Genomic DNA, 576,716 nt, shown 5'->3' on the forward strand with positions numbered 1-576,716 from the left:
TGGGGATTTAGAAGTTAAAAGTAGTAAACAAGACAAAATGAAGAAATAGCCTGAAAAATGCTGAAAGTTAAATGGAATCTAGGAGGCCTAACAGAAGAAAATGTCAGAAAAAGTCTGTACTGCTTTCAACTCCTAATCTAAGACTCACCTCCATCCAGCCTTACCCATGTGGAGAACAAGAACCTTAGGCCATTATTATGGATTCATTATTTTTCAGCATTTGGAACCTATCTATACATAATAGATTAAAAAAATAATACCAAACTTAACATGATAATAGAAACCTTATTGGAGGAAAATGCAGAATTCTGCCCCTTCGTATTCACTAGCATCCTGGTAAATTACAAACTTTCAGATTACTATTCCTTCAGATTATTGACTTTTGCATTAGTGTCCTTCATAGTTAGTAAATAAACAAATGTGTTATCCTTGAAATCCACTGGAGGAAACTCAAAATTATTCTTCAGAACACCACCAATGCTCCTAACAAAAAAAAAAAAAAAAAAATCAATCATCATAACTATCTTCAAGAACCCATAACTTCAGGATGCACATTCAATTTTTTTTCTGCACTGCATGACTGCATGGTCCTTTAAAGGAGAAAATGCCAAAGTGTTTATAGGGAAACAATTATGGTAAAATTTGAAGTGCATTTGAAAACCAGGAATCCTTTGCAGCTTTCACCTAAGGTAAAACAAAAGGCACAATACTCTCAACTTTAACATACCCTGCATTTTAAACAAAAAGCACAACGCTCTCAACTTTAATATACCCTAAATAGCATTTTTTAAATCATTTCATATATATCAGACTAAGCTTAACTTCCAGTAGACTAAAACCAAGTCCTGCACTTTTGTATAAATAGTAAAATTAAAATTAACTGTAACAATTTAGAAATTGCTTACGAAGCACCTTTAAGAAGGAAGGTTGTTCTTATAAGCTGCAATCACCTTTTGCACAAGAATTCAGTTGTGGCTGGAGTCAGCCTACAAGCTTCAGCCTACTTCCTATTTCAGAGAAGGAAACACAAGCATGCACACTGGAGGCCTGAAACTTTTTGATACAGTGAGGGCACTTCCTTTGGAATGAGCGTTTAGTTCACAGGCCAAAGGAATTGAGAACTCAAAGGACAGGAAATTTAAGAATTAAATTAGGTATGAATCCTCATATTAATTTGGGAAAAAAGAAGATTTCTTTCTGTTCACATATAGTAAGCGCTGAAGAAAAAACAGTGGGATTTGGGGATTTTATTAATGACACCAATCACAAATTGGAGAAAGACGACAATTTTAATATTGGCCAAATAATTTTTAATTCACTGTTTTTAAAGGATGATTATCTTGGGAAGACAACAGAGAAAGTTAGATTCCAATTTTGGTGTATTATCCATCCACACCCACTCTAATTATAAAATGAAGCAAAATCTAAACTTAGATATATCTCACTTTTGACAGCTCTAATGGATTTGTTAAGTGCTTTAGGAATTCTGAAAACCTGGGCATCAAATGGCAAAAATTCTGAAATGTGCTCGGCCATCATTTGTCTGTTTGCTCAGGAAAACAAAAGGACTGTTGTAAAGTGGCCATTTCAGGCACATGTTGTTTTATCAAAACCAGGGCCACACCTCTAACTTGTGTTCTCAGACTGAGCTTGTCAGTTGCCTTTTACTCAGATGTGGCTTTAATCTTACCTTCATCTGCCACAGGTTTTATGTTACAAAATGATCTACTAGTGAGAAAGGTGCACCACACACCAAAATGTATCAGTTCTGCTCCTCTCACCTAGCAAAATGGAAGGCAAGGGCAAAAAGCCTAACAATTGGGGCCCTTATAAAAGCCAGCGTTATCAGAACAGCAAACCCAAGGGGCAAAGTCAGACCTTTCTTTTGCATTTTTTCCTTCCTGTGTGTCAAATCTTGCTCTGGCAAGCAGTTTCACATCCTTCCCCAAGAAGTCATTCTGCTCTGTGAATGTGAATACTGTGAGTGCTGAAGAGGTAAATTCAACTGTGTATTAGCTGACCAGAAGCAGCATTCTTGGCTAAGGAAAGTCGGCTGTTAAATAACTTTCCTGAAAGGACCAGGCAAATCCAGAACCCTGCTGTTGCTAGGAAAGAAACCGAAAAACTTTAATTTTCAGATGAGCCTTTCCACTATATGGCAGCATCACTAACTACAACAATTAGTGCTTGCTCCCTTTAAGACACAAAAACATTAAAACCAGCAGTGTCCCTCCTCCAGAGACAAATCTGGGAACAGCTGTGTTAAGCAAAGTGGTCCAACTGGCACTTCACAGGCCGGATCCAGCTGACCCACTGCCTTTGTTTGGAAAGCAGGTGCATCCACATGGAGGAGGAGGAAGAGTTGACATCCAAGTCTGTTTCTAACTACAGCATTTGGGTGCATGCTAGAGTCTTTTTCATGTGGCCCAGCAAAGTATCTCCTCCTTCCTATGCACCTAAAAAGTTTGGAGCACTCAAACTCAAGCCTCTCGGCTCCCAAGGCAAAAAGCTGAAAGACAGCAGTTTTTAAACTACCAGAATGGTTAGAACTTATCAAGCAAAGCTGTAGCGTGGATTACGCTCTGAAAGTGGAGATAAGGAAGGTGGTACACTAATTTTTCCATGTATAGATCACAAAAGTGCCTCATACAGCTTCCATTGAAACCACTGGGAGAACCCTCAGCAGCCTGAAATGGCACAGAATGAGCACTTTTTGGATAGCCAGCCTGCACGTGGTGAAACGTGAAGTCCAAAGAAGCAGCCAGAAAAATAATCCAGTGTGGAAGAAACAGAGGCACACGTAGCTGGAGTGAAACCAGTAATGAATGCAACCAGCACAGCAACGTGTACACAGAGCCTGAAAGCATTTTAATGTAGGTAAGGCATACAAAACCCATATTAATTTCAAACATTTACCAGAAAGAAACTTCTTGTTCATGAGGTAGTTCTCGCCTGTAACCTTTTGTCTTTTCGATTTCAAATACAGCCTTCGGCAACAACATTTGAAAATTTTAGTGTTAGGCTATCTCAGTAACATACGACATTATAACATTCACTGGCAATTCTCGTCCAGCAAAATCGACCCTCAGGGTACACCGAAAATCAGACAACCATCCAAAACAACAGCATGGACAAGACTGAGGGGCCAGTGCTCATCTCTGACTTTCATAATTCTGTATAAGTACCCATTTCATGCAATGAACTCCACAACAGGGTTACATTCAGACCCAAACATTACAGCCACTCATCACGTTAGCACTGTGGTGTTACTTTACAGTTGTACTCAGATACTGCATCTTTCATCTGTCCTCTGGTACACAAACACACATTAAAAATAGCACTAGAACATATTTTTCATGCTCCAGTGGCATTTATTGCAACTCAGGAGAAACTAGTATCTAAAACTATTAATTTTTCTAAACTATAACAAAGTATTTGTGCCATATTTATAATGATACATATTCCTTAATATCAAAATAACCACCTGTTCCAAAAATTAAATCACCCAAGAAATTGCACTTTAGTTAAAAGGAACAGAACAAATTACAGCAGGTGAGCAACACTGCCAGTTCTAGGGGTTGATCTATAACCTGAGTTCTCATTTATTTTTATGTTTTGGGGTTTCCTTATTCATTAGATACATCAAATGAAGCCTTCAATTCTTTCCCCTAAAATTGCATATTAGGAACTTTTTTGTTAAATGGAAGCAAGGAACCTTCCAAAAATGTTGGACACCAAAAGCAAAAGCTTTATTAAATTCATAGTAAGTTTCAAACAAGGCAAGGCACTACATTAAGAAAGCATTTCTACCGATCCAGAAAAGCAAAAATTGTGTCAAGGGCATGCCTGTGCTTATTACTTCTTTAACTGATCTTTAAAGATAGTCTCTCAGACTCTGCCAAAACAGAATACAACTAGCACCCACAAGAACTGGTGTGGGAAGAAAAGTAGTGCAGTTAATGTAATACATAGGGCATCCAAACTTAGAATGCTTTTTTAATCCTTTTGCACAAGTATGAAGGAGAAAAATACAGTATGAGTGGAATACTGAAACACCTGAAAATAACCTGCCATTCAGCAGAGCAGAAAACATTTTTTGTATAGTTGGCAGTTTAGGGAAAGAAGGAAACAAAGAACTAATCCTCAAAGAACTTTTCTTACAATATGAATTGCAGAAGTTAGGAAATATATAATTCACTGTAAACTGTGTATGCCTAAGCTTAGAAGTTGCTTAATGTTTTCCATGACAAAACTTTGCTTTCAGTCCTTTTTAACTTTGCCAGTCTTTGCTTCAGGTTGGTTTTTTTCTTTATAAAAGACTTAATTAAAAACAACCCAGTCATTTGTGTTGGAGAACTTATTTTTCTGGCCAATGTTAAACATCCTCTCATGCCAAATTAAGAAGGCTTAGTGCTTCCAAGCACCAAAACAGAAATCTGTCAGACAAGTCAGGCTGTCTGGAAGTACTCTTGTTAGCCTCATGAAACGCTGCTCGTTCCAAAGCTAAGATTTCAGCAGTCAGTTGGTCAGAGTCACAAGGGAGATGTTTGGTCTCAGATGAGCCAGTCCTCACTCCCTCCATTGTCAGCACAGAGAGAGGAAAAGCACTTTAGAGCACCATTCATCTGATCTGTCAGAAGTCTACTTTAGGATGAGATGAACTGCAGCCCAGAAGTGCCCGTTTCTCTCCACTATATAGTGAGTCAAAGCCAACTGCAGACACCCACACTGAAGCGTGCTATGAACTCCCTCCACAGAGCCTCGCAGCTCTGCTTTGAAGAATTTCATTAACCATCAAGGGATTTCAGTCAAGAACGGTACTACCTCAGCAGATATTTCCCTGCAGATGTTCCCACCAGCTGACCAATGAACTGGTGGCCAACAGAGAAGGACTACAGCTCTTTCTCATCAGTACTATAACTGCAGTCTCTCTGTCTGTGAGAAAGAAAAGGAAGGATTGTCACAATTCAAACCCTCAGCTAAGATTTCCAAAGGAGTCTCTGAAACACCTAACTCTTGCTTGATTTTTCCATAAATTGGGAGCTCATTTGTGAATCCCAGCTTATGACACTCTTTGCTTTGGCACTTAAATATGATTATACAACTGTGTGGATGACTGTTTTTAGAAGTGTGTTTGCATGTACTATCTCAGCCCAGAGTCTTTTCTGCCACCCATATAATCTGATTGTTGAGTTACATTGAAGCATTGACTATAACCTCCCGGCCTATGGATGAAGTTTATACGCAAGTTAAATTCTCAGTAAAATTACCTTCAAGCCAAATACAAGCATTACATTTCCCTGTAAGGCAATGACATTCGTACTAAAGCTAGTAACAGACTTATCTTTTTTTTTTTTTTCCTCCCTTTCATACCATAGCTTGTGAGGTCCTGGGAACAACACAGCCTTAAGTCCAAGGGCACTAACTCACAGTGGTGTGAGAGATCACAGTCAAAAAAAGAATGTCCACACACACCGTCACTGAAAACTCACCCAGTACACACCCCTTTGCACAGCCACTCTTCCTTGAGGAAGGATTGTAAAAATTTACCCACTCTGGGACCACAATCAAAGTCACAGATCTTTAGTTACCAACCACAACTGTATCAGATGGGTCCTGCCAAGGTCTGCACACTGCTAATAAATGAATTCTGAAAGTTGTGAGATGCACAAGAGATCAATATTTATAGCATTTCTTGGTAAAATTACAGCCTTCAAGCTCTCGGCTTAGAAATTGAGAGAGATCTCATCACTTGGATCTTAGCCATTTAAGCAGTTTCATGGCTCAGGTAGATGGATACTCACGCCTGCCTGCAACTCCTACCTCCTTCCCGTAACCCACAGTCTCCGATTCTCTCTCTTCCCATTCTATTCTCCCCTTATCCCTCAACCCATATTTAACTTGATAATTTTTGCCTAGCTTAGTGCTAGCACAGTAGCAGATAGAAGATCTGTCACTGCAGCTAATCAGTCCTGTGAGTGGTATCAGCTACCAGCTTCCCACTAGCCACCTGGAAAAGTACTTTAAGAAACTGTTATATTTTACAACAATTGAAAGAAATAAAGGTTGAAAACTTAATTTCATGAACATGCATTTTTTACATATCATATAATACACCACACTTGCATCTGTAAGTAAAAAAATCCAATTCTGTAAGTAGTAGAAAAGACTCTGGCCTCATATAGTACACACACAAACACCTCTTAGATATGGTCATCCACACTGTTTTATAATCATATTTCTTGAGTGCCAAAATAAAGTACTTAAATTTACGGTGGCTGTTGTTTAAACCTTGTAAGCATGCACTCAACAAAAGTAAAAAAAAAAACCAACAAAAAACCCCCCAAACCACCCCCAAATTAAAGCAATTTGCTATCACAGGTTGATATCCATCATTTGACCATGTATAATGTAAAAAGCAACTATTAATCACTGTAAGTTTCAGGAAAAACAATCCTTCCTTTAAAAAGACAATATATAGTGTGAAATACTCTATACTCACTACCTAATTATTGTTAAAATATGCTGAAGAATCTTAACATTCTAAGAAACTTTTTTTAAAAAGCATAGCTCATAGCAGACAAGTGACTGTGGGCTATGTGGTGAACAAAGCAGTGCCCACCCGCCTCAGTGGCTGCATAAGATGAGCAGTCACACCACGACAGGGACTGACAAGATTGCAGGAAGGGAAAGGGTTGTATCATGGCTTAAGCAGCTGAATGCTTGCCTGCAAAACTGAATTCCATCCCTGCTTCTTTCTACTCCACAGCTGCTGCATGATGTTAGCCTGGTCACATAAACTGAGATTTCAGAGATGGACTTGGTGACCATACAGTTAAGATTCTGATTTTCAGAGGGGAAAAAAAAAAAAAAAAAAAAATCGAAATATCCCACTGGAACACGAAAAGTGGCTTTGAAAAACAGAGCCCTCATTTTAAAGGTAGTTTGTAACAAACCTCTCTTTAGAGAGAAGAAAATTCCTAATATTTTCCCTCAGCTATTCCCTTCTATCATCCACTTGTACCTCGGCATAAGTTACAACTCAAATAGCCTCTGATTTAGCATCTGCAGTCTTCTATCTGCAAAATAGCTAAGCATCTACAGAGCAATCAATATGCCTGAATACTACCTCAGAAAAGACAGATATTTGCACTTCCCATGTGCTCATTCAGTCTTTATACCCAAATGAATACTAATGAAGCAGCATTCAAAACTTCTCAAAGAGTATTTAAATAATCAACATTTGTTTCCCTTTTTGTTATTCACAGACATTAGGCAAATGGAGATTCCAGAAGTCACCCACTTCTCACTTTTTCCCAAATTCATTACCACTGATTGAAAAAGGCTTCCTAATCTACATATCCAGTACACTAGAAAAATACCCACCCATCACAGATGATCTGAGAAAGATACCTGTTCAATAATTTTCTCTGTTTATATTCTCTTAGTAAACAGCCATAATGAGTAGATGTCTCACATCATACATACTTTTCACTATGCCAGGTCATTAAGGATAAGATTATTTCCTAAAATCTCTCTGCAAGCCAAAAAGCCTACTAATTCTACAGAATCTGTCATTTCTCCGCCCTACTTAACAGCAGAGAGGAGAAGAAACAGCAGAGTAAATTAAAAACAGGCGCTTCACACTTGCCTGCCACACTAGCAGTGTGCCAAGCGTCACATGAGGCTATTTCCACTGCAACGTTTACAAGGGCTGAGGCAGCCAGTTGAGAGAGCATGCAGAAAAAACACCCCAACCCTGAACCTAATTTGAACCTTGCCTGTAGGTTGGGGGGAAAATGAGAAAGGTGAACTTTATTTAACTTTTGCTACACCTCTGCACTTCCTACACTGGGTCATAAAAGGGAATGAAGTATCAAAAAAAAAGATTACTTATGGGAAAATCTGGCCTAAGTGAAATTAAGAAAAGTACAGAATTCAACAAGAAAGGCTGTCCCTTCCTCCCCGACCACAGGCAAATCAATTTCTAGGCCAAGGAGGTTTAGATAAGCTCCAAACTTTCAGACATTTATCCAAACTAAACCACTTGAGAGTCACCCATCATTTAATGTTGAATACCTTGGCTGGGAAGCAGAAAGAAACTGCCAAATCTGCACATCTCCAACAGGTCACACATTGGCCAACAACATATATCAAAAACATTTGAAAAAATAAAATCATGATGAGCTTTATCTTCTGATCAAAGAAACATAAAAGATAAGAAAAGTAATAAAATAAAAGGCAGTACAATGGAAAGAAAGAAAGAAAGAAGATTTCAGTACACTAAAGTTTGTAAGTCTGGGTTAAGCCAAGACCTTTATTCTTCTCTTTAAGAATTAAGAATATAGCATACAAAAATAAGGGACGCTTCCCTACTCTAAATCTCTTCTTTTTCCCAAATACTTTTTTAAAAACAAACATCAAGAGACACCTCTATCATTAGCACTGGGAACTTGTGCATACCAAACTGAGGTATCCCACCTCATAACTAGATTACAGATTTCCTCTTTATGTTGACAGACTCCCAGACTGTCATTTAGGACCCATGTAAAAACACAGTAAATTATGCAGAGAAAATGTTAATTGAGGAAAGGCAGTATTATTAAAGTGCAAATTTGTCTATTTTATGAGGATGGAAATGAAAACAATGTAATTAAACCACATAAGCAAATATTTCCTTTTTTTTAAAAACTTAATTTTGTGACCTCAGGTCTTACAGAAACAATTCTTAAACCTACGAAAAATATGCTACACAGAGCATAACAAGACTGAACAAGCATGCAATCACTACAAAGGAGATGAGTGGCCAGGAACCAGGCTCCCACCTAAGCAGCCTCACGTGCCCACCCCGGTCAACTCAAGCCTGTCAGCCTCACATACAGCTTCTTTTCAGGAGCTCCCTGATATCACTAAGAGTCAACTTGAAATGCAACAAGGCAGAACCAGAATCTACTTGTGAACATCTCATGGTCAAATGGCACAGCAGATTCCTTCACAGTAACTTAGGAACTATATTGAAAAATATGTTTGTACAGGTGTATCATTCTTAAACAAAACAAACAACAACAAAAAAGGCAACCTTTAGAATTCACTGACTGGTATGCACAGTCACCGCTTTGTTCTTCTCCTATCAATAATCAGAACAACAATTACTTATATGAAGAATTCCAGAAATGTTTTGTTTCCCAAAAAACATTTAAGCAATATTTAAAAAACAAAATAAAACATTAAAACACCCTAACTGCAGTGTTTTCAAGGGCTGCAAGCATGACAATTGGTCTTCAGATGAAAGGTAGCTCAAGATAGATGCAGTCATTCATCTCTCCAGAATAACCCTAAATGTTCAGATTTCTACATCATTTGTAAGGGCTGTAATGGGCATAAAAGCTTCTAAGTCTATTTAGTGAGAATCAATAAAACTTTTAATCATACAGTGAAAAATATAACTTGCAGAGTAAATTAAAACAAAACAGAAATGCACACAATTTGTATTATGCTTAGGGAAAAGATTCCTTCTCAGCTGATTCAATGCCTAGAAACACCTGTAGTGTTCCAGCTATAAAATCCAGTGACAGAGGGTTCACAGTCAGATCTTGGGAAACTGACTCAGATTTAATGTTTAAGCTCAGGAGGAGTAAAAGGCAACCAGAGAAAATGGAAAGTTGTAAGTTGGGTTGTTTTTTGGTTTCATTATTGTTTTTCATGCAAGTAAGTTTCATGCAGAGGAAAGAAGGGGGGGGGGGCGGCAAGGGAAGAAGTGTATTCCTAATTTTTTTTTTTGTTTATCCAAAAGTCATGGCACAGAAATGAGTCACATCAGACAGACTGTTCATGCACATGTATATATTCTCACCTTGGAACAATGAAAGAAGTCCAAATTTGCATGGTTAGTACCAGATTTTTAGAGATGCAAATGACTTCATTCAAAGCTTCATTAAAAGGTAGAACTCGTACTGGTTTTGAACTGTCAGTATTTCTTTCCATATGACCCATTACAACTAAGAAGAGATTTTAGTTCCAAAAGGGGAAGTAATAAAAGAGAATCTCTCTTCATTAAAGAACCAAGGTGTATTTCTTCTTTTCAACATCTTCATCATTCTCTGAATACAGCTCTGACCTTGCATTTGGCCCATGGAAATATGCCAAAGGAAAGTTAATGAATTCCAGATAACCTATTTAGGGTTATTTATTTGCATGTTTCTAAGCTTGTTCAACTGATATTAAACAAGCTATTTCGTAGAATACATGCAAGTTGAACCGAAGTGAAGCCTTTCAGGTTACACACAGAAAAAGCAACAGAGTTGATATAGATTTTTCACAGGTCACAGACAGAAAATAATGTTCTTCACTGTTGAGCAAAAGCATGCAAATCTCTGAATACAAATAAGCATTTCTGCAAGAGGAATTCATGTTGGAAATTCACCCCAACTAGTATCATTAAAGCAAAATACACCTCTTCAATGTAACACATGTGTCACAGCACCTGAGATGTATCATAACATAGTGACATATAGACTTGATGGATTGTATCAGGCTTGTTACTGTCATTTAAAACTCATCTCACACACTTGAATATAAAAGGATTACAATACTGGTATATTACAGGGTTTTCTTACCAGAATATTTAGTTGGATGGCACAACGCAGAACTTTGCTGGAGATACCTTGTCCTGGTTTCAGCTGGGATAGCATTAATTTTCTTTCTAGTAGCTGGTCTAGTGTTGTGGTTTGGGTTCAGTATGAGAAGACTGTTGATAACACACTGGTGTTTTCAGTTGTTGCTAAGGTGTGTTTAGACTTAGGTCAAGGATTTTTCAGCTTCTCCTGCCCAGCCAGCAAGAAGACTGGAGGGGCACAAGAAGTTGGGAGGGGACACAGCCAGGACAGCTGACCCAAACTGGCCAAAGGGGTATTCCATACCATGTGATGTCATGCCCAGTATATAAACTGGGGGGAGTGGGGCTGGGAGGGATAATCGCTGCTTGGGAACTGGCTGGGCATTGGTCAGCAAGCGGTGAGCAATTCCATTGTGGATCACTTGTTTTGTATATTCCAATTCTTCTTATTATTGTCATTATCATTACTAGTTTCTTCCTTTCTGTCCTATTAAGCTGTTATCTCAACCCACGAGTTTTACTTCCCCCCACCCCCCAATTCTCTCCCCCATCCCACTGGGTGGGCGGGAAGTGAGCAAGCAGCTGTGTGGTGCTTAGTTGCTGGCTGGGGTTAAACCAGGAGACACCTGTAGTCACTCTAGATGCCCAGCACCATGCAGAGATAAAAGATCAGGTCCCAACAGCTCTGCTGTTGTATTAAAGCAGCACAATATCCAATCCAGTCAGACCAAGCCTCTCAGCCACCACCTCCCCATTCTGAAAATGGTTGGTTTGCTTCTCTTCACATTTCTGTATTCTGTGGTATATACCATCTTCTGAGATTTAAAGCAAACACAGCCCTAGCCATTGAGCTAGTTGCAGGGGAAAAGAAAGAAAAAAATATTAAGTATTTCTCAAAAAAACAGCAAACCCTGCCTGCTGAGGTAAGCATCAGAGCACTAACCCCTTCCCCATTGTTCACCGTCACACCCAGGGGCAAAGATAAATTGCAGCAGGAAGGTTTGTCGAAGTTGATTTAAGAAGTTATTGCCCTCAGCTGTCGTTCTCACCCTCCTGTCAGAGATTACAATCCCCACGGCAGAGTCAGCAAGACAACCATATGCCTCCAGCTCAGCTACACTAGTTACCATGCTGTACATTAGCTTAATTCACTTAGATTCAGCATTTTTGGATAATAGCTTGATATGTATTCAAAAACATGAGACAGGGAGAAGCCACCAATAAACAACACAGAGCAAGAAAACAAGAAGGGTGTAACTAAAGTTCTCAGGAAACAATGACAATCATTGTATATAAAACGAGAACTGAAAAAAAAGAGGCAGCACTTTAAAAATCCATGGTAGTGAAAATCCACTATGAAATTTAGGTCCACTGCTAGCCAATACCAGAAAGATAAAAGAAAAAAAAAAATACTACCTCCCCAGCCCCCAAAAAAGAGAAACAATAAAGTGAAAAGTGTAATGGATACTTTCTGTTCCTTTGCAGAATGAAGCAAGATGCAATTATTCCCTAAGACACTGTTAAAGGAACCAAAAATTTCCCCATCTCTAGCATGTAGTAGGAGGAAATGAAGCAGCAAGTACTAAGTTAAAGACACTTCATCTCAATGTGTCAGCACAACTTTGTAAGTTTAAATTTTAGATGTACCATAGGAAATGGGAAAACTCCAAAGGAGGGGGCAAATGTCAGTACAACCTATTTTAAAAAAAGATAAAAAGGGAACTACAGAGATGTTCAGTTAAAAAAAAAAAAGAGACAGTAACTGCAGTAATGCAAGAACAAAAAAACTCATAAAAATGTTGATGCTAGAAGAGCTACTTATTAAAATATTAAAACAACAAAGAGCAAAATAAATACCCTGTTAAAATGATTGTTTATACTTAACATTTTTTTTAATTAAGGATGCTTGCATTTTCAGAGTAACATTGCCATTAATGGCAGTTAATTTGGGATGCCATGACAATGAATTATTGTTAAAACACTACTAACACATTCAGCATCGTTTTCAAAAAAATATATACAGACAAATAAATCTCTCTGCTTTTTGACAGCTTGCAGGTCTGGTTGATAAAGGTGAGTCATGCTAACACTTGAGTTTCTCTTAATACAGGTAACTTATCATTAAAGGATGCTTTGACCAAGAAGTTTGCCAAATAAAGGCATACATTACACAGATTAAAAAGTTGTCCCCCTGCCTGATCTCAAAATGTTGCTACTGGAAAGAAATCCACACAAAGACTATTTTGAACAGTCTCCTTTGGAACAATTCCTGGTTCAGGACTATTCAATTAGTTTTTAATGGACACTAAAAATGATAGAAAGTATTTGCTGACTAAACCTGGATGGAAGTGTGTTGCAGGAGTATCCAGTAACAAGGCACTTTACTATCACAACGTGGTATTAATCACTGAGAAAATGATCTTGGTCCTACAAGATGACTTGAATGCAGAAGTCTGCGAAGGTAGGCCATGTTCCCAGAGAAGAGGCACACATGTCAGAATGCAGCAACTTAAGAAAACATTTTAAATGACTGTCTCAAGCTCTCAGTACAATGCAGAGCAGGTGTGTGCATAATACATTAATAGGACTATTAGTAGAAACAGAGAAAAAATTTTGCATTGATGAGTACACTTTTATGCTTACCTTCAGAACGGCTACAAAAATACTGGAGATACACAAAGAAATTGCTACTTCATGGTTGTGTGTCTTCTACTTCATGGTTGTGTACTAAGACACACAAAGAATTATTTATTACACACTTGTTAACTTTGCTAGCACAGATACACCAAAACCCCCGGACTAGGAAGTTAAACAACAACAACGTATGTGAGGTTCCTCAGTATTTGGGTGACTTATCAGGGGATGAAGTGGACTCATCGTCATACGAGAACTTAAAATAAGACTGAAGTTTAAAGAAGTATTCTTTAACACATCTCATGAGCAAAATAAAGTTGTTCTTGTGAAAAGACAGACATCAACACGGACTTACCAGTACTTTCCCTCTTTGGAGGCTGTGAATCCCCCAGCTTCCTAACGCCTGCTCATACAGGTATGAGAAAAAGTATGTCTGCGTGTCTACAGCGTGTCCGCATACTCACCTTGATTAGTTTTAATAATACCTATTGACCCAGGGGCTTCCTCTGCTCACTCAAAAAGCTCACAATTCTCTGCCACAGGGCCCAACCAGTCAGGTGTTTTTTGAGTGGAGAAGGGACAGCAGCTTGCTTTTGAAGCATCAGACACCAGTTGCCAGCTGGAGCCTGGACAGGGTGGGCAATACTGACAAGTCTTCTTCCTCAGGACGAGCTTCTACGCACCCTTGTTCAGAGCAATGCTGGATCGCTCTGCTCCTGGCTGCACGCAAGCCGATTTGCACCATCCAGGTCTGGAGTTAGAGCTGTGGACGTGAAGCCCCTGGCCAAGCCAGGCTTCTGGCTGCTCTGTCTTCATGCTATGTCTTGCCCCAAGCTCCTAGCCCGGCCGGGAGCTGGAAGGGGCTTCTCACCAAAACACCCCGGCAGGAGTTTTGCTACTCCTTAGGGCTCAGTTGCTACCGCAGGATCCACAGTCCTGCTGGGGCAGCACGCCACGGTGACTGAAAGAGCCGGGGCAAGGGCCTGAATCTTTCTCCCTCCTCCTCCGCGGGCAGGACGCTCCTGAAGACCGGGCTCTCGCTCCCATTACGCGAGGGTCCCCTGGCAGCCATCTCCTTCTCTCGCACCCCCCCGGCATCCATCTCCCTCTCACCTCTGCCCCGTTCCCCCTCTCCTCCGGCCTCTGGCAACACCTTCACGGGGCCTTCCCCTCCCCACCCGCGAAGGCGGCCGGCACCGGGCAGGGACGAGCCCCAGCCCCCCGCCCCGGCCCGCCCCGCTCACCCGCGTCGTAGAAGGCGTCCAGCACCGCCGTCTCGCCGAAGTCCAGCTCCCCGAAGTTGACCGTGCCGAGCTGGGCCCCCTCGGCCTCGCAAGCCCGCAGCAGGCACTGCCGCGCCCCGGCCTCGGGGCTCCGCGCCCCGGCCCCCGCCTTGGGCGGGTCGTTCAGCACGTACACGGCCCGCAGGCACCGCGGCCGCGGGGCCGCCGCCTCCCCGCCGCCCGCCTCCGCCGGCGGCTCCGGCTCCGCGCAGGGGTACGCCGGCTCCGCCGCCGCCGCGCTGCCGCCCGCGGGGCTCTCCATAGCGGCGTCGGGGGCTGAGGGGAGGCGGGGGCTGCCGGCAGGTGCTCAGGCGGGGCCGCGCCCCATGGCGAACCCTCGGGCGACCTGAGGTGAGGAGAGGCGAGGCGAGGCGACCTGAGGAGAGGCGAGGCGAGGCGACCTGAGGCGAGGCGCGTCCCTCCGCGCAGCCCTTCCGCTCGCCTCCGCGGGCGAGCACGGCGACGAGGTGAGGCGAGGTGAGGTGAGGCGAAGTGAAGTGAAGTGAAGGCGGCCGGAGCGGAGCTCGGCACCGCCCCCCCGGACGGGACGGGGCGGGGCGGGGCGGGGCGGGGCGGGGCTCCCCTCAGCGGCCCAGCTGTGCCCGCCCGGGCCGAGCGGCCGTTTCCCTCCGCGGTGCCGCCGGGGCGATGGCGCCTCGGGGATCGCGTCACCCCGCCCGCCGCTCCCGCGGGGGGATCGCTGCCCTCACGGCTTTCCCGCGCGGGGCCCGCCGGGCTTGCACGCCGTTGGCGTGAGGCGAGCGGGCTGCCCTCGCCCACCACGGGGCTGCCGGGGGGGTCCTGCCCCTGCCCCTGCCCCGCCGCCGTTCGTTCAGCCGAGGGGGGCCGGCTCGGCCGCGGCTCCCTTCCTTCTCCTTCTCCTTCCCCTCCCCGGGGGAGCCGGCGGGGACCTGGGGCCGCTCTGTTTCTGGCGGTGCCTGCCGCTTTTTCTTCCCTCAGCTTGCTCTATCATAGCTGTTCCCCCCCCCCCCCCCCGATTCTTCTTTCCCTTATCGTTCAGACGACTTTGACCCCAGACAAGCCCTGTCAGAAGTTCGGACAACAGTTCATCCTCAAGCCCCTTCTCTCGTCTTTAAAATCTCCCGCAGTCGTGGCAAAATCAGCTCCTAGAAACTCGGTGGCAGCTCCTGGCTTCTTTGTAAGAACGGAACTAATCCTGAGCATCCCGTTCCCCAGCGCCTTTTTCCAATCAGCTGAACCGACGGCGGCAGCCCCGGCGTTGGCACCGCTCTTGGGCGAGCTGCTGCTGATTTACGCAGCCAGAGAAGGCGAAAGGCAGGCTGCATCCGGATAACGCTCTGCCTCGGCCTCGCACCCCGGCCGTCAAAAGGACCCCCATGCACCCCAGGGAAGTCGCGGCCTACGGGCCAGCGAAGGAACGGTGGAAAACTGCCGTCCTCAAGCAAATTTGTGTTTGAAGCAGTAAACCTGTCTGCAAAGGTTTTCCATCTCATTTTTCACTCACTGTGATGGAAGAGGTTTTAAACGAACAGCGTCCTCACCTGCTGCTGCAGCAGGGCGGCTCCTTGGGACTATCACAGGTTAATGTTTTTACCATGTGCTGTAATGCAACAGAAGCAACAACCAAAGGCTTACAGCTCAGTTTTTCCCTCTTTAGGTGTCTGGCACCACGGTTTGGTGGCCACAATAAGAACTGCAGCAGGCAGCCTTTCCAAGAAGCAGTCCGACGCGAGGGTGGCGTAGCACTGCGCAGCGTTCGTGTTTGCTTAGTGGCTCCTAAGGATTTTAGAGGGAATGCAGATAAATGATTTAAGAGGCAAACCTGTTTCTCACTGTGGAGAGTTTGGGGCAAATAAACTGTTGGGTTTGGTCCACAAGTTGGTTGTGTGTGTGTGCTTTTTTGACAAAAGCACTAGTCCGTGAGACTTTGGAGGAGTGATATACAATAGCCACCAGCGATACAACCCATTCCTGGCAGCTTTCCTCTTTAGGCAAGGGTCAGCCTTTTTAGACGACAGCTCTAACTCTATTAGCCTTGATCCAGTAATGCACCAATTAGCTGATGTCACAGGAGAAAAATCTAAATCTGCATTTAGAAGATACTCAGCGTGCACATTGAAGCCTCTGACCAACAAAAAGCACTAGCACAGACGTTTATGATCCTTCCCAACACAAATCCTACTTTGTATTTTTTGCATTATAAGAAAGTTTGGTTGAACAGCTGGTATTAAAACTTGAAATGAAAAATACAGTACTGGCAAAGTTAAGGGATTATTTGCACAGGAACACATTCATCTTACTCAAGAACGTTCTTGGGCTTTCAGCAACTAACATGCAAAAAACAAATTGCAGTTTAATGGGTTCAGAAGAGCAGATGCACGGTGTGGTGCTTTCTGTAATAGTGAAAATTGTCGAAGTGTCGATTTAGAGCAAATATGTAGGCTGGAATTGCTTAGCGGGATGTCTCTGAGACATAGTAAATAAGCCTTTTCTGCCTTCAAGAGGTTATCAAAATCTAGTTTGTTGTAGACCTAAGACGTGTCTTCTGGTTTAATTTTGCAGTTTTAAACATTTGGTACCATTTAAAATTGCTTGCGGAGAGCTCTGGCTCTTGGTCTTGAAACAAAGTGATAGCCTCTCAATAGATACTTTATGTGAGTATAATTAAGAAAAAGATATTTTCCCCTTTTCTTAATTATATTCACTTGTCCTCCAAACAGTATCCTCACTATTCCTTAGGCATTTTTCCTCACAAGCTGTCATGGTCTAAATACCCATTTTCAGTAGTTTAACCTGGTGCAATTTGTTCAGAGTTTGCACGCTTTTTTTGAAGCTCGAAAAAAGAAGTATTTTTAAAGAAAGAAGCTTCATTTTACATACTGCAACTGAATCTTCAGAAACTGTGGTTCAGTGCTGGTATGCCTGACATTTCCACTGAGCAACAGTATCTTCGGATCTTGCAAGTCACCTGAGTGCGAATAAATGGTAGATTCAGGTTTTGGGATTTTCAAACTGTTTCTGTGCAAACCAAAAAATGTTGAATCTGAAAGAAAAAAGTTAAGTCAAGTCATGAAATGCTCTTTCCTCTTTTGGAAATGTGGTCCAGTAATGAAGTTATAAAAAGAGCCACCCTGCCCCTAGAGCTGCTTATTCAAAGGTCCAGGCCAGAAGCGAACACTCCGCTTTCAAACACCTTTCCAAGACCTTTTGCCTTTGCACAGACCCAGCCTGACAAAACCAAACACAAACCCAAAAGGCCAGCATTTGCTCTTATACAGTAACATAAAGATGATGCCACAATTTTCTCAGGCAGCTCTTTGCACCTGTCAAATCCACTTAGTGCAGAATATTAATTACCACTTAGACCCCAGGAGCAACATAGCAATATGTTCACTGCAATTCACAAAGACAACAAGTGCTCCAAAGAAAATAGATGTCCTTGAAACCACCTTCCCCCCCCCCCCCCGCCTCCATTTTGCAAATCCCCAAGCAGCAGTTATTTCTCTAGACATAACTGGGCTAATGGGGAGTGAGTCCTTCCTTTTTTTCCCAGGGCTACAAGCTACAGTTCAAACTGTAAAGCTGAGCTCTAAACTTATAAAAGTTTGACTCCACAGGCAGATGTGCCACCTTTTCCCCTGATGCATATATAGCTACAGCATACCTTAGCTTCCCCTTTTTTAAAGAAAACACATGCAAGAACTAGTGGCATAAATGCCAGGCTGCAATTTTATGGCACTCTAACATTTTCAGCTAATAACGAGGGCTCGTCCTGTTTTACCCAGGTTCAGGGAAAGCCAAGATCTCTTGGTTCAGGTAAGCACCAAGTAAACCAGAAGACACCTAGGTCCATGGGGAACCTGTGGATCTGAGCTCTTCCAAAGTGCAAATCCACCCACCTGTGCCCCGGCAGTATTTCCCAAAAACTGCCGGCCAGCGCAGCATCCCGGGCATCCATCACACCCGGTGCGGAGATGCCCAGGAGCCCGTCCACAGGCACTTGGCACCGACCAGCCTCGCGCACGGGCGCATCCTTGGCCATGACCACCATAGCAAAGAGAAGGACTAAAAATCCCTCAACCTTTCCTGAATCTCTATCGATGCAGAGAGCTCACACTTTCTATATGGCTGATAGTTGGCATTATTTACATTGTTTCTCTCTATCAGGCAGCTAGATCAGACCAATTACGCAAGACTCGGGCATGTGCATTTATAAAGTCTGGTTAAAAACTTTGTTCTGATTTAAGTACCTGTGGCTCTCTGGCCTTCCTCACTCAGGTCAGGAATTGAGGAGCCAACAGCCAGCTTAGAGACAGAAGTTAACTCAAGTTCTCCAAAATGTAATCTTTAATCAATTAGTCAAACAGAAAATCACTTATCTCCAGCTTTCAACACATTTCAAATAACTTCTAGTTTATCCTTCAGATGGGAAAAAATCAAACCAGGCCCCCATCCAGAAAGACCTCCCTCAGACCCTGAAATTCCTGAACGCCCACTAAGATGACTAATGCTGGAGAAAACCTCAAGAAAACCTGGGGAAAGAGAAAACTTCCAACTTAGGAGGATGGAGTCCTCAACTAACTGTCTATATCATGTTGATTTTTAGTATTCAAGTACTAGATATGAATACTTTAATAATATCAGCCCTAGATTTCTTCACTTGTACAGCATCTTGACGTGATGAGTATTTTCTCTTTCGCAGTCCTAAACCTAACAGATTGCTCCTTGTGTTAGGTCTCTCTCCAGTTCAGCAGGTCCTAGGGGTGAGAAATACACATTTCCTTGAGGAATAAGAAGCAACTTCAAGAGGTCTGGTTTAAAATGTTTGCACGGGCAGAAGATTAAATACGCTTACTGGGCCCGATTAATTTTCCTGTTTTCAGCTTGATCAAAGTATCTTCGACTTCTGTATGTGTCATGGCTTGGTGCTTTCATTGCAGTAGTTCTTACATACTGTTTTAAGACAAGACTAGGTTCTCACTTTTAGCCTTTCTCAAGTTATTTCTCGCTGAAGGAATATTCATGATAAAGGCCACCTGAGTATTCACTTTGATTCCAGTTAAACAGGCTTGTTCTGTCTACTGATTAACAAAAGCCCAGCAAAATTGTGACTATGGCAGGGAAGACAACATGGTTATGCACACGTGTTGTACAAACAATGGAGAGGACTAGAATACGTGGTTCATTTTTATTCACATTTAGGCAATTTTTATATTGCTGTAGATGCCAGATACATGAGGATACATGGGGCTTAGAAGCTTAGCAAAAGCAAAGCCATCAATGCTGCTTAAAAGAATTTTAAATATCTGTGATCACAACGGTTTGGTATTACCAGTCGGGACTGTGAAAAGTAAAGGAATCCTGAAGAGGCAATAATTGCTTTGAAGTGACAAATAAAAAACTATAATCTGTTATGGCGATACTTGCTTTTATGATAGGTACTAGTGAGAACTCCATATATTTAAGCAAATACTGAGATTTAGTACAGCTTCAGTAAGAATCCTTAAATTGCACCCACATTTTCTTCTTGTTAAGGCAGTCAAGAAATTGCAACATATATTAAATACAAGCTTGATACATGAGGAAAGAAATCTACCAATGTCCAAAATAGGGGCCTTTTTTTTTTTTTTTTTAAATCAATAAGTAATTCACATTCATGAACTAGCAGTGTGAAAAGTCATGGGAGAAGCAGGAAATAATTGGTAGGAGCACAGCTAAGGCACCTAGTGAGACAGAGAGCCACCTTAGCCGTTCTGAAAAGTTCTGGCAACTATTTTCTCTGCTTGCATGATGCCCTTTCTTTGTAAGTATGAGCTTATTAGCATTGGGTCTGATTTTAATATCTGGGTTTGGCTAGGTGCAGTTCTCAGTACTTTTAATGATGGGACCTGAATGCACATAATACTTACTGCACACCAGTCTACAACTGGTCCTGGTTACACAGTGAGACAAGGTGCGATGCCAGCCGCTTCGTCTTCCTCCTTTGTCAGCTTGTATTACATTTATTCTTTGCTAGAGCAGTGCCACATGCTCGAGGCTATTAAACCCACTGCCAGATAACACGTCAGTCTTGTACAGTGAGAAAATTTTATGTCCAGGTACATTGTCACTCAAATGCAGCCCATTTTCAGACATCTACCTGCCAGTATGATAGGAATCATGCCTGAAAAGTTTTATAATGCTGTGAGACCTTCAGCCCATCATTGTGTCAAATCACATCTCTGTCAAAGCACCAAAGAGTTTCTTCCTGCACTTTGCAGTGAAAAACAAGTTAAATAATAACTCAGTTCCTGTTCGAATCCCAGACACCCGGAAAGCACAGAGCATTCCTGACCTTTTCATAGGAACCCCACATATGCTTTGCTAATAGCCTTGTAATAGAAACATCCACCTCTTCTTTGACTTGGGAAATTCCAAATAACAGCTGTTTGAAGAAAAGCGTTGAGCTGATGATAGCAGTAAGATTTCCAGAAGCAGTAGTAAAAGGTAATCCTTTTTGTTACCTGACAGCCTTCTTTTCTCTAGAAATTTAAATCCAGTTGGATAACTGTGAATGAATTCAGCATTGTTTTGGAGTGTTCTTAGCTGTTCACACAGCAACAGAGAAGTAAAACATAAGGTTATTACTCTGGCACACACACGCATGCAGGACAAACACCAGGTACTCTTTCTTACATCCCCAAATGAGAAGATCAGCGAGCTGCAGATTTCCACGTGGCGCGCACACACCACTGCAGCACGAAACCAGCTTGTGGAGCATCCCATTTGCTTTCTGTTTAACGGAGGCACAGCAACATCTCAGTCCAGCCTGCAAAAAGACCCCAGCCAGAGCCTGCAGAAGGCAACTACCTTACCCGAGCTGCAGCATCGGCACCTTCACGTGGGCAGAGGAGGTGGGCAGCCCCCCTCCTGCGTGTCACAGGTGCGCTAGGACATACGTTTCCAGAGCAGGAAGGTGTCCGATTCAAGACAAGAGGAGGTTTAGAGTCTGCGTTTGCTGCCATTTATAATGATGCAGGAGAAGGCTGAGGAAGCGTGAGGCCCGAGTCAGGGGATTTGGAAGGTGAGTGAAAATGCAGGTGGGAGAACTTGGGCTCACCCCAGACTTGCACCCAGCTGGACAGAGCGGTGCTGCTCCAGCTAGTGCATTGGTGACAGGTACCTGCTGCGCTGGTGACATTTGGGAGCTCTGAATCAGCACTTTGACTGAATCAGCCTCATTGACTTTAACATACCTCAGGTAGTCCAAGTCCAATATTGAAGCTCGTAGCCATTGCAGTAATGTGGCATCCTTCTTGCATTAAGAGCTCCCCGAGCACAGGTTACTGAAATGCATTTCTGAGGTGAACAGGTGCTTCAGGTCAGAGCATCAGAAATTTTCCGTTCCTCTGAGATCAGTGCCAGGCACGACTGCGTAAATACAGCACAAACATCCTGAACCTCCGGTGAGAGACTTGCCATCCATTAGCAAACTAGCTTTCTCCAGCCAACACGGCTTTTGCTGGGGTCTCAAAACCTATGTCATGTTTCCCCCTGCCTTGTGCTTTTATTTGCTAAATGGCTGCACCTGTGCTTCCAGCAGGGCTCAGTAAATTTGGCTCTTTGAATCCAGAGAAGCCAAATTATCTAGCAGCAGCAATTTCCATGCAGGTGCACCTACTTTTCTACTTATCCTTCCTTAGCTGCTGTTCTGTTTTTTGGTGGCTTTGTGCTAGGAGAAAGAACATGGTGCACGGATTGTGTGAACTGTGCTATCACCAGCACTTGTTGTGCCCTTCGCAATGAAAACCATCCCCAGAAGGGGGTAAGCCCAGGTGATGGGTCATCCTGTAGCAGGACAGATGCCCAGCTTAATTTTCACTACCTCTGAGAAGAACCCCAAAAGTGCTCTCACAAAATGCCAAACTCTCCATTGCTGTTATCCAAGGAGGTGAAGGGCAGCCTAATGGGTCCCTTTGCAGAAGGATGTTTGCCATTCACTAGCTGGGACGAAGCACGCAGGGAAGAGCTTGTCGTCCTGAGGAAAATGATCTTCCACAGCAAAGTGAAATGCCAGGTCTGGGAGCAGTGAAGTGAAGGGGTTTTACCAGGGAAAGTTTTGAAAACAGATACTTCTTTAATGTTCCGATATTCAAAATTGCTTGTGAAGCCTGGTCATTCTTACCTTATTTGCTTTGCCATTGTAATTTTCAAGTTTTCTCCTCCAAGAGAAACAGCCTGGCTGTCACGGAGTCAGGTGCTCCTGCGGACGCTTCGTACGCTAAGTAGCTCACAAAGTTCACGGGGCAGCTGGCTACCGTACACCTGGACACAAAAATTTACTGCATATACTTGTGTTCAGCCCTTTAGCATAAGACCCCTGTTAACATAACCCCTGTTAGCATAAGAACGGATTCATCTAACCCTCTTGCTCATTTACAAAGGGATTGTTAATTAAGTAACAGAACTTAATAAACACTTTGAATATTTACCATCTTATTTCCAAGTGTCAAGTGCTACGATCTCACATTAAGAAATACTTGCTCCTTTTAGACTGTTTTCTTAATAACCTAAACATTTTCCAAATCAAGAATTTGAATATTAGCATCCAAAGGCATGAGCTTGGTGTTTCACACCTGGCTTCTACACGTAAACAGAAGTCTGCCACAAGACTGGTGTGTGCATATTAATGAAAAGTCATTTTACACAACTCTTCAAACAACAATATTTAATCATTTCACATCAAAATAACTTCATAGCTCACCAGCGTTTCCTGTTTTTCTTTAAATACAAGCCCAAACATTTTTAAAAACAGCCATTTATATCCACAGGTTTAATGCATAATCAATCCTCTTTGAAAGGGGAAAATCCATGTGTTATGTGAAATACTTTCTATTACTACAGTGAAATGCAGCAAGAAGAGCTTATACTTCTACAAAATCTCTTCTCTCAGAATAATCAACATTCAAAACAAAGCATTTTCACAAAATCTTATTTAACTTCCTTTTACAAAGCATGATATGCTGGACTTCTAACTTCGATTTATAAAAGGACAAGTTAACATCTCAAAAGGATTAAAAAAAAAAAAAGTAATCTGATATAAGGAAACTCCGTGCCAAATTCAGACTTTTATTTGCAAAAAATGGAACATTTCTGAGATGTCTCTTATATTTCTGAGGTACAACTCAGGAATCTATACTTTATTTACCACAGATACAATAGTTTATCTCTTTCTGGGGATGCAATTAGGAAGCCAGAGCTGTTCATTTCTGGATATGTGTTCCAAATGTATGACTACAAACAGAATTCTTACTCCTTATCCCCCATTTCCTCCTGTTCTCCTAACTTTGCTGCTAACTTCACAAAAACCATGGAAGTACTCTAGAAATCTTTATTGCTGGAAAGCTATGTTGGGACTATCATTCTTTGTACAAAAATATTTTAATGCGGTTATTTAGAAATGTTAAATAAGGGCATTTCAGTGATAAAATATTTTATTAGTGCTTCTGTTTGAGTACACTGAGCAATGTATTGGGACTTTAACAAAAATTCTCAAGTTTCACTATCCGATCTGTCAGTCTCAGACACCACTGTTACAACAGAAGCAGATGCTATGGCAGAGGAAATCATCCCCCCGGTCAGGTTCTGTATTGCCAGTTGAGACCCATAAAGCAAGATTCGGGTACGGTGGAGCGTGTATTTTATGTATCTATGCATATCAAAAAGATTATGCGAACTCTGCCAACCACGTGTGAAGGTGACCAGCCAGCTGAACACTACGTCTCATCCAGCTCCTGGCAGGCAGGGGGGTTAGCCGTGATAACACGATATGCTGGCTGGAGGCAGCTCTAGCATTTGATGAGATGACAAATAGATCCTTTGTGTGTTTTGGTTTTTTTTTTTTTGTCACTCTGAAGCATCACCAACATCACTCACTCACTCACTCCACGCTATGCAAAAATATCCATTATTTAAATGCTTTGTATAAGCTCAACAGAGATTGCTGACAAGGTATGAGATACTCCGTGGCTAGTAAAGAACACACGAAACCTCAAACAAAAAAACGGGAGATCTTATTTTGAAAGGACAAAAGCAAACATAGAAACTGGAGGAAATGAAAAGAGCCTCAGGTTCACTAAAATGATGAAAAGAAAGTCCTGCTGCAAAACCAGACTGTAAAATGTATCAGTCTGTAAGTGTACAACATGACGTAGCAAACAATACCACGTAAACAACAAATGAAACAATATCACACGATAGAGAACTTTGTGCATGAAATAATACAACTTTTTATTCACGTTTTATAGATTACTTTTATTTATTTTTGCTTTAATAATGCATATTCTGTTCACTCTGTGCAAAATTGGGGACAGAGGCGGGCGTTTAAATCATCTAACGAAAATCAAGCGGACATGAACATTCAAGTTGAGGGAGAGGCCTATCAAAACCAGGAAAGCTAAAAAGCCACAGCTGCTCAAGACAAAGCTGCTCTCAGCTGCGCCCTTTTGTCCTGCCACCTCGCACAAACCTGGCTCTACCGACTGAGCAGCTGTACGCTGAGAAGGTGACCTCCGCCGGGCACGGGGACACGAGTCGTCGTGGTAGCTACATCGGGGAGACCTGGCTCGCAACCGGCTCCAGTCAGTGTGTGGCAAAGAAAGGCACAAATCATTGCAAAGACCGTATTTCTGTTGGTTTGTTTCCTTCTTGTAAATACATTTCTGTACACAACGTAAGTTTAAACTGTAGGGGATCTGGGGACATGAAATTGCATATTTAACAGAACTTAAAACCAGAACAAAAAGTAGGCTGTTCTACCTCGAAGCAAAAATAATCCCTCCAGCCCCAACATTAACATTCATTCCTGGCTATATGCAGTACAAACATTTTAAAATCTGTGACAAAAGACAATTAAAAACCAAAAGTCAAAATCATAAAGCTTGTAAACAGATAATCTGAAATACACTTTATTTATGGAAAAATATCATCAAAATAGTACCACTATGGACTAAACTGCCTGAGTTTTCATTTCACCTAGATCTTGAAGTAGAGAGCCTTTAGCACAAGAAGATCAATTTCAGTCACAACTAGTGCCGCACAGCACTGCTTCGGGTGGGAATTTTGTCCTCGTTGTTGGTATTTTTGTTGTGCTATCAAAAACTGTTGTGCTAATCCTTCAAATAAAGGGATGTTGAGGCAATTCTTAAATCATTTGGCACAAAGTTATTTTGGCTGGGGCATAAATTTGAGTCTCAGTCATGAAGAATAATGCAATATTCCACCTATCAAGTATTCACTTTGATTGAAGAGCTTTCTTTATGTCATTAACTTCCATCTGAAAAAAAACCAAACAACAAAACTGTGATGAAATCAGATGCTTTAACAAACTGAGGCACAGTTGGTGCTGCTTGAAAAGCACGTGTTCCATCTTGTCCACATGTGTCGAGTACGGGTTTTATACTACTCTTATTTCCACAGATTTCACAAATTGAGGTCACCTTCTCAGCTGCAGAAGGTGACGACTCACGGCTTCCTCCCCTCCGAGCCTGACAAGTGCAGCCATCGAATGTACCACGAGACCTTTCAAACTCTTTAAATTACAACTTTGACAAGCCACGCAGCTCGCTGCCAGGAATTACTTGCAGAATGAGCGCTGTGTTCGTGCACCAGCTGCTGCACTTACACCTGGCACAAGTAAACTGAACTGCTGACAGTGAGCACTGGTAGCTGAGGCGCAAAACCTGTCGTCTCTCTCCTATAGGGATGGTTCTTGCTGTAGGGACGGCGGTTGCCTTCTACACCCATCAAGCCTGGTCCAGGCACCTTAAGGGCTCTGATGGATGTACAGCCACGTGGTAAAGGATGTGGCTGAAACCGTCACCGGCCCTAGTTGTACACTTGGCCCCTCTGACAGAGACTGGAAACCCCGAGGTATAGGTATTGGATTTATTCAAACACACCCACAGTGCTCAGCTGCACCGTGGCGTCAAGGCAGTCTTCTTTAATGCATGGACTGAGAGCTGTGCTACCTTAGGACTATCGGAGCACTCTTAAACTAATGCAACTTTTCTTTGCTGAACTCTCATCTTCATGTAAAGCTAGTAATGCCACCTCGGCTAGCATCTGAACATTTACCAGCATAAGCAACATTTGAACTGGAGTAAAAGCATTCAGCTATGAGATCATCATTTTAAAACCATCAATACATGTTTCTGTATAAAGATGTAAAGCCATCCTTGGAGGTAGAATCCAGACCTCTGAACAGTCTGGTCTGTTAGACTAAATCAATAACTGCTGTCAAAAATGTTCATTGATTTTATCTGAATAAATTTCAATTTTAGCTGAACATGAACTGTGTGTTACTAGAAGCTGTACTCCTATGTGGTTGCACACATAAAGTCCTTTAGGCAGCCCTGGAGCACAGACATTGATGGTCCCCAGTTCTGCCACCCTTTTCCATGTTCCCAAGCACTTCACTGAGCAGGAACAGTCCAGGGAAATCACAATTCGATTTTCTATCCCTAGTACAAAGAAAAAGTAGTTGACCTATACCATAAAAATATAAAATATAATGAATACTAAACCACTTATCCAGTACATCAGAATAGAATAGAATGGAATGGAATAGGGGAAAGGACCCACAACAGTCATGTAGTCCAACTGCCTGACTAATTCAGGGCTGACCAAGTTAAAGCGTGTTGTTAAGGGAGTTGTCCAAATCACTTTCCCAAACCCAGAAAAGCAGTTGCAGCATCATTCCGTATCGAAGCAGCACAGTCAATGATGCTAGCAAAGGCCCAGCTCCATGATTCTCGCACAAGTAGGGCAGCGTGCTACCTGGCAAATGACTAAGCCAGCATGACAACATCTAGAGCTCAGGTACTATAGGAATTACGGCAGCAGTAACTGGGCGCTTCATCAGAGCACCTTCTTTCATATTGTTTAGGATGCTTTAGTAAAGACAACCTGCGTACAGTCTGTAAAGCAGACATAAAAATCTTGCTATATGAAATAATATTCCAAGCACATCAACGCTAAAAGACAAGCCTACTACAAAATATAAAGCCTTGAGAAAGAGCAAATAATTTAAGAAGACATGATTTCATTTGTGACAAAATCAAACCATTAGAACTGAGACTAGAAAATATCATAGTTCGAATCCTATATTGTGTTTCTTTTTTTTTGTGTGTACTTGTGCCAATAGATTTTTAGATAATTATCAGGCTTTTCAGTAAGAACCGAGTATTGCAATATATATGACACAGACTGGCAACACTATGAAGGGAACAGGTATATCCCTTTCAGAGATGTTAGTAGTTTTCGATTCACTCGAATCTAAGTACCTTAGCAGAGTTTTATGTCCCATACCCTGAGGCTAAATCAAACCTGGCAATACTTCCATAACATTATAAATAATTTAAGTACCTGCAATCGTAGACGGATCTTCTTTTCTTCATCCAACTCAGACAGCAACTGTTTAATCTCTTTTCTGTTAAAAGAATGCAAAAAAAGCTTGGAATGGAAACGATTAAACTAGTAAAATACAGAAGATCGCCTCTTGGAGACATATTTTCCCTGTTTCACCAGTTACCTTTTTTCCTCTGAACAACTAATTAAAGTCAGCCTACTCTTGTATACTGTATGCTATACTACAGACAAGTAAGACTCTCTATAGTAAGGACAGTACCCTCCACACCCCATGTGGCTCATGCATAATATATTTCCTCCCAACAGCCCTGCATCCACAGGCTTTGCTCTGGACTAGCAGTATCAACACGGCATCGGCACCCGGTTGCCTTTTTTTCCATACAAAATGGAGATGGATTGGCTGTTGGTGGGCTGTAGGAACGGGTAACACAAATCCTGCCCCATACTTAACCCCCTGAAAAGCTGTTTACGCCAGCAATGCAATGTAACCTTCAACTTCATTTAAAGACTTAACGATCCCCAATAGGGATTTGCTGTCATCCTTCTTTGTCGGGAAGAGGAACGTAGCTGTAAGGAGCAGACACTTTCTCATGTCCCCACTGAGTGATCTCACCGTAAGACAGAAACCAGTAGGTGGAAGCAGCCCTTGCGAGAAGGGCCGGGGAGACCGGAGGAGCAGGGGTCGGCCTCAGAGGCGAAGCCGTGGGGCTCGCTGGCTAGATCCAGCTTCAGCCATGCCCTCCCGCATCTTCTCCCAAACTCCCGGCACACCTCTGTTCCGCCACAGTCTCTGCACGCTGCTTTCCCTTTTCTTTTTCCTGCCCGGGCTACACACAACTGACGATGTAAGTGAAGGTTTAGCTTCCAAAACATTAAATATTCTCAGGAATAGCAAAAGCTACATGCCAGCCCCAGTTTCTTCTAAGAAATGAGCAGCTTAAAGAAAATAAAGATGCCCAACACTAAAATATTAAGATTCAGGGTCATAAACACAAAGGTCTTCAAATGTCCTAATGACAATTCAGTTACTTCTTTAGTAATATGAGCTTCATGGGAAAATGTGCTAACAGTCAAACAACAAATCGATTTAATAATTTCAGGAACTTGTAGTAATTCGTAGTACAGCTAGAACAAATGCACCCCTTATTACGATCAATGCACATGAGTTCCCAAATAGTTATTGGCAAATAAAACCACATTAGAACCTTATTCACCACTTATAGCTTGTAACTTACATTTTTCAACACCCCACAAACATCTGCTTATGTCATAACACAGGAAAAAAAAGCAGTTACAGATGGATAGTGCCAGTCTTTTTGCCTGACCTTCTCACCCCGAACATGTTCTGTCAGACAAAAATCACTCACAAACACAAAGGCACACTGTGCAGAGTAACAGACATGAAGGCAAGCTCAGGAAGGAACTGCCACCACCATGCATGGACGGATGCACCCCACCTGCAGTTTGATTTGCAGTACTTACTTCTGCTGGTCTTTCATGGTTTCAATGATGGTTCTTAGCTCCTTAATTTGTGTTCTCAGCTCCTCCAGGGCAGTCTGACCTTGGCTCAAGTGCTCAGTCTTTGGCTTTCCTTCAGTACCAAACAGGGATGGGGAATTTGACCTGTGGCCTGTTGTTCCCATAGCAATGGAGTGAAATCCAGGTGACGGTGAAGGGGATAGTGATGGCTGCACATTACTGCCACTAGCCAAACCTCCTGGTTTTGGAGGCAAGGAAGTTTTATTATCAGACACCTGCAACGAAAAGAGTAACATTTAATGTCTGGAGAAAGCTTTATGAAAATCAGACCTCTAACAAATATTAAGTGTTTTGCTGCTCTCTCATAATGTTGAAAGTCCATGTCAAACATGGACAGTTTTGGTCAAAGCTTAATAAATATAACAATTAGTCATTCTCTTTGTACATGTACATCAGAAGGGCTCTAGCTGGGATGCAGAAGTTCAGACAGCTTCGGTCAGGCTTTCCACAGTTGCTACAACCAGTCAGCAATAAGTGTTTCCAAGATCTCAGACCTAGCAGTGAAATGAACCAGGGAGAGACGCTCAGTGTTTCTGTCAGAAGTTTGTGAGAACATACCTACACCCATGGACGTCTCCTGCAGAGCACAAAACTGCATGACCAAGAATCCGAGTTGTATTTTTTTGCACATTAAATTTATGATTGTCAACTAACCACTGAAGGAATCTTCAACATCCAATGTTTTTTTAAAAATTAAAAAAATATGTTACACGTTGCCCTTAGCATTACAAAAATAGCAAAATATTCCTTCAGTTTGCTTGTTGGTATGATATAAAAAGAAAAACAAAATCCCATGGCTTCAAAATGATAATGTAAGAAATACATGTACTGTACTGTCCTTTGTTAACCGAAGCTTCTGTGAATCCCCATTAACTACCAATGGCTCTTTATTCCTCCATAAACTTAACAGAAAAACGCAGCATTAACCGAGTTACCCTGGAAGCATGTGGCTGTAGCTCAGAAGGATCCCATGCTTCTTGAATTGCAATCCAGTGCTCTACTTATTAGATAAGGCACAGAAAATCTGAAGTCCATCTACCATACACCACCACCTACTTCACTGCATACACCAAAGTGTACAAGTGCAGTTAGCACAAAGGCAAGTAAGGTGAGTCTTAATTATTTATCATATTGGTTTTTGGCAATGTTAATGTGTGCATTATACGACAGCTACCAGGAGTATCTGAAAATCTGATTTGGCTGAGAGTAAGAAAAAGCACTAGGCAGCCCTCCAAGTCTATCTCGGGAAAAGAGATACTGAAGTTGAATAGCAAATAGGGTAAGATATTGAGAAAAAATGGTATGGGAACGCAAAGAGACATTGTAAGTGAGGACCTGGGGACTGAGGTAGTGGCATTAGCTGGACAAGGTAACTGAGAGAAAAGTTAGTGGTCAGATGAAAATTAGGAGAAAGTGTGATGGGGAGGGCAGAGCAAGATCCACTGAGTTCTGCAAAAAACAGTCTTCCCTACTACAGGAGCGTGATTGAGTACAGAACCTGTCCTGGGCAAGCACTGCATAAAAAAAGTATTCTGCAGAAAAAACGGCACGACCACAGAAATAAAAATGGCATTATAATCACAAGAAAGCTGAATCACGCCAGTGGCTTGAGTGGTTGACTTCATCACCTTAATAACGTTCTTTTCACATTTTTTATGTATGTGTGTGCATGTGTGAGTAATGTGTACCTATAAATGGATCTTTCATACATAATAATCCTTATATCAGTAGATGCAAATTTCCTTTGGATTGAAAAGAGACGTCCGGCTGAGTTCAAACCTGGAGCAAGCGAGCAAGGCACAACGGGAGTCATCCACTCTGAGCCCCTTATTCCAGCGCTTAACTGGCTATCAACGTTAAAGCCTCTAGCAGCTACTTTCTGGCAGCAGTCATCTTGTTTTACAGGAACATCTACACCCTTGGCATACCAGCATCTAATTGACAAATGTTGGCCCAAGAGTATTCCTTAACGCAAGGGCTCCCAGAAGAGGGAGCTATGTAACAAAACATTATCCTCACAACTTGATCACAGAAGTGCGTGACTTCATCTTTCAAATACGTTTGTTACACTATTAGAATGTAATAGTTGTAACATTAAAGGTATCCTTATGTACTAAAAACTAGCTCCAACCTCTGAAGCCTGATCTACACACTCCTTCTGTAATATTTGATCATCCTGTGGTTTTCTACCAATACACAGTAAAAATGGCAAAAGCTTATAAAATGAACACAATTATACCAGCATAAAAAGCAATTATACTTGCAAATTTAAATCCACATACTATTAGAGTGGGTCAAAGAGTTGTATTTTCTCTGCTTACAGACTCTTCTAATGTAAACTCAATTTACAGCTGCAAAAAAAGAGCCTTTGTTTCTAAAATTTAGTTCCCTAGCTTCTCTGATTCTGTGAAATGTATTTATACTAGAAAGATTTTTTTCACAGTATGGTTATGGAGACACTTTAACTGTGCAATTCACTTTAGATTTGCATTTCAAACACAGAACAATCTTTAGTAACCCTGACTGTTGAATTAAATTAAAAAAAAAATAAAATACTGTTTTAAAAAAAGAAGATGCACGTGATAAGGTTAAGCAGAGGCATTCCAATTAACTTACTTGTGATATTGTAACTGTTCTTGATTTCCTTGACGCTTCAATAGCTTTGTGAGTAATGGAAACATGTTCCTCCTTCTCGTCTTCAGGACTTGGTGAGTCAAAGAAATCAGGGCTTGAAAGGGATGACTATGTAGACAAACACGCACACCACAAGAGAGGGGGAAAAAAAAGCAGGTATTTTCATTGTACAAGAACTTAATGAAGGAAGAAGAAAAGCATTTATGCGGTGAATTTTTTTATTTTTTTTTTTATTTATCATTTTCAAAGTAACAATACGTAAAATCAGGACTCTCCCTCCCCCTCACCCCCCTTTTTGACATCTTATTTTCAAGGCTAGAATGCTTTCAAAGCATTCACGAAATAAGCTACACTCGAGAGTTGGATTCAACATTAATTTCCACCCTTGCACCGCGTTACAAGATGAAAGCAGCCTCCTGTCCACAAGAAGAGCTGCACCTCCCCTGGCGAGGACGCCGAGCCGGGTGCTGCGGGCCGCCAGCTCTGTCCCCGGGCAGCTCTGCCGTGGCCGTGCCCAGGGCAGGGCTCACGTGGCTGCTCCCCTCGCACGCTGGTGGCACGGCAGGGCTGCCTTGTGCACAGCTTCTTGGTAAAAGAGCAAACGGGGAAGGTTCTTTCCGCCCCTGGTTCCTTCCCCCATAGGTTTGACAGGGGAAGAAAAACCTTTTTACTTGTCTTTTATGGGTCTGTATTTATGTACGTGGTCAATTTTGAAAGCTTTCTGTTTTGTGTTCTATTAGTTTCACCACAATCCTTTTTGTTTCCCTCCACTCTGTTTTTCTTCAGCAACATAAACAGAGGTAACCGTCAGTAGTTGTTCTCATTCTGATATTCCAGAATGTAAAAAAGCACGGAAATGAACAAACCCCAAATCCCAAAGAAAAAGACACTGAAAAACTAAGCAGTGGCTTCCAAAGTATGGTTTATGAGACCAACTGGTCTAAAGATACATATTAGAGAGTGAAATTTGAATCACCCTTATATTTACAATTGTGAGTGTAACAAGAAGAAACACATGATGGCTCAAGGAGAGCCGTTGTAGGCTGAAACGGTCTGTTTGTCCTCAAAATCTGGTGAGTATTCTAGAGAAACCAAGGGAAACACCTTCAAAATCCTTAATACTTAGCACAGCCTAGTTTATTCCAAAGATTTTTACAAAGGCTTTTTCTGGCCTCAGTCATGGCTGGCAAGGAATACTTGGCAGCACCCAAATAAGGGGGTACAAATCTTATGAGGGAGGGAACGTTTTAAACATCAGTATTCAAAACACTGGCAGCCTTTTGACACTAGTTTTCCTGAGCTGCATCTCTCTGCCTCACTGTACATGTGAAGGAATGGCTGTGCAAATGTAGTAAAACCACCAGGGAACACAAATAGGAAGGGGGGGAAAGATCAGAAAAAAATATTTTTAAAAGAAAAGGAAAGTTAACTTACAGACGTGAGAGACTGGGAGGGTGGTCGCCTGCCAGTAGCTTTTGGTCTGGTTGTGGTTGGATGATTAAGCTTCTCAGCAATTGGTATTACAGAGTCAAAACCTTCCAAGTCTTAAAAATAAAACAGAATTGATTTGGTTTGCTGGCAATTGTCCTCAAAGGGAAAGAATCACAATTTTTTTCTAATTTCAAAGAAATCAAATCCCATTTTCCCCATTGTGTCACAGTGTTCTGCACACACTAAGCCACCACGATGGCACTAAAAAAACCTGGAAGTCAAAGGCAGCTGTTATCCAGTCACCCTTGCCAAGCACAATTACCCTTCCACCTCAAACACAATAAAGCGGAGGGGGAACGTATAGGGGAGCCTTTGGCTTTGTTTTCGGCATAGTGAAAGCTAAATGACAACACGGGTCCTGTGGCATGGAATAAACAGTTTCAAAATTTCCATCCTGCTATTAAAGGGGTTAGCATTTTTTTTTTTTCCTGAATAACGGGAGACATAAGACAGCGCACGCGCTGCCTCAAGACCTGTACTGTCAGCGCTGCACCTGCAGCCATTGCCTAGGGGAGCAGGGAATGCGGATGGTGGAGCTGGACGTGATCCGCAGGATCCCGGACACCCGCAGCTGGAGGCAGCACCGTTTCCAGTAGCTGTGGGTGAGAGGAGTATCTCCCTCCAGTAGTCCGGAGGCTATGGTAAGTAAAAACTCTGACAGGCTCCTGAAGCTGTACAGGGCCCAGGAAAAACAGGTCTGCTCCAATGTGGTACTGACCATCTTCACGGCTAGCGAAATGCACTGGGGAAGTGTTTACTGAATACAGCCACGTGCTAGCATGTTTACATGAAAGAACGATGCGGAGGCTGAAGGAATACTCCAGCTCGTGATTACGTGCCTGAATCAAATGGCTTAACACCATTCATCTATTTTTATGGGTTATATCAGTTTCACTCACTGCCATTTCAAAATGCCCTACTGCATATGTTAAGCAGAAATGAGTCAGAAAACATACAAGAGGTATTTTTGACAAGATAAATCAAAATTCTGTAAAATTACTTTCAGACGTGAATCAAATACTGGAATGGTATTCATTATTCAGAGACTATTTTTCATTGCACACATGCAGGAAGAAATAGCTTTTAAGTTAATAGTTATAGATATTGGGCACTTAATTTTCAGAACTGTTACAGAACAATGAATCTCTGGAGACTGAGCTTTGTTGCTGTATTACGACCATCATACAAAATTGCACAATGGAAAAACAAATGAATTAATGGGCCTATGCAATAAACTATATGTACTGAAGGACACTTAAACTGATTCCAAGTATTCATGATTTGGCAGCTGGGAAGTAAATGGGATCAGACATTCCTTATTCAGCAATATTCTTCTATCTCTGGGAGATAAAAAAACAGAAGAAGGAAAAAAGAGACCTCTTTCAATAGCCCTGAAATAGTCTAAGGTTATTCACCTCCACATACTACTCTATTTTTGGAGCAACTCTTCCTATTTATAACCAGTGACCCCACTGTCCTCTACCAGGTATTTTTCTCATTGCTTTTTTCCTTGACTGTTGCAACCTATGTCCAAAGGTAGGTCACAAAGTCTGTCAATGGGAATTTGGCAATCCAAAGCCTCAACTGTACCTGACATGTCAGGTGGGGCTGCAGTGCTTTTCAAGTAGAAATGAGCTAGCATTATTAGCAGACTGCACAAAACCTATCCGGAGTCCTAAAGAACTTCAGAGTTTCAGGAGAGGAGAAACGGAAGTAAAAATTTATTTTCTGGGGAAAAAAAATGCAAATATAAGAGCTGGTTTCCAGTAATATCCAGTTTGAAGCTGACACATGAGGTGATAGCTAAATGACTTGCTTAAGATCACACAGCAAATCAGTGATGTATTTTCATACACTGTCTTAATTTTCAGCACTGTGTTACTTTAAGTTGCACAGCAAGAATATATTGCCATCAAAAATATACACTCATCTATAAACATGTGAAGCTCATACACATGAGTACAAATGGAGGTGGAAGCAATCCTTCCATTTGTCCCAGCCACTCCTTCCCACCTAACTGGTTTTACTATTTTTGTTCCTGGGCTAGTTTTAATGCGGCTCATTTTCCAAGAGCATGTGCCCAGCCACACAACTACCGATGGTGAAGGGAGGATCGGGATCAGTACCAGAGGACTGATACAAGCTGCTAAAACTGAGAGGAAGGGCAGGCTCCAGCTTTGCGGGGCAGCAAACTGGCTGGAGTCCGGCTGCAGCCTGGGAAGGCTCCAGTGCGTGACTTCCCTCTCTCTGTCTTGCTGCTCCCATGGTACGCACCACTGTCCCTTCTTCTGTTCTTACAAAAGGTAAGTATCTACACTAATATGGAAAACAAGCAAGGAAAAAAATAGTGAAGGCATTAATTCAGTGTGGGGGTTTGGGCTTAAATAAACTAATAATTACCTAGAGTTCTATGTTTGATCAGAATAGTCAAATATTCACGTTTAAATTGTAACATGTATCAATACACAGACAGTGTAGGAATTTGTGTCCTTGAGACCCATGAGTGCTTGCAGATAAAATCTGCTCCACACATTTTAAGAATACCATGAAAGATGAACAGTTCTGTGCAAAGCTTCTATTATCAAGAAATATTGGGAATGCTCCATTTTTTTCCACTTCTGAATGCATTTCTGATAGCTAGAAAAACAAACTAAAGCAGCCTATACCTGCACTGAGTTTTAAAAAAAAGAACAGAGCAGAGGTTGGAAAGGCTCCACAGGTAGAATCTGCTGCCAAACTAGTGAAATCACAGCCATTCAGCTGATACTATAAATGAAATTCTATTTAAGTGTAAGGGACAAGGTACAATGCTAAAATAGTAAATCCATTTCCAGTACTTCCATATGCCCTTTATCCGCCCCCCCCCCCCCCGCCCCATTTGTTCTCCTTATTTAGATGTGGTTCTTGCTCCCAAATCCGCTCTGCATCTAAGGTTATCACCACCTTCCACAGTCATTACCTATGAGGTATTCATTCAGGAAAAGTCCCATCTAGTAAACTGGTAACTAGTCAAATGAGGCACAGAACCACTCAAGAGACCTCTGCCTTACTGTCATCTATACTGTAGGTTCAGTAATGAATTCACTCATACTGTTATTTGATTAATTTTTGCTGATGGAAAGCAAGGTTATATGGGTGTGACTATATTACTCACTAAGGTCATTAAATGCAGAGATTTGATTTTAGTTTGTATTTCTGTAGCTATCAGAAGTTGGGAGCTTAAACTTACATACTAAACAAAATGTAAAACCTTCCTGAGCCGGACCAAATGGATCGTCGTTAAAAACAAAGTCCCATCTACTGTATTCACAGCCATGTTAACTGCCAGGAGGGCAGACCTGAACTCTGCACTGCTCCAGCTTTCTCTATGTCTAGTAATAATAAACAGTAAGGAAGGTTCCCTTGAACACATAGAGGGCACCCATCAATTAACAGTGCCACTCCCTAATTAAAAAATAGTTGATACCTATTCTGCAAATAAACAGATGCATTCATCATTATTACTGTCTCACTGATCAAGCTGGTAATTCATGAAGTAATTCATAAGATGGGAAGAAAGACATCAGAGTAATTCTAATATACTAGTGTAGTACACATAATACAATGTCTGGCTTACTGAGCAAACACATTTAATGAATATGAAAAACATTAGCTGTGCAAGAATTATTCCCTGGTATCCTTCCAAGCCAGTTAAGAATAGGATATTTTTCCCCATTGGTAAGTTCATTTGGAGACATGGTTATTTAAAGGATGGTGATGGTGTTTTTTAAAAAAATGCCCAGATCCAGGAAAACAGTTATGCAAGGAAAACATTCTCAGCTCATTAGACTTGCACCTTCTTGGAAAATAACCTTCAATTGACCCCCCACCCTCCCCCAAAAAACCCCAGAAGGAAAAAGTTAAATGTTTATGCTTCCTTCCTTACCCCTTTTACCCTCTGCATTTACTGTTCTGGCAAAAAATGTGGCTAGGCCTTACCTTTATCTTACGTTCAGGTTTTTTAGTCTTTGGGCAAAGTAATTTATACATAATGAAGACAGAAAGCTTTCTGAATTAGCAGAGAGATTTCACCTTGAGAAAACTGAAATGGAAAGTGATGGATAATAGCAGAATCAAGACATTCAGAATGCTAATGACGAGGCGTCATAGACCAGAAATACAGCAGGGCTGGAAGAAATGAGGCAAAGGTGGTGTTCAATTCATTTGAAGAAGATAATGTCACAAAAGCCACAGAGACAGATTTCATTTCATAATCATTTTCAATACATTTAAAAGATTGACAATAGGCTTGTGAAGTGGTATGTATACTGTCTTTAAATGCAATACTCCTGAAAGCTATCAAATGAGACAGAGATACTGCAGACAGAATCTTCTGCACTAATGTCCATTCAATACATAGCCCTAATTAAAAAGCAGCTCAAACAATAATCTGAATATTACTGGGAATTTTCAGAAGGCCACAATTATTTTAGCTACTTCAAGTGCTCAGATTCTGCTACCCTCCCCATGCTGAACAGCATCGTACCCTTCAAGGAATACAGCCATGCTCCTGGCCAGGGTCAGGGCAGCAGAATCTCGCCCGTAATGAATTGCAGACTCTTCTCTGAGATTTGGGTAATGCACTTTTAGCAGGAGGGCTCCCTGGCTGCAGGGTTACTGTGTTCAGGAGCGTAACAGTGACGTGCCGGGGAGAGCTGCCCGCATGGTTCTTTGCTCTGGAGGGAAACAGCTTGGCTCACCTGGCTTCCCTGGACAGCAACTGGACAGCCACCTTTCCCGAAGTGTACGGTTATCCTTTCCCATTTCGACCCTGACTTTTATCGCTTTACTAGCTGAATGTAGAAGGCTGCCATAATGAGCTTTCCTAAGCAGTTGCCAGTGCCCTCATAAGGATTTTATTTTTAACGATTCAGAAGATGCCAAGAAAGAACTGAAAGGTCAAGAAAACTGAGCTAGAAGAAATGGATATGCTGTTTTCAAGCACCTCAACTTGACACACTTGGAGAACGATTTAAATTTCTGGTTTACTGCCTTTTTCTGGACCCTCCAGGGCAAGAGATCTAATTAATTTACGTAATGGACCATTAATGTATCCCTGATTACAATATTTACAATTCCCAACTATGTTTATGGGTGATTTTGATTCACTGACATAAATATTACAACTTAACCCAGTTGGGTAATTCTGCTCCTTTGCTTCGCTCTACTAAAATGAACATGAACAGCAGCATAGAAAGAAATAACTGCTTTAGGCAGATTTCGGTCTTCATTATACGAGTCACATTTTGTCCTCCAACCCTTATATTTACCAGTATTTTCTTTCTTCCAACTTTTACTCTGTGTCTTCAGGCAAAATAATTATGTCTCTCAGTATAACAGCCTGTGATTTAAGGACAAACCTGCTCCATTCTATAACTTTTTACTGGAAATATTCTCCATCTTTTTCCCTCATGTGGGCCAAATCTTATTAGATCACTTGTTCTTCCAGTCAGAGGCACAAGAGCAATCACCTCCTCTAACAAATATGAGCACGTTACAGCTCTAGAACAACTGCAAATACAGATCAAGGAAACATGATATACTGAAGATTTTTTTAATCTGTTTGTTTATTAGATATTTTCAAGTCAGGGTTTTTTAACAACTCTTCCAGGCAAGTTAGCTCTAGCCTTGGAGGGAGGGACAGAAAAAGATTATGGCTAATAACATGGGTTTGGCCAGTTCTCCATGATCCACCAGCAAATGCGCTGAAGATTAAAGCCCAAAGAAATGCTGAAAAATGGACTCATGTTAACCAGCTTTCAGGGAATCTCTTAAGAAAATTCATACCAACACTATATGTTTCAGCAGGAATTGATGAAGGCATATGTGCCTTACGTTAGCACTGATAAAGATTATTAACTGCTTTCATAAATACTATGCAAAATGTGTGAAGAGCCAGGAAAAATATTGGAAAGATGTTTCTGCTTGGCTCTGTGTGGGAAGCGCCTGTGCAGCTCAGTCTTTTTGCAAAGCACAGAAACTGCTTCTTGTGTGGATTAACTGAGGATTTCCACAGTAGACGTATCATTTTTATTTCTATGTGGCTTATTTTTTAAATCACTTAGCTTAAATCCATATGATTTTAAGTGTTAGATGATTTCAAAGCAAACCTATTTTGGATAGACAAGACTTGTTTCAGGATTGCAGGATTCCAAAGTGTGTGTGTATATATAGTTAAAAGACTTAGGATTAAGTTACTTTCAGTGTAGCCTATGTTGCTTTAGAAGCATTTTAAACCAAGCTCAAAAAGCCACTGTCAATCTAGAACAGTTGTTGGTACATAAGACTTTACAACAGATGTAACTACCATGATTTAACAACAGCAATACTGGAGACAAAGTCTGGGGTGACATGACCGTGCGCTTTCCACTTAGAGCCAGTGAGTGCTCTTCAAATTTCTATGTTTTGTGGACTTTTTTTTCCTCTTTCAGACTAGAGAACCATCCTAGCATGTTGCTAAATATTTTTGTAAGGACATCACGACGAAATATATCCATTAAACTTTGCGATGACACCATCTGTCTGAAAGAACAGGTTAATGAAACCACAGCATTGACAAACAGCGCCTGCAAACTGTACATGTCACTTAACATCACTAAAATTTCCTATGGTACAATAAAATAAACTACAATGATTTCTTGTTTCAATGCTATGGTGCAAGATCTTCTGTCACAATAAACTCAATTTCAAGTTTTAGCTAAAAATAACCCCTGTAATAGCCATGTACACATTAGGTGTTCTACAAAATATTTCTATTTGTACTTGTTTGTTATGCATTGTCAACTAAAGCAAAGACAGGACAGACAAGAAATGGAAAAAAAAAAAGCCTTACCCTCATGAAATGAAGAAAAGTTACCCATGGCAAAAAGATGTATAGAGGAAAAGCTGGATGAAAGATGTGTGGAAAAGAAAGTAAAGGCATCACTGAAAACAGGGAAAAAGAAAACAAAAGAAGTGAGGAGGAATGGGGAATGGTTCCTCTTAAATAATATATTCTGAAGGCTAGTTTTCCAATGTTTTTTTGTAAGGATTGTGGAAAGAAGCAAAGGCATGAACAACAGTGGCAATAGCTGCCATTGTATCTACAATCAGCAGTGATGTTGCTGAACAGGACTTGCTCTTGTCAGTACAGATTGCAAAACTGTAATCAGTGCTGTATTATCATCAAGAAATTTAAATGTCAAGTCACAACTCTGCAGAACATGCTAGTGAAATCAGGCCATGCGCTAACATCTACATAAAAATCGCTTTTTATATATGCAGCTGACAGGATGTTATGCACAGTATTACACATCACCTCAGCCTTGCTCAAGCATTTGTGACTCTCCTGATCGGTGAAGTTGGGTGAGAATGTTTTCAAAGGTATTTTTAAAAGGGTGGGGTTTTCTGGTTAGACAAGACTGATCCACTGGTGGAATGTTACTGAGAAAATAAATAGAAAAATGCCATTTCTGAAACAAGCAATGTTTAACACACTGATCTAGAATAAGGGGCCTAGACAGCATACAAGTTTTGACCCTGGATTCCCCAATTCCCCTCTGCGTACTGCTTCTCAGTTGTTGATGGAATTACTGGTTTTGTTGTTGCTGATCACTTGTTTGGTTTCTGGGAGATGGCACAGGGATGTACAGATGGCACCTGTACCATCTCCTCCCTCATCGTAAAGGTTTTGGCCTCATCATGATGAGGGAAAGGAACCAACTTAGAAATCCTTTAAACGCTTTCACAGAATGGAAAACTGCTCTCCATCCAGCTTTAGTATGGTTTGCTTTTATAATCAAAACTGTCTCTCCAGTGCTTTTGTACATCTCCCTGCTTTGAATGAAAAGCAAGAGCTTTAGGCTGGCTATAGGACGGAGAAAGGGACAGCCGTTAGATAGCCAGCTTAACATTGCTAGTGTAGAAAAGCCAGGAGAGTGCTGTAGAGTTCGTTTTCCGTTCATGGTTCACCATCAGGACTTAGCCTAAGTGTGAAAGAGGGTGAGGCAACTCGTGACTGACTGCTGCTTTTTTCCTCTGGCCCCCCCGAGAGCTCTGAGTGCCCAGGAATGGCGTTGGGGCTAATTGCGGAATGAAGAGGAGCCCGGTACCCAGAATGGTCGTACACCCGAGCTGTTGCAAAGGCCATCTACCTTCCATTTTCTTCAAAGGCTACTGCTAAGCCCCACCTCGTCTGTCACATAGGTCCACTCTAATTCGTGGTGTCAATTTGGATTACTGAGAAGACATCAAACCACTAGACTTAATCAGATCCATTTTGTCTGGAAGGATGAACCTCAGAGAAGCTGAGGCTGTCCTCCCCGCAGCGTATATCAGACTGGGGCAACACCAGTAACATGTGCCACAGTTAAATATTACTATTACCTGGACTCACGCTGCCTGATCCATCGAGTGTTTTGAAATACACTGGGACAACTCCACTCGCTCATCCATCATTTTTACTAATAGCTCAGTTAGCCACAAGATTTCTCCAACCCATTGTTCTCTTTGTAAAAAAATAAAAAATCTAACACATTTATCATAAATCTTTCCCATTACACTGCCCCATAAACTGTCCTAAACTCCAAATCTCTCCTCATAGTAAAAGACATTAATCCATTGGGAATTGTTTTGGCTTATTAAGTTTTAATTTATTGCTCTACCCCCTCTTAAAAGGCTGTTTATTGCTTTAACAATATTTTACATGAGCCATCAAAAGCCTCCTGAAAATTCGTATCAGTTACGATCTTTGGGTCCACTTTCATTCCAAAATCATCACTTATTTCTTTTTTTCTTCTAACGAGTTGTCTAAGAGGCCAGAATGACATGATTTGCCCTTGGAAATGCCATTCTGGTTTGACCCTATCAAGTTATACTTATCTAAGTATTCACACTATTTTATCCTTGGGCTCAATAGGTTCCCCTTGTTAGTGGTAACAGGAGGTCAACAGCTAACCCCTTTGCAACATGTTGTGTACGTGGCTTGGTTTATGGACTCTTGTTGGCTCCTATTCTCCATTAAAAAAAAAAAAAAAACAACAGACACCCCCCTCCGCCCAAGTTCTGGAAATGAACAAAAATTATTATAAATTAAATTTCCTACCTCGCCTTTTATAGCATGTTAAAAAACCCCAGAAAAATACAAACCACTGTAAGCTTTTGTCCTGATAGTGATTCCAAGGCAACTAGCACAAGGATTAAAAAGGTTTAATTCCATCGGACCACCACATGCTGTCTGCAGTCATAGCTTTCTCTTTCCAGCAAGCAGAAGCTTATATGCTTTGAAGCAAATTTGTAAACATGAGTAACAAACACTAAATGGTAGAATTTGACTGCATTTCCATACCATTCCTTTATATTAATCTTTACAATACAAACGTTCATGCAATTTATCACAAGCTTCCCGCTCTCCATGTTTATCCCAAATGAAAATCTGGAAAAGAACATACTACTTGCTTCTCCAGAAGAACTTTACTATCATAAACCATAGCAACAGCAGAAGGTTAAACAAAAGCAGACATATGGATGCTGAAAAGCTCATAAACCCCTGTGAAATCATTTATATGATTTCACACCATATTTTATTGATACTTTGCAATTAAAATCCATCTATAACTTAAAGCTCTGCTTTCAGGTCCGAAGAAAAGGCAGGTTTGGCTGTTGAAGGTAGACTATTTTTCCGAGACGTTTTACTAATAAAGCAGTCCGGGTGGAAACCACCACACCGACAGAGCGTTTCACGCCGCCAGCCAAAGGCGGCGAGGCAGCGGGACGCGGGGTACCCGGGTCTGCCTTTTGCAGAGACAGGGCTCTCGCGGCGCAGCTGCGGCTGCGGAGGAGAGCGACGGCGGCAGCTGGCACCGGCCTGCTCCGACGCCGAGGTGGAAGATGGCTGTCTGTCGCGGATTTTCCTTACAGCCCCGGGGCCGGAGCACCTTGCTTTCCGAGTGCCACGCACTGCAGCACCGGCCCCGCAAACACCTCTCCTGCACTGCCAGCTTGGGGAGGAGGGAGGGTGAGAGAAGGAAGAAAAACAACCTATCGGTGCTCCTTTCCAGGTGATTTCCCGATTAAACCGCTCGTGTTGCAGGAAGCCAAATTATTATTTTTCAAGAGAAATTTAGACTGCTTTTAATTGGTGTTTGCAGCAAAATTTATTCAAATTGGCCTGAATTGGGTCTCTATTCCTTTGTATTGCAACGTGTAAAGCTTACTAACTGCACCAAACCCACAATCTTTTGCAGCATTAAAATACAGCAGCACTAATACTACATCTGTTAAACAAGCATGACTTACTATCGTTGGCCTTCTCACTTGTTTCAGAATTTTAAACAGAAATTACAAAAGCCCTCCTATTCAAAATAGCTCACCATTCCATATTTCCTTTTAGAATTTTTTTTTAAACAGAAAACCCCAACAAAACTTTTTTAAGTAAAGCAGAAATGATCCTTTAATCCTGTGGTTAAAATTTGACATGAATGCACTCACATTCATTGCCAAATCCTCAATCTGCCTTTTGGATCGTAACAAAGTCACTAAAAAGCAGGAATTTACACCACAAATTTCTTAGGCAAACTACAAAAAGCACTATAACTTACCGATGTCATTGCTTCTTTCAGAGGAGTCTTTCTCTAGAGTGCCGGATACTGTATTGCCCACTAATTCCACTTTTGGACTATCACTCCTGCATTTGGAGCAAGAAGAGGAGATATTTTATTGGAGTTTTTGTGGGGGTTACAGTAAATTGATAGCTAACTTGCAATTAATAATGAGAGAGCAAAATATTCTTCCTTTGCAGCACCAGAGTAATAGCAATGTGTCAGAGAAAGCAATCTCCAGTAAGTAGACATGCTGTATGGATTAACCTTATCTCATTTCTCCTTAACACCTGTCAAAAAAGCCTATTTTAGACACCGTAGTGTCCTGAATACTTCTTCAGATGTTCACAGCATCTCAACATGAAGGAAACTTAAGGGCAAAGGGACATTCTTCAACATCTTATTTGTAATTTTTTCTAATTAACTGGCTTGAATAAACTGTAGTGATGGACTATCTGGAATACGACAGAAAGGGAGAGACCCTCAAGCTAGCATCGTGCATTTCAGTGGTTCCTAGTATTTACTCATAAATGCAGCTCGTCCACCACGTTTCTGCACATTGCTTATGACATTAGAGTTACGAATATTGTTTCTGTAGGTCCAAAGAACCAAGATCACCTACTCTGTCTGAAATGTCTTTGGAATAGGCAAGTGTCAAGAGTTGTGACACTTTATACAGAGGAACTATTTTTCAACCAAACAGGAAATCAAACATAAGCAACATGATTATTCTTTCTTCATAAAACTTTCTATCCCACAACTACTTAAATTTACCAAAATAATCTGACTACTGAAACAATTAATTAAAAAAGACCCAGGGGTAAGTGAGTAGCTCGGCATTGCACAGGTCACACAGACAAATCTCTGTGACATTTACTGTGATAACAACTGTTCAATTAATGCAATAAATTGTACTTACCATCATTATCAGGTCACCTGACAAGTATCATAGTTTTTCCACAACGACTATTCCCAGCGTAGGGCTGTAGCAATTATGATGTACATAAGGTACCCAAATTATGGGTAAAAATACAGACCTGCCCCTGAAACAACCCAGGCAGATGTGCATTTCTATGAACACTAATAATTAGCCATTGACAGTAAAATACATAGCGAGCTCCTGAATCTCATTGATTTTTTCATTTGACTCTGCTTTTGATGCCATAACCTGATGACAGATGGCCTGAACCTCAACTCATGGTGGCAGTTTATGACCAAAACACAAAGGGGCTGGAAACCCTACTTCAGACTTCAGGAAGGCTGTGATAAAGAGCCTGAAAACTTGTGTTAAAAAAATGGAGGAAGCCATAGATTAAGTGAACATACATCCAGTTAAACACTGCAGTAGGGTGACAAGTATTCTATGAACTAAAAAAGATAGACAAACAGTTTATGACCTGAAAAACAAACTAGTCCTACACAGCTATCAATATGGCAGGCAGTCTGCACCAGGAAGGAGACAGAAGAAATTTAACATGTTCCTAGAAAAATTTATTAATTGGTGAGATGATAAATAAGGGTATTTTCCAAGTGATCTATCTGATCAATTAGTTTTCTTATCATTTGGTCTTTAACTTTTAAAAAAAATTGCTTATATATTTGTAAATCTATAAGAAGCAACATAGTTTCTTGGCTGACAGGGCAATGAGCATCTGAGCGAGTACTCTGTTTTGCACACATGTATTTCCCAGCAAACTGAGAGCAACATGTGAGTTGGAAGTACTCTAGGAAATGTGTGAGTACAGTTTTGGAGGAGATTCTTAGGATGGCGTGATTCAGGGCTGAAAGTCATAACATTTATCATTTGACTACAAAAGATACCATGATACATGACAACAATCCCACAAAAAAACCCAACTCTGCTGTCAAAAGAATCAACAGGCTTATTATGCCAATAATCTATATCCACGCTGTGAAAGGAGCAGAGCCATCCCCTCCCGGTCTCAGTGTCTCCCTCCCTCTGCACGTGCCCATGCAGATAGGCTGTCAGCTTGATCAGACAGATGATCAGCCTGAAAGAAACCCCACACTAATAGAAATCCCACTGCAAACTGATTATTTGCCATCTGGAGCAACTCCCTGACCCATATGGCTGAATGGCTGCACAAATGCTGGTGCTAACATAAGGGAGGCTGCGGGAATGGGCTGCCAGGAGAGGGAAACTGCCCCTGTTAGCAGCAGCACGGACGCAGGTTGGTTTAGACTGACTGCAAAAATGCACTTTCTGTAGGTCTTTATGGCTTGTCTGCTCCAGAGAATTGACTCATCTGTAAATCGTATAATCACAGGTACGTCTAAATAAGCTGTGAAGCCTTTGGAGCAAACTGACAGCTAGTCTCTGTCCCACATGGTTTTTGCCTCTCCTATTGCCCTTGAAGCCCTAGCCTGCCTCCAAGGAAGGAGGATTATATTTAAATGGAAAATCAACCATCACCACAAAAAGTCAGTGAGATGCATAAGATGCAAGCCACTTAGAACAGAAAAAAACCCTCTTCTGCTCAGCAGCTGCCACGGAAATCTCACAGGACTCACTTTATAACTACAGCAATTTTTCCCCTAGGATCATGGACTGGTTTTGGCTGGGGTATGATTAATTTTCTTTATAGCAGCCCGTATAGTGCTATGGTTTGGATTTGTGCTGGAAACAGTGTTGAGAACACAGGGGTGTTTTCGTTATTGCTGAGCAGCGCCTGCACAGTGTCAGGGCATTCTCCGTTTCTCACGCTGCCCCACCAGCGAGGAGGCTGGGGCTGCACAAGAATGACCCAAGGGACATCCCGACCATCTGACAGCGTGCTCGGCAATACGAGCTGGGGGAAGAAGGAGGAAGGGGGCACGTTCAGCATTATGGCATTTGTCTTCACAAGTCACCGTTACACGTGACGGAGCCCTGCTTTCCTGGAGATGGCTGAACTCCTGCCTGCCGATGGGAAGTGGTGAATGAATTCCTTGTTTTGCTTTGCTTGCATGCACAGCTTTTGCTTTATCTGTTTAACTGTCTTTATCTCAGCCCACGAGTTTTGCCACTTTTGCCCTTCCAATCCTCACCCCCATCCCACTGTGGGGGAGTGAGCGAGCAGCTGGGGGGCTGAGCGGCCCACTGGGGTTAAACCATGACAGGTCAGCAAAAATTCTGCTGGTTCAATTTTTGTTCTAATTGCCTTAGGTATTCCAGATTCTGGAAATGGATACCAGCAGGTCTTAAAAATATTTACTATCTTATTAAACTGAACTGATTTAAAAACAAAACACCTTTACTGAAGTGACTGCTTCCATTTGAAGTTTCACATTGCTCAATTATTCAAGTAATTCAAAGTCTATTCCATGGATTATTTCATTATGTGCACTTTCTGCCCTCTTCCTGTAAGGCACCATTACAAGTTCAAGCTTACCAGGCAGAATACCTATAGGAGATAAATCCATCAATTTGAATTAGCTGATAAAGAAATTCATAGGGAAACTGCTAGCACTGTGATCATCAACATGCATCATCATCACCTTAAAAATCACCTTTCCTTCTAAGTTTTAATCTAACTACTGTTACAAGTAAAATACTTTCAAATATAATGGTATTAGATGAAAAGAACAAAGCATTTTTTTCTGTGCTAGACATAGCAGAGTTTGGACAATTAAGAATGTAACAGGGTTACTGTTTAGAGCTGCTTTTTCACTTTGTTAACGTGAAAACTGAAATATCTTTAAAAATCCATGGTTTCTTTATACAATTTTGTACTTAGAAAAAAGGAAAACAGAAGAGCAATAAAACACCCCTCCACAACTCTGAATGTTTAAAATATTTATCATATGTTTAAAATATTCCAGGCAAAGGATAGAACAAAAGAATAGCTACCCCATTGCATGCCTAGCCAGGGGACTGAACACTAGGGTATGTATTGGGCTTGCCAAGAAGACATCACTTAGCTAAAGGTCGTAGCAAATACTTGCTTTTCCAAGCACGCCCAAGTGACCAGCAGGTGTGGACTACATGTTGGAACCACTGGGCAAGCCTGTTCAAAGCCAAGAAGTCCAAAAGAATCTGTGGCAGTAGCACCTGGATAGAAGGGTGAGTTCTCAGAGATGCACAGCCAAAGCACTTCAGTAAGATGAAACTGGTAGCACAAGGCAGGCACCGTTTTTCTTACTTTATGTGTCTCAGATTTCACACTGGGAGCATTTGTTTAAGGAACCATATGTGGAGGAATGAGGGGAATCAATGTCTAGGATTTTTATTTTATTCCACTATACCCTACACTCCATTCTGGTATTTAATTCACCATTAGTATACTAGAACTCCAGTAGTTCAATGGCAGCTAATTTTTCCAACAGTAGAACAGTACAATTATTTCTATGTCTATATTCTAGTATTTCTGCAAGATGTGCAGCTTGCCCATTTTAGGCAACTGTTTTTTTCTGGTTTTCACCTATTTCTATCCACTATGCATACAGGAAGTCTGCAGTGCACAACCCAGACGCTGATGACATATGTAGCCATCTCGACTTGATTAGGACTACAGGCGAGGCCTTTTAATGTCTGCAACCTCTGCTTTTCCCAGCTCTAGCAGAGATTAAATGGAGTTGTGTTGGCAAGTCCAATTTCTCAGTGCTCCTCAAAGGCTGTAACCACTTCTGATAAAGAGCATCATGTAATTATAGAGTAACAACCAACATTAGAGCATAAATACTTGACAGCAGTATTCTGTGGTGGCAGCAGCTTGAAGAACATTCTATGAAGACACATGTATTTTGCTAAAAATTGATCTAAAATGATCAAAGAAAACAGACTGAAACCAAGCTGACAGTATTTGAAATAGTCTAACGCTGCTCCTCAGTACAATCCAAGCTTTTACACTGACTTAGTGCCCTGGCTAAGCTGGAATAATTTGAGGTAAGCTAAGAAAATCAACATCAGCACAACATACTGATGCGGATATTTCTCACATATTCTGCAGTGGAAACTATGATGTTGCAGTAACAGTGTGTTAATCAGTAGAAATGAACTAGTAATGAGCAGCCTAAGACACTTATTCTTGAGAAGATAGTTATGATCCAGCCAGATGACTAGAAGGTTTTTCTTTTTTCTTTTTTTTTTTTTGTTCTTTAAATATAGTTTACCATGAAATAAATTGTGACATTAACTGTAAAATCTAAATTCTTTAAATGTGTGTTTTTTCCACTAATCCCAAAAGCACTGGACTGAGGAAAACCAATACCTTGTATGAGTCACAGGCACAACTGGTCTTTCTGGTCGTCTCGGGGGCAAGGTACCAGGTCTATTCACAGAGTTTGCTTTGGGTGGCCGAGGTTTCTTCGGAGGTATAGCAGGAACTGAAGGCTTCTGCAAGTCTAACTGTTTTTGCTCTCTCTCTGATCTTTCTTTAAATCAATTATTTCCAGAAAAAAAGAACATGGATATTATTAAGTGGAATTCATTTGCACTCACAATTCTACAATTAAACAAGAAATCTTCAACTGTAGATACTCTGTATACAAAGAAAAAGCTTATCCCCTTTCCACTTCTGTCCTAAATCATTCTTTATTTGAAATAACATGTTTACCACAAATCAGTTGCTTGCCCTGCCTGAATGTTCTGCCTGTAATTTCTCATGGCTGAAATGTGTGTGCAGTGTCTGAATGGGAATGCTATTTTTTTTATTTTAGTAACTTCCCGATTTCTGTGTGTAAAAAATAAGACTGGCAAAAAAATACATACCATATGGAACAATTTCCCATGAGCACAACTTATATCAAATTCTAATATGAAACAATATTAAGTTAGAAGGTCACAAAAATAATTATGCTGGATATTCTTAACACCTCTCGAACAAACAGAGAAATACCATTTCTGGGGGAAAAAAAGCGTGTTTCAAGTGAACTACAGTTAAACGAAAATACAAGCATTAAAATTTAGCTATGTTTGGCAGGATGTAAACCACTCAGAAAAATCAGACCTTTTATTTAGGTTTTTAAGCACACACTTATATGCTGAATTTTTCAGCTTCGCCAATGAAAAACTGGATCATTTGCAGAACTGATTATGCTTGGTTAGGAAGTGCCACAATACTAATATCCAATCCCAAACATGCAATGCCTCTGAGTATGTAAAGTACAATACACATGAACAACTCTTGTAAATAATGTGCTCTAAATTCATAATACAAAACAAACATGTAAACGTGTTTCCCACACCACAGGAAACCCAACTGTTCTTAAAGAAAGGACAAAACTCTGAAAGGGACCAAAGTTTCGCTCTCTGTACCCTGCTATGTCAGCACCCCACTTCCCTCGACAACACGGTCTGTGATGGGTCACGAATATTACACCTCTGTACACAACTAAGAGGTACTGCGAATGTTACAGGGTATTGTTTAATGGCTTCTAGGTTTCAGCTGAAGAGGGTCATGGAATAAATCAGCAGAACCACAACCCACATTAGGTCTGGAATAGTCCAGTAAGTGACTGTTGTTCACAGGTGTACACCCTTTTTCAGCACACTTTCAGGTGGTGCAATCATTGCATCCTCTGTAACATGGCAGCTTTTCCAGCATGTTGTGTAATTTTCACACACTTACTCCCGTGACTATACTGCGTCAGTGTCCAAGAATCTAAACTATGTGTGAGGGACGGGCTAGGCATCGTACCAACACGCAGCCTGAAGAACGCTCCTGTGCCGCCCCTGCTGCCGCACCACAGCGAACAATTCCTGCCACCCCCCGGCACTCTGAAACGTAGGCATGACTCCTACAGCGTCTCTTCACCATTTAGAAAAGTTCCAGATATTTATACCCTGGGACAGTAAACTTCCTCCTCCGGTTTGACAATTGGCTTTGTAAATCCAAAAATGGAAAGCAAAGGTATTTTGTGGTTACCTTTATTGCTAAGGTAACCACAAGACGTAGCACACATAACCAAAAGTAAACATATGTAGACAAAAGTGCTAAAACACTTGTCAGATTGCCAAGACGTATATCCAGAAGCAGATCTTGGTGCACAGTCTGAACGTTCTGGCACTAAATTATAACTGCGTATTACACACATCGTCATATGCGCTCAAGTTCGAATACTTAGAAGTTAAGAAAACCCATAAACAAACTTGTCTGTACAATCTAATAGTCCACTTAAATGTATGAGACCTGACCCCATCTTAGCTAGAGAATCAATGCAACCATTTTCGCCAAGCTATTCAGAATGCACAATGAACACAATGAAACCATTAAAGGTTTAATTCGCTTGTCACTGCTCTGCGTGGTACTGTGTCCCATTTCTTGCAGTGTTCAAACCTGGTGCTGAAGACAGAATTTTTTCATTTCTCCACAGGCTTGCCTGTGACTTTTGTGACTATGATAATGGGGTGATTCAGAAGCGTTAATGACTGTATCTTCACAAAACCCCTCTGTGATACAGGAAAACCACCAACCTTGCTTTTAACTAGAGAACCAAGGCATATAGATGTTAGGAAAAAGGAACACACTAATCTGGGGTATCTTACTTGATCAAGGACCTGGGTTTTACTGAGCACAGAGCTTTAGACAGCATTTTATGTATTGAGAGCATATCTCCCCTTGACATCAGCTGAGGCTGCTGTGAGTACTTAACAGCTCTGGTACAATTGAATACCCTGAATTTAGTCCAAAAGCAACAATGAGATCCTTTCCAAAATGCATATCATCACAGATCTATCAGAGTGGGAAATAAATATCCAAACAATACACTTAATGAAAACAGAGATTAGGAAATGGGGATGGTGCATCGATTCCATTTCCCCTGTCTCTCTGCAGAGAGGAGGCAGGAAAGCACATTTCATACCTTTTTCTTCTGTTCGATTAGGAAGACATTCTGGCCTTTCAGGAGGTACCTTTTTGATTTCATGCTTTCGATCTGTGGTACCTGTCAAAGAAAGGAAAATTTGGAATTCTGAACAAGCAAACAAACCAGCATATACGGGCACATAAGATTTAATTCTGCAATTTCTTAGGCTTTTTATGTTCTCCAATTTGAAAATGTCTTGCTAAAATTGAACATAAATCTAGTTTCAAGTATTTGCTTCCACCATAATGACAAAAAAAGCAATTGGATGTTTATGTTTCCACAGTCAAGTTCACAGTTTCCAAAATGTGCACCTCAAAAGCATAGGCACCTTCAGACCATTCTGTGAAAAAAAATAATATTCAGAAACTACAGATTTTTAAACATGGACAGATCCTTTACCACTGTAGACATACTTAACTGAAGAGCAATTCAACAGTGCGGAGAATCATTAGGAATAAATCAATTAATTGGGCATTTCTGCCAAGATAATATTTAATATAGACGAATATACAGGGCTTATTTTACATAGTTCCCCCGCCTTTTTTCACCTCTGGTACTAGCTGTTCACTACCACATATTAGAAGGACGAGAATAGTAGTATTGACAGTGTTCTGCACGACTATTTTAACTGACAGCCTTTGGCCTGGAGCTGTAAGTCTCTGCCGCCTTCTGCCTCCAGAGTGGAGACCCTGACATACTGACTTCTGTTGCTACAAGGAATATGGGAACTTGTGGCACCAGTAACGGGAAGATTTTGCAAAAATTTCCTGGCAGATGCAACATGCAGTCTTCTAGTCCCGGTATTATAAGAAATGCTTTACTGGATATTGGCTTCGCTGCATTGGCTAACTACGAGGTGCTAATGCCATTTCAACTTAGCAGTGTTGAAAACCGCTTTAGGTAACACTGTTAGTATTTCAATAAAAATTACAGTAGATGACATCCAAGAAAAGCAGAGGAGGCAGGGCAGGGAACACAAGGCAATTTTTTTGCTTCAATCTCTTCTATTATATGCAGTTCTCAAGTACATTTACATTTTCTGAATGTGCTGTCACAACTCTCTTCTGCAGCTGGTTCCTAGAAATCAGTACTCATCAGGGCAAATTGCTCATCGGTGGTGATCACTGGCCATTGTTTCTTTATGTAACTGTGCTGTTGGACAGGCAACACTTGTATCACTTCTCATGTCAATAAATAATACTGAATTGCCATTTTATAGTTGGATTCGATGATCTTAAGGGTCTTTTCCAACCTAAATGATCCTACGATTCTGTGAAAAATACTTCATTCCTGAGAGGAGAAACTGTCGCTAGAAACCAATTAAAGCCATTCTAAACACAAGTTATGCAAAGCACAAGTCAACATATTGATTATCTTGCACATACTAGTGTGTTCAAGAAAAAAAGAGACACAGGTCTATCTATACACCTAGTTACAGTAAGATTCTAACAGTCATCATTAACACACAAAGGGACGTTCTCAGGTCACGTCTAAAACAACGAGCCTGCAAACACGGAGGAGCGCCCCGGCTCAGGTGTACTCCCTGCTTGGGTTGTGACCCCCAGATTAATCATTCCCCAGGCACGCACCACGATCCTGCCCCAGCTGCCAGGAGAAGGTCCCCTGCGAGGAAGCTCTGTGAACTCCGTACCAGCTCCCAGAGGGACTCAGAAGAGTATTCCCACCCTCCAGTCTAGACGCAGGTCTACTGCTCATTCCAGCTACCCAGCGAAATGCCTTCTGCTTTGGAATGACTGCGTAGGGGACTCATGCTCCTAACTTTAGTTCTCCACTTTTCACCTTACTTTGTAAAGTAGCCCAGCACAGACGGCCCTTTCAGTCTACTGCCGTGCAGAATTTGGAAATACAGCCAGACTTCCAGCTATAGTATAATACAAACTAGACACCTCCTTTTCATATGCGCTGCTTGTACTACAAAGACCAATTCCAATTCTCTGCTATGATTTTATGCTCTGCATGGGAAGACACTGATATTTAATTATTTAGCCTGCAACTGACAGTTCTCAATTTATTCATCACACTATGACTGTTTAAATATGCAGAAACATTACTGGAAATTGTTGCCTACTATCAACAGTAAGGCCTGACATGGGGATGCGGTAAAATACAGTGTTATCTCAGTAAGTGATAATTTGACAAAGTAGAGGATGTCAGGATGGTAATAAACATAGGATGATTTTCACCTCTTATTATCTATGAGAAGAAATTCTTGTGCATCATCAGCCAGCACTTGTCAGGGACTGAGTATGAAAACAAAGAACAGCAATAGCCTTGGCTTTGCCATAGACTTACGTGGCCTTAATCAAATTGTCTGCATCTCTTACGCATCCGTTTTGCCTTCTGAAAATGGGCACATTATCCTGCTGTGGTGACACAGCTAACGCGTTCGATGCAAACAGGTACAAACATATTAAAAGTATTATTCTCTAATTACAGGAGTATAAATGGAAAGAAACATAACGTTCTATAGAGCTTTTCCAAAACGTGTCAGGCTGTAAGGTCGGCTGTCACTATGCCATATTTAGTATGCAAGCACCACTAGATGGCAAAGTTACACTGTTCGCTCTGGACACTGTTACTCACTGATCTTAAAAACAATCTATGTTTTTAGGAGTCACAAGACAGAGTGAAGAATAAACCATGGCTGTCAATAAGCAACCCAAATATTTATAGTCATGATTCTGTAGTCAAAAACTGCTTGACAAATTCAAACTAGTTAAATTATAGCCTATTGATTCACAGTAAATTGTACACTGGTGTAACTTGTTCTTCTATTAACACATCAAGACTGCAGGAGAGAGAAATTTTACTTTTTAAAGCACTGAAAGCTGGAACAGACCACAGTGACAAGAAAATTAATCTGGCTAGATTGGACGTGTTCGTTTTGTTTTCTTAACGTGTGCCAGCAGCGGGGGAAGTGGTAGTGCTGCTGCGGAATTTTAACAAACTAACTGGAGTTAAGGGATTAAAGAATTCCAGCCATAGTTTTGTTTCCACCACAACTGCAATACAAATGAAAACTCTGAGAGCATCCCATGCCTTGTGATTTGTGATTTTACATGAATGGAACAGGAATCTGGTTTCTGAGGTCAGAACTGTCAGGTGCGTAGATACTTTAACTGTTTCTAAGTTTCACGGAAAAAATAAACCATGCAGGCACTTTTGAAACTCTGTATTGAGAGGTCGTTTCGAAACTACAAATAAAAGTGGTTTCAGCTCTCAGTATTTAGATGCAACTCAGTCTAACATATTCCAAATCCAACTTTACAAGCACTTATCTGTTTGGAAAACATAATAGCCCCTTCATACATTGCAACACCATTATCTACATAACCAGATTCAGGATAACTCCTGCAAGTTTTATGCTTATGGCTATGAAGTATTGAAAACCAAGAATCTCACTATGGCATAGAACCTAGAGACAGACAGACAGCTCCAGCATTCATGCAGATCTGTAAGATTTAGATTGCAACTCAGATAGGGCCACTGTATTACAGCCAAATTCTCTGACACTATTTTATGGCTATGCAAAAAAGCTCTTTATCTCTAGAATAAATCAGATCTGGAGCTGTAAAGTGAATGCAGTTTCCTCCTGCAGGTATTATTAGACTCCAACATATTGGGTCTATACTGGAAAGACATGCACACAATCAACTTCAGTCAAGGAATGGAACTGGAGAACTTTTAAAAACTGAAGTATGATGCTCACTCCAAATGAACATGTTCAAGGGGCAAAATACATTATTTTAAAATGGTGCGGATGGTTGCCTGCAATACATTTAAAAAGCACAACACAGTCTTTCAGGGTTATCATCTTCTTGCAATTTGATTCTGATTTATTAGTTGTTGTCTAGATGCCTCCTGCTTATCAATTTTGATACAGATTTATTCTATATAAATTTGAATACACTTAATTTAGACTGAGATGTGCTCACTGACGTGCTGTACGAAATCAGCTGCACCTCACCTGATCCTTGTTTGATGACAGGAGCTGATGGAGGTGGTGGTTTCTTCGGTCTCTAAAATTTAATAACAGAAGAAAACAGTTTGCTTCAAAATGCCTGTAAATCTCATTCATACAGAGGTCAGAGTTAATCATACATTGCTTAACATTAATAATTATGAAACTTGAGACTACAGATCTGTCACATATTTACCCTGAACTAACTTCATTAAAATGAATTTGAAGAGACAAAATAGCACTGACCAAATATAATTACATTTTTCTACTTTTGCAATTGAAATGTCCTCCTGAGGGGAAAAGTCCAGTTTATGTGGCTTAAGATTAGAGAAATACATGACCTTTAGTTTACTGAAGAAACTGATTTATTTAGAGTTTAATCTTGTAAATATTCCAACTCATTTTGGAAAAAAACAAAGACAAAAAACCAGCTCAATGCAGCAAAACCTGGGGTGTGTTTTTTCAGACTCATGAATGGGGCAAAAATGCAGAACACAGGAAATGCTGCAAAAGTTATATTTTATTCGCTCACTGTGACACATTTACAGCTGCAATTGTGAAAGACAGTTATCAGAGTTTTAGATGTTTGGTGAAATGAAATAAATTATTCCAATCAATCTGTGCTTTTTACTTTTACCACCTCTGTTATGACCATTTTCCTAATAGAACTGTAATAGCTGAGAAACATGACCACCAAATCAGTGCCGGAACCATTTCTCTTCACCTGCAGGCTAGGGCAGGAGTGCCTTTTCCTCTGTGTTGATGTGTGTCCCACACACACACCATACTGGCATTGACCATACCTATCTTGGAATGAATACAAAAACAAATAGAGCACCATGCCGGATCAAATGACACACCTTAACTTTCACTCTTAAAAAAAAAAATAAATAAAAAATATTGAGAATAAAGCCTAAGTAAAAATTAATAATTGTTTTCTTCATATGTCCATCCTTTGTACTGAGCCTTATTTTCTTTGCTACAGATTGATCACAATCCCTGTCACTACATTGCTGGCTATGCAACACTCTGTATTGCTTTGTGGAACTGCCTATGAGATGATGTTTCCAGATATGCATAGCTTTGTCAAACTTCAACCAAACATTTAAGTTGATATTTTCTATCAAACTCATGTTTAATTTTTTTCCCTATTATTTTCTACATATCTGCCAAATGGCTTACCTCCTTTCAAGAAAGATCAATTGTTTTGCTCACTTGCAGTAATTAGTTCAGCCTCTGCCCTAGAGCTCACAAGTCTTGGTCTGAATGTTGACAGGGAGCAGGTTTGCCGTGAAGGCTGAACCCTTGCCACTCACCCTTCCCAGGGATCTCCCTCAAATCTAGCAAATGTATTCATCTCTGCAGAAAAAAATACCAGTTTTGCCCAGACTGAGTAAGCCTAACAGCCTAAATCTCTGAAGTCGCCATCCTGCAAGCCTCGGGTTTCTCCTACCACCTGACCCTAACCAGATCACCTCCTGTCACCAACCCGAGAAAGCTGTGGCCAAGAACTCAGAGTGATCTTCTCTAGCCTGACTGCCGTGGGCCATCGTCCATGAACGGCGAGTCCCTTAAACTCTCGGAGACGCTTCTGAGTTTAGGCAACATGGTTCAAGGTCTAAATGCAGAAAAGTGCAGAAAAATGTGAAAAGGGAAGAAGACAGGGACAATAAATTTCTTGTGACAGCAATTGAGGGTTTAGTTGATAATAGCTGCAGAGTGAAACAGTTGGTGCTGAGGTTCCAACAGCATAATACACACATTTGGGGCTTTATTCTGGAGTGGTGTGAGCCTGATCCCATTGACTGTCCATAGGTCAGCAGCTGGAATATATGAAGTGCACTCCTTCAGCACATCTTTTGGCTTAGTTCTCATCTGAAAGGAGTCTAGTTCGTGTCCCCCGAGACCCGTCTTCGAGGCAAACCAAAGCACGGTACGTGCAGATGGACAAACGAGAGATTCACTACAAATCCCACCCCTGATTAAAACTAACACACTAATGTAGATGAACACAAAGGAGAAAGGATCCTACGGTTCGTTAGACAGAGTGGCTTTAATTGGAAGCTGATAAGGGAAATACTTTGTTCCAGAAAGGCAGACAAAGATCAGAAAGGAGGTAGCGTGCAGGTGCCTTACGACTGCTGAAGGAAACATGGGGAAGGAAGGAGGAATTACAAGGGTCTGTGGCTGGATGAGGTAACTGAGAAGGTGATGGAGACAGACTAGAAGTGAAGCCAATGGAAAGGAAACCAGGATTGGTTGGACAAGAAGAGAACAAAACTACAGAGCAGGGACAAAGAGCGAGGAGGGAGAGGAAAACAAGCTGGATAAAAAAATAGGGTGTAGGGATAGAAAGTAAATCCAGATGGTGATTTAGACTCAGGTAGTGAGCTCACGGGAAAATCCTGTAATTGAGACCACCTGAGAGGTGGAGACTGGGACTAGGCAATGAATAGAAAAGGCCTGGGACAAATAGCCATGTGTGGAAAAGAATCAGGACTGGAAAATTGGGGACTGAACAAGGAGATGGGAAAAGATCCCAAGTTTTTGTTCAACAAGCAGAAGAACTACTGCCACAAATACTTTCAGGCCATGGGATGGAATCCAAGGTTTCTGGATCACATCAGAAAATACCTGAAAAAGGCACTGGAAAAGTATCAATTTCCTTCCCTTTTAGCACTGATTCAAGCAAAGACAGACAGTCTGTAGTCCCACCAGTTACTTACTCATGTGGCCATATCTGTGCCATTTTAAAAATTAATAAAATTTTATCCTCCACATTTACAGCAAACCTAGCTGCAATTTGTATGTGTCTGAATATTTAATTTATTCTGCAAGTTATATTCATTGTACTCTAAAGAAAAAAACACACTTAAAGATATACAAGTTCAAAGAGACTGAATAAATTTCACCACAAAAAAAATGGATAAGAGTAAAGGTGTTTTTCTTCTATAATAGGCTCACTATGTCCTACGGTTTATGATTTCTGCCTCTTCTGGAAATCACCATTTATTACTAGGCCTAAAGCTAGGATGTCCACTCTGCTATGGAATTGCATTTTCATCTCTCACAGTTTTTGCTGCTCTTCTACCTTCATTTTCAATAATTATCATGTTAGCTTCTGTGAGTTGTTTAATAGTTGCTTTATTAAGCTTTCCAAGTTATTTAATTTTTGCCTCCGGCATCCATTTTTATTGCCAAAGATTGAAGCTGAGTGTCAGTAAGTCTCGGTTTTATCACAGAAGGCTTACACTGTCACTGTGAAATACTCATCAAAAGCCTGATTGCAAGCTCATAATACCCCACTGATGACTGAAAAGGTTCCTAAAAATGGAATGTACTTTTGGGGGAAATATTCCATCACTTTATTCCAGGAAGCTGCAGGATTTCCAAACATTGTTTGGCAAATAACAATGCCATCTCTTTCAAATAAATAGAAGCTGAAAAAGCTTTTGCATAGATATTATACCTTCTTTTTTAATAATTCTGACAGAGGTAAAGAAACGTGCCTCTGAGATACCAAAAGCTCACTGTTGCCTTTCAAATCTCACAGTTAAAATTTCACCCTTTTCATTCTGGAACACTGCTTGACTGCTGTCAATCAGCATGCAGGCGGTACACTAGCTTTCCATATTTCACCATAAAAAACAATGGAGAAGAGGAGTTAACAATTCTGGTCATCATTGCATCACCCGACTCGGCAAACTTCCCTGGGACCTCCCGTTCCCCTCTCTCTCAAACTTAGGATGCAGGACGGTGGGCTTTCAGAGCAGCACAGTGGAGGCAGACTGACTAGATGGGCCAATCAAACCCATCAAAGAAACTCCATAATATGACTTTGAGTGCCACACGTTCTCTTTGTGGATGCTCGTTACCCAGAAATTTGTTTCCTTTAACTTTTTTTGTTATTAAGTTAGAAGTAAAACTTTGCCCAAATCACATATCCAAAAGAGAATTTCTTTCAACTCCACTTTCATTCTGTATTCTAAAGCAAAAATGAAAAAATACATTGCTTACCTCTTTTTCAAAATCAGAAGGAAGAAGCTTGACAAAGTTATCTGGAAACACACCTCGTCTGCCATTGAGTTCTCCTTCCCACCAACCCACATCAATGCAATCCTACAAAATAGTAAAATAAAATGAAAACCACAATGTGCTTGTGTGCTGAGAAGATTCGTGTGCTCAAGTGCTCTTTTGCATAATGTCCTGCCTTTTTACTAGACCATGACAATTTACTGGAGTGCCAGGTTAACAGGGTAATGTACCAGATGAAAACTTCAGTAATCACCCCGCATTACATTATCACATGGAACAGCTAGGAAAGAACAATAAACATACTGTAAGAGCTCAAGAGCTTGTCTGTGTCTAAAGCAAAACACGCCTTCACCATTTGATCTATTAAACCAGTAAGCATTTTGAGCACGTATGATACTGCTTCTCTCTGACCTCATTTGATAGAAAGACAATAACTTAATTAAACATCACACATCCCAGGAGGTAAAAAAGCTCCTTTATTTCCCATACTTTCAAGAAAAGCTTGACACATTAGAATTATTAAATTTCATCACAGTCCAATTAAGAAGGCATTATACACCTGATCAATATCAAGCATCACCTTTTTCTGCAGCATTTTTGAGCAGCACAATGCAGAGTGCGTAGCAAAACAATGCACAGCTAAATGCTCACAACAAGTGAACTACTATATCAGTGAGTCTAAATGATGAAAAAATAGCACAGCTATTTTGGTAATGAATAATAATACTAACAGAAGCCACAAGCAGTTTAGAGAAGGTTAAAATTGTTCCTTAAGTCCTGGATGGTAAGCTCCACATTCACTTATGAATGTGTTTGCTGAAGAGAACAATTCCAGTTGAGATTTTCCACGTTCTTCCCTGAAAGCTGTAGCTGAACCAATTCAGCTGTTTTCCAAAACACAATTATGGGAAAGTCACCCATTGTCCGTTCAGTCTTAAAGCCCATTTTAGCAGTTGGCTCAGCACCAGGCTGGCCAACCTTTCTATCCTCTTGAGCAGTAGCCCTAAATCTTCATGTGGCTCAGAGCCATGCAATAAATATTATACACTTGAGACATGAGGGAAAGGGGAAATCCCACAAACAGCGCATGGGTTGGACATGACGAAAACTCCCGAGGGATCCCCCCATCCTACGAGAGCCAGGGCTAAACAGGGTTGGGTCCGCAGCTCGGATCCCACGTCATCTGGCAGCATCAGCCTCAAGCAATCACCACGGCATCACTGCTCCCACAGCTGCAGGTCTGGACGGAGCAAACCGTCTGCTCCTGCCAGGTATACCCAGCTGTCCTGGCAGCACAGCCAACCTGGAACTGCTCAAGAGCTCCACGTGTTGGGTGTTCCTATTCCAATACTTCTAGTCTAACCCTGTGGAAAATCTCCCAGATTTAATGAAGTACTTTTGCTTTTCAAAAAATCACATTTCACCACTGTTCAGAAGAGATAGGTTGAAATTTAGCAGCTGTGTTCTCTGAATGCTCGGTGGTACGATGTAGGTCTAACAGTTCTAACGTGGGGTACGGTCACTGGTCCAGGTCACCCTGCGGTGAGGATTCTCCATCACTCCCTGCTGCAGAAACGGAGTGGTTCCTTCCCTGCAAAGACTTTATCTGGGCTGTGGAAAAAAGCATGATTGTGTACAAAGCTGGCTCATTACAATCACCTGTCTCTTCCTGCTTTTCAGTAAAGTGAGAGCGAGCAAAAAAGCTGTGCATTGGAACACCAGAATACAGGGACAAGAGGGAACGAAGGGGTATGGATATAATAAAAGCAGGCAAGAGCGGGCAGGTAGTTTAGGAAAAAGGGGGAGGCCACAACATGCCCTAACAGATTTTCATGGAGAACAAAGCTAGAAAAATGGGACAGAAACAAATGAAATAGGCCAAATACTACGAGCCTCATGTATGTTATGAGGCAGCATCTCTCCAGAAACAGCACTAGATCAAGGGGTCCAGAATCTTAACATTCTTGTGGTGTGAGAAAATAGCTTTAAAAACACCAAGTGGAACTGCATGTCTTAACACTGTTTATCTACACAATTTGGTTGTGAAGGCGTACCTGTTGTGCAACACATGTAAAAGCTCTGGGGTTAAAAATGTCACACGCTCAAATCAGTCACTGCTGTTAGCCATGCATATTAGGGGAACAGAATGTTAAATATTCATTAAAAGACAGATCTGGGTGGGTTTTTTTTCCAAGATGAGTATCCAAAATGAGCAAAGACTTTAAAATATAGCCACTCTGATCTTATTTTTATCATCTGACTAGGAACAATCATAGCATGCCCTCACAATTTAGAAAAGTTTTGAAGATAAATACTTACAAAGCATCTGCGCACTACAAAAGTACAGAGGGGAAGAAGTAAGAGGAAATGAGTATTTCTTTGTCTAGAAGACATAAACAGTAGTTTGAATAGGGGAGAGGATCCACTGAAAAAAATCTGAATGTGAATGGGCAATAAAAGATTGCATGAGAATACATGCATGCAAAATAGCCTTATTGTTACATTTCCATGAAATAATTTGTTTCAGCTGCTACAGGGATGACAGAATAATGCAAGTTAACTTAATGAGGTATATTTAATACCAAGAGAAGTCTTAAAAATATTGTTCACAATGACTGTGCTTGCTAGTACTTTTCTGTAACTTATAATGCATGAACACTGGATGATATTTGAGAGAAAACAGACTAGCGTTAAAGAAGATAATTGCTTTTATGTTTTGGGGCTTTTTTTTAGTTATTTTTCTGTTCTGGGCTTTTTATTTAGCTTATTTAGTCCACCTAATCTCCTGAAAGAGTATACGCTAACTAAATATGCAAGCTAAATAGCCTGGTTTCTTGCATCATGTCTGTTTTGGGTGTTTATTTTTTTTCCCCTCATATGTCAATATTTTACTCTGATGTAGTCTGCTCCTGATCTACAGATGCAGGTACTGAACAATCCTTTCATTCTTTTTCTGGTTGCCTTCCCTCATACTCAATCTGTGCTTTTCTCCCACATTCTCCCTTCTCTTCAGCAGGGTGGCCTTCACCAAGGACACTTACCTTTTCTAGACCTTCCCAGGAGTCATTTAGGAGGTATTTACCAGTTCTGTTAGGCTGTCAGGCCTTTGCTAGTGAACAGGGCTGATTCTTGACTAGCTGATGTTTTCAAAATATCTGCTGAGTGAATACAGGGCTCCACGGAGGACCGAGATAATCAGCTAGTCATGCATAGCACAGGCAGGCAGTGTGCAGGACATTACTCTTAGCGCAGAGCCAGCGCCCCTCGTTCCCGATGTGAAGGCGCTCTCCCGCTTGGCTCTATCAACTCACGCAGCCTAGTCATCGGTGCACTCAACTGTTCTATCACGTGGTGGGTTTTATAATGCCCTCCACCCCCCAGGCCACTAATCTGAAATTGCCAAAACATTTATGACCCAATTTAGATTTCCAGAAATATTAAGAATAATTCAAGCGTCCAGAGATGAAAAGCTTGTGCTTCAACTGATAGCACAGCTTAGTGCTAGCTAATAATCCTGACTAAACAACACACAACGTCACATATATCCTTTTTAGGTTGGATTTTTTAATGCTCTTAAGAAACACAAATCTTACTCCTACTTCCTCATTTTATTAACACCCATGAATTTTGTATTCGATGCTTTTTTTAAAGCTCCTTTGTTTTCACAAACATGCTGTTGTGTTAACACGTTCATTAATCCCAAACAGCTGCAGGTTTGCTTTTTTCTCCTCTCCAGCCTGTCACTCAGGCTCACGCAGCCAATCACCACGGCGCATTTTCATACAGTAAGTAAATCTTTAGGCAGTTTCTCTTTAATTTTCTCATTTACTTTATTTGCCAGAGGAGGCTTCTGTGTCACTGACCAAAAGGACAGAAAGAGATCTCAGGCATTAAAAGCTACAGATGAGATCTGGTGAAGAATCTCCGTGGTGGTGCCCTCCCGCTACCTGCGAGGTCGCAGGCTCGCTACGTCTCTGCAACCTCTGGAAGGCCACGTACGACGCTGGCAGCGGGTACGTCATCACGAGACAGACCACCACCCAAGGATACCCCAGTTACAGCTGCACAAGCTGCCTCAAGTACTAACAAATGCCAGAGCGGTGAAGCACAAACAAGACGACATGATTAAAACAATGTGGCTGCCTGTGAACATTGAGCAAAAGCTACTCCAATACTTCTAGATGCCCATCAACCACGCAATCCTAATCATATTGCCTTTTTTAATATATCTTCAGGTGTTCAAGGTCAGCAAAATGGCTGTCATTTCAAAATGCAGATATTCTACAAAAGCTGTCAATCTATTACAATCCATATTCCAAAATTTATTAACAAACCAAGTGGATCTCTGCTTTATCTCCGTGTTATCCTGCCAGACTCATAACAATGTAAACAGACAAAAATCAGACGCTGAAATATCCCAAAAGTCCTACGAAAAATACGTATTCCAATTACTAAAAATCTTAGTTTAATTTAAGAAAAAAAAGGAAAACAAAAGATTTACAAAACTGAAAAGTAAGTCACGGCAAAAAAAGTAGAAATTGTGTTTGACAGATACTAGAGTTCATGCAAGTTAGGTGGTAGCTGGGCCAACATTTCGCTACAGTAAAAATCAGCTCCTACCAAAGCTTGACTCAGAGACTATACTTCTGTACTCATTGCAGTGACAGTGCAATCAAATGCCTTAGAGAAATCCACTGCCAGTTCACATTGCCATGCCTCTTTTCATTGTTCAGGCAGAGAGAAAACAAAAATCTAGAGGGGAATTCTAGCATTTTCTTATTGAAACACAAATCTTGTTTTTTTATCCTCATTTCCAGTGAAGTAGTTTTGCTCCAAAATCTTGTCTCTGATGAATTTAGTTCAAATGACTTTTTAGACAACAAAGTAAAGGGAAGGAGGAGAGACAAAATGAAAGAAGGGTTGAAAGGCTCTTCTATGGCAGAATCAACATTCATTCTAATTCCAAGCTCAGCAGATCCCAAATAAGTGATAATAAACTCGATACATTGGATTTATTAGCAACATGCATTTTGTGATACGTATCAGTGTAAAGAATTGGACAAAACATAGTGATGAGAAAGACACAGGTGTTGAGGAATTTTTGAGGAGGAATTTTTAAACTTTATAAGAAATAATATTACACAAAATATAAGGTACTAAAATGTCAACCTGAGCTGGAATTCTTACGTAAGTCAGAAAAATATTGTAAGAGGAAAGAGTAAATGTGGGAGAAATGGCAACTACCAGAAAACTAGAATAAAACTAGCTTTTGTCAACATGTTGCCAAGAAGTTTAAGGGTGTACACAGGTGAACTAAAAAACACCAGTCCTCTTCTTGACATGAAGAATAAGAGGGAGAGAACTATCCTTCATGTAATTAGACGTGAGACACGCAAGCTGTGAAGAAAATTGTAAGAGGGAATCATCTGGAGAAAACTTTTTTTTTTCTGAAGGGAATATTAAAACAACAGAAAAGAAGAAAACAAAATACAACCCCCAAACCAACGATAAGACAAGAAAGATAAGAACACAGTTCCACTCTGAAACTTCTGTCTGTGGTGACTAAAGGGAGATGGGGGCAAGAGAGAGACATGGGTGGCTAGAGAGACCAGACAAAAGCCGTGCAAAGTTTCCATTTGGAGCACCAGATTTTTCATACTGTTACTGAATGTAAGTGAAATATAGTGAAATACTTAAATAGGGTTGACAGGATAAGGTCGTGGTTTACAAACCTCCTTCAGTCAAGCACCATTGCTGGTTTTCTTTGGCGGTAAAAGAGGTGACAGCCGAGGTTGATAAGGAAGAGCTGTCAGTCCCCTGCTAACTTGATCTCTGCTTTACTAGCTGATACCACATTCAAGACCACGAAATTAAAAGCCACGAGTTGATACCCGGCAGGTGACACATCTCTCTCGCGGTGAGCCCTGCCCCAGCTACGAGCCCGATGGTGACGGATTGCCCCATCACACAAACACAACTGAACCCTCCCTCCAGGAAACGCTGGATTTTCATATACCCCAAAGACAGAGGGGTTTTTTTGTCATATAAAGCTCTCTCTTAAACACCAGGCTTGGTTATTACAGGCGGGTTTATTTCTAGGCCACGCTGCCACTTGCACTCTAGGCCCGAGCTGGATGAAAGGATCACGAAGGCGACCAACGCTTTCTGTGAAACTGGAAAGCAGCGCTTCTGGTTGTGAACATATTTATAATAAAAGTTCATGACCTGGATTTTTTTTTCATTATTTTGCTAAGAGTCAATAAAACATACAAGATTGCTATAATTTAAATGTCAGACATGGGCCAATCTATGTTTTCTTCCAAGTGCTATGCGTTATTTTACTTTTTTTTTTCTTCAAGCCACTTAGAGGGGAGTTACTATGTGCTATGAGGCTGGACTTAGCCACTGAAAATAAAAACCAGTAGCTACTCAGCTCTCTGTTCAGTTATCATTATGATTTTTCTCTTGCCTGTGTTCAGAAGCCCACTGGACTTGTACCTAGATCATCGCTGAGGCCGGCTGCAAGCGCAGGCGAGATTTCTCTCTCCAGCAGCAGCCGCCATCCGATGACATTCGCTGGGAACCAGCAGCAGAGCAACTTCTGCAGCTTTACCGAAAGAGATAGGAACCTGAGAGCATCTCCGCAAGAACCTGAAGAACAGCACCGTCGCAGCTGGCAGCGCACGCCGGGCACAATAACGGGTCCAAGAGATGCGGAAAGTTTTACGGCCAGGCAGGTATCCGCTGCTTCAGCCGCGTTTTCCATTTATTTTAGGGGCAAAGATGTTTTCTGCCTTTTCCCCCAAAGCAACCAGGCCCTCCAGGCAGCGCCAGCTCCCTCGTCTCCTGCTGCCTTGGGAAGGACTGACCATTCCAGGGAGTGCCACGGCCCAGGTTTGTCTCTCCCCTCCCTTCCGAGCTGCCCCTAGCGAAGGGGAAGGCTTTTGTTGGTAAATGAGAAGTTTTTCCTATTCCCCAAGGTCCCAAAACAAGTAACAAGCTATATATTTATTTTCTCTCCTATTCATGACTGACTGTACTGCAGCTGTGTCAACTCTCGAAGAAACACATCTGAAAAAGGCTGATCTTCTCATCTGTGAAAAGGACTTCTGTTTTTCTGAAGGAGCTGATCCCTGCGTGGGCTGGTCCTCTGAACTTGCTGCTACTTTGTAATACTGCTAAAACATGAAGCCATGGTTTAGACATCAACCTGTAACTGCTCAATTTTCAGCTTTTCTGATTAGAAGTTTTTGATACAGAAATATTTCATCCTACAGATGTCATCATTATAGCTAGGATAGAAACAATGCCAAGCCCAAGAACAAGCAGGTCCTCAGAAAAGGCAGCTGCAAAGCAAGTACTGTGGCATGCGTACTCTTGGAGTGCTCACATGAGAAGTTTTCTGCTCATGTCAGTAGAAGCATGCATGCACAGTCATCATTTCCAGAGATCTTCTAAATAACTGGCCTATAAGAATTATCTTTTTAATTTAAGATTTATAGATTACTAAGCTTCAAATATACCATTGGCAAGCTAAATTTACAAAGGAAAAATTCAGACTATTCAGAGTACTGAGATACACCATAACGGTGCAGGGTTTGAAAAAGTGAAATTTTCATGGTAGGATACTACATTTTCACCGAAATCTCCACTAGAATACATAGTTCCTTGCACAATTTAAAAAAAAAAAAAAAAAAAAATCCCAGAAGTTGTATTCATCAAATATCTGCTTTCCTTCTGCCCTTGCAAAGTGGGTTCTCACCAAGAAGAATGTTGAGCTGGTAAAATCGCATTCAGAAAGCCATGAATACTTCTTACGCTTGCACTGGGAGCTTTCACGTGGCAGCTCTGCTATGCAGGCAGCAGCACATTAAATGACTACCACCCTCTCTGTAAGCATCCCTCTAGCAGTCTTTCCACAACTGAGAGCCAACCTCGTAACTTGAAGAAAAACAAACCACCTTTAATGGGAACACACGTGTCTGTACCACTTTTCAAGACACTATCCATACACACAGAGATACACGTAACACACAAAGGCTTCTGAACTTGAGCGGGGATTAAAGGTCTCACAGAAAGACAAATCTGAAGGACAAGCACGGCGCCGTCCAGCCCCCCCACGCAGAGCACCCGTGGGGCAGCGCCGGGGCCACAAGCTCCCAGCTCTCGCTCAGAAGGCCACGGGACAGGCTCTGTGATTTTAAAAGTTGGTGTATGACATCACTGGGCAAAACCAATAATGTGCGGAGAAATTTCTATTTTTTTTTTTACCCTGTTATTGAATGAACTGCCTTGATTTAAACATACGGTCAGGTGTCAAAGATCAGCATTATTTTAGTAACTTTGAAATGAACTAAACAAAACCTGACCTCACACCACATCAGATCTTCATTAATACAACCTTGTCATTGGGGGGAAACAACAAAATCATGTTAAAGCTGGGTGAAAAAAGCAGTTTAATAATATTCAAGTATGTTTCTTTAACATTTCTTACTACATTCAGTTATCATGATGCTGAAACTAAGCCATATTATTCTCAAAATCCAATTTTATTTTACAAGTCAGAAAACAATTGATTTTAGAGTCTTCATAAATTCTTGTAAAAATTGGTAAAATATCTATGAATGAAGGAAAGCATCTCTCCAGAGGCTTACGTTACACCCACCTTGTGCTACCTAAGACTGTATTGAAAATGATCAAGCTTTGTAACTTATTAAGCTCAGACACAGAGATTGAGACCTTAAAGAACAGTGAAAAATTGTTGAATACTTTTGAAGAAAATGGCTATGATTTAAAGTACCTGGTTAGTAATCAAGTACTCCTCAGCAGAGACATAATTTTAAAATCTGGCAATAAGGCAGAATGAATCTCTCAACAACTACCTGATCCAAGATAATTTAGATAAAAGAGACAGTGCAACAGACAATAAATTAGTCTTCTGAGGCAGTCCTGGAGAGCACCCGTTTTCCCTTCACATACGCTTTCTGGGAAATATTCATAGATTATGAAATACTGAAAGAAAAGTATGAGAGGAAACCTCCCAGTCTTGCTCTGTTTGGCCCTTAACCCAGGGATTTATCCTGCTCAGGTCCTCAGCCTATGTCCCAAAAGACCCAAATCCTGCATGGATCCTTCCCAGCTCCTGTCAGCTCTCATGTACAAGCCATAAGGAACCTTACATCTGAGGATGCCAGTTGCATCTTTTAAAGCTTAAGAAGTCAAACAGGTACACTTTTCTTTATCCATAAGCTCCAAGGCTCCACAAAGAATTTACCATGTCAACACTGCACAGAAGGAAATGGGAGAGACTGTCAGAAATTAGACATTATTTCAGCTGTGGTTACACTACGCTTTCCAGATGGTGTTTTTTACTGGAAGGCACAACAAGAAGATACCTCTCCAGAAGACAGTCAGTTCAAGAATTGGCCCAGGTTATTGGGCCCTGCAAAAAAGAAATTGGCTGTGAACAATGAAGGACCTGCAATACCCAGGACATTAGGGTAGAGGATCTAGCAGACCAGATAAATTTTGTCTGTTAAATCTGTTGCAGGCAAGGTCTAACCTTTTAACTTTATACTCAGTGACTAAATAGTTTAATCAGTAATGGAGCTGAAATGCTTTGATGAAATATTTGTAGAAACAGGAAAAATTACGTCGCTCATTGAACAAAACAATCTCTTCTGGGGATTCACTTCACTTGCAATGTTCAGTCAGCAGAATATCATGGAGAAATAAGTATGTTCCACATCATAAAACTCTAGCACTCCAATACTCAAATTAAAACTAAATTAGCCAACACAAACACAAAAGGTGGTGCTAGTAAAAGACATAATTTATGCCTCTGATGAGCCAAGATATAGTATTTATGTAATTACTTTTTTTTTATTTAGAAAGATTATAAAAACATAGAACAAAACATTTGAAGGATTATTTAATGCTATTACTACTTAGATTGCAGACATGTTAGGACCAAGGTCCTAATTACTAATTACTTGGCACTATATGTGCATTTTTACTTTCCCTTTAAATAGCTCTCCCTAGCCTGAAAAGGTTGGACTTCAGATAATACCATCAAACCAGCAGGTGAAACCAACATTCTGGATAAAAGAAAGGATGAAGCTAAGCAGTGAGTCTAAAGCCCACATCGTGAGCAATAATCACAGTCTTCCAGATGCCTCAGCATTTCAATATCTTTTGTAAGCACAGGGTAGAAAAAAAAATTCTTTCCTTTTTTATCTTAAAATATGTCATCTTTTTAGATTAGCTTGGCTGTATTAAACATACTTACAAATAAACCTAACTCTTTGCAAATAATGCAAATCTTAAAGCATTGCACACATGAGGGATCCTGCCACTTCACCTACATAGCTTGGCGTGAACTTCCATTTGTCAAAATTCAAATTTAGGATTTCCCAGGAACAACAGAATCCCTTCCTCTGAAGGCACTGCTGTAGTGCTGCAATCAGTGATAACAAGAACAGTAAAAGAGAACTTCAGTGTGTACTTAAAAAAAATAATATTATAAATATACTAACAAGAAGAACATTCAAGTGCTGGCTGTTCCCTTCTTCCCTGCACTAATCTCAGGCTTCACAGTTAGCGCTCAGCTCAAACATTCGTGTTTCAGTGATGTTTCTAAAGATACCAGTGAAATGTAAGCTCCACCTGGTACCTTCTTAAACATATTGTCAGGCTGTGTCTCTACACAGACCTTACTTAATGCCCCATTGCTAATCACAGCAGCCAAGATATGCTGCGAGATATGAATAAATGTTAAAAATTTATTTATAAACATCTGAAAGTCTTGGCCAAGGACAAGGTTCAGTCAAGAAGCAAATTGAGAGGACAATTACTTACAGTCTGTTTTCCCTGTAACTTACTGAGTATATCAAACCATTTTAGAAAGTGAATATATTTATTTATTTGATCACCAGTGTCCCCACAAGTTTCAGATGACTGCTTTATATCACTCGTATGAGGAAACACTCACTCTTCTATCCAACAACACAAGTTTTACCCCATGCACTTGCCACGCACATTAGCAGCATGTCAAAAGGGTCTCCTTCTGCAGGACCTACTCCAGCTACCACGCCACACGGCACCGTGACCTGAATCCCAGCAAAAATCCAAACCTTCTCATTCCCATTGGGTCAAAACCTTCAGAGGAAAGTTTCGGGTCAGGGAACAGTGACCCTACCGCCAAGCCCGTGTCTCGGCAGGCTGCTGACCACCGGCGCAATCCCGCTCCTCGTATCGCCCTCTCCCACCCACGCGCCCCTGCGTGTCCTCTGGCCAAGGTTGCCAGATGCAGCACAGAAGGGTGGGAGCAGAACCATCCCTTTCAGCAGCCACGCTTTGCAAAACAATTTCTTGTATTGAATCAGCAACATCGGTATGAGCAGGTTTCTCCATCAGCTTAGGAGGCGGGATGGCTTGGGGGAAAAACTGGTCCTAGGCACAGCGCAGGGGGCAAGGAACACAGAAAGCAGATTAGGTACGGCTATTAGGTCCGGCCAAAGATGTGTTGAATAATTCATGGATATCTCAGGAGAGAAAAGGGCAGGCGCTGAGACCCTTTATGGTATTGTTCTCTCTGAGGGAAATACCTATTTATTTCTAAAGGCAAGCAGTAAGTGCCTTTATTGCTTACATGGTATTCTTTAAACACAAAACATCATAAAAGGTTTCTTAAAGCGGGACACTATTTGAGGTTTACTTACTCTGTTCCCTTCAGTTTCTATGTGCAAGATTGTTGCAGAAGTTACAAATGCACAAAGTATCTTGTATTAAACCCCCAAGTAGGCGTATGTGCGTGACCAAATATTTAGTGTCAAAAATCCACTGTGTTGCTCTGACAGAAAGCCATTTTTATGTTTTATTAAACCAGATCATATTTTCCCCTGCATAACCTAAATTTTTTGTATTGTTGTATTAGTAAACTCATTTCTAAAAATGAGATAAAAGCTTTTAGCTGTCAATCAAGGAAAAACAACATTACCTGAATGGCTATCATGAAATATGACTAACTTCTTCCCTTCTTTTGAAAGAGACAACCTTAAGCTACCATACTTCTGCTTTAAAAATTTCTGTTTCTTGGCCAATGAGCTTTATTTTTAATTACTTCGTATATTACCACTCTTTTTTTTTTACCCATAGAGTGGAAAATACCGAATTTTTCACCTTAATAGGGAAAAATGAACGATACTATCTACCTGTTTGCTCATACTGAAAGAAAAACTGGAAGTCTTCTAATTCCTCCACATATTTCTATAACCAAGGGTTGTAAAGTATGTATGTGCTGTTTGCAATTAAACACTTACAGAAAAATTCAGCAACAAAGAAAACCCCATAGAAACAAATGGAAGCAAGAGAGAGGCTTCTACCGTAGTGACACCACGACCTAGCGAAATGTTCAATTAAGTATCAGTTAGTGCGTCCTCCTCTACCGCACCGCCCGGCTCCTGCTCCTTCCCCTGCTCACGGCCTCAGCTCACTGGCACGACTCTTGCACATAGCACTTACTAATTTCATCCCTTCGGGAGCCTCCCGCATCCGTCGGAGCAGCTGTTTTCCTTCGCAGCCCTACCCAGCCGAGTTCGCCTTGGCAATCGCTCAGCTAACGAAAGTGCTCAGGACAATTACCTCCCGCACCAGGATGAGCACTCAAAGATGTTGTAAGAGGGAACACCGGGAGAATTGTTTTGGCAAAAGGGCTGTACTTGGGTGACTGTCTATAAATTCGGTGAGGGTGAAATTAAGTGCCTAACGACTACCCTAATTGGAAAATATTAAACGCTTTGCATAAGGACAGATTCCATTCTCTAACACGGACAAATGCACAGAGCAGTCACTGCAACAGTGAAAAGGTGACGTTATGAAAGAGACTATCAAGAGTGAATCTCATTTCATTGTTTCCTTATACCCTTCTATTTGCCTGAACTTACTTGTCTGTCCTACGGCTTGACTGCATGTGCTTCGGGGCAGGGACTCACTACACGTACAGAAAACTTGCAAATCTCCCACTAAATTATTAACAGTAACACTGAAAGCAAACGCTATCTTTGCAAAACCTGACTGCCATTATGCTTATTTTTAGATACTAGGTTTATGGCTCTTTCTTCCCCAGCACAGAATTAAGCACTACAAAATGGATTGCCATTAAATATCTGGATTGTCATTAAATATCTAGACCAGATAATTTGTCATGTGAGTCTTTCACTAGTGACAGGCATTACCCTGTTCTGTCTTTCATGATACCAATGCACCAACTTTCCCAGTACTATTTGAAAAGCATCAGCAAGATTTCGGGAGGCTGTAGGTCACTGTTGCTTTTTTTTTTTCCGCTGTTGCTTGCTGGATGCCCTCTGTGAAACTCACCTCCTCATGAAAGCTCTTTTGCAAAATCAGAAAGGACCCCCTGTTACATTCATCCATCACTTCAGTGCAACACATTCCTACCACTAATGCCATGTATTCAGGCATTAGCCTGCAGCAGGAATTGGCTTTGCAATCCAGGTTGGTGGAGCCTGAGGGAAAGCCAGGTGGGATATGCAGAGCACGGCACAAGATTATTATTCCAACCGATATATTAACATCTATTCATTTCAACATCTTGTACATTCAGAAGTGGCAGAATTGCCACTGATATTGCCCTCCACTACTCCTACTCTGATAATAAGGGTTCAGGTGAGGATACCCTTCTATTACTGTCAGCTTTTCAAATTTGCAATGATTTTTGAAGTAGTTAATTTTATTTATCCAGACCATTTTCATTCCTGGGAACAAAGTGGTCTTGACTGCCTAGAGCTGAGGTAGATTGATGCAGTGCAATGAAATCTTTCACACGCAAGTAAAACTGCTTTCAAATGAGTGCGCAGCTGCCAGTGTGTGCTTGATGTATTTGCTTTGAAATTATTTAGCTATTACTATTGATTCCTCACACAGGTCATTTTCTGTATGCCAGTGACCTCTCCAGAATCCTATGCATTTTGTCAGAATTTATAAGAGCTACTAAAAAACTTGTAGTGTTTGCATAAACAGTCTTTATTAACACTGGTAAGTAGCCTACAGTAGCTATGTCTAAAAGTGCTGGAATGAAAAATCCTAAAAGATTTTCAAGACGACAGTTGAAAATGTCACATGAATCTTCTGTTGCTTAAAAGCAACTCCATTGCAAATAGAGTCTCCAAAATCAATATTTGAGCATGATAAAACATCTGTTTGCCACTCTCCTTCAGCCGCACAGTGCAGGCACTACCAGTGTTCTTGTCCTTATCCAAATGCTGTCAGGAACATTTTGAAGACACTAAAAAATTACCTAAGGAGCACAAATGTTTGACATTACAGAGAATAACCTACAGGGTAAATCTCACGGCCTCTTGCCACTCATATCTTTTCAGCTTATGAATGTATCTTATCATCAAATTGCACAACTATCACCTTAACTGTACAAGTAAAATTACTGTATTTTGCTTTTGTTTTCTTTCTTCCAAAGGTGTATTTTTCTTAGTCTCCTTTTTGCAAAGCAAAGGTACCAGGTCTACTGTTTTATTGCCTTAAAGATGAAGTTTTTACCTGCCTTTACAATTCTGACCAATATTTTCTGGTCTTCTATCTTCAAATATTTTGCATGAAGGGATTAAAGGACTACCATTTGTCTACTTTAATTTCCTGTAATTAATAAATAAGACCTTTTCTATGTATCTACAAGGGTATTTGCTTCACTGGGGAAACGGAGGAGAGAAAAGCCTTTTCCAGAAATGTTTGGAATTCATTTATGTGAAGTTAGTTTCTGCTTTACTTCTAGCTTTTAAGGTAAATTTTAACCTATGAGAAAACAACTGTTATTACCATATGTTTGGACTCTGTCTCATCGTGTATCTTTTCCATGATTTAGGCCTAAGCAGTTCATCAAAAAATGACTCAATATGCTGTTTAATCAGCAATTATTTTTGGCTATCATTCTTGCATAATGCCATCCTTCCCTTATATCTCCCAAATTACATACCGTTCTGACCGATAAACGATCAGCCTCTACTGACTCACTTCAGTGTTTAAATAAAACTTATCAGCACATTCTCCAAGTGATTAGGGAAGTCACTTGTGATTGAGCAAATCCGTTCAAAGTATTCTTGGCTATTTCATAAAAAAATTCAGATATTCCAATTCCCTTATCATAGAGGCCTATAGAAAAGGTCTGACCAGCTTTTGATTCAATATCTCAACATCCATCAAAACAGAAAGAACTTGAAACAGATTCTGCAAAGGCCATGATAAAAAAAAAAAATTGGTTTGTTCTTTGTATGAGGTAGATATATGATGACCTTGACAAAGGGATTTTTATAATTAATTTAGCTGAAAAAAAGAGAGAAATCTCATATAATCTTATCCCTTTTACCTGCAGAGGCATTGTCAAAATGGTGATTTTGAATTCTGCCTTTACTGATACTACTTCTTTGTAATTCTTTCCACAAAATAAAGTTTTAGCGTTTTAAGGTGAATACCAGACTAACAGCATCCTCACACATGTACTCTCACATGTGCATGCACAAATAAACAGGCTCTCCTAGTAACTTACCATTTAGCTCATTTAAGTCATTCCCCTTCCTCTTAGCACCTATCAAGTGCTATCTCATTTTCATGCTTTTTAAGATTCTTTTAATGCATTTTACATTATTTTCATGAGATTTCTCTCCCATTCCTCTGTCACTCACTCATTACTTCAGCCACTTCCAAACATTCTCCCAAATGCTTTTGTTTTCAATTAAATGCAAATGCAGTATGAGTTAAAATTGTGGGTCTTCAACATTCCCATAGATCTGACTGTGTGAAAATAGATTAGCCTAGTGAGGGGCTTTTCATATGGAGAATTCATATCACTTCTGGTTTTAGTGATTTCAGCAAAACACATTATTTTATGATAATGCATCTGTGGTTGTAGGAAGTAGTACGACACCCATCTCTTTCTTTAGAAGTAACAATCTTCTTTCCTTCTGCCTAGATAATTGGCAAGAATAAATTTTGTCTAATGCTCCAGCATAGAAAGCAAACCTTGCAAAACAATTTCTTGCAAATAGATTAAAAGCAGCTCTGTAATCTGATAGCAAAGCAAAACCATGGTAATCGTTTCTGAAGTACTCTGTATATTTCTATTTAATTCCTCTTAGTCAGTATGGATCACTAACTGGTTATGGAAAGGACTCTCTAAGCCCAGTGATTTGAATTCCAGGTAAAAGACAACTCTCTAGCAGAAGCCGTTAGTGGGCAGAAAGGTGAGTCTGACTTTGTTATTGCTGACAAAAATAAAATCACAACAGACACCTGCTTCAGAAGTTTTGGACTAAAATAAAGTTACTACATCCCATGGTAGAGCATGGAGGAGGCCCCACTGTTTTCAGAACTCTACAGCAGGGACCCTGACTCCACATCACTTGAATTTTATTTTTTAAACTATATGTGTTAAAAACAGACAAAAAAAACCCGCAAGTCAGACTGCAATGATGTCTGCAAACCACAAAAGGATCTGCAAAGTGACCGCTTGTTAAGCACTGTGTCTTCAGTATCTCAGATTAGTTCAGGCACAGCATAAAAAAGCATCCACAGAGACATGCCAAGCCTTTTTGCATTGAGATCCCCCACTCTCTGGAGGCATGGTTTTATGTAACTGTTCATAGACATGTCACATACCACAGAAAAAAGAAGAAAATTGAATAAAATGTCTGCAGTGGCTCAATACCATCAGGCTGGAGAGTAGATGGACAGGGGACATACTAGCAAACAGACTGACAAACTTCTCATTGCATGGTTGGGAAAACTGATCAATTCAGTCAGATCATCAGTTATTATAAAAGACAAATATCCTTCCATTGTGGAGGAAGAGGCAGCAGGAAGAAGAAAATGGGAAAAAGCAAGTAAAAGAAGTCTCGTACTGAAACCTCTGTAAAGTAATTTTCTCTTTATCTGTGTATACTGAAGAACACAGGTCCACCTGGAGACCAGCCATCTCAGAGAGTTAAATCAACCTGCTCAATAAAGCGTAAAGTGGACAGGAACAACGTCTTAAAAGCCATTTCCATGATTAGAGGCACTGTAAAATACCCACACAAGAACATTCTAAATCAGGCAAAGCCAAGCAGTTTTCAGGACAAGCTACACAAAAAAGTCATTGAGGGCAAGTCATTAAAGAATATTTAATATAGATAAATTAGTTTTTTAAATTTGCAGTTTCTCTTCCTACCAAATGTCTGATTATTTTGCCTCAGTTACATGTATATACTTCAGGACAAAGATGATGTCCTCTAGGACTGCAGATGGCTTTGTATATAGCAAACACTGCCCCAGATGTCCTTTGGGGTTTGGGTTTTTTTCTGCCCAGGTGCCAAATTGCTCAGTCAAGTAACAATTTCTTACAAAACTTATCAATTACAGAATTCATTCCTTTACTTTCACATAAGCACAAACAACAACAGCACTATTGTGCACATCATCACAATTAATCTTCATCATGCAAAATCCACAGCCTTTTCTAGTTCGCAGCTTTTTTTCCCCACATACTTACGTCCAGCAGTCAAAAACATTTAAACAAACTGTCAACTCTTTAACCAAGAGCAGGAAATCAAGTGCACCTAAACTATAATCTGTCCTCTGTAACATGGCACGCAGCTCTTCTATAAGAAAACCAACTGTTTACTCCCCATCTTACTGTATAGCTTTTGGAGATTTAGTATAAATCCTGGCACTCTTTTTTCATTGCTAATCTTGAATCATTTCAAGTAATTTTAAAGAAAAGAATACAGATCTAAAATGATTTAATTTCTTCTTTATCATCTTTTTCTGCTTTACCATAGTGTTAAAGGTGGCTACATTTAAATAAGTGTTTAGTTCATTAAGCTAATTTAGGCACATTATCTCCATCTAACCCCCAAAAATCTAATTCACAATTCCTGCAAGAAAGATAACTCACACACCTAACAGAGATGTTCAAAGCTGCCGCTTTCTTGAGTCTTCCAGTTTATTCTCTAGGCTTTTATGTTTGTTACAGGGATCAATTTACAATTTCTGTAGATCTGCCAGCAGATTCAAATTAAGATTAATTGAATAAACTTGTAAACTCAGGAGTACATGTCTGCTGTTCTTCACTTAACATTATCAACGTAAGGCTCTAAATCACAAAAGGAAGGGAGATGTAGGGCTCTGAAGTCTATGTAACATTTCATTGTCAGACCAGCACTGTCTTAGGAAGGACACTGTCAAAGGCACAAATAGGGATTTTTACATCAATTGAATGATGCCAATTTAAAAATCTGGATCCCTGCTTATAGGAGAAAAACATTGCTTTTACCTTACTGATAAGTGTGACGACATCACCTTCTCGGATTGTGAGTTCGTCATCATTCTGTGCTTCATACGGAAATATCACTTTGCAATACTCCTTGGCTGAAAGGAAGAACATTCAATGTGATAAATTGTCACTTTATAACAACTGCTTATCCAAGGATGCAAATCTTCATAAAATGTTCCACAAGTGTCTCTCTGTGCTGCTTTATTTTCTTGCCACCTTTCTTTTTGTATTTTAGACCTTCATAAACAGTATGAAATATTTAAAAAACTGCACACTGATGAGCATTCCCACACGCGTCATCCAGGGAGTCAGCTCTGTAGCCCCTAGAACCATTATCTCAAATGAAATTGCTCCAGACAGCAACCTGCCACAAACCATTTCCCTTAGAGTAAGCCTGTATCTGACACTTGCTTCAACAGTGCCACTGGTACGGCCTTCCACCAGATCACATAAATTGGAAGCATAAAGGACCCAGTAGGTGACACAGTTTATCTATCCCTTGGTGTGCAAGAAAGCAGGCATTTTATAAAGATGATAAAATAATAAATAATACATAATACATTAGTAAATGTAAAGGCATTCATAACTAAGCCTTCTGTACACTCGGCATAAAAGAGTTTTGAATATTAGTCTACAGTTTCCTCTTCCCTTTTTCCTTTGCTGTCTGTAAATAAGGGCCTCAACTCAACCTTAATCTGGAAAATACAGGAGCCAGCACTCCTACTCAGAAATCATAAAAAGCAGTTGTCATGAAAAGCAGTTACGTACAACATGTTGCTGCGCAACAGACAAGTATGTCAACGTGCCTTACAAATAAAAAGGGAATATGTATTCCAGCTGTTAAATAATGTATAAATATATGTGATACTCTAAGACAGCAGGTTTAAAAAGACCAAAGAAACACACAGAGGAATTACTGGACCCTTGTAGAGGGGCATGTGACTTTGAAGAAGTGTTCACCTCACTTCAGCTGTCTCAGTTTTGATGACCTCTACCTCTAGTCAACTGTCATGTTTGATGCAGAGAAACGGGTACTTGCAGGCCACAGAAATCTAAATTAATTTGAAAGAAAAGGACTTATTTCTTTATACTTACTACAGAGAGAACCTGTGCTATCACACTTGTGGGTATTTGCGGCTCCACGGGGGGGGCGAGTTCAGCTGCCCAGACACTAAGTGCCACTTCGGACACTCGCGGGGATGTGAGACACCCGCGCAGTTGGCAGATGCGATGCACAACCTATGGAACAGCCAGGTCCCTCTGGCCTGGCCGCCGGAGGCAAGCCAAAATACCTTGGGGTATCATCTCAAACAGCTCCAGATGCAGGCTACTGACTTCAGCCCCTAGGGCTGGCCCTGGTGTCTGGGCTCAGATTCGGGCACCTGATGTTAGAAACCAACGATGCCAGCGCCTACGCTCGCACCGCAGTCAGTGGAGATGAAGTCGCTAAAGTGAGCGAAGCCTTGAGAGCGGCTCTCACCCTGTGAGAGCGAGCTCTTCACCCTAAGAGCAGGCACCTACATTTGGTTAGCCGAATCGCACCCCGAACTCCCCGGACAGACCTCCGCTGGGACCCGTGGGAGCCCAGACACCGAGCTTACACGCGTACACCGAAACTTAGGGCTCCGACTCAGGGGCTGCATCCCAGCTGCTGAAGTTTAGTGACAGGAACATCGACCTTAAACAAGCAGCCAACACACGTGCGTGTGAAGGGTTGCTGCCTGTAAGCACAATCAGCCTGAGAAATGAATCAGTACTGATGGGGAAGGGGAAAGCTCTTCTCCAGTTCACACACTGCTGCTCAGAAACAGCATGAATTTTGTGTGGCGCCGGTTCAAGTAAACAAGAATTTCTCAGGCTTCACAGATTTATTTTCCTGAACACAAAAATTTAAATTTATCCAAGAGCATTAGCAGTTGGCTTTCCAATCCCGCTCGGTACTTGGTCTGGCTGGGATGGAGTTCGTTTTCTTCCCAGCAGCCCGCAGGGTGCTGTGTTTTGGATTTGTGACTAAAACAGCAGCGGTAACCCCCCCACCCCAGTGCTGTGGCTATTGCTGAGCAGTACCTGCACAGCGCCAAGGCTTTCTCTTTTCTCTTTTCTTCCCCATTCCGTCCCCAGCACGTAGCCAGGGGTGGGCAAGAAGCCGGGAGGGGACACAGCCGGGACGGCTGACCCCAGCTGAGCAAAGGGATGTTGCGTGCCACATCCCCTCCCGCTCAGCGATGAAGAAGGCTGGCCGGGGGGGGTTGGTCTGGGAGGCAGACGTTGCTTGGAGACTGGCTGGGCATTGGTCTACTTGTGGTAGGTGGTGGATGATTGCCTTTGTGTTGCTGCTTTTTTTTTTTTTTTTTTCCTTTCATTCAGTCATTAAACTGTCTTCACTCATGAGTTTTCTTGCTTTTACTCCCCATGTTCCCTCCCCTGGGGGGGGAGCAAGTGGCTGAGTGGAGCTTAGCTGCTGGCTGGGGTCGACCCACCATACCCCTTCTGATGTCTCTGAAGAAACAAGAGTCTGATAAAGACAATGACCGTTATCTTTGAAAAAAACATCAACAAGGGAAAAATAAGCCTCTTTCGCTGTTTCTGAGAGCAGGGAACACTGTCAAATAAACATTTGGTAACATTGCCAAACAACTGGGCATGTGAGAACCACCACGTCACAACTCAGATTTCAGGCGATGAAAGCGATGTCTAACTGCTAGTTTACTGCCTTCTGGAGGAAGGGTTTGGATCTCTCTTTATGGACCCAGCTAGAATGTTTCACCTGCTCGCTTGTCCTGAACACAGTATAATAACATTTTATGTAAAAGCTGGTTAAAAGTTGGCTTAGGTCAGGTAGATGCAGAGCAGCACGTAAGAGAAACATGAGATTCAGCACATTTTTACGCTTCAGTGTGTACGCTCTCTTAAATAATTATGGTTCTTTTTTTTCTCCTATTCTGAGAGTATTTGCATCCTGAAAAACAGCTTTGCTAAATAATATATTCAGTGAATTAGTACAGAGGCGATGTAGATATAATACTGTACTAAAGAAGCCGAGTGCTGCATATCAGGGAAGTCTCTGGTTACTGTAAACAGGCTTAGCACCTCTTTTTTGGGATACAGAACAGAAGTCAGGCTGGGCTCTAGGAGGCTAACACCACCTGGGCCCAAGGAGGATCATTCTTGAGTATCCATTCCCAAGTACATAAGTTGTTCCTCCGTTTGGTAGATAATCTATACACTGTATAATCTCATGATTAGACAGGAAGCCAAGCACAATGCACAGCTAATCAACAGTGAAGAACAGCCACTATACCACAGTAACGGAACTATTCTGAAAGGATGCCAGCAGCGCAGCCCTCGCCCAAGGCATGGATGAATCCCATGCATTTCAGATTAAAGAATGCTTTGAACAGCAAGTGTCTCCAGGGGGCTCGTGTCTCCTGAATCCTGTTACAGGCAATCGTCCCTCAGCTCCCCCTTGCTATTTGAAAACTGTAAATTTGAATCAACCTTCAAGATGAAGACCCCGACAGACAAGAGTGGGGAGAAGGTTGTGGTTTCAGCATCTGAAAAAGCCAGTTGATAATCAGGAAAGTAAGTGCTCTCTTTCCTCTTTTTTTTAAGCTTTGCCGCTAAAAGTATGTGTCAGTGTGGATCTCACAGTAAGTGGCTGCCAAAAGCAGCAAGACTTTAACCAAAGAACTCAGTCTTTCACATATAGCAAATGGCTACACATCTTCATCTTCCAGTTCTGATGTCAAGAACTCTGTTCTCCCATGACCTGTTCGCCCTCCCCACCAAGCTCTTACCTTTATTCTTGCCTTTTTTTTTTTACAATATCCAGATATCAGAGAAACAAGGAATTAAACTAGAGAAAAACATCAAACCCCAGATCTTAAACTCAGCCAAATACTGATGAAGTTCATAAAGAGCCAGGAGACAATCTTGTGAGAGGCACAAGAGGGAGCTGGGGTAGGCTTACGGCTGCCCTGTGCTCTGAAGGCTGGCACAAGAACAGAGGGCGAAGGCACAGCCATGGAAAAAATTCATGGTTCATGTACAGTAGAAGTCTGGACTCCTCGAGTGCAATTTGCACTGACGTACACTAAATCAACACATTCCTCTGCCTAACAAGGACCCTGTGGACCACACTGCAACAGAGCTAGGTCTCAACAACACGGATGGGTTTGGAACAATGTAAGTGACTGGACAAAGGCAGCTTTCTAACTTCTTCTAAGGGAATGGTAGACCAACGTGATTTAAGTAAGTAAAAGCAAAGCCAACAGCACTCAAAATAATATGAACCTTTACAAACAGATTAATAAAAGCAGAGAAGAATCTAATGGGTCCCGTCACTCTGCTGCTAAAATTGTCCTTACTCAGCGGAGAACAATACCGCAAGAGGATGTAGAAGCACTTAATATCAACAGTTATGTTTAGATAGGAAGGAAGAAAAGATAAAAGAAAATTCTAATTTCAGACACATCACTGTAGACACCACACTGGAACTTGCTGGATTCAGTGGTTTTCAAAGTGAAAAAAAAAACCCCACCAAAAAACTAAACTTCAAAATAATATATCCTATTACAAACCTGGTAAACAGACTTAAACCAAATTAAAGCTTCAAACTGAGATACCAATATTAAGCATCCCTCAACTGTAGATGATAAATCTCATTTTTACATTTGACATAGAAAGCTGGATTTATACATCACAGATGGTTCTTCCAGAAGCCCCTCTTTTTTCGTCTGACCTGAAGACATTTTAAAAATATACCTGCTAATAAATCCCTGACAGTAGACAACTTGGAAACAGTAAGGGAGGAGAAAACATTATATTCACGAGCTTTTCAGCCCTCATTTATTAATTCAACAATAATTCACTCTGTCAGACCACAGAGCCTCTCTCTGCAAACTCACAGCTCCTCCCCAAGCAAACGAGAACAACCCGCCATAGGCAATGGGCATTGCTCAAGGAACTGAGTGAGCAGATAAACCTTACAGCATATCTTACAACTCAGATGGGCTGGATCTAATGCAGGATGTTCAACTTCTGGCCCGACATATTCTGAACTGAGAGGGTTTGGGCTAGGTATAATCCCACTTGAAAGTATGTGCCCTTGGCTACACCCTGTGATTTTTGAACTGTATTCTTCCAACAAGACTAGGTACAATGAGGACACAACAATAAGCATCTTCTCTGCCCACATCCCCCCTAGTCCTGCCGTTTGGAAGGAAGAACAAAGCCATTGCTAGCTTCCCTGACAGACCCCAAGGGCCTAGGGTGACAGGCAATTCACCTTCCCAGCATCATCCTTGTAGCTCAGAAGTTGTGTATTGGGTTTGTGTGGCAAGGTTTTGGTAGTGAGGAGGCTACAAGAGTGGCTTCTGCAAGCAGCTGCTAGAGACTTCCCCCATGTCCGACAGAGCCAATGCCAGCCGGCTCCAAGATGGACCCGCCGCTGGCCAAGACCGAGCCCATCAGCGACGGTGGTAGTGCCTCTGGGAGAACAGATTTAAGAAGGGAAAAAGTTGCTGCACAACAGCAACTGCAGCCAGAGTAAGGAGTGAGAACATGTGAGAGAAACAACCCTGCAGACCCCAAGGTGAGTGAAGAAGGAGGGGGAGGAGGTGCTCCAGGTTCCGGAGCAGAGATTCTCCTGCAGACCGTGGGGAAGACCACGGTGGAGCAGATCCATCTGCAGCCTGGGGAGGACCCCACGCCGGAGCAGGTGGGTGCCTGAAGGAGACTGTGACCCCGTGGGAAGCCCGCGCTGGAGCAGGCTCCTGGCAGGACCTGCGGCCCCATGGAGAAAGGAGTCCACACTGGAGCAGGTTTGCTGGCAGGACTTGTGACCCCATGGGGGATCCACACTGGAGCAGTCTGTGCCTGAAGGACTGCAGCCCATGGAAGGGACCCACGCTGGAACAGTTCATGAAGAACTGCAGCCTGTGAGAAGGACCCACATTGGAGAAGTTTGTGAAGGACTGTCTCCCGTGGGAGGGACTCCACACTGGAGCAGGGGAAGAGTGTGAGGAGTCCTGCCCCTGAGGAGGAAGGAGCGGCAGAGACAACGTGTGATGAACTGACTGTAACCCCCATTCCCCATCCCCCTGCGTCGCTGTGGGGGAGGAGGTAGAGAAAATCAGGAGTGGAGTTGAGCCTGGGAAGAAGAGAGAGGTGGGGGAAAGGTGTTTTAAGATTTGGTTTTATTTCTCATTATCCTACTCTGATTTGATTGGTAATAAATGAAACTAATTTCCCCAAGTCAAGTCTCTTTTGCCTGTGATGGTAATTGGTGAGTGATCTATCCCTCATCTCGACCCACGAGCCTTTCGTTATATTGTCTCTCCCTGTCCAGCTGAGGGGCGCAGTGATAGAGCAGCTTTGGTGGGCACCTGGTGTCCAGCCAGGGTCAACCCACCACAAGTTGGAAGGAAAAGCAGCTGCAAAGAACTAGATATTTATCATGTGGTCTGTCACTGCCCATACTTCATTGAGGAAAAAGTCTCATCCTAAACACTATAAAGGGGCTATCCTCTAAAAAGAACTGGATGTTTTATGGGGGTAGTTAACATGCATCTCTGTTCAGCACCTTATGCCCCACAGTCTGTCCTGAGTTCAAAATGCGGCTTATTTGATACAGTCTCAAGCCCCCCAGAAAATCATTGCCTCAAAGAGGGAGAACAATAGCAAGGGAGAGCCTTCCTACAGAATACATTATCTGCTTCATTATCTAGGCTGCTACAAGCACTGTATTTCACCCACAGAATTCAGCGGCTCAATACGTATTTACGATGACAGGGTAAAGCACTGGTTTCAATGTATAGACCTTCTATATGACTTGGGATTCTGCAGTACTGTAGTAGGTAAATTCATTTGTTTGCATTTTGAGAAACTGGTTAAATATTATTCTGTTCAAACCAGAACTGAGCAAATTCCATTTACTGTACCAGTGGACCCTGTTCACTTTAAAAGCATGCCTCTTCTATTTGTTCTCCTGCCAGACTCTAAGGATGAGCTGTGACATTCGAGACAGCAGTCCACAAACATATGTTCAAGCTTAAATTTCACAGGGGACAGTGACTCTGGAATTTGCTTTTCCTCTTAGGCCAGGATGACACAATTTCCTCCTCTCACATCTGATGCTGCTTCTTTTTTGTTAGGTAAGAACTGTTCAACCCCACGGCAAGATTTCCTCCATCTCAGGGAATGTAACCACTGGGCTGGAGTCACCCTTCTAACTTTTCAGAAATTGGTTATTTATTTATTTTTTAGTAAAACAAACAACAAACCTGTCTAGTTGATTTTTGAGGCTTAAATATTTCCCCCTTGATGAAGTCTAAATCGTACACCAATCAATATGAACACCAACAGTAATACTAAGTAAGAAAAGAAGCAGCATTAAAGTAGTATTCCTTGAGCTTAAGCTTCCTCTCTTTAACTATCACTCATAAAATGTTCCTGAAATGGAATAAAATGTACAAAATCTAGTGAAAAATTACATCATTGTTACCAAAACCACAAACCAGATGAAAAACCCAAACACTACATTCAGCAAAACTATTAACTGCCATACTCAAGACTCATAAATGGATTGTACTAATAAATATTTTCACAGAACTTCACAAGATTCAAACTGTCAAACCACCACCTCATAAAAAAAAAATAGAAACAGAACTAATTAGGGCCCCATTAATCTAGATTCAGCTACTCCTTACACCTTCTACCATCACGCAAAAACATTAGTTGCTTGCTAGGATTTTGGTATTCCTATTATGCAATAGGTTAACACAAATTGTAAATAGTGAGTGGAGTAATCAAGTGCTGTGGTCAGTGCATTCTGTGACTTATTGCCTTTGCTGTTTTGTTGTCTGCTTATTTATACTCCATTTTTGCAATCTCAGTAATCTGCAATAGCTGTCTCAGTCACTGTAGATGTTTTTGCTTTGCTGAATTTTAGAATCCAACAGAGCTACTTAAAAATTTATATATATTTTCTACAATATAGCCTTCCCACTGCAAGCCACTTAAACTAAAAGCAAGGTACTTCATAGAAAAACCAATATATCTCACCCCCAAGATAGAATTATAAACACACACGCGTGCATATGCCATCCCAGCTACATGAGAGAGATGGAAATTCTACAGCAGAATAATTCCCCTGTAAGCCTAGCCACCCACAAACCTAAACCAAACAGCTCTCCCCTCTTCTCTTCAAAGATGCATTCCTTCATTCCTGAAAGGTTAGTGATGTTTTCCAAGGGTCCACTCAAGCTCTGTAAGGATCTGTGCTTTCAGTGTGCTCTCCCTTTGAGCAAAAAGTCCTCTTTTGCCTTGAAGAATCATCCATTTATCCCCCAAAATCTTAAGACCACTTCTGAGGGAGATTTACATAGCATATTATTGGGAGATGCATCTATAGAACATACTGCTCTGTCTTTTGCTCCGACCAACACACCCCATTGCAGAACTTAGGTCACCTTGCGTGTCCTAAGAGCAAATGGTAAGTGCATCAAGTGCCTTGCTGCAAATCACTGCCCTACCACACCAGGAAAGCTATAGGAAAAAAGCAGACTCAAATCAAGATGTGGGAAGAGTCAGCAACCATCACTCCATGCTGAAGCCCCTGCGGGCAGAGAGGGAAGATGCTACCGCTCTCTGTTTCCTCTCTCAGCAGGCTCTTTCACAGTACAACTGCATTTTTTGTCCAGTTGAGACTAAGGAATAACAGCATCAGTCACGGAAAAAAGTAGGTGGAAGATGAAAAACTGCATTATTCCTCTAGCAACCTAACCTCTCTCTTGCTTGCAGCATATGTCTCCAGCAGTAGTCCCAAGGGAATCTAAATCACATAGCCAAAAGTCACCTCTCCATACTGAGCTGAATCTATGGATCTTCTGTTTCTTGCTGCTTCTTTGGAGAATGGCACAGTATCTATTCTGTTCAGCAATTAAAGACTCCAAGGAAGACTGGGACCCTACCATCCCAGACAAAAGTGAAAGTACCTGAGGTCCAAGGTGGAATGATACTTTTATGCTGAACTCTGTCATTAGGACATTCATCAGTTTTCTGAGACTGCCAACTTCCCTGGATTCAATGCTTTTTCAAGCTTGTTTGTGGTAGGTTTTTAGGAGAATGCAAAAATTAGATTTTGGAGAAATGACAAATACTAGATAAATCATAGTCATATGCCAGACTCTGATTGTACTCCTCAGGTCTCACTATCAGACATTTAACTGTATTATGAAAAAAATATTCCTCCGCCTATATCAAAACCCAAACCAGACTGAAGTATGTTTCATGTTCACTGGAAGGTTTTTCAATTTAAATGAAGACAGCTTCAACTGATTGGAAAGTATCTCCTGTGACACCATTTGACGCTAAGACAATTATATATAATTACATTATATCAGACCTTCCTATACATGTGCTTATCTTTCCCAAGCAAGAACAGAGATGCCAAAAATTCTACTGAGGCCCCAGAGATTCCAGGAAAGAGAAAATGTCCTAAATAATAAAGTTTAGGTAAAATTCATAGAACATGGCAAAAGGGTTGTTGAATGACGTTTGCACACAACCGTGGTGAAAATAGATGGCAACAGAAGAGGGATTTTCTGACCAAAAAGGTGTATCCGAGGGAAATAACAAAAAGGTGAAAGGACCAACTAGAGCCCAGAAGCGTTGACTGGAGAAGTGTCTCTGTGTCAACCAGAGCTCAGTGTGTCACCGTAGAAGGTACAGTTCTCCAACCACTGTTCATAAGGTTTCCACATTTGTTTGTAAGTGGTAAAAGTATGAGACCCCAGTACCCTGGGATGCAGCTTCGGCTGTCAGAAGTACGAGCTGATGTGGAACGAGGCAGCTGTCTCCCAGCCTGGCTTACCACACATGGGTCAGTGCTGCGGGGGGAAAGCCCGTGGGACCACCCCTTCTGATGGCACCTCCACTCCGGTCAGCTTAACCCGCTCAAGCTGCAGGTTGGGAAAGGTAATTCCAAACATTCATTCAGGAGCCCTGCTCTGCATTACCAGTTTGCTCATTTTTCAGTATTTTGAGTTCTCATTTCCTCAGGGCAATTGAGTTCTTGCAGTACTTCCCATTAACAGCCTTGTGTCACAAGGGGAACAAGAGAAGAGGATGCCGCGAGTCAGTTAGCGTGGTGCAGCTAATGGACAATAACTCACTAAAAGTTGTTCTAAGCTGCTTTTGCAGCTCTGAGCTGAAAACATGTGGTAAAACAGGTCGTAAGCAAACGCCGTTCTCAGGCAGCCCCTGTTCTGCTGCTCCAGATGCTTGCCTTCCTATGTCTGTATGTGTTTCAGTTCTGAGACAAAACGTTATCTGCTAACTATCTAAAAGGAAGGAGAAGGACTGTGCAGGACTTAAAAACTCAACAGTTTATATTATACTCAATTTCTTTACTAAGGCATGGCTATGTTCTTTTCCTTGTATTCTTTTCTACCGGAATCCATAAAGTTTAGTTGTAACTTTATATAAATAAAATCAAAAGATTGGGAATATATACCTAAATTATTTGGTAAGCTAGTTGCATATGCCTCCCTAGAACAGCACTCAGACCTGCCTAGAAGATACAATTATTGCTTTTTGTTTACTAAGCATTGAAATGATGCAAACAAAGCTGAAGTTGGACACTGTTCATTTTCCATACAAACTATACCACTCACACCAATTATTTCTGCTACACAAAAAAAAGAAAAAAGAGGAAAAAAGCAAGGTCACTCACAACCAGAGATATTTTTCTATGACCTACCTACAAGTTACAGCCTGAAGTTGGATCTTATTCAACTCTGACTAATTCCGAAGTACCCTCAAGGCTGAAAGCTGATCACGTAATTTAATTTGATTTTTGGTGGCAGAAAACTCAAGGTAGGATTATCAGAGCAAAAAGAATTCAGAGGATTCTGTGAAACAAAGCATTCTATGTACCACCTACTCAAAGTTTATCCTAAATATAACTATCTGCATCCTCTCCTTTCATATATACAGGACACTCTTTTAGCCAAAACCAGGGAAAAGTGTTCAGCTTGCTTTTAAGAGGCTTAATAGCATGAAGTGCAAAGATGAAAAAACTATGAAACCTACTTTTTGTTCTGCTGTCCACTTCTATTTTTGTTGGCTCCTGAGTTGCTGTGGCTGGAGGTAATTTCTTCCCAACACTCTGAAAAAAAATAATTATTCTCCTTTAAAATTTGCAGGTTCAGTTAAAAGTTGGACAACATAAAAAATTGTAACAGAAATAGAAAATATAGGAGTAGAAAAAGGACAGTAAAGAAACAGAGGCAAAGACTTAGGTTTGTCTGTGGGGTTTTTTGTTAGGTTTGGGGTTTTTTTTAATGATATAGAATTCATAAAAATGTGATTCTCAAATTTTCCCATTAAAAAATGTTTACTAACATTTTTAAACAATAACCTCTTAACACAGTTTCAGGGAAGACTCACAGAAATTTCACTGGTGGACTGCATATGTGATGAAATTACTTAAGGAAAGGTGCTATTCGGTACCAAAAGTAAAACCGAAAGGGGGGGGGGGGGGGGGAATCCCCCTTCTGTCCATACAAGGAGTATTCATTTCAGTCATTCTACACTAAGTGTGATTTTTAAGTTGACAACAACTCTTTAAATGGTTCTCATTTTTATTTCTTTTGAGCAAAAATAACTACTTTACAGAGGAGTACTACAATAAGCAATAATCAGCCTCAGAAAGGTACGGTAAAGATCTAGCTGGAAAGCAGTGAAAATTGTACTGCAAGAGATGTAATGAAGAATTTGAAGCTACCGGGCATTCACAGAGATAAAAGCACAGAATACCTTCAAGATGAAAGTGAGACTGGGAAGACAGCTTTTGGTTCAGAGGCAAACAAAGCAGTTCAAGATAGCTGCACATCTCAGTACATGCTCATTCATGATCAAACCTTTATTCACACAGTTCTGCTTCATAAAATGGTTCGGAAAATGATGAGAGCACGCACTCTAAACTGCACGTACTCTAAACTGCACTGCTATTTACCTTAGAAAGAAATGCATACTAGAAGAATATCCCAAAACTTTAATTTAGGGGAGTTGTTTTTTTTTTTTAAAGATGAAATTGTTATTCAAGAACAATTAATTAAAGGAAAGCATTTGGTAATTGCTTTATCATACATGAATCATTGATCTTATGACATGAAACCAAAACCCAGATAAGCCCACAGCAAGCTAAAATTTAACACGATAAAAATCACAGCAAAAGAATCATGGGCAAAGAGGAAGGAACTAGTGTATCCCAGTGGGAATTTCTTAATTTATAGCAGATGCAAGTGGAATGCTTGAAAACTTTCATTCATCTGCTTGTTCAGAATGAACACCTGTGCAGGTGAATAAATCAGCATGGGGAACCAACTGACTCCTTGGGAACAGAAAAGCGAATACCACCCAAACACGGCTGTTCTTCTGCTGGCAGCTAGGAGACAGGTCAGAAAGCAGTCTTTGCATGAATTGCAATTTGTTCAGGAGAGACGGTAAAAAGCCCAGGGAGCAAAGTGGCTGAAGACATGACTCTTTTTGCACATAGAGAAATAGCCTGAGCACAGAAACAAGAAACTGGACTCCTGACAGGTCTACCGATAGATGAAGAGCAGTGCACAACTGGGTGCAGCACACGGAAGGCACTGAAAGATCAGTGACCTACAACATCCAAAGATCATTTACTGCGGTGAAGCTGTCCCAAAATCCTGCCGTGAGGAGAGGAAGGAATGTTTATTCTACGAGGCGGACACAGAAAGTTGTAACTCAACTAATTTAAATGAGGGTTGCACAGAACCCACTCCAGTGAGGAGGGACACTGGAATTTGTTATGGGACAGGGAGAGGAGAAGACAAGTGGAACTGGTATTCTTTAATTGTAAGGGGACTGCACTCAAGGACTTACAGGGGTGACACAAGCACCACTGACAGGAAAAAAGAAAGAAAATGGATAAGCCATGCGAATCTGGTTTCAGGTAGACCTGTGCTGCCAAAAAGTTTTATTCTTCCTGTAAAAACGTACTAAAGGAGATTCTTTTAAAATTCCGATTTATTTATGTTTACAATTAGTCTATACTGATCCACACATTTGCATGGAAAACATTGCTAAAACACCTCCATGAAACTTAATATAGTACTCATTTGTTCATTAGGAAACATGCAAGATAAACTTTCCTCACTCTAAGAGACGCTGAATCCTCTGTGATCTCTTAGGTCTGATGGTTCTGCTCTAACAGGATAAAACCTCAAGTATAGCTGAGATCTGCATGCTGGGAGTCCCAGACCGAGTAGTATTATCACAGTTACCAATTTTTCTGACAAGAGAAATGGGAGACAGACAGATCTCCTCCCATATGAGCCAGAAACTGCCCTTCTGACTCTCCAACTGTTCTACATCACTCGTACTCCCATACACGTCAAATATCTACCAAATTTACTAGTGGCTAGGAGACCCAAGCAAGCCCAACTTAAATTCTTGCTGATCCAACACACATCTCCATGACATAGACTCTTCTTCTCAGGGACTAGTTACTGTAGGGTATTTTGGTCTCTTCTGCAGTTGAAGGCCCAGCATAATTTACCAAAACCTTCCTCACTTCTAAAAAATGAAACATGGGAGCAAAGAACACTCTTAATTGTGTTGAACTGAAGATTTCAATACAATTCTTTCTCCTCCTCTGTTCTTCCTTTACATAAGAAGGTCAATTCAGAAAAAAAATGTCCTCCAAGCCCTTCTAGACACATTGATCTATGCTGCAAAATACCAATATACAACTCCAGCTTTCACACTACTTAGTCTTACCTGATTCATTCCTACCTATCAGGCTCAATATTCCCAAGAAGCAAGCAGATCTTACCCCTTTGGGACAGAGGCACAAAAAATGACTTAGAACTTGAAGGACTTTTGGGGAATTTAGACACTCCAAATGCAAGAGCAGGATCCTCAACCCTGCCAGCATCAACTGACATCTCCCAGCATGAACTCTCTCTCTCTGTTTACCTAACTCTACAATTTTGTCAATAATGTTTACAATAAAATGTCACATGCAGCATGAACCAGAATGCCCATGATGACGCCCTCCCAGCATTGTCCTAATTGCCAGGCTGCAAAGATAAGTGAAGTTCTGCATTTTCTCTCTGGCCCTTTATGTCTTGAATTCTTGGCTGCAGAATGGTTTCAGCACCAGCAAAAAGGGTAGCTAACATATTTCCCTCTGCCTTTGTATCTCTAGCCTGGTGGTTCAGAGACACTTCTGAAGAGTACCATTTCAGTTTCCCTCTACCCTCCTCCAGTATGCTGATTACCATAAATCTCATTTCTAGATGATGGCAGTCAGCCTTGTTCCACTCACATTACTCTGCAGACACTACTCTGGCTTGCTTAGTCCCATCACACAAGAAACATGTGGTGGAAGTAGAGTTCATGCTTCCTGACTCCAAGCCTCGGTTGACTCCCAACACACAACAGAACATATCAACAAAACAGGCAGAATCTTGATCCCACTATTTCTGCAAGGCGAGTATAATTAGATTATTTAGCTGTCAGACACAAATCCCCCTAATCGCCTGACAAGTGAATCCTAAAGATGAAAGGGGATGAAGTGCCCTCTTGCTGCAGAAACAGCTGATAAAAGCATGAATAATGACCATGATTTGGTGTACAGATATTCAGAGGCATGAGACAGATTTAGCAGCAACCTGCCAGTATTAATGCTTGGTTTTATGAAGCCAACGGAAGGATAGTCTAGCATTAACTAATAGGTTCTGTTAGCAGAGGAGCCCTCGATGACAGTTTGGTACGCTGCAAGTCCCTATCACTGCAGACCAGTTTCCTCTGATACTGAGTTAACAGTGATTACAAAAGTGTTTGAGGTGGCACACAAAGTTGTGTGAATGAGGTCACGGTACAATCTCAACAGTCTCATTTCCTTTCATTTATGTGCTTTGGTTCAACTGCAATCCCTGTAACAGCAGAGAACAACACAAGAGAAGCGGAGCACGTACTGGGCAGTATACATTTTCTCACTTGAGGGCACTACGGCCCTTCCCTACAACTATTCAACCCTGACCAGAGGAAGAAAAGCAGACTGGTGACCAAGTTTCCTCCTTCAGGATGTTTTAAAGTTGTATTTCAGGGTTTTCTGTTGTTGCTGAAAACCGAGTTGTCTATTTACTTTTGTTATTCAGGTCTTGTGTCTCTAGAACATTTCATCTGAAAATTCACATTGAATTGTCACTTGTGCACCAGCTAGGTCCATACAGAAGATTTTGTTATACTTCTTTACACTGAAGGAACATACTTATCCTTTTACTCTCCTTTAACAAATACAGGCTTCTCGAAGCAACAGCTTATTTACTCACAAATCAGGAAAAAAAGATTTACTCAGCATCAGTATTTATTCTGGAAAGTGAATTGAGGTCTTTACGCTAGATAAAATATTTTGGAACTGCTGCTTGAAATGTAACTCCATGAAGATATCCCTAGAGAATACATCAGACATTAAAGAATTCACAAAAATGAGCTGTATGAGCTGGAAACACTAACTATTTTAAGCTTAACATCATTTGTCAGTTTGAACAGTGAAAATAGAACAATATGCACTGATGTCTTATACAGGGGAGGAAAAGACAGTTACTTATCCTGAGAACTTTTAGAATTTCAGAAAACCTCAATGATTAGGTCAGGGGAAAAAACGTGCTGTATTTCTTTGACCACAATGCTTCCTTTTAACGTTCAACTAGTAATTTTGAATGTTGTTTATATGCATGAGACTTTTTTCATCTACAGGTTTACATGCAAATCCAAGGCTACTATTAGTGACAATATAAAAGCTCTGTTCTTTACTGTATTTTTTGACAGTCCATTTTGTAACCGAGAACATTTTTTCACAAAGAAGCAGAAATGGTTACTAGATTCTTCCAGCTCTGGATGAACAGAAATATAAACAAGCTTCTCATTGACCATGTATAATGCTGGTGTTGTGAAGGGGGAGCCAAATTAATTTCTTTGTTCTAATATGCTTCAAGTGCTTAAGAAACATCATCAAGTCCTTTATCCATCCTACCTGGTCTACCTTAAACTAAAAAAAAATAATAAAAAATTGAAAGAACCCAAGTATAAAAACCCCAAAGGCTTTCAGATGTCAAAATGCCCTTACTCTGTCAGAGACAAAATAAGAGAAATGTCCAGGATTTCAGTTTTTCCCGTGATACCAACATTCAACTCCACATAAAGTACTTTCTGTGACAGCATGATCAAGTATTGTTATCCTGGGGTTTCCCAAAAGGACAGAGTTAACACTTTTCCTAAAGGGTCGCCACATGGCACTTCAAAGAGGCTGATGGGAATTTTAAGGAACCTTTACAGAAAAAACAAAAATTCTTTAGGGAAAGTGTGATTAAGCACCTGCCTGCACATTTGATTGCCTCAGTCATCTAAAATAGCTTCTTTCTCTGTAGCTACTTTCTACCCAGCTGTGCTTTGGTAGAAATACCATCCATATGCTCCTGAACTACTATTATTAATGTTTTTTAATACCAACTAGATAGGTACATCTGCCCAATGCACGCCCAGCTAATATAGAGAGCCCCAGTTGCCCAAGCTGCACGCATTTCTACTGACATCATCTGCGAAGAGATTCCCACCACAATGCAGGTAGTTTCCTTAAAACTAGGTTAGGTGAACGAATGGGACAGGAAACCAGTGTTCATCAAGTCCTCAATTACAACCAGACTGTCGCAAGCACAGGCAAGCAAAATCCTTTTTATTCTCCTGCTCCTAGTTTACTCTATGAGCAGAGAGACAGGACGTCTCGCAACAGGGCTTTGAGCAGCCTGGGCTAGCGGAAGGTGTCCCTGCCCATGGCAGGGGCTGGAACTAGACGATCTTTCAGGTCCCTTCCAACCCAAACCGTTCTATGATTCTATGATTCTAGAATTGGTGTCTCACAGGTGTCTCATAATTCACTTGCTGTGAGCAAGAGAGAGGGAAGGGCGCGGAGGCTGCCCGAGCCCACCCACCAGCGGTGGCCGTGTCCCCGGGGAGCCAGCCTTGGGCGCCGATTCCTGCCACCACTCCTCCCCTCTGCCATGACGTTAGCCTATCTGCAAGGGGAAAAGGAGGGAATTGATCCGTGTTAAAAAGCACTGGAGAAGGGAAGGAAGAACAAAAGAGAGTTATCTGCTTCGCTAAACGGCTGCACAAACATTTGGGTAGAACTGAGGCAGGAAAATTTATGGTCATAGGGGTAAGGCGCAACTCCCAGCTGCAGCGCTCATTTATATCAGCTTAAGCTCACTGGGAAAGCATGGTGAGCACCTCTACAGTGTGGTTTAATGATTCCTGGGGCCAGCATACTGCATTTTGACCATGCTCAGGGCAACCAAAGGAAAGGTTGCAGTAGTGCTGGTCTTTACATCGTTCAAAAGATGAAATACAAACCACACCGCAGTACTCAGCTCTACATACCAGATGATACTTCCATAAAGAATGGGCACCCTGACCACAGGATCAGATGTGGCACACATCCACATGGGATGTTTTAATGGGACGTTTGGCAAATATTTCACAGAATGCAGACAACAAAGCAATTAAAGTATTTATAAATTTCAAATTACAGTTTCTTTGCACATAGTCAAGCTATAGAACCTTCTACTGGACAATCTGAAAATAACACACTTTCATACTTAGTCCATATTCCAGCAGACTTAAGTGCAGTTTTTCCAACTGATGTCTACACTACATGACTTTTAGACTTGGATGAACATAGGCCTTCTGAATTATAGCGTATCTTCATAAAGAAATAAATGCTTTTTTTCTTTGAAAAAGACTTTACCTGTGAAAGGTTTTACCCTTCTACAGCAAGGTTATGAAACCCTGTATTTAGGTGCTGCGAAAGGCATATGAACCATTGGCACCTGAATTCTCTCTGTCTCGACAAAATCAACAAATCTCTAAATAAAAGATGTCCCTCCAGATAAAATCCTGGTCTTACAAAGCAACAGAGCAAAGCCTTCATCCCACAGAACTCCTTGAAAATTGACATAATTTCAGCCATCGGCATGACTCTTGCCACAATTAACAAGTTTGGACAAAGCAGACAAGTTGTCTGAAGTCAACAGTGAAGAGGTGGAGGCCTCGCAACTCTTCGTGAATATCAGTCCTCCGGGAACTGGCTACTACCCCAGAACTGCTTTAGAGGAAAGCAACGTTCAAGTAGTCAAGAGTATATCCTGCTTGAATTTTAAAGGCTTTTGGAATCAGGATGCATATGCAGAAAAATTAAAGGTATCTGGGAGAAAAATGTTTTCTCGTATTCACAGAGAAACTGATATGTTTTTACCAAATACAAAAGTTACTTCTTGAATGCAAAAAAAAAAAAAAAAAAAAGGGGGGGGGGGGAACAACAACAAAAATAGCATGTCAGTCTAAATCCTACTACAATACTCTAATTCTCATTCCAGAGAATAGTAAACAGGTTGTGATTACATTACACCACACTCAGTTCACTTGGTGCCCTAGAAATAGAGTACTGAATGTCAGAGCATCTTACAATTGCTGTATCTGTCATCCATTGTCATGGTACTGGAATCCTAGCAGACAAGCAAGAAAGTAAACAAAGCAAAGGAAACAGCACAGAGGTCCCAAACAAGGGAAATTTTAGAACAAAACATGATTTTGCTGGGGCTTTGTTTTCTGATTCATCACTGATGATTATTCTTCCGATGCACTTCTTTCTTACAATTGAAAAAAAGAAGCAGAACTACCTCTTGTCATCAGTTAAACTGCTTAAGCTACATCAAGTCTAAGAAAAAATGCTTTGAATACTTAAGGAATAGTCACATTTGTTTTAATTAAAAACAATTTTATTTTTTCAAAATAACTGTTATTTCTGAAATATTTAATAAAAGAAGTTACTGGTGCTTTACTTAATTACATCAAAAAGTATTTGGAAATCACGTTCAGAGAAGACCTAGAAAATCACTTACAGGGATAGACAAGGAATGATTTATGTGGTTCTGAAACTTCATGGCAAAATAAAGACAAAATGGCAAGCCTGTACTACCTTTGGCATACCACTGTGAAGGATTACATACAGCAGAAAAGGGAGGGAGAAAGCAAGGCCAGGATGATTTAATCAATGTGTGTTGACATTCCTTGGTGGCTCAGAGTTTGTTACTCCTTCACATTTTATTTAATAACAACAACTGAATGTCTAATTTGTTTTCAAGAAAAAGTTCTTTAAAAGAAAAAGGGAGAATGAATAAGAAGCAAAGGTCAGAGTAGTAAGTTCTTTGGTATGTTTTCCAGGTGTGGATTTTTTTTAGGACAAAGCACTAGGTGCTGCAATTAAACTTATATTATTGTTTTTATCTTGTATTAATCAAATTTTATCTATTTAATATGTTATTCACAATTACTTATTATTTTAATGATCATTTAGCATGATTTCTTACTTAGCCATTCAAAAGCTAGGAAATCTTAAAATTTAGGGTTTCATACAGACCCTCACTTCTGCTGTGTTATAACTACATGTGAGTCTATCACGTTTTACATGTAAGCTGGTTATACTTCTCAGTACAATGGCATTCAGCTGGTTCTGTCACTGAGATGTAAAACGACAATATGTTGTCATTCTGAAGTAGTTATTCAAGATGGAGTTCATTTCACTTAAACATCAGCTATGAGCCAGATGTGCACATATGGGCCAGTGGCTGCAGGCTTCCCTTCTGTTACTGGAGGTAAACAGCCCTTTTAGCATGTAATTCATATGGACTTCTCCTTTGGAATAAGAAAGGTCACGTCCTAATAATGACTTCTAGTCTACACACTGTGAAGAAACCTTGAGTACTAGCAACATCATAGACATCTAAATTCAGTCAATGGGATCCCATGATACTTGCTATTTTTAAATATTTTAGTTGTGTAGTCCATGCGTATTATCTGCCTGGACAGCAGCCAGCTAATCTACCTATAGATCTGTCTTTATCTATCTATCTATCTCTCTATCTCCATATGTATCTATCTATCTCTGGGTCTGCCAATAAATCTATAAACCCAGCTATCTAATCAATAAATACTGGTGTTACAGCAGTACAATGCTGTCTTTATGCAAGTCCAGTATGACCTTTTCTACTTTGCATGGCCAATTCACAGCAATTTTCATTAAAAGACACAAATAAAAAAGTTGCTGGTCCTGGCTCCTGAAGATTGAAACTGTGACATAAGTGCACACTAAAAACTGAGATTAAAAAGAATTTACTGTTCATCCTTTTTAAAAAAGATTAACTTGTATAAGTAACTGATTAAAAGACAGGAAACAAAAGGCAGGATTTCGTCATGATGACCAGTGGAGTCCCTCAGGGATCTAGATCAAGGCTCTTGTTTTCCACATGTTCACAGATGATCCAGAAGAGGGGAAAGACAGAAACTCAGTTCAGATAGAAGTAAAATGACACATTTGAAGGAAAACTGCTATCTTGAGACAGAAATGATGGGCTTTGAAACACACAGCTGTTAATACTTTGGAAAGCAATAAAGAGCAATGGAAAGCACTATCGAAACGCTGTATAAATCCATCCAACACCTAGATCATTGTGTGCGGCTCTCACCTCCTTTCCCTCTCACACGTAACCCACCTCAGTCCCTAAAGGAACTGGAAAAGACAGAAAGCCACCAAGAATGATCAAACCTATGGAACAGATTCCTCCTTCTGGAAAAAAAGATTCACAGGGGTGATTTAACACAAGTCTATAAAAATCAGGTGGGGCACTGAGAAGGTAGCTAGGGAGGACTCACTCATTATCTCTACCAGTACTAAAAATTAAGGGCTATCAGATGAAATTAGCAGGTACCACATTCAAAACAAAGGGAGGTAACTCCTTCCCACAGTGTGTGACCCAGCTGAGTGGAACTCTTTCACAGGAGTTACAGACGTAACATGTTACGTGCAATGAAAATGTGACCACTCGAGTTGATGAGGAGAAAAAAATCCATTAGGGTTATTAAACACAAAGTTCAAAATGACTAGAGGCCATGAAGACTCACTGCAAGAGTTTCTCTGTATGCTTACTCTGTTCTCCCACTCTTCCCCAGGCTTCCAGTATTGACCTCTATTTGGAGGCATGATACCAGGCCAGGCACCGTTCTGATCTGAACTACAGATGTCCCAGGATCTTCCAATTTCCTGAAAATATCATTCCTTAACGTATGGAAGTGAAATATTGAATACAATACATTTCGGAAAGTAAATCTAAATAAAGCAAGGTGACAAAACCCCAAAGTGATAACACAAGGGAAACTTCAAAGGATTACTCCAAATCCTCTCTCCCCCCAAACATTATCAAAGAAACTAAGTTTTTCAGTTAAAAGGAAAGCGAAACCATAGGGAGAACAAAGATATAAGAGAAAATAATTAGAAAAGTTTTCAAAATTATAAAGCAGTAACTCTTACAGGCTCATTTAAATCCTCTGATTTGTAGGCCACTACAGAAATTTTCAATGGAGAAATTTCTGAGCCAAAAAATGCTTTATGGCATATGCAAGTCTGCTTTCCTGGGCCATCTTTTGTAGTTATCACAGAAGCAGAGAAACCCACTATGAGTCTAAAAGATTATAAAAAGCAAACACTGTATTGACAATCAGCTGTTGTATGAAAAAGACAAACCCACAGTACAGAAATACATATTTGCATTTCCTCTTTAGCCATCTCAGACTTTCTCTGAGCTGTAAGGTGCACTACGTCTACCACATCTACTGCAACACTATCGGTGAAGTGCTCACAACAACTTACCAACCCCCTGAATAAATTCGATTCTGTCAAGCAGTCTGAAAAGGCTTTAACTATCTCCGACTTTCCCTGAGAAAGTGCTATAGATTTAAGATGTCTTCAGACACACAATATTTCAATATTTCAGTGTATGAATACATACTGCTTCCTCAGTAATGATATTGATGTTTATGCTGAGCTGTAACTGTTTATATCCTCCACATTCATGTAATTTATATTTTTGCATTAAAAGTAGAGTCTCAAACCTTCACAGTGGGGAAGACATCTAATTAGAGAGACTGTTGCACAGATTCCTAACTTCCCATTTACAACTACAAAACATGTCCTCAGCGATTTCAGAACTGCTTAAATGGAAAATTACTTTAGTTCTTGCTTCCAGCTGTTGAGCTCCATTATGAAACGACCCGAGCCAGCACCAAATGTCCCATCCAGCTATCCATGCACTAAAACTACCAGGTGTTTAGCAGACCACCAGCAGTCTACAAACCACAGATGAAGAATATCTTCATTAGCATTATGCAAGTCACCAGAGAAATATGTGCTATCTCAAATAACATTCAAAGAAATAAGTAGGCAAAATATGCAATGCAAATTTTTTTTTTAACTTCTTGAATGGAAAAGGGAGTAGAAACAAAAACATGAGTATGAACAGTAAAACATCATTTCCATTAAAACTTTGGGTAGCTTGGAGAGAAGGAGAGTGCACACTTTGCTTTTACATCACTCTTCTCCACTGTTAAACCTGTTCTACTGGCAGGCGAGTTCAGACTCTAAAGCTGTTGTAACTTCATATTTTGACAAGTTCTTAAAATTTCAAATTATGGGCAGGGAGGACAGTAGAGAGGCTTCTTTCTACCAGTATGCTTGATGTGCTGGACAGGAGAGAAACCCATGTGTCTTAACTCACACACCTTATAACACTCATATTTCTGTAAAATTTGGAATCCTGACATTTGATGCTGTCAGGCTGTCTATTTCAAACCATTAATGAACTAAAAATCTGCCTTCCTAAAAGGTTAATGGTGAGAAAGTCAATGTAAGAGTTTAGATTAGGCAGATGCTGCTGAAACAAATGGAGCAAGACATATTACAATCACTGATGAGTAAAAATGCTTTAGCAAATTAAATAAAAAAAGCAGATACAGAATGGGTCCCACACAGCACGCTCCCAACTGCCTCCTCTCAAAGCACTGAAAGCATGTGCATCAAAATGAGCTGTATGAACAAGCTCATTTTCTTTCTTCCTCAAGCTGCGGATTTGCAGTGCCAGAATATGCTTTTGTAGTGAAAGTTAAGTATTTTGGGGAGCAGATAAGTCTTCTTTTTTCACTGCTTTATTTAGTCTTCATTTTTGCCTTTTACTGACTGTGGCTTACACAAATGTAAAGGATCATGTCCCCTTGCAATCCTCACCAGGAATTTTACCGTTTGCAGATTGCAATTCACAGTTAATTTCTATCTCCTCTAGGAAGAATCCTTTAGGCAGACTGCACTGAGTGAATGAAATTCCTTCCTACTCTCCCAGGAGAACTGTGCCTGTCTAGATTGCAGCTGGTAACTAGCATGATCCAGATTGTACCATCCAGCTTAGACACTGCTGTTATGAAACCTCCCTCTTTTACAAAAATTAATGAACCTTACAACTGCTACATGGATCTCCACTTCCTTGTGCAGCAGTAAGGAAAGCCTAGTAGCAACTTTCACCTCTCTCTCTCTCAAAAAAAAAAAAAAAAAAAAAAGAAAAACAAATTCTAGGAAAACATTAAGCAGGGAATGGCTCTTCCTTAATACCTTCCTTTTTTAAAGTGGCAACAATACTTCCTTGGTCTTTTGTGAAAGTTACGATGTTGACAAGTAGCTGTTTAATTATATTTTTCAAATTCAATAATTAAAAAAAAAAGACCAAACCCCTACTGTCATGCAGGTAGTCCCAGACTTAGTGCTGACAGCAAATATTTCTTCCATTTTGGCATTTTATTTCTTCTCTTCTCCTCAGATTATCTTTAATTTTAATTTTTTAGTGTTATTTTTGTCCCACTTTGCATCACTGAAATCAGGACAGAATTTACTGAGGCAAAACAGGGAGATATTTTAAACTCTTACAGAGAAAACCGCAGAGCAACAAGTGACAGCACAAAATGCATTAGCATCTCCATCCGGTTCTCTTTCGACTGACTGGAATGTCATCTCTTCTCCTTTGAATGAAGCTCCCAAACTGGAAACACAAACGGAGAGTGACTAACGTCAAGTGTTTCAGCTGTTCTTTTCAGCAAGTGCTTTAGGCACAGAGACTGCTGCAGAAGCCGCTGCCGGCCGGCCGGCGGGCGGGAGGGCTGCCGCTCGTTGGGTGGCCAGCGCGTGGCGAGTGGCCCAGCGCCCAGCAGAGAGCAGGCACCAGCGGCCCCCGCTTGGCGGCCAGTCGCTGCAGCATCAGGACTTCTTCCCCAGGAGCCGAGTCCTCTCTCCCCCTCCTTGGTTTTTATCGGGAAGTTTTTAGGAAGCACTTGGTCAACTAACTGTAGTAATATAAGCTCATGCCCGTAGTATCTAAGAACTACCTTAGAACAGAAAATGCCACTGACCTCCTATAGAAACACATGCAACAAGGAGCTAAAAAGGCATTTTAGAAATCGGCCTACAGACTTTTTAGCCCGCCGAGTGCCTGGCTGGTCTATGATCCTTTTGCACTACTCCACTCCTCCTTCCTCTTTTCTTTTTTTAAGGCAGGAAAAAACAGAAAGACGCATGGCACATCCTAAGAGAAGCAGCAACTCGGAAAACTTGTAGCTTCATTTCTGCACCCAGCTTACTGACTTTAGCTGTGAAAAGCCAAAGTTGAGAGAAATTTACATTTTTTGTACTGAAAGTCCCCAAAGTATCTGCAAATCATTACACAGTTTACTTGGTGTCTCTCCATTCAGCTTTCTATAAAATTTTACAAGCACCAGTTGATTCCAGTTTTCCTTGCTGTTTCTTGAAGGAAAGGATAATTTCCATCTAGATTTTATTATCCCAATATAATTTTCTCCAAAAATTATTCGTATCAGTTTTCCTCATTTGTACAAAAGACTCCAAATGTCACCTCTCTCAGAAGAGGAATTAGTAAAGCTCCTCCTCTTTTCTCTGCCAAAAAGAAGTGCAGTTTTATTAGTGCATTTGGGAAGGAAAAGAAGGGGGATGAATTTTTGTTTACTAAGCAAACATTTGAAAGAGCAACACATCCTAAAGACTGTGCAGCTAGTCTTGTCTAACTGTAAAGTTATATTATCCTTTAGAATAAGAAAATTGAAACCAAATCATATAGAAATAAAAAACATCTGTGCAAGTTTAATGGCCAAACACTGTGAAAGGAAAAAAACTTAAGCTAAACAGAGCCAGGACAGAATATGCTTTCACACAAAAGTAACCCCCTGTTCTAATACGGTCCTCTATAGCAGAAACGGACTTCGGGATCCCAGCACCCTTTTTCTTTCTTTTCTTTTTCCCCACCCGGCATCTACAAAGTGTGCAGAAGAACCAAAGAACCCTGCAGTCGAATCCTGTGCTCTGCAGAATACACATTACGATACAGTTTTGAACAGCCACAGAAAAGAACCCCAACTAATCGTAAAAGAAATACCTCCTCTCCCATTGTGAAGCCAAGCTGCCTTTCAGCAGCTCCAAGTGTCCAAGAAGAGCCCTGGAGTCCTGCCCCTTCCTTGCATGAGCTCAGCTCGGCAAGAGCGGGAGCCCAGCCCTGACACTGACTCACGCTCCGGGCCATCCCGGGGAAACAAAGGTTCCACTTGTTTGTTTCACAGGAAATCTGGAGCTTTTCCTACCTCTGCTCACTCGCAGCGAGAAGTTTCCTCTCCTTTCCCAAGCCAGCCTAGTCTCTCCTGGCTTCTTGAGACCGACAGCTAGGAAAGGCAGTGTGAGCGAGGATGTACAGACTCTTTGCGAACAGCCCAGACAGAAAGTCTTGCAAAGAACCCTACAGGAAAATGAGCTTATGACAAATTCTGAGTGTACTGGTCTCTCTGTTAATAAAAAAAAAAAAAAAAAAAAAAAAGGCTGAAATTTCACGTCACCTATGCCTTTGTTTCAGCTTTTGTTTTTTTAAAGAAAGATTATCAAGAAACTTCAGATGATGCACTCTTCCATGAAAATCTTATAAATTCTTAATACTGCCTCCTCACAAACATTCAACTTTAAAGCAACTGAAAAAAGGGCAGGGGAGGGAAACACACCAAGGGCTTCTCAGATAATTTGGAAGAAATTAAAGATTTATATTTAAGCAAGCCACAAGACACTATACACTCTCACTCCCATTTGACCGTATATACTGTTCAGTAAGCATTCACACGCGAACACATCTACTACGGACATACTCAGGCACACTCAACACATTCCCTATACGCACACAGCCCATTCTCTACAGAGGCACTCTCATGGGAGTGCCAACACAATTATGGGACAAGAAAAAAGTCTCTGAACTCATACATTAAAAAGATAAAAGCAAAAAAATCGGTTCTCTCTGTTTTAAGAACCCCTGTAAGGAAGGACATGACAAACTTTGTAGATTTTAAAGGGGAGAACAATAAACTGTTCAACATGGTTCCTACAAAAAAGAACAAGAAAAAGGTTATTTTGCAGAGCCAGGATATTACAATATATTTTCTGCTACAACAGTGGAATATGAAAGGATACACAATTTTCTTTATTGGATGCTTTTCTAAAAATCAGCCATCCCCCGGGGACTGTTCACAAGTATTTGGTCCTAATCCAGTTGAGAGGCTTGGATTAGATGGTCTCCGAGATGCCCTTTGGCCTTATACTGAAGGCAAATCACAACTGATCCGAGTAGGACTATCACTGCAAGTATAGATCTCCAGAAAAAGTATCAGGATATTTTAAAGAAAGGAAAAGAGCACGAGATGATGGCTCCCAGAAAAGGCAACATCTCTTGCAGAAACACTCCCCGCGCCTGCACCATGCTGCAGAACAGGTTCAGGAGTGACTCAGAGCAAAGTCTGAAGGCATACTGAGCCTGCAATCTCCTTCCTCAAGATTTCTGTTTTCCAATCACAAATTATTTTAAAGTTATACTAAAATACATCATTAATTTCCATTCCAGAAAAGACTCAATTACTGGTATTTGTTTTAAGAGAGAAGAATGATCTGTAACACATTTATAATTCATACAATTTATAAGTATATAAAAGTATAAGTACTACAATCAGGCATGACTTTTAAAAATAATCCTCAACTAGGAAAAATTTAAAAAACGAAACAATTTCGGAAAAAATTCCACAGACTAATGAAGCTAAATTGACAGCAAAAGATGACTGTATAAATTTTACTTCACAGGTTATATTCAGTTTGGTTTACATTCATCAGTCTTTTTGAAGTTATTTGTGTAATTTCCAAAGTCAGGCAGGGTATTTTATTTTTTTGCATAACTGTATTTGTTCTTTTAATTTTCAAAGTTTGCGTGTGCTAAGAATATCAAATGTCATTCCATTAGAATTTTTATAATCTTTTCAAAGTTTAAGAAACTTAACCATTCAGATGTAGCAGTTAAAAATCAGTTATATTATAAAAAAAAAAAAAAAAAAATCCAAGTGGGGCAAGAAAAAAAATCATTTTACTTAGAAACACTAAGACACAGTTTATAAAACTGTTTATCCCTAAATCCTTGATTACACTCATTTACATCTTTTTATATCAATTAGATTTTACTTAGGTAGATTTTACTGCTATTATTAGACATACTATATCATATTAATTTATGATCCAGTTCTCTTGAAGTTCATCAGACAGCAAAAAAAGCTAGCTTGCATGTCAGTACTGTGAGCCTTCTGAAGCATTTTCTCTGTACTGATGTTGAAACATGAGACAAATCTTTCCTAGAAATTCAGTTTATGTCTCCATCAAGTATTTCTGGAACTCAGGAAATCAGCTTTATTTTAAACTATTAAAGCACAGCATTTTGGGGTTTTTAATGATTCTTCTTTTAAAATGCTTGTCAGGGTATAAGCTCGGTAATGGTAGAGACTCAACTGAAATTCAGAGATTTACTGTGATTAGCAAGCTACCGATCATCAGCTGATCCAGAGCAACTTGCAACATTTGTTGTCTCCCTATTATGAAATAAAATTGCATTAGCTTAAACCTACACATCCTGTTTTTCAGACTGAAGCATCCTAAGATTTCCTAATCTAAACCAGGAGTATTCCCTCCCAGCGAGCACTCCTCCAGGAGAACCCGTGCTGGCAGAAGCCCAGTGCTGTGGCCCAGGAGAACAGAGCAGATTTTCCACGTTGCTTTTAAGAGTAACTTGTGGTACTATCAATACTTCTTACACTACTCTGCTTAGTAGTTCTTCAAGATGATTTTCTTGATGTTCTTTTTATTTTTAGATGTTCTTCAAGTAGCTTAAGTCAGGAACAGAAATTGAAAATGTTTTCATGCATATGCTTGATGTGTTTCTTTCATACGGACAAATCTTTTCTGAATAAAGACCAACAACATACATGTAAAGTCTTGCGGCATGGACAACAGCTAGCTTGCACTTAGAGTCCGATAGCTGCTTTAATAAAAACAAACACCTAAAAACATCACAAGCAGCACAAACCACCGTGTGCGTAACCTCCTCCACCAAAAACTGCTGGTGCAGACTGATGTGAAAGCTGACCCCCATCACCAGTACCTGGACAACTCTGTTCAGGCAGCCTGAACGTTTTACAAACCAAACTGAGAAAACGAGCAAGCACAGATATCTAAGGGGAGAGCAGGGAAGGGCAGGAAGCACACAGGAGATCAGGAGTCACTCTTCACTCACACAGCACAGTTCAGTGACTCAGCAGAGACTCATTGCCAGCCAAGGTTATCGAATTTCTTCCTCTCTTTAAACTTAATTTTGCATTTCCCGTTCTATTCCCTCGGTACCACGTCCTGCTTTGAGCAGCCTCCCCAAAAGGGGCGTGCTGCTTTTCGACTGTCCCTCATTTCACGAGCCGACCATATTTCCCCTACCCTTCCCTCTTATTCCTGTGAATTAGCTACTCCAGAAAGGGTAACAATCGCCTAAAGGATTTATTTATAATGTCCACACTGCCTCATGAACGTCAGCCACCGTTTGCAAACGCGGGCTATTTTTTTGCATAATGAAAGAAACACATAAATCCTGTTTCCACACTGAACTCAAGGAACGGGGAGTTACACCGGCGCAGGAACGAGCCCCCGCTGCAGGCGACCCTGCTCTCACAACTGCAGAAGGGGCCAGGGTCCCTCGGCCCCGGAGCTGTCCTCCAAGGTGCCACCACAAGGAATGCTTGGGGCAGGGATGCCGGACTACGGCAGACAGCGACTTCCAAGCAAACCACAAACGCTGCTTGAACAGCTGAGTGCTTCCCCCTGTTCCTACGCAGAGTTTGACGCGCTGGCGATGCTTGCCACGACCGCCACGCCGTCGCCCGCCGGTGGCTGTCTCTGAATAAACGAACGCCAGAAACCCGCGCTTTCGAGCGCAAAGTGCTACGCACACGTGGTGCTCTACACCGCACGCCCTCTGCCTCAGCAGGCGTTTTTGATAGCGTTTGCATTCAGTACCAGGTGGGTTTGCTCGCATCCATTTTTTCATTTTCTCGGTATTTTGAACGCTGGCTTCAACATTTCTGTTAGGGGAGCAAGCGCCTCCAAAGGCATCGGAGGGGACAAGTACGTAGCAGCGAGCCGTGCCGCAGGGAGGGAAGGGCAGCAGGCGCGCAGCACCCGCGGCCGGCGCTGGCGTCGCACCGTGGGTGCCGCTGGGCAGCGATGGCAGAGCTCCTTTTAAATGACAACTGAAAATTAAGGGGGGGGGGAAGTTTTCTGCGAGGAACCAGGCAGGAACTGACAGAGCAGGGGTGGGAAAGGCGTGACTGCCAGCGCAATGGGGCCCGAGCTCACCGGCTCAAAACAGAACCTCAGACCTTGCAAGCGCTCAGTCTCAGAGTTTACAAATCTCTGCCTTATTGCAACGGACAGGTGGACTTCATAATTGACATGAGCTTCTAGCCCTTATAGCTCTTGTGTCTACTTCCATTATTTCTTCTCTATTTTTCTTCTCCCAAACATACTGAATATATACAGAAATAAAAATTTCTGTATAAATTCAGTGTTTTGCAGTGCGAAGGATCCCTAAACACCAGTTAACTAGATCTTACAAGTTGCTGGATCTAGAGCCACGACAGCCTCCCCTTTATATTAAATCATTACAGTGGCTGCAATATTCCCCAGGTTGAGTATAAAATTTACATTAAGTCCTGGCACACACTAATGTGACCTCACCAAAGGCTGTTAATGAAATGTAGCTCTGCTCAAATTCACCACTGCTAGCCATCTATGAAAGCCTTGCCTGTAGAAAACTACAAATATATCTCAAAAGGAAAATGTTAAAAGTACCCTCAATAGTCTCTTCTGAAGTAAGGGCAGTTTTCAGAAAGATAAAAATGGCTTTTTAAGACTTTTTATTTTGTATTCACCTATTATGGTCTTCAGCATTTCCAGCTAAAGCCTCAACTCACAGACCAACCCAATACAGTTAACTCAGACTAGACAATACTGGTTGAATTAATTTTCCTACACTTCTAGAGGTTTATTTTCAGATACAGGAGAAGAAAAAGTGATAGCTCGTTAGAACGACAGAAGCACATATAGATCATATCAGAAGGAAGTCCAACCTAGAAACAGAAGGTTTAGATAAGCTACTACAAAATGAAAAAGGAAAAAAGAAATAAGCATAAACACCTGTTCAAATGTCTTGAAGCTGCACAAGCAGAAGGAGGACATATGACACAGGCCTTTCTATTTGACCATAAAACTTGTGCTACTTTAACAGTGTTACACTGGATTTTCTCAGGAGACACGACATGCCTATACACATACTGTATTTCTCCTAAAAATTCACCTGTCAGCAAGCTATGTCTTCAGTCACGTGCAGCATTGTAAATTAGTTCACTTACACCCACCGTTAATGGGAATTTGACAGATCCAAGCCTCAGGAATCTGATTCTAGTTACACATGGCCAGTAGTCGATTCAACAACGCAAACAGGCAAAGAAAAGGACTACAAAGCATAAGTATTTGATTATTTTTTTTAAAAAGCACAGCTCTGATAGCACTGCTCAGATTAAACTCCTAGAATCGCATCATTAATTACCCTAGAATAATCTGCTTCTGTGATTTTTAGAACAAAGAACAGCAAAGCAATGAATTCTCCACACCAATAAAACCAAGGGGGTTTCACGCAATTCCTCAGTTTTTCCTTTAGTTAAAGAGTTTATTGATCACCTTAAAAGACAAGGGCCACTATATCCTACATCGTTACCACTGGGCTAACACTTGGAGCACATCGAACTGCCTGGTGATTTACGGGAGATCCTAATGGCATCTGCTTCTGCTCAACTGGCAGCAATCCCTTCTGCCCTCATACTCCTGCCAATATCTGTGTAAAAGCCCTCTTAACTTAACACCCCAATAATTCATATCACCTCTGTGTGAAATACGATCTAAACTTATGATTCATAAAATTGAAAACACATTAGAACACACAGTGATAATGCCAACAAAATGAGACCCTGTTGATTCTTCTGCAAATGCGACTGACATTTTCCATGGGAAGTATCTCGTTCTGAATAATCCCATATTATAAAATCCTCACAGTGATTTGCTGATGCTTTAAAAAAAATCAGTAGTTTTTAGGAAATCTTTTAAATCAAAGAGGTAACAGTTTCATTACAGTAATATATAAAATGTTTCATCAATAACTGTATCAAGAAGAAGCAACAGAAAGAGTTTTAGGGTCTCCAAACTTCAGAAAGAATTAAAAAAAAAAAAAAAAAAGAAGGAATTGAGGAAAGCTTTGTTTCTGCCTCTACAAAAGATTACAAGTTATTGAAAAACTAAGGCTACCTGTAAACAAGCAAGGCACATACCAGGGCAAAGACCTCTTTAAAAATGACATTGCTAGGGAAAAATTTGTACTGATTTGGCACTCTGCATCATACATTGCAACACTTTTGATCCAGTATGCAGAGCTCTCAACCTAAATGTGACCTTGCCTGGAACAGCAAACTTAATGCAGGATTCTCTTGCTCTCAGCCAGCATTAAATGGCAAAGAACATGGCAATGACGAGGGAAAAATCTCCTGCAGCCAGGAGAGAAGTATTTGGGGAGGTTAATGTTCTGCAGTCGTAACCGAATGTTGTTTCGGTGAATCACATTTTGGTGCTATGAGTAGGCAAAGACCACAGTGCTGAAGCCTCTGAATGGCACTGCTAAAAGGTTAACCATCCTGACCCTATACAGGAAAAATGCAATGACAGCAAAGAAGTGTTGCTTTTAGTTAACTACACACTTGAAACACAAATAATGGATTGTGTTTACAAAAATGAAGCCATTATTTTCCACTAACTGTGCCAACTTTAAGAGAAATCTGAAGACATAGGAAGGAAGGTCTGTGGGTATGAGGGAAAATTTTAGAATTTTCCTGAAAATTCTATATTCAATTTTTGGCTGGGTAACAAACCTATTGACTTATGCTGCACAAATATTTGTTCTTTGTGAAAAACAAAGGTAAGACTTCTCATTATTATAAAGTGGAGTAAGACTTCCCTTCAGGGAACAAAGGCCACTTCATATGCACTTTGAGAACACTTCACATTAAAACAGGGGAGAAAGTGACATTCTGACCAGTGACAGAATTTAGAACTTCAGGATGAAAACTTCTTTAAACTAATACCAAGAGAGAACTAAGAAATGACACGTACCTTATCTACTGGGAGAAAGTCGTTTTCAACCTCTATCGACCTTGGTCGTAGCTTTATAGGTTTGTCTTTGAAAATATCTCCAAAGCCAACACCCTTGACCTTTTTGGGTTGGATTGTCGTGCCTCCGTTGGCGCCTTCCGATTTTGTGCTGCAAGAGTCACCACCATCACTCTCAGAGCCCGTAGCATCTTTTAGGCCTGTGAAATGGAAGGATGAAAGAAGGAATCTTAGGTTTGAAGCTCAGTATTTTCAAAACAGATTGTGACTGGAAAATGATCCCTACCACCATCCTCTAAAGGAAAACTAAGCCACAAGAAACAGGTAGAGAAGATGCTCTCTGTGCCATGCACTCATTTGTGAGTTTCAAAAATCACTGTATTTCATCACATTGGTGTATCAGTTAGAACTTACACCGATGCACAACACATGCATACTCCAGCATCAAAACTTCATGAATGAAGACGGCCATTCCTTGAGTACCAAGAAAATCCTTCTTCCTCAGACAAAACTTGTTTGGAAGAGAACTCAATAAATGAAAGAGTTAAATTCAGTTGTAGGGCAGCTATTGTATAAAGCCGCTTAAAGCTAACAAGCAATCAGACCAGGCGAGCTGCACCTTAAATCTGTATGACTCATATCAAGCCAATTATGCAATTAGTATCTAAAGCTACATTACCTAACCGGGAAATACAAAGCTGAAAGCTGTTCAAACAAATTTGCAATCAAATAAGCTGCATAATATGTTCCCTGCTGAAAATTAAATCTCTCTGCAGCATAGACAGCCTCATAAGAAAAGCACCCATGCACACTATCCTCTAGGAATATAATAAATCAAAACTGACATTCTGATTTGCATTACTTCTCTCAGTGATTAGGAAAATTTATCTGCACTTATCTGAAAATATCTGCTGTTTGAATAGCAGAGGCCACAGATGCAATATGGCGAAGCTTCAGCCACTTTACAGAACGGTTCAGAATCAGGCCAAACAGTCACTGGCAGCAAAAGTGACCCACTGAAGTTTCCTCCAATTGAAACAGTCCCCTGGATCATTTAACTCTTCCTTCCTACAGTACACATTGACTTCACTATGGTTCCAGGAAAATCCACAGCAATTGCTGCTACTACAGCACTCATTCTACCTAATAATAACAAACTCAGATCCTCACATTCCCCTCACAAGCATTCATGGTGCCACAGATGTGGATCTTACAAGTCAAAGAAAGAAAAATTTCAAGTAAGCTTATCTTCTTAATTATTTTTATATCAAGGTCCACAAAATGAGAGCAATGGATTTTCATCATAAGAGGCTACCTGTACAGAAGAAAGATTCTTCTTTAAAATCTAGACACCTAAAATCAAGTAGAGATTATATACAAATCTCTTTCCCTCCTCCCTTTGGTAAGCAAGTAATGTTACCCCAAAATTATCTGTATTTCTGCCAAAGGAAAGAAATGGCACTAAGATCGGGCAAAGTCTACTGGATCCCTATAAAAGGGCTGCAAGTTGTGGAACACATGGGAAGTTTTATAAAATCTACAGTTTCTACAATTCTCTGATGTGTATAAGCAACAGAAACAGAATGAAGCAGTGTTCCTGAGCTGAAAGCATCTGAGTATCATTTCCAGCCTACCTACACTAGAACAACTCTTCAAAACCAAATAGAGGAATTACCTAAATAAAAAATATTTTGGTCAATTGAAATCTTTATGAATAAAAATTTTAATAATAACAATTGAATCCTTTGGCTTTGCCTCCCCAGTTCAAGTGATGACTTTGGTTTCAACCAACAGCCTCCATCCAACAACTTTCTGCCATGCTGGCGAGCAGCAACTTGTTTTGGGGGGGACTTCTTGTCTTCCTGGCAATTTGCTGCTCAGCTACATGACTACCCAGTAGAACACAGAATCTTCTTCAAGGGCTACTTTAAGCTTCTCGGGTGAACCACAGAAACCAGTGCAAGTCCCGATGCCTACAGGCACAACTTGGCGATCCAGGACGCGAGGGGCTCATCTGTTAAATTGGTTTCGACACTAGGGTGCTGCTAGAAAATGGAATCAGGAATTATGTGTCAGACCAGGATTTTTACCAAAACTGTTAAGCAGAAAAGTCATCATATGCTGCTCTGAGATCTTCAGTATCCGAAACATGAAAGGAGTATAAATGAGGAATTAGAGAAAGTTCCCAACTGGAAACAAACAAAAAGACTAAAGACTAAGGAAAACGCTTAGGCCCTTTGGCCTCCTCAGAGCCTGTTGCATCTGCCTGTTGAACGTAACGTTTCTGTTTCTTCGAGTGTTCAATTTAGGTAGCGCTGAACAAGGTTTTTGTTCCATAAGCTGTGCAGGATTGGAATCAAAAAGAAAACTAAATAATAATATTACAGTTCTTTTCTTAAATATGCAGGGATCTTGATCTCTACTTGGACATTTTCAGTTTCCCAAGAAGGGCCTGGGGAAAACTTCAAATCTGGTTTCACTCGTTTATTATGGTAGTTAGAACGGTAGTATTGCTGCCATCAGTAAGGTAAATTCTGTGCGCTCCTTCTCTTCCAGAGCTCATGAAAGCATTCACTGCCATCCTGCTCTGGGCTGTGGTTGGAGGGAGGGGAGCAGTTATCCGTAGCACAGCCATTCCACAATGCAGAGGCACTCAAGAGATGCAAGGGTAAATTAATTAAGCCAGAGGGGTATAAATCTCCTCAGGCAACACAGCAAAGTCACCACCTCTTTCTTACTGCTACACCTTGTTGTGACTTGGGCAGTAACAGAAGAAGCTGTAAGTTCTACTAGCTGGACCTTCCACAGCTTTGCAAAGTATCAGTCACCAGGACCCTGGCTGAGACAGAGACTAGAACCAACTTTATTTACTACTTATAAATGCAAAGAGAATGGCCACCAATCAACTATACTGAGTTACAAATAATATTTCTGAGTATAAAACATCCACAACTCAAAAGACTCGAACAAATCGCAGTGATCATGGCCTCTTCACTGAACAACAGATCTTGATACAGGATGGCAAAATTACCCTCTGGCAAAGGTTCCTTCATTCATCCTTGCCAAATTCTCCTCGAACTGCTCTGTGATGGAGGGAAGGAGCAGTGCAATGTACCTCCACAAGTAACTGGATTCTAACTGATAGAAGCCATGACTGCTCTTAGCCACTCCCTGAAATGAACAAAAAAGCTATCTTTAAAATAAATAATTAAAATAGGTTTTCTGCATCACTAGTTGTGGGAGAAGAGGACCTGGATCTTGGGCAGTGGATGGAAGTAAAATATGGAAGTAATTATAGGAATTACTCAACAGGTCTCACATGGACTTCCAAATCTTTGAAGCCTGCATGAAAGAGATATCAGAAACCTCAAGGGACTCCAGGAAGAATTAGGCTTTTGTTTCTGGGTCATCACTTGTTTTTCATTATGTTCTTCATCTTTTATGACCATTCTTCTATGACGGGACATCACACCTTGTGTCAGAAACCTCACCTCAGGCTTACAACAGATTTCCCTAGCATCCCCCATCTGTGCTTGATGATAATCCAAGAGTCATTTCATTCTCTATGCTGCCACAGAGCTTTGTTTCAGTATACAGTCCTCATAAGGAAAGCAACATAGGACATAGCAGCTTTTTTTTTTAATTTATATTTTTTTTTAAATGAGGACAGAATGGACTGAAGTGATGCCTGTCCAAACTAAACTGCATTTGAGTGGCTGGATACAGAGGCCAGCCTTACAAAGCTCCTTCAAAGTTAAAAGAATTCTTCCCGATCAACTGGAAAATGACAATATTGACACAAACGACAGGAACTGAGGAGCCCTCTGGACTTGAATAAATAAATAAGCAAGAATAAAAGCCCTGGCTTTTCCAAGAACTAGCCTGCTCTTGTTCTTATCACTTCATGGCTGAGGGCAAGAGGCAAAGGTGACAAAAGAGGAAGACTAGATGCAGCAGAAACTGAGAACAAATTAGATAAAATTAAGATCTGCAGTAACATTAAGAAACAATAATGCAGTGCTCAAGTACAAAACAGTCCTGCAGAAAATAATCTAACATGCTCTTACTCTTAAAGACGTGCTAAGGACACTCTCTCTTACCTTCCTCCCAAGGCACATGAGATACACACCTGTGCTTTGTACAGATAAAGAACCTGCAAGCAAGGATTTGCAATACTATGTCTACCCTTGCCTGACAAATTCTCTGCTCTCATTTATTTTTCCGTTGGGTTGTTCCCTCATCTCTCTCTCTCTCTCTGTATCTCTCTCTCTCTATCTCAGCATATCTATGTCAGCAATTCTCTCGGAGCAATCCTGCCAAGTGCAGCTGCACTGGCCTCCCCAGCCCTGCCTACATGAGGAAGGGATGGCTGATGGCTGAGGTGATCTCTCCTCTTAAAGCAGAAAAACATCCCCCCTTCCAAATACCTGGCTTTTGTTTTTTTTTCCTTCAGCTTTTCATGGCCTTTTTTGCCACTACTGCAAACAGCTTAGTAGGAGAACAGAGCTGCGTGGATCATTTCCCCAAAAAACAGATGTAGCCCATGGATACAGCTGGGAACTCAGCAGGAACCTGAGTGACCTAGACTGTCAGATTATGAATTTTAAACACAACATTTTCTTCAAGAAGAGCTACAGCTGGCAGGGAGGTCAGGTTGCTAAATGGGCATTGCATTAAAAACCGGGGAGCATTTCAGTTGGCACGGTCACCTGCTGCTGCCGACCAACACACCCACGCAGTCTGACACGGCTGTGCTAGAGCGGCGCGCTTGAGCACTAAGGTAAGGCCAGCAGCTCAGCAAACTGCTGTCCTCAAACACTGAGCACATCTTGCTCTTCTTTGACTCTAGTTATTAAATACTTCAAATATTGCCAGGATAGGATAAAAGCTACAGCAGTCAGACCTCTCACTATTTTATTTTTTTTAAACTTTTTATCAGCAACTCTTCTAGAATCTGTCAGCTCTCTGCCAGCACTTGGAGGGCTGACAAGCCAAGAATGTAACATCAAAAAGGTGCTCACTAACATGCCTACTATCACACCAGTCCTAATAGTAGGAAAATTTTTCAGATCTCTCAAATTTCTCAAGAAGGAGATAAGTCTTTTGGGGTGTCGCTTCCCACTTCTGGCTCTATAAGCACAGACACTTTATTCTTTTACCTAGATTTATTGTTGCTGAATCATCATCGCCACAAGGTAGAGCTCAAATCTGAGTGTTGGGTGTGCTTTTATAGTAAGCTCCATAAAGTCTGAACATGAGCAGCATCAGCAGCAAGAAGGTAAAATTCCCAGTAGCCAACCATTCCCAAATTTTGGCTGGGACAAGATACGGGACTACTGACATACAGCTATTTAAAAACACTCAGAGCTATAAGACTCTCTGTTGCTTCATGCTCCTTACAAATGCAAGATAATTTAGTATTCATGAAGATTAAATTCTCACAACACTGTCTGGAGGAATTTCGCACTTCACACACTTTTTTTTCTCTATGGGTACGTAAGAGAGATTAGTTTTCTCAAGACATTTCAAACACACCACACTCCTGCTATGCCAGTTACAGGTCTTTTGAGAGCAACATTCTGAAATGTACCAAAACAGATTAGCTCAAATAGGGATTAAAAAGAGACCACAACATGGGACTTAATTCACCAACGGCCCCAGAGCTGCGCTGGCATCAAACCAAGATTCTAAAGCAGAAAGATATTTAGGGATGATAAAGGGCTGTGTAAACCAAAGCTGTTAAAACAAAAATAAACAGCTGCGATAAAATTAACTCCATTCAAAGCAGGAAATGAATTGTTTCTAAATAGCATAAAATGGCAGGAAAAAAGGGGAATACATTGTGAGCTTTATAGAGCTTTCTATTTTGAGCTGTTATTTAGCAATTTAATTTTTGTTCTTTATTCTGGATTGTTCTCTCCTCAGACAATTTATGGCACTGGGCAAAAGACAGAAAACACTGACGACGGATAAGCCAATGATGCTCTGGCCCTCTAAGTGCTTCTCAGGCTGAGCGCTCTGTCCAGCGAGGTAAAGGTCAGCTGTTCAGAGGCACACACCTGAGACGATGCAAAGGATCTCCTGATTTGGTCTGGCAGCAAAGAGAAACACTGTCAACTGTGTTTAACAGAACAAAGAACTGTGTAAATGGAGCTTATTGGGATTTATGCCTTTTATGGAAGGGCAGGAAAGCAAGGGGAAATATGTCCTTTCCTTCCATTTAGAGAATGACAGCGTGGAACGCCCGAGTGACCGATCTGAATGACAAAGAAGGTGAAGTTATACATGGCAATTGCAGTAGATGAGACAGGAACTGTCCTTCTTCCTTTTCCTCACGTACTGGTGAAGACAGAACAAATACCCACAGCCTATGAGGTATTTATCTTGAGCTTGCTTTCTGTCAAAGTCCTGTATTTTGTTGACGCCATCCCCAACAACATTCCACAGTGTCACCAAAAAATCAAAACCAGAAAAGGAAGTTGGATTTTAAATATTACCGTAGAACAAAGCCATGTTGATTCTTCACAATTTAAAGGTTAATACTCTCACACTTTCAAAAAACAAATTTATGCTTCTTTACCAAGAGTGGTTATACATGTACAAATGGCTGAGGCAGACTGTCTCCATATTAGTCATTATTTGCTATTCTCAGTTATATTCTTTGAAGAAATGTAACCATGTAATCTAAACATTTTGTCATTTCCTTTCAGCATGTTCATTTTCCTTAGCACAACAGTTCTTGCCACGTAAGAAACACCCCCAAGATTTTTTACACTTGCACAAGAAATCATGCAGGGAAAAAGGGAGCGGTGTCCAGCACCACGTAGCAGCATGCATCGAGGGCAACGCAGCGCAAGCATCCTCTGCAGCATGAACACAGAGCCATCAATACCGAAGTTGGTGGCTTCACCTCATGCCCAGCCATTTCCCCGAGTACTGTAAGAGCGAATAGAAACAATCATTCATTCAGGAGCTCTATAACTGTACCATTGCTGTCTTCATTTTTGGAACTTTTTTTCCACCACCCTTGTTCTCACCAAGTACAGCAACACATTATTACATGTGAAAGGACGGGTAAGCAACCATAACCAAAAGGATTCTTTACCTGCCACTCATCAAAAACTGGTCTTTTTTGACACCCATGGAAAACCGCTTGGTAGTGGGGAGTCCAAATAAACGGAAGGATTTAACAAGTTTCACCCCAGTCAACATAATTCTTCCACCCACCACCCCAATCCCTTGCCATCTGTACATTAATTCTCCAGAAAACAGGATGCTATTTTTCATCATAAAAATTTCCCTCACCCAATTTTAGCATTGTTCTTTTTCAGATGTTATTTTTCATTGTAGCAGTTGTGTATTTAATAAATGTTCTTCTCTGTAAGCAAGTTATAAGAAGTTGAGGTGAAATAAAAAATTATAACTGTCCTCTCTTCAGAACTGCTAAAATCCACATTTGGGTTTCTCATTCAACTTCACTCACATTCAGACACCCTTAAATAGGGTTAATAACATCATAAATACATCAACCACATTGATTTATTGGAACTCTGACCAGCCATAGTTCCTCAAGGACTGGGGGGGGGGGGGGGGGGGGGAGAAAAAAAAAGTGGTCAAACAATAGAAAACACAATTAAGGTTACTCACGAATATTTCTGTTTCAACGATCCTGTCTCATCTTCTTCCATTAAATCTAATATCTATTACTGACAGCATTGTGGATCCATATATAAGGAAAGAGAGGCAAATATTTGTCAAATCAAGCATTGTATCTGCCCTGTTCCTCAGTTATAGCATCTTTGAAGAAAAAGAAAGTGAACGAAGAAAGAGAAATTAAACCAGTAAAAATAAAAAAAAATTAGAAATCCAAGAGGCGTTTTTCGTGGAGGTGCAGGGAAGTTGCAGGATGAAAGAAAAGAGGGCTGTGATCAACAAAACGACAAGTAATTTTTTTATTGCTGTGTGTCTCTCTTCACGCAGCATATGCAGTTGCAAAGATTTTCTGACAGCAGGTTGATGAGCAGAATGCCAAAGGAGTTGGAATTATCACTGAGCAGAGCCTGGCATACCTGATGACCGAAAAAGCCATGTCAGCATATGGAGGCAAGGCCCGGTGTTTATGCAGGAGACAATCTTGCATGTTTCAGTGGAAGGTATCTCTAGAAGCTGCTACACGCTAATTCAACAGGATTTAGCTATTACAGGCCTTGGTTAAGTAAGGACATTTCTTTTAAACGCAGCAGTTGCAAAATGGCTTTCAAAATAAAAGGATTTAGCACTAAGCATATGTTTGCAAACTGAAGCAAGCTTAGAGCTTTTACAAGTTGAGCAACGCTTCATGCAGTGCGATACAGGTGAACCCCAAGCACCCTTCGGGCATACCCGATCTAAAGGTACGAGTGGACTCGAGTTTAACTGGCAGAGAAATCAGAAAGCTGAAAACAGAACAGCTGTGGGTTGTTTTAAACAGACATCCCTAAACGAAAACAGTTCTGTGGAATGCCTCCAAATGATTTTCATTGGAGACATAAGCACATGGGTATTTGTCTAAAAATAAGGACGACAGGTCAGACGTGAACTGGAAGGAGCTGGGCACGCCTTCAGTGGGTCTGCTCAGGAGGAACGGGAGGATGCAGAAAGGGAGCTGCCAACGCTGACAGATGTAGCAGGAAGACTGAGAAACCCTCCTTTTTGTATGTTAGTTTAGGAGATAACATTGCTGATAGTATCAACAATGCCAACCCTCATTTTGTTTAAACCTTCCCAGATGACCTGATTTTGCCTACCACCCACTTCAGTCCCAGTTCCAACCCAGTAAGCAATGAATTGTCCACAAACGTAGCTGGACATCTGGTCTTCTGAGATGCAGTTTTAAAGAGAAAACAAAATACCTCTGCAACATGAAAAAATACCTAAGTGTCAGCCAAATGCCAAGGGAGGTAGTATTAAACAAGACATCTTTTGTCAGCTTTAAAAACAAAGGTTAGATGGGTGTTTGCCCAGAGCAACATGAGACAATCTACTGTGGGTTCAGCTGTCTTCTTGCAGCTGATTATCAAGCATACCCGTAGAAACCCATCCAGTCCCGCACTCTGTGAAATCACTTCAATTAAATTTATTTTCTGTGACATGGCACAACCATGGGCCAGTATTATTGACAAGGAGAACTAAATGAAGAGCTCTAGCACAACCGGAAAGGTGACTGAATTCGTCCTGACTTCACTTAGGCTGACCCTAAATGACTCGAGAAAAGGGGAAGGGCTGTTGGACTGTTAATGAAAAATTGGCTGGGCATGGAGAGCAGGTTTCTGGAAAACTTTGAAAGGTAATGTTTGGGCAACACTGCCCAGAAAGACTGGTGTTGTGAAATTAGAGGCTCCAAAGACAGACCTTGCATCTGATTTGAAACTAGATCTTAAAATCAGAAGTCAAGCATACTGGAGATTTAGTTCATAATTCCTTATTATACTCATCAGATAGGTGGACTTGAGGACACAATGGTCTAAGAACTCTGCAAGAAGCATACAATTTCAGTGATGCATAAGCAGTCATGAAGACTCTAAGGTGAGAAGCAGCAGAAAAATGTGAAGACCACCAGCCACATGGTCTGCTCCAGCCAGAGCAAGAGCTTGGTTGGAAGCTCGAGAAGAGGTGCAGAAAAGAGATGAATTCTGGGAGATAATTCTCCATGAGGAAATACTCAGAGCTGCACACATTCGCCAAGATTTTTGTTCAAAAAAAGATCAGTTTTTGTTTAAAAAAGGAAGGTGTAAGTGCAAGTTATCAGAATAGAAGACTAGAACTTCGACTGCTTCATCCTTTGCTATGAACATGCATAAAACAGAAAACCTCAGAGGTAGGAGAGCAAACACCCCCACCCAGAAAGATGAAGAAGGGCAGCACAGCTTGGATCTTCTCAAGAGAAAGCTGTCTGGGACAAAAGCAGATGCCAAAGTTAGCACAACATCCTGCTCACCGGAGGACAGGACTGAACACTTTGTACTTAGTCACACTGAATGTGACTCAGTAGGATCTCTTTCTGCTACATTTCTTGATGAGGAAGCAGGTGGAAGGACAGATTTCTGTCTTCCTTGCTTCCTCTCTCTTGCATCTGATGTAACCAACCCCTCTTCTTCTCTATTAGCAGGGTAGTAAAAGCATATGAAAAGCAGCATGTTCCCTGCTTCCAAAACGCAGAAGGCAAAAGCCTGGACATGAAATGAAAGTAGCGTTGTCTCTTTTACCCTCCCTGGCAGAAAAAACGTATCAGCCAAAATGCTGTGAGTAATAGCTGTCAAAGACAGAATGCCAAATGAAGAGCATGCAGTAAATAAGAAAAAACCCAAGCAAACAACAAAACCCCAAACAAACCAAAACCCACAATGTTCTTTAGGAAAAGCAAAGCATATTTTATGAATTCAGCAATCACAATGGGAACTTTCTTTTTGGAGCAGAAGGACTTTTAATTCAAAGGTTTGTGATTATTATCAACAGTCTTCATGTTTCAGGTGGCAAAAACGATAGGACTAAATGGTCTTCACTTCAATCCATAGCTGAGACCCAAACCTCCAACGTAATTCACGATTTATTGTGGACTCGCACACATACATTATATGGACATATAACATACACATGCACAGAAGGAACGAGTGCATTCTCATTGCATTAACGCTAGGCAAGTTCATCAGCAGCAAACTGATTTTAGCTTACAGACAGATATATGCATGTAGAGTAGCCGTGAGTAGCAGTGGCACATTTTACAAGTGTAGATAAATCAAACAAGTACAGAGGACTAAAGCTATTGCTTGTTGATTTCGAAACACACTCACTGTTATAGCGTCTGTAGCTGTCAATCTTTGCCGGTGCCACTCTGTACAGAATTGTCCCTTCAAAGGCAGATTTTCCTGACAGCAGGCAAGAGAAGGAAAGACGAAAAAAAAAGAGAAGGGGCAGGGTGGGGGTGAAGAGATCGAATGATGGTAAAAAGAAGGGAAAGGAAGAGGTTTTAATCTGTATTTTCAGTCACTAACATTTTTAAAGCCTCATTAGCAAAACAACGAGAATATTAACAAAAGTATCTGATTGTACATGAAGTTAAAATATTCTTACTGCATGTATGTCAGATAAAAGAATCTCATGATTTTGCTAAAGCTGTTCTTTACAATGTCCAACAGAATGCATTTTCTTAGGTTTTGTCTGTTGTCCATCAAGTTGTGAGACTTGGAAATGAAATTATTTGTCTGTCTTATTCAGCCTCCTCATGGAGTGCAGGGGAAGCCTGAAAAAAATTATTACTGCAATGATGTACTCACAGTGGCTCAACACTCCTGATGCAGATGTAGTGCACTCGAATAAGCACAGCTGACATCCAAACAGGGCAATGAAATACTCACATTTCTTTAATATACCAGGATCCTGTGAGCATCAGAAATACTGCACCTTTCCAAGATGACTATTAGAAATGTTTTGGACATGGGAACTGGTCTTAAACAATGCTTAGTTGAAGGGATAGGACACTAAAACCTGAATAAATCGCTTTTTCAGCCAATGGCTAAATCAGGTGTTTGACTTGGCACATATTAACAAAAACAAAATACTAAAATTAAAAAAGAAAACAACAAACCCACAAAAAACCCAAATTCCACTTCCATCTTTGATTTTTAAGATAAAATTTTTATTATCAAACCCATTAATTTCTTGGGTTTTTTTCTTTGATAGCAAGGTAACTCATGCTCTGACATTTCTGATATGAAATTCAAGTGAAGGTAAAGGCATGAGCAGCTGAGGTGGTTTGTGTATTGTTGGGTTTTTTTTAAACCCGAGGTACCCAGGCAAGCCCAAGAACGTACCAATGTCACCTTGTTGCCAATCTCACCCAGGTATACCACCATAAAAATTAATGTCTTCAGTAAAATTTTATAGCAAAATAGCCAGTACATGTGAATCGTCCCAAAAGAGCATCACACCCCTTTTGGTACCAAAAATGTGTATTTTTTTCCCCTGCATATCATTCTGTTGGACTTTCAGAAAATAAAAAGCTATACTCATTTATGTATTATAAAAGGCTGTTTGTTTGTTCTTGCAGTTTAATTAATAACAAGAGACAAATACTTTAAAAACAAACAAACTCCTAAACCCCCAAACTTTTGATCTTGCAACAGTCTCACTTTCCAATTTGCCGAGCACCCACCATCTGAGGGGAAGCACAAGTTCCCAACCCTTTCAAGTTAAGGGGCAAGTTAAGTCCCACTGTCAATATTCAGAAACATTTAAGCACTTCCAAAACTAGCCCTAGACATTTTCAAAAAAGGGGCTTTTTTGTTCTGAAGAAACTTCTGAGGTTACTCTATGGCAGAACGTGAAAAGAAACCAAGATAATTCCTTCTGGCCATTTACGCTGATCTGCCATAAAATTTACATGGACACAACAAAACCAATAAAATCAGACAACACCTTTCTCCCCACTGGGCCTGTGTAGGTCATAGCAGAAGGACAGAGAAATACGCATTTTTATTAACCTTATTCCTAAAAAGCCAAGTTATATAATTTTTTTCTCTTCTGTATTTCTTCCACTTTTGAGTTCACCAAAAATTACATTTGCCCTTCCAAAGAGGCTCTCTTTAGAGAGCATCAGTAAAACGTGATTAAAAGATCAAGTTTCACTAAGTTCAACCAAAGCATTGAATTTACCTATTAACTACAAAATACTCTTGTTTTACACAGTGCTCCTTCTCCAAAGATCCCATGCCACTTTCCCAAGTCTCACAGTAAACCTGCCAAGTATTACCTTATCCATTTTACAAGCTGGTCTGAAGAGTTCAAGGTTGCTGCTCAAGATTGCAGAGCCATACCCCGACCCTTCCTATGCCCCTCGAGAAGCTGTGTAGAACCTCAGCGACCGCCCAAGGTTCTAGCTCAGGTACAGCCCCTCACTCCTGAGCGCTAACTTCATAATCTAGAATTCATATTGAAGGTTTCTGCCTTGCGAAGTCCTGTGACACAGACATATTCAAACAATGTTTCCAGAGGAACAAAAAGGAGTTACTGCAGATTTGAAGTGCTGTCATGTCTTGTCATCCACGGAGGAAGGAGCTGATCTAGAGGCATGAATGTACACCCTTTCCAGAGGTTACCCAGAGCATTTCAACAGTAGTGCTAGCCTGATGCCCAAATCTTCCAGGGTTTACTTGTTCAGTTTTTATTTTGCGATGTTTTAACGCTAGGCACAGATACTTGGAATGAGATTATCATTCCTACTCAGTTGTATAAACTTGCTGAAATTTTTGCTATCTCATTATGGAGATTTTCAAATCCAGATAGTCAGTGTACCTGAAGAGAGCCTCATAAAGCACCGTGCGTTAGAGAGCAACACCTGAAACAATTACATATACCATATAGAAAGAACCGAGTTGATGCATATTTCCCATAATTCTGCTAGGGGAATGCAATTCTTAAATTGATGGTTTTACTTGAAGAAAAAGATATAAAAAAGCATTAAAACCCCAATAAGTATCTCAACATTCCTTGAGCCTCTGTTTCTCTCTGAGGAGGTTTACAGTGTTCTTCTGTTTTATAGATATTTTGCTACTTAGAAAATAGCTCCTAATAACACATCATCTTAGCTAGCCACAAAGCACCTCCAAAGAGTTAAATTACATACAGGAAAGAAGAAAACCCATGTCTCAACTATAGTTATCTTCAATTTAGTTAAAGAGACAAAAATACTATCTCTGTTACCGATATCTTTTCAATACAAGTATCACAGGTTTTAGTTTCCACTGACAGTCAGAACCAGCACACAAAACTGAGTTTGAACTAAGCATATGCCATTATGGATGGTTACAAAACAAGCTAATGCTTTGTGGCTGCTTTTACACACCCCAATATATGTTTTTGTTAAAAGACATTTTTAGGATGCTTATTATAAAGTAAACATTACCAAATTACCTGGGGAAGGAATATTCATACATTCATACAGATAAAATTGGGGTATTGCATCCTAAACAGTATCACTTACCTTGTTCATTTATAGAGTACCAAACACTACAGAATCCAGAGCTGAAACTACATCTACACAATTAGTTCTTCCAAGACTCACTGTGTTTATAATGAACAAAATTCATGATAGCATATACAGGTTACAGAAAGCAGTTTGCAATCTCATCGGAATGTGCAACTTCAGTTAATGCCTTTTCTCCATTTCCATCACACTAAAATCATTAACTTCCTTAAAAATATTTTCATTCCAGTCTGAAGGAACGTTACCTGTAAATATATTTAGCAGCACTGAGCACAAGACTAGGTGACCAGTGCCACTACACGTGAATAGGTACTCCATTACAAAAATATGAAAAGTTTTCATCATTGCAAAAGTCAGGTTTTTTAGGATCTTATTTCTGTGGGATGGAATAAAGATGAAAAACTTGCTTTAAATGGAAAAATGAGAGAAAAAAAGAAAAAAGAGAAAGTATTATAACTTTCTACCTCTTACTGACAGAGTGAACTATAAAGGCTTTGGTAAATTTCAGCTGACATAGGCTTACAAAGATCTTGGGATTCCTTTCAGTTTTGCTTTTCAGAGATCTCAGAAGAACGCTACATAGCAATGAATATCTGCAGTGCTGAAAATAGGAAGACCTTTGCAGGTATTGTGGAATTAGCCTGAAATATGTAAATACAATTGACTTTTTTCCTTTCCACTAAAGATTCAGAATTGACCACTGAATTAGGAAATAAAAAGAACATCTGTTTGAAGAACTGAAAAAAACATTAAGACCAACAAGCGTCCATTTCATATAACAGCATACTTTTGGTTCAGGTTATTCTCCAAGGGAAGTTATAAATAGGACAACCCACTACCATGCTTATACTATTGCAAACTTAGTTACCAAACATGCTTTTCACCTGCAGCAGTACTGGCCCACTGTAAGTGAGAGAACAAAGTCCATGTCCCAGTTCTGGCCTTTTTCCCTTTGGCTGCTGGGGCAGTGGGTGACGGAGGTGATAGTAACATGCTCAGCACCTGGAGGGAAAAAGTGCCGCATGTCCCACACCAATAATTATGAATCCTTAAATCTACTGGAGTCATTATAGAAGGCGTGGCACTTTAATCCCTCGTTTAAATAAGCACAGCCACTTTGTAGATGTTTGGTTACTTTGTTCAGTTTCCACATCTAAAGACAAAAAAAGCCTTGTAATTAATCTTGAAATACAAATCCAATAATCATCATTGCCTTCTCTGTTCTTGGTCTGTTGCAGCTTGGCAAGTCTTAACACAGCTCAGGGAGCGTTGCCAATATTACAACTCAGGTAGCACTGCAAGTACACACTTATCATCATCATCTGACCCTTTCACAGCATAAATTAAGAACATGGCATTCAAAAACGCTTCCAAGCAAGAGATAAGAATGTGCTACCCTATCAATCTGTTGGGGTAAAGACACAGACATACATACGGAACATCAATAATATTTTTTTCCTTACTTGGCTTTACTTGCTCTTCCTGTGCTATTCCAACATCATCAGAATCAGACAGTTCCTTTATGAAGTTGGAAGGAAACATGCCAGTCTTTCCATTGAGTATACCTTCCCACCATCCCTCTTCCACCTGCACCAAGGCAAAATCAAAAAAAAGGGGTTTTAACATAAGCAACACTTTACAGAGTTACATTATATACATGATTTTCAGTAACAATGACAGTAATGCTTTTGACCAGTTTGTATTAATTTCAGGTACAAGGAGCACATGGCATAGGCTCCAAGCCAGAACATCTTTTTTTTTTTTTTTTTTTTTTTTGAAGTAAACCCAAGAAAGATGCATGCATCCATCTGCAAATGTCAGCAGTGCTGACAGCAGTCAGGAGCATGGATGAGCATTAAATAAAAGGATAAAAGAACAACCAGAGAGCACACAGTGTCTCTACATTTCAATTTTTATGGATATCAGTTCAATCACTAAATTTTCAGCACACACTGTACTCATGTATTCATGACCATCTTCTTAACAGATGTGATTTGCAGATTTTATAAGAGTTTAAATTCCCTAAGTAATCAATGGCGAAAGAAAAATACCTGCAAAGGGCTATTCAGAGAATCTAAACTAGGTATCTTAATATAAATCGTGTGAATATTCCTGCCTTTCCCATCAAAATCAGAAATTCTCTATTTTAAAAATTAAGAATGTTGCTACATCATTAATGTGTTAACGTAAGAAATCTACGGAGAACAAAGAACAGCACTAAATGCATATTTGACACTAGATTTACAAAGAGCTACTGAAAAGCTACTGAAATACATAATAATGATATAGTTGGAAGGAGGAGAGACACTTCCTAGCCCAATCCCAAGAGAAAATATCACTTAAAAATGACAAACTCCCTCCTGTACAACCCATTCAGGATTGAACGGCAGTGTCAGGCAGTGAAATGACAGCCCTTAGAAACCAGATGCCTTTAGGTTATAATGGGACAGCAAGAAATGACTTATCATATGCATCGGCTAAACGCACCCTTGACAGATAAATATTTTTCATCTGTCAGACACTGTCCACTCACCAAAAAAACTGACAGGGGAGGACAGTGTCAGCCTGTGACACATCAGTCTCCAATAATGTTTGACCCACCTCTTTCCTGCCTACCTACAAAAATTTTGAAAATAGAAAGTTAACTTTACAGGTTTGGGGTGTTCACATCTACTGTTAAAAAAACAACCCCACAGCTTAAATGGTATTAGTTAATTATAAAAAAAAAAAATTCTGTTTCGTATCACTTATCTGTGAAAATCTCAAGTTCTTAGAAAACAACTCTCTTAAGAATACAGGCAAATATTTCCTCAAACTACAGAGGAATGGTTGAATTTTTTTCAACTTAGCTACATGAACTATTTTACTACAAAGAAAATTGTTGTTACTTGAGGAGTGTTTCCTGTGCTTTCTCTCCATCTTCAACCTTTTTAGCACTTTTCTTGTCCTCCTCGGTTGATTCTTTGTTTTAATTTGAAAGCAGTTCAGACCAGCACAGCTACTTTCATTTAATCTCAGTACCGGCCCATGACAAAACCTTTTTTTCTCCACACACCCCCCCCCCGCCCCCCCAAATGCATCAGTAGTATCAGTGAGGTCAAGCACAACTCTGGGAATAAATGGCTAATATCTTACTGCTACTTCAGAGGACAGAGTATATACAATTCACTCGATCGCTTCAGTGGGGTGCAGGTTTTTCGCATTATTGTGTCAAAGTCTCTGGAAGGTAATATTTGCTTTTCTTCTCTCCAGACAAATTAAAAACCATATGGAAAACTGAAACTGCATGACACTCAACACTTAGTAGATTCTACAAATTATATCTCTAAATACCTATATGTGATATATCATTATATAGAAAATACACAACATGGTGAAGACTCTTAGAGCTATAAAATATTTCCATTTTTATAAATGCAGTATTCCCAGATGGCTCTACTGATTAGAACCAAACAGTTCCCAAGATCCCTGCTTTGCAAGATGCCTAGACTACTCGACAGAAATAAGGTGACCAATATCACTCAGTTCCATCATTCCCTCAAGTAATTTTCTCCTGCTTACTTCTTCCAGGGTAACACTTCACAGTTTTCTTACAAGTTAACATTAGCACTCTTTATGTGGCGTGTTTATGTATGGATCTCTATGTATGTGCAAAGAAATACACATATACAAAGATGTTTTGACAGGTAAGTCTAAATTGGATGTGAATATACTCACAGCGTTCATTAGCTTCGAAGTTTTCCAGCTGATACAAGAATGAATTATCTGAAAATACCATGTCATATTCAATAATTTTACAAAGTCAGAAAAATCTAAAGCAAACCCCAGATTTTTTTTCCGCAAGAAAATGCAGAATCATGTTAGCAATACATCAGAGTTCAGGTCAAACTGGGCTTCCCAAAGATTTGTTAGGAAATTTGCATCAAAAGCATCCAAAGCTTTAATTTTTTTAAAAAACTATAGCTACATGGTACATACCTTTAAGCCTCAAAACACAGCAGCTAGAGATTAATCCATACAATAAAGAAGACACTAAATACCCCCAGGATGTAGTTATTCCAAATTGGGGCAATCCACTACCACATAGTTTGAAATGTTGCAATAATTTCCAGCCAATAAAACCTTACAAATGAAAATCCATTATTCATGGAGGTAATCCCTCTGAAAGTATGAGCACTCAATAGAATTTGTTACTATACTATTATAACAAAGTGTTTTGAGGATTTATACATTTAGGTCCTGATTTATGCCCAGCATTCATGTGCTGAACCAAAAAATCTAAAAAGAGGAGCATTTCATTCAGTAGTCCATGTCCCTATGCCAGAAAGGAAGTTCTACTATTCGTAATATCCTACACACCAATTCTAAGTTCAGCCTGAAAACGAAGTTTTTAAGTTAGAAGAGGAATCTTTCCAATCTGCCAAATCTAAGTGGCTACAGCTAGAGGTATTTTCAAGACGCGTTTTCAGTGTGTTGTATCTGTTCACTGCCTTTTGGAGAGGCACGGCACATCCTCATCTTGCCAAGCCCCTCGGCTGCCAGTACTGCTGTCACACCGCATTTGAAGAGCAACAACATCCAGGAAAGTGACTGAAGGTACTTCATCACTCCACTTCGTATATTCAGGGAGGTAACAGCACACATACCCAACTGCAGCTCAGTCAATGCCATGTGTGGGGCAGCGACAGATGCACTAGCAAACAGCTATATGCAGTCCAATGCCTGGATGTGACTGAATGAGATATGAACGACAATATCACAGAGAATGGTGCATCACCTCTAGAGAAATGCATCCCATTAAGAAGCCTTGCCTTTGGGATTTAAAAGGAAATTTAATCTATATAATAATTATGCAACATTCAAATGTTTTTCCAGTGTCATCGGGCTTTGGTTTTTTTTACATTTTCAATGAAGAAAGAATACTTGTATTTTGTTTTTATTTGAATTACTGTCGTGGTTTAACCCCAGCCAGCAACTAAGCACCACGCAGGTGCTCGCTTACTTCCCCCCCGCCCAGTGGGATGAGGGAGAGAATCGGAAGGAAAAAGGTAAAACTCATGGGTTGAGATAAGAACAGCTTAATAGGACAGAAAGGAAGAAACTAGTAATGATAATGACAATAATAAAATGACAATAATAAGAAGAATTGGAATATACAAAACCAGTGATCCACAATGGAATTGCTCACCGCTTGCTGACCAATGCCCAGCCAGTTCCCAAGCAGCGATTATCCCCCAGGCCAGCTCCTCCCAGTTTATATACTGGGCATGGCATCACACGGTATGGAATACCCCTTTGGCCAGTTGGGGTCAGTTGTCCTGGCTGTGTCCCCTCCCAACTTCTTGTGCCCCTCCAGCCTTCTTGCTGGCTGGGCAGGAGAAGCTGAAAAATCCTTGACCTAAGTCTAAACACACCTTAGCAAAAACTGAAAACATCAGTGTGTTATCAACAGTCTTCTCATACTGAATCCAAGACATAACACTATACCAGCTCCTAGAAAGAAAATTAACACTATCCCAGCCAAAACCAGGACAATTACTCAATCAGTAGAGCCCTTTTTGATGTAAATGAGGTTTTTGGAAACTATAAACCAAATACAGATGAAAATAATTCAAAATATACTGGTTTACTTTTTGTAAGAAAGTGATTAATCAAATTGTGAGATCCCAGCACACTACAATAACCCAGACTAGAAAGACAGTAAGAGATTGTAATAGTTAATTTTACTTACAAATAATAATATAAATAAGAAATCATAACAAAGCGCTCAAAATAGATACCATGGAAGTGGACAGACAGGAAAACATCACAGAGAATTCGATGGGTGAGACATCCAGACACACAAACAAGAAGTTCTCAAAAGGGTATACAGAAGTTAGGACATTAAGCTGCTTAAAAATCAACAAAAATTTCTTGATCTCAGCCTATTTCCAAGGTTAACGTACAAAAAAAAAATTAAAAAGAAAATAATACGACAGCAGTCCAAGCCTTCAAGCAAAGATAATAGCTCTATCTCAGACCAGAAAGGCAGTTTTATTCTGTAACTGTAAAGCAACCAAAGAAAACAAAATCACTTTAGTAGGTCACTAGGACTACAAGATTAAGATATTCCAAAAGTGAGGAAATGTTACTCTTTATGTTCTTTAGGTTTTCTCTTCGTGGCCAATACAACGTGCAGCACCTCCCCTTAAAGAAAGGAATGTCAGAGGGAGCATCAGCCGAACCTGCAGTGCAACAAACCTTCTTGCTACAAGCCTAGAAGCACCTTCCCTCGAGGGAACTGGGCGTCCATCCCTGTAACGCCAGGATGGGACACCCAAAAAGAGCAGGAAATGCTGAGGCCAACTACCAGCAGTCGCTTGCCAGAATATCTAGGACTGCCACAGCTGCTTGCTTACACCTTGCTATATAATTAATAGGGTAAAGTTGTTAAATGATTAAAATGTTCCGCTCTTTGGAATCACTGATCTAAAGTGTATTTCCAACAACCTCCTGCATCTGCCTGTTCCACAAGCTTTTCTACAACCTCCAGCTTTGCCTGTTAGGCTGACAGACTAGTTAGAGCTCAGCTGGGGCAAATGAGGGAGGCTTTGAGTCAGCAAAGGTTTCAGATGGAAGAAAGTCTCCCTGGATCACAACAGAGTCTGTCTGGGCTGTTAAAACTAAAACACAGTCCCAGGAATAAAAGCAATGCCAGAGGCAAGCAACAGGAAGGAGAGAAGCCCAAGGTCAACAAATTTTCTTTTGCTTAGAGGGAACTAAAGCACAGAAAGCAAAGGACAAAACTCTCTTATTTTATAAATTCTAATGGAAGATCTTGAGCTTGAAGGACAAAAGCAATCGTATGTTGAAAGGAAATTAAAAACATAGATTCCCAAGAGGCAAAATAAACAAATCATATTCACTGCCAATGGGAAAAGAAATTTTGGAAACAAGACCTCAACAGAAGATGGTGCCTACAGTGCCACTTGATGGCTTATTCTGGGAGTGCATTCCGAGAGAGCCATACTCATGAGACGTCAACCAGCCCTTGGGCTTCTGCTACAGCACATCTGGAAGCTGTTTGATAACTCTGGTGCAGAAGGGAAGAATTAAAAACTGCACAAGTACCTTGTATTAGGCGATCTTTTCAGCTTCAGAGTTCTTTATTTTACAATGTCAAAATGTGCTTTGGGATTTTTTTCATTTGTTCTTTGTGGTTTGGATTTTTGTTGATTTTTTTTTAACATCATCTTCTAAGTAAGAAACTGAAGGGCAAAGAAAGCAATCACACAGAACTTCAATGATCCTATAAGCACCCTTGTTTCCACAAAAAAAGCATCCTACCACATAAACTAACCAAACAAGCAGTAGCCATAGAAGTCCTTGTGTTGGAAGAGGATCAGGAAAAACACAGCATTTCACAGAAAAGTAACAGAGGGACATGGAACCCCAGCATTCATTCCCAGCTCTTTTCTTGCAGTATTATACAGTTCTGTACTTGTGGCACAGACCATCCCCTTGCCACTATTAAATATTCCCCTTTCAACTCTACAGCTGTCAAAATAAGTTACTGTAAGGAAAGTCCAGCTCAATCCTCAGTGTTTATCCTGTTCTTATAGATGGGTTGAACCACTTTATCTTGTAACAACAACAACAAAAAAGCCCCATCAACCTTGTCCCAAAGGAGCAAGAGATTTGTAAAAATTTAGTCTGCATTTTTATAATTTTAAATGAGTTACAGGATTTGATCATGTAATATATGGCAATGTTAACTAAAAGTCAAAGAATAAGCTCAGTGGTATTACAGCATGGCTCAGTCAAAGACTTAGTTGTGAGCTTAACTCCATGTACCACACATTGCCAAAAAACTGACTTCTCCGCAGGATGAGGCCACAAGGTATATAGCAGCACGACAAACAGACTAATCCCAAATGAAAGCAGGCTGTTGAATGACACACCAAATGTCCTTACTCTGATGCTACAGGTTAATTGTCTGGCATTCCGTGAAAGTCTAAGGGTGAAATATAATTGGAATTCAGATATCTGCATTTAATAAGACAATTAGTTACAGTTGTATTTTAGGACAACTGTAATTAGAGTTATAGCTAATGAGCTAGGAAAATGACAAGCAAAAAACTATCAATCACGCATTAAATGTGAACATAAACAATGATGAAAATGCTTCTCTTGTTAGTTTCAAATGTACTTTTAATTTAAGTCTGTTAATTAATTTCTCATGGGTATCAGTGTCTGTGTAGTCATAGGAACTTCTAGTTTAACAACCACCATTTTATCTGTTGTGATGAATGCTTGATCTTATTATCATTAATTTCTGGCTATTCAGAACAAATAGGAAGGAACTGTGAATTCTGAACATATACAGCCTCCAAGGATATCTACCGGTGACAAGCCTAGTATCTCAAAACTCATGCTTGCTGATGCTGTTGTGTCAATTCACTGTACAGCCCCAAACCACTTGTGCCACACCAGGAACTTCCAATTGTACCTACCACAACCACAGACATAAAAACCCTTTCAAAAATTATCTTATCCAATCTGTTGGCACGAGAAAGAAGGATCTGGGGCAGCTTTAGATGCTACTACACCTCAGGTGTTGGTTAGCACCCTGAAGCAGAGGTGGGAGAAGGGAAGACATCCTCGTCCTCAGCATGTCACCGTGTGATATCAGTGTAACCCGTCTTCACGAGGGGTCTGGGGAAACACACTTCTGCACTGATGGAGGCAGCTGAGGAGAAGACTTACATTCCCTTCTGCCAACCCTTTGCTGGAGGCAGTGACCTTCAAGGGGTTCGAGGAGGAGCAGAACCCATTTCTTTAAGGATGAAGCCAAATTAGCACAGTACAACAGGAACCAGCTTTTCTTTGCAACAGGAGAAGTTTAATGAGTCGTCAGCCATAAGTGACATTCTAAACACTTTTTTTGCTAAATACCCGCATAAAGATACATCGACCGTATTTTGATCTAAACAGTATCTGTTTTAGTTTGCCTGACTTAAGTCAGTTAGAAATGGATTTATTTTCAACTAAACAGAAACCCATAGAGATTTGAAACTATTAATCTAAGTCAATTTAAGACAAATTAATTCAACTGATGCAACTTTCTTAGAAGGATACAATAACATACTGCCTGTGAGAACCTGAGACCTTCTGCTCATGAATAAAAAGATGGGGTAATAGAAAGGAGCAACTAGAAATGGAAAGTGAATGACCATTAATGTTCCAGTTACCCACTGAACCACTGTAAATAATGCTGAAGATGCTATCATCCAGTTTTTCATCTTGAGTAATGGTAAACAAAATTGATACTTTGCAAGAATTGCCTCCCATTGTCACCTAAGTAGGAGGGGTTTTTTGCTGTTGTTTTGAGGTTTTTTGTACAGTAACACAGCATGATTTTGGCCCTTGCAAAAAAATCTCCCTTTTCACAACTGAGAAAGCCATATTTTTTAAATAATAAGTCCCTCACATCAAACATTTATCATTTGAAATAAGGAGCATTGTATAATGACATAAACACTGTGAATCCTATTTCAGTGCAATGACTCTTTGTGCAGCATTACCTGCAAGCAGAAGGGCAAACAATGAAGTCAGTACATTGGTTGGTGCTGCTTTCTACATCAGATAAAGTTCTTGTTTCAAAAGAAAAATTCTGCCCTACTTTTTCAAGGAGTTAGCACTACCACAATAAGGGCAGAAGAGAAAGTAGTAAAGGCCAATATTCAACATCAGCTGCTTGGTATCAACCACGACGGAAAACGCAGGTCACAACACCACTTCCTGAGGTGCTGAGAAATTTTTCTCTAAGTTCCTTTATTTTCCCTCTTTCACCACCTGACTTAGTTCCACCCCGAAGAGTCAGACAACGTCCTGGATCACATGAATGCACCAGATGATGCCTGAGGCAAAGCTTATGTTTCAGTAGCTGACAGAACAGGGTATTTTGTAAGCTCAAAGTGGGCACAGCCTCACCTCTGTTAGCTGTTCTTCTTCGGCATTTACTTATGGCCAGCGGTTCAAGCTAGCCATGAGCAATCCTCTTCCACACTACAGTAGAACTAATTCCAGTATGACATTCTTTAGGACTGCCAATCAAAAAAGCAGCCCTAGATAATATATTTTCTTAAATCTTAGAATCCACAAGTTGTCAATGGTTTCTTCAACAGTAGCAATTCAACGTACAATTATGAGGTTAAGACTACGAAGTCTGTAATTAGCAATCCAAGTGGGTTTCAAAAAACAAAGCCCTAACTATAAGCACAGACACGCAAGTACAGGAATGTTTCACTTTCCTAGTTCTACATCTTCCAATTTTAATGCAAACATTTTCAGTCTTATTTGGATTTAAATAAATCTGTTATTTATAATTAAGTTGTTCAAAGTTACGAGAAGACAAGAGATGCATTTCATAAGAGAAGTCTAGTGTCTCATCTACATTATTTAATCATCCAACTTATTCGGTAGAGTTAATTTGTTGGCTGAATACTAGGAAGGGGTTTTATTCTATCACTTTACTCTTGAAAGACACAGACTTAAAAGTTTTAAGTAGGGCAACTGACGGAAGATATTAGTGTGGCCATGTGAGGTCAAATATACTTAAAATTATGCAATGAAAACAGCTTGTGCTGCCATGAAACTCATTATAATATCAGGTTTACATTGTCTTCAAAATATTCTCCTAAATATCTTACAAACTTGACATCCCCCATTACAATTCTGCTCACAGACAGAATAAGGTTAGTTAAGAGACACATCATGTCTGATTCCAGGAAGAACGATGCGCAGAGCTAGCGTGCGCAGCTAGGTTAAAGGAAAACCAGTGATCACTAAGCTTCTTACATTCAGATGTGAGAATTTAATCTCTCATAAGAAAATGCTGGATGTCATGTAGATTGCAGTAGAATTTATATTCTTTTAGAACTGATTTCTTAAGTGACAGATGCAGAAAAAAGAAAACCAATCATATATCCTTGACAAAAAAATAAATGTTGACTTACTAGCTGCTGAGTCACAGGGAAAAAAAATCCAACAAGTAAATGATACAAGCTGAAACACACCTTTTATTGGCTGCTTGAGCAGACTAAGGTCTTAGATCTTTTTAAAGCTAAGTGAATAAAGACTAAATGAGTTTGAATGCATTCTACTTAAAGGATTCATGTTAGCATTTTGACTTTTGGTCCTCATGCTATTAAGCTCAAGAAGATATTTCTAAAATCTCTGATGGAAAAAAAATGAAGGTATTGGGAGCAAACAGCATTCCTTGATCCTGCAACCACATTCACCCATGAAAAGAAAATTTCTGTATCTCTGTCCAAGCTTTCATAATTTGGTCCCAGTCCTTCTAAGACATGTGCATTCATTTTCCACATCCATTTCCACCCAAAATAAATGCATCTTAAGTCTATAAAGAATTTGTTGGGGGTTTTTTGTTTTGTTTTGTCTTGGTTTTTTTTAACTAAAATGAAATTGTTAAAATTTACAGGCAAAGATGAGACAGAAGGTGAATGTCACGGCTGAACTCCAGAGGGTTTCAAGTAAATTTCTTAAATGTGTTTAACTCTGTAAAGATAATTCTTCCCTGTGACTGGTTTACTAAAATTGGGAAAAGCTTCTTCTGCTATAATGTTGGTTCTTCAGAGATACAAACTCAAGAGCCCTGTAGCACAAACTTCAAGCTTTTTGCCTAAACAGAACTCAGAAGCGTCAGCTGATCAAGTAAAACCAGCAGAAATGCTATGGGGAAAAAAAACCCTCACAAAATCCATAAGCAACCACCCACATCCCTTCACCCCCGACAGTAACCCAAACCAGACACGTCAGTATATCAGAGAAGAAAAATGTCTGGTTTAAATTATGTCTTAAAACACACTGTATCTAAGGGCTCAGCATGCAGAAGGTATGTCAGAACTGCATGTGTGTATATTCCATTAAAGATCTGCTCACCTCTCCCACAACTTCAATGATGTCACCAACTTTTAATTCCAGTTCATCTTCATTTTGAGGCATATAACTGAAAGCCACCTGACATCTTCTTCTTCTGTTTCTCTCTCCTGGTGGAAATGAAGGAAACAGGGAAATTGTAAAACTAAAACAAAATTCCATGCCATACACAAGCCAGGGGAAATGATTAACGATGAAATATTATTCTTTGAGCACTATTAAAAGAATCTGAATTTTTGCAATGCTTAGTATATCTGCCTAGAATTAAATTTATGAAAAGAATTAATTACAAAAAATTAATTTACAAAAACCAACACCCCCCCAACAAATTCTTTACAAAAGATTTCTGGTGCATATTATTTCTCTCAACTATTTTTATAATTCAATGTAATTAATAAATGAAAATAAATTGTGGGGATTTTTTCCTTTCTGTAATAATATTTAAGAGCCAAAATTTAAGTAATAGATTGTGCTTCCCAGTGACAGGATGGACAAACTTTACCCAGAGGATCTTTCCAGGTGTATTTGCTATGATTTCGCTTCTAGACTAATGCTCTATACACATGATGTAGGCAAATCCAGGAATTGGAGGGGTGGGGAAGGGATCCAAAACCCCGTGGCTTTTGCTCGTATGGAAATAAGTTCTCAACTGATTATTTTGTCCTGTATCTTTTTCTCCACAACTCTTTCACAGGTGTACAATTATCTCACTAACCCTTTTTATATGTATATATTTATTTGATTTTTCTTTTATAGATATATACACACACACACACATCAGGTATATATGTACGTATGCACACGTATTTGTAAGGTACATCTTTATGCACTAATATCGGATTAAAGAAAACAGAAGGAAAACCCATTCCAAAGGACTCCCAAAGCTAGGTGTGTCATTGGGTTAGTGTGGTTAAGACAGGCTAATTTTGATAATCAACCAGCTACTGGAAATGATGTTACCAGCCATCTTTCTCTTCAGCTTGGCTGTCCAGGCTCCCATGAGAAGCTGGTATGAAGGTGCATCTTTGGACGTGTGAGTGGAGAGAGGCTTGAATTCATAGCTCTGAATAAAAGTAAGACCCTTCACTTGACCCTTCTGCCATCACAGTATTAAGACAGACAGATAAATGAAAAGGTTCAGTTCCAGAGCCATTTGCCAGATTCACTGGCTTACATATAATTATAGTTGTATGATTTGTAGCAGAGTGGATGAGAGAACTTCTCTAAATCAAGTTGCCAGAGCTTGCTGCGAGGCCTCTGTTAGCTGAAGGACAACTTACTGACATGAATCATGACCATGTTGGAATGTGGTGGAGGAGGAGAAGGTAGGAAGAGAGAAATCATTCAAAACACAGGATTCACTGATTACTCCCTCTTCTCTAAAAGATGTGCAATGTATAAACTATACTATCTTGTATTATTTATATACACGTATCCACACAAACGTATATACACACACTCTACACAAATAAATGTACTTTCTCTTATGCTATTTCTCTTAACTGTTAAACACGGTCAATACACACCAAATTGGTTGTGTAAACACTGTCCAAGAACAGCCTTAATCTGACATTAAATTACAGGAATGGATCTTATGGTCAGTCTACTATTTCCCCTGCAACATGTCTTGATAATCCTGCTCCAGGGTGAACAGTAATAAAAAGTTACAGATTTTTTTTTCCTAATCTATTAATTGAAACTAGAGAAAGAAGGAAGAAGGGGAGCCATTGAATTTGGCTCTCTGACAGTCTTTTTCACAGCCACTGCAATCCTGCATGAGTGGCAGCTTCTTGAATGTTAAAATTAATACCTTAATGCAATGTAACCAAACTCGCTCAAATTGGCTATTTTTTCCACCTACAGATGACTGTTTGTTCTTCACCGTCTAAACTAAAATGGTCCTAAATGACAACTTTATGCAGCTGCGTTCAAAATAACTTAAATATAATAAATACCTTCCATATCGAGTGCTTCTTTCATTGTGCAAAAGAGACCGGCTATTTTCCCTAAAGATAACATTCCCACTATGATTTCTAACATCAAGTAGCAACTGATGTGCTGATGTTACCTAATGTGACAGATGTCAGTTGCCACCCTATTTAATAATCAATATTGTGTGACTCTTGGAGAATATTTTTAAGATTGCTAAGAGAGTAAGAAGTAAACACAATTCTGGATGTTAATAGCAGAGCTGTATGAATCCTTCCCCCTCCCACCCCATAAAGTTTTTTTATTACTGTATAGAAAATGTAGTGAAAGTCTGCATTTATCTCCATTAGTCTCATGGTTGTCTTGCTGGTCTCCCTCTCCTCCCCGATCTTTCTCTAAAGAAATACCTAAGTGGAGAGTAGCAAGCCAACAAGAGGCATAGACTCGATGTACCAACCAGTTCCTCCCTCTGGTCTAATGCAAGACAACTGATCCAGCAGCAAATCCCTTTGGTTTTAAGGAGAAGGTGCTGCTGGACCCCACGTGCATGCTAATGTTCGGAGCACTTGAGCAGAGCACGAGTTGCATGAAGAGCTCTACAGTCAAGGTGTATCTGTTTTTTCTTACGCTAAAGCAACTTGGGTAATACAGCAGTATGAGCTTTCCAAGAAAACAGAGCTGACAGGAAAAGATGTCACAAGTAACCAAGCCATGTGTATACAAAACCTGGTAGTAAAGAAAAAATCTTGGTTTTGCAAATGCAATATTTCCACCCCAGCATCACCGATTTTTTGTCTGTTTCTTAACCAGCACAAAGACTCCAAAGTCAGCATGGTCAGGAACCAGGAAGACCTATAAGACAACTAACAAGCATTTTAGACAGAAATACTGAACTCTTGGTCTTCTCTTGCCATTTCCCCTTTTGCTAATATTGCCACTTATTGCAGAGTATTATACAGTCTATGCTTTAACTGCTAGTAATCCGCGATCTAAATGGTACTTTGCGCCTTTAAAATGTAAGTAATCTGACCGATTGATGTAAAGTTAATTTTAAACTATATAGGGCAGCAATTCTGCAATGAAGACTGCAGGTACTTTCTAATCTAATCCATTTTTTTCTTACTTGTAAATTGATGAAGAAAATATTTTCTTGGAGGTTTTTTGCATTTTTCTTCACACTTGAGCATAAACTGAGTTACTTGCAGGTGAAGTTACCGTGTGGTGAAAAGGCAGGTAATAAACCCAGTACTTTAAAATCAGAAAAGGTGTGCTGCAAAGTCCTCACTGGGTTTTGAAAGGCTTAAAAGAAGGAAAAAAAAGAGGATCAGTGAACTTTTACTGGCCCACATATAATAATTTGTAGCAAGTGAGCTGCTGCAGGTAACACGGCACTGCCTGCTGGTCGCAGTTGTAGACTTTTTCACCTCTGGTAGCTGTGGCACAACATCAGAAGTGTTTTGAAGGCAAAACGCCTATGAGCTGCAGGCTGGGAACTAACTGAGCTACACTGTATTCAGAACAAGCTATCACACAGAAATAACATCACTCACCCTTGTAAAAAACACTGGCTCCCGTTTACATAGTTATAATAAACCTGGAAGGAAAAAAAAATCACACGCCTAGTTTGTGCAGTCCATTCTTAAAACAAACCAGGCAGCTACAGAGAATTTTCTGTGCCTGTACGAGGGGGCTAACAAACCAGTGACTCAAAGCATATTGCATCTGAAGCGATGGCACCAAGACCTCAACATTGGTGCTGCCGAGCATGCCTGACTCTGCTCCGCTCCCTCTAAGGGCTGTGTCAAAGGCGCCGAACCCTTACAAAGCGTCTGCGGATCTGGCAAGGGAGGAAAGAGAATGGACCTCGCATGCACTGCTGAAGGTGTCATGCCACGATGCACCTTAAGAGCGATGCTGGTTGCCTCCTTATTTCAGCTGTTGGTTGCCAACTCCTGCTCCCCCCACCTGAGGCTACTGCTCCCTCTGCCCTGAGAGGTGAACTGCTTCTCCGATCACTCCCCAAACACCTTCGCTCAGAGCAAAACCTGGTAGCTTAGCAGGATAAACAACAGGCTTTGCTAAACCAGCTCCTTTTGGTCTTCATCCTAAGATTCACCTATCTCGTTGTAGGTGTCCCACAGTCAGATGTCTAAATCTGAGCCCATCACTCAGGAGTGGAGGGAACCCAATACCTCCAGAGGGTACTTAGTGTCCCTGTAAAATAGACAACTAAAATACATCAGATGAATGACTCTCTGGAGGTGCCTTTTTCTACTGGTATGGTTGGATCAGACCTCAACATCTAACTTTAAAAGGTCTAAAGTTAGGTCAAATGGAAAGAGGAATTAACATATATTTAGAAACTTGAAACAAACAAATCTCCGAGGGCACAAATCCAACTTGTTTCAGAGTGATGTTTGATCAGATTCTAAAAATGCTGTGGTTGCCTGTGACAGCAGGAGACCATAAAGGGGCTTCCTCCAGCTGTACACATGCAAGAGAGAGCACTGATTTCTAGATAGCTAAACACCCTTCTGGTACTAGCAATGAAAATAAAAAAAGAGGCAATGACAAGGCTTCAATGCTTACCTTTGTAAGGGGCACCAAAAGCTGAGACATCGCTACACAAGAAGTCACACGGGTACTTACATGCTGTCATCGGACCCAGGAAAGGTCACACACTGACAACGCGGTGTTAGATGAAAAGTGTGGCAGCAGCAGAGTAGATAGGAAGTAAACTACTTAAAAATGAACTGGAATTTTCAAATCCAAACTGCTTTTTTAAACCTAAGACCTCTGTCATGAAACAGCTGTTTATATAAATGTGTTCATGTATGAGCGGGTTAGATGGTGGTGTGTACAGAGCCTACTTTTCACTGATGCCAATGTCTTTGTAGCCTGACCTGTCAGTGAAAACCACATGGTTAACTTCACTAACAGAAGGTCCATCAACTCTACATAATAATCTGCTTTTTTCCCCACTACAAAAGAACAAGGACAGCAATCCGTTTCGTAACACAGTACAACTATGCTATACAGTCAAAAAACTATACTCAATAAAAACTGTCAGAGAACAGACCCATGGAGCAAATGTCTGTCCCTCTCCCTGCTGACAAAAGTTATACCTAAATGGCTGACAATCTCTTCAAAACTAGGTCCCACAGTTTTGTAATTATATCTGTTTTAAAAAGAGATGTATCACTATCATTGTGGCTCAGACAAACAATCCAACCCAATTGTTCCTGGATTTCTCTTATTATTGTTTTTTAATAAAGGAGTGTTGCTATGGAAATTGCATGGGTTAGGTTGGGGAATAAGTCAAGGTTTGCAGCGTGAGGAGCCTAAGGACATTTCTGCCACATCTAAAAAATTTCAGACACTAAAGCACACAGCAGCTCCTGCAGACCCACGGACTTCCCTCTACTGCGGGCTTGCTGGGCGGCAGGCTCAGGTGAACCACGGAAGGAAACTGAGATCCATGGGGCCACCCTTCAAGGAGACACAAAGTGACTGAACTCAGTAAAACCGTTTGGCAAAGCAGCCCCTTTCAGGCAAGGCTATTAGGAGGAAAATGACAACTTGGAGGAAAAGTTTCCCGTCTTCTATGTCAGATTTCCCTGCACGCGGCATCATCTGTCCATCAGCCTCAGTTGCACCTCCCATCCTTCCAGCTTTCAAAGGTGTATCTGTAGCTGGGGGGAACTGGTTCTGTGCACAGCGTCTCCTGATCAGACAAGCTGGGGTGTGATATGACTCAGCTAGAAACCAGTTCTAAATTTAACGTGCAGAAAGACAAAAGGCAACTATTGTACAACTAAGAGACTACATACATGCTTTTAGGTTGCATGTTATTGATTTTAGTGGTATTGATGGAGTTCTGGTACAGCTGTTTTGGACTGCCAGCCTAGATGGTTACTGTATCACCTTTTTTTTGGTTATAAATCATTGAATTGTGTATGTTAAAATGCAAATGTTAAGAAAAAGGTTGAGCTACAGGCTTACTTCTGAGAAAAACTCTTCTTAAAACTACTACCTTCAGTAGATGCTTTTGAGAAACAGAAATTACCTTATCAAGAGCAAAGAGATAGTTAGCATTAAAAATGTTAACTTTTTCCACGGCTTTTTTTAAAGTATATTGAAGATAGTGTTAAGATACTTCACATGTGGATTCTGTCACTATCTTCCACAACACAAGGACTCCACCATCTTATATCCACCCACTAGCAGAAATACAATTCTGATTTTAAAAGGCACCGGAATTGTCAAGTTCCAATTTCCTTCTTTTCCTGGAGGATTTTGGCAGTATTTTTCTGCCCTGGGATGTGACATGTCAATTCCAACTCTCTCATCACCCACATGCTGTTAGAAGGGTGAATGCTTTTGGATGGATGACAACAAAACCCCGCTGAAGTATGTTTGTTCCCTGTCTAGCAGAAAACAGAAGTAAGCTGGGTGTGAATATTTTTTTTTCCTGGCGGGGGGGAAGTGTTGGGGTTTTTTTTTTGTTTGGCTTGGGTTTTGTTTTTGGGTTGGCTGGTTGGTTTTGTTTTGTTTTTTAATTTGTGACACAAATATACCAGAGAAGAGAAAGATAAACTGCAAGGAGGGGTGAGGGGAGACGGAATATCTGAGGTGCTTCCAAGACTCTACCAAACGGGTTGTGTAAAGCTGCTGTGTTTTTCAACAAGCAGATGAACTGATGTGTGCAGCTGAATCATGGAGATTGCAGGACTCCATGAAGCACAATTAAGCCACAATGCAATATGCCATCAATGCTAGTAATATATTACTCTGAGCGTGTTCATGTTCTACTGTTACTGAGGAGTAGGTTTTCCCTTGCTAGACTCCACAGCAACACTTCCAGGTTTCAGCCATCTGGCTGCTGCTCTGAATTTTATGACCAAGATTTGTCTGTGAGGAACCTGAAAGCCTCTGTCAGAATAACAACAAACCTCATATTGTTCACTGAATTCATTCTTTTGTGAAAAACTTGCAGTAATATCCAGGCCATTTACCGTGTATGAGTCTTTTGCATAACAGCAGTAATTACTGGAAGCAACTTACAGCAACATGGTACCACCAGTGGTCATATGGTTTTAGGAGAAAACCATTAATTAACTGAGAAGTGGAGCACACTTCAGGAGGCAGGCTTGTGCATTTGACAGACAGAACTGAAATACTAGTGAAGCCGAGATCATTATTTAAGCCTAACCCAAAGCAGAAGGAAATGCTAGAAAAGTAACTGTAAACAAACTCAAAAGACACTTGCACAGTTTAACCATACACCAAAATATTTTTCTTTCTAAGTCTGAAAGTTTTAAAATGCATATCAAAGGCATAGAAACTTCTGCAAGTGCAACATCAAGAACACAGTCAAATCGTCACCAGCAAATTAGACAAAGCAAGTCCAAACTCCAACAGGAACACTTGGCCTTGCCATACAAGCTGCCTATTTTGTACTCTATCTTTTAGGGGCAAAGGGTAAAACACAGTTTGAAACTACACATTAACTCAACCACATGCAGAACTGAAAAAATGTATGTTCATCAAAGCTACTAGTTCTAGTACCTGTATCTTTTAAACTTCACAGTGTAAATGATTATTTTGGATTAGCATTACAGGTGAAACACTCCATCACAAGATGAAAATTGGAACTTGGTGACAGAGTTTCAAACAGGCTTTTTAAACTGTACTTTGAAAGCAGTTACACAGTCCTGATAAAGACTGGGCAAGCTCGCTCAGCTTCTCATCTGCTTCCAGAGATGCAAAAATATTCCTCAGCAGCAAGTGGTGCCTTTACACCAGCTTTTGCCAAATGACCCGTTCACTTGCTGTTCTCAACAATAACAGTTTGCTGCTCTTGCCTAGTGCCTTTCACAAGCAGTACATTCCAAGGAGCAGCAAATGTTTCTGTCCTCATTGTAACGCTGGGCAAGCCAAGGCATATTGCAACAGAATGGCTTGCTCTGGTCATCCGTAATTTTGGGACTTAGTTCACTGCCACATGCACTAAGTCCCACCGCCTGGCTCTGGGGTGGCCCACCACCCCTTATGAAATTAGCACTTGTTGCCATGAGAGGACCTATTACCCAACACAAGATCTTGCACTTGCCCGTATATTTTGATTTCTTTTACAAAAAGAGTTTGTCACACTGGCTAGCATACAATTCATACAAAATGACTGTATAAGGAGCTTTAAGAAATACTGCAGGCAATAGATATCTGTAGCAACAAATTAGCTTTTATAAAGAGCAAGAAGAGATACACAAATTTGAAATATTCTTTCTTGGATGGCAGATGAAGTTTCAAAACGCAAGAACAGAAACACAACAAGATTTGCAAATGGCCCATAAAAGGCCTTTTCTCTTTCTATTCTCTCTGCATACATCTCACGCTGTCATGGGATAATCCCAAAATATTATCCCGTTAGCCAGGTTTTGAGATAGTGGTCGACTGCTTTGCTCTTTGCTGCTTTTTTGTATTGATCTCTAGAGAAACCGTTTGACTAAACCAAAATGAAACATGAATTGCTGTTGCATCTTTCCCACTTCTCTTATGTTCCATCACATAATTCACACTGCTTAAATTGTCTATGCACAGTAGCACTTAACATACAGCAAATGAAAGCAAATAGCTCTAATTTGTGGAACCACCATGCACATTCAGTTGACTTTGTGTTCTCCACTCTATAAATAAAGGCATTTAGATCAAACCACATGGATCCCTACACAGTAATCTCCAAAAATACTAACTTTGTACTACAAGCTTGCTGTCTTGAAGCTGATTTCTGTCCAACTTAACTATAAAAAAAATTTCCAAAACAGCTTTAAAAAGTATGCCTTTTTCTTAAAGAATGCTAACAACTGTGCTACTTCCTTCTTAGCTACCAGAGTATCAGTGCTTTTTGACAGGTTCTCAATCTCTGTAATGACATTCCATTGCAGGTCTTACTCTGACCTCTGCTACGTCAGTTTCAAGTAAGCCTCTCTTATCAGGGCTAAAAAACCCTCATTGTCAAGATTTTATTTTCACTCCAACAGGTAACAACATACATTAAACAAATGCCTCAAGAAATGTTGGAAAGATGCAAAAAATACAGCAACCAATTTTCTGGTTGCTGCACTCGTGACAGCTATTACACAATCAACACATGCAATAAATCTACAACACTTAACAAAAACCAAAACTCTTGGGCACTTAGAACATCAGTCAGGTTTTTAACCTACAATCTTGTTTTCCTATAGAATATCTATACAATTTAAATACTCATTTTGAAGCAATTAAAGGTAACAAAGTTAAACAAAAAAATATTAACACATCCACAGAGAGAGCGGACACTTCACTTTCCTGTTCAGCAGTGTTCCTAAAATCCAGGAAGCTACGTTAAATTTGCCTTGGAACACAAGCCCAGACAAATCCTAAATTCTAGGAAGCTAATGCATGAAGCTAGGAGATGCCCTGGTAAACTGGGAAAATGTCTCACCCAGTCTGGTGTAATGGGTGTGATTCTGCAACGCTAACACCGAGACCAGTAGTCACTTGGGCAGAAACACGCAGGCATGTGTCTCCCATGGCAATTAAGCCATGACATTTTCAAAACCTTGCAGCGAACAGAGCTGTGGCAGGGCTGCTCGCTGGGCTGCTGACACACAGCAGCTCAGTGTGCAAGGTTATACAACTACCTGTCCTTCAGCTCTGCTAAAAGGAAAACACACCAGGAGGAGCCCTCAATTGCACTCCTCGTGTTAAGATTTGTTATTATTTCTCAACTACCATTGAAAAAATGCTATAATCCAAAATAACCTGCCGTTTTAAAGGGCATGTTATGCTATACTTTGTTATTTGAGGGTTGCGCAAGTGGCCAGGAATACATGTTCAGAAGAGCAATAAATAAATATGATAAATTTAAATAAATCAGTTATTCTTGCTGCTGCTGGCCCTTTGAAGCCCCAGGCACCATTAGCTCTGTGACAGCTGAGCAGAAGATAGGTTTCCCAAAAGGTATTTCAGTACTGAAAGTGAAAATTAACATTCACTGTTCCACGACATCCTCAGAAATGAATAGTGCCACAGTATCCACACAGGATAGTTCATTCCACAAGCACAGGACAAGTCTTTCTGTATCAGGCAGATCGGATGTGTTTCACTATCCCCCAAAACTGAGCAACAAATGGGAAAAAAGAAACCAACCAAAAGGCTATCTGTTTCAGCAAGTCCCCATACACCAACACCAGGCAATGTTGGAGAAAGAAGGGGAGCCAGCTCTGCAGCATCTTTAGCTTTTGGTGGTGAGAAACTCTGAATGCCACAGAAATTTTCCCTTATTTTCTTAGTTGTTTTCATCAGTTAAACAAGCCTCTGTGGTATTTATAAGCATTCATTTTTACTAAATTAAACTGATGAACTATTAAAAGTGATGGCTCATGGTAAGAAGGCTGCTAGCAATTTAGTTCTTTAATATAGTGTCACTTTCAAAAGGTGCCACACACAGATCATGTTATTTTGGTCTTCTTCCTTTTACTTCTTCACAAGATTCTAACACATTCAAAAAGCTGTAATTTATCAAGAGGGTGTTTAATCAGAAGAGCCAAAAGGTATAATGTTCAATTTCCTCATTAGTGCCTTGTACCTTTAGTTCTCATGGGAAGCAGGCTTTATACCTCAAAATCCTCTGCTACTAAGCACATCCAGAGGTTTTTATCCCTGAGTGTAAGGGATGTGCTTGACCGCGATCATTAATGCTAAACCAACCACACATATAACAGTAACAAATCAAATTGCCCGTGGTGAGCAACACATTTTCTTCAGTGCTGCAGAAAGAGGAGTGTGGCACTTGGCTTGGCAAACCAGAGAACAAGATTCCGCTTCCTGAAGTTAGTTTAAGCATTGAACTTTATAGTGTTGGTATTATGCTGCACCCCAGCAATTTCATGTCAAACCCCCTTAAGATTTTTATCTTGCTTCCAGGCATGCTCGGCTGAATTCCCCCACCCTGAGTTGCATCCTTAGTTGCACCTCCACAACTTCACTACCTTCCAGCAACTCTGACAAGAGTTCCTACACAGGTCTGTAGAGAGATCCCAGGCAGAAGCTGAGAAGCAAATTAGAGAAGTCCTATCGCATCTCAGCCTCTCAAAGTATTGGCTACTCTAGTGCAAGTCCACCTGCCAACCACTGGTTTGCCTTGCTCAAGAGCATCTATCCAAACACAAATGCATTCCTAAAGGCCTGTAAAACCCTCCAGGTAAGACTTGCATCAAACAAAATTAACGGTCATTGAATAATTCTTATGCCACCCCCCACTAGTGCATTGCCAATAAAACTGGAAGCAAGTGACGAAGGAAGTCAAAAAACTTGCTCATTAGCAGATCTGATTGCACCTTGTGCCTCTCAGGCAATCTCAGACATCTGTACTTCACTAGACAGTCCAGACAGACAGAAGCCAGACATACTACCGTTTCTTTTAAAGCATGAGTTTTATTCCAAAAAACTTACTAGGCACTAAAGGCAGAACTTTTAAATTATACTATGTCCATTGACTTATGTTGTGGGTGCTGGCATTGTTGTGGTTTAACCCCAGCCAGCAACTAAGCCCCAGGCAGCTGCTCACTCACTCCCCCCCGACCCAGTGGGATGGGGGAGAGAATCAGAAAAAAGTAAAACTTGTGGGCTGAGATAAGAACGATGTAATAACTAAAGTAAAATAAAATGTAATACTAACAACAACAAAAATAATATAAAAACAAACAAACAACCCAAGAAAAGACAAGTGATGCACAACGCAATTGCTCACCACGCGCTGACCGATGCCCGAGCAGCAATCTGCCCCTCCCAGCCAACTCCCCCAGTTTATATACTGGGCATAACGTTCTCTGGTATGGAGAATACTGTTGATAACACACTGATGTTTTAGTTGTTGCTAAGTAGCGCTTATCCTAAGTTAAGGATTTTTCAGTTTCCCAGGCTCTGCCAGCAAGCAGGTGTACAAGGAGCTGGGAGGCAGCTTCTTGACATAGAGTAGAAAGGGACACGGGAAGGCGCATGGGCACACAAGCAATTGGGACAAGACGTGCTCAGAGGAACCCTCAGTACTAAGGGTTCAACACTTTTGAAAGCCCTTGTATTATGTGCTGTACTTGACTACTTCAGGTACAAATGCCCATTAAAATCTTGCTTTAAAAGCAGCTTTTTCTGGTTAATCTTTGATGCTGCCTGGAGAAGGGGAACAGAAGGAGTATGCAGCTTCCACAGGCAGCCCTTGCATGACCGAGGAATTTCAACCTACCTGCCCCCGGCCACCTCTTGGTCATGCCTCGTGTTCATGCGTCTCCCCACAGCACAGCTGCAGCTGCAGACAACTGCCACTTGCAGGCTAATGCGCATATTTGTCCTCAGGGCTAAAATTATTTTGTACGTTATAAACAGCAGCAGCATGTTTGCTTACAGAGCTACTGAGCTACAATATACCCTGATATAGTCATCTGTAAATATTAAATAATCTACTTATATCAGTCTAAATATCTTCACAAAAAGCAGCACCTGGGAACTAATATGAATCCTGGCTGTTCTTATAAAGTGTGTGCTGCTTGCATTATTGAAAACCAGAGTAAGGTAATTCAGTAACATAGAAAGCTTTATATAAGTGTAGAAGAAACGCCTATCAATACCCAAGATGAAAAAATAACAAAAGCAAATCTAGGACTCCATATCTCAGACAAATTTTTAGATCAAGCACCACACAAAAGATACTTGATATCTTTGTGCTGCAAGGAAAGATTAATATATGTAAAGCTTTGCATAATTCACTATCTTTTGCCTTTGAAGACAGATGCTGAAGCATGCAAAACATCTGGTAACTTACTTGCCTCTGAGGTAATTCATACTTTTTTTTATTTACAGAAATAAGCCTGTAACTTATTACTTAAGTCTTTTTTCTTTTTTTTGAGTAAATTACATTTCTTTGTCTGGTCTTAGATCACTTATCTTGTTGTTTTATTATTTTGTGGTGTTCACAGATGTTCAGTATCTTAAAACCCACTAAGAGACCTGAAGCCTGCACTGAAACTCCAATTTAAACAACCTTTTGTAAAGACAAAGAGAGTATTTATACTTAGAAAACTGAGTGTGGTAAGGTGGATGACTCAGAAGTAACAGGCAAAAGCAAACACAGCACTGTTTCATCTCCTTTTTCAACAGATCAAGTTTAACCTGAAGCTGGGATGACAGCAAATCTGATGACCATTTGGCCTTCACTGTGAGACTGAACATGCTCTTGCAAATCAACTTGCAATGGGTATGCATGCACGTAAGAGACCTCTGAACTCCAAATAGCTTAGTGAACAAAGCCAAATTTGTATGTGGAAATAGAGGAAGACAGAGCCACAAAGTCTGCCTGACTGAAGACCACCTCTCCAGTACAGAGCATCACACTTCACGGCGACACGTCTGCTTGCAGATAAACCCAGAGAGACTATGCAAACACAGGCCCTTCTTTCACAGTACGTAGTATCGGCAGCCACTGCAGAACTGTCAGTCCTTCAGTTTTCACTTCAGTTAGCACAGAGATCCACATGAATGATAAAATATTCACCAATGTATCTAGCCTTTTTCTTAAAGTGGGAGTATATAAATACTCCCTTTTCTGAGTCAGAATAATTACTTCACATCTTATTCTGTTTCCAGTATTTTAAACGCAGGGTATTCTCAATGCAGAAACCCACAAAGAATAGACTGTCATGTTTGGTTTGGGTTGCAAAAGTTTTATTGTAACAAGTCTCAAGTCAAAGTATTCTTTGGCATCTTCTGCAAAAAGCACTATATTTGATGTATAGCACAACAGACAATCAGGCTTCACGTTTCCCCATGCCCAGCTGACTTGCCTGTAACCGAAGGCTGAATCACAATGAACAAAACAGACTACAGTCCAAATACAGAAGAACTGCTTCTCCTGGTTGAAAGCCTCCTTGAACCAAAATGTTTGTGAGCAAAGTAATTCATTGATATAAGAGCTTTTCTAGACTTTGAGACAAAATATTTATACTATCAGAATACTGTCTTGGCTGCCCATTGTCTTGCGTTATTTTCCTGTGAATTCATAATCTTTAAGACATCTGTTATCTCAAGCTGGCAAAGAAAAGAATCTCGAGGAGGCAAGCAAATGATTCATTTATCATCTGCCCTCTCTCCTCCTGACTGCTTCTCTGCTGATTTCAAATAGTACAGTAACAGTTTATTTATAAAAGGCACCATTGCTATCTTTTAATTTTGAACACACATTAACTGATTGCTTTCTTCTACTCACGCCACCTGTCCTGATCTCCAGGGCTGTATTTACCTTAGTTACCTTGCACATATTCAGATTTCTCATTGTTTTAATCTTTGGTCTACATACATATATCTTTTGTTTTAAATGACTACAGTGTGATGAAAGTGAGAAATAAAGGACTGATAGCACGATCACCCAAAGAAATTTTTCAAGACAGGCAATTGAAAATGAAATTGCTCCAGTGCTGTCCAGCATGGGAGCTATGTGGTAGTAATAGAAACATATACAAGCCTCCAAAAGCTTCTCTGTTTAAAGCTGCCAGTTAAAGGACACAATGCATTACTGGGACCAGCTGACGAGATGACAGTTACCTGAGCCATCTATGCTAGAGATGCTGCTGTAATAGCAGAGCACTGGCAAGAGAGGCAGACACACTTGAGCAGTGCTTGACACTGCATTGTAACAATACCTCTTTGACCTTCCAGTCTTTTGGCATCGGCTAACAGACTCTATGGCTAACATTCACTCATGTTTGCTTTTTCAGCTGTGCTGTCACTCCATCCACAATATGTTCCCTTCAGCCTTTCCTGACATCCTCTTATCCTGTCCACATTTACCTTTTTCTTCCATGTACAATGACACTTTATAGAGCACTCCCCTCCAAAAAGTCTTTCTAAATATAGAGTAGTAAGTTTGCATTTTAAGAAACTAGCCTGAGATGTGGTGTGGCTTCATTCTGCAATAACTTACAACTTGTGCCTTGAGCATTCGAGACTACAAGCTCCTGTCTGTACAGCATCTTGCTATTTGGCCAGCAACCAGAAAAGTAGGAAAGCAGGGATTTCACTGGACCAGGACTGGACCAGGATCTCTAGTTGTTAATGGAATATAGCTAACGTTTTTCTTACCTTTTTTTTTTACTGGGCGGTTGGTCAAACGCTGGCACAGGTTGCCCGGAGAGGTTGTGGAGTCTCCGTCCTTGAAGATATTCAAAACCTAACTGGACATGGTCCTAGGCAACTGGCTCTAGCTGACCCTGCTAGAGCAGGGGGTTGACCTAGATGATCTCCAGAAGTGCCTTCCAACCTCAGCTCTGCTGACACTTTATTTTAAGGCTACCCTTTAAACTCCCTATGCCCCATGATTCTGTATTATTTCTGTTATTAATCTTCCTTGTCTACAGCTCAATTGCTAAAATCTAACCAAGCTGCTCTGAGGCACTCTCCTTCCTATGAGTCAGCCTCTGACAGGCGAAGATGCTGAGAGCAAAGTATATTATTGCAACTAGGTGTGAGCTGTCAGCAAACCCACAGAAACTTGACTTCATGTATTTGATGCCTTTCCTTGTTTACAAACTTCATGTTAGTACAACCCATCCTCCAGCTCACCAGGCTGAACCAAACTCCCTTAGGATCTTGTCTGCAGCAAATGCCACTTGGGATCAGACAGCACATACTAGAACTGTAGACTACGAGGACTGGCATTTCAATAGGAAGCTGCAGACAGCCTCTCTTCAGTACTTTTCATTCCTCTCTTGCTTGTTAACCAAGAAGACTTCCATTCAGGTAACTGGAATACAAGGGGAAATGAACCCTTCATCATTATATCAAAAATACTCCAGATATACTGTCTGTTTATTTTTATTCTTAATCAGGAAGATAAACTTCCACATTTTTGCTCCTCTTTGTATTTTGACAAAGGTGGCATAAGGTGAGTGAAAAAAAAAAAGAATTGTGTGCTTAGAAATATGCAAAACTTTAATGTGTATCTGCATATTACTGACTTATTTAATCTTTGTATGAGGAACAGGGCATCCAAAAGCCTCTAAAAGTTGCTTCATAAGCAGCAGAACTAACGAAGCTTGGAGAACCATGGATTTGCTCCCAGTCCCTTCTAATCACCTCAACCTCTACCCGCCCCCACCACCCCTTGCTCCAGTTTCCCCTTGTATCCTGTACCCGCACGGCTGGGAAAGCGGCAGTAGGTGCTGGGACTGCTGCAGAGCAACACCGGTACTGACTGCCTGGCCAGCACACCTCAGTGACTTGGCCACTGGCTGCTGCCTCTCAAAATGGAGGTTTTCATTCAGTTTGGAGCACTAATTTGTGCCATATTCCTCTATTCAGCTTTCAATTTTAAAAGAACTATCATGTTCCTATAAATGCATTACAGATCCCTACTCTTCTGTCAACTGTAGCTGGTACTGTCCAGAGGGTCCCAAAAAATCAAGGGGAAGAGGACAAATGAACAGATGCTCTCAAACAAGATTTGTTCCATTAGGAAATTGGAATAAAACTCCTAGTGGCAAAGGCATCCAGATTGTCACAGGATGACGCTCTCTTTGCTATACGATTCCAGTATGACTCTTCCCTCATACGCAAACCAGTATTTGAGTCCAGCTCCTTCACACTAAACTAAGACAGGGGGTTGCGGCATATGCCAGTCACTTGCTGCAAACGGCCTCCCTGGAGTGGGACCTGGACTAGCAACATGGGGGCTACGTTGCCCATCTCCCTGAACGCTGTCTGCCTCCCGGGAGCCGCAGTCACCCTCTTCACCAAGGGTGGACCGCTTGAAGGGGGAAGTAAACTTTGTACCTCTTCTCTTCCTTCACGTGGGCCTGTGGGACAGATAGCAATCTTCTCGGAACACAGGGATGTTAGCAGAACCAATTTTACACTTTAAATAAATTTGATTCAGAAAATTACAACAGAGCCTTCACAATCTGAAATGAGTTTTATAATAGGTTTCCTACAGGATCTGAAAAAGGCACCTATGAAGAATCTCTTTATCACAAATTTGTCTTTTTCTCTCCAAGGACTCAGTTCAATTTTTATTTCAAAAGCAGGTCTATCTACCACACTACATTTTGGGTTTTAAGAACTAGACAAGAAGAGTAAGGAAGAAAATAAAATCCTCATAGCTTTCTCTGTTGTGTGCACATAGTTGTCTGCTTTCCCTGAATTTATTAAAAAATATATTCTTCAGTGTAGTAGTAGTTTCTCTATGTTAGGTCCAGTATTCACACTGAAAAGCCTAGGTGGAAATCTAATGTAATCTTTAATACCTTACATAATGAGATAGCTATTAAAGAGCCTTCTCCTTTTCACCAGGGACAACAAAGCCCAGAAAGTGTCCATTCCACATTAAATAGCCTTTGGTCCCGAAGATGTTGTAGCTTGCATTATTTTTCTAAATAAACTTCAAATAACCACTTAAGCAGTGTGCCACTCTTGCATTAAGCAATGAATTTCACAATGCAAATGGTGGGGAAGCCCCAGAACACAGAAGAGGCAGACAGTTCAGACACATTTATGCACTGGATTTTAATCACTCTGCTTCTTCCAGACTCGGTCAGTTTACACTTGCATGCCCAGTTTTTTGCCACAAAACTTCCTACAATCTGACTGCAGAGCAGGTGCTTGCTGGGTTTTGTGTCTTTATACCAAAAGCTTGCCCGCCTTTTAATTTCCGTAATTGTATTCTCTACTCGTGGCATGGTAAATTCCTATATAAAATTTAGGATAGGAAGTGATAACAAATTAAACATTCTGTCTCCTAGTCAAGGGATCTATTGTGAACCATCTTTCTAATGATCTTCACTTACCTTTTATCTTCAGATTTTTACTAGTTTTCAGTGGGTTTGAAATTGGACACTGAAAGATTTCTATACAGAAATAACCCAGTCTTACTACATTGTACCAAATGCCAACTTCTAAGCTGTACATAACTTCCCATCAAAAACCTCTGTTGCTTTGCTTGCTGCAAGTCCCTCATCCAGTAGCTGACCCAGATTTCCCGCCACCATGATACATCTGGGCATGTCATACTTGTGTGATTCTTCACCCTAACGCCCTTCGGCTCTGCCTCTAGGGTCACAACCATTTCTGCTTCTGACAACGTGCTGTGAGTAGTGATGATTTTGTGTCAGTTCTGATCTCTGCAAGGATGAAACTTCCTGCAAAACTAGCGAATTCCTGGAATCCAGTTGCACAGCTCTCCTAAAGCCATCCAAGGATGCAACTGCACCCAAGATCCCCTACTGAACCTGCCACCAAACCTTTCCTTAATACTTATCTTTTTTTCCCACAGCTGCAGTTCACAAAAACTACTTCTATCCCTGTGTTTTAGCACTGGGCCACCTCCACAAACTTTCAGCGGGACACTGCCTAAGACTCCTTAATGTCATGATAATCAACAGGCTAGAGCCCTCCATGTTGAACTGAGCAATTTCTTCTAGTTTACTGTCCCTCTCTTTTTTTGTTCTACTTTCCTTAAACAAGCGTTTTCCAGACTTCTGAAGTCAGGCAAAGCAAGCAGGCTGGTTTCATACCTTGCCACCTTGATAACTTTTTTGATGGCATCTGTACACCCATCACTACCTGTCTGCTTACCCTCTCCTTCTGAATCACACAGTCTATTACAAAACTATTGTCAGCTGTTATGCTGATGTGTTTGTGCAATAATGTTACTTTTATTTGTAAAAAAGTGCTCAAAATGCACTTTGTGCATTTGAAAACACTTTATCAGGTTTACTATTTTTCTGGCACTATCAGTTTCCAATTTTTAGTGGGTTTTTCATACAACACATAGGAGAATATCCATTTGCATAGAAATAACAATGTAAGTGGAGGACTACTCAAGCTGACAGAGCAATTGAAGTACATTAAAAGAAACTCCTTCACCTTAAAATAACTAAAAAAAATAATCTGTCTGGGTTTAAAGTTTGTAATGTCTCAATATCTTTTTTAGTTTTGCTGGGATAAACACTATCTTTTCCTAAAAATAGCTGTCAAGTTCCTCTTCTCTCTTCCATTACACTTGCTACATGAATGAGAAGTTCCTTCCTCAAAGTTAAAAGCTGTGAATAAATAGGCCTCTGGCTCAAGTCAGCTGCATCTGTAACAAAATCCATCTCCAAAACGGTTCTGTGGTTATAAGATGGAGACTGGGGAGGGGAGAAGGGTTCTGTATAAGGAGGATTCTGTATACAACTGCAATGCTGGGTTTTTTGGGCACTGATCAAGCCATATACCTCCCCAGCACAAGAGAAAAGTGAAGACCAACACTGACCATTCCAACTGACAAGACAGCACGTCTGTTTTCTTTAGCAGTTGATTTAATCAAATGACCATGAACTGCCTTTGAAAATTTTTGACATACCATCAGTCTCCCATAGCACTTTTAGAGCGATTTTCATCTGCAACCAAATAAAAGGCAGCACTGCTGCTCCTTCTGCTTCTCCCAGCTCCTGCAACACTCCTGGCCATCCTGTCAGACCCCATGCTTGTGCAGCAGTGTGAGGGGGTGGGCAGTGAACTGACCTGCTATTAAAAACAACCTCTGCATTTTTCTTGCTAGTTTAATGTTAACCTCCATCAGTCTCCTCACCTGGCCCACCATGCAGCCAAACGTCTGTACCAGAACATGGGAAGAAGAAAAACAGGAAAGATGGCTCTTTTTTTGGTGGCAGTGCTAGCTTAACATCTTCCTGAAGCTACAGCCTCAGGCTAACCTTTCAACGTTTATTACTTCTATTTTCCACTACCCTATTTGCTCAATAGCTGCCAGGCATGTGAGTGAATCTTTTGGTTTTCTTAAGGTCACTGGAGTGTTGTTTTTTTTATTTAAATACCTTCCTGGACACTTCCTGACCTCTTATGAATTCCCAGAAGTAACCACGACCCATGTAATTTAGGATAACACTATGCTGACTCAGTAGTCTAACAGAGAATTCCTAGGCCTGAAAAAATACCAAGTCTTATGTTTGTAGTTGCAAAATGAAGCAGTAACGGCTGACATTGCATCTTGCAGCTTTTGCAGAGCTACATACCAGACTATATAGATCAGGGACATCTAGAATCCGGGAGGAGTCTAACAGAAGTCTACCCAAGGTACACGTGGTACTAACTGAAGCAGGGAAATACAAAAATACAGCATGTAAAGTTATTTGAAATGAATGGGATATCTGGTGCTAATACTGAAGCTTGTGTGAGGGTACTTTAATTGGTTATTTTACCACTGAAATATCCCCAGTGAATACATGACAGAGGATGACAGCCAACAGGAAAATCCATGACCTAGTGTGAAAAAAGAGCTGCTTACATGTATATAATGGTTTAAATTCAAGCTAGTGGACAGCTGGGACGCTACTGAACCCTGTTTGATCACTAAACACAGCATTATCCCTGTCATCTGCCGTAGCGCACCACTCAAGAAATCTGAGCAATGAGTACAGTGCCAGGCTAAGCACTGTACGGGTACAAAGCTGACGAAATCTGGTCCCTAGAGAAAACAGTATCAGAAACAGATTCTGGAGCTGCCAAGCATTTCTGGGGGGAAGCAGATGTATCCTGGGCTGTGGCCTGGGATCCTTACAGGTGCCAGTGCTCTCTGGAATAGTCTGTGGAGGAGAGCGGCAGATTTATGAAGATGCAGCTACAGCAGATGCTATAGTAACAGCTAAAAACATGAGGGGCTTCAGTGGGGCGATGCAGCCCAGGCAAAGGACTACACTACTGGCACCACACCCCCACTGACTTCAAAACTCCTTCCCGGCTCATTTGGGCATCTGCAGGGAGCTACTTCTCACCATGAGGACCTCTGCCCAGCCTCCCCTTCAGTTTCTAAATAAAGTCAGCGCTGAAGTTAGGAAATAACGGCTCTTGCTGTGTGACAGATAATAATAATCTTTCACATCGCAATCCTGCGCTTGGGGCCAAGCGTCAGCAATCAGACACTTGTCAGCACTTCCACGTTTCACTCCCTTGTCAAGCACAACCACCCTACCAATGAGCTTGGAAACTAAGCATCATCAGCAACATGCTTTGAATTTTTAAAGAGGATGATATTACAAATTAACACCAAGCAAGAAACAGGCACAAACATGTATTTATAATTGAAAAGGGAAAGCAGAAAGATATAGAACAGGAAGTCTGACTCTCTCTTACCGCAGCTGCCAGATACGAGGCGTAGGTAGCCCAAGCTAGGCACTGGGAAATAAATGTACAGTGACCCTAGGGACTCGCTCCAAGGCTCAGTTGCTCAGTTTCAGGTGAGCCACCCTGCTCGTCTTCTGCCATTCCTTAATCACAGAAAGTTGTGCGAGGGGGCAGGGGAGAAAGGATGGTCTGCTAATTTTCAAGCCAAGTTAGCCATGCTGTTCTTGAAAACCCCACACCACCTAGAAGAGAGGCTCACGGAGACAGACACAGCCAGCTACAGTCAGGAGGCAGAAGGTCAGGGACAGACCTCCAGGGCAGCTGGGCCTCGCGAGGTGCCAAGTGACGTATCCTACAGCAGCGAGGAGGAGGGAACTGCTGACGGCAGGGAGACACTTCTCTGCAGAAACTTGTGAAAAGATAGTCTCTTTTGTGATGGGGAAACTTAGTTTTAAGACAAGAGGAAGTTCCAAACTCGTTCTTGTTACTTTAACAAGAGTGGCTCTAGCATTTAGTATTATTTTACTGGCTTGGGCTGTTAAAGGAGATTTCAGTGTAACTGCTAATAGAAAAAACACTTTGGACCTGAGTTTGAGAACACATTTGCTCTTGACTAGCACCTTTTGGACAATTACCATACACTGCGATAAAAGCGAACTAGAAAATCCTAATACAACTGTTAGAAGATGTATCTGACTTCATTTTGTACTTAAGGCACATAAAACATATTGCAATGCTCTTAGAAAGGAAAACAGTCCTTTGATTGATTAAACAAAAACTTGTAAGTGTTCACAAAAGAGAAGATGCAACTCTGTCAACTATTCCTTCTTGTGCATTTTTTAGATATTTGCATAAATTACTTGTAAAAAGACTTTCTTCTCCTTGTTCTTTAAACTGTCCCTGCAGCTCTATTCCACCACTTCATCTGTTCCCTCTCACTCTCTTCCTCAAAAACTCACCTATCTCTGCTTTCCCTTTGATACAAATATACTTCTGGATCTACCTGCAGAAAACCTAACCAACAAACCTAACTCACATCCCCATTTGCCTCCGTAACTACCTCCCTCTGTTTCATCTGTAAGCTGCTCAGAATGCCGATCAGTGACTGCTCTCCCACGTCTCTTCAGACTATGCAGAAAGGGCACCTTCTGCCTCTTCTCTGTCCTGGGTGTCAGCATCCAACAGTGCCTGTTAAACTTTAAACCCAATGTTGTCACAATTTTCTCCATACTGCCCCCCCAATTTCTAAATGCAGATCCAGATTTAAACCTTTCATTAAAACAAGTGTCCTCTGTCTGCAAGAAACCTGAATACAGTTAGCCTGCTAGCAATCATCCAAATAAAGCAGCTTCTCTTGTATTATTCTTTTTTTAGTTATCTGCTTCCTTGTTTCATACATATGTATACACACAGAGAGATGTATATATAGTTAGCTCCTTGACGCAGTGGCTGTATTTTTGTTCAGTGTTTTTACAGCATGGTCCATAAATGGGATTCCTACAGCTAAACATATGACACACAAGAAGACGACCCCCTAGGCAAACAGAAGATAGATGCCCAGAGGAGAGAATTAACTCGGAATTACAATTCAAACCAAGAGGGATTTCTACAACGGAGCCTCATGGCACTCACTAGGATCCCACACCAGTGGCTGGACCCAACTAAGCAAAACTGCAGAAGCTACATCAGGGCTCAGCATCTGTGCATTTTGCAGAGTACCAAGAAGGAGCAATTGAAAAGAAAGGGTAGGCACTTCCAATAAAAAGAAGATGGGGGACACTGCACAGTAAACAACAGGAAAAGAAATGATCTCACTGGAATAAGCTATTGGAATCTGGATAGGTAATGAAATTTTAACTGAAAACCAGGGCACCAAATGACCATAACATAGAAAAAAGTTTAGATTTTAAATATATTAACTCATTATTTGAATAGGACTCATAATCAAGATCTGCTTGAAAAGAATGAGTGAGCACCCATTCCACTGTTGCCAAGAAGACAGCATTGATATCTTTCTTCCAGACAGAAAAAAAAAGAAAAAAATCATGTCAATGGTCAACAGACAAATCTCAAATTTAGAACAATGGTAACAGCTATCTCTGTATTCCTGTTCTACAGAATAAATCTATTTAAGGCAGATTTCACAGTATAGTTACAACTACAAGAGAACCCCCCCCCCCCCCAAACTAAACTCATTTTATGGCATCAGACAGATAATACAATAATTTTAAAGTGCACTGGTTTATGACTTCCCTTACTATATAAATGTATTTATATAAAAGGATAATGAATCCAAAAACATGGTCCTATGATACAAGGAAGGATGTTCACACATCAGACAACTACCCCTCATCTGAACGCATCTTATTCATCAACTCCAAAATTAGCTATATTACATGCACATTAAGCATCCCCCTCACTTTCACTATTGAGAATTATTTTTCATCAGAAGAAAAGAATGCTATAGAGAATCATCATTTTTCGATGTATTCTCTATAGGTTACATGTATAAAATAATATACTGTTTTGAATAATCAAAAGGGAACTTTACCAAGTAGAGGTCTTTCCTCTAGCATGAGATAGAGTCCTTCTCACCTGCCTCCAGAAAAAAATTGTTAAACCACTACAGATCACACACACCACACACAAACACACCAAGTTTCTTTCTGGCTGCCGCCCACAAGTCCAGCACAGACTGGTGTCTTTTCCTGCCTCCCTGAACTGAAAGCAGCGCCTTTCAGGGCAGTGTAGCTTACCTGAGGGTAAAAATTATCCAATTATTTATTTTCAATAAACAGTACTTTTAAATGAAATGTGTATTATCGGAGGCACTACTTATGCATATACAGATATGGTATTTAAACTCAAAGAATAAATATTTTGCTGAATTTGAGTTTCCTGTGCCATTGATTTTTTATGTCTCATTTTGGGTTTGTGTCATATGTTGCACGCATATTTTAACCTTAATAGGCTGAGAAGTATGTTCTTGTGCATGTTTGTGTAAACTGTATACTGATTATACACCAATTAGCTGGTCTTAAAAACCAAAAGGATTTTTTTTTTTCATGCTAGCTATAATTTCTCTGAAGTTGGCAGTATTTGCAAGGGAACACCAAAGCCTGTCTGTGGAGAGGGCCTGAATGCATAAACAGCAGAAAGATAATCCAACCAAAAGACAGATCGATGCCTTCAAACTTCCTGTGTTTGAAAGGAAAACCAAAGCTGAGCATACCGAGGGTCAGACACCTCATCAAACACTTGACTGGCACACGACAAAGGCAGTTGCTTGCACTAGGTTTAGTAATAAAAGATTTTATGAAGGAAATTTTGACATTTGCCTTTCTGTTGAAAAATACGACCAGAATCATAGCTTACATACATTACTTAAAACTTGGAGTTGACAGACATATATGCTGAGTTGCCATCAGCTTGTCTTTTTAATAAATGGGGTGTGGTTTGGTATCCAAATAATCATAAAACTATTGAACAAAATGATGAAGCATTTGTCTTGTAATATACTTTTCTCATGTTTCTAATTTACAAAAATACACTTAAATCGCAGTTTTGCATACAACAGACTTGTTATTTATTCACAACATAAACCTATTATATCATCAAACCTACTTTCACAGAACTCTCCCTTTTAGGGTAGGATGCAAATTCTCTTTATTATTTCAATGTAGGGTGGAAGGTAAAATAAATAACTCTCAAGAGAACTAAAAAACCCATTTCCTTGCTTTCAGTATTTGGCTCTGATTAAGAACATGTAACACATGATGAGCTGTTCCAGATTTGCTGGCTTGAATAACCTCAGCGCAGACTGCATTTACAGTTTACATAAAACAAATACATCTGGCAAGGCAATGTATCTTTTCCTCAATTATGTTTACTTGTATAACAATTGTTGTTAGTTTACTTACAAAATACAGCCTATCAACTGAGTTTTGCAACTCGGCCTATGCAAGTGGGCTCCTATTCCCAGATACACAAAATAGCGCAATGAAATGGATACTTAAAAATAAGATACTCAAAAATCAGAGCAAAACTATCCTAAAATAAGCCATTGCCATTTAACGGTGAAGCTCACTGCATGCAAGTTTCCATTAAGTCCCTTTACACCTGGATGAAGATTGTACTGAATTTATGGCAGATCTGAAACAGTTGCACAACTTTGGATCTGGTTTTAGATTTTGAAAGTTAACTTAGAAAAGATGGAATTTCACCATGTTGAAAAGCATTTAAGAAAAAAAAAAGAAAAACAGATATCTTTCAGTGTTTTCCTACTCCAATACCTGACTGTAATTTTCTTACGTTATTAAATAATAGTAACAATAGGAATAATTTCACTTTTTTCAAACAATCTGAAAATGTTCTCAGGGAAGAAAAGGATTTCCCAACCTGTTATTACCAGGGTGCAACAATGTCAATTCTAAAGAGAAAAAAGGATTTATTTTTTTTTTAAGTCAGCTTTACAATAGTTTCATATGCAACCAAAAATTCTGGAGCAGTGAAAAGATATACTAAGACCCATTCCTGGCGAGGAAAGGATTTTCTTGGCATATGAACTATAGGAAGAAGCAAAAGAATGATCCCTCCCAGGTTCTAGCAAGGGTTATGCAGGCAGCCACAGCTAACATTCATAGAGCCTCAGACAGGTCGTTCAGTGCCACGGCCTTTTTCCCTAGACAGGGGCTGATGAGGCAGCACCTGAGGCATCAGCATCAGCACCATCAGAACCAGCCTAGAGCTGCTGCAGCCCTGGGAACTGTCAGGGAAAGCACAAGGACTTCATGTTCCCCTAACCCCATCTCTACACTCGAGCAAATGGTCCTTTTTTGAGCCTTTCAGAGGTGAAGCATGAACTCACTGGAATGCTATATTGAAATGTTCAGTTTCCTAGATGTTAATTGCCATCGCTACCATGCTAGAACAGATCTCAACACCTTTATGAGTCAGGTATAAACCCAGGTTTGTCAATAGGCAGCCTGAGGCAGAGTCACCTGGAAGTTATGAATAAATTTGGATATGCCACTGCAATCAATCAGAAAAAACCCCTCTGTCTATCTGAAAAATCAATACATATTAAGATACCTGACCTTGGAAATTAAAGTGTGGTAATTTGGCCAACAGAGTTTAAGTGATTTAGCAAAAGTTAGGCAGCAACTCTGTGGCAGACCTAGAAAATAAATCCATTATTTCTTAGGTGTAGCCCTAACTTCTAGATCATACTTGCAAGCTGTCAAGAGAGGAAATACCTACAAATATTAACTCTCACAAATATACCAAGGCCAAGTGTAGCAGAGTGTCCTAAATTATGTTCATCACAGCAATAATTTCTACTGTTTGCTTCCATTAGGTCACTAGTATCTGTGGTCAGCAAGAAACATTAAAGGATGAGAAATGTTCTGTTATTACTGCTCCCAGTGAAAAGCAGACAAAATCAAATCCTTCAATATCTTCTCCTGGTCTTTACAACAAAAACCCAAATGATTCACAGATGGCATCCTACAACTAATCATACCATAATCAGTTGCCACCCTCACTAGGTAATGGCAGTACTAACCCAGGTAGGCTACTACTGGTGGCGTTACACCAACTTTAAATTGTTCCTAGGTTACATCTGCAATCCAAAGTAGTCATGTCCATTACTTATTTGATGAAATAAGCCTTTACAAGAGGCATTTCAATTTACACTGATTTTATTATAAGAACCCCTAATTTCAATACGGTGCTTAGAAATAATTAGCATGAACAAACAAGATATAAATTTGGATCCTAAAAATCTTTTTTGTTCAGAAACCATTCTTTTCCTCTTAGCTACTTAGATGTTTCTTACAAATAATTTAGCTATTTTCCTTGAATACCACTGTTGGACACTCGTCAATATTCCTCAAGGAAAAACTCTCTACAAGCCAGAAGCCCAGAAGGCCAAGATTCTTCTGCTCAAAATGTAAATGGCTGCTAAAGTGCTGCCACTTAAATTAGGCCAACCAAGTTAAGTAGTAAAACTATGCAACGTAACACCACAGCAGTAGAAGAACGCTTATCATCATCTTGGTAATAGAAACAATGCACCAGCACAGAATGCTTCACTCCCATGTGACTGGATCTGCTCTGAAGTTCCAAGCAGCAAGTTTACATTGCCCAAGCAAATAAATAATACTGCCTACTATTTTCACTGCTGAACGGTGGCTAAAGACCTTTAGATGCATCCCTCTCTTCCTCACTTCCTAACAACAAAGAGGGAAGAAAAAAAAAAACAAATACCCCCTTTCAGATCAGGTCACATTCTGTGATCAGTAAACAGATTGAAGTAGGGTTTAATAAAAATCGCAGCACAAGAACACTTGAGGAAAATAATCCCTGTGGCATTTAGGGCTCCCTTTTCAGTAAAATATCGCAACACCTTCTGCAAGATTTGCCACATAGATCTTCGAAGACTCGTTATTCCTGAACACAATAGTAACTACTTGCTTAGCAGTCCTCACTTAAACAAGGATACTTTGGCACCACGCTAAAACCGACCCCAGACAAAAAGAGGGGAAGCTTTCTTGGCCTTGTTATGCTCTGTGCATCCTTAGCTGTACTGCTAGATTACAGCACACTGCAACTGCTTGCTCTGCAAAAGTGGAAATGGCTGTGGAGAAGCAGCCAAAATGAAAAATTTACTAACCTTGACACTATGTAGGGGTAGCCATGAGAAGTGCACTCCCCACCAACAAAATCCAATGCAATAACATCCTAATATGAAATCTGCTATTTCCAAACCTAACCCCTTCCTCAAGCTACAGATCTTCGTGTCAGTCTTTGCCTCTCTCCTTTCAATAAACATGAGGTTTTGTATTCTTCAGCTACAGACAGAAAAAGAGAACTTCTTTATCTCCTGAATCCTTTAAATCTTCTGAGCCAGAGGGAAGAGAGAGGAGGAGAAAGCCTGTGCTCTAAGTATCATATTTGGAGTGTTATCCCCTTGTGACTGAACCGAATCTCTGCATCTGCCACAGCTATTAGCCTTCTCCAAATAGCAGCTGAAGCAATATGGAACAGACTTGGTCCCTAGATAATTTCCCAACTACTCACACAGTTCTGTATAGCAGCCATGAAAAAGAATAATTCTTGGTAATTTAATTCTGCTGTTGCTTGAAAAACCTATGACCTAAAGCAGAAATTTTGGACGTGTCTTCAGATTCAAGATGACATTGCAAACTCAAAAGACAAAGCTTTCTGAGATTTATTTCCAATTTTTTGTTTCAGAGGACATCAATCCTTGCAAAAGAGGTGAAGATTACTCCCCCTTGCATTGCAGAAATTATTAAAACTTCCGTGCTTGCAGTTGCAAACCTTAGGTTTAGGGCCTCTAGTCAAACTGTAGCTCAAATACAATATTCACTGGTAACATGGAAGGGGAAATTTCCATATGCATAGTCCTAACAGTATAGAAGACATGCCAAAATGGAAATTACATTACAGCAATGATTAACAACACCAGATTATTCTGTATAAGACAGCAAGCAAGAAACCATCCAGTGAATTCATCAGGAAAAAATACAGCCCATCTCTTGCACACAGCCAATTGTCCTCCCACAAGCAAATGGGAGCATAAACATAACCTAAAGAGAAATCCAGCTTTTATATTGCCAATTTTTTGTTTTGTTCTGATATTTCTGAGAGCAAGACTGGGAGATAAGGAAAGAGACAGAAGATCTAGAGACTTTCATTTTAGCAACTCAAAACCCTACATAGGAGTCTGCATTGGGAATCAAGCCAGACATGAAGAGCACACATTCCAGTCTGAAACAGAAGATAGTGATAGACGCTTCCCAGGAAACTAATGCGTTAAGCTTTATGTTTTCCACTTTTTTTTTTTTTTTAAAGTTCTCTGTCAGTAACCAGTCTCTGTCTCAGATAGAACATGAATACAAGAATGTGGACTGACATCGCTGTGCAAAAACCTCCATATATGCAAGCTGTCAGTTCCTTGCTTTAATAAGCTTTAGTAATCTCCTCATACAGCTTTCCTTAATTAAATGTATCTAGGAAGGATTTCTTTAAGAAGAAAGGGATGTCTGTGCAAATTAATGTGGAAATATTAGACACAATACATGCATCCATATGCGAGTCTAAAAGGACAATGAGATTTCTTTTTTTTTTTTAACTATTCCTGCTATGCCTTTACAGTTCAATAGACTCTCACTTTATTTTTAGAAACAGGGAAGGTTTATATTTTGTTCCCTTAAAGATCTGAATTTAAGCTTCCATATACTATACCTTTTTTGTTGGTTCTAATAATTGTCTCAGACAACAGTAAAGGGCTTCCATTGGAAACTTCATTTATAGGCTTCTCTGGTGGTTTGTTGGCAGTATTTTCTTTCTTCATGTCCTTCTTTATTTCCTGCAGAAGAAAAGGCAGGTGGAGAGGGAAAAGAAAAAGAAGAAACAGTTAAAAAAAGGTATTACAGAACATACTAAATCTCAAGCTCCCAAGATTTCCCAAAGCTTGTGTACACACCCCTGCCTATTCTAATGCTACCTCAAAGACTCATATTTATAAGTCGAAATGCCACAAAATGAAAGTAATTTTCAGTAACTCTTCCAATGGATACTATTTTTTATTCTTTTTAAAAGAGGTTAATTCCTTATTTATGTGTGAAAATTGTAGGACAGCTTTGCAAATCTCTTACTAAAGATCACCAAAGCTGAAAGGTGAGGGGATGGCAGGGGGAAGACTTTTCAGTTTATTATCTATTAGCTACGCCTTTGACACACAGGGCAGAACTGGGTACAGTGCTCCTGATGTGAAGGCAGCTGAGTCTGCTTCCCCTCTGTCAAGAAGCCCAGAGAAACAACCACCATAGCAGGAAGAAAAAATGAACTAGGAAAATATGACAAATGTTACCACAACTGGCAGAAGCATATAGAGAGCCTGCTGTCAGAGCCGTTGCTAACACTAACACATTTTGCAACTGACTACCTTTTAAGGTGATTGACTTCTTCGGCAGCACACACAGAAAATATATACGGTGGAGTTTCATGAAAGTAAACCCACAGAAAACAGCTTCCCAAGGGTTCACAGTTAGTGCTTGAGAAGATGCACAATACCTCTCTATCGGCTTCTTAGGCAGACTTGAAAGGCCTAACTGTTTCGTTGTCTACACCTACTTTGCCAAAGCATCCAGAATATCGCAGCCTTTCACAGATCTTACCTTGAAACGCCACTGAGGTAGACAGGTAGCATTACTTCCACTTTATAGACGGATAACTGACACACTAAAGAGGCTAAACCATTCGCTTATAACCATGTACCAAAAAATAAGGAAAAAAAAAGTTCAGTTTTGGCTCCAAGCATTGTCCTAGGTCAGGACTGCAGAGCCACTTGGGCTGGAGGGACCTCTGGAGGTCTCTACTCCAAACTCCGGCTCAAAGCAGGGCCACCTCCAGGGTCAGACCAGGCTGATCAAGGCTGTTTGCCCAGTTGGGTCTTGAAAACCTCCAAGCACAGAGACTCCACAAGCTCATGAGCAACCTGCTCCACTGCTTGAGCGCCCTTATAGTGACAAAAATTCTCCTTATACCCAGCCTGAAACTTTCTTTTCCAGTCCCATCTGCTCTCTCCTGCCGTCCCCACCGGGCACCACTGTGAAGGGCCTGGCTCTGTCTTCTGGATACCCTCCTTGTACGTATTGGAAGGCCCCCCCAAAGCCGTTTTTTCTCCAGGCTGAACAAGCCCACCTCCCTCAGCATGTCCTCATGGGGCATGTGCTCCAGCTCCCACAGCCACAGAACTTGTTCCAGTTTATCAATGTCTGTCTTTTACACAAAATCCACATCCCATCCACCAAATGGGATGCTGTATTCTGGACGTGGACTAACGAGTGCCAGGTAAAGGAGGATTATCACTTCCTTCAATCTGCAAGCTATTAATGCAGCCCAGGATGCTGTTGACTTTGATGCCAGGGTACAAGCCTGGCTCATGCTTAGCTTGCTGCCCACCAGGACCCACAGGTCCTTTTCAGCAGAGTTGCTCCCAAACCCATCAGGCCCTAGCCTGCGTGTCTGCCAGCAATTCCTCATTCCCAGGGACAGAACTGGTATTTGCCCTTGCTGGATCTCATGAGGTTTCTGTCTGGGTCCCTCCAAACAGCAGCCCTGCCTTCAAGCATGTCAACTGCTCCCTCAGTTTGGTGTCATCTGCAAATTTGATGAGATCTTCTACATCAAGCAGGCATCAGGGACAGGTGATGGCTTTGGACAAACTCTTCTCCCTTGTAAAAAACCTCTACCTCTCCTCTTCCCTTTCAACTCTCATACATTCACTGCCCTCTTCTACATCCCAGTGCGGTAGCAACCTCCACCATCCCACAGCACTGTACCATACTCAGGAAATACTGTAGATCTTATTTAGGTTTCCAGCATATAAGACATGAGCACTAAACCATAGAAAGCAAATTTCTATTTGAAGTTTCTGAAGTCATTATCTGAGAACAGCAACAAGCAAAACAAGAATATCCAAGTCACTCTCTCTATGATGCCCTTTAAACCTGAAAATCATAATTGTTTTTTAACCTTTTATTTCTCTAGTCCAATTGGTATTTCAAAGCTGAACTATTAGCTACTCAACATTAATACAGTCTTCTGTATCTGCACAGGGCATTTAATGTATATCAGTATTCCATGAGCAGAGATAATTTTTATAAACTGCTGCTTACTGAGGGTACAATGAATCTTTTATCTAGTGCCATCACACAGGTAAAATAGTATCTAAAATCCAACTCATCACAGTAGCCATCATACCTGAAATAACAAATGTGAATGAATATGTGTATAAAAGGTGAACGCGTCTGTGTGATAGATGCTACTGTTGTTAGAAGAAGAAATATTGCACACAGTTCTTGTATAAAAGTGAACCACATAATAATTTAAGAACACTGCATGCATTTAGAAGAAACTTATATCACTTTCTAAAACAATGGACTAGACTAATACATACATTATTCCATGACATTTTTTTCACAGCCTTAAAAATTAAAATGTGTAACAAATGAGTACACCCAAAGCTTGTTGTATTGAAGCTTTAAATTTATTTTGCAGCCTGGTGACAAACTCACGGTATATTAAAAAAATTATCTACAGTTTAAACAGAATTTGTGAGTCAAACAGCACTCTCATGTGAACAAGACCACAAGACAACAGCCTACAGAAGACCCCATCTTGCCAGAACTTGCTTCCTGTGTGTCATTACTGTGTTATTTTCCATTCTTTATGTCAGAATGTAATTAAATCCTCAAGTCACAAATTTTGAAACAACAGTATGATGTTTTTTATTTTTAAAATCCTATTTGCAACTTCAAAAGTGACAGAGAAAATTGTCTGCTATAACAGAAAGCAACGCTGCACCCTCAAGCCTCCAGATGAATGACTGTGGTGCCTTTGCTGCTGCTGAGAGCTTGTTGAGGAAGCCTTGTTTGGCTCTTGAAAAAAACAATAGGAATACAAGCAGCCACCTCCCAAACATTGGCATTTGTTCGTAGGGTGGGAAGACTTACACTTCCTTTCTCGTCCACCGTTCATGGAAAAAAGACACGCGTGCCGAGTGTCCACTAAGCCAAAATTCATACAGAAGGTACAGCACCTTGCAGTCACCAAAATCGTCCAAGGATTGCTTTTTTCCCTCCCTTTCTAGTACTGGTTTGGGCTACTTTTCATCACTGTTTCCTTTGATGCTCATGAAAAGGGTCATAATTTTTCACAGCTACTGCCCACAGTAACATGACATGTGATCAACCCCAGCAGCATGAATTACAGATCCAGGAGGGAATTGAAAGGAGAAGCAGAGAATTCTCTAACTAGTGAAACAGAAATGAAGCAAAAGCCAATCCAGCTGTACTAAGCTAAAGTCTTATCAGAAACATACTCATACTTAGCAATAGCCTATGGGAAGCCCCTACCTAAGCGGCTTAGCACACATTCTGCAGTAGAGAAGTTATGCCAGCTTTAAGCCACTTGCGCACTTTTTCAATTCCTGGTCCTAGTCTACGTACAGCACAAGACTTAAAAACATACAAAACCAAACAAAAGCCCCGCACCTTAAGCAGGCTCACCACCACAGCCTGCGGCAAACATTACTGCCAATATTACATCCTCTGTCCTCAACCCTCAGCTTCTGCCTCAGCGCTGTCGTCTCTTCCACACTGCTCACCCTTGGGGACCTCGGGATTTTAGGACTTTTCCTCAGCCGTGGCCCAAAGAGACCCAGGGGGCTGGCCCTGTCCATGACTGTCTGTTCCACGGCTAACACACCTCCCGGTCCACAACACCCAGCCCTCTCCCGTGCAGCGCCTGGGCATGGCTCAGCAAATAACGCAGCGCGCAGGCTCTTCCCAATAGGCAACGTGGAAGAGGCAAGTCTGCAGAGGAAGGGCAGGACAGAGGATTTTGCCATCTGAGTTGAACTATGCCTCTTATCCTCAGGACAAAGAAAGGGACCCTAGTGCTGTTAAATTCGGAAATATTGACATAACCCTTTACATCCATCCCCACTCTTACCTGCTGTAAAAAATAAGTTATTACTGTAAAACACTACAACACCTTACTGAAAACTGCATTTCTGCTTGAAAAATGGAGTGAAAACAAACACAAACAACTCTGGCCACCAAGCCAGCTCACTTTATTTCACTACAAAAAATACACTGAACATGACTACCTCGCATATTTGGTAAACGATGCAACTATAATGGCCCTAAAAACTTGGTGCTCCATCAGTAATGGTTATAAAAGTCTCTCTACATAACCCATGTGTTCTAGATTTCCATGGAACAGAAGCCTACCACAAGAGGAAGGAGTAGGCAAATGAGCTTCCAGTCTGAAGGTGGCCTTTAGGAACTTCCCCAGTCTATGACAAAACCCATTTCTGGTTCTGGTTTCAAGTTGAAGTTTGCAGATATTACTTCTTTTAAAGAAGAAATTCCATGCACACAAAGAAGTAGAAAGTAAACTTCCACTTAGCACAGGAAGTCCCCAATCTGCCACCGGTAGTTCAAGAACAGCTGAATTTAAATGCTAAAGGAGAATGAACAGAAACTAATAATCCAGCTGTGAGCTCAGGGACTACTGCTTCTTGAAGAAGGAGCTTGTGTATGAAAACAGAGGAGAAACAAGAAAGGTAAGAGACTTTACTAAATTATACTGCTCTAAAATACTGGGGGGGGGGGGGCGGAATCAACCTAGAATTAGCTGTCTGCCCAGCAAGGACTTCAGTGTACCTCCTGACCAGGGTTCTTGAACCGGCTCCTGGTGACATTTTGACTACAACAAACACACTCACACCCTGATCAGATACGACCACCACCCACTGTGGACCAGTCTGCCCTTGAGTATGACGGGGGGGACTAGACAGGCACCGTGGGACATCTGCCGCACGCTGAGTCTCCTCAGAGGAGCACCTTCACGAGGAATCCCTGCGGTGACACTAGTGGGACCAGACTCAACGACCGCGAAAGCCCTTTCCAGAACCCAGTTCACAAGACCCATGTCCATGGAGAGCCCCACACAGAGCCTCAGGAGAAGGGGCTTGGAGGATCCCAAGTGCAACCACCACAAACACCTTGCCCACTCCTCCGATACCGGGATGTTTCTGCAGAATGAGCAGCTCGCTCACTCACTCGCTCACACAGCCTACCTGCTGTAGGCTTTCACAGTGCTAACAGCTTCAAAGATATCTCTAAACCTCATCTTTAATACCATTTGATACTTGATTTGGGGGCAGTGCCTGGTATAAATTTCATGGGTCAAAATGCTGCATTTTTTCCTAGCCCACACAAAGATAATTGCAGGTTATTAGCAGATCATTTTCAAGGGTCTATGCCTCGGGAAGCCAGCCCTTTAAGTAAATGACCTCACATTTCAGCCACTAAATCTAAACCAGGCCCTCTTGATGCCACAAATTTTAAGGCAGCTTCCACCTCCTGTGTATGTGGGTTTCAGAGTGATTCCAGTACAATAAGCAGTTCTTACTGGGAAGAGGCATCCTCGATCTGAGAAATTCTGAAAAAAAGTCACTGTCAACTTTAAAAATAAACTTTAAGCCTGATTTGATGAAATATTACAATTTCAAAGACACTATGGGAACGTAAACATATTTTAGAGTACTCTGAAGGCCCTTACACCTTGTACGCCCTTTTAATATCTAAAAAAAAAATTATTATTTTTTTTGTAACAAGGCATTCGCCATACTGCATAGATGCCAACAGCCAAATCACCATGAAAAGATTATTTTCTTCTAGCAAACTTAGAAATATGGTTTCTCCAAAGAAACACAAAATCCTAGACAATACTTGAGCTGGTTTTATTTGGATTTTCTCTAACCCAATCCTACATCAGTATGAGCCACAGAAAATTTGTAAGACATTTTCCGTAAGCTTGTGAGCTTTTACAACATGACAAAATATTAACTAACAACAAATTACATAGTGTGATGAAACTCCATCTCATAACAAAAGACAACATATTCAAGTGCACCTGTACCCTATTAAATGGCTAATTCAACCTATAAAATCAAGAAATTAAGCATCTTTCATTTTTTTTAAGTCAAAACCTGTTACTCATTGACATGACACATACCTTGTCAAGCTGGAGAGGGATAAAAAGAGTGGTTAATGGTTTTCAAAAAGAAAAGTCTTTGGCTCACCTGCCATTTTCCTACTGTTGTTTGCAAGACCTAGCTTTGTTTTCAGAATTTCATCATTCATTACCTTTCAAGGAAAAAAGTCTATTCTATCTATGTGCCTACATGCTGAAGTTTCCGCTAATCTATCAAAAAGCTTCCTTTAATTTATAGCAAATGCTTGAATTAGGTCAGCCACAAAAGTCACAGTTAGTATCTGTTACCAGGTCTGAAGGAAAGTACAAGAACTTCTGCCATTTTCACTGCACCAAAGTTTCAAGATTTCTTTACTCTAGCAGTTCTGACCTTTACAGGAAACTCAGCTGAAAACATTTGAGAAAATTGCTACAACCCTTTCCATGACTGTAAAGGCAATGAAATGCTATTCTATGCTGCTGCAGGTATGAAATGCTCCAGCCAACACTTCATTCCTCATAGTTGTTGGGAGCCATGAAAAATCATGAGAAAAATCACTATCAGACTACAAGGTGATTTATCTATGGCTTCCATGTGCAAAGGGAAAAACAGTTTGTGTATACTGGAAGCAAGAGGTTTAATCAAAATCAAAGCTTTTTGAAAACAAGACACGTACATACTGAGAGTTCAAAGCTGAGAAATAATGAGGCTTTCACAATTCAAAAATCTACATCCTGTACATTGCTTGAAGCCAAATATGGAAGCAGGAATAAGAACCCAGAATCATATGCAGCCAGGGGGAAACCACACAACACATTTGAATTATCAAAAGATGACAATGGAAATGTCAGGAGTGTTTTGACCTCTCTGAGATACAGAATGCTTTTCCTTTAATCTCTCTTCTCAAAAACCGTACTTTACATTTCAAGAGACAACTGCCACCATGATTGCCTGCAAACAAATGTCTGCAACTTCAAACAATATATGAATTCAACTACCCATTTATATTAAAGCCTCGAAATATAACTCTGCTGCAGAGTACATTAATGCAATATTTAGTGCTCCTGAGACATTTCCTGTGACATTTTCACTAAAAACAGTTAAGAGGTTTTGAATAATTATAAATATGCTTAGATAAAAATGCAACTCTGATATTGTCAAGACTCTTGTAGTTCTACTATGAAATGAACAACCTATCTGACAGCAAGGTTGGAACAAGCCTTCCCAGCAACTGAACTAGCATCAATATGAAAATTATTGTCAACCAGAAAGATGGTGGCAGCACTAAAAGCCAGTGTGCCTTCATAGCACTAGCCTTAAACTCCAGAAAAAGAAAAATCACAATGATTCAGAGACAATAAAGAAACCACCTAGCTTTTATTTTCCTGGCTTCTACACCACTTGAGATTCACTAGTCCTTGGCTTCTCCTTTCTCGGGCAATACCAGCTCCAAGACACAGAGGCAGAACATGGGACCTTAAAGCACCATGATCAAGACTGAGATCTCTCCATTGGATGGTCATGACAGGACACACTTATCAGTGGCTCTGTCAGCAAGCAGAGGGGGAAGGACAGCTTGGAGAACATGCTTCCCCGGCAGTGACCCCCAGCTCCTAACAGCCGCATAGATCCCACACTGCTATTGCATCCGTCATCGGAGCTCGTGACAAGAGTTACGCTCTTGTTTCACTACAGCAGGATTGCACATCCTCTCTCCTCTTTCACTATCAGCTTATCCCAAGTTTATAGGAAACATGTTCCCAACTGCCTGTCAGGCATGTGACATACATAATCTTTGAGAAAAAAAAAAAAAAAATAGGGTTAGAGTTCACGAGCCTCCTGGTTTGTGCTAGTACTGCCTATTTCTGGGGTTATTTCTAAACCACAGCCTCCTAAGCCTCTCTCAAAGAGTTCTTTGGTTTCTGTATCTAGCCTTCAAAATCAAGTCTATTTCTGTGGCTCACATGACTTCTATCTGATTTACGGCTTGATAGAGAAAAGCATTATTTGTTCACCGAGCTTTAGATGCTGAACAGTGTATCTACTCCAGCAGGAACAGTAGCAGTATGCAGAATGAAGCACGTTAAGGATGAAAGCTCTGATGTGCCTTATCCACCTTTTTTTTTCTTGTTGTGTTACATCAAAAAGATGCAATCTTCTGTTTTGCTCTCTCTCAGTGCAGATAAACTCTTGAACGCCATCCACGTACAAGCGCTGCTTGCATGGCTGCTCAGGTAAGCCCGCAGTGCCACCCTTGCTCCTCAGATGGAAAGCCTTACAAACACTGCAAAGCTTCCTGTCAGGTCACCGCTCAGCTATTTATTGTACGCATCTAGAACCTAGCCTGCACAATCATAAATTCATTACATAGCCATAAGGGCTTCAAAAGCCCATCTGTCACGTGCATTGTTCTTGCAGCATTTAAATATTAATTTTATTATTAATTTTACTAATAAACTTAATATAGAGGCAATACCTCAAACCTTTGGGACAATCTATTGGGTCACATGAAAACATCCATGTAAAAAATTAAGAGTTTGGATTTAGCGCAAACAACTTGCAACAAACAAAATTACTATGAAATGACAAAGCAACAGTTGTTACAAAAGAAAATTAACTCCTACACCCAGTGTGTTCTACATTAACTGCAAAAATACTGTGCCACTGGAGGCACAGTGCAACCAGCTCCTGCCTAAACTGCTGGTAACGTCTCTGTGATATCCGTGTCTGAACATTACCTGTTTACCCCAGCCTGAGATGCCTGTGCTACGACACCCTCCCTGCCACAGCTCTAAGGAGGCCACACTCTGCCACACCTGAATTCCTCCATTCCTCTCCTACACACCAGCACCTAGTACTCTACAGCGAACCGAAGCTCCTCCTTTAAAGAATCTCCACATTCTTCCTTTTTTGATATGGCTTTGTTACGTCTTTTGTACATGCTTCTGATAATAAAAGGTCTTCTGGATAGGATATGTACCCTTGCCTATGTAGAAAGCCTTGTGCTTTTAGAAAGCTGAGTGCATGTTTCATAATAAAATTAACAAAACTCTCAGGTTTGTTAAGTCTTATGCAATCATTCAGCTCTGTTTTCATATGAACATTAGTGTGTTTTCCTGCATCCATCCAGGTCAAGAAAATCTCCTTGTTCCATGCCCTTACCCTCAGACTTCATTCTTCAGTTCAAAAGGCAACAGCTCATATTCACCCATACAATTTAGGTTTTTTTAAAAATTACCAAAAAAGAAAAGAAAAGAAGAAAAGAAAGGTTAAAGAAAAAAAAGACTATGAGAAACAGCAAGGAATACAACAATAAGAAAAGTGGGGAGCACGTGTTAAAAAAAGTGTACCAAATATGTAACACTAATTGTCTCAGAGAAAGCCAGGAGGAAAAAAGAATACACCCTCTGCTCGTTGTGGTTTGGGTTTTGGAGACGTGCTTGGCTAGGGCAGTGATTAGCTTTGCTACCACCAGGACAAGCAATTCATTACATCTTAATGCACTTAACAGACCAAGGCTGAAAATGATAATTAGAGCAATAAAAAAAGGCAAATAGGAAAAAGATGCTAAGCTGCGTGCTGGATGCCATTCCAAGTCACTGGATTCATCCTGACCCCAACACTGCCATGCTGAGGAGGGGAAAGCGGTCAGGCCTGATGGTCTGTTCCAATCTCCTCTCTAGCAGGTACTCTAACAGCACCTATGGATCCCATACCATGGGGGCAGAAAAAATGACAGTACCTCTCTCTCTGAGATGTTACAATCTAGGTGTAAGAAAAAGTATAACTGGTTAACAGAAAGAGCAGATGGCAGGAAGCATGAAGAAGCAGAAGTGATCAGCATGGGCCAGGTGCATAAGCAGTTACCAGCAATTTGGAAGTGCTGTGACAAGACACCTTTAAGGAAGCCTTTGAAAGACAGCAAGTAAATTTGTGGATCTTTATGTGCAGGTTCCCCAGGTACATGAGAAGCACAAAAGCAGAAGCTTGATATAAATTTATTAAAGAGGTAAAACACAACACGTCACCTTGTCACCAGAACACGGGCATACAGTCCCACCACCCATGTATGAGGCACTTGGGAGATGGTGACCCAAAGACTAAAAATTGAAGTGGACAAGTTGCAGAGCTGATACGGGCTTTGCATTTGTGAAACCTTACAGAGAATCACATTGTACAGCTGCAGCAGGTTTCGTAACCTGCAGGTGAACTGGAAGCGACCTCCTTATTTCATACTGCCATCAAGTCTTCTGCTAACACCCACTGGTGAACCCCTGCAGCACACACTCCTCCCCAGTTTTAATCACACACACACACACGTCTGTGCAGGTGCTTAGAAACACATGCATGCTCCTCCCTGCATCTGTGAGTACTATGTCAAGGTACAGTGGGGAGGCACAAAAGGTTCTTCTCAGCCAGCTTCCCCTCAGTCCAGCTCCAGCAGAGTGAAATTATTCAAGCAATTTCACTTTTTAATAGAATTAAGTTTCTTCTAACAAAGGCTCCATTTTCATCCAACTATTAGAAGCATTACTACTTTGCTTGAAAGTGCAATGTTGTTCCTCATTTCTTCAAGCAGCGAGTGGGATACGCCAGAATTTAGCATGTTAAAAGTTTCCCCCCACAGGCACCTGGCCACATTCAAAAAGCCTGCTGTAACAGATGAGTTTTAGAGGGTCATAAATGGATATTTCATGTAGTAGAAATATTTCTGCTGTCAGTATAAAAAGCCCTGTGCATTTTACCACGTAAAGCAAAGTTGGTAAGATAGACAAGAAACTACTTGAATCCATGAATTTCCAGGGTTGTGTCTTTGTTCCTTCTCACAACCATACAATCTGAAGTATATGACCAAAAGAGACAACATACCTTCTTAGAAAAAAAGCAATGGGAGACATTATCACAAATTGTAATGTGTTAGATAACCAGATAAACTATCTCTATGACACAGACAGGTTGAGAAAGAGACAAAGTAGCACAAATCCTTTATGCAGAATCCTATCACACACCAGATGATCCTTAACAGCAGGATTTTCTAATGAGAACATTAACTGACTCATCCAGTGCCTTGCATTCTCTGTTTAAAATCAAGTGCCTTGCATTCTCTGTTTAAAATCATATGGAAGAATTTTTTTATGAAAGGATTTATCTTCTCTAAATGATATGTTGTACAGCGAATAAGAAACAAATCAAAAAACCTCAAAAACCCTGAATGAAAGTCACTGTGCTACGCAAACATACAAAATACAGAAAATACAGCTGCACAGAATTTCAAAATTTTCATTTCAACCACAATTAAAAAAACCCTGGTGATGGTCCAAACAGCCATTTTAATTTCCAATTAACAAGTCAGGAAAAATTATACAAATTCCTACAGAAGTCTTTAATCACATAATTCTACCTTACAAAATGAAGAACTTTGCCATAAAAATGTTTGGGCAAATTACAGAGATTCCTATTGTTCTTTGATAGACCTGTCTTCAAATACATGCTACTCTATTAAATCAACCCAGTTACTCAACCCTCTTCAGCATACAGCTATAAAGGTTATGCAGAAAAGTCCACTGAACCTACACAGACAGGGCAAGCATTGTGTAATTCCACTGCATGAAAATTAAAATTGACATTCCTGAAGATGCATATCAGTATTTTAAGAGTCCCCTCAGATAAGCTGAGAATTTTTTCAAGAAGAAAAAAGGGCTCATGAAAATATTTATCTGGAAAGACACTTACAGTGTTACAGGATTTTTAGGGGTTTGTTTGTTTGAGTAACCAGTTGTATGAAAGCTAGCAGGCATTACTGAAATAAGACCCTGGATTAAATCAGAGTTAATGAGATCAGGAGTACACACATCATTATTCAAATCACACACCATGTGAACAGTATGCACTGCCAGACTTGTAAATCAGAGATTAGAATTTAACACTCTTCTTTCTGAACTCTGACAGTTTAGGGCCAGAGGTCTCTTCATAAATATTGCTGGCATCCACCTGCCACAGCTTCACAAGAAAATGTATGATGATTCTGTTTTTTCCTGGTGCTAAGCACCAACAACTTCAGGAGGGAACTGATGGCAAAGGCAGTTCCTCAGCACTTCTGACAGCCACGTTCCTCAAGTCTTACAACCCTTGCAGCTGTCAAGCAAAATTTGTTATTTAATTATTTCCTTCTTAATCTGATATTGCTTCCTGCAAACATTACAGCAGGTACAGGTTAATCCAAGTGAGTTTGGAATGGGGCCATACACCTTGTGGACTCCTTTTTGTCTAGTACAGCCTTCTGAGTTTCAGCATGTTGCTGATACGCTCATCTCCATTGGTGGTTCTCTTTCCAGTGTGTCTGGTATGCAAAAGTTTAGTGCAAAGATTGAAGAGGTCTTTTTTTGGAGGGGGGGGGGGGGGAAGATAAAACTGAAAAGATTCAGAGCAAGATTTTTAATAATCCCCATTAAAAGATGTCCCAGAACCATTAATATCCCTTTATAAAAAGTAGGTCACACGTTTCTTCGGAGGTATTAGACTTAATCCTAAAGACTTGATATTTAGAAAAGATAGTCCTATTCATAAAGTCTTAAGAGCTGGGAAAACTGACCCAAACTTTGAACAACAGGTCTCAAAAATTCCCTGGCCGACATGGAGAAATGCAGCAGCTGTCCTCTACGCTTCAGACTACTTTCTCTTAATAGAGTGGAGGTCTTTGGACAAAGCTTTTCATTGTAGAACCTCTAGGCCCTTCACATGTTCTGTCTGCTCTTTTGCAGCTGTGAAAAAGGAACAAGCAGGCAAAAGGAGACAGATGGGTCAATCTATTCAAGCAGATCAACCTTCTATATTTTGGTCTTATCAAAAAGATGTATAAAGAATGCAAACAGTAGAAATAACCATGCTCAACACTGATCCAGAACAGTAAAGAGTGTTGCTCAAGACTAAAAAAGGTGTGATGAGTGCTACAACTGCCTGAGAGAGTTTGATATGCCCTTGGTATTTGTAGGAGAGGTGTAGCCTAGCATCTGAGATAGGGAAAAGATTTGGTGATCATGATCCTCACCTCAAATTACTCAATCCCATAATTACTCAATGTTTGCAAAAGAGATTGGCATGTTACCTTTGAAGTAATGCATCATACTGAAACTACCTTTGCAGTTTCTCAACCTAGTGTTTATTCAGCCAGCATGAAACTTTAAAGAAACTTCCATGGATATCAGAGCCACAAAGACTCATTGGCTTGTATTAAAAGAAAAAAAAAGTAGAGGACATATTATGGTTAAGTCCACATGAGAAAAACTGATGTGTATCTGCCTAGCACACTCAGCAGGATTCCTGTTTACAGATAAGAAGAGTTGCATGAGAAAGTATGATCTTTGTTTGGATAAGTCTCCTTCCAAGCAGAGACAGTCATCTTATGGTGTTTACCAGTGTGACATGTGGTTTTCATTTCTACGTTTAAACAAGAATCAAGAGGAAAAAGTTGCATATGCTACATGTGGAAGGAAGACCTATCTGCTCATCTAAGCATTAGCAATTCTTTTTAATTGCGCTTCTTGCTGACCAACTTATCAAGAAAAGAACAATTTATTTTAGAACAGTTGATTCACTCCTGGTCTGTGAGTGCTGTAGGCTGAGGGAAGACAGTGTTATTCATATGTGTTGAAGAGGGCTCACTTATATTTCAAGTAAAGACTTTAGTGTAACCTTAACTATGAAACTGCTATGTCTCCAATTATATATATGCAGAACTATGCCTTGAAATTCTGCTAAATATCAACTTGCATGACTCTCAGGAAGACAGGAAAAAGAACAATAAGTGACTTAGCTTTTGTTCCCCTACAGCAACTTACCTTGAAAGTAGCTCTCTGCTGTAAAAGATAAATGTGTGTGTGTATGCAAAACACAAACCAGAGAAAATTAAGCCAACAGAAAAATCTTTGGATAATTAATTTAAATACAAACATCTCTTGAAAAAAATAGGGAGGAATCTTGTTTAGCAGAAGAGAGTATCCTTCCATTTGTGACAAAGACTGAATTCAAGAAGTTGCAGGCAAAGCTGAGTAGTTTTCTTCCAGGCAATTCACAAGAGGATGCCCTATCCATCCTGTCCCTGAACTGCATTTCTTACTAAAGAGGCAAAAAACCCCACTCTTCCTCCCAGCTACTCTGACAGCTTCTAGGAATTACAGGATATCCCAGCTGTATTTAAACTCCTTCAACTGCAAACAGCTTCAAGTTCAGGTGTAGGGGGGTTTTATACCTTTACGTTATTAACTTCAACACATCACAGCAGAAACCACTTGGTTCCTTTGTTTTCATTGGGAGCCCTTCTTGACATGTTTACTCCAGGTCAAGAAGTACACTTTACACATAGTTAGTCCTACCAATTTTAACAGGCATTGTCATGCAGTAAAATTTTTAGGCATTTTAAGTAAAGGTAACTTCGTCTGCCCCTTCGAAGCAACACAAAACCTAGTAATACTCAGTTTTCTGAATAATAATTAATGAGGAAAAAGCAGCTGGCTATTGACAAGCAATAGCAAAAACCACTCAATTGCACTATATAAAGATTAATGAAAATACAGAATCACTGGCATTTTAAGATGTAGCTGTTACATGCCAGGCTGCTAGCTGTATCTGGAGGTGACTGGCAGATACTACATACCCATATGTAAATACTCTCCATAGCCTGTATTAAAACTTATTGAACAATTAAGCATTTGAAACACGCACGCACGCACACACACAAAACCAACTTAATTTTGATGACCTATTAAAACTTGTCTGATTAGAAAAAATTTAGGAAGGAGCAAATATTTATGCTACAAATGCTGTAATAACCACTTCAAATTACAATTCATATTCAGTATTTCACTCATAACTTGGAGTTGTATGATTCCAATTCTCCTTATATGGGAAACTAAAAAGAAAAGAAAAAATCCCCTCATTTATTTGTGGAAGAAGGCCCTGAAACAGCATCATCAGTAAAAGAAACTGAGCATGTTGTGGTTTAAGAAATCTGTGCTGAATGAACTGTATCTAAAAGCCCATCCCTCAGGAAAAACAAGACCCAAAACCTGTCAGCGCTTCCTGCTCTGTGAATGTACTGTTCCTCTCCCTCTGTGATCCAGGCTAGATGGGGGAATAGTGAAAAATAGAAAAGTTATCTAGGAGAACCTGCACAGTGGTAGTTAAAAAAAAAACACAACAAAACAACCAAAACCTTGGGTGTGCTCTACTTTGTTAACAGTCTACTTACAATCACAAATTAACTAACAGACTACTTCAGGAAAGTCATTAACCACTCTTGGCAAGGCCTGTGGTGGACACTTCCCAGAATTCATGGGAGTGATGGACTTGGTACAGAGATCTCTGAAAAGGAAACAGGGATAAATACACATTATTCTACACTGAAAAGCATAAAAGCAGAAGCGATCCCTTTCAATCCCAAGAAAGAAGGCCTGTTGAGGAGGTTCTGCTACAAAAAGAGGAGCATGAATGCAGAGGAAACAAGCAGCAACCATTAGATCCAAGGGCCTAGCAAGCAGCTTGAAGTCCACAGCTGAAAGGAAGCCCCACACAGAGCTGGGGAGGTGGACAGGCAACCAGTTCGGCTGTGTCTGCACTGTACCATACAACATACAAGTGCTCGGGTGCAAAGGTGACATTCGCTAACCTCTAAGTGGTGGTAAAGATGTGAAAGGCAGGCAATATCTCAGTAGATCTTTAGGGACGGTGGCCTGTGTACACCAGCTAGTGATGAAAACAAACTTATGCATGCTGCAGCCAGTACCCATTTAAGGAGATGCAACTCATACGTGCCTATAACAGTATCTCAATTTAGCCTTCAATCCTTTAAAGAGAACTGGCTGATCCTACATTTTGCTGCTGGCCACTCTTCTGATGTCAGGTCCTTCCACCATGTAAGTTCTGCACAGTCAGTGGCTACTTCATAGAATTTGTAAGTATTTACAGGTATTTTCAGACCTAGACATTTTCAACACTTATTTCATTTTCTATGCTATCACTAAATTTAAGTTGGCACAGACTACAGGGCATGAGGAAAGAGTTTGCTTTGGACTTCATTTTTTCTGGAGAACTGAACAGCGTCACATGTGCCCACTGAACCGCTGAAGAGCTGGGGCAAGGGCCTTCGTCTGTAAAGGGGAGGGAAGTAACTGGTATGATCAAACGTGGTAGTCGATCTGCTAAGGGCTGCAATTCTACCAGCTACAAGAAACTCCTAAACCCACAAACTGAAAACACACTAAATCCTTAAAAATCATGATTACCATTATTATTTCATATGCTTTTAAAAAAAGTATCACTCACTTCCTCAGCTAGATAAGCTTTATCTCACATTCACTGTGGCCAGACCCACTCAAATAAACATGCAATAACTGGAAGAAGCCATAAAAAAAAGGCAAAAAAAAAGCCTGAGTATAATAAAGGCTGTACTGGCCAAGTACTGGTCAATTCCATGTTTCCTGAATTCTTAAGTATTTATTAAATACACACACAGGTCAAAAGGAATCATCTGGTCTCCATTTATTTACACAGTTACAGAAATCCTTAAACAGGACCAAGCACCCCTTAACATTAACATCACTGACAATTTAATGGGAAGTCACTTGCCATTTGGAAAGCAAAGGCTGAAGACACAGGTAATCAAAAACAGTATTTCAGCTTTCTTCCTTCTCCCTCTTCATCACATGGCACAGTATTTTTTGTTCTCTCAGGTTGTCCTGTACCTCATAACACTGTCTTCAGTATGACAGTTTCACTGATCAGCAATGAAAAATAAACCAGTTCTGTTTTCAATAATGAAATTCCCTCTCATACTTCCAATTTTCTTTTTATTCAAATCTATTTACAAGATACATACATGCAATTCTCAGGGAACTCCTATATATATATACACACACTTATTTGTCTTCATTTGTCTCTGAAGTACTTCCTATTCAGAATTTAAATTTCAATGTCATTTTCTAGACAAAGATGCTTTTAAGGCTAGAAAATAAGACTGTCTTTCATTTAGTTACACAGGTTTCCTGGTAGATCAGTGGAACCTCAAAATACTTACCCAGATTTCTAGGTGCACAAGAAAAACTGGGAAAGCATACTACTCCTTTTTCACAAAATCAGAACTCTGCCCTTGTCTTTGGATACATATTTTCATTCACTCAAAATTTGTGGCAGTTGGCCACAAATACACTTTTCAAATAAGTAGTACAAAGACATTGCTAAACTTGGTTTCAGTAAGAATCTTTGGTCAAATACTTTTGCCAGCTCTTCAAAATTCATAGCACGTTTTTAAAACAAGGGAGAAAATTCTATTACATTACAAGAATTATCATAACTGCATTTGTCTTGTATTCTTGACACGCATGCACACACACACACGTGTATCTCATACGCAACAAGGTTAACTGAATAAAACCAGAGAAAATTAGAATCAATCTTCACAGCGCATTTCTGAATGTCAGCAATTTTTAAAGTACCGTCTGGAGAGCACAGCTAAATTTTACCTTCAATCTCTTCTCACATCACATTTTTTAAACTTCTTTCCCTATTTTAACAACATGAGATGTCCAAAAGTAAAGATGCCCTGAAGACTATTTTGATCCAAAATATTTTCCAGACTCCACTGTCCTACAGTGAATAGTGTCTTAAGAAATGATTTCTTATAAATGAATAGCGAAACTGTGTAACTATTCAGTGTGTTGACTAACAAAAAAAAAAATCTAAATTGCCATAGTATATGCAAAATCCTTTTGAGAATGTATAAGGCAAGACAGTAGTCAGCTGACACTCATTTACACTCCATTTCATTTTGTAAGCTTTATTTCATAAATCTAATCTTTCCCAATTAAGTGGATGCTTTAATTCAATTATTTAAACAAAGAACACTGATTCTTTCTATCCTTTTCCTCAGTCACTGCTTGAATGGGTGTCTGTTGGATACATTAGAAAAAGATCACCATCTACAAGTGACCAGCAGAAATTCTGTCCAAATAGATTGTAAGACAAAGCTGGGAAATCTAGCTGAGCCATGAAACTTGCCAAAGTTGCCCAGATTTTCTCACATCTTTTTCTTGAAAAAGCTATCCCATTTCAATGCTATGAAATATGGAAGTAGTTATTTAGATTTTAACATGTTGAACTCAACACCACACATGTGTGATCCAATCTGAAGCAGAAGTAGCAACACTTGACAATCACGAGCATCACCTGTAACCCCAACCAGGCTGTGACAGCAGCCAGTACCTGGCTGAAGGAGTTGAGAAGTCTTCTGTTTGCAGGACAAAGAGCAATGATACAACAGGGTTTAACAGTAGCAAGAAAAACCGCTTGGTAGTTCTCATCCTGTCACTTTACATATGAAAACTTAGCTTTATATATTTTTAAGGACTTTTATAGCAGAAAAGCAGATTAGACATGTATTTTTGTTATTTAGAGGAAGTAAACCCAGAGTTGCACTATCCACATCAGAGAAAACAACAAAACAAAACCCAAGAGCACATGTATCTGACCACAGCCAGATGTCACCTTTACCAGTGCAATATCATCAAGTCATTATCTTTATAACCTTTCATGCTGGATGTGTACCCTGCTGAAACACTGAATCTCAGGAAGGCACCATGAGACGGTTTTTTACTATTAACATTTTGTACAGACTGTCAACAAAAAAAATAAGCCTCAAAAATTGAGATACAGCTTTGAAGATGCAGGTTTAATTCACAATATATCCACACCAAGCTGATGATCATTTCTAAAGCAGATCAGCTTGAAATTACGAACAGCTTGAAATTAGGAGCTCAAAGTTATTAGATCCAGCTCCAAAGCCTGTACCTAATCAAACTTTACTTTCTATCCATCCTGTTTGCTTGGGGACAGAAGAAAAGCCCGTTGTGCAACTCTCCTTTTAGTGCTGGATGCCCTTAAGGGAGTGAAATCGGCTCTGCTAGGCTAACTGGACAGCCATCAAAGCCTGAAAGGTTTTGGTTAAGGTGCAAAAAAGCAGAGGAATCGTCAAAATGGGGGTGGTGGGTTAGAGCATGGGAATGAAGAGAAATGAGGGAAAAAGAAAACTTAGCAACATGCAGTGCAGGTAAAGAGCCTTCAATATAAATGTATTCTGTCTTCCCACACAACACTCTGCCTTCCACCCTCTGGAACTATAGAGGCTACCTGGTAAGAAAATAAAAACAATCCTGTTTGTTTTTAAAAGGAAACATATATGCTGAATTAGATCCCAAACCTAATGAAAACAGCTGAGATTGAAGTCTAGCAGACTGGGAAGAAAGCCTCCAAACACCACAACATTTGTACAAGGTAGTATCCACCTTGTATCTAATGGAGTCCACTCAGTTTTTTTCCCTGGTGTGTTGAGATACTCTTTTGTAAATTCACAGCTAGAGTAACTGTGCAAGAAAGCTTCCAGAGAAGCTGGCAATTGGTACAGGCTGCAAACCAGACCTTCTGAATTTCCTTCGACTACAGCAGAGTCCTATAAACACCCTTATAACAGCCCCTTTCCATCCAGTAAGTATGCATTACAACAATAGGAGGCAGCACTGTTGGAAAGGGAAAGAAATACAGATCCTACAATAACAGCCATGTCCACAATGGTCTGCTAACAAGTTTCACCCAATTATATGTGGTACTTGAGAAGAAAAAGCAAGAGTTTGTCTGAAACTCACTATTCCTATAATGGCCAAGACTTAAGAGGAGGGAAAAGTGTGGAAAAGAACTCGAGTAATGAAAGATGAATGGGACACTTTGAAATGGGGATTAACAATCCAGCAGGTTGGACATCAACTCCAGTCAAAGACCTAGCTGTGGAAAGGGAAACTCCTCCCCTCTCTCCCTTGAAAATCAAGTCAGTCCATAGATTAGGCTGCTAAATACAAAACATGTTCTACGAGAGCCAGAAGTCAGGCAAACCAAGCACCACATCTAGAACAGCAGGAACATATAAGTCAGAAGGCACTGGTAGACTAAAGCCCAGCTTATTATTTACAATTGTTTGATGAACTCAGAGTTTTGAGGGAGAAGAGACTGAATTTGCAATTTACTTATTTATTTATTTAGGTGGGTAAATATGTATAAAAAAGACATATAAGATACAAATTGCTCACTAAGGACAAATTATAAACTGTTCTACCTCTACCTCTGCCCAGTCACTTTCCTGAGACAGAGTCCCTGCCCCTGAAGGACAGCAGTTACAGCACTGTGTGACAGCAGCAAGTTAAAGTTAGCACCTATATTTTCTTGTGAAAAAATAATTAGCATCTGCAACTTTGTACATATGGATTCTGAGTGGTAAATACAAGAAAGCTCAACTCCATTACCACACAGTACTGCAATGAGCAGGAGAGGCATATTTACAGCAATTCTCTCCTAGAACTACATATAGAGTATTCCCAATCTGATGTACCAATAATTTCTGTAAGTAATTACTTGTAAAAACAAAGGTAGAGGGAGATAGAAAGTACAGTGAGCAGCATAGATTACTTTCTAGCAGGCTAAGTAGTGTTAAAGATCTCACTGGCATTACCAATTCAGTAAGCTCACTTTGAAAACTATTTTTCTAACAGGCATTCTTTTTTTTCACTTTTATCTGTACATTTCTTCTATCAGCATACAGTGCACACTTAGTCACAAATAGTTAACTGCCTTGGGAAAACTAATGCTAACATATTATTACATTTCAAAACAGTATCACTAATGTAATTTGTTCCTTTCCATAGCACTTTCCCCCTTCAATAACAGAAATGCAGCTCTTCTGAACAGACTTGCAAAATAGTACCTACAAACTGTGATATGCATTTAACTCCCTGCCCCCCCCACCCCCAGGCTCAGGAAAACAAATGGTCATCCAAATTACAGGATTTTTAGAAGTTTGTTACTAAAAGGTAGGTTGTGGGCAACATCAACTCAGTGATTCCCACGTGATGTAATCAAAAAGGAAGACATGATGTTACAATGTCCTTCTCCTGCACCCTATGGATTGTAACAACTAACCATCACTATAATTTTGGTTTGTCCTACAGTTTCTCAAGGTAATAAAACTAAATGCAATTCAGCAGTCAACAAATCCACCTCCTCTATCACATTTAAATTATAAGTGACGGTCAGCTCAGCTGGAAGACCTAATTTAACAACGAAAACAGGCAATTTGAATAAGGCAGAGGAGCTTGGACTTTCTTTTCTTAAAAATTCACGAAGATTTTTCCTGAGCAAAAGAGATCAAGCAAGGAGTCAGTGAGATTAGATCACAATCCAATTTTCATACAAATAAACGGAAGAGATGACATCTATCTAGTCAACCAATGCAATTACAGCTTACAACAAAGAGCAAGATGGGCAGTTGAAGTAGATATTCAAAGCACTTCAGTATTTAAAGCATCAAGCCCAAAACTGGCAGGTTATACTGTATCATATGTAAAACAACAACAAAAAATGGTTTAAAGGCAGTTTTACACTCCTGTTTTGAGAGGTAACAAGAAACACTCCAGTGACAGGTTAATTCAGGAGAGTCTACTACCTATTTGTCTCAACTATCCATTACTGCTGAGTGCTGGAAACAGGGCACTGGACAAGACAGACCACAGCTACAGCAGCTCCTTCATTTTAAAGTGTAACCTCTGTCTCCACACCAGGATGATGGTACTTACCCCCTAGGTGCACTGATTTGAAGCAAGTAACCTGTACTTTCTTTGGTTACCTACAAAAACCCAAGTCTGTGGCATTGGCAGTCCTATTACACTACCCCGCTAACGCAAGCCTTATGCAAAAATACAATTGTTATCTGAGTATTTTCAGTCTTTTGTCACAGCCTTTTAAAAGCTAGGCCAGCACTCTGCTTTTCAAAATGAGCTTGAAAGAAGCAAGAACTAAGATCACCGTGCTAAATGGAGGAGATACAATCCCTTCTATTACACATAGAAAGGAACTTTGATTGGCATAAGAAAGGAAACAAATATGTATTTTTAACCAGAGATTTTGCATTTAGATTTAATAGATTTAATATTCTCCAGCTGCTTAAGCAACACAACAGATGAAATGTAAGGCATAATCCAGGACATAAATTTTTAAACTTCCTGTCAAAATCTGCAGAGTAATGTCTTATTCCACCATGGCAAAGCTCTTCAAGCATACACACAGCACTCAGCAGGAGAGCCCTGTCCTCCTCTCTTCCATGAGGTACCAAGCGGGTTCCCTCTAGGCCCAAACTGAGCCATGTCTGTGAAGCAGGAGTCTCCGTACTTCACTGGCAATGCTGTAACATGGAGGAAGCAATACCCCAAAGATTCTTCTGCTGCTCTTCAAGCTATCCATAACCCACAACAGTCGTGCAACAAGTTTTGGGTGTGGTTTTTCAACCTTTATCACTAGGTATGAAGGTTCAGACTCTGCACAGAAAAAATTTCCAAATCCACCAGGAAATGCACTCTAAGCTGTCCTATAGCACTAGTAATGGAGCTGCGGGGACAATCAAACTGCTAACACAGACCCAGGAACCCAATCCTACAGCTTAAAAAATGTGCTGAATTGGTGAAAGGCTGCCAGACACCCGGGATCATTGTTAGCTGCCATGGTTACTAACTGAGTTTTAACTCTGCAGGCTGTAAACACCACCACGTATAGAACCAGCTATAGAGTTAATTAGTTACAGAGAAAGGAAAAATTTGTAGTGTGGGCAGAAGGGGAATCTCACATGGACAATCACTGGCTGCTTAACTATATGGACTTTCCAGAACCCTTCCAAAATAAACATAGAAGATACCAAGGTTATGGCCCATCCTTTCAGGCTGTTCTTAAAATATATTTCAGGGTATTATCTCCAGTTTCTCCCCCTGCTTCAGTTACTCTACTTCAAATAATCTCTGAAGCACAACAGGGGGCATCTTACTGCTTCTGCTTCATAATCCTGACAGCACTTAACCATCTGACACATGTTTTTAAAAAAATTATTAAAAAGGACGGGAGAGGAGGACCTAAAACTAAAAACAGGTGAAGGTGAAGTGAAATGAAGTAAGATACTGGCATCATATTTTCAAGGAAGGCTCATTTAAAAATAACACTAGAAAAAATACCAAATAATTTAAAAGATCAACCAACAGAAAAAGCACTTCATCACTTATGTTCATCACTATTAACTCATCACAGCTTTGACAGATCCTGCTCAGCTGCATCACTTCTGAGACCTTTGAAGTTAACATTAGGTTGCTTCAGGTAGGCCTCCTCCTCCTTTTAAATTATTTACAGAAATACTATGCAGTATGCCTAATAAGTGAATCATGGATTCCTTCTATAGTGTCTCAAAGACAGGCAAATTAGTTTTCTTCAGAGTAATGAATCTCAGTTCAGTAAACAGACAACTCCAAATTTTTAGAAATATATAATTTTTGTAAAAATTATGAAAATACTTTTCTTAAGACTGGATAAGATACCCATGTGAACATTTCATTACTACAAACTTTTTTAAATTCAGGAATAGAGCAACCTCTTCTACAAAATTTCAAACACATTTCCTTTTTTTAAAATGACACAAATGTAGTATGTCGTGCTAGACTACAAAAAATTAAGGAAAAATTATGCAGCTTAAATAGTGTATCTCCGCCTTTTCATCCCCTACTGCATATTCTGCACTGTCATAGCTTCCATACAACCACAGCCTTTTACATGGCAACCCCTCCCCAAATAACAGTGAGAGTAGAAATGAAGTTTTAAGGAAGGTGACTAGAGTGTGTGTAGTGAACGCATTAGCCACTTCTTTCTTCAAATTAGCTTTGGCTTTTCCACATGAATCTGAAAATACTCAGAGAAGAAGAGGCTCATCTCTCCTCCCAGCGCCAGCAAAGGGTCCATAGAAGGAGAAATAATTGTTCCTTTTGGGCACATAGTACATTGTAATTCTTTTGGTTACATGTATGTAACATAATAACGCTTTGCATTGGTATTTTGCAACTTACATAGGTTACAGGTTGTTTTATTTTTAAATACACTGTAAATGTCCCTGTAAATAGTAACATACAATAGAATTAACCTACTAGGTGATAACATCAGCCTATTCTACTCAAAAAAAAGTAGTGCTGACACAGTTATCTTGGGGTGGGTTTCTTTTTTCCCAATCAAACTGGTAAGTTAAGATTCCACATGGATGCAAAGGATTTCTGCTTTCAGTCTCCCTCATTACCAAGATGCTTCATTAGACAACAACTCAGCTCTCAGCCGGGCTACAGCAAGAATAACCCCTCTCCCTCCCAGACGAGATTTTCCATTCCCTATCCTGAGCCCTCTGTGGAGGATTTTACATGCCCTGTACTACACAGCAGGAGTGGTGACAGAGGCCACTGAAGGAGGCATAGAGAAATGTGGGGTTTTTAGTACCTCTTATGCCTCAGAACTAAAAGAGGGGCAGAAAACAGCGTAGGAGATGACAAATGCATTCCCAGGCTCCTGAGAAACTGTAAGAACATGGAAACAACAATAATGCCTATTTTCATGTGCAGCAAGAGAGCAACCACAGATTGTGAAACAACCCTGAAGCACTTTATTATGGTGATACAGACCCACTCACCATCTCAAGGGAAAAACGAGCCTCCTACCACCACCACCAAAAAGCCAGTCAATTCCCACCTCCTCACCCCAAACAGTTTGCACCATTTTGTTCTAATAAACATGCAGAGCCTTTCATTGGGAGGTCACTCCAAGTCCAGCTGAAGGATCCAGCAGTAACAATGCTGGCTGAAGGAAGACACAGTGCAGGACCTTGCCATTGCCAGGTCAGACAGCACATCAGCTGGAGTGGAAAAGAAAATTAAAAATAAAAATATGCCTTCATTTCCCAAAGGGGAAGCCCCTCGTAATGAAAAGGCTTAGAGTGATCCCTAAGTCCCCTTTCCATAGCACTCTGCAATGCCCAAGCAAATAGCTGAATCCCTACATTAGGCTCCATGCTGATGATAAACAAAAAAGGATTCACAATACTGCCAGAAGTGCAAAGAAAGATTTCATCTGTGCAAGCAAGTAGGTTTACTTTTCTTTGTTTGCTTACCTTTAACACCAATACATTTATTTATTTGAAATTAAAAAGGTTCAGTTCTGTAATACAGAAGAACTTCCAAAGCACATAAAAATTCCTAATTTTAGCTTTCCTCACTTTTTCTGCTATTCATAACATCTTTAAACTGTCTGTGCAAAGGAGTAAATTGAAGCAGGATATTTGTAATGCAATTATTTCCCTTGTAATAGTTATGTGCTTCTAAATCTATTTAGTGGGCTCTGGAACAGTACCAAATTTGTAAGGGTGGCTCAGTACTATCTTTGCTAAGCAATGAGCAGATAATAGACATTTCAGTCAATACTGTATCTATCTGTTGCCTCAGGAGATATTTTTTTTTTTGGTGGCATCTAAGGAAATACATTTTGCTGTTCCATGATTCTTTTTCCTTCCAGAAAAAATGTAACCCAGCACTAACATAATTTGTGTTTCAAGCTGGACCCCTAAAACTCAAGAGCTAATGGTTTAATACATACATGATGCTGCACAAAATGGGAAGAAACTACATTATGAGCAGGACAAGTGGTAGAATATTTTTAGGAAATAAGATTTTACTTAATTCACAGCAGCCAACAGTATAAATACAAGACAAGAAGAATCAAATGTAGAGAAAATTGTTATTTACCAAATATATAGTGCTCTTTGGCACGTGGACACAGATCATACCAAGAAGTAATTATACCTGTCACTAGTTACAAGTTTTATACCAGATAAATAAAATCTCCAGCTAAAAATCCAATTTACCTTTAATTGTTTGTTGGTATTTTGTATTTGGAAACTATTCTTTTTTCTTTCTTTTCATTTCTTTCATTTTATGCATCATGGATTAAAACAAAGCTATATAATTTGGCTGATGTAGCAGTGAAAACTTTATGGTTTTTTATTAGCTTGCTAGAATTAAAAATAGGGAAACATTTATTTTGTACAAATACTTATTTTCTTTGGTTCTTATTTGTCTAAAGCTATGTTTTAAGTTCAAAGACAAGTTCCACAACAAAGCTAACCTGCTTTTGTCCCTTTGAAAATGTAACTTATCCTTGTCCAAATTGCACAGGACCCCAGCAGTACACTCCATTATTGCAAATTATTTCCTATTGTAAAACCTGTATTTACCCATCTATTATCTTCACATAGTTTTCAAAAAAACAATCTATGTAAGAAAAAGTTTGAGATTTAAAAAGAGAAATGTCAAAATCTCCCTTTTTGTATTTCTAACAAGAACCTATTTCTAGAAAAAAAGCTTAGGACAAAGTAGTTTTAACTATCCTAAAGTCCTAAACCTTTGAAAACCACATACTTGGAGGCATGTTTTAATATGCCATGCCTTTAAATATTACCATGGGTAATATTTATACAAGGAATATGCTTGGAATATACAACTCTCAGTTGTGCCAGGCAGGGCTGACGCCCAGCGCAGGAACTCGCACGGAGACCAAGCCTTACGCTTCCAGTGGCCCCACGCTAGTACCCCAGCAGAAGGAAATCATCGAAGATCAAGCTGGAGAAACCAAAGTACTGAGGGAGGAAAAGCAATTATTATATTGAAATAAGGATCTGGATCAAAAACTTGTGGGAGAAGGCAACAAGGGGCAGAGTGGAGGGCGAAGCAGAGCAAATTCAGAGTGATGACCTGGGATGCAAGGAGGGGGAGAGGGGAAGGAAACACAGAGCAGGGGGGAAGAGGAGGAGGCCTTGCCCGGCTGAAAAAAGATTATGAGCTCAAGAAGCCCTAGAGGTGGGAGCGAAGGAGGGAACATCAGGAACGGGCTAAAGCTTAAGCGTAGAAAGAGCCAGGAGGAAGGGAAGGAAAGCAACTGAAACAAGATAAGGAGCCTGAATTCAAAAATGAAAAGGCTGGAATACAGCAGGAGCCTTGTAGAAAAATAGTCTGTTACCATGTAAATCAAAGGCTAAAGAAATATTAGGTCCTAGGTAAGCTGGCCTTTCCTGAAGTGCTGCATACAATTTTGCAGTAAAGAAAGGACTAATCACGCTTACAGAGGTAAAGCAAAGGGCTGGGAGGATCAGTGGAAAGGACACTTGAAAGGGGAAATCAAAAGAGCTTGGCCTGTTTGCTAGGTTGAAAATATATATCATTGCTCTCTAAAAATACATCAGAGGGGAAGGAATAGTAACATAACAGGAAGGGAAGGAACTATTTCATCAGAAATATAAATCATGAGAATAAATGAGCCAAGATCTGCCAGGAATAATTTTATGCTACACAAGGAAAGAAGTTTTTTGTTGTTGGGTTTTCTTGGAGGTTTGGGTTTTTGGGGTTTTTTTGGGGGGCGGGGGGGGGTCTTTTGTTTTGTTTTAAATCATAATAGCAATATCTTGAATAACATCTGAAAAGAAGCAAATAGAACATTTTTTCAGACGCATAAACCCCCCCCAAAGCCCTATCAAGCTAACAAGCCAAAACCCTCCCCCTAAACAACCCCTCAACCACCACCTCTAAATCTTTTTGAGCAGAACTTGCTGAGCTGATGAGAAGAGCTCTCAGAGGTGTGCAGGAGCAGCAGGCGCCTCACCTGGAGGACCTGACCAACAGGGCCTTACGCCGGGGCTGCCTTTCTTCTCCCCCTCCTGACAGCAGCAGAGCCAGCAACATGCTCCAGACATAAACCACACGTGGTTCTTCTCTCTGCCAGCTTTGCTTTTAGCCCCTTAATTTCCAACAGCTACAGCCAAGTGCAGGGAGCCAGCAAACCACGGTTTACTGAGACCAGCACACAAAGACAGCGTTTTGTTGTTTGGGGTTTTTTTAAGCTCTGTGCTCTGTCTGATTTTGAAACATCTGTAATGCTCTTCTGACATCTCTGTGTACAACAACTCCACAGTCGAAGGAAAGCAGCACTAGCCAAATGATTTTTTTTTTAACATAGAAATGTATTTTACTGAAATACCTGTAAACTGAAATAACGAGTTCTGGATCTATTCTGGCACCCAGTGTAAGTCAAAAATAACATGCATGCAGATTACCTACTTTGACAAGAGGCTTTGTTCTGTTTTTAACTGCTGTTTAATCACCATCCTACTTGCATTTAGAGTAGATCTACTCATATTTAAGGGTGAAGTCCTGTTTCCATTGAATTAAATAGGAATTGTAGCGTTATTTTGAGTGGAGACCAGGATTTTACTCCAGATAAAAGATTTACCTTGGAACTACAGAATGCAGTAGTTACAATTGGTTAATCTTTCCATTCAGGAGAAAAGCTCGTACAATATACCACAACTGAAAACATTTCATTTTTATTTAACCGAAGTGGTTCCAAAACAACCAGACTTCCCTTTAAGCAAAATGATCTAGAAATTAACCACAAGTAATTCATCACTTGTTTGCTATGAGGAAGACGACACACCAGTCCCCACAACACAGAACTCCCCAAAACAACTCGTTAATTGTATGTTTCATTCAGTAGTTACTGGGCACATTTCTGGTGAAAAAAGGCACAAAGCCATTCCACTGTTAAGTAAGTATGTCATTTTGTGGGTAGTATCGTAATGAATACTTTTAGTTTGCATAATTATTTTCTCAGGGTCTTCTTTATAGGACCTCTAATAAATATTTAAACAGGAGTAAAAACTCCAGCTAATCCGTCTTGCAATACAGGCAGACTCCAGCCCACCCACATACCTATCATCCTTTTTGCCCTAACTCTTGACTCCCAGACACCCAAGATATTTTATATTACTTATGTGTAAAATAAAAATACTTTCAGTTAAAGTCACATTGTTTACACATGCCCTGCAACCCCAAACAAAGGCCTTCAGCTCTGATCACACCCACATCTCAGGTTTTGTTCAAAAATTATCATTCCTTTCTTTCTCCTGCAAAGAGAATTTTGAAAGCATGACCTCATCTTAACCAGTTGTTTTGCCCACCTGCCTATACAGACACACTGAAACAGGCTACTGCAAATTCATGCGTTTTTCCCATAGGTTAATACTAACTTCCAGTGATCTCAAAGTCTTTCCAATACATGATACCTTGCTTCTGCAAAGGCTGAGGGCAGGAGAAGAATACACAAGACCAGCTGCACCCACAAAGATACCCTCCTTCACAGGGCAGCTTCTACCTCTTGTGTGAGCACACTGAAACCACATCAGCTCTGTAAAAACAATGGAAGTGAATGAATAAGAATAGCTGATAAAAACAGTGAAAGGACTGCTTAAATTGAGTCCTCCATACATTCCAAATGAGATTAAATCCTTTAAAATACACCAAGAGATCCTATGCCCTAGCAAGAATGCTTTGGCATCTATCGCCTGTCTCTCTGTCCACACTTTCTTTAAAACATTCCTACACTAAAAGACTAGGCTGACTAAAATCATCTTCAGTGGCTATGTTGTTGTTTTGGGGTTTTTTTGGTTTGGTGGGGGTTTTTTGGTGTGGTTTTTTTTTAAATCAATACTTCTCACCTGTATCAGTGCACCATTGACCAGGTTTTAGTACAGCTGCTTCTCCTTAAAAATGTAAAAAGAAAAGAAAAACAAAATAGAAATTCAGATGTTCAAATGTTCCAGAAGGCCCTTTTTCTCTGGTAAACAATGAGAAATACATGCACTCAAACTTATTAGCAAGACATACTTCCCAACGTCAGTGAAATTACTTTGATTTGTCTATGATACGACCAAAAAAAAGAGAAACCCTGCTTTTCTAAAAAGCACAGTTCAGTTTAAAACACAGCTGAAAGCTCCAAATCTAATTGTAGACTTATTCATCTGCATCACCATTACCTCCTAACTGCTGCACTGCTTTTTAAGAAAAATATGAAAATGTGTATCAAGTAGGTAAATTCATAATAAGAAAATAAAAAATTACAGTATATTACATTCCCATTCTGTGGGAAGCAGTGTTCTCTCTTGTACAGATATTTGATATCACACAAATCAGCATTCATATGTTCCATCTCTTCTGTGATAAACATAAGGCTGTATTTTCGTTTTCTCACTACGAGTTCAATTCAAACCGCTCTGCATCTACTGCTGACTGACTGCCCACACTGAGCACAAGCTAGCTGGAGGTAACCACTCCAAGCGGGTTTCAAACAGTTGCCCAATGGAGTGGTTTCTCTAGAGCAGAAGAGGAGGAGGAAGAGGTGAGAAGGGGAAGAAGCAAAGACAAGGAACTCTCACAGGTTGCAAGTGGAGAGATAACGCTCTCAGGGAGTTTCCACAAACTTCTGTACCAACCTTTAGAAATTTAGCATATCCAAAAGGACCGTGCTGAAAGGTCAAGTACACACCACAGTCACTGCTCACTACCACCCCACAACAGTCACCATAAAGCTGGCCCCAGAAGCCATAAAGCCAGGGTCACAACTTCAAGTAAGGCACGAGGAGGACGAGCGCTCTCCAGGCACACCTATTCTCTGCTCACCACCACAGTTGCAGCGCTGCCTTTTCAGGAACGCTGCCTTGGACACACAGATGCAGGCAGGCAACGTCCAAGCCTGGCAGGATCCAAGCCGTGTCCATTTAAATACTAAAGTCCACATTAATTTTCCTGCGGCAACACCCAGACATGCTGTCTGAGCCTCCTGGAAACCCTCAGACCCTCAAATCACCCCACAGCAAGTAGATCTCTCTCCTATCAATTGAAAATGTGTATTATTTCCCTAAATGCAAGGGAGAAAAGGCATTCCTCTGACATGAACTGCATTCATTAGCTGTAAATTACAGTGGTTACTAAAGGCTAGCCAAGGAGAGTCAGTCATACCAACCATACATGGTACATGTGACCATTTTACACAGATGTTCGTACGGCTTAAATTGTTATGTTTACTTTTAGTATGTGAAGTAGTTAGTCTACAGCAGTAATAAAACCAGGCAAAGGCACTTCTTACACTAAATTCTACCCCAAGGACCAGCTGTCACAAGTACGGTTGTATAATAGTTATAGATGTCAGATTCTTTGAGGCTTTCTCGAGACATCTACAGAACACCTTTCTCTTTCCTCTTCTCTCTTGCTTCCTCCATGCCAGACTTTAGACGGAACTGGCATTCAAAGCCAACCAACAGGCAAGACCACAAGGCCACATTTATTTCTACTTTCATCTTCCATGTGTTCTTCATTCGCCTGAATTTTCAGCATCTCTTTATTCACCTACATGTTGAAATATTTGTAATTTGTTTGATTTGCATTTAGAGAAAGACAGTGAATAATAATAAAAAAAAAAACCTCTTGGCTTCTTTCACACCAAAGGATGAGGTCACAGGGCTGTTGACAATTATTTTAAAACAATCAACCTTTCATTGAGTGATGTGATCGTGCACATTCACACAGCTTGATGAAATACAGGCTTGCTCCTATCTAGATCCTCAGGATTGCAGCCATGATATCAAATAGTAGTTTTCCAGGCCTGGAAACACTTCTCTAACAATTTCATAGACAAAAGAGAGATCCTATCTTCCTTAGTTCTTAATCCCCAAACTCAAACCATTATTTCCTAGCCCTTCAGTGCTCTAAAAATGTGGCTTTTAACAGCAGATGTATTAAAAATATAATTTTACCTAAATCATTTTCACTGACAGCAAACTTAAGTACTCTGATCAGTTCTAAAAGCCAGCCTCTCCAGCTGCCTCCCATTGCTCCCCCTTAGCTTCAGGAGCTCAGCCATCAGCCACAAGTAACTTTCTGCAGCGCTGCAGAGGGATGGAGGAGAATGACTCATCTGTGTCTCCTCCCCAATCTCTAAAGAGTAGCTTCAGCTTCAACATGAGCAAGAGAATAGGCATTTTAAAAACAAGAAATGTGCAACTCTGACTCCTTCAGCTGCTACTCAGGGGTCAAAAAAGTGGCAGACAAATTAACAACTGTCTGAGCTCCTTGAATGCAGAGTAAAGCAGCCAGATTGGGGAAGAAATTGTGCCAAAATTGTTTGAGGTGTCCAAGACCCTGAAAGGCTATGTCTACCTAAGTGTAGTTAATAACACACCTTATGCCTAGACTTTGCCACAGTCTGGCACATCCTGTGAAAGGAAGGTTTATGAGTAGCTGGGGACTCGCAGATGTTTGCCACTTCTGTGCAGCCCTAACAGTTCAAAAGAAGGAAGAGGCAGACAAACAGGTTGCTTCTAGGGTTCATGACATTTCTTAGTTAATCAAGGGCAAATCCAAAAACCATGGAAGTAACACAAAGTCTCCAAAACTATGCATTTCAAGATGTTTTCTTCACAGCTGGCTTTAAGGAGTTTCAAAACAAGGAAAAGTAAATCCACAATACTGCATACTAACTATTACTAGTTTTCCATGTTCTACCAAATCAGAAGGGGGAGGATACTTTAGTTCATTGGCCCCTTCTAACTAGTGCAGTAGCATCCATGGGCTTCTCTAACATTATCTCATCTTCTCCTTTGTCCCAGGGATAGGAAAATTTATACCTGGTTTCTCATATGTTCAAGTTGGCATCAGAGGCATGACCTGAAACTACAGCTTCCAGTCTTAGGACTGTAACATTGTGCACAAGCACAGAAAACTTTTTTTATAACATTAAGTTTGTATTTTGGGGCTGGAAATGTAATCTTTTGGGAAGACTGAATGCCAGCGACTGCTTCTTTGTGCTGATAAAGCAGTACCCATTACAGAATCCATTCCTCCAGTCTCGCTAGTGGCCGTTTTCATCAGGGTGCAGATGCAGAACATGACCTGGAGCTCCACACAAGAAGGAGCCCTGTGAAGGGCTTCGACAGGCTCCCAGGCAGCCAGACTCACTCCACAGCCTGCACCTAGCAGGGTGCTCAGGAATGGAACTGCAAGTGAGGTCGCTACGCCTGCTTTTGGAGCAAATTCCCAGTCATCCTCTGAAGACTGAAACACATTCCAACCCAAGAAAGTGCAAGGTTAACTGCTGCCATTCCACAGTGGGGACAAACTTCATAAAAACTAACATTTTTCAGAGTAACTAAAAAACTCAGGTTCACTCTGTTAAAACCAACACAAAACCAGATTCCTGCTTTCTACCCATGCTATGTTCCTTCTAATACAGATACAGATACTTCCTCTGAAAACAAACAACTGCTCTGGTACCTGAGAAGGATTTTCTTCAAGAAGTGTAATAAATCCCTAACGTCTCTGCAAAGATTCAAAAGCCCTTTCTAAAAAGTGCAAAAAGAAAAAAGTATGGAGATGATGAGCCACAGTTACATGCTTAAAAATTCTAACATCATTTCAGGAATTAATGAAAAAAGTTTCCCTAACACTTCCTCTCATTTCTTTTAACATTGGTAAGATAAATCCATGCAGCGTAAGACATTATAAATCCATTGAGACAAACATTCCCTGAGGTATGTACTGCATAATAGCTGTAGCAGAAGCTATGCCAGTAACTAATTAAACTTATGCCTCAGGCTTTAGCGATGTCAATTCATCTATTCCAGATTTATTCTGTTTTTAAAAAGCCAGTAGATAATTTTCTTCATGAACTCTGTCATAAAAAAAAAATTGATAACTAAAGATCTTTTAAAATAGAAATACACTGTGGAGAAAATTTGTTTGATATGACAGGCTATCATATTTGAATAAACATAGTAAAGTTTCATGCTCTTGTGAGTCAGCTGGTCATCTCATCTGAGTAGGCAGAAACTTCTTTTTTCCTTACAAAAAATGAAGGAGTACAGAAAAGAGCTTTGCTCTTGATAAAAGGTAGCTTCTAAGAATTCCTGCAGAAAATAAGAAGCTCATCCAAGATGATCATTGTCGCACTATATGATGAATCTTACCACCCCAAGAGTTACCAGCTTTCATTGCATTATGCTGCATTCTTTGAACTGTAAAAGTCCTCTGGGTTAGGTTACTTGCAACAGTTAACTACAGCAATAGTTACTCTTCCCATTTCAGCAGAATGGCTACAAAACTGATGTAGAAATAGCTTCTGCAATAAACTGCTGCAGTCTTTACCTCACCCTTGTTGCTTTTGTCAGCATCTTCTGAAGAAAAAGAGGGCAGTCACATTTTCTTCCACAGTTATTGTTACAAGGTTTGCAAGAAGGCAGCAAAATGATGACAGTACCTCTTCTTCTTAATTGCAGCAGAATTCAGTAGGGCAGTCTCTGCCTAGCTGTTGGGTCATTCCAATTGTTGCAATTCCACTTTAAAGGGTAAAATAATGTCCAGATTAAGTAGCGTTGTCTTCTTTACCAAAAGCTCTAGTTCATCTGCAAGCTCCATAAAGCTAACAGAGTAGATCCTCTGATCACACTACTTACGTGACCATTTTAGGGACACTATATTCATAGTTGTTTGAATGATTCATGTAGTACCAAAAAGAAAAAAAAAATTCTGCAACTCAAATCAGAAACATATTGTCATTAACTGCCTTTGCTTTTGGCATGCTACTCTGAAAACAGACAACTAGATGTTATTTCTCCTTGCATCAGATCGTGCTTGAATTTATGCAAACACTGTGCAAGCAGTCCAAGTTCACAAAGAATGAAACTGCTGTTTGCCATCTGCACTGGTAGTGTTGTACTGCAGAACATTAAGCTTTATTTAGCATCTTTTCTGCTCAAAGTGTTACCAAACAGCATTAACCGGACTGGTTAAATGCTGGTGTCAGAGAAGCCACTACAGCAGCCATTAAACAGCTAGCAAAAGTTCAGAGTGAATGTCCTTCTTGAACGTTCAGATCTATTTTACTATAAGCAAATATTAGAGGTATCACTAAACATTTTAGAGGCAAAGTTACATAAATGCATGAACAATTTTAAATAATGTGGTCGTTAATTAGATATTAACCAGGTATTCAGGAGAAAAAAAGGTTAGATTAATGCAGGTGTTCAGTTCCTAACATGCAGAGTACTTACAGCCCTAAGGCCTGAGGTATTTATAATTAGCTGTGGAATGAAGAGATGCTGAATTGCTCTAGCACAGGGATTCATCAGCTTGAACATGAAATGTTTCCAGTAGGTTCCAAAGGTACCGTTTGCAGAGATGCCTATCCAAAACAGTAGTCATAACTAACTCTGATCTTTAGAGGCAACCAAGGAAGATGATCTAAATACCACTCTTGCCACAGAGAGGGAAAGAGAATTCAGAATGACGCTCAGTCTCTGCAAAGGTAATAGATGCAAGGGCTACCCTCTGCTAGCCCACCTTAACACAACAAAACAGATTTTACTGATTCAACTTTAAAAGTTTTGTCCTTAGACAATTAGAACTAATTCTTATTAATATAATTTAAAAGACTAAGGTTTCAAGAAAGAAAGAGACAATAAATAAACCCCATAGATATGTCATTTTAAGTCACAACATTGGTCCATAAAGTTTGCAGTGTTTTCTGCTCCCACTCAGAGATTACAAGAAAACTCAGAGTATGGTCTAGAGATAGATAATAGACACACACATGTACAGAGCCATACATTAAACTGTTCAAGCAAAAGCATAACTCAGAGAAGATGCATCTTATTATTGGCAATAGGCAGTGCAATCCAAAGGGAGCCATGTCACAGACTACATGAGCTTTGGATCAAATCTGTGAAGCTAATACTACAAACCACCAATAATAAAAGATTCCATAAAACAAAGTTATGCAAAGTAACTGTTGTGAGAAGCAGTGAGTATCTGTCAGAAGTGAAACCCCCAAAGCTAAAACAAAATCAGAGGAACTGATTTTGATTACACCATTGACTGCAGTTTTAAAGGTGGCTAATTGGGGGAAATCAATATAAAGTCACCATGGCACATTTAAAAACACTACAGGACAAAAATCGTACAAACACAGCTGTCTGGTTTTGCCAGTAGACATTATCACAGAATGTAATTTTTTAATCCAGGATCTCTTCACTGCTTGTACTAAGCCTTGGTATCCTCTGTACAAACAGACAGAGGGCCCTACTGGGTGGCTCCTGAGAGCCGTTCTGCTTAACCTCAGTGCTCCAGGTCTTAACTTCCTACACATCCCCTCAACTCCCATTCGCCTTGCCACTCTGTCTTACTACTAAACCTCTGTGAAACAGGTGGAGTAGAGGTAGTTTACAGACACTGTTTATGGTCTGCAGAGAAAGCCACAGGGGCATGCTTATAACAGGGGTGATAATCAAGGAAGAACATGCAAGAAAAACCACCCCCAAAAAACCCCAGAAGATGACAAAAGGAAGCACAGCAGAGGTTACATTGGGTTTGCACATTACTCTGCATTTCCTCCAGTCCACTTTCATCTTACTGGGTTGGGGTTTTTTTTCAGGTTTTTTTTGCAGCACTTGTATTTTTCAGCATATTACCCTGGGCTATGGTGCCCTGTCCAAGCCTTTTAACCCCAATCCACATCTGCACTCCCTTTCAATCACCCTTCTCAAATTCAGCCCTTGTTAGTAATTCAACAGAAATCTTAACACTGCATGCTGTTCTTTATCATCGTTTTATTTTTTTAATTTCTACCTATTTTAACAGTGGTCATCAGTTTTAACTCTTCAGAACAGCAAGCATGCCCCAGTCACTACAGTATTCTCCTGCAAATTATCTACCATCATTTCACTGTTCCTCTGTTTTCCTGACTTAAATCTAATACCAACCTAATACCAGTTTCTCACAACTTTGTCCTAGGTTTACAAATCCAAGAGGCAAATATTCCATTCCCAAATGTAACCTAGATAATTGTCTATCTTGGCCTGGCCTCTACCAAGTGTCATTGAACCCAGGGACAAAATTCTACTGCATTGTTGTTTGCTTTCTGTCCCTCCCTCACACAGGTACAACACATTTAGAATATGGCTGCTGAAAATAAATCTTACTTCAAGACAGAACAGGCTGCTCAAACGCTCTGAAAAGATCTTGTTCATACAAAGGCTCTATCTTAGCAGAGCCCTCCATTAATGACAAAAGAGGAGTGTGATTCATTTGGCAGCCATATTATTTAGTCATTCCACAAAGGCATATAAAGCCCCATACACATCACAACTTTTGTCTTCCACAATCGTTTTTCTCTTCCCTTTCACTCAATCATTTTTCTCTAAATTATTAAATCCTCCTTTCCTCTTGTTACAGTTTGGGAATTCTCTGACGGTAAGAACTCATGAGAGAAGGTTACAATTAGCAGTAAAAGAAAGAGGGTTGTAAAACACGGCTCTGTGGGAACTGTGAAATGGTGGCTATTTCAGGTAACCAAAAAACCCGGTGCTCACTTCAGTGTATGACATCTTCAACAAAACTCATCCCAGCCTGCATCCTGCTTAGCAGACAGCATGCAGGTGGTTCACTGGTTGACAAAGTCCACAAATTAACATACACAGGCACACCATCAAGCCAGTAAAGAGCAATTCTGGAGAAAAGACCAAATTATATGTCTAGTATCTAATGAGACTAGAGCAATCTTGATGGCATGAACAAATCCAAAATAATCATTAATGTACAGGTCTAAAAAAAATAATCTTATAATAAGTTTCAGAGAAAGTTATAGCAACTCAGACTATAGAGAAAGATATTACTGTTTTTCAAAACAACATGCAGATTTTACTTCTCACGTAGTTTTGACTCCATTTGATAAACACAGGTCTATGAACTGATTTACAGGTTACTGAAAATGAGAGGAAATTATTAAATGGATAACAGATGAGTCAAAGTCAATATACAAGGCAATACTGAGGCTTAATCTGAAATACTATGTATTATTCTTTATCATGTCATGTCTGTCCAGCATGTGAAGATGTGCTGTAAATAAAACATAGAGACATGCTGCTAGTATTTTCAAGAGAACGAGAGCCTACCTTACATCAGCATCTCAAGCAAAGAGAAGACCTTTAATGGCTACTTAAGAACAAAGAGCAAACAGGACAAAACACCATGGGGAAAAACACAAAAACCCATCTTAGCCCACAAGGAGAGTGCTTGCACAACAGCAAGTGATAAAAAATAACCATTAATGAATTTAGGATAAAGTGTAAAGGAATGTTTCTAACCACGAGAGCAAAGAGATTCTCAAGCAGCATTTGCTGGGCACAGCAACAACACAATGAAGCTTCATAAATGTGAAATACAGGGCCTGCAAGAGTAAGGGGACTGGAACCAGGAACTAAGAGGTGTTTTCCAAACTCATCTCATGTTCTTGCTCTCTCATTCATAAATAAATCCATACATGAACACACACACCCATGTTAAGCAGACACTTTTTTTTTCCCCTGAGTAATTTGAAGCTACTCAGAATAACATCGCTGTCTCTTGTGGTTGATTATTATTCTGATATTTGTACTTTCTTCTACGCAAGTTTTTCCAGCAGTTCCCTCCAAGCACTCTCCTCCCCTGATTCTTTTACACCAGACAAGCCATGAATTCATGTTGCTGTCTTTCACAGAATGTGGATACTCTTCTCTCCGTAGCTGCCTACTTTCACAAAGGGTTATTTATGACTTGTAATAAGTTAACAACTCACATCTTCACAGTTAAAGGGCACTTCAGAAGTTGTGAGATATACAGAGAAAGGAGGAGGAAAGGAAAGGGATACACATAAAAGCATGGCCCACAGAAAGCTGGGATTTAAAAAAACAAAATCAACTAAAGGCACTGGAGTTCACTCAGCCTATTCAAGTGCTTCAAGAATCACAATTTCGTAATGTTGCTAAAACTTCCTTCTCTATTCTTGGCATAAGTGCATGTGTGTGTAAGCAGTGGGAAACGCATCATATTTTTAATTGGAGTGTGAAAAATGCTGCTCACTGAAAGAAAAAATATGTAGTTATAATTAGAAGTGGAAACTAAAACCAACACTTCACTTGAGTATACAGAAAAGCAATCACTTGTTCACAAGATACAGCCTCTAGGTGGGCCCAGAGTCTTATCCTCCATACTTCAACTAACACTCCTGTTTACTACTCCATAGTTGAGTGATCACTATGGAGCCGCAGTACTGTGACCAAACTAATTGTTTTTACAGACGCGTGGAATGGCTGAGGCAGGACGGCACGTCTGGAGATCGCCCAGTTTAACCCCCTGGCTCAGAGCAGGCTCAGTGAGAGCAGGATGCTCAAGGCTGTGTCCAGCTGGCTTTTAATGACATCCAAGGGTGAAGGCTCCACAACATCTCTGGACAACCTGTTCCAGTATTTGACCAACCTCACAATAAAACATTTTTTCTTATGTTGAAATGGATTGTCCTGGATTTCACTTTGTGCCTGTTGCCTCTCCTCCTTTCACTGTCTACTGCCAAGAGGAGTCTGGCTCTGCTTTCTTTACTCCACCACAGCACGTATTCAGACACACTGATAACACCACCCCGAGCCTTCTCTTCTCCAGCCTAAACAGTCCCATCTCGCTCAGACTCTCCTCAGGTGTCACATACCCCAACCCCTCAACCCTCTTCATGGCCCTTCACTGGACTTGCTCCAGTATCTCCATCTCTCTCTTGTATGGGAGAACCCAGAACGGGACACAGCGCTCCACATGCGCCTCACCAGAAAGGAGAAGAGGAGAAGGATCACCTCCCTCCACCTGCCTCCTGCCAATCCTTCGCCTAACGCAGCCCGCCAAGCTAGGAGCTGCCTTTGCTGCAAGCACACGTTGCTGCCTCAGGGTCTACCTGGTGTCCACCAGGATCCCTGGGGTCCTTCTCGCCAAAGCTGCTTGCCAGCCACTCAACCGCGGGTTATTCCTCTCCACGTGCAGGACTTGGCACTTCTCTGTGTTCATGAAGATCCTGTCAGCCCACTTCTCCAGACTGCTGAGGCCTCTCTGAATGGCAGCACGACCCTCTAGCGTGTCAAATACCCTTCCAGTTTTGCATCACCTGCCAAATTGCTGAGCGTCCACTCTGCCCTGTCGTCCAGGTCGTTAGCAAAGAGGCTGAGTAGCGTCAGTCCCATCATCCGCCCCTGCGGCACATTGCCAGCAACCGGCCTTCAGCTGGACCTCATGCTGCCGATCACAACCCTTTGAGCCTGGCGCTTCAGCCACTTTTCAATCCACCTCATTGTCCATTTACCTTCATCAGTCTGTCAGTGAGCATGACATGGCAGACAGCATCAAAAGCTCTGCTGAAGTCAACATAAACAGCGTCCACTGCCCTCCCCTCCTCCACCAAGTCAGCCATCTCATTGCAGAAGGCTAACAGATTGGTCAGACATGACTGCCCCTTCATAAATCCATGCTGACTACTCCCAACCAGCTGCTTCTCTTTCATGTGTTTGGAAATGGCTTCCAGGAGGTCAACGTGAGGCTTGAGTTCCCCAAATTCTCCTGCTTTTCCTTCTTGAAAGCATGAACAACTTTAGCTTTCTGATAGTCCCCAGGAGCCTCCCCCAACGTTCTTCTGAGAAAATAAATTTTCTGTCTGGAATTAATCTGTTCTGAGATCTTCTTCTGGGTTAGGTACTACATCAGATCTGTCTACTCTACCTTTATGATATATGAATGGAAATAACACTTGTTTTTCAGATATCAGGCTGGGTTGCAGCAATGATGGAGAGAGGGGAGAATGCTTTGTACTGTGGAAGCAAATATAAGCTAGAGTTACTGAATGACATTTTGACAGAATAAAACAGGTCTCCCAGAAACAAAACACCGCAAATAAAGTTATCTTTACTTTTGCAATCAATCATGACACAGATCAAGTATCCATGTGAGGGCAAGGAGAAGAAATGAAGCCATGTAAGACATAACTATTCAAGCAATTCCAACACTCATTCTTAGACAGCCATGATTAACTAAAATGCCACCTTTCAGATTAAAATGTATTCTTTAGAACATATATGCATTCTGTCAGCTACAATAAAAAAAAGTGACCATATATTATACATATAAGAGCATCCAACCTTCTTGTGGGGGACTATGTTATTACAGAGTTTCTGGCAAGAACCATAATCTGCCCACACTAACCTTTAACACAAGGCAGTTTGGCAGAATTGATACCTGAGAAGTTACCTTTCCTAAACTCAGGTGTAGACGTTATACTGAACAACCTCTGAGAACAGTTTCCAACAGGTTAAGCTGGAAACAGCAAAAGGAAGGAAATGGTACAGGCTGGGAGCAGGGTGTGAACAAGGTTCTAGAGAAGCTCCCATGTAATCCACCACATAGTTAGCAGATATTAGAGCACTGCTTTTTCCAACACTGTCAGAGATGTCTGAATTTGTGATTGTCCTGTGCTCATTTCTGCCATGTCTTTTCCTGTTTGTTCTGTTTCTTTCCTGATCAAACTTGTGCTTCCTCAAACTTTGCTTAGTCACACCATTCTTGCTACTTGCATGAAAGCAATCTAACACGGTACAAGCTGCACAGCTTTTCTCTCTGCACATAAGTGCACTCAGCAGAGAGGAGCTGCAAGGCAACACACCACTGAACACAACTTCAGTTTTGTGCTAGAATAGCTATGGTTTCTGCAGTGCACGGAAGTGCTTCATGAATGTTTAAAACAATGTAATTTGGTGTCCTAGCTACATTTCCTGTGATGGTCTGTATAGTGGAGTTAGCTTACTATGGGTTCATCTTAAAGAAGCTCTTCCAGATACCCTGGAGGTATTCCTTTCACTTAAAAAACATTAAAGAAACTGTTCAATCACGCCTTTCTAGTTGTCTCCTCTGCTAACAGTTGAATACAAAAATAGAGTTAATGCTAGTGTTTCATGACAAAGCAGTAGTTATTTGGATCTTAAATACTGTCCTAGTATCTTACACAACTTACACATCTGCCATTATGCTAGCCCTTTCACTTGAGAATAAAATCTGGATACTAACTACCCTCTGTTTCTTACACTCACATCATTCAAACCTTAAACTTCTCTCTTCCAAGAGTGCAGCAAATGTTTCAGGTAGAGAGGCAGGTGGCTAATAACTATATCCAAGAGCACATACATTTAACTAAGAGGCACAGCTGTAAATTCCTTAGAAAGAAGGGGAAAAAAAAGATACAAAGGGGGAAGGGGAAAAAAGGAACAGACTACATTGCAATGATGTGCTATACATGTTAGAAACAAGCAGAGTGGAATTCCCTAAAATGCTACCTACTTGCAGACTTCTGCCAGCATCGCTGGAGCAGGAAAACTGGCAGGTGTGATTTGCAACTGAGCGGTCAGAAGCCCCTACCACTGACTTAATTAAACTAGCTAAACTGGTTTAACTGATTGAGCTTTTACTGGTACAGCCTGTTTCCTTGCTGTACGGGGTTTTAATAGATGGCTCTGAAGCAAAGCTTCACTGTATAGCTGCTTCACAGCAGAAGCTCTCTGGTAATACATTATACAAAACCATGAAAGAACAATGGTACAGACAGAGCAAAAGAGATGCAAGTTCCTATCGCAAGTGAGGCTGCTCATCCATGATGTTCACAAAGAACAATTTGGTTTTGTATTATCTTACACTATGTATTTTTGCAGCAGATAATATTTACACCATGGTATCTACACCATTGAAAGGTGCACACATTCAGAACAAAAAAAGAAATATTTAAGTGGCCACTGTTAACATCACAAAAATCAAGGAGCTCTGCTGGTGGCACCAAGTGACCTTTACTGGACAATTACTACTACATTGATGTATATTTTTTTGCACACCTAGAAAAGCACTTGTAATTAATCACTCTATCCTTTCTCTGAATCATTACTTGTGACACCTTTTCACAACCCCTGTTTATGTGCATTGCCCTGTGAGTAGAAGGAATGCAGAAACTCACTACTTTGAGGTGAAGTTCAATAAAATGATGGTATCAGTATAATGGCAGTACAATAGTAATAATGCTGTTTCAAGTTCAGGCCTCCTCCTGCTACGATGTATCATGCTCCAATGATGCAAACTTCCCTTTTCTCTCAAGCAGTCTAACCAGCTAATATTAATTGGCCCTAACTAAAAACAATTGCCTGTAGCCAGTATTTATCTTTAATTTTGTTGTTCGTTGCCAGATCTGATGAAGGGATACCGAGTCTGGGAGCCTAGTCAATTTTTCCAACAACGCAATCCAGTAAGAGATAGTAATTTAGCCTCTCCCTGTAAACCTTGTTTTCGCTTTATGAACATCTGAAAACATCAGTAGGAAACAAATACATCTGTTAGCACTCATTAGCAAATGCTGGTGGTGTTGGTTGTTAAAACTCAAATCCCACCTCCCTGTCTGTCCCTCCACATACACTCCCCAATGGTAGGAGTGGAGTAGCTCATTTTAGTACAGACAGGCTCAAAGGCATGACCGAGAAAGCCTCCACTAATATAACCAGTCTTCAAATAAAAACCACTAACACAGCTGTAATAAATATTTTCTCTCATTCTTTACAGTGCTCAGTGTCACAGAGCTGCAATCTGGCAGCAGAAGGGCATGGTACGGAGACTGGAGGGGCAGGTCACCAACACACTACAAGTAAGTAACTCCAGACATGAGCAAGGAAGCCCTGAAGGAGCTCTTCAACCCTGTAACTTGTACGCCCAGTTTCAGCTTCATGAGAAAATAAAACCCACACAGAAGCTGCTGGGTGGGGAGTGGGAAGAGAAGGGCAGCTTCTAATGGAAACACATGAACCTAAAAAAAAAACCAAACTACTGGGGAGTAGAGTATATTCACTTTAAAGAGACCAAACAAAAATCACCCTTTTCTAAATATCTGAATACTCACTAAGGAAACAATGAAAAGGTAAAACTCCCAGCACGAAGGAATGGGGTCAGCATTACAGACCATCACTGCAGGTGTCACCAAGGTTCAGAAGGGTGGGCTACACACATTCTATTTCCTTGTAAAAACTGTTTCAGGCATAAAAGATGAGCATTATACAATTGCTTAATGGAGGAAACAAGGTTGAATTAATGAATGAGGCCAGAGAAAACATTTCCTTTCTTCCTCTCTATTTTGTAAAATAAAACTGCCTTTAAAAATAACTTCTGATACCTTAACTTGTATGTTTTGGTTTTAGACCTAGTATTTATTTCTGCATACCACACACATACGTTATGCATGTCTACTACATGCACATGTATGTATTGCTGAAAACATTTTGAAAGGGAATATATTAAAAAAAGAGCTTTTCTTTTACAGTTTAATGAGGCATTCCTCTCCCTCCACTTACTCACAATTTTCCTCTGCTGTCCACCAGACAGTTTGCCTAGATTCTCTAAAAAATTTTTACATTGTCTGAAAGGTTGCAGAAGTTCAAATGACCCACTAAAAACATGTGGGCTGACAATACAGAAATTGGGAAGTTTTCTACACAGAACCGCAGAGCAATTAAGGATTATGAAATGCAGTACACAGTCCTTCAAGAACTGGTGCACGTAAGCAGTTGTATCCTCCTAGTTATTCCATCAACTTCAGTGAACTCCTTGTATAGGGAATTTATTTCTGTAGAATAGTTTTTAAAGGATTTGCCCTCAGCTGTTTAGTTAAGGAGGTTTCAAAGCACATATGGTCTTTCCTTCTGCAGGGAGACATACTGGTGGTATCTCACAGCAAGCTATCACAAATTCTAACTCCTACCAGGACTTTAGTTTAGCTTTAGCATTCTGTACGTTTACAGAACATCAGTAACAGAACAGTTTTTGGTTTTGAGTTAACCGTCATTATTTGTGACAACCTGTTCCAGAGAACTGATCAACTCAAATTCACAACCACAAGCCTTCAGGTGCTTTCAGTTTGAAAGTACAAATCCCGCAGTCAAAGAAAGGTAAACAGATAAAAGTACATCACAGAGCATTATGAATTGACTGAACATCACAAAACGAAGAAGCTGTGTGAGAACATAGGAAAACAACTGAGCTTATGCCCTTTTGTACACGCACAGCAGTACATTTCTGGTAGTTCCACTTATAAGTATTTTTTCCATGAAACAAATTGTATAGAATATATTCAACTAAATTTTAGAAGTAGGCTCCTCTAAAACAAAAATGAACCACCAAAAAAATTTGCTGAAAGCTGCACTGAGACATGTATGCCACTTTTTGGTGGGTGAATTTTAGATATTTTTTTATTGACATTAGTTAATGTGGTAGTTCTGAACTACTAGCATTTTTCCATCTATATTTCTCTAATTCAGCCCAGGAAGGAGAATAACTCAGGTCATCCTAGAAGGACTTTTAAAGGAGTCACAGGTTACAGTTTGTCTTTCTGCTTGATAGTGCAATAAAACTGAAACATAGGACATTAGGGAAAGATAAAGAAAACACCAAGATTTGCATCTTACCTTCTTCTATCTATAGTTACTAGGTGTTCATTGGGCCAGTGACTCGGCAATGGCTGACAACAGTGTATGAACCATGTCTTTAAAGTGCCATGGCCACATAATGCAGACAACACCACAGCAACATGCAGTAAGATGGGCAGTCTGCTCACACGCTGGCAGGGTGCTGGGGGCAGCATGATAAGGAAACTTAGGGGTGAGGGAACAAAAACCAAAAAAAGCCTTCAAGCAACCAAAAAGCTGATAAACACACATGGCAAAGGGAAAGCTGGATGACACGATGCTCTTGGCTCCAAGCAGGAAGAGAAACATTTTCAACCAAAAGGATGAAAAGGAGTTTCATTTACTTTGTGCTATCAATCAAAAAGTAAATACTGACAGATAGATCAGACTGCCTAAACTCACCTAACCATGTCTAAAGAGAAACCACAGCTTAGCTAAGCTAGTTATCTTGAACCAGCCGAAGTAATGGCAAGAACTGGTAACCATAAGCAATCACGAAAGTTATGAAAGAAGTTTCTGTTTGAGAGATGGTTTCTGTTGGAAGGGTGTTTTTAATCAGGGTTTTTGATAATACTGGCCTATAGCCTCTGGGAAGGTGCAAGTTCTCTGGAAGAACGAGTACTCAATTAATCTTTCAAAGGGTGCAGTGAGTCCTCATGCAGTGGGAAATGGAGAAAATAAGGTTTTCTGAAGCAGCAGATACATACATTCAACACCTTGCACAGTTTTGAATGACTTGTGATGCATTTATTTCTCTCAATATTCGGGGGGGGGGGGGAATGTTAATAAAAGCAGAAGTCATTACCACCTTCTGTAAAGATGACAGGTTTGCCTTGTTCCTTCTCCCTGGGTGGGAGGTACCAATGTTATTTTTAAAAATGTATGCTCTACTTGTTTCTTCCCTTCCATCCCTCACCACCTGCCGTCACAACCATCAGCGCTAAGTATCCATCACTGAAGGAGTCTGAAGTCAGAGTGAGTAAATAACTCATCCTATTACATGATGGTAGTTTACTTGCACCTTTGTCTTTTCCAAGGGTAACTGAATGACTACAGTGTCTATATATAAACAATAATATATTTCATATGTCTGTAACAGAGCCAAGAAATGAGGATTAAGAGACTCACATATACTTGTCTCTTTCCAACTCTGATGAGAACAACATGTGCTGATCATAAACCTAAACAGCTCTAATATACTCTGTCATATTATAATTTTACTAACAGTGCCAGTGAAATTCCAGTAGAGTAAATAATTAGGTGACAGCAGGAAATGGGAGACCCTTCAAGGACTTTGTCTCCAAATAGAGAGCTTCCCAAACAGTTCCCAAAAGATTCTAGAAGGGAACTGCAGCACTTACAGACACTGAATACAGATATCTAATTAGTCAAATACTACTTCCAATAGCAAATAATGCAAATAGTTTGCCATTCCAGTTGATATGCACTTTAGAAAAGCATGAAAGCTGTTAGAAGGTCTACACATGATACTTCAGAAAAAAACAGCACTTCTGTAGATAGAAGTAAAACCCCAGAACAACAAAGGAAAGCCAAACAAATAAAAAAAAAAAAAAATCAACACCACTAAACAACCCCCCCCACATACGCACATGTACTTACTGTTAATAAAGTACAGTGTTTGATCAGGACAGGAATATTCAGAAGCAAACAGTATCATTAACTCATGACAGCAGCAGTTAGAACAGCTAGTCTTACAATGCCCAATAGCTTTCTTTTTCCCACGTCCTGCTTGCTCGCATCTTCATGTTTTCTTACTGTTAATGTTACTTAACATTTAAGTAATACAAACTGAAAGACAATCAGATGTAGTCCGGATACAGATTGTATCATTGTAATGGAGTAAATGGAATATTTGGCAGACTAAGCTTGAATGCAAGCACAACCCTTCACAATTACGATTATTAAATGCTGTAGTTACACCACAGGCATCCAGAATACTCTTTCTCTTATACCCTTTTTTTGCAAACAAACATTAAAAGCATCAGAATCAGACAAAGTTTCCTAAAGTTGAGGGAATCCATCTCAGGGCTATATAATTAAATTGCAAGAAAGGTGGAAATACCAACAAGTACTCTCATGTTGGCTTCAAGCAGCAGTGGGACTGAACTGCAATTCAGTTTCTAGTACCTTGGGCTTTCTGTTACTGTTTTAAGAATTCTAACAAGGGTTTTGGTCCTGTTGGGAAAAATCAGATACACAGCTGTACTCTGTAAATTCAAAACTGTAGAAGTATGTTCTGCAAGACATTTGTATGCAAATGCTGCTAAGCACCTCTACAGATTTTACCTACAGAGAAGAGTTTCTCACAGCACCCTGCTACAACAGTAAAACAATTGCCAGAACAAGTGTAAAAATTAATCAGAGCAAAACACGTGGATTACTATAACATACCCACCCACACATAAACAAGCTACAGAGAAAATAAAAACATCCGGAGCTTGGAAAGTTGCCAGAAAAAAAAAAAAAAAGAAGAAAAAAAAAAAGAAACCGACAACAGGGAAGAGAAAGCATAAGGTCAGGACACGTTCTCTTTGCCTCCCAACCTTTTAGGACTAGGTCGGAGAAATGCTGTCAACCATCTAATCCTGCCATTTCTATAAATCCTTATGGGAACTACTTTAAGAGGCTATTGCCAAAGCCACAGTGACTTCCCTGTGTAACACACAGTTCCAACTAATAACATATAAATAAATTCTGAAGAAATTGAAGCTGCTTTAAAGAATTATGAAATTACAGTTCCAAAGAAGTTATATAATTGAAAATATAACTTTTAGATAGCACATTCGGTCTTTGTTTCAATCTCCGATTAGGTTCTCCTCCTCCTCAAGGCTTGGAGCCTCAGGAAGGGGGGAAAAAAAAAAAAAAAGTAGTGTTTAGCTTCCTTTTTAGCATAAAATTATAATTTTTTTATTTACAATTTAACCAACAGCATATTTTAAATAGAAATACTGTACTGAAATTTTCTTAAGAATGCAAAAGACAAACCTGAGCAAAAAGAGGAAATAATTGAGTCTCCTAAGTATATCAATTTGTACTACCTACACTGAACTCTCAGTGAACCAATATTATGTGTACATAAATAAGAATACTTCTTTTTATGTTTTTTTTAAACACCAGCAAATATGATGCATATTAAAGAATGAAAAGCAATACGTTTTCTTTTCAAACTGCTAAATTTTCACCAGCTCTATCAATACATAATTACAATTAAGCCACTGCCTTTTCAGGTTACTTTTCACTAATAACTTGTTTCAATATAAAGTACTAGTCACTAAAAGCTAATAAAAACCTTAACACTGAAGCTTGACATTACCATGCATCCACTGCATGACTGCTGCCCGTATTGAAAACCCTCTCACTTTTGCATAGCTCATAAAACGTTCACACACTGGTTCCCACAAAACGCCCAACAGCTGACAGCCCCAAACAGCAACCCTTCTTTCCTCTCTGTTCCACACCCCACACCCACCCCAAAGTAATCCCTCTCTCAAAACCCAGCACCAAAACACATCCAACAATCTGATCACCACAGGACAGCCAACACCACACTCGCCCCCGCGACAAACATACGGGATCCATTCTGCCGACCGCAACAAGCACGGCACCCTTCCCATCCGGCTGAGAGTACCGCCAGTTCCCTGCGACACGGAACGGGCAAGAGCCTCTGTCACTGCCGGGGAGCCTCACGTCGCTTCCAGGCCAAACACCCAGGGCAGCCGCCTCACCAGGAGCTCCCCCACCTCCTCTGAAGCCGGACGAACAGGTTGAGGCGCGACGTTATTTGTAATCATGCCTTGGGCATCCAGGACAGCCCAGAGTGCTGCTGCTGCTCTGTGCCGAGTTCCCTTAGAGGAGTCGATGCTGCTGTGTCAGAGACTATTGACTGGTAGAAGACCATCCCGGTGGATCCGTGTCTTTGTGGGGGAGATGGGTTGGGAGAGGGAGAAAGACTTCGTTTCACTAGTTTTGCTTTCACCATTGTAAGAGTAGTAACAGCAGCAATAACAAATACGATATCAGCGACGCTATGTTTCTCCTCACAAAACCTTAACTGCTGTTGACAGAAACAAAAGCTCAAGGAGACAACATTTTCACATGATGAAACCTATCTGAAAGTTTCTTTCACCAGTTATATTCTCTTGTATTTCACCACAAGGATAACAAGTTTAATGGCCATACCCAGAACCTGGAATAAGAAACTAGTACTCTTGGCTCTCATTCCCAAGAGGACATAACAGTTAGGATGCCACAATCTAAAACACTTCCTAAGAACAAATATGTAGACAGTATTCTAGTAAGATTTCCAACAAAAAAAGCTCAGTAATTGAATTGCAAATTCCTGCCAAGTATGTAAAAAACCCCTGTAATAATTCACTGACCCATAAAGCAAGTTATCTTTTCAGGTACAGATAAAAATAACGCTGCTTTCCCTAGTCTGCCTACAACCTCAGTGCCTCGGCAGATGCCGTCACTTTCAGAAGTGCCTACTTAGGCAAAGCTGGCCCAGACGTCACTTAATTAATAGTATTCAGAGTACTTAGGAGAGCAGTGAAGGCAATACGAACTTACAAGGCCTGAAGCAAAGGCAGGCACAGCAGTATCGGAGAAGCGCAGTGGCAAAGCAGGAGGGAAGGGCAACAGCAGTGGTACCAAGCAGCAGCTGGAGGGCCGGGGAAGCGGAAAGTATTGCAGGAACCAAAGTGTTCTGGGACACGGGGAATATTCTCTTTTCCCTCCCAGGAGCCAAACTACAGCTGTAAAGGGCCCCTGCATATGCACAGGCCAGTCTTATGAAAGGTTTTAGGAAAGCGTCAATTTCTTTATTTATGCTTTATTGACAGGGACAGGTAGGGGTGTGTGGGGCGTGTAACAAGCACAAGGGTCTCAGTAAGGAGTCACCCTGCGTTTCACTCACAATCCCCTGCAACCTCTGGCTGGTTGTGAAGATCAGAAACAACCAAAACATACAGAGAAGAAAATTAAATGACAAGCAACAGATAGGGATCTCCACCGTGTACCTATGATTCAGCATGAACATCCCTAACATCCTACAACTAACTTGCGCCAGTTAAAGATTGTATTCTGCTTGTATAACAAGAAATCCAGGTTGCTGTTCTGACCTGAGGCAGCAGTACAGTTTCACAAAGCCCCCGTCCTGTTTCATGGATTCTAAAACCCAAGCTAGACACCACAATTTCAAAAATAAATACCACTACATTTCTTGCTAATTTTAAAAAAAAATTACCTCCCCAATTCTGCTAGCAATATTGGCAAGTCCTCTGGAGTACAGACAAGCCTTAAGGTTCTCACATGCAGTAAATTCAGTTTACCAGTATAACACAATCAAATCCCACATAGAATTGGCTTTGCAAATTAAAACCAGCAAGCATGGCTCTGCACCACAGTTTCCTGCTTTCTACATCTTCCTCTGCTATCAGCAAAATCTAACTCTCAGATGCTGTCACACTTACAGTCTTACACTGCAGAGCATAGTTAGACAAGGAATTTGTTAAAATAAGGCCACAAAAAAATCAAAAGCTTCCCATCTGTCTCCTAATGGCATTTAAAAAAAACCCTAATGTACTACACATAATCCACATTTACTTTATTTTCTGGTTATAAAAGTAAGGATTTTAGATTTCAAGTTGAAGTTTTCAAGCTAGAAAGATATCGAAAACCAACTTTATACCACGCAAATGAACAACACTGCAGTCACACCTGCTACATCCCCTTTTTCAACTGTATAACTGAGTAGAACAGATAACCAGACACAGTACGTAATTCCCCACTCATACTTCTATTTCTCTACCTGAAAAATTGAAAGAAAACAGAAAAGGACGACAACCAGATACACGTTTCATACATTTGTTATGATAAATTCAGCAGCAGTATCTCTAACAAAAGTAGATATCTACAAAGGCTGAGAGAGGTAAATTAGATCTTAAAGAGGGACCAAAGAATTTTGTTATCTTTAGACAAATTTCTCCCACAAAATCTTCCAAGTGACATTAGCTGCAGACTAAGAGGCAGTGAAAACAGAAAGAGAAAAGAAATTTCAAATACCTTTTCTGTTACACCTTGCATATTGAATTGCAGAGCATAAGAACGGTATGAATCTGTGTTTTTTCGTGTCTGTATGTATAAAAATATAAAAAATTCAGAGCAGTTGTTTTGCAGATTCAAGAACAGGAAGTACCTCTGATACAACTTCACAGTGAAAGTCCCCTGAAAAAAATAACTGCACATGTGCTGCATACATATAATCACTACCTCCCCTTTCCTCTTTCTTTCTCACATCTGTCTTCAGACAACTCCTCTTCAATGGTCTCCTAATTTGCATTTATTCCATGAAATTTAAAACCAATTTTTCTACAGGCAACTCCAAAAGTCTTTTCCACATTCACAACCTAGTATTCCCTTGAATTTTTTCTTTTATTATTTTCTTAAGTAACACTTCATATTAATGCCTTTTCATAAATATTCCAGTATATTGCATTTCTCTAAGTTTTCCATTTCTGATTTGTACATCTTTTCCTCCAAACTCTTTTCTCTTCAAACTGCACTTCCAGAATCTATGCACAAACGCTAACAGAGACCGCTCAGGCCTCTTTACTGTGTTAATTCAGTGATTTTGATTCAGCCCAAACAATCAATTTTTGCAAAACTCAACAGTTTCTTTGGAATGTCATCATGAATTTATTCAAAAGAAAATCAAATCACAGGAAGGAAAAGCTCTTTTCCATAAGAAATTATTCCCTCCACTTGAAGGTAGAATGCAAAGCACCTCAAGAATTTCATTAGTGATTTTCACCTCCCAAGTAACTTTCTTAAGTAACTACTCTTACAACCAATTCTGATAAGCAATGGGAATTTGGAGTTGCATTCAACTCCACCACTTATCTGTAGCATCACTTTTTGCTTGCCTCTCAATTACCTTGCTGACACAACAGAATAGCAATGGGGCATGAATTGATTGCTGGTGAGCTCAACTCTGCATGCCCTTGTTAAAAAATTTTCCATAACTGAAAGAGAAAGTTTACAATTACTTATAATCGTAGTGGACAGAATGATTATGCTCAACAAGTTTTCTCCTGGGACTGCTGTTACATTTTATATAGCTCTCCGGATAGAAGGAGATTTACACAAGAAAAACTGAAGAAAAATAAAGGTTTTCACTCAAGATGTTCACTAACTGTATTTTTAGAAAGTTTGTATCCTCCACTCCACATTACCTAATTTAGAGAGGGAATGCTCAACTACGAAAAACATACTCACTTTGCGTTCAAGTTGAGGATGAGGAAGAATTTAATGTGGTTTTTAGTTCTTTAGAAAACAGCCCTGGATGTTGATCTTAAAGGAAAAAAAAAAGGGGGGGGGGAGCAAAGACCAGGTATGGATGTTTTACAAGAACACAAAATCCAAACCATTTATTGTTGGTTTAGAACTTTCTATTGAGAAAAAGCTATTTATATTTCAATTATGTGACAGGATGCCACAGTTTGAAGTCATTTGGGAAAGAAGAGGCCTTAAAAATTAGGTACTAAGGGGAAGAACTTGCAAACCTTCATACTTAGATTATGATATATTCATAACAGAAATTCATAGGCCGCATTTATTTAGAACACTAAATCCAACACCTCCTAAAATCAGCAGCAGATTTCAAACATCAGCCAGGAGAAAGCTTAGAGGAAGTCTGCTTTTGTCCCACAGAACTTCACAGTTCATCAGAGTTCAAGCAGAAAAATATTATCAAATCCACAAGTCCCAAAATAGTTTCCTCCCCCCACCCCAATGTACAGATTTTCAGAGGTTAACAAGAAACAGGGTATCCCTTTTCCTCCTCCGCTCCCTTTCATCTCGTTGAGGCCGATACTTCCTCCTAATCATTGCCGCCTGACAGACACAGAGCTGATCTTTCTTCTCGGCAATGACAAGAATGAGGATTAGGACATGAGTACGTTTGCCCCCACAGGAACACCTGAGGCTCCCATGTCCCCTCCCGCTACAGGCTCACTAAGTTTGCCACTGAATGACTTCCTCAAATTACCTCGACATGTGCAGCATTATTGATGCAAAATGAAATTACTTCATTATGTGCATACGTCTAAATGAACAACAGGCTCCCACAGTTTGAAGAAGAAAAAAAAAAAAAGCTACTTAATACCCTTGGAAAGGGAAAAATCATGAAGAACATCTGAAGCCGTAGTAACAGATTAACATAAAACCTATTTATTTAATTTATTGTAGTTCTTGCTCTCTTTTCCACAGCGGAAAATCAAGTTTATGGAGGTTTATAGAAACTAACAGCTTAGGTCTGCAATGACAACTCAAGGAGGCCCAGAGGTACTAAAAGTCTCATATGTGCAGACATATGCACGCACACACAGGTGCCCAGTAAAAAAGATATATATTTCTAAAACTTTGATTGGCTTTCCTAAAACCAGTATTACTGCAAGTTATTTGGTACATTACATGAAATACAAAGTAATAATTTTTTTGTTTTGTTATTTTTAAGTTTTCATAGGCAACCGTTTGGAAAAATCCACTTGAATTATTCTCAACTAGTTTACCCAGGAGTAAGTATTCACAATAAGCTTCTATAAAACCTAAGAAAGCACTCTGGAGAAGAAGTAGCAGTTACAGAGGAGAGAAAATATTGCAAATGCCATGACATGTTAAGTTGTTATAGAATAATCACTCTTCTCCCAGACCACACAGTCAAACATAATCACTGAAAGGTAGAGAAATGTATGGGTAGCTAGTTTTATTTTCAAGATATCAAAACTACATTGTCTTTGCAAAGAAAGTAATCTTTTCTTTGTAACATAGTCTCAGTAGAACATTGTATTGCAATACATTATAGTTTTGGATATGATTATGATATAAAGGCTGATATTTAGCCTCAACAGCACAGTACACAAAACATATACACACAACACAAGAACAGTTCCACTTTGTACTCACTCTTACAAAGTTGTCAGGGAACAAACCTCTTCTGCCTTTGAGCTGTCCTTCCCACCAGCCTCCATCATCTTTCTTGATATTGGTGATTATGTCACCTACAGTGATCGTCAGCTCATCATCATGTTGAGCTTTGTAGTCAAACTCCACTATCGCCTCCACTAAAAGACAAACACACATATGCACAGTTATTGACTACATTTAAGTCTCCATGCCCTTGAAAGGAATAAGAAAACAGCAATCCAGTTATATATTTTCAGTGACAGTAATATATACAGCTTAACCAAGAGAGCATATCAAATAGGCAACATGTAATGGTAACAGTTTGTGGGAAACTACTAAGAGAGAGGCCAAAGGAAAAAAAAAAAAAAAAAAGAAAAAAAAGAAAACCCACAGGAATGCCCATCATGGTTGAGGCAACAAATGGCATCCATTTTTCTTTACTGATTAAAGGAAATCAATTTGTGATGTTTCAGCAGTATCTACTCCAGCAGCATTACAAAGTTTATTTTTATTTCTTGGACAACGTTTAACTTTTGTTCATAGGACTTCGAAGGCACTTTATTTCTGGAAAGGTTCTCAAATTCATAAGCATCCCAAGCCACTGCACCTACTTTGCTAAATAAATCACTATTAATCTAAAGAGTATTTAACAAGTATTTTTGCATCACGCTGAGTTTCACTGCTGTTTATACAGAAATGCAAAGCTTTGCTGCATGAACATGTTCTTGCGGGGTTTCACCAAAGGGAGAAAAATTTACTTTCACTTGAGATTATGCATCAGAGGATCTGAAGATAAAACACTCCTACTGCTCTGAATGTCTGTTATCAGGCAGAGGTGCATTATAAGCTTGCTACCATTATATGGTGTATCTTTGTCTTTACCTGGGAGGACTCCCCATCCCTTGAAACCATACACACAACAAAGTCTCTGTAGAGAATTAAGGAAGTCATAAAGATAGAAAAATTCTTGGAGAAACAAAAATAATAGACCTGGGGTATTCAAATATGGAAGCCATAGTTATATTTAGTGGTTCATCAAATATCTACTAGGAGAAGCCAGATTAGCAATGTCAAGGATAGCCATATTTATAAAGCCTTACTCCTGTTTTCTTCAGTGGAAAATCATGCCCCAGGATGTTCCACCAAACACTTAGCACTTCAACCATCGAAACAACAAAACGGGAACTAGTAATAGGCATCTGCTTTCTGCAGAAATGACGGTGCTATGTAAAACCTGCAAGATGCGGCCTGCAAACAGGCAATACAGCTCACGGAGCAAAGCTAACCATTACACCACAAACAGCAAAAAGGTTCTGCCTAAATAACAAGCCCTGCAAACTAAATCGAATTAAGCTGACAGGAAAGCAGAGTTATTCCTCTCCACCCCCAAAATGTCAGTCACACAGTCACAATGCTGAACATCTCCCTCCCTCCCCCAGAGCCTGCAAGTCATAGCTAACAGGGTGTTCTGACTTTCGGATACATCCCAAACAGAAGGCTATGGCTGATAATATTCATCTATTGCTTCTTCTTTGAAGCCCAAAACCATTATAAAACTAGATCACAAGAGGCCTGCTAAACTACATAATGAAAAGCAAGAGAAAGAGTGGCCCCACACATTACAAGCTGACGTGCAAACAGAACTTGAAACATTTACCTCTGAAAGTTAACTGAAAAATCAGACTCATTCAGGCCAGGAGGACCTCAGGTCTCTAGCTTAGCTTCCTGTTCAAAGCAGGACCAGCTCTGAGGTCAAACCAGGTTGCTCAGGGCTTTGCCCACATGGGTCTTCAAAACCTCCAAGGACAGAGGTAGGGCGCGCAGGGGAACCTGCTCCACTGCTTGACTGGGAAAAAAGTTTTCTCTCTACCATCCATTGGAACCCTTCTTGTTTTGATTTACACCCATTGGTCTTCTCCCACCATGCACTGCTGTGAAGAGCCTGACTACATCTTCTTGATTAACCTCCGTGTAGGTATTGTAAGGCTGCTGTTAGGACCTCCCATTTTCTCTTCCCCAACCTAGACAATCAGAGTTCCTCTAGCCTCAGGTCCCCCCACTCTTTAGCACATGAACTATCCTACCAATTTGTACCAACCACAGACTTGAGGAAGAGTGCACTCCACTGCCCTCTCCAGTAATTGATAGAGATGTTAAACAGAAGAGATCCCAGGACAGCCCCTGGTGCTACTCCATTTACTATCAGCTTGCAAGTAGACTACAACCACTACCCAAATCACACAAAATTTGAGGTCAGAAGGCACCTTTGTAGACCAAACCCCATTATTCAAAGCAGAGATAGATAAGCACAGATTGCTCAGGGCCTTATACAGCAGATTTTTAATATCACAAAGGATGGAAATTCCAGTGTTTGATCACCCTTAAGATTAAGAAGGTTTTCTTATGTTGAAATGGATTGTCCTGGATTTCACTTTGTGCCTGTTGCCTCTCCTCCTTTCACTGTCTACTGCCAAGAGGAGTCTGGCTCTGCTTTCTTTACTCCACCACAGCACGTATTCAGACACACTGATAACACCACCCCGAGCCTTCTCTTCTCCAGCCTAAACAGTCCCATCTCGCTCAGACTCTCCTCAGGTGTCACATACCCCAACCCCTCAACCCTCTTCATGGCCCTTCACTGGACTTGCTCCAGTATCTCCATCTCTCTCTCGTATGGGAGAACCCAGAACGGGACACAGCGCTCCACATGCGCCTCACCAGAAAGGAGAAGAGGAGAAGGATCACCTCCCTCCACCTGCCTCCTGCCAATCCTTCGCCTAACGCAGCCCGCCAAGCTAGGAGCTGCCTTTGCCGCAAGCACACGTTGCTGCCTCAGGGTCTACCTGGTGTCCACCAGGATCCCTGGGGTCCTTCTCGCCAAAGCTGCTTGCCAGCCACTCAACCGCGGGTTATTCCTCTCCACGTGCAGGACTTGGCACTTCTCTGTGTTCATGAAGATCCTGTCAGCCCACTTCTCCAGACTGCTGAGGCCTCTCTGAATGGCAGCACGACCCTCTAGCGTGTCAAATACCCTTCCAGTTTTGCATCACCTGCCAAATTGCTGAGCGTCCACTCTGCCCTGTCGTCCAGGTCGTTAGCAAAGAGGCTGAGTAGCGTCAGTCCCATCATCCGCCCCTGCGGCACATTGCCAGCAACCGGCCTTCAGCTGGACCTCATGCTGCCGATCACAACCCTTTGAGCCTGGCACTTCAGCCACTTTTCAATCCACCTCATTGTCCATTTACCTTCATCAGTCTGTCAGTGAGCATGACATGGCAGACAGCATCAAAAGCTCTGCTGAAGTCAACATAAACAGCGTCCACTGCCCTCCCCTCCTCCACCAAGTCAGCCATCTCATTGCAGAAGGCTAACAGATTGGTCAGACATGACTGCCCCTTCATAAATCCATGCTGACTACTCCCAACCAGCTGCTTCTCTTTCATGTGTTTGGAAATGGCTTCCAGGATTATTAGTTCCATCACCTTCCAAGGGGTCAACACGAGGCTGACCAGCCCGTAGTTCTCAGCAAAAAGAAGGCTTCTTGCTCTCGCTGAAGACAGGAGTTACATTTGCTTTCTTCCAGTCTTAAGGAAACTCTCCCAATCACAATGACCTTTCGAAGACTATCAAGAGTGGCCTCTGAATATCAGTTACCTCCCTCGGCCCATACCCCAACAGGGCCATGGCCTAGCACATGTCCAGTTTGTTTAAATATTCCCTAACCTGATTCTCCTCCCCTGAGGGTAGGTCTGCCTTGCCCTGGACTTTCCTACTGGTTTCAGGGGCCTGGGATGGCTGAAGGCCAGTATTACTATTAAAGACTGATGTGAGTAAAGCATTAAGTACCTCTGTGACAGGCCCTCATTCCCATTCAGCAGGAGGCCCACGCTTTTCCTAGTCTTCCTCTTGCTGCTCATGCACCCATAAAAACCTTTGTTGTTGCCTTTCACATCTGTACTGATTTTGGCTGGGATAAAGGTAATTTTCTTCATAGCAGCTTGCATAGTGCTATGTTTTGTATTTGTGACCAAAACAGTGTTGATAACACCCGGATGTTTTAGCTGTTGCTGAAGGGTGCTTACACAGCCTCAAGGTCTTTGCTGTTTGTCACGGTGCCCCAACAGCAAGTAGGCTGGGGGTGCATAAGAAGCTGGAGGGGACATAGCTGGGAATGCTGACCCCAACTGACCCAAGGGCTATTCCAGACCATATGATGTCATGCTCAGCGTATAAAGCTGGGGGAGGAAAGGGGTACATTTGGAGTTATGGTGTTTGTCTTCCTAAGTCACCGATACGTTTGATGAAGCCCTGCTTTCCTGGAGATGGCTGAACACCTGCCTGCTAATGGAGAATAGAGAATTAATTTCTTATTTTGCTTTGGTTGCACGTGCAGCATTTGCTTTGCCTATTAAACTGTCTATCTCAACCCACAAGTTTTCTCACTTTTACCCTTTCAATTCTCTTCTCCATCCCTCTGTGCGGGAGTGAGCCATCAGCTGTGTGCGGCTGAGCTGCCCACTGGGGTTAACCCACAACATCCCTCACCACATTCAACTCCAGGTGGGCTTTGGCTTTCCTAACCCCATCGCTGCACACACAGACATTCTCTCTACCTTTTTCCCAGGTCACTTCTCCCTGCTGTCACCTCCTGTACTCTTTACATTTGATTTTTGTCAGGAGCTCCTTCTTCATTCGTGAAGGCATCCTACCACCTCTGCTGGTTTTCCTGCTTGTCAGATGGACCACTATTGAGCTTGGAGAAGGTGATCTCTGAAAACCAACCAGCTCACCTGGATCCCTCTTTTCTCCACAACTGTCTCCAGTGGGATTCTTCCAAGCAGAGCCCTGAACAGGCCAAAGTCTTCCCTCTTCAAGTCCAGGGTTGCAATCCTGCCTTTTTTTTGTTTGCCAACCCGGTCCACTGCTTCCTCATAAGATTGTTGGTCAACCTCTCCCTCCCCCATCATTACTATTTCCAAGCTCTCCTCACCTTGTTTGCCAGCCTGTTAGCAAAGATACTTTTGCCCTACTTAGGCAGATCCCATCTTTTCCAAGCAATCCTCAAAGACGGTCTCATGATCATAAAACGAAAACTCTGCTGCTGACACCAGCTATGCAACCAGCTGTTACCCACAGGATCTGTCCACTCACCCTCACACCCTTCCCTCTCACCATAAGGATCAATGAGAAAACCACCCAGGCTCCCGTGTCCTTGACCATCACCCTAGAGGCACATAGTCACAACTGATACTTTCCAGACCACTCCTGGCAATATGATTGAAGCCTACATGGAAGAGCAGCAGGGGATAGCAGTCTGAGGGCCAGACAAGCCTTGGCAGTCTTTCCACGACGTTCCAGATCCAAGCCCCTGGCAAGCAATGAGCCTCCCTAGATGACAGGTCAGGTCAGCAGATCGGGGTCTCCACCCCCCACAGCAGGGAATTTCCCTGCTATTACCACTTGCCATTTTTTCCTGGTGCTCCTGCATGGCTCAGATTTAGCCAGCTTGCGTGCTTCACTAGATGGAGCATGCAGGCCCACAGCACCTATGAGAGCAATGAATCTGTTCTGTAACTGCAGATCTCAAGGTGAAGCAGGAGCCTTCCTCCCAGTGTCAGATGTTATAAACTTCAGGCTTCCAGACTTGCCATTCTGGGTGTCTCCAATCCCACTCCAAGAGGCACAGACTCTGTCTGCCCTTCATTCAGGAAAGTTGGGGGTTTGGGCTCTTGAAGCCTCAGGGACTTGGAGAAGATCTGGAAAGCCCAACCCTTTGAGCTCAACCATCCAACCAATTTTCAAACAGACCTAGCTGCCCCGCAGCATACCACCACAACTACCGAGCCATGCCATGCCACCTTTGGCGGAGTCTCTGGACCCCTTCGGTGCCAAGTGCTTCACAAACCAGAGAATCTGTTGAACTTGAACTAACCATTCCAGTTAGGGAAAATACCAAAAAAAAAAGGAGACATATTTCTAAAATATGAACTAAAGCCCCCCAAAATAGCACTGTTATTATCCACATATGCATACTTTACCCTAGAGTAACCACTAAAATTGGTTCAGAAGTTGTATTTACATGATAGCTCTCCAAAGACTACTGGATTCAGGCCGCGACACCAAGGTATACACACTACAAGTCTCACACCAATGAAAATTCCTGTCTCCACAGAACACAACAGCACTCAGGCTCAAAAAAAAGCAAAATTCAGAGTATTTAGCAGGGTATTTCCAATTTGGTTGAACCCCAGGAAAGATCTTTTGAGAGCAAGGCCCTGTATCCTTCATTTTTAAGCAGCCTATGAGGATGCACTTGCTCTCAGGACTCAAAGCTTACACATTGCTTTTTGTACATGCCAAGTTATTTCTCCTCCCTACTTAGGAAGCTTTTAAATCCTATTCCCATTTTGCTGTGGATGCAATTACATACTGCTTTGCTCTGAGTTCTCCCTAAGCAACCAGGAGGTGGTTAGAGACCTGTAAGGGGGAGATGGCAATGGAGGAGGGATTCGGGCTGGCTCCACCTGCTGATTCTTCAAACACTCCTCAACATTCAGACTGCAGCAAGACATACTGAAGGAAGGCAAACAACTCTCATGCTAAGTCCTATGTTTTAAAAGACTTCTAAGTGCCTGTTGCTGTGCTTGCAGTTTTTCCCTAAGAAGGCTGTAGATGGTTGTAGAACTGACATGATTCTTGACAGTTTTGTTTTCTTATTATGTTCTCTCTCTTATGAGGAGAGACCAAAAGGTTGGACAGGGCTGTTGAGTTGACTCTACAGCTGCTTGGGTAGGCTGGAGGCACTGGAGTTACCTCCCTGAAGTTTGTCTGCCTTGCACCAATTCACATACAGGCAGCTGCAGCTGTTAAACCACCTCTGTTTTAGTGCAAGTTTGATTAAACAAACAGAAAAACCCTTTACTGTGCAGGGTCTTCCCTGTCTGTAAGTTTCCACTTATTAAAAAAACACACATAAATATTTTTAAAAGCTGTCTCCTCTCAGAGAATTTGATTACTATAACGTAAGTCTGTGTAAGCTGTCAGAGACACATAAGTCACCAAAAATGGACCACACAATCAAGATGTTTATAAACTCTTCAAAGGAAACCAAGAGCAAGTTTGGAAAGAGGAATAAGCACACCTAACAAATGTGCAGATTTGTGACAAACTGATGGGAACGCACTTCTGAGATCACTCAAAATTCTCATTTATCACACTACTGAAGCTTGCAGAGCATAGAACAGTCTAAAAGTGCTTTATAATTTATAGGTCCATCCAGTTGCAATTTTTAAATCAACCTCATTTTCATGGAAGCTGGACTGATACTAGAGACAACCCTGATCCACATACGCTAGAAAAAAGCAGATCTGAGTTTTGCTCCACATCTGCAAGTACAACATACCTCATTCCGGAAGTTCTGTGCGGGATTTCACCTCAGGAACTGGACTAAAACAGTGTCCCAGTTTGCACAATGCTTTATGATGCGAGAAAACACTCCATGGACAGTGAGCTCAAACCAATTTTATTTGTTAACCAACAAAGGCTGGTCTTAGGCCCAGCTCTGCCAAGGTAAACAGCTTGTTACATTAACAGCCAAAACCCAAATCCCTTTTCAGCCAAAAGCAAAATAAAACGGGGAAAATTGGGGCAAACAGATCTGGCTTCTCTTTTTGGTGCATTTTTCTTCAAAATATTGTAACCCATGATGCCTGAAGGTCAAACATGCCCCAGCTTGCAAACACTAGCTATTAGACTCTTTCTGTTGGAAGAAGGCATTTTTCATGTTAAGAATAAAATCCAATATCAAAAGCTATTCAACTTATTTTTATCTAAAAGGGCAATGTTCATTCTCATGCCAACACAATCAGCTGTTCCCAGCCTTATATTACCATCAATCCAAATTGTAACATAAAAACTCATGAAACACAATCAAAGCTAGTTATTACCAACCCTGCTGGAGACTGGCACAGTACAACTCATTACTGCAATGTCAGGGACAAAGACTTTTTTAATTTAATGCTTAGTAGTTTGGGTTTAAAATATAAAATTTGAAATGTTAATGGTATGAACCAGGAATTGAAATGTAACCTCTCAGCTATATTTAAAATAAGCATATCTGGGAAAAAAACTGTTGATTAAAACTTCAACTGTTCCCACCTTTCATTCCCCAAATTAGTCTTACATATACACAAGAAATTATCTTGTTGACAATTATAAACATTTTTTCCTATTGATTAGTTTGATTCCTTGCCACATTTTAAATTACAAGTAAAATCTAATCTCTTAAAACTGACCTAGTCAGAATAAGCATTTCTTTAATAATGCCACCAATATTTAAAGACAGAAGTGTCTCAGTTTATGCTATTTTCAATTACTGTACACAGTGTCTTTCCAAGCAAGAAATGAATCAAGAAAAGAAACAAAGATTTGCTACTGTGCAACAAAAACTATGTTATTAAATCAGCTCCTGGTGACATCTGAAGCGTGTAGGCACAATGGAAATGTTACTAACGTCTTTGGCACTATTCCACCCAAGTAACAGCATCCATATGGCAACACCACCTTCTGCAGCAGCGCGGTTTCACACACAAAAGCAGACCTTAAAACTAGTATATACAGTTAGACATGGCAGTCAAAGAGTTAATAGCTTCTCCACTCTAAGTTTTATGTTTTCACTTTTGTTAGTCACTCAGCTTCATGTGAACAATAAACACGCATGTTGCATTGGCTTACCCCAAAAAAACCAGAACTGAAACTAGACAAACTACCTTCAAATCTTCTACACTAAAGCTTTAATTTAAAGTTCAAATTACATGTCCAGAGAAGAGAGTGCAACAGAGCTTTTCTCTTTTGCATAAAGATAACCGTTCAGAAGTAACAAAGACTTAACAGCATGGACAGGCATCACATAACAGTCCTACTCTTATGTCACACTCTGCATAAGCCTCTACAGGAAGGTCTCAGTGACTACAGTAGGCTTCATGTTCTCTACCACCTACAGTAAATTGATCCAATTATCAAAACCTATTAATCAAGAAGTTGGAATGGGTTGCCTTTCTGTTATACCATATTTCCCTTATAAAACAGTTACAAAGATTCATTTGGTAGCAAATACTTAATAGTTTATCAACATTTTCACTATAAGTACATTTTATAACAGGTTAACAATCTGGCCATCAAATTCCACCTGCCTCAAAACTTGCTAGACGAGGTCTTACTTCAAATGTGCTGTTCTGTTTGAAAGACCTAGGTAAAAACTGGTGAACATACTATGCTTTTTTTTAGTGCTTATGGGCATAGTTTACAAAAAAAAAAAAATTAATCAGTATTTTTGCTGTACAACAGGTTGCAATAAAATTCTTAGTAGAACATTAGGAGCCACCAGGAGGGAAAAAAAATCAGTATCTTTTATTAGACCAAATGACAAAGCATGACTTACATTCTGAACTCAAACAAAAAAAACCCAAACCAAACACCAAACTACATTACATTCAATAGTGCTGGTTTCCTAGCCTAGACCTGGAGGGCCAGAAGGCCTGAAGACCAAATATGACCTAGAAGGCCATTGTTTTCTGGACTCTAGGAACACTGAGCAGCTGGCAGGCCGATCACACGTGGGATGCTGTGGTACAGATATGTTTGAGGGAAGAGGAGGGAGATAGATTCACATATGGTCTGGCAGGATTTACTACAGTTGGCACAGCACTGATGAAAGGCTAATGCACTGGTGTAACCACTGAATGCCCATCTGGGGCTCCAAAAGTCCTTCCTATCCAAAACCATCACAGCTATTGCAGGCATCGTGCTATAACTTCTCTATGATGATTATAACTAAATGCTTGTTAGCATCTGGGAAGGAGGAAGAGTTCAAACAGTGCTCTTCTACCACAGAACAAAATCATCTGTAGTTTGTAAGGACTCAACTCTCTCAATGTCCTCACACTTTATAATTCTAGATGAAGGAGCCACTGAACAGCCCTTTGAGGCATCACTCTACCAAAATGGAAATGCCCATTGCTGTGTACTACCTCTGAAAGGCACACAAAAACCACTGAAATAATAATAATAAACCACTAACTTTACAGTTTAAATGTAGATTGCAACTGGGATTTTTAAGAAAGCATAAGCTCTTAGTTTTGTAGCACATCTGTGGCAGAAAAAAATAACTTAAACATTTTGTATCTGCTTGATTGCATGCAATTATTGAAGAACCATAGTTTTCTTGAAAAATTAATTCCAAATTTTCTTCATTTTAAAACATTTTTTCCTTTTTGCAACACTTACTATCAGGAATAATACTCTCTGTTAAAATTATTTGCAAGGATTCAGCTTCATGAAAAAGAAAAGCTCAAGAGGGAGGAGAAACCAGTAGCAGAAGGGAAACCTGTACTATTCAATCTTCAAGAGGTTAAATCCATGGTACATGATAAACAGCAGCTCCTCTGCTAAGACAACAGCTTTCAGTTTACATTATATTTTCCTATTTCCCTTTCGAAAACAATGGGGGGGAGCTAAAGGTCACAGTCCTAGAATAGTATCTTCACTGAATCACTCTGGCAAAGAGCAGTGCTGTCACAGAAGGGGCGACCGAAGTCATACTGCACGTGGACCTCTTTATGTTATGGTCCCAGTCCCTCCCACAGGCCACAAACGCTCTCCACCCAACTTGCACACTCGTTGGAAACCCAGTAGGCAGCCACGGAGCACTTAGGACAGATGGGAAGCATTCACACGTACGCACACACGCAGGCACAGAAACAGAGGAGCTGTGCAGAGGACCCCAACCCAAACCTAATTTGGAGGACAGAGTGAACGCTTGGCCTAGGGCTGTCCTGACGTGACTCTTCTCTGGGCAGCAGCAGAGCTGAAGCCACTCCAGCTGACATAACGCCCGAGCTGTCCTCCAGGAAAAGAGGAGAGCTAGTTTTCTGGTTTTCAAAGGGGGATCGGTATGCTTGGTTCCAGCTTTTAAAAAACACAAACACCAAGTTATTCTAGTGGAATTCGCCCAGCAGGACAAGAAATACTTTATATTCCAGCTGAGGCATTTGGTATGACCACAATTTATCACAAAAATCTTGCATTTACAGTTAGGTAAAGAAGAACAGGAAGTCAGTGCATTTGTATTTCTGTATATACGTGGGGTGTTTCCATATAAAATACGCATGTCATAGCAATTCTGTGGTAAACAACTTCAGGCAGGTACTTCCAATAAACGTTATGAATTTGTTAAGCTTTTCTTAGGCCTATCACAGTAGTTGCCTCTCACTGAATTTATTATATCACACTCCTATCTCTGATACAAACGTTATAAACAATATGCCAAAGCACATCTGGTCATCAGAGATGTTCACACAACTATGGAGTAAGCAAGGAAAGAAAAGATCATTGTGGTAGTTCTAAATGGCAGCAGTTATATCTGTATTCCCAAAGGCTCCCTTATATGCCACTTTGGATCCAACAATACATGTTAGATTTTATTGGGCCAAGTCTCCTTAACCCTTTTGAAAGAAGGAGATTGCATAGATAATATTCGGCATTCATGTGACTAGCCGTCTAGGAAGCACTTGTATTCCATGAATTAATCAATCTCTTCCTGCAGGGCAAAGCGGTCCTTCTGCCTCAGACAACAAACTGCTAGAATCAAGACTGTTGCTACTGAAAGAGATTAATTTTACTGTAATTCATTGGTTCTATCAACCAAAGTACCTCTCAACTACAGTAGATGCTGCCAGTATACAACATTCACAAACAAACTCACTTTTGATTCACATGGTCATCAAGTTCATAGACGATGCGCATTGCGTTAACCTGTAACTGCAGTAATACAGTGCCTCTTAGAGGCAAAACTGTCTTGAGAGTTGGTTCACTTGTTCTAACATTGTTCTTCCCCTCAGATACTAATGCACACACGAAGCCATCCAGAAGACATGGAAGACATTAGATTCAGAGGGAAACATTTAACATCATCTTAACATGAGTTCCTGCCTCCACCAAAATCCATAAAAATAATTCAAAGTTCTGAAAAGTATAAAGGTTTATACCCATTACTGAAATAAATAGGAAAGGAGAAGAGGACTGTAACTTAAGTTAAGCAAAGACAAATAATTCCCATTTGACAAACTATATATATTCATAAAAACTTGTAAGTAATGCTACTTTTGCAGTTTCTAAATCACATTCTCAGACAACTGAGAAGCTAGGAAGGATATTAGTTACTTCTTCAGAGCAAAAAGGAAGAAGATTACTTACAGCTAAATATAGCTAAAACTATATATAAAATTACCATTTAGCTAAATTCATAAGAATTGCTACCGAATGAATGTATCAACAAAAAAAGGAAGCAGGATAGAAAAGCTGATGCTGTGAAAGTAACTGCTGTTGAAGATTACTCAGAAGTACTAGTCCAGTATAACTGCCACATGATTCTAGTCCCCAAGCTGCCTTGATAACGTTTGTAGATTTTGATGGATAGGCACTGAGGTGGAAGGTCAAATAAATAAAAAAAATGGAAAGCCAGGGAACAATTACCTTTTCAGTGATATGATGTACCATCATTTAACTCCCAGGGACATGAGAAGAGGTTGTGGTCAACGATTTGTTCACAATCTTCATATTGTGTACTGCATAGCGTTTAATCATTAAAACTTCAGAACTTCTACAGCAGTAACATTCACCTAGTCTCATTAAAACCAGACTAGAAGCATGAGCGTAGTTATGAATACGATCTCAGATGAGCTTGGAGGTTTTCACTATAGATGCCTAAGCTGTTACTATCACCACCATCTTTGCCAAAAGTAGTAACCCTTTTGCACAGGAGGACGATGGGGAGAATAGGACATACTACTCTGCATCTTAGCCACATTTGCTTGAAGTACTGATAAAAATGGGTTTACATCAAGTAACTAGACTGAGAAGTGGCGCACAGATACATCCTGTTGTGGTATTCCTGCTGTTGGAAGTGGTAATTTCTGCAAGAAGATACAGCCAAGATCCTTGGACTGTGTTACAGCTCTTCGCTGTGTAATGCCAGCTGCAGACAAACATGGTGTCCTACAATAATTTCAAAGCTCTGTTGTTTTCCCTCAGTTTCATGGAATTCTATTATTTTTAAGACAGCAGCTGCAAAACATTTAGCCTGGCAGCAGCTCTTGTGATTCGACCCATCAAACCTTAAGACTACAAACCAGTGCCATGTTTTAACTGATGACTTAGAAACTGTCACGAAGAGATGTGTTGTACAACAGTGAGAACCTGGACTTGATGTAGAAGAGAAATAATCAGCTTTTTTCTTTTTTTATTCTAGCCCTCTTCTACATAAATCCAAGCATTTCATTCTACAAAACTTTGCATTCAGAGGCAGGTCAGGGCCAGTATGGAACCCCTCAGCAGTTTTGTAATTTATAAGCCAAATGAAAGGACACTTACTATCGTGTTTGCACACACAACAGATTGTCAGGCATTACAGGAGTTACAAAAGCTATGTGTGTGCTGGGGCTCATAGCTCCAAGAGCAAGAGTTCAGACCACAGGTAATTTGCATTTCACCACTATGGTCCAATAAAAGATTTACATGCCGGCATTAAACCATCTCCACTAACCTTTAGATCATACTGAAAAATAGCCCAAAATCACCTAAGCTGTTAAAAAACAAACCCTAACTTGCTCAATTATGTGAGCAACAATGGAAGGTAGGGTAGGAGTGTTAGGAGGAAGGACACATTTGATTAAAATAACACCTTTATCACCCACCAACATCATATTTTTTCTTGATTAATAAAGAAGTCTCATAAGACCGCTGCTCATAATCCTTAGCAACTTGGGTTTTTTACATCAGATTCTTTTATTCTCCTTCAAACTGTGGTAAGAGCAATAGTGCTGGGAAAAAAAATGCTGTTTTAGAAACAGAAATTACTACATATAAAGATTCACAAGTTCCAGACAACCTTTGGGCAAATAAACTTAACTATCATATCAGATAACATGTGTTGACTCTGTGCATTAAAAAGCTTTCAAATTTCAATTTTAGAATTCAGGATGCAGTTCTGGAGAAATAAGTTTTAAATGGTATGTTTAATGCCTCTCTTTTCTCAGCTCAAATCAGTTTCTGCAGGTAATTTCTTCTGGATGTCACAATAAATGGAATTCACAAACTAACATACTTTTTTTTGCTCTTATGAACAAAAATGTTCCCACATGACAGCCATTAGCTTCTCTGTCTTGCTTTCACAGTGCTTTTCAAAATCTCATGTGTCAATTAGGCCTGGGCAAGGAGGCACTTCCATTAATATTTTTTTATTTTCATTTTCTCCTAAGAGAAATCTTCTGGATTTTGAACACAGCAAAGCCTTTCAGAAAGCAGAGGTTTCACACAGGAAGACACAGCTCTTCTAACAGGTATCTCTGGCAGCAGGTTAAAGCACTCAAGAAGTCTCCACCTGAAGAAACACTCACTCTCACTTCCAAGAGATCTTCCTTAACATTTATGACGAGAATAAACATCCAAAAAGGAGATACTACACAGAGCTCCTCCTTAGAAGAACAATCCTGAAAGCAAAAACTGCTGTAAGCCAAACAAGTACATCTGAAAGTTTGCCACTGACTTTCATTGCGAGCAAGACCAGCTTGTGACCCGATGACAGCACTGCTCCAACAGGGAATTTGAGCCACTGTGTGCTGGTTGAATGTGAACGCTCCGCAGAGCTGCGTATGGAGCGCAAGCACAAACAATAGTCAGCATTTAGACAGAAGAGCCCATTGCTGCATTGAGGATGTGGGGAGAAAGGGGAGGAAGCAGCAGGATGGAGCTCTGTGGAACCCAAGTAAACATCAACAGAGGCAATGAACCCTATTGTTTTATAAGTAATTATTCTTCTGACATACCTCCTCCTCCCATCCGCCCCCAGTTACCAACACTGGTACTGTCTGGAACAGAACAAAGCGTGTGGACAAGGAAGCGACAAGACGACAAATTCTACTCAAGATGAGTAGAACCTCCTCAGATGCTGGCACAGAATCATTCTATGGCATCCAAGAGGCAGCCTGCAGTTTAAAACCATACAACCAAGAGAACTAGAGAGGACAGAAATAATGCTGTCACTGAATGTTATCTGCCTTGACCACTTCTTCCAAGGCTAAGCAGAAAGCTCTACTCCTCCCTCATCTAAGGAAAATGTTCCTGGGCTCCATCCATTTGAAAAATCTTCTAATGACCTTCCCTGGTTTCCAATGATCCAAGCTCTTGGAGCTAAAGAAATCAGAAGCCAAAACTAATGCTACATTCCAGATGGTCTAGAGAGGCAAAGAGAGAGCATTCCTTGCATTTAAGATCTCTGCTTTGTAAGGTTGCATTTACATCAGCTCCTTGGTTTTGGTTCTTGAGAGAGACACTGACAGACTTGAACAGACAGGAACTGAAATACTACTTGAAATAGCAACATCCTGCTTTTAAGTTCTCCGAATTAAAAAACATTGGAACTTCAGCATTTGGCTTTGCCAACTTCCACAACTTGTTCTTCTCCACACACCAAAGGCACCACTCTTCCATCAGAAAATATCAAAAACGTGGCTGGCAAAACACAATGTGCAACACACACATCAGCATTTAACTTCCAGGGTACCAATTCAGACTCTGAAAAAACTCAGCGGACTAAAGCAATAGTCTCTAAAATACAGTCCCTCTCCTTCCTGACGTGGTGTTTATGGGATACCAGCTCAAGGCTTCTTGTTTCCCTAATTCTGAGGCAAAATTCATAAAGGACCACCCACAATTTGCTGTATTCCACACCAGATTGTCTTCAAAATTTTGTAGATCTTTGCATCTTAATATAGGGAGTTTTGAGACTGTGTAAGTGAAGTATATAGGAAGGTTTCCTAAAAAGAGAAGTAGTGCACTTGAAAGACAGAGGAAAGAGAAGGAAAGATGAATTTGATGGAATTGTATGAGAAAAGATGACAGAGCATCAGGTATCTGAACCGGGGGGGCAGGGAAGACCATCTTTCCTAGAAACAGGTGAGAACGAGTGATGTAGATTTATTTTAAACACACACACACACACACACAAAAAAAAAAAAAAAACAACAACCAAAATGAACCCAAGCCAACAACAAAACACAACTTACAAGGGGAAAGAAGCATACATGCACTTCTATAAGTGATAGGAAGAGGAGCAACTGCTTTCTGACAGAATGAGGTGAAGGAAAGAAAAACACACAGGAACAAACAAGACTGTTTTCTGCACAACTGTGAACAAACTATCAAATATATTATGGAGGAATACATATTAATAGATCCCTCATGACTCCGGAACGAGCGCAGACGACTTTGAATTGTCAAACTGTAGTTCATCATGAACTAGATGGCATCTTATCTCAATCTTCCATGAGCCACAGTCAGATAATTGAGATGTCAGCTAATCAAAAGCACTATTTATAGGTGCTTCACACACAAAAATTGTAGTCTTTAAAATAAGTAGCATGCTTAATGCAAATCAAAGCAAGCAATTCTGAAAGGCAGTATGAGGTGACAGAACGAAGACCATTCAAGCTGACCTCAGTGGTCCAAATAAAACTGACAAGTGTATTTCAACTGTTTGTAAATGCACCCAAGGTATTTGATGAATGAAGTGATCAGCAGATCAAATGGACTTTAATATAAAGTTTCAAAGAAAATAAAGATCTTTCCCATTTTAGAGGAGATTATTGGACGGAGGAAGAAATAGCAGCTGTCCAGGCTGATGAACATTAAAAACAATTGTAACCAAAGACGACAGCAACAGTAGCAGTGAGATTTCTCTCCCAGTTGAAAGGCTGTTTCTTGCAACAGAAAGAGCCGATCTTCCTTGTACAAATGAGTTGGCTGTTCGAAGGTACACTTCTTTTCATCACACAGGACACCCAGTTCAAGCCTTCAGCAGCACTCAGTCAAGCAAGGAAGAAGTCATAATAGGTACTTTTTTCTGCTCTATGAAGACCTTCCACCAATAAAACAGCAGTTAACTAAACTGGATTAACTACGCTCAGAAACCCCTCTATTAAATATATGCTACCTCTATGAAGTTGGAGCAGTTTTATACAGATATAGCTGGCCTTGGCTCACTATGACCAACAAGACTCATAGACTGCTACAAAAAGAAGCAACTGAGAAGCTGGCCAAATGTATAAGCTAGCTAGCTAGCTAAAACCCAATAAAATCCACAAGGTTTAGTTCTGTGTCACCTGAAAAATTAACTATGTTGTTAAAGTTACTAACAAAAATAGCTACAAAGAACACATTTCCAGCATTCAGAATACAGCAATTAACAACGAAATCAAAACAAAAAAACAGTCCAGTATCAGACTGAGGTTAATGACTGAACTAGTTAAATGATCAGCTCAATGCAGCAAATGGCTTAGAATCTTAAAATGAGATCAAACTTAAATGTTACCAGTTCCATTAAACAAAACACAACAAAAGCACAGAAGTGTATCAAAATCATTCAGATCTACTAGTTGGAGCCCATTTAAACCATCTGACTTCAATATCAAAACATTTAAGTCTGAACCAACTCTCAATTTCAAGATTGCATAGTGATTAACCTTTTCTTTCCCACAAGCAATCTAAAAACACAGCAAAGTTTGTAAGCTACCAATCCAGTGCTCTCAACAACTGTTGGCAGCTTGATGTTTCCTTGAACAAAAAGTAAAACTGAAGAATAAAGTGTGGCGCATGCCGTTAAGGAAAAAATCTTTAATATCATGAGGGCCCACAAATTTGCAGACATCTCCTGTACTCTTCTGGAACTGGTATTTAAATTTCCATTATATCAGCAGGTGAAGTTCCACACATTTCTTGCTATCAGACAGACCTTCACATGGTACGTTTTTCTTTTCCCAGTTAGTAGGACGATACCCTGCCTGGAAGTGCTGGTGCTCACTCTCAGGCGTTCAGAAATATCCACGGTCACAAACCGTTAGATCATGCACCCAGGGCAAGGCTTCTCAAGCTTAACCTTGACTAGAGGGCTTTACTCTCTGCACCCATTTCTCCTTCCCTTCCCTTTGCCCAGTCATTTAAAAGCTGATGGGAACAAAGTTAGGTTCTTGTAGGGTTTGGGGGTTCTTTGGTTCTTTGTTTGAGGGGTTTTGGCTGGTTTGTGTATTGCTGTTCTTTTGAATCTGATAGTTTAAGCAGGAAAGTTGGATATTTGTATTCAACAAACACTGCAGTTCTGCAGTCTCACTGGAATACAGTACCCAGACTATTTCATAAGAAAATAAGATGCTCTTGCCTAGCGTGAAAGGTCTTGATATTTTTCCATAAAGCAGTTGATGACAATAAGGACACATGCATAAGAAATGGCTGATGAAAAAGAAAAATATCTAGGTAATCAGTCTTCATCCATAAAACATTCAAGTACTGTTTGTAAATAAGCACCACCACTCTTCAAAAGCAAGACATTAATCCTTACATTTGGAAACATAAGGCCAAAGCTAAACCACTTTTTTATAAATGTTCTGAATTTGACAGCAAAAAGTTTTTTAAACCTTTTCATAATGAAACCCCAAAATAAAGGCATCTTTTTCTGGACTACTTTGGAATTTCCGGTGTGCCCTTTTACAGTTGGAAAGAGACAGAAGAGCATTAACAGCTCAATAAGAGGTTGGTGAGACCTCACAGAAAAAAACAGCAGGAATGAGAAAAACACTGAAAAATTAAGCTGAGGTCTTGCTGCTTGCCAGTTTTGTATCTGCCACAAGGATAGCAAATTTCAGTGCTGCACAAGCCTATCACAGAAAAAAAATCCCCTCTGCCAAGTTACCAGAGTATTAAAAATGTTTCTTGCCAGTGGTGAGGATGAATCAGCGACCACAGAGAGAGGACATATTCCATTTAAACCTGAGATGAGAGCTCTCAAAGAATGGTTTTACATTTGGCCCAAAAATGAAAAGTCCTGTACGTGTACATTTACACTCTAATACTTCTGCTACCTTTAACTAAAACCTTTATAAATCTAGCTATGTGGAAAGACAGTGCTACATACAAAGAGAGTCAGGCTGACACGGGTAGTCAATACAGCACAGAACAGCACCAGCAGTTGCACTGACCTCCAAGAACTTCTTCGCACAAAACCAAACCAAAACAAAGAGGAAAACACCCTGAAGTGATTTTTTGTGTGTGTTTGTTTTGAGACCTCATTATCAATAAAAAGCACCAACATGTTGCTTTGTAAATTAACAAGCAAGCTGCTGGAAACTGCAAGTGGAGGACACAACATGACATGGGGATTTCTATTTTGCGGGGGTTTTTCTGTTGGTTTTTGTTGTTCATTTGTTTGTTGTTTTTTTAAAGACAGGTTGCATAAATTCATTTATTACAAATTACTTGTGGGACACAAAACACTTAATTTTTAAGTATAGGCAGTGTGGCCACTGAAAGCTAATTAAATACTGAAAGCTAATTAAAATTTTGAATGGTTTGGGTTGGAAGGGACCTTTAAAGATCACCTAGTCCAACCCTGCTGCCATGGGATCAAGTTGGGCCTTGGCTTGCAACACACGCAACGAATCTATATAGACATTTTTGAAAAAGCATTAGTTCCCTGGGGAGCTGCACACAAACGCTGACTTTGGTCTTCAAATAAATTAATAGACTTACTTACACCAATTTTGGTGTGAGCTGGTTTCAATCATCAGAAGTGATTTAGCTGCAGAGTACAAAAGAGTGAGGAGGAGATGAAGAGGAACTTTTTCCTTCTATATAATACTTCTAATGAAATTCAAAGGCAGAGTTCAAAAGGCACCACTTTATACCAATGCTACAGATTAATTAGAAGTTAAGGATATTTTCCTCATATAACTGCCCAGTTTTCTATACTGCATTATCCTTGCTGCTGAAGAGAATTGTTTCAGCACTGACATAATTTCTGATCCACAACTCTATAGACAACTCTTCATCCTAAAACAGAAGCACTAATTCTCAGCAACACCCCCAGTGGAAGACAAACTGCTATAAGAACAAGAACAAAGACATCCTTTCCCCCTCCACCGCTCATCATCCAGGATGCTCTTTTCTCTAAGGCAAAGTTATGTTAGGAGCAAAGCATGGCTGAGACATCGCAACAGTCATCTCACCACACAGCTTCTAAGCGGGCATTACCACTGCATTCTCAAGAGTTGGTTTCTACTGATGCTTCTCGATTGTCAATAATAAAAAGGGGGGGAAAGTCAACTCCATTTGCTAATACAATCCCTGACTACTGAACTGCAGTATTGCATATTCCCTCACACACAGGGACTTAAGGCTTTTATTATGTTTCCTCTCTGTGTGAAGCAGACTGTCAGCAATTACTTTTACATTAGCTGAATTACTGAATCTTGATAATCATCTCCTCTCTCATTCCCCTCCCCCTAATATATTCTTTCATCATTCCTCAGTGTACAGAACATAGATATGCCCTACAGCTACTTCCTGCTTTTGCATCCAAGGAAAACATCCACTCCATGGTCCAGGATTTTGTATTCTGTGATTAAAAAAAAAAAAAAAAAAAAAAACAAAAAACCAAACAACACAAAACCAAAAAACCCACCAACCAAAAACCAGATAGGAACCATACAAAATCCATCATAATTTTTTATGAGCTTGCTCTGTAACAGCAGTATCAGGGCAAAAGAACAGATACTACCTCTGTGGCTGTTTTCTCTCCTTTGATCCCATCAGGGCTAACCTGCTTTTAGCACTTCAGTGACCTCTAACATTTCAGACCTGAAATTTCAGCTGCTCATTTCACATTACCAAGGTCTCCTTTTTCTCCTCCTAACACATGCGTCCCTTCCCCTTCAAGTGGGGAAGGAGTCAACGCATTATCTACAAGGTCAGTGCTGATCTGCTGCATGAATTCTGATACACTGCTAGTAGAATGATCACCAGCAGTATTCTCAAAAAAACCCCTCTAACATCCAGTGAATAGCAATTACAAAAGAAGCAATCTGAATGACATTACAGATAAATTGTATATATTGCATTAGAAGCCGTTTAAACAGAAATACATATGCACTCAACATTAATATCAAAATAAAACTGCTTCTCAAGAAAGTGTTTTAATTATTACATACAATTCCTTAAAACCAGGCAGAAAAAAATACCTTTTCTAGCAGCTCTACCGTAATTTTCTACATAGGAGTCTTTGATTAGTACAAAAAGGAGCAAGAATTCTGCTGTTTTAAGAAACCATCTATTTTAAGTATTCTCTTCTTTATCACACTTTCTGATCTAAAAGCAACAACATACAAAAAAGACTGCACTGTCAGAAATTATTTCCATAATCCTTTACATATACACACATATTTATGTATTTTATATATCTTGATTTTAGACCCCTATCTTGGTCCATTTAGAAGGCAGCTCTGACAGCCTTTTATGACAGAAATGCCATTATCTCTTGATTTCCAGGAAAAAAAGCTTTATGCCAGCTATTTTTGTATGAAATTTTATATAGGCTACTGAAAATATTTTATCACAGTTTATGAAAACTCCATGTGAACTCAGACCGTGAAGACATTCACAGGCTGTATAAATATTGTCACCAAACAACAGGAAATCGGATCCTGAACAGCTGCAATGCAACCTGCCTTGTTGTGAGAAACAAACCTACCAATGAGAACAATAGAATTAAAATGAGTAACACCCCATATGAGGAGCAGAATACAGACTTTTTTACAGGTTGGGGAAGATTTTTACACAACATTTCCTATATAAAGCCACTTTACAGCTGCTTAACCTTATAAAAAAAAAATTGAAGTGAAAAAAAATCATGTAATCATCTTTCTTATGATTTTTCCTTATTCAGCTGAAACTGTTCAACTGTTTTCAAGGATGACAAGAATGACACATGCTATTCCCATTTAAAAATGTCTTACAGCTATTTTGCTGAAAGGTTCCAAAATCTCCACCATTTTGGAGAGAGAATTCCTCAAAGAGTAGTCAAGAACCACAAACACACACACCTACCGCCTTCCATGTGTGATTTATGCAACTTCTGCTACGCCCAGGTCTCAAAAACACTTCGTTTCACATAGGAGTGTAGAGTTGTTAAGAGTTTACCAGCTAAGCTCCCCAGGGCTCCTGTTGCAGCGAGCACTCTCCAAGTCACACCACGGGGCCAAGCAGAAGTTTTGATGCAAGCGCAGCTCTTGCTGGCCGGAGGTCAGTGTGGCCCCACGTGCAGGAAATGTGCTCAGAGCGCTCCCGCTGCCGATGCTTCGATAAGAGAGAGGGTCAAAGAGGAAGTGGCATGTCTGAAACGCGTACAGAGAAGTAGAGAGGGGAAAAAAGATAAAAAGGTAGGGGCTGACGAAGGAAGCAGGGCAGAACTTGAGGAGGATTTGGAAAGGGAAAAAAAAAAATAGAATTAAGACAGGGGAAAAACAGGAAAAGGGATTGCAACTGGTACAGAACAATCAGACTCTCCCTTAGATTCGAATTTTTTTTTATTACATTACTTCTTCCTGTAACATTCCTTTGGTGCGTACAAACTAGCTGTGGTATTTCACAGCACAGCATCTTTGCCAACTGCTAATGTAAAGCCATGCAGACAATAGTTGTCTGCCAGTATCAGTAATCTAACCGGTTCAAAGGGCACGAAACTGTCTCTGGATCCAAACTCCTAAACATGGCGACACCAGAGGTGATCAATGTGATTTCACATAAACAAAAGCAACGTATCCTCTCTTCCCCTTTCCCAACAGAAAAGCTTTAACAATACCTTGAAAAATATTAAGATGAAAAAACATTGACGATGAAAGTGTTTGTTTATAACCTGGTATTTACAAGCACTATGATGAAGGCTTCACCTGCTTGGCTTCATAGCGGTATTATTACCTAGGACCCATACCTCATTTAATGCACTAAACTGTCTTGTGCTCGGAAGATGAGCAAAGACTAAAAAGCAGAAAAGAAGATCTTCCTTCATCTACTGCAGAAGTTGGAAGGTGCGTCTCCGCTGACATAAGGAACTGCACAATGTCAGTTGTCTTGTGATGATGGCAGTTAAAACTCTGCTTTCTAGAATCAGACTTGTACTCTTGTATTTTCTAAATTTGATAAGCAGTACATTGCAAACCAGTTCCTCCCCAAGCAGCTACCATGCCTCCTTCTTACTTTTTTTTCTGGACCTCCAGCTTCAGGAGGACGGCCTGATATGTGGGCATGTGAAGCTCTTGCAAATGAGACTGAGGAGTTCTCTAAACATATGCAATCCTAAGTAGTCTTAAGATAAAGCAGAACAAAACAAAACAAACCCGAAAGCAGCAACAAACAAACAACCCCCCTGCACACACAAGTCCCTGCAAAACACCACCTCTTCATTTCTCAGACATTTAAGGAGGGGGACCAAGCTTGTTCCACTGTATTCACAATTGCCTTTACGGTCTTTGCCTTACCCCCCTTTTATGTTTAGAGAACCACCACCATTATTTCACTCAACTCTCCTGACAAGTCCGTTCCATGTGTAAATTAATTCACTTTAAGGTACTCTACCTATAATGTCATAGAAAAGCTCATAAAACATCAATAAAGCTGTATTTCTTATAAGGTCTGGGGTATGTGCTGTAAAAAAAGCTTGGGGCCGCACACTGAAGTTTAAGATACACATATGTGTAACATACACACACATATAGATGCACAGGGTTGGACTAATAACAATGTGCAGTGTCATAAAGAAAATTTAAATGGTTAAAATGGAAGGCATACAAGTAATTTGAAACATTAGGAATCTTAACAGTGTAGCACATATAAAGAATTCACCTCTTCTTTTCTGTATCTAAAATATCTTTCAAAAATGCTAACTATGTTTTTAATAAAACTCTGTTTTCATTTGATATCTCCTAGAAAGATTTTGTTTTCATACTACTGATATCTTCACTTCCTTGCACAATTTTTCTATTTGTTTTCAAACTACAAGAATCACTTACCATTGAAGATACAAACAGCAATGAAACCATATCTACCTTCCCTCCACTCCCATTTTGCAAAGAAAAGTCTGACTGAATGACAGTGATTTGGAAAAGTCATTATCCAAATGAGCTTTAAAGAAGCCAGATGTATACGAACGATCCTGGCCAGCCCAGGGGAAGGAAGGGTGGGTAAAAGGGAAAAAAAAAGATGGCCTTCACTGCTAAGTTACAGTATTCACAAGCCTTTCTAGAGCTCCATCAGCGCCTCACAAGTCCTTTATCGCTTTCCTTAATCTTTTGCACCACAAAGCTAAAAAAAGGCTAATATTTGGACTACGGGTTAAGCAGAAATTGGAAAAGTCTTATTGTATCGCAACAGAAAGTTACTAAGAAATAGACGCACTGAGAGAGGGTAAGAACACAAAAATAATACTAAAAGAATGACTTCTTGTGACATGCCCTACTAAAGGCAGATTCTGCTCCATTCAGCAGTTATAAACCCTCGACCTCGTTGCAGCACTACGTCTAAAATCTTATCTGTTGCCGTAGAAGGCAGAAGTTGAGAGCTGCGTTAGTTAGCGAGCTGGCAAACCAACCCTAACGGAGTCCTCTGCGAGGCACCCACTTACACGTGGCGGTCTGGGATGCTGGCCCGCCGTCAGCAGCATCAGAGTTCGCCCAGATCGATACAGCTGCATGAGCTGCCTGGGGACGAAGCCAGGCGTTTCAGCCTGAGCCGGAGGACTAACCGAGAGTCAATAGCGAGGAGCGGGTGCTTCATCTTCTGACACGCAGGTACAGCAGCTCTGACAGCCTCGCTCAGACAGCACCCCGCAAACTAACCTCTCGAAGAACAAAGGGACGATATATTTTTTTTTTCCTCCCCCCCCCCCCCCCCCCCCCGCTACGTTCCCCAGGCCAGCGTATGACAACAGGTAAAACCGTGCGAAGCGCCCGCCCGCCCAGCGCGCTGTTTTCCGTCCCTCCGGCCGCGCCGCCCTCGGGTCCCCCCGCGGCCCAACACCGTTTCAGCCCGGCGGGCAGCGGCGGGGCCCGGGGACGCCCCCACGCCGCTGCCTCCAGACCCGCCGGCCGCCGGGGACACCCCGGGGCTGCCGCCGCTCCAGCGGGCAGGCGGTTTCTTTTGTTCCCTCCACCCCGCCGCGGGCACCGCATAACGGGACGATTCGCACAGGGACACGGGCACCCGCCGCCGCCCAGGTAGCGGGCGAAGCCCCTTCGCGAAGCCCGCGGGAGCCACCTCACGGGCAGCGGCGGACCTCAACCGCCCCAACCGCCGCCCCCTCGCGGCGGGGCGGCCCGGCGCCCTCCCCTCAGCTCTGCCCGCCGGCTGCCTCCCTCACCGCCACCACGGCCCCAAGGAGCGCGACCTGCGCCACCGGGGCGGACGTTCCGCGCTCCCCCTTCTCCTCCCCACCAGCCGCCGCCGCCGCCACCACACCCCGGGCTGCCCTGGGGGGCGGGATAGGCGGCGAGGCCGGCCGGTGCACCGGAGGGCTTGTAATCCTGTCAGCCCCGCTCGGGGATCACCCACCCGCGGCAGCCCCTCGCCCACGCTAAACCCCGACCCCCTCCCCGCCTAGTCACATGAAAACAATTATCGACTCGGCCGGGGGAGGAGAAGTTAAAAGCCGTGAGGCGGAGGCTGGCGGCCCCCGGCTCCTCCGTCGCGGCGGCGGCGACGCGCACCCCACCCCGCCGGGCGGGAGCCCCGGTCAGCGCCGCCAAACTCGGAGCTCGGCGGCTGGAACTCACCCATTTATGTCGAGCTGGGTTTTAGCCTGGCGGCGGAAACAGGCTGAAAGTTTGAGGCGGCTGGCCGCGGCGAAGGCGGAGGAGGCGGGGGGAGACAGAGAGAGACAGCCGGAGCCGCCGCCGCCGCGGCGGGAAGGAGAGGAGGCTGCTGACAGAGCCGCTCCCTCCTCCGGCGGCCGCCGCTCTCAGCACCCGCCGCAGCCCGGCTGCATTCTGCGTCCTGCTACCAGCACCCCGCCTTCCCTCAGCATAGGGATGCGTACGGGCTTAAAAACCAAAACAAAACAAAAAAAAAAAAAGAAGAAGAAATCAGGCGAGGGAGCAAGGGGCTCAGCCCTCCGCTCCTGCCAGCCACCCGCGTCCCCGCTGCCGCCGGGCAGAGCAGCCGGGGAGAAAGCGCGGCCGAGCCCTGGCGCGCCCAGAGGCGGCTGACCGCCGAGCCGCGGAGGGGGGGTGGTGGTGGGCGTCTTCCCCCGCCGGCCGGTGCCGTGGGGCAGGGCGAGGGGACGAGGAGCAGCCGGCTCTCCCCGCTGCCGCTGCTGCCGCTGGTGCCGCCGGAGCGAGCGGCGCGGCGCGGCTCGGCTCGGCGCTGCGGGAAGTGTCGCGAGACTGCGCCAGAGCCGGCAGCGGGGAGGGAGGCGGGGAGGAGCGGGGCGGCGGGTCCCCGGCGTGGGCAGGGCCGGGGCGGGGGAGAGGAGAGGGGAGCCGAGCCGAGCCGAGGCGCGGCCTCCCTCCTTCCCTCTCAGGCCGGGCATCGCCGACCGGGTACAGGGAGGCAGCGGGGGCTCGGGTCGGGGAGGGGGTTGGCGGGCACCGTCTCTGGGAGCGGGCGGCGGGACGGGCGGGTACCTCAGAGCGGACAGCCCTTACCGCTGCGGGCCGCCCCCGGGGCTCTGCTCCCATCCCCCGGGAAACGCGACCGCAGCTCCGCGGGTGCCCCGCGTCTCGCCCCGGCAACCCCGGCCGTGAGGGAAGGCGGCGGCCGCCCGGGCCGTGAGGGAAGGCGGCGGCCCCGGGCTGTGAGGGAAGGCGGCGGCCCCGGGCCGTGAGGGAAGGCGGCGGCAGCCCCGGCCGCACCGGAGGGAACCGCCACACTCCCCCCCCCGCCCCAAGCCCCTTTCCAGGCTTGGCTGTGGAGACCGGGAGGGAAAGAAGGAGAGGAAAACGGACAAAAAGATGAGAGGAAGTGGGGCTTTTTTTGGTTGGTGGTGGCGTCTCGGAAAAAGAGAGCGGAGTCGCACGGGAGCAGCTGATTGTTCTTTTCAGGTAGTGCAGGAAGGTGAGAAACACGCATGCTACAGTAAAACTGAGCGAAAGAGAGCGATTCTGGACAGAAGGGCACCTAGCGAGGCCGCCGGAGAGCCTTCTTCAGAGGCAAGTCTTCTCACGCAGGTGAAGACTCTGAGAAAAAAAAAACTACTCCAGCAGCAGAGGAGAAGAGCAGATTAAAAACTATATAACCTGGTATAAAAAGATAAAAGAACAGGTAACATCTTTCACAGCACAAGCACCTTCGATATTAATGAAAGGTTCAGCAAAAAAGCTTGTTCTAACCTCAGGTGGTTAATTCCGGTATGAAGACAGAAAACTGCTAGTAACATAAGGGATAAGATTTTTGTACATCTCCTCCTCCCCCTGCTCCCACCCACGTACAAGAGAGTTTATTTGAAAAAAGGTTTTTGGAGGTTAGAAATGTGTAAGAGAATAGACGTCCTGCCAGGCAGCATCTGGCTTCTTGGCTATGAAACTCCACATTTTTGAAATTGTGACAGTGGTGAACTGTTTGAGAGAAAATTAGAGGAGTTTAACCTATGAGAGGTTTAAGTATTTACACAGAATTCCTTAATTCTTGACTTATTTTTAAGAAAACTTAAAAGCAAGTTTATGTAGCTGTGGTTAAAATGACTGATTATGTGCCACAGCAGCAATGGAACATCAGGACTAAGGCAGTTTGTCTTTTCCAGTTGTAATCTTTTGCAAAAAAATTAGTTCCTGTGATACAATATAAAACCTTCCCAGAGATAATTCTCAATTTTTGAAAAAGTTTCTAAACATAACTAAAACAGGAAAGGAAGTTCAGCTATGAAGAGGAATACAACGGAAGTAGGGTGGATGTAGGTATAGACAGCCTCTAGTTCAGTGTTTCACCAAAAAGTCAAAGACTTGAACCACCTCAGCATTGTTTTCAGGCACAGGGGGTCACCAAGTCACAAACCACTGACAGTTCCAAGACCGGGGGGGAGAGGGGGAAGATGGAAAAAATGCATTTTATCTTCATACATACACAGAGCATCTTTTAGCCAGTCACATGCTAGCCAACATTCACTTATTCATGCACACCTTAATAAAACAACAGTGGTTTCTGTTATCCACAATTCCTCATTGCCAAAGGGTGTTTGACCTCTAGTACCTGAAAAATTCACAGGACTAATTCTAGGAAGTTACCAGAACGAGAAGTAGCAGCTTTTACTTAAGTGTTATGACAAACTAGCTGAAATTGTCAAGTCAATCAGAAGAAAATAACTATGTCAAATTAAGTAGAATTATGCAACCAGGTTTGAGAAGAATGAAGGCATTTCTGTTGTTAGTAATTTCGGTAATTTTGTATGAAGTTTGGCTTTCCAGTGCTCCAGCTGTGTAGTTTAAGGCAGAGTAAATGGCATAACTGAGTAATTTAGCTTGGTACATGCCAATAGCACTCTTTCTATAAAAACTCCTCAGGGCTGATAAGGAGTAGCACGAAGTAGTCACGTTACAATGTCAATGTTACAATGCATAGCAGAAAGCCAATTTGATGGCTCCCTCAGATTCCCAGTTGCAACTATCACTAAAAATTAATGCCTGGGAATTTCTTGGCTTTTCAAAGTAAAGCAGCAACACAGTACAGCAGGTTGTCCCTTCCAGAAAGTAGAAAAACTCCTTGTAAACCAGTGGGACCACTGTTGTAGTACCCCCCCAAGACTTAGCTTCCCGTTGCTCCTAAGCCAAAGAATTTCTATAGGACTGATTGTGTGTTCCTATAGAGCCTACGTCAATATGGGCACCCCCCAGCTGGGGCTTCAAAGTAACCTTGCAATGCATGTGGACTATTTGGATACCTCACCTTTGTGGGAAAAAGAGCGGAATAGACCATAGAGATCATGGCAGCATTTAGAAAAGAAGCTTCTCTTCACCTGTTGAGGAACTGGTTAGAGAAGCTAAAGAGATGTTTTTAAAGTGATATTGATGAAAATTAGCAACTTGTACCTAAACTGGCACGCACTTCTGAAGACCATAGTCTAACAGTTGGGAAGCACTATTATTATATCCCCCCCCAAGCATTACTTAAACATTTTTCCTGAGAAGAAAAAGTAACAGTGCCTTCCCCCCCCTAGCTACTCTACATCACAGTAAATTTAGGAGTTTTGCTTTACTATCCATTTCAAGGATAATAACCAGACTAGAATAGGAGAATTATTTAAACAAACAAACAAACAAACAAAAAGGCCCAAATTATTTACATACAGTGAAGATCAAGACAGGCTTGGATTATGGCAAGTTTAAGTAAGTAATGGGGAAGTTAACTCTTTTCCTTTAATTAAACATGCAAGTGTATTCTTCTAGCTTCACCTCATTCTCACTCCACTCTGTTAGTAAACTAACACAGTTATTTCCACCTCACTCTGCTGATACTGCATTAAGGGAATTCTTAAAAATGCACGCTATTTTACTGAATGTAAATGTTGGTAAAGTCAGTCAAGCAAGTGTGTGCCTTCCCCCATTCTGCCCCTATACAGGGTACGAATCAGAATTTGGCAGAAATGGGAAGGATTTTGAATGCCATGGAGGAGATGGACATACCTGCTGTCAAAGTTTTTTTAAACAACATCTATTTTGTGCTAGTAATGAGGGGAGATTTATATTTTGTGTCTTTAGAAAGGGAGCTTCTTTTAGCCAAAAAGGTGTGCCTAGAATATGGATCAATAATTTAATCTCAAAAAGAAGCAATAAATGAATTTATAAAAGCAACAGTTCTGTAAAAAAATTCAGTGGCTACACACATCAAGTAAAATACTCTGAAAATGACACCAAATATTAACAACTACTGAACCAAATCACTGAATTATTTATAAGTAAAAATTTTGTTAAAACATTTATTGTCTGTAGAAACAAAATTTACATTGATTTTATATAAACTATGTTAAACATACATATAAACATACCTACATCTTAATATATACTTATGAATGAGGCTTTTAGATATGGGATAACATTGTCAAAAGCACCATTGTGGACTCCAAAGACTACAGACTTAAAATGCATTTGCATTTAACTCCATCTTCAGTAGTTTAAAAATGTCATTTCTTATCCACACTTAGAAATAGTTACATTAAAGGTTTCCAATATTGTGTTTGCATGTGTACATACATGTGCACATACACACATCAGATGGTCCTTGTGAAACTACAGTATAAATAAGGTCAACATTAATATATTCCTCAGAAGTGGACATTAGTCCACATCCTCATTCAATTGGGGAAAAAAAAAAATCCTGCTATTCTTAAAATGAAACAATGAGGCTTTTTTTATTCCATGAAGACCATACTCAAACAACAACTGTTTCCACCCCATCTCTTCCCTCAACAATAAAGGCATAAGAGAAGCCAGTCACAAAATAAAAGCCATCTACTACATTATTTACAGAGAATGAAATATTAAAAAGACAACATGAGATTTAGACTGCTTAGACAAAATTCAGAGCAATGAACAGTGAACAGAAAACTGCATTAAAGTGGCAGGCAGCACAGACCTATTAAACCACATGGCTAAATACCTACTCGAAAACCCCTCCAACAACAAAAACCATCAGGCACGGAAGGAAGGGGCAGGTGTGACGACAATAGTTTTCTCTGATCTTAACACTGAAAATTTATGTTCGCCAAGCTTGAAACAGAACACACTTAAATGTTCATCACTGTCCTTAAGGTCTATTAAGGAGTAAGTGTTACAGGTAGGCTTTCAAACATCTTGAAATGGCTTTTTTTTTTTTCCCCTTCGTAAGGAAGCTGAAGAACCTCCTGTCTTCAAATCCTGCAGCAATGGAATGAAGTCTGTCAAGGGCCAGAGTTATGTGCAGAAACATCCTTTTTTTTTTTTCCCAGATTCATTAGGATGCAAGTCTGAAGTCTTTCTTTTAGAGAGCTCTCCCATACAGAACTTTGTAGATTGCTGTTCAGATGCTTAAAAGAAAGGCAAGAGGCAAGTTTCTACACCACATGGGAAAAGATCCCTTCAGAAAGCAAGTAAGTTGAAGAACTCCCTCTATTTACAGTCTTCTAAGGTGAATACTGAGAAATCAAGTCTCTCTCTGCTATAATCTTTAATCATCTTCTCCAAGCAACTCTCGCTATCCTTTTCCAAGACATGGCAGAATATGACCTTCCGATGCATAACAAGCAAGTTTTGAGAACCTTGCCTTTTTTAATGCCACAAAAGTATAATCTTGGTTTTTGTTTTCTTTTTAAAGCAACTAAGTTCATATGAAGAAAATTCAGCATTTCACCCTGAGGCCCTGGGAGAAAAGGCAGCAGGTAAATCATTAACACAACTGGCGATCAGCTGAATTTACTCCCATCCTCTGCTATCAGTCACCTGAGTTGAGACAGTTATGTCCAGGTCTCCAGACCATCTAAATCCATCAGGTAAGGTGATTTTAAACAGATAAGGAATTATCAGAGTTAAGGCAGGCTTGTAGAAGCCTTGCAATGTGTTGCTTCTTACTAGCCCCAGATTTTTGTTAACCTTGTGAACTCAATCATCACAAAGTTTAAAATGAGGTTTCTAACCAATCTATGTAGAGATTAAATGGATCAGCAATATAAATGCTAACATCACAACTTCATTATTTCAGACACTTACAAGGAAGACTCTAGTCTTATTAAACCCATTGCATTGTGGATAGCAATTAAAAAAATTTCACATGTGAACAATTGAGAATATGACATGAGCATTTAACAGCCATTTCAAGTTAACCAAAAGAAAGGCAATTCACATGTATATTTTCGAAGTATAAAACAGAAAGCTAGAAAGCTCTTAGACAATCACATTTTTAACTTGCCCTTCCAATGCAAATGCAGTGATAGACTACTAATACAAGAGACACTGTTTTCCTTCTGAGGCTGAGGCTTAGACACGTATTTAAAGTGGTTATTTTAACAACTGTTATCAGTCCATGCTCCCATTAGAAACAATGCAATACTCAGGATATTACTTAAGTCTTTGTACAGGTGTTTTCTACAATGCAGTCACAATACAGAAAGGCACCAAGTTATTCAAGTAATTTGACCTTTCTTCTACTTAACACTTTTTCTTGTGCCTTCACAACCCAATCAGTAACTTCAACACATTGCTCTCAACCAGACACATTCCAGTACAACAGAACTCTTCTGTGCTAAAAGAATGAGCAAGCTGATTTGTGTATGAGTATATAGACACAAGTCTCTGTAATTCATGATAAATCTACACAGCAATGTCTCACACAAGAAAACATCACAGAGTAGATGCCTCTAGCACCCAAGCCAGTCTCAGAATTCAATTTCTGTATTAATTTTATAAAATACAGGAAGTTTTATCATGACAGAATCCCAAATTAGTGAAGTAAAGTTATTAGTGAAGAGTGTGATTTGAGCAAATAGTATCACTTTAAATAAAAGCTAAAGCAACTGAAACATTGACTACATTTCATCATATGACATTCATCTTGGGACCAAGGGTGGGCAAGGGGTGGTGGGGAGGAAATCAAAGTCAGTAAACATGCCAAAAACCCCTTGTTTGTAATATGTTACTCACAGTTGTAGACATAAAAAACAAAGCTAAACTGTTAAAGTACAAAACAAGTTAGAGATACCTAGTCATGCACAGATAAAATAAGAAAGCACAAAATCAGAGGAGCCAGTCACACTTTTAAACCTGGTTAAAGCAGCATTAAGTGACTGAAGTCTGACTACTTCAGCATTACTTCCAAACAGTGTTAGCAAAACTGCCATGTCAGAAGTTTCTTCGTGCATCCACTTTTCCCATTTGCTCAACAACGAGTTCTCTTCCAGGCTTTAATAAGAACACTGCAGGAAGCTTACAGAAACAGTAGTATCCTGTTGAATAAGACAATATAGCTTCAGTAGTTTGTTCTATATCATATATGGTTTCACTTCTTATGTGCTTTAGCACATTCAGGAGCAGTGTGAATAGCTTGTCAGCTTGAGGGTAAGCCTGCCCTCATCTGCAGGGTACATGCAGCACTCCCCTGCCAGCAGGCTGTTTAACTGCAGCTACTCCACATTCGCTTTGGGTTGACTCACTTAACCTGTTGTTTCAATTCCTTATTTTCATCTCCCAGTAAATCTACACAGGATGATTTTGCCAGATTCATCACTGACAGCATTAGTAAATAAGTATTTCCTTCTCTGCAGAAAGATGCCTGCCTCTATTTGACCAGGGATTTCTTTTACTTTAGCTTCCCATTTTGTGTACACACGTCAAAGTTACTGAAAAACTAGCTGAATCATTAATGATTGTTATTTAAACTGAAAACTTGGGTTTTAGAAACAAACCATCTGGTGTTATTGTTGAATGACCATAACATCAATGAATGTGGCACACTTCCTGCCTGCTTATTCCCTATGAACACTAAGCAGTACACCCCATGAACTGAAGATTTTAAATTACACTATTTCAGCTGTTCTGAGCCATACCTACAGTTTCATATAGCATCTCTACTGAAGGCATTGTGGAAAAAAACATTACAAAAAAGCAGGCAGGAATCACATCCTGACTTTGCATCACCTTCCCCTCCCACCCCCCACCCCAAAAAAAAACCCAAACCCCAAAACCAAAAGATTTCCTTTTCTCTGAACATACCTCTACCCGGTATTAGAATTCTGATCTACTATCCACAACAGAGACTAGCCTGCATTCTATATGGCTAATGCTGTGTTGGAAATGGAAATACATTAGCCTGCATATATTGTGGATATGGCGAACAACTTTTTTCTTATTTAAGAACATCTCTGAAAACTACTTGCTATGCATCTTTAATTTACCAGCAATAAAAAGTCTGAACAAATCCGTAATACATACACACAACCCTATCATATATTAAGGCAAAGGCTATAAACAGGAAATAAGCACAATATTGTTTATAGCTGCTTATAAAACATGTCTGGCTATTTGAGTTTTGCACACAGCATAACAATATTGCAGTACAGTAATCTTCAGAGAATTACTGGGATTTTAAACAAAATTACAAACTATCTGCATTTAAAGCAGTTTCAATTTCGAACAGCTTTGTTAGAAGACATGCTTATAAAAAACTTACGTTTTTTGTTTTTCTTGTAATTAAATACTTCAGGCCCCAATTTCAGAATCCAGGAAATCACCAAGTCATTTATGACGAAAAAGATTAGAGAACATGTGGCTTGGTCAAGAGTGTCATACACCAAAAAATATAATGAGACAGAATAATTTTGAATACAGAGCAACTAATCCTCTAACAAACCCAAGCATGCTTTCAGTGCAGTTATAAGCTACTGCTACAGTACATTACATACCTGCCTCTTACCATTCATTTTAATCAAATACTGCAAGTTGTCCAAACGTTCTAACAATTTACAAATGTATATACACATCAGAAACTCAAGTATATTATTAAACTAAAATGAAGCAATACAAAATACTGTTTTACGGAAATGACTGAACAGAGGTGTAAAATCTATTGCACAACCTAAAAGGTCATTACTTGGAAAATCCTGAGCTAATGTGCTATTACCAAACAATTCAGGCACTTTTTTTTTTTCCTTTTTTTTTTATTACATAAGCAATAAACTTTCAACATATAAACCTCTGGGTATAACAACTCAAGTTCCATCTGTAACATCATGCTTAGAGGAAAAAGTATTCAATAAATAAGACTCCCTTCGATGACTTCTTTACTTGAGACTGGTATGCAAAAGGAACTAAAGGTACATACTACAATGTTTCAATTGAATACTGTACTTCAAAAGCAATTATTAAAACTGTAAAAAAGTTCTGTAGCGTTCCACTACTGAAAAATAAAGTTATTTTTAATCAAGTTACAGGGTTAGTTCCTTTATCCTATTTTAAGTCTTGACAAAGTTGTCAAAAAATGAACAGATGCTCCCTTCACTGTGTTATCCGTTTCAACTTCAGGATCACAGCTCAATTCAGGTTTCTGTTGCAATATTTAAATTTCCCTACAGAGAAGAAAAAAACAAAATCATTACTGTCATGTTGTAACAGTGGAAAAAAGCCTCCTAACTTTCCTAAGTACTGTATTATTATAGTATATAACATACAGGGTTCTTTCAATTACAGGTTGAAACAGCACAACTGTAAAGACAGTACCTTAAAGGATACATGTGCATAATTATTTCAAAAGGGTAAAATAAAGATCTTCAGACCAGTTTAACAAATCTGAAGGACAAGTTTAATTATTACAATAGGCAAAATATAGCAAATGCTAGAATCTCAGGAATGGTTTTGTTCTTTTAAGAATTAGCCAACCAGCAATCAGTACACTGTTAAGAAAATGGCTGTGTTATTCTTCAGAATTTATTTTACTTTAACTCAAAGATACTCAAGTTCTTCATCAGGCCTAAAAATCAATATTCAGATCTTATTAAGCTTGTCTAATTCAGATCATAATCTCCAGCAGCCAGATTGTGTTAAGCATGCTTTATGGGTTCCAGACAAAAACCTTAATATCCAATTATAGAAGAGCATTGGCAATTATTGGGGCAAAGCTCCCTACAACAAAATTGTGGCACTTCTATGCCCAAGGTTACAAGGTCATAGTTTTTGGAAACAATCCTTCTCCATCTATTTGCCACTAATTCAACTTCAATTTAGCCTTCAGAGATCATACTTCTCAGAGTCCATGCAAATGTAAAAGGCATACCCCAGTATACTTCCATAATAAGTGCCCCATTTACCTTGTCCGAAGTGTTTGGTTTTCTTTGGTTTTGGTGTTGGTTTTGTTTTTGTTTGTTTGTTTGGGTTTTTTTTGGGGGGGGAGGGGGCTGTGTTTTACTTTTTCTCGCCACTGGGCTGTAGACTTGAGGTTTTTTTAAAACAGCTCTAAGAACCTACGCTTCTCCGCTCTAAAGAACTGAACTGTAATCCAACTACAGATGCTTATGCAAGTATTTCCTTGTAGCTAGCTGGACACAGAATTACAAAACAAACAAGAATTTGCATAGGAACAAAGAACTGCAAGGGGCTGTGCAGGTCATCTAATCCAATTCTCCCATGTCACAAGTAACCTCGTACTACTTTGATCATACTTGATCAATCCTCATAAAGGATTTAGAATGTTTTAACTACTGATCCTCACAAAAGCTGTAACATTTCATATGGTTCAGAAGTTCTTCTGCAATTCAAGATAATTGTTGTCCCGTACGCACTCCAGATCAAGAGGTATCATAAAACAGATGTGCTTAATTATTTCAGCTTGAGCTTATCAAACCATCTTACACAGACACTATATAGTGTAGGATGCTTTAGTCAGAACAGCACTCCAGCATGTACTTTAAAGCACATGAGTAATTTAAGGTAACATAACAACGAGGAGAAACACACAGACGTAGTAAAAGAAAAAAAATTATTAATACCCTTCACATTTATTTAACACCATAGCCTAAGAGGACATGATACGTTTTTTACAGAGGGCCACTTTCTCTTCCTATTAATAGAAAGAGAGATCACCTGGGCTCAAGGAGGGAATGCTGAAACACAGGCAACCACTGAATCTCAGAGACCGCCTCTGATTTGCAATTACCCAAAGCAAGTTTCAGCAAGCTTCCATGGAATAAACATGGAGGAAATATGAGTGCAGAATCAGGTTTGCCTGTAAAGTACAAAGAGCCAATATTCCGGAGAATCCCATCCAAGTTATTCCATGGGGATTTAAAAATTGGAATGGATCCCATAAATATGAATATTTTATAAATGGCTTCATGAAAAATAAGTTAAGCCAACTTACCTTTTCTTTCCTCAAAAATCCATCTCTGAATTTATTAGTGGTAAATCCCCTTACACCAACAGAACGTAACCGCTGGTACTTAGCCTGAATATATAAACCCTTCTGTACTAAGCCTGATTTATAATGGGATTGCAAACGGCCATCTGCAAAGTTGCTCTGTAAGGGTTGGGGAAGGGAGGGGAGAAAAAAAAACGTGCAAAATGAGGGCACCAAAACTCAACAGTTTATATTTACAGTTATACACATATAAAACTTACAGTACGGAACAGCAGAAGCATGCATTTGCAAGTGCAGAGCCTCTTCCTCTATTTCCCATTTAATATTCCTTAGACCACTAGCTACCACGTGGCTCAAAGAACTGCTGTAGCGTACTTACTGATTAAAACATCTGAAATTAAACTTCCTCATAGAAAAAAGTGTATTATACAACATTTTAACATTTTTTCAAACTTTAATGAAAGTAAACCAGCATCAACAAGAAAGTTTAACACAACACCTCACTGTTGCTAACAAATTCAGTAATGTCAGGCCTGCAGTGGGCACACATGGTGAGTCTAAAAAAAGTCATACTAAACAGAAGTCAGTATATATATTTTTCCTATAGTTTTAAGATCTGACAGTCTGAACATACCTTCATTGCTCTATGCCTTTACTACCTCCAGACTGGAATACTGTAAACTAACCCAGTGAGGGACCAGGAGCAGAGGCCACAGAGATAACAAAAGGCTTACAGGTGGATGGCATTATAAATACAGAGAAAGAATACAGCAAGATCAACACTGACCACAGCAGCTGAAGTTATAGAAAGGTTTTCATTCCTAAGCACTCAGACCTCCAACAAAATAGGCAGTAAAAATCTTTAGCATAAGAAAAACCCCATTTATCATAATTCCTCAGTTTTCCAGTACTGCCATTTTAAGTTTTCCAACATGGTCCTGACAGAAAGCATTCCTGTATATATTCATCCTTTAAATTTAAACAAACAATGGCTTTCCACCTAAAAAGAAGAAACATCCTGACCATATAAAATTCTTGTCTTTTACAAACACCTTTAAAGGGTGGGAGAGAACAAAGTACATCACAGAAACAGAAATAGACCTTCTTGAGCATGACTCAATTACTTTGGTGAAATCAGTCTCCTTTTGACAGGGTAAGGATCACTTCAAGAAAAATCACATGCTCTGAGGTTGCAGTAAGTTTGATACCAGTTTTTCCACTGTGTTTTTCACTGTGTGGCTCGTGAACAGTAAGAAAGGACCATATGGAACAGAGGTTCCTTTATGCAAATGCAGAGGTTTTGTTATTTCCCAAATCATTTCACCCACGTACTATGTAGGAGATAGCAGGGAAACTGGCCCCATCAGTCCCCCATGGTTACCCCATGGTGCTTGTAGGCAGAGGACACTTGCAGAAGGCTATTAAATGCTAACCCCTTTCCTGAAAAGTAGACTCCAGGCACAATACAACTAAGTGCAAGTAAGTTCTTTAAGTAGGTATATGCCTACCATAGGGAAAACTGAAGGGCGTTTTTAATGCTGGATTATGCCCCTGAACACAGTTAAAATTAAAAGTTCCCATTTCCCCCCCACCTGCTGTGGTTCTCTGCTTTGACACACGTGGCTGGAGAGGAGGCCTTAGCAGTCTGCCACTGCATTTGTGTGACAGCAAGCAAAGGAGCAGAATGAATAAGAGAGGGGGGGGGAAAAGGTACAAGAGACTGAAAATGAGATTACACGCAGCTTAAAAAAGTTTCAACTCAAGTATCTACATATTCCATAAGCGGGGAAGGAGGGGAGTATTATTAGTGTATAACAGAATCAGCTGTAGACAAAATTAACAGATTATACATACATTTGGTATGTATGCACTGCAGTCACACACAGCTTAGAGCAAAATGATGTAATCTAAGGTGCGTGGAAAACATCATTAAATTCTGGTCTAAAGTAAGAAAAAATCTGCTAAAGTGACATCTAGTTTTACATTAAGACTATTTTATAAATAGTGCTAATGACGATGCCTATGAACCAACGGCCTCAAGCTCTGAAATAAGTCTATATGAGCGAATTTATGCCATCGCACTGGGTCTGGCTGGGATGGAGTTCGTTTTCTTCCCAGCAGCCCGCAGGGTGCTGTGTTTTGGATTTGTGACTAAAACAGCAGCGGTAACCCCCCCACCCCAGTGCTGTGGCTATTGCTGAGCAGTACCTGCACAGCGCCAAGGCTTTCTCTTTTCTCTTTTCTTCCCCATTCCGGCCCCAGCACGTAGCCAGGGGTGGGCAAGAAGCCGGGAGGGGACACAGCCGGGACGGCTGACCCCAGCTGAGCAAAGGGATGTTGCGTGCCACATCCCCTCCCGCTCAGCGACAGAAACCGAGGGGAAGGGGTATGGAGCGGGTAGCCACTGCCTGGGGACCCGCTGGGCATCGGTCAGCTGGCGGGAGGTGGTGAGGGACTGCCTTGCATCACTTGTTTCTTCCTCTTTCCTTCACTTCTTAAACCGTCTTCATCTCAGCCCGTGAGTTCTCTCACTTTTGCTCTCCGTATTCTCTCTCCCATCCTGCTGGGGGAGGAGGGGAGCTGATGGGAGAGGGGGCAGGAGCTGTGTGGTGCTTAGCTGCTGGCTGGGGTGAACCCACCACAGCCATTAATACGCTGAACTGTCTTAAACAGTGAACAAAGTTTAGTTCTAACAATTTTTGTGCATGTACCCACTTAACGGTTGGCTTAATGATTCATTGCAAAGTGTTGTTACAAAAAAAGACCTTTTAAATTTTACAAGATTTCTCCAGATCCTTTACAAAACTGCTGTTCTAAAATACCTTATTTTTCTTCCAAAAACTTTAACATACTGCAAGACCATATATGTTTTTTTTTAAAATACTCTAAGTAACCCCCCTTTTTTGTTTATTAAGTTAAAATGCCCCCATTGTATATACCAAGAAGAAATGCAGTGGGGTTTTGGCTTTTGTTTTTTTGTTTTTTGTTTTTTTTTTTGGGGGGGGGGGGGAGGAGTTGTTTGGGGGTTGTGGGGGGGCAAATGGGATTGTGTGTGTCTGGTTTTTTGGTGGGTTGGTTTGTTTGTCTGTATGTTTGGTTTTTTAAATAATCAGCCAAGGAAGTCTCCTGAGTGTAGAAGATAGTCAAATCACCTTCCTAAGTAGGTTTCAGCAACAGCATGGTAAGGAAAACCCCTCTATGTTACACAGGAGGAAATTAAAGAAAAAAAAAGGTTGATGAAATTAAGTCAAATCAGCACTGCTGTTTCCATGGCAATGATAAAAGTGCTATACATATATGCAAACTGCAATATGAGCGCATATGCTGTTTTCCCTACAAATATTAAAGCACCATGGGACAGATCATCGGATACAGCAATATTCAGGCAATATTCATATATACGTGCAATGACAACTAAAGGGGCACTTTCATGCTTGCATAATGTCCAGCAGAACTGTAGGCTGATGTAACTGAAGGCAGCCTTCCATTTTCTTTACATTACATCAACTACCAATGCTGCCTCAATGATATGGCAGTCAGTGCTGAAGATCCCTCCAGCCCCTATAGGCTGACAATACAGAGGGGACACCGATTAAGGGCTATGATGTCCTTACACATTACAATAGTTATACCAGGCTGACACTTTAAACTTGTTAACTTCAGCTTGGAAAATGACTTTTTTTTTTTTTTTCAGCAGATTAAAGTTAGCATTTTTTGCTAGTGTTAGCTTAGCTATCTGACTAAGATTGACTGGCAAAGCACACCTAAATGGGAGAGTCTGAAAGCCTTTTGATCCAACAGATCTCTTATGTTTAATCTGAGGGGAGAGAAAATAAAACAAAAAACAACCAACAAACAAAAATCCCCACACCTACACTGCCCCCCCTTTCAAAATTCTATCCAAAATGCCAGCTACTTAACTTAGCCATCAAAACTTTACTTCGGTTTCACTATCTACAAAACAGGAAAGACAACTACCTATTCTGTGTGTTATTTTACTCTTGAGAACACACTTGTTAAATAAGTAGGGGTAATTTTAAGGTAGAAAATGACAGTAAGTTGTTCTAGGTTTGATTAATACTTTTCTGATATAAAGAGCTCTAACTGGATCCATGCATAACATGCCACTGTCAGCAGAAAAGGAATAAAGTGGGTTTTGTTCTGCTGAACCCACAATACATTTTACAATCAAAAGGCATTAGAAAGCCACTGCACTACCCCAGAAGAAGCACAGTTGCCTGCCCCTTTACCATCTTGAGGGCCTGAGAAAAAGCTTCACAATTTTAAATTCGGGGTTTTTTTTAAATGCACAGATAGCAGTATGCAGGGTATACACAAGAGATTACTTCCCCAGAAATCCCTATACAAAAGGGCTAATAAAATAACAGTAATATAATTTTGAAAGCGATACAATTCATGTCTCCCAGTCTTGGGAAATAGTTCAGCCTTCCACATGGATCAGGTGAGGGAAAGAAAGCTGACCAGCTTGTTTTTTGGATAGATGAGCCGTCTACTCATTGTCTAGTTTCTTCAATTCTCATTCTCAACTTTGCAGTTAACTTATTTATTTCAACTACACAGACACAACACTGGGTAACCCACTGCCAGCGCTCTTACCTACTAAAAGCTGAGCCTCCCATTATTTCAATGGGAACAATGAGGCTATGACGACACTATTTTTCATGGCATTTAATACCTTCAAAACTGTGTGTCGTGCTACCGAACTCAACAGGATCGAATCACCATTTTATGTAACATACATCTGCTAAAAGGTGATCTGTACCTTAAAGTGTCTTCTGATGGGTCCTGCATTTTCAAGGTGTCCTCTAATGCGTCTGTGAGGGTAAGTATCACTTGGTTTTGAAGAATAGTAAGAATTCTAGTAGGAAAACAGAGTTATTAGCTTAATGTTACTAAATTATTCAAGAAAACATACAAAGTTTCCAGGTTATACTAACAAATACTGCAACTCTTTCAATCTTGTAGCATTTGACACCACAACACTATTTGAAGGAACCAGAGTAACAGGAGCATAGGGCCTGAGTCCAGGCTGGCTGAAGCCATGGCAGAGCCCGCAGAAGCCAAAGGTGATACAGACCATCCTACTGGAATATCATCCTCTTGGAGAGATCCAAGGAGGTAACAAGCCAATTAAGGTTCTCTACCCCTGCCCCCCAGAACAGATGCTTCAATCTGAATGCAGGAAATGTAGCAGACAGGCTGCTACAGCAGTCATCCCTTGAGTTAGGAATAAGGGCAACAAGATTAGTACTCTGGATGTCGCTGGTTAGCATACGGTCATCATAAATTACCATATTTTAGAGCAGACACATGCACTGTTACTATACACACCACCGCAGCAACCAGGCAACGAACGCGTAGCACATTACATTGGTCTTCAGAAGATTCTACTTTTAACTCCGTATTACAGGAGAGCATTTTGAAGATTACTTGCCTGCCACAGAAACACACATGATTTCAAAAGCAAGTTGCACAGACAAGTGGTATTGAAATTGTTGTGTGTCAGCACCCGAACAGCTGCAGTCACACAGCCAGGGCTGCCTAAAATAGAGCACTCCTCCAGCCAGGGTCCTACCTGTGTATTTTGGCCCTTTTCCAGCTTTCCCCACGACAGCTCCCTCTCAAGGATGCACACAGCTAAAATATCATTCCCTTCCATTATTGCATACGATTATAAATATTTACAGAAGCATTACATACTGCCATATACTACATTAAAGTCATCTAATGCAGACAGAATGGACTTGCTAACAAACTCTTAGCAATCAAATTAAATTTCTTTATGGTCCATTCTTGAATCACAAAAGTGTTCCAATGCTGTTGAACTCTGTTTTTTCCAAAGCAAATTTAACAGCTTCAAATACATTTTAAAAAGAGCCTAAGAAACGAACTGTCATGAAACATCTCATATATACTAATATCTAATAATAAATGCAAATGCATGCTTTGCTGTTTACAGAATTTCTGTTCTCCAACAAAGTACCAAGCCTTTCCAGTGGCAGAAATGCTTTAGCATATGCTTTCCAACAGTTACTAACTGGGGGGGCTATAAATGCAACAGAACAGCATTAGAATCCAAGTTCACTTTTAACTGGGATTTAAGTTAGCTTTTGGGGGTTTTTTTGAGAATACATTATTGCCTACAAGTCAACTATTTAGCATCTTAAAATGCCTTGACAAGAGGCGATTCAACAGAGAACAAAAAGAGAGGAAGAAAGACTTTATGAAGCAAGATCAAAGTAGTCAAAATGGCTTTCCCAGGAAAAAAGTATGGACAGAGGAAAAAGCATGTCAGGAACTTCCCAGCTCCCATCTTATTCTAAGAATACAAAGGTACTTCATGAAATCAAATTAACTTTCTCCACACAACACAATTAAATCAGGAAGCTCCCTGTTGAAGTATACTCCTCCTTAAAGCTGAGAATTCAGCAAGAAGAAAAAAAAAAAACATTCAAGAAAATTTCCTGTTATAGTTAAAAATAAACCTCTGGGAATTAAAACAAAGCTTGTCTTAACTAACTGTGGATACACTCCTCCCCATCCCCACCTCCCTCAAATTCAAGTACATTCATGGAAACAAAAACATTAGAACTACCTGATGCAAAGATACAGCAATCTACTCTTCGGGAATTTCCTAAACCAGAGATTTTAAATGGGGGAGGGGGGGGGGGCAAGAAAGGGAAGGACAAAGAGACACTTGTTCTGATCTTCTACTCTTTAGCCATCCTCTTTTTGTCAGTAGAGTACCAGATGGATGTTTCTTACAATCAAGGCTAGATAGGCATTGGCACCTTCAAGGCCAAGTTCTCAAGTTTAAGCTCAACCCCCAATTACTGAATATTAACACAAGAAATAACTGCCCTTCACTGGCCTGCTGTAAAAGGTACTCATACCTTGCACTGAAAAGTTCATATTGATTAATCATGGGATATCAAAAGTAAGCCAACCAAGTCAATACCATTTCCATGTTTAATTTTAACCCAAATGACTAATATCATCCATTTAACAAGAGAGCAAAAGTGGTGTTAATATCACTTTTTGATAGTTTACTGTAAGGGCATTTTAATATGACCAATACATTATCTGTATTCACAATAGGCAACATCCTTGCATCAGATATGCTCTACTGCTCAGGCTTCCAGTTTTCAAGCATCCGACTTTTACCAATGCTGATAAGCACAGCAGTAATAAAAACCACAATGAAGTTTTACAAAGACAAAAATGTGCAAACATTTATCCAATAAATTATATTTTTTAAATCCTGTGTTATAATTTAAGATGCTGCAGTGGTTTTCTTGTCAAATACTCCTTTTAAAATTATTTTTGCCGTATTTTCTGAGTGTTGGCACTGTTATGCTTGTCATTTGAAACCCGGCTCTCTGATGTACTTTCCTCTCAATATTTACCTGGAAACAAGAGCAAACAAACCTGAGAGGAGTGCTGAAGGTTAGAGTTTTTGTTTTGGATTTCCCAGGATTTGCTTTTAAAATTGTCATGGAGAGTTCCACATGTAAAAGTGGTAAGAGATGCCTGTTAAATACTTTTTCAGGTGTTTTCCCACACCTTCACAATTTTGCCAATATAAAAAGCTGTAAAACTGCTTTCCACAAGAACTAGAGACCTCTGCTTGGACTGTGGAGCCAGGTGAACCACTATCTACCCGAGTATCTGTAGAATCGAGCAAAACCATGAAATTTACTTTCTTATTCAACAACTATTCTTAGCTCTTGCTTATGTTTCAAACTCTTCCTCAGTTTTTCCATGTATTGCTGGGCCCCAGGAATATATCCTTCATTTTAGGATGCTTCCTATTTAAAAAGGTGTGGTTGACCCAGCATCAATGTTCTGGTGACCTGTCAAGTCACTTCTTAAATCCAATGCATTGTTCTCCAAATACTGCCTTTTAGCTGCAGTCCTTACACTTTTCAAGGTGCTTGGCAGTGTTCACACCTGAACTGCACTGTTCTGATACAAAACTTTCTGAATGGAAAATTCCAAACATTTGTCCTCTTGCAGAAAGCAGCAAGGAATAGCCTTCACCTTCATTCCTTTTTGTTTTTCTAAGGCTGCTTTCAACTCTACTAATAATACATTTCCAAACAAAGTAGTAGTGGATACAGTCACACAGCTCTGAATTTATTACACAAAGCCTACTCAACACAGAAAAATACATGTGGCTGAAATTACGGTTGGCTGCTTGGATGCCCCTCCACTTAACTCCCACAACAAATGCTAAAGCAGTGCTAGCAGCTTACACGTATGGAGATTGAGCTTGAGCTATTGCCCACCAGGATAAGTTCTCCAATCGCACCCAGTCCTGAAGAAATCCTTCAAGGAAAGCCATTTTGAGCACCATACATTCTCACACAACACATCTACGTGTCATGGGAAGTGCCACACTACTGGAGCTAGTTTATTCAGCTGAATTATTTGTACTGCCTCAGATATGAGTTAGCTGTATTAGTGATCTGCTCTGCCCAGGAAAAGGTTATCCTCCTTCTGCATTACTTTACATATTGACCATTAGACATACTAGATAAACAGGAAGACAGACAAGGGGAGCAGAAAAGAATCAAAAGGCAAGAACAGACACACAAAACCAGAAGAGGAGATGCAATTAAGAATTGCCAATTAATGTATTGCGGACACACTTGCAAAATGCCCATAAGCTCTCCAAGCCAGTTGGTGAGCACTGATTAATTCTATTTTTACTGACAAATGTGGATGGCAAACTAAACTATTTTATCTTCTCACTTGTCTGCAAACCAGCTTCTGCATGGCTGACTGCACGAAGAGTCGTTCCTTCTTTAGGATGCCCTGCATTTGTAATACCCATGCTTTCACAGCTACTGTTGTTCTGAATGAATTACTCCTCACTGCAGTGCATGTTTGCAGTTCACTATTAGATATGAAAATGCAATCTTCCTGAACCTTCAGCACATCTAACAACTCAGTTTCTATTTCAAACTAACCTCCCTTTTATTTGCAATTACTATATTACTGTGGTGTGTTGACCTTGGCTAGACACCAGGTGCCCACCAAGCCGCTCTGTTGCTCCCCTCCTCAGCAGGATGCAGGGGGAGAAAATAAGATGGGGAAAAAAAACCCACAACAACCCTCATCTGTCAAGATAAAGGCAGTTCCATGATTTTATTTCATGATTTGTTCCTCATTTTTATTTGTTTTTAAAATAAGAACTTTCCAGAACTTTTGTCACTATAAGCAGAAACACTGTTTTGGTAACAATGCCACCTACACAAGATTTGGACCTTCCCTTCCAACTGCTGACAATTAGAATGCAGGAGAGTATTCTTTTTCTGAAGCCTTTCAACATTACCTCAGGTTATCTGCTCAATAACAAGGCCTTCTATTTTATAGCGTAGGTAGTACATCATTAGGTGAAAGAAATACAGTATTAGGTACAAATTTCTTTTACAAAGCTACAAGCAATATGACTTTTTATTTCATAAATCCCCTCAAGCAATTCATTTCAGTAAGTCATTTTGAAACTAAACTATAGTTCAAAAGTTTAGTTTGACCTGTTCCTGCTATTCAGTAAGAGATCTAAAGTTGACCACCTTATTTCTGGACTAGCTGAAAAAATGTTTTGATTTCACCCAACATACTGACTAAACTAGCTTTCTGAAACAACAAATCCCTGGCCAACTTGCTGCAAGGTTATAAAAAACAGCAGCAAAGTCGTTATGGAGTATAGGCATGCAAAAGCAAAACAATTATTTTTGTTGTATAAGCACCTGGTTATAAAAGTGGGTTAAACAAATATCTGAGGAAGTACTCTTGCACGAGAACTGTGAAATTATGAGTAGTTTTATTGTTGAGCCAAGTCTGAAGATAATAAAGCCTCACTTGAAAATTAAGAGGGCAAGACATCACAGACTGTTAGATTTACATCAGCATAGACAGCGCAGCAAAAAATGAATTACAAGTGGAAGAACAACAAATGCAGAAGCTACTAATTCTACATTTAGGCTTACCAGGTGAGGTTTCCCAATAAATTTCCGGAAGGGTGGCTTAATGAACCTCATAGGCTTTTGGAAGCCATCAAGTTGAGAGTTTTGTAATTTTGAAAGACTGCAGCTTTGCTGGTTCCTGATGTGTATGTGAGACAGAGAGAGAGAACAATTAAAATCTAAAGCCATAGCATATCAAACCCCTGTATTTGAAATAACCTTAGTCGAGTACCTGTATCACTTACAAGTGCAAAGTGACTGTTTTTAAGTGATTTTTTTCTAGGACATTCGAAAAATTACTAGTCCTCCGACTAAACTCAAGCCCAAGTTGCACAGAATTATATAGTAAGCTGCATTCTCTTATGCAATGACAAATGAACAGAGATACTCTGCCTCCCTGGAATGCCGGTGATGCGCAGCAGGTTTCCCCAGGCCTGCCTGGCTGGTCCTTGCTGCCCTCCCCTGGCTGAAATGCTTTCTGCAGATCAGCAGTTGTTCTGCACTGCACTCTCTCTTAAAGTTGCACAGAACTTTCCGTTTCGTGAAATCCCAAATCCGACAGAAGCTCAGATAAATAGCTAGATGCTCCAGTTTCATCCTCCGCAAGCAGGACTTTGGGCTTTTGCTTGCTTAGGTTTTTTTTTACTGAGCCCACTGCTAATACAGTTGTGTTCATAAACCTCTGAATAAAACACATACTATGAAAAGTAACCACCAGAAGGCAAAATTCATAGTTCATGAAACATACAGGAACAGCTTTCATAGCTGCAAATGAGATTACTAGGGCAAAAATAGAGGCACACTGGACTAGCTCATAGGCACTGCCAGTATCTCATATGTGAACTATGAAAAACTCCCAATCTCAGGAAAATTCTACCCATCGTTCACACCATTACTGCCCTCAGCCCACATTACATGGTCCACATTACTCTGACAGTGTAACCCCCCTGAAGTCTGGGATAGCCACATTTACTGGAGAAACTGGAGCTTTCCCGCTTTGAGCGGCATATGCAAAAGGTAAGCAAGACAGTAACTGTGGAAGTGGCAAAAAAGCCTTCCCAGATAATAAGGCCAAACACACACTAAAAGACATAGCCCCAGGTACATAAAAGGCTATATGCAACTGTCCAATATTTACACACACACACACTTGGTATCTTTTACTTTTTTGTTCAAAGAATCTCAAATACAAGAAATATTTCTTCTGCAGCTTCACAAGTCAGTTTTCCCAAGTATGTGTGCATTGCCGCTATTTGCCATTACAGGCTGCATTAAAAATGAACAAACAGCAGCATATTAAGAGTGATCTGCAAATCATGACTATAGTGTAGATACAGGTCATTACATTCTAGCAATTCTTTAATCAACATCTCTTCTAACACAAATAAGTCATCTCTCTAATCAGCCAACCTCACAACATCAAAAGTGGAACAGGGTGACTGAGGTTAGCAAACACCTCTGGGGCAAACACCTTTAACAAACCCGTTGGAGGAATTCATACCAGTAAAAAGCTATTCCAAAAATCTAGCTTTTCTTCATAAAATTCTCCAATAACCAGAAAAATTCCAATTCTTTGTTGATATTCCACATGACATTACAAAACAACCAAGGCAACACAACAATGTATTCATCCTAAAATGCTTTTATGAAAGTACAAAATACCAAAAGAATGTTGTTATATGGCACATCAAGGAGTTTAAAAATAGTTAAGCATCTTTAAATTAATTTCTTCCTCTGTTCCCATTCAGGGCTACAGTTTCAGCTTGCTTTTCAATTTTTTTCCCCACTGCAGCTTAACCTCTTTCAAGGTAACACTCCATTACAGAGTAGTTTGCAACGTACATCAGTTGAATTTCAGTCCAAGTCAAACATACAAGGACAAAGTATAGAAAAGAATCACAACAAATGCAACTGTGGAAGGGTCAAAAAATGAACACATAAGAGAAATACAGGCTTGGGCCAACAAGATTCTTATTTGCTAATTACCTTGGAGTTACACCGTCTACATGAAACACTCTCTCATCTTCATTCTTCAACCTCTCTTTTCTTCTCCTTTCTATATCATGCCGTAGATCATTTGGATCTTCTAACACTCTCATAATGTTCTAGTTAAGAGGAAGGGTTAAAGTCAAGTTACCTAGTAATAACTAAACACTGATGTGATTATGTCCTTCAGGAGTTGCATCCAGTATCTAACTTTGTTAATGTAGTTCAACTATCTGCGCATAGGACAGATGCACATTAACCCAAGGATCCAAAGTCCAAAACAATAACAAAAGTAGTCCCAAACAATTACCCTTTCTTGCACCATCTGCCTTTCTACAAGCGTCCAAACAGTGAACAGAGCACTGGAATTCTGCATGGAGTTGTCAAGCAAAAATATTCACATAAATTCCAGTAAAGCTTAAGCAGTTCTACTACTCTTAATTAAGCTGAATCTCCACATACCTGTACTATAGAAAAAAAAAACAAAAAACAAACAAACAAAAAAAAAAAAACAAAAAAAAAGGGTAACTAAATCACAGTAAGTGTAGCTTGGAAGAGGAACACGGGAAATCTTATGTCCCTGGACGAAAGCATGGGATAAAATAGCATTCTGAGGAATTATGTGGATGTCGGGCCATTCTAACATTAGGGCAGAAGAAACATTAAGGCTTTTTCTAATCTCAGAGGTAATGTAAGAGCCACACATCAGCCACCTACTTAGTATTTACACTATTTAAAAACAGATAGGGGTTCAAGCAGCAGCAATTACCACACTCCAGCTACTCTGGAGAACACACCCACATTTTACTCATCAGTCAACACAGTATACTTGCACCATTGTAGTATCTGTAAATATGCACAAGTGTGCATTTCTTTCAAAATTGTCAGAATTACTGATGGTCTTCAAAGCACGTAAAAATGATGTACCAACAGCAAGGGGAAAATGTTGTTTACATCGATATAATTTTAACTTAATTACTGTTTGCCAAAAAAGTTAAGTAATCAAGATACCTGGGGAGATTCAGATGGCACAGTTCGTTTGTTCTGAAGTTCTGCTAGAGACATGTCAATCCTCCTGGAACACAAAAATACTTCATAAAAACAAGTGCCATCACTACAAATAGCAAAACCATTATTGATCAACTACAGAATTCTTTGCAGACTATGGACAGGTAGTTTACAGTCAGTGAAAAAACACCTAACATTGCATAAAGTCTACTGAAGATGAATTACCTTAATGCAAATAAATCAAGGCAAAAAGCACATCAATTACCTGTGAATTTCTGGATCCAAACGTATTTTAACTTCATTCATATTTGCAATTGGTTTATCCTGAATTTTTGAGAACCGTTCATGTAGAGTTATGTCAGAAGATGTAAAATAATTTGCTGTGAAGAGATATTAAATACAAGAATGTTTATTTGTAGTAGTTGCAATGCACAGTGGGAAATTGCATCTTTTAGAAGATTAACTCTTAAGGACACCAAGGTAACTTCTGAGATTACATTTCAAACTATTTCCACTTGCAGTTTCACAAATGAAAGACTTAAGACATCCTTCTTATTTAATAAGATTAAGCTCAATAGAAAGTTAACTGTTTGTCAGCTCTATCACAGTAGTAGTCAAATGACTAGAATCTAGAAATAAAGTTCAACACTGAACATGATGCAGCAGTCTAAACACTAATCTGAAAAGTTAAGGGAACTACATATAACTAGCAAGTTGTGACTAAAGCAAAGCTCCTTTTTTACTCTGTTCCTAAACAAGCAGGTTAGTCTTAAGCACCAGCATAAAACCATTTTGACCTTAACACTCCACAATACTGCCTCTATCATGGACGGAGATCTTCTTGCAATCATTCTCCACCCAACTACTTTAAATCCTCAACCTACATTTTCCTTAAAGAACAGGAAATTAAGCCAAAACACAAATGAAGCCAAAAGGCAAACACCTAATATTTACATGGACAGCATATCCAATTCATTAGACTTGGTTTGAATAACTATAAATATATAAACACATACATATACCCCAAATATTACAGCCACCTTTAACTTGATGGATAATTGTGATTATTTCCTGAGTAAATTCTCTTGATGGGTCGTTTTCAACATTTTGTGTTACAGATTCCATGTGCTCAAACACTGGATGAAAATTTTCATTTTTCCTGCCAACAGCAACCAGATCACGTGACATCTGTCTCTCTGTAGTATGACTAGAGGCAGTCCTAGAATAAAAGTTTACAGATACTCGCTTTAAAAGAATTCACTGTATCCAAAAACTTCAAATAGACAAGTAGAACAAAACAATAAATTAAGAAGTTCATTTCAGGAATAAGTGTGATGAAACTGAAATCTCATTTTGTTCCTTTTTTTTTAAATAAAAAAACTCATAAGGCCATAAGGAAGGAAAGCTACAATAAAATACAAAGAGATATGACTACATTCTCAGGAATCCTTCCAGTTTCAGTGAAGTACGTAATACAAAATTTGTGAATTTTGAACTTAATTCATCTAGGTTATCAAATAAAACAGGCAAATGAAGATCCCGATATACTACTTCAGTACAATTCAGGAAGGTGATTACGTGCATGTCTTTGTTTAGAAGGAGCTACCAGATAATTTTCAAGAACAGTTCAGAGATGTAAAAATCTCAGGGCATCTTTGGGAACTGAATCATCACTTGAGCCTAGTGAAACAGCTTTCCAGTGGCAGTGTGCGAACTTAAGAACGTGTTCAGCATCTTTTTGTGAAATTTTACTCATTCTAAATAAGTTTACGCCCCAAATGGTTGCATTGCTGCTTAAGAATTATTTTGACAAGGTAGCTAACACTTTAAAAATCCTGCTGTTCTCGTTGCAAGGAAAATGCTTGCCATTTGGAAAGATAAATTGAGGACTCAAACAGCCCACGTAAAAGCTTTTAGGATGAAGACTCTGTTTACTGTGCATCCTGCAAAGTGATTATTGCCCTGCCCATCCTGTATTTGAAGCAAATAAGACTAGAATTTTTATACAGGAATTGTATCAGAAATAGCCTCCAGCAGGTGCCAGAAGTCACCTATTTGCCCCAGTAAACGGGAAATAAACGCGTGCAAGAGGGAATCCAAACAATCTCAGTTCTAGATGATGTGAATTGTCTACCTGCTCCCCAGGTTTATAAAGTATTCTTCTCAGCTGAGTCATTTCAAATCAGGTGTTTGTTAAATGCCTTAAGTAGGCAGTACAAATATTCTCAGTCATCAGCTTCTGCAAAATTAGTGTTCTCATCTTTAAAAAAAAATAAATATTTAGCACTTTTGCCTGTGGAAGCGAACCTTCCACACATGAAATTAGCTGTAATCAATGTCATAGTTTCTTCAGTCTGCAAATAACTACCACGTCCATCGTACACGACTTTCAAAAACAGCAGCAAGATACTACGAGATACAGGAATTGTCCTGTGGGCTTGCAACAAAACCCAACAATAATTAGGCTACTTTCCTTAAATTATCATTCAGGAAGGTAAATGCTTGTCCTAGCCGGGGAGGGCGGGGGGGGGGGGGGGGAGGGGGCATTACTCCACTTCCCTTTCTTCAGTCTTTAATATTAGCCCACTATGTGCAGACAGTAACTTGTCCTTGTAACTCTCCATTGTATTACATGTTTCTGAAATATTGAAAGGGAAAAAAATTGATATAGATGTTGTTCTTTGGGACAAGAGGCAAAATACCTTTAAAATGAAGGCTGATCATTTTGGAAAGGAAGGTAATCCCTTCCAAAAGGGATTACTGCCATTATATGACATTCTTGCCTGCAACAGCAAGGCAACAAAACAGAAAAGCCTGCAAAAATCTACACAAACCAAGCTGCTTACTATCTACCATGTATCCATCATCTAGATTTTCGTAATATTAGCAATTTTCCAATTCAGCCGGCATTAGGAATGCTAAAGGCAACCACATGTATTACACAGAAGATGGACAGAAGCAGACTCTACTGCTTTTCAGTCCTTATGCCTCATCAGACTGCCACTTCATTTGTTACAACAATAAATAACATAACACAGGGATCGCCAATTTTGACAGCTTTATTGAACTTGAGATCTTGAACATCTGAACGTGTGCCTGAGATTTATGTAATTTAAAGGTTATCTGGTTTTTAGAAGAAACGAGGGATGACTCAGTCAAAAAAGATGCCATCATATTCCAGAAGAAAGCACAGGACTAGGCTTTTCTGCTTTTGGTTGGGGTTTTTTTTTTAATACAAGTAACACATTTACTTGTCATAAGCAACTTTTAACTACAGGTTTATATCAGGCATATCTGCTCTTTGCATTTCTTACTACTTCTCCATGAAAGGAAATAGGGGATTTTTTTGTTTGTTTGTTTTAATAGAGGTAGGCTGTAAGTTTCCAGTCTGGGCAAGTTAACATTTTAAACAAAATAAAATTAAAAAGGTACAACCTTAGTTTGTCCTGGTTACCTCTTAAAGAAACTGTGCTTTCCTCCAATATTCATAAGCTGTGAAGAGACAGGAAGAAAGAAGAAGAGGTGAGGGGAAACCAATACCTGTACTTGGTCACCATTTTCTTCATATCCACTTTGATTGTGAGATGTTCCCTCCTACAGTTGACATCTGACATTTTCACATCTGAAACAGTATGACTTGAATCACGCTGGCTATCGGAGGAATCTACTTTTTTCCTGAATTCCCCTTCTTTCCTTACTCTTTCCTTCGGTTTGTTTTTAAAAGATCTCAGATCAACATCCATTTTGGAAGAGTTAACACAAGCATCACAGCCCTTCTTTGAGCTATATTTAACAGGTACTTCGAAGTGCCCTTCTTCAGTCCGTCTCGCTCTTCCACCGCTAAAGTAATCTAACTCTTTGCTGTTCCGGGCACCCTTAGAAGAACCGTATTTCTGGTCTTCCTGCTTCACATACTTCTGAGCTCTATCGTCTGAAAAAAGCTTTTCCCCATCCGGATGCCTGCGCCGTTTGTGACTGTACTCGTAGGCTATCTTTGTGACAGAACCCTCCGAGTACTCCCTTTCAGCCGACCGGTGGGGCTGGGCACCCAGATTTCTTTGCTCCTCCTTTTCTTCGTAGGGTGGAAAAGAACGTTCTTGCTTCCACTTGGAATTTCTTGCTACTTCTCCACCGTCATACCTCTCCATTTCTTTAGCCCTTTTAGACGTGTGCCCATATTCTCTGTAATCGTGATCTTCAGGATACCTGTGTTGACATAAAGCAATTTACACTTGCACTAGAGAAGAAAGTGAGAACTTATATGTGCAGAATGTTGGACAGCAGAATGCGTGGCAAGTTAACCCATAATCCCTCACGCCAAGGTACAGATGTGCAGGGGCTCTTAAGAGGGAAATATTATCCTTTCATACTCTAGCCATCAATACGATTTACTTAAAAGACAAATACTTCACTACTACCAGTCGCCCATAATTAAACTACAAAGTGGCCAACGTGTTTCAAGGTGGTTATCTTCAACTATAATGAAAACAGACTTTCACTTGAGGCTTTACACCACAATACCCAGGTTTTAATTATTTTATTCCTATACCTCTTCTGTAAAGAGCTCCTTGCCGTAAATTCATCAGAAACTCTTCTGGGTGACTGACCATACTTCTCTTCATGTAACCTCTGGTGCCTCAAGTCATCTTCATGCCATTTTCTTTCAAGTTGACATGAAGCCCCTAACGGTCTATGAAGAGGTTTCATTCCTTTTTCATTTCCAGTGACTTTGTAGTGCTCAAACATGTATCTGTCTTCCATTTTGTGTTGGTAAAATGGACGATCACGCTCATTATATGGTATTTCCGAGTATTTTGGTGGTAACTGGCATCTCCTATTGCTTTCAGTTCTTTCAGATGAATGTGTTCTGTAGGGCTTATGACTGTAAGTATCTTCCATGGGAATTCTTTTCAGGTTTGGTGAAGGTGATCTACGTTCATATATTCTCTGGTGGTTATTTCCATAAGGTGCAAACCTGGAATTGCTTTGTCCGTATTTTTCATCTTCTGTTCTCCAAGGCATAGGTTTCTTTGGGTCCTTACGAAAGGTTTTATATTCACAGTCATAATTTATATGAGCATGCCTTTGCCTATGGTGCTCTGGACTCCTAAATGCTGGAGATAAGGACCTAAGGCAAAAATAAAAATCCACTTTGAGTAGTCCCATAAAATTGAATCAACCTCTTAATGAGAACTTTTATTCCCTAAGGAAGTACAGTTTAGTACGCGATTTTAATCAACTGGTAAAAAAATTAAAACCAAGATAGTCAAAGTGTCATTTGCCTGGCTAGAATACCAAGCTTACTTTTATTCTGTTGGAAGTTTTCGTAGTAAAAATACTCACTTGAAATAGTAGTAAGTCAATCATTTTTCTGTCTTTGCATTCTTTCAAACTAAAAATAATTTCATATATATGAAGTTTCCACTACATTGAAAGCAACTGTTATACACATTTTCACACTTCTCAAGCATTCCCTATCTTTTTCAGTGTCAAGAGAAAAAAGGGGAAGGAAAAAAAGCATATAAAAGGAATGAAAAAAAAAAACCCCAAAACCAAACAAACAAAGCAGGGGAAGAAAACCCAAACAAAACCCACTACCTTTTCAGGTTTTCTTTGCATGTCTAAACAACCCCCAAAACTGGTTGAAAACATTATAAGATATCCTATTTAAAATGTCACACAGGTAGGCTTTTTCCTGTAGAAAAGACCAAGTTTGAGAAAGATGTTTTGGTCTTTTTGTATAATTGTGTGTACATGTGCACACATGTACACACATGTATAATATGCACTTCCACACCTATTGCAGCTTTTGCTCTTTCAATTGCATCACTCAGCTTTGCGTTTTCACCTACAGTTACAAAAATGAAAGCAACCCATTAAGAGTTTTTAGCCAAAACCTCCTTAAATAAAAGCAGTACAAGCCACTAGCAAGAACCAGAAAGCAATCCCAGACGTGACAGTTCTGCTTGTATTCAAGTATTCACTGTACACTCTTGATACACTCTAATAAAAAAAAATTGAAAAACATAAGTTGAAAAAATTCAAGGAAGTCACTTCCTTTGTACACATATTGCAAACATACAATCTGGCATAATTATTTGCTCCATTTCTGCAAATGAGTTCAAACTCAGAACCACAGATCTTCCTAAAACTATAATGGCTAACTTCCCACAGCACCCATACTGCTGCTGCCGCCCCACGTTGCTGCGGTTAAGGCTTGCCTTTTAATGAGAGCTGGGGCATTCCTCCCTGCCCTTCACTCAAAGGACATATTCACAACTATCGATCTAGTATGGAGGTAGATAGGATTTCTCTTTTTAAAAACAAACAAGCAAAAACTCACACACATTCTTCTGTGTTATCTAACAAACGCCCTTGGTCTTGGTCATCACAACTTAATAACAGGCTGTTCAGAAAAGGAACCCCAAACCAGCAAAACAAGTGGTTTCATATTACATACTAACAGCTCTTGAAAGCTTAAAATTGTATTCCAGCCTTCTGGTTTTACCATCTCGAATTGGCATTGCAAGTCCTAAAAATGAGGCAGGTAACTAGCGGCCTGACATAACCTGGATGTTATTCTGGTGACATACATCAATGACACACGCTACCAGGCCAGTGTCCAAAAAGAAGGGCGCTGACTCCCATGCTTCCAGTCCGCTTTATGCTGCAAGGCATATCTAACTGTGCTGAAGATCAATTTGCGGATCAGCCCCAATGGCCCAGAAAGCCTGAGGTGTTTGAACTAAGAAGTATTTTTTTAACAGTCGATCTGGCCCTCCCTGTAGACCAACAGGCAAAACAGGAGTGAGCTACGGACATTAAGTGCACCAGGCGGTGCTTGAGTAAAAATAACCTTAACTAGTTGGGTGCTTGGATTTTGTGCTTAAGGTAGTTCCAAGTCCCAAAACACACAAGCTGTACAAGGTTCTTGGCAGACAGCAAAACTTTAACACCTCTAGCTTATTAAAAAAAAATCATAATTAAATTCTGGGTTGGGAAAAAAATTGCACAAGGTATTCAGTTTGGAAAACAAATCATTGTTAATAAAATACACTTTACAAATTGCAATTCTGGATACAATTTTCCTTCTTTTATGCAAGTTTTAAGTCCTAATTATAAATCCTTATACAGAGCTACGTTTCAGAACACAGGTTGTAAATAAATATTTACCTTGGTTTCCATCGTGGTGATCTTGATCTAGATCTTGTCATCTTCTCTCACGTGTTTATATGAGTTTCTTGAAGCTGTAAAAATGATACAATTTACTAGTGTTATAACAGAAAGGTGCTACAAATTGCAACAGGGACAGTTGTTTTTAACAAGTGTAGTATTAGATGCTTCAAGGTTGGGGTGAGGCATATTTTTAGGTTGTTTTACCTCTAATTCACATTTTAAGGCAAGTAACATTTTTCCTAATTGCTGATCTCAGAACACAGCTTATTTTCTTTACAAAGATTTAAATATTTGACCATTGCTCTCTTTTTCTCTCCATTTTGTATGCTGTCTATTCAGTCTCTTTTTAAATGTTAATAAAGTCACAAGCAAGCTGCAGCAACCGAAAAAAAATGCTGTAATTGTTAGCGTGTATTAAATGCTATAGATGATAGAGAGGGAAGAGACAGCCAGCTTTAAAATCAAGTTTACAAAGAAAAGTGTTTTTGCATCAAGTTATATTCTGAACTTCATATATACTGAACTGCAATTTGTAACATACACTGATATTATTACATGGTTACAGACCTGCTGTAAACTTTAACTGCTCCATCAAGCTGCTATATCATCACAAGCCTCATCCAAATAATACCATGTGCAAAAAGATCACTTTTCATTTTTCTACTTAACTTGTTAATAACCTACTACCTAGAGGCACATTTAAATATACAGTGGATGCACTATGACAGAAAGCACTGCTCCTGCATCCTGGAAGTAGCTCTGGGCATCCCTTCTCATAAAAGCCATGGAAGAATGAGAAACCTATCAGTGGAATCTACCCTTCTTACTCCTCTTTGCAAAAAGGTACTAGAAACTCAGAAAACAAGCGGTGAGAGGACATTATACAAACTCACCAGTAACGTGACTGGTGAATAGGAATGGAATGACTATTCATTATTTAGCAAACACAAGGATTAAAGCAGAGTGAAATTATCAGGTAACTGATTAAACATTGGCATTTGGACCGCATACCCATGCCTACAGCTCCTAATTACCACAAGATGCTGTAAAGGCCAGGAACATAAATAGATACACAAACAGATCCATCAACAGCTCTGAAATTAAGGAACAACCAGTCACTTGAAGCTGGAAGAATATGCCCAGGTCAATGTGACTCTATACGTGCTCTGGTATTTTCTGTATTTGCTCACAGACGCTCATGGAGACACAAAACTAGTCTGGACTGGCCAAGTAAAGCCTTTCTGACACTCCCAGTGCTCATATCATTTCTTTAACTAAATCTTTTACCTGACCAACTAAAACTGAAGGGGGAGAAAAACCAGCAAGCTTTAAGAAGCAGTGTGCCCCCACATGCCTGACCCAGTGCCTTGCTGGCCCCCCCCCCCCCCATCACACTAATTGGTCAAATAAAATATTCCCCCTTGCTACATCTGATTTTTTTGTATGACTAGCTCATGGCTAAACCGGCAGCATCTTAGAGGAGAACATACAGCATACTTCCGATGCCTACCACCGCAGGTGGACATCAGACAAGCCATCTACTCCCTTTCGGAGTGATTCTGGAAACATTCACTTCCTGCTCATTAAGTTGCACCATAAGCTAACCAGGCTATTATTTGCAAGACATAGCAATAGCTTAGTTCTGGAGAAAACCCTCAAGTTTTTTTTTAAATCTCAAAAGTTTCCTGTTTACCATGAGAGTATTTTCTCCACGATGAATCTTTCCATCTAAGGCATGAAGTTGTAAGAAGTGTTGCAAGGGATAGCGAAGCAAAAAGAAAAAAAAAACCACAAAAAAAACCCCACCCAAGCCCAAAGCACCCCAAAGACAACATATAATATTTGTTCCCTGAACTTCCAAATATGAAGTTAGCATTGCCTCTTAGACACTAAAGGCATATATGTGAGGGCTGCATAGCATGAATTAAGTTCAGGCCCTTTTCTTACTCAAAGATCATACTAGCCAAAGTTAATATGATGCTCCAATGCCAGTACTCATATTAAATACTATTTCTCAGATATAAGTAATACTGTGACCAAAATACTTTCCTACTTCTCACCCATAAAAACACACCTTACAAAACCAAACAGTGTTTCGGGAACAAAACAACACACCCCTGACTAACACATTTCAAAAAGAGGTCCCTGTCCCCCAAGCTTCAAAGATTCACTACTACCCGCTCTTCTTGTAAACTTCAAAAAGTGACAGTGTTTTATGTGCCAATCAAATTCTTTCTTTCTATCTTCCCTTCAGTTCTGAACTTTATCCTTCGTTTTCAAGTGAGTATGTAAACACCAAAAAGACAAAAGTACCATTAAACCCCACCCAGCCATCGTACAGAACCTGATACGCAGGGATCTCTCATCACAGACCGATCAAGTTAGAAACTGAACACATAACGAGAGATTCCTTATTCTTTCGAGACTGGCTAAATATTCGTACTAAAAGCGCAAGAAGGACTGTGACAGCATGTCCTAGATCTTGCCTTAGGATAAAGAGGACTACTGTAATTTCCAGTGAAGACACTCCTCTCGTTTAGGAGAAAGAAAGCATTCATTTGTTTCAATGCACCTCCTAAAAAGTGACCCCATGCAATATGATTTCCTCACAGTGAGATTCAAGATGCAATACGCAGCATACAAAGGCAGCAGACGTTCAACCCCAATCAAGACTCCCAGCGTAACAGCAGAATCACAAATTGATCTATACAGAATTTGTAAGCACGTTGCTAAATTCAGGTTGAAATCACCTCCCCTAGACCAGCGACACTGTTCCAGCTTTTTGTAGGATGGTACTGGGTAGCAAGCCTGTCTATAGCTGAATTACTTGATTCAAGTGAAAGCCCTACGGTTCCCGAGTCAGCCATCCAGGTGCCTCTGAAAGTCCAGGTCATGGTGGAGCGGAGGTGCCAGGACCTGCTACACTCTGGGTTCTGAATTTCGTCAAAGTCCTCCTGCTGTACTTTACGGGATGCTGTCACTATGAAAACATGAAGAACTTTTTTTTTTTTTTTTTTAACTAGGAAGCAGCATTATTAGGTTCATTCTGCTGCTTGCGTTTGTTGTGTTACAACAATAAGTGACTCATTGGAGGAGTTATCAGTAACTGTGCTTAGATAGTTTTTAAATATTAATGGGAACCCCATCTTTTATTTTCTTCTCCTTGACTTTTGGAATTGAAATCACACAACTTCCCTCTCAGGAGAAATGGTCTCAAGCCTGCTGCCAGCTCTCCTCTGATTCCACCCTTGAGAGATCAGTGCTTTGACAAGTACAAAATTCTTGTAGTACCTATCTACTACAAACCTGAAAGGAGTATCTTAAGAGAAGTAACTTGAAAATGGCCAGAAACTCTACGGGATGCACCAACCTGAACACACATTCTTTCAGAAAGGCTATGAATTTTTAACAACTTGCTCTCCTGAACAGAACAATCTTCCATCTCCTTGATTTTCTCCAGCATGAAATAGAAGAAATCACAAATGACTACAGTCATCATCTGGCTGAATGGAGGGCAACTGGAGCTCTTCCCAATACAAAGAGCCCCACACCAGCAAGCCGCAAACAGCTAAAACCTTGCAGATAGAGCACAGACTGAGTAGAAGTAGTTAACTCTCCTGTAAACATACCATAAATACGTGGACTGCGTTACACGCCTCTTGGGCGCCTTCCGTCACCTACAACAGACTGTGGAAGAAACCCTACGCAGGACGCACGAAGGGCAGGTCAACAGTAGTAGTGCCCACCGTCCAGGAGCTGCTTTTCAATTGCCTTTTCACCTGTAGCGAAGGGAGACGTCACTCCTCACCCCTTTGTAAGGGACTGCCTGACGGCCGTTGCCACTGCCTCCCAAATCTTTTAGCAGAAGGGACAAGTGAGTCTTTCACAGCCTGGGTCATACAGCAGACAGGAAGACAGACACTGACCCTTGCTGCAAAAGCTACCCAGCTCACTATTCTCTCTGCCCAAAAAGATAAGAAGCAGCGGCAAGCTTTTCATTGACTGTCTTCCAGGCGGGGATCAACTGGAAGCTGCGAGGGACACGCCAAAGCGTTTATTGCTGCAGTGTCTGTCAGGAAAGAGAAACCAGGAATTGAGAGTCTCAACACCAAGACAGCCAGGTATTTGACAGAAATACAATCAAATTAAAAGCTCAGCTGCAATCCAGGCTTAAAAAAAAAAGGAAAGATCTTGAAGCCTGCAATACAGAACACCATTTACCCTGTCCTTAAGTGAAAAGCATAGAACTGGCAACCTTTCTAGTAGGTAAGTTGTAATAGCAGACTCAAAGGCTCATGTCCCACGCAGCTCCCACCCCAGCCGTCGTCCGAGCGGGATACAGCCTGGCATGTTCTTGCCCATTCAGCTTCCACACAAATCTTACCACCTCCAACAGCTAATGCCCAAGAAAAGAGCCTAAGAACAGAGAAACATCTCCCAGCAAACCAGCCTGAACGTTTCAGAACCTGCAACAGGACTTCACATCTCCTTTAGCCAACACTTGCCAGACTGGCTTGGGGACCATCACCACAGGATGAGGCTCCCGGTGCTGCACTGGGCCACGCATACACCCATTTCTCCCTGATTTTTCTAGTAAACACCTTCAACCTCACAACCACCGGTCCCAACTGGCACCTCCGCCCACCCCCCACAACCCGGCAGGGGCTGGAGGAAGGATGTCACCAAGTGTGCAGGACAGCCCTGCCCCATGCTCCAGCGCCGCTGCCCCAGCACCAGGGAGCAGCGGTGCAGAGTTACAGCTCTGCCAGCCCACAGAGGTGACTCCCAACTCAAGGCACATCGCCTCAGGGCAGGACAGATGTGGCAGGTTTGGAAACTATTAGCTAGGACAGCTGTTTAACTCAAGGACACACACACCCTCCGGCTGAGGCAAATGGAACTCGGCTGAGGGATTTCTAAAGCATCCCCTCTTTTAGACACCACAGCAGGTAACAGGTCAACGCAAGCGACCAAGATCCAAATTTCCATCCTCAGTTTCCTCACAGCTCTCTGAGATTCAGTGAGTGCTCTTTCTGATTAGACATCCCTTCTCCTGGTCACTCTCAGAGCGCCTTCCACACCTCCAAGGTTATGCTTTGAATCTCCACAATATTTTGTGTCAGGTCTGGCAGCACCCTCAGACCACCGCAGCCTCAGTTGCGCTGCCAACACAGCCTGGAGATGACACCACCAGGGAGACGGCAGGGCTATTCCTTTTTTTTTTTTCTTCCTTCTCCTTTCCTTTCATTCTCTCTCTTTTTATCCCATGCTACGTTTACCAAGTTTCCTGATCTGGTCCACAGCATCTTCAACTGGGCATGGTGGGCAGCAATGGTGGGAGGCAGCACCACAAGCCCCAACTCCTGCCGAGCGTGCCACGACCCGAGCGAGGTGAGCTCCAATGCTCCAGTTTGCCTGCTGAGAAATAGGGTCCCCCCTGCCCTCCCGAAACCGCAGCCACCGTGGCTTTAGAGAACACTCTGTCCTCCTCCTCAGCGTTATCCTTTTTCTTTGGCACAGGCTAGGGAAGGCAGCCTTTACACACGTTGTATCCCCGTACCGAGGATCCTTCACAGATAACCAGGCCTCACGCTGGCGAGGTAACCATCCCACGCAGCACCAGCACACAGGCGTCACTCCCCTCTGCTTGCTATACACAGTATCCATCTTCATATAGATATAAAAATAAAAATTATTGTTCCTCCTTACACTCCCAGTAGGATGAAGACCTAGCACAGAAAGTACCTGCCTAGCTGAAGCACACAGTACTTCTTCATGGACCACTAAACAAATTTTAAGCAATTCCTTGGGATACACAGAAAGTATTCCCCTGCCCCTGCGCATTTGAGCAAAGGAATAAAAATAACTGAGTAGATCTACTGAGCGTGTAACTGAAGCTCGGTGTGCTCTCATTTAAAACTAACCCATTTAATGACACTAATTAGCAGGCGATGCCTCACCTTTGCAGAAAAACAGATTACAATGCCAACTTGGAAAGACTGAGCAGGATAAATCTGCATCACATAATAAATTAGGTATTTCGCTCTCAAATAAACACTTTGGTGGTTTTTTTTTTAAACAAAGAAAGCACAGTCCACAAACACATTGGTGAGCCATTTCTATAATGCATCGAATTAGAGGCCTTTAACACCCGCCTGTTACAGAGCCTTAAATGTCACAGCACCATCCCCAGCCACTTCTGCCTACCAGTTTCTAAGGGGATGCCAGAAGCGCGTTAAATCCGCTCCCGTCATAGTCCTGGAGACAAACCACAACAACTTCCTGCCTACTAAAAGCTCTCCAACACGTACAAACCGCAATGGAGACCTTTGCTTTTTCACCTTAAGTCACAAAAACACCAGGAAAACCAAAAGAAACCCCTTATTTATTCAGAATCGGCAATGCCATGCAGCAGCGCTGCCAGGAGGCTGGGAAGTCCGGGCTGCCTTCCCCAGCCACGCTGGAGAAATGAGCCCTTGCTGGAAGGCTCCCAGCACGTTTCCTCCCTTCCCTGCAGACAGCGAGCGCCTGCTGCCACCTGAGAGGAAAAGCAAACCTAACTGCGTGCAAACGCATCGCTTGCCAGCTTGCTGCGACACCAACCCAGCCTACATTACCTCCTGACAGGTGAACACCCACAAGGCAACCCTGCACCGACATCAAGCCCATCTCATCAGAGCGCAGGCGGATGGAGAGTCGGTTTGATCGCTCTTACAAGAGCGATGGCAGAAATACCAGTTATTTTGCTGAAGGCAGATGTGGAGGAGTACATGGACACTCATTAAGGCAGGCAGCTGTTTATCAGGATAACAGGGTGTGCCTCTAAAGGAAGTTAATTAATTTCAGCTCACCTCATCAACACCAATATTAAAAAAAAAAAAAATCCTCATGGCTTCTGATTAGTCCTTCAGCATGGAAAGATGACAACGAGGGGAAAGACTTAGTCATCCATGTTCTCTGCCCCTCTCTGCCCAGTCCTGCGTCTCACAGCCTGACACAACGTGGCTCCTGTCACCGGAGATCCTCCTGTGCCTTTTGCATATTTCTTCCCCTCCCCTCCTGGCATCCTCCTCCATGCTCTTCCTCCTGCCATCCGCACCCAGCAAAACTTTCACCAAAGATTCACTTTTCCTTGAGGCCCACAAACACCCGAGGTAAGCAGGTAATTAAAAATCCCCCAGCAATTTGAGCAGCCTTTGTTTTAAAACCTTAGCAATTCAGGAACCTAAACAATATTTACGAGCGACTCGGGGCGCCCCAGGATTGCGATCAAAACGAAGCGTTGCTGTTCGGGATGGAGTTGAGCCAAGCGAGGAGACGGCTATCGCCGATTCCTCCCGAGACGCCGCTGCCCCCGCGGACGTGCCCGAGCGCAATCAGCTAAACCAACCGGCGAAGTACCGAAACCCACGGATTTGGTCAAATCAGCGCTAATTCACCTCGCTTTGGTCTGACTCCATCCTGAAGACGTATCCGCCTCAAACTAAGCTGCGACCGCCGGTACAAAACCCGCACTGCCTTAAGTTATTGCAGCCGCGCTAACCGGTGTTAAACCCGAGCGTGACAACACACAAACGCCGAGGAACCGCGGCAGACGCCGGGTTTCTGGAACACTCAGGACACGGGGCCGGGGGACACGACATGGCACCGGCTCCGTCCTCTGCTCCCGGCCCACCCCACCCCCCCAACCCGGCCGAACGCTTGTGCTGCGTGTGCCCCCGCCCCCCCGCCCGGTGCCACAAAAGGCACGGGGCACTGGTGGGTGTGCGTGTACACCCACGGACACGGACACACAGAGGCGGGTGAGGGAGGCGGGCGAGGGACGCGGCCCCCCCCGCCGCCGCCCTCCGCGTCCCCGCCGCCCCCGGCCCGCCGAGACCCGCCGGGGGCGGGCAGGGACCGCCGGAGAAGGGCCGGGGCGGGCTGTGCGGGGCGGCGGAGCTCGGCGGCGGAGCTCGGCTCACCCCGGCCCGCCGAGAGCCCCGCGGGGCCCCGCCGCCGCCCTCCCCTCCCCGGGCCGCGCCTGAGCAGGCCCCACCGAGGACCGTGGGGCCGCCGCCGCCGAGACCCCCCCCCGCGCTCACTCACCGCCAGCGGGGCCCGCTACCGGAGCCGGAGAACCGCCGCCGTCTCCGCCCCGAGCAGGTGCCCGGCGGGGAGGCGGGGCGGGTCCCGGCGGTGCCGCGCCGGCCGCGGCTGCTCCCTCACGGGCGCGGCGGAGAGAAAGGGCGGGCGGCCCGGAAGAGGAGGAGCGGCCGCGCCGGGCCCCGGTCGGCGGCGGCGGGGCCGCCTCCCGCCCCGCTCCGTGGGGCAGGTCCGGAGGGGCCTTTCCGTGGCTGCGAAGCCCCGGGCTGCCGTGACGCTCCTCCCCGAACACCCTGCGGGGTCGGGGGGGGTTGCGGCGAGGCGGCGCACCGCCCCGCGGCCTGCCTGGAGGGTGAGGCGGCGGCCGGCGCTCGGTGCCGGGAAGGCAGGGCCCCGCTGGTGGGGGGTTTGGGGTTTTTTCCCCCCCTCCGAGGTTCTCCTCAAGCGTCTCGGAGCGTTCGGTGGAGATCCCCTTCCCCGGAGGAGGAGGCGGTGGGATGAGGGTCGTGCACCCCGTGGGCCAGGCCCCCGTGGGGTGAGCCGCCTCTGCAGCAGCGGACGCCCTTCAGAAAGAGAGTATCTTTTTTGTGTGTGTGTGTGGTACAAAAAAAACACCCCAAAACAACAAACCCCACCGAGAAAGAGACTTAAAGATGGTGCAAAACCAGAGGCGAAGGGGTCGCAGCGGGGCTCCGAGGCCGCTGGCCGAGGGTCGGGAGCGCCGGTGCGGTGCATCGCATCGAGTCGTTGACGTAAATTCGGTTCAGATGGGGTGCAGGCACGTGGCTTTGGTTCAGGCCGAGCGCGGGACTGGCGCCGGGTTTGCGTCCCGACAGGGAGGTGGGCGATAACCTGATACGGCATCCTCACAGCGGCACCGGCGGACGATACCTGACCTGGCGTAAAGCTTGCCAAAACAAAGCTAGCCTGTCCACGTTTGGGGCTTTTTTTTTTTAAGAAATTAGTTTAAGCCCAAAGAAGAGCCGGAGTCAGCACTCTGTTACGTAGTCTCGATGTTTCTGGTCCAGCTTGGAGCCATAGTGCTGCGTTCACTCTGTCGTCAAACTGCGGCCTAGCAGGCTGAAGTTAGATGTTTGTATTTTCTGGGTAAAGAGTGGAGAGGAAGGGTTGCTTAATTAAGGTTGGCCCCTTAATTAGATGTACTTCAAAGAGGTGGTCTCAGTTCCCTTGCATTCCCAATACCAGAGCACGTGGGCTGCTGGGTTTGGCCATCCTTCGGACTTTTAGCTGCCGACATCTTCCTGCCCTTCTTTTATAGGGCTGATCTTTTAGCAGAGCGTTATCGTCACATCTCTGTCTTCTCAGCCTGGGCAGAGTTGCTGCAGGTGCGATGGAGGGATCCCTCTTCACAGCTATAAATCAATCTGGTTGCTGTCTTCGTCTGCAGGACCCCGCTCAGTTCTTTCCAGCCTAGCTCAAACACGAGGAACCCCACACGACTGCCATAGAAAATAATTTCCTGTGCTCACCAAAACACTTTGAAATTCTCATAAGAAAAGCATACAGAGGTATAAGATTATTTTTAAATTTAGTAGTAGTGTCTCCCCAATTAAAAGGGACTGCAAAAGGTTTACTGAACTATATGGCATAGAACTAACAGTGGCACGCTGCACTGAACACTGCTTGCTTCCTCTTCGCCACGCTGGTATTTTTGTTAATAAGGAGCTCGGGGCGAGAACCGGGCAGAGTGAGCTTTAGATGGAGAATTGAGACTGAAGTGGGCAGGTGCCGTTAATCTGCACTTTCCCAAAAAAACCTGGGCCAGCTCGTGGGGCTCAGCCGGGTACCCAATTGGCATGCCTCTTACAACATGCGGGATAATCACCGTACGGCTTCATTCTCAAGATTAGGAAAGTCGAACTAACAGAAAAAAGATGTGGTTTTATTCCCTGCTCCAGCTGGTGTAGTGGTTTGCCTGTTCTCTGCATGTAGCGGGGCTAGTGCTGCCCTGAAAGTTTAAGCAGACACCTCACTTAAAGCAAAAACTGGTCCAAAGCACTGAGTACCGACAACCCACCTCCACAGGCATATGATAAACTTCTACATCACATAAACTAAATTACTCAACTTTGTTATTAACTTATTTACTGGGATTCGCCTCAGATGGTCTGAATCCAGTATACATTTATCCTGACGGATGGCAGGATGGATACCATCGTGATGGGTAGTAAGTACACAAGGGTCTCGATGGTTGGGACCGCATAGTCTAAGAAAACATGAACTTAAAACACGGTTTACAAATTCAATATGCAAAGCAGTGTCTATTGGTAGTTCCACAGCATCGTTATTCTCCATCTCTAAATTGTGAAGGCTATTCTGTTGCACAAGACTTGGCAATTACTGCTTATTAAGACTAATTATTTTAATCTATTTCCATTTTTTTTCTAATTAAGTATCATTAGAATAGAGAATAGCTTTCATATTCCTTTAATGTTTAATTTAGTAAACATTCCCTTCGGAAAGAGCACGGCTGCGGTTTGCATGCTAAACACTTGGAAACGATGAATGGAAGTCACCTAGAATTCAAAGGCAGAAACTAACCCTCGATAGCAGACAGGTCCTGCGTAACCGTTCTTTCCAGGAGACATTTCGTTTTCCACTTAAAACATTACTATTGGCACTGAACTTCGCTGAACCGTATTATGTTAATTTTTTTTTTAAAAGAAGTGGAACTAAAACTTCCCTTGATCCCTGGCAAGGTCAGGCGCAGAAGCAGGCAGAGCAAGGGAGCCCAAGCCGGGCTGGGGAGCGCTGCCTGGGCTCTGCCGCGCTGCCAGGCTCACCGCCGCAGTAGCCGCGGGTGAACGCCTGCCCTGCGCCCAGGTGGACCGCGTACAGGGAATTAAAAGCTCTTTGCAGGGAGCGGGTTAGCTTGGTTGTCATAGGCAGTTCACCTGGTGTCTGCAGACAGAGCCCGTGGGCAGTAATGCTTACAGGGGAAAGAGCACGCCGGAGCAGTGAGAGAGGGTCTGGTGGAGTCAACGTCTGCAAAGGCGTGATCCACCATCACGAACCGCTGTCCGAGGGTAATCGGGGTTTTACCAGCCAACCTCTCGTAGTATCCAAAGGGAAGTGTTCCGTTTGTACTTCGCTGTCTTGTTATGCCTCCTGATAAGACTCGCATGGCTTCATTAACTTGGATCTCTGCTTTTGGAGGAGTTTCACATTCGTGCTTTCCTCTTTCCCTTCTCCTCCACTCCTACCTTCAGCGCAAACAGGCATTTTCTTCTTTGAGTTTTATCAAAATACATGTGCCAAACCAAGAGCAAGCTGCCTCATTCTTTGCAGGCACGCTACTCATTTGCTAATAATAATAAATATTTCTGTTATTCAGTGGAACTAATTTTGCTAAACCTCTAAGTCCCCAACAAAGGAGCATCAGCTCTTTCTCTTACTTTATAGAAAATGAGATACTGGTGTTAAGGTCAACTCCTGAAGTTACTTGTCAAAAGAATGTCAAATCTGTAACTCCTCATCCAGACAAGGCAAGAATTTGGTCCAGAAGAAAGCAAAAAACTGCCACAAATTAAGCTGTAAGAACTTTCTTTTAACAGCTTTCTATGGAACAGTAGTATTTTTTTCAGTCGAGGCTCAGAGCAACAGATGATGATTCCCTCCTTAATTGAGGAAATAAGTCCTACATTATTTAGCTTTGAAATTTGAGGAAAGCTGTAAAGTAATTGTTTAATTAAAACCTGAAGGAATGTGAGAGGATGACTGACTGCATGACTTGGCTCCGATAGTATCACCAGATTAAAGAGAGCCTTTAGCGAGGCTGGCTCTCATGACGTAATGATGCCCGTATGTTTTATTTATGAGGTTATCAGGACTTTCCTGTAACAACATGTGAAAATGCGCTGTTGCCGCTAGGCGTACGGCCCGTGTAAACTTGGTAGGATTTTGGCATAATACCAGTGAAAACAATCTCAGTGTATGAATTAACGCCAATGTGTGACATAAATACAGTAACAGGATTTTAAAAGCAATGGCTTTGAACCAGGCTTATCACCCAAGAGGCCACATCAGATGAATGTGAGGAGGAAGGCAGAGGCGCAGAAAGGCTACATTTCTTTCCCTGTGCAAGAGCCAGATCTTGGAAAGGTGACGGGAGGAGAAATTGCCGTGAAACAGCAGGATGCGAACTCCGAGGAGCGATCGGATTTCAAAATGTCCGGCTTGACAGGACGTTGTGGGCATAACTGACAGCGACTTCTCTTAGGAATTTTAATAGCGATTACGTGGCAGTAAATATGTGCAAAGTATCTTAGCTTTCTTCAGCGACTGCTGCCTTCACCCATCCTGCTTCCCCTCCCTCATCCCATCAACTCATTTACTTGCTAAATCCACCAGCACTTTCATCTACTATGGGACGCTTTCTGCCCTTAAAATCCGACACTGGCCCAAGAACATCAGCATAAATTAACCTTGTAAAAACGTAGGTTAGAAATACAAACATTTCTTGCCAAAAGGAAAGAAATTCTGACCCAGTCATCACCTGGGGAATTTTTAGCCATTTCTGACCAGGATTATACTCATTGCCAGTGCCAGCGATGTGTCGCTGCTGTCCCCAACGCACTACTGCACGTGTTCAGCCTCCAGAAGACTCCTCGGACCGTTTGTTTCTCTGCCAGCCATGGTACGGACAGTCTTTGTCCAGGAACTGCAAGAACAAACTCATTGCAGCAAGCAACCGCCAGAAGTTGTATTCTCTTGGATTCATGTATTTGAACGGATAAGAGGTTTAAGAAAAGAAAAAGAAGAAAAAGGAAGGAGTGAAAACTGTCCCTGACTGAGACTTCACTGCAGGGAGACTAGGAGTAACTCCATGGAATTTATTGGTATAATCCCCCATAGCTCTGCATATTTTAGGCCCTAATAATGGTATTTCAGACAATGTTGCCATCTGTATTTTAAAAGAGAGAAGTTGCTCTGAAAAGGGATGTGTGAACATAATGTTAATATGGTGTTACAGATATTGCCCTAATCCTACTTATTGTGCTGCTCGTGTATTGAATTCGGTGAGAGTGGCTGTTATTTCTAGAAAAAAAAGGAAATACTGTCACCATAATTTCCCTGATTGTGAACATCTCTCACGCCCATTAATTTTTTTCTCCAGCTATGTAATTTTATGTTCTTGGGTCCATTCCTGTATAACATCAATCGCCTACAATTGCCACTGACTTCAACTTATTCCTTGTAGACACAGCAAGAAGACAGGAGTGGTAACGCAAAGCTTCTGGTTTGAGCTATTTATGTAACTACTTTAAGAACTCAGAGCAAGGACTTTGCAGAGCACACAGCACATTGCTTACCATTTCCTTTTATTCACTGAATCTCTCCTGCAGCACAGTTGTTTTTTCTCTGGAAGTCATTCAGGCTTGATTTCAGCAGGGATACACATCTATTTTTGGAGAGCTCCCAAGTGAACATCAGACACTAGCTTCCACAGCATTTATTTTGATCCTGAAAATTGCAGGCCTCAGGTAATCATCAAACCCACTAGTTTAAAAAAATTACTGCCTCAGTCTTGAATCATTAGAAATGCTATAAAACCTATACAAGCTAGAGAACAAACAAGGCAACTGAGAAGAAAACAAGTGTCAAAAATTATTCTGGTGGTCAAGAATCCATTTTCTTACACTTTACGTAATTATTTTAAAAGCATAAACATCCTTTCTCTCTTCGCGTTTCCACCTGCAATTTTCAGGGCTTTTACACTTAACATGTTGCTTCAACAGACATGGAAAAATGGCCAGCTGAGTGAATAGCATCTCCTCCTCTTCAGCTGTAGGAGGTCATAAGGATAAGAGAAACAATGGGGTAAAAAAGCAGGGGAGAAACGAACATTGTGGCTTGTGGTGTTCCACACTGGTGTGATTGCCGCTAACAGCAGTAACAAAAATGCATCTGAACATCCTAAATTTTCTATTATTTTTAAGTGTATGTATTCTGGAGAGACTGAATTAATTTAAAACCTGTTTTTCTTAAGAAAATCCAGAGAAAATTGCATTCAGTCACCACATACATCATATTTTCCAGATTCTGGCATACTGGCCCAGCAATAATAAATTTTTCAGAATTTAATATTGATATTGAAAACCAACATCCCCAAATGTCAGGTAACTGCCATTTACGCGTATTTGTGCATGTGTACGCAGAGGCAGCACAGGTGAACAACCACCCTCCGTGTTGGTTTTCGGAGGCAACCAACGGCTTGAACAGCGTTGTTCTGAAATGAGAGCCAACAAAGAGAGTGTTTCAGTCTCTGCCTCGTTCTTGTATCGGGAGGGAGAAGGGAGGGGTAAGGAAGAAGTCCCACCAGCCACTAAAGCAGGAGAAGGAGCAGCGTATCCCCACCGATCCGATTGTGCCACTTACGGGACAGCCTCCCTCTTGCGCAGGATACGGGCCGTGGCTTACAGCAAACAATTAAACAGACCTCCCGGGGTAAAGAGTCTTCAGCTCGTGAATGTTAAACGATTTACACTTTAATATGGGGAAGGGACCACAGCTGAAACCTTTACAGGAGGGACGTCTTCTGCTAGGGGTTCTCAGCCGCCTTGCAGTGTTGAAGCCCCGGAGGTGTCCTGGGACCCCGGGCTTCTCTGAGCAGCCGTGACTGACGCAGAAGAGCCGCAGCACCAGGCTGTCACGCAGCCCGGGTGTCCAGATCCACCCCTCACCGATGCCGTTTTGTTTGGAACTGAACTGGCTGGGGAGCCAGGAGGTCTGCTCTGGGACTTCGCTGGGGCCCGGGACAAGCTCTGGCTGTCATTTCCCTGGGTAACGCCATGGGAAGTGCTGAACCTACTCGGAGAGCTACCGTGACGCCCCGTTATGTCACAGGTAACATTTCTTTATGTATTAAAAAGTTACTAATAGTTACTGAAAATAAATCTAGGAAAGGACAGTAGCAGTGTCCAATTCTTCTTGGTGCGTACAATCCTGTGGTGCAGCTCACTTTCTAAAAGTAATCTGAAAAACAAATAATCCATTTGTAACTCCATTTATAAAAATCCATTCAAGGATCACTGCTCTACTCTTTTTTTCTTTCTTCTCACAGCTTGATTCTCAAGTGCTTTACAGCAGAGAAGCTCTACCAAGGACCTTGTGTCAATCACTAGTGATCCCTCACCACAGTTCCAAGACTGCTGACAAATTAACAGTAAAGCTCATTGCGCAGACCTCTATCACAGCACCAAACGCTGGTATGGTATTGGTATGAAGAAGTTACATCATCAAAAGCAAAAAGCAGAAGCAATTTAACCCTTCTGCTAACAGTACTTGCTCCAGATATTCAGCCAAATTTGTAAAGTTACATCTGAAAGCAAATAAAAAAGGAAAATGGGCAGTATCTTCCTTCATGAATGCTCAGTTACCATGCTTCCTTTCACCTTAGTAAATAATTGAGTGGACCTGAATAACATGAATGATTCAAGAGTTAATAAGACTGAGATGAACTGTCACCATGGAAAGTATTAATATACTTCATAATAAAAGTAGATTCTCTCATTTTTCATTTTGACTGAAGTTACGATTAAAAAAAACCCAAACAAACGAACAAACTGTAGAACGTTTCCCCCCACCGTTTCACTAGAAAACTAACAGCAGCTCCAGGCTGGCCTCTTTCTAAGCAGCTGTACACGCAGGTAGCTTGAAGAGAAGTTCAGCGTTTATGTGACAGGTACCCTTATGGAACAGCTCCTGCACAAGGAACAGAACAGTGTCTGCCGGCCACGGCTCCCACGCTTTCTTTTCCTGGTTTCCTTTGCCAGGTAATACCCCAGCGAGCTGAAGCTGGGGCTGCAAACGGGCCTGTACACTGTCACTAGCTCCCTCGCTGCCACAGTTTGGAAGCCCTCACCTTAAGGTTCTTCTGCATTTCCTCTGTGTATTCGCAAGACCTCAGAAAGCAAATCAGTATAGGGCAGAGGAAGCAACGGTGAAGTATTTTGAGGCTCTGACAGCCACTCCTTCATTCAGTGTTATGCCCACCTTCAGAAAACACCTCAGAACAAATTAGCATACCTGTATTTTTAAATCAGTCGTATTTTTGCTGGGAGAAAAAAAAAAGCTAAGAAACAAGTTAGATTCATAAATGAAAATGTATTTCACCTTTATACATGCTATACAGTTCATGCAAATACAGAAATCTACAGGTTATACAATGACACCATAATAAAATATAATGTGACATTTGTCAAACACAACGTATCACAGCAAAACAAACTGGTTTTGTTTGTTTATTATTCAGGAAATAGATGAAGGACTAATTTGGAAGACACAGAACCATGCTACAGCTTACTGCACAGTCAAAAGAAAGTATTTCTCTGAAGTACACTAACATAAATAGAGCTGGATTGTTGTAGGTATGATTCCTTTATACTTCGCACATAACATCATTGGTTAGTTTCCCATTGCTGGCTTTAAAGAGCACAGGAATGGGGCTACAACTGAGCTCAAGCTACGCCGTGAACTCCCTTACATGTAGGAAAAAAAACAACCAACAAAAAAGCAAAAAACCCACCCACCCCATTTCCACTTCTTTTGCATTTGTGTCCAAAGAGAGTTGTATTTGTAATTTATTCTTATAAGGAACTGGACAAAAGTGTCCTCAAAGCAGCATGTGATCTAGCATAAAGTTATCGTAGTTCACCAACAGAAATAAAGTTAACACTGTATGGCACGTAATGTCTAGACACCATACATCTCGATGTGAATTTTCCCCATACAGATGCTTACAAAACGTTCAGGGGGCGAGCAGTGTTCCCCGTGTGTGTCTCAGCCTTTGTTTTTCTGCTGCAACATTCGTATATATTGTTTTGCTGCTAACTAAACCTTGCTTTGTTGAGCCTATAGGAAGACAAAATACTTCCCCACTGGATAGAAAGCCTGCTGGTATTAATCAAGTGTCTGCATCTTCAAAGACCAACGTGTTACCTCACCCCCCAACCACTCACTTGGATCTACTACAGCTATTCTATATATATATATATATATATGTAAAGGGATTACACTAGGCATTTTGCCTACTTTTGTTTACAGGTGTTACACAAGTATGTTTTTAAACACATAGTTGATAGTTGCTCCCGGACTAATTAATATTAACCAGTAAGTGCCACTAGTGACTAAAAGTGTCAACACAACCATAACGGGATAGCTCCCACACTCCACAGTCAGTAAGAAGGCTCTTTTGATTCCAGCAGTTGTGTATTTTTCAAGCCTCTTCAGCTATTTTTTTGAATTATACACCTGCATAAAAGTTGCCAATAACTCCTTATTAAAGACAAAAAAGATAGGCACAAAACTAAAGTACAGTGTATTATTTCATTTCAATGCACTGTGGGCAAACCTCATCATTATTTACAAGAAAAAGATGTCTGAATGGATGTATGATAAAGCTTAAGGAAGAATTGTTTCAAAATAAAATGCAGGTAAAAATCACAGTGAAGTGTTGAGATGAATTTTAAATTAAAAGAAGAAATAAGTGCTTTATTAGCAGCTAAAGCTCAAATTCTAATGCACACTCAGTCTTCCCTGAAACCATCAAGGCTCTAGATCATTGGTTTCTACCAAAAGCAGCCAGTTAGTCAACATATTCCCTGGGAAGACAAAGTTATATTCAGCTCTGATTATTTGAAATCCAGTGTTCAAGGACTGCAGAAGCTTTTTCAAGTGACAAGCTCATATTTTACTGCCAGTAGCATCACAGGGATATATATCCTCCAGAAATTGGTACCTCTGTCAATTAAAAAAGAGAGAGAAGAATATCAAAGTCAGCTGTGCAAGTTAGATGACCTCAGTTTTGTAATTTAGAATACACCCTCTCAAAAAAATTGACTGTGGCATTATACTTTGAAACTGTCACTGAAGCCTACTGTGCTTTTTTACTATGCAGGCTTTCCAGGATAAGTGATACTATACCGTGCTGCAAGTATTTACAGCAGCAGGAAAGAGTAAGCGGCAATAAGAACTATCATTTTCTAGGCTGGCCCCACTTTTAACTGTTTTCTTCATGCAGATAGGCTCCAAAGACTTACAGGAAAGGTATTGTATTAATGAAGAAAGAAAACCCAATTCTTCTCACTATATTCTGAATGCATAAAGGAAATGTTTCCATTTACCAGATGCCCTCAGTTGCTATGATACGCTCAGTTTGCATATGATGCCAATTTACAAAGAGCTGCAAATATGAAAGATTATGCTGAATTTAAATATCTAGGAGACCAGCTTTCTTCCTCTCTCCACATACACTGTTTACAACTGCTGTATTTTTCTGGGAAGCTCGTAAGTAGTCACAGCAATTTATCATATCCAAGATGTTTATCACAATACTGTACCTTTATCTGTTCTGCTGAAAAGCGAGGTTGTCAACAGATAGAATTAAGTGTATTTTCCTGTCCTGGACTGTTAAATCCCTCAATCAAGTTTTTGTTACAGTCATCTAGGCTGATGGTATCACTGGACATCTTGGAGTATGTAGCTTGGCCTGTGAAATCCAAGAGATCTTCAAGAGCCTTGGCATTACTTGTCCCATTTTGGTCCAAAGAAACACCGGGCATGAGTTCATTCATGGGTGAATATTCAGGGATAGAGATAAGTTCTTCTTTTGAAACCGGGCTACACAAGAGATAAATGAAAGGAAGATGCAGCATAAGAGGTATGTAACTTTTCATTAAGCAACAACCAAATTAATCTTCTGACTGTACAAAAACTACTACTTATCTTAAGGCCAGCTGCAGGAAGCCTTTACCTAGAGTATGTCCCAATCCAAAGAAAAAGAGGTTACCCTGTCCAGGATGGAAGGTCATACCTAATTCATATTCCTTAAAGATTAAGGTTTGTGGTAGCTGTGTGATGTGAACACTCATCTCCTAACAAGTTGCTAGTTTACTGCCAACTCATTCCTTCAGTCCCTGCACCACTCCCTTTCTTAAATGTTTATTGCATCTTGCAAATTATTGTCCTGACCCTGCAAACATTTACCTAAAGCACTCACACTTCACAACTTAAATAAAAAGTTATTTCTTGCGACCTTACGATATACTTCAGACATTAAAAATCCTACAATCTAATTTAACAAGTGCTGCTACCAGCTGACACTTTGCCAAGACTAGTAAGGCTAGTGCGTTTCACTCTGGAGAAGAGAAGGCAAAGGAGGGATTTCACAGAGATTTCTAAAACCATGAAGGAGTGGTGGATATGTTGAGGGCAGAACTATCGTGCATCAAATCCTGCAACACAAAACCCAGGGGGTGCCCAGTGACACTAGTAAGGGACTGGATTTAATGCGTATCAAAGAATGCAATTTACCTAGTGAGACTGTACTGTGGAACTTGCTGCCAGGTGAGGTCCTGGATGCAAACTTTATCAGCAGTTGAAAAAGGAGTTGGATAAACTCACGGGCAACAGGTCCGTCAGTGGATATTTCAAAGGACAAAGCAGAGTTGTGCCCTCTAACATCCCTAATGACCACTTCTGTGTGGTCTTGGATTGCAGAAAGCAGTGGGCTCAGGTGCTCTACCTAACCAGTTTTTCTTATTGATACTCTCTGAGACCAAATAACAGGCTAGATGGACTTCTGGTCTGTCTCACTATGGCATTTCTTAAGTATTTATGCAGATTTACCAGAAATACTGAAACAATATGAGAGGTTAAGTTGGCTTACTGATTAAGGAAGCACTGTATAAAAATTCCATGTTTAAAATTCAGAGCTAGCTTCCTCATAGCAGTCTTAAGTTATCAACTTCCTTCTTTCCTGCAAGTTCTTCCATCAAAACCCAGCAGTATTTAATACAAACAAAGTTATTTACTGATTTCCATACATTTGTTCCAGTTAAGTACTTAAAATTCTAAATTAACTATTTTCTTTATTCTGTTTGTATGGAGGGGGAAAAGCTTGTGCATCATAGCTATGCAGTCTTGACACAAATTAAAGAAAAAGGTGACATCTGACAATATCTACAGTAGCTACTTTCACAGAACAATCTGAAAGGTTTGGGCAACCTTGTATGGAATCCATAAGTAAGGACTGTAGAAGGATTTCAGAGTCCCACCCCTGGCCAAATATGTGAGAGCAAGATGAGGTTCTCTTGACTATTGTCTGAAACAACCAATTCACGTCTTGCCAGGAGCAGCGTACACCACAGTAGACACCTGACTGCCCCACTGTGGGGTAGGTGAGAAGTAAAGCAGTAAAGGTATTAACAAACAGAACAGAAAACTTTGTGCGTGTCTAATACGAATTCCACAATTTCTATTGGTAGATATGGTCTGTACCTCACATCCATGGACTGAACCTCATCTGTTGAATCTTCCATGCTGTTAGATTTCCCATCAACAGCTTCCAGCTGGATAAGTCCTGGAACTGACTTTAGTCCATTAGCAACTACATCTTGGGAAGGGATTACAGAGACAGCACTTTCTAAGCTTTTATTTTTCAGGCAGGTTGCCAATCCATTGATCTCTATAAAAGAAGGTTAGAAATTATGACAGTAGCAACTTCTTTATTTAAATAGTTTTAAAAAAAATCACAAATGCTTTTAAGTTATAGATCGAGTAGAAAAGACGACTGACAATGCAGTAGGACTCAGTTTTCATCTATGACTCATCATACTATACTGTCAATTCTCTTTTCCACTCTAAAATTGCTCTTTATGCTACACCTTTTAAATTTGAAGAAACAGGAAGAGAATGTTTTATCTTTTATGTCATGTACTAAAAGCCTTAGCCCGCGGAAGTAAACAAAATATAGATAAATGCCAGTGTAGGAGTCAATTATATGGAACTTAGTGACTGGGCCTGAAAGTAGCTCATGGTCGCAAGAGCATTCCAGACGCCTTTAGAAGACCTTGAATAGAATAAACAAGATGACAGAAAAAGAAAGATCCCAATTAGAAAAACACAGGTGCGCATTCCATGATAAAGGGAACTTGGCACAAACAACCTCAATTCGGCAGTTTATCTTGACCAATTAGACTGAGACAAGTTTCGCATGTTTTGTTAATGTAGCCAATTATGTCCTATATTTATGTGCGTGTACAGAGTTAGTATAACCAACTATATCTTATGTTTATACGCGTGTACGGTGTTGATATAACCAATCACATTTTATGCTTGTGCACGTGGACACTAAATGCTTGCATGCAGCAGCCAATCAAAGCTTCTTAGGAACTTAGAGAATTGTATAAGAACGATCAGCTAGGCTCAATAAACTGGCGACTTTGATCATCATATTTGTGTCCTGTCGTCCGTCCCCGCATGGAATTTCGCAGCATGCCAGATATGTATATTTTATTTAATAATTTTTAAATACACATACTTTTTTGTAAAGTCAAATTAAATGTAAGATTCAGAGCAGTGCTATAAAAAGCTTGCAAGCTTGATTGTGTGCAAAAATTTTCTACCTACAAAACTCAACAGTAGATTGCAGCGACCAAACCTATTGGCAGACTGGAACTTGTCACTCACAGAAATGCTATGTCAGGTACTAAAATGGAGCTTCTGTGTAAGTGGCAAAACAAAGCTAAGTCTCCAGTTTCTAATATTTGTCACTGACGCAAACATAGCTTTCTTTTTGAGAGGAAAGCAAAGAACCTGCGATAATACACAGTGCTCTGCCTGAGATTACAAAACTCTGAAGAGAACTAACTGTGAAAACAGGTCAGAAAAATATGGCAATTTTTACCTGGCTGGTTGAGAACAAGGGCCTTTGGTTGCTTTTCCACATTCAAAGTCGATGGTACCTCCAGTTTTGGCTCTTCCTTCTGTAATCAAGTAATGAGTCAACTGTATTAGACGAAGGACTGTAACCTTCATGGAACTGATTGGATTCGAAACTTGTGAGACTGCCCAGGGCCACAGGGTCAAGGTCATTGACAGCAAGAAAGGATTTTTTTTTTTTCCCTTTTTAATTAGGCATAGGATTTTTTTTTTTTATTTTTTTTTTTTTACTCCAAAAAAGAAAACATTCTCTGAAAGTAATTGAAGAAACAGCTTCCTTAGTAGAAAACTTAGAACAAAAGTGAAAACTTGACTCTCTGTCACTTCCTAGCTGGACACAATTGCCTTGTTCTCAATCCTACATTCCTGGCAGGCTTAACACAGAGAGCTCAATAACTCATTCACTGGCTGGTACAAAGCAGGAGAAGATACATCACAGCAGCAAACATTACAGCTCCAGCATCCAGAAGTGGGCTCTTGCCACCTTGCTAGATAGCGAGGGAGGTAAGTCTGCAACAGTTGTATAAAGCTGTGTCTCCATAGCAGTGGCACAACAATAACTGTGACACAGCAACAGTCATTCTCAGTTCAAAATGCAACTAAGATTTGGGTGTAGAGTGTACCTAAGTATACCCACTAACATGGAACTACTCTTATTTTCACATATGGGTAATAAAACAAAACAAAAAACCCCTGCAACCACACACTGTTTCATACCTTTATTTCTGGTGTTTCACTCCTCCTTGTTCTCTTCATTATTTCATCTATTCTCTAGAAATGAAAATAAATCAGAGGATGAGAAGGCAGACAGAATATTTAACACAAGAGACTGATAAAGGAGGAAAAAAAAAGACAAAAATAAAAACTTTTCTTTACTGTCATGACCTCATCCCTGCCTGCCTTGAAAAAGGGAGGATAAATAAGAAAAATAAAGAAAACAAAAGGTAGAAAACACCCGGGAGCTGGCTTTCACATATCAGATATCACAGAACATGACTTTCTCAGTAGATGCAATTTAGAGACAAACATTTTAATACCAGGTGTTTGCAGTTACGAGTTGTGCTCAGCTCTGGAACGTTTGTTTGAAATCAACAGCTATTATTTTTAACTAGTTGCTTTTCCCACTATTTCCAAATAGTTCCTTTAAAAACAGTCAGGCTTTTTGGAATGGAAGAGTAAAATAAAATATCTGAAGTTATTCTTGCTGGAAATGTGTAAGGCATTACCCTAAAATACTGGGTTTTTTTCTTCTTTATTCATTAAAATAAAACCCTCCCAACAAACCTTCATCTCTTTGAACTACTGTGAAAGGACACTATTTCAGATTTAAAGACACTTTGGTTTGGTATTCTAATCTGCAACCGCAACATGCCTCCAGCTCAGTGGTAAACAGTTAAAAATAACATATTGGAATAACATATATGGAAAGATGACCTTTTATAACCAGACAGAGGTTCTGCAGCTCTGCAGTTGTTCTCTTTTTCCTGCCACAGAGCTGTAGATAAAGCTAAGTTACGCAGCTCCAGCCATTTCCTTGTGCGGTAGCGGCCAGACAGCCCTGCTGCCTCTGCATAATGTAGCCAGAGACAAGCCAGGTGGGAGAGAACCTGTTTGTCAATGACATTAACTTTCTCAATTAATGACACAGAGCTTCTGTCGAGTAAGTTTTAAAACAAAGTCACTCATGTTCCTCAATAGTCTGTGATGTCCTGGGTTGGGCAGCAATCGAAGTTTGCCTTGGCATGCCATTCCCTGTTTGTCTCACACATTTAACTCTGTGGGTAGAGGCTAATTCTGTGTTTGTTCAGTGCCTAGGAGAAAGCCATTTGCCTTAGGCGATTCCACTCTGTTACAAATTTTGATGTCCACGTTCCCCTAACATGCAAGTAGCAAATACTAAGTTAGGCATAAATATCCATGTCACCCCTCCAGACTTTTATTTCTAGATACTTTTGGGTACTTCCTGGGTTATGTATTTAAACAAGAGATGAAATCATTATCTTGAGACGCAAATATCTACCTTCTTCCGCTCCAGTCTTTCTTGCTCAATTTGCTGCATGATTTGTTCCCTTTCAAGACGAAGTTGTTCAGCTGCCTCACGCGCTTTGATTTCTGCTTCTTCCCTCTAATCAAAATGTGTAAAACATGATAGGGTCATTATTTATTTCAGGCAGATTACCAGATACTATAAAGTATTTATTTGTATGTACATATAAATATGTGTATACATATATATGTACATAAAGTTTCACATTTGTGTTCAAGATGGTACCTGTCTCTCAAGTTTGGCCTGGAGCTCTTTTTCTTGTTTTTCCTTTAGCATTTGTTCTTCCTCAGCTCTTCTCCTAGCTTCCTCTTCTGCCTTTTTTCTAGCTGCTTCTTCTTCACGTTTTCTTTCCTCCTCCTTCTTACGAGCCTCTTCCTCCAGACGAAGTCTTTCTTCTTCTGCCTTTCTTTTCTGTTCTTCTCTTTCAAGCCTGCAAAAAAATATAACAGTATGTTTAAAAGGCTTCACCTTGTTTAGCGTGAATCCTATTGTATGTATGGCATGCAATCAGCAGTAACTGATAATACATGCATCATCACACATTTTCATGAAAAACGCCAAGATACAGCAAAGAGGTTGAGCACATGCTCAGAATTCAGGTTGCTATCACACTTTTATTCCAATCTTATTTTCACTGCCAAAAATATTTCATAGAAATTATAATTTCCCTTAAAAAAATCCAGGTGTGATCTAAGAAAAAGAAAGCATTTCCATTCCAATTTCAGTTAGAGCTTCAATAATAGAAGTTTCAGTAATAAAAACATCCCTCTTCCCCTGTACTTCACACCCAGAATTCTGGTATCTATAAACAAGCAAGTATTTTTTTCCTTCATTTCAGCTGAAGATAAAGAGTTTGGATGAGTAGCAGCAAACAAAGTCCACAAAACACAGTGGTACACTAGAAAGAGTGGGTCTAAATTCTACCTGTGTTGTTCCCTGCCCCACTCAGGGACATCGTGCTCCTTTGTCACCACATGCAAGAGCTGCTTTGACAAGTGATCATTCTTATCCTTGCATATCAGGGACCCAGGAAATATTTCCATTGGGCCAAACTGGCAGGCACTAGTGATCCCTCCCCTCCACCCCCCCCACCATGTTTTTGATGAGAACAAAGTTGAATTTAGACATGCAGAGTGATTTACAACTATGGGCTTGAAGGAAGGGCATGATTTGTTGACACTTGCAACCAGCATCCCATGCAGAGAACAACCTAAAAGCTTGCTCCCAGAACAGAGCCAGAGTTTCACGGCTCAGGCACAGCAGCCTTTGTTATGCCCACACTCCTAAAGACCTCCACTGCCTGCTACAGAGCTGGGTAGGAAGGTGAACTTCAGGGTAATTTCCTGAACAACACAAAACTTGCCATTAAGGCATACACTACTACTGCAAGACTGTTTCTTCTACGTGAACTAGCTCATTTAAAACTGCCTCATATTTTTTCATGTTGTCTTTTACTTCAGGTAGGTCCATACTACAGTGTGCAGTACACTGCAGTGTGGACATACCTGAAGTATTTGGATGAGTAATAGTTTATTCAGGCTTCTTAAAGAGGCCAAATTATTATTTTCTAACTTCACTAGTCATAAAGACTGCAAAAGACACTAATGAATTATGAGTCCAAGTTGAAAGAAATTAACACTTACATGTAAGCTCCCACCTTGATTCTAAAACTACCAGTTTCAAGCCTCTCCGATGATACAGGTTAAATTATTAGGTAATAACTTTCACAAATCAATAGAAATACCTCTCCCGTTCTTCTCTTTCCTGTCTCTCCCTTTCTTCTTGTTCTTTTTGCAGGCGGGCCTGTCGTCTTTTTTCAGCTAGAATTTTTGAAGCTTCTTCTGCATCAGTTGTTCCTGCTGTGATCTTCCCTAGGAGCAAACAACCGAGGGTGGAAAGTTAGACAGGGCACAAAGAGAGTGCCCAGCACTGCCACACTTGCACAGAGGCTGAAATGGGCCTGGTTCACACTGGTAATACACCTTTGCTTTTCAAAAGCACACCAAAAACATTTTCAGCAGATAGAATATGGGATAGGTAAGGGCATCCCCCGGATTTCAGCGTTTTAACATCCTCATTAACAAGCATTTTTCATTCATGGGTAACCCTGGTGAAAACTATACATATACTGGTTCCAGTATGTACCTTTACACATTCTCATAAGCCTATGACTGAGTAGCTTCAGAAGAAGAACAGGTCATCACTGTCTAAAAGCCTCAGGGACCCATGATATCTTGCAATATATTCTTTCAGCAGGACTCACCTTCACTATTTTCAGTCTTTCCTGCAGAAGGCATGTGCTTCTCAGAAGCCACCTGGCCTGCCTCATCGGTGCGTGCTCCCGGGGATTTTTGATGACTGATGTTTTCTTTTTCCTTGTCTGCTTTCTTTTTAGGAGTTTCCTGGTTGAGATTAGAAGTGGCACGATGCTTCACAGGAGAAGCTGGGTATTGTTTGGCGTTTTTAGGAGACTGGGGATAAGTCTTTGCAACTGTCCTGATGAGGGAAAACAAAAATCAAAACAGGCCCTATGTTACACAGCTTGGAATCAAACTCCATCTTCACATAGATCATTCCTTTTTCTCGTCTCTGGCTACGTAGGAGTTTCAACTGTTTTGCACAATACTGCATAGGAACCACCTGGATGCAAGCAACCAGAACCTGAAATGCAGGGAACTGGCATGCAAGCACAAATGATTACAGAAAAACTTCATTTAAAAAGACCAACAATACTGTCTGAGTTGTAGGCAAGAGATATGAAATCATGGATTACCTAAACCAATTACTTTAGTAACAATCAGTTCACAACAATTTTGCCAACATTACTGTATTCAATAGTCCTCCTCAACATTTAAAGCAAAGCTATGGCTGCTTTCTGTCTGCAGAAATTATAACAAGTTGCAGTGTGCTGCTTTCATCTGAATACTCCCTTGTCAAACATGGTCTTTTTCTAACAGTATCTGATGTTCCAGAATAGCACCCAATACTACTATATACGAAGGCAAAGCTGGGTACCACAAAAAGGGACAGAACTGACCAAACCATTGTACAGTCAGCTCCGCTGCTTCAGTGAGCACTTTAATCAGCGCCAGCACAACAGACTCAAGGCTCAGAACTCAGCCCCTGCCCCTGCAACTTTTTACCCAACTGCACTTGTGGTGACAGCAATGCACAGCAGCAATGCAGCCGACTGCCCGTTCGCCTGTTGCATACTTTAGGTGAAATGATAACTCGAAGTCAGTTCTGGGAAAGTGGAAGGGTAAGGATACTTGATATTCACTGAAAATAGGCACACATTAAAGAGAACAGATTACCAGGAAACACAAAACTACACACAAACACCATTCATTATTTATGTACCACGAGTAACTAGCACTAAATACTTGTAACATTAAGAAAGGCTGGGCTGTGTGACTAAAGTAGTATGGAAGTAAAGAGATTACGATCTTAAAATAATGATTTATGTGAGTCCCTTTAGAATAAATACTCCTACATTAAAGTGAAATTACACATGTAGTTTAACCTTCCTCACGGAGATGCAATTATGATACAAATGTATTATCCCTTATCACTTTTTTCATCTACACGATACAGAGTTTCATATACTATAACATGTTTTCTGGACTGTACGCTCATTCTGGCAGACCACAAGCATGAAAAACACGGACAATGGCTGAAAATTAACAGACTGGATTGGCAAGTTTTGTATAGATCTAACTATAGTATTGTGTGGCCAGAGGCTATTATAACCGGAACAACACTCGCATTACAGAGCAGACAATAAAAATTAAATGTCTTTCAACTCCCCCCCAATTCACAAATCCAGGAGCAGAAAGAGATCTTTTCCACCATATTATGCTGCATTTGAAAGAAGTGGAGACACCAGAATACAGGGAGCTGCCCGGTTTGCAGGGAGGAAAGGACTGCAGAGTACTGCACCACCCGTACTTTCTTACTCCCACTGAAGAGCCATCACAGACTCCAAAAGCCCTTGGGCTAGCGAACAGTAGCACCCAACTAAACGTGAAGTTCAGCTCAGGTACGCTCTGCCTGCAGGCCCAGGAGCTCCCTGTCAGGTCCTTGCCTGAGCCAAGCTGCAGCTAAGCCTGCTTCTGGCCTCCCAACCGGTTGGTCCTGACCTCGCGTCCTGGCTTGTCCTTGGACCTGCCTCAGTGAGGACTTTGCTGGCCATCACTGGGCTCTGGGCTGACCCTGGTCACTGCCACCAGACGTTCCCCAGTCACTTTTTTTGTCCGCTATGGGACGGGGTGCTGTGGAGGAGGTCCCTGTCCTTGTCTGCTCTGCTGCCACCCATGGTTCCCGGCTCGCCCTGCCTTGCAGGGCAGCCTGCTCCTGCTGCTCCCTGGCAGAAAGAGGCATTGGAAGATGTGGACAGGCACGTCTGTTTCCAGCTCTTGTAAAAAACAGAGAAGGGAGAAGCCAATGAGATTGGTTGGTGTTGACCAAATCTGGTTTTAGCATTGTCTTTAGTTTTGTCTTTAGGATATAGATGGATTCCCAGGCTCTCCTGAAGACAAAGGTGGATTTTGAGGCCCCACCTACATACGTATGTCTTGTACGTGCCTCACCATCACAGTCATTTCCAACTGCATTTCATAAAAATATAACATGTAAATAAAAAGAAAACAACCTTTTTCTTAGGCTTCTCTGCAGCACAGAGGATGCTTCTTGCTCATCAGACACTTCTTCAAAGCATAGTCCCCTCTTGCTGTCTTTGGTTTACATTTCCGACTTTACCACACACTCCTTGCAATGCTTTTTATTTAACTTGTTGTGACAGGAGGAGCAAAAGAGTCATATAACTAAGGCTGAGTCATTTTCAATATTAGCACAGAGGTAATTGTTCTCTAATAAAGACATGACAATCAAATTAAAGAGGTTGGTAGGAAGGAGTGTAGTCGTGAGAGCTATGCATCTTGCACTGCATAGGAATCAGAGCAGACTGGCTGTACAACTTACCTGTTGGACTAGAAACATGTGATGAATGCATTATTTAAGTAATGCATCTTTGAACTTTTAGACCTACAGAAATGTTTTCTTACAGCTCTTTGGCCAGAAGACCAAGAAAAAAGTACGGCTTTGCTTCTTTTAAAGCAACTAAAAGGGAGAGGCATACAAAAGACTGATGACTGCAAGGATGACAACAGTGCAGTGCGAGGAGTGAAAAGCTGAGACAGCCCATCAGGAATAAGAATCTTTTCTCAGAAATTTTAAATCATATTGGATGCCAGTAGAAAGTATTAAATGAACATTGTCATCCCCCTTGTATTTAGAGCATATTGTCAACTTAGCGTCTTTAACATTCCTAGTCACAGGCAGAATTGTTAATGGGAAAAAACTCCTCCTAATAGTATTTAAATCATGCTACTTTTCACCAGAAAGGGCCAAACTTGATTGTGAGGACAGAAAAATGGGAATATTAAGGGGAAAATGTATAAACACTTGCATAGGGGTCTGCTTAGGTTTAAAAAATGTTTTATATTTGCCTTGGGAGGAAAAAACCAAGGGGTGTAATGAAACCCTGGTAAGAATGTGGGAACACAGAAGCATGCCTGATGAGGATCAGAGAATTAAGATGACAAATCACCAAAATCCAAGAAATGGTAGCATGTTAGTTCTTTGGAAGTTTGCTCATCTTGGTCACTAGATTTTACAGGGGAATACAGAATTACAGGAAGCATCCTCCTCCCTCCAGGAGGTCTTGGTGTTCTCACCTAACCGCCCTGTGTTGACATGGGGGCAGCAGCTCATAAGAAGCCATTCTCATCATGACCCCTACATGCACTGCAAGAACCTCTATCAGGTCTGAGGATCCACTGGTCCTTAAATTACAGTGGCTCTCATTTAATTAAAAGAGGGGTAGCCCATACTGCAGAAGAATGTGTCAAGATTAGCACAAGAGGGGTTGTGAGCTTTTACTTTTGCTAAGCAGAGAAAATAAAGTACATGTAGTACATGAACCAGAGGTCACATCCAATTTTGTCCATAAAGAGCAAGGGAGAGAACAGCATGCTTTCTTGAAAAGCCAGGTACGTGACAGGTCATTGGTTACAGCAGTTCAGAAGGCTGACTGTAAATCAGAAATCTGCAGCAATGCCAGAGCTGCATTATTTTTCTCCCTATTAATTCAACAAAAGCTCTGCTGAAACTACACCAAGGACTTCCATGTCCTCAAGTCTGCTTTCTGAGATTGCTCTGATCACAAGCTGTTCCTGGGTTCTGACATTTTAGCTCTGCTATCTGTGATGTTTTCTCAAAAGCAGTTGTCTTTCACTCTTAGTTTTGATCTTTTCTAGCCAGAGACAGATTCATTTCTCTTTTACATTTCCTAAAAGAGTACAAACTCAGCATAGGTCTATAGAATAGTTATTTTGCTAGCTGCATTATTACAGATGTTCTCAAAATCTTGAATTGGCCCATTCTCTGGCTAGCTGCTGAAAAAAAAACTCAAAATTGTCTTGATCCAATATTCTACCCATTGTTTTTAAATTTCCAAGGAAAAATAAAGATCAAGAGTAGTAAATGTAGCACATTATCAAATAAAATCTAACACTAGGTCACAGCAAGACATAGAAGCCACTTCTGTGAGAAATTCACCACATACAGACGCCTTTCTAATACGTAATTTTAAAAACTTTTAAAAGTTTGGGCTTTTTTTGTACTACTCTAGGTTCGTATTTCATTGGTATTCTGTAATTTGATTGAGCATGTGCATTTCTGACATGAAAGTGTGTCCCAAACGGCTGCAGTGGGATGTCACCGAAAAGAACCACCAAATTACAGGTTCAGTTAGTGAAACTGTGAGCAAAGGACAGTGACACAGACTGGGAACTGGAAATGAACCAAGAACCACCACCACCAGCAGTGCTGCAGTCCCTTTTCCCTTCCCCCTTGCCCCTTTCTCCTTCTCGTATGAGGTAATGCTTTGGCAAAATCATGTAACAGAGCCTTGTCAGAGCTTTCCATTTTTATTCACTGGCTTATACTATGGCTTATCTGAAGACACTTAAAACTAAATTCTACTTCCTTGATTCAGTCAGGTCCCATTGATTTCAAAGGGACTATTTACCCAAAGACATGTGAAGGACACAGGCTTTATTGCTTTGCCATCTATAAGATAGGACACGTACCTATTCTCTGAGGGATACTGCAAGAATAAACCAATTAATGTATAGATCTTTGAAGACAAAGCATCAAAAAAAACCCCCCAAAACCACCCTACCAAAAACCCTGGTATTATTGATCTTGTGAAAGATCTGAAGAACAGGAGCACTTTACACAATTAGTATCCAATAGCAATTGGAAAAATAAAAGATAATTTCTCAATTATCACAGCTCTCTAATCCATTTATTTTCATCTCTGTCAACTGATCCACACTGGAGTCAAAGCAATCCACACTGGACTCAAAGCAATAGTTTGGGGTTTCTTTCTTGTGTGTTGTTTCTTGTGATATTTACTTTTTCAAGTATCTTCAAGCTTTTAATTCCTTCCTTGCTTTTAATTATTGCTCAACATTTAATTTTTTTCCCCCTTTTCTCCTTTTTAGGTCCATATTTGTTCACTCGTTTTGTCTTGGATGTTACGTTTTTGGGCTGATCTTGTTTGCTTTCTCAGTAAAATTTGCACCTTCAACATCTGTATTTTATTTATGTAATTACTACAAGACTGTTCTGCCATCACTGTCTCTCTTTATGCTGAAGTTTTATCGCCTTGTTTGAGCCTGTTTCAGTTACTTTACCATGATTAAAAAGAGCTTTTTAATTAAAAAATAATGAAATAACATATAAAGACGACAAGCAACTACTACTCTCAAAGCAAGATGACGGTGAAGAACTAGTAACTAGAACAATACCAAGAAAACTTGAATATCAAGTCACATACTTTTAAGAAGAAAATGCATACAGCTCATTATCTAAATCACTAGCCATACTTGATTCTTTCCTCAACAGCTCAAGTTAAGGTGCTATGCAGGATCAGTAACTACTAATGCTGTACAATACGTATTCTTATTTCTTCCAGGGTATTTTTTGGGGCCACATGGTGTGCTAGAAGTAGAAAGATTAAACTTGTAAAAGATTGTCAGGTTTGCAAGGAGAATGAATATTTGCCTACATATTTAGCCACATTAAAATTATACTTCAGTTCCACAGTTAATTTTAAATGAAAAGGTAAGATCATACAACTAAAGGAAGGTTCCAAAAGCCTGATTGCCTGTATTTAAATCCACTGACCAGCGAGGTCGTTATCTGGCATTTGAATTGTATGAAGAAATATGTATCTTTATGTAATAATATAATATGGTAATCAGGATGCCTTTTTTTATTTTATTTGAAATTTCTGAGGGGAAGTTTCTAGAGTGCTGAAGCTGAACTGTCTTTCTGCAATCAGTAATAAACATGAATTTAAACTCTATTTACTGTATCTCTCATAAGGTCAAGAAGGGTGTTCTAATTGGGCCATGTTAAGATTAAATGCTCAGTAATACATTTCTAGCAGTGGTCAGAATCAGATTCTCTTGATGAAGAGAGGGAGGAAAAAAGAAAAAAAAAAAGGGGGAGGGTGTAACTACTGTGGCTCACAATCACAGAGAAACCCACCAGTAGGTTTCTTAATTCCTCCATACAGCATCTGCTTCTTCCTCTAAAAACAGCATCTTATACTCCTTATAGGCATGAAAACCTTTTACTATAAAAAGTTTCTCATAATTTGCACCTCTGAGGAAAAAAGTCTCAATCTTTGCCTAACCTTTTATGGAAATTAGCACTACAAATTAAGACTGGGCATACTTTTTTCATGAAGCACTAAACATCTGTTTGCTACCCAAAAGCTTTTTCTCTTTCTCCCCAGACGTCTCTGTGATGAGCTATACCAACCTTTTCAATATCTGCCCATCAAGAAGCGCTTCACTTTCAGCAATCCACTTCCCACCAATCATTTTGCTTAACTAAATATGTCTCCTGGTATGTCTTTTGTACTGGCTGAGTGAACTGAAAGATGCATTCTGAACAGGGAATATCAGTACCTATAGAATAATATATATTTTTATAGCTCAAGCTTTTCTCTGTACATTTTGGAGTGCCACTAGACAATGATCTGCTCAAAACTGTAATGAAAAAAAGTTGATTGTGATTACATGTCATATCATTCCATTCTTCACAAAATTTACATAGTTCAGACTCTGATGACATAATATATATAATATTGAAAGTTTGAGAATTTGTAGCCCTCTAATATGAACCAAGAATTGCAATTTCCCAGCTGCATGCAAGGGAATGTCTAAAACAGAAAGAATGCCCAGAGTGGGATGGTTTCCTGTATTTTATCTAACACCAGATTCACACACAAAATCATCCTCTGTTACAGGGCTATGCACTCAGAGCTGAAACAGAAAAGGAACACCAGCTGGTTTTTGAAGCGGAAGAAATTTGTCAGAAAGGGGATCATCAAGACTGGTTCAGAATATGGCCAGGTTCTGATTAATATAAATAAATAAATAAAATCAGACAAAAGGAAGTAATTCTCAAGACAGAAGTGGGACCCATGAACAGGGTCTAGTGGAAAAAAAACACCAAACCAAAACAAAAAAAATCAGACAACTGCTGTGGACCATGACTACTTTATCACACTTCTGCATTTGAGCCAGACTTAATATCCTGTTCTAAGTAAGCTGAAGACACATTTGCTTAGACTTCTGAGTTGCAAGCTGTGGCACAGAGACTTCAGTTTTGAGTGTCTGCAAAAGACAACTAAGAAAAGCAACTCAATTGCTAGCAAGCCCAGATATGCTATAGGTCCACAACCCTGCATGAAAAAGCCACCAACAAAACCCAACAAACTCACAGAGATCTGCAAAGAAGCAAAGATTAAAACCGATGGTTTAGATGACGCATAGTTAAGTATATTTATGGAACCAGATGGTCATGTCAGCAATAGGAAATGTATTTTATATGCTGGAATTTCTAGTTAGTATTCATGTTCTGTGCATTTCTTCACACTAGGCAGAGTTTCTTCAAAACCCAATGAAACAAAAGCATGTTTAAAAATAAATGTTAAATAAAATTTCATGTGAATTATGAAATGCACCGTGATAATTTTAAAAGACTGAGAAAAGGCAGGGAAGTGTCTCTAGTCAGCACTAACACAATCTTACATATATTAGTTCATCTACACCTCTCCCTCCCTCTGTATATGTGTGTATGTATAACCCAAGTTAACTATATTTTACACAATACTTCAGAGGAAGTTCCTCACAGATCTACGTCTCCTTTATAGGTAACAAGAAGCTCACAGCATATTAGACCACTAATAAGAAAGGCATACTTGGGTGTCGCAGGTGATGCGGATCTTCTGGACATGGCAGCAGGAGAATCAGACCTTCTTAGAGGAGATCCCATACCAGACGATGAACCAGGTGTTGTGGGTCGCTTCTCTTTCTTTATCTTCTCAGTCTAGAAGCACAGTTCATTTTAGTTCACATAATTAGGACCAAAACATCAAAAACTTATTTGATTGCTTTATTAACAAGATGGCATATAAACAATTTGTGTAACATACATTTAAGATAAAAGTTTTTTAAACACCAGCTCACAACTGAGGTTCAATAGTTTTTTATTTTACATAGACATAACACCTCCCACCCCCCCATGTCTGGCATAGACATAGTATACAAGTTGCAGAGAAGTAACACCACATCAGAACCTCTCCAAGAGTTCTTGGGAGGGGTGGTGGCACTGGGAGTTTTCAAAATCATCTAAATGCTCCTGCAACACCCCTTAGACATGATCAGTAGTGAACACAGGCACCTCGCAGAAACTCTGCTGGATATAACACTGTGAATCACACCTAAGACAGACACTACACAAATCTTTAGCTCCCAGCTTTGGTCCTCTCACTTGCATCTAATTTAGATGGCAAGAATCCCCTTACGATGAACTATTACAAGACACAGGACCTTATGTGAATTTTACAGCCCTAGCATACCTTACATTGTGTAGACTCAGTGAAAGTGAGTGACTTGCCTTTGCTTTTCTGGAAACTACAGTGGATCAATAATGCGTCTTTCAAGCAAACAGCATTAAAAATGTCCACAGAAAGAGTTACGCAATTGGTATAAAACAGAGGCATTGTCAATATACTTGGCAAGTTTCCGAAATATGTGAAGATAATTAACCAGCAAGACTGGATAGTCATACTCAGTAGAGAGAACCTATTTGTCATCCCCATTCCCAGAAGTTACAGGCGAGTCCAGAAACACACACTTCAGTGCCAGAAATCTCAGTTCCCTGAAAATAGAGGTGCTGCTGTTCCAAATACCAGCGCTCAACATGGATGCCCAGGAGGAGAAAGATACTAAAATCCTGCTAAACAGGAGCACAAAAGCAACAGATGCATGCAAGGCTTACTTTCTTACTGCTGTTTCTTACAACAGGGGTGGCACTTTATTTTTATGAATGTAAAGGGAAAGATAACAACCAGAACCCGCATCAGTTTACCCAGGAGCAAAATCAAACCCCACCTGAGTAACTTCAGCTGTAGCCGCCCCTTTCATGGCATCGGAAGTGGAGGGTGAAGTTGCCTTCTTTCTGTCGGTGCTTCGGCTGGGGGAAGGCTTGTAGGGAGATTTAAGAGGACTAGCTGGTGCTACACGAGGACAGATATGGAATACTAAAGAGTTATAGTACAATAGCAAGAGCAAAAGGGAACACAGACAGTGGAAGTAAAGGAGAGGAGAAAACAGCAAACTTTTATGTTATAATGTTCAAAGGTAGTTTTCAAGGGTTTTTTAAAAGCGTTTCAAAAGATCACATTATAGAACACATTCAACGTGGTCCCATGTTTACTAAAAATGCCTCAACTAAAGTAACATTTTATAGGATTTTTAATTTTTTTTTTAATTATCTCTGCAGTATTGCTCACTTACTCATATACCTTTTGAATCACCTGACTATGATTGTGATTCTTTTCTCTTCTGAAAACTCCAGCTTCCTCTGCATATGATAAAAAGAGTAATCAAACAATTCTAGTTGGGTGACTTCTGAACAAATATTGTAAAACAGGAAAGGTGATAGAAGCATAGGGAATTTTTTTTTTTTAAAGCCTGAACATGGCAAAGGCTCCTAAATACCTTAATTGCTTTTCAAAATAATACTTAATTAAAAAAAAAACCACAACCAAACAACAAAAAGAACCCCAGAAACAAAAACCCCACCCCAAACCTAAACTAAATGCTGCTGTAGGTGTTCCAGTTGTTATTTGTGGTAGACATAAGTGTGAGTGTGACACATGCATTACAGCTTACAGGGCAACTCTTTCTAGGTATTTTTTCTTTATTTCCAATATTAACAGGACTTCTTTTAAATGGAGTATTTTACTCCTATTTTTGTTCATATTGCCTTCTAAGATGAAACTTTCACATACATATAGAAAAATCAACAAAGTATATGCTTTATTAATAAGACAGACACTAAATGTAACTATGTGACAATGTGTTTCCAATCTTACTCAACTGAAGTCAAGGAGGACATTGACTTTGGAAAAGCAGTAATTATGCTCAACTGTAAAGGAATTCACATTTCCAACATTTTTCTTCTACTGGGGGCAGTCCTATAAAATTTCTTACGAAGACTTTTTGTATGCTTTTAAGTTTAACTGGACCTGTGTATTCTTTGACTGACTTTCCAGCAAGTTGGTAAAAATTCACTGAATATTAAGAAAAACGTTCAGAATCTTAAATGCTGCCTAAATAAGTATTTTTATTTCAGCTGTAAAAAAAATTTAATTATATGTGTCCAGTAACAGCTATTTGCCCGACTATCCTGACTCAGAGTAACCTTAACAATGCATTGCCCTAGAGAAAGTGTCTTAAATTGAGGCTTCTAACTTCTAAGCTTACAGAAAATGCAGGAGTAGCAGCATTTTGACCCAAATATAAAGGCATGAGGCATAGTATGAGCTCCTGAAAAGGAAGAACCCTCTTCCCTGTTCAGGAAGCTACTTCTACGGAGAGAAGTACATGACAAACGGGAGATGCCCCTCAACCCTTTTGCTGGCAATTACTGACAAAACCGTCAAGGGCTGCTCTGAGTATTGACGCTGTTTGCAACCTGTGCTACAGCCCGATTGCCTTGCAAGGAAATGACAAGAGGACGCCAGTTCAGAGAGCTGTTCCCAGAATCAGCACTCCTGTTTTGGCTCAGGGAAAAAGCAGTTTACAGGCCAAATTGTATCCTTGTCCGACATGCCAGCGTGCTACTTTAAAGATCCTGTGATGAAGAGAGAAATAAAACTGGGAGTTTACAAACAAAACCAGTGAGGAAGGACAAAGGAAGTCCCTACTGATTTCTTCAATATCAAATACAACACCAAAAACAACATCTGTAGGTGGCCCCAGCAATTCACCTCAAAATTTTAAGCAGAATATACTGATCTAATTTCAAGTTGGCTTTTGTTCAGTCTTAGTGATAGTTGATCCCTGAGCACTAAACAGGGAATTTTCTAATGGGCCAAGTACTGTATGACAACATTTCTGCTTCCAACAGATGCTGCTTTTAATGTAGAAACAATGGAAGTCATTTTAGAGCTATTCAATATCAATGTCCCTATGCACTGTGACAAAGAAATAATGCACAAACGAAAGTGGGCTTACTTTGCAATGAATTTTTAAATAGCTTTGTATTAACAGTGCAGATGCAGGACCTGAGCCTATTTCAACCATGGTGTATAAAAATATTTATCATAAAGATGATCAGCCTTTTACCATCTAGCTCGTTTTATCCTGAAAAAAATGTTTCCTTTTGCAGACAGGCATTTGGGTGTGGGGCTTGGGGTGGGGTTTTTTGTTTTTAATAAAAGTAAAAACAGCTGTTAAACTTTTGTCTTTGTTTCAGTAAACACTATGACCAGGTATTGCTTCGTAAGTAGAAACTACTCCAGAAGTCTGGCACTTGCCTAAGTATTAGCAGGACTGGAAACACGAGGTTTGTAGATGTCTGCAAAATAAGGGTTTTATTAGACTGCCATTTACAGATAGGAACAGTAACTATCATCCCTAATTTTTTGTTTCTTAAAGATCGATAATTTCTGGAACTGACACCTTCCTATCAGCGTCTGTTTTCTCCTCTAAGTAAATGTCATTTTGTACGAGTATACACACACACATATAAAACCACAGATACAGTCACACAGTTAAAGGCAAAAAGTAATTTAACAGCAGAGAACTGGAACCCTGGTAAAAATAATTAAGGCTCAAATGGTGCACTGGGATTTTTGTTCTACATACTACTTGGGTATGAAAGGGGCTAACAATAATATATCAAAGCCTCTGAGAGGTGTCACACACTGGTCTAAAAAATTGTTTCTTAAATGAATTTATTCAGTTTTCCATTGGCTTAGGTTTTAGTGACTTTGTTAATTCAATTTTTTGTTTTGTTTTTTAAAAAACGGCATTCTGTTTTAAAAAGACAGTCAGAACAAGACAGACAAGATGATGTGTTTTTTCAAGTTTTAAATACACTGCCACCATGAACAATTTAGTTCATCATTGATTCTGTACTATCACGTAAATTGTCATTTGGTTCATAGTACCCCATTTCTTTCAGCAACTACTGAAATGCAACCAAAACCATACCTCAACGGTTTCAAAGTGAGTAATTCACATTTTTACCTGGATTATTGTACTGCTCAGAAAGCACTAATGTACTTCTGCTTCTGGCTAAAGATGACTGTGTGGGAGTCAGCAGTCGAGAAACAATAAAGTTTTCCATTGGACTAAGATGCATGCGGTGAGCTGAAGGATGGGAGCAAATAAAATAAAATTTAAAATGCAAAGAAATAAAACAATGTTACATTAAAATAACTGAAACAAAATGATTAAATGAAATGAAAAAAAATCTTGAAATGTTTGAGATAAAAAATATTTAAATATAATTCTCATTCCCTCTGAAAAAAAGGTTTCTAGTTTCTCCATCATTTTAAATTATTTTCCCACCTGTACAATAAATATAGTAGGGTTAAGACCGTGTTGCATTTTGCTCTTACACAGAGGCATGTTCCATTCTGCAAAATGGTTGCTTTCATGACTCAGCATGAAAAAGGTTTACCTTCTTCCCCAGTAGAAAAGGTGAAACATTTGGTATAACAGCACAGCTACTCAATAATGTGCCAACCATACTGGGACTGCGTTAAGATTTGCAGTCTCACCACATTATATAAGTCTTATTTATACAATATGCCTGCATTCCTTCCTACTCCGTAAATATAAGCGTCAACTATAGAAGACAGGTATTTACAGATGTTCCAATTGCATGCATATATGTATAACCATCTATCATAATAACCTCAAAGCTATTGATGACTTTTCATTAAGCAATTTAGAAATGAAAGTAAATTTACCTTCTCTTTTCATTCTAGAAACAAGCCTTCATTGTCATCTATTTCAGTCAATACTTTTTTTCTCATTAGAGTTAAAAAAAAAAAAAAAGGGGAGGGGGACAAGTCAAAAAAGACACACAAAACAAACCAAACAAATCCAAAGAGTTCACAGTGGCATAAACCCTTCAGTCCTCTCTGTAGCGTTCAGTGACCACTAATCCCACAAGATGATCATCTTTTGCTGAGCCTCTCATGGATCAGAGTTTCAAATCAAATTAAAGGGCTCTACAACTCTGGTCACCAGATTGAAGTCTCCCAGGTGGCTCATCGGACATACTTCTGCCCACAGTACATCCCATGTCTGTTGTTGAGCCACATGTTTGGTTTGCTTGTTTTTCATTATTTGTACAGTTATAGGAAATTGCTGCAGTCACAGCATGTACTTACAAGCCTGTTTGCTGGAGTATCAAAAATTGAGGGGGGGCGGGGGGGGGAAAATCAGTAAAAAAAACCCACAGGGTTTGTTGCTGGACTAGGATCTGCAGCAGAACAGCACAGTCTTGGGGACAGGCTGCAGAACTATTTTATTGTATTAACTTATAACCCCTCAAATGTTTGAGTTCTTCTGAATAATAGACATAAGCAAGTTACATAGCTATATGGACAAGAAGTGCTTTAAGCAGAAGGAAAGTTTATGCTGGTAGGAGACCAGCATATTCACTTGCCTCTGTCGGGGGAATGTGTTATTGCCGCTGTGGAGGAGGAGAGGCGCTTACTGATTGGCGATTCCATTTGCTTTGGCAGATTCATTGTAGAAGCTGAAAGTTTGTCACATGCTGCAGAGAGACGCATTGAAGATATTTGTATTTGCATCACAGTGTTGATAAACTCCCAAAATTAACCTTGCATTTGTACTCGTGGCCCTTGCCACAGATCATCGTGCTGAGTAAGGCATGAGATAAGCTCTTTCCGACTGCTGGACAACCAGCGTTTTATAAGACACGCTTTGGGACGCAACTTTTCTGCTTGTGAATTTAACAGTACAGCTTTACGACAGCTTATCTTTCATACTGCCACAGGCAAATAATTATGTACCAGGTCTGAATGAGTGAAGCCATTCCGATACAAGATACTCAACACCAGCACAAGCAGAAAGTTACCTATAGAAAACAAACTGCACACATGACAGCTCTGAGCTCCTCATCTCCATTCCCCCTCCCCTCAACTTTCAGTCTGGAAGAACTCAGATAGACCTGAGGTACTATTCTAATACAAAAATTAAATAACCAACATTTGTTTGTTTGCACGATGAGAACTCACTGTTTTAATGACTGATCTGGCACCAGCCATTTGCCTTTATCTTTTTGTTCTTGAGAATATTGAAAGAAAAAAAAAACAACCACCCCCCCAAAAAAAACCACAAAAAAAAACCTTTTTGGTACTACGCCAAGTACTTTCATTTTTCTTCTGAAATACCATTTGACAAAGTCTGTTTGAGCACAACACCTATTTCCTATCTTGCCATTTATTCAACTGGATGACAGAAAAATGTTATTCAAGTATTACTACAGTGTACTAGTCTATGACAATCATTGCATGATGCTCAGAAGCTAAAAGCGTAGAAGCTTTGTCCCTTAAATTTGAATTTTATTTCTTTCAAAACCAAAATGTTTTCAACTAGACATATATGTGACCCTAATTCTGCAGCTCCTAAGTTACTGCATTCCCTGTTACATCCATCGAAGCATTGCCTCAGTGACATCTGCAAGATTTGCCTCCAACTACTACAGTAAACAAAACAATTCTCTACGTTTGCTTTTTTTAAAAAGCAGGTATAACGCTGGTGTGCTGCAAAACATCTTGTTGCACATCCAAATCTCTTTGTACGTGAGCAACAATTAGTACAAAAATTTGAATCTGTCTGCACAGAAATAATAGTTCTGCGAGATCGTGGGCAGAACAACGTTTACTGTGCATTCTGCAGGAGTAATATGCAAGCCTAGCTCCTCCCTTGGGGCGAGAGAAGGAACCTAGTTCTTAAAAGCACAGCTTGTGTTACATTGCTGTGTTATGTTTTCAAAATGCCAAGTGTATTTGCAATCAAAATTAGAAATCTTATATGCAATCCATTCTTAATTTTGGAGGACTTGTCTACTTCACTGTCCTTTTATGGGAATAATACTTTAAAAAAACCCAAACAAACCTGAACAACTTAAAAGAAAACAGAACACGATTGCCTAAACAAAGTCAACTACTTGAGCTTGTTACAAATACCAGCTTGGCCAAAATCCACTTCAGAAGGCTGAAAATATAGCATGGCTGTTCATACAAAATTTGCTTGTTCTTAAAATATTGCAGAAAAAGATGGAAAAAGAGGACTGTTTTGATGAAACATGGTCTCCATAGCACGTTTTCTCTTACTGTGCAACTGAAATTTTTTTCAACAGCACCTGCACATGTCCATTAGAACTGTCGAATATATGCGTAATTATATTCACACACACAAACACAGAGCACCCGCAGAATTAACAGAGATGAGAATCTGAGTGGTAGAAGTCTACAGTTAGTGAGAAAACCATGAAATGCCTCTACTGTGCTGGAATGTGAGGCATGCACTGCTCCACCATGGCAAAATTAAAAGGAAATTAAAAAGACATTTGGTCCACATCGCTAAGGGTAATGCCGTAGAGTACCAGACTGAAATAATAAGAAAACAGTGGTTAGGAAGGACAAGATCAGTGGATGGATTACAGTGATTAGAACAGTTATAAACGAGACATGATGGTACTGTGATTCTCTGAAATACCATTGAAGGAATCAGCAGGAGCAGTAGAGGTCACAGGGTCTGGAGGAAGGGTGTTGGCAGCTAAACCTAGAACAGGGGGTGGGGTATTTTCTGATTCACCTACACAGCAGAGAAATCAGAGCAAAAAGAGGTGAAAGAAATTACTGAGTAAGTTGGGGGACCTGGAATTAAGCATAAACTGCATCACAACGACAAACTGGTTTACTTCTCAAACTATAAAAGACTTCTTTTATTATCATGTATATTTAATTTCCTGGCTTTTTGGATGGCATACTGTGAAAACTATGATGTGAAACAGTTTGCCCTTTTAGAATTAAGTATATTTGCACACTGTTTAAAAGAGAGTAACTGTCATATTTCATCATCACCCAAACATGGATATTTTTCCCCCATAGCATCAGTTTATTCAAACCTGACAAATTTAAATAAATTATATGATTTAAAACAGAAAACATGCATCTTTTTGAAATATAAAAGCAGTACATGACTGATTATGTAATAAAAAGAATTTGTTCTGAAGCCAAATCAAAAAGAGCAGCAACAAAAAGTATGTTGGGAAAAAATCAAACTATTTTAAACTGCACATGCTGCATAGTCATCTAGAAATTCCTGACAGGTTTTTAGAACGACCAGACAAAACCAGATCATCTTTTGCAAGGCTTAGACAGCACTCAGTCTTTTGCCGAATATTAAATTTGCTAACTGTGTGTGTGTGCATGGGAAGACAATGCGGGGGAAGAGAATAAGGGAGCATAAATTTTAATTTTAGCATTTAGCATCCTCCAAACAGATTCTGGTTACTCTATTAAAATGATCTGCATTCCTAAAGTTAGGAGTGACCTTTCTCCCCAGAAGGTATCAGAGAGAGGAAGCCTGGCAAGCAATTACAAAGCATTTATTCACACCCCAAGGCAGCAGCCCCTACAGTACCACCCTAACTATAAAATGCATCATCCTTACTATCTCCACAACCTCATGCATTTTGCACTTCAAGATCTGCAATGCAGGCAGCCTGTTTCACTTACCATCTCTCCCTCCTGAGCCTGCAGCCAGTGCTCCTCCCCACGACCATCGCTTTTGCTTCTGTTCCAGCTGCTGGCTGCGTTCAAGGGACCGACGCATCATGGCTTCTAAACGTTCCTGGTTATATTGGTACAAAAACAGAAACCAAATCTGAATCAGTTCTTTGGGGGCTTTTTTCTCCCTCCTTCTGAAACCATGCTAAAAATACACAGTTCCCCTGTTGCTCCATGCAAGAGGATTACAGGAGCTTGTTTGCAATAAAAGAAAAAGGACTGAATAAAGAAGGTATCAGCATGCTACCCACCTCCAGATATGTGTATCCTTTGTCTGCAAGCCACTGAGGTCACTACAGAGGCCTAAGTAAATAACACAGGTTGCATCACTGCCTAGCATCTGCTCCTGCTGGTGAGGCTGCTGCTGTGCTCTGGACTTAATTTGTATAAGAATAATGCTCGACAAGCATTAACTCCTTCTTGTCTATGCAGACCTCAGGATTTTTTTCCATCCCTTTCTGAGCACAGCTAAATTGCTGCAATGCCAGTGGCTCCTCCTAGCCACGCAGATAAATGATCACTTCAAACCCAAAGTAGGTTACTTTGCAGGATGCCCTATTTATTTATTTATTTCTACAAACCCTCCCTCCTTTCTTCCACTATGTTCTTTACATTCTAGGCATTTAAGAGCTGCTGATTTTTTTTCCCCTGTGTATTCTTTTTAGTGTATGCCCAGATAGTGTTGTTCTGAGATTTTTTTTTATCCCCTCCACCCCCATGTTCTTCTCCATGACTTGATGAGTTAGGATTTTCAGTTGGGGAAGAACAAGAAGGAGATTTCTTTCCCTCCCCAAATCCTGTTCCGCCTTTAACTTACAGCCATGTATGGTCACCTTACTCCCTCTCCACCACCTCCTAACTCTCACTCAAAGACCTCCACTCAGTTTTGTTCCCACCTCCTCCCTCTGCTAGTTTCTCAGTGTTTTGTTGTGGTGGCAATGATCTCTGCACTTTTTCTTTTTTTCCTTTCCAGCAGATAAAACCTGGTTCCTGCCCACCCACTGGTCCATCACCTACCACCCTCTTCCCTTCCTCCTCCCAGTACCTCGTTCACATCTGCCAGCCTCTTCACCCTCACATTTCAGCAGCCCAACCCCTACTTGGAAAGATGAGACTACTTTTGCTGCCTCCAACTTCTGCCCCAATGGTTTTTAGCCCTTTAATCCTATTAGTATTTTTGGTCCTATTACTACCTTTGCTATGTCCTTCTGGTCTAGTCTAAAACTCCTACTCTATCCGCTTCAAACTCTTGATGCTGCAGGTTTCTGTGATTACATCACATCCCCTTTGATTTCTATCAATCCTCCACTCTGTCTCCAATATCTTTTGGTAGCTCAGATCAACTGCGTGGAAAACCTCTCCTGCATCTCTTGGCCAGACTACTTTCTCTCACCGATTCATGACTTTGGACTAGATTTTTTTTATTCCCCTTCCCTGAGATATTTCACCACGAAATTTCAGTCTTTGTTCAAGCACGTCTCCTTCAGTCTCTGCACTGATGTTGAGCCCATTGTCTCTGATGGACCTCCTTCAGCAGATCAGACCCTAACATCAGGCACCTCCAGTAACTACCATGCCTGGAACTTTTATGCACGTACCTGTAAACTTCATATTACCTTTCTGGGGCTCTGTCTGTGGTTTCTGGCTTTCTACAACACCAGATAACCAGAAGATGATGAGAGGGCATCTGCAATATACTTTTATCTCTTCCATGTGTTTCAAAAATCTCTTCTACTACCATGACTTGCAGTAATTTATTTCTGACCTCATTTTTTCCACCTCATCCAACCCTGCCACCAATTATCCATCAATTTCAACAGCAAGCCACTGCCTTTTGTCTTTAAGCTCTCTTCTCTTAATTTTATTATAAATCACTTGTGCCATAAAGAATTCCATTATATTAACCTCTATACAAAAAGCAAAAAAAGGCAATTCTCGCATACCCTTTCTATCATTCTCAGCAATCCTGCCCCTGTTACCTTTCAGCCAGGTAACCCACCTTGCTGTTACAATTTCTGCTGCCATCTCCAGGAAGACAATCTTTCAGTCATGTGTTTTGAGCTCTCACTTCAGTTTTGTCTCCCTTCTATGTCTTTAGGTCACAGTCTATCAGGTAACATCATGCAAAGACCACTGAAAGCAGGCAGCTGCTTCGCCCCATGCCCCACTTTTTCCACCCTTCTGTCTAGTCAGCGCCATCAGCGTCCAGGCAGGCACACAAATGCTCTCTCTGTCTCTTCCCTCCTCCCTTTTCTCCCTACAGAGCAAATGCGCAAATCATCACAGAGCTTAAGCACAGCCTCTTCTGCAACAGCACAGAAAAAACCCAGTTTTGACTATCCTATCACTTCTTGTCTGTACTTTGGGCATGAAAAGAATGCAATTTTCCAGTCTCTGGAACCCCAAGTCACTCCCCTCTGACTTGGTTTGCTACAGTCTTTCTTCTCTTGCTCCTTGATGATGCAATTTTCATGTTTAAAACCTGTGTGTGCTGGCTTTGCATTTCAAGTTCACACTTCTTGCTTTTAACTTCCCACCTCCCAACATTAATTTAATTCTGAGAGTCCCTTTTCTGTACTTACTCTTTCCAAACCTCACCTCCTGTTTCATCACCAGTTCTTCTCTGCTGTCTGCCTCTTTTCGTTACTTTCTTCTACTGCACATCTTGCCCCAATACACCTTTCTACTCGCACTCTTTACAAAGGAAAATCACCCTCCCGTTTCTTCCTCATTAAAGCATACACTGATACAGAATCTTTCTTTCTTTCCATATCTAATGAATATTGTTATACATTAATCACAAAAGATAAGATGAAAGCAGTCAATTTCAATTACCCATGTGATTTATATTTGGCCTTTTTTTTTTTTTTTAAATACTGCTTGGAGCAAGGACCAGCAATATTCTGTAGTTTGCAAACTACAGAATACACTTACACCACCTACTATGAAAGTGCTGTTTTAAGAATAAAATGCATGATGAAATAGATTAAAGAAATTAAATTATTTTTCATACATATTTGAAAGCCCATACTACCTACAATCTGAGGTTGAAATCTTCAATTACATGATGTGGAGAGGATCTTTTATTTTCATTTGCAAAGAGCCTTTCATTATAGCACTATAGAACATAGTTATTAAACCTCATGAAACCCTGCAGATGCAGCTTAGATAAAGAACAATATGAAGGCCATTTTTCACACAGAAAGGATAGTTATTTAAAAAACAGTTTAAGTTAGCACAAAACTAAAAAGCCAAAGAAAACAATAAGACACATGGAAGCATAGCATAAACAACTCATTAATAATCTGGTCTGTGATGAAAACTAAACAACAGGACAAAGCATTCCTTCATCAGCAAACAATGTGCAAAACCCCTCCTGTCTATGTTATAGATTAAGCAGCTTCTTAAAAACATGTCAAACTATCCACGTGATTCTCCTGTAGGAACTTTAACAGCTATAGATAGGGGAAATAATCTCCGCACTAAAGATACAGTGAGCTTCCTCAAAAAACTATTATGTACAAGCTTTGTGTGTAGGTTAAGTTAAGAATGAGTAAAACCATAAAAAGAGAGCCATCTACTGCTAGTATCTAAGATACACATGTTACTTTCCATAGTTATTCATCCAGGTTCTCCTCTGACTAAGCAACAGAACAAATGTTTGCACTGTCTGAGTTAAAAAAAAACCAAACAAACAACAAACCCAAACCAAAACCAAACAAACCTAAAAACCAATAGCGAGAATACAAGTAATTTGACTGAAGTACTTTCCTTTTCTCTATGTAAAACGTGACACAGATGTGAAAACAAGGAAAAAAATTAATTTTACAAGTATTACGACTTAAAATAATTTGTGCAAACAACTGTAAAACAATCTACCTTATGCCTACAATACAAACATCCAAAAGAACCCCCAAAATCTCTTCCTCTTCACTTCATATATTCATCAGCACTGTATACAAGCAGCTCACTGTTTCCTGATATTATCAGTTGGCTTCATCTTTTGAGTGGCTCTTCCACATAGCAACAAAAGAGCTCTGTTATTTTCTATTTGAAGAACACATTAAAAAGCGATACAGTATTTTTAAATTTAACTACCTTTCTGAATAGAATTAATTTCTGCTCTCAACCAATTACAATGACAGGTGCATATTAAGGGTGTGTGCATCAAAGAACAACATCAGACAAATGAAGGCTCTGCATTAAGGTACACGGGGAGCTGCAGCAGCAGCAAGTAACGGCAGGGGGGGAGCAGAGGACAGTCAGCGTTGTAATGAGGACTAAACTCTTCTCCTCATGTCCACCGCACAGCAAACTGAGAGACTGTTTGCATAGCAATCTCAAGCAGTTTGCAGCAAAATTTTTGTGTTACTTGTGCAACTGAACTCCACTCAGTAAATGAATTGCCAAAGTATGTTTGGAAAACAGTTATTATTTCCATATACTATAATTCAAAAAGTAATTAACTTTGAAATACAATACACTAAGTAATTAATGCTACATCATCTTGAGAGTTTTTTTACCCTTGTGTTTAAGTGCATACTTTTTACAAATAGTGCATGTGCACCAAAACAATCTCTCCAATGCTTCAGGATATTCTTTTCCATTTAGCAGTTGTTACATCAACCTTTCAAGTCTGAGTGCTGGATTAGATTTGATGCCGTCCACCAGCAGCGGTTCATTTGAACGTCAGTATATTGGTAGGATCAATACTAATTTTATCAATTTCCTTTTAAAATAAATCTGATGGTTTTATTAAAAATGGATCTTTGACTAGATGGATGCTATTGTTCTTATTCGCACTAGTATCCTTGACGTGGCCTGTACAAATGATGCTCATATTGTCTTATGGAATACAGGAACAGAAAAACACAGCTTCTACAGAGACTTCCCAATACCCAGTGTACAGCTAGACATTTATTTGCAAGGTATTTCCAAGTCACATGGAAGTTCAAGATAGGGAAATGGAAAAAATTATTTTAACTGAATGAGAATGAGCTTTGCTTTTATCCAGTCCCAAAGCCACTGGCTACTTACTGTTAAAAGCCACTCTTCAATTGCCTCTGTTGCACACCACCACACTTCCTTCCTCAAGGCTCAGGGAGTGCTTTTACTAAAGGAAGCAGGCAGCTTTAAAAGTAATATGGTGGAAAGGGAAGAGCTACTGAAGACCTCTACAGGTAAGAATGGTGCAGTTCCTGTTTGAGGAACTGGACACACTTCCACTGTGCTCTGCAACAAGCTCCAGCTGCCCCAGAGGAGAACTCTGCCAGAACACCTCCATTCCCATCAACACAGACTTTAAAACCACCATCTCTCATCTGGCATTGTTGAAGGGAAAAAGTATTCCTCTTTGAGAAGTCCTTTGCATGCAAAACAGCCAAGCAGGGGATGCTCCGATGTAGGAAGCCAACAAGCCCCATAGTTTAAGATCCGTTAATTTCTCTAAAACTCTTAGAGAAGCAACAACAATATTTTCTAGAGAGATATTTATATAACCTCTTCCTATCACAAACATGCACTGCCTTCTGCTGTGTTAGAAAGCAAGGAAAAAAGACTTAAGGAAGATATAAAGGACAACCAATAAGGCAGGGAGCAAGGAAGAAAATCCTTCTACTTGGCCCTTCAGACACCTGATGAGAAGGTAAAATGGGTGCTCCAGTCCCCACCCAGCACAAACCAGTATTAAAAGGAGAAACACTGAAGACATGCTGCTGTATACTGGCTCACTGGCCAGGGCACCGCCTTCCCCAAATACAGGTGTGGGAAATATGGGTTTCAAAGTTCTTCCAGTAAAGGCGGCCTCAAATGTCCAGAATGACTCAGGAGCAGTAACTTCCAATGCCCCGGGAGCTGCAACTTCACCACCATCCTTACTCCACTGCTACTACACATAGAGGGTTTGAGGGGCTCGTCAGAAGAGTTGGGGGGGGGGGGGGGGGGGGCAAGTGCAGATTTGGCAGATCCTTTAGTACAATTCAAGTGGAATTTGAGAAATGAGGTAATGACAAGTAACCATGAAGGGAAGCCAGGAGGTGCTGGTGTCTCCTTTTCCCAATTTCCTTCTTCCCGTGTCCTCTCCTGTTCTACAGATTACTCCCCCATGTACCCTCCCCCTCCTTCAGAGGCTCCCAGATTTGTCCTCCCACCAGGTCTAATCATCCCCAAACAAGCATCCTCTCCTGTCCTCCTGCCCATGTAGCCTTCCCTCAGGTTCTTCAACCTGGGCAGAGGGGGGAAAGGAAAGGGAAAGGAGCCAGACCTGCCTTGGCTTCTGAAAGGTTTACGACAGTTTAACCTTGAAGGACAGCTCAGTGAGCAGAGCTAGGAGTAGTATTCCTATCAGGACCAAACACTTGGAGGCAGCAAGCCTTTCTCTCACCACGAGAGAAGTCTCCCATCACCTGTACGGGGCGTTGGGGAGCTGTAACAGCCTCGCTGATACTTGGGAGAAACATCACTGCGTGCTCAGTCTCTTCTCATGCCCATCTCTGGGCCAGTGCAGGAGGCCATTACAGGAGACGGGGTCCCCACTGAGCAAACCTTTGGGTCTGAGCCGGCACAGCCTCTCTCACGTCCGACAACCCTGCTCCGATTTCTCCAGCACAGGCAAACCATGCAGGCAGGGAAAGCAAAGCAGGCGGTCGCTCACTCTTCCCACACCTCTCCCGCTCTGGTGCAAATTTTGAGGATAGGGTTTTGGAAGTTTCTGTACTCACCACTTACCCTGACAGCTCCCATAAAGGAGGTCGATTTTGCTTAGCTACAAAAGGTTATTACAGTAGGAAATGCTGGGGAAGGAGCACGTCAGGTCAATAATGTTACCACAGAAGGAGAGAGATCTCCTAACATTTGTTTCTGGTTTTGCCATTTTTCTTACCAAAACTTGAAACAAGACACATGACAAAATATTTTAAAATGAATTTTCAGCTATTATGCAGAAACCACAATCAGTATGTTACAGTTCAAAGAGGAATGGCAGGATGTAATATTCTCTTCAGGTTAAAGTGAAAAATCAAACAACAAAAAAATTTCAATGGACAGCAGTATGTTATTCTGATCCCACGCAGAAGTGTTTTACCTCTTTTGCAAAGGATATTTTGATCAAAAGATGGGGGGCAGAAAAAAAAGGAAGGTTAATAACTGTAGCTTTCTAGAGTATTTTTATCTAGGAACTAGGGAAATATCTTCTTTTGGCCTTTTTTTTTTTTTTTTTTACCCCACTGCCCCCTTTTCCAAAAATCATTAATTCTTTATCAGTTGCAGTGCTAGTGTTTTCTCCAGAATGTCACGCAGAGAGTCACACACACACACGCACACTGCATTTAGAGATCCGCATCAGAAATCGGACTCACTGGAGCGAAAAAGAACGTTAAGCAATCTCAGCAGGGAGAGTAGAAGAGAGGAAGGGTATGAAGACACTTCAAAAGATACGTTGTTAATTCTGTTCTGTGCTAGAATTTTAAACCAACCTAGATTCTTCACTGGTTTAAGTAAGAATTTCTGATTTTATATTACTGAGGAAAACCAAAACGTTTTCATAAACAGTTCAGTTTCATGGACAGTAAACAAAACAGTAAGAAAAATCTTGCCAGTTTATGGAAACACTCATCTTTAAAAGCTACGTTCTGGAAAGCTGGTGCTTTATCGTCTGACAGAGTCCCAGATATGTGAGCATAAGTAGATGACTATTCTATGAGATCAGACAAAAATAAAGAGAGAAAAAAGCTTTGGAAAATGTTTTTGATATGCAAGCAGTAATAGAGTATTTATAGCTATGGTGATGTGCAGTTGCAGTTCCCAAAGTAATGCCCACAAGTCTCTGGGCCAAAAAAAGAAATCAACATTTAATGCATGTCAATATTAAGCTATGTTTAATGCTACCACACAGAGTTGCTCTGCCATACACCTTGCAGTGAACCTTACCTCCTCCTCTTTAAGCTTTTGTCTCCGTTTTTCTTCAACAGCTGCTCTCTTCTGCTCCTCTCTCTGTCTCTGTTCCTCCAGTCTTCTCCATCGCTCCTCCATTTGCTTTTCATATTGAAGTTTTGCTCTTCTCTCCTTCTCTAGTATCTGCTGTTCCCTAGCAGCTTAGGCAGACAAAAAGGTGCATTTCACTTTATGCAAATTTACTCCTGCTTTAAAATTATTTGATAACACGGCACAATAGAGTAAAACAACAAATACAAGTACACAGGGTTTTAGTCCACTAAGATAAAAAATATAGTGCACAGAAGTGCTGGAATGATTAGTAAACCAAGCGATTAGCTCAATAAATAAATAGGGAAGCCCTTTGTACACAAGGTGATGGTTTGTGCCCCTCACCTATGTAAAAACAGTGTACAGAATAGTTAACAACTCTTTTTTTGTTGTTTGGTTTTTGTTTTTTTTAATGTTTCAAATCCCTCTGTAGCTTAAAGCCAAATTCTTTTTTTGGATATAACAAATGTTCCCAGTAGGTTTTAAAGTGAATCAGTTATACATGTTGAAGCAAAAGCCCTTGGAATTTCTTTAGAACTGTGCTTCTCATTATGGGGCTGCCTTCAAAATAAATATGTGAAAACAACATAAGCTAAACTTGCTATGAAGCTTTGGAAATACACCATTCTGTTCACAATTTGGTGCTACATCGTTATCCACTTCTGCCTCTTTGCATGAAAAAAAAAAAATTACTTCCGTTATTGAGGGTTTGCCCAGTTGCTTATTCCAACTGGAGTCATAATCTTCTTCTCAAAACATTAGCTTCTTGTTACAGAAATTCAGACTGCAACATTACATACAGGACTGTTGCTTCAGGTTTACATAGCAGAACAAGTAGCAGAAGTTAATGTGACAAATGATGAGGAAAAATCCACTTCTCATGCAAGTGTATTCCATAAAAAGGCAGGAAAGAGGAGTTCAGTAAGCATGCCTACATACACGCAAGCCTGTAATGTCACATACCAACATACATACAGCCGATATCAAAGAAGGAATATTCTCAGAGTTGCCAGGCTAGGAACTTGAAAGTTAGGGAAAGCCAGAATTAACACTGTTTATACAAGAGCTAGTCCTTCATCCTGCTCAGCTATTCAGCCTCAGTCTGCTTTTTCAGTTCCTTTTTCCTTGTACAACAAATTTTTACCATTCTAGCTCACTCTCAGTATCTTCCCACCAGTCCTAGGCTCTTGCCCAGCCATCTCAATTCCCTCTTCTAAGGTGAGCCCTTTTTCCCCCAGCTCCTGCCCCCAGGCTCTTTAACCACAGCCATGACCCTCAGCCCCTCTTAGCACCACTCCACCCTCAAGCCCGTGGTTTAAAGCCAGACTCCCTCCAACACCAGATCCTTTTCCAACAGTTGCATTTCTTTCCCTTGAATACTGGATCCTCCTAAAATACTTCTCCCTCGCATCCAACCTGCATTATGGAATGCCTTCTACCTTATTCTTGTTAGAAATACAGTTGATGCTGTCTTCCCCTTTTGCCTTATGAAAATTCAGTATTCCTCCCACCACAGGACAGGGCAGCATGAGAGGGGTGTCAGTGCTGGAGCTGAGCTTGGACTTGTACACATGAAGAATCAGACTTGTCAACAGATAAAGAGTTACCTCGGAGACCATGGAAGACAAGTGACCAGTTGCTAATTGTTAATGACTACTAGCCACGCCAGGTAGAGCAGGTGAAAACAGCATGCTCGAGTTGATAAAAACCAAAAATAAAGTGAGGTGTCCAGAGATTGTAGCAAGATTACCTTCTGAGTAAGGAGGTGAAACCTGGGACTGGTTCTGGACAGAGAAGCAAACCATTCCGTCATCAAACATACAATTCCTGTTCCTTAATTTAGGGATACTAAAGCACTGATTAATGAGTTCTGGCTTTGGTGAAAAGGTTATTCTGTATTGCTGCAAAGTACCTGCTGGCTCCATAAAGATCTGTCCTCCTGGGGAACTCACTGCTTTTTTCTGAACTTCTAGAAGAAACTTGCCACAGACAAACTGTGACCAAAACCCAGAACTCCCCATTCTAGAAATGGTCTTAACCCTAAAAAAATGTGTTTCCAGAAGGCAGGTATGACGTCTGGGGACAAGAACTGCAGCTAACACCTTCCAAATCCCCTGGGCCAACCACTCCCAGATTCTCCAGCTTTCAGTTTCCCCCCTCATCTCCTCTTCTACTTTTTAATCCAAGTCCTTTCCAATCTACTCATCATGTCACTTTCCTGGGAACCAGATAATCAAGAGGACAGAAGAGATAATCTGGACTGAGTATACCTGGAAGAGGTGAGAGCTACAGCTCAGGCTGGTGCACACCCCATATAGACAGAACCTCTGGGGAGATTAAATACTAAACACCAGCAGATTTTCACAGGAACTACCAAAAGCGATCTTGCTCACCAGGCCCATGGTACTAAAAAATGTCAAGTCACTGGTCTCGAGCCTCAGGTTTTGCCAAGAAATGGTCAACAGTTTGTTTGTTTGTTTATTGCAAGAAAAACAGTATTTTCCTATGATTCTTCTCACAGGTATCCATACTGTTTTAGTTGACACTTCCTCAAAATATACACCTAGCTTAAATTCTACAAAATCATAAAACACTGACAATTCCTTCTGATAAGTATTGTCAGGTAACCTTAAGGAACAGTGCTACTGGCTTTTCTTGTTATTACAATGAGGAAAAGTGAAGCTAACTGTCCAACATCTTTTTTAATATATACACACACATGTATGTACATATATAGAAAGTCCAAAACAAATCTTGAACAGTTAATTCCATTCATATATCTGTATGAAATTAACTCTGTATACATACACACACCCCTTATTTATTTATTTAATATATATATAATTTGCAATTTCCTCAACATTTCCCTAGAGGTATTAGTAGATTAAAACCAACTGACTTTTTAAAAAACTCTGAAAACAATGCTTATGTTATTCAGGAAATGAATTAATAATTTTTCTCATTCTCTTGAAAAATTATTCATTTTAAAACTTATGGAAAAGTATCTGCTTTATGTCATACATAACAACTCTACGATATCTCTTAATAAGGCTAAAACTTAATAAACTAAAATTGAGGCTGTTTCACCAAATCATCCTACATATTATCCTGAATATTATTCAAGGCTTATTTGGTATTTTTACAAATCAGAATCCTAACAGTCAGTATCTTGCACATAAACCTATATTCAAAAGTAAATAGATCAAAGAAGAAAGTCAACTTGTAACTATAGAATATTAAATACTCGAATGGAAATCAAAGAAGACAGATTAATTTAATGTTTATTATTTAATTTAAATGTAGTAATATAATCCATAAAGACTAGGAACAGACTAAAGCACAACGTTTAAAATTCAGAACAGAAAAAATGTCATGTTAGTAACTTAAGCCTATAACACGTATACATAAATAATACATACACCTCCTGCCATCTTACCAAGGTATTTCTCCCTTTCTTCTCTTCTCTCCTTTGCCAGTCTTTGTCTTTCATCGGTTTTTAGAAATCCATCAATGGCTGAAGTCAGAGAGAGAGGGAAAAAAAGTGTTAAAGAAGTGTTAGTAAAACTAAAGAAACATCCAAAAGAACTAAAAAAATCCACAAAAAATGAATCAAATCTATGGCGTTTAACAGCTCCAACAACAAAAACGACTTTGCACTTGTATGTGGGCAGGTTAACAAGCTGGGATTTGGCTACATCTTGAGCACAGTCTCCTACCTACTGCCGAACTCCAAGCAGAGTTCCTCAGTGTAAATGCCTGACTCCTCTTCTTGGAGCAAACAAGCATGCTGTTAGTGCTTGTCTCAAAATTTAAAACTTTCTTGAGAAAAACCATAAGGATGCAATTAACATGTATTCATCTTTGTTAATAACCTCATTTTAAAGTTTTTGGCTAAAAAAGAAAAAGGTAGTTCAGGAAAGCAGTAAAAGGTGTATGCAGCTCTCATAGTCTAATGCTATGTGGAGTCCCAGCCTTCATATTTATGGCTTAACACAGCCCCACAGCTTCCTTGCCCACAGGAAACCACCAGCACCAGCTCGTTTCAGCAACCAGCAATTAGTGCTGGATGAGGCTACGGAGGCAGCAGCCCTCCTGCCCTCTTTTCCAAGTAGGAAACACTTTGTTTCCTCCTTGGGTTGGCATCTAAAAGCAGGTTACTTGTTTGGGAGGAGGTTGCCTACGGATGTTTTGTACCTGGATCCAGACACCCCAGTTCTTTGCACAGCATGAGCCACCGAAAAGCCCAATTTAAGAAGGCAGGCAGGCAGACCGTGACACACGAGGTACTGCAGGGTCACCTGCCTGCGTGCCCTGGAACGAGGAGCCAGATGGACCTTGGATGGACCTTCTGCAATACTGCAGGTAAGCTCACCAGCTAGTGACTCGGTAGACCAGCTAGAGAATGGTGTCCTTCCAAAACAGCTGACGGGGCCTCCAGTGCCCTCCTTTCTCTCTTTGTTTTCAGGATCTCCTGGGGTCTTAGCAGGGCTGCAGCGCAAACAGGCGCAGCGTCTCACAGCACCGTTTACATCCTTTGCAATCATTATTTGGGCTCCCTACTGAGTTACTGAATTATAATTAAGTCCCCTTCCCTTGTGCTCTAAGAACTGCAGTTGTTAATTTTATCAGATAAATATGAGTGGAAAAGTGACTTAGACTGTAACCACGACTCTCTTCCCGAAAAGCCACACTTGCAGGCTCCTCTCCGAGGGCATCCTGCCCGCGGGAGCAAAGGTTCTGCGTAGCAAGTTCTGTAAAATGCATGGTTCTGTAGGAAGAATGAAAACCAGCCTCGGTGGTCCCTCGTGACTGGTGAAAAACGCAGGTCTCAGCTGTCTCCCATTAGAACAACAGCTTGCTTTTTCCCCCAGCAGCACCTTCAAACACCATCTCTAATCCTCCTCTGCACACACATACGGCGACTACCTGACGGCAGCCAGGCCTCTGGAAAATTGCGATTATAGCTCCCAGCTGGTTAATTACAACTAGAATTTGTGGGTCAAATACATATCTATTTATTAGCAAAGACTCATCCTACTTCCATACTAGCCTGCTTGTTTGTTCGCTTGGCTGCCATTTATTGTCAGATTTGACAAGCAGGGAGGAGAGAAGAGGAGGCGGCTCAGTAAAGCAACCATAGCGAAGGTTTGCAACTACTTTGAAGGGGCCTGCAATAAGAAGTCAAGAAGGGGAGTCCTATTGTCAGCATAGCTAAATTACAGCTCCAACGGAAAGTTTTTCAGTGATCTAAAAGTCAAAAGAGCACGAAACCTACAATTTAGGCTAGAAGCAGCAGAGGAGGCGAGATCAAGACTGGATCAAGAGCCCAAAGAGGGAAGATTGAGCTTGGGAGCAAGGCGATGCTGGAGAAAGGGAAAGAGGCAACCAGAGGCAGGAGCTAAGGTCTTCTGCAGCAAGGGATGCAACTCAGATGGAGATGTGGAACCTGAAGAATGGAAACCAGGATGGGGATAAGTTGGAGGGATGGGGAGAGGAACAGCAAGACAGTCCACGTCCATGGATTATGTTCACAAAACCCTGCACTGACTCTCATCACTCTCCTGCTTTCAGCAACTTCTATGAAACCCACTGGCAAAAATACATCCCATTATGCTTGTCAATAAAATTACAGCAAACTTATCTCTGCTTTGATTGCCTCATGAATGCAACTGGCAGAAGTGGATCTAAAAGCTCCAGCCTTGCTCACAACTGCTATAGCTATAAGTTGATGCACAATTTTTCACGTTGGCTTTCTCAAGAGTTTGGATGTCCCAACCCCGCTCAGGTAATATTAAAAGAAGATCAAGGCTGTAATGCCAGACACTTAAGAAATGAGGATGTATCAGAATTGAAGCAGTCTGTACAATCCTTATTTTGCCTTCTTTTACACATAAATTATGCACTTTTTCCTTTTAGGTCCTTTTGCTTATTCAGTGCATAGGATGCACCTCCTCAAGAGGTGAACCAAGTTCAAAGCGATTACTGCTTCTTGCTTCATTTCTTTCTGAAACTGGAAAGTAGGCAGAACTATAATCTGAAGTCTGTCTTGGAGAACAGCACTCCAGACTTGGCTATATCACAGGTAAAACAACAAATACATGGAATTGCTGCTCATTACACGTGCAACACACCAGCGTGCAAAAAAACGTGTGGAAGAAAATAGTACGCAATCTAATAAGTACAGGCATCAAAATGCATATGCATGCAGCAAGGGTAGCATTAAAATAGCACAGGCATCCTCAATACTAGTATTTCTTAACTCAAGTACTTGACTTCACGAATCAGCACGCCTGTCAAAAACCAGAAATTTGCTTGCCTTCGAAAAGTAAATATAGCTTTGAATGACAGAATAACTATTCCCTGGGTAATAACTTGTACTGTGGGATGATTTTTTAAAGCCAAAATTAGCATATTTACTACACATCTTCATATAATATATATTATAAATGTAATGGGCAGAGCAGTTACCTGTGGCAAGAAATTTGATTAATGACAGGAATTCAAGTTCTGTTTGGTAAAGCAGACTGCAAACAGCAAGCTAGCAGGGGTAAGCCTAGCACGAAGATAACGTAACTCCATCTCTGCTTCGGCAGGGAAACTGCCAGCAGAGGGCACAGAGAGGCTGGAGTGAAACCCAAACCCCACAGCGAAGCAGCTTTCCCTGGGATAAGTGACCTCAGGTTAATAGTCTGTATGCTCAGCTTTATCCTGAGCCTTCCTCATACTTACAGCTCAGCCTCTGATCCCTCAGTGAGGAAGGCGTGTAGCAGCAAACAACGTGTAAACACGGGCTGGTTGTGCCTTCTGCCAACCAGAGTAATGAATACAAAAACTGGCAGAAAAATCTAAGAACCCTTTACCCCCAGACTTGCAGAAGAATAAGGAAACCGCCCCAGTAACAACATCAAAGATTTTACTGTAAGGAAGTGTACACACACACACACACACACACACACAACTTGCTGCTACTTCTACTCCATTGCCCAGCCCTCCCCAAAAGCCCCTTTTCCAAAGAGTCCCCTCTCTCAAAGGCATGCATCTAACTGCTGGGCTAATTCCTTGAGATTGTGCCTCATTTTTGACTGAGGAGGGCCAGCTGCTCATCTAGGACTTTGTTACAAGCAGCATTTCTGAAGAAAAAGACTATAACTTAAAACCAGTTAAAATGTCAGCAGCAGTCCTGCAGCAGTAATACACCAGCTAATGCTGCAGGACTCTTTCAGTACTTTAATGTTACTTTGAAATAAATATTCACAGAAGTAAAAACCCGACATGTTAATCGCTGCTTCAACCCTTTTTGAAGGGCAAGAGAAACCTATTCAGACTGATGGAAACAGGGCCAGAACATGTACACGCACACTCTGCTCCACATACCAATTGTGTAAGCCTCTTGGTGGTTGCTTAAGACAGAGAGGAAGGTTGTCCTGTCCCGATGAGACACAAGGAAACCTCTGTCTTTTGAAATCCGTATCCTGTTTCTGGTTGAGAAAACAAGTACTCGAGCAGGACAATCAGGTTATTGGAAGCTGAGAGTACATTTCAGAAGGACCAACCGGCTGCTTGGACACCTCCTCTCCTGAAATTTGCACCTGAGTAACTGCCAGCAGGTAAGGCCTCCATTAATTTTTATTTTTTTCCTACTTTGTTGTTGAACCCACATACACTTCTGTCCTTTATAATACCCCATGGTATTTGGTTTCATGATGTATTTATATATAGTAGATATCGCAGCCCTTGACAGCAGGGATCCCAACACAGAAGGAAAGCCAGCGGGGATCTCAGGCCAGCTCTACGTTAACAGTGTTCAACATACCTAGACCTTTGGCCGTCCTACATGCTCATAGACCTCTGCCCATTCTACATGAGACTGTCCCAATGTTTTTAGACCTTTGCCACAGTACGAGTCATCTAGACTGACGTTGTTGTGTTGGTGAAATTCCTGGTTTGGATGCAGTTCTGCCAGTGGGTGGCCTTGCCAGGGATGTGGCGAGGTGGTCTCTAGAGCAGACCAGACCAGCCCGAGATACCACTGCGCTTACACCCACCGTCCTGCTGGCAAGCTCTGTTGTTTCATGTAACATAATCTCAATCTATAAAATCAAGATTTTGCTCCCTAAAAACCTGCTTTGTCTCCCTTGAGACTGTTCTTTGAGGCAACAAAGAACAGACCTTTCCACCTGCCACTGCCTCCCTCTGGGTACTATTGAATGAAGAAATGTTAAGTTTTCAGTTACTGACTATCCTCTAAGCAGGAAAAAGGCATAAAACTGCATGTGACTGTACCTAGACGACACTTTCTATTGGCAAAAGGCATTTCTTCTAAGTTTTAATTATGGTATATTGCTGAGAGGCTTTCAGGTAGAGCCAACACGCAAATACCACAAGGGCTTTGCAGATATGTTCACTAAGATTGAGTGGATTGTCCTCTTTTTTGATAATTGTCTTTTTAAAAGTTTTCTTTAATTAAAAAAGCTCTGTATTGTATTGCACTCAACAATCTAAACATAGAGAATCAGAATTTTTCCAGTTTCAGCTACTTAATTTTATTTTTATGTTTGCCAGGCTGGATTTCAAATATAAGCAGAAAAGAAAAAAGGGACATTTTCCATTCTGTCTAATTAAAACACCAGGACGGCTATCTGTTGTTATAAAGATGTTAGGTAGATGAAGTCATTAAAGGCAGACTCAGTTGCCAAAACCAGTGACATTTCAGACACCACAGGATAATTGTCTGAGAGGTGGCCTGGCAGATCGGACAGAGAAGCTGTCAGACACCTGCACACACCAGTTAAACAGGTAGGACACTGCTTTACATTTGTGATCCCCACCCTTGATTTTCAAATTTTTCTGTTGAATCAAGAACTTCAGCTGTACACCATACTTAGATAAAGATTACAGTAGCAAAATATACCCTACTTGTATGTTTTAAGTTCAAGGTGAAATCACTCCAAAATGCTGGCCAAATAACTTTAAAAGTATGTATAGGTCATTTGGTGATCACGTATAATAATGAAAATATCTAATTACTACCTGGGGAGGAAAAAGTTACTAAAATATAAGAGGCAGCTCTTTTCAGTTCTGCTTGTGCCCACAGACACCTCATCAGCTCCACCGGATTGCGTGCTGTAGGTATTAACAGTGTGCGCAGCCCTAACAGTGCCCCATGGAGACTCCAGTATCATGCAGACACAGCAGATGCATCTCAACATCACTTGGAGAACTGGTAAGATACATTAGCAGAATGTTTTTACTTATTAAAACACTAGATAAATAGTAATACTAGATTAATATGTTAGTTTACTGAACAGGTCCCTGCTGGACAGCCCACCACATAGTAAGCGCATACAGAGTGGCAGCAGCACTACGTCAAGTGTGTTCTACACTGCCGTTTTATTCATCTGCTTCTGTAATCTCTCGGGCAGAAAGGAGTCCAGAGGCTTAACCAGAGCTTGCCAGCATCTCTCTCCCAGATTTAGCACACACAAACATTTATAGCTGTATTTCTCAAACTACACTGGTCCCCAGACCCATTTGGAATTTGTAGGTAGGATCTTCCTCCCCTTCCAGCCTGTCCCTTCAGCTTCTTACTGCAGGTAATTACAAAAATTGCACAAAAAGGGAGCTGAATGGTGGAGATTCAGCCGTAACTTAACCATGTTTTTGTTGTTTGGTTTTTTAGCTTCAGTTTCTTCAGAATAAACCCTGCCATCACTTCAGTTTATGAAGACAGAAGGTCAAATATATAATTGCTAAGTTCAGCAGTTACTTTAAAACCTCTGTATTCCTACCTTTGTCAATACAGATCCCAATTAATCCTTTCAACCTTACTACAATTGAAAAATTTTGTCTTCAAAAAGAAAAGTCTGTATATATGTGAATGCATATTATGCATGAAGAGAACTTTTATTCATGTAGATATAAAAATTTTATTCTTAATCTTGTGTTCTGCAATCTTTTACTATTCATGAATAGTAATTTTAATAGCAGATGCTGATATACTTGAACACACAAATTCAATTTCATAGCTATTTTTGTATTCATTGTACGACTGCAGCTAACTTGAAAACACCTTCAGTAATTTCACATGAAGGTTAAATGAAAAACTATTCTCAAGCACTTTTAGAAGCAGTTTCATTTGTTTGAGAAAGTTCATCTTTGTAGCATACATGCAAACACACATGTGCTGAGTTAACGAACTATTAAATGGTGGACACGTACGTCAGATTTTACATGCTGCAGAATAAAGCCTGTGCAAAGACACAGATGGTAAACAGGGATAAAGGACAGACCTGCCTCTCCATCCTACTCCAAGGGAGTATATTACACTCTCTTTCTCTGCGTTAATAACGCTTTCCAAGACTCTTGATTCACGAGGGGGAGGGAGAAAGGAGACAAAAAAGAAGGGAGTTTCCTTTTGCTTATTATACATCTTTCATCCAGCAATTAGTTACCAATGGGATCATTCCTCTGCTAGAAGACAAATGGGCAACTACTGTTAATAGCCTCATATAAAATTTTAATACAAAATAAAACGTTCATATATGTAAACATTATGTCCAGAGCCTTAGCTAACAGTTCTTGAGTGCTCTAATGCTAGCTTCAACGTAGCTACCGCCCTAGTAGCCATGGATCAAAGCAGGCACAGGTTTACCGCTGGCTCCACAGCAACCTGGCAGGCAGGGACCCAACCAGATATTCATGCCACTCCTGCTCTCGTGCAAGTCTCAAGAATTTTATCTTTTGCAGAATATCAGCAGAAGCAGAATTTAGCATCAAGATATTTGTACAAAAAAGTCAAGAGTTTACTAAAAAATCTGAAATTAGATGAAAAGAGAAGAAAATGGGAGGGGGGGAGGCTGAAGATTTTCATTTATTTATAATCGGTGTTACCAAAATGCCTAGTCATTTTCTCAATTGCAACTGATTTGAGTACACATTTGCAGTACAATCTAAGTTAAGTTTATGGACAATTTCCAGAGCTGTTTTATTAAAAAAAGGACACCGCACAACATCAGAATCACAACTGTGAATGATTTTTTAGACTTATCCTTTAAAACAGTCTAAGCAGAGATTTTTGGAGGCCTTGTGGGGTTTTTTTTTTGCAGGGGTTGAGAGGGTTTGGGGAGAGTTGAGGTTTGGGGGTTTTGTTTTGGGTTTTTGGTGGTTTTTTTCTTCCCAGCTCTTGCTTTACAAAAATAATTTTTCTAGTAAGCAGAAATTCTCAGTGAAAAGACGGATAATCAAATTTGAAGATGCACTTATTAAGATGTAGGAAAAGTATGGTTTTTAAAATTGACCCGGTCACAACTTTAATTATATTATCAGAAAAAGCCCTCAAGAATATTAACCAAAAATAATAACATAGCCTTTTCCCCCTTCAAATTCCTAACTACCCAAGATTTATAATGAGGAGTGAAACAAGAGAAGAGTGTAATCCAAAAGGAATTCATGTATTCATGACACTATCTTGATAATGGATTCATCCTACACACACACACAGTGTACAAGGAAAACCATCCTTTTCAAACCTGTTCCCTGAGCAAGGGAAAAAAAAACCACAACAACTTAAAATTCTGTGGGGGGAAGGGGGTCGGGGCAGGAATCAAATCAGCAGCTTTCTGGAAGGAAAGGCTATGCATTCTGGAATGGATTAAAAAAAAGGAATAACAAAAACAGATACTGCTTCTGACTCACAATTAACACTTTGAAACTAGATGGAAGTAGGGTTCACCAAGGAATAATTGCTGGCACTAGCTGGAAATTATATACTAAACCAACAAGCAAACCCCCAAACCCTAAAGCTATAAACATTACAAATGAAACAATTTTTTTTTCTACTACAGAAGTTTTTTCTTCTTTCATTCACTCACTGCATATGTCCTGAACTAGCAATTGCCCCAACATATATTTAAGATTTATGCATTTACTAACTTGCACAGACTAGTTTCACTTACTTCAGCAGAACTACTTTGTTAAAACAGAAAAGATGGAAATATCTTGTTAGGATCAGGAAGCCCCACCCAAGTCTGAAAAGAGGTCCTATCACTCACGTACTATCATAATAAATGGAAAACGCCTTTGTTGGAAGGAAAGTATCTATAAACACTGTAAACACTGCTTGCCTAGTTCACTTCACCTTATGACCTTCGCAAGAAAAAGCCTCAACGTAAGACAGTAAGCCTTGAGTCATAGTTATTTTGTCAAAATTATCTAAGGGTAATGTTCTGGGATCATATACATTTGTTTCTCCAACTCAGTGAATTCAACCTGAACAACTTCATTTTAGGAACATACACATCAAAACAAAAAATATCAATTTCTTTCCAACAATTTTTGTTACCAAAATGAACTAGAAACAAAACCTTTGCTTCTATAGTGTAGTCTAGCACACAGTTCCTCATTAAAAGTGTTTCTGGACTTGCAATACACATCTATTTATCAACATCTGCTGATGTTATATATTTATTATTAGGTATTAGATAACCAGAGCTCAGTGAAAACCAGCGTTTCACTGAGAGATTCAGATATTTTTAGCATCAGCAAATGAGATGGAAACTGTAAGTATCCATTTCTCCCACCTCCAGCTAGCTTGTAATCCCCAAATGCACATTAAAAGCCACTTCCTATTCAAGTTAATTGGCTTTGCTGGTGTATGGCACTGAATAGTGATCTTACGCTTTGGTGGTTTTACAATTTTCACTGCTGTGTTGCTCTCCCAAATGGTAGCTGAAGTGCATGAAGGCATCAAAAGTGAAGAGAGAGCACAGAACTGCTTTTCCAGATCCATGCAGCAAGAGCTTTCGTGGAAGTCTTTACAGCCACTGCATCTTGCATATCCCCCACATGGGCAAGGAGATGACCTGCAGCTGAGGTGCCCCACTCCTCTCCTTTTACTGTGATTTATTCCCCCCCCCCCCACTGAAAACGATGAACACTTACTCAAACCTTTGCAGCAACTTCCGATGCCGCAATTTAAAAGCGAGGCGTACAGGAGCCTGTACTTGAAGGGATGGTTGTCTGGAGGAAACAAAAGAGCTTACCCAACGTGCGCACTCCGAAAAGTTCGAGCGTACTGGGCAGAGTCCTGTCCTCACGCTCAGACTCTTCAGCATCACTGGCCTCGCGTCCCGAGCAATATCCCCTCAGCAGCGGGCAGTCGTGCTGCCTCCAGCCGCGGGCCAGACCTCCCTACAGCCCACCGCGCCGGCAGCCGGGACCCCTCATTAAAATTGTGCTTCACAGCGAAGAGGAAAGTTGGGATGATTTTCCCACCGTGGCAGCAGCCTGGAGCACGTGTCAAGCTGCCCGGCTCAAGGCACTGAAGCGCGCTGAAGTCCATTATTCTGCTGCCAGAACTCCTTTTGTCCTAAAAGGAACTTTCACAGCACCGGTACAGCGCAGCTGCAAATCTCCAGTTTCCAGTAACTTGGGGGTCACAGGACAGCGTTTCGGGGGAAGCCCCAGCCTTCCTGTGTGGTCCCTGCCTGCAGGGCTGGAAGGCAAAGCAGGCGGCCATGGGCCTCCCCAGCAAAGCAACTGCTTGCAGATGGGCCAATTGGTAGAGACAAAAAGAAGTCCTATAACAAAACTCTTAATTAACCTCCATGTCAAAGTACCCATACAAAAGTGTGACATGGCAAAACCACAGCTTGCTTCTAAACCGATTTCAGCCAGAAAGCGTTCTTCTGAATGAAGCCTTGAGTAAAAATACACAGATCTGTCAGTATAGTCTCATTAACTGTCATTAAAAAAATTAAGGATAATCACTGAAGAAATGATAAAACAATGTTACTATCTACAGATAAAGGGCTCACACTGGGGATACAGAGGCTTGATGAAGAGCATTTCAGTGGTGGCAATTTGTACAACGTAGCATTGACCTTAAACAACCCACTAAACATGTATGTACAGGGGTGGCTCTGCTGAGTCCTTTTACTAACTAACATTTTCCTCATTTCAAGTTTAATTTAATAGAAACTGCAATAGAAATATCTGTGCATTGGGATTTTCTCTGAATTGTAGAAAAGGTATATTTAGAGTATCAAGAAAACATATTTGGCTTCTAACAACACTTACAGAGAGGCAAAGTGTTGCCAGCATGCCCTTTATTTCCACTATATGCCTACTTTTTTTTTTTTTCCTAGACAGTACAATTAACATTTAAACATTACCTTCATTTCTCACTATACTCTGTCCTCCATCGTTAAGTCAGGGATGACTGAAGATCTGGAGAAGGCTTTTTAGGGTGTTTCTCTTCTGTTTTTTGTGGTGAGCAAAGTGAATATAGAGCATTTAACAAAAGAAGAATCCATTTGCAATTTTCCATTTATATATCTTTCTATAAAAAAAAAATTAAGCATTGATGACTTACTAACATGGCATGCACCCATCAAGGACTAACCTAAATAACCTCCACTTTGCTCTGCCCCTACCTGGTGCATCACTGACACAGTGTATTATTCCACACAGAAGCAACTACCAGGTGCAGAAAGCATGTTTTCCCTGCTATTTGGCAAAAGCTTCAAAAAAAGAAGAAAAGCCGATTAATCCAGAGTGGACATGATCAAGCGAACTTCATCCTCTGTGGAGCTGACTATGGTTAGGAGCAAGAGTTTAAGTGTTGCTTTTATTGTGCTTCACAGTAATAATATTTGCCACAGATTTGTTTAAGGGAGAAGAACATCCATTGATTATCAAACCCAAACAATTTATTCTAGGAACATGCACAGTAAATCCTCATAGGGAGGAAAAGCTTTTACAATTAACAATTAATTTTAACCTTTTTTCTTGCATTTTAGTAGGTGTACTACACCAAGGTACTTTATATTAATAGCATTATGTATAGACTTACAGTTTTAACTATGTTTCTGGTCAGTTTATCAAAGTGTATTCCATAAAGCTCCTGCTTTTGGATGGCCCAGTCTTGGCCCCTAGATGTAATTCTTAATAAGTCATATAACTTAGTGGTGAGATCCGACTATTTGCCCATTTAAATCCAGAACATGAACTTTTCCCTCCGTCACGTAGGCAGTTATTTGATCTCATCTGAGAATCTAATCCTTCTAGTCTTCCATCAAGAGCCTAACATGTCCTTGTTACAACTTCTGCATAGTTTTCTACCTGTCCTTTAGTTGTGAGCTTCTGACTCTTGAGCATGAAGCTTTCAGTGCATGTAATTCCACCTGCAAGACACTGCTGCGACTTGACCAGGCGCTGACAATCTCACTGCCCCAAAGAGAACAAAAATATTATATTCGCACACAGCCTTTGCATCTTTGTATGATCACTTATAATGATTTTTCTTGATCCAACTACTTAATATTAGCCACCGTGCATGGAAAATATTAATTGTCTCTGTTAAAAAACAAACACCCCCCCACAAAGGACAAGGCTCCAAAAGCAAGAACCTCATACAACTCTTACTCTTGAACTATGTTAAATGGTCTGAATTACTTAGAGCTTCTACATGTCTAGGAAATATCCCAAAGTGGAGATTATTTTAACACTGTCAGAAGCAACCTAATTTATGCATGGGGCTGGTGCAGATTCTTGGAGTCCAAGACTGCGAAGGGACAATGAGACATAGTCATGGTTATTAACACTGAGATACATTGGTTCTTGCCCACCTTGCCTAAATCCTACTCCGTTTTGATGGAAAGACAACGTTTGCATTTTGTGGAAACAAGACAGAAGGCGTTAGATCTACTAAGTTAGTATCTGGAAGAGTATTTTTCAAGGGCAAGGGACAGCATGCAGATAGACTGATACACAAATAGGGCTGATCATTTCTGCATCCCTTGAAAGAGTTATGTGAACCTATGTTCTTAAGTAGTATTTAGGTGGATTTTCAGTGCTTAAAAAAGTGTTAAAAAGATTAAGTCTGCCTTTTTACCACTGCAAAAGATAAATCTTTGTTTAATCTGTAATTTCTCAGAGGATTATTCACCAAGTTGCTGCTCTAAGTTGTCTTATTTGTTTATGCAAATTCAGAATACAAATCACATTACATGTGGAGCTCTTAAGCTGCAAAATAAATACGGTATTTTACCAAACCAACACTCCTCTACACAAGAGAGATGAGTAGACTGTGCATCTACTGATTTTTCAAGCCTCAAAAAAAAGGACTTTTTTTTTTCTCCCAGTGTAAGAATTTGGAGCTTTTACAAAGATTTACAAAAATCTGTAAAACTAAAGGATAAAACAGAAGTGAAAGCTACCTGTACAAAGTGACCAAGCTGTATGCAAAGTGCTTAAATGATATGCAAAGATGAACGCATACACTGAATCCAGGATTCAGGGCATGCTTATGCCAACAGAAAAAAGCCAATTAAAACAGAGTGGGTCACTAAGCTTTGCAGTAAGTAGTGCTTAGCACAGAGATCAGGTCCTGTGTTCTGTATTTTCTGTCAAAGTTCGTCTAACCTTTGGCAGTGACATGTAGCAAAGCTACACAGGATGAAGGGAGACTCCAGTTTGTACAGGTCTCTCCCACCCTCCTTTGCGACCTTCACGGCCCAAAGAGAAACGAGCTGAGAGATGTATTTAAGTCAGTAACGTGCAATTTACACTGCCATGCCAAGAGTGCCTCTGCCCTAGCTCAGGGGAAGCCCGATGCAGGAAAGCTTGCGGCAGGCACTGCGGGCGGCAGGGCAGGACTACGGGGACTTGGCTGGCATTTCCCTTGGCACAGCTATTTTACAGCCTTTAGACACACAGGCGCTCGTGCTCTACAGGCATGGTGTCTTCTTTTGACTGTTACCTGAATTTGTTTCAGAGATCAGAGACACTGGCCCAAAACGTTATTTTTTAAGAAAATACACATACTTAAATAATGACATTTCTTAGAGTATTTCTGTTGATCCTTCAACCATCTGGAGGAGACTGACTTGATACAGAACAAAGTTCAACACTGGCACGTAGAGTGCTAGAGTTCATGATTCAAAAATCAGCATCCAGACACTTTTAAAACACTACACAAAACCAGCAGAAATTAATTTAAAATGTTTTAACAAAAAAACCCATGGTTTCTATTTGTCAAAAATCACAAACCTCTATTAAAAGGCCTGTATGGGTCTTCCATCACAGTATAAGAAAAGCTATTTGGTTCAAAGACAAAATTTGTTTATTATTTGTCCTTATGCCTCTGTATACAACTCTGGGAATGCAACACGAATGCTGCTAGTTCTTGCACCTGAATTTGTAGCACTTTGCACAGTGAATTTCTGGTCTCATTCATGTGTAAGGGCAGAGCTAGAAATCTAGCCCACAGAATCTTATTTTTCTGGTAACTCACATTCTTCAAACAAGTGACTTGGAAAAAAAACTCTACAGGGCACTAAAAAGCCTCATTTCATATGGGAGAGAGACCAGATTCTCTTGTGTCTATCAAGATGCAAGTTTCTATTGTAGTGTTCTCCCTCCTAAGAGTGGTGAATTTTATGGCATGTAATATGGGGTAAGCTTTTACTGCATCCTGTGGCATCATCTTTGCAGAAATACAGCACCCTTTAGACCATAACTTCTGTCAAATTTGGTTGAAGTTGACTGATGGCTTCAACAGCTAATTATTGGTGAAAAGAAAGGAGGGTGGACAGACAGATAGGTGTGATCCACTATGCTTCATTTCTTTTTGAAGAAATACAGATGACAACTGAATTCTTGAAATTGTAGCCAGACACTTAAAACCCATATCAAAGTCCTTATTTGCATGCCTTGAGAAATGCAGCATATTCAGTGTATGATGACCCTACATCATTAAGTGGTTTCTATCATCAAGGCCCCAGCTACTCACAACAGGATGGCCTTGGGGAAAAAAAGAAAACTCATAACTTAAGAAAAATCTATCAAAAATTATGGAAGTTGCTAAAAACAAATACAGAAATCTGCATGCTATTTTTTTTAATAACCTAATAGTTCAGAGAAAAATCAGTACCTCTTCTGCACATTCTTTTCTGAGTAACTCATATAGAATAAAGACTGAAAAAAAATGAGAGGACACAGATTAGCCAAACGCCACACATTTAAACACACAGTTTAAACGTTTTAGGAAACAACCATATGATGTTACACTGCACTGATTTTCAGAGCATCTAATTAATTGCCCAACATTTAAACTGACAGGCTTAAAGAAAGGAGACAACATATAAAATGAGCACTTTAAAAAGAAGCTTAATCCAGTATCATGACACTAAACTGCCAAGCTAAACTGACCAACGATAATGGCAGAATAATTTTCAGTGGTAATTTCTTTGGGGTTATTTATAAAAAGCAGAATGAGAAACTGTGAGTACTTGCAGTTTATCAAAACAGCAATGTTTAGCTAAAAAGTGGGTGATAACAGATGAGCTTGAAGAAATAATCTGCACGGAACATAACAAGCTCTAAAAGGAAACAAAGATAATTATTTGCACAAGTGAACAGTAGCATAAATGTACTAAGGTTGACCATGATTGCTGAATTTACACTCACAATCTTCTCCTGTGGGAGATGCCACACTGAATACACCAAATCTAATCACGCAGCCAGACTTTTTTTTGGCATACAGATTTATTTAATGCTATGACATAGTCTAGTAACACGTGGTGTGGGTGTGTACATTGGGTTAAAAAGAAAGCTCTTCAATATTTATCTCAATAGAGGTAAATACATGGTGAATGCAAGAAATCGAAGGTCACATATGCTTGGCAGGCAATACTTTGTTCTAATTGATTTTGAAAACACTTGAATCATGATTTCACAATTAAATGATCCACTGCTAATACAATGTAATTGTACATTTTGGAAGATGAAGGCCAGTCAGCTTAATTTCTTCTAATGTGCGTTTAGACTTTGTAAGTCTACAATTAGCCTGTACATGGGTTAGGTGGTATTTTCTATTTAAAATTTACTTATTAATTTTCTCTTGTTCATTGTTCCTCCCTGTCCCCCTTTTCTGATGTGCCGCAACTGTGGTTTTAATGAAACAATTTATTGGCAGGAAATTTAACCTGACCTATCCTGCAAATAAAACAAACATAGCTTTATTTGGCACCAGAACGTAGGTGTTTACAGTCAAAAGCTTATAACTTAGCATCCACTTTGCACCAAAAAAAGATAGCAAAATAATCTTGGTTTAATTCTTGTAACAACTTGTGAGTCAACATCTTTCCCCGCCCCAATGTCAACACTAAATCCCAAACTATGTTCTTTCCTACTTTATTATTTTTCTTTTCATGCCATAAAACCAGTAAGACAGAAAGATCTAGTTTTATATAGTATTTCAGTTATGACATTTGTACCAGTAAAACTTACTGTACAGTCACACCATAGCTGAGTATGTATTTACAATTCATTCCTTATCTTTGCCCTTAATACCTCACTGGGGTCTCTACTGAGACAACCAGACTGTCCACCTCACACAGGCTGCCAGAACTTAGATTACAGCTACAGAGTAGAGAGAGATACAAAACTTTCCTCATTCCAAGAACATCTTCAATTATTTAAAATAATTCCTATGCTGGATCCTACAAAACTAAAGAAGTTTGTGGGTTTTTTAAAAAATAACTTCTCAGCTATACCGCAGGTGTAAACTGACAGAATTGCACAACACAGTTACAGAAATACCATAAAATTATCAATGAATTAATTTTTTTTCTTCCAGCAATCTACCAGTTTGGTAGATTCAAGTTAGACTGTCTTTTCATCACCTTTCTTTTGTTTCGCAATATAGTTACTTAGGATATACCATATACATAAACGTGTCCTATTGCTATGACTGGAAAAAGAGAAGCAGGGAAACAAAAGCCAGAACACACTACTTGAAGACCTCAGCAGTCCCCACAGAAGCCAAGGTCCAAGCACCATGATCATCCACATCATAACAGCTCTACCAGATAGCACGAGAGTTTTGGGTAAACACTGAAATGACCTTGCACCCGTCCGTCCTTTCCGTCCCACCAGCCGGCTCATTTATTAAGCGAGGTTTTCGCAGGACACTGCCCCGCTGAAGACACCTCTGGTGCAGAGAAGGGACCAGTGCCGTACGGATGGGTCCCAACCGAGGTTGCGGGCTGGCTGCTGCCCACCTCTGGGCTGGGCTCTGGGCTACGTCTCAGGTAGCCCCATCTCCAGCCCAACTCCTGCTCTTCCCAGCTGGGACCCCTGGACCCAACAGATGACCCTGCCAGCATGGGACCATCGATGGACCCCGCTACCAGCACCCCGCTGTGCCCACCCTGCCCGAGCCCTGCAGGATGGCGCTGGGGGAGAGGACACGGCAACGCGCTGCACTGCTTCCAACACACAAAACTCGGAATTACTCCTTTGTCTCACGGGGGAGAACCACCAAAGTGCTCGACTCCACGTCTCTGTTACCTGCAGCCTACGAGGGCAGAGGCTGCACACTGTACCTGAACAGCCCTGCAAAGGCAGAGGACCAGTAAGGGCAGCCTTTCTCCCAGGCTCCTTTTTATTTCTCATCCCTTTAACCGCAACAAAAACCTGCACGCTCTTTTCCACTTCTGGCTTCCAGCAATCACTACCTGACATCAAACAAGGTGATTTTTCACCACATAAAACAACAACAAAAACACCCAGTAATAGGGTGTTACCCTACTGGTCCGTCCACTAGATGACAACTGAGTAAAATAATAGCTCTGTCAATAGCAAATAGCATACCAGGTTTCAGACATTTTTAAACACAGATGTCTCCTCAAGCCCAACTTTTATGTGAATCAGATTGCAACAAAACATGCTTTGTAGCGGTATTTACTTTTCCTGGTTTTTTTAAATAGAGGCTTATGAAGTGTGAAGTACTTTTGACAAAAATTAAAGTGTTCAGAACAGGTATTATTACGTTCCTCTATTTCTATCTTAGTAAGCCACACACGCCCACTACCCAAGCCTGTGATCATGCTGGACCAAATACTTTATACATAAAAGATGTTAATAAATAAACGATTTGGTTAACACGCAGAAATGGCTGCTGGTGCACAAATAACCAGAAGCCAGCAAACCATACATTTGCTCACTGCACAGGGGCCACCAGCTGCTAACAGAAGGGAAGGAAAAGCTGTTCTGCTCTATAATGCACACCCCAAGAAACCAGCAGCTGCTCCTACATAACGAGTGAGAAGTGATCAGATACAGATGACTATGGGGAAAGAAAACATTAGACGCCTACACAGCAATGTTTTGGGGTTTTTCTTCCCCCTCCTTGTATCAACCTTCCTTCTTCCTAAGTTTTAGGACATGCTACTCATGAACATTTCCCCAGACTAAAGGCTGGCGTGTCAATGAGAATCACCAGGTTTTGAGTGCTGCAATATTAAGTATTTTTATTTTGCCACCTTAAAAAGCAAGTCTTAGTAGGATGGGCGTCTCAAACACACACTTGCTGAAGGGCAGACTCCTACCCCATGTAATCCATCAGGGCAGTTCAGCTAAAAGATCAGTGCCACTTGCCTATTAAAACCTGCAGCGCAACAAGTCCAAGGTGATGTGTCTATAAAAGCCCAGTTAAAGAAGGTCAACATATTTAATAAAAACAACCAAAACAAGAAGGCCCCATACATACACGCAACACAACTACAGCAAGTTTTGAAATTGATAAAGGTAGACCCAGGAGGAATTTTGAAACTCTTCAGTTTGAAAACAGAAAGTATTCAAGATGAAAATGAAATTAGCCAGCTTTGCAAACAACTCTAATTATTAATACCATGTAGATCTAGCCAGATGGGAAACAATATCCTGCATAGCGCAGCTAAGAAAAACAACAGCAGGGAAATAAAATCATTATTCTTTTCAACTGTAATACCATAGCTAGTGCTAAAAGTTATTTTCAGAAAACATTCTGCACTGTTGGTTTTTTTTTTAATAGAAAGTAAAGTACAGCTTCATAAGAAGTCTTACAACAGCCACTGCAGCAGACTGAAGCCACAACGATTCTCTTCTCTGTGTTGAAGAGCTCTCAAGAATGTTTTTGACAACTACTTAAGTAGGTTTCATGATAATCACAACTACTTAAGTAGGTATCATGATAATAAAAAAGACAACAATCCTAAACACTATTTGATGAGATCATAGCTGTTTCCCTCCTCTCAGAAATATAAAAAGTGTATGTATATAGGCCATTCAGTTCCACTCTCAAAATTACTTTTGACAGAGACACCTCACTGCAACTGAGCTTCCTTCCTCTCACTGGAAGTGGGTGCAGGCTTTTTCTAAGCACTTTCCATCTTTTAAGCCTATGAAAAAATTAATAGGTTGATTACCAGAATTTATACAAAGGTAACTTCTACAGAGGAATCGGTGAGTAGGGCTCTGTACTGTCTTTCTGGCAAAAATATATGTACTTTACACAATGAGCACATCATTATTTCAAGATTACTGTTCCTGCTGGCAAAGAGTTCAATTGGAAGTGTTGTCTATTACATGAACAGCCAAAGACTGGATTAGCTCTTACACTTATTTTTTTTGTCTCAGCCATTTTAGACTGATTTATAGGATTAAGAATTGTCCCGGTTTCAGCTGGAATTTCTTTCTTTTATCAAGGTGAAACCTCTCCCAGTACAACTCGCTGCCCCTTGCCTCCTCCATGCGGCTCCCTGTGAAGACAGAGCTTCCATCCTCTCTGCAGCCACCCTTTAAGTACTGGAATACAGTGATGCGGTTGGCCCTTAGTCTTCTCTTCTCCAGGTTAAATGCCTGGTCTCCAAAAGAAAGAATAGGAAGATAAACCCCAGTGTCCTGTGCTGCCGCCGTACAACCCCAAAGACTGATTCTTCCCGCTGGGGCAGAGGACAGAGGCGAGCCAAGGGCCAGGCTCAGCGTGAAGGGAAGAGGCACAAACGAGAGTGGCTGGTGTTCTCCTCCTGGAGCCACAGGCACAGACCTGCAGCTGGGTCCTGCAGCACTGTAAGCATGAGAGAGCAGCCTAGCCAAGCGTATCAAAATAATCGGAGGCAATTCTGCCAATTATAAGAAGTCCAAATCGCTCGTATTTTGGCACGGTTGTAACACAACAGAAAAAACACACTGTTCAGTTTTGGGTTTTTTGTTGTTTTTTTTGTTCTTTTTTTTTTTTTTTTTTATAATCATCATTAAGGCAGGACAGACCTAAAATCACAGTAGAAAAGAGCACTTGTTTCCTTACAGTAGCTGACTAGACTAGTACTTCTGTCAATTTTATTTAAAAAAGAGTTGCAAGGTTATAAAGCATCGTTTCCACCAATACAATATTTCAATATCACACTTCCATAAAATCAAGTTCTATTTGATACTAAAATATATGTATGCTTCCTTTTTTAAATTTTCAACTTCTATCTTAATCAAATTGTATATAGGAGGATACTTGGAAGAATAATAAGTTCGTACGGCAAGTTGATTACTCTTCAACAAATAGTTCTCTTGTAGCTGTAACAGCTAAAGCTATTAAGAGAGAATATTAATACCATCTCTGCAAGATCAGTTGAAACAGTTTGGCAAAAGGGAATGTGGCAATCAGAAGAACAAGTGAAATTTAACTTGAAGCACTTCCTGCAAGCCTTGCCTTACACTTCAGATGTAAGTAAGTATTGATATTTGACTGCTTAAGGTTCAAGAAATGAGAAAAAATCAAGTTTAAAAAAAACTTTGAAAGCAATGTCAGTACTCCAAAACCGCCTTAAAGCCAAGTCTGAATGTTAGTTTTTACAAAGTACTTCTGGTTGGTCCTTAACACACACACACCCATGACATAGAAGTTATCTGAATAAGAACTTGGCATACGTGACTATCCTTGCAATGACCTAACCCAAACTATAACAACATCAGTACGTTTTTATCTAAAACGATTCAAGGATCCAAGTGCGTGATTAAGTCCTTCCACAGTAGTACAATATACACGGCTGATGTACTGGGCATCCTTTTTGTTATGACTAAAGTTGGCTTAACTTCTGGCACTACTCAGAATTCTAACTCCATTGTTTTTATGTTTTCCATGAGAGGTAGGAAAGTGCAGGTGACAGATTTAATTTTTTTGAAGTGCAAGAACTATAACCTCATCTTCAATTGGATCCTCCCAAGTTTGTTCATTGCCTCCACCGACAGAAGACTTCTCAGCTTGTTTCTACTTATACAATCAGCAATTCTGATATGTATTTTTTTCTGAAGCGTTCAGTGTATTTCTTGGAATAGAAAAATCACTGATAACAATTTCTAGTACCAATGGAAAATATGACATAATTCAGAAATACTTGAACAATAACAAACCAGTAAGTTTATAACTAAGAAAAACTGGAAAATCAACTCACTTCCTCATCCTTGGCTAAAGCTGTTTTAGCCTGACAGTCTCTGAGTCGCCTTTAAGGAACATTTCTTCCCTTTTTCACCCTGCACATACTCATCTGCAAAGACATTTAATTCTCTAAAGCTACCATTCCTGAGTCCTCTGACAAACCTCTCTGCTTTAAAGCTTTAAAGACTTACTTGCCACCTTTTAAACAACAACATCTTGTCATGCTACACAGCCGAAACAACCACAATTTCTGTTTGATACACCACTTTCCAAAGTAAGTCTTTGAGTACCGCGGCCACTTCAATGCAATGCTCAGAAACTGAGGGCGACAGGCTTGCTTGAGTACAAAAGCTTTGTAAAGATGCAAGAAACCTTCCCTCTGATAAATGGGAGCGGCAGAGGGGAATGGCTCGGGGTCCTACGGGCAGGCTGCGGGCGATGTAGGCTCTTGTCAGCTATGAGAATTGAGGGAGCAGAAGAATTTAGGAAGCTTATTACCGGTTCAGCGAGCAAACAGAGTTAACACACATGTAGCAATCCCAAGTTACAAGCCAATTAAAAGCTTCACATTATCGCACCACCTCACTGAAAGCAATAGGAAGGAACACAGTCAACTCTGCAGATCTGTTCCCTCTTTATAAGTAAGACTAGACCAAAACTAAGACCAAAACAAACCCCAAAACACCAAACAAAAAACACACAACAAAAGAGTCCATACAGTCACTAGTCCTGCAGCCATCACTTTGACACAAAAGGACACCCCTGAGCATCTGTACACAGTACGTAACACTGTTTTCGCTTGGTGAATATTGCGATTACCCTAACGTATCTAATTTGGGGTAAGCCCGTACACAGTCCTTTAAAAAGAAAATCACCTCTTTGCTAAGGAATGTTTTCATAGCACTAAGTAGCCAATTTCTGAACAAATTCCCTTTCGCAGTGAGTAGTACTAGGCTCTCATCTATTATACATAATTATAGCAGAGGAGATCATTTGGATGCTACTGCTTCAACACTACAGCAGCTCTGAATTTGTTAACAAAAATAACTGTCTAACATACTCGGGGCATTATTTTCCTATGGCAATAAGGCAATTAAAACCATGCACATTTAAGTAGTGATAATCAGCATAGCTACATATCTGGTTAGAACCACAGAGGGGCGAGAAGTAACTGTATTGCTTTCACTTCATGAGGATCCAAGCCGGGGGAAAGGAACTGGGCCAGCTTACAGCAGCTGAGCAAGATGGTATTTTTGATGACTGCCTTCTGGTGCTCAGAATCTAATTTCCGTACAAAAATACCCAATTTTTTGCAAATAGAAGGGATCTTCATAATTTTCTATATACGCCTCAGTCAACAGGCTTGAGGAAGCGTGGATCACACCTATTTGTTTCACAAGGTGTGGGATACCGATTTGGGCAACAGGAGCTTGCCTCAGACTTCATAATTATTAAAATCTATTACAAGGTTGATCAAATTATGCAATTTAAAAAGAAAAAAAAAAAAACCACACAACACAAAACACCATGAAGTGCCCTCCAATTCTTCCATTATTCATTAAAATGAAATAGGCAGCTCGACATAAGGCATTCAAGCTGTTACAAAATTCATTTATCTGTAAATGACAAATGAAGCTCCTTCTCAGTATAACAGCTTTTCCTGTGGAGTCAATTTATTTAAAAGAAATTAAGACATTATCATACAGAGACATAATTACAGGATTTTATATGTAGTTGCAACCTGAAGTATCAGGGCTGTGCTTTTAGACTTCTATAGCAAAAAAGACTTATTAATCGTTATCTTGTAGACCCTATTAGGTTTGGTTCTGGGAGTGAGGGGAGTCTATATATCGCATAGCTATATGCCTTGATCCTGCAATGGATATGTACAGCTAGATGCCCCCTACCACAGTCAGGAAGGCTCCGTGCAGGTGCAGAAATCCATTAATGGCCACCCGCAAGGCTGTGCTGCAAAGAGGACTGGCTTGCTGCCTGTGACAGCTAGAAATACCTCTCCATGGCTGCAGCAATGCTCACGTTAAGATTGCCCCTGTGAAATCTATTTAGAAGAATTTACCTATTCAATACAGTGTATCAGCAGTATGCCTCTACACTGCAAGACTGCCTGGCACCCCAGAAGTAAAGAACAGTACCAGACATCATAGTCCCTCTGGACAAAGTCCACAAATCTAAAACCCCCATGATTTAGTAATTCAGTACCAAGGTGATGAGTGTTCTATAGATATCTGATGTAGATTACTCACCCAGCAAGTCTGTCACACACTCAAGTGTGGTATTTGAAAATACTAGGGTTTTTTTCTAATTACTTTTTAAGGCTTAGCAAGAAAATTTTCATCCTACTCACTGTACCAAAATAGCCTGAAGTAGAAATATCTGGCCTCGGGAAAAGAATTACTACATTGTGTGTGTGCGTAGGTACACGCAATCCAGGAACTCCAGAGTGTGCCTAACCAAAACAGCTCAAACCTACAAGCAGCAGATCCTATCTGGGTATTTCTATTTCACGTTTGCACACTGGATCACTCGCCTTCTCTGCCTACCCTGCAAAGGCGACTGTACGCTGGCTCGGCAAGGTAGAGTGGAGCAGGAGGGCCAGCCTGTGCAGTGGGAGTCAAAGGAATGCTTTGAAGGCAGGACGCCCCGAACCGCACACCCAGCCACACAGCGCTTCTGCACCATCACCTCTCCCGTGCCGTGGCCAGCGAGTCTAATATAGGGGTTTGGCAGATTACAGCTATGTCTGACACGTGGGAGGGAGGCGACAGCATAGCTCTTTAAAGCCAAGAGGCAGGTGTTGACCTGCCTAAATTAGGGAATTTCACACCTAAGCCGCGCACCCTGATGGTGCGACTTAGGATTTTGTTTAATGCTTGAATTTATTGTAAATACAATGCTATGCCTCAGCATGACAACTAGCTTCTTTCAAGCTATTAAAATCTGTTGTGGTATTTCAACTTTACCAATCTAAATGCATAGTCTTGCTTAAGAACATCATTGGGTAAATAAAAACCAAGGACTCAGATGGCTCTACAAGGAAAGGAGAAAGGGCTTTTATTTGGGGCAACCGAGATCCATTTTATTTTACATGTTTATCTTATTTGTGAAGATAATGCTAGTGATGTTTGAGAACACTGAGGAGCATGGTAATAAAGCATACAGCAGCATCCTCCATCATCTGCACACAAAAAAACCAGACGAAGCTAAGTATTTTGGCATATAGAACCTAGAGAAAGAGCATCACTTTGATAGTCTCCAGAGGCAAAAAAAGCTTTTAAAAAGAAAAACAGAAGCAAATAGTGCATGTGGGAAGACAAAGTTAAGGCATTATGAAGGTTTAACTACATGCTCTTAAAATTCTAGTTTTTATTGTCTGCAATCACTCAAGCCCTAGTTCAGAATACTTTACTAAGCCAGTCAATCTTCTAGAGTAATACAGTGAAAAATTCCTTTAATGTGCACATCCCAGAGCCCTAGAGGGGTTCAGAACGCTGTGCCCCTTCTTAAGGGTCAAAACTTCAGTTCTTTGATATTGCTGTACTTTTAAGTGTGTTATTAACAGCAATTCTTTGGTAGATGAAAAAAGAAAAGCTTAAGAAATAGTCTACAGCGTCATGAAGTAAGCCGGACTTAAACAAGAGTAGACTGTACAGCTCTAGACTAAGGCTAGTCAAAACAGGTGTAATAGCCAAGCTCAAGAAACCAGGGCTAGGCAGAAGGCTTTCTCAGGGCTCCACAGCGAGATAAATGGGGTACATCACAAGGAGGGTGCAAAGTCCTAGTGTCTGGGACGTGGCAAAGCAGGGAAGGGATCCCCCTTTCTCCTTGTCTTGCCTTAAAAGGCATTCACAAAACAAGCAAGAACACAACCAGGGATGTCAGCATTTTAGACTATGTTTTCCAATCCCCCGTAACTGACGTAAGAATTAGAAGCTAACTTCTGTACATCACAGGGATATTTGAAGGAAAAACTAGATGTTCATCCCAGACACGTATGAAAGAGATTTCACCAAGAAACTGCTTCATCAAACACAGTTCAAACTTTAAAGAGAGCAAATAGATGTGCAGCACAGGATACTCTTGATTTGAACTTGAAACCAATAGAGCCAAGTATGGAAATGACATGCATGGATCACTTTCCTTTACAGAGACCAGTTCTGGACAACTAGGACATACTACAACAGCATAGAGGGGAGATAAAGATGTGGATATTTTAAAGATGATGAAAAACAAGCAAATACAATACTGTGATTGCATTCCTGAAGGTGATAACTTAGAGACAGAGGTAGAAAAAGCATATTAGGCCATGTATGGAAATTTACATGCAGGAAACATGGGGGGAAAAGAAAAATCAGGAATGGAAAACAAAAATATTTGGTGGTATTAAGTCTTCAATACACTAGCTCCACTTACCTTGGAACTTGATAAGAACTGGCCCGTTTACAGTAAAAACTGTGATATTTGACTCCCATCATAAACAGTTTGCCTTATTTGATTTATAAGGTCAACACAATAAAAATAAATAGCCTTCTAAAGCAAAAACAGGTGCCAAGAACACTGACTTGCCTTTAGGAGCAGAGTTTTGTTGTGTTTATACCACTACACGACTACGCACAACAAGGTCAACTGATAATGTAGAGGACAAATTACATGCTTCTCTGCTCAGGGGCATGAGACTACGTATGTTCTAGAAACAGCATTACTGCAGATGTTTTGAGATAGACTATTAGTAAGAATATCATCATCATCATCATCTTCAAAATCAAACAATTTCCTAGCTTCTAGAAAAAAGAAAGTCGTTTATATTCTTATCTTGATTAAACCACTCTAGGATTTTAAAGGACAACTTAAGAAGTCCCTTTGAACATAAACCAATAAGAAAGAAACGGTTTTGCTATGGAGGATTACATTTATATCTGACTAAAATAGAAAATACTGAATAAAGAAAAGAGAACAGTCTCTATATAACTAAATTTTCATTCTCAAAATTGCTCCTAGTTTTAACAGAGAATTGAAAATCTCTGAAAGTCTACACTATGGTTATATATTTATGAAATGGGATGATTAATCTATACTAGGAAAAAAAGCACAAAATACACAGTAGACCGGTAGATTTTACAAGAGACAGTAGGCTTGACAAAGCCTTCCTTGCTGCACATATTCTGCTGAAAGTTACATTTCAAATAGATTTGGGACTTCACAGTGCAAATAATGGCTAAAGGCATTTCTAAACAGGTAATCTTTCACACATGCCAAATTCTAGATAGAGTTGAAGTTTTTTAAATTATTTGAAATTATCATCAATAATTCTAACACAAGTGATAGAGTTTCTCTCTAAAAATAAATTATACATAATATTTAGGAAATAATTCTAGCACAAACCCTTAAATATTGACTTTAAAAAAAGGTTTTGCTCACTTGCGCATATTGCATAGAAAACCTCCACAGATAACCAGCCTCTGAACAATCATTAATACCACTCAGAACAAGAGATTGTTCACATCTATGGGCAACAGCGATAACCCTGTGAAGACACAGAGATGAAGCACGTGCAGGGGGTCCCAGCCGAGCCCACGCTGACAAGCAGCTTGGGGACTTTCTGTGGGGAAGGCTGTCACCCTGTACAGGTCCATTCTCCACAAACCAACCCTCTTCCAAGACCGCCCTCCCCAAAGTTACTAGATAATTCAACACCCCTCATTGTTTATACTTGCCTCCCACAGACATTACTTCCCACATACATTTGTACTGATGGATGCTGAATTTTATCTGCCATTTACTGCTCAGTCACTTGGTACTAACTTTTCTAATAAACTTTAGTAAGCGACTACTCTTTACGTGACTATTCTTAACACCTTATCAACAGAAAACCCCATGTCAGTATTCACACATTTTTCCATATCAATTATGAATCCATCAGACAGTAAAGAGCTTTCAAGATGTTTAGGGTCTTTGATGAAGGTTCCTACAAATACCTTATAGAAAACCCAAGCATACTTCTTCTGTATCACACCACCCCACATATTTGCTGACCTCTTGGGAGGAGAAGTCCAATTGGTTTACAAGATACATTTCCTTACAAAAAGCACATAGGCTCTTCCCAGTGTATCACATTTTGCCTACTCAGTTTTATGCTTGAAAACAATGATTTGTCACTCTTCAGTTCTCTACATCTTTTAAGCCTTTGTATTGAGGCTAATTTCCTCTGGCATCAAATACAAGCAATAGATTAAACTATATTCCATTGTAAGAAAGTCTTGGACAAGAAACACCCCTTAAGCTTTTCCATGCAGAATACTGATGCAAATAATTAAGCTTCAACGAACAGCCTTATGTTTCTTGACTGTTCCTTTCACACGTGGACCATTTAGCGACCTGCCACAAAGTCTGGCAGGGTCTGTGTGAAGATGTGGAGTGTTCACTGTCCTTTTTATGCCTTTCCCAGTTTGCTCCTCAAAAATATTTGTCTTGTAATGTTATCATTTAATAGTTAGTTTTCCAGAGATTATGCTCTCTTCCATGTTCTCATCTGGATATATTTTCCCCATGTCCTTTTATTTCCAATATCCTCCTTTACTCTGCTGTTTTACCATGTTTTAAGGGTTCAAAGAAAGTACTATTTTGTTAGATTTTTTTTTTTTAATTCTCCTCCCAAAGGGAAAAAAAAAGTACATTCTTTTATATTGTAGAAAAAAACAGCACAAAGTCTCTAATATTGGGCTGAGGGTTGCACTGTGCATCAGAAGCATGAAATAAAAGGGGCGCAATGAAATCTAAACCACTGTCTGGACTGCTATGCTTATGCAAAGGCTTCCTGAAGCTGAAATCTCTGTCTTACGAGAGGCAAGAATAGTTATTCCTGACAGAAGCCAAAGCATGGTCAGTACAGCTGGAGAATGCTTACAGGCAGAGAGCTTCCTGCGCAGCACTGAAGGGTCTGGCTTTACAGACCTGATGTCAATTAAACAAAACAAAAAAACCAAAACCTGAAAGCCTTCACCCACTGCTCCTTCCTATCTGGGACCCTACCCAGTATCCCCCTTCACCTTGATTGTTTTTCAAAATAAGAAATCTGCTCTCTACTTAGTTATGGCTTCATCTCCAAAGCAGAGGGCTCCACAGCCTGCTAAGTGTGTAGCCCTCTAGTTATAACTGGAAAATAAGCTTACCTTCACCAGTATACACATAATAAGCAATGGAAACATGTACTTAACATCCAAGTCCACTAAGTAGACTTAATATAGTACGTTAAGTTTTAGTCTTCATTAAATATACCTATATCATCTACTAATCTAGCAGTATCTTTTCTCCAACCTTTTCTCATGACTACCTGCAATTTAGCAATAAAAATACCCTACATGGATCAACAAGTTGTATAATGAAAACAAAACTCAAACTGAAAACCTGAAGCTTGATGATTTTTGAATTTTGCATTTATTTTTTTCCAAACCTAGTCCCAAACACTTTGCTGAATGACAGGCTTTACAGGAACCCATATATACATGTTTACCTTGCACAGACCTTTCTAAAACAGGGACGGGCAACTCTCATGTTAACATCCATCCCACATTTCCAATTACTGCACTGCTAAAAGCTAAGCAAATAGTGTTTGTGGTGTTTTAAGTAGCATGTGTTATAACCACAGTGGTCAAAGGTTATATAGTGACATACAGTATACGTGGAGCAGTAATACCATTTATGGTTAAAACAAACCTCTATTTCAGAGCCAGAGAAGCAACTGCATGCTGTAAATTTTTTTCAGGATACATCAATATATCTGTTAAAGAGTGTCCTGTGAAATGAAGAAGATATTTAAATGAAGCGATAAGTGGTTTTAATGAAGCGATTACCAGCAATGAACTCAGTGGTGTTAAGGAAGCTGCTGCCCGAGCATTCACACACCGATGGAGGAGTCACGCACACAGACCACCCAAGGCTTTAACTACCCGGAGCGGATGGTGCACAGATTCAGACAGCCTGAGCTGGGTGCCTCCGGAGAGGGACCCCAAACACTGAACTCCCTGGGCAATTATACCCTTGCAGTCTAAGTTCCTGCCCCTCACACCATAGTCTGGTCCAACATTAATATTTGGGTCTGGGGTCATCCCCTCTCTCATCGGGTCCTTCTTCCCGTCCCTAGGCGGGCTTTTTCTCTTTCCTGTTTTTAGGCTAGTGGTTACTATATCTCCTTTTCCTGGCTCAAACTGGCTCCAGATCTTCTTATTCCTCCAGCCAGAGGATAGGTCAACGTTAAGCAAAAGCATTAAGCAAGCTGCAAGTTCTGCTTTATCATGAACGACTACTTTTAAGCAGCTAAACAAAAAGTCCTTGAAGCCCTCCAAGACATAATAACGGCCTCTATAATTTATATACATTCCCACGCTATTATAGCCTCACAATCTTGTCCCATTATCGCCACGTGCTGTCCACGTCTGGTTCAGGTGTGGTCCGCGTGCCCACGTAGCTCAGCTCTGCCACCTTCCACAACAGTGCTGCCGAACCAACAGCCTCCTGGCCGCGTGCTGCCCATCCTACAGATCACAAACAGCTTTCCCTCGCCTAGAAGGGGCTTCTCAAGTCACACACCAGGGAAAGCCATCAGGGTACTGAGGAAGATAGCAGCTCGAAACAAACTGCTGCCGCTGGAAAAGTCTCATTGACTACATCTTTGTGAGTTAGTCAAAGGTTTCTGAGAAAGGCCACGGCCGAGCGGAGGCTAGGTGAATTGCTAGCCAGCAGCAACACACTGCTACAGAAGGCAAAATGTCAGAGCAGACTGGCACTTAACCTTTGCAGCATGAACGATAAACCCGACCTGCAAACAGCACCCAGCTTCCCACCCACGGGCATGCAGGCAGGGGGTTCAACCCAGTGTCCGGGAAGGGCCGTAACCAGCCGTCCTGCACACCTCGAGCACCCCGAAAGCCTGACCGGCGAGGATTAAAGTGACTGCTACAGCTATCAGCATCTCATGAAGAGTGGATGGTGGCTCACAAATTGTTTCCTCAGACACAGAGCAGCACTCCGTTAGGACAGCCACAGCATCTCCAACGTACCAGGGAGGGCGAGATTCATCCTCACTTCAGCTGCCTGATTAAATAGACACCCACCTCCACGCTAGAAGCTCTCAGCTTCCCTCTCGTTCACTTTCTGGAGCAGGGGGTACTTCTAGGACCCTCATCTCCTCCTGAGGGAGGAATTAGAGAAATTAGACTCTACTTAAAGGGAGCCCAAGAAAAACAGTGCAGACAGATGTCAGACGAATTCCTGCAGAGCGCCCAACTGTGCAGAGTAATGCAATTTGTGCGCTCTGCTGCCAGGAGGCATTAGGGTGCAGACAAGGGAAAGGGTGGATTTTCTACAGGTGTTTTCACCTGTCTTCATTTGCCTGCTTACTAACAGCTGAAAAATGACACTGCAGATGTAATAGCAATGCAGGCAGTTTTTATTTAAACATTTGGAGGAGGGAAAAAAAAATCATCTCAAAACTCTATATTTTTATTGATGACAAAGGAAGAACATTAGGCAGCAGAGCATAGATGCCCTTCAGGGAAGGGACATTTCATGATGAATTTCCAGCTAAGGATCAAAGGCTTCTAGAAGAACACACTAAAATCAGGGTTTCTAACAGATTAGACTATCTAAAGCTCCTATTTTTCAGTTCCATTATATATGACTATATCCTGCACCAGTCTTTGGGTTCCTGAATGAAGGCAGTGCTCCTTCACTCTCAGAGGAACAGACCTTGAGGGAATGAAAGGACAGAATAGCAAGGCTTTGAGAAGAACAGTAGAGACACCAGCTAAAGCATCTTAGCAAAGGAACTAAAATATTTGGCACAGCAAGGCTTTGAGAAGAACAGTAGAGACACCAGCTAAAGCATCTTAGCAAAGGAACTAAAATATTTGGCACAGCAAGGCTTTGAGAAGAACAGTAGAGACACCAGCTAAAGCATCTTAGCAAAGGAACTAAAATATTTGGCACTTAATTTCATAATTATCTCCTTGGACTGCTAAAGAAACAAAACATAGCCTCAAATCCTATTTCATCAAAATGAAACATTTAAGAAGCAGAATGCCTAACCTAGTTCTTGGTGTAACACTGACAAATCTGCACTTGATGACATCAACTTCCCCTGTGACAAACCTGTGTAAACACTCATTAGCAGGTACTGTTTCCCAGGAGAGTCTATTTTCAACAAATTAACACAGTAATAGTACCAGCTTTCAAATATATACTTTCAGGTTCAGCGCTTGCTCCAGCTGCATGCTCAGAGCAGCATGAAATAGACAGCACTCATGCCCCGTTAACTGCAGAGATAAGAAATAAACCAGAGGAGAGCTCAGAGTTTTCACAGTTTAATGAAAGCACAGCAAGAGCGACGCTTGAAAAAGGTCACTAGGAGACAAAAGCAGTGCAGTAATGCTAACATAAAATGCTCGACCTTTATTTAATCTTAATCCCATTATCCTTTTTCTCATCATGACAATAAATCCCACTAAACCAAAGGGATGTATACTATTTTCTTCCTGTGACTGCATGTAGAAGAATTTTATGGAAAGTACAAGTAAATACAGAACACTTCCAAAGAATTCACATATATATACACACACACACACGTACAAAACCTGCAAAAGTTAGATCTGTTACCAGAAAATGAAAAATAACAAATAGTATGAATAAATAAATAACCTTACTGAAGTGCATTTTTCTTCCTGTTTACATGCCAGATGAAAGATTTTTAAGTCAACACATCTAGCAGATGTTCCGGTATACAACCTCATACATTGATTTTTTTTTTTTCCCAGGATCATCTAACAGGAGAAGGATGCTCCTTTTAAAAGAATTCTTTCATAAAAGCAGAGATCTGACTAAAGATAAAAATCAATACACAAAACCCTTATGTTTCCACATTTATAAATATGTAACAGGACCAAGAAGAAAATCGATGAGTGGCTCTCTAATATAATGACGTTTCTTCACAGAATAAAAATATATATGGACACTTTTTATTCTTTAATTAATATATGTCATTCTTTATTAAGCATGGTTTTGCTCAATTTTAGCCATGTGTCTGGGATGCAAAATCTCCTTCTGTAAAAGAAATATTAGCAGTGATACCTTTTGATGAGTAAGTCATTGGGAATGGCAGAAACAGCTGGAGAAAAAAGCAATTTTGCCAGAGGAAGAGAATTCCCACATCCTGCACTATTGATCAGAGTTAAGTATGTCCATGCCCAGGCGCTTCTAGGATGATTTTCTCCACGCTACGTAGACACATGCACCCTGTCTTCATATTAACAAAACAGTAGGAGGCAAGATCTATTAAAAACAAAAAGAACTTGCAAAAACTGTAGTTGAGAGTGTATTTTACACCAGGTCTTTTGTCACTCACGGACAGTAAAAACAGGGAACAGGAATGCCCTCTTCTCACCATCTTCTTTGGCCTTCATTTTACACCTGACATAAGTAAATTAAGAGGTATTGCTCAGAAATAGCTTCCTCAAGATTTTTCCCATACAAACTATAGCTATTCATAAAAGAAATTCAATCCTCCTGACCACAGCGGAGACAAACTTCTGAGGCAAGAAAAAAATTGTATTAAACTCTACAAGTGAACAACCTATACCTGTTTGTCTTAATATATCGTATCAGCCTTTTAAAAGCATTGTAAAAATGTTAATGCCAACAGCAAAAGCTGTTTTTGCAACAGTTGAGGAAATGAGAGAGGATAGATGCAGAAATGGCACAGAGGTGAGATTAAAATTTGAGAAATTCAGGTGTTAGTTCCATGCTTCACCCTTGGTATCACAGTTTCTTAAAAAAGTAATTACACACACATGTATGTTCTTAACCCTGTTGCAAGATGCATGCTAAATAATGCACTACAAAATGTTAACAGATTCACTGCTTGTTTATTCCTCCATAATTTTTCAGAGCTTTGACACTAAAATGATGAGCTTCATTCTCGCTTTTAAGTCAACATCTCTAAAAACAAAACAAAATGCCACCACACCCAGCTGCTTTCCAATATCTTCTCCCTGCTGCCCCGCCCCCCCCTTTTTTTTTGAAATCCAAGCAATTTGAAAAGCTCTGCGTCCTTCTAGGGGATCAAGTCATGGTCACTGATTAGCAAATGTATCTTCCTTGCAAAACTCAAACCTCGCTAAGTAGAAAGGGAAACATCAGAGCAAGTGTCATGAGTTAGTAGTGACTTCAACTAATAATGATTTTTTACAGTAGAGTACTCAAGCTGGGAGGAAAAATAAAAAGTCAATGAAGGCTTAAGGAAAATACCAACTGGTCACATATACATAACTACAGTCATGTCTTGGTAGCATCAGCTACACAAAAGAACATGCTACGTGTAAATAAGCATTCCTGTTTCTGTAGTTCCCCCACAACAAAACATCAGTGTGAGCTTCCTAACGTTTTCCCGTCACTAACACGGTTCTTCAGAGAACAGGCAGCTGCACAGAAGAATCACTGAATAATTTGCCAGAACTTGCCTGTGTACATCTGAAGCAGCGATTTTGTTTGTTCCTTTTCAGAAGAACCTAAAAGCTCCTACAGAAAAATGAAGAGTGAATGGATTCCTTCCTTACTACTGACATCAAAGCTGTCAATGCTGTGCACACTACATCAACCGTGATTTGCGTTGGTCATCCTTTAAGACTTTATAGAGTAGTGTTAACACAGGCATAAAAAGAACACTAATATTTGACATGAAATGTTTCAAATAGAGAGAAGGTTTTTGAAACTGAAAGCTTTCCATGAATTGCAACAAGTTGAGGTTAACCCCACACTGCCTCACAGCAGCTTATGCTGTCTCCCCAACACAAGGCCCATCTGCAAAACACGTGGATGCTCAGTATCCCAGCTGTGAACTGTAGACACCTCACCTCCCTGAAATCAAGCCCAAGATGCGCCTTTGTTGTGGTTAAAGCATCTTTCCTTATCACTGTCCGTAAGCAATGAGTACCCCAAAGGGAGGCAATCACCTCCAGCTTTACATTTCTAGAGAGTCTCAAAAAAATGTAGTTTCATACCCATTATCCAACTCTTCCTAAAAAAGACTGGTTGCACTATCCTTGCCAACACATACTGACCTCTCTGTAGTTTACCCCCTGCCTCCACACACATGTATGAGGACACAGTTTAAAATGCTTTTGCAACCTCCACTCCCTACACGCATTTGTCTACTACTCTCACTCTGTCAAACAAACCTACTACACACCTTTCAGCTACCTAAATTTTAAAAATGAGACATGAAAGTAGTCAGGGAAGTCTCTACCTTTCTCAATAGCTTACCATATCTTCTTGGATTAACTTTTCATCTCCTAGATGTGTCTGTGCTATACGCAAAAACCCTCACTTCTTCTGACAGCAATTTGCTGTTCTGCCAACCATTTTAAAAAGCACATGCCCTCATGCTACAAGCAAAGTGTTAAAAGAGCTGCTACTTCTCTATACTTAGCAGGCAATCTGTGTAGGAGATGAAAATATATACTATTCTCAAAGGCAAAAAAATTCTAAAGATATTCTACACAACACAAACCACAACCTTAATTTCTCCCCCCCTTTATTTACACGGCCCTGAACTTTTCATCAAGGGGAATATAACAAGGCTAAATATCAAGAATAGTTTTATAATAATTTTGACAGCTCTTAAATCTGAAACTAAGCAGTTGTACATGGCCTCATATACTCCCTTCCGTTCAAATGTGCTGAAAAAAATTTGCCCTCAGGCATGTAAGGCTCTGACAGTGGGTTCCAGTTAAGGCTCCCGATGAGAAGCACAGCTCAGCTAGAGTAAGAGAAAAGGTGTTTTTTCAGATAACTACTACATATCCCTAACTGTCTTAGTAACTTAAATCCTGAAACACTGAAGGACAGCACGTATGTGCTAGGAATAGAGCTGATATTTGGTGATGCTGTAGGTGGCAGCAGGATCTCTTCTACTCTCTTCCAACCCTAAAATCCTCCACAAATACCTTACAGAAAAACAGCAAAGCTGCTACTGCTTTAGTAATACAACAGACTTGACACTGTTAAATTCCCTTCTACCAAAGAAATGGTAGAACCCTATACCAGCAGAGTCTCCATGTGCAGAGCCCATGCAAAAAAAGCCACAGCAACATGCTTGCCTGCTGCAGTTTAGCTCCAGATGTGCCCGCCATCTGGTGCCACAAATCCCACCACATTCAGAATGAAAAATCCAACCCTTGCTAACGGTGTTATGGCTGACATTCATACTTCTTCCATGAAGCCAGCAAGCTCGCATCTGACATTTTTCCTTGACAAAGGAAGCTCTCAAAGCAAGGAAATGTTTTTCATGGAAGCTAATGACTAGTGTCATTTATCTCTTCATTCACTATACAGTGCAAACAGGTGAAAAACCTAGGCAACAAATCAGCTGCAGTATATAAAACAAGAGCCTTGCCTACTTAAATGTACTTACTGGATTTAGAAATTGATAAATATTTCGCAATTACTGCGAGAGAGTGCATTCAAAAATATGCTAACTGCAGCATTTACAACAAGAAATCTGAAAACTGCATACAACGATGTGACATGTCAGTGATGCCCTCTTGGTTTAGTTACTTTTAAAAATCACAGAAGTATGCATCCTGGTCCAAAACATACTAACAAGAGAGATATGTCAAAAAGTTTGGGGAGGGCTTTTTTTATTTCTTCTTTTACACCAGTTTTACTTTCCTTTGCTAATCCGGAATTCCACTGCTACAACTTTAGTTAATAAACCTACTAATCAGGGTTGCTACATCAGGGGAAAGCAAACAAGAACTGCAGTAGTTTTTGACATAAGCACGAAACCCCAAAACCCATCAATGGTAATACGAGAACAGCAGTAGTTGCTTATTCCACACTTTGTTCTATATCCCAAGAAATTTGTCTTAACTTCATCTAGTCAATACTTCTTGAAATGTAATAGCAACATTCACTCTGCAAATTCAGGAACCATACTGGAATACTTTTTAAAGTAAATTAGACATCTGAACTTTTATTCCCTCCCTCTTGACTAATGCTTATCTAGAACCTGCACCAAGTTGACAGAACCACCCTGAGCAGTGGCTGCCATACTGCAGCACACCTGTACCAAACTAAAAGATCACAGTCGCTGTGTTCCAATATAAAACATCCCATGCCCCTGCAAGAGCAGAAACTCACTGCTGCCAAGGGAGTCTCAAGGCTTCTGCATCTGCTTCACCTGTTCTTTTCTCCTCTCCACCTCCACATGTCATGAACCAGGATGCAGCTGCTCTTTCTCCAGACTGATGGGCAAAAAAAGCTTGCTTGTTTGGACTATAATTGGTTGGTCTAATAAAAAGAGGTAATCTGTCCACAAACCTTGCCTCACTGGGAAGACACATTCATCAGATGTAGCATTCTTAGCAGAAGGCAGCTGACTATGGAGCTCCTTGCCAGGACTGATTAGACACAGACTAACTGGTCAGATCAAAGTTCAGGACACACCTGTACAAGACAAGGCTTTTGTTCAATACTCGCAACAGAAAGTAGTTCTGCTGAACACAGAACCCCATATCACCACGCATCCAGGCTGAAAGTCGGAACTTGCACAGGAATCCTGCATCCTTCCAGAATTTTGTTTCACATGTAGATACAAATCAAAAGACAGAGTCAGGGCTTGAAAAACCTGCCTACCCACAACAAGTGAAAGAGGAGACGAATGAGTAGGTTGAGTTGGCTTAAGTAACAGAAGCCAGTAAATATTTTGGAAGGGAAGAGGAGGAGTCAGAGTTGCAGCAAGAGTCACATCCCCTCCTGCTCATGTAAGAGGAAAGCTTGGAAAAAGGAAGAGCAGGTCTACGCACACACAAGAAGGATGGCCTTCCTCTATGCCTGAATTGACAGCAGCAGGAGGAATGGATTCACCTGCGGTAGCAGGCAATGGGACAAAGAAAATGACAGGTATAGTGTCACAAGCAGCCGACTATATCCACATTCTCTACCTCACTGAGAAGGATTAATGCCACCAACAAAAACCCATACCAGTAGAATATTCGGCATCCAAACCTCTTACATGAGAGCACAATGGTATTTGAAAATAAGTTCTCCCAAACAAGCAAGCAAACATTTTGGTATTGTCTCTGTCCATAGGCAAGACGACTATCTAACTGTAAGAGAGAAATATTTTTGTCTTTGTTTTTACTACATTTTTACTGATGCACTGAACATTTCTGAACAAAAAGGAGAAAGTCAGCTACCACTAGAAGATAAAGACATTCTTGTGCCTGATGAAACATTTGAAGACTCAGGCACAGATTACTTCAGTATAATGCGCTTGGGTAAATCCAGAATCAGGAGCCAAACCCTGCACCACCTTATCAAAGCAGTGCTAGCTTATGCACACTGAAAGAGGTTTTCTATCTACAAACCTGACACTATCAGCCCTTAGAAGTTTGTGTAACTACATCAATTCAATTTCCAAAGACCCCACTGTACACTCAATGGTTGTTACTCAAGCTCTACCTACAAATAAATATGTAATTATTTATTTATTTCACTGTTCCCTAAAAAGATTACTTAGCATCTGCCAGACGATGCTGATACCACCTTTTTAACCGAATGACACTTAAGAACAAAATAAAATATTGGATTTATTCTGGCAAGGCATGAAGTAATAGACTAGATTATATAGCTGGAAACAAAAAGGGGGGGGCTGAATGTATTCAAACCTAGTTGGAGTTAAAGCTAGCTTTTAGCTGCTGAACTGTTATTCCATATTCCTTTAACAGTTTTCTTTCTTGGGGCTTCTCAGCTGTCGGATATTGTGAAGGACTGTACAATATAATCAGCCTGAAATGCTGCTTCTCAGAATCAGCTCCAGCAGGTCTCAGCCATTGGAACTGAAGGTCAGAATATGAAAATCCCACCTTCCAAGTGCTACCTTATACCATAGGAGTTTTGACCAGAGTTTCTCAAGATGTGTGCATCACCAGGAGGCATCTGGATTCATTTCAGTGCAAAACAGCCATTAGAAAACCATCTTGAGGACTTCTGCCCCTCTACTTGGAGAAGTCGTTAACTTAAGGAACTATATCATACTGCAACATGGTAGCCAATAGCTGCTGTGAAGACTAGGAAAACATTCCTCAGCTTGTTTGGTTTTTTGTTACCTTTGATTTTCAAAGAGCTCTTTGATATGGTGATTCTCCATTTCTGAACAGTAATGCCTGAAGCAGAGGTTAAATAGCATCGAATGCATTTTCTTTTCCTTTCCACCTTTTTCCTCTTCCCAGTCTCCTTGCCTCCCCTGCAGCTGCCACAAGAAAAACATAAGAACCACTTTAGCCCTCCGGGCTCCAACTGCAGGAGGCAGGTGCGCTGGTGAGAGGTCGATTCCTGCCAGAGCCCATCTGATGGGACCAGCCTCTGCCTTGGCATCACGCTTTTCTCTCCCTCCGCTCCCGAGGCTGGATGGAGCAGGGCAAGCTCTGCTGGAGCACAGAGTGCAAGAATTAATTACTGCATTGAGTGCAATTATGAAGCTGAGCAAGGAGCAAGCTAGAGCACAGGAGTGTGTGTATATATATATATGGAAGATCTAGCCAAGTCTTCTGGATGCATCTCTTGCTCCTGAAGATGTAATTTGTGGGACGCTAGGAAGCACAGTGTATGCTTGCAGTGATCTTACACCATGCCCCCAATGCCTTCTTCTAGCCACCAGGGAAGAGAGCGCAGTGAAGGAGGTACTGCTGCTCTGACTGAAGTGGCCATCCTTCTGCCCTTGTAGGCAGGGGTGAGCAGATGACAATGGGGAAGGAGGAAAACACCATTAGAGGGAAAAATAAAAAGGCAATTTATAAAAACCTCAAGAGTTAACCTAGTAGGATGTCAGTTTATCAATAGCATGGGTGCACCATTATCAGCAAGTAGGCAACAGAAGATCTATGCATTACAGGGGTTTTACACCAACAGAGAATTCAGTGGTCTTCCAGGAGCATTACTGTGCTATTTTAAACACCTTTTGAGTTGCTACATGGCCTGTAAGCTTGTCACTATGCTTTAGGGAGCATTCATTACAAGGAACCTTGGTTGCATGAAGACTTCCTTTACAGTCTTCAGTTTGTCTTCAGCATTACAAACAGACCAGTCATGACAAAAATTGGATTTGAAAGTGGATGTGCTTGTACTGTGTAACATGACTTTCAGTTCCATTCACACATCATTTGGAGAACTTCATCACAGATTAATATATTAAGATACAAAGGCAGTCTACCTATTCTTTTTAAAACACCCTTTGGCAGCGTGAGACTTAAAGGGAGACTGGATACAGGCAGTGACTATGGTATAAGAACAGAGACTACAAAACCTCAGAGGGGAGTTAAAAAAAAAAGACAGACAAAGAAAGCAAAACCACACCAACCCAGAACAGGGAAAACATACTGCAAGGCAGGGAAATGCAAAATTGCCCTTAGATTATAAAAAGCATTATGAAAAGCAAACTCTTCCTGTTACCTGCAAATGACTCAAATAATCTGTGCAGTTATTTCTGTTTCAGATTTTCTTTCAGTGCCTTAACTTGATAATGGAAATCCAAACTTTCTGCATAATACTTTCTCTAAACAATCTCTCCCCTATACACCACTCAAACATTTTCATTCATTGCCATAAGCCAGCCATGAAACACATTCTGGACTACAAGCCTGCAATCCAGTGTCCTCGTCCAGAACCGCATCAAAAACCCATTTATGCCAAAGGAAGGTCACCCATGTATTTCATTGCACCATTAAACCACTTCCTATGACTGTTGAGAATTGCCATGTTTACTTATAACCACAGCACTTAGCGCTACTAAACCCAGGAAACATAATGGAAATACTTATATCTATTAATAGACCATCAAGCATATGGGGAAAAGATGCCCTATGGCTGAACCACAGTACTACAAGTCAAAAAACTAAGGATTAAAGTAAAGCCCCAGTCCCTCTTCCCTGTAGGCCCAGAAAAGGAGAACCAGCTCATCCATCATTTATTTTGGAAGCCATAATTGGCTTACTGTTTATCAACATTTTAAGAGCCCCAACAGCATGTGTCCAGTGCTCTCCCTGAGGTCTCTTTCCCCTGACACAGACTCACACACACACACGCCACATTCAACACAAAAGAAGGAATGAAAATGACTGTCGAGAGCAGGCGGGTCGCCAGCGATGGGAGAAGGAATGTGCTTCCCATTACTTGACAGCACCCTCCCAAGGGAAGGGAAATTAAACCCCTTTACTTAAAATACGTAAAATCACAGTAATGATGTGTGGATAAACACTGCAGTATCGCCCTATCTTCCCTTCTGGGGCAAAAGGAAAGGCCCTTCTTGTGTGATTTGCCATGTAGCCAACTTAGTAGCATGAAAAAAATATTTTTGTTTTACATGACTGGAGTCTTTTTCAAAATGAGGTTTATTTTATTTACAATATAATTGTATATTGGAATTTTACTGCAACTCAATAATCAAGGCTACTTTATTCAGACTGGAGTATTCAAACCATTACTTGATTTACTGCTTAAGCGAAAAAGCAGCAGTGCTCTCCCTGGCCGGGCAGGGGAAGACCCCTTCAGCATTTTTGCTCTAGTTAACAAACCCAGGCATGCCGCACTGCCTTAGGGAAATTTGTACCTTTCTTTTTTGATCAAAGCCACAATAAGAATTTCAGTATTCCACCACACCTACAACCAAAATTAACTGCCAACTATAAATATGCGAATGAACGTTTTGCTTAAGTAAAGAAGAACTCTGCTAGCTTCTGCTTGGCATCAGACAAGTAAGTTGATAATTCATATGGATTGAACCAAGCAAGGCATACTCCCAGATTTTACCTAATTGAAACAAAACCACAATACGTCCTCCAGCATCTGGCATTAAAATAGACAAAACAATTAGATATACTAGTGTTACTACTACTCTCTTAAAGATTTTTTGAGATGTTTTTACAGTAGCATCCACAAACTGATACACAGTATCATGTATTTTTATCCAACACATCCTTTTCCATCCTATCAAAATCTGAGGGAGAAGTGATAAATTCTACAGCCTCATTTTATTTATTAAAATCACTAGTAGGAAAAAGGAGTATCTAAGAGAAATTATTCAGCAAAGGAAAGTAGATTTATGAAGCTTCACATAACTTCTTCTTCCAAAATGGTTGGATGCACAATGCAACGATGATGGTGCTATGGTTATGGGGCATAAAATCCATTTCTCTTTTTGTGCAAGCAGATGCATTAATGTGCATGTGGGGCCAACAGACAGCCAGCTCTGGCATGAAGTACCAACTCAGAAGGCACCCCAGACTAAAATGTTCATCCTATCAAACCAAGTTAATACATATTCAGTGGACTGGTCCTCTTGGAAGGCAAATGCAAGCACACAGGAATGACTTTACAAAACAACAGATGTGATTATTAGTGAAGGGGTTGACCGCAAAAGCTTCAACAATTTCATCTATTTCTGTACTGAAAGTACAGAAAAAGGAGAGTTTGCAGATTTTTCACACACCAGAAAAAGGATTTGGATGCCCAGGACTGCGCCAAACATATATTTACTCTTGTAATGGAAAACAGAAAGTTCAAAAAGTTAAATATTATATGACGCACAGGAAACAATCTCTTCTGTTAAATTGCTACAAGAAATTCAGCTCCACACTATGTTTTTCAAGTTATCCCAATCAATAAAAGCACATATGCGTTAACACTGGGACACAAAAAGTTGCAGTTTCCATACTGTAAATTAATTAATTTGACAAAAATGAAATATTAATAAGAGAAGTTTGCTACTGGCACCTTTATTTATGCCAGGAAAAATAACATGAAACCACAGTGAAAGAAAAAACTTTAGCACACCGAGGAAAACAGTTTAAAGAAAAAATGACTGCTAAGCAAACAGCTACCACAACACAACCGTGAAAACCTTGCACAACATCAGGAATACTTCTTCCAGGCACCACTGCTTTGGACATTTTCGCTGAAAAGCAGCTAAAAAGCAAAAAGGAGCCTACCTGCTACTTAACTGAAGTTTATGCAAAGATCACAGAAATGCTTTATCAATCTCAGCAAAGTAGACGTTTGTCTGCAGCACCTTAATACCACAAGAACAAGCAGCTTCCTCTTGATCAAAGGAAAACACACACAAACACACACTTGAAAGCAGTAGCAAAACCCTCCAGATATTCAAGTGCAAAAGAGAAACTGACATCCCAGAATTTAGGGCAAAACATTTCCACACAGTTTTATCTGGCATTTGGTAAGCAAAAATGATATATGCAAATAATACAGTAAATGAAAACAAGCACATGCTCCACAAGACTTCATATCGCAGAGGAGACAGATATTAAATAGTTAAAGAAAAGTGTAACTACTGCAGATAATTCATTTAAGAGTTACAGGCGGAAAATGAAGAAAAAAACCTAAGATGTGACCAACAGGCATTTTAATATATTAATTCATCACATCTGCAGAAAGCCTTAAACATTTATGCATTATGTATGTACATACACAGATCACACAAGACAACTCAAAAGCAGAATTAATTCTATATGAAACATTTTGATTACTATTTAGCTGCAACAAGAAGTACTTTACAAAGATCCTTAGAACATTCAGATGCACAGAGAGTGCTGGGTGCTATGGTTTTAGGATCTTGACAGTTTCATGATACAAATGAAGAAAGGAAGAAAAAATGTATTATTTGAATGACAAAGTCTGGCAGATGTGTTACAGTGTTTTAAATAACGTAACAATAATCTTGAGTTTCTTTAATATTTTTTTCTCCATTTTAATGGTTAGATTTCCACTTTGTGAAACCCACTTACCTCTTATCTTTATGCCCCCACACACCATCATCATCATTCATCATTGTGGAGATAAAACACAGCGAAAGGCATTTCTAAATATCCTGTCTAAAGTCAGTCCAGGGTAATACTATGCTGTAAAATACCTCTGCGATAAGCCAAGGTTTCAAGTCACTTTTTTCACTGGGTAAGCTGCTTGAACACAAGTATATTGGGAAAACTAACACATACCATGTTCTTACATGCACTAATTCCAACCATAGAAAATACATAGGTAATATATCAAGTTGTGATGGAAATACAGAACACAAGTCAGTTACAGCAAAACAACTCAGAAATTATCTAAACATCATCAACCATGCAGGTTAAAAAAAAAAAATCTGTTGCAGTACTGAAAGATCTTTGCTTTTGATTACTGCAATAACCTTGGTTGAGTTACAACATTCCATTATTTAAGCATATTATCCAAATTTTCCCTCTCAGCCAGTAGGAGAGATTCACAAGAAAGTTAAATGTGTGCATGTAACACAAGTGTATCTAAGATACTTACTGACCCAAATCACTGTACCACCTATCACACACACACCACCTGAAAGGTAACTATATCAAACAGACCCTAGGAGATACACAGACCTCACAAACCCCAAAGTTATCAGGCTGAGAACTGTGAGAGCCCTTTAAAGGAGGAAGATGGAAACAGAGCAGACAACCTGAGCTGGTTGTTACTCAATGCAATTAGCTTTCGCATAATTTGCATTCGTTTCCTGATCATCTGTATTTCCCCCCAACCTGGTCGGTCCAGTTAGTTATAAAAATTCTATACAAACAATACTTTAAAAAACAAAACAACACATAAATGGATACAGAACTTAAATTGAGAATAACTGCTTCTAGGATCTCCTCAACAGCTTGAGCCAGTCGTAAACAAAGGGCTGAAAACTGCAATGCCCTGTCAGAGAGTTGGTGCAAAACCCAGATTTCACGAGGAGTGGTCAAGATAACTGGAACAGAGAAAAGCCAAACAAGCTACTCAGCAATACTGACACCAGGACCTTCTGGCAGAGGTGAAACACACAAGAAGGAAATATTTTTTTTTTCTCCCAGTCACCTGAACAGTCCGGAATTAAAAGCCTTGCTCTTACTTTTCTGTAACCTTAAAATGCATTTGTAAGTGAATGACAGATAAGAATAAGATTTTAAAAGCATTTCCCCTGCTGGTTTTGCTCCGCACACATTAAAAGACCGATAACTAAGAAAGTTATAATTGTGTTTTATTTATTCATGAGACAAAAAAAGCCTTACTACATAAATCTTCATACCATATCAACATGCAGGTATATAGTTTCATTTACATTAAATATGTACATGCTCCTTCAATTAGCATGTCTAGAAATAATTACCTAATATAAAAAAAAGTAACCGCAATGCCTTTCTACTGCTACGGATACGCCAGCCACCAAAGCAAATGGAGGTATGCGATGCTATACAACAGTGTCTTACAAACACTGAAGTTTTCAGATGCTTCACTTGCCTAACATGCATTTCAAGTGATATACCTCTTTTTATTTCTGCAATCTTGGAATTCGAAGGCAATATATTTTTCTTCACTGCAATTTAAAACTTAGTTGGAAAGGGATCTGACTTTTTTTTTGAAAGAACAGAGGCAAAGTCTGTCAGTGTTACAGTATTTTAAATAATAAAACGATAACCTTGAGAGGATGTAGTAGATTAAACTGCTCTGAACTAAAACCAATACTCGCAAATGGTAACATCACATGAAAAGCAGCACATGAATTAACCTTGGGGATAAACAACTTTCGATGTCCATATATGAGAGAAAAGAATATAGTACAAAAAAAAGAGTGTAAGTGTACTTTCTTTAAATCATTTTGGCTGATAAGAAATCAGTTGGAAAAGCACTGCTATCAAGAAGAAAAACCCACACAGTATTTTTAAAGAAATACACACATGAATTCCTTTCACACAAACTGGTTTTGTGATATACAGTCTAAGTTGGCACAACACATAATTTTTTCTTAAATCCTTTTAGGGCTGACCAACTTTGCTATGAGAAGAAAAAATATATTTTGCTCTAAAAAAATCAAAGTGTTCAGTATTTCAATCTCCCAGAACATACATTAAGCAAATTTCACCGGGCAGCAAAAGGGAAGAGGAGAGATTCAATACCGAGCAGCTTGTTCTTCAAACGCTATTTAGTCATTATCGTTACTACAGATGGCAGCGGCAATAACGCCTACATTTTGGTCACCTAAGCTCTCCCTGACAAAAAGATTCCTGCAATGTCTTCTAAGGCTCTAGCATCTCTATTGTTTGCCGCATGCCTTTGATTTTTGGCAAAGGTATACACCTGAGCTCTGCAAATTTTATTTGCTTGTGCCACAGAATTTCGGTCCTTTCTGCAGAATTATAAACCATTGAACAATAGTCTCTTCCCTAGTAGTCAAGAAATGCAAATACCTTCCTTACCGCAGGCTTGTTTGTTACAGCTTGATCTGGGCAGACAGCCTGAAGTGATGGACCCACTAAATCTGGCGCCTCACTTTCACTTCCATCCCAGCAATACCCTCAGCACTGGAGGACCCTAGAGATCAAAACTCAGATGCTGCCAGAGAACTGCGAAGTTTGGGAAGGGGCATGGTGGCTGCAGCCACTGCCCGTCGCTGGGGCAGCACCCCTTTGGGGGGCAACACAGTGGGAAGGAGCACTTTACTTTGGAACACGGAGGCAAGACTCCTCCTATGCCTATGAACAAGATGAGGGCTCCAGGACCAAGATATACATACAAACACATGCATGAAGAGAGTATCATTTCCACATCCACGTTAACGGTGTGTGTTAGCAGCTGTTGTGCTTGCTATAGAAATGGTAAGTTGGGTCCCAGAAAAAAGTCTCACTGTCTGCTGCAACAGATCCAACGCACATCCACACTACTGTCTGTAAAACACACCACACATGCAATCTTTTACACCACATCATATACTATCTTCTAGCAGCCAACTCAAAGTAACAGATTTGGCTGAGACCACTCCATACTGCCGTGCTTGGGTATTAGTGTTCAAATGTCGATGCTTGACCACCAGTGATTACATCTGCCTGTGCCTGTCCGTGCTCTACAACACAACCCGCTTGATATCATCTTTAATTGTACCACACGCTGCCTTTTCTGTGGATTCCCAATCTCATACAGGGTGAAAAAGAGATGATGTCCTGGTCCATATAACGAGCAAAGCTTTTTTGCAACATTTGCCTCTGAAGCTAGAAAGTATAAAGTAGAAAAACACAAGAAGAAAAACATCTGGGAAGAGTGCAAGTGAACACTGGGCAGATTTCCTTAGGCTTTAGGGAGGAGCTGAAAAAAAAGTCACAAATATAAATTCTGAGCATTAGCTAGTTTTCTCCCTTCTCTTCCATGTGAAACATGGAAAAATGGAGACCCAAGACCTAGAAGTGCTTGACTGCTCAACTGCAACAGCTTATACAAGCAGGAGCTGTGACTGCTGAGCACAGGAGGAGGGTGAGGAACAGCAAACACAAGTGATCCCGGCTCCCTCCTCGGCTTCCCACACAGTGATGCCTCGGAGAAGTCAAAAGACTCAGATTCATCTTCTCACTCCATCAATTTGGGGTAACGATACTTCCTTATCTCCCCAAGCAATCGTAGAGCTACTTTTAGAAACTGCAGTGGCTTAGGACAAGCGGGAAATTAATTCCTTCTTACGCCCCAGGTTTAGATGGTTTGCCATCCACAAAGCAAATATCAGATAATTAAGGCAGAAGGATAACGAGCAGCTGCCTAACACCTTAATCACCGCTCACCTCATCCCTCGACCCGGGGAGAGGTCGGGTGAGGAACGAGCGGCCGGAGCCACCCTCACACCTACCGCGGTCAGGACCGCCAGCCTCGGCCCTAACATCTCCCGCTGCCGGGGGACGCTGGACGCCGCAGCGGCCCCCACCACACCTCGCTCGGCCCTTTTCGCCCTCCGGAATTCAAAGTTACGTTCGCCCAGCAACGAGGAGGCACCCGAACGGGCGCCGTGCCCGCAAAAGGGCTCCCAGCGAGGCGTTCACGCTCCCTACCAGCTCAACCAGTTTGCCGCCCGGGTTGGCCAACCACCGCAGGCAGGCCCAGGCACCGGCCGAAAACGAGCTTTACACATCGCTCCCTTCCCCGCTCTCCACTTGGGGGCAAAGCCAAGCTGCCGCCCTCCCCGGCAGCACCGCCGGCGGTCGGGGAAATCGAATCGGGCGAGCCCGACCCGCCGCACAAAAGCCACCTCACGGCAAACACCTCCCGCACCGACACCGGCTCGGCGCCCCCCCCCACGCACGCACCCCCCGCCACAGGAGCCGCCGGCTCATCCCGCCTCATCCCTCCCCACAGCGGCCCCGGGCCCGGCCCGAGATGGCGGCCGGACCCTCCCGCCGCCCCCTCAGCACCTTGCCGGGCGGGCGGGGAGAGCGACCCTCGCCTTGCCGCCCCCGGAGGCTCCGGCAGCCCCGGGACGGGACGGCGCCGGGAGCAGCTGAGGGAGGGAGGCGGGAGGGCGAGCCGCCGTCCTCCGGCACCTTGCGGGGCCGCAGAGCCATCCCCTACCTGTCGCCCGCGGGTAGCTGCGCGCAGCCCCCGGCTCCGCCATCTTCCTCAGCCGGTGCCCGCCACCGCCGGGGCTCGGCTCGGCTCGGCTCGGCTCGGCTCGGCTCGCCTCAGCTCGGCGGCGCCCAACGGCCGCCGCACAGGCGCACTGCCCGCCCCGCGGCACCTGACAGGGCGGGCGGGGAGGGGCGGCGGCGGCGGGGCCGGCTCCTCGCCAGGTGCTGCCGCTTTGCCCCGCGGCGCTGAGGGCGGGCGGGGATCCCGCCGGGAGTCCCTCGGTGCAGCCTCGGCCCACGCTGCAGCTGCTCCCGGCCGCCTGGGTTTTGGTGCTGCGTGGCCGTGGGGGGCGACGCGGGAGGGCACCCGGCCTCGGGGCAAGCTCCCTGCCCGTTCTGGAGGTGAAAACGCAGGCCGCCGTCAGTACAAGGGGGTGGAGGAGGAAAGGATTTTCCCTTGGATTTTTTCGGGGGAGCATGTGCTTTGGTACCCCCGGCGCGTCTCCCAGTACATCGCTGCGTCTTGCTGAGCGCGAGTCATTCTGCTGGGGCGCAGTTCGACTCCCGTCCTGGTGTCTGGGTTCACACACCTCAATAAAAGTTTAGGTTTTAGGTTGGATTTAGGTTTTGTTGGTGCGGAAGGTGACAGTTTCTCCTCACGTTCCCTTATCAGAGACTTCACTTCCGTTGTTCGTAACCCTGCCAAATTCAGAAAGCCGCAGTTGACGTTTTTCATGCCAGCTGGTCCTCACGCTAAACTGCTGTCAAGGGGCTCCACTTAAAACTGTTCTGCCTGTCTACAGATGAAATTGTGTTGTTTTGCTTGTGTTACGGAAGAAAAATCCCACCTGTCTTACTGTAGCTGTGCCTCCTGATTTCCAGGGGCTCCTTTGGCAACAAAACCAAAAGAAGGCAGACTCTCCTGTAATCTTAATTAATCTTTAGCCTATTGGTGCCTGACGAACCCACGGGAAAGAACAGCTGGGCTCGGTGCGAGTTATATAGGCTTAGTGCTGAGGGAAAGGAAAGGGAGAGGAAGAGTTTCCAGGACTGGGAATTAGGAAAGCAGGGAATGGATTTTAAAGAAAGGTTTTAAAGAAAACTTAAGGAAACTATATGGAAAACATTAAAGCTCCAAAGACAAAAACCTCCCCTACAGTATTGTATGGAGTATGTGATACGAGTTGGTTTTTAAATTACCTTTGCGGAGTGTTTTTGTTCCACAAGACTCCTGCCTCATTCAGTGCAAAGGATGTCTTTAATTAATGTATAGTTCTTCAATGTTCCTCTTCATTTTCATCGTATAAAGTGGAATCTTTCATGTCATATTCACTGTACGTTCTTCAAACCCTGCCTTGAAGGCAGGTTAATTAATTTCCATGATGGCTTTCCTGTGGTACTCTCAAAACTCCTTCAAGCATTAATAAATTTAACTTTATAACAGTCTTCTAAGTTGTACTATTATCATATTTTACACACCGGGAAGAACGAAGAGAAGGTAATGTATCTGGAGTTGTCTGTAGCTGTTTGTTAATTCTTTTATGTTGTAGAGGTTGACAGGTTGTTTTAAAGCAGGGAACGGTGGATTTAATGCAGTGTGCGTCTACCAGCAGCTACAAAACAAGACCATAGCCGTTCTTGCTCAGGTTTGACTTTGAATACTTTATGGATCTTTAGGCACCAGATGTAGGGGGTTGCTTAAAATTTACACAGGTTTGGTATGCACTTACACCCAGGAGCTAGTTTCAGACATATCTGTATGACAGATAGAGGAACCCTGGGGAATTTTTTAATCTTCAGCTTTTAAGAAGGAAGTTATGAACAGTTTAATTTTGCCCATACTTCACAGAACAAGATGGTTTTCTTGACCGTAGCTGCTAAAGGGGCTTTTCCAGCTGTGACGGGACTACAGCCAGTGTCTGCACGCTCAGAGCTGGAGATGTCACCGTGTCCCTCTCGAACTCTCCACCCCTCACCTTGCTCTCCTGTCCCTTCAAACCGCGCTAAAGAAGCCGTCCCCCCACCAGGAGCAACACGAGGCTCTGTTTCTGAAGTGCCAGAGCAAGGAATACATCACCCGACAGCCCTACAGCCTTGGCGAGCTCCGGCACGGGACTGGGAAATTCCTCCTGACCCTCAGGACCAGGAGAGCTAATTACCACAGTGCTGCCGGTGAGGGCAGGGAGATGGGCAGGGAGAAGCTGCGTGTGTGTGCCAGGCTGCCATCTTACCATCGGCTCTCTGGCATGAATTGTAAGGCAACGCGGGAATTCTCCCAAGCGCAGCTCCATCTCCATAAGGCACATCGCACCGAGCCCTCTGACTGGGAAGGCGCAGACACTTTGGTTAGTCTGCCTTCTTCATCTGATGCCCAGTTTGTCCTTCTGTGAATGAAACTCTGGTAATACTTGTTCCAGATTGTTGTATTTTAAAGCATTTTTCTTTCTTAGATGGTGCGCTGTTAAAATAACTTTGGGTTTCTTTTGTGGAAAACGTTTTTTCCTCTCTTACCACACATTTTCAGCAGGTACTGTATTTAAACAGGTCTGTGCAAATACTCATACATGAGCTACAGTAGGTGTGGGTCAGCCAAAGTCTGGGAAAATCTCAGAGGTAAATCTGCAGAGAGGTGAAGTCTTAAAGTCATTTCAGGATGCAGGCAGAAAGAAGCTGGAGGGACTGCTAATTTTGCCACCTTGACAGACATTAAAATAAGAATTGGCAAAAGTGTAAACTAATTTTGAAAAGCTTGCCTTCTCTTTTCAGTGTTTTTATATCTTGTGGTTGTATCTATGTGACCAAAGCCATCTATCCCTGGGAGCCCCTCCGAGGGAAAACAGAACGGTGAGCCCAGAGCAAACTGGCCAAATCTACAATGTAAGAAATCTGCGATGGTCCACAGTTTCTGCTCTATTTTGCCATTTTCGATCAATAGCTGACAAGTCAAGAACCTAAAAAAGTGAGGTGAACAGAATGGGTGCCTGCAGCGTTGCAGTTAGATTGGCTCAGTGTCACACAAATGCTGCGTGTCAAAGATGGGAAATCCAGTTCTCCCAGGCAGCATTTGTCTGCTTTAACTTCAAAATCATCCTTCCTCTTCTGAAACTCCTGGAAGTTCAGTGCCTCATAACTTCTGAATGAAATTGAGTGCTTGCACCAAAGTATTTTTACAGAAATACAAATTCATCCAAAGAGAACTACTCCTCTTCATCAGATAAGTTGGTGTCCTCTGGGAAAAACAGAACATGACTCAAAAGTTAAAAAAACACATACATCAGAAACTGAAGAAAGGTGGTGGGTATAACTAATTATAGTTATTCCTGATTGTTGAAATATTAACTCACCACCTTAAGCATTCCCCTAAAATAGATTATAAATCAAAATTGTACTTGGAGAGTTCTCAAGAAATTTGGGTTGCAAATGACAGAAATGCTCATGGGCTAATGGAGTGATAAGAAATCTTCCTCATGAGGGATCAGTCTTTCACAAAAAACTCATGGGCACTGAGCCAATAAACCGAGACACAGTCCGATAACTGTGAAAATCTTTTTTTTCCCAGTCACTTGAAACCTTTCTATAAAATGTATTGGTGGTATCAATCTTGAAGCTAGGTATCAACAGCAAAATGCTGCTCTGTTGCAAAACTATAATTCTGAAATCAAAAGTCATGGTCGTATTTCTAAAGGACTTCTACCTTTTAGTCATGAATATTTTTATAAAATACAGCTGAATTTGCCCCAGTGAAATGGCTTCAATTTCTGCTTGCCTCTTACTGTCTAAGAAGCCACAGGCAGAATATCTGCAGGAATTAAACTATCTTTTTTAGTTCCCTTGATTGAAGAGCAGGACCAATGGGCAGCTCAGTCTGGCAAAGCTTGAACTACATCTGTCTGCTTTATTTTTGTGTACTTGCATAGCTAAGAAGTGTCATTCAGTGAATTATATCAGCGTAACGTTAAAATACTTTTTAGGATGAATCATAATGGATTGCTTTTGTATTTGTCATTTGGCATGCAAAAGTGTGTTAGTTCTCCACATGAAAATATATATTTAAAAACCTCTACATTGTTAAATCACACATCGTCTACCCCAATATCTTCCGCCATATATAATTTTTTATACTCCCAGAATGCCTTGAACTAGGGGCATATTCTCACTCGCCTCACACATTTATGTTATCTTTTGAAGTTCAGCTGGAGCTATTTGAGTTGGAACAGGTTGACGCTAGTGGGGTCAATCTTCACAAAAATAAGTGAAAACAGAGAAAGAGAGGAGCTCTCTCATTACCTTGTCCTTCGTTATTTACTGACGGCACAGGCATTTTAAGTCATGTACAAACATAGCCCTGCCTACACACCCTGCTTTGCTGAGCACGGTAATGGGATAAACAGTAGTGGAATGCAGCACAAACCTATTTCACATGTGATTTAAATTGAATATTTTTTCATCAATGTTTCATTGAAAGGGTGAGATATATTATCTCTCCACTTCTCCCGTAAATAAGGCCTTCCTTATTTACCACCAAATACCTGCTCTTCTCCTCCAGATTCAAAAGATTGTGAGCCACGAATCGTAAGAGCCGTGTTATTAATTGCTTTGCAGATTTGTGGCCAGGTATCATTGGGGGATATGAACAAGTTAGATTCTGATGAGTTTTGGATTGCTTTTGATTCTGGGATTAAACTAAAGGTTCTTTACTGCAGTATTAGGCAAAGAAAAGCCAAAAGCTCTGTTAGCTTTTCATGCTTTAACAGGATGTGACACAGTCTTAGCATTTGCTGGGAGAGGCAGGAGAAGATAAGTCTTGCTTAGGAAGGAAAGAATGTCTGCCCTGCAGCCATAGAAACGTTTCTCCGTTTCTCTTCACCACCTGCTGAAGTGATTGATATTTGCCTGAAGGATTTGCAATTATTTGTAGTATTTTTGTTTAACTGCACCAGCGTACTTTGCCAGGAAGAGGAACATTCCTTCCCCAGCAGTACATCTACTAATATAGAGAAAGATGATGTTATATTCATACATGATAGAAGCATGGACAGGAACGTACCTACGTCAGATTGATAATGAGCTGTTCTCAAGGTTATGGAATATCAAATCCCGAGATATTTCTACTCTGATTGAATGCCTAAAATAGCATTATACTAATTAAGTTTAGTTATCATTGAATAATAATTACACTGCATCAAATGGCAGACAGTCAGTAGAGAATTAGTTTTTTACTTTTTTTGGTTAAACTAGCATCCTGTGCATAAGAAACCAAGTCACCTTGAAGGGAAGGGAGGTCATGACTACCACAGGGATACAAAACCTCTGGAACACGTATGGACCAGGTAGGTCCAAGAAGCCAGGCGGTCTTGAGCCTACATCCATTTACGAGTAGTACTGCACGTGCAGAGAGGACTCTGCCTCACGCTCGAAGCGAGACCATTTGTGTGCTCCGTGCTCACCCCTTCATACAGGACTGGTAAGTGCAGTGCCTCAGCCCTTCTGAGCACTGTCCGTAAGATAACTCTGGGAAAGACATACGAATTGGAGGAGAGAAGTCAGCGTGGTTTAGGTCTGCTTCCATAACTACCTATTAAGAATCAACAACAGACCAGATGCAACTGAAGAATATACTTAATACCTGCCCGGCATAGGAAAATAGAAGTTGAGTTCTGATTGCTTTTATTTAAAGCGAGAGAAAGAACATTGTAAAAGATGAGGATTTTATTTACTTTCATAATCGATTCTCATTCCTCCTCAACTTCCACAGACTGTGACATTTATTCATGCATGTGACTTGGCACACTCAAACATAGAGAATGCAACGCTGGTCACAGTCATTCAGTGGTTGCTTCAAAGCAAGATAAATCAGGCTATGCCTGTAGATGCTTACAGTCAAAAGGTGTCCTGGTTATTAAAATGAGATAAAAAATTTTGAAGCAAGCAGTGTTTAAAAAATGGTTGAGCTGAGCCTCTAATCAATGGGTATAAAATATTATACCAAACACTTTAACACAAAAGGGGAGAGACTGTTGACAAAACTTGTTTATCAAGAGTGAAATGGGTCCTCAAGCTGAGCTCCACTAACTTCAACACAGCTACAACAAATTACACAACCTGCCTCTGAACAGAAAAATCAGTTGTTTCAGTTTATAATATATAATACATAAATATTCAACAAAAAAAACTTAAATATATATGCTAAAAAGATAAAATAACAACTACAAAGAAGTCTCACAGAGCTGTACTTAGATAGTTGTCATACATTTCAAAACTTGAGTAAACATCAGATGTTAATGAAACATTAACCTACCTTAATTTCACAGGTTAAAGATCACTCCCATGTACAATTAAGGATCAATTTTCTGCCTCCCTGACAATCCAGCAATTCATGGAACATGCTGCTTCCTCTAGATTTTAATTTTATAGGAGTTATGACTAAGCAAACATAGTGAATGCAGTTTGTAAATGTTTACAAACCTCTGTAGTCAACACAAGAGAGACCAAACTATAAAATAAAAAGATCTGGTAATTGCTAGTGGGTTAATAAAAATAGGCATGACATTCTGTGAAAAAAATGTAAAGGATGGTACCAAATACATAATGGTGTTTTTGCAGTCATTTAGTGTATCTTCTGAATTCTGATAAGGATTCTGCATATTTCTTCCTAGGCATATAATAGAAAGTTTTCATAGCACTCTTGCCTATCTTGTTACTGCAGCGTATTGATCCGTTAGCACATCTAGGAACAGGTGGGTCTTCCAATCTGAGGACTTAAACGTTTCCATATTTAGAGAGTTACTAAGGGTACTTCTTTTCTTTTCCAAATGACATGACAGAGATGTACATCCCTGCCTAAATCCAAGCCCCAGGCTCTCTTGGATACTGCAGGCTCTGATACTTCAGTACAGTATTTTTTCTCCCTTCTCTAAACGATCTTAACTCAAACATGATCCATCTTATACATACCGTACCTTTTCTTTCTCTGAAGCCATTAATGCGTAATGCTATTTCACAATCTGTATTTTTGTCTTCTATCTTTCCTAAATGATGCATATACTTCCATCCTGATATTCCAGCCATAACTGCTAATCCTCCACAGGTCTCTCTACTGCACATTCCGACTCAGTTCTTCTGGATCCTCTGTTTTGTTGTACCAATGTAAGAGCTTCATACTGGCCACCACAAGAGGCTAATTTTTAGCCAGTACTTTCCCACTCTGTATTAGCCAGCAAATGCTCTTAGAGCAGAAAGTGCTTAGGATTGGCACTTTCATTCCTCTGACCCTCTGACATTTCTTTCTCACTACATTATCATCATGCAGATTAAATGAGCCTTTCCCAGCTTTCTTCCCTACTTTTAGATTCAAGCTCTTATCAATCAAATTACCCTTGATCCCAGTCCAGAACTCAAACTATTTGGCGTATGATCCTCTTCCAAGAATGTTTCCCAGTGGCAGACCAACCCTAAACCTTCCTATCCCTTGGTCTTCACTGATGTCTAGTTGCATCTTTCCTTTACATCTTTAAGGACCAGAACAAGTCCATTCCAATTTTTTTTGATGTTTGTATTAACCACATTTAACTGGGTTGTATTTCAGACACCTTTTCCACGTTTTCCTACTAGCAGACAATTACTTGTGCAGTTGGAGCAATTTTTCCGTGTTCATTCATGAGTCTTGACCTGCTGGAGCAAAAATGTGTGAGAGTCAGAAGGACCATCTCTTACGTGGTTTTAGATTAGCCAAACTAAATAAAATTATTCTAATGTCTTAAGTAAACCACTACCACTTAACAGAAACACAAAAAAAGCAGTGTTAGGTACTTGGTGTCAAAATCCGGAGGGCCAAAGCCCAGCTGGAGCTGAGACTGCTCAGGGGCACTGATGGGAACCAGGCAGGCTCTGCGGGGATGCTGATTTCAATGTAAGTTCAAGGAAAATGGACTTCTGCTGACAGAGGCCCCTTGTGACAACAGGGGCAATGAAAAAGCCGATGAGGTCAATGCCTTTTTTCTGTCTCTATCTTCACAGCCAAAGCCAACTCCCGGGCCCCTGCCTGTACGGGCACAGTCGGGGAAGGGATGGGGCAGCCAGCAATGGAAGAGCAAGACATTAGGGAAACGGGACATATTCAGATCCTCTGGGCTGGATGGGAGTCAGCCCAAGCTGCTGGAAGACCTGGTGAGGCCACTATCAATCTTCATCCCTAGAAAAGGCAAGAAGGAGGATTTTGGGAAACTATATGCCAGTCAGCGTCGCCTCCGTCAGTGGGAAGATCAGGGAGCACAGCAGCAGCAGCAGTCAGCCCGGGAAGGCAAACCACGTTTGACCTGCCCGATCGCCTGCTGTGATAAAGTGACGGGCTCTGTGGGCCAGGGCAGGGCGGCGGGTGTAATACACCTTAATTTGTACATGGCTGTTGCCACCACCTTCCCCAGCCTTTCCCTCTGGAAGGAGAAGCAGCATGGACTGGACAATCAGGCTGTTCAGATTAATTGAACACTGGCTCCAAGGGTTGCAGTCAATAACTCAATATTTGGCTGGCAATCAGCAAAGCACCCTGGGGTCAATATTGGCACCCATATCAAACACCTTCATTAACAACCCGACCGCAACGCAGAGCTCATTCTCAGCAGATCTGCAGACAACACTAAATGAGGGGAAGCGGCTGCTGGTTCAACCCAGAAGGACTCTGAAAAACTTAAAGATTGGACAGAGACCAGAATAACCAACCCGCTGCAGGGGTACAGGCTGGGAAGCGGCTGGCGAGGTCGTAGTCCCAGGGGTCACAGAGCACGACAGGTTGAAGGTGAACCCGCGGCATGCTCTTCTGAAAGAAGGTACAGACTGGGTGACATTAGAAGAGTGGCCAGCACGTCAAGGGAAACTTGCTGATAATCTCTGCTTGGTACCGGCGAAGCCATACCTGAAATAGCGTTTAGTTTTGGATACCTCTGGTCAAGAGAGGCATGGCGAAATTGGAGAGAGTTCAGTGGAGGGCTAGTAAGAAAGCTATTGAGGAGAGGCTGAAGGAGCTGGACTTACCTAGTCTGGGAAAAAAGAAGCTAAGTGACATAACATCAGCCTACAACTGTTTGAAGGATTATTACAAAAGTGACAGAGCCAAACTCTTCTTGCGACTGCCAGCTGGGCTAACAGAGCAATTGCCGCAGTTTACAACTTGGGAGGTTCAGACTGGGCATCAGAAAATAAAATCAACAAGAGGGTAGCTGGGCACTAGAACAGGCTGTCCAGAGAGGTGGAGGAATCTCTGTCTCTGGGGCTTTTCAAGACTGGGGAAAGCCAGGAGTTACTTAATCTAGTGCTGAGCTGGTCCAACTAAAAGACAACCTTCAGAGGTGCCTTCCAACCAACACTTTATGATCTTGCAGCAGGTCTCAGGTCTTCACAACATCTTATTTAATAAAGCCCTATTATTAAAACAATCTATTTATTAACTTGTTTGGTTTCATAAGTGGTGGTAGAAGATTGTCACCTAGCCTGTTTGAAGAGAGAAGATTCAACAGATGAGTAACACCTTGGTGAGTTGCCTAACTGAGACCACACCTCTCATCAAACCACTTTATGGAGTTGGAACTATAGCAAGAGACTTCAGCTAAGGAAAGGCATTCAAGTCCCGCTTCTGCTCCACATTCCCCTTTCCCTTGCCCTGGCACCCATTCACCTTTTCAACTTAGTTCTCTACCATGTTAAAATCTGAATCTAGACTCAGTTGCTCCTTTTGCCGTGTCTGAAACAAAGAGGACCTAAATCGGTAATTAGCCTTTCTCTGGCCTTCTGTTATCAAAGCATTATCCAGTTTTGGTCTGTGGGAAATGCTTTGATATAAATAGATGTATTTTGCTGTGAACTATATCAATTCCATAACATCTCAGCCCAGTAGTTTCCCACACTGCATGACACAGAAAAAGAATCTCTTTCTCAATTGCATTAATTTTTTTTCCTCCCATTAGGAAATATTGAAGATCATAATTTTCCTCGAAGCGTGTGGACTGCCATTGCCTTTATCAGTTAGGAATAAGCTGCATGTGAAAGACAAAATATAAATTTGCCAGGTTTGTCCATATAGCTTGACACAATGCAGCAAATCAAATTGTAATAATCCATTTGATGCTTAAATCTCAATAGAAAGATAATTTCAAAATTATGATTCTGTCCTCAGCACAACAGAGTTGTAGAGCATCCTCTGAAGCAGAGGAAATTGAAGCATCTCAACCTATGAACAAATTCTGCTCCTACCTGTGTGACACTGTGCTGGCCACAGACTTCTGTTCTAGCAGTGCTGGGGGGGGGAGAATGCTTTCAAAAGAGGCTGAATGGGATGGACCTGCATACTTTGGATCTAAAAAGTGGACATTTGTGATACTTGCAAGAGGCAAGCTGCCATGCATATGAGAGTCCACGTAATTTCCATAATCTTAGGCAAATGACAATAAGGTCATTTATAGTCAATATGATTTTCAGGTGTCACCACTAGTAGAACTTGCTTTACCATATTCAGGGGAACAGTAATCTGCTTGTCTCCTGTTTAAAGGTGTGGAATTTTTGTTTATTTTTTTTCCCCTTACAGAAAAAAAAAAGCCTTAGAGGGTAGTATATGTCCATATATTCTACACATCTGAATCCTTTCCTGTATTGTGGATTTGACCTTGGGACCAGTATTCTAGGTTTCAGTGGAGAAATGGTAGGATGTGATGTATCTAAAGGAGAGGAGCAGAGCAGCCATACTTGGAGAAACTAGAACCACACGATACCGGATGGGATGCACCTACAAGTACTGAAAAATCAGATGTTTTGGTTTATAATGTATAAACCTTTAACAAAGAAATCTGAAATGTACAAAGAAATGTACGCCAGAAAGGTAAAATAATGTAACTTTACAGAAGTTTCACAGAGATGTATTTAAATAGTTGTTGTACATTTCAAAACTTGAGTAAACATAGGATGCTAATCAAACATTAACTTACCTTAATTTCAAAGGTTAAAGATCACTGTCATGTACAATTAAGGATCAGTTTTCTGCCTCCCTGCAAATCCTGCAATTCATGGAACATGCTGCTTCCTCTAGATCTGAATTATGTAAGTTATAACTTCAGAGACCTGGCTGATGTCATTGTGAGGCCACTCTTGCTAATCTCTGAAAGGTGACGGTGATCAGGGGGATCCTGGAGACTGGAAAAAAGCAAATGTCACTGCTTTCTTCAAGAAGGGCAAAAAGGAGGATCCAAGAATCTACAGGGCAGGCAGCCTCACCTCAGTCCCCGGGAAGGCGGTATTGCAAATGATTTCCAACCATATTAAGGATAAGGAGGTGTTGGGGAGTAGTCAGCATTGATTTACAATCAATCAGACATCGTGCCTCCCCTATGATGAAATTATAATAGTGGCTTGGTGGAGGAAGGGAGAGCAGTAGACATTATTTATGTTGGCTTGAGCAAGAACTACACTGGGGGAACCTTAGTTGAAAAGACTCCTATGCTATTACTAATTCAGCTCAGCCCAGGAGAGAACAAGGTTTCTGTGGCTTCTGATTTCTTACTATTGTGTAATAGTGCAACATAATAATATCTGCTGAAGAAATCACGTGGATATAGTATTCAGCTATGTAAACTAGGTGCATTCATTGTTGTTACCGTGAAAAATATTTTAAAACTATGTAAAGAGGCAGGAGCCCCTAATCTGAATCTCTGATTGATATGTGAAGTGTAACAGTCATTCTGATCTCCACTGGATCTCATTTTCTCCTCACATACTATGTTCTTCAGTGTGTTCTGAGGATCAGTGTTAGCTCCCCAAATATGGTGAAAGTTTAAATTTCTCAGAATTCTGTTTTGGGGAGCACTCAGTGGTTTACACCTTGTCCTTCAGGCACGCGTGCATCATCTACACAAGAGGCTTGGCACAGGGACTAGAGCGCACTTAGCCTTTACTTCACAGCACAGAAAAGGAAGTTATTCCAAACCTGCTGTCCAAAGGCATATTCTCACTGTCCTATGCATAGATGTGATTATTTGAGCTGGAAACATTTTTAGATCTAGCAGTACTTTCCTCTGTCAAACTGCACAAACAACCTACAAAAGGGGAAGAAAGTCTTCTGGATGCATCTCATACCCAAGTTTTGTTGAGGAATTCAAAGGTAAATACAAAGGAAGAATGTACATTTTAAATAGATTCCAGTTTTTGGTAAATGAGTTAACTTTTTGCTGGGGTGGATGCCTCTAAGCTGTACATCCCCTATGCCTTCTCATGCAGCTGAATGAAGGATGGTCTTGCAAACCTCTAAAATCAGAGGCTGGAGGAACACACAGCCAACTGCAACATCAAATTTAAACGCTTTTGTGATGGCACACTGAGCAAAAGTTTGAACAGAGCTCGAGACAGCATTTCTGCACATCTTGGTGACACAGAAGCAGTTCTTGAGAACACCAAAGGGTTCGGAGAAGCCCCGCGCAGCCCGACCACCATGGGAAGCAGTTCTGCACCATGGCAAATCTCAGCAGGCTGCTTGCAAGCAAGGCAGACACCATCACACCTCTATGGAGAGGATAAAGATTCGAAGTCTTTTCAGGTGGGGTGGGGAGTGTCCAACAGGAGCCTGGAGAGAGACTCGACTTGGAGCTGAAGGTCTAGCACTTTCCTTGTATGTGATGAAAAGAATTGACCTCAAGGTTTTCTTAGTCCCGAGGAACATATTTCCCCTTTGTAATCTACTGTTCTAAAATTACTCCAATATTCTGCCAGCATATATAGAGCTGTCAGTGATTTACAGGTGAGTTTTCTAACAGAAGAACAGACTCCTAGGGGAAACTGCTTTTTGACCAAAAAGAGCAAATCTTGTGCTGCTGTCTTTAAGCAATGCCACTAAAATATGTATTTCTGGTTGGAGTTGAGCACCTAGTCCAGATTCCTGATCCAGCCCCAGCACTCACCTGTGCAACCTGGTCACTTGTAGAATCAAAAATCTCTTTCCTGACTTTTTCTGAACGACTCTCATCCTCACTCCCCATTTCCCCAGCTGAAAAGGGAGGGGTTTACCATCACACAGTGAGCTCCAGCTGGGGAATCTCCAACCTGGTAAGTGCTGGGAGTGGGAGATCATACAAGAAGAGAGATTTTGTTTTATACGACCTGTTTCCTACATTCTTCTCTATCTGCTTTTAGCTATTTCAAAGGCAGGATCAGAGGGTCCAAATGGTCTTTTCAATCTGAGATTAGATATTTTCCCATATTTATGAAGTGCTCAGTTGATGTACCAAATTTTAAATATTCCAAGATATTGTGAGAGATGAAGTGCACTTCCTTAAAGCCCCTATTACTTAAGATTAAAAGGGGACTAATAGAGGAAGTGCAATAGAGTTTGGTGGAGACAGGAGGTGGACAAGAAACACAACTTACTTTGTCTGCCACTTTTGGATTTCTTAATCCAGAGGTTAGAATCTACTGGAAAAAATATACATAGTGGTGCAGGTGGAAGATCCATGCCCAATACAGCGCAAATGTACTTACTGTGCTATTAACTGCCCTTAGGCACTCCATCTCTTATCACAAGCAATCAGCTGTTACTGGAAGAAAGAATTTAGTCTAACAGAACAGTAAGTGTAGGTTTTAGTGAGTTAAGTGTCAAGATACCTCTTCAACTGAATTATGGTTAGTGAGTTACATGTGGTCTTTGAAGTAGTTGCCATACAAACCAATTTATAAAATATTTCTGAAAAATATTAATATATGGCTTGATAAAGCTTTTTCTAACTATAATGTCCACATTAAGTTATTTTGAAACATAGACATTCAGCTGTGGCATATCTACTGTAACCCTGTCCTTAGGAAAAACAGTAGCTGGTGCTCCTACCAAGTTCATCCACTTGCTATGTTGAGGTAAAATAAAAAGAATATTATTTTTTACAGGAGGGACACAGAAAGGATAATTATTAAGGGATATTAAGCTATTAGGAACAACACCTGTGTTCCCATGATAACAATATTTCTCATGATAGAGGAAATAGATGCAAAAGTCCCTTGAGAGATCTCAACAACAAGCAGTACGAGAGAACCAGCGTAACATGTGGATGGCAAAAAGTGAAGGTAAAGAAATGCACGTGACCTCCTGACATTAACTGAGAAATTATGAGTTCAACGACTTTGTCCCAGAAGAATCAGGTTTTCATAGGAAGATGAAGAGATATTTACTTATCCTTACTGTGCAATATGGTTAAAGAATATAAACTAACATTTTCTACAGTCATATGTGCAAATGATGATTATGTGAGTACAGAAAAAAGAAAGAATGAAAAACCTATTCAATCAAGAGTAAATATTATTTTGAAAACCAGTAATAAGGAAATTAACTGTTTATAAGGAGGCCTTGGGTATTAAAGAAGGAAACTACTAGGTGCCATACTCTCCTCCCTTCCTCCTTTTATTATTTTAATTGATTTAGAAGATGTCAATCTATGCAAGTAATCAGAAACAGTCATGCTGTCTTCTCAATGCAAAGTCATTGGCTACTTGGCACTCAAGCTGTTTCTTCTAAATGCTTCCCCATGCCCTAAATCAGATACACATCTTCAGTGTTTTTTGATTCTCTAACATCTGCCTGTGTAACCATTGCTAGGTTAACCTAAGCTGCCTATAGTAACACATATTCAGCTACTGGCTATATTCTTTTCTCTTTCTTAGTTACCATACATTATTTTCTGTATTATCCTACACTAAATAGTACAGTTCACCTTGACTTTTGTAGTCCTAAACAGTAACTTTAGAGCAGTTTAGTTTAAAACATTTCACAAAGCCCGAGATCACCCTTGCTACCTTTGTAGACAGAATGTACACCCAGCACTGTGACAGCATCAATTCGGACTGGGGAGAGGAGGGGAAGAGGAGGAGGCCGTTGAGGATTACAGCATAATTAAATACAGAGGAGCACGAGCTAATCCTGGCTTTTTCCACTCAGTTTTCAGCAACCGTTTTGTTAGTTGGCGGTTGTGTAAGAGCACACCAGTGACAGCGTTTGTTCCAATTATAGGTGGCATACTCACACTTTTAGTGAAACAATCCCTACACCGTTGCACATTTCCAACACCTTTGTGAAACTGGCACCCTATTTTGGGAAGAGGTTCCTGCTCACTCGCCAATGCTCCAGTTAACAGTAGTGGTCCAAAGACACGTTACTAGGTTGCAAGTGGTATAAGCTGCTATTAAGGGGATGGAGCTGACAACCACAGTGGGATACAGCCTGCCCATTACTTCTGACCCAGTCACTCCAGTGGAATACAGTAAGACCGGACAACCACACCAATGGGCCTTCGGGCATCTTTTAAGACATTTTCAGCTGACAGAACCATCTAACATCTTTATGAATACTAACATCAGTACATGCACCCATACTTTTTCTTTCCCAAAGCGGCTAGTGCTGGTTAGGTGGGAAGAACCAAGTGTTCCATTAAAAATTTCATAAGCCACAGGTTCACCGACAATAAGATCCTGCAGGTCCTTCTGGTTAGGCTAACAGCTGCAGAAGTCTAAACACTACCTCTCCAGAGCTTAATAAGCTATTTACCAAATCTAGGGGAAACCTATCCCTACACACACTCGCCACTTATCTGCGAGTTCTTCCTTTTCATTTCTATTCAGGCTCCCATGCTGCAGTCAATTAGCAGCAGAGAACTGAGGTTATATCGCCAGTCTGAAGATCCGTCTCTGCATGCTCCGTCACACCCTCCGCAGTTACTTAGCACTGCCTGCTTCTGCCATTTTCAGCAAAACTTGGGATCTAGCTGCTCAAGACACAAGGGTCCCTGTGACTGAGCTGTTGCAAGACTCCCTCTCGTCAGCCACCTGCTCCATCAGTTGATAATTAACATCCCAGGTAGCTACTCCAGAGCAATGTGACAAGGCAAGTTGGGACAGCTGCTCTCCATACGTTCAGAAGGTTTTCCACACCCTTCCAGGGTCTTGGGCTTCTCGGCGAGTCTCCAGGACTACAGCCGTAACCCCTCTACCTTCTGTACACCTCCCCAGTTTCAGCCATGAGCAGGGGAGATCCTTCCACTGGGTCAGGTGGCAAAAGAGTAAAATTCTCAGAAACCTCATTACCGCATCTTTCGCCACCCCCACCACTGTCGACTACAATTAGTTTTAAAGCCTCGTAAGTCAGAAGCCGTTCCCTCCAGCACTGTGCAGCCCTCGGCTTTCCCCTCTAACCTCAGAGACTCAACGCGGTGACGGCAGGCTCCCCTCCCTGCCTGGAGGACTGTCCCAAAGCCGAATCCTCCCGACAGCCGGTACCACGGATGGTTGCACGTACCTAACCCACGCAGGTCTGGGTGTCCCACGGGGCACCTCAGAGTCCCTGGAACCCAGCGACAGAAACTCCTTCTACCCAGAAGTTGAGGCAACCTGCTTGCTCCCTCTGCCAGGGTTGCTTTGGTTGGTTGTCTGCTCCCTCCAGAGGCCATGCACGCAAAGGCGTTTTGCTGATGATCTTCCTCAATTGGGAATAAAATTCATTAACTTAACCATAAAGAAGAGTAGGGCTGATTAAGGAATCTAGGTGCTAGCGATGGCAGAAGAGGCTCCTACACCATCACAGCCTGGAGACACAAACAGGACCCCCCCACTTTTACAAGAGGGAAGAACGAGTGCCTACAGGATAGCGTAAGAGCACTTCAAAAGAGAATTTGCTGTTCGGGAAGCGATGCAGCAGGAGGCCCCTTACCTGTTACCAAGTCTCTTTCAGCTTCCGATTAAGCTTCCCTTTCTTGAGCTGACAGCCTGGATGTAAATAAAACTGCTCTGCAAGTGTCCTCTCTGTCTACAAACAGGTTGGAAAAAACATGAAAAAAGCTAACTCACAGGACAGACGATACAGTCTCATCTATATATTTTTTTGAAGTCTTTTTGTCCCACTAAAGTCTGAAAACATCATTGGTGTAATGGAAACATCTGGATCCCAAGTGTGGATCAGGAGCAAACAAGCACTTGAAAGGAGAAACAAGTCTTTAGATGCTTCTCGTGGTACCTTGCTGCTAGTACCTACTTCCTAGATGGAATTACTACATGAAGGTACTCATGATTTTCAGCTTGCCCCTCTATTTGTTTAAGATTGTATTTTATAATCACCAAGTTGATCTCTGGCATTAAATTTGACTGGTAAGATATAGCACAAGCAACCTGAATTAATCAATAGGAACTCTGACTCATGCTTGCTGTTTTAAAAAAAAAAAGATAAAGGAACAGCATCCTTCCTGCTTACCTCTTCTCCCTCATTCTCCAAAGGGAAGGGCATACACAGCCTGAGAAAGAAGTTCTGAAGATTCATTGTTTTGTATCAAAATGGGAAAGCATTGCCAACAGCTGCCTTCACAGAAGCCAGCAACGGGCCTCACGTTTAAAGGGACACATCAAGCTGCACTCGGACTACTCCAAGATTATTTCAGATCCCGCTTGCCACACGTCTTCCAAAGGCTGCGCTTACTTTAACTTTCCAGTCCTCGCTTCTGTGAAGTGGTCAACCTACCTGTAGGACAGCGTGGCGTCCGCAGAAGAAAAGCCAGGCTCGAGTCCTCTCGGGAACCGCACCACACAGGTAGCCAAGCCCCACGACGCTCGTGTTCAAGACCACCAAATAATTACGGCTTAGACTGGCGCTTGCTCAACAGCAGTCCCAGCCGACACCCCGACTCACCCGAAAAGAGGACGTCCCCCCTGACCAGAGGGTCTCGGGAGCAGCAGCCCCAGCCTTCGCTCGCAGCCCACCTGTGCCACAGGCCCCTCCGCGCGTCACGAAAACCTGGTGAGGAGCACGGCCGGGTACCGCGCCGAGCATCCCGCCGCCCTCGGTCGTCTGCTCGCTTCATTCGTGACATCGCTCGGGTTACGGAGCGACCCGTAACGCGACAGCCTAACCTCCGCCAGGCTGATTACTGCACGCATGTGCATATATATGGTACCGGACATACGTACGGCATGTATCACATCGATGTACAGCACTACCACATAGCACCGTGCATATGAGCACACACGGCACAGCATCGCATGACATAACCCATCAGTAGTAACAAATAAACAGCACAGAGCTCAACAGTCCTGGGTCACCAGCTCCTCCTCCTCTCACAAAAGGAGAAGAGACATTTTTGCTTGCCTTTTTTTTTTTTTTTTTTTCTTTTCTTCCACATACCTTTTTTCAAGTGGTGCGCCTGGACTGTATCTGCTAAGGGTTAGGGTGGAAAAGCATTAGGGCTGTCCAACCACATGCACAGCTGCCCCTGTTATAAGGTGAAGATTTGGAACAATGAACAAAAATCACGTTTCAAAGTTTTAACCACAGAGAAGACCTCTAAGTGGGAAACATCTTAGAGAACACAAAGTTTACACTTTAGCTGCCGGAAATTAATTTTTTGAATCCTTACTTTCAATTTTACACTATGGGTAAAAAGCCAGCAGCAGTTCCCAAAGTTAAACAAGAATTATTAAAAATTTATCTAGAAAATACTCTTACAGATGGGGCGCCTTTCACAGCTTTACGGTCGGCAGTCGAGCAGTCCTCTACCTGGCAGCTGCTGATCTGCCGCTGTTCTTTGCGGGGGAATACAGACAAGAGAGCTATTTCTGCAAGCCTCCCCCCCCCAAAGAAAAGAGAAGCAAGAAGCTTCTCAGCAATAAAGCTGCCTATACTGGGCTACGAAAGGAGCTGTAGCAGTGGACAGAGACACAAGGGGATGAAGTGTATTCAAGGAAGGCAATGCAGCCGAGCACGCAAGTAGAAGCCAGATGGTGTCAAGCTGGAGGGTTAATAAGAAACTAGTATTTAAATAGGAAATTTCGTCAAAAACTCCACAGAGTTTGGGCTGAGCCAGACATGAGCCTGGGAGCAACAAAGATTGGAAGGAACCTCAGGGCAAACCATAACTAATTCTGCCAGGAACGGAGTTTTGTCTTCATCCCACAGTTGAAGGCTCTGTTATACTGGAGAGCTCCAGCACGGTGAAGTAAGTTCCTTACAACAGCAGTGTATTCATTTGTATTTCTCCTTATCCTTGACCGTGCACTTCACATTTTTCCCACATGCACGATACTGGTTTTGGCAAGTATAATTTCCATAATACCTGCACCTCCAGCAAACATTCATTGTAATTTAATCATTAACCTTTCTGCTAGCACAGCTGAAAGAACAGACACCTCCTGCACTTGGACCTCAAGATCCGTTTTGAGAGCTTTCACCCTTTGCAGAGCTGCTCATAGTCTGCTTGATATGCTGAGGAAACCAAAAAGCTAGGGAATGGTTTATAAACCTTATCCTGAAACATTACAGCTATTATGGTGCTTCAAAAATCGAACCTTATAGGCATACAGAGACAGTGAATTCATATACCTTAAGATCAGTGGAGTAAGAATGCTGTATTGGTAGTATCTTTTCCTGAGTTTTTACAACAAATATTTAAAACCCATGAAGCATTTGGCACAATTACTTAGTATTAAGAAAACGTTATCCCTAGAATAAGATACCAGATCCATGTAAGGAAAATAGACACTATAATGACAGAAAAAAGTAAAAGAGAAGACATTTTCGCAAAAGCTCTGTAAGTTCAAATCTAGAGCAGAACTCCTCCTTAAAAATCATGTAAAGCAATGAGGCCACTCCATATTTAAAGCCATTTTGTTTTTATCTATTGGGGTAGTCACTTTACATCATACCAAAAAGACTGTATAACCAATACAAGTGTCAAGAATCAAATTTTTATGGCACAAAAGGAAGTTTTCCATTAACCTGCTTTCAGAGTTGTTAAATACATAATTGAAGACAAAGAAACTAAGGCTACCACAAAATAATATTTGCATGGTGATGTTAGTCTTTATTCAGCTTCTCAACTGACTCCTCCAGTCTGAGGGTGGAAAAGAATCTTCCCATTAGTTTCAGTGATTTATTCTGGATGAAAAGATTCTTTCCCTACGTTTGACACAAATTTATTTTCTCATTTATATTGTTATTCAAAGTTCACATAAGCTTTAATGTTGTACCTTACAATGTATGGAATTCAAGGTTAAAATAAAACTCTACTCTTAACATAACCTTTGCTATAATGTAAAAATATTCTACATGTTTATCATATCAAGAATGTTAAGCATTCACTTTGGGGAAAACCTATTTTACCTATTTTTCAGTACAAACCCAACTGCGGCCACGTATCCCTGTTAAGTTGGGTGCCACCCAGTGTTCCACTTCTGCAACTACAGCCTGACTACTGTACTTGCAACACACAAGCGCTATGCATACAAGACAGTTTTCAACAACTGCAAATTTGAGATGCTGCTTACTTTTTATCTTTACTTCTCCCCTACCCCTCCACTGTGGCAAATTTACATCTTTGCAATAATGAGTGTTTTTAATTATCAAAATCAGTATAAAAATAGCAGCATGCTACTAGACATGAAAAGCAGATTCATCATGCATTATGAATTTCAATGCAGACTTCTGCCTTCCTTTTATATTATCAAAATCTTTTTAAAGTTAACATCAAGGCAAGGGGTATAATAAGGACAGACACTGCATAGTATGATTTGATACTAATCTGAACTGGGTATTTGTAGTTAATCAAAATCCATGATAATTACAGGGTAAACAATTTTTATTTCAAAATACAAGTTTAACTGGAATTGTAGTGATGAAAGCAGAAGAGGGAAAAATGCAGTCCTTTTACAGCCCATGTCACTGTATCTCGCTTACATCCAGAGGTAAAAGCTCTAATTGGTGAAGAGACAAAATATTTGTGGCATTTCATTGAACCTTTGCGATAATCCAGCATTATCCATTTCTAAAGAAATATAAATACTTTAAAACAAACATTGAAAATAAATCCTTTTGATGTAACAAACTACACTCTTTACCAGAATTTTCAGTCTTCTTAAAAGAAAGGGACTTCACCCAAAAAATAATCGAAATATCAATGTAGAACAATCCTTGGAGGAAAAAAGTCGGAATGTAAACCTCTGCTCCAAATTAGATCTGAAAAGCAAAAACACCACACCATGTATTTTTCATCAAGCAACTCTGTCTTGAAGCTATTTTTCAACAGGAGACTTCCTGAACTCAGTACAGATCCATTAGTTTGCAAATTTTCTTATTTCAATATTCCTACAGCTACTTATCACTTTGACGTCTTACAATAGCTTCATTATTCAAAGTATGCAGTACTAGAAACTGTTTCTAGCGCCAGTAACCTAAATCTTCAGTAAGCTCAACCACTGACAGGTCCAGAGTGCAATTTGCAAGAATCTGAAGAAAAATTCATCAAGATTTTGATATTTTTAAAATATTTGATCTAATGCATCGTATGTTGAGAACCTCAAAAAAGTCAAAATAAGGTAAGCATTTAAAGAGAACTAGTCATATTACCAGCTCAGAGAGAGAGGACTAAAAAGATGAAGAATTAAAACATAATAATATACTTAGAACAGTCTATCCAATTAAGTTAACTCGGTAAGTTACTACTTATCCTCTCAGCCTGTTGACCCTGCACATATTGATCTCTCAACTGCAAAATAAAGCGCATCATCTTAAAAAACATGTCACAGCAGATTCTACTTCTGCAGTTTACTATATAATTTGAATTACAACAGTTTTACTACAACAATTTAAGAGTGTGCATGATCAGTTACTACGGCTTTGTGGTAAGCAGTAGCACAACTGATTGTGACAATCTGTAAATTCAGGATTACAGTTAACTTCAGTAACCACTACGATGCAGCTTTTTATGTAAACAAAAATGGAGACTTAAAGCCTTTGTTTTTTTAAAACCACAAACCCCTCTGTTCTTTCTGTAGTTGTTATTAGACAGTGAGGTTGTTACAACTACAGAGGAATCAGAAAGGTGAAATCCACCCGTGTTCATGCAACTTGCCAAAACACCTACACAACCTGTGACCTGTTCCAGCAGTTGGTCTCCAACGTAGTTCACATCAGCAGTTTACGGCTCGCCCTGCCTCCACCGAGCTGGCCACAGCTGCCCTACCTGGCACAGGAGCTGACCCACCAGCCTTTGTGCCTGCTCTCCGAAAGGTCTTTCTGGCCTGTTGTGCAGGGGACGCAAGGAAATCCTGCTATCCTGCTAAACCTTCCCATATCATCTACTTTGCTTTCCGTCACGAGCTTGTTGTAAGGAGCTTACGCTTCAGGGCGCCGTACTGAGGGCTACATTCAGTTCCTTCAATGTGAACAAACCCAGCTACATCCACCCTTGTAGCTGTTGACGTGAGTAACTGCAACTCTTGCGCACATGTTGATACGTACACACACACACAATTGTTTGAAAGGACGCTGCTACGTAACTCTAGGTCTTTGGGGTCAAACGACTTTGATGTTCTTTTAGGCATCTTAAGGGTAAGGAGATGACTGCTCTCCAGGTATGTTTTAATAGTATGACGCTAAGCATGCTATTTGCTTAGAGGTCAACTAGAGGATGATTGCAGGACAGAAGAGACAACAGAAAGCTGGCGTGCGTATGTCCACACTGCTCTGAAGCAGTCCCTGAGAACATGAGCTATTCTGAAAATCAACGTATTATTTTACTTGCTCTAAAACAAGGAAAAACAGCTTATTGCCAAAGATGACCGCTTCAAGCATATGATACAAAATACAAGTTTTCTACTTACGTCATCAATATCTTCATCATCATCTCCAATATCATCAAACTGGATTTCATCATCATCTCCTGGACCAAATGTGTCTGTTTCATTGATTTTAGCTAAAAAGGAATTTAGAGAAGTTAAGGTGTGCACTCACACCAAGCCAAGACAGATTGAATGTTCTTGCCCAATATGAACTTCCAGTTTGAAGCGAAAATATTCTTACCATGTTCTGGAAGCTCCCCATACGCTTTCAGACTTCTGGCTTCATCTGCATTGTACTTTAGAATAACATCAGCCTTGTTATCCTAAATAAGAATTTATTAGAATTTATTAGTCATCTACGAAGAAAAAAACCCCCTCCCTATTAACCTTGGCAGACTAGTAACACCTATATTATTTGTGGAAGAATAACACCTATATTATTTGTGGAAGAGTATCTTGTTCCTCCTTCCCTCCTGTTCCTTTAAATGTGAAGTAAAAAATGCTCATTTGTAGAATATCTTCATTTCTTCTGGGTGATAACTTAATTTTCTCCTATTATAAGTAATTTGAAAAGTTCAGTTTCATGCCTTTGAAATTAATCTTTCTTCAGAGAATGGACATAGCGAGGTGTTTGGTGGTCAGTCAGAAAGTGTCAAAACTTCCTAGTTTTAAGTAGTTTAATATATACAGTAAATGACAGTATCTGAAGTGTTTTACAACTCTAATGTACATTTCAGAAGCAGAATCCATCTTCAAACAACTGATGACACAAGGCTAACATTCATGAAAAATCATTTACCTAATGAAAATTTGACAACTGTTTTCCATTAACCTTTACATTAGGTAAAATTATGCTACTCCATTTTTAGAAATTTAAGTAGAAACTAATCTCTGATCAATTGGCCTCTTAAGGTAAAAGCCTAAACCTCAAGGCTCCAAAATTGATTACCAAATCTCCCTTATATCACAGGATCTAAGCATCAAACAGCTACACCTGGCAAAAAAAAGGTCAGGTGTGATGCCAATAAGCACCTTCACTCACAGCGTCTCAGGGTGCAATTTAGAACAACAAGTTGAACCAGGATTTGTCATCTACTCAAGACAATCTTTCTGTAATACAAGGAAACTAAAAGCCATGATTTAGCATAACTAAACACAAATTCAAAGAAAGTTAGACGGGAATTTCCTTATGATGCCTGGTGCAATTTAACACTAAAGAAAGCTGTTTGTAAGATATTCTTCCCTGGCAAATTACACTTAATTTTTACCTGGTAGTCTCTTAAGCCAACCAATATAATATCAGATGTATTTATCCAAACCTGAAAGAGAGAATGTATGTTATGTTGCAGGAATTCAACTTTTGCTGTATAACACAAGAGTCAAACAGCACATTTAGGCTTCCTGAGAGACATGAAACATTTCACTACAGCCACCATTTTCACTTTCTAACCAGTAAACTGGAAACACCCAACTTCATATTTTAACAGCAAATCCAAGGTCATGAATACTCATATTATTTCACATGTTACAGAGCTATTACTAAGGTAAATCAAACTTCTTTGCAGGTCTTCTAGCCAACAAGGTGGTTATTAAGTCACAACTTCTGAGAAAACAGAAATAATGCATCAAGACACCAGCCTGTGAACTGAGCTCCACAAGGGCAATAACCAAAAGAAAAGACTCCATGAAGGGAGTGATGGACAAGCACAGTGAAGAGCACAAGAAAATGTATGGAGTTGTTTCTAGTAACTGGCTATGCTAATCTGTCAAGCCAAAGCCAGAAGCCTGCAAAGCAGGACTTGCTGATTTAAATGCACAAGATAGCCCTACCCCACATCAGCTTGATTTTTTTGCAGATGAAATCTATTTCAGTTGAGATTTCCTTTCTTTTAGGCACGTAGATAAGTAATGCTTTCTGTAGCAAGAAATTAATTCTGCAGCACCTAGCATTTATCGATGCAGGTTCTCCATTACCTTCAGCAGCTTATTGCAGTGTATTGCAGGTAGCTGGCAGGGCTCACACGCTGATACCAAGATACGTGCATTCACTGGTCTCCAAAAAGAGACAGGCGGAACAATCCAGAGTGAACACAGTGAACGTCTGTTTTTGTTGGGAACAGACTACCTGAGAGGACCTCCTCCGTACCGTACACCAGCACAGGTTAGAAAGCTGTAACATCTGACAAGGGCAAGGGGGCACACCATCCAAAGACGGCAAAGTTAAGAATGCAAACACGTACACCTGACTTCCCTGAAGGTACAAACTTGTGCAGATCAGCTTTGCACAAAAGTACCTTGGGAACCAATGAAGAGGACAATGAAATGATGGCATCTGAGGTGCCTGCGGGGACCTATAAAGAAACCTTCCCAAACTGCCCTTGTTGAACTATTTCTCAGGTAAGTCACCCAGTGAGAAGATGATAATTATTCAGTTCCTCCCCAGATCAGGATAAGTGGGGTATCAAACCCTGACTCGTACTGGTTTGAGGAAATAGCATACAAAAAAGGTAGCTTTGGACCACTCTTTTTCCACCTTTATTTTCCTATGCCAGCTGCCGATGTTAAAAGAAGTTCTCCAGCTAAGCTAAGTACTGATCTAGTCCCAGATAGAACATGCTGATTTTCCAAATAGTCATCAAGTTCCCCATCTACAGTTAGGGAGCTTTTTAACATTTAAGATATATATATAACTTTCTAGAATATGAAAAGTTAGTATTTCATAAGCAGCCAAAAAAAAAAATCTCCCCTGAAATATACATGTCCAAAGGCAGCCCTTCAACTACGAGCTTCACGCAAAAGCCAAAGACCGCCTGTTTTTGTGCAGGCAATACAAACAGAAGAAGAAATTAGTTTACTGTCAAAAAAGAAGTTTAAGGTATTAAGTACAGTAGAAATATTAACTTTTGTAACAAGCTACATACATAAATGTTTACAACTACATATCATGCATAATGCCACTGTTCTCTATTGCAATGCTTCAGAATTACCTTTTTTCTTAGTTTCCCTCTAATATGACATAACCTCTTCACACCATCAAAACATAATGCCTCCAGTCTTCCATTGCCTAACATCTTGATCACCTGGGCATATTCTGAAAGAGAGGGTAACACATAGCAAAACTTCTAAACAAATACAGCTTCATGAAGCAACCAGTAACTTTTGCCACTGTAACCAAAATTTGCTGTAACATTTTATCAAACACCAACAGCCCAGAGGAGCTTCCATCAGCCACAGGGGCTGCAGAAGGTATCACAGTTTTCGCATCATTGTTGATATTAACATTTTCAAACCCTGCTCATTCTTGGCTGCAGCCACGCTTTGGTTCCCTCTGAAATGCTTACTACAGGTAATTTTTAGAGTTATCAAGTCACACTCAGAGTTTGAAAGTTTATGACAATATCACAGCGCCTGCCCTAACTGACAAAATCTCACGCTATCACTGAGGGAAGAGGAGAAGGCGGCACGTCCTGTACACCCCACTGATACTCTGAACCCCTTCTGCAGAGGCTCTGTGGGAAAAAAACCAACGCTATTCTTGAAAGGACACATTCTGGTGTTCTCAGAAACTGTCTGAAAGGCAAGTACCGGGCTTCAGCTGAAAACTAGGAAGCTTCTCTCCAACACCCCCCCTCAATGTCTCACCGCGTATTTAACCTCCTTCCCTCACTGAGTTCCAGAAATCACTACTGAAGTACTTCACACACACATACACGCTATTAAAGTTTGCAGCATAACATATTACCATTCAACTAAAAAAAATAAAGCTTGTTAAGAATTATAACATTATCTGACCCTCCCCCTATACTTGCCAGGGGAAAAAAAAAATTATTCTCAATTAGCCAGGTATTTCAATATTCTAAAATCTTTCCTTAGCACGTCAGTCCAACAAACCACATGAGACTATTAATAACTGAGAATAACGTTTCATTGAGTAGATTTTGCTTGGGGGTCAAAAAGGATTTTAGGTTTTATAGGTGCATCAAAATCAACTCCTGTTTTTGCTTACAGCTGTCACAGAATACCAGAAAGAGGTTAAAAAAAATGAGTTCAGTGGTCACTTCTCTTCCAGTGACTTAAGTCAGTACTTTTCCTGTATTTCTAACAAACCAACTGACTAACTGGTCACTAGGCAAGTACTTGCACCTATGTGAGCAACCCCAAGAGAGTGGCACACAAGATGGGGTAAGGCAAAAGGGAGGTGAGCTCACTGTCCCCAAAAGGCAGTGGAGAGGGGAATCCTAGTCATCGCCCTCCAGCGGAGCCACTCTCATGCCTTACTTTACCTGACAACGTCCAAGGAAGGACCGTACCTATTGACCCTGTTCTAATAATTGTCAGACGCCCCAACCCAGGAGCCAGTTCAACCAAACCGTCAGTGGACGGTGGAAGAACAGCGAGATGTACTGTTCTGCCAGGTCAGTGACTTCGGAGAGCTCGCCGAAGGATCCAAGAAACGTTACAGTTGGTATAGAACAGAAAGCGGGGCTGTGCATCCAAGAGACACCAAACAACTACTGGCAACGCTGAACTGCGCCAGCTACGCTAGCTGCTTACAGACCTGCATGCAGAGCTACTCAAGGGACTTCTACAGAATACTCACATACATTCTGTATTACACATGGCATCACAATAAGGTCAAGGAGAGGCAAGCTTCATTCTGAAGTGGTGAAGCTATTTAAAATTTCCCTTCTCCTAACGTCTTCCTCCTACACTCAATATGTCATTTAGAATTCAAATACGACCCTAGTAAGCATACCTCTTTATTCCACAATAACTTTGTATTTCTCAGACATCCAAATGTCGTCTTTGTGTATCAACTTCCAATGCACGGCGCTTACAGTATCTGACTGAGAACAATGGTATTGCCATACTATAGTTAAAAACTCACCTTGCCCGTCTTCCTTGAACACCAGTTCTCTTTTTTCTGATTCATTCTCATTCTTACCTCGTCGCCTATTTTTACCTCCTTTGCCTAAATTAAAAGGGGGGGGGGGGGGGGAAGAAGAGCATGTGTTACTATCTCTGAATACAGCGAACGAAATAATCAGACTTCTGGGGGTTTCAGTGCTTGTTCTCTATATGGCTGCTCTGAGTAGCCTATCCAGATCTAGAGTTTTTGCTGGCTTTTAACATTCTTAGTTCTAAATTTTTAACCGGGTAGTAACATAGTAATTAAAGGATTAGAGCCTCTGCTCTTCAAGACATCCTGGTTGCTCTGGAGTGACAGCAGCCTCCAAGGAGGATTTGTGCAAGATCGCCATTTTCAGTTTTTGTGACCGCTGCCACCAAACACCTCATAAATAATGGTGGGATAGCCCGACGCGGGTAACCGTCGAGGAGCGGAAGAACCACTCGAGGGCTTCTGGAAGGTGCCGAAATCTCCGTGGTACTCAGAGGACAGCTTACGCCCCGAGCGAAGATGCCCTTTTTGAGAAGGCCCACACGTGGCAGCAGGATGAAGAGTTCTTCGTGAAAACCCACGAAGGCCGATCGTACCCCCCCCCCCATCCGTCCCCCGTTAAAAGGCCGCCGTTCCCGTCCTCCCACTCCTCCCCTCAGCAGCGGGGAAGGGCAGCAGCCCCCGTTCCCAGCCGCCCACCCGGGCCCCAGAGGCCTCCCACACGCCGCCGGGCCGCGCACGACCGGGGCGAGGGGTGGAGGGCCGGGCCAGGCCGGGATCCGCGCTCGGGAAGGGCCGGGAGCGGGGAGGGGGGAGCCGGCACGGCGGACCCACCGGCGGAACGGAACGGAACGAAGCGGGAAGGCTCCTCCGCTCCGCTCCGCCCCGCCCACGGCAACCAGGCCGCGCACGGCGGCGGGGCCTCCCGGGCCGGGCCGCGCCCGGCCTACCTCACTCCCGCTCCGGCGAGAGGGCCGGGCCGGGCCCGGAGAAGGCCCAGCGGAGGGGAGGGCGCCTCACCTTTATTCTTGGGCATGGCGCCGGGGGCTCCGCCGCGGGGAGGGGGCTGCGGGGGGGGCTGCGGGCGGCTCCCGTCAGGCGGCGGCGGCTCCTTCCTCGCACGGCGGGGGCCGGGGCTGCGGCTTCAGACTCGTGCGTTCCGGCCGCCGGCGCCCACAGCGCCCCCTAGCGCTCCGGCGGGCTTCCCGACGCCTTACCGGCTTTTGCGCAGGCGCCTCAGCTCCCGCCCGCCAAAACCCGCCCGCTGCTCCCGGCTCCGCCTCAGGTGGGCGGGGGGCAGGGGGGGGGTGAGGGAAAAATTGAGCGGGCGCCGCGTCATTGGCCGGGACTCCGCGGTGGGCGGGTTAACGGCGGCCAATCGGAGGAGGGGCGGGGGGGGGCCTGCGGGAGGCGGCGGCTGCCGGCGGGCGCGTGGCGCCGCACGGGGCGCTTCGGGCTCGGCCGGAGCCCAACGTCATCGCGGCCCTTTTTGGGGTCGTTTCTGGGTTTATTTACAACGGGGAGACGGCGGGAACCCCTACCCCGACCCCCTCTTCCTCGCCCGCGGCAGACGCCGGGGACGAAGGGGGTTGCGGAAGGGCGGGCAGGGCTGAAGCGAGGAGACGCGGCCGGCAGCCATCTTAACGCCGACCCCCTCGTGGCGCACACGGGCCACCCCGCCGTCCCGAAGGCTCCGAGGATTTTGGGGCAGGCGGGATGAGGCCTCGGGTCGTCCGCGGTGGGGCTTTTGCCCTCCCTTCACTCTCCCCCGGGGCCTGGTTCTGTCTCCGGCCTGGGCTGCGGCAGCCTCCTCCCTCTGGGTGCTGTGGCAAATCTTCTGATAAAGAAATCAAAATCTGATCACGTAGAAGAGTGAGGTTTGATTAAGAAGTAAAATGGTGAAGCATGATGTATAGGCTTGTTAAGTTTGAAATGTAGCTATAGAAACTTTAGGAACTGTGTTATGTGTGACTCTAGGAACCTTAATATTGTTAAAGTTTGAAATAGCTAACCCTAGAAACCTCACCAGGAAGTTACTGGTTTTTCTATGTTTTGTTTCAAGAAACTAAGGAAACCGTCATGGGACACCAGTTTGCTGCTTGGAAACCCCCTTATCTTTCCCATCTCGATTTGAGTATTGAAGATTCCAATCAGTAGAGCTAAGTGAAGTTGACCAATGATTGTTTTTAAATAAGAATATTGATAAGGTTATATAATCAAAGGACCAATCACTACAAAGGTTAAATTTAAGAATAAGCATAGTATGCATTTTTATGTAAAGAGCTTATTAACAATGACCTGACAGAAAAAGTCTATAAAAAACGATGGATTTTGATACCAAGTTGGACACGCCTTTGGAGGAGCAATCCCCCATGTCCCCAGCGCTGCAATAAACAAAGTGCCTGCTTCTTAACTTCACATCGGTGTTATGGAGTTTTATTCCGGATTTTGGTAACAGTGCACCTAGCAAGGCCTCGCTTAGGTTACGCTCCTCACCCGTCCTTCATCACAGCTACTGTCCTTTCCTTTCAGGGAGACTAGGCCAACCTGTAAAAACCTTCCATCTTCTCCACGTTGCAAGGCTAAAAAGGATGGCTCTCGTAAGCCTCCGAGTTGTGTGAGCTGCTGAAACACGTGGGGGTGGTGCTTATGGAGTACTTGCACATGTATTCTCATTTTCAGATGTTTAAAGGTTTATCAGTTATCAAATATACCTGTTTTCAATGTCCAGAGAAATGCAGGCATTGCAACTATCATTTAGCAGCCCCCCTTTTGAGTTGTGCTTTACAGTCGACCGGAGTCTTTACAGGGTATTAAAATACAATATTCTTGCACTTTGGGCTTGCTGCATCATATGTTGGGTCTAGAGCACCTACTGAATACACGTGTTTTTCCTTCGGCTCCCTGTTTACCTTACTAATAGTGCTCTGACTAAATATGCTGTAATACAGTGCCATTTTAACTGACAAACACTTGCTTATTAAAAATTCTTTCTGGTTGGAAATGCACACTTGGTATGCTGCAAATGTAGTTCAGTGTTGGGGATGGACAAACAACAACTTTTATAACTGGGCAGAACAAATGATTAACCAAAAAAAGCACTTTTTTTTTAAGATGTTTGAAAGTTTATTCATAGTAGAAATTTCAATTTCTTTTGAAGACTACAAAACCTGCCATTAGACAGGAGTACAAGCAATGATATCTTTCCAGAACTGTTCATAGTTATATCTGGAACAGTTCTAATTACACATTAATAGCATGATTGGAACATTTCCTAGATCAGACTCTGAATAAAACAATCATTTAAAGTATTCAGTACAATTTTTTTTTAACTAGCATTTCAGTTCTATGACAGCAGTGCCAAGCATCTAACAGATGCTATTGTAATGGTCTAGAACAAGGTACAATACCACTGATTTCCTGGTACAGTACCTTAGACTCACTTACATGCCATGCTGAGAAAACTAGTATAAAGTATGATTGTACAGAATTGTAGAAAAATATTTTATCTGTGATTTTGTCATTTCTTAAAAACATTTTAAGTAGACTCCCCCCCCCCCGCCCCAACTAGGTTGCAAAATAATTACATCCCTCATAAGTACACCTTCCCTTTGATTAGGTCGAGAGTATCAAGATAAAGCTAATCATTTACATCATTTTCATAAGTGAAAATTCATCTATTAACCATTGCTGCTTACTAAGGACCAGCATACTTTGAATCCTTTCCTTCCAATAATAGAAAAGCACAGCTTTAGTTGGTACACCACATTTACAAAAGCGAAACACACACAAAAAAATCCCAGACACGTAAATCTGTTTTCTTATGCCCTTGTCTCTTTAGAAAAACAATTTAAATATTCTCTTGAAAAACTCCTTATAAGTTTCATTCAACGTTACAGCAATTATGAACAAAGAGCTTTGCCCTTACTGGATACAGATGGCATTTAACGAGTATTGCAACTACGCTCTTCCTTCTGTTGTCTCATGCTCTCAAGCACAGTAAGTGATAATTTCACACTAAAAAAAAAAACAAACCAAAACCAAACCACCAAAACCCTATGGCCTACATACAGAAAATTCACCTGTATCTGCAGTTCTCCCTTTTTATCTTCTATGACTCTGTATCCTAGAGGCAACTGCCATGCTTTGCAGACCAAGCAGCAGCCCAGCAGTGAATTTACACAGTGTGTCATACGCACTCACATTCTAATAGAAAGGTGCTGGGATTCAAAGAAGCATTGTGTGGATTTCCTTATAGCTTCTAACAACTGCAGCTACAAAAACCATAAAAATAAATGTGCAAGCTGTGAACACAGATCCAAAAGAGGAGGTAAGGTACATAAACCCATGGAAGTCTAGCCTGTAAAATACACCTCCTGCACAGATGGGCCCTCTATACCTTGGTAGCCCTTTATGCCTTGGTTTAGAGAGTAACTTAAAAATACAGTGTATCTAGACTTCAACACATTGGAGTCAGCATGTGCTAAACTGCCCTGTTTTATTAGCATTTAAATGTTCATCCTGTGCTGCTACATACATGACATAGTAGCAACGTCTGTAAAGTCTGGACTAAATGAACAGCTTGAGAATGTAGATAAATAAAATGGAGGAGTTAACTTTGCTTCACTATTTGGCTAATGACCAGTGAGCTTGAGGGCCATAAAATACGGCTAAAATAAAACTACTGCAAGTGCTTTTGGTTTATTTTAACACGGATATTGCCAATAGTGAAGCAGCTTAACACGTCCTCCTTTTGGTCTGTTCTTTGCCAGGTACCTATACATACACACTGAGAACAGAGGGGAAATTCCTTCCCGAACTGAAATGCTGTTACTGACACACTAGCAAGTACTGCCGTCCCTTTATTTCAACAGTATCAGTTTTCAATCTTGTTTGTTGACTAGATACGACAATCTTCAGATTAACACATTTAAAAGCCACTCCAGAAGATATGGTTTCTAGATTTTGATAAGCCTGACTTACAATCGCTCACAGAGCTGAAAATATGTTTTCTGAAAGGTAGGGTTCTACCCAGTTCCGCTGGAACTGCAGACACTGTCAAAGAAAAATTAAAATGGCCTTTTTCTGCCTCTGGTTAAAGATGTTTCTTGAAGGAAGGGTAGATGCATCTGTACAGCTAAAGGGAACTTCAATGCTAGAGCACCAAGTAAGGGAAAAACGCTAATTGCTTGGGAGAGCTGTGTGTTCAAATTTGAGATCTATGATAATTTAAGAACCCTTGTCCATAAAACCAATTCCTTAACAATTATATCATGGATTAAAAATTTAACAGATTTTTTAAGGGCAATAAAAATGGGATCCTTTGCAAGTCTAAAAAAGGAAGCTTCCCCAAGGAACCTGGAAAAACTTGTGGCAGAAGGAACACTCTCGCATTCACTTAGAGCAAATCTGTGGTGTCATAAAGATGATTCTCCCGTTCAACAAACCTCTGATGGTTTTGGGGAAACTAGCAAATTAATCACCATAAAATAAATTTAATACCACTAAATCACGAAAAAAACCTTCTTATGCAAAACACAAAATTGCACCTTTTAGTTTTTAAATTGTATTGTTCACATAGAGCTGTTCATCCAGATCCACATTCATCAAAGCTGGAATTCCCAATAGACATTTTCGCATCTGGAATGAGCTGATGTAGCCTATCCGTTTGGTGGAGTGGGACGCTCGCTGAAATCAAACACACTCCACTGCACCTTCTCATGTGGGCAATTTGATCTTCAAGACTAGCCATCAAGATGCGCCTTTAATTACTTAATGCACCGAGAGGCCGACAGTATTAGAAGTTTATATTAGTATTTGAAACGAGTCTTTTGCCCTCATTACAAGCTTGCTTCCATCTGGGAAAAAGTGAGAAAGCTCACTCTGAACAGCTTTGTGTTACCTGACTGGGACAATAGTATTTTCATGGTAAATTATAATGACCCTTTTCTAACACCTGGCACGTCTGGATGACTCTCCTCTCGTTTTGCTTTGGATGTCAATTAAAATTAACAGAAAATAACTGACAGAACATTAGATCCATCAGTTTTGCAACCACAATGAATGCAGTTTAAACCTACTTTTTGCAGGCTTCTGCTTATTAGCAAACAGTATGTTTTGCTTTATCTTCAATGTTGTCTTTCTTCTATAATGCCAACATTCACTGAACAAATCCTTTGCAGCTTAAACCAAAGTCACAGAATAGAGATAAAATATTATCAATGGATTATAAGAATAAACAATATAGAAATGTCCTCTATCAGAAAGTATTTCGCAATGATTCCTGAGTCCAGAGATTAGATGGGAGACAATAAAAGGGAGGGGAGGGGGAACAAAAGACAGAGATATGGAGCAAATTATCTTTTCTCTGGGTTATGTTACCTATTGTATATATAGTATGGTGAGAGATCCACTGTTTAAATTTTGAATATCATAAACAGTATCCTGATTTTCATAACATGACATGCAGCGTCAAAAACATGGAAATGTAGAAAAGACATAGGCAAGGAGAAATACATATCCATAGTATTACATTCAATAGCTGTTTAACAGTCAGGCTTCTTTTAGAGCTGTCCAACAATACTGATTAATCCAGGTGAACTGTTTAATCAGGCTTAATTGTCAAAATGATTAATAATATCTAAGTAAAACAAGGCATGTATACATTAAAGAAAACAGCACGGAAATGTACTGCTTGTGAACTGTTTACAAAAACATACAAAATGTTGGATGGCACAAAGTATATAGTGCTAATATAAACAGATTGTTTAAGCTAAGTGCTTAACATAAACTGTCCATCTCTACCTGTAACAAAGAATATTTTAGGGGACAAAAAAAAATATTCCTTATAAAAATAATGCTATGTGGTGCAGAGTGCTTTATTCAGTGTATTTTTGACGGAGGTGGCATTTGTAATTCTTCTGGTTTATTCAATCGTGAACATGATCGTTTTCATCGTGTTTCCACTTGTCACTCCATTTGAAGCTCCAGTAAGATCAGTAACTTGCCATCAACAGTTTAAAGCGAGAATAGATGAAAGCAGTAGCAGCAGCAGGAGCAGCAGCATTATAGGTACCAGCTGGGACAGAGTGTGCTTGCAGGTATCTGTCAAATATGTGCTACCTGTCGCCATGATTTGTGCTATCATCTTATGCCATGGTACCAAATATCTGGTTGAGGTCACTTCACAGGGCTGTTGAGGTAATTTTTTTTATACCTCTCCTCTGAGCAAGAGTAGAACGGCCGACTGGCTCCAAAACCGGTGACTGATTACGATTCAAAGCAGAGTAAGTTGCTGCCATTGCACCCTGTGGGGCAGAGGGGAAAAAAAAACCCAAACAAAAGTACATTGTGACCAACGCACACGCTAGAGATCACACAGTGCTAAGTGCCAGGGATTCTGACCGAGTTTTATCTTCCAGTCTACTTGTATCTACAGACGAGAAACATACCACTGTGTTACTCAAATACCAAGTGTTAGGAGTGAGTGTTTTTTAGGGTAATAAATAGTTTTCAGATCTATCTAAAGCAATTTTACCTTGCTTAAAAAGCCGAACCCAGAAGGTGTAAGACAGATTGCTAAATTAAATTCTCTCTCCATGCTTTGTGAGATAGTTGGGGAATGAAATCCCATTGGTAGGCTGTCTCTGCTTATCACTTACATAACTATTTCAGTTTTCAACAAAATACTTAAAAATTGCCCACATTATTCAGCACATGAAGATTTATTTAAAAAACAAGTCAGAAAGTTGTGAGCTGTGGGATCAGAACTTCCCCCTCTTTCCACTTGTGTCTTTGGACACTAGAAATTTCTAATAGCTGACTCAAGAGTATTAATTATATTCTCCAGATCCCTTTTATGTTGCATGACAGAGATTCTTGGATGTAGGACTGAAGGCAGGGTGGAATACAGAGAAGTAGAATTCAATTATTTTTGATTTCTCTCTGCTTGTTCAAAGTGAAAAAGTTTATCAGGTTCAAAACCAGACTGTATTTCAGACAGAGTGCAGAACAGTGCGATACTGTTTTAATTAACACTGCCTTTTTGAGTTCTTTTTAGCTTATACTGTGATCATGTAGTATACTGTTTTCTTTTAGTCACTGTCAGTTAACCTCCTCTGAAACTGTGAAATAGCCAAACTATTTTTCAGCTCTGCTATAGTCACCTGACAACATTTTCCACTATCAGAAGAACGATTTCTTCTATGGTGTCTTAAGGCAGTTAAGCCTCCCAGTATAGGTAAGTCCAATAAATTTCACACCTAAGAAAATGTAAGTCTCTTTCAAATGTATTAGATTTATTCTCCATGAGTGGGTTCTTATGAAATCCTATTACATATTACAAGTTCATTTTATGGCTTAGTGCAACTCCCAGACATAACTTTTAAATAGTATTTAGAGGAAACCCATGCTACAGTAACTTTTTTTTTTTTTAAAAAAAAAAACCACTTTTGTTTACACTAATTTTGACTAAACAGCAAACTGAACAAATATCTACTTACCTTCACTAAATGGGGAGCATCCTGCCTGTTCAGCTGGTATTGAGGCAACTGGTCACAGTGAACTATCCAGGGGTGACTAAGAACTTGGGCTGCAGTCAATCTTTGATGAGGGTCAACGTGAAGCATTTTTGAAACAAGGTCCTGTCAATAATATACAAAGAGTCAATGTGGATAACAGTAAAACTTCAGCTTTAAAACAGATTCCAGTTCAAAACTAAAGATTTTAGCAGTATAAAAATAGGTTCAGTCAAAAAAATATGTTAAAAATAACATCAGTTTGAAACAGCTGAAAAACTGCCCAGCAATGCTAACACTGTAACTTTTAATTATGTGACTTAATGGATGTTTGGTAACGCAACAGGAAGGTAGCCAATTAAGTGAGGCAAAATCCACAAACATAAAAATATGCACATCGGACTAAAGTAGAGCAGATGCCCCACTATACCAGAATTTTATTTTTAACAATGACAAATAGCAGATACATAGGAAATGAGTATTGAGAAAGGAACAATTAAGAAAATAGAGATGATCCTTCCCTTTGCATTACTTCCCAGTGTCCAACAATCAACAACAGTGCAAGTTGAAGGTTGAATTTTAGTACTCCTGCTGGCCATGTATGTACCCTTAGTGATTTCTCCCCTCATCCCCTCCAAACTCATTTTGCTGCTCATACTTTTGTTTTTCCCTCCATTCTCATACACCTTTCACAGCTGTTTTACAATTTAGTTGTGAACAACATGAACAGATATTTAATTCTATTTGTTTTTTAACTTCTGCAGAATATATTAATTGAATGATTCCTGATTTCCCTAATAAAATCATCGTATGAGAGAAAAGGAATTAGTCCTTCCTTCTTTTTATGATCAGTGAAATGATCTCATTTGTCTGTCATGTCAGTCAGCTCTGCTGAGATGAAACACCATATTCTCTTTACTCTCTTTACATGGAAGCGGCTCTTGACATCTGATCAGATTTTCACCTTCATTTTGGTACATCCTTTTCTACCACCTTTTCAACTTCTATTTTATCTTTTTCAAATTATGGTAGTGAGAATTGCGTACAACACTCAAGATGTTGAACACAAATTTATACAGCAGCATAATATTTTATAGATGACGTTAGATGTCAGTCAGTAAGGGTAAAGCATAAATAACATTTCTACATTAAGCAATTACCTGTGGAGAAACACATTTAGTTGACTACAACTGGATTTAAGATAATCTAAGTCACATTAGCAATATGGGACATTTTCATATAAAACATTCTTTGTTTTCTAATTCAAATTAAGAATTTGAACATAAAAATACTATTAAAAAGGAATCTAAGATTTTTTCATAGCTGATAGGTTTTTGGTTCATTCTAGACTCCCAAATACAACCGAATAGAGTGACATTGAAGGAAAAAAGCTGATGCTACCAGATTAGTGGAAACATGTTATTCTAACAGGTTGATTTGTCAGTCAAATGAATGACATGATTTGTGGGAAAATGGTTGAGTTATGAGAACAGTACATTAGAAAGCACATCACAAATCAATTAATAAGAGCACAACATATGTAAACATTTTTTTGGAAAAATTTAGCACTTTACTGTAGCTACACAGAAGGGGCATAAAGGATATTGCACACTAAAGTTTAGAGTCTATTTGCTGTAAAAATTGTACTTCTCCAAAAAAAAGTTGTCTAAAATTCCTTTGTACAAACACAGTAAAAAGAAAGTATAATACTTCAGTGTTTTTTATTTTGTTTTTTTAAGTAGATATGACATCCTTAAGGACCAAAAGTTCTTAAAGTACTTACAATAATGAACTGCTCAAATCCTAATGAAAGACTGTGAGAAATTGTCTTGGGTAACTCTGAAGAAATGACCCAAACAGAAAAATGTGAAGAACTCTTTCTTTTTCTAGCCTGAATCAGTGGAGCATACAGTAATTATTGCAATATTTTCATTATCCTGATTTAGACTATCTGTATGATTATTGAATGTCATGCTTCTACATGAAGTTTTATTACAGCATTTCTCATCACGGATGATTGCTTGTGTGTGTGAATACTGATAAAATACGCTATGTTTCTAAGGACAGTTGTTAACTACTACAGTGTAAGGCACACCTGTCTTTCTTCCTACATGCAAGTGACTCTTGAAACACAAAAGGATCATAAGTAGGAAACAAACTTCTAGGCACGTAAAGGATCAGATCAGTATTTTAAAATAACAGTGGGTGGAACTTATCCAATCATATATGATCTAACATATACGTTACAAGCACCATGTTACAATTGCAATCCATTTCTCATTCCCCAAAGGACATAGCAAATATACTTGCCTTAGCTGTATCTGAAACGGTATTCCAATAACCACCGCTGAGAGAGAACTTTCCACTACCTATTCGGGCCAAAATCTCCTCTGGGGTATCATCAGGACCATTTGCAAAAGGAGTGTAGCTAGTTAACCAAACAATTTCAATGTTAATAACTTCCATAACCTGGACCTCAACAGTTATTATAAATCTGATCATAACATTCAGTGAGTTCAACATAATTATAGGCAACAGATAGTCAAATAGCTGTAAAAATAAATTATTCTTAACACAGGAAAATGCACAGCACTGACTACAGATCTGTTCTTACTGTATTGTATTCCCTCTATATCGGGTCTGAAAACCAGATTTTTCCTACAGCAGTCTAAGTACTGGTGGTTCCTGAATTACAGAAAATATTCCTTAAGCCTTCCTATTTTAGTGAAGTAATAAAACAAGCTGTTAGAAAATTAAATGTGAAGACTCTATGATGAGTCTGAAAAAGAATAAATGCTGTTTTGATACTAGAGGAAGGAAGGCGCAGCAATTTTCCTTGCTTCACTGTAAGCATTCTTGTTGCTACCAGAATATCCACAACCAAAAAAGAATTATCTTTAAGAACAGGTATGTTTGTCACTTATTTGTTTTAAAATGCCAAAATGTCTCTGATGATATTAATCCTTAACCAAAGTGGCAATCTGAATAATCCAGCAAAAAAAGATAATCTATTTGGCAGGTGCAATAGCAACTATCTTTTGAACTTGTGGAACCATAGTTGAATTTATTAATTGTTGTCTTTTATACAATTCATTTCTGTTGCATATAAAAATGCATTTCTATTGCACTTACTATATCCTAACTGCATCACTTCAAACTATCCAGTGGCTGAATTTTGCACACAATCATGCTTCAACGTATTGCAATTATATTTACAACATGTATTTCCTTCAATACATATGCTGCTTAATCAGCTAACTTTCACATGAAACAACCAATCCTAAATCACCAAAAAGCAGAAATTAAACACCTAAAATAAATAAGACATGAGAAGCCAAGAATTTTTCACATCAGTTCTTGCAGACTTGGATTCTACTAAAGGCAAAGCATAGCATATTCTACCCCCACTGAAGCCAAAGTTGAGATTAATCAGTGCCTTGACAGAAACATCTTCAACAGTGGGCCCACATTTATTATTCTTTTTGTTTATATTGGTTTGCCATTCTACAGCAAAGCAAACTAAAATTACCCTTACCCAGTAAGCATGGTATAAAGTAGAACACCAAGGCTCCATATGTCACATGCAGCATCATAACCTTGCCTCTTTAAAACCTGAGGGAGACAAATATATTTTCTGAAAAAAAAAAAATGCTTAGAAAAGCTTTGATTATGCTATAAAAATACAGAGATTTCAAATTTTTACTGTTTACAAAGTGATTTCACTTGCTACACAAGAATGAAACAAATATCTAACTAGCAAAAAAAATCCCATAAAAACAAATCAAGGCATATAAGCTATCCTGGTATTTACCTCTGGTGCAACAAAATTTGCTGTGTAACATGGAGTCATCAGAAGACCATTTTCTGCTCGTAGTTGTTTTGCAAAACCAAAATCACAAATCCGAATTGATTCTGGATTACCAGATTCATCAACATAAAGAATATTGCTAGGCTTCAGGTCTCTATGAACAACCTAAAAAAATAAAACAAGCCACTAAATACAATAGGCTAAACATATGAAAGGCTTTATGTTATAATTATCAACTCTGCTACTTAATTTCAAATCTCCCATCAGCAATCAGTTTCCAGATTTCCTGCTTCTAATATCAGCTGCAGTACTCTGGTGTTCAGCGGTGTCTAGAGTACTACAATTCTAACTTGGAAACCCTAACTATAAAGCCCCCTCCAGACATCCCACTTCCCCCCTAATTTATTTGTACAGACAGTTCCACATGTCTTGTCCTAATGGGTGAATATAAGTATTTCCTATTTTAACATGCATACCTATGAGGCTCTTTAAATCAGAACCTTTGGCTAGTAATATCTTTTGGACTCACAGATGTCCACAGCTGCTGATGTGCCACTGTGCTATGTAACCACATGCTAGTTACTGCTGGAGTAACCCTCTATATTCATTCTCTTCATTCAGATAATCTGAATTAATCTCAGTGCAAACATTTAAGGCCTGATTAAGGAGGAATTTTAATACAGTTCTGCCAAAAAATAACAAAACGTCAAGGAGGTATTCTCCTAATGGACTGGCATGTCAAACCCCCCGCCCCGTACTGGTTCCCAAGTGGCGGTTTTGTAGGTGCTTGAGACATAAAATGCTTGACAAAAACTGTAGAAGCTGCCAAAGTTCTGGCAGAATGAATCTGATCTTATTTGAAGCTATGTTATAGCAAGCCTTAATAAAACCTGGAATGTGCAAGGACAGTCTTCGAAATCAGACGACCTGTCATATTTTCTTCACAAGACAAATTAGCCTAAAGCCTCTAGAGTCTTTGCTCCCTGTAAAGAAAAGGGTATATACTGCTGTAAGACAGTGGAGTGGATCTAAATCGCCTCTTTTAAATATTTAAATAGACCTGCTATGAAGGCCTTTATCTTCCTGGTTGTGCTATGTATTTGATTAATATTAAACACAGATTTTCATGGTTAAATTTGAATGGAAGAGATTGTGGTGAAATATTTCAAGAAGGTAATCACAATTGAATGAGAAGATACCCCCAAACTCCCGAAAGTAAATGATGTGCAGAATCAGAAGCTGTATGGACTGTTCCAGAAAGCTAGCAGTGTTTCAGGAGAGTAAGTAGCAGAAGACCAAGTAGGAAAAGACTGCAGAGGGTCTGCAGATTGTAAAGCCATTTAACACAGTAATTCTATTTAGTACAGACTTTTCCAGCATGCAAATACTTTGCAATTCTCAAATTTAACAAAAAAAAAAACCAACTTAAAATTATGGAAAGAAGCACCTTGTCAGCTGAAATATACAAAGGATACTAAAGAATTTGAGCTGGCACAGTAGATGTTAAGGGGAACATCCTGGCTTGAGATGTCAGTGTAGGAGAGAAGCAGCTCCTGATAGCCCTCAGTTTTTGTGGTTTAGATAGATTAGAATCCTTTTTCTCTAAGTAATGCATGAAACATCCTTTACTGATCCAAAAGGCAGAAGAAAAAAACGACAGTTTTATTCTAGCTGGTGAGGTTTTTTGTGAAATAGTTCCTAAAAGGGGTAGAAAGGAAGAGGTGGGCAACAGAAGCAGCACAGAGCTGGGGATTTGGCAGACTGTATCCAGAACCAGTCTGCTTGAGTTGTGCTTTTTTTTGGAAGAAGGGGAAGCAATTCTCAAGTAGAAGGAAGAGTAAGTCTAACAGTCTAGTTAAAATCCAAATGCTAATTCTTAAGCAATCAAAACGTTTATGTCAAAGAATAAATAAAATACCTTCCTGTATTAAGCCATTTTCTCAAAGGTGAATTTTAAAAAGATGTCAGATTGTTTAGATTATATTGATATTTTGCACAGAAAAAAACATTTTATTTTAGAGCAACAGAAGAGAGCAAAACAATATGCAGGACATTTCAGTTCTTTATTTATTAGCATTGTGTTTTTGATTAGCAATCTCAATCATCTACCAGCATGCAGAATTATTCTGCTCCAAGATGACAGGATACTTCTTGTTTATCTTTTTTATGATGTCTATTGTGCCAACCTTTAATTGTTGTATGCTGGCCCTAATACTTTTAGAATGGTTTGGGTGAGAGCTTGAAGTATTGCTTACCCTGAAGAGGAAGATTTCATTCCTTGCTTAGCTAATTTTTCAGTTCAAAAGTATCCTATGAACGAACGCCCAGGAGGAAACTCCTTCTGGGAAGGGTTGTGGAGGCTGCACACAGATTCGGAGTCTGTCAAACAGGTATTACCTAATACCATATTCAAATGAGCTCCTTCAGTGTCCAAAGGAGCTACAAAAGAAAAATCCACTGAAGACAGGGAGGACTCTTCCAGACAAAAATTAGACTACTGAAGTGCTCGCTATTTACATATATGGTCATCTTTCATGCAGAAGTGTACTTAACATAAGGACACCCCAAAATTTCCAAAATTAAAAGTTCCAAAGAGCATGTGATCTAATGCAAGTTAAAATGCCAATACTTACAGAGATCTACAGTAAAGAAACAAAGGCCCCTAAAATCCCTTACCTGATACAAGGACACTGGGCCGCCTTTGGCCATGTGTAGTATAAGAAGGAACCAAGTGATGATTTGTGTTACTCTATTATTTATATTTCCATAGAGAAGGTATCAAGGTTTATTCATAATTCCCATGGATGCTGCTAGCCAAGCATTCTAGACCTGTGCACACAGGCTCAAATAAAAACCCATGTGTGAGCAAGTGATTGAAGAAAGTGGTGAATCACAGAATAAGATACACCAGATAACTTCAATCCTAAGTTTTCCTGAAAAATAGCTCCCAGAAATGACAGTGTGTGCTGAATTGTTATTTGTTTCTTAAAATAATTTGAGTACTATGTGTTCCAAAGCACCTTTTCCTGGGTAATAACATTAGGTGTTAGCAGCTTGACTTTTTCCCTGCACCCTTACTGTCTGCTTTTTCTCTATCCCCCTTTTCTTGTTTACTTAAAAATGCAACATGACTTGTCATTCTTGCCATGCGATTGTCACACTGGCCTTCTCTATCTTTGAACTACTTCCTCTGTCTCCAAATTAATTTCCTGAACCATTAATTTTCTTTCTCCTAACAGTCCACTACAACTTCCTGACTCTATGGCACAGGAGTTACAAGTCATAAACCATGTTCTTCAAAAACAAGAAGTTGAAGAATTTACAAAGTGTGAGAGGTAGAAAATAAATTTGCAGGGTCTATCACAGGATGGGGTTGCAATTACATCAGGTCCCATAGCTAAACAGCAGCACTGGTCCTAGCACTTCTTCCTGGCTTGCTTCCTCTCAAATCCTATTAGTCATTATCTGCATATTCCATGGAGCTGCTGACAGACTGCATGCAGGACAACAGAAACAGTTGTATGACCTCTGTTACCTGGACATCTACACAGCTGACAAGGAATGTTTTGATTTCAATACAAATTCCTGCTGCAGTGTAATTATTTACCAAAAATTACTTAATTACCGCACAGAAGAACACGTCAAAATATGAGTTTATACTTCTGAAAGAGAAGAATATTTACATCTGTAAGCATTTTGTCCAAGATGAAAACTTACCCCTTGTGCATGGAGATATTCAACTGTTTTTGTTATTGTGAACAGAACAGCACTAGCTTCTCGTTCTGAGAAAAATTTTTGCCTAAGAATTTTATCCAGCAGTTCTCCTCCTTTCATAAGTTCTGTTACAACATATACATACTTTCCATCATCGTAAACCTGCAAAAAGTACATAAAGAGGTAAACTTCAAAATGTTTATTCTCTATCTTCCTGTGAAATGCACAGAGATGGTGCAGGTGTTCTGTTCAATTATTTTTCCCATATTTCTCACCCCACACACTATCCAAACATTGTTCATCTTCAGAAATGAACACAAAACCTTCTACAAAGAGGTAGTACAGTAATGAAATAACATTAAAATACTGGCATGTAAATGTTTAAAGACAAAAAAAGATGAATAACATGTAGTTTTCCCCACATAGTTTTATTGAAACAAATTAAACTAGACATGGGAGAAGTTAAGAAGTAGTAATAAATGAAAACTAGTCTAATTAATGCAAACCCAGACCTAATTCTAGAAGCAATTATTGCACCAAATTACAAATATGAACAGAGATCATTCCAACTGAACAAAAAAGAAAAGAAAAAAATAAATCTAAGTTCACCTCAAATAGCCTCTGTGAACAGTGAAGTCAATGCATACAAAGCTGCTATGATAAAGGCCTATAACTTATACATTACTCCGCACATAAAGCCTATACCAAAGTCTAACATTATAAAATATGTATATTTTAGCCTTTACTTCTAGTTATGGAAAATGGCTTAATTTTTGCATGGGTTTTATCTTCTAGGAAAACAACAGTTGAGAATTATTTATATTTTCACCAGGGGGCACTACAGACTGAACTATACCGAAACATGTTTTAAGGTATACTTATGCACTTCATTTCAGTTGCAGTTTCTTGGGGTTTTAACTTAATCCAGAAAGTGGTTCTTGCTTTAGCAAAACCTTTTACAGACTCTGTTCCCTGTTATTATTTTAACCTATTTTTTATGGTGATGTTGGAATCGTTCTGTTCCATAATACACGTGAAATAAAAACTAGTTTGTGTTTAAGTAGAAACAATTATCCAAGTTGTAGTAAAATAAATTTAGGAATAGATATCTGCTAAATAAAAAAAGAGTTTTCATCCCAATTTCCTTGTCTTAGGCTACCTGGGAAATAGAGGCTACTAAACTTTCAAGCTTAGAATTTTTTGTGCTCTTAACTATACTAAAAGGATTTATTTTCTCACCAAATAAAAAAAGAGGAAGAGTGTTAAAGAAATAATTCTGCAAGCTTTACAAGCTTATGATCTTAAGGAGAAGACGACATGATGGGTTTCTATGTTCTCATTTAACAGCAAATTTTTGCCCATGAAATATAGGTGGCTGATCATCTGAATGTGTTTGTATTAAGCGTTTAAATATTACACAGTATTAAGAAGCAGAATTATCTAATTCTAGATGCTAAACAGGCATTTTAGATATTTTTTAATAGGCATGCTCCCTCTAATCCTGGTAGAACATGAGGAAATAAGCTTATTTCATTTGACATGAGAGAGCACACACGTCAGTACTGCAGGGGGCATTCAAGCAAAATTTGCATTTGGTTACTATTTTACCTGCTAACCCTTGCTGGTCCTGTCTGCCTGCCAAAAAAACCCAAACCCACCCCAAACAAACCATTCCCCTTGCCCAGATTTCTTTAATGGTATTATCAATTTAGTTGTTTGCACTGAAGAAATACTGTTGGAAGTTGTCTTCACAGTTAGGTGAACAGTATTATGCTGAGATCATAAATGTGAGTAGCTCTTAAAATGAACTCCTACACATGCCAAAGATCAGTCAAAGATCATGTCTTCTCTACCAGGCAAACTGGAAGAAACGATAGTGAGAAGCAGATGTAGGCACATGAACAAAATATAATGCAATGGAGAAAGAGAACATGGGTTTTGCAAAGTGAAATAAGATTTCACATACATATTAGGAGTTTTTTTGAACTCATAAATAAGCACTTGGACAAGGAGACTGGATATATTGTATTCAGGTTTCTAAAATGCTTCTGAAAAGATTCTTCAGCCAATGCTTTAAATAACTCAAAACAGGACAAAAGTTCTGTTACAGAACAGTAACTAATAGGTAAAAAAAGAGTGAAATACATATAATGGCCTGGCACAGGAAGTTTCTAGGTAATGGTCTGTTGGAAGCTGTGTGCTTCCTCCGTTCTTACACTGTTTCCTAGGCATCCACTAACAGCCACCATCAGAGGCAGGATATTGGATAAGGACGACATCTGATTTAGCACAATATAGCTCCTTCTTTTGTTTATATACTGTGTAACTGAAAAAGACCACTGATAACAATCAGAAGGAAAAACCCCAGAGGACCGTGCATTGCAGAAAGAATTTGGTCTTTTGAATATCCATTGTTTCAATCCAAACACCTTCAGAAGTAAATTACATAAAAAGGCTGGGCAAGAATGAAAATTTCCATCCTAAGCTAAATTCAAGCACTACTGCATTTATTCTTGAAATACAAGAAAAGAAAGAAATTATTTCTTGCAGAATAGTAATTTCCAAAGACATGCACTTAAATGCCGAAACATTTTATTTTGGCATTTCAAAATAGAAACATTTAGATTTTGGTGTGGAACTGAAGAAAAATTGAGTCAAATCAACATTGAGTTTTATTCGTATAATAATACATGGTGCTCTTGATGAGTTTGAGGCCTGAAGGCCAAGTACTCCTTATTCTTTCCTCTGAAAGTTGTAATAGCACACCACTATATTGTGGGATATGCAAGCAATCTGCCCCATGCATCTGTATTAGGACAATGAAAACTTAAATCAATGTTAAATTCTTACAGTAGCAGATATTATACAAGTTTCTATTATTTATGAATCCTATACATCTTTCTTTACACTGGACACACTTCCATAAACTCTGCTTGGGGAATTCATCTGAAATAGAACTAAGTGAGAACTACAGCCTACTATCTTTCTTTCTCTGCGTACTTAAGGCTTTTTTTTTGTAGTCTCCTTTTGCTATTTATGTATTACTGTTGGTGTGAATGAAAGATGGCTCCTGCTGGAAGATGACTGGTGATGAAGAATTAATTACAAAGTAAAATAATTCAGCATATGTGGCAACTTTTCAAAGCTGCCTGGGTTTCGCTGCTCTCGGTGTGAACTATTTTTAATGCTAAAGTTCAGGTAAGTACTTACATTCCTTATGTTTGTCTTCCTCATTAAATAACATAACCTCCATAATTTAATTAAAATCGCACATAAACCTCGCATGCAGCACTAAAAGCAATGTGAATACTGATACAGGTTGAGTGTTAGCACAGTTGCTTTCAGGTAGCTTTACTGTCCAACCATGTGAAGCAGAACAAATAGAAAGTGGGACTGTAATTATGATATCTAGCTTGCAATAAGGTAAGCTCCATGGTGGGCTCCCTTGTGTATCTGACTTATTTTGTTCTCCCAAGAAAGGGCCAAACTACATGATACTGATGAAGTGAAGACAGATTATAGTAGAAGAACTTTAGGCAGAGTTCTCTAGTACTCATCTCCACAGTAGTTATGCGCTACTGTTTTAATGACTTCAAAATGTCTGAGAATCTCCCTTCAGCTGAGCTCAGGTTCCTGGAAACGGTTAGCTGTTTTGCTTGAGGTTTGGTTTTGGGGACCAGAACACTTCCCTGCAGGCTAAGAAAGTCATTAAGCATATGCCTTTTTAATTTTTAATCCTCTTTGATGCATAATCAAGGAGAGAAAGACAATATTCTTTTTCTGTTAGATCATCAGAATCTACTGTTCACTATGAAAAACCTCTACCTCCTAACTTATGCTACTGTTTGCTTTTTATGTTCAAAGTGTTTCCGTGGTCAGAGCAAATAATATAAGAAAAAAATACCTAGACAACCTTCCATACAAAGACCAGATAAAGATACTAGGTAATGAAAAGTGATGACCATGGCTCTGAAAAGATTTTGTCCACTACTGAGTAATACTGATTACTGTCCATGAAAATTACTTTGGGTATTGTGCTAACAGTGAGTCCTCAGTTATATAATAATGTACTTTAAAATTGCTTTTGACTAATGTAAACAAAAGTAGATTCAAAGTTAACTAAGCAATCAAAAAACTTGCTTGTTCCTTTAAAAATACAGCCAACATTAAATGAGTTATTCCTGTGCTAGGATTTATGAAGGATGAATTATTTGACTGCTTAGGATTATGTTGTACCAAAACATGAGCATCTTTAAAAGATGACAATGAGACATCTCAGTAAAAAATTGGATATTGTTGAATAAATTGCATCAGAACATTGTTTTATTTTTAAATACTGAAAAACATGAACATAAATCTAAACTATGTAGTTTGTCATCTCTCAAATTAGAAAGTGATATGCAATTATAATACACTAAAGGATGTCTTTAACACACTACTTACATCTTTTAGAGTAATAATATTTGGATGCTGTCCATAGCGCAGTAGGATTTCAATCTCTTCTGTTGGATCTCTTTTACTCTTGTCAATAATCTGTAAGAGCAAATAGATACATAGGCATAATCCTTTTGGTGAATATTATATAGCGTAACACTTTGGTGTGATTACTAACATAAACAGATAACCAATATTTATTGCTGTTGGTAAAGGGCACGGATTATAACCAAAACAAAGTTTCTTAAATTGGAACAGCAAGGCAAAGCAAAAAATGTTGGAAAAACATGGAAAAAATGTCTCAGTTGAAAACAATGTTGGAGGATAAGTGATCTGATCCCTCAGGCTGTGATAAATAATGCAAGGCTGTTCAGCAGATAAGACTTAGTCATCCATCATTTAATAAAATAGGAAGTTCCTAATTTGACATGAGATACTGGTTTGGCAACGCTAATGAACTGATTTTTAGAAAGCTAATCTCAAACACATACTTAGTGCAGCAAAAGACCAAGTAGGAGAGTAAGGGAATCAAAAATAAGAAAAAGGAAAAAATTCTCAGAGTTAATTCAGACAAGTATTCCAGTATGAAAGTTCATTTGAATCTCTGGAGGCTTGCTATCAGGCTCCGAAGTTCTCCCTGTGCAAACAAGCAAAATATTATTTTGCCCTGCTTAAAAAGTATTATTCTTATTTTCCTTTTTTTGTCTCCTTCTGAACTACAGAATTTCCTCTAATGTCTTCTCTATCTCTGCCTTACCCCTTCTTCCTCTTGTCATCCTTAAGCTCTTACTGCTACCAGCACCATCCTAACACATTGGACACTGATCACCTCATTCTTTTTTCATGATTCCTTGAGGAAAAAAGTCACAACAGAGGCAACAGAAAAGCAAAGCAATCTTCACAGTAAATGTTACAGCTTAGAGAATTAACAGCTATGCCACTACTTTCTTCCAGTTTCAAGAAATTACTTCAAATTGCAAGCACAGAAGTCAAATCTGTTCCTGGCCAGAACCAGAACAAAGACAAGTATGTAACTACCAAATTGAAATTGGAGGGTTTCCAATAGACAATCTGCGTACAAGGATACAGCAAAACATAATTTATGTTCGCATTTTACATATCTTAGTAGTAAACTGTTCAACAATTCAAAAAGAGAACCACCTCATAGTACAGGATTTAAATCTTCCCCCCCTGCTTTAAAGTCTGCAAATCCATACTCCTGCTTTCATAATAACCATTCAGGCCCACAGTGTTATACAGAAAGACAAAAAACCCTTATCATTTCACTTCTGGGAACTCTACTGATTTCAACTAAGAATTTAATGCCTTCAAAGAAGTGCTAGAAAGCCTGACAGAATAACATAAAAACATTAGAAAACTTGTTAAAAAAACTAGCAAGCAAAGACAAAGAGTTTAAGTTTATTCTGGAAGGTATACCAGACTTAAGCACTGTTATGAACTCATACATACCTGACAATTTACGAATCTACTTTGGAAGCAAAAACCCCATATATAACTATGTTTAAATAAAAGTAATCAATCACACTTTTAAAAAAAGATGAAAAGTCATGTAAGCTTTTCATAGTACATTTCCTTCTAGAAGCAGTCATGTTACTCCCATCAGTTTTACTGTAATTACATAGGTGTTTCAAAGACTGAAGATTGCTTTTCACCATCCAAACCAGCATACAGATAACAAAACCCATAGCAATTCTCTATAAATATCTGCCAGTAAATATTCTATTTGGTTGATTAGTATAATTCATATTTGCATCTAAAATCTTTTCATATTAGAAAAATTATCTTCATTTGCTATGTTCTCTATTGCAAATAAATTAATGATGCACAATGACTACGATGCTAAAACCTGAAAACAGCGTTTCATAACAAAGTAATTACCTTTACAGCATATTCCATGTTTGAAGCCTTATGAATACATCTCTTGCAGATAGAGTAAGACCCAACTCCGATATCTTCCTTTACTTCATATCCATCAGTAAACTGAATGCTGTTCCTGTGCAACTGCTACCAAAATAACATTATCAATTGATGAATATTCTAAATATATATCTGATCTTTATAATAAAAATAAGTTTTTTAATTCCTACTGATTTGCTTCAAATTTTAAACTGATGGCTGTAGTAAGTCAAAGTGGTCTAAATAGCCACTACCTTCTGTTTGATATTAGTATGAGATAAATTACATATTAGACACATTGTAAACAATGCCTACTGTATTTTAGAAACTGACAACATGATTTTTCTGGTTAATGATTTATTAAAGATAGAATCTCCAAAACAAAGAAGATCAGAAGACTACATGATAAAATAATGGTAAAAAAGCATCACTGTTTCTATTATCTGAATAGATGAATGCCAGCCGGAAAATTCAGCCATACTGAATAGAATCAGATTAACTGGAAACTGCACGGAATGGCAGTCAAAAATCCTTTCACAGAAATAAAAAGCTGAAAGAAGGACAAGTGTTCACCCCTGTGAGGGAAGGAAATGGTGTTGTAGTATAAGGAGTCTGTGCAAAGGATGCAAAGCTTTCGCAGGAAACCATCTGGGTATCCTGCAGCACAGAAAAGAGGAAATAGGAGTGAGGAAGCGGTTGAGGGGCACAGAGGAAAGGCAGCAGAGAAACAGACCTTTACAAGAGAAGGAAACCATATACAAAGAGAAAGAATTTCATCCACAAAACTATGTGGGAAAGAAGGAGTACAGAAAAGCTTGCAGAAGCTTTTAGCAAGACTTCAGGACTAGAAGTCATTCTGATGCGTATACCAAATCAGACAGCTTCTTTAGAATAAGAAAGGATCTAAAAACCCTTGAAATGTAGCGATTTCTTACACATGAAACAGGTAATGTGTACAAACAAGCATGTTATGACTATTCTAGACATAATCAGAGGATTAAAGAAATAAAAGAGCTATTCATGTTCTGAATAAATTGTTTTTTAAAAATTCTCAGACATTTGCAAAATATCCTTGCAACGAAAAATATAAATAAACCCAATCATACAGCATACCTTTTTATTCCTACCTATGCACCAATAAGTTTTCAACACAATTTAGATCACCAGATGGTTTTCACGATTCAGCCTTCCTTGGCAATTAGAATTGTTAAAAGCAGAAAGAGGAGGTAGAAAAACAATTTTTGCAGAGGTCTTAATTTTCTTCCCTGTACATGCACCTGCTTTTTTCCCTGCTGGTTGTAAACTCTCCAGTGCTGAAGCATGCTTTTAGAATGACCTCAGCCTCCTAAGGCCACAAGGCATGCCTCTCCCCCATTCTAGCATAAGGTCCACCTTTCTTGTCCCACACAAAACTGCACCTAACCAAAGGTTTGTTGTCCAAAAATAAGCAGTACTGGCAGTAACAGAATATATAAGAATAGCAACTGCAATAGGCTATTACAAGTGACCACCTCACAATTATTAATATGGGAGACCGTATTGGAGTCATTCCAATACTGCTAGGAAGCCAATGCTTGGGTGCGTACTGTAACACTGCATGTGTGATACCCTGAAATGAGTTACAAAATATCACAGATTAGCACATTAATTCAAAGTGGCTTGGGAGGGACCGAATACATGCTGGTTCACAGGTTCCAAAACACACAGAAGCCCAAAACATCCAGATACAATTCACAATTGTACCGCAGTGCCTCCTCCTACTGTACTGCAGGAATCAACTGATATTTTCATGCATAGGGGAAAAAGATCAAGGTGTCTGTAATTCCCCTCCACCTTATAATTATGGCTTGATATTCAAGAGTTAATACAGTACAGCTGGTAAATGTTTTCATTTAAGGGTTGAAGCCTATTCACACCTTTGGCTGCTCAGTAATTAAACAGGTCCTGCACCTTCAGAGGTTTTGTTTGGATAAAGTAATCTGGTCTTTACTTTTCTTGTATAAAGCTGATAATGACTTTGTCATGGTACTTCATTCTGTGATGAAGGCAACAATCCCCCCACCAAGAGGTAGCAATACTGCTTTATTGACTTTTTTTTCTTTCAAGTAGATGTACTCACCTGGACAATTGAATGCACTCCAACTGTCTGCATTGCTTGGCTTTCATCATCTGATGCAATAGCTACAAAACTAAATCCCCGAAAAAGCTGATGTGCATTAGCACTAGGTGGGATACCAGGTGAATCTGAAAAACATATCATGTACTTACAAGCAAAGTTTTTAAAATTAGAGTTGAGATTATGTCTACTCTGAAGAGCAAACTTTAATAAAGCAAGCTTTATTCTATAAAGTACGCAGAAACTGGAATCTGCAGAAAGTGCTCCTGAGGACCAAAATACAAATAATTACTGAATTGTTTTGCATATACCATGTAGAAACACAAATGATAGTTAATGACTACAAAGATCAAATTACTGTCAGACAATATTTTATTATACAAAACCCCACTACTTTGCAGAAAATATTTACATATAGCAGCATACCTATGCTATATTTATGGAGGGGAAGTATTCAAATTTTGGTAACACCCTAAATTTGTAAAGACAAATATTTCTATCATATTTTGAATAGATCAGCGTAAAACTATGCAGAGACAGATTGCACCGAAACAGCAACTTTGCCACCCAAAGTCTGAAATGACTAAGCTTCTACATATACATAGTATGTAGTCACCATCATGAATGAAATGAAGCCATAGAATATAGCCTTTAAAGAGACACAGATAATCTTTTTGAATTTAAAAAATGAGATCAGTTAGGTAAAAATTGAACTGATGTATATGTTTTGTTGCTGAGGATTATTTTTAACATAGGACAACTCAGTTGTCCCTCACAATATATTTACACTGAAGACCACAAAAACTTTTATGAACTATGGAATACTTGTCTGTGAGCATTCATTGAGCCCAGCAACACCTGGAAGAACAAGACACTTTACATAAACTGAAGAGGAACAATGTTTCTAATTTTTGAATATGTAACTTGTTTAATTATTATCTTTTTACCTTTTGGAGTTTTTGCTGTAAACTCAGGGTCAAAATAAAACGTATCTTCAGGTCTGCCAGTTGCAGGTTTAAAAGGGGGATGAATTTCTCTCCTGTACAATTTCTGAAGAGAAGGCATAGGCCAGAGTGAATTAAAAAGTTATATGACACCACCAAACACTTAACTAAGAAATTCACTGAATTAATTTTGAATAAGATACTCACATTCCAATCTATTTTTGAAAAGAATGCATGCCTCTTAATTTCTTCAACTCCATCTGGACCTGCTCCTTTTATAAGGAAGAAAAATGTCTGTGAATTATTTTCTTCTTGGTCAAAAGAATGACTAGCAAAATTATATTTCTTATTTCTTCTGCATTAATTTTAGATGTATGAATACCAGAAATGATAATATTTTGTCTATCATTAGAGGAGCAAACGGGCAAACTATGTTCTTACTTCAAAGCCTATTTTACACAGAAACTGTAAATTTATTTAGTCACTTTAATGATCATTGACGTTATCAATATTATGATCAAATTGAAAATATTCTGCTGAACACTTTACCTAATCTGTTTGCTGGGTTTCTTTTGAAGAGCATTCGCAGAAGACTTTGTGCTTCAGGACTCAAGAACTGGGGCATTCCAAGTTTGGCCCTATAGAACAAAAATAATTAATAGCACACAAACATATTTAGGTAAGAATTAACTCTGCATTCCCCCTGTCCTTTGTCATTCAACAAATCCATATCAAACGAAACAGCATCACTAAGAAATTGCCTTCAGACATCAGAAACAGAGCAAAAGTGCTGTCAGTCATGTAAACCTGTAATTTCTTTTTTTTTTTTTCTCTGAGTAGTATAATATTTTCAGTAATGACTCAGGAACTTAAGTAGAGGAAGAGGTGGTAAAAAATGTAGAAAAGAATATTATAGGATAACAGTTTACAAACTTAAAAGTTTTTGTAATATGCTTTGATCCACTTTTAAGTCCAGTTATTACCAAATGACACCAAACAAGCAAATCCATTCTGGTAGTAAGATAAAAGACATTTTAGAAGGGGTAAGAAAACTACCACAGTATGACAGACAACAACAACACCCAAGCAAAACAACAGGAAACCTAAGCTAGAAGATAGAAACTGAATTAAGGTAGGACAGACCTTACAAGATTAGCAAGTAAAAAAGAGAAGAAAAAAAATCACTGCTTCCTTTCTTTTTGCTCTCCCCCAATCTATTTCAAGTATTACTTCCCAACTTGCCAGTGTTGAATTTCTACATTTAAGTTTTTGCAGTTCTGTCATTTAATTTCGTTTTGTAATCCTCACCATATTTTTGTCCTCTCCATTTAATGTTGAGCCTCCATCCGCACACTGTTATTGGGTCCCACTTTTTCTTATGACCATGATAATGGTAAGGATAGACGTAACTACCTCCTTTCCATCTCTCATTCAACCTATAGCTTGCTTTTTTCCGTAACAATCCATGACACAAGCTTTCTCTGTGTTTCAACCAGAAGACATGTTTTGCCTTGTGTTTCAGCTACTTGTAGATGTCCACTTCCACATCACTTCAGCAAGTGCATACACGTTGTCATTGATTCACTATTCGTGACTTTAAAACTGGAATTTACTAAATTTTCTATTCTATTCCTTTCAGCATTAAAGAGGCTGGGGCGGGGGAAGTCTGAAGAACTTTGCCTTCTCTGGGCTCTCCAATAACATCCTAAAGGCAGCTCAAGACCACCAGTGGAGTGGAGGAACGGGCAGTGGGCCACGCAACGCTTCCCCGATTGCCACGCACCACTAGCAGCTCTGTTCTTACTCATACGCTTTATATGCAGTGATTTCATTGCACGTTCACTTGATGTCATTTCTGTTCACAGCAAAGTATCACAGAGCTACACAGTAAGAAGGAAGCAAGGAACACATTGTCTGCAGAAGCACAATGGTATCATTTACAATGTTATTGAAGGACAGAGCCCAGACAACTAAATATGATAGGACTGCGCTGCAGTAGGTGGAAATCTTTGTCCTATTATAATCCAAACCAGCTCCAACAGTAGGATGCAGCCTGGAGGTTCAGCATGAGAGGTCAACTGCTTAGAAAAATCTAAAACCACGCCAAAAACATAACTGCAATTAATCTTATGGAGAAGTGACTGAATGAACAGAAACAAAGTATGTAAAATAAATTCTAGAGGACTGGTATGTACTGCAGCCACAGTGGAATGAATTGGAGGCCCTTGTGCAAAACACAGAGATTAAGACTGTCATTGCGCCATTTCCATGACAGAGCATCTTTCACAAAATCCTCTACTGGCCACATGACCCAGCAGAAAAGGCGATCACCACGTCCTCAGAGTTCCTAGGTTATACAACTACATGAGTGACAGCAATTTTTTTTCTGACATTCCTGATGGACGAAGACAGAATTTTATATGAAGGTATTCCTCTTTAGTAAAGGAGAAAAGATGCTTTAAAAAGTTAACTTTATTGCTGCAAACTATGATTTCTTCAAATTGCAGAGTTTCTTAGTTTTAGGTAAAAAACACAAGAATAAACAAAAACTTGTCTTGGTAATGTTATGAGAAATAAAGAGCCCAGAAAAACATATGTTATAAAAAGAATACATTTTCTGTGGATTTTCAGGAACAGAAGGTAAGAAAAGCAATATATCTGAAATGATACACTAAGAAAATATGAATTTGTAGGCACACCTGTCCATTTTAAACAGTTTTATGAAAAATTTAAGGAGAACTATAGTACATTTACTAGTACACAGAAAATAAAAAGAAAACATACTGCCATTCTTATGGGGCCAGACAAAAAATGTCAACTTATCAGAAAAGACTTTAAAATATCTTATGTTTTTCAGCTGTTCATATCACCGACAGCAAAACAGATTTATATGTAGGTAATAATCATAAGCGTACAGAACATTAAAACAGAGGTAAAATTGCTTTACTTCATATCACATTTTTTGTGCAGCTCTCTGAAACTAGTAACAATTACAGAGACTAGGAGGTGAGAAAATAAAGTTGGAAAGGGAATTAGAGATACATGCTCAGATGAAATCTGAAAGTAATTATGAATGTCAATTAACTGGGGAGATGCAAGGAGGATATTCTACATGGCAGCTGAATACAGAAGATTTTTGTAGCAACAGTGGAAAGACCGTTGAGGAACAGAGTGGAGTCACATGCAGGCAAAGGAAAGAAGAGAAAGATGCGACTTGTGAGACATGGATAGAAAAAAAACGCATGGCTCCTGAAATAAGTGAGGGTACAGTAGAACTATCTCAGACTAGCTTCTTGTAAGTAGGAGGTGGTCAGAAGCAGTTTATGCTTGCTGTGAACAGATAGAACCTTTTAGTTAAAGACATTCAATAATCACAACAGGAAGATTTGAATTGGTATGGTATTGAGGCAGCAGAAGAAACTAGCATCACTAAATACATTTGCAAACATAAGATGAGGAAGAAAAACAAGGGCAAAGAATAACATAACATGTATGCATTATGAAAGCAAAAACAAGGAAAAGAATGAGTTTGTTTTCTAGCAGTTTTCAAATTCTAATTAGAAAAAATATAAAAGAATTTCATATATTTACTTTTCAAAACAGGCTGTTGGTGCAAAAGAGATGCTGGCTTCAATATATGGGTAGACAAGTGGTAACAGGACTAAGAACAATGATGAACAATGAAGCAGAAAACAAATGAGAAAACTAAAATAGTCTTACGAGCTTCCACGGGAAAAAAAAAAAGGCATTAGTAAAAAATGAATGGAAACAGAGAAGTGAAACTGTGATATGAGGAAACAGAGATGTTTGCACAGCATTAGGCTACAGTCCCAAAAGCGGGACAATTATGTCACAGGTTGTATTAGTTCAGAGAATATGTAGGGGATCAGCAAGGAAAAAAAAAAGCAGGCCTTCATTAGCAAAAACAAGAACGTTAACTGCATGAAGGAAAGCAATTTCCACAATATAGCTAATGCAAAATCTATACTGGAGATAGCAAAGGGGAAAATTGGAGCTTGGGCAAGTCATAGGAGAGTACATAAGGGAGGATGCACTTTAGCGAATAGAGGAAGTATCAGGGAAGCAAGTTGTTGGCAGCACCAGTAATATAAAGAAGTAGGGCGAGGAGCTGGTAAGATAGAGAAGGGGATAAGCAGAGAAAATACTTTCTTGAGGAAAAAAACAACCAAAACCAAAAAAGCAAAAAAAAAAATCCCCCCAAAACAACCTAAACCAAAAAACAAGAAGGAAAAAATGCAGAGGTTATCAAAAAGGATAAGAAAGTTAAAAATATTATGGAAATAAGATGGGAAAGATCATATGGTTGGAGAAGTTGTTATTACAGATTAGAGAGCTGCTATGAAATTCTTTGTACCTGGTATGGGGGAGGAATAGAAAGGCAAATTAGATAGGTGGCAAAGAGAATTAATAGTATGGAATAGGGAGTGAGGATTTACCAGTACCTTTGGAAATGAGGGAAGAGTAGAAATTAGATATTGCAGCCCGGAGGGCATCCCTGTAGAATACCTGATGAGATATATAAATAAGAGTGTACTCACTTGAGAATCATAGTCATGGTTTCTTTTCTGTCTTTCCCTTGGAAAGGTAGAGTACCAGTGAGCATTTCAAACTGTATAGAGTAAAACTTTCATCAATTACATTACCTGGACAAAAACTAATTTTTGACAAAACTACTTAGCATCTTAACCTTCCAAAGTTCATGCATGTTAACAATCAAGTCTTTGCAAAACAACTTCTATTGTACAATTTAAATTACTATGAAAATTAAGCAGCCTTTGCCATTTTTAAAGCTGCAAAATATTTTCCTATATCGATACCTTGCTTTACATGCTTTTATCTGAACAATTTAGAATATAACATTCTGTGTTTCATTTCTGCCTAGAAAGTTTATTCTTGGAAGACTTGATCCATACAACTGTATTTTAGTTTTCAAGGGAGAGGGGAGTAGGGAAGAAGATTCCCCTTTCAAAAGTTAGTGACGATTTCTCCTCATGCAGAAATATTTAAAAAGGTCAAAATTTTTAAACTTGGCATGTACATAGCCTTAATTGGAAAGGGGAAAAAGGTTAGTTGATTGACAAGGACATGCATGATGAAAAGTGGTTACTGTATGCATACAGCAGAAATAAAGCCTGAAGGAACACGTAAGAGCTACACAGTACGTGCATGCACATTCTACAGTGCCTGGTAGTAGGCAACAAACACTGTTAAAATACTGATTTGTTCTGAAAGTGACTGAGTAAAAATGGATAAATATAAAGGCACTTCCATTGGGCTGCAGTATACTGCAGGGATATCGGATCCAAGTGAGGTAGTATAAGCAGTCTGGCAGCAGTCACAGCAGCCAACACTGAGGCAGAAATCCTGATTTTTGGTTTAAGAATTGCAAACCAACTTAGTTTAATGAAATTTCATGGCATACACTTAAAGCCATCAAAATTAAAATAATTATAAAGGAATCCTCTGAACAGCTTATGCAAACTTAAGTCATCCTGAACACAAGGTATCCTCTCTTTTCTGGTACGACCCAAACATTCAGCCTTCTAAGCATTAAAAATGTACATGGATAACTTGCATGAATAATGTGTTATTGTAGTATTCTTAGATCTACAATAAGAGCATGAAGTTGTACTAACAGCATTTTTTAAAACCCTTTTCTATTAAAATAAAATTTTGAATTTGTTACTACCTTATAAAGTATTCAGAGAATAAAAGCTGCTAAGTCTTCACTACTGCTAGATACTTTTTACTCTAAATATTATTTTTACATGTATACTTGTATTTAAAATTTTAAATTGAATGTAACTTTAACACTTCTTAAGACAATTGTCAGGAAGATTGAGAGGCATAAGCCAAAACTATTAAAAAAATTCACCTTTTCTTTGTTTATAGTTTAGAATGATCTTCACAAATTGCACTTGCAAAAAAACTTTTTAAAGGTAAATTTGTAGTGCTGCATGTTTCGCTTACACTTGCTTGAAGTAAAAAGTTTCTTTAGCAAGCTTCTCTGTCAGAAGCATACACACTTGTATTAACAACTTAGCATACATGTTCTTTGTCCCCCTCAAAAATACTATATTCTAACATCAATAGGCCAATAGTACTTTAAGAATAAGCCAACATTGGCCTTCCGTAGTTATCATCTTCTATTTCAGCAGGACAATACCTCAATAAATGCATAATGCTTCTGAAAACCTTAAATGAATGTTTTTAGATGTCTGACATCTCTTAAAACAGTCACTGTTTTAAAGGACAAATTGGAATGTGCTTCTCAAGGATGGTTTAAACATACCTAGTGTCTAGCAGCAGAAGAAAAGAGGCCAAATGATTTGTTGTGATATCCTTCTAGTCTCCATTTCTATGCTATAACTTCTGTTCAGTCGAGATACTGTGTACTCATACCACGCCAACAACCACTTGAATTCTCAATCAACACAGATTCTAATTAAGAATGATTTATGAGTGGATACATACAGATTGTCTATGAAAATTACCATGCAAACTAGAAATGCAAGCAACAAAAATATGTCTTAGAGAAAACTGCACTGTATTCCATATACTAATTTAAACAATTTGCTTTTTAAGGTCGTATTTTTGTATTTGAAGTAGAAGCCAAAGTGTTTAAAAAGCAGTGCACTTAGACTGTGGAAGCTACACCAGTCATGTCTAATATCTTTCAGCGATTTTCAATTTTGACATATGCACTTTATAAGCACAAAATTAAGTTTTCCATCTTTATAAAGTAAAGCTGAAGTTTAACTATGTTTGTGTTATCAACAACAAATATTCTGCAAGTACACTGTAATTATCTTTTAATTGACTGTGTTCTTATGGATAAAATGTGCAGTTGTGATGGGGTGCGTGTGTGCTTGTCTGTCTGGAGAGAGTTTAGTTATTAGGTGCTACTTTTACATAGTCAGTTTTCAGATCACAACAGCATTCTAGACAATTAAAAGGTGACAGGATGACTTATTTTCAGACATGAGTCCTTCTCATACTACAAAGCACACACATTAGTTGTATTGTTACAGTCATATGTATCAGAAGCAGTAAGAAACAAAACCATTTCCTTTAAAAATACAGTTATTTAATCTTTATGCCAAAAATGCACACAAAGATTATAAATATTAAAAGCCATTCAGAGCTCCTAAAATACCAAACATGATTTTTCTTTTCCAAAGCCATATTTGATACACATATTATTTCCCCTGACCCTGCGACTTCACAGAAGTTAATGTCTTGTAGAAACACCGTAAGCAATTGAGCAACCATATCCCATACCAGCTCAGTGCCATTTAGATTATTCTGTTGCGAGAGCAACAGCTGTCATTACTGTAAGTTGTAATTACACTGGAGACTAATTAGAAAGTTATCATTCATTTTTTTCCACTTGAGAATAAATTCAAATTCAAAATTTGGATCTAAATTTCTTCCCTGCCTTGGAAGAGACAGTATTTTTCCTGTATACTTTAGTATTCCTATTAGTCTCCATAGCACTCAAACTACAATAGATGGACAATATTTCAATTCAACAGCAACAAAAATATGGTGTATTGTTGGTGTTGATATGAGACCTAGTCCATGTTCTTGATCCAAACTCTGTGGTATTGTTATTAATTTCATATAATTTAGACTTTTTTGGTAGTTAGAATTCATTTAAAGCTCACCTTAGAGTTTAACATTTGAGTTGTTTCACCAAACCTTGTGAAGCATAGTTTTGCTATTATTTACATTTACCAGAAACCTACCATTAAAACACCAAATGACCACCAGTCTGCACTCTGTGTATGGCCTCGTCTATTAACGACTTCTGGTGCCATATATTCCACTGTTCCACAGAAAGAGTAGGCTTTTTTCTCGTGATCAATTGACTCCTTACTTAAACCAAAATCTGGAAGGGGAAAAAAAAAAGTTCTAAATGTAATTTTTTTTTTTTAATCACCCACGGTTAATACTTTCACCATAATGTGAAATATGATGCTTATGTCATTCATATATACACCCAAATACACACATGGGAATTATAGGATTCTCCTCCCCTCCATCCATTCTCACAGGTCTGTAACATCAGATACACTTGTAAAGCAGATATCTTATTTAAATATTTATAGATTTAATTTATTTCAAACTAATTACACTATTTGCACCACAGCAAAATTACCTATCAGTTAAAATTACTTATTTTACCATATTGCTTTACCAAAAAAAAAAAAAAAAAGGAAAATGCAAAGATTTTATTATGAACAGAAAAGATCCAAGTGTTGCAATTTCCCTTTATTCACCTGTCAATTTGATATGTCCTTCCTCATCAAGCAGGATGCTAAAAAACAATGAAAAGAATAAAATAAATTAATTAAAATATCTTTTAACTGTTGTTTCAGACAATGTACTGACAACATTTAGGAATAAGCACAACAGCATACGCAAAGACAAGCAGAATTGAACATGCATGAAAATGAATCATTAGTAGGAGATATTTTGAAACTACACATTTTCTTTTCCTTCAATTCTTTCTTTTTAAAGATCATGAAACATAATCAACATATCTGAGTTTTATTTAACTATTTGGTTAAATTCAGCATGGTACGTAGTAACATTTTTCTTGAACTTTCAGTTTTGGCCATCTGCAGCACGTGTCATTATCCCAACTGTTAAAAATAGAGATATAGTTCTACTTCTCTTAAACTGACGTGTTAACACAATGTATGTTTGCATATGCATACAAAATGGGCGTTCATTTGTGAATTACCGTTTCAAAGGGTGCTGACCACTTCAAATAATACCAAGTAATAAATATTCACATGTTGTACCAAAGGGGAGGACCCATGGTCTACCTATACTTAGAGCAGACCTTGTGTTTACTTCACTCACAAAAAAGGCCACACTTCTCTGAGACGCCAGCTATCCTTAACCACCACTGAATGTAATCGCAATTAAAAGCACGCAAAGTATTCAGGACACCCCCGACACAGCGGACTCAGCTCCTCCGTCCTGGGGAAGAGGTAGGACCCAGCAGGACTTGCCCCTTTCCCCTACCCTTCCCTTTTCCTCCTGGCAGTTTCCATGGTGGGAAACAGGTACAGAGAGAGGTATATAACAGCCTGTGAGAGTTAGTACTATCTCATCCATAACTTGCAAGTAATTTCAACCTTTGATAGGTTTTTTTAAGCAGATACACCCAAGGCTTAAAACCAAGGCTTTTCAATAGGTGTAGACATATACAATTCAGAAAAAAAAAACCAAAACAAAAACCAAACTATGGTTGAGGCAGTAGCTATTTAGTCTTCTGACAATTACTGTTTTGCTCTTTTCCTCTTGGAAGTAAGTGTTAGCAAAATAACTGAAGTTCTCTCGCTTTGCTTTTCAAAGATCTTCTTCCACTTGGTAAGCTTATTTTTCCTCACTTCAGAATTACTTAACAGAACACTCCCAAAGTTTAAACATCATTAAATCCCTGTTCATTTGAAAGTGCAACCCCATGCCAAAAGCCTCTAAATTTCTGATTTGAGCATGAATCTTTCCCTTCTTGTCAGTCAGGGCTGAACATTTTTAAAGTTGTGTCTTTTTTCCAGGACATGCATAAAAGAACAAGCTATTGTAGTGGAAGTTCCATGGAAGAGCCAGGTTCTGTGATACTTATTACTCATTTTTGCTCTTTTCCACCAGTACTTTACATGAGACAGTTATCTCTCAGACTTTTCAGGTTCTCCATATAGCCATAACAGAGAAGTGGGATCACCAAGGACATCAGGACTTCAGAGTTATTACAGATTTCCTGGCAATGAGGCAGAGTATGTTAACTATCTGATTAAGCACAAGAGAGGAGACGCACGCATTATATCATCACTTAGATTCCCCTCCAGGTAGAGAGTAACACTACAGCATACATTTATATCTGAAAGGCTCAAATGTTCCAGATGATAGCACTGACATTTTCTTCTTTACATCTTCTAAAACTCAAACCCCCAAAATTACTGGAGGAAAGACATTAAGAAGAGACAGAATTCAGTCATTTGAGTGAAACATGGATGACTAATATATTGAGACACAACACCATACCAGAACTGTAGCTTCAAGCTTATTTTAAGTTTTCAGTGTAATTATGTGATCGCCAATATACATAATAAAGCTTGTGACTTACTATTTTCATATTTTACTTTAAATTTTAAACTCCATCCTGCTCTTACTGCAGTGCATTTTAAAAATCAGTGTTGAAAAAAAAAATGTTTGCTGTTAGGCTTTCACATGCAAGGACACGACATTCAACTGTAACTTTGTATGGTGCATTTGTTCTAAGTTTATCTCTAGTTCAGAAATTCTACAATAATGACAAAAACAAAAGGCCAAGAAGACGTCTTCTCCATTGTACACCCTAAAACACCTGGAAAATGAAAGGTAGGAATATTTCAGTATACTCAAAAGTAACATGGATTATAGTACTTGGCATATCACTCTGGAATTAGATGCTCATGTTCTAGTGGAAATGAAATCCAACCTTTTGATTAAAATAGCCCACAAGCTTCCCCCCCCCCCCCCTCCCTGTTCAGATTATATGGTAAATTACTGAAGTTTAACACCTGAAAAGAGAAGTGCATAGGTAGAAGTGCTATAGAAATCAAATTAATACACTGCATTTGCCACAGAGGAGTCTTACTTTTCTGGTTTTAGGTCCCGGTATATTATTCCAAGACTATGTAGATGGTCTAAAGCAAGTGCTAATTCAGCCAGGTAAAATTTAACATCATCTTCTGTGAACATCACCTGAAAAAGAAAACCAATGTGTTTTACATGCAAAATCTGTAAAGCTTACACCAGCCCCAACTAAACAATGGTAACAGTGGTTTTGCAGAATGGTTATTCATTAATACTTGAATTCATTTCTACACAAAACCCTAGAAATTCCGATTTCTTGGTTAGACAAAAACTAGGATTTTATAATCAATACTATTTCACAGTACATACTTGAGAAAGAGCTTCTGAAGCCAATATATTATTCTTTCTGCAAAACTGAGATTATTTGCTTCTGATTGTTCAAGAGAACAGACAGTCACGTTGTAGTGGGACTGAAAAATTTTGAGAAGCATTTAAAGAATGTGACTACCTCTTTGTTAGATATGACCATTTCATTTCCAGACAACAAATGGACTAAAGAAGTCCAGATGCCTGAATTTCATCTACAAAGGCAGAGAGACAAGAGCAGCATACGCCTCTTGGTTTTGAGCAGGCTGCCTCTAAGTACTATGAGAAAGAAGTTGCAGTGATGGTAGAAACCCCCAAGATGCAGCCTGAGAGGTAACTGCAGAACAGGTAGATCAAAGAGTAAACTAAGGAAATAGCCTATATAAGAGCACAGGTAAGATCTCAGGTAGCAATCCCACATTTTCTGTTAGGAAGATAACTAACCCCTGTTTACAGTCAATGAAATGAACATGTTGTCCCAATTATATCAACAACTGTTGTGATCCACAGACAGAAAACATTACAATTAAGCCTTTCTGAGAATTTAGAAAAAAGTAAATATAAAAAAAAAATCCTACATTTGGTTCTACCTCAGCTACTGCTCAGCTTTACTTTTTTTTTTTAGAATTTAAGACTAGTATCTTTAGATACAGCATATGGACCTGGAAAAAAGAACAGCAAATGGGGAGGACAGATGAACATTATTTTAAGCGAGAGTTAAGAATGGAAATATAATATATTTTCCCCTTAGTAGTTTAAAGAGAGAAAGTGATATCAAAGCTTGTACAAAAGGTTGTTGCTGATGTTACTTCTACAAAAGAGCCAATATTTATTACTGGCACATTCAGGAGGGGAAATCTCTATAAGAAACATTTAAAAGCTTAAATAATGAAAGATCCCACGAGGACGATAATACACCCACACTATGTTCTTTAAAAACATTGCACGGAATTCATCTCTCCTAACCTTAAACATCTGCAGTGTAGACATCTAGCTCTGAATTAATCACTTTTCCCTTTGTAGCCAATGGGGAAAAAGCAGGAACTTTTAGGCTGTGGTTCATCTGATCTATTTTAAATCACATGAATCGATACAAGGATGACATTAATTGCAGCCAGCATGCCCATTTCACTCCATCAGTTATGAACAATTAGCTTATATTCAGATACCTGTAATGACTATTTCTTACCTAACCATATTAATCTTGTAAAATTTGAGTGGCTCAAGACGAAAAAGTCATCAGCAGTAAAGCGATATACATTCTTTCTTGGGAATCAGGAAAGAACTACAGATTTTAAACAGGTATCTTAGTTTTAAGAGTTCTAATAACTTTCTACTTATCTGTGGCAAAACAAACTAAAAGAAGCAACTCGAAACAGATGGCTTCACTGAATTAAATGTAATAATTTATGTGGTCAGCACAGAAACAGTGATATATCTATACACAAAACGCATTGCATTTTACTCTCTTCTTAATAACCATATAGCTTTTTAGTGGTGACCCAACTGTCCCAGGTACTCTGTAGCAAGGGAAAATGGAAGGCAGCTACAATTACAAGTTCTGGCTACCAGATATATGTTGGATATATTTGTATCTCTATTTATATCTCTATCCTACCATATATTTGTTGGAAGTTTTTGAACATGAGTGATGGCCAAAAAAAAAAAAAAATCCAATATATGAAATGTTAGCATTTATTTTAGGAGTTATAATCAAATTAATGTGAAGTAATCAAACTTTTCAAGATCATTATTTCTCATATCTACACAGAGATATCACCAGCACGACAGAAGCAAAGTGTTCATGTTTGGAAAATTACTAAGTGGAATACAATTCTGGCTTTTTAAATATTTATAAATAAAGTAATTTTGATTTCATATGTAAATAATTAAAACAAAACAAAAAAATCTGTCTGACACTAAATTCTGGATATTAAAACCAGGCTAATTCAGTTAATTTGAATACAACTACTTTATATAAATCCATGCTCTTTCTGAGACTCATCTTTAAACATGGTAGCAATAGGAAAAGAAAATTGTGCAAGGTGTAAAAAGCAGCACAGAAAGACTGCTTGCCTAAGCCTTTTTTCAGAAACAATGTATATTACCAACAGCAGTTTAATGAATTGACTACTTTGTGCAAAAAACCTACCTGGTTAAAAAGAGATATTCAAAATTTTATTCAATGAAAATTGAATTTAAAAAGTAAACTCTCCTAATATAGGCAATTTATAAAAAAGTTTACCTCTTTGGATAAACGTGTAAACAAGTCTCCTCCCCTGAGAAAATCCAAAATAAGATATAGCTTCCCTTCTGTTTGAAAAGCTGAAAAGATCAATTAAAAAAATTAAACATAATCTAATTTTACCCGTGATCAGAAGAATAACATACCCAATAATTCACCCTTGTTTTCATTATCAAAATGAATTCTTCTTTTTTCTCCTTTGTGCAAAAAAATTATTTAAATTAATTAAGTAACTGTTCCTCTATCATGGACCAAGTAACTCCCGTGCCATGTGAAAGCAAAGCAAGTCACCAATGGAATTTCTAAAAAAAATAAACTATACTTAGGTTAGTCATCATTTCATTCCAGATTTTGGAAGTAAAAAGCCTTGATTTAAAAGGGCAAATTAGTAACTAATGCACATATTCTAAAAACTCTGGAAACTCAACTTAAAATGGAGATCTAGTCTCATTTGCAAAAGTGTGACAAGAAAAATAGTGAAAACTACTTTATATAAGTCACATCAGAGAGTGATAGAGATCTGAGGTTTGAACTAGAGGAAAAACTGGATCCTAAAAGAAAACTATAAACTGAAAAAAAATTAACAGAAAACTGTGCTCTACCTTTTTTCAGTTTACTTTCTGCATGACATGTTAAGAGTACTGATTTCCTCCCCCCTCCACATGAATATATTTTTATGGCTGCCCATACTATTAAAATTAAAAGGCATATTCCCACCAATTTTGATGCAACTGGAAGTAATGCCATTGTTTTCTATAGAGTAAATAAATCAAGAATAAGAAATAATTTTTAAAAAGTCAATGATATATACAAAAGGTAAGAGGTTTTGGAAAAGAATGGCTAGACATAAATAGATAACTGCTTTTTAGTAACACAAGGGGCTACAGACTCTCAGTCTCGTAAAGATTTAACACTTTGCATCGTTAGCCATGTCCTTACTTTGCATGAGAATTACTACACAGCAAGTCTTTGCACAATCAGGATTTAGATAGCACACTCATTTTCTATGATTATCTGAACCACTAAGCAAATACTAGGTACTATCTCGACAAGCACCCATTTTTGCAATAGAAAAATGAATTTTTCTGCAACTCACCATAATGTAACTTGACAATAAAAGGATGGTTAACTTCTACTAGGATATCACGTTCCATTTTTGTCCGAACCCGATCTCGAACTACACAGAACATAAGCAAGATTAAAAAAAAGAGAATTTACATTATGAACCAGTATTTTTCCTATGTTCCCTGATGTACTTCACATTGTATCCTGAACTGTATGCAGGTCACTATACTTTACACAGAAGAGATTTGAGAGAGAATTTATTTCACAGTGCAGAGTTTTCTGATGAATCTTTTTATGCATTTAAATTTGCTTCAGTTTCTGCTATTGGCAAAATCTGACACTGGGTAAATAAATTTAACAAAAAGCACATGAGAACACATAACCACCCTTTGGTCTGCCCTATTATTAGTTAACCTTTCAAACAGTAGAGCGAAACTACCACAGCTATGTGTAGAACACATAGGCATTTTCTCTACTGTTGAAAAGTAGGGAGAATTAGAGTTATAGCAAAACAAACTTATAAATAAAATTATACTACCATAAAGATGCTTATATTGGTTTAAATCATTCAAATAACTTGCACTATTAAGATATTAAATACCTTCACAATTTGGAAGGGAAATTTTTTTAATGTAGTGTGTACTTCAGACAATCTTTTTAATTTTAAAAAGGTTTACTGAGAGTAAACACGCACACGGAGAAGCGTATCAGGCACCCGAAGCAGTTACGGCTCAAGCTGCCTGCGCTGTCCCACCGTGGTGGCTCAGAATGGCACACGTGTCTGCTCCTGTAGCACTACAGGTTAAACGAAACGAGCATCACGTGCAGATGCCCCGCAGACGGGGCTGGCAATCCATGGATACAGGCAGGACGGTCAGCCCAGCACGGCACCTGCTTCAGCTGTCCCAGGCAACTCCCCTGCCACTCCAGTTAGGGCACGGTTCCCGTCCAGAGCTCCACATCAGGCAGGACACGGACAAAATTCAGAACTCTTACAGATGAGGGCTAGTAAAGCGTGCTACGGTGGTTTAAGATGCTGCATTTCTCCTTCTTTCCCTTGTTCTACATTTTGTTACTGCCCCTTTCCCAAACGTTGCAACTTCTTGAAGGAAGCACCCCAGAGCAATGAAGTCGAGTCCAAAGTTTAAGTTGCCAGCATTCCTTGTACAGTTAACAAGCCAGAGTTCTCGGGTATTAAAATATAACAAGGCAGGAAGAAGTAGTCAAGAAGCAAAAGGGTCTTTTAGAAGTTTAGCTATCTTTTCGCAGAAACAGGCACTTACAATAATACAGGTACTTGTGAAAAAGTTATACAGATACATTTTCATGAATGAATAAAGCTATCAAGCTTCCATCTCCCTGCAGAACAGATTCCTAAATATGGAAGCACATGAAATTAGTGCTCAAACACAGAGCAAACACCACATTTGAATTTTGACCTTTACAGCGAAAGTCATGCAAATGTCACAAGATAGTTTGCAATTTTACTGTTCCAAGGGTTCATCTGAATTATAAAATTGAAAGTCAGAATATTCTTTTTTTAGGCAGATTCAGTTGAGAAAAAAATTCAAAAGACTTTTAAGTGCCTGTAGCTTTGCAACAGTTACATGGATAACAAGCCTTATTCCTGAAAAGCTAGAGAAAGTCCAGATTTACAAAATCTCAACCAAAAAAGGTACAAGGAATGGAGCTCATTTCAGACATTAGTATTAGCCATTATTTGACTTAAAATCTGACTTTTGCTGACTATAGTTTCCATATGTGTCCTGCTGGAAGTACTGATTTTTCTTGATACGTTTGATGCCAGACACTCTTGCAATGATTTGGCCCTGTTTCTCTCTCTCCCCTCATCATAAAGGGGCAGTGAAAGAAGATACCTTCTACCAGACCGTATTAATAAACTAGTCTCTGCACTAAACAAAGTTGTATGTGTATATTCTTGGATTTGCTCTAAACATTAAAAGGTTGGACTGTGTAGTTACATCAATGTGTTCTGGTTAATATAGTTGCATTCCTATGAAAATATTCTCTCTAAATTTGATTTGTGAATCATGCACACTACCTCTGATTAAGCAGCAGTCTTAAAGGGCATTTTTATCTTTAATTTTAGAACACAAAAATAACTTTATAAAATAGATTTGAAAGAGCTAAAGAACCTTAGACAAATAAAGTAATACAGTGTATTATTTAAAATTACAATATTAGACCTCAAAAATGTTGCAAATATGGAGAAAATAATTAATTTCAGTTAATTTCATATTAAGATTTCAACAGTAACCTTCATTTGCATGCAACTTCGCTCTTCCTAAAACATGAACTGCAATCAAAAGACACTCAAAAGCATCTGAAAATTCAGATACAAAGTGTTGAAAAGTGTGGCATCCTCCTGCTATTGTCACCTTTCTGCTCAAGCCTTTTGCATCCTTAAATTCTTAGTGCCTTAGAGAGTCTCCTTTTCCAACCAAAAGTCAAGCTTCCAATTTCAGTATTTATCAGTCTCTGCCATCTGTAGGCAAAACTAGGTCCACAGCTTGGACTGTAATTTTTACACGTAAGGTTAAACCACAATCAAAAGGTGATGGAGAGAAGCCCTCAAATGTCTTAAAAAAGCAACTGCTGAACGACCTTTGACTCCAGTCCTGAGCTATTAACAGGCTGGAGAATGAAAGGCTATTGAGGATATCAAAGTACCTTAAATGAATGGAAACCAATTTCAGAAAAATAGGAAGTAAATAATGAGAATAACACGTGCCACAAAACACAGAGGAATCAAAATATAGGAAACTCTTCAAAAACACACTCTCTGTAATAGTTTTAAGTGAAAGCGATATACAATGAGATTGGTGACGTAGGTATTCAGCACTAGATCTTAAGCAGAAAATTTCAGGTTCAACATTTTAGCATTAGTTCACAATTCAATGCGAGTTTTTGTGCCCTCCATCATTCTATGAATATTTTCAGATGAAACTGTATGTCAAAATTTCAAGTCTATATAATAATCAACAACATAGGTGAAGTTGTTGAAACTATCCCAAAATTATCATTGCAATTTCAGTGCAGTCATGTGTTAGAAAAACTAGAATTAGACAGAAGTGTTAAACAATGGCATAAAGCAACAAATACACATTCTGGTTAAGTTCTTAGAACTTTTAGAATAAAACAGCTGATTTAATGCACTTGTAAATATCATGATGTAAATATAAACTGAGCAAAAGGCATTAACTGTATCCTTGGTGATACACAGCAAATGAAAAAAAGGAAGCATATTAAGTTTCAGATAACAGCTCAGGAGCAAGTCAAGTGGCAGGTGTAACTCAACTACTCTATTAAACAACCATCACCTAACGAACTTCGTGCGGAAAGGAACCTATTTTCCCCTGTAACTATTAATATAGTACTGCTGTTTACTTAACCCTTCTGGGTTTACAATACAAGGCAGTGTATTCTGCTATTTGCTGTTTGATAGAAAAAAGTTCTAAGACACCATCTGTAGAACAGCATGTGCGTAAAGATTAAGTGTTGGTATTATGTCCCTGATTTCTCTCTTCCCGCCCCCACCTCTAAACAGTCCTTACCTTTCAAGGTGGCCTTTTTCAATACCTTCATTGCATAAAGCTGTCTAGCATCTGATCCTGAGATTTTTTTGACAAGGAAGACCTGCATTGAAAATTAAAAACAATTCTTAAAAGCAAATAAAGGCAATTCAGATCAATATACTTTGCTATGAAATTAGTCAGTATTATTTCAATGAAACTCAACTTGACAGTTTTAGATTCTGCAAAGCCAAACAAAAATTTCCTTGCATTTTTTCCTACTATTCCTTCATTTTATAACCTAAAAGGTTCACTCAAGACAAACAGTCTGCCAAATTAAATTTGGTTTAACTTAATTGATTTCAGTGAGTTAACATCCTTTTGCATTATCCAGAGTTTACCAGAACATCAGCACCTCGAAAAACATCAGACCCTGAAAAGCATGCAGAAATATCTTTTTTAAACCAAATGGGAAGTAGTGACATCTTCCCAAGTTATTAGAAAAAAGGGATTATGGGTTCTGTAGTATTAATCCTTTTTGCATAAAGGCTAAACCAATTGAGGACAAGACGGGCATTTCTGCAATACTTTGAGTCAGCTAGACAGCTAATTATTTTTTCTTTTTCAAAACTTATAGCAGTTATAGCATAGAATTTAACAATATCAATAAAATAAAAGGAATTGTTGAAATTATACTTTATTAGCTTACATTTCCTTGCCCCTGAATGATTTGCTTCTCCTTATTTGAAGATTTCCAAATAAAAACTTGGTTATGATTCTGGATGAAATCAAACAACATAGGAAACCACCTTTGGAATCAGGTTTCTCAGTGAATTCTCACTAGTTTGAGTACAAAATTTTATAGTTTCTAAACATCTAGATTTCCAAGCTTAACTGGAACTGCTACTCCAATAATGTGAATAACAATAACTTCCTACCACCAAGACAGAATTGGACTGATTATTCTCATTTTCCCCCATATCCAAGATGGATTTGGCATTATATGCTAGAGCTTAACATCACATTCAGAATTGTAGTTAAGGTAGAAAATGAATGCAAAGGCTCTGTTGTCTTACATTACATACTCCATCCTGTCTCTACGATCTGTCTTGCCACATGAGGTTAATGTTTTGCTTCCTAGTTGTATTTGGACAACTAAAAGTATCATGCATACCTAGTGAGATCTCAGTGAGAACTCACTAAATGCTAGAAACATTGACTCTTTAACAGGTCTTCAAATAAATATCAAGGTACACTATGCCTTAACCAAATGATGACAGATAATACCTAGCTTGAACATGACTAGGGTATATCACGTTTACTTCAGTAGCCATTATTGCCTAAAATTTGTTCTTTACAATTACAATCTGCTACTAAAAGAAATTCTGCCTGTAGCTTCTGTACTGGTGATGACCTACCATTAGCAAGTTAGCAACTAGGAATACTTATCAAAAAAACCTTTCAACCCTCACCCCCTCCAACATAAAAGAAGAGTAACTATAGAAAAATGACATTCCACTTTAACAGTGAATACCCGATCATTTCATATCAAGCCAATTCTTCTATGGAACTTTGAGATCTGCATATCATACAAACTAGAAAAAAATTTACTGCTTTAAAAAGATCTGCCACAATTACAGCAGCTAGTTAGCACTAATTTAGAAAGCAGTTTTCACTTGCAACATTGCCTTAATGCAAGACTGTGGCTGTCCTAAACATTTCAGTCCTAATATTATTCAGTACTATATTCCTGAATGATTGGCTCCCCAAGAGTTCAGTCACTAACCTTTCCAAAGGATCCTTGTCCTAGTACTTTCAGAAGTTCAAACTGTGAAGGGTCTGCTTTCTCATGTCCTTCCTTTACATGGTGAGTTATTGCAATTTCTTTGATATTTCCTTCTTCCTGACAGAGGAAAAGAGTGGAATAAATTTGCGTTAGTGGTGCATCTTCCTAAAATGTTTATAAATTCACAATATGTTGAAAAATCCCAGTGTTACTGAATCCAACCAACTACATGCTCCCAAATGTAGATAAAAAACACTGAGCAATGCTCTTTGCATAATTAAGACACACACACAAAAACTGTATCTGTTACAAAAGGTAGTATTAGTTTAGTAATGATGTGGCTTAAACTTTTAGGGATGCATCAGAATCCAGACAGTAACAGAGCTGAAAAAAGAAGTCAGCAATTCCCAAGCTCTTGTGCTTAGGCCCATATTGTTTGGTTCATCATCTCCATTCCAGATTCACAACCCATTAGTGGAAACGAATCTTCTTAAGAATTTAGTCCTCTTAAAGCACACCTAGAGTGCATCAAAGGGACCAGATCTCTTAGGAAAGCCCTCCTTTTTAACACTTGAATGAGGACCACTATGCTGCAGCGATGCTAATGCTCACCTTTATAAGACAGTGTAAAACTCAAGACATTTCCCCACAAAGCAGCACAGCCTCCACCCCCCCACTTCAGCAGCAATAAACTCTCCACCCTGCCACTGAGAAAATTCTGGTGAGGAAGAGAATCTCATTGCCTCTCTTCTTGAGGAGAGTCTATTCCATAAAAGCTGTCAGTCTTCAGCATTTCCCCTTCTGTGAGAAACCAGTCACCAGAAAGCTCTAAAGGGCAGTGGATCTTCTAGTCTTTTTGCGCTCTGCACTTAATTCAGTATTTTCTGCACAGAATTTGAAAATTCCCTGGAAAAGCAACATCCTGCCACTTCAGAACTTATCAGCAACTGTTCAAAAGTAGGTAAAAACCTGCATTCTTATCAATGTCATCTGAAGAACTATCTAGGCATTACACACAATCCAACCTAAGCAGCACTGACTGTAAGTTAACTTAAATAACGCAAATCTACTAACTACAATTTCAACTTTTTGTGCATTCTCTTTCTATTCCTTCTATGGGCTATAGTGAATAAAATAAATCTGAGAATACTTTTCCTCTATGTAATGAGGAAGTCTCAGATCTATTTAACAGAATCACAGAGTGGGTGATGTTGGAAGGCACCTCTGGAGGTCATCTCATCCAACCCCCTGCTCAAGCAGGGCCACCTACAGCTGGTTGCCCAGAACCGTGTCCAGGCAGCTTCTGAATATCTCCAAGGATGGAGACTCCACAACTTCCCACGGTAGCCTGTACCCAGACTCGGTCACCCTCACAGTGAAAGAGTGTTTCCTGATGTTCAGAGGGAACCTCCTGTGTTTCAGTTTGTGCCCATTGCTTCTGGTCCTGTCACGGGGCACCACTGAAGAGAGCCTGGCTCCGTCCTCTTTGCACACTCCGTGCAGGTTGGTCAAACATGATTTCACCTTTGTGAATCCATGCTGACTAACCCCAGTTACCTTTTTGTCCTTTGTGTACATGGAAATGGTTTCCAGGATTAGCTGTTCCATCACCTTCCCAGGGATCAAGGTGTGGCTGACCATCCTCTAGTTCCCTGGGGTCTTCCTTCTTGGCTTTTTTGAAGGTAGGAGTGACATTTGCTTTCCTTCAGTCCTCAAGCACCTGGATCATTGGATCAAGAGTGGCCTCGCAACGGCATCTGCCAGGTCCCTCAGCACTCATGTGCATCCTATCAGGGCCCACGGACTTGTGTATGCCCAGTTTGCTCAAGTATTCTCTAACCTGACCCTTTGCCACCAAGGGTATGCCTTCCTTGCTCCAGACCTTCCCTTTATCTATATGCACCAAAATGTGCGCTACTTAGTTCTAGTGATGGGGGAGCAGAGGCAGTGTTCTAAAGCTGTGCTTCCAAAGCACTAATTTATATATTCTTCAAGCATTCTGCAAAATTTATGGGCATGAATTATTGCTGAAAGTATCCTTTTGTGTCTGGTCATCTCAGGACCGTGTATAAGTGCACAGTAACTGACCATACACATCAGCATGCTCCAACACATGCTTCTTCCAGATCAACATCTCTCTTTCAAAAGATTCTTTTTTAAAAAGATTCCAACCAAAGTTGGAAACAAACTGCATGTAACAAATCCTGAGCATGTATGTGTGAGAGTGTGCACACACAGAAAAAATTTCCAACGTACACTTTGGAATAACGCACAGAACTTCCTGGCAACTTTTAAAATCAGAAAGTGAAAAAAGATATTTTATTGTACAGAACTTGGATTTGTCTTGGGTGTTCTAAAACTAAGATGACCAATAAGGATAGCTGTCAGTTTCCAGTGTAAGACACCCAAAATTTTGCATGCATGTATGCTGTGTACTACTCCTAATACACATAAACTCCTTCTTCCTTTCAGGAGAAAATGCTACCATCATTGACTCAAGGCTGAATCTTTACAGACTTTGAAAGAAATATTGATTCCTTCTACTTGTCAAAGGAATTATTTGCTGGTGGACATCTGTATTTTCATCTTTTAAATTAGTATATGATCTGTTGGATTACATACTACTTAAACCATCCACTGCAATCTTGGAGAATCCCAGGAGAGCAATAGCACAGTAGAACAGATCACCAAGTACACATTGCTTCGGATACTTTGATCCATTTCTGCTTAGCTGTTTTATCTATTAGCTCCCTGGCAATCTTGGGAAAGTAAAAAAATGTGTGAAACAGAACGTCCTCAAATCTTTCTGTTATCTACTCAGATTCAGGGACAAAAAGCGATCAGGTGGACACATTGCTTTAAAAGCATCACAAAAAGTAATAAAAACAAGAAATGAAACAGAAAAGATATTAACTTGTTCTCTATACACAAACAAAAATTATTTTTGAATGCAATGCAATTATTATGCCACCGACTTTACAGTGGTTATTTTGGGCACTCTCTAAAAAAAACCCAAACAACCACTTCACATTCCTGATACTAAGCAGATATTCCCAGTCTTCACAGTTTCTCAGGGTTCAGATACTCTTCAGTCCTTGTACAGCAGACCTAGTACAACTCTGTATTCCAACAAAATGGAACTCAGATCTTATTGTACTTTAGTAGCTTGTCTGTAACACAGGCTTGAGAGCAAGATTTATGATGAATAGTTACCCACAAATTTGCAGTTTCCTTTTCTGACATAATTGCCGAATGTTTGTTATTTTAACCTAAACAGTATTTTGCAAATGCAGTTAAAAATACAAAAGCGAAGCCTTTTATAGAAATGAAAACTATATACAGAAGTAATCAACCCTCACTGTACCCACTATCTACCTGAATTAAAATACAAGCCTTTCACACTGTAAAAAGAGATCTCTCTCAGCCAACTGCACTAATTACATTAGCTGATAGGTGTCATCTTACAGTAAAAGCTGGAAGAGAAGCCAGCCGTTCAGTCTGGTACTGAGTTTGTCTTAAGCTCCATCTCTGATGATTCCTCAATATTTGGAAAAAACATTTGTCCCATGTGATGAATTCAAATTAAATGAGATTATGTATAGGGTGCTGAAAGACTCAGGTTCTCCTCCCCTTCCTTCCACTCCCTGACAACTTTCACACTACTACAGACACTCACTCACCAGCGATCTGGCCGTTGCAATGGTGCAATCTTTTTCCCAGTTATAACTACACCCTACTGCCTGTATTTTATTTCTATTATTTATAAGCTTGGAAAGCTCCCTTTTCTCAAGCCTTATACTGCAGCAATGGCTAAATACGAGTCCCAAGACATAAATTTTTTTTCTAGCCACATGGCTCTCTAAGGCCTTCTTCACACTAGAAAGTAAAACTGTCACAGAAAGTCACATTTAAAAAAAAAATAAAAAAAATACTGTGTTAGTCAACTTAAAGTGGTTGCTACTGGCTTCCGTTATCCTGAAGCTAAATATAGACGTCAAGGAAACAAACAGAAGGTAACATTACTCTGAGTTTCCTTAACATTTCCTGAACAGTATAATAGTGTGAAAACAACACTGGGCCTAGAAGGGAAGTGAGTGACAAACAAGTTTGGGTATGAATTTAAACACCACTATTTCAGAATAACTTCCTGTACTGATATAGTTTGCAAGTCAGAACTATTCTGGTCAGTAAGTATCTCAGTATAAGTAAGCTTTTAGTAATGTACCTCACAATACTTGCCTATGCACAGGAATGCATACATACATAGGAAAGAACACTAAATGGACTATATTCCGCAGACAAAACAAGTCTAAAAGAGAAAAGCTAAAAGCACCATGGATGACTAATTTTTCTCTTTAGGAATCAGCTACAAATTAGAATAGGAAACATGCTTGTCAGGAAAAAAAAAAAAAAGAAAAAAAAAGGATACACACCTTCTAGGGAAGCAGTGAAAAACCAATTTAACCATTATGAGGCTATAAAAATAATAGCCTAATCATGTTGCTGAAAAATTTCCCTATTTTAGGTACTTAACAATGAATAAATAGTCACTTTTGTCCTAGTAATTGACTTTATGTGAATTTATGTTTATGTTCACATAGTATTTCTTTTATGTTCACTTTTTAATTCAAGGCTAAATTAACTCTGCTGTAACATAAAATACTTGTATACTTGTATCCGTTTGAGATCTTATTACAGGAACAACTGTTAGATAATGTATTACAAGGAAACTGGACTTCATACCCTAAAGGAAGTAGAAGCAGAAGAGTCTTAGTAGGTAAATATTTCTCAGCAGTAACAAAAAAGCCCAGAAAAGCAAGAGAAAAATGTGAGTTTATCTATACATAGAATCTTCCATAATTTATCCTTCAGATTTCTGAATTTCCAGTAGGAGATCTGAAAATGGTTCTGAGTTTAAAGAAGTGGCCCATGCACAGCTAGATGGCATAACACACTGCTTGCTTTACACAGATGAGTTTACCTGTACATCTTTTTTGAGTGATATGTTCCAGGGACAACTGAAAAGCTGGTGTAGAGCTAGTAAACTGGGCTCTGAACTGCTGAGAGAGCTGCCAGTATCATCCACAATACCATTCCGATTGTTCTCACAGGTTTGTAATTACCACTTCTTTTATTACTCCTAATAATACCAATCTTTTTACAGATTGATTTTATTTTCTCATCATGAATACAGCAGCAAAAAGAATACATACCCCTTCTACCTCTAACTTCCAACCCCTGAAGATAAAGTGACAGTGGTATGAAGGGAAAAACAAGTAAAAGGGGTCCGAGAGAGAATTCCGGAGTCTGAGCTTAAACCATCTGTAGACACTTTAAGAGAGGGTTGCCACACATGCACTTACAACAACTAAGTATTGTGAGTGCCATATGACACAACCTAAATCTGATAAATTTAAAAAATATAATAAACACTCATTAGAATTTAAATAGCACCTCAAAAAATAGAAGCATTCTAAGTCTACAAATTTTATATAAAAAGGACAGAGAAACAACCAACTAAAGATTAAAATAATTAAAAAAACCTATTTCAAATGTATGCTCTGACACTGACAAAATAATCCACAAGGAAAAAGCTCTGAATCATCTAAATAGACAGCACAGGATCAGATTTATGCTCTTACTCGTAACAAGAAGAGGAAGGCTATCCAGAATAAGGAACATTAGCACATCCAAACACCATAGGGGTCCTGCTGCACCTACATTCTCAGTTTCAGGTTCTTGAATAAATGCATAAGCCCAGTGTCATCATGCATAATGACAAGTGCCTGACAAAAAAATTCTGAAACACCGGGACAGAAACAGGGAATTCAACAAGAAAGTTACCCTACTCTCAAATACGTGCAAGAATTAGGTGTGAATTAACTTAAACAGAACATCAAAGAATAAGCAGGTATGTCATGTATGGAATGCTTACTTAGGAAAGATGTCCCCAGAAGACATATTCCTCCTTTTCTGGGTACTCAAAATTATGTGCATATGAAGAAAAACATTTTAAACACTTAACCCTTTATGATAGCATAAGAGAAATTAGTTTGTCAGCTTCACAATGAGCGACAAAGATCTGAGCACACACTCTTCAATATACTGAAAGTGTAAGTTAAAATTATGATATGAATAGATTACACTACAGGGAAAAAGCAGCAGCTATCTAAAAAATGTAGTTTAACAGCAATAATAATAATAATAATGATGGAATGGTATATTTAAATTGTTCCTACACATAGGTGACATTTAATGAGTGTAAAGTCATGAAGTGACATAAAACTGGAAAGGTAAGAAAAAAACCAAACAACAGGGAAACATTTACAGCTTAAGACATCCAAAGCATTCAGGTCAAATGGGATGTGGCTCAAAGTAAACTAGCCCCATCCTGAACAGAAACACTGACTGCATCGTCTCTGTTGTCAGCTTCAGTGAAATTAAACTGAAATCAGATGCAATATAGAAAGTTAACCAAAAGCAAGACATCCAAAAGTAAGATCTTTAACAAAGGTATGTGTGCACAACAAGATGATTGGGGGCAAGGAGGTTTCATTGGATTATAACAGTGTGGTACTTTAAAAATATACTCATGGTCAACTATGCACAGTATAACTGGCAGTTTAATTTTTATAACATCAAGAGCAAAGATAAGTATGTGCAGTATATGCTACGAGTACCTATAGATTAAGGCTTTTTGAAAGAACATTCCATTTATTTTTAACATGCTAAAACACTTCAAAAGGCTCGACATTACATTTTTGATGGCTCTGATGCCTGTTATAGTAGAAAATCGGTGTTCTTATTTGATGACAAAAAAGGGAATAAAAGCAGTTAAAGGCTAAACAAAATAAATGGCTCCTTCACCATACCCAAATTTCACCTGGCAGCTTCTAACTAACTCTGAAACAGATTTCTGAGAAAATTCTCTTTATAAAAAAGTTCAAATATAGATTTAGAAAACCCCAGAAATTCTTATTGTGAGATGTGTCATGAATAACTGTATCCTATCTCGAGTCCTTTGCATCAGGAAGGGGATATTAAAGATAACACACAACATCCGTATTCCGTTAATAAAAGAGACAGAAGTGACTGCAAAACAAGATTGCATGTTCACTTTCCCATGAAATGAATACGACCTAGATGTAGGTGAAAATCTTCTCAGTGCAGTGAATTTCAGCTGGCAGATGACTAAGCACTGATCAAAGAACTTTCCCTCTGCACACTTGCTGCCTATATGAAATGTATCAAGAAATACAACACCAAACCTGTAACATCTGAATAAAAGGTTTCATGGTGAGAGAAAGTAAAAGGCCACATACCAAACCCTTCTGCATCTCACAGAGATGGAAGTTATTTCAAAACTGACATAAAAAAGGAACAAGGATAAAATATTAACCCTCACACTCATTTTAAATAAAACCTCTGAATTTTACGACATGATTGCTGGACAAAAAAATACCATAGTATGTTTGCTTTGGGAATTGAGAAGCAACTTGCCTCTCAGTAGGGCTTTTAAATAAACTGTACTTTTCTAATAGGAGGCACAGATGGCCAGGACAGACATGGCTATACATACTCAAGTTCATCAAAACCCAGCAGGAGGGAAATCTGGCATATGCAACAAATCCTTAGACAGGTCCTGTATTCAAAAAAAAGTTCTTCCTGGACAGCAAACATTGTTGACATGCTGACCAAAAACTGTAAAAGGGGGGTTAAGACTTTGACTTAAGGTAAACATTAGATAAACAGATTAACAAATTTTAATCTCAATGAATAATTAAAATCTGTTCTAATACCTAAGCCAGGTTAAGTAACTACTGGAGAAATTAACTCAAATGCTGATACTCCTGGTTCCAACATTACCAAGGTTTCACCTTTATCTGTTAATTCTGTACTGCTCTTAACAGAGTTAAGAAGGTACAATCAGAAGCATCTTCTATAGTTACTTACAGACTTAGTTAGGACTTAATTTGCCCCTTAAGATAAGTAAGGGTTTGTTCAGATTTTTCGCTGTAAAGCCACCTTCCAGCTCCTGGTCTTGTAAGGTCTTCTCTGAATAATTTTTTATTTTTAATACTTGATTTTTAATGTCATTTTGGAAGCCCTTGCATCCCTGCTAGACACAGCAACAATGGACTGATTTTATTCTGCCTATAGAGCAATAGCCCCATACTACTCTTAGCCACAATCTTCCTGCCTCGACCTGCAGAGACGGCAATTGCTAAGGCACCGACCGTGAGGCTGTGTTCAGCTGAGTGCTCAGTGGCATTGCTAGTCCTTTCAGAGTCACTGCCAGCCAAAGTCAAGTCACTCCCCCAACTTGTGCAAGATTCTTTGTGCCTAATACACAATTTAGCATTTAACTGTGCCAATATTAGTATTTTTAACACCCCTTCTGAATGGACACTATTAATATATTAAGAAATGTTGGTGGGATCCCACCAGAAATTCTTCCAGGAACTGTTTTGTGAATATTTTCCATTTAAAATAACATTTTAAAATGGATTAGAATCTGTTTTGTATATTTGTTTTGTATAGTGATAATTTACACGTGAGAAACTGCCAGAATCACCATTAGGAAAGTTCACAATTCTGGAATTTCAACTTCCATACAGTCAGGAACCAGAATGAGAGAAAAAAAATAAATCTTTCTGCTAGTTTTAATCACAACAACCAAGTCAGCTCTATATTGCCAGTATTGGTGAATACCCCCCCTCAAACATTAGCCATCTTTCAAGGTAAGACAACAGCCCTAAAATAAATTTTAGCATTAAGTTTCTGAGATAAAGATACAAATATTTCAACAGTATTAAAGTGCAATCCTTTTCCTATAAGACAGGTAATAGTAATTTCTATCAGTGAAAAGGACATTTCATAGTGTACTTCCCCTTAACACTGTTCAGCTGCACCTAATGAATTTTAAGTTATCCAACAAACTCACTGCTGTGTCAGTTTATTCTATTGACCATACAATTTTCAAAAAAGCAAATCCAATGAATAAAGAGCTAACTGCCACCTTCTTTTCCACTTGAAAGTTGAGCAGCAGAAAAAAATACTGTTTTTATCAGTTCTCATTTGTTAGCATTAGGTATGCAGCTACATAGATTTTTCCATTTTTGTTACGGAAGTAGCAGCTTTGTTTTCACCCCCCTCAATATCTTTTTCAGGAATGTTTTGCTTCCTCTAGACAAATGCATGTTCTGAAGGCACATGCACATTCAGTACAAGTGAAGATAAGGCTGAAAACAGAAAAATGGATTCCCCAGCAAGTTACTTAACGCTGCTCCAACCACGGTTGCAAGTTTCCTTTTACTACTTTGTTAGCCTTCATTGTATTTACCAGAGCTCAGCTGGTCATTGCTGTATTTGGCAAAACATTTTTCTGTCACAGGCAGAATAATGTTGATTCCTATAATCAAATGAAACCACTTCTGAAATATTGACTGTGATATTAAACCTTGGTGCTGAAGTTACATAAAGCAGTTATGTCCTGTAAGGACAGTAAGCTTATTGGATATCAAGTGATTTTAAAAGGATGACTCAATGTTGGCACAGTTCCCCAGCTCATATACATAATTTCCTTTTCCTCCCCTCCCTTGAGTCAGGAAGTCTCCTAGATGCATTTTTACTTTCCCAACTTGTTATGAGTGTAGGATGAATTTTCAGTATTACCTGAACAAATAAAACCCATACGAGCTATGCTTTTTGAAGTAAAAAAGAGCCAACAAACTGAAAACCAATTACTTTTACGTTTTGTATGACAGCTTATGGAAATCTTTATTAAGATAAAAATGGGAGTTAAAAATGTGAGGAGTGCACCAGTCTAGGTGTTTTTAAATATCTCAGACACATTCTATATACATTCATACATTCTATACTCATTATACACCTACCTTTAAATTCAAAACTGCCTTTTAAAAAAAGAGTAAATCCAATGTCCAACAAGCATTTCACAGTCTCCCACTACTTCACTAAGCAATGTTAGTGATCTAAACCATGGAACAAAAAACATTCCTTATATTTGTGACTAACATTCAATTTGAGTCACTTAATAGAACTAATGATTACTTAAATGCTCATACACAAACAATTGTTCTAAAAAGCTGATTAAAAATGCTGCTTTTGAAGTAGCAATTATTCTAATACAACAAAAACCAAAGCACTGCCATGCACAACATTAAGTCAAGCTGACTTAAGAATATTCTGCGTTTGTTGTCTGGTTTATACTAGTACCAAAGAAAAGCAAGAATAGAGCAGAAGTATGTTCTAGTTAACATGGACATTTAAAGTCAGAAATGTAGCTTCCCACAATTTATGTCTTTGCTTGTTTTTAAAAGATGGAAAAACTTACACTTTCAGCTGACCTCAAATTACTTGTTGGCAGATGGCATCTATTGTTATACCTGACAGAAAATAAGATTTCCTAAAAGCAAACTCTATTCGCAAATGTTTAGTTTCAAGGTTTTTTAATTAAGTCTTAAATTGTTAAGTCTTTAAGAGAAAAACATAATGAAGACATAATGAAGAAAAATCACTGTATTTGTTCCTTACTGTCTATACTTTCTACTCTTTTCCATTCCTGGCTTTCTGCTACAACAGTTCTGAGATCTAGAAGGATGTCTACGTCCACACCTGTTCCAGGTAGCCGACTCACATAAAGAAGACTGCAGACCTGGTTACTGAGACTAAACTCCTCCCATTCTTTTGGTGTTATAGATGAAGCAAGACAGGAGTTTGAAGAATGAGTCATGTCTCAGAGCAAGAAGAAAGGATAGATGAGGCCCCTTGCATCAACACGGCTGGTCAGGCCGGGAGGGTAATTATGAAGATGCTTTCCCTCCTCAGAATAAAAAGACAAAGGTCAGGACAGAAGTAGGACTCTACTCCTTCCTTCCCAAAGCAACTGTGAGCACTTGGTTGTTTAGCAGGTAAAGCTGAGGAATTCCTGTAAGCATTTTAAAAGCTCAGTGTTGGTCACCAAGAGCAGTTTTGTAATGCAGTTGTCTTTTGATCAAACAACACAAAATTATCTCATGAACTAGACTGTGTACGTCAGCATTGGAAAAAAATACTCATTGGGTGGAACTTTCATTTCCCAGTAATTTTGATATGAGTTTTGTTCCTACTTTGTAAGCACTAACATTTCAGAGCATTGCAATTAAAAAAATAATTCAAAGTTAAAAAAAATAAATAAATCAATGATTAAAAAAAATCCACGAGCACATTCAGCACTAATCTATGAAAGCTATAATTCCTATTTTATTGAGATAATATCCTAAGTATAATCTAAAATTTATATGGACTGAAAACCCTTAGTTTGGTCTGCACTGCCTAGTATTTTAAAATCCACAATGTTAAAGACAATATAATCAAGCTGCCATAAGTAGATAAAATGCCGGTTTCTTTAATCAGAGATTTCTAAGAAATACCTTTCATGTTGCCTGTGGAAAAGAACTGTAATTCAGGACTAGGAGTTGATAGATGTTTATTTTACAAGGCTTACATTAAAAAACCTGTATATAATGCAGCCTAAGTTCTATTGGTTTACATGCATGTCTTGTTTTAGTGTTTCAGTTATGGGAAACAAATTCAATTTCATTTTCTAGCACATATTGAGAAGTTTAAACAAGTACATAGACTAGTAGGTGTTAAATTACTATCCCTTTTATTTACAAATTACTAGACCTGCTTCACTTAAGATGTTAAGACAGTACACAAGAAGGTTATTGTTTTGTTGGTTTTTTTCACTGAAAACTATTTGCAGACTTAACAGCAAGAGAAACATGAAAAGTGATTTGAGTTTCAACAAAGTGCTCTGTCACATTGCATATTTACATATATTGTTAAATAGTTTGGAAACAGTGCTTGGGATAATACAGTTCACTAGAAATTTTTCTCAACTTAAAAAAACCCTTTTATGTTTAAATATATGCTCAACAACAAGACAAATTACACCAATTAAATGTCTGCTATGACTAAATTATCATTTAAAAGTTGAAATAACTGTAACATTAACTGTAACACAAGCAGGAGCATCACTACTCTTAATATTGTTTTCAGAAGTAAATTTAAGATATTAATAAGCGTGAGTTATTTTAACTGTCACTCCACATATAACCATATTTTACAGTTTAAAGTACTATATGAAAATGTAACTCTTAAAATAACCACTAAGTATTAATTTTAAACATACAAACATTTTTAATAAAACTAGACTCTCAGTGAGGAAACTTAACATACAGCTAAGCTCATACATTTCTGGAGGAAAAAAAAAAAGTAAGTTTTACAGTATTTACATACAGGTAAATTTCCCAATAAAGCTAAATTATCAACAGGTACCTTAGAAACTTCTACAAAATATGAGCCCACCACAAACTTTTTTTTTTTTTTTTTTAAGAAAATACAAAAGGCTTTGTATACAAACAGCACTCTTCCCAAAGCAGTGAAAGACTAAAATTGCTTTGAAATTAGAAGTTTAATTAAAATAAAATTTCCCCTTTTCCCCCTGGTTCTTTTAAATAAGAAACTAAGCTCACCCGAATAGAACGAACACGTAGAGCCAGAAACTTAAACATGACTAAGAAACCATGATGTTTAGATTTTCTGACTGAGCGATCATAAGTCTAGCAGGGAAGACCAACCCTGGCGTTTTTGCTGTGACCAGCTGTTCCGGCAATTAGAAAATTTCCTGTCAGGCAAGTCAGACACAGTTGGGGGGTGGGGAGAGAGAAGCGGGGCGGGGGGGGAATGTCTCCAAAAAAAAAAAAGACATTGATCCCCCCCCCCCGTGGTAAAGAAAAACTGGGCAGCAGTGGTACTCATGCTGCTGATGCTGTAGAGATCAGCACAGGAAACTTAAGCAGATTGCCTGATAGCAACATGCTGTTGCAGATGTTATTTATTCCTGGTTCCCAGAAAAGAACAAAAAAAATCAACATCTATTTCACAAATCGTGCTACTATGCAACACTTCACTAGTTAAGCAGAATAGCAACTATTTTAAGTCCTACATGTGATAATTGTATTTTCATGAATTTTTACTTAATTTTACAAAATATTTTAACATATCATGTATCACTACTTTTTAGACTTCAGTGTAGAGAATGCAGTATGCGTATGCTTAATGACTATTTTTATTTACTAGAGTTGTTAAGAGGACCAAACTGACGTTGCGCATAGCCCTTTGAAATCCTGCACATAGAAAATGCTACACAGATGTTATAGAGGTTAGGCCAAGACAGACTGCAGAAATTATTTCAATTGGATCGCCCAGCTTGAATGTCTGACATATGCACCAATATTATACTGCTTTGTAGAGAGTGAAAAATTTCTTAAAGTAATAAAAATACCTAAGCTTTCTTTCAATGTTTAAAAAAACCTTCAAATGTTTCTAAGAATTAGAACTCAATCTAATTACTTTGAACAGCTAGAGATGAAGTTTTTAATTTGATGTCTCTCTAGATTTAGTATGGAAGTTATTTTCTGAATATTGACAGTATCTTCAGCTTTTTTGATATTTATTAAAATCACTGAATGACACAGTGCATGCTCCATTAAAATACAGAGCAAGACTGTTTTTCTTCAAGCAATGAATAAATAAAGGCAAGTAACAACATCTAGACAAAGGCATATACAAGTTCTCAGCTATAAACAGATCCAGGTGATTCCATTTAGTGTCTCTGTACCAAAGGAAACATATAGCAAAATACCGTACTTCTTCCTGCACAAGACATTAAGACAAACAAACCCTCCAAAGTACCCCCTTTGATTGGGTTCTAACAAATATCTGGATTACTGCAATTTTTTTTAGATTTTTATTCCTCTTCAGAAGGCAAAGCCAGTAATTTATTTTTTTTAAGTGACAGAATATGTTGCTTCTATCTCTATTACCACATCCTGGCTGTCTACAGTATCGGTTTCTAACTTTGCCTTTAAAACCTGGATTATATGGCTCCCCAGCATGAGCAAAGACCCTCTTGCCCAAATGCAGAGATGAAATAAAGACCCTGGCTTTATCAGGACCCCTCAAGCAAAAATGTGCCTTTTTTGTGTTCTCTTGTACTCCTCTGGGTCTTTATGTCACTTCCGCAGGGATAGTTCTTTCAAATGCTATGTACTGAATATACACAATTATTATTATAGATTACACAGGGATTCAGTAACTACTACTACACCTTGAGTCCTCAATTACAATGTAATTTTTTACAGTCTTACAGTGTTATAGCCTTCTTGGAAGAAACAGCCTCTACTACAACAGCAGTAACACAGCATGAAAAGAGATTTGGTATTTGTTTCGGGATAAGCAAAGCTTCTTGAACACAAGGAGGTTACTGCAACACAAGGATTTCAAGTATTTCATAAAATTACTTCAAGTACAAAAATTACTTGAAGCTTTCCTCTCTTCAATTGTTTTAAACCTCCAGCTACTTCCCCCTCAAAACTGAAATATCTCGACAATTGCAGTTTAACAGCAATATAGTTGTTTACACTTTGAAGACTTAAAACAAATTTAAATACATAAATGGGAGACCATCCAAACTCTCTGCCTTACCTTGTCAAGAACATGTATGAATGCATAAAAGCAGAGTGAGCAGGAGTCCCCAGATCACTAAATTAAATTCTATGGTAGCAAGGACAGCTAAAAGCAGAAATGGAGAGTAAGTGGTAAGACCTACACTAACTACAATGTTCTTTAAAGATGAAAAGATACTGTGGGTAAATAAGCATTTTCTTCTCTTTTTGCTGTAAGGGTATGAGTGTATTCTGCTGCAGATAAGCTGTATCTCCTAAGGGTGACAGGAATAAGGCATTTCAACTGCAACATTTGTACAATTACTGACTACTGCTCTCCCAAACCTTTTATGTGACCTCCCAGTGAAGTACAAAGCACAATGTTCAGGGGTCAGCGGGGTTACTTCACAACAATAGTTCTCCTATAACTGGCATGGGTCTGCAGCAGGTGGAAGAAATTTCTTGTGTTCTGGGAGAATAAAGCCTGCATGGTTCCCAAAGAGCACTACCAGCCAACCAGAAACATTAAGATATATGCTACATAATTCATTTTGAGAATCTCTAAGAAAAGAGCTTGCCCTTTTAAACATGCCTTCGTATGAGAAGGAGACAGGTTAGAGGGCAGCAATCCCCAACAGGGAAGTCTGTGATAACAGGGACAAATTGCTCCAGCAAATTGCTCCCCTTACCTCGAAGTCCTTGATAAAGATTTGTATTATGCATGTTTATCACGGAACACAACTGCCTCCAAAACAAAAGGGATTTGCTATGCCCGTCAGTGACTGTTCTGTCAATTGCAGAACCCCACTTGCACAATGCATTTCCTCCTCCAGTACAGAAATATAAACTGAGTTCATCTCCCATCTTCCCCTCCTCTTCTTTTAAACTGGATGCTCTGTATTTTCAAGAATGAAGAGAAAATGTCATCAGACTTGCTGTCCAGACATTCAAGAGAATGGGACTCTCAGCCGCCACGGATAGCAGGAGAACGGAAAGATGCTGGACGAACCCTCAAAGCAGTATAGAATATGAGGGAATCCACAGGTTTGATTGATTAAAATGTACACACCACAGTGGGATGCTCACTTTTACACATAACCAGAAAAAGTTGAAGCATTTCATCTAAGTGGAGTCCATTAGGTGGAATGACAATCTTCCTATACTATCAGTCCGAGAAGTGTAATAATGCAAATTAAGTCTTTATGCTGCTAGACAAGCAAGGCTCTGTAGTACAGATTGCCTTCAATTATCTGGAAAAAACAAAGATGGAGTACACAAAAGGAATGAAAAGCCCTCATTTGATGAAGGTCAACAGTTGAGGAACAGAGAGCTACTTTTTGGAGTTTTCAGAAGCTGAATAATATACTTCTTTTCAAAAAAAATATGTTTGTATAGCCAAAGAAGCAATATTCTATTAATCAGGGGGTGTGGCAGTTTCCATCTGCTAGTTTACAGGCTTTTCAGGGCTACCATCTGTTTTCTCTTCATGTAACAAGTAAGCAGCTTGACTTCTAATGTTGCTTACACTCTCAAATTACTCAGTTTTCTGACCAAGATCCAGAAAGCATGCTGCACCTAAGACACTAAGTGCGAAATAAGCCACTCAGAAAATCCATTAGAAGACATCAGTGAAAGAGTTTTGCTGTAATCTTTCCTCAACACCTGATGACATCTTGGGGGAAAAAAATAATCCATGGCTTGCCTTCTTTATATGGATTTGATATCCAACAGTTAACATCTCAGACTAAAAGCTTTGCACTGTTTAGAAGGATGCTGTAATTTCTTATGCAAGGACCACCAAGTCCATTCTTACACAGGTAAGATGCATGCACTTCACGTGAAGTTTCTAGCAGAATTCATCCAAGTTGCAGCACAGCACAGTGCTTTGGAAGATAATGAACTTCCAATTTCACTACATTAGAGAGAAAAAAAAGGAATTCTGCCTTTTACAAAGGAAAATCTGGGCATTAAGAAGGTAATAACTGGATTCAAAATTTACAGACATAAATGGTTTGCTTGGGAAACTTATTTGCTCAAGAATCAAGTTATTTGATTGTAAAATAGAACTAAATACATATGTATCTATGTTTAACTATATTTAGTAGAATACTTTAGAAGGAATGTAAGAATTATGGACCACCTTAAACTCCGAGTTCAGTATTTCTAACCCAGGTTGTTTCCTTCACTCCATTACATAGTGGACACTGTCTCATTATATGGCCAGGTTATCGGCTGGCTTTAGCAGAAACGATGACTTACTTCGTAACAAGGAACATGGTGTTATACCGAATTATGTAATATTACGGTTTCAAACAATTGCATTGCTATGGCTGTAAAGAAAGCTTCCTCAGTTTGATTTCCATATAAACAGGCAATAATCACATATTCAAGAATGTGTAAGCAATGTGAAAGAATAACTTGACTGTATACCTCATCTTTCAAAACTGCAAAAATATTAAATTGTCACTGTTTTACTACTGATAAGCTATACAAGTGGCTGTTTCAGCTAAAATTAAGTAACAGTCTGTAAAAAATGAGAAATCCCAAACTCAGTGGTCTACGAATACTTGTGAACCCAAACATTTCTGTAATATTTAAGAAATTCTAGCTATGTCTTACAACCTGTACCACAGAGCCAAGAATTTATGTCAAAAAACTGACAAAAATATACACACAGAAAATGGAAATGTAAAGGTTACACCAGCAAAAGGAAAACAAACATATCAAAACAATCACAGAAATATGTTCGTTGTCATGTTAACAAAAGATTATTCCTTCAATAGGAAACTGTTACTGAGCACCCAAATAGCAATATCCAAAAGAAGTTTGGAGCAGTCCTGAAACAGTGCTTCAACCTGCCAAAATGCAAAGTTTTTGAAACTAAGAGTTCTCACTAGTACAATGCTATAACATTAAAAATCAAGGTGAAACTAAAAATCAGCAAAAGCCTCTCCCAAATGTTTTAAAATCTAAACATTTCTCAGTTTAATTCTGCCTTTTTTTTTTTCTGAATTACTTCATTTTAATATTCTTATCTTTCATTATTTTCATGGATGGTGACACAACAAACGAGACTACCCCAGATTACTCCCATTTTAGTATTATTGCCTGAGTGACAGGGGGCTGTTTTGCCCATAACTGTAACTGGTAAGTGATCTCCCTGTCCTTACCTCAACAGCTCCCTGCCTGCCCTCCCCAGGTTGACCAGTGTTTTATAGAGTCATGGTAAATTGCACAGTATATGTTCATGTACAATAGAGAATCTCAACATTATTACTACGTATAATTGGCTGATCAAGTTCAGTATTTTGCCGAAGAGACTATATTGTCCACATGCTTCAAATTATTTTTCTAATGTATCTTAAAGCCTTTTCTAAGATCACACTTTCCTTACAAACTCTTCTATTAAAACACTGATTGAGAAGACAAAGGTCGTAATTTTCATCTCTTCTGACTGCAAACAGATGTTTTATTTAAATTCTACTAAAGAAAAATAAATGAAAACCTCATTTTTAACTACTGCCTTTTCTTTGCAAGCATTTCTTACACTACCTTTTGACTACCCACTGACTAGTCTTACTTAGCTTTGTTATATATTTTTAGTAAGAGGATGACAGCTACTGACATTTAGTTCATCATCATCCAGATCAGCATATTTTAATATACTGCTTTACACTTTAATTCTTCTTATTTAAAAGTGGGGTTTTGTTTAAAGTTTTACCAAAGCATACAAGAGGTGTAATAATATTACCCAACCACCTCCATTGGAGAGAGAGTTTACTTTTTCATCCCAGTTGTTTGAGCCTGAATAGGTTCCACTCCTGCCTGTACTGAAAAAAGTAATCTTCAGTCCTAGCAGGTTACCAAAAAGAAAAATACATGAGTTTTTCTGCAATTTACAAAGTATTACGAGAACAACTTTTCACAAATTTTTGGAACCTAGTATTTTTGTATGTTTATTATTATGCTTAAACTTAAGTAGAGTGTGATGGTAATACAGTTGTATTAAGTGTTTTAACAGCTAAATTAAATCCATGTAATCCATGTAACAGATCATAACAAAGAACACAGCACACATGATATGCTCTTCACATATATACAAAATGGGAAGTTACTTGCTCGACTAGCTGTAGTTTCTGGTTAGATTTAACTAGTAAAGCATGCATCATGATTGTAAGAGCTCAAAACAATTAATTTGCTCAGTTCATTTACTCAATCTCTACTGACACAGAGCTACAGAAAGCAACAGTTGACAGTACAAGAGCGAGAAAGGCAGCAAATAAAAGGCTTTAAAAATAGCTTCACCTCTTTCAGTAATGTTCACTTAAGGTTTTGCATTAGGTCAAGCTTCAGCCAGTTGTTTACTTGTTCTTACATTTATTTCCTGCTGAACCCAGATCATCTGAGATATATCAGCTAAAAAATTTGACAGCAAGCTATAAAGTCAGATATAACCAGTATAGTCATTGTAATAAAACTAGAACACTGAATGGTTCCTCTTTTAAGAGGAGCGAGACTTTTAACCATACAGCATATCTTGGACTCCTCAGAAACAGATATGTACCATTATAGCTCCTGCTTTTCTTAAAACAAACTACCAAATTTGAATCAAAGCTCTGCAACTCAGGCTCTCCTGCCAATTAACTTTACTTTTGACCAAAAGAAAAGGGATGTTAAAAAAAAAAAAGGAAATTTATCTTTTGATATGCAGAATACTAGAGGCTTCCTATGTAGACAGAACTGTTAGGCTTAAATATTTATTTTAAATTTCTTATCTGATTTGCATTATCAGCACACTAGCCAAACACTTAACACAGCAAAAGGATGCAGTATTTCAAGTTTTCACCTGCCTCTATCTCCACAGAACTATAGCAACTCACTATCTTGAACCTGCATCCCTTACACACCTACCGAAATATTTTATCTTCTTACCTCATGTGCTAGTACACGCTAGGCCTGTTTACTCTAGTGTCCTCAGTTACAGCTGAGAAATTTCATAAATTGCCAGTGACCACATAAGTGCTCTAAGTCCATTTCAGTGCAAAGTTAAACAGAAGAACTTAAATGAGTTTCAGCAGTATCTTGCACCAAAACAGATATGAAGCACTGAAAGAATATCACAACCCAGCTGATGCAGTATTTTATTAGCTGACAGACAGCAAAGGCTAGCTTCCAGCTATAACTGACTGAGCAGCCACAGTAATTTTTTGTTAAAAAAAAACAACTCTAGATTATTTTACATCATTATTCACAACTTTTTACTCACCACAACCTAGAAATAAATGCAAAATAGGTTCCTAAAATACTGGTCTGAGGCATTAAAAAGCTAAAACAATCTTAACTAAGTAGCTCAAGCATGACAGAAAGAGTATTAGAGAAATGTTTTAATTTTTTGATGGTCATACTGTGTTAAAATGGGTTGCTCCCCAAAAAAGCAGCAGTTTGGGAATGTCTGAAGAAAGTACAGGAAACTACTTGTAAGTAATCCTGCAGTTACCAAATACTGAAAGAGAAATTTGATAGTTGTGGTGGGTTAACCTTGGCTAGCTGGCAGACACCCATCCAGCCACCCTCTCACTCCCCCTCCTCAACAGGGCAGGGGGAAAAAATAAGGTGAAGAAAAGCTCATGGGTCGAGATAAGAACAGGGAGATCGCTCACCAATTACCATCATGGGCAAAACAGCCTCAACTTGGGGAAAATTTATTTAATTTATTGCCAATTAAAAATAGAGTAGGATCGTGAGAAACAAAGACAAAACTAAAACCACCTTTCCTCCCACTGTCCCCTTCTTCTCAGGCTCAACTTCACTCCTTCATTCCCTGCTTTTCTACCTCCTCCCCCGCAAGCAGCGCCGGTGGGATGGGGAACGGGAATCGCAGTCAGCTTGTAACACTGTCTGCTGCTGCTTCTTCGCAGTTTTGCCCTGGTCCAGCGTGGCTCCTTCTCATGAGCTACAGTTCTTCAAACTGCTCCAGCGTGGGTCCTTTCCATGGAGCCCGGTTCTTCAGAAACAGACTACTCCAGCGTGGGTCCCCCGTGGGGTCACAAGTCCTGCCAGCAAACCTGCTCCAGCGTGGGCTCCTCTCTACACAGGTGCTGCCAGGAGCCTGCTCCAGCGTGGGCTTCCCATGGAATCACGGCCATCTTCAGGCATCCCCCTGCTCTGGTGTGGGGTCCTCTCTCCCTGGGCTGCAGGTGGAGATCTGCTCCCCTGTGGACCTCCCTGGGCTGCAGGGGGACAGCCTGCCTCACCGTGGTCTTCCCCACGGGCTGCAGGGGAATCTCTGCTCCGGCGCCTGGAGCATCTCCTCCCCTCCTTCTGCACTGACCTGGGGGTCTGCAGGGCTGTTGCTCTCACATGTTCTCACTCCTTACTCTCACAGCTGCTGCACAGGGCTTTTTACACTTTTGCAAGCATGTTAACACAGAGGCATGCCACCAGTGTTGTTGACAGTCTCCGTTTTGGAGCCAGCTGAAACTGGCTCTGTCTGACATGGTGGGTCACCCCCCCGCTACTGAAACCTTGTCATGTAAACCCAATACAATAGATAAAGAATACAATTTTAGCAGATAAACACAAAACAAAAAAGCTCATAGGAAGAGGGTGAAGTTACAGACTCAAAACATGGAAATTATCATCAAGCAAGGACACTAGTCAGAATATATTAACAAACCGAACCCAAACTGAACACTTTCCCAAAAAGAGATGTTCTAGTTCAAACAAGAATTCAACTAAGCACTGTAGTCTATGTTATGCAGAATATTAGAACAAATTATCTCCTTCTGGTGTTGCCTTCTAACTGCATAAATATTGTTCCTTTCTTACTCTTTAACACTGCACTGCTTTAGTCATCTGTCAGCCCTTGCCTTATTTCTTCACCCTGTTGTTAAAGACAGCAGACCCTTGTGTTTTCTGAGGAAGAACTAAAAGCAGTTATATAGTGCAGACTTTTAATCTCCTAATTTTCATATCAGCTTAAGAGCTACATCTGTTACTGGTATGTTTGAAGACAAGCATAGAAAAGGCAACTCCACTCATTATCTAAACTGCCTCTGTCCACAACTTCAGCAGAAAGAGAAACTGCTATGGCATTCCAATTATATCCATGCTGCAAACATGTTTCCATGCTGGAAACAGCTTTGACCATCTAATCACAATCTGAAGTCTGCACAATATGCAATACCAGCACATGAACTCTAAACTCCAACAAAATGTGGAGTTGAAAAATTGTGTTTTATTGGTAAGGCCATTTATCGCCAGGCTTCACAGTCAGCTAGTACTCTCTGACACAAAAGTACAACTACTAAAGTTGCCTTCATGTCTGAGAAAAAGTCACAGGCATCACAATAAGAAACCTGAACTCACTGGTACCTTCACATTATGAAATATTGTAAACTGCAAGTTTGACATGAAGGTAAGGAACTTAAACAAATTATCAATGAACCTTCCTGACTCTGATCTTCTCTTCAGCAGCAATCTCTATTTTCAAGAAGCCTGGGTTAAGGATTTCTTTGATTAATGCCTCTCAATTACAAGAGCAATGGAAACTAGCTTCGCAGTCCTTCCTCACCCTTGATCTTCCCCTGAAAGACTACTGAAAGCTGAAAGCAGAAAGGAATATGAGATATGAGGTTTTAGAATATACAGATAACTGAAATTTAAAAAAGTTATGGGGAAGGAAGAAAAAAGGGATAGGTATCTGTTTTTTTTGCGTTCACTGGCTAGTTCAAGCTCAGAGTAACCACTCTACTCCTATGTGTGATTCACAGTGCATTAGTTCATGGCTCTCTAATGCTTAATGTCCAGATCTGATTTACAGCAAACGCTCAAGATCTACATTAATAGTTCAGCCTCTGCCTTTGGCTGTTGCATCACTATGAAAATTTCACTAAGCACGTTTCAGCATTTAGCATCTTATCTGAGGCAGGGAAGGGGTCTTAAGTCACCATCTAAATCGATACCTACAGCTATCATCTTTGAGTATCTCCATGCAAACATTTCTGAAGCCCTTAACTTTGTCAGCTCTGAACCAATGAACAGAAGTTCTCTTGCACTCCAACTTAGCCAAATTAGCATCACAAGAGGAAAAGTGGAATCCACATCAACAGAGGAAAGACTTAAGAAATGCCTGGGCCTCAATGGACTAGCTTTGCTATTCTTGAATGCACTCCAATGTGACACATCTAAACTTTTCAACAGGAAGCCCAGGAAGAGGACCTAGAACTTTGAATCTTCGTTTCTGGGTTCTATGGAAAAAGGTAGTAGAAAGAATGTTCCAGGCTAATGAAGATTTATTATGCAAATAATCTAGTTTTACACAGGTCAATAAGGAAAATAAGAAATGACTAATGCTAACAACAAAAAGGGCACAGACAGATACTGCCAAGAAATCTCATGACAGTATGGAAAAACAAAGGTGCTGGCTGCTGTTACACGTTGCTTATCAAAATAGAAGGGGAAAAGCTATGGTGCATGCTGCCATGCTGAAAGAATCATATTTCATACAGTAAGTGCACATGCGTCTGCAACCGAGTCTGTGTGGAATTTAACCATGAGATAATCCTTTGTTGTGACACGACCACAACTGAAACTTAATTATTAATAAAACATACTTTGTAGATGTAAAATATTTTCACCTATTCACTGATGAGACTAACAGAAGCCAATGGAAGTGCTTTGCTTGCTGGCACTAGGAAAAGTGGATAGTAAAAAAGAACTACATGTTTTCAAGGTTTGCCAAGATAAGAAGAGGAGCTCAACCTCCCTTCCTATTCAGGAATGCTCTAACTAGCCACATCTTACTATCAAACCTTCTCACTCCCCAAGCCAATTATAACTTCTATCATATTCAGCTTTGTGCTTTCCACAGTAAAGCCCACCTCATACTAGAAATACTAAGGAGAGCCTATATCGTACAAAAATTACTACGGAAAGCATAAAAGTTCATCAGAACAAACAGTAGGATACAGAACCAGGCAAGTCAGTGAGAAAGAATTTATCTCAAAAATATTAGGATCCTAGATTGCACCTCATGTCTAGTAAACCTAAACTACAAAACATCAGTGGCAAACTGCCTGTAAATTAAGTGATATCAGTGTGCTACAATATTGTCCCATCTATCTTTATTACAACCATCTTTTACTCACAGTTTGTGGGTTGATATCATCTTCTCCCATAGGTTCATCCACAATTTGCTGTCCATTCTGTAAGAAACAGACACAGCAAGTTACTAGAAATGCTGAATCCAAGTACAGAGGTAAATACATAGTCAGTGTGCTTTTACAGCATGCTACCGTACAGGATCAAGTGTTCTCTTCTCCATATTCTATAAAAAAAAAAAGTAATTGAAAGTAAACATAGAAGACTGCTTATTGCTGGCATGCAATGCCACTCTGGCTTTGACCCTCATGTATTATCAAACTGGATGAAGTCACTGTACGAAATATATAAAATAATCTAGCATTTGAAGCCTTACTTCCACACAGCTAGATGTTATTTTCCCAGTGCTACAACTTCAGCAAAAGAGTTAAAGCTGATGAAGACTGAACAGCAAAAAGCCACAACCAAGAACAGATAAACGGGTTATTCCTAAGAGCAAGACCTTATGTAGCAAGTCAGTCCTTACTCTACCATGACTACTTCAAGAACATTTATAAGTACAGTATAACCTTACAAAAACTACGATCACAATGCTAATTTTATTATCCAGCATTTACTACCTTCTGTACTTTTCTAAGGACCATTCTAACAAGCCATACAGAAATAGGCTTTTGAATTTGAAATTTACCCATAAAGATTTAAAAAAAGCTTAAATACCTTGTTGGTCAACAAATGCTTTCTCTTCCTCGTCAGTGTTCCTATAATTGGAGAATTTCTAAGAGACACTTTACCCAGAAAGACTTAGAATGACCTTGCTTACACAACAAGCATGAATATTAGAAAATATGTATTTTCTAATTTACGATATGGGCTATCACCTGAGGGATTAATACTTAGTTTGCTCTTAAAGTTTAAAAGTAATTCAATATGATTTTAGAAACAAATGAGAAACATTTAAAAATGGTTACATTTTTGATTACCACTGGAGGCAGAATTTAAGTTCATTTGTGCATTGCTTCTCTAGAGAACACAAAGCCCAATTAATCTATTTTTTTCGGAACTTAATTTACTTAAAATAAAGTTACATGCATATATTCTAGATGTCAGGAAGTTAATAAAAGCTGCTCAGAGATTCAGAGATTTGAGCTTCATTCTACACCTTCCTTCCCACAGTTCAGTTTTTCAGCAGACTTCTTGTGTGGAACCTTCCTAGCATTTTTCTGTAACAACTTCTGATTAATATAGTCTTCCAGCTTACACATGGCTGGAGGAGAATCTTTTATATGAAGTGACAGATTAAATCCTAACCACTTATGAATTCTAATTTTCAAACATGGCAAATACACTGAATGTTCAACCTCTGTTTTTAAAAAGGCTCTGATCTTTAACCTCGTTGACTTTTTTCAACATTTTATCAGACCACCAGGAAAATCACAGCAAAGTTTTGCAACACAAATGAACTGTTTTGTACAATCTGGTTTTCCTGTTTAATTCTGCATTGCTTTCACTTACTTTTCAGTTGAATTCAAGCAATGCATTCCAAACACACTTATTGGAACTAGGAACAAACTCAAGAAATCAGCATGTGCGCCATGCTGTCATGTCTGAGCCAGATCACTGGATTAGCAAGATCTTTTTAAATAGGTCTACCCAAGCAATCATTATGCTAAAGGAATCACTGGATGGTAGAACCAGTTTTTCTCAGAACAGTCTGAGCCATGTAAGGTAAAGAAGAATATGTATATATGATTTATGGTTTGCTGGTATATGATACTACTAAATGGAAAGCAGCTGTGTATTCAGAAAGTCTACAAAGCGTACTGCCTTTCTTTATGAGTTAAAATGTAAAGCCAAAAGGTTCCTGTTGGAAGTGGCAATATTTAAACCACTGTGGAGTGAGGAGGTCAGCAGCATGCTTAAGAGGTGAGCGAATGAAACAGGTTCCATTTTGCTGGGTGTAGACTCCCTCTAGTATTTAAATAGAACCAAAGACATGTCTCAGTGACATAACAGATTGGGACTAGATATAATAGTCTGATGAATACAGAATAGGAGAAGGCTGGATATATCTTTCACATGTACAGATCGGTTTAATTCAAAGACAGAGACTCTAGACCTTGATTATTCTTCGTAACTGCACTCCTCCCATAGTGGGACACTAAGGAAGCAGAATGGATCAAAGATCTGGTTATTTCCAGTACTCTGTCTCCAAAAGTAGAATATATTTCAGATGAAAGTACAAGAGAACTATAAGAAAAATAACAGAAAAGGTCCACAGAAAGTTTCTACTTACACCTAAGCACATCAGCAATCAATTTACACCATGAAAGGAGGGTATACAACCCTCATAAAGGTAACCTACAAAATGCTCATCCAATCCACACAAACTCCGCTTCCTATTCCGTTTTCCAGCAGAAAGAGTCATGTTTAGTTAGCTACAAATTTGACTCCCAAAAGCTTTTAAGCCTGTTGCCACATTTCACTAAATTAGTAGAAATCAGCTTAAACACAGCTGGGTTCCAGCAGTTTTCCTGAAGTCACATGGACAGGAACACAAAAGGGATCCTACAGGTTTCCTAAATAAGCATAAAGCAGATAAACATCAGGGAATTTGCATCAGGCAGCTGGTACATAACTGTCCCCCATATGAACCAACAGAACCTCTGAGACAAAAGTCAAACTACAAAACAGGAAATCAACCATCAATATTTCTAGCAATCAAAAATTACCCACTGAACTCTTAGGATATAATCAAGTGCTTAATTTTCCTGGCAAAAAGACAGTTTAAAGAAAGCTTTTTTTAAAAAAAAAAAAAAAAAAAAGGATTATTTCACTTCTTGACTAGTAACACACACCCATAAATAACTGCACTGGAAGGAACCAAGAGGTAGCAAGAAATGGCATATGTTAGGGTATTGGCACTGAGAAAATATAATCATACTAAATCCTTTGTAAGAAAGGAGTACCTCGAGAAATGTAGCCCACATCCCACCCACAATCAATTAACCACTTTTTGTGAAGCAGGGAATATCCTGCACTTTACACGCTACAACTGTATATTGATCTACAGTCTTAATGTGAACTGTAAATTTATTTTTTTTTTTTTTTAATTTTGGTTCTAACATTTACTGCAAGAAATCCAATTTATCTCAAAACCCTGGCAAAATTGTACTATCGTGGGCACCTGCACAATAAACCTAATGCTATTCCCATCTATCCTTCTGATTAGCACTGGACCCACATGGATAAGGTGTATGTAAAACACACCACCTGGCATCCATAACAGCAATCTGAACTTAACAATTTGGTGCAGAATATCTTATTTTAATAATAATGTCAGGTACCCATCATTCCCATCACACTGTTTGTTTTTTTTTTTACAGGTATCTAAACCCCGTTAATTGAAGTATTAAGTGGACAAATCATTATGTTTCCTCTAGGACTCATTTTTTCCTATTTTTCCCATTAGTTTCATCAGTAATATTACAGATAATCTAAAAACTTCAAGTGTATACTTAGTTTAATATCTCTATTCTCACATTCTGTTTGCAAATCAAAGTTCTGCTAATTTGGACTTACCTTGCTGAACTTTATGTTCTTTCCTACAGTTTAATAGAATTTTTTTCTGAAGGACATAAGTTTGTCCCCAGAGCTTCTTTGATATTAGACACTACCAAATATCTTCTTCCACCCCCAAAACAACTCTGCTTTGCGTTTAGACTATTGCTAGACTATTTTGGGATGTTTAAGTAGCCTCTCTGCCGAATATTTTAACTTTTTTACCCGACTATGTTTGTCAGTTATTTTAAAAGCCTTTATGAAATTGATAACAGTCATAGGTTTTGGTATAATTCTTCTGCCATTAACCTCAATATTTCCTATTAATATTGGGCTTGAGCATTTGAGTTAGTACCCAGTCTTTATACTATTAACAGAGTTCAGTATATTATATAACTATTGACTTTTCCATGTAATTGGTGTCTTTTAGCAGAACCATACACCCCAATTAAGATACAATTTTAAAATTGTAATTGTAATTTTAAAAGTGTTATATTCTTAGACTTAACAATTGGACAAATCAAGAATTATGTACTGTATATCAGTGCAGGATGATGTTTTGAGTACACAAGCAGACAAGATAAGACATCTGAATCATACCATTTAAAAATCATTATCTATAAGTTTTAACATACCAATGAGTAATACAGGCGACGATTTAACTATGCTTTGGAATTATAATTTAAATAAATTACCTGGATAAGTCTGAAGTTTCTCCCAGGTAATTCCTAGTTTTCAGCTACCATATATAGATCTGAGCACTTACACTCTGGTGTTTTCAAGGGACTCTCAACTGACAGATAAAGCTGAAGAACCGTGCTTGAATTGAGTAAAGCTGTAACAATGCATCTGGCTTATTTCAAAGCAGTACGGAATACAGTATTCCCACCGAAACATTCACAACAAATTTGCTGTTAGCAACACAAGGAGCTGCATGGAAATACATTCAGTAAAAGCCTTTCAAACTGTACACGCTCAAACTTGCTATTCTAAGCAGCAATGAGCTACCCTGAGAAAAAATTTGTAGGTCCGCAGAAAAATAGTTGAAAATAGACTGAGAGGACCTTGAGAGGTCATGCGATCTATCTCAGTGCACGAAGGCATGATCAGCTATTCCTACAATGTCCCTCACAAGATGTTTATGTCTAACCCCTTCTTAAATCTTCAGTAATAGAGTTTTCACAATCTATTCCAGTGCTTAATTAAAATATAAGGTTTTAACAGGATCTGAATTAATGACTTGTGCCCTAAGTCCTGAGCTGAGAAGCCACACAGATTCAAAGCACTTACCTAAATCCTGACCTGATTAAAACTTATTTTATGTAAGTAGCAGAAGTGAGCTATCATCTTAGACTTCTTTTGCTGTTCTCTCATAGCATATAATCAATGTTTTGCATATACTATGTCAAAAATAGTACACGCAAGTATTAAAAACTCCTTCATTTTTTTGAAAACTACTATTTTTGTGAAACAAAATTACTGCAAGCATTTCTTTTACAAAAAACTTTGTACTTCATGAAAGTTCCATTAATTCCACATAATTTATTCTAAACTTTATTAACTAAGGTGACTGACTTCTTCCTTTGCAGAGTATTAAAAAAAACAGCAGGACATTGAAACTTGCCTCCCTGTAGACAATCAACCTGAGATATAAGCCATTAACAAGCAGATCATTTAGGTACAAAGCCGAACTTCCTTAAGTTAGGATACTCCGGTAACTTTAACTATGTGATTTCGTAAACTCTGTCTACTTTACACTACCGCCTTCTTATCTAATATGACTCAAGAGTATAGTTTAACAATACAGAAAAGCAGTCCCCTTTCCTCCACTGTGATGCTTTCCTCAGCGCTGGCATTTGTCCAGCCCTGTGCCAAGTCAGGTCAGAAAATGAAACTAAAAAAAAAAGCTTGCAGCTCTCTGAATTAACTCAGCTTGAAGTCAGACAAGTGCCATGGCATTATATGAGACGCCAGACATATAGTATCATAAAATCTTTGTCCAGGCCAACCACTTTCTGTAGCTAAAACAAGCTCCAATCGTGTATGTTCATTTGTTCAGGCAGAGAAAAAAGACAGGGAAGTGAAATTTTCATTCAGTTCCCTACCTGTATGGGTGGTAAATTATTACACTTAATACATCAATTCAGCAGCATTAGGAAAAGAACAAAACAAAACACACACCACCTATTCTCTGTTTATCTGCTCCAAAGAGGAATAAGAAATATACAAGTAAAAATCACTTACTTCAGTATATCCAGCCATTGCTGCACAAACGAAAATAAAAGAAACTCATTCTCTGCTCGCACACATCATCCTAAGAGAGACTCTAGCACCTGACAGCATACAAATCTTATTACCAAGACTGTTTTTGCACGAGAAGGCAGGTGCGCTTCACCACCCCTGCCTGCTGCTGTTCCAGGCCCACCGAAACACCCTGTGCCTGCCTGGGCTCCTTCCAAAGGGGACCGGGGTGCACACACGGGAGTAACGTGCCAGGTCCTTCCCGCGAGTCAGGGGGCAGCCAACGGGCACAGCAAGGCTGACTGCTGCAATTCCTTAGAAAGCAGACACGGGTTTCTTAAAACCTCTCTGCACGATAAACAACAATGGTTGAAATCAACTAAAGTACTACTCTTTTATGCTCATTTTGTCATTTACCTATTTTAATAAATTCTACTAAGAGAAACTAAGCTATGGAGCAACTTCACTATTTCCTAAAATTCAGGATTTCCAAGGTGACTATACAACAAATGTCAACTGCTGGAAGACAGGAGGAAAAAGACTCCCTGTTAAGTGAAAAAAATTGTTTAACGTGCAAGCCAAAGTTCTAACAGTAACTAAGTTTGGCAATCACGTTATGTAAGGAATAATACAAATAATATTCAACACGGTCTGATTACATCCTGAAACCACCACCTTTTGAGACTGCAGGACAAAGACGTTTAAAATCACAATAAAATACCATTTCTTCACATCTTCTGTATATACTTAAGCATGTTCTGATAAATTAATGCTTGAAATCAAATGTTAAATGGAAATTTAACTAATTTAATTAAACAGAACCTTAGAAATTGTGTCACTAAACAGAGCCAGACAATAATAACATATTTAGAAGACACATGCTACCTTCTACACAATTTAATTGCTTCACTCAATAAATAAATAAATAAACTTTTAAAAATAAAAAAGGCAGCACATTGCCTCCAAAAAGAGTTAAGTGGAGCATTAAGCATACCACAGGGGGTTCCTTGAATCAAAGGGAACATATGGTAACTGTTACGGATAAGAACTAGCTAGCAGCAACTTTGTGGTTGAGCCAGGGGAGTAGGTCCCTGGAAATCAGAGTTCATCTCCTAGCTCTAGAAGAGACACCTGGAATGATGCTAGGTAGGGTCACTAAGCTGTCAAGCCTCATTTTCCCATCTGTTACACAGGATTTTATCCCCCCCTCTATTTCCAATGGATGAGGCATTTAATCTTCTTTCACAGAATAAAGAGAGAGTAAGTAGCACAGTATCATGTACGCAAGCGTATAGCACAATACTTGCAGTCATCAGCCACTTCAGTTCATCTAAACTTAAAAACTCCCTGAAGAGTAGAATTCTAACTAATCCAGTTTTACTGATCAAATTATTCCCCTCTTGAAAGTCACCAAGATTGAAAAAACAATTACAAGGTTTTACTCTTGCCTGGAAAACTGCTTAAAAGTTTCATTATTGGAATATGGCTATAAATTATATTTGAAAAACAAACAAACAAACAACACGACAAAACACACCCCCCCCAAACCAAACCCCGCAAAAACCCACAACCCAAACCCAGTATCTTGAAAGAGTTCTTAAAGTTGATAGATCTGCCAACTGCCAAGATCAATCAACTCATAAAGGTAGTATTTTTTATGTTAAGAAATAATTAAACACCCACCTTATTCTATGTATCATTGTGAACCTAAGTCGAGCATTTCAAATGACAAACAATGACAGTCAGTGTGACAGATCACAATCAATTCAAAGACAACAGACATGCCTTTAAACATGTCAGTCTGCTTACATCTACTTTGTGTTAGGTGTCCCAGCTGTGGCAAGAAATACTACGCACGCTATAATGAACAAAACAATTACAAGAACTGCCAGTGTCATAAAAAACCCTAACAGAACAATTCAAGAAGTCAAACTCAACACCTTCCGTGAGGAAACCAAGAGCCGCGGAGCACACAGAATACTGCATGAAGGTACTGAATTCAGCAGAGCAAATCACCTGCCCCCTCCTAGCCCACCCAGCTGACAGCAGGACATCAGTACTACGCTGCGCAGTAGGAATGTGTTAACTAAAGAACAGTAGAGGTAAAATTGTACCATTAAGGAACTGAAAAAGCTGAAGAAGCCCCACGCACACCCTTAAACATCTTTCATGCAGATGATGTGTTCCTGAAGACGGTATTTACAGATATATAACATCTGTTAACCTGTCCTTCCATCACAGCAGTTTGTGGAATACAGAGTATACTACTTATTTAGGCGAGAACTAAATTGCCAATTGCCACTTTTAGCCCAACGTAAGAAAATGTCACTCCACACATCTGTGAAAAACCCAGACTTCAGAATGCACTGTACTGACAGCAGGTCTGTATGAGAAGTGATAGCAGAGTGCTGCAGAGAATTCTGCCTATAATGGAGAGACAACGGATAGGCTTCAAAATCCACATAGACCAGTCCATTTAGGTGATTCCATTTTTGGCTTTGAATTGTTTCCTGTGTTGGCTATAGAAGAAATGACTGCAAATATAGCCTTTGTTCCTGTGGAACGTAAGTACGACACTGATCACGCAGACTAGTACAGAATGTAAAGAGACGGTCACAACAAGCCTCATGGCTTCAGGTGGCAAGACGGCTGATAAATTTCAGATTCCATGCCAGAAGTATACATTGATATTGAGAATGTTGCATTGACATCAGAATGGAATTACAAAGCAAAAATTACATTCTATGAGATTCTTTAAAGCATGAGCATGACTGTTAAATGCTAGTACCCCTTGTCTGGTGCAAGGTTCAAATAATTCTGGATACAGAAGATAAAACAAGGAATTCTGTGAGAGGAGATTGATACCATTGATTTAGACACCTAAATACATGATCACAAATCCCCTGTCAAGAGCAGCGGAAAAAAACGAACTTTCCCACAGCTGATTTAGAGCACCTAAATTAAAACTCCTAAAGATAGATGGCACAAATGCTTCCCAGAAAGTCTAGCAAATGGCATCTGCTTATGGTACTGGTGTCCAAAATTTGGCTGCCATAACTGTATTCATTCTCCTCCAGTCGACATTAATATGCATAGCTGGCTGTACAGATCAAAGGATCAGGCTAGTCATTCAGGCATTCAAATACAAACTCAAATCATCAATACTTAATTTGCTTGAAAGCATCTGACTTGAAATAACAGGCACACTCTCAACATGAAAAACAAACCTATGCTTGTTATAAATCTTGAGTGGACCCTCGGTCAATAAAAGACAGCATCATTCCACAGGCTTTAAAGGTGGTGTCATTTAAAACATGCAACTTTAAAAACAAAACAAAAATACATTATACTACGTAGACAAATTATTTTAAAAACAGCCTAGCAACTTTACACATTGAAAAATCTGTCAGAGATGCAATGTGGATCACTGACCTATTTGTACCTGTAGAAACAGATGTCCTGCAACTGATCTCTGAAAATTAGAAATCCATATTTTATCTAATCAAATTGTTTGCATTATTTCATAAGAAGGACGTGTTCTACAAATCTGCTGCCCTGTACACCGAAGTTCCAGCAGCTGTTGATGGTTAACTATACTGTCTTCCAAAGTAATACTAGTTAAAGGCATTCTACTCCTCCTACCAAATTTGCTTACACATCATAGCAAATCACCTCCTTGGCAGTACCACTATAAAACCAAATACAGGACTGCACTGGGAAATGTATAAAAATTAATCTGATACAAAAACTCATAGAGCTGTCAAGACAAAGAAAGTGTCTGAGCTGAGTTTTAAAGCTTGATAATGTGTAACTCCATGTAGATAACACAGTGTTACAAGAACTACATCAGCAAATCCGAGAGGTTAGCGGAAACTCTTGGCCTCACTCAGTATTACAGCTAAAGTCATTACTACTATCAAACTATGACTGAAATCACAGTGAGTTTCCAGGTGGATGTAAAAAATATTTTTGCCCAAGGATACTCCTGCAGGATAGGGTCTGTAATTAGGATATTGCTATGCTACAGATAAACACAACTCATGCAAATTGAAAATGTAAGTTATGTATTTAGGTCATTTGTTTACGTACTTGACCTAAACTTACCTATTTTCACTGAAACATCTTTTCTTAAAAACTCATTTCAGGTAAGCAACCTTTCTAAGTCTACTTTTTTACATTTGAGGTTCAGCTGAGAAGCTTTTACAGGTGCAGTCTGGTCTTTTCAAGGACCAAGTGTTTACTTTAGACTAGGGCCTTAGAGTGCAAACCTGTCAATTCAGTGGCTGTTTCATGTTTTGTTAGTGGTCCTACAAAATTTTTTGGTGATAAACTCCTGTAGACTCATCTCGATGTAAAGCATTTAACCTTTTTTTTTTTTTTTAGAAAGAGGCAAAATACACTTGTTTCAGGAAGTTTATGACAGCAGTTTAAAAATAAATCACGTCTGAAATACACTAAACCAAATAACAAAGTATAATTAATCCTGCACATACACACATTTCAAATAACAATCTATTTTGCTACCTTTCCAGCATATAAACCATTATTGAAGTTACTACAGTGCAGACTACATGCAGCGAACACGGAAGACGAAAGCAACAGTTAAGATCTTGTCTCTAAATCATTAGTCTAAGTGGTCTTGCAGAAACGTCTCCCCTAACACCTTCTCCCCCGCCTTCAAGCATCACACTACTATTGTAGTTACTCCCCATTAAAAGAAAATAAATCATCTAAGATCACCGCTTCAGAAGCCAGGGAATAACTGGCAAGAATTTAAAAGTAACTACAGTAACTGGCAAGAATTTAAAAGACAGATCTGCCTGTCAGATCAGAACTGCAGAGTGTTCTGACCCCCAGAGATGCAGTCACATTAAGCAGCAGGAAGACGAGACAAACATCAAAAGGACGAACACTTCTGATACTGCAGAAACTTTGCATTGGTCTCTCTCTCGCTCTCTCTTTGCTCCGCTCACTAAGGAGTAAGTCCTAACCTTGCGACTAATTGCTGTGAGCTGGCCTGAGTCCACGCTGCTCAAGATCAGCATCACTCGAAGCAGCCTGGCTGCGTATCAGCTGGAGCAGATTCAGGTAGAAGCTGCACTGTCAGAGGAAGCTCTTTCTTTTCAGACGGGAGTCTGGTCCCAAACTAGCACACGCATTGTGGGCTACTAGGGAATCACGGAGCAAGCACAGCCGACTGTGTAGGTGTAGTGTTTACACAGATCCAAACCAACACAGTAGTACGCTGTAGGGAAAAAAAAATATGAAAATAACTGAGGGCATCTATGGCCTCGGCTCCGAGCGAGTCTCATTTCCAGCCGCTCTCCTCACCCCAGCCGAGGAAAGCCGACACGCGTCCCGCCTGACAAGGGCAGGGGCACGACACCGACTGCCCGCTACCAGCGGCAGGAAACCGCACCGCGCTGCCTCCCAGGGATGTTCCCATCAACGCCGCCGAGCACAAAGCTTCACCCCTGCGGTTTCCCAAACGCTTGCGAAACTGCAGCGACAACCCCATCCTGCTTAGATAAGGGGGCGGAGGAGGGGGAGAGAGCAGAGGCGCCCGGGCGGGGACGGCGGCACCGGGCAAGGTGAGGGCAGGCCCCGGCCCTCCCCGCGGCCGCGCTTTGCGGAGGCGGCGGGGCCGCCCCGGGACGGGGAAACTCGCCGTGACAGTAACCAGACACCGCGCTGGAACAAAAGCGCCCGAGCCGGCCGCCGCGGCCGAAGCAGGTTACTCCCTCCCGGGGAAGGAAGGGAGCGAGCCGGGAGCAGCCCGGTCCCGTGAGACGAGCCCCGGAGCGGGGCGAGGGGGGGGAGTCCCGGCCGGCCCCGGCCCTGAGGCAGCGCCCGCGGAGGAAGCGGCGCGCAGGGGCCGGCCGGGCGGCAGGCGCCGACACTCACCGTCCCCCCCCCGCCCCGCCGCCGCCTCAGCGGCCCGGCGCCCCGTACCGTCCCCGCGCCGGGCCGCTGCCCCGCGGCCACCCACCCGCGGTCGCGGCGCTGCCCGCCCCGAGCGCCCGCGAAGGGAAACTCTGCCCGTCCCCTCCGGCGGCGGCCGCGGCGGCGGGAGCCCAGGTCCCGTCCTCTCCTCACAACTTTCCCCGCAACCCGCCCGCCCGCCCCGTACCTCGGTGCTGCTCTCGGCTGTGCTCTCCACAGCCATCTTCTGCCAAGGGTCCGCCAGCTGCGCCAGGGGCATCTTCCCCGCCGGGCTCCCGCAGCCTCCGCGCTCCGCTTATCCCACACCGAGGCGGGGGCGGCGAGGAAGGCGGGCAGGGCGCGGGACACCCCGGCTGGCTCTAGCGGCGGCGGCGGTTCACTGCGGCGGCTGCTGCCCGCTGCCGCCCTCCGTCCGTCCGTCCGTCCGTCCGTCCGTCGGTCGGTCCCTCCTCCCGCCCCCTCCCCGCTGCCAGGCGGAGCCGCCCGTCCGCCCTCCCCCCGGCCCGGCCCGGCCCGCCGCTCCGGGCCCGGCTTCCGCTCACAACATGGCCGCCCCGCTCCTACCTGCCCGACCCAACGGCGCCTGCGCGTCGCCGCCGCCGGGCGGGGATACCGCCGCCCCGGCCCCTCACCGGCCGCAGGTGCCGGGCCGGGGGCGCTGAGGTACGCCCGGGCCGGCGGAGCGGGAGGCTACCGGACACCCGGGCGGCAGCGGGTCGGTCGCCGCCCCTGGCCGTCGGGCAGCGGTGGGGGGGGGAGAAGGGCTGGGTGACGGCGGGCCGGAGCGGGGCCGGGGGGTGCCGGTGTGGGTCTCGCCCGGCGTTGCGTAGGGCAGCGGCGGGCGAGGCGCCCGTGTGGGGATTTCTCCCCTCAGGGCGGCCGGCTGGGGCGGGCCGGCCCCGGCGGGAAGGGCTGGGAAGCCCGGCCGGGGCTGTGGAGGGCGGTGAGGGGAGGGGAACGGGAGTTGGTTTGGACGATCCGAAGGGCGGGTGGAGGAGTTGGGAGGCGAGCGAGGAGCGGGAGGGAGGCGCGGTGTCGGGCAGGGTATCGTTAGGCGAAGAGGGAGAGGAATCAAGGCGCAGGAGTTTGTTTTTGTGGCAATACCGTTTCAGCAGCGGGTTGCCTCGAAGCGGGAAAGTCATACTTCGGCAGGCCAGGAGACGTGAAGATAAAGCTGTCCAAAAAACCCCCACGGGTTCTGAAAACAGCCCTTACTTTAGTTTTTATCCTCAGCTGTAAGCTAGTACACAAACAGCCGACTTACACATATACCAAGATCCGCGAACGTATGCGGTCTTACATGGTTCTCTTAAAACGTTAAGCGCTGTAATAAACACCCATCCTTTGGCAGCGTCAGATGGCTTGGCCGATGCAGAAGAATCCTTGAAACGTTAGACCGGCAGCTGAGGACGGGTACTGGTGTCAAAGCCAAATTTTTCAGAACTGTGCTTGAGAAGGCCCCCGCTGCGTTTTCAACAGCCCCCACTGTCCCAAAGCGTTTCTAGATTTTGACAGGTCAGGCGCTTTGTTCCATCCTTCATAAAAGTTAACATTCTTTAAACGTTTGGAGTTTTTTTTGGGGTGGGAGGAATGGCAAGAGTGCTAGTAATTAAAAATGTGTGTGTGCGTGCATGCACACAGCACTGTGGTGAACACAGGCTACTTCTGTTTCTGCTTGGTAGCGTTTTTGATCCCACTTTATATTCATGTAAGCATAAATACCTATCTACAAAGGAGTGGATAGGCAGTTGCTCATAATGAATCAGACTTCAGCTGGTACTACAGAGACTTCCATATCTGGAGTAAAAGGCCGTAGCTGAATGGTCCCTTGAAGCCGTCACCACTGCCAGGAGAAGCAGCTGTGCCCTCCCCTTGCTCACTGCTCTTCAATCTGGCCCTTGCATCAGCCTCTCTTTTGAAGTGGTGCAATTGCTTGTGCTGCCACGTGGTGAGTTAGACTGGGGAATAGATCTACGTCAAAACTAACCCTACCCTTTTTACCTTCTGTTGCCCGCAAAAAAACCCCCAACAACTAATGCTATCAAAGTTTGAGTTAGAGGTTGAAGAGAGGTCGGGACTCATTCCTTCAAAAACGGACAGTTTGCAAAACTCTGGCCAGTTATTGGTATGAAATTTAGAGCAAGGTAACAGAAAACAGATAATTCAGTAGTGCTTCGCAGCATTTATGCTTAACGGCATGATGTTAATAGCAAGGAATAATTTTTTTGTAGTCTGATCAGTACCAGGTCACTTCAGCCTCAAACTGGCTGCTGGAATGTTGAATAGAAAACTCGTATATATTCACAGCAGCCGTATATTATGTGTTTGACACACAAATCAGGACTTTTTAAAAAATCCTTGAGTTCATGTAAAAATCCATGATGAAAAAAATGTCTCCTTCCATCCCTCTGGAAACATCATTTTCTACTCCCTCACAGGGATAATTCGCTTTACATTATCAAAGCTCATGCATTTGTACCTGCCTATATCTACTACACACAGTGAGGTACGTACATCTGAGATGTGCCATTAGGGAGAAGAACCTAAGCAGCTGAAAAGTGGCGACGATAACAGGGAGAAACCCCTAACCCTAAGCTTGCATTTAACATAGTTCAAGCCATCCCTCTTTATATTAGACTTCCTTCCTCTAAATAAAAAATTCCATGATCCTCTCTTTTCCTTTCATAGTTGTCTAGTCCTTTCCTGCCATAGGTGCCTATTCCAAATTACTTGTTTGAATTAAAACTCTCTTTAGAAGGAGAGTGGGTGTCACATTTCAGTTAGTGTCTCTAAATTTTGTGTGTTGATCATCTTTTGTCCTTCCCTGTATGTGTCCTACGAATCCAGAAAAAACAAGGGCAAAGATCTTATGCGCTAGCATATAAGAGGGCTGCAACCAATAGAAACCTGACCTTTTCTCAGGCACTGAAGTACGGAGGGTAGGCAGAAGTATGCCATTTCATTGTTCAGGGGTTTGAGTATTATCGCACCACACATTTAAATTTTATAAAGGAGAAAGCTGCATCAAAATTTTAATAGGAGCTACTATGCAAGGACAGAGTTCAGGGCAAGAAAATCATCTGGAAATTGTCTCCATGGGGAAGAGAAACATATCAGTTAATCTCTGGGAGATGCGGGGGATTCTGACTTTCAGATCCTGCTAAGCTCAGACTTGGATCGTCCTCCCGGTGAGAGGTAAGATGCTGAAGATATTTTGCCTCAAGACAGCAGCTCCTGTTTTTCATTTCTTTTGTCTCAGGCCAAAGCAAGATCATGCTTTCACCCGTGGCAGCAGGCCTTTCCTTTTACCCTCTTTCCCTCTAGGCACAGCCATCGCTACTTGACTGTAGTCACCACGAATAACTGTCTGTCACCAGACTTGGTTGTGGGGGTTTATTTCACCTTTGCATAAGTGGTTGCAATCGTCTTGCATCCACAGAGGTGTTTTACGTGCATTGCACTGGAAAATTTGTGATCACATTTGTTAGGAAAAGGGTAGCATGTGGCACTGAAATGATAGTGCTATATAAAATCCTGTTAACCTGTCATCACATGAATTTGGTGGGCTTCACGAGCTGCAGCATTTTTTGATTTCGCTTCTAACAAATCTCGCTAAAATGTCACCCTATTGAAAGGGAGACATCAGCTTACCTGTCTTTCTCCACAGAAGGCATCTTGATGTGTGAGTAGCAGAAATTGGGGAAATTTGCTTATGGTCGGTGGTATCTAATGCTTTGCCTAGCTTTGGAGTAGTACCTACTTACTCTTTGCAATTAAGGCAGAATTCATGGCAGAGTTAGTAAATCACCATAGTCATGCTCCAAAAATAATAAGTGTAAAACAGGATTGGTTTGCTATTATTACTATCGGAATAATATTTGGGAGCTTGAACTTGCATTTTTAAAATATAAATAGAAGGGGGGGGGGGAACAAAGCAAACTATTTATGGCAACAAAACCCACAATCTGACACTCCTCTAGAAGGTGTAGTAGTGTGTTAGATGTGAATTATAATGCAGTATCTTCTGGATTAAAATGAATAGCATATGAAAAAGTAAATGCATTCCAAAAGTGTGAAATTCAGTTTCAAGTATTACAACCACAATACTGAGGTGTATGATTTGAATTTAATACACGAGAAAATATACAGAAGTTACTGCCCAAATTTACATGGGAAAAACCTCCAAGGAGTTAAAAAAAAAACCCCGATACTTTTTATTTGTACAGCTAGTAGATGCAGGGAGTCTCTTACTCTCAAGACACCTGGATTCAGTTCCTAGCAGATCACAAAGGACAATTGTGTAACTTAGCAAGTCACCTAATATAGATGAGATTCAACTAAGGAGCCTTAGTCTTTCTTAATGATGTTTTCAAAAGTGTGAAGAGGCCTTGATTGGAGAAGTGTAAATACATCCTGCCAAAATAGACTAAGGAAGCCTTAGTGCTAATTAGAACTGGTTGCTCCATGCTTTAGTTGCAGATATAAAGAACATCTCCTTAACCTCTTTGGGATATCGAAAGGATGGTTTCACCGATGTTTGGAAAGCTGACAAAGACCAGGGGGAGAGAGACAAAGTGCTGCAAGAAGTTTCCAGCTGATGTTAGTTGTCATAGCAGAGATACCAGAAGGATTGGCTATAGGAACCAGGTTTAAAGAAAGTTTTAATCAATAATTAAAAAGGGAAGAACTGAAATGAATGTCTATTGTGTATTAAGACTTAACCTGACCTTTCAAACAACATCTGCTGAAGGGTGATTTCACCGTTACAGGCCCCTGGATGATGGAATCGTACAGGAATGCAAACATTTCCTACAATTTCCTCTGGCAGGCTCTTCTTTGAAGTTCTGATCCTGCAAGTGTAGTAGAAGACACGATAATGACAATGAGAATACTTCTAAATGCTCCGTATATTAGAGGTACGGTGTCTGACTCACCGCTTAAAGCTCTAGGTTTTCTGGACATATGTATGTTTGCATAAAATTGCACTGAAAGAGTAAAGCCTAATGGATCAGGCTCAATAGTATTACTGCTCTGAGTTTTATCTGTGGTCACTATACTAGCAGGAAATATTGTGCCTGTGGTTTCTACATCCTGAGTGGAAATCTGGAATTCAATAAAATACGGTCTCATTACAGCATACCTGTCTCCAACATATGTTCTCATTTTAGTGTTTCTGTGCATACAGATAGCTCAGATTTGTCTTCTGAGTGACAAAGCTTATCCTGTTCACCGCAGAGTATGAGAAACCTTTTGCTGAGCTTTGAAATCTTGAAAGTTTTGAAATCTTAAAACTGAATACAAGTTGTCACCCCATTATGGTGGAACATTGAGAAGCAGATCAGAATTTCAGATTGTGGTATTTTGAGACAAAAAGGAAACAGCAGAGTATGAACAAGGATCAGTCCCCAAGGGTCAGTGTTCTCCTGGGTTAAATATGACACAAGCTAGCTGTTCACAAAAAAGAAAGAAAAAAAAAGATACAAAGGTGATAGAGGTAGAATATGGTATTATATTATACAAGATAGTGTAGCAATAAAAACATGTCAGTTTCACAAGTCACTGCTATAAAACACAACCAGGCCTAGAGGAGGCCACAGCATTATATATACCTTACATGTCTCGTCTCCCAGACCTAGGAGTTTAAGGGTCACATACCTTTCTATTAGTGTCATCAAATTAGGTCTGATTTAAAGAGTCTACTGACAAGCAAAGCCCAGTTTATCTAGCTTTTGGGGAGCTAACCTTACTACCTCAATTTCCTGATTTTATGCTTTCCCAATTAAATAGTTTTAATGTCATCCCTTGGTCTCTTCAAAAGCTACCCACCAAATCATCTACTCTAACAATCTTACTCTTCACTTCCTTTTATAGATTATCCACTGTCTCTTAGCCAAGAATCCCTTTTAAATCTAGAAAGCTTTACTTTCCCTTTCCTGACCCTTAATTACACTCAACAGGATTCTCCTGACTGAGCTAACAGCTGTCCTTTATCCTGCTTGACAACACCCGATCCTCATTCCCACCAGTCTGCTGATCTGTTCTGAAACACCTGCTGTTGAAGTGATCAGACCTAAAAACGTAGTTTGCCAACCTCTGCTGGTTTGAAAGATCCATGTGTTCTTTCAAGACAGTTGGCTTACTCTTCCACAGGCATCTCTCATTTGTGCCTTGTCTTTTGCCCTGCAGAAAACCAAGTGGTGCCACTCAGGGGGGGGCCAGGTTTGTGACCATGCCCATAAATGTTCTCCAGTGATCAGTAAAACTTGTTCCATCCTCAAATGTACATCACAAGGGATCGTAACTGTGCATGTTGTACAACAGGCTGTATGTATGTAGTATTTTCCTCATCTCCCTGTATGATGCCTGCTGTTCCAGTGCAGCTGGGGAATTCCTGCCGTGAGCCCTGGCCCCCTCATAATTCAGGTATGTGACGGGTTCACACTCCCATGTACTGTTCGAATGTGACTTCTGTGAAAAAGGAAGTTCACTGGTGGTTGACTTACCCTGAAGTGTTTCTTCACCGCTCAGTGTGAGCTGGGGGTTGGCAAACTCCAGAGCGTACTAGCACGCTTCCTAGTGTCCCACGGGTGAGTCGCTGGTGAAAAGGTGCCTGCTCTGACGATGGATATTTTAGATCCCCCGCAATCATTCCAGGACCGTGCGGTGACACAGTTCCACAGTGAGTGCTCATTTCCATCACCCAAAGTCTGTGCTTACGGGAGGGAGTCATGAACGTGGTGGAAGCCAGCTGGTCGTCTGGAAGGAGTGGAGAGAAACGCGTTAGCTGAAACAACCCCGTCCCCCTCAGGGGTACTGCACTCTGCCCCTGCTGTGTCGACCCACTTTGTCCTGTTTGATGGAGCAAAGGCATCCTCAGGGCCTTGCTCCAGAGTCACAACCTTGCCAAAAGGAGTAGCAAGATGAGGGGGCAGCAACATTTATCCAGTATTGCAGCTGAAGGCTATGTTAAGACATGGTCCCTCATTTGGAGCTTCGGTGTTGCAAAAAGGTATGTAGTGACAGGTGAGTCGGGAACGGTACAGGCTGTGCTGTCTGAGCTGTAAAAGGTTCTGGGCTACGGTGTGCCTAAGCTAAGAAGTGGTAGGGACTCGACCTACTGCTAGATTGGGCAAGATACTGTGGGTGGAGGAGGGGAGGTTGTGGATGATTTTTGGCTTGTTGGTCGTTCTCCAGTAAGTGAGAAGGAAGGTAGCGTAAGGTGTGGGAGGAGACGGAAAGGGGAGGCTTAGAATAGGAGATGGCTCTTTAAACAGGGAAGAGGAAAGAGAGCAAAACAATTCTAAAGAGCATATAAGGAGCAGTTGTGTCTTAGAAATGAATAGCCAGTTAATCCTATATAAGAATTTTTGTGTCAATATTTAGTGAATCACAGGAAATTGGAAAGGCTGATGTGTTAACAGTGGTAAGTCACAGAGATGCTCTAAGCAATTGTAGAAATCTGCCAATATTTTCTTTTTTAGAGTCACTTGATACAAGACCAATGAAACAAACAATCATTCCCTGTCTCATTAAATCCATTGCGACGAGATAAAATTTCCAATGGCTTCAGCTAAATGTTTGCAGTAAGAAGCAAATTTTCGGCTCATGAGTGGGCCTGCAAGTTAATAGATTCTTTGGTATTACATCACCACAGACAGTAGAAAGGATTAAATGAGTTGTCAGGATCATATTCCTCCTCTACTGATTCACTTTCAGCAAAACTGAAACTTTGTCTGACTTCAAAGAAGCTATTTTAAAAATCACAATTTTCAGGAAGGAATGACGTTATTTTGCCTGCTTCACCAGAATGAATGCTCCTCTGCTGCGCAGAAACGAGCTGCTTGCCCTAGTTGAACAAAAGCTACGACGAGGGCTTTGATCAGTGTTGACAGTGTTCCTGCAGTATTTCAGTGTCTCATTCCTTTGTGCTTTCTAGAACCACTACAAATGACATTGGTTAAGAGAGAGTGTAAATTGCAATAAGATGGCCATCACCAGGGAGTGCTGAATTGGTCTGTTGCAAGGATTCTTTAATTATTAATTTCATTGCTACAGATCTTTTTTTGGTTTAATGCTTTCTCAGGACAAAGAGATCCTTTATGAGCTCCTTACAGCACCACTCATCTATTGACAAAATTTGTCCACTTTAGTCCACAGAAACTCCTTTTACATTAGTGACACATCAATGCTCTCGTTTAAAGGGTTACATTCCACACTGGGTTGGAGACAAGCAGGAAATCTGTCACTAATTTCCTTCCAGCCAGCTCCCACTGCCTTTTCTCAGTCCGCTTAATCCTCTGTACGTTTCTGCTCTTTCTTTTTATCTTCTGAAGACAGACCTGGTTCTCTTAGCTTTGTTCTTGTGTTTCTTTCAAGGTATTCTTCATCCTTCTCTCTCAGCTCCAAGCTGGCACTTGGCAGAAGAGGCAGGTCGCCGGCTCTCCCTGCAATGCACTGAGTGGCTCTGAGGTGCTCACCCGCCTCGTGTACATCTATTTCCTCACTTAGCACACCTCCTCCTTCCTGCCCAGTCATCTTTATTTTTACCTATCTCCGCGGTGCATGCGGTGCATCCAAAACTTTGCTTCCCCTTCTCACACCTAAACCCTTCCTCTTAATAACTTCCTACTTGCCGTACAAGAAACCTCTCTAATCCTCCTTGTCAAGTCGTCAGCTTCTCATTAAATGGGGTACCTTCAGGAGCTGCCTATTTGCAATTCAGCATTTCCTGCCCGTTGCCACTGCCAGGACTGGCAGCCCCGGTGCTGCAACGTTCTCATCACCTCGCGTCTCGTCACTCACCGGCAAAGCCAGGCTGCTCCCGTCTCTTGACAGTTCTGTACCTTCACTTCTTTCTGCCTCTTGCTCAGCTTCGTGGCTCAGCAGAACTCCGTCCCGGCTTATTTCACTTTTCTCAATTTAGCCTTTACCTTGTTCATGGTTCTGTATCCTTCCGCATCTTCTTTCCTACTGTGTCTCAGCCTCATGCATTTTTTATGTCACTTTGTGCCTCAGGCTTCTCATGTAGAAAGCCCTGCTCGTCCCCAAATGCCCTCGAGTTTTCTCGTGTCCACCTTACCAGTGTCTCTCAGCTGCTGTCCCAGAGAGTGTATTTATTCCAAGTTAGAAAACTCTTCAAAACCCAGCTTTTGTACTGTCAAAAAGCAGAAGCTTTTCCACCTCCGCTTTAAAAGTAAGGAGGAGTGCACTTGAGAGAGAGATTTTTGCAGATGTAGAGCCCCGTTCTATACTGTCCTCTGGGGCTCACAGGTTGGGCACCTAAAGGCTGACAGACTCCATATAAAGTCACTTTTGAATGTTTGGGCAAACGGTTTAAACTCTTCCCTGTCTTATTTAGGTGCAATTCTAAAGTATTTGAAGGACTTGTTCCCACTTAATACAAGGCTAAAATTGCTGTAAACCTTATGTATTGGTGCTCCCTAAAGAAAGAAAAAAAGTTTTATTCAGTTACAAGCCTTTGAAAAATGCATATATACTTTTAAGCCCAGAATGACAATTGCAAAAAAATACCTAACTTGAGGGAGCGGGCGCAAAGCAAATATATGAGGAGTAGGCATGAGAAAAAGTTAAGCTTCCCTTTCCCTCTTTTATGCTTCTCCTTTACCAGTGCTGCGGAGACTGAAAATAACTCCACTCTCAGTGATGTCACCACCATTAGAGGCACGCTGTCAGCTTAATTTGTTTTCTGACTTCAGCAGGGGAAATAGAATCTGACTGCTGACTCACTTGTTAGGTCCGAAGTAAAGTAGTTATGTTTATTTCTCCTATTTGGCCAGGACTTCGGGGCTTTAAATATTCCCCCCACCTTTGTAGCAGGTACAAGCACTCCTATTCGTGAAGCAAAAAGGAAACGAAGAGTCTGAAATAACTCTGTGCTTTGTTCTCCTAGGGAAGGTGTTGTGTAAAGCAGGAATACGTAAGATTTTTGGAGAGCTGCCCTGCTGAATATTTTCCTCCTTTCACAGGAGGCCGCAGTGGTGGTCCCGTCGCTGGCTGCCTGGGGTGGCTGAGCAGTTACCTTAACCTCAGCCCCAGCCGCTGGCGCAGCACGGTGGTGTCAGCAAGCCACGGTTTGGCCGCAGATCCATTGTTCGGACGCTGTTATTTTTCTTTCTTGGCCTCCCCCCGAATGTCTCTGCAAGCTGAAGTGAAGGAGTCTTGTGGGAAGTCAGTGTGCAGATGGTCCCTCTTTTGTCCCTTTCATTATCCGTTGTTTTCCATGTACCTCTGAGGTCGGGCAGATCTTCTCTTGCCCACAAAGAGTATTTTTGATGTCTACATGACATATTTTATGCATATTTTGAGGGGGAAAAAAAAAGGTCACAGTTTAGTTTGGACTGGCAAAGTAGCAGCAAATGGAGACTTTTCCTGACAACATACTTTTTTTGGCTCTCCTTCTTTATTTAAGTACCCAGGGGCCAGATCCTCTGCTGGCAGAAGATGAGAGGGGCTCCAGCTTTTTTAACCACTTTGCATTTTCTGGGGATTTAAAGCTTTGACTGCCACTGACTCGCCTAAGCAAAGTGGAGTTGTGTCCATAATGCAAAGATAAGGCATACTTGAATGCAATGAATGGCTCTAAATATTTAGAGCAAGGAAGAACACACACAAGAAACAATAATAAGTAAAAAGATACAGATTGTTTCAATCGTGTGGTTTTCCTCAGGATGTTTAAGTAGCGTTGCCTTAGTTTCAATTTATTTTTTTGTAATCCTTAGAAGTTATTTAATATCAGATCTAATCTTGTTTTCTGCCTTTAGCTTGTTTGTTTTTAGTTCCTCCTTCTAGAGGTTTGGTTGGGAGCTACCCCTTGCTGATTTTTTACCCTTTTGTTAGGATGCAGGAGGAAAACATGCTGCCATATTTCTGAAGTCTCATGGACTCAATGAATCGTTTTTTTATTTGTCACACTTTTAATGATGTGCATGCATTTTAATGATAGAACTGCATATTTCTGTAGGAAAAAGCAAGGTATTCTAGAAATTTATGTGACAACAACATTAACAATACTCTTTTATAACTCTTCCCCCCGGGATTAATTTCAATTGTAGAATGCATCTTCTTATAAACAAACTGTGAAAACTGATGGCAACATTTCATCTGAATACCAGGTACATGGGAAGGTAATGTACTAGTACATTAAAACAATGAATACAATTCTTTTCCCATTGAAACCGTAGGCATAATTCAAATAAATACCTACAGGAGCAAAACTCAATCTAACTTCTTAACTTTCATTTTATAATGGCAAAGTTCATCCATAGAGGATTGCTGCATAGCATCCTTCAACTTAAGAGCTGTCAAAACAGCTCTCTGGTGTAACACCATGCATTTAAAAGACATTGCCTCTGTACTCAGCATCAGATGCTGGCTCTGTGGGCATTTTTAGGGTAGTATGGAGATGACTCTGTCATTCTAATGGTGCAGACCATGGCAGTCTAATTTAATCCTGCTTTAGGAATCCCCCTAGGTTCAGGATAGGATGAATGCAGAGTGAAGAAAGTTTGCAATGACTAGCTTAGATGTTTATATCTCTGGCTTAAGTGGACTACACCAATATACACATTTTCTGTGAAAACATCCAAGTATTTCTTTTCCAGCCTGTAATGATTAATGAAGATCAATGAATACTTCCTTTTACTCATGGACTGGTAAAAGACTTTAACTTAGAGAACCAAAATTTCCATGCTTCAAGGGCTCTGTGTCAAAAACAAGACTGGGAGAGACTTCATCTTCCATCCCACAGTGGCATCGAAAAGGTTCATGCTTAGCCTTGCTTTTTAACTCTGCGTACAGTTTGGTGAACTCTTCTCATAATCTGCTCTGCATCCTATAAAACAGCTTGTACTTATGACTTTTGAAAGGCAAAGACCACTGAAAGCTCATGTCAGAAGTTTTGTCTGATGAAGAACCAAATAAACTTTAAGTAGAAACCTCAGGATTTGGCCCAGAGAAAGCTCAAGTAAATCAATTTTCACCGTTACTACTGGCAGTTACTGAGCTTAGTAAACAAGATGAAGGAGATTTCAGTTAAGAAAACAGTATCTGGAAAATAAAAAATGATAGAAATAATAAGTAAACAGCATTACAAGAATTAGGAACTCAGCCTTCTTGATGGATAGATTGTTTTTAAAGTGGTCAAAACCATAAGCGTTAGTACTTTGTCAACCATAATATTGTTACATTTTGTATTTGTTGATGTTAAAAAAATTGTAATAACTGAATTGAGTCTAGTGCCTTCATAGGGGTGTGTCGTGGTTTAACCCCAGCCAGCAACTCAGCACCAGGCAGCTGCGCTCTCAATCCCCCTGACCCAGTGAGATGGGGGAGAGAATTGGGAGAAAAAGTAAAACTCGTGGGTTGAGATAAGAACAGTTTAATAGAACAGAAAGGAAGAAAATAATAATGATAATAATACCAATCATAACATGACAATAATAATAATAAAAGAATTGAATATACAAAACAAGTGATGCACAATACAATTGCTCACTACTCGCCAACCGATGCCCAGTTAGTTCCCAAGCAGTGATCCCTCCCCTGGCCAGCTCCCCCCAGTTTATATACTGGGCATGACGTCCCATGGTATGGAATACCCCTTTGGCCAGTTGGGGTCAGCTGTCCTGGCTGTGTCCCCTCCCAGTTTCTGTTTAATGTCTTCATCAATGACACGGACAGCGGGATGGAGCGCACCCTGGGCAGGTTTGCCGGTGACACCAAGCTGCGTGGTGTGGGTGACACACCTGAGGGACAGGCTGCCGTCCAGAGGGACCTGGGCACGTCCCAGACGTGGGCCCATGTGAGCTTCAGGAGGTTCGACAAGGCCAAGAGCGAGGTCCTGCACCTGCGTCGGGGCACCCCCAGTACCGATGCAGGCTTGAAGGACTTGTGCGTACTGGTGGATGGAAAGCTGGACGTGAGCCGGCGATGTGCGCTCGCGGCCCGGGAATCCAGTCATCTCCTGGGCTGTATCCCCAGCAGCGTGGGCAGCAGGTCGAGGGAGGGGATTCTGCCCCTCTGCTCCCATCGGGTGAGACCCACCGGCAGTCCTGCGTCCAGCTCTGGGCTCCTCAGCACAGGAGAGACAGGGACCTGTTGGAGCGGGTCCAGAGCAGGGACACGAAAATGATCGGAGGGAGGAACACCTCTGCTGTAGGAAAGGCTGAGGGAGTTGGGGTTGTTCAGCCTGGAGAAGAGAAGGCTCTGGGGAGACCTTATTGTGGCCTTTCAATATATAAAGAAGCCTTATAAGGAAGGTGGGACAGACTTTTTAGCAGGGACTGTTACAATAGGACAAGGGGTAATGGTTTTAAACTAAAAGAGGGCAGATTCACACTAGATCTAAGGAAGAACTTTTTTATGATGAGGGTAGTGAAACCCTGGCACAAGTTCCCCAGAGAGGTGGTCGATGCCCCATCCCTGGAAACATTCACAGTCAGGCTGGACGGGGCTCTGAGCAACCTGATCAAGTTGAAGATGTCCCTGCTCATGGCAGGTGGGGTGGGACTGGATGACCTTTGAAGGTCCCTTCCAACCCAAACTATTCTGTGATTCTATAATAAAAGGTAGTTCAGCTTGACTTTTTAGCTGGAGGAAGAAGCTAATACTGGTGTTAATTACATGCCTTTAAAAATGCAAGTCTTCATTACAGCTATTGTTTCCAATTCAAAATCAGTTAGATTTACTGTCTAGCACAATCCCTAGCTGCAACTCTTAAGCACCAGGAACTGCCTCCATACAAAAGACTGCAATCAAGGACTTGCCAAAATTAAATAGATGCCTGCATTGGCATGCTTATTATAGCACTTATGATGTAATAAGTGCCAGGTGGATGCATGGACTATGACAGAATAAAAAATACAGAGCTATCCCAGCTTTATGGGTTTCTATTGTTTTGTAAAAGATATCTAATGTCCTTTCTTTCAGAAGCATTCAGACAACATACTTCCAAAAAACTTTCTCTAGGATAGAGAGGCAGGGTTAATTAAGGTTGAAAAGTATTGGTTTTTCTAGCACGACTTTAGCACATTTTGATGGTAATGCAGCTAAACATCACTGTCTGAAAATTGTAAAATAGACTGTGGCAATTATCACTGACAATTTTGTTATATTGAGATATGTGTTGTTAACTTTTAATGGTCTTTGAAACCTGCAAACAATAGAAAGATGGATATACATGTAGTTTATGTGTGGTTGTATATTGGGTCACTGCCTGAAGATAAACTTGAGAATGTGAGGAAAGAGTTAGTCGTTTGAAACCAAGCTTAGCATTGTATCTAGAAGAGGCTTTCTGCACTCAGACAGTACTTTCTCAAGCGGGAGAACAAATGGTCGTGTTTCTCATGAGCAAGCGTCTACCAAGCTCCTCAACCCCCTGGGGAGCCACTGGCAGGGTCTGTGTCTCAGGCTGCTGCTCACACACAGAGACCTTCCTCAGCACCCTAAATTCCCTGTCACGAAGGGAATGCAGATGTGACGAACAAAGAACGTAGCTGGCAGAACTCTATTCTCTCGCACGAGATCAGTGTTGTACAAAGCAATTACCCCGTCATTTTAAGGACCTGGTGGGAATCCTTCGGCTCCATGCCACACAGCTCTGTCCCCAATTTTGAAGACTTCTTGCCCAGAAAGGAAGAGTGCCCCTCCTTTCTGCTCTCAGCCACGCATTGGATGGCATGGCAGGAGATACCCATCTGTCCTCCAGCCCAGCACATCTCAGAGACAGCCTTGGGAGGTGTCTGCACGGACCTCACCGCAGCCTCAAAGCTGAGGGGTGCAAGAGGAGCCCGAGAAAATCCGGTGAGAGCTGACCCTCACAAGCAGCAGCAGACACGTGGCTGCACCTAAATACGATGCATCTTTCAGCGTATTGCACGGGAAGCCTCTATCTGCTGGCTGACACCGGTGGGTGGTCAGGAGTGTGCTGGTGAACCTTCACTCCTTGGGCTGAAATGTTAAAAAACCAAACCACCCCCAAACCCAACTAAAAAAGCGACTCCCAGAGCTTCATAGTGCCAAAATACCTGCAGCGATAAGAGCAGGAGGGTTGTGGTCAGGGCAGAGGCTGGGAGTGGGCCTGAGAGCAGAACTCAGAGGAGGGCCAGCGGGGCAAACTACAACAGCTAGGAAGTTGCTCAGATGAGCAGGTTCAGAGAAAGTCATAGTATCTGCCTTCCTGGTCCTGGAATGGATGGACAGACCGGGACCTACCTTGTTCACCTGCCTTGTCAAAGCAGACATGACTGCTGGGCTCCTAAGCCTTTTAACCATGATTTTCTTTAAAAAGTGACAGCAGCTTTTCCACGTCTCGTGTACCTCTCAGGTGTTGGGTAATTCAAGGCTGAGGGGGTCGGTGTTTACGTAGAGTGGGTGAGCCTGATTGACAGGGTGGGAGCTTTGGTTTTCACCTGCTTGGGTTGGCCAGGCATGATGTGAGCTCAGAGAGAACTGGGGAGACAGTGGGCAGAAATGGGACATACAGGGCTGGCATAAGACAGATGGATAGCGCCAAGGTCCTAGGCAAGGGCTGGATATTTACATGGGAATATGGCCCACGCGTGTCCCAGGGTCTGCGTGACCCTTGGTTTTAGACACCAAGTTAGTGCTAGAGATTTATTGGAGATAGATGGGATTCATCTGCCTAAATCGCCTTGGACAGCTACTTTAAAGTTGATGAGCCTGGCCACTCACGTTTAGATGACTAAAACTGTATGAATGAAACCATTCCTCGCAGAAACATCCTGGGGAAAGCGTTGTGGGAGTGTCAGGTGGGAATGATGGAGGGGATAAAGTGCTTTGGGGTATATTAACTGAACAGAATCTGAGTATGAGCCACTAATGAGAAGCTTCCTTGAAGCGCAGTGCTTAGATGAGTCAATTGAGGCAATTTTAGGAAAAAATGAGACATATTCATGCAGGTGTGTGTGACTGCCAAAACCTTATCTGGAGTATTGTACGCACTTCTGAGCATCAGTGACTGAGTGAGAGGGAATTCAGGCTGGAACAGGTGCAGAGAAGTGATGACGGTAATGAAAAGTGTTTTAGAGAAGAGAGCTTGCTCAGCTCAGAAAAGCAAAGGCTGAAAGAGGTCATGGTTACTCTCCATGAATGCAAAACAGGTAAAACACCTGGAAGGGAGGGAACCACTTATGCTAAAGAACAATACTGGCACAGGAATGAATGAGTATAAATTGGCCATGAATAAATGTAGATTGAAGGGTAGGATGGTTTATAACCATCAGAGCAACAAAGTTTTGGTTGTTTTAAAACAATAGGAGTAAGAGAGGACAGAATCTACGTAGTTTTAAAAGAGAACCTGGCCAGTTTATAAAAAGGAAGATGCAGGTTGTTTGCCTGTAAGAGCAGGTAGGCAGAACTTGATACACCGGGAAATTCCATCCAGTCCATTGCTCCCGGGTCAGTCTCTAACCTTTCTACTTGGGCAGACATTGTCAGTGTCAATAACAGGTGAAACTAAAGCTAAACTAAAATTGAAATATCAGTGGCTTGCTGTGAGAGGGTGGGTAATTATTTAGAAGATAATATACCCCTGTAGATACCAGAATCAAGTTCCTGCTGGCAGCATTCAGGTATTTAGGCAATGTACAAACCTGGTTAAAGACAGCTAGGGTAAGGTAGGGAATAAAAGATGATGCCTTGTAAACAGAGACTGTGTTACAGAGGTAGCATGACAAACACCATTCACCTAGAGCCTTGAAAGCAAAGGAGTAAGACATGAGGAAAAAAGTCTTTTCATTTCTACATGGTCCTTAAAACTCAAAATGCTCAAGGACTGCAGACTTTCACTCTACTGCAACCAAGAGAGCAAAGTAGCACACAACTTCTGAGCTCTGAAAGAAAACCTTACTGGTGGCTGATCCTCATGACTGGGATAGGATATATTGGACTAGATGGGCCAAAGTTACCATTTTCTAAATTTCTATGATAGTTATTTCTGAGAACTAATGGCATTTCTATACCATCTTCACTCCAATGCATTATTCATCCCCAGGAACAGGGGTCTCATTTTAGGATCTCTGATGCTAAAATTAGCATTTGTGGTAGTGAAAATCTGCCGAGTGTGATCCTCAAGGATCAAAAAGAATGGTATACAAAGGGAAGAATATAGATGATAACATTAAAACCAACACTCTCCACCTTTATTTTTTGACCCCACAGACTAAAACTACTTAAAACACGTGTACCACGCTCAGCAGCTCTGCAGGCTTAGTACAGGGATGTCTTTTTTTTCTTGTGGAAAAAGGAGTCTTAAAGTCTTTCAGATAAGAAGAGTCTCAAAGGTAACCACTTTTTCATCAAGTTCCACATTTTTGAATCTGAATTTCAGCACTGAAGATTCCAGATGCTATAAAAACATTAATGTAGCGCAACATAGTATTAAGGCCATGTCTCACTGATGCAGACCATACTGGTTTAGCCACCCAGCCTGACAAACTGCTGCCAGTGCCAAGCCAATATATCTTTTTTTCCCCATAATTATACCATTTTTATCCCAGAGTGAGATTTCTCAGACATGCTATTGTTGTCAGGGACATAAGGCTCCATTACCATTATGCTGAAAACTCTTCCCTGCCCCCACAATGCATTCAGATGGATCTTAGCTTTTACTAAACAGTGGTTTTGTAATCACAGATTGAACAAAGTGTAGCTGAGCTTAATAGAAGTGTCATAGTACAGACATGGTCATTTTCTTATTTAACTCTAAAAAAAAATATCTCTGAACAATACTTTTTTTTTTTTTTTTTACTGCCAGCATTCCCTCCCAAGACCCAGATGCTGTATCAAAATTAAAAAAGAAGTCTTTGACTGCAGTAGGGTAAGACATATGGGTGTAATGCCAGAAAATAATTAAAAATTAAAGCAAACTGGAAAGCTGTACTGCATGTAAACCATCTTCCAATTACATCAGCAATTGATAAGCAGTAATTTGCGTTGATGTTCCTGTTATTTTCAGATAGGAGTTCAAAGCTCCGGATTTTTTTAAGAAGTATCATTTTCATTGTATTAAATCTCACTGTAATTGATAGAAAGGCTCTCACTGATCTGAAAATAGAAGACTAACTAGTTCTCATTGAACTAGCACACAAGAAGGGAGTGGAGGAGAGGTAGGAGCAAGGACAGGCAGTATGAAGCAGTGTTAGGTACTTGGTGTCAAAATCCAGAGGGCCAAAGCCCAGCTGGAGCTGAGACTGCTGAGGGGCACTGATGGGAACCAGGCAGGCTCCGTGGAAATGCTGATTTCAGCGTAAGTTCAGGAAAAGTACGGGCCCATTGACAAGTGGAGAAGAAACCCTAGTTACAATGGAACAAAAAAGGCTTAAGTATTCAATGACTTTTTTCACCTCAGACTTCACAATCAAAGGCTGCTCTGGTACTGGCATGATTTGGGATGGAGAGGGGCAGCCCTCCCTCAGGGGAAAGGGGTCAAGCAAGTTAGAGACTTGGAAGAAGTTGGATGTACTCAAAACCATGGCCTTGGGTAGGATTTACCTGAAGATGCTGGAGGAGCTGGCCAATGTGATTGTGGGATCAGTATATGGGGAAAACATTTTTAAATTAAGTTCTTTTAAATAGCAAGGGAGCTGCGAAGAAGAAAATGGAACATGCATGTGAACAATTGTAGCTGTAGCTAAGCTACGTTAGCTGCACTTGCTATTATAATGAAAGAAATTCCCACAACTGAGTGGGCCATGGGATTTGATTTTCATATTTCTTGTCCTACTTTTATGTTTATAAGACATCACATACAGCAGCCTTCATTTTTAAGACCTGGGATTTGGTGTATCCTATTTCTGAAACAACTATGAAAGTTTTACTGAATTTATCACTGAGGGAAAAATCCAACACCAGGTGAAAATGTACTTTTAGAAGCTGGACCCGATACGAGCTTTCACAGCTGCCCTGGGTGAGATAAGCTGGTATGCTGGTGAAATATTCATTTGACATCTGGGGAGGAAACGCTGTGAGGAAGTGAGCTCTTACCACCGGTGGCCCAAGTCCCAAAGTTTCTGCTTAGTTTTGGCTCAGCCAAATTTGGCTCATTCGATTCAGTTGGCTCTTCAGAACTTAGATCTGCACAAGGACTGCGAGTCATGATCAAACTCTCCCCCTCCCAAAAATAATTTACAGACCATTCAATTTGTGAGCTGTCACTTGTGACTCTTAATTTCTGCAGTCTGGCATCTGATCTGCCCAAGAGTCCCGTCACACTCAGCCTGGCTCATCTTCCTCTGCGTTCTTTAGTACCCAGCTACCAACCTCACTACCCGCACTTCCCAAACACCGCCTCAGCAAGAGGGAGCGCAGGCTGGCAAAACGGGGGGGTCACCTCCCATCTCACACTGCCACCTTTCTCCTAGAGGGGCAACAGATTTGGCTGTCTCATCTCTGCTATTTTCCCAGAATGTGTAGAAATACAATCTCTTGGAGATCAGTAGCTCTCTCAAGTTAAGGCAGATTTAGCCAGAGGGTTCAAAAGCGAAGGTGTGCAGACAGACAATGTGGTCGGATAAACCCCACCTCATTCAGAAACCAAGCTGAACACATAGTGCATCTAAGAAGGAAGAGAAAAAAGGAAGCTACGGCTGGGAGTGAGAGATACAACTGAGTCTCATTTTCCCTTTCATTTGCGTCATTGGGAATTCTGCTAATTGGTTTGAGTAGGAACTGAACTGGACCCTAATTCAGCTATGTATATTTCAAAAAACCACATTTAATTTAGGAGTTGAATAGTGAAGTTATAATTTAAAAAGAGGGAAAAAGAGACATTAAAAAAGAAGCAGTGATGCTTGTTCCTTTTTTATAATGTTTGATATTAATATTTGGACATCTATTGACACACTAATAACTGCTTTGAGGAACAATTAAAGGAAAAATGACCGACTTTGGGGCTAGGTGAAGATATAAAATAATTGTCTTGATACACTGGAAGAAACAGAGAAATAAGAGAAATGTTGTATTACCAGTTAAGAAACAGTGAAAGGGACTCATTTCAGACTGAATGTATAACCTCAGCATTACTATTTTCTGTCTTGCTGTGCTTAGGGAATTTACTTGTTCTTTAAATGTATGTGCTTTTAATGAACATACAGGTGATAACAGTGTCCATGTATATGCTGAGATCAATTCACTTTCACCTGGGTTACCAGCTGTACATTCTGAATGCCTATAATGAAATGTAATTATTACAGAGTTTTGGTCTCCTAATTTTTTAAGCCTAAAACTATATTAGGATCTTTTCTAGCAACATCATCCACGTTAACAAACTTTCAACCTGCTTCCCTCAGACTCAGCACAGGATAAGCCCTTGCTTTGTTAGCCTGACCACACAGTTTCATAATCATTGAGCATTGGTGTTATTAGTCCCTATGGACTTCATTTGGCAGGGTATGAACTAAGCAAGGGTTAAATCTTTCTTTTGAGCAAGAGCTTAAGTGTATGTTTAAAGTTATGTGAAATCTGCTGGACAAACATGTCCCTTCTCTGAGTCGTGCCGAGGGATGCTGTGATTCACCGCGCATATTCAGGCACAAGGGAGAAAAGGCAAAGAGAGAAGGGGAGAAGCTTTTCTGAGGCAAACTCATCTTCCTAGAAGGCTGCAAATGGCTCTGGGCACCTGCGACATGCAACCTCCAGATGTTTGGAGGTAAAAACCAGGCAGGAACCAACTCTGCAACTTAATTCCTTGAGGAGCTAAAGAACACACAGGCTTGTTAAATAAGAATCCATGGAAATTTTCTACTTCAGGGTTATTGTGCTTAAATTCTCAAGATATAATTAAAAAAAAAAATCAGACTAGGCATCCTCTGACAGAAGGATGTCTACTGCCCGACAACCTTCTTTGCTCCTCCTTCTTTCTTCCTCCTGCCTTCTTCCCAAAACAGGTCTTCCGTATTATTCTCTCCAGGTGTCTTTGTCAGGGGCTCAGCATCTTTTCACAACATAATTTATTGCTTAGTTATCTCTGACCTCAGGTATTCAGAGCTGAAAACTGTTGTGCCCTGGACAATAGCCAAGGGTATCCAAGAGTGATGTGTGAAAGTGGCCGGTCAGGCTTCGATGCTCCCGTGCACCCTGCGCTCGATGTGAGAACTGACCTTGTCTCCTCCCAAGGGTTCTGTGTCAACTGGGAGGCCAAACACAGCAGAAAAGGCAAAAGGGACCCGCACTGGAAATGGTGTTTTCAGCCCAACCTCTCTATGCAGATGCCTGATGAGATTTAAAAGCCAGAGAGACATTTCACTGAGGCCTGCAGGAGTCGGGGCTATTGGTCGGGCTGCCATCCACTGCACAACTTTCAGTCCTAGGCAGTAAACTGTCAAACTGGCTGAAGCATAATATGGTTTATAGGGAAAATTCACTATATAGGTTGAATAACTATATACAGTGGAACTTCATGAGCTTATAAAAGCTGCTCCTGGTTATGTAGAAAGAGAATGGCTAGGATCTGAAACTGAACTCCTAAAATCCCACTTTCCCATCTGATTTGTAAATTCCAGTTTGGGGCTGTACTTGGAGCTGTAATCAGTGTTTTGAAAGGAGTTAATCTCAGAGCATGAGGAGTGAATACCGTTATTCTCCTTTTAGATTGCTTGCACAGTTTCTCTTCCTGATTAGTAAGAAGAATTCTCTACCCAAAAGGCCCATCTACTTGCAGCCTCTGCATTCATAGTCAAGGATTACTTTCATTTAAGACATTACCTGGATAATTTTCTAAATCTGCTCAACATTTTCCTTTCTCATCTCCCATTTCTTCTTTTGCCCATATTCTCTTCTGGCTTGCACTTCACAGACTGCTATCCAAAAAGGAGAGAGCTTGCCTCTCTTCCTGCAGTAGTTCTGAAGATTTAACATGGAGATCATGAGATTCAAAATTACCCCTCTTGTGAGCTTCCACCTCCATGTCCCTTCTCTAAAGAAAGGAACACCCTTTAATAAAGAGGCTGTCATCACCTCTATAGTCTAGAACTCAGCAATTCAAAAGCAAATAAATAAACCTGCACTCTTCTGCTCCTCCGGAGTTGTGCATTGGCTTAAACATCAGTTAACAGTCAAAATTACACACAGGCGAAGAGCACATCCACATGTCCAATTCCAACTTGAGACACCTCTGCTTCAGAAAAGGGGAAGCCTTCCTTGTCTTGCTTCTTTCCAGGACATTGACTTGCCTGCTTTTAATAAGCTACCTGTTTGTTGCAAGGCAGTGCAGGCACCAGCAGCTCAAGCTCCAGCAGTTTGCTGCTGCTCTTTTTCTACTTCCCAGTTTCAGAAGAGATCACCGCAGTGGGTTTGAACTTCCCTTCCAGCAAATGGCTGTCGCAGTTTCCCAATAAGCTACTCCAGCCTTGTCAGGCCTGATAACACTTTCTCTTCCTAAAGACACTTGCACAGAAAAGCCTCTGGCCTTTGTGGTTCCTTTCTGGGGCCGTCGCAGCCTCTCAGGGGCAGGCAGTGTGGGTGCGAGTGCAAGGGAATAAAGCTCATCCTTAGAAATGTATCTCAACCCAAATAGAATTTCCCGATCCCGGTAAGCCGGTCCTGGAATGAAATATTCCCATCTCTGACCTGTACTTAGCAATTGCTGTGAGCTTTAATCTTCATTTGTTCTTTATCGGTTTTACATTTCGAATTTGTTGGGAATTACAGAGGTTTGATGTAGAACATACTTACTTACAGGAGTCTTTTTATAGATTTCAAAGAGCTCTTTATTATTTGACAGTTCTCATTCAGTAGGAGGTAGACATTTCTGGCTCACAAATTGGTAAGATTATTTTGTTTTTCTTTCATAAGTAACACTTAACTAGTGTTTCTAATAATATTACAGCAAAACAGATCCTAAATATGACAAAGTGTTGAAAACACACAGGGGAAGTTGTATAACTAAATAAAATCTTCACTTCTTGTGCCCAACACTTTAATATAATCCATCCATTCAAAGCCTAGAGGTTTCTTGGTCTTTCAGCTGCACTTATCTGATAAATGAGCTTTTAAAAATAGAGATGGAACTACATTCAAAAGGAGTATTCAAACCTCTAAGTGCTGGGAGGGCGTGGATAAACTGGAGCTTATATTAAAAGCAGCTGCTGTGCTAACAGTCTACAAAACCAAAAATAGGCCTGAAGTTGAATCATTTTTTGAAATATCATAGTATTTGGTTACGGTGTAATCTGGTTCTCCATGTGTTATCCTACCAAACAAAACCCGATTCCAGTTCAGGATCAGTATCGTTATCTTCTGGCAGGCATATGCTCTTACTTGTGCACGCTGACAAGCTACACACACGTGTTCTAGGAACCGGCTGTGGCTTTGACAGCTGGTCCTAACTAATTGCCTCCAGCAAGATAAACATGGTCCTGGAGTTTGATCAACTACTTTTTAGGACAAGGCACAAAGGGAAGAGAGCTATGTACTGTGGGAATCCAGGAGATTAACAGGAAGAAGATTAACACTGTAAGAATATTGCTGTATCAAGGCAAAAATACTCTCGTGTATTTTATGCTTATAAGGTATGTTCTATACAAGCAATTTAGAACAATCTGTGATTTTACCTTTGCTACCTTCTGCACATAATATCTCCTTTCCTGCAGTGCCATTTTATTCAGTAATTGTCCCAAGCCATTACACTTCCTACACAACAATTCAGTCAGAAATATAAGTGTGAAGGGAAACAGACTGCTTCAGTTTGTGGAAGATGAGGTACCGCACTCCCCCCCGGCATAAAATTTTCATCTGATTTGTCTGCAACTGCCCATACCATCTACTCTTACTATTTAGCTTTGCACATGAACTTGAGTCTTGAAGAAAAATTTGCCTAATTCTTTATTCTGCTGTTGCACAGGCACAGACTTGACAGGTACACCTCTCTATTCTCAAACCAAACCCAAGTGTCAAGAGGAATAACACAAAGAATGCTGAAATTTGTTGTGAATTAGATCTGGGTTTATGTTTTGTGGCATGCACTAAACTGTAATATTTCATTATGGCAAAGGAGAAAATTCACTTTTCACTGTGGATTTATTTCAGTTGCATGCAAATTCCTGGATGATGAGGCTGCTATGACTTTTCAGCATCTATAAGGAATAGAATTATCTTATCACAAAAGACAACTTTGAGCATAGGAAGCTCAGAGAAGCCAGCAAATTTAACTTCAACGTCATCTGAGTTTGAGAGAATTAATGTTCCCACTTGCCAGATACCTCATGATAGATCTACCTTTAGCTGCTTGTTGTGTTTTTCTCCCCAAAGTATGTGCTGAAACCTCCCCAAGGACAGAGGTGATAATAAACAGAGTGAACCGTCCCCACTCTGGCATAGCACTCAAAGGGTAACACCAGGCTTACAAAAACACAAATGCAAAGTACGTGAGCACATTCGCTGTACAATTACTCTGTTTGTGCAGTCAGTTGCAGTAATTGGATAATTGGGTCCACAACTGCCTAACTACATTGGTAACTAGTCATTACTAAATTATATGTGAGCAATGTATAAAAAGCCCCAGTGTCTAAAAGCCTTTGTTGCAGAAACTTTTATTTCATGAAGGCTCATCCTACTTAAAAAAAGCATGCCTATGCACCATGATCTTTTGCTTGTTCATTCCTTTTGAACCAGGAGAGCATAGACAGAAAAAGAAACACAACTGAACAGGAAAATAGGCTGTCATGAACACAGGCCCTTGCTTTTCTCTTCTGCTGATCCACAGAGCTTTTCAAGGAATGCCATAGAAAGTTTAATAAGGAGGTTTTAAATGTCCAGCCTTTGAGGGGAACATCCTGACATGGTCCTCCAGGGACACATTGTTATGTTTTTTTCCTCTCCTGGCTTTTTCACAATTCTCATTTCAGTTACTTTCATAAGAATAAAGAATGAATTCAGAATATCCCACACCTGAAGCGGTTTTGGAGGAGTGAGCCTTGGCAATGGCAAACCCATGAAAAGACAGATTGCCCTGAGTGGCCACCGCATGGAGAGTTAACTGGGAGTTACTAGCAGGACCACATTTTTCACCTGACAGCTCTAAAGAGATGCAAATGTGAAATAGATGAACTACTAGTTGTAGTGTACAGCCACTTGTCTCTCACCTACAGCCAATAACCTGGATGCCAGAGGAATGGAAATGCAGCAAATGATGATTCCTGTTGTTGAAATGAGTTGCAGGGATTTTAGAAGGTTACAGACCAGTGTTGGACATTAATAAAATAGCAGAATTATTGGATATGTAGGCAAATATGATACATCGGGCAAGATTCTTCATGGTTTTGTAAAGGGAATTCATTCCTCATAAATCTATCAATCAGAGTTCTCTGAAGGAACAAACAGATATGGGAGTTACAGGTGATATGGTCTCCCTGGATTCCTGAAAGGCACTTGGCAAGGTCACACACCAAAGGGTCTTAAAGAATTTAAGACTGGGATGAGATGGACGTGCTGACATGGATATGGAACCGATTAAAAGAATAAGTAGTTACTTTTCTCACCAGAGGGAGCTTACTACTGTGGTCCCACAGGGACTTATCTGAGGAGCCCTGCTGTTCATCGCATTCAGAAATGAATGGAAAAGTGGTGAAAAATGAAGTGACAAAGTTCAGTGACTGTTCTGAACTCTTCCTGGTGGAAAAAGCAAGAGCTAGCAAAGTGTGAAGAGTTACTATAACATCTCGTGATACTGGGTAACATGGTGGGGTGGGGGAAGAGAATGTATGAAAATATAAAAAGAGTTCACAAGAAAAATCCTAATTTAATATATGCAATTACAGACTCTGAAAAAGCTATTATCAACTAGTACAAAGACTCTGAAGTTATAATAGCAAGTTCTGTAGGAATGTCAGCACAGTGCTGAATGGCAGTCAATACGAAGCAAATTACCAGGGAAGGAAGGGAGAACAATCCATAGAACAATATTAGTCTACAGTATCTTGAATGCTGTGGATATTTTTAGCCCTCATATGACTCTCTATATAAAAAACATAGGACTAAAAAGGAGCATAGTAGAGTGACAAGGACAATCATATGTATGAAATAGGCTCAATACAAAAAAATCAAACATACAAGGACTCTAGCTATGAAAAAAATTGACTCAGAGGAGATATGAAAGAGCTATAAAATCATGTATGGGATGGAGATCAATAAGGAAGGATCATTTTGTTCTTCTAAAATAACAGGGAGCATCCAAGGAAATCACCAGGCAGCAGCTCAGCTATAGAACCCAGGCCTGGGGATATTCTAGGTACTAAAAATTTACATTGATTCAAAAAGTGATTAGACAAATTCATGAAAATAAAATAAAAAACCAAAACAAAACACCAAAGCCTATTTAATGCCGAGATTGAACATGCACTTCTGGCTCAGGAAATGGTTGTCTAGTGCATTGCCTGGGATGGGAGAGTATCTTCATAAGCTTGTCCTGCTTTTATAACCTTTCTTATATCTGCTGTTGTTCACTGTCGGATACTTGACTAGTTGGCTTTGGTCCAGTTCTGAATGACTATTTGTATGATCAGTACAGGGATCCTATGAAGTAGGAGACATGTCATTAGGAGACTTTGGCTATGATAACAAGCAACGTTGCTGCTTCCATTTTCCCTTTATGATGACTCTAACTTTTTAAGAGAAGTGTTTCACAATGACAATACTTCCCTTTATTTTGGCACATAGTTGCTATAGAAATAAACAGTAACTTGGCACAGATCTACATTCTTTTTGTTTTCATGGGTAACATCTTTGAGAAACTCCAGATCAGTGAGCGACAGGGACATTTCATGAATGAATTTCATTTTGTAACCTGCACACACAATTCTTGAGCTGACAGGAGAATAATTTTTGTGCAACTAATACATATTGAAACCAGTCACTGTGTAAGGGAGGTTTTCAGTTTACCTGTTGCAGTATCATGCTGAAAAAAAAAGCAAGTGCCCCAGCAGGAAAAGAGGGGGGGGGGGGAAAGGTTTGCAGCTTATTTTTAAAATAATTTTCAACTTTTGCAATCGATGATTCATAAAAGGGCCAGTGCCAGTAGGCAGCAAATCTCACAATCTTCAAACAGTTTTGATTATAGAGTTGATCTCAAGTGCCTGCTTTTCTTTTTTTTATGCATGCAAGCAGTTTTTTGTCTGTCTTGTTCTGGCTTCTAGATTTTATCTCTGTTTATTTTGCTTTTTCACCATAATGGCAGCATTTTCTTGATCTAGGCTTTAACAGTCCTTTCCTTCTTTGCATGTGCTTGAAGTAATTTAGAGAACCTCCCTGATTTTTTTTTTTTATATCTGGAACATTACCTTTGTCCTTTTTCCTTCCGAGAGCCCTCAAAAAGTCACATTGACACACTCACATTGGATGCGGCAGCTCAGAGAAACAGCAGTTTCCCTTCAGATTGCCACGTCAGTCACTCAGCCAGCTTCTGAATATGATCAAAATGAAGATGGCACAACCCAGGATCTTTCTGAAGTGCTGAAAACTTTACCGACTGTGAAACTTATTTAATAAGTTTTGAAACTGGAAACAGTCTTATGTGATAGCGCTGCATAGTTACTAGTAGATGAAGTTGCAGACAAATGAATTGTACTTGTTCCTTTTTCTTGAGGGGAGTTATCTCTTTTGTGGCTACGCTGCTGAAATTACTACAGTTCTGCCTAACAGCTCTGTCTTATGACTATGCCATGCAAGTGCCCCGACCGCTCTGCCTGCCAGCCAGCTGGGAAGACCGTATCTTGCCTTACCTGCAAAGCTGGGGTCTGCAGGACCCGAATACTTCTTCCTCTTACGCGTTCACCTCCTGAATATGCATCGAATCATTGCAGCTGCCCTTGTCAGAACTCCTAGGATAGAGATGACAACTTTTTGAACTCCCAGGGACATGCTATAGTCACATACATAGAAAAAGGAAATAAGAATGATAAAAATAAATGCCAAGTAAAGCAAGAGTTTTGTTTTGGGTTTACAAAATATACAGTCAGCAATAGATTTTTATGAACTGCCTATACATAGCTGCCGATGTTAAACAGAGCTAATAGAGGTATTAGAAGACCAGTGAAGAAGTGGCAACCATAAAGCAAAGTGCCTGGGAACCAGCATCCTAGCCTATAGCCTACCGGGACTGATGCTCCCGGCACCTCTCGCACCCCAGGGCTCATGTACATTGCCATCACCGTCAGTATTAAAGGCATAACAGGGATAACTCTGCATAAGTTGTGCCTATGGTCTGTGGAGGGGCAGAGCCAGCAGCAGGGTGCTGGTCAGTTTGGTGCCCTGGCAGGTGCCCACTGGCTGCACCTGCCCTGAAACTGGTCTTGGTCTCCAGCCATCACGGAGATAGCCTAAAATGCAAAAAGAATTGACGACACAAGCTATACCTTCTGGTCAAGCGTGACCAAAGGGACCCAACGCTGGCACTTGGGTTAGTATGGGGCGCAGAGTGCTCGTGCTGCGTGGGATAGAATCCTAGAACCATTTAGGTTGGAAAAGACCTTTAAGATCACCGAGTCCAACCATTAGCCTCACACTGCCAAGTACAGTTGAGCAGCACAGCCCTCTTCATTCCTCTGGCTGCAGGATGCTCTCCCCGTCCTTCAAGCCCTCCCAGCAGCCCTGGACAGTTTCACTTCAGGAAGCCAAGGTTTCACAGATAAAGTTTTGACAGTAACCTGACAATAAAATGTCTCACAAACTTAAACTCTTCTTTATCCTCGCAGTATGCTCACATTTTAAATGTAAAATATAAAAGTCTTTTTAGTTCCAGCTCTGTGTGTGTGTCACTTTTCTCAACTTGCTTAAAAAGGACATAGGAAAGCACACAGTAAACAATATAATTATGTCAGCAGATTCAGGGTCACGAAGCAGTATTTGCTGGAGTAGCGTTGCAGTTTCAGCCCAGCCGGTAACAAAGCACCACACACTGACACCCTGGGCCACGGTGGGATGAGGAGAAAATATAAAGGCAGGCTTGTGGGTTGAGACAAGGACAGGGAGGGATCACTCCCCACTTGTGGTCACAGGCAAAAGACAGGCTCAACTTGGGGAAGAAGCAAAATCAATTTAACTTACTATCGATCAAATCAAAACAAGGATATTAGGAATTAAAACCAAACCTGAGAACACCTTCCCCCCACCCCTCCCTCCTTCCCGGTTCTCTCCCCCTCCTCCCCCCAGCAGCGCAGGGGAACAGGGGATGGGGGCTGGGGTCGGTCCGTCATACCTCATCTCTGCTGCTCCGTCCTCCTCAGGGGAGGAGGACTCCTCCTCACTCGTCCCCTGCTCCACCATGGGGTCCCTCCTGCGGGACACAGCCCTTCACCAACTTCCCCAGCGTGGGTCCTCCCCGTAGGCTGCAGTCCTTCAGGCACGGACTGCTCCACTGCAGGCTTTCCCACAGAGTCACGGCCATCTTGGGGGGGGGGGGGCATCCCCTCCTCCAGCACACCTCCTCCCCTCCCTGACCTCGGTACCCACAGAGGAGTTCCTCTCACATTCCAGTCCCCTCCTCACTGCAGGTTTCCCCTCTTAAATCTGTCCTCCCACGGGTGTTACCACTGTCCCTGATGGGCTCTGCCTGGGCCAGAGGCGGGTCCGGCTTGGAGCTGAGGAAGCTTCTAGCAGCTTCTCACAGGAGCCCGCCCTGCAGCCCCTACCAAAAAAACCCACGCCACACAAACCCATAACAAGTAGCTTAACTTAGAATTGGAGCCAAGCGGCATGACTGCTTTTTGCACTTCATGATCTTGGAGAAACAGCACTGTACAATAATTAACCTGGTGTACTCAGGCCTCTATTTATGAAATAGCATTTGATTCTGCTGAAAATCTGTCATGAGCTCAGTTTTCTTGTGACTTTTAAATGCGGGAGGAGAAGTAATTCTTTTCTGTTTTGAATTCATTCAGGCAACACCAGTCTCGGCAACCACAGAGCAGTTATCAAAGCAGACGATCAGTGTTTGCAGACGTCAGACTTGTGGCTCTCCTGGGTATTATGTCCTCATCTCTGAAGCAGTCAGCGTGGCACCATAGTGTCCTGTGCCTTGGTGGGGTGGAGTGGAGTGGAAGCCGCTTGGACTAAGAGCCCTTTTCACAATGTCCGTCACCTATAATATCTCTGTATCATGTGTAATCCCCAGGAAAAGCCAAAGCCATGGTAAGGATTGTTTAATGACACATAGTAAGAGTATGTACAACTAAAATGTAATTAGTAGCATACAGGATCAGACTTATGAATGTTGTAACAACAAGGAAGTGCTTTGAATAGTTGAGATAACCCCTCAGCCCAAGATAAGCCATGAATACTTCACCTGTGTCTGGACAGGTCTCTAGGGACTGATCATGATACGCACAGTAATTACCCATCTGAATTAGGGAACTGGTAGAAGGAGACAGTAGCTCAAAGAAGATCAATATCAAAAGCAACCTTGAGTGTTAAAGGCAACCATTTCCGGGTAACGCCTGAATACCTCTTTGGCACCGAGGAAGGAAAACTGGAAATGCTGTATTGATAAAGCTAGGAGAGGTCGGCATTCAGCTTTTGGGGTGCTGCTGGGGTAGCTGATGCTGCACTTTTACTGACCGAGGCCCGACTTTAGGGATTGTCGATGAAGGGCATGAAAATAGCCTTGAAGCAATCTGTTGGCAAGCAGACTGAGCCAGGCTAGAACCAGGCTTCATTGCTCCTCACCGTCTTTGGGAACCTCATCTCCAGTTTTGCAACGAAGACATCAACCTTTGCCCCTTCCAGAATAGCCCCTTCTATTGTCACCTGCAAAGATGCGAGTCCAGAGTAAAGCCAGGAGGTTTGGTTTGTACTCTCTTTCTGGAGGCAATAAAGCCAAACCAGCCAGCATACACTTGCACCTGGAGATGTGTTTAAGTGGAGCCAGATGTGAAAACACTGATCAGCTGGGAAAGAATTTCTAAGCAGCAAGGAGTGGGTATTAGAAGGACACTTTGCATCTTCAGGCAGACCCTAACCCACCATGGTGACGTCTCTGTTGGTGAGTAGAAATCATTGCTTTCCTCTAATCATTCAATATTTCTTTCTAGTAGTCAATCGTAGCCTGAATGCTGTGTGGTCTTACTACAAGCCCCACTGCAAAGAGTTTGTGTGACGCTTGTCTGGCTGAAAGACCTCGCTGATCGGTGAGCAGATTGTACTTGTTGGAGAAAGCTGCTGGACCCCTCAGAAAACTCCAGCTCTGTACCTGTAATGGTGCCATCAAGCTGCTTGTCAGGAGATAGGCCCCTCTGTGTGCGGGAGCTCACCGTCTCGGTGGGCTGCCACAGGGTCTGGCCTCTAACTCTTCACTCTCCCTCTGCAGTTTAAAGATCTCCTTTCCCAGAAGAGCACTGGCAGCATGACCTTCTGACTCGCAGCTGAAACCCTCAGAGGCTGCAAGACAGACATAGACACATTTCATAGAAAACTTACGCTCATCCTAGTACTGTACTTCAGATGGACCTCAAAGGTTTATAGAAAGTATAAGCCTATCCACCCTTTGTGGGGCAGCTGGAGTCTTTCCCCACCCCATGTAGTGAGCTATGATCGTAGTTTCTTTTCCAGCTAGTATTGATATCCACAGGAACAAATTGCGTGACCTTTCCCTTCCTGTTCCCTGAAATGGGTAGGTTTAGCTTTGCATGTGGCGTTGTTGCAAAATAATTAGCTTATTATTACTTTTAACTATTGGTGTTTTATTGGTAAACAATAAGATCAATTTTTTAGGATGATTTTGATAATTTAATTGTAAAACTGTAATGCACTTTGGCTTTTTACTGGCACCTGACTGTTTTTCTAGGAACAGTAACAGCCACAATCAATACCTTAAAGATGAAAACGCATCCTGCCCTTTGGGTTATATTCTGTCAGGGATGTTGTATTTCATACCTTTAAATCCGTCTGAACGCTTAATGGCTTTGCTTAGTGAAGATAGCTCACTGCTCTAGTTTTTACCATAGGTGAACTTCATTAGCCCTTCCTAAAATAAAGAAACAAATTAAATGAAGCCGATTAATGCTCAGCACAGCTCAGGCAGTCCATCTGCAGTGGTTTATCAAAGCAAAGCTCTTCATGTTCCCTCCAGACTTAACCGTTCACGAATGCTTCAGCCTAGCTGAGGGCACTAGGGAAAGATGAAGTTTCATGAGTGTGACCCAAGGTGTGCTGAAATCCTCAGGGATTCCTGGCTGCTTGGTGCCAGTGGCAAAATTTTAAGGAGAGAGGATTCAGTCCCTTCTGTGGAGGAAGCAATTGTAGTTGGAGTGGGTATTAGCGGCTCATGGGTTAACACGAGGCAGTTCTTTCCCACTGTTTGGATTACTGCACAAATTAGCCAAATGTGTCACAACGCTTCAGTTTTACCCTGGTGTAGAAACGGCCTTAGCTCAAAATCCTCAGCGTTAATTTCCTTTCACGCAAGTTGAGGCACGCTTGGCCTGGATGGCAGACAAACTGCTGCAACTCCGTTACGCTAGAGCTAAGGAGCAATAAAACGCTGAGCGCTCCATAAGCCGGGAGAGACCACACACGCTCTCTTCCTCCTCAGCAGAACAAACCCAGCAGAAAAGCAGCATTTTTGCCAGTCCCCAGCTGAGCCCCCCCGGGCCCAGGGCCGGCAGGGGCAGCCCACAGAGGACCGGGGGAAGCCCACCCTGTCCCTGTGCCCTCGGCAAAGCTGTCCCCCTGCCAGCGCCCCAGGGGAGATGGGGCAACTTCACTTCTTATTGTACTAATTCCTGCCGCCCTCCCGCTCTGCCTCACTGCTTCTGCTGGCCTTTCCAGCCCCGGCTGAGTGCCCCTGAATCAGCAGGCTGGCATTCGGACTTGGGAAATTTGGCGATGGACAGGGATCAAGGTTCCTGTCGTTCACCGCTGGCAGCACTTCCTCGCGCCCGCGTCCCATCCGGCGGTGAAGCCATGGAGCTGGAGCTGGGGACGGTGCTGGAGACCACCGCGCTCACTGCAAAGCCAAGTCAGTGTCGTGAAAAGCCTCCCCCCCACCCCCAAATCAGTATTTGGATTTGGTTAATTATGGCCTTGAAGAGGGCATTTAAGTTGTACAGCGGCATTTGGGCTCTAATTACCATCTCCAGGAGCCTTATGCAATAACACTAAATGACCCTACGCAAGAAAATGTTCAGTAGGACAAGCATTTTTTGCAGTTCGTTATGATGGCTAAGGCTGAAAAGAGGAAGCAAGTCACTCTTGCTTATATTTACCCTTCCCGTACCAGCATAGAAAGGCCTGTGCAACATTTTGATGGGCTGTGATGAAAATTTGAAAGCTGTTCTCCCTTAATTCCCCTGGTAAGGAAGCTTCAGAAGAGTGACAAACGGGCAACTGCTTCTCTCGGGTCTCCTCAGACCCACTGCAGGTCCCTTCCAAGGCTCCTCTTCACCACCGAAGGTCTCCCAGGCCTCTTCTGCAGGTGTCACCACATTGGCAATGGGGGGGATGGCATTTGCCAGAAATGTACTTTAAAGTGGCTGGGGTCCCCACAGTGACATCTGGACCGTCCTCGAGGACTCCCTGCCTCTGGTAATCAAAAAGGAAACGGTGCTGTGACATTATTAAAGCTTTAATATTTTAATTTCTGGTGAATTTTATTTTCTTTCAACAGCTAGCCAGTCAAGGGAGGAAAAAGACAGGCACTGCTTCTGGAGGGCAGTTTTATGTTCTTTTGTTGCTTAGAGGAAAGCTGATGATTTACGTCAGCTTTGTGTTTTGAGGAACCGTAATGCGGTGTGAGTTACAATCCTCATCCTCAAACCCATTTAGTTTTCAAACGATATAGGTAATCATGGGAGGCAAAATTCATTCTACATTACTGAATTACTATCATCTCATATATATGTATAAATGCCTGGATCAGCTCAAGCACCTTTGTGAGAAATGACCTGTCAGACAAAGTGTAGGAAATACAGTGCAAAACAACTGTCACCCATCCTTTTGTAGATGTAACAATGTATTTTAGCTGTTCAAGCATAGGAAAGCCTGTTATCATGAAAGCACTGATGAATGCAACGCTTTTTGGTCATGTGGATTAAAGTACTTCCTGATGTGTAGCATTTGGCAAAGCTTCCTGTATTTTTTCTCGAATAATTATTCATGCGCATATTCTTGGCATGTCATCCCTACTTTGAAAAACGCAGAGTAAGGTGTCCTCTGCTTATTCCGTTGTTGGGATTAATGCTGTCATGCGAAAAAGTGCAGATGACCACTTTTCTGAGTCTACAAGAAGACGTGAAAATCCCGCAGAAAAGCCCATTTGCACCCACGGGACTGTGCATCCTCCCTTCCTCCCCCGCAGAGGAGTTTCAGTGTTTCCCTCCCAGTCTCAATCTGGTTGCGGGGATGGAAGCAGAGCTGGCCTGTGAGTACACCCTACGCGCTGCTGAAGGGCAGCTCCAACTCCGGTGTGGTCCACGGAGCGATCCAGGACGCCGGCTCCCCCGGCGAACCGCGCAGGGTGCCCTCGGGACGCCCTTGTCCGGGCTGCGCTCCGCTCTTGTGCTTCACTCCTCCTTGCAGCTGCAGGCTCCTTCAGATGGGTTTAGTTTATACAGGCGTGTAAAAGCATGGTCAAGGACATGTTAGAAGCATGGCCAAGGACGCTGTTTGAAGATCCCAGCCATGCCCGCTGCCTCCTCTTCCTGCAGCCTTTGTCTCGGCACACAATGTACTTATTAGTTTGCAAGAGGGTATGTCGTTTTCTTGTTCTTACATAAGCCACATTCCTTCTGTCAACGAAAGCAATTGCGTTCATGTCCAAAGCACTTGGACATACCAGGCGCAATTAACGCCTGCTGTATGTCCTCTTTTATCGGGGAAGTCAGAGCAAGGATAAGCTTGGCCGAGGGTGAAACCACCATTCGGCGTTGTGGTCCTCATGCAGGAATGTTATTGCAGCATTTAAAGAACAATAACTTGCTGACATTGTTGCTAGCAATACCAGGGCATATCTTATTAATGCATTCACACAGGGTATTGGCCAGCTCTGTCTAACAGCTGCCAAGGGTTACACTTGCGAATGTCAAAGAAAGTGTCATTTGTTTGCCTGCCTGAGTACAACAGATGTTGGAACTGAATTACCTCTCAGTGCAAGGTCCCTCATTGTCTCTCAAAATATCTCCTAGTCATTTAATTCCTTCAGGTCACCCTCTGTACCTGGCCTTTAGCTAGCACATCCCAACCTGCTTTTCCCAGCGGGAGCGATGCTGCCTTTGCACGAGGACTGGGCCCAAGCTGGCACGGGGACGGCAGTGCCTGCCCAGCAGTGCGGGGTGCCTGCTACACGGGAAAAATGACAATGCAAGGGTTGGGAGAGCCACGGGAAGTATTATTGGAGCCTATTTCTCATGTCCATTTTTCACAGGCCGGTTGAGCCATCCTCTGAGGGGTCTCTAGGCTGAGTCCAATGCCTGCGTCCAAAATGAGACTGTTGGGGTCTGAGGGGCTCAGCCTGGCCCCAGTGCCTGAGGACCTGTCCTGGGAGAGGTCCCACCCTGGGTTTCCTCTCTTCTGGGTGCTTTGGTTCAGCCCTCAGGGACATGCAATAGTTGAAACAAAACCGCTGATGTTTGCTGGAGCGGTTTTTGAGCCCCTGTGCTTTGCTCCAGGGGTCTGCGAGGGCCACTGCGTGCAGAGCAGCACGGGCACACAAATTCCTTCCTCAGTTTCCTCACTAAAGCCAGGGATCTTCTGAGGTTTCTCCGTGCCTGTGATCAGACACAAACACATGCCCGCTCAGTGAGTCATTTTGACTTCCAGTGACTAAGCCATCCAACTTGCAGGAGGGAGGGAAATTATAATAGTAATAACAATTTGCACGACCACTGGAAGATTTCAACGTGCTTTCTAAGCAGTTTTCCTTATCAGGGTTCCTCTGAGAGATGGCAATCGTGCAGCTGATATTTCACGGCCATTTCTGTCTATTATCTTTCTAAACTACGCGTTGCTTTTTGCTGCTGAACCCACGGCACTTCCGAGACCCTCCAAACTCCTCCCTTTCCCCAACCATAATCAATCGCCGTTTCCAGTTTAGAAAATAATACAGTGAGTTGCACTGTAGTGAAAGCAAACTGGAGGCATGAAACACCCGTCTGTTTTTTAACGCAACCTGCCAATTTTAAAAACATCCGCTGTTGCAATGACTGCAAAATAATCAGCTGTCGGGAAGCCAGAGGAGCCAACTCCACCTATTTAAGCCCTCAGGACTGCTCAGGTACACCTCTAACAGAAAATGAGAGACAGCTCAAGGACGCAGAGGCTGCTACAGTTTTACATTTTATTACTATTAATTTGGGGACTTCTTCGGTCAGTTTTCCTCTTGGCTCTTCAACTGTTCTCCCCAATACCTTGTGTATGGTAAGAATGTATATAGGAGAGTCTAACTGAGAAGTTACACTAATCATAAATAGATTCTTGACTGAATTGGGAGGCATAACGGACCAAACTAAAGCTGCTCGGCTGAATGCTTGGGCTGTGTTTTGATTCTGTAAATGCCAGAAAGATGGCAAAAGGACTATTCTTCCCAGCCAAGAAACTACTTTTCTTGCTGTAGATTGAGTCAGTAACCACTGAGGATTGTACTGAGCTCTGTCTGAAGGAGACTTGCCTACTCAGCCCCTTTCCCTCTGCATTTTAACAGCTAATTTTCCTTGCTTGCATCTTTTATTAATTTTTATGAAAGTCACTCAAACTGTAGAGTACAGGAGAAACAACTTACCTTTTGCTTGCTGGTTTTCAGGCATCAGCAATGTAGTGTGAGTGAGGAACCCAGAATGAGTGCAGCTCGGTAGGTCTCAACACACAATTACCATTCCCTAACTCTCCCTCTGCTACATCCCCCCCGCCTCCCAATCCCTAATAAATCAAATTCACAATGCTAAAGAAAAGAGAGCAAATCAACTGTCCACAGTGAAGTGTTGTTTATATTATGACTCAGTCAGATTAGAGGATAATTTATTTATTTAACCATTAAGAAATAAATTTTATAGGAAGCACAGAAATAGTCTGACATGGCTGAATTCTATCTTGGACACCATAAATGGTTCCTTTCTTGGGAAGAAATCGAATAAAAATTGTACAGGTGTACATATACATATATATATACACACTTTTATATATATAAGATATATAAAAATATATAATTTATTTATAAAGCTATTGCAGTTATTAAAAAAAGTCCCTACTGTTGATGATGCATGCTATGTGCATAGTATTTGTATGAATATTGAAAAGTGTAAACTGTAGGTTTTGCTAAATGTAAGCCATATTATCCTAGATGGCAGGGAGCAGTTCTTTCTCTTGATGGACCATCTACCCATAAATATCTATAAAATGGGCCTTGTCATTTTTATGGGTTTCATGTTGTTATAAAACCGAAAATGCACACAGATAATAAGGAGCTATGGATGGCTAATTGATCCATTCATTTTCTTTCCAGTAGTATTTATCACATGATGTCAGACTTCTAGAAAATGTAAGGAATGTTATATACTACTTCAGAGATATATAGCAGAACTGGATGAATTAGCAATGACTCATCCTGTTAGGTCATCATTTTTACCTGCACGTTAATGAAAGTCTACTCCAAACATTTTTTCAGGGTCACCAAAATATGTCTTGTTTAGTAAGTTTTGAAAAATGTGTTTAGCACTCTTTCTGGACAATGATTTATAAGAATGACAGAATTGACTGTTAGAAGCTAGACTTATTTTATATCTGAATATTCTTTCCCATGTTATAGTACTAGCATTTGAGGTATTTTTCTATGTACTATTTAACATACCTATGTTCCCTCTCTGGAGTGTAGATCCTTTCCTCTCCATGCTCTCCACATGTTTATTTTTATTGCTGATTTTTCCTCTGTTTGACTGTCAGTCTGTCTTTCATCACATTAATTCTGCTAATCTGTACAACAAAGTACCTAAAATTCAAAGCCATTTTACAGAATAGTTAGATGAGACCTGTAGAGTTGCTGTTGCCTACCTGGAGAGTAACATGGACAGCATGTTTGTCTGTTTTACTACTTTTAGGTTTTGCACTCCCAGACATTTTATCCCTTTTGCTAACACCCACCAGGCACTTCTGCTATTATTGCTGCCTTTTAATGCTGGGAGTTAGAGTCTCAAATTTTATTCTGGTTTTTGAGGCAGGGCTCAGTGGGACATCCTCAGCTGTGCTGTTGCTACAGTGATTTCAGCTGTACAGCTATAGATAAGATCAAGTTGCCTCTAATCTAGTTGTGTCTTCTAGTTTAGCTCGCTGCCTCACAGAGGAGGAGGTAGGAGCTACAGAAAAGGTGAAACAGAGTGTAATTGAAGTCCACCCCAGATTACCTTCAGCTAGACTGTCCAGTTGATTACTGACCCCCAGGGCATTACCCTAGAGCTCTGGTCGTTGAGCTCACTCCTTTCTGTCAATCTCACACCCCGCACTACTGAGACCAGGGAGTTCTTACATATTTCATGTTGGAGCAGAGGTCTACACTTGTCCTTCCAGGAATAGGGAAAAAACAGTGGAAGATGAATTTGATTTAAAAGTCACTCATCCTCAGCAGCAGAAATACACACTTGACAAATACTGAGATGTATAGGAACACCAAAAGAATCATTTAAAGCTAATCCCATGATTTGCCTTCTAGCCCCTCATTTGATGAAACCTGAATTTCTCAGCTGTTAGCTGTCAGCTGATCAATCAGCTGGGTGTGTTGGCAATAAAAACATCACTGCACCAGGGATTTGCAGAAAATTGATAGTGTTGAAATCTTTTTATAGTAATGACAGTAGATATATATATCACTGCATCATCAAAGACAAAATGCAATAAAAGAAGATTGTCTAATATATCTTAGTTGGCCTCTTCACTGATTTCTTTCCTTTCTAAAATATCCCAACTACTTGGAAAATACCTAACATTTTCATAATGACATCATATAGAGTTCAAATTTAAAAGTGACTGGAAGAAGGTCTCTCTTCCCCTTAAAGCTATGGGCAAAGATACTGATACTATTGCATGACTCTGCCAAGTAATCAAACTTGAGTTTAAGTAAGTGTCCCCTTTTATGGGGAAATATTGCCTGTGCTGGAAACAATAGCAAAGTATTCATTAACTTCAATGGCAAAAGGATTTCCCTCTTACTTTTATTATTTGTTTTTGATGGACAAGCTATTGGAAATGATATGAATTGAGTTGGTCATATATAGTACTGAATGCTCTATAAAAATAGATACATGCCTGTGCATAGATAGTAAAAAGTAATCAGCGTTACAAAGAAAATACCATCTGATTACATTAGAAGGTGTAAACTCAATAAGAGGGTCCTCAATACGCTAATAAATTCTTCAGAATAGACAGTCCCCAATGCTGCAGAATACATACAGTGTACCAGATTTTAATGTAGCCTTGTGAACCTCCCTTTCCAATGCTTGGCTTTTTATTTTGGGTGCTGCTTTTCTTCCTCTGTTCTAGGCTACATTTTCTTTTTGTCTGGAAGGAGAAAGTTGGTTTTGCTGGCTTCACTTAAGCCCTTGTCATAGGATGTTTCCACCCCTAAAAAAAGCACAAAAATTTACAGACTTCAAAAATAAATATCTACCCACCCAGCTATTTTCCACAATACTTCAGTTTCAAAGCTAGCAATAGTATAATTTCATCTGAGCATAGGTAGATTTCCCAAATTACTACACATACAGACTATGGTTTCCAGCACTGCATTGCTAGTAGCAAGTAGCAAAAATATTCAAGGGATTGACTGAGGTATGGGTTGTTGTGTAATGGAAAGCTGATCTTGACATATGAAAAGAACTTCCAGACAAAATTTATCAAAGAAAGAAAAATGGCACGAGACCATGAAGCTGACATGATCTACAAAATACAAAATATACATGATATACATGGTGGAAAGATCCAGTTGTCATATTCTAGGTCCAAGACTCTTAAATGTCTGGGAAGATTCTCCTCTGAAGGTGCAATGCATCTAGCTAAGTGCCGAGCGCCACATTTTTATCAGATGGGTTTACATGGCTCCATCATCTTGGAGCACAGCTGAGCGTATGATGCTTTGGTTCCTGACTGCATCATGCTGCATAATAGGGTGAAAATAGTTCACACATTTGTGATGACGCAGTCTAGCATCTGTAGCTACACAATATGCCCCACTTTCAGAGTTAGAGTTTAATGTCTTCATAAACAGATCCATATGACTTATACTAATCTATAATTCTTTTCCATAGCATATATCTTCAGCAAGGCCCAAGTACGAATCACTCCTCTTGCTATTTTACTTTGTGCACATGGCTCGTGCACTCTATGATCTGTCACTTTGGTCTTTTCTCTGCAGGTTTTAGTTCACAGCGACACGTTCCATCACGACTACCAAAATGGGATCTTTAGCTCAAGAAATGTACATCAGTAGCAAATAATCAACAAAACTCATATTTTGCTACAGGCATAAAAGATTTGAAATCACTTCACCTTTAAGTTTTAAGGCATATTATTTACTGCTGCACTGACAATCATCTATAAGATAGAAGAGGCATTTCATTTATTTTGTTTTCTCCTTTTATAAGGAGTGTCTAAGTGAAGTTGTTTGTTATAAAGTTTAATGTGGCTCTACTGCAGCTCCTTAATGTGATCACATTTCATAGAAATTGCATCTTCTTGAGGCTTTGCCTTAGAAAATCCTTTCTTCTCCACTAGCTGTTTAGACTATATGAGTATACTTCTTGATTTGAGTTACACTAGTGTTCACATGCCCAATCTTCCTTCTGTCTTTGGACTGTATAGAACAGTCATCAAATACGAAGGAACCAAACTGATTTTCTTAAAAAGCTATTTTAAATGTTTCTCTCTCTAAAAATAAAAGAATGATTGCAATGCCTACCGTGGTCACAGTTTGACATGTTGATGTCTCGCATTTCTCTTTTGAAGCTGTGTTACTGTATAAACAAACCATCCCGTTCTTTTTGGTCTTTTGAGAAATACAGCTGCTGCTGTAGCCTGTTGTGAAATTAATTTTATAAATTTGCTTCCTATTAAAAGGCTGGATACCTAAGACAGCAGGGGATATAATTAAAAACTCTCTAAAAAAAATTATGGATATAATAAAGTTAACAGAGCAATTTTAGAAATATGGTTTGTGTAATTGCAAAATAATCAAGTGATGCTTGTAGAGGTCCATGCTGGCATCTGCTCTGGAATGCAACAGAGCATTTGCAAAGTTTAGAAAGACAAGGAAATAGGAAGATCCTTGGAAGACACAAAGTATTGACTCCATCTGATGATTTAGCCAGAGCGCATTATGACTTGAAGGGGAGTGCAAAGAGACAGTTTCGCTTGGCATGAAGGAGCATAAAACTCACCCACATCCTTTCTTCTGAAAACAATAGCTCAACAGCTATGAGTGCTTGGCAAGTTAAGCCATGCAAGCGGTAGGAGGTATAGAGATTATGTAATTCATCAGCTATCTCCCATTTTCATTAAAATGGGTCAGCACAGCTTGTGTATAAAGTCCACTACAGGCCATCTTTTCAACTTTATCTGTAATTGCCTTGCCCTGCTGTGCTCAATACTGTTCTCCCACAGCTTTTTTTGGAGGAGAAAGGTGTATTTTATGGACTTGGCTTCCCTCAAGAGAAGAGATTGGAAGAGGTTTAATACCTCCAGAGCATGGCTGTCAAAGGTGGCTAAAAATGGTGCTAAAGAGAGTCAGGTAAGAAATGGAAACTTCTCGTGAAGAACTGGCTGCTCCTGGGCACATCCAAAGGCACTGCAGGCTGAGCAGGGTGGGTTTTGGGAAAGCGTGACTGGTTGGTGCATGGTGGGGAGTGCCGATGGAGTGGTGCAGCCATCTGCTTGGCTCAGGTGAACCAGCAGAGCACAGAATATGGAGCTTGCATTTTGCTGAGTTTCTGTTTTCTCCCAGTCTGTTATTTTCTGTTCTTTTCAAAGTCACCTTTGAGTAGAAGCTACCTTAAAGCCATATTGCCCCCTGCATTTATATTCTAGTATTGCTCTGAGCACAGAGGTGAATTAAAACAGGATCAGGCTCTTATTTTTGCTCTCCTTGTCTCCCTTGCTCTTTTATATATCCCAAAGAAGTGTGACCTGTTCACCCGTGACCCACTTATCTAGAGGAATTTGCCTAGGCTTAGGATCTGATAGCTTCTTAGTAATGACAGCTGACTGTTTTCCAAACCTCTTGCATAGCATTTCTTTACTATGTATAAAGATTTCCTTCCTGAGATTTTTTTGATGTATTTTTTGAAGTCCTTCAAAAGTGTATCCATATGGCAGTTATCCCATTATCTACCTCCTCCTGATTTTTTAAGATGATTGGCTGTATACAACAGTTATCCTCTTGAGATTATAACTAACTTCTCAACTGTTTACTGGCCTTTATCTTTGGTATAGCCATAAAATAATTTTAAAAGGAAATATACTCTTCAGAAGTTTAATTCATTGTGACTATTCCTGCTCCTTCAGAAATGAACAGCTGATAATTTCGCCAAAGCAGACCTGTGTGATGCCACGTTTATGGAGCACTTTCTCAGAGCAGAACAATATGTTGTGGCTTTAGCCACAAAGTGCAATCTAAAAATAATTCTGCTTTGCTCCAAAGATGTGTGTGGATTGATTATTTTTCTCCTTCAGAGGTGATTTAAGCTATTAAAAAGTAGGATGAGTTCAAGAAAGGGAAATGTGATTAGATCAGGTGGATTTTATCTTTCGTCTATGAGATTCCGGCTTTCTTGTAAGAATTGTTAGTTTTAGCTTTGAAATAAATCACTTAGCACTTACGTATTTAAATAAGACTTTACTTTTGGCAGACAACTAATGTTGAAGCTTTAATGAGGAGTGGAAATGAAAAACATGACTGTCAGGTAACTTTAGTTAATCCTATTCAAGATGGAGCTGTAAGTGTTTAATGCAGTTGTTCATTTTCTTTGGCATTGAAAATAAAACGTATTTCACTCAGTTGCTACAGTCTGCAGCCAAGGAATGCCAACCTAATAAAATACCTTCAGAAGCTGAAGTTTAGATCCACATTTTGTGCAAGGTGTGAACCCACAAGGCAGCAAAAAGAAATAGGCAGGCTGTTTCGGGAGCTGCTGGACTTCGCGGAAGACGGGCGTGTTCCCGGTGAGGCGGCAGGATTTAGGGATGCTCAGGGAAGGCGAGGGGCGGTTGCAGGGATCCACTGCCCGGGGCTCTGTCTCACTGACCACCCAGGTTCTGAGATGCCTCAGCCATGATACCCTTGGCCTGGCCTCCGCCTTCCTGCAGCACTCCTCTCCCACTGTGGTTTTTCCACAAAGGACAGCCATTTAACCCTGCCCACCTTCGGGAAAGCTTCTTAAATGACCGCAGTGCCTTTGCCCTTGCCTGTTCCCAATACGCAAGTTGCCAAGAATGCCAGTGTCTCAGCTGGCCTTCCGTCAAGTCCTGGAAGCAAATGAGATATTGTAATTACCTGCGAGATCTCGGGGTTAACAGCAATAGAAATCTGGCAGCAACTTTAACTGCATTTTTAAAAACCTTTATTTTTTTAATTAAACACAAAACAGAGGAATGCTACAACTTGCACAGTGGATGCTCTGTCATGGTTTGAGTACTGAATACATACTGTAAATTAAAAATACAACACGGTCCATGATTTAAGTTTTTTTAATGCTGTCGCACAATTTCAATCTTTAGTGTCTTTTAAATTCTCTTGAAGACAGTCCTAACTCAGTTGATGAAGTTGCCAAAGGTGAGCTGTAGTTCTTGGCAGCTAGCGAGAAAGCATCTAATATGTTTGCTATGGGAGGTTTTTTGAAAATGAGCAAAACCCCAAATCTGTTCAAAGTTTGTTAACATCAATAAGTAGGAGGTAACAAAAAGTTTTCATATATATCGCCATCATTTGGTGTTTCTAAGATGAACTGGGCAGCACAAAGCTGGCAATAGTGCTGCTTCAGGCTGCCTGTGGACTCAGGTAGCCAGTACGGTATCACTTTAAAATATTCCGTGCTTTTGAAGATTTCTTCCTAACCACCAAAATTGTAAGCATGATTATACTATATTTAGGGATTGTGAAATAAGTCTGAAATAACTCTTCACGAGGGATAAGAGTGTGGTAACAAGCCGGGGAATGCACACAGACTTGTGCTTTTGTCACCAGCAGTGATTCATGTTGGGGTTAGACCCAGAGGCTATGTCTGAATAGGGGACCTGGCATCACTGACATACTTCTGGGTCAAGAAGCGTACTGCGGCCGTCTCCAGAGCAGATGCAAATTGCTGACAGCGCTCCCACCCTTCTCCTGCTGCCACAGAAATTGGGGTGGATGAAGCACATTTAGTTGCCCAGTTTGTACAGTCCAGTGGTTAGATGCATAGCATGAATAAAACATTATCATTCTCATGGATGTCTATAATTCTCATGATTTCATCTAACTGTTGAGTTATACTCAGGGATTTAATAATAATACATGTCTGATTTATTGTCCTGGCTGGAAGTCAATGGAAGATGATCATCAGCAAAAATGCCCGTTAGTATTGGCATGGCATACAAAGAAGCTTTCACCAGTTGTGCTGCAAACCTAGTTTTCCCTTCTGAAGAACAGCAGAGGTGTTTGAGCAGGACATTTCCAACTTAGTTGTAGTATTATTCAGAGAATAGAAGAATTCAAGTGTAGAACAAAATCACCGGTTGTTATGGTTGTCTCTTGAATGGGAGGTTATCTTGAAGGAGAATGTCAATGAGAGTTATTAACTTGGCTGCCGTGGTTAGGGCTGTTTTGTGAGAAAGGGTATATGCTAAGATCTTGACTAAACTTTTTATTTACAGATGAATGAGATTATTTTATCATAAAGTACTGATAAAGCTGGAGACTGCAATGAATGCTTGCACCAAAACCAAATTAGACGTGGGTATTTTCTTGTATAGTGAACAGGAAGGAACTGATTTTTAAAATTTTTCCTTGTTGCCTGGGATGGGGATTCTGAATATCCCTATGTTTAAGGAAAGGCTTTAACAGATTAAGAGTTACACTACACAGCTGGCAAACTGTATCGGTTGCTAACACCCCACATGGACGTGCTTTGGGGAATCTGCTTTGTTCTATTAAATGCTAATTTCTGTATGTAGGACAATTTTTTTGAGGGGATAGTTAGCAAAATGAGAGGTTTCTGTGGGTTTTATATTCCCGATCTCAGTTCTGATTGCAGGTGGAATTTCCTGTGCGTTTCTCCAGAAGTCAAACACTCACTTTTGCTCTCTCTTCCCACTCGTAATGTCACATTTTTGATGAAATAATGACTAAATGAAAAACACTTACATTTCCAAGGAGAACTGCCAACACCACTTCATATCAAATAAAACTTGTGGACATTTATCATTCTTTCCCAATAAGATTTTTTTGTGTTTCGTGAAGTGTTTTTCATTGGAATGAGGACGTGGGTGCCCCCTGTCCCACCAGCACGGTGCCCAGAGAGAACATTGGAGAGCATTGGGCCCAGCACCATCTCCTGGCTCCCTTTGCTTTTCTGCTTGCCATCAAGCTCAGAGAAGTTCCTGTGCTGATGATGGTGCATTTGTTTTTCCTGTTGAGTGAACATAAGATGACCTGAAAAAAAGGGAATCTTTCAGCTTAATGACATTATCAGGCAGGTTGGTTGACTACTGGGGAAAGAGCCTGTTGCAGCTTTTGTCATCCTGTTTCAAGGTTCTGCCTCTTTTCTCTCCCACCCTCCCAGTAACAATGATGTAATATATTAAATTAAGTGGTAACGATGTATGAAGCTGTGGTTATCATAAAATATTTACACCCCTGGAGTGTTGTAAACACACAGTGGAGCCCTAATTAACCATAGGTAGTCTACAATTATCCCATGGTAATTACCCTAATCGGAATTGGCTCATTATGGGGAATAGGATAGAATTTGTTTTCTGTTTAGTACTGAAAAGCAGAGTTGGCAATTAACTAAAAGCAGCAGCCGCTTCATCTGACTTAAAAAAATTAAATTGCCCTCTTAGTGCCTGTCACCATTCCCACAATGTGAGCAGTATTACAAACAAAAGCAATAATCAGATCCAGTTTCCAAAGCATGCACACTTTCATAACCTTGCCTCTGTGTCAGCATTATCAATGAATCGCGTGATTAATAACTGTGATGCACAGAGGTCAATTAAAAAAAAACAGGAAGGGCTATCCAAAGCACTCGGAGATACACAAATCATTTTCTCCATGAAGCTATTAGAGGAGTTGTGGGAGCAGAGAGAGAGAGCAAGCACACACTTTCTTTTGCTATGGGAATTATTCAACAGGATGGAGAGGCTCTCTGCCTTGTTAAAGCATAACAAGCAATATTTCTGGTCAGGCCCTTCCTCTCCTGGCCATTGGGAAATCTTGCAGGTGTCAGATCCTGGGCTATTTGCAAGGGATCCATCCTACGCCTGCGGAGCTGCTGCTGGCTAACGGAACCCTTCCCGCAGCCTGGGGCGCTTGGCAGCCGCCCCAAATGTTCGATCCCAGGCCCCGGCTAGCAAAAGGGTGCAACACTGGTGTGCCAGCCACTGCGGCTATATCCCTGCGAAGCACTAAAGACGGCCGGCATGCAGGAGTGTGACAATCCCGGCTCCTTTCCCAAACATTGCCAAAGCACTGGAAAGAGTCAGGCACGTTCACATCAGGCTAATCCAAGTAGTGCCTCTCCTCCGCCGAGGCTGGAGCATGGGGAAGGAAAGGTGACCTGCTGTCCGATACCATCCTGAACCCGGGAAGAGATAGCATTTTGGGACTCGACCGGCCAAGGCTGTGGCCAGGCACAGGGTTTTGCCACAGCTCTGCTGAGGAAAGGTGTTGCCGTCCCTGCTCTGGCCCTCCTTCCCCACCAGGCAGCCCTGGTCCCTTACACCCACCAGTGTCAGGGTGCTGAGAATACGGGGCGGTAGGAACAGCTTTACCTGTGCCTGGTGCTGGCAGAAGAGGATCTGTAATTGCAGCCTGAGGATTGAGGACAGCACGCTGCCACGGGGAGGAATCTCCTATTTCTAATTTTGTTTTCCTGTCTGCTCATAAATGTAATGAAAAATTAAACTAAAAAAGAAGTGTAGGGTGTTACAAAGTCCACTCATAAAAATGTATCTTCTCAGTCATAAATTAATGATTTATTTTCTCCACCTGGCTTGCCCGATACAAACAGGAACAGTTTGCTTTTGCTGGGAGTGGAAATGCCTCCGCTGAAATGATCTTGTGGAAATAGGAAGATGCAAGAAGAAAACATTCAAGTAGCCCGCAGCAGTCTGCACACTGCTACAAACAGAAGGGAAGTGCACAAAAGGAAATATGACTAGGAGGGCAAAGATATCTGGCACATTATTGATCACTCCTTACCATACAGCATGTCCTCAGCTGGTAGGTATGTAGCTGTTTTCCACAGTGCATGAAAATCCACTGTTTTTTAACTTTCCTCCTAAGAGCATGACCTCCCTACCTTTCTGTCATGTCTATGGCTTTCAATGCTGTTGGCTCCTCAGGCTGTACTTTCCAGCACTGTTTTTATTTTTTCCAGCAATTACACTAACTGCCACCTCCAAAGGGGAAACTAGTATTGCCAGTTATGAATGAGGTTAACTGCGAAAAGTGAGAAAAGGAAGAAGCTGGAGATATGCCTGAGCAGTATTCCTACAAGACTGCAAAAAGGAAATACATCCTTGTGCTTTGGAGACAGTGAAGAGGGTGCCTTTTGGTCAGAATGAGTGAGGTAAGTCCTGCACATCTAGATGAATGATATTTTTTTTCTTTATTGTAGAAATCAAATCTGTCTAAATCACTTTTCTCTTGTTTTCAAGTATCCTGAAGTTGGATGCTAGCAAAAATTTGTGGCTAGATGTTAGCTATTTGCCTGAGGTTATGCCTGGGAAAGGGAGGTAGGGCTACTGCACAGGGAGGTTGTTGGTGAGGTTTTCTACATCTGCTGGTGGCTTTCAGAGGACCCCAGGACCATCTGGAGGGGAAATACATTGGTCTAATTAGGAGAATTAGCCTTGAGTCTTATCATGATCCTTGCTCCTCCTCCAGCCTCTAACCAAGGTATCTTGGGACTTTAGTTTTTGTGGCTAAGCCAAGCCAAAACAGAGTGGGGAAAGAGATAAGATTATAGCAAACAGCATTTTTGCTTGTTAGGATCTCAGAAGGAAGAGAAAGACCAAGAAATGGCAAATCTCTGTGCAAAGACTAGTGGAGTGCATTGAAAAATGATGGCTGTCTTTCACAGAAATATTATAAAAATTGCATTTAAAAAAAGTATGCACATGCGTGTAAAATTTAGCTTTTCATTGTTCTCCCTTAGCTCATTCACCTGTTTCTACATCTCCTATTGTCCCCTGTCTAAAGCAGCTTTGTTTCAACAGTCTTTTCTCTGTCAAAATCTTCTGTTACACCGAATCGTCTTCCAGCAGATCTCAGCGCAGTGTGACTAGCACACGACACCCTGACCGGGCTCCCCAAGGGATGGAGACCCCGGCCAGGTCACTTCGTTGCCAAGGAGAGCTGCAAAGTGATCTGTCAAATCAATCCTCTCCTGTTGTGTTGTCCAAGATGTTTATGTTTTTATGAAGGAGCCAGTTCACTTAGTGAGTCTCTATTTTTAGGTTTGTGCTAGCAGCCCTTGGGAATTTATGTTGAAGATGGAGATGAAAGGATGTCTGTCAAGGTGAAGGTCTGCATAGCCAAAATGGAGTTGGCTTCCTGGCCAGTACTCCCACAGGGACTGCAGAAATGCAGTTTATGAGCAGTGTGGATTCTCACAAGAGCCTAAATACATTCACTTGATACTTTTTCTGTTTGCTTGTTTTTGAAATACCCAAAATTTTTTAGCTTGGACATGCATCAGTTGCATTTTTGAGCTTGTCCTCCTTCAATGTTGAATAAAGCATACAGAGGAATATAATGGCAAAGAGGGAAAACCAAACACAATGTCTAGAAGAATTCTTGAAAACCTCTATAAACCAGAAAGAGGTTGAGATAAAATGTCTAGGTGAACATAGCCTCCTTTGGGATTACATAGCAAAGGGCAGTGCCATCCAGAAATTTTCACACCAGTTCTCTACAAGCTAATTCTGATTCTAGAAGGGACCTGGTCATCACAGCATGTCCCTGCCTTGGTTCACTACCCTTCCCAAGCAGCAGCAGGTTATATTTGCATTGATAGTCTCCTTGCTCACTTGGCAATACCCTTCTCCAACATGCGGTGTTAAGGGCTAGTCTGGGTATGTTTACATGATACTGCATTGTGCTATATAAACATAACCTTTAAAATTTTTTTGTTTCTTTTGAAAAACATGTAAATGTTTAATAATTGCCAAGATGACATTTAGGTTTTGCTTTTTATTTTGAAATATAAATACATGTTTCAGTTTTCTAGTCTAGTAAAAAATACCATATTTTTAATAGGCTCAGACACATTATTAAATAATTTTAGATGTTACCACTGTATTCCCCTTTTTCCTTAAGTTATTCATTTGTTCCAGCACTCCTTCTTTTGGCAAGAAACTCACTTGCATAAGCTGTTGGATAAGCTTTTCACTGGTTCTGAACTGAGTGATTTTTTTTGCTTCAGCAAAAAGAAAGAGCTGAGTAGAAGAGTTTTTAGTTTAGAAATATTTCTCCTCCTTCAAGATTTTGGGTGTCCATTAACTCCAGCAGGAATGGAGATGCTTATCACTTTGCAGCATTGACTTGCTAAACCAGAGATGCTCCAGTAACCTTGTCCAGCTTCCAAGGAGCTGTGCTGCTGCAGTGTCATTCCCACTTGTCCTCTGTTTCTCACCCTGTCTTTTTCTGACTTTAAGCAAAGGCTTTGGTTTTCTTGGAACGAGCTGCAAAACCTACCCCTCCCTCTGCCAGGAACGTCCTACAAGATGTAATACAGCTAATTTCTCAGAAGTGTGCTTTGTCTTCTTAGTGGGCAAGTAAAGTACTGTTAATCAGTAGTGGGTGTTTTAGGTAAATGAAAGCCAGCCTGATGAGTGAGTGATGCCCGGCAGGTGAATTGTTAGCTGTTAGCTGACATTGCTTGCAGTGACTCCTTCCTTGCTTCGCTTGCATAGAGTACTCGGAAATTTGTAACCAAGGAAAGTATTTATTAAAATTATAATATCGCAACAGCTTAAGAAGTTTTTACCTTGTAGGGATTCATTCTAAAGCAGTACATTACAATGGAAAACGCAGTCCTCTGCAACAGATACTGCAGCAATGCAAACCTTGAAGTGCTCTTGAAAGCTCTCAGTGATTCCTTTTATGGAGCGTGTTGAATATAATGATGGTGATAAGTGATTCACATTGCTTTGTCTCATAGATATTAAACTTAACTGCACAGCTGGCTCTGTGCGGTTTTGTAACACTTCTGTTCACCTCGGTAGATCCAGGTTCCAGATGGAAAATTTAAATTCTGTGAGAGAGTCCATGTGAAAACCTTGTGTCCCTGAAGCCAAGCTGAGTTCTGTCTCCAGCTTCTCAGGGGACAATTGTTTCATGCTTTCATCTTCAGGAGATTTCAGTCTTAAGGTAAACTTGATTCCAGGCTTTAGACATCCTTTACAAGGTTTCAGCCTACAAGGCAGGAGGCTAAAAATTTCTACCTGATCTGTTCTCAGCCAATAGCTCCCTTCTCTGTTGATGGCTGTTGAACATGGTCCACTGGATGCAACTCTGTCTCAAAAAGTCCCTACACTAACAGTTGCTAGGAGTTGTGAAGGCAGAACAGGGGAAATAAAACTCAAGACACGTCACTTATAGCCTTGTCCTAAGTCTCCATTGCTGACACCGTTCAGGATAGTCTCCTGGGTTGAGTGGATCTTTGCTCTAACCCTGTGTCCTGGTTTTGGCTGGGATAGAGTTAATTTTCTTCCTAGTAGCTGCTATAGTGTTATGTTTTGGGTTTAGTATGAGAAGAATGTTGATAACACACTGATGTTTTCAGTTGTTGCTAAGTGGTGTTTAGACTAAGTCAAGGATTTTTCAGCTTCTCCTGCCCAGCCAGCAAGAAGGCTGGAGGGGCACAAGAAGTTGGGAGGGGACACAACCAGGACAGCTGACCCAAACTGGCCAAAGGGGTATTCCATACCATGTGATGTCATGCCCAGTATATAAACTGGGGGGAGTGGGGCTGGGAGGGATCACTGCTCAGGAACTAACTGGGCGCCGGTTGGCGAGTGGTGAGCAATTGCATTGTGCATCACTTGTTTTCTATGTTCAATTCTTTTATTATTATTATTGTCATTTTATTGTTGTTATTATTATCATTATTAGTTTCTTCCTTTCTGTTCTATTGAACTGTTCTTATTTCAACCCATGAGTTTTACTTTTTTCTCTCGATTCTCTCCCCCAGCCCACTGGGTTGAGGGAAGTGAGTGAGCAGCTGCCTGGTGCTCGGTTGCTGGCTGGGGTTAAACCACGACACCCAGCGGGACTGTTCCTGTGTGCTTCCCTGGGTAAACAACTCAACTTCTGTGCATCTCCATTTCCAGGTCTAGAAAATGGCAATAATTCCTCACCTTAACTGTGTGTACATCACAGGCAGGCATCCAAAGAGGCAAACTATCATGTAATAGGGTTTTCAAAAGAACACAGGTATCTAACTTCTCTTGGAGGGAATGCCAGTGAATCACTTTGAAAGCTTGCCGCTCAAGCAAATGGGGCTCAGCTCCCGAAGTTTGTGTGAAAGGAGTCTGCACAAAGCTTTGGCTCTTTATTCTTGCAAACACAGATTAGATTTTTTTTTTTTTTTCTTAAAAAATGAGACTACTTATGTTGGAGTTTTCACCGAAATGGAGATTTACATACACAGGCTGAAATAACACCCCCTTTTCAGTTGCTTACCATTGCTTCATACAGTTAGCTGACTTTTCAAGAGGTTTAAAGATTAAGGTATGCTTTAGTTTGCAACTCCCTTTCTTTTATCAAGTCGTGGTCACAAATGCAGCTTTATAAAGGCATCTGGTTGATGTGATTCAGAACGCATTTTACAAAACACTTGGCTCTGTGGAGAGAATTGATTTCTTTGTCGGTGAGAGTGATTGACAGTCCAAACCCACATAACCTAAAAGGAGATGCAGAGACAGTATCTGACAGTCCATCACAGCAGACCTCTCAAGTTAGCAAAGTCCTGTGCAGGAATCCTGCAGTGGGCTCGCTAATGGGGGCAGGCATTTAATCGGGTGACGAAGGCATGTGATGAGCGTGCCAGACAACGTGACGAAGATGGCACGGGGAATCTGTGTGCCGTGGGAGAGGCTGTTGCTAGAGCATCTGTCTCTGCGTGTTGCCTGCCCCCGGCTGCAGTGCAGCCCCCCTGCCCGGGGAAGGCAGGCAGCAGGCAGAGCTGCTCAGGGCTGCTGGCCGGTGGGTGTGAAGGGGAGTACAGAAATGAGCCTTGTGATCGTGTGTGGGGCTCGGTGGGTCTGGCACCACCTCAAGCAGATGTTTTTGGTCCCTGTTTCAGTGGGCTGAGCTGGAAAACAGCACCGAGCCCCGGCTCAGCGAGGGTCTCCAGGTTCTACTGTGAGCGTAGTAGCCAAGTCCTGTGGAAGCCGATTTGCCGTACTAGAGTCTCCACTGGAGCCTTCATCTCAGACAACTCTTCAGAAAACCGGATGATTCATGTTACCAGTGCTAAACACTGAATCATGCACCTACCAAATCCGTCAGCAACAAAATTTATAGGTAAAAAATAAGTCGGTACACCTCTTTAAAGTGTTGGCAGCATTTTATCAGGATAAGTGTTTGGATCTTATAACCATATGAGCTTTCCAAAGTATTAATTTAATTGCACAGCCACCTTCTTATCTAATTTGCCCCTAGCCAGATCTTAAAAATGATTTAAACTTCAAAGACGATAGTAATCCCACATGCACAAAGACACTTGGAAAACTATTTCTTTGAAATGTAACTGATTACAAACTAGTGTTGATTGCCTGTGCTCTCCTTGCAGCATTAGCTTTTCTGTGGGCACGGAGTGCTCTTGTAATTTGTCAACTGCTACCACTATTTAGGATCAGTTAAGCTTTCTCACATTAATTAAAAACTGTAATTAAAGAACCAAAAAGCCCCTCACTATGACTCAGTCTCAGAGTGTGCATCTGGCCCTTGTTTGAGGTGGAGGGGAAAAAAAAAGTGAAGTTATGTCAGAAATTTCCGGGATGTTTTCTTTTGATTATCCCATAAAGGCACTCTGCTGAAATGGTAATGGCTGGGAAATAAAAGAGAGAGACAGACATCTTTCACTGAGGTGGAAAGGACTGTGGTAAATCTTCCTGCTTATGTTGCATTTTGATCTCCGAGTGCAGTAGAGGAATAACAGACCGTGAACAGAAGGTGCAAAATAAATATTCTTTTAAAATATCTTTTAATTATAGTCCTGTTAAAGTCTTGGTGAACTTTATTTAAAAAGATTCCTCTCCTTGAGAAGATGTGCACTCCACTTTTACTCTTCCATACTGACACAAAAGGGCAAGATGAGCATTAAAGAAGGAGATTTACTCTTGCAAGTGGCTACCACTGCATTTAATAGCTGTATATTTACATATTTTAAACTATTAGGGTGTAGCTTCTGAGTACATTTGGGAAAGAAAGAAGAGCTCTGTGCATAAACTGTATCATATTGCACAAGATGTGTCTCCACTAATTCAATTTGGCCACTTTTAATGTTGTTTTAGTGACCACATAAAACAGGGAGGGTAGGATACCTCAACTTCTGTCTCCTGATGGAGAGAACATGCATGCTATAGCTAAAGCATTCTAACAATTAAACTGTCCTGATTGTAACACAAAGATGAGACATATTTCCTCATAACTCCCTATCTAGATTCCACGAAGGCTGTTCAAAAACATTTGTTGAACAGCTGTCTCTAGAAAGAAGAGTGTGCTAGTGAAATGTATTTCTTAAATTGATACAGATTTCAGTGAATTGCTGTTTGGAGTTATTTTTGGAGAAAAAAGTTTTCAGAGTGAAAAAATTATCATTTCAAAACACACTGTTTTTTTACAAAAAAGAGGTTCAAAATGGTGCTTATTGAGCTGAAAATTTGGAGTCATACAAAGTAATTTTTTGAAGGAGGGAATCTTTTGTGATAACTTCTGGCTTTAGAGCTCAATTTAGTTTGAAAGAAAAAGAGATGATCTCTTCCATGACAGAAATCTCCTTTTTATCGGCTCAAGATTCTTATTTCTGTCATGGTAGATGGAAATTTTTTTTCTTGATCAAAGCAGAAAGGTAATTGCTTTGTTTATTTAGCTTTCATTTATTCCTGTGCTGTAAACATGTTCAGCTGCAAAAACACAGGTCCCTTATTAAGAGGCTGTGATCTCACTTGTGAAATCATAGAGTCATATAACCACAGAACAGTTTGGGTTGGAAAGGACCTTTGTAGCTCATCTAGTCCACCCCCCCTGCCATGGGCAGGGACACCTTCCACTAGACCCGGTTGCTCAAAGCCCCATCCAACCTGACCAGTACCGCAGGTGGGTCTCACCAGAGCAGAGCAGAGGGGCAGAATCCCCTCCCTCGACCTGCTGCCCACACTGCTTTGGATGCAGCCCAGGACGTGGTTGGCTTTCTGGGCTACAGTCGCACACTGCCGGCTCATGTCTGATTTTTCATCCACCAGTACCCCCAAGTCCTTCTCCATAGGGCTGATCTCAATCCATTCATCCCCCAGCCTGTACGGGTACTGGGGATTGCCCCAACCCAGGTGCAGGACATTGCAGTTAGCCTTGTTGAACAACCTTGTTGATCAACCCATCCAGAGATCACAAGTGCACTATCTTTCTATTAAGTTTTTCCTAACATCCAACTTGATTATTCTGACCAGCAAATTGTGCCTGTTGCCCTTGCTCATATTATCTGTCTCACAATACTAAGAGGGATTTGGTCATCATCTCTGTAATTGACCTCCAAGCAGGCTGTCACTACAGCGTCCCTTAGCCTTCTCTGCCAGCCTGAGCTCCTGCTCATAAGAAGGGAAGAGCTGGTGGCAGCTCTGGTCACCCAGGGCAGCCCCTCCTGCAACAACCATGAGATGCTGGAGGTTGGGGTCCAGAGGAAGGCTGGAAGGTGGGACTTCAGGCTTTGGGGGAGAAAATGGGGGCTTATTCAGGGATTGCCAGGCATGATCCCCTGTGAAGCTGCTGTGAAGGAGAAGGGTGCCCAGGAGAGCCATCTGGTTTCTAAAGAAAATGGCAACAGATCCCACTTCAGCACCCTAAGTGTTCCTTCCCTGTGTGGTAAAGCTAGAGGGTCACTTCCAGTTTCATACTGGAGATCTACACAGTGAAAGAGCTCCTTAGCACAGAGCGCAACTGCTTCCCCCCTTCTTCCCTGACTGTCTCTTCTGATCATCCTGTACTTATCCAGAACCATGCTCCGGTTGTGGGTGCAGCATCCCACCATGTCACCACCATCCCAGTCCTGTTGTAGCCCTGCCACTGTGCCTGGACTTGTGGGCCCTTCTGTTGTCTAGGCTTTGCACGAGTTCTGTACAAGCAGTGGAAGAAAGCCTCTGCACGAACTTGCCCTCTGAGAAGGAATTGCAAAAGTCCCTCTGAGGGCCTTCTCCCTTGCCTATCTCCTCCATTTGCTGCTTCTCTTTCATCTCTGGACTTCAGCCCCTGTTCCCTGGTGAATCTAGTTTAAAGATCTCAGCAATCCAACAAACATGGCCACAAAATTCTTCCCTCTTTCTCGGTCCGATGGATCCTGTCCCTTCTCAGCAGTCCTCACTCAAAGTCAGACAAGGCAATGTGCTGAAGGAAGCTGAATCCTTGGTAGGCTGTGCAGGCAGACACTGGTCTCCCAGTTGTGTCTGCTCCTTTCAGGGCCTCCCCCTGTGACTGTAAGGATTAAGAAGAACACCACTTGGTGCCCCGATCCCTTCACCCTTCTTCCTGAGGGTTTACGGTCACCTTTAACCTGCTCAGGGTTTTCTGTGGCTGTATTGCTGGTGCCCATGTGGACGAGCAACAAAGAGGAGCAGTCAGGTATCTGCCTGGGCCTTGGCAATCTCTCTACGCTATCATGGATCTGGGCTCCAGGCAAAGCTGCTCCAGCACCAAATCTGCTGGGATGAGAAGTCTGGCTGGCAAAGGGGTGCTTCTCCTTCCTACAGAAGGTGGCCACTTGTCACTAACACTTGAAAAATTATTCTGATAGTGTTGGTCCTAATCTGAAGAGAGAGATGTCCAGCCCCCCAGCAGGTCTTGTTCCTCTTCTGTTGCAAGTGGATGTGGGAATGAAGCCTTCCTCCTGGTGACTGAAGCCATGAGTTTCCAGCTTCCCCTGTCCTGAGATTCAGTGTCCTTTCTTGCCTTGGTCACATCAACCTTTTTGTTCTCTTTTCTAGGAAGCAGGAGGCTGGCCGTGCATTCACGCTGCCTGTTTGCAGGGCCCCTCACTTGGCAGGGTCCCCCTTCTGCTACCTCCATCTTCCTGGCACGGTTCGCTCATGAACATCAGGATCACTTCATGCTGTTCCTCCCATGCTGCTGACTAGGAAAAAGGAGAACTTGACATTTCCTCCAACTCTCTGTGAAATCTCTGCACATTTACTTCTGTGCAGACTAAAGGCAAGAAACATATGTTCTGTGCTTCATCTGCTCCCTTTTTCCCATGCAGGTAGATTGCAAGAATTAGAGAAGGCAAAGACCAGACAATCACTCCTCCGGAATGGTAGTAGACACAGGGAGTCATATAAGCACAGTCTGGACTACAATGAGTCCGCTGAATGCAATCTGTGAAAATTGATCTCACCTCTTCTCCATTAGCTCTGAAGGCAGCTAATTGCAAGGTTGAATTCCTTCTAAGATTGTCATATGTAGCCATTTGTCCACCATTTCCAGCAGGCAGGAGGAGCTACGATTGGACAGGAAGGCAGAACCATGATCCAAAAGTGGAGAAGGGGATTTTGGTAGTAGTGCAAAGTACTGCTAAATAATGTGCTTTGTGACAGATTTGTTTTATGAAATGGGATTTCTGTTTCCAAATTATAAAATCTATAAAAAGTTACTAGAAAATGCAAAGCTGTGTACCACAGCTTCAGAGGCACTTTGGCTAATTTATGTGTGTGTATGGGGAGAGGCGAAGTGCATCTTGTCCTCGCAATCACTATTTTTCTGATGGGCCAGTCCTTTCTGGAAGTTCTGGCCCCAAATTTGGCATGATATTTAATCACCTGAAGGTTCCTGGTGGCAAGGACAAGAATTGGAGGAAAAACGTGCTGGAGCTCCTAGATCCTGTTGACACCATGGTGGTTGGAGCGGGCCCTGCTCAGTGCACATGCCTCTGCTGCTGGAAATCATGGAGCAGGCGGGTCGTGGCATGTCCTCACTGCATGGTTGAGGGTCAGGTTGAGAAACCTGGGTCACACCGAAGTGAACAGCTACATCCGAAACACGCAGCACACTGTCACGTGGAGATGCCAGCTCATGCCAAAACACACTCTGTCCATATGAAAAGACCTCTACTCTCCACAAAGCTGATTAGCTCAAGCACAGCTCTAGGCTAACACAGGGGCAGCCTACACTACCAGAGCTAGCTCTGCTTATGTTAATTTGGGCTAAATCTGTCTGCTATGCTTTATTACAGCACGTAGACCTATCCTCTCATTTTTGTGTGTGTGTATCTCTGATAGCATTCATTAAAACCACCCATGCCTGTCTCCTGGTGAATTTTAGCAGTTTCACATTTTAGCTGAAAGTCAGAATTCAGGATAAAAGGAAGCCATAAATAGGCAGGGTAGCGACTTTCTATTGAGCAGCCCATGCAGTCTTCTGCTATGGACTCTTTGCAGTTTTTCTAGGCATATGTTTAGGGTTTTGGTTGCTTGCTTCTCAAAATCCCTGCACTAAACTGAACCAGCCCACTGATGTTCCAGTTACTCAGTGTGTATCTCTGTTGACCACCTTTGCAGCTAGATCTAATGTTTGCCAAAATCTCCTCACCTGTGTACTGAAAAATATTGCTGCTGAGAACTGTTCAAAACAGCTGAATATACAGTCAAAACCACATAGTCAGTCCATGGCCCAAGCCTTTTTTCCAAATTGGACAGACAAGACAGAGAAAACAAGATAATGGCCTTCTTTTTACAAGTCTGCGCAGCCTCTTTACAAACATTGGTTCTGCATTTCTCTCAATGAACAATTAATAGCAATAGATTTCAGAAACATTCTGCAGTGGTATAAACTAACATTTCAACAGACATGAAAAAGCAAACATGTTTCTTTCTCAACGGAGACATACTATAAGAAATAAAATCCTGTCTCATTATACAGAGTTTCCTTACAAGTAAGACCTCTGACATTCGATCCTCTCAAATATTTGTATAAAAAAAAGAGTTTCAGATTTCTACCAGTGCTCTGCTTGAAGTATATTTGGATAACTTGTTAAGTTTGCCTGCTGATGGCTGTGCTACAACTAACTGTCACTGATCTGGCCAACTAAGCAGCCTAATTTTTGGATGGAGGGCCATGTGGAAACCCTGAGTAAGGTAAGGAGAGGACAGTTTGAGTGAGATTCAAACATTAGATATGTGCAGTTAAGACAAGTACATCTTACCAAGGCCCTTTTGAAGCAATAGACACTCTGCATGATTCACATTGCACAGGGTGAAAGAGGTTGTGCTCTAGAAGCACCCAGGGCTCTGCAGATGTAGACATCAGCATTTGATGAGATGAGTACCAACTGTGGCAACCATGGAAACCAAAGTCACGGAAGGACTTTGTTTGGTCCAGTTTTCGCTACTGACATGAAGAGGGAGGAGGAAGGAAGGCCTGTACAGGAAAAGGTACAATCTACTTGTCATAAGTGATTAGACCTGTGCTTGAAGGGTGTCGGATATTAATTAAGTACACAGACTACAAATGGAAACAACGAATGATACTTGATGCTCCCAGGGTCTGAATTTCAACCAAGGGTTGGGATGAGGGCTACAGATGCTGTAGGCTCCCTGCTACGCCCCAGGCTACCAGCACAGCTTAGCAGTTGATGGGATTTGCAGAAATGCATAAAGGCTGGTGTGGCTGATTGATTAGTTTTTTGGTTTCTGTTTCCTTTTTTTTCCAGGACTGTGAAGTGCCAGATGTCTTTATCAGCCCTCACCCTTAGTACGGAGTCCAGTCAAGTACCTGTGTGAGTCAAGACTGAGGGGAGGTTGCCCTTGCAAATGCATGGCTACAGGCAGGGCGCAGGGGAAGGGTGACACATGCTGTTGTAGGTATCAGCTCTCCATTGTAGGTGTGGAAAGACTAGGCGACCTGCCTCAGCGCTCAGGGTACAATAGTGGTTGCCTGCTTGTCAGTGCATGCTCCTTCTTGCCCCAGAGATCCAGAGCATTTGGCTCGTGGGCCGAGAAGATTAGCATTTGAATGAGGAATCCTGCTGATTACTCAGTCCCAAAACTCCTAATGGAGTAAGTTGGAGACCAGTTATTCGTTATTTTTTTAAAACCCAGAGATTTTCCCTGTTTCTCAGAAAAACAGGATATGATTTCATCTTATCATAATTGCTAAATTTATTTTTAAGATGGGACAGTGTCAAAAGCTGTAATCTTGCACGCCTCCTTTAATACATAACATCCTGATTATAGTGGCCCTGAAAAATTAACAAGTATTCAAATAAACCCTAACTGAAAAGGATGCGAGGCCACCATTATCCAGCCTGCGTGACTCATTAAAGTGAAGGGCGAAGAGCACAGAAGAGTTGCATTAATCACTTGATTCTGCTACAGGAAGAAAAGCATTCGTGTGATACTTTATTTACAACACACCATATGCAGAATTAGCTGATAGTCTCACAAAGACTCTAGGGATGCTGATGACAAAGGAGCATCCCACTTCTAAATAATTTTAGGAAGTCCTTTAGTTAAATTTTGTGTCAGTCTTTGCATTTTGCTTGATAATAATGCACAAAAAACTTTCAGATTTTTGCGTTTTTGATGAAAAAGAAATGCTTCATTTCCTGTTTAATGGCTTCTTCCCTCCTGGATTTTAGAATATGACAAAAACTCACATAAGTTTGAAAAGATAATTTCATGACTGGATTTTGTAAGACCAAGAGTGAGGAAAAAAAAAATCTTATGAAGAGACTGAAGACACCTTTTTTAGAGCAAGTTTTTGGATGAGTTACCTTGAAGATGCTCTTAGAAACGTCATATGATATTAGCTTAGTTCTCATACCACAGGTGGCTGTGCTATTAGGAAAAGAAAAACAAATGGGTGAAGTAAAACTCTGGTTGCTTAGACTCTCTGAAGAATACTTGGAATCAGAAAAAAGAAAATAAAAGAAAGAAATCTGAATGGAGAAACAGACCAGAAGGCGTATCAGAAGATAAAAAAGTAGCATAGTTTCTGATGATAGGTGATCCTGGTGTATTAGGTGCTTTTATCGATTCCAGGAATGACTGATTTGCAGCTGATAAGGCAATCTTGCAGTTGGGTTGGGGCCTCCAAATTGTGTCTACACCAGATGGTAAAAAAATTCTCTAACGGGAAATTTGGTCAGCACTGAGAGCAAAGCATGTGACAGGAAACTCCTCATAGGTATAAATGTTACAAATTACCATTCAAAAGAATGTACCTTGTCCAGAGTAAGACTTACTGGTGATAGTCGTACATTTACAAGGCTCTTGCAGAAGATGGTTAAAGCCCTGGACTGTGTTGGGCAAAGGTTCATGTTGCACAGCACTGTTCAGAAGTGAGGCAGCAGACAGAGAAAATCTCAGATGTGGTTGATACTACAAAATCCAAAACACAGAAGAAAAGAGACTTGGTGCAGGAAGAAGTGATGAATTCAAAGCTGACATTACAAAAAACAACATATGGAGCTTCATATGCTATGGCAAACACCATAAACCGAGGCATGGGCTGGCATTTGGAAAAATTTTAATATAGTTTGATTATTGTTGTTGTTTTTGGATGGAGGGCTGTTTGAGAGCCTCTTCCGGGAGCCAGCTGGGACTGATTACTCTCTGGAGCAGTATACGTCCAGTGGTGCAGAGGAGCTAGACCCAGAACACTTGTGGAGCAGACCTCTGCCAGGCTCCCTGGCTCAGAGTGGCTGCTGGAGTTCCTGTGGTAGAAATCACAGAGGGACTCCCAATCTGCAGTTGCTGTGTCTTGACTGGAGAGTGTTTGGATTTGTCTGCACACCGCCATTCTCACCTTCAATAAATCAACTGAAGGAACTTTTTTATGATCAGAGAGCAAGTTTTTGTTGATGCAGTCCATGACTTTTCTGTCGGTGTTGTCAACAAATTTTTCAATTAGCGTCAATTGAGGTAGGGGGGCCCGTGATGTCAAAAGATAATTTTTAATTACAATTTTGATAACAATTATAGCCTTTTAGCTTCTAATGTGCTTTTATTTAAAATTAACTCTTAGACTTTCCTGAGCTTGCTAAAATAAAAAATGCTCTAGATTTTTATGTAGTGTTCAAAATTTGCAATACTACAACACATGCTAAACATATAATTCATCCAGTGACATCAATAGGACTATTCTTATACTTAGAGATATACACGTCTGCAAGGTCAAGACCTTATACTGTATTGTCGTAATGATGGAATAATGCACAGGTGGGTGCTGGGACTGACTTCACTAGTAAACTGAAAAATATATTCCTTTGAGGGGTCAGGTTCAAAAAGCAATAAAAAATTGAGTTCATCATCTTTCCTGGGTCAGCAAAACCTGGCTGAACCTAGGCTTTCTGTTCAGGATTGATGGCATTTTCTTCTTTGTAATAATGGAAATATCAGAAAAAAGCCAATGCCTTCCATTGTAAAGTAGTAACAGCCACGATGAGCTAAAAATATTCATCAGATTATGATTACCTTTTTCACTTTCTGACCCACAGGAGATAATCACCACCTCTCTCTATGATCATGTCCTACCATTGCTCCTTTGCTGTCTGCAACTTCTTCTCTCAGGTCTTACTGTTCAACAGTCAAGTTAAACTCAGAGTCTTGTTCTCTATTTGTGTTTAGCTTTGCAAAATGCTTCTGCTATTTTAGACCTGAACAAGCATTTGTGTGCCTGAAAGGTTGTTTGTTTTCTCAGTGATGTAAATTGACCTAATAAACAGATTGCCTGTCTTTGCAAATTGTGTGTTTCCAGCAAGACAGCATCTTTAACCAATTCTTCTGAACTGCTCTGATTTTTATAATGTATTCCAAACTTACATACATGTAGCACAAGAAATTCTGGAGTGAATTTTATAGGATCATTATAGGGTGATTTTTTCCTACCATGCTGAATTATTGAAGCTCAGAAGTATGTGTGCGCAATACATCTCCTCTGATTTTAAGACTTGTAAATTATTTTGGTCAGTTAGATTTCTATTTCAAGATATTAAGTTCATGTTGAGAAGCAAAATTCTTTGTTAACAAACAGAATTATTGACCCAAACCCAAGACACTAAATGAAGTATGATTTGATAAAACTGACAACTTGTTAACTTTTCTCTGTCCCTTAACACAACCTTCAGTAAATCTGGGCTGCAATACTAAAATACTCTATATACTCTAGTTTCATGCTATCTGTGAACTAGCCAAAACAGAAAACTATTAATATCGTATAAGGAAATCTGATTTTCTTTGGTCCCATTTTCCTCCAGGAAGTTTCTCTGGCACATTTCCCCTGTTCCACTTACAACTCCAGCATTCTAGCTCTTTCAAGCTCTGTGAAATAAATCAGATATCAAGAAGTCAAATATCTGTGTATCCTTCATATACATAGTCTGTGAGAGCACTCTTATTGACTTCCTACATTGTCATGGGGAAGCATTTATATTTTACCTTGTTTAGTCAAGGTACAAACATGTCTTAGATAATGAACACAAGGGCAGAGGGAAATAATGTCAACAAAAAGTGCCCGAAAGATTTACATAAACTGTCATTTGAGCTTCTGTAACGTGCAGATGTAACTGCTATGGATAATAGAAATACCTGTCATTTTAGTTGTCAACACATCTTGGCGAGTTTACCCAATTGCCCTTTGGGTGCCCCTTTTGCTTCAGTTCTTTGACTGGTCTTGCCTTACTGCCTTTCACAGGCAAAGTTAATAGCTGTGATAATTCCTTTCTACTCACTTCACATATTCATTCTGACTCAACTTTTTCTCTGACTCACAATCTGTTTCTATTTCCACAATCATGAGTGCATGTGAAACATCCTGGGCTAATGTGAAATGGCACAGACATCAAAATGTGTTATTCATACCTATGTGAGTAATGCCCACTCATTCTTTGGTACATGTGTATTGACTTGATAGTACCTTCATTTCCTGCCTCCTTCCATTTATTCAATCACTTGGTGAACCTTCTTCTGCAGTAATGGGGATGATTCCTCTTTTGTTCTTATGTCAGAATGAAACCCCGCCTCAACATACCAGGATTACATCTTCAGCCAACTTTAAAAAAATTATCTAGAAAAAGAGAAAAAATGAAGTTTAGGAGTTCTGATAAACAATTAATCATCACAGGGAACAAAATAACTAATTCTTCATATAGTCTGCTGCAAGTGCAGGAGTTCCCGTTCTTAGTGAACAAAAGCTCACCAAGGAATTCAGCATAATTTAGAAGTCATACGTGCATTTTTGGCCTTTGCCAAAATATTTTTGTAAATCATGTGTGGAAGGCATCAGAGCGAAAAATGACATATATGTCTGGAGCAAAGTGGTTTGCTTAGGCTGTAGATCTGGTGCATCTTGAGGAACACATTTTAGTGATAATACATACTACTAGTAAATTGGAGTCTGTAGCTGACCTGTAGGTGTTGCAACTGCTTGAAATACTGGGGCTTTGTGGTGCAAAGTCTACTGTACCTGTGAAATCTACTGGGTATATTCTCTTCATGGACCTATCATTTTATCTGCTATGTGAGATGTAAAATTTCAAGGAAAAGTTTGAGTAAACTGTACGAAACTCCTGAGATATCTCCAAAATCCACAAAACAAACAGGAAGTGTTAGAGGAAGGAATATCCTTTTCTATATTAACATCTGTGAGCAGAGGGGGCCAGGAAAGAGAAGAGCGCTACAAAATAATCATGACATTATCTATTATTTTAAACATGACATTAGGGTAACAAATCAGGGTGAATTTTTTTTACTGGAACATTATCACATATAAATACAAAACCCCTGGAGATTTCTACTTATAATAATACTCTACTAATACTACTTTTATAGATGGATATTAATTGACAAGTGTGACCTTTAGCAGGTCATGGACTTGGTGATTATTGTGGAACTGCAGAGTTAACTCTTCCTGGAGCTCTTACTGGGTATCCAGAAATCCGGCAACAAGTCTAATTCATTTGCTTGATGTTTAATGAAGAATATTGGTAAGATATGCTGTGTAATCTACAATGTTGATACACACAAATTAACTTCATCACATGCAGTAACTCAGGCTCTTACCACAGATGATATCTGGGTGGGACCAAAGAAATCCTGACATGAATAAAAGATCTGATGTTTAGCCTGGTTTGAAAATGGCATAGTCTCCCAAACTTCTGATGGAGAGGGATGTAAATCTTAGAATGTAATTTTAAATACCCAGTTAGTCAGAATTGCAGGAAAATCTGGAGTTGGGTAGCATACTAAGTGCAGAGGTTTTATTATTTCAGTCTTTTTGCTCTGCGCTATGTTGCCAGGGACAAATACATCATATGTTCTGAAGAGGCTTCCCTGTAGTCACTGCAGCATCATCCTGAGAACAGACTCCAGAAGCCTTTCTCGTAGGAGGGTTGAGTCCATTTGGACACGTTGGAGATGACACATCTGGTAAATGGGTGTGATGCTCTGGTTTTCCAGCTCCAAGTGGGTGGATCATAGGGTGTCACTCTTGGGTATAGTGGTGGAGGCGGGGGAAGGAGGACCTAAAAGAACTTGATTGGGCCAGGGTGAGACCTCATTCCTTCACTGTGATGTTGAAAAAGTGACATCGCAATGCAAATATTATAGCAAGATATGATTTTGGCTTGGTTATTTCCATCCTCCCTTGTTTTATTGCAAAACATTTATTTACTGGAAGTTTTGGGTTTAGGGTTTTGTTTCTTAAACCACTGCTGTTGTTGTTAACAGTAATTACCATCCACTGCCATAGGGTATTTTGTCTTGCTCAAAATTAATACTAAGCAAGAAATGATCCGACTTTTTTCTCTCCATTTTTCCCTAGTGGTATGCCCCTTCCAGTTTGCCATTTGCCAAACATACTTTCTTTTACAACAGCTGCACAATCTGTACAGACAGAAATTTTTGTTTTAAGACTGCTGTTGTTTAAGCTGACCATGCAGCAGTAACTGACAGCAGCTTGCTTTTTCAGAAAATGCTTTAAATAACAGGCATCAGTAAGCATAGATGCAATTAGTACTTCAGTATAGTGGGCACTCCACCACACTTCCGAGTAATTTTCTGGATTATCTGAACAACCTGGAGATCAAAGTTTAAAACTTGCTGGTTTTTTAGTGCAGGATATTACATATTGTAGGAGAACACTGCAAGATATGAGATGCTTATGCTGGTAACTGAAGATGTACTTGAATATTCCAATTATCTTCTAACTCATTGAAACTTGTACACTCTCTGTGGACCTCCTAATCTGTTCAGTAAAAAGAGTAGAGGTTATAGATATCTGTGTAATTGAACTGAACTCAAATACTTCATCTGGCTTCAGTAATATTTCTTGCATTTCTCACGCTGGAGTTTTAATTTTCTTATTGTGAAATCATCTTGCTGGAAAAAAAAAACCCAAACCAACAAAAACACCCCCAACTGTGAAAGCTAGGTTAAAGAGATTTTCCTAACTGTGTTTTTTGCTCTGTATTAAGGCTGATATTTGAGTGCACAGAGCAAAAAAGCAATTGGAGGGGGCTGCTGTTGGTGCCTGTGCATCCCCCCCGTGGCCTTTCCCTGGGACCCCCCTCGAGCCCTGGCTTGCCCCCACGTCAGCGTCCGCTCCTCCACCCATGACTTCGGTGACGGTGGTCCCTGGCCGCCCTCCATGGCACTTCCACGGCCTCTCCCCGTGCTGCCCGGACCCTCGCGCTCCCTCCTGTGTCCCCCAGGCAGCTGCTGGAAGTTGTTGGTGCTCAGCCATCCCACGGGGCACTCGCGTCTCTGCTGCCCAGAGTAAGGCTTTCCACCCTGCTGGGGCTGTTTGCTTACACTTTTTATAACATTGAGCACTGGGTTTATACTGCTGCAGTCTTCTTTCGGGCTCTGGGGCACGGGAAGCTTCACACAGTAAGTGTAAGGTAACGCTCTGTGCTGCGTGCGAAGGGGAACCTGTCTGCAGGCAGAAGCTCCGCTGAAGGGCTGGCGGTGGGAAGGGGGCCGGCTGCCGACATCAACCAGGGCATTTTCAGCATTTTCTTGAATGTCTGATAACATTAAGTAGAGTGCAGAAGACACGTAAGTGGTGCCGGTGACTGCATGGGAGTCTGGTAGCCAGTTCCCAGAGGGACTTAATCGCTGCTTTTTGCTCAGCGATGATGACCGAGTTTGAGTGACTGCATGGGCTGTAAATTTAAGCCCCAGTGTCCTCTTACTGCAGCTCCGATGTCTTTATTCTTTCTGGCTTGAAAACAAACTTTCGTATGGAGAAGGTCACTGACAAATTCGCTGCTTTAAAAGGGCAGAAATAATGTTGTTTGCTATAAACATGTTGTTAACCTGTGACATCAGTATTTGGGAGGATAGCTATTATAGAAGGACCATGTGAGAAATGATCTCAGTCAATGGATAGCAGCTCAGAAAATGACCAGAAAACCTTTTTCTTCATTTAAGACAAAACTTCACTTAAATCTGTGTCAGTTTAAAATGATATAAAAAAGCTGACGCTGGCAGAAATTGTACATTGAAATAGAAAAAAGTATTTCTGTGGAAATACCCTTAAAAATGCTTGTTCTAGTACTGAAATTCCTTAGTAAGCTGGGAATTACTAGGAAAGATTCCTGGACATAGCTCAAGTCCTTGCAGATAGATACTATCGGTCATTAAACATAGCTGCTCTGAAAGAGCAGAGTGACATTTTGATTGAGAATACCATTAGAAGCTCGTGTGGCTTCCAGCCCCCTTTGCTCACTGTTCACCGGGGGCATGCATTTAAATATGCGTTGCTTTAGAAACTACTAACATTGCATAAGGCACATTACAGCTTTCCTGCCCAAATGAACCACTTGAAAAGTATGTTTCATCTTCTGGAAATAGTCATCTCACACTATCATTGCCTACATTTGGCAAAAGGTTTTGAAAGATGCTCTCTGACTATCCCATTATGTGGGTTTCTCAGGCTCAGAGCATGTTTGTCACTTGACATCTCTGTCTCAAAGACACAGTGGTTTGCTTCTCATAATTTTACTTTTTTTTGTTCCATTCTCACCACTTCCAACAAAACCATTATTCAAGTGAAGGGAGAGTTCATTAGTCTAGGAATTCATTTATGGGTAAGCATGCTTTTGTAAGCTCTTAAATTGCTCAGTGTATTAGACAGTCAAGATAATATACATATGCAAGAAATCAGAGATCTGTCATAGTGCATCTCTGATTACAGTTATAATTTCCTTATTTGAGAGAACATGTAAGAGATATGTGTTTTACAAATTGTACGCTTATAAATCTGACCAGTCATTTGGGCTATGGATTCCTTCCTGTACAGCTCGTATATTCCAGCAAAGCGTTTGTATTCCAGGCACCCTGCTTCTGATGCCTTTTAAATTCTTCTTCCTCCCGTTTCACTTCACCTCTGCCCATCTCACCAAAGACAGCAGCCATTGCATCATATATGCATGTATTCCTGTACTGTTTTCTTTCCTATGCTGTGTCTTTCATGGCAGACATTCAGTCTCAGGAGACTTGCTTTTACTGTTTTCATATTTTGAATGGCTTGAAAGGAACGACGGCTGAAAGAAGAAGGGTCAACAAGCTAGATTCAAAATAATAAATAGACTGGTTGCTGGCATGCTGGAGCATCCAGCCTTTTTTTGACATACTGTACATCTTCCTTCTCACTGGTGCTTCTTTATTTCAGACAGAAGCTTGCAAGGAGCTTTAGTATTAATGAAGATCAGATATTGAATCTATTTGGAAAAACCACAGTGTGATTGTGCTGCATCTGTTAAGTAAAAACTGAATTCAGAATTTTAATAGAGAGTATATGAATATTTCTGAATCTACAGAATAGCACATCTCACTTTTCAGTGCAACTGAATCAAAGCTACTGTTATTACCTACACTGACTGATACAAGCATGGTCTTCTCTCTCTATTAGACTGTTAAGATCCATGGAAAGCAACTGCCAGCCAATACAGAAAACTAAGGATTGCCTCCTAATCTTGATGATGATATAGGTTTGGTACAAAAAAAATTGGCTTTGCATATGCTGGAGTAGGAACAAAGAAGAAATCAATACCAAAGAACATCGAATAATTCAGCAGTAGGGTAACATTTGCCAACTAATATTTGGTGCCAAACACAGGAACTCTCAGGGTAAAATGTATATTTACAAAGGAGGAAGAGAAGTATTAACCAGATGGTCATAAGAAGGAAGACTACTGAACTGAAAAAGAAAACAGCGTGGGTTGAATGGATGTGAGTAGTGGCACACACCTTCCTCAAACTGTAGTCTGCAATGTAGGTAGAAATCACATACTGATGGAAGACCCACTATCTAATTAAGCAAGCCCATATAAAAGTGAAGCAAAGAACCATCACCCACTCTGGAAATGCTCTTTGTGAGCACTTATTTTCAGATAAGAACACCACTGCCCATACTCAGTTACTGCCCGGTTTTGGTATTTAAAAGCTGGAGAACTAGAGCTGGAAAGAAATTATCACTGGTTCTGAAATCACATTAGCCTTGGTAACACATTTGAAAGTTTTAAATGAAAATTTTCCTCTGACCAATGGAGAAAAGCCATTGATCAAAGTGTCTGACACAGTGTATTAATATTTTCAATGATCCTGTCTCAGCATTATCCACAGATCTTGCACATGACAATGCAGAATACTGCATAGTTTCGCTTCTCTGGTAAAGAAACAAAAAAAAGATGTTTCTCCCAGAATACGCTGGAGTTATTTTTTTCGATCAAACTTTTTCTCAAAACAGGCTTTTGAAAAATGGACAGAGCATGCACAGACTCTGAACGGTCTTTGCCTTGGTTACACCCAACAGAGAACTGAATTCCTGAAGTGAAAGGAAGTCTCAAGGGGAATTGTCTTGAAATCAGCTGTCAGACTTTTAATATTTAAGTTTTAATAGCGTATCAATACAACTAGAAAGAATTCTGAGTTACCCTGATCATCTGATCAGTTACCAGCAGAGCACAGGATAAATTCAGCAGTCTAGATGGGACTTGTACTAATGGCAAGTGTGAAAGAGGTATTCTAAATTCCAAATATTTTTATTTTTCTTTGAGTTGATAAGTGATCACTCAAGAGCTATTTCTGTTATTCATTAATGCATTGCTACCCAAACTGAACTTTCCTGTGAATGTTTTTGTATTTTATAATCTTGATGGTGTCTGTGTCTTACCTTGACTACTGTGTTGTGACCACAAAAGTGGTATGCCAAGGAGACAGGCCCTTTTTTAATAGCAGTCAACTTTTGAAACACACTAAAAAGCCAGAAGAGTGCCAGCTGAATCCTCAGCTTGTCGGTATTTGAAATTCCCCTGGGATTGTACCTTCTCACTGACAGGCAGCTGCATTGTGTAGCCATCATTTGGAAAAGTTTCTCCAAGCTCTGTGCCAAATGAGAGACTGTGATTTAATTTTGAAGCCAGAAATGCCAATCTCAGTGTGTAGACATTCAGATCAAAGCAACGGCACAGCCCCCGGCAATCTGAGGCACTAATGCTATTTCCAAGAATATATAACACATAATTTGAGAAACTGAACCTGAAATACTCGGTTGAGGGGCGTAGGTAACCTCTCCATGTAGGCAGTGAGAATCAATTCAGTTCTCTCCCCCAGCACTGGCTTCTCTCTCCCAACCATCGTCTCTGCCTTTGCTTATTGACTTTCCTTTGGGGCTGTTGACTGCCAGAGGTGGGAAAGCAATAGCACTTTCTTCCAGAAGAAAATCTCCTTTGCAGCCACTACAGACACCTTGTCTTTCCTCAAGTGCTTTGTATATGAAATAAGCAGAAGGGGTGACAACAAAAGGGATACTGTATTTGTTGTCGGGTAATTGCTTGCTTCCCTTAACAATCCCGGGCTGGGAGTCACCTGGAAGGATAAATGATTGTGTCTATGCGGGGCTTGGTTTAAGACAGAAGGAAAGCTGGAAAACCAGAAGATAAAGGAATATGAGCTAAGGAAATTGGTGTCCTGCTCATGATTCCAGTGAAAGAGGGCAGAATTTACCGCATAGCTCACTTAAAGGAGATGATTCTGTACCACTAAATTTGAGGCCCAGAAGAAATAAACAGAAAAGACACAGTAAACAAAAGCAGAAAATATGTTCTCAGCCATGTCTTACTTGTTCTGCTCTGCATATAAATACAGTAAACATGTTGGTATGTATTGCAAATAGAACCGCATCACTGTGAAGGGAGACAATGGGAAAAAAATCAGTCAAAAAGATCAAACTCCATGAAAGACAGAGCTAAACCCACTCCTACAGAGTAATTGTAAAGGTGCAAGAGTAGATAAGAGTATAAATATTCCATAGGTCTTCAAGGAAATGGAGGGGGAAGCATGTGTAAAAATAATCAAACCAGCCAATATTTCACAGCCACAGTGCCTGAGTTAGTCTTTTTTCACGTGTATCTAAATTGCAAAGCAGCAGCATCTCTTCCTTGCCTGCACAACAGGCTGCATCCAGATGGGTGACTTGTGTAATCCTGTACGAGACACCAAGTCGAGGTCTCAGACTTGCAGAGGAAATACAAGAATAAACTGAGACCAAGAGAGGAGAGGAAGCGTGAGGGTAGCCAAGAACATCCGCTCTCTTGCTATGATCCTCAGCCCCTCGTTGCTCCCTGACCCTTATTGGAACTGACAGGGGCAGGAGACAGGAAAGTACGATGGACTCCATCGAAGTCACACACTTCTAACTGCTCAAGCAAATTTTCCCTTCTTCCTATGCTAATAAGACTATAATAGTGCAACTCTTTTACAATAGGACGTATCCTTCCTGAAATTTTTGGTTAAGCCTGTTTCTTCTTATTTTCTTTCCTTTTATTCCTGCCCTTTGGTACCCTTCATGATTTCACTTCTCTGTTCTTCCTCCCTCCTTCTCTCCTTAACACCTTTGTCTGTGAGATATGACTCCACAGTCTCCCCTCTGTTTCTATCTCCCCCTCCTTTGTCTCTGTTGGAAGCTTTTCAGTGCAAGGAGGGAAGGATGGAAGGATGCTGTTGTGAATGCACATTCATGTCCTCCTTTATCTCCACTGCATGCAATGATGCTTTTTACTGAAAGCTGCCCAACTGCGGTAGTTTTGATGCCTTCTCATTCTTTATTCAAGGAGGTGATAACTCATGTGCAGCTGAGTGCCGGCACTGTAGTAGCTGACTAAAATACTGACTAAATACTGACAAAAAACTCATGCAGTCTGAAACTACTTCTGAATGATCTTGGCTATGCCCCTGCATCACTGTTTTCTACAGGAAGTGCACTACTTAAATGCCTGTGATGGGAAATCAGGGAATCCTCTAGAGCAATGATTTCCATCAGTCTCCAGCTCCTTGCTGACACTTTTTAATCTGTTCACAACAAGCAAAACTGGAACATATAACTTACACTGGGAGAGACAAGAAAATACATTTTCTGCATCTTGAATCTTTTGTTTGAGCTCTGTCCCATCTGTCAATGTCTCTTTGATGTGTAGATACAACAGTTTGAAATTTCCTTGATCTTAAACAATGATTATATTCACTCTCTTAGCTACAGTAATAGAAGTTCCTATTTGCTGATACAGGGAAATACATATTTAGCTGATTATGTATCAGGACCTCTACAATATTTATAGTGTCCATGCTTTCCAAGATCTCATTCTCCATCCTATGAGTGTGTCTCAGATTCCATGCTCAATGTTTATGACTGTGTTAAAACATATGCTTGTTTGAACAAGTTTATCCTATCAGTCTATTCAAGGTCTGCAGAGAGACATTAGGTTGTGTAACTGTTATGTTGCAGCATTATTTACCACTACATATATGGAAATACTCATATTGCCAACACTGATTTTATGTATTTTTTCTAGGTCTGCAAGACAATGAACCTTCGCGCCCACTGACATAATCTATTTATCTAATTTCTGTGCCCCTATCAATCTAATCACCAGCTTTTAATTCCCTTAATATGACACATTTTACTGGAATTCAAGTCACATGAAATGGAGTGTATATTCAGGTGTGAACTGCCAACATTTTTTATAATCTACCATTCGATATAAATAAAAGCCTTGTCTCCCAAAGCAATCAGTCATGTACCATGGGGCTTTGTCCTATCATCTGGCACCATCATAACTCTGTGCCTTTTGCAAGAAATAGTTTTGCATTTGTGAGTTCCTAAATAGGATGAAATCTCTGGCTCAAATCCCTACATTTATTCCAGAGAAACTTGCTAGGATGAAGACGAGCGCTCCTCACTCATGTAAGCAGTTCCTTTCAAACCAGTCTGACACCCAGGAAAACAGAAGCTTTCAGGAGTAGGCAATAGGCTGTGGTCAGCAGTAACAGCAGCTTGCTTATTTATGGTACTTTTCATCCAGAAGAACTCTGAACACAAACCTGAAGGCAAAATTAAGAAAGTACAAAATAAGAGCAAACCATTGATTGAGTAGTGAAGGAGACGCCAGCCTGTGTCTAATGAATGAGGGGCAGCCCTAATTATAAATGTATTTGCTTTTATTGTCATAAATGTATTTGCTTTTATTGTCGTGTTTTAGAACTTTAATGGTAATCTAATGTATTTTTTATGGGATGAATATATTTCTTTCAAAACCTCAGGAACATGTGCTGCTGCTTTTGATTTCAATGGGACTTGTAAAAGCTCATTATGCTCCACATTTGTCCTTCAAATGTACTTAATCAAATACATAAAGAAGATAACCAGAAAGCCTGAAGTGGCTGAGGCAAGAGTTAGCACCAAACCATCTTTCCTTCTCTTTTTATCCTAGGAATAGTCATGAGTTGGGTCAATTATCACTTTGAATTATACTAATTGCACAACTTCCTCAGTTTAAGTGGGCTGCAGTAGGCTCAAAGTATTTCAGCATTGTGTGTCCCACTTTCATGTCTCCTGCAATGATCCTTTGCCTACACTGTGATGGGGTAGCAACAGCATTGCTGCAGCTATTTCAGCCTTGGCTCCTAAGAGGCAAACGGTAACAGAATGTTTGTGGCAGCTTCACAATTTCTTGGAACCACCTTTATCCCAGTTCATGAAAATAGCCCGAATTTTCAGCTCACAGGCAAAGTACTAATCCATCCTGTGCCTCACATTTTAAAGACATTGCATAATTCTCTGGCAGCCAGCCACAAAACCTCTCCTTTGAAGAAATGCTTTGTGGAGTGACGACATTCAGAAGCAGGGCTTGCAGGAGTTGAAGTGACCTGCCTCTCTGGAGTCCCCTAACATTGCCCCAACAATAAATGCTGGGATAATTGTTATTTTATAGTCACGGAGAGCTTTGTAAGCATTCTGTAATAGAAATGAAAACACAGCGTCCCTGCCCCAAATAACTCACTTCAGTTGCAATGCCATGAAGGAGGATGGGTAACAAACCAGAATAGAACAAGGAGATTTGGGGAGGAAGCACACGCTAATTTTGACAAAGTCACACATGTACTGATGAAGCATAAAGCCATCTTCAGAAGAACATCTAGTTAGTTAGCAAAGGCCTTGCATAGCAGGGGACAGAGAGAAGAAAAAGATTTTTAGGTAAACTGCAAAAGCAGGATTTTTTTTTTTTTTTCCTGGCAATTTTCTTGAGGGCTTGAAAGAAAAGTGGATCAATGAGGAAAAACGTGACTGAGCAGAGCAGCACCTCACCTTGTGCAGGATGTTCTGAGCATGGGGCAGAACATGGCAGAAATGGGCTGACGGGAGCTGCAGCTGCAGGTATGTCTGTGGGTCTTGCTGGTGCGGCAGCAGGCCTGCCTGAGTGGGCATTTCCAGCTCCCAGGGTTTTGAGGGATATCAGGAACAGATGAAATGGCACAGCAGGACAAAGAGGTCGTGAAGACCTGGGGATTATTACAGCGAGAGGTTGGAGGAAGTCACGAGACATGAAGGGTGAAGGGTACTGCAGAGAGGAGAGGAAATAAGGGTATTGCAGTAGCATGTCGCTGATAACGTGGTATCTTCCAGTCTCGTTGGGCATCTGGACCTAGCTGTCCAAACCTGGCCCTGTTTTTCTTAATTTACTTTTTCTGTTCTCGTGGGATTTGCCTTCATTCTCTTCATTCCCATCGCCTTTAAAATACTGCTGCAAGAATGTTTTCCTTCTGCACGTGCTGTGACATAAAGAAGCCTTCCCAATTTTCCTTTTTCCTGCCTAATTTGCTGTCTGCAAACCTCACCCCCCAAATTGTCTCTCAGTTCTTTAACCCAACACTTAATTATTCCTTCATCTGTTGTTAATTTTATCAATAATATTTTGCTGTCAAGCTCACTGAAAACCATATTCAAGAGACAATACAGAAAAGACAGCATTTTGTTTCATCTAGTATTTATTCAATGGATCTGATTTCCATTTGCCAGGAAGCAGCCATCTCAGAAGGCTGCTGCTTAATACGTAGCAGTCAAGAGATGTAAAAATAAAATAAAAACATGTATTTGGAGTAAGTGAAATAAAAATACTCGTCATACTCAGAGTAGATAGACTTTCTCTTCATAAAGCACTTTTAGCTGCTTTTAAAACTTTACATCAGTCATCTCTCTCTGAAAGGTGTTGCTTTGTTACACATGTTCCACTCCTGCTCAGTTTGTGATCTTGGTTTGCTCTCCTTGGGGTTTTGGTATGAATTCCCTTCCAAGTAGAAAACTTCCTACTTGTTTGTCCCATGCATAGGGGAAAAATGCAAGAGTTATTTCCTGGGAGATCACAAAAAGCTGTGCAGGTAAGAAAACCGGTTTGTGCATTGTAAGGTAGCTTGAATATCCTTTTCATGACGGAAATGCCAGACAGAAATAATTGCCTAAGAGTGCTGTGGTTAATGGTGTATTAGCAAGAGGCACTCAGAGTTGAACTAGCAATGACCTTTTTTCTAGGATGGCAGAGCTGGCAAGATGTCAAAGCCCAATATCCCCACCGGTAAACTAGAGGGAGATACCAAAGCAGACAGACGCTCCCCGTAATGCTTTGTCTAAACTACGTTATTGATCTCTGTCAAAATCCTCTCTCTTCCTCTATGTCTAGTCTGCATGAGGAAGTTGCATCGAGCAATCCAAGGCACTCGAATTACAAGAAGAGCCATATTGATAAAAAAGCCACTTTTGGCTTTTTACCTTAGCTATAGTTACGATAAAAATCCCACGGGTTAGGGTCTGTAGCCCAGTGGTAGATCATGGACAGAGACATTGAAAGCAATAAATTCCTGTACATGCAGGCAAATTTTCGAAAGCAGAGTCTGAACCTAGATGCCTCTGCTTTTGCTCAACCTGAGATTCCTGTATCTAGACCCAGATTTTTTTCTTCTCTGAGCACTTGAGGTTTCCATTGATCTCTCTCAGAGCTAGGAGCCAGCGGCAGTTCTGAAAATCTAGCATGTGGTGAAATCTTGGATCTGCTGTAGTTAAAGGGAACTTTTCCAAGATTTCATCTGATGTAGCTAATTCTGAGCACTCGGGAATTAAGTGCTAAAAATGAGATGAATGCATTTCCTGGTGAACAAAATGGAGAAAACATTTAACCACTTCTGTAAAATGTATTACAATCTGTGAAAAGCAGCATCTGGGTGATTAGGAAAAAAAGATTTCCTTTTGCAGTATCAGTGAAATCTCCAAAGACTCAAAATAAGGTTTCCTAAAACTTGTTTTATGTGCCTTTACTTTCATTTAGATTTCAGCTACCTCCCTTGAAACAAAAAAGAAGTTGCAAAATTGATTTTTTTTTCCTTTTTTGGTATTTATCTAAATGAAAGGGTAGAATACTGAGTTAGGAACCAAGGGTACATCTCCAAGCTCTGTGCTTGTGTCCTCTGTAACTCTGTATTGGCTTGGGGCATGTTCACACCACAAAAAGTTTGAATGTGATTTTTGGCATGAATTTATGTGGATTAACAGTCACCTACTTCCCTTCTATATATTGCATCCACCCAGAAGGGATGGTTTTCAAGAGAAATGCTCAGCACACTGGGCAAGATTTACAAGGTTGACTCCGAAGGCAGAAACCTGCCTCTCACTCCAATTAGCACCTCTTGATCTGACTGTGATTCAGAGCACGTTGAGGATTGTGAGATGTATAGCAGCAGCAAAACCAGGACAGCTGCTCCCCATAGACTGCAGCTGCATCCAGCCCAGGGTTTCCCCCCGTGTCCCATTGCCACGTGCAATATGGTCAATGTCTCACACTTGTGTTTCCCAGGTTGGTATAAGTGCTGACTGATGGGAGAGGACAACAATGCTGCTACAGCAGCTTCTCTGATGCAGGCAGTCATGCTGCAGCACTGTCTGAAAGTTGAGCATCACCACCAGTTGCTATGCCTTGCTGGGAGCCTGCTCAGAAGACAGCTTTCTGGAGGTGGGATTTCCACAGCTGTGTCCTAATTTAAGGGTCTAATTTAAGAAGAGATGAATTATAGCCCAGAAATATCTGGTTTTTGTCCACTGACTGCAAAAGGGACCAGAGGTGAGCCCTCAGCTGGGGACATCCAAGTTGTACCCCTGGGCACAGATGAATCTCACTTTCATACTGTAACAGTTTATTATTGCAATCACCTGATTTTTCTTTATATACCTCATTATATTAGGTTAGCCTCTATCTCCCTGTTGCAGTTTCTTATGGTTTTAGTTACCAGGCATTTGGCAGGGCTTTACACTGAATTCTAGTGCTTTTTATCTCATGGCACTGATAGGTCCTGGGAGTACATAAGGAACTTGGCTAAATCTCCCCCATTATTCAGGTGGAAAAATGTACAGGATGTTTGTGTAAAGTGCTAGATTAACGATTAACAACTAGATAATTAGATCAATGATGTTCTGCCCTTTCCATCACTCAATATTCTTAAAAAAATGCTTTGATGCCTTCTCTCTTGGTTCAAGCTTTCTTTTGGGAGAATAGCTGTACTTCTTTGCTATTTCTGGGCTGGCATTATTCACTAGTCCCTGGCCGAGAGTTCCAAGCCAAACACCTCATCAGTGGTTCCTCTCTGGAGAGGACATCGGTCTTCCATGTGAAGCTGTAGTGAAGAGGGTTAGTCTGGACCTTAGAAAGGTCCAGAATAAAACATTGTGGTGTTACCATCTCTGATACGCTGTCATTTCTCCCAAGGTAAGAACTAATACTATTGATATACTATACTTTATATAGCTTATTGCTTCATTACTCTTATCTCGGATGGTATTTGATCCAAGCTAGGGTCAGAAGATTGCTTTGAAGACTAATTGGAGATAAAAGAAATATTATTTTTTTTAAAACCTTTTTATAGGCTGTGTTTTCCGAATATTTCCTTGAGAGAGGAAAAAGTATTTTTATAAGCTATGTTTTCAGAGTAGTTCAGTTGCCTAAGGGTACTAACCAGTGCACATTAATTTGCAGTAACATTTTGAAGCTTTAGAACAAGCTGCTCCCTGGATATTTGTGCCCTGGTGAGTATTGCATAAAGGAAAATGAATTAGATTTTTTTAGAAGATTTTTTTGTATGTCCTGAGTGCAGCACTTTCCCTATATATTACTGGCTGTAAAACAGATCTCAGAGGTAACTTTACCAAGTGTCTCAAGATTATATTAGCTACCTCAGTGGACTGTTGTGAGAACATTGCTTTTTTTAGAAATGTAGCTTTTATCATTAACTTGTGGAGGGAACAGTCTAAAAGCTCTGAGTGGATGATCCCCTGCCAGGCATGACTCTTGATTGCTGCGAAGGGTGATTTGGGACAGAAAGGATGGTGAGTAAGGTAGGAAAGAGAAGCTGAAGTATGTATATCCACTATAAGCTTGTTCTTTCTGTGGAAGACGTGATGCTATAGAAATGATGCAAGGAAATGGGAAGATATTTCAAGTGCAAATAAATCTTTCCAAGGGAAGACCAGTCCTGTCAAAACTTTCTGATAGTAACTGTGGTGGCACTGCAGTATTCTGGAGCTAGAGCAATGCAGGAATGAGGGACAGGGCATGTGAAATACTGCCTGTGCACGGTTATGCCCGCTCTGTTGTAGGAAGCCTGCATGCAGCTGGACCAGATCCTGGCTCCACTGGGGCCACTTGCTGTATGGCATACAGAGCAAAGGAAGCTGCCTTTTCCCTGCATGGGAAATAGCAAAGACGTTATGCTGTAGACTTCTGCTAAGCCCAGTCCTTCCCTGTTCCAGGTTTGAGGTCTTTAAAGAATGTGGTTCTTGGATTTTTAGTCCACCAGAAAAATTATGTGTTGCAGCCCAGTCAGATCTGCAGGGGAAAAGCAGGATTCTTCTCACCTAATTTATGATGTCTCTGCCTCTGACGTAAATAATCTGCATCTGCTCCACTCACTGTAGACTCCCTTTGAGTCAATGAGGAGGAATAAACACTTTTAGGACATGAATCATCTGATGCATTTTAGACATTTACATTAGAGTTGGATCACTTCCACTGTAGCACTGCCTATTTCCTCTCTTTTTTATTATAGAGAGAACTTGGCTCAGAAATAGATGTCACCATCTAAAGTTAGGTGAAACAAATCCCACACAGACAGCCTGTTGTAAAGATGCTAACTGAATGGGAGATTCAGGCATATCTTTTTTTTCTTGGTGTTCTGAGGAGGAAGCCTAGAAAAGGACTGGGAAGAAAGTGATGGCCGTGTTCTAGAGAAATCTATGTAAGGGACAGAGAATGGAAAATATGAAGCTGGAAAAGGGGATAAATACTGCATTGAGATGATTGCATCTGATAACAAATTATTCAGAACAGTCTAATCTGAAGCTGACTGCAAAGAACTGTAGCAGAATCTCATAACACTGAGTAACTGGATAATGAAATGACAAACGAAAATTAATGCTCATAAGTGCAAAGTAATGCAAATTAAATAAAAATAACTCAAATTATTCATACATAGTAACAGGCTCTAAACTAGCTATTACCACTCAGGAAATACATTTTGGAGTGACTGTGGATAGATTTCTGGAAACAGCAGCTCAGTGCTTGGGGGAAGTCAGAAGAGTATATGAAACACTGGGAATTATTGAGAAAGGATGGAGTAAACCCAGAAAACGTTCCGATGTCACTGCATAAATTCATGGTGCTCCCACAGCTTGAATGAGTGTACAGTTCTTCCCCAGTAGCCTCAAGGCAGGTATATGAAAGCTAGAGATGAGATAGAGAAGGGCTGCGAGGTGATAAAAGATATACAACAGCAAGACAGACTTCAGCTCTCCAGTCTGGAAGAGAGATGGCTGAGAAAGTAACATGATAAAAGCCTATAAAAATATAAATGGTTTAGAGAAGGTGAATAGGGAATGATTACATGCAATTTTTTGTCCTTGAGGTTGAGGGGACAGCCAATGAAATCATCAACAGTGGGTTTAAAATAAACAAAACAAAAGGAAGCACTTTTTCACACTATTCAAAATAAATCATAGCACTCCTTGCAAAAGAAGGCCAAATGGATACAAAATAGGTGTTAGATGAAATCAAATATATCCAGTTATGTGTATTAAACATTGTGGTCCAGTAGAAATTCCTGAATAATCAGGTCCTGAACAGCTAACTGCTGGAAAACAGCATTTATTTTATCACCGCACAATTCTGTTGTATCATAGTATACTTCTGTTTCTTACACGCTTTCCTGAAATACTGGCTAATGAGTGCTGTTGAGCCCATGTTCTGAGCTAAACTGGCATTTAACCTGATGCAGTGTAGCAGTTCCTGTGTTTTGTAAGTGTGAAAAGAGTCTGAGAAATAGCCATCGAGAAACACCTTGGAGGAGGTCTACACCACAGAGGATGTCTGAGCTGAGTAGGGGACCGTTGTTGATATCCTTGGGTATAAACTTGGCATAATGGATGGCAGAGACCTCCGTTGAAAGCCCACCAAGATCTAGTAATGTACATTTCTATTGTGGGAAAAGCTGTTAGACTGGGGGCAAGAGGTATAATTTATTGTTCTTTTTAGTTCAGCATTACTCCGGAGGAAGAGATCTTTGGTTTAGTTGAGGTATGTTTTGGGTAAGGTGGCCCTGTTTAAGTATAACATCAAAAACACTGGACCTGGTTGAAATGGGCTGTACTTTGAGCACCAAGAACTGAGCAGCATGCATTGCTGGTGGTGTAACGCACAGCAACTGGAGGACTGCTTGCCAAGAAGTGCAAGATGGACCTTCCTCTCTCTCCCCTCCCACAGTCACTATGTATAGCTCTGGACATTTAAAGGCTGAAGTGAATATAGCAGACTCAGACTTACTCTTTTCCTAGAGGTTTGGTCTGTTAAAAAATAATGTAAGAAACAGTAGAAAACGGAGAACAGCAATGCAGGTTTTTAATAGGATAACCAGGATGTGGATCCATGGTAGCTTAAGGGGAGTTAAGTCATAATTGTAGCTTTTCTCCCTAATTGGAGAGAGAGAGAGAGTGGAAAGGCAGCAGATCTGACTGTGTCCTGAGTTGCTTATTGCACAAATGTTGTTTACATCCTAGTGATATAATTAGGACAGCTTAACAATGTCATCAATTAAAACATCTTAATTCTTCTTTTGTTTACATCTTTGTCTACCCAGCCATGGATTTTTCTTTGCCTGGTATTAGCATGCAGAGTTGGAACTAAGCCTTAACCTCTTCTTACTGCATTCAGGAAATCAAATTGTTTTGCTAAAACAAAATGGACATACAGTTTCAGGCAGCTGCATTCAAGTGTGACTAGTAATAGTCATGACATTACCAAGGTGTCAAAATGTGTTCTTACTGGCTGCGTTATTCTGAAGGGAATAAAGTCATTTTAAAAGTGTCATATTGAGTCTACTGAATTGATGGCAGTCTTCAGTAGGGTTTGGGATTGGACCCAAAGGGTCATTCTATGTTGAAGAGTAAGATGAGGAGGAAAAAAAAAAAAAAAGGCATCCTGATACTTAATGAAAATCCATTTATCTGTTCAGAATCACATCTTTAGTCTCCAGTGATTACCATCCTTCTACAACAACTTGCTGTCCTTCCCATCCCTCTCTCCCTCCGTTGACACTTGGCAGAGGAAGGATGGGTGTCCTTCTGCATTACGTAGTGCCTCTGGCCCTGCTCACTCCCTTCCTATTCCAAACCTTTCAAAACCTCTCTTCCTGACGATGCAACCAGCCACCTGGACTTTTAGATTCCTGGTGATGTTTTCAGGACTGGATTAAAATAATTTGAATTTATAATTTATTTCAAAGTAGGGCAGATTTGGCTTGGCAGCCTGTGGGATGTGATAAACATGGAACTGCAGCAGCAGTAAGTGTCGTTTCAAGAAGCAGACAAATACTTTAAAGTTACCCTTATATTTTGCAGGTTTGTTTTTGGTAGATTAATAGGTTCTGCTCACAGTGAATGACAGTCAAGGCCATGTAACATGGTAGTTTTGTCTTGTTCAGTGGTAAGGTTATACCTTGTCTTTTGCAACCCTAACCTAAGAAAAGTGACAGGTGCTTATGGAGTCTTAATTCTACACTGCAGGTAGAGCCATCACGCACATCAGTGGAGCAGGAACTGAGTCCCACCTGTCATCTAGTCAGGGCTGGTAGGATGAAGAACACAGAATATAAAGTGAATGGAAGTGACACACATCAACATTTGGGTGCAAAATCTTTGTGGGGATTAGTGTGTTGTCAGTTCTTGCTTTCCAGTGTACCATAAGCAAATCTGCATCTGTTATGCAACCATTTTATCAGTATAGCCTTAGCACAGAGTACACATCAAGAAAATGTTGAGAAAATAAGAACTTTTCCTTGGAGGTACCAGAGAACTTCCTTAGAAGCAACACAGAGTTTTACAGTTGCCTTGCCAGACTTAATCTTGAGAAAGCAAATTTCTGTTGTCTCACCTACATTCTGGCCGAAGCCCAAAACTCCAGAGCAAACCCCCAAACACTTTGATGCCTGTCTTCTGCTCTTCATGATTCAACAACCTTTATATACAAAATCTCCTGCTGCTTTTAGGATTTTCTTCTTGTCATGGCTGGCCTAACATTTCAGTAAGCTCAGAAACCCCCCACTGAATTCAGTGCTGTCACTGCAAGGACGCTTCAGATACTCAGGTTAATGCACCTAAAATCAGTTTCTGCGTTTCTACAAAGTGCTATATATAAGTAAGTGCAACGTTACACATGTCCATAATTCTAAATTATTTTCACCTTTAAGGTTTTACAGTACTGCTAACACAGATACTCTCTGTTAGTACTGATTCCAAAAGAATGTTTTCGATTATCTCTAGTTTGGTTTTAATGAAGACGTAGAGATCGCAGTCTATGATCCCCCTCCTTGTTTTCCAGTAGCTTTACCATTCAAGAATGATTTTGAATTAAGCCTCTTGTATATTTAGGTGCTTTTTCTGCTATTTTCCTTACATATTTCATCTCCCAGTCCATGTGGTTTGCATGTTGGTCAGGTGTGATTTCAGTGTGGATAATTTTCTAGAGATGCTTTCAACACTGTCTTTTACAGAGGGTATTTACAGCATTTTCGAGGGTGCTTAACTTCATATATGCATCAGAGAGGACTTAGTAACAGCTTTGAAGTCATTACTAAACCCCTGGTCTCCTTCCATCTGCCTTCCAAGAAGTAAAGTAATTTCATTGCATGCCATGGTTGCCTCGCCCTGACTGCCAGGCACAGAGCAAATGGTTAACGCTTTCAAAACAGGAAAGCTGAAATTGGCTGGACTTGAAGAGATTGCAGCCTGGATAAATTGCTTTACCACCTGCCAGATCCAATCAATACCTTATTTTCCTTTAATATGGTTTAAAGTAAAAAAAAAACCAAAAACCAAAAACAAAACAACACCCCCCCCCCCAAAACCTCCCCAAAACCAAAAAAAAAACCCCCCCAAAACAAACCAACAACAAAAACAATGCTCAAGGCTTTAGTTTATCAAAAAATGCATTCATATTTTCCAGACATAGTATGTAATGTTTGACTCTCTGGACAGAAATCAGTAATTCCAGAGGAAGACATACTCTATCCAATGAGTCATCTTTAAAGGAAATGTACTTCAAATTCACATTTTCCTTTGAATACTACCTTCTGTCATTGATGACAATTCCTACGTGTCCCAAGACACTTCTACTTGGGCTTCCTGCAGCTCCTGGAGAAAGCCAGGGGACATCTCACCTGCAGTTATCTATGGAAGAGTGTTTCCTCTAAATATAAAGCAGAAATGCAGAAACTGAATAAGAACAAACCTCTGGGCACTTGCAGTCAACCTGTATTAAGAATGGCAGCACTGACACTACTGCTGTACCATAGCCAGTTCCTCTGCCACTACCTGTGGCTATCAGCTTCTAGGAAATGCCAAGCGTCATCATCTTGTACTTGGACCTAAAATATGTAATGCCTCCCAACACAGCTCTTGGCTAAACTGAACATAACTGCAGGCCCCCAGCCACACTCTGTTTGACTCCCATGGCTGATCCAGCTTGCCAGTTGGTTCAGTTGTCACAGCATAGTTGAAAAAAATATGAAGCATAGTTCAACTCCTCATTTTTGAGGCTGCTGTGCCTTTTTCATGCTTAGATAGGGGCCTTTCTATTTGCAGACTATCAAAAATGAAGTGAAATTAGGATTTCAGGGTCACCTTCTGCTGCATGTTTTATGGACACCAGCAATCACAGTTGCACCTGGAATACAGGATAGTTCAATCAGTCTGGCAAACTGCTCCACCTCCCCTTCTCATCACCCGAAGTGCTGAAAATGAAATTTAGTGGCTGTGTTACACGTAACACAGCCCTGTGTGTGTGGGCACATCAGTGTCTGCTACTGCTACCTGCTGAATTAATTGCTTATCTAGGGAAAGCTGGCAATCCCCTGGGTCTTGTGCTTTTAGCACAGAAGGACCTGGATTTGCTCTGTTCAGGCAATAGAGTTAGTGCCCTAAGTACACAAGTACTGTTACACTTCAGAGCAGATGTTCAAATCCATTGCGGACAAGTGCCAAGGCACTTTTGAAGCTCCTATTTGTGTATATCTAGCTCTGTGTTGCCCAAATTGCAATACCAACACAGCCCTAATTGGCCCAAGTTCTCCAAGAGACAGCTTTCCAAAGGCTTAACGCTTTCTGAAAATGGAAGAAGGAGACTACAGCTGAAATCCAATGTACATTTTGGGTACTCCTGGATGAAAGAAAACAGGTTCTGTCTGCCACCCACTTGCTCTTCCCATGGCTGCTCGCTCCAGTGTTACTTCTTCTCTCTCTTCTACTGGTCGTGTAGGTGAGCAGTGAATTGCATCAGGGACCTGGTATGACTGAAAACAGCCATTTTGCCAGGTTATTTTTCAGACACCTTGCTTGTCTCTTACGAGTTTGGAACACAAACACTTGCATTTGCACAACAGAGATGGAGAAGAGGGAGTGAGGAAGGAGGCCTGGGATTGTTCAAACTGCTATAAGCAACACAGCTGAATAAGAAACCATAGTGGGAAACCTGTTCCATGGTTTTTCTCTATTTCCCGGCAAATGAAAGTTGTGATTATTTCTCTACTCCAATCTCACATAAAAGCAAAATGGGGGACAGAGGACTATAAAAAGGAAGTGATTCATCTCTGCTTCCTGTGAAGATCAGCGATGTTTTTCTGGATGATTTTTTGCTTAGTGTGAGCTTTGTGTGTGCTGCAGCTGTGAGACTGCCGAAGAGCTGCTCTAGGAAGTACACACTGGTATCAACAGTTAGCAATGGGAAACAGGAGTTGATGCCAGCCTGGGTGATGTTCTGCCACATGGCCTGTTCATCTTTCCCATCTGGAAGTTTGTGAACATTGGTCTACCTTCTCTCTGCTAGGGAAGGAGTAACACAGTTGACCACAACCATGGAGCGAACCACAGGAAAGGAAGAGATGCCAAGGTTTATTCAGAAATCCCCCCCACAAACACTGAATGTATGCAACGGTACACAACTCTCTTGCAGGGAAGCTGCTTCAGCCATCTTCAGAAGCAGCAGGACAGGTGAGGATGTCACGAACAAGCTGAAAACAGTCTTCATTTGGCAGAGAGCAAAGTCAGAAAAGCCTGGGTTTCTTCAGTCCTAGTCCTTATTCCCACAACGGCAAGGGAATAACATTTGGTCAGGTAAACGCCTCCATTCATTTTTATGGACTAAGGAGTACACAGTAGCCAAAAGGCTTGTTTCTGTTCCCTTATAATCCAGGCACAATATAACAGGCTATATCCCATTGCCAATGCCTGCCCTGAGCAATAGCAACAACTTTCTTCAGACTGAAGAAACTTTGGGTTTCTTAAATAGTGAACACTGAAATTCAGGCAACATAGGAATGAGTGTGAAAGGCTTCAAAATCCAGAAGATTTTCTAAGGGAGATTGTGAGTTGGTAACTGAGAGTGGTTTTCTTGTCTTTATCTCCTACCAATGTAACTTTATTTGCCTCCACTGATTTTTCTCTTGATTTCTGTTATATCTGATTTTCATCTTTATGAAAGAGACCAAGATCAAAGCAATGATGAAATCACTAAGAGTCACTTCGTGATTTATTCTTCTCACTGTCACCAAAGTAGAACAGTTTCATAATCAACACAGATCTCTTTATAGGCATTAATCCAGGAAAGCATTAAAGTGCCAGCCCAAGTCTACTGTTCAGGAAAACATGTCTTGACTTCATGTATATTACTGAGTAGAGATCCCTTCCTGAATTAAGGTGATCTGAAATAAAATTAATTCTATATGGATGATACTGTAGGACACTAAGTGGCATTAATGATAATCCAAAGAACACATCACTGTAATAAATTTTCTGTGCAGACATTTGCTATGTGTGTGTACTCTGGAGATACATCTAAGAAAAAAATTGTCTTATTGAGCAGGACATATAAATGTGTAACCAAGACACTTCTGCCGCAATATAGCTTTTATCTTCATGTTTTCTTGGTGCTTTTTTAGCTAATTATTTTACTCCTTGGTCACATCAAAGTTCCTGCTAAATTTACTTCAATGATTTTACAGATTCTGGTTAGAGGAGTTTGGTTTTTTTCAGAATCAAATGCAAAATACATTAAAAAGTAAAAATAAGATGCTGTAAGAAAAAATGTCACTGAACTGTACTTTCATTTTCAAAGAAAAAAAAGAAGGAATGACATCAGTGAGGCAATCAATATACAGGTTGTGGTTCAGAAAAACAGCCTGCACACATAATGGAGAAATAGTTTGATGGAATGGTACTAAGTCAGAGTGAAGTTTCAGAAAAGCTCAGATAAATATCATCCACTTGTGATCAACCTCTCTCACATTTCTTAAATGGTTATGCTTACAAAAGATGAAAACAAGAAAAGTGTGCTTACTTTCTGCACGTTTTCAGCACAGTATAGGTAAACCAGCCACAAGATGGCAATACACCATGCTGTGAAAGAAAATTACTATATTTTGTCTGATTTTAACCCCTCCATGCATGGCTGAAATGCGCTGCCTTTTTAGTTTCTGCAAATTTAATGAGGAATAGAAAGAAAGTAATTATTTTAAGAAAAAAAAAAAAACAAAACCAAAACCACCCCAAACCTAATCCCACTGCTGCTATAAACATCTTATTTCTCATTTCTTTTCACTTTCCTGTGGTTCCTCTCCAGTCACTACTGTTTGTTGTGTGCAGGGAGCTATTAGTTTGAATGAGTGAAAGTGCTAGGGGACACAATATCCACTAGCATCTCTGCAGTAAGGGACAGGTCTGTACTTGTGAATGTCATAGAGACTAAAGTTGATTGCTCTTGCCAGTCAAAGCATGGCTCCATCAGTAGTGAGAAAGAAACAGATGTCCTTCTCCCCTGGAGTAATAAAAACAGAGACAGCATAATGTTATGAAGAGGGCTAGAAATAGGATAGTGCAATGTTCAAAGCTGTGCTCTTAGGAATTTACAATGGGAACTTCTGTGGTAAACTAAAGAGTGTAATTGCAAGAGGAGGCAAAAAGATACCTGAATGTCTTGCCTGAGCATACAATAGCACTGAGTCACCAGTATGAGGTAGCTGTAAAAAAGGCTAATGTAATTATAGGATGCAGCAGGTGAAATGAATTTCTCAGACATTCTGGAAGGATGCAGTGTTGCTGTTTGTTTGCATTCCACTTGTACCGCAGCAATCCCATACACCAGGGCACATCTGACAGGGTACAGAGATCATTCCCCTCCTTTTCCCTGGAAACGTAACTCTGCTTTCTGATGTGGTTACTAGGCAGGATGTTGGGAAGTGTCCGGTCGATGTACTGCATTTACAGAGTCAGGATTAAATTAATCACTAGATCTGAAGGCAGGAGGAAGTTTTGCTTGGGTCAGAAGGTCAGGGATTGTTGAATATGGTTATATTTTCCTGGGTAACAGGAGGATGTTACTTGCATCCTAAGGTAACCTGGGAATTTAATCTGAAAGTGCTTGCCTCTTCTTCTTGTGACATGTTGCAGCTTACTTTTCATCTTCTGCTACCGCCTTCAGCTTGTGACATGTTGTGCAGAACAGGTAGATCCGTGGGCTGCCTTCAGTAAACGCTTGTTCCATCATGCACTACAACTGAAGGGCTCTGGGCTAAAACACCTAAATGGTGTTACTTCTTGACATATGATCCTACGGAGTAATATTTTATTAGTCCTTGTCCCTAAACGCTTGGGTTAGAAATGCTAAGGAAGTTACAAGTTAAATGAATTACCAATTTAGCTTTAGACCATAAATAGGCACAATATAGATGAGATGTTTTATTCCTTTTCTGTCATCCTGAGTAATTTATTCCCTACCATGCTAGCTTTGAATTGGAATCTTGCTACTACATTCTCAGATTGCCTGCTGCTCATAAGGATCAGAATAACCAATCTGTTAAACTGTTGACCATTTCTGATGATCCCAGGAAAGGTCACACTTCATGCTATTCTATCCTCTGCATAAAATCAGACAATGCAAATTGAAATCCTTCCTGCCTCTTGTAGACAGCTGGGCTATAGTCTGTAAATGGAGTTTGGATTGCTAACACAATTTTGATTTCGGTTCCCCATCTTTCTTGTATAGCTTTTAACGAGGAGTTCTATGCCTCAACCTACAACTTTGTTATTAGATTGCTTTATGTTTTGTATTAATTCCACTAAAGGGTTGATGTATACCCTGATTAACCACTTTTATTCTTTTACTGTAAACTGCATTTCAGCTACTTTCTGCTCCTCACTGATGCACACTTTCAATGAAGATAAATATGTTTTTTCTTGTAGGAATTGCATTATTGCAGCACGAGATAGATTGAGAGCTGTTTAATGAGTAGTCCAATGCTTTCCTCTAAATACTATTTATTCTGGGTACACCAGAACAAAGACATCATGATGCTGATGGAACTGTTTTACAAGACTACTAGCCACACATGGAATATATTCAAGCTCTAGGGTAATGGCAGGGATTCATGGTTCACATGTTGAAAATAGCAAGAGTAGAGATAACTGGCAGTTAAAGGGTCTGTGTCTCTCAAGTACTAGGTAATGCTAGTTGATCTTTTGACATTACACTTTGGTTCCAGCTTTTCTTGTCACCATAATCAGTAGTCTATAGTAATCCCAGTTGGAGTTGTTATTGGAGTTACAATGGCTTTTTATTAGGCATTGTTCCACTGATGCCAGATTTGGAAGGAAAAAAAAAGAGTAAATTCCACCTCTTCTTTTCTCCCTTTCATGCATGTGAATGTCCATGAATGCCTTCATGCCACCTGATATACAATAAATGTGTTGTGGTTAAAAGGGAAAAGAGAAAACACTCATGGAAAAAAGATACCTCTACTGTTTCAAAACAGCTCCTTACTATGGAGTCTGAGGTGTGGAAGTGGTTATTAGATTACTACGGCTGCTTCAGAATTTTCAGTGGCTATTTTTCTCATTCAAAAATGTTTTTTCAGAAGACACTTTTTTGTGGGAAAGGCTTAGTCTCAATTTTTTTATATGAATTTTGAC

General features: G+C 40.6%; 6 protein-coding genes and 2 long non-coding RNA genes across 27 annotated transcripts in view; 2 read left to right on the top strand and 6 right to left on the bottom strand.

Moving 5' to 3' along the window:
- MAP3K15 (mitogen-activated protein kinase kinase kinase 15) overlaps positions 1 to 15,037 on the bottom strand; it is a 100,027-nt gene extending 84,990 nt beyond the window's left edge. For 2 of the 7 annotated variants that reach the window (XR_012651222.1, XM_075033401.1), the window contains exon 1: positions 14,494 to 15,037. Coding sequence is in view for 6 of the 7 variants with exons in the window: in XM_075033401.1 (XP_074889502.1) it covers positions 14,494 to 14,794 (301 nt within the window). In the remaining variant the exon portion in view is untranslated. Of the gene's footprint in view, positions 1 to 10,616; positions 11,977 to 14,493 lie in introns of those variants that run through there. The other 5 variants (XM_075033394.1, XM_075033396.1, XM_075033397.1 and 2 more) reach the window with 5 other exon arrangements.
- A 9,743-nt stretch (positions 15,038 to 24,780) lies between these two features.
- On the bottom strand, positions 24,781 to 247,027 carry SH3KBP1 (SH3 domain containing kinase binding protein 1). Of its 5 annotated transcripts, none has more exons than XM_075033410.1 (19): positions 246,467 to 247,027; positions 220,787 to 220,918; positions 166,321 to 166,444; positions 136,921 to 137,027; positions 126,441 to 126,564; positions 121,787 to 121,861; positions 110,961 to 111,157; positions 89,459 to 89,534; positions 78,365 to 78,459; positions 60,007 to 60,108; positions 55,996 to 56,047; positions 52,005 to 52,085; positions 49,412 to 49,574; positions 44,202 to 44,287; positions 33,529 to 33,638; positions 32,077 to 32,202; positions 29,404 to 29,675; positions 27,919 to 27,982; positions 24,781 to 25,828 (listed from the first exon to the last, which is right to left on the bottom strand). In XM_075033410.1, the coding sequence occupies exons 2-19, from the start codon at positions 220,826 to 220,828 to the stop codon at positions 25,787 to 25,789; spliced, it is 1,938 nt and encodes a 645-aa protein (XP_074889511.1). In that variant the 5' UTR covers positions 220,829 to 220,918; positions 246,467 to 247,027; the 3' UTR covers positions 24,781 to 25,786. The 5 variants fall into 5 exon arrangements, with proteins under 5 accessions (XP_074889511.1, XP_074889509.1, XP_074889510.1 ...); XM_075033408.1 differs by having other exon boundaries at positions 220,761 to 220,918; XM_075033409.1 differs by lacking the exon at positions 121,787 to 121,861 and having other exon boundaries at positions 220,761 to 220,918.
- Positions 247,028 to 247,140: 113 nt separating this feature from the next.
- On the top strand, positions 247,141 to 255,448 carry LOC142033524 (uncharacterized). Of its 2 annotated transcripts, none has more exons than XR_012651224.1 (5): positions 247,141 to 247,231; positions 247,733 to 247,840; positions 251,608 to 251,748; positions 251,973 to 252,147; positions 255,319 to 255,448. It is a non-coding gene; the product is annotated as an uncharacterized LOC142033524 (long non-coding RNA). The 2 variants fall into 2 exon arrangements; XR_012651225.1 differs by having other exon boundaries at positions 247,162 to 247,231; positions 247,737 to 247,840.
- Positions 250,447 to 285,910, bottom strand: BCLAF3 (BCLAF1 and THRAP3 family member 3). Of its 4 annotated transcripts, XR_012651223.1 has the most exons (13): positions 285,749 to 285,907; positions 277,658 to 277,731; positions 275,034 to 275,612; positions 274,025 to 274,690; positions 271,507 to 271,703; positions 270,750 to 270,864; positions 270,488 to 270,551; positions 269,477 to 269,595; positions 267,515 to 267,629; positions 262,282 to 262,377; positions 257,502 to 257,657; positions 254,820 to 255,714; positions 250,447 to 253,596 (listed from the first exon to the last, which is right to left on the bottom strand). XR_012651223.1 is itself a non-coding variant. In XM_075033405.1 (12 exons), the coding sequence occupies exons 2-12, from the start codon at positions 277,696 to 277,698 to the stop codon at positions 255,685 to 255,687; spliced, it is 2,178 nt and encodes a 725-aa protein (XP_074889506.1). In that variant the 5' UTR covers positions 277,699 to 277,731; positions 285,749 to 285,907; the 3' UTR covers positions 250,447 to 255,684. The 4 variants fall into 4 exon arrangements, 3 of the variants coding, with proteins under 3 accessions (XP_074889506.1, XP_074889507.1, XP_074889508.1); XM_075033405.1 differs by having other exon boundaries at positions 250,447 to 255,714; XM_075033406.1 differs by having other exon boundaries at positions 250,447 to 255,714; positions 271,525 to 271,703; positions 285,749 to 285,906.
- A 7,942-nt stretch (positions 285,911 to 293,852) lies between these two features.
- Positions 293,853 to 396,289, bottom strand: MAP7D2 (MAP7 domain containing 2). Of its 4 annotated transcripts, none has more exons than XM_075033417.1 (17): positions 396,221 to 396,289; positions 332,225 to 332,302; positions 328,735 to 328,898; positions 320,758 to 320,872; positions 317,652 to 317,762; positions 316,220 to 316,342; positions 313,073 to 313,221; positions 311,878 to 312,005; positions 303,799 to 304,031; positions 303,280 to 303,406; positions 301,761 to 301,965; positions 301,509 to 301,613; positions 300,206 to 300,259; positions 299,454 to 299,532; positions 298,046 to 298,232; positions 296,107 to 296,386; positions 293,853 to 295,507 (listed from the first exon to the last, which is right to left on the bottom strand). In XM_075033417.1, exons 3-16 carry the CDS (start codon positions 328,834 to 328,836, stop codon positions 296,137 to 296,139), a joined length of 1,968 nt encoding a protein of 655 aa, XP_074889518.1. In that variant the 5' UTR covers positions 328,837 to 328,898; positions 332,225 to 332,302; positions 396,221 to 396,289; the 3' UTR covers positions 293,853 to 295,507; positions 296,107 to 296,136. The 4 variants fall into 4 exon arrangements, with proteins under 4 accessions (XP_074889518.1, XP_074889515.1, XP_074889517.1 ...); XM_075033414.1 differs by lacking the exon at positions 396,221 to 396,289 and adding an exon at positions 395,810 to 396,034; XM_075033416.1 differs by lacking the exon at positions 396,221 to 396,289 and adding an exon at positions 379,505 to 379,589.
- Positions 396,290 to 399,148: 2,859 nt separating this feature from the next.
- EIF1AX (eukaryotic translation initiation factor 1A X-linked) lies at positions 399,149 to 408,190 on the bottom strand. The gene is made up of 7 exons (XM_075033418.1): positions 408,032 to 408,190; positions 407,000 to 407,083; positions 405,099 to 405,202; positions 403,380 to 403,430; positions 402,353 to 402,434; positions 402,154 to 402,245; positions 399,149 to 400,507 (listed from the first exon to the last, which is right to left on the bottom strand). The coding sequence occupies exons 1-7, from the start codon at positions 408,045 to 408,047 to the stop codon at positions 400,502 to 400,504; spliced, it is 435 nt and encodes a 144-aa protein (XP_074889519.1). The 5' UTR covers positions 408,048 to 408,190; the 3' UTR covers positions 399,149 to 400,501.
- Positions 408,191 to 410,113: 1,923 nt separating this feature from the next.
- Positions 410,114 to 487,844, bottom strand: RPS6KA3 (ribosomal protein S6 kinase A3). Of its 3 annotated transcripts, XM_075033422.1 has the most exons (23): positions 487,614 to 487,748; positions 486,475 to 486,728; positions 475,732 to 475,788; positions 452,070 to 452,186; positions 450,326 to 450,407; positions 446,782 to 446,862; positions 445,686 to 445,765; positions 443,136 to 443,242; positions 440,764 to 440,801; positions 440,230 to 440,372; positions 437,020 to 437,090; positions 433,010 to 433,098; positions 432,668 to 432,732; positions 432,464 to 432,566; positions 431,520 to 431,644; positions 429,383 to 429,508; positions 427,493 to 427,582; positions 423,053 to 423,211; positions 419,339 to 419,500; positions 419,063 to 419,139; positions 417,838 to 417,955; positions 415,513 to 415,653; positions 410,114 to 414,318 (listed from the first exon to the last, which is right to left on the bottom strand). In XM_075033422.1, exons 2-23 carry the CDS (start codon positions 486,526 to 486,528, stop codon positions 414,196 to 414,198), a joined length of 2,208 nt encoding a protein of 735 aa, XP_074889523.1. In that variant the 5' UTR covers positions 486,529 to 486,728; positions 487,614 to 487,748; the 3' UTR covers positions 410,114 to 414,195. The 3 variants fall into 3 exon arrangements, with proteins under 3 accessions (XP_074889523.1, XP_074889522.1, XP_074889520.1); XM_075033421.1 differs by lacking the exon at positions 486,475 to 486,728 and having other exon boundaries at positions 429,383 to 429,505; positions 487,614 to 487,844; XM_075033419.1 differs by lacking the exon at positions 486,475 to 486,728 and having other exon boundaries at positions 487,614 to 487,844.
- Positions 487,845 to 487,934: 90 nt separating this feature from the next.
- Positions 487,935 to 492,557, top strand: LOC142033528 (uncharacterized). Its single transcript, XR_012651226.1, has 3 exons — positions 487,935 to 488,089; positions 488,778 to 488,941; positions 492,196 to 492,557. It is a non-coding gene; the product is annotated as an uncharacterized LOC142033528 (long non-coding RNA).
- Positions 492,558 to 576,716: the final 84,159 nt, after the last annotated feature.

Source organism: Buteo buteo, chromosome 8 (genome assembly GCF_964188355.1).
Source record: "Buteo buteo chromosome 8, bButBut1.hap1.1, whole genome shotgun sequence".
In the NCBI taxonomy this organism is placed as follows: domain Eukaryota; kingdom Metazoa; phylum Chordata; class Aves; order Accipitriformes; family Accipitridae; genus Buteo; species Buteo buteo.

Coding starts and splice junctions, on each gene's coding strand:
- BCLAF3 (XM_075033405.1), bottom strand. CDS start 277,698: ATGACAAGATCTAGATCAAGATCACCACGATGGAAACCAAG. Junction 269,596..270,487: donor TGCCATCTGAATCTCCCCAG/GTATCTTGATTA, acceptor CCTCTTAACTAG/AACATTATGAGAGTGTTAGA. Junction 255,715..257,501: donor GATTTTTGAGGAAAGAAAAG/GTAAGTTGGCTT, acceptor TCTTCTCTGTAG/GGAAATTTAAATATTGCAAC.
- MAP7D2 (XM_075033414.1), bottom strand. CDS start 395,960: ATGGCCTCTGGAGGGAGCAGACAACCAACCAAAGCAACCCTGGCAGAG. Junction 316,343..317,651: donor AACACATTCCCCCGACAGAG/GCAAGTGAATAT, acceptor CCCATCCTTCAG/CTCACCGCATGCATCTTAGT. Junction 298,233..299,453: donor CCTTGTTCTCAACCAGCCAG/GTAAAAATTGCC, acceptor CTTCTTTTATAG/AGATCAATGGATTGGCAACC.
- SH3KBP1 (XM_075033408.1), bottom strand. Junction 111,158..121,786: donor CAGCTACAGACGCTATAACA/GTGAGTGTGTTT, acceptor TCCATTTCACAG/GCCTAAAAGATGCTACGGGC. Junction 33,639..44,201: donor TGAAAGAAGCAATGACATCG/GTAAGTTATAGT, acceptor TTTATTTTTAAG/ACTTGGAAGGTTTTGACTCT.
- RPS6KA3 (XM_075033419.1), bottom strand. CDS start 487,685: ATGCCCCTGGCGCAGCTGGCGGACCCTTGGCAGAAGATGGCTGTGGAG. Junction 445,766..446,781: donor TATTGTCAAGTTACATTATG/GTGAGTTGCAGA, acceptor TGATCTTTTCAG/CTTTTCAAACAGAAGGGAAG. Junction 415,654..417,837: donor CCGTTTCAGATACAGCTAAG/GCAAGTATATTT, acceptor TATTATTGACAG/GACCTTGTTTCAAAAATGCT.
- EIF1AX (XM_075033418.1), bottom strand. Junction 403,431..405,098: donor GAGGGAAACTAAGAAAAAAG/GTAATTCTGAAG, acceptor TCTCTCTTTCAG/GTTTGGATAAATACATCTGA. Junction 402,435..403,379: donor TTGGCTTAAGAGACTACCAG/GTAAAAATTAAG, acceptor ATTCTTATTTAG/GATAACAAGGCTGATGTTAT.